The sequence below is a fragment of the Bos grunniens genome, chromosome 13 (genome assembly GCF_055505025.1).
Source record: "Bos grunniens cultivar Pamir isolate PY7600 chromosome 13, Bosgru_T2T1.0, whole genome shotgun sequence".
Lineage (NCBI taxonomy): Eukaryota > Metazoa > Chordata > Mammalia > Artiodactyla > Bovidae > Bos > Bos grunniens.
The window spans coordinates 80763566-81340281 of record NC_141177.1 but is presented as its reverse complement, the minus strand read 5'-3'; the positions used below and the strand labels follow the sequence as shown (position 1 = coordinate 81340281).

The 576716-nt window shown below is 40.8% G+C and overlaps 2 protein-coding genes, 2 long non-coding RNA genes and 1 pseudogene across 24 annotated transcripts; 3 read left to right on the top strand and 2 right to left on the bottom strand.

The window, feature by feature from the left end:
• The first annotated feature begins 133719 nt into the window (after positions 1 to 133719).
• Positions 133720 to 134124, top strand: LOC147361301 (non-histone chromosomal protein HMG-14 pseudogene; annotated as a pseudogene).
• Positions 134125 to 137878: 3754 nt separating this feature from the next.
• ANKEF1 (ankyrin repeat and EF-hand domain containing 1) lies at positions 137879 to 228573 on the top strand. 16 transcript variants are annotated; one of them, XM_086335093.1, is made up of 11 exons: positions 201067 to 201321; positions 203969 to 204504; positions 205974 to 206364; positions 210486 to 210685; positions 211435 to 211584; positions 213122 to 213245; positions 219478 to 220300; positions 223246 to 223472; positions 224639 to 224802; positions 227084 to 227221; positions 228257 to 228573. In XM_086335093.1, exons 2-11 carry the CDS (start codon positions 204454 to 204456, stop codon positions 228413 to 228415), a joined length of 2427 nt encoding a protein of 808 aa, XP_086191219.1. In that variant the 5' UTR covers positions 201067 to 201321; positions 203969 to 204453; the 3' UTR covers positions 228416 to 228573. The 16 variants fall into 16 exon arrangements, 12 of the variants coding, with proteins under 12 accessions (XP_086191225.1, XP_086191231.1, XP_086191219.1 ...); XM_086335101.1 differs by having other exon boundaries at positions 211435 to 211658; XM_086335094.1 differs by lacking the exon at positions 203969 to 204504.
• Positions 150783 to 161421, bottom strand: LOC147361300 (uncharacterized). The gene is made up of 2 exons (XR_015140027.1): positions 161273 to 161421; positions 150783 to 152104 (listed from the first exon to the last, which is right to left on the bottom strand). It is a non-coding gene; the product is annotated as an uncharacterized LOC147361300 (long non-coding RNA).
• A 39698-nt stretch (positions 228574 to 268271) lies between the features above and the next one.
• Positions 268272 to 429189, bottom strand: LOC147361298 (uncharacterized). The gene is made up of 2 exons (XR_015140021.1): positions 428891 to 429189; positions 268272 to 270046 (listed from the first exon to the last, which is right to left on the bottom strand). It is a non-coding gene; the product is annotated as an uncharacterized LOC147361298 (long non-coding RNA).
• On the top strand, positions 428462 to 512070 carry SNAP25 (synaptosome associated protein 25). Of its 6 annotated transcripts, none has more exons than XM_086335088.1 (8): positions 428462 to 428618; positions 479461 to 479595; positions 481545 to 481586; positions 488435 to 488483; positions 498849 to 498966; positions 502842 to 502967; positions 505340 to 505484; positions 510781 to 512070. In XM_086335088.1, exons 2-8 carry the CDS (start codon positions 479524 to 479526, stop codon positions 510847 to 510849), a joined length of 621 nt encoding a protein of 206 aa, XP_086191214.1. In that variant the 5' UTR covers positions 428462 to 428618; positions 479461 to 479523; the 3' UTR covers positions 510850 to 512070. The 6 variants fall into 6 exon arrangements, with proteins under 6 accessions (XP_086191214.1, XP_086191213.1, XP_086191218.1 ...); XM_086335087.1 differs by lacking the exon at positions 498849 to 498966 and adding an exon at positions 499128 to 499245 and having other exon boundaries at positions 428471 to 428618; XM_086335089.1 differs by lacking the exons at positions 428462 to 428618; positions 498849 to 498966 and adding exons at positions 437804 to 437862; positions 499128 to 499245.
• The last annotated feature ends 64646 nt before the right edge of the window (positions 512071 to 576716 follow it).

Below are 576716 nucleotides of genomic sequence, written 5' to 3'. Positions count from 1 at the left end.
CCAATACCATCCAAATCCTAAAAGGACTTATGACCTTCTTGCTTTTGAGTAAGGCTCTTTTCTTCCCCTCTTTTTGATGCTGCTGCTGCTGCTAAGTCGCGTCAGTCGTGTCCAACTCTGTGCGACCCCATAGACAGCAGCCCATCAGGCTCCCCCGTCCCTGGGATTCTCCAGGCAAGAACACTGGAGTGGGTTTCCATTTCCTTCTCCAATGCATGAAAGTAAAAAGTGAAAGTGAAGGCGTTCAGTTGTGTCTGACTCCTAGCGACCCCACGGACTGCAGCCCACCAGGCTCCTCCATCCATGGGATTTTCCAGGCAAGAGTACTGGAGTGGGGTGCCACTGCCTTCTCCGTCCCCTCTTCTTAGCTTGTGTCAATCCACGGCTCTGACACATAGCACATCCTGTCTGTAATTTATCCTACAAGCCGAGCTTTTTTCTCTTGCTAGATTTGAAGCTCCTGGAAAAGAGGAATCTCATCTTGTCCACCTTTTGTGCTCCTCAGTGTGTAGCCCAAGACTTTTCACGTGGTGAATACTTGTGAAATTGGTTATAAATAGAAGGCAGAATTGAAATATTTCAGCACAGACTTGTCACTAGTACTTGAGCATGTGGCATATTGATAATACATTATTGTTTTGTTTCATGTTACAGGGTTACTGAAGAATACAGTTTGTAGAAAATCACAATTGCTAACATTTAATTTAGCAATTAATAATCTGTAAGACACTATTCAAGACCTTTAAAATTTCCATGAAAATGTCAACATACATAGACTAAAGCCTACTAATGGTAGAAAGAGAATTTTTTCCTTTGCTCGAGCTGACTAAAAGGTAATAATTGTAGCACAATTCCTGATAGTTTTACATTTTTTTTTTCATAATACAAGTGTCAGACTTAAGCTTTGATTGCTGAGGCATCTAATTCAGAGAGGCACTCAGGTCAAAGATGGCTATTTTGAATACACACATTGCCAGCAACATGACTAGATGAAGAGCCAGACCATCTCCCCACACTGTCTCTCTTTTTTTCAGTGATTTTAGTAACTGACCATTTGGGCTCTTTTTTTTTCCCCTAACATTTTATTTTTATTAGGATATAGCTGGATAGTCTAGTCAAGGCTATGGTTTTTCCAGTGGTCATGTATGGATATGAGAGTTGGACTGTGAAGAAAGCTGAGCACCAAAGAATTGATGCTTTTGAACTGTGGTGTTGGAGAAGACTTAGAGTCTCTTGAACTGCAAGAAGATCCAACCAGTCCATTCTAAAGGAGATCAGTCCTGGGATTTCTTTGGAAGGAATGATGCTACAGCTGAAACTCCTGTACTTTGGCCACCTCATGCGAAGAGTTGACTCATTGGAAAAGACTCTGATGCTGGGAGGGATTGGGGGCAGGAGGAGAAGGGGACGACAGAGGATGAGATGGCTGGATGGCATCACTGACTCGATGGACATGAGTCTGGGTGAACTCCGGGAGTTGGTGCTGGACAGGGCGGCCTGCTGCTGCTGCTAAGTCGCTTCAGTCGTGTCCGACTCTGTGCGACCCCATAGACGGCAGCCCACCAGGCTCCCCGGTCCCTGGGTTTCTCCAGGCAAGAACACTGGAGTGGATTGCCATTTCCTTCTCCAATGCATGAAAGGGAAAAGTGAAAGAGAAGTCGCTCAGTCGTGTCCGACTCTTAGCGACCCCCTGAACTAGAGCCTACCAGGCTCCTCCATCCATGGGATTTTCAGGCAAGAGTACTGGAGTGGGGTGCCATTGCCTTCTCTGACAGGGAGGCCTGGAGTGCTGCAATTCATGGGGTCGCAAAGAGTCAGACACGACTGAGCGACTGAACTGAACCGAACTGAATAGTTTCAGGTGAACAGCAAAGGACTTCAGTCATACATATACATGTATCCATTCTCTCCCCAGCTTCCCTGCCATCCAGGCTGCCACAAAACATTGAGCAGAGTTCCCTGTGCTACACAGTATGTCCTAGTTGGATATCCATTTTAAATACAGTGGTGTACACATGCCCATTTTTTCTCTTTTCATGCTGTAAATTCCTGCTCTTATGTTTTAAATTACCAAAAATTGTGAGCCCACAAAACCCTAGGTCACCCCCAATCCCAATTCCAATAAAAGCAGAACCCCAGGTGAGCTCTCTTCTATCTGTAACCTCACTGTGGGGCCCCAGGTATGTGGTGTAATTTCCAGATCTTGTAATAAACCTTTTTTTTCTTTTCCAGAGTTTCCTGATGATTATTGCTGAAAGATGTCTTGCAATCATAATAAGAACCCCAAAGGCTAGTCCAGCTACAACATTGGTTATTGATAGACTGAGACTGGCACAAAACAGTAATAATGGCCAATAATAGCAATTTATTATGCATATAGCATTTACCAGTTCTCTTCTAAATGCTTTTCCTTTGAAAACTCATTGATTCTCCTGACACCACTATGAGATTGGAGGTATTACTTTTTTTTCCAGTTTTATTTAAATGTATTTATTTTAATTGGAGGCTAATTATTTTACAATATTGTAGTGGTTTTTGCCATACATTGACATGAATCAGCCATAGGTTTACATGTGTTCCCCATCCTGAGCCCCCCTCCCATCAAATAAAAATTCAGAGGAGTGAAGTGATTTTCCTGAGGTGAGTTTAGCTAATAATTGGGTAGGCTAGAATTAGATGCCAGATATGCCCAAATTTGTCTCATATAGAGACTGTCCTAGTGTGTTTATAGGGGAAAATTCTTACTTGATTTAGCTGAAAGACAATACATTTAGTACTGACTTAGATGGGATTTTTCTTTCTTTTTTCTTCTTTATTTTTTCCATTTAGGGCAAATCATAGGAAAACTTTTAATATTTCTGAGTGGCATTTGTAGTTGTCCCAATTTGAATAGGATAGGAGTTAACATGATATAACAGTGACAAGTTAAAAGTCACAAGGCAAAAGGCTAGGAAGTCTTAGGCATCTTTCGGAGAATAGGGTTGAAGGTTGATTGATGCTCACAAAATTAGCTGCCTAATGGCCTTCAAAAGGTGATGTGACTTATGGCTGGAAATAGCCTTTGGAGTTAGAGTCAGGATTTGGGTTCAAAGACTCTCAGATATAGAGAACAAAGTAGTGGTTACCAGTGAGGACAGGGAAGGGAAGAAGGAAGAGGGGAGGGGTAGTATAGGGGAGTATGGAGTCTTTTTTTAGTTCATTTTTAATTGGGAGATAATTGTTTTACCAGGTACGTTGTTTCCTGCCGTACACCAACACAAACTTATTTCCAAGGTGGTTCAGGGATAAAGAATTCACCTGCCAATGCAGGAGCCACAGGTTCAATCCCTGCGTCAGGAATGTCCCCTGGAGGAGGAAATGGCAACCCACTCCAGTGTTCCTGCTGGGATAATCCTATGGACAAAGAAGCCTAGTGGGCTACAGTCCATGGATTCCCAAAGAGCCAGACATGCATGCACAAATGAACACATTAATTTCTGCCATACATCAACATGAATTAGTCATAGCTATACATATGTTCTCTCCCTCTTGAGCCTCTCTATCGCATCCCATCTCTCTAGATTGTCACAGAACACTGAGTTGAGCCCCCTGAAACATACGGCAAATTCTCATTGGCTATCTGTTTCACATATGGTAATGCATATGTTTCAGTGCTACTCTCTCAATTCATCCCACCTTTTCCTTCAGTCCCATTTGTTTATTTTTGTTTTATTTCCATTACTCTAGGAAGTGGGTCATAAAGGATCTTGCTGTAACTTATGTCAAAGAGTGTTCTGCCTATACTTTCCTCTAAGTTTTCTAGTTTCTGGTCTTACATTTAGGTCTTTTATCCATTTTGAATTTATCTTTGTGTATATAGTGTTAGGAAGTGTTATAATTTCATTCTTTTGTATGTAGCTGTCCAATTTTCCCAACACCACTTACTGAAGAGACTATCTTTTCTCCATTGTATATTCTTGCCTCCTTTGTCAAAGATAAGGTACCCATAGGTGTGTGGATTATTTCTGGGCTTTCTCAAAACCTATGGGATGCAGCAAAAGCAGTTCAAAGAGAGAAATTTATAGCAATACAATCCTACCTCAAGAGACAAGAAAAACGTCAAATAGAAAATGTAACCTTATACATAAAGCAACTGTAAAAAGGAAACAAACAAACAAAAAAGTTAGTAGAAGGAAAGAAATAAAGATGACAACAGAAATAAATGAAAAAGAAATGAAGGGGGAAATAGCAAAGATCAATGAAACAAAAGCTGGTTCTTTGAGAAAATAAACAAAATCGACAAACCATTAGCCAGACTTATCAAGAGAAAAAGAGAGAAGACTCAAGTCAACAAAATTAGAAATGAAAAAGACGTTACACCAGACAACCCAGAAATACAAAAGATCATAAGAGACTATAAGCAACTATATGCCAATAAAAGGTACAACCTAGAATAAGTGAATAGATTCTTCAAAAGTTCAATCTTCCAAGACTGAACCAGAGAGAAACAGAAATTATAACCAAGCCAGTCACAAGCACTGAAATCGAAGCTGGATCAAAAATCTCCCCCAAAACAAAAGCCCAGGGCCAGATGACTTCACAGGTGAATCCTATCAAACGTTTAGAGAAGAGTTAACCTTATCCTTCTCAAACTCTTCCCAAAAGTTCCAGAGGAAGGAACACTTCCAAGCTCATTCTATGAGGTCATCATTACCCTGATACCAAAACCAAACAAAGACATCACAAAAAAGAAATTTATAGGCCAATATCACTGATGAAATAGATGCAAAAATCCTCAACAAAATCCTAGCAAACAGAATTTAACAACATATTAACAGGATCATACCCCATGATCAAGTTGGGTTTATCCACAAGATGCAAGGATTCTTAAATATACACAAGTCAATCAATGTGATACATCATATTAACAAAGTAAAAATCATATGATAGTCTCAGTAGATGCAGAAAATTATTTTGACAAAATACAGTACCCATTTATGATTAAAAAAACTCTTCAGAAAATTGACATAGTAGGCTCCTACCTCAACGTACTAAAGTCCATATACGACAAACCAACAACAAACATTATTCTTTCAATGGTGAAGAACTGAAAACATTTCCACTAAGATGAGGAACAAGTCAAGGTTGCCCAATCTTGCCACTATTATTCAGCATAGTTTTGGAAGTCCTAGCCACAGAAATCAAAGAAGAAAAAGAAATAAAAGGAGTCAAAATTGGAAAAAAAGAAGTAAAACTCTCACTGTTTGCAGATAACATGATACTATACATAGAAAACCCTAAAGATGCTATCAGAAAATTGCCAAAGCTAATCAGTGAATTTAGTAAAGTCATAAAAATCAATACACATAGGATGCAAAATCAACAGACAGAAATCTCTTGTATTCCTATGTATTAACAATGAAAAGTCAGAAAAATAGAAATTAAGAAATCAATCCCATTTCCCATTGCAGCAAAAAGAGTAAAAATACCTAGGAATAAATCTATCCACAGAGACAGAAGCATGGAATCGAAACCACTGGACCAAAAAGGAAGTCCCTATATTTTATGTTTTATACACAATAGTTGCTACTTCTTGATCTCCTACACCTATATTGCCCTCCCCACCTTCCCTTTCCCTATTGGTAACCGCTAGTTTAAATTTTGACTTAAAAAATAATAAATAAAATAAAATAAAATCTACTAAGAAAAAAATTTTTTGACTCTGCCACTTGCTATTTAGATGCTTTTGGACATTTTACTTAGCTTTTAATATGTTTTTACTTTTGTTTCTACAAAGGGAATAATATTCAGTATGATTGTGAGGATTATAAATGCCAAATGTAAAGTGCTCAGATCACAATTCATAGAATATACTTTTCACGGAGACCATATGCAAAGCTAATTGGCTTTCTACCAGGGGTGTACTATGCTGTCATTTCCCTTGGTTTTATTGGTTGTCTTCCTCCTTAACACAAACTCCCAATCGGCACTTGCTGCTCTACAGTAACAGTGATGGAGAGATGAGCTTTTCATGTCCTGCTCCCCTGCTCTCCTCCACCCCCAGGATTCAAACTTTCTTCCTGGAGTGGTGTGTGATGCTCTCAGTAGAGCCTGAGCTGGGCTCAGTGCTCATGCCTCATCCTGCTGAAAGGTTGTTGCTGAATGAAAAGACGCTAGAATTCTTGGCCTCCGGAGGAGAAGAATTCAATCCAGGGCCAGAAACGAGGCTTGATCACTCAGAGCTTTTGTGTAATAAAGTTTTATTAAACTATAAAGGAGAAAGAGAAAGCTTCTGATGTAGGCATCAGAAGGGGGCAGAAAGAGTACCCCCCCTGCTAGTCTTCAGCTGGATGTTATATAGTCACTAGCAGTCTGTTAGTGAAAGAAAGGTATGTCTTAAAACTCAGAATGGCACCAGGCCCCTCATACGTAAGATGCATTTTGGGATAATCTTGGCACCAGATGATTCTTCCTGGGCCATGAAACGATTGACTTGAATCTTGTAGAAGGGCAGATTAACATACAAACAGTTTTGTTCACATAGATTAGGGGAACAAAATCTGAGTATAACATACTGGTTTGTCAAGTAGGTTCCGAGCCTTTAGGCGGAACCCACTTGAAGACAGAGGTCTGGGGTAAATGCATAGCACATTAACATAGCTTAAGACAGACATTTCCATAAGAAAAATGCATTGGTTAACTCAAGGTTTGAGAATAGTTAACTTCAGGTGAAAACCAGGTGTCATTATGGCAACACAGTATTTTAAGAAAAACCTCCTTTTAAATTTGTAGAGAAGGAAAAAAATATTGCTAGTTTGTTTCCTCCTGCCACTTAAGAGAGATAAAAATGTCTGACACTTGCAGCCTATTTCCTCCATTTGGAGACCCCTGGCCTTCCTGCCTGTTACCCTCTCACTGCCTAAAACATACAGAGTCTAAGTGGTGAGCATACCACAAGCTTTACATTAGAGCTGCTCATGATTTTTGTGTAACTTGAAAAAAAACCTAAATATTAAAATGAAGCACTCATTTACTGAAATAAAATTTTCTAAATGAAATTTTCTATGGGACCAACTTGGACAAGAAACAATTTAAACTATCAAGTCTGGGATGTGAGAAGTAAAAATGTCATATGGGACAGAGATGGCAGCTAAAAGCATTGGAATTCATTATTATATTTTTTAAGGACTGGAAATTCGCTATTTTTAAGAACTGCTGAAACATAATTGATCTATAAGACCTTCCAGAACTAACAAGACCTTCTAGAACTAACATTTAAAAAGATGTTCTTTTCATCATAGGGGACTGGAATGCAAAAGCAGGAAGTCAAGATATCCCTGGAATAACAGGTAAGTTTGGCCTTGGAGTACAAATGAAGCAGGGCAAAGGTCAACAGAATTTTGTAAAGAGAACACACTAGTCATAGCAAACACACTCTGCCACCAACACAAGAGACAATTCTACACATGGACATTACCAGATGGTCAACACCGAAATCAGACTGATTATATTCTTTGCAGCCAAAGATGGAGAAGCTCTGAACAGTCAGCAAAAACAAGACAAGGAGCTGACTGTGGCTAAGATCATGAACTTCTTATTGCAAAAGTCAGATGTAAAGTGACGAAAGTAGGGAAAACCACTAGACCATTCATTTCAGTTCATTTCAGTCTCTCAGTTGTGTTCGACTCTTTATGACCCCATGAATTGCAGCACTAGAGGCCTCCCTGTCCCTCACCAACTCCCGGAGTTCACTCACTCACGTCCACCGAGTCAGTGATGCCATCCAGCCATCTCATCCGCTGTCGTCCCTTCTTCTACTGCCCCCAATCCCTCCCACCAACAGAGTCTTTTCCTATGAGTCAACTCTTTGCATGAGGTGGCCGAAGTACTGGAGTTTCAGCTTTAGCATCATTCCTTCCAAAGAAATCCCAGGGCTGATCTCCTTCAGAATGGACTGGTTGGATCTCCTTGCAGTCCGAGGGACTCTCAAGAGTCTTCTCCAACACCACAGTTCAAAAACATCAATTCTTCAGCACTCAGCTTTCTTCACAGTCCAACTTTCACATCCATACATGACTACTGGAAAAACCATAGCCTTGACTAGACGGACCTTTGTTGGCAAAGTAATGTCTCTGCTTTTCAATATGCTATCTAGGCTGGTCTTAACTTCCCTTCCAAGGAGTAAGCATCTTTTAATTTCATGGCTGCAATCACCATCTGCAGTGATTTTGGAGCCCCAAAAAATAAAGCCTGACACTGTTTCCACTGTTTCCCCATCTATTTCCCATGAAATGATGGGACCAGATGTACGACCTAAATCAAATCCCTTATGATTATACAGTGAAAGTGACAAATAGATTCAAGAGATTAGATCTGATAGACAGAGGGCTTGAAGAAACGTGTAAGGAGGTTGGTAATGATTTACACAGACTTGGATTACTGTGATATTGAATGGTTTGCCTTGGAAACGAACAGAGATCATTCTGTCATTTTTGAAATTGCACCCAAGTACTGCATTTCAGACTCTTTTGTTGACCATGGTGACTACTCCACTTCTTCTGAGGGATTCCTGCCCGCAGTAGTGGATATAATGGTCATCTGAGTTAAATTCACCCGTTCCAGTCCATTTCAGTTCGCTGATTCCTAGAATGTTGATGTTCACTCTTGCCATCTCTTGTCTGACCGCTTCCAATTTGCCTTGATTCATGGACCTGACATTCCAGGTTCCTATGCAATATTGCTCTCTACAGCATCGGACCTTGCTTCTATCACCAGTCACATCCACAACTGGGTATTGTTTTTGTTTTGGCTCCATCCCTTCATTCTTTCTGGAGTTATTTCTCCACTGATCTCCAGTAGCATATTGGGCACCTACTGACCTGGGGAGTTTCTCTTTCAGTATCCTATTATTTTGCCTTTTCATACTGTTCATGGGGTTCTCAAGGCAAGAATACAGAAGAGGTTTGCCATTCCCTTCTCCAGTGGACCACAAAGCTAGTGGAGGTGATGGAATTCCAGTTGAACTTATTCAAATCCTGAAAGATGATGCTGTGAAAGCACTGCACTCAATACGGCAACAAATTCAGAAAACTCAGCCGTAGCCACAGGACTGGAAAAGGTCAGTTTTTGTTCCAATCCCAAAGAAAGGCAATGCCAAAGAATGCTCAAACTATCGCACAATTGTACTCATCTCACACGCTAGTAAAGTAATGCTCAAAATTCTCCAAGCCAGGCTTCAGCAGTACATGAACTGTGAACTTCCAGTTGTTCAAGCTGGTTTTAGAAAAGGCAGAGGAACTAGAGACCAAATTGTCAATATCCACTGGATCATCAAAAAAGCAAGAGAGTTCCAGAAAAAACACCTATTTCTGCTTTATTGACTATGCCAAAGCCTGTGACTGTGTGGATCACAATAAACTGTGGAAAATTCTGTAAGAGATGGGAATACCAGACCACCTGACCTGCCTCTTGAGAAACTTGTATGCAGGTCAGAAAGCAACAGTTAGAACTGGACATGGAACAACAGACTGGTTCCAAATAGGTAAAGGAGTACATCAAGGCTGTATATTGTCACCCTGCTCATTTAACTTCTATGCAGAGTGCATCATGAGAAACGCTGGGCTTGAAGAAGCACAAGCTGGAATCAAGATTGCTGGGAGAAATATCAAGAACCTCAGATATGCAGATGACACCACACTTATGGCAGAAAATGAAGAGGAACTAAAAAGCCTTTTGATGAAAGTGAAAGTGGAGAGTGAAAAGGCTGGCTTAAAGCTCAACATTCTGAAAACTAAGATCATGGCATCTGGTCCTATCACTTCATGGGAAATAGATGGGGAAACAGTGGAAACAGATGGGGAAACTGTGAACTTTGTTCACAGTTGGACTGTGAACAAAGCTGAGCGCCGAAAAATTGATGTTTTTGAACTGTGGTGTTGGAGAAGACTCTTGAGAGTCCCTTGGACTGCAAGGAGATCCTACCAGTCCATTCTGAAGGAGATCAGTCCTGGGTGTTCTTTGGAAGGAATGATGCTAAAGCTGAAACTCCAATACTTTGGCCACCTCATGCGAAGAGTTGACTCATTGGAAAAGACTCTGACGCTGGGAGGGATTGTGGGCAGGAGGAGAAGGGGACGGCAGAGGATGAAATGGCTGGATGGCATCACTGACTTGATGGACGTGAGTCTGAGTGAGCTCCGGGAGTTGGTGATGGACAGGGAGGCCTCCCGTGCTGCAATTCATGGGGTCACAAAGAGTCGGACACGACTGAGCAACTGAACTGAACTGAACTGAATGTTTTACAGGAGACAGTGATCAAAACTGCCCCCAGGAAGAAGAAATGCCAAAACAGCAGAATGGCTGTCTGAGGAGGTCTTACAAATAGCTGAGAAAACAAAAGAAGTGAAAAACAAAGAAAAGGAAAGATATACTCATCTGAATGCAGAGTTCCAAAGAATAGCAAGGAGATATAAGAAAGCCTTCCTCAGTGATCAATACAAAGAAATAGAGGAAAACAATAGAATGGGAAAGACTAGAAATCTCTTCAAGAAAATTAGAGCTACCAAGGGAACATTTCATGCAAAAAATGGGCACAATAAAGGACAGAAACATTATGGACCTCACAGAAGCAGACGAGATTAAGAAGAGGTGGCAAGAATACACAGAATTATACAAAAAACATCTTCAGGACACTGAAAAAACCACGATGGTGTGATCATTCATCCCAGTTCAGTCGCTCAGTCGTATCCGACTCTTTGCAACCCCCATGAATTGCAGCACACCAGGCCTCCCTGTCCATCACCAACTCCTGGAGTTCCCTCAAACTCATGTCCATCGAGTTGGTGATGCCATCCAGCCATCTCATCCTCTGTCGTCCCCTTCTCCTCCTGCCCCCAATCCCTCGCAGCATCAGAATCTTTTCAATGAGTCAACTCTTCGCATGAGGTGGCCAAAGTACTGGAGTTTCAGCTTTAGCATCATTCCTTCCAAAGAACACCCAGGACTGATCTCCTTCAGAATGGACTGGTAGGATCTCCTTGCAGTCCAAGGGACTCTCAAGAGTCTTCTCCAACACCACAGTTCAAAGGGATCAATTCTTTGGTGCTCAGCCTTCTTCACAGTTCAACTTTCACATCCATGCATGACCACTGGAAAAACTATAGCCTTGACTATATGGACCTTTGTTGGAAAAGTAGCGTCTCTGCTTTTCAATATGCTATCTAGGTTGGTCATAACTTTCCTTCCAAGGAGTAAGCGTCTTTTAATTTCATGGCTGCAGTTACCATCTGCAGTCATTTTGGAGCCCCCAGAAATAAAATCTGACACTGTTTCCACTGTTTCCCCATCTATTTCCCATGAAGTGATAGGACCAGATGCCATGATCTTAGTTTTCAGAATGTTGAGCTTTAAGCCAGCCTTTTCACTCTCCACTTTCACTTTCATCAAAAGGCTTTTTAGTTCCTCTTCATTTTCTGCCATAAGTGTGGTGTCATCTGCATATCTGAGGTTCTTGATATTTCTCCCAGCAATCTTGATTCCAGCTTGTGCTTCTTCAAGCCCAGCGTTTCTCATGATGCACTCTGCATAGAAGTTAAATGAGCAGGGTGACAATATACAGCCTTGATGTACTCCTTTTCCTATTTGGAACCAGTCTGTTGTTCCATGTCCAGTTCTAACTGTTGCTTTCAGACCTGCATACAGGTTTCTCAAGAGGCAGGTATTCCCATCTCTTTCAGAATTTTCCATAGCTTATTGTGATCCACACAGTCAAAGGCTTTGGCATAGTCAATAAAGCAGAAATAGATGTTTTCTGGAACTCTCTTCCTTTTTCCATGATCCAGCAGATGTTGGCAGTTTGATCTCTGGTTCCTCTGCCTTTTCTAAAACCAGCTTGAAGATCTGGAAGTTCACGGTTTACATATTGCTGAAGCCTGGCTTGGAGAATTTTGAGCATTATTTTACTACCTTGTGAGATGAGTGCAATTGTGCGATAGTTTGAGCATTCTTTGCCATTGCCTTTCTTTGGGACTGGAATGAAGACTGACGCTTTCCAGTCCTGTGGCCACTGCTGAGTTTTCCAAATTTGCTGGCATATTGAGTGCAGCACTTTCACAGTGTCATCTTCCAGCATTTGAAATAGCTCAACTGGAATTCCATCACCTCCACTAGCTTTGTACATAGTGATGCTTTCTAAGGCCCACTTGACTTCACATTCCAGGATATCTGGCTCTAGGTGAGTGATCACACCATCATGATTATCTTGGTCGTGAAGATCTTTTTTGTACAGTTCTTCTGTGTATTCTTGCCACCTCTTCTTAATATCTTCTGCTTCTGTTAGGTCCATACCATTTCTGTCCTTTATAGAGCCAGTTAAGCCATTTATTCTGGAGTGGGCCAGAGTGGGCCTTAGGAAGCATCACTAGGAATAAAGCTAGTGGAGGTGATGAAATTCTAGTTGAGCTATTTCAAGTCCTAAAAGATGATGCTGTAAAAGTGTTGCACTCAGTATACCAGCAAATTTGGAAAACTCGGCAGTGGCCACAGGACTGGAAAAGTTAGTTTTCATTCAAATTCCAAAGAAAAGCAATGTCAAAGAATGTTCAAACTACCATGCAACTGCACTCATCTCACATGCTACCAAAAGTAATACTCAAACTTCTCCAAGCTAGACTTCAATAGTACATGAACCAAGAGCTTCCAGATACTCAAACTGGATTTAGAAAAGGGAGAGGAACCAAATATCTAATTTCCAACATCCACTGGATCATAGAAAAAGAAAGAGAACTCCAGAAAAACATCTACTTCTGTTTCATTGACTTTGTGTGGATCACAACATACTGGAAAATTCTTAAAGAGATGGGAATACAAGACCACCTTATCTGTGTCCTGAGAAATCTGTGTGCAGGTCAAGAAACAACAGTTAGAACTGGATATGGAACAATGGACTGGTTCCATATTGGGAAAGGAGTATGTCAAGTCTGTATATTGTCCCCTTGCTTGTTTAACTTATATACAGAGTACATCATGAGAAATGCTGGACTGGATGAAGCACAAGCTGGAAGCAAGATTGCCAGGAGAAATATCAAGAACCTCAGATATGCAGATGACACCATCCTTATGGCAGTAAGCGAAGAACTAAAGAGCCTCTTGATGAAAGTAAAAGAGGAGAGTGAAAAGGCTGGCTTAAAACTCATCAATCAAAAAACAAAGACCAGGGCATCCAGTCCCATCACTTCATGGCAAATAGATGAGGAAACAATGGCAACAATGATAGACTTTATTTTCTTGGGCTTCAAAATCACTTGGACTGCAATCACTGCAGATGGTGATTGCAGTCATGAATTTAAAAGACGCTTGCTTCTTGGAAGAAAAACTATGACAAACCTAGACAGTGTATTAAACTGCAGAGACATTACTGACAAAGGTCCGTCTAGTTAAAGCTATGGTTTTCCAGTAGTCATGTATGGATGTGAGAGTTGTACTATAAAGAAAGCTGAGCAATGAAGAATTGATGCTTTTGAACTGTGGTGTTGGAGAAGACTCTTGAGAGTCCCTTGGACTGCAAGGAGATCCAACCAGTCCATCCTAAAGAAAATCAGTCCTGAATATTCATTGGAAGGACTGATGCTGAAGCTGAAGCTCCAATACTTTGGCCACCTGATGCAAAGAACTGGCTCATTGGAAAAGATCCTGATGCTAGGAGAGATTGAAGGTAGGAGGAGTAGGGGATAATAGAAGATGAGATGGTTGGATGGCATCGAGTCATGTCCATGACTCGATGGACATGAATCTGAGCAAGCTCCGGTAGTTGGTGATGGACAGGAAGTTCATGGGGTTGCAAAGAGTCAGAGACGACTGAGTGACTGAACTGATCTGATAATTGTGTTAGTTTCAGGTATACAGAATAGTGATTCATATAGATATATTCTTTTTCAAATTCTTTTCCATTAGAGGTTATTATAAGATATTGAATATAGTTCCCTATTCATCATAATAGGTCTTTGTTGGTTATCTGTTTTGTATATGCTAGTGTGTATCTGTTAATCCCAACCTCCTAATTTATCCCTCCCCACTGCTTTCCTCTTTCATAACCATGAGTTTGTTTTCTACGTCTGTGAGGCTGTTCCTGTTTGGTAAATAGGTTCGTTTGCATCATTTTTTTTTACACATGTAAGTGATATCATGTGATATTTATCTTTCCCTTTCTGACTTACTTCTCTTAGTATGATAATCTCTAGGTCCATCCGTGTTGCTGCAAATAGCAAGGTTTTATTTTCTATGGCTGAACAACATGGCATTGTATGGAATTGAGGTTTTTGGAGGCCCAGTAACTATTTCAAAGGTTACACCAAGAAGTGCTTGAGTCTCTGACTCAAACAACAATGGGCCAACAATCAGTTGAAAGTAGCAGATGATTTAGATTGGCAATACCATAATAATGACTTGTACCTTAGGCTGTGTGATTAGTCTTACTTTCCTTAAACATTAATTTGGAATGATCTCTCTACAAGTCCCGAGGGTTCTTACATTTTGAGAGCAAGTTTCTAGCACTCCATGTACTCAAGAAATAAATTTTATCTTTGGACCTTTAGAACCATAGTCATAGATGTCTTCTGCCTGACTCAGGAGAGGAAATTAAAGTGTGTCACACTTGGCTGCAGTGATGAAGGTGAGAAAATTGATAGACCTCATCAGAGAAGAAATCCAGAGAGGGTGGGATGGAGGGAGTTCCGAAGGGGGTGAAACATCTAAATCACAGCCCTTGAGTAACCCCACCTCCAAGTTCACCAGCACTCATCCTGTGGTGTCCCAGCCACAGGACTAGTTGGGCCGAATAGTCAGGGCACACTGCTCATGGTTTTCAGCAAAGAGCAGCTTATAATGTCTTTATCTTATTTCTCCAGACCCCACCTAGTTTATTTGTGTTCTGCACCAGCCCCCTCCTTCAGTCCCAAACTGAAGTCCCTTGGCAGCGTCCTGGCTCTTGAATTAGCATCTGGCAATGAAAGGCCTTATCCTAGAGCCAAAGGCTCTCACTGCTCTGCAGACCATGCACGATGCTCTTTGCTGAATGACTCACAATGCAATGTCTCACCTGACTGCTTGAAGTCCCCCAGGTGGAAACAGTGGCTTGAAATACGCTTGGATCTGGTGATGCCTGAATTCCCACTTCTTTTTTCCCTCTCTTGTCATTGTGCTGCCAAAATGTCATGGTTCCTCAACAAGTGCTGCAACTATGAATTTTAATTTCATAATTAATGAAAATGTGTACAAATGGGTGTACAATATAAATCTGACTTGTGATACACAGACATGTACAATTATACCTTATGTGGAACTTTATTAGCCCCTGGAGAAGCATGATCACACTTCTTCTTGTCTCTCCTTGGACCAATAAGCCCCATTTGTCTCAAAGTCTCTTCTTTCATTGTTCAGTCACTCAGTCGTGTCCAACTCTGCAACCCCATGAAGAGCAGCATGCCGGGCTTCTCTGTCCTTCACGAACTCCTAGAGTTTGCTCAAACTCATTTCCACTGAGTCAATGATGCCATTCTACCATCTCATCTTCTGTTGCCCCCTTCTCCCCCTGCCCTTAATCTTTCCCAGCATCAGGGTCTTTTCCAATGTCTCTTCTAATATTGGTGGTTTTTTTTTAAGTCTACAAGTTCTGATTTTAACATGATCACATGCATTTCTCTCCATTTCCTGAAGCTTCACTAGGATAAAGTATATGCGTTTTTCAAAAGCCCTAAACCCACCAGATGGAGAGATCAAGAAAAGGCATGTTCTCAGGTGAGCAATCTCAGCTGCTGCTTGGAAGCCAGAGAGTCAATGGAACAGTGGCCACTGACTCAGCTCTGCAGGAGAACAGAGCAAGGGAAGGAGGCTGATTCACTCTGAAACCCTGAAAAGTTTAGGATTTGGAGGCAGCAGCTATGTCAGAAGAAGAGGTGAAGAGCTGGGCTTGAAAAACCGAGCAACTTATTTAGACTTGCATATGGGGCATTTCCTAAACTTCACTCACACACTACTTCTTTAACACCTCTCTCTTCAATAAAAATAAAAGACATTCAGAGAAGCACTATAATAGGAATGAAAGAGAATTAAAAAAAAAACAAACAGTTGAACAGACAGATGGAAAAGGAGCACTAGAGGAGAGAGACAGTGAGCAAATAGAAAAAAAAAAAAAAACTTTAAAAATGACAATATCCTCAGATAAAGAATGAAACTGGCAGGTGTGAAGAGAGGAAGCAGACAGAAGAGGGAGAACCCTGTTTTGCATACTCACCTATACATTTTAGGGGCAGGAGAGTCTTCAGAACTTTCTTGTTGCTTCATTTAATAGTGATATTTAAATGCAATCAACTCTTCATGAACAAGAATGCAGAAATTATTCTAGAAATTCAGCAGTCATGCATTGTGTCTAAATAACCTGTTCTGCTTCCTTTGAGCATAGGCAATTGATTATCCTTCATCACATGGAGAACCAACCAGACCCAGTCAATAATGGCACATGCTTTTTTTTTTTTTAATTTTATTTTTAAACTTTACATAATTGTATTAGTTTTGCCAAATATCAAAATGAATCCGCCACAGGTATACATGTGTTCCCCATCCTGAAACCTTCCTCCTCCCTCCCCATACCATCCCTCTGGGTCGTCCCAGTGCACTAGCCCCAAGCATCCAGTATCGTGCATCGAACCTGGACTGGCACATGCTTTTTTGTAAGCTGATGAAATAGCTATGCCTTGTTTAATAAATCAAAAGTCTAACTCAGCTTTAAATGAATTAACTTGCTGCTTTTTCTTGGTGATTGTGAGCAAGTGGTGCATGTGTGCTAAGTCACTTCAGTCATTGTTAACTCTTTGCAACTCCATGGACTATAACCCGCCAGGCTCTTTTCTCCATGGGTTTCTCCAGGCAAGAATACTGGAGTGGCTTGCCATGCCCTCCTCCACAGGATCTTCCGGGCTCAGGGAGAGAACCTGAGTTTCTTATGTCTTCTGTCTTGACAGATAGATTCTTTAGCCCTAGCACCACCTGGGAACATCTAGCTCCACAATAGTATAGACTGTGTCAGCTAGCTTAGTTTCACTGCCAAATCTCTCTCCCTCCTCCCTGAATCCTTCTAGAATTAGTCCCGAGGCTAAGACCAACAGAGGTAAGTGAGGCCCCAAAGGCGTACAATTTAGATGTTCACTGTTGTTCACTGTTATGGTCTGAGGCTTTTATTTTTACGACTGAAATTCCTGAGCCATGATATCTTTGTCAGGTTTCAAAGAAAAAAGGTCTGAAAATGCATGTGGTTTCTGACAGCTCTTCATTTCTCTAACCATTTTCAAATCTCCAGAGTTCTCAAACAAGTAGTTTACCTGACAGACCCTATTTTTCAACCCACGCATTCATGCATCCCAAGTCACTTTAGTCGTGTCCGACTCTTTGGGACCCCATGGACTGTAGCTCTCCAGGCTTGCCTGTCCCTGGGATTCTTCAGGCAAGAATCCTGGAGTGGCTTGCCATTGCCTACTTCAGGGTTTCAACACATAGTACACACTATTTCCTGCATCTGAAGTTTCCTAGTGGCTTAATTTACTCAAAATGATTACCGCCTTGCAGAGATGAAATGCATGGAAATGTTGAAGGCCACACAGTGGCTTTCCCTCTGTTTTTAGACAACTGTAACATTTTAGAGCCCTCTTAACTCAATGCTTAGGGTTAGTCTATCAGGAATGATTAACAAAGAGTGAGAAGAGAGGCATGTGCTAATAAATTTCAGTAAGCAAGTGTAGTGAGTGTTTTTAATGAAAATCATAGGGATATTTTCCCTCTCTGTGTATTCTGGCTCTTTATTTTAATTTGACTTCAATTGCTGAGGATGAGATTTAGCATAATCCCTGGCTCTTGACATGCTATTACCCATCTGGACCTTCTTTCATTCAGTCACCTCACCTATTCATTATTCACTTACCTTCAGATGATGTAATGAACAATCGTGGATACTTCTCTAAACTAGAAATCAACAAGTATATGTATCTACCTATGTGCTTCTTCCCTCTCCCATTTTCCCATCTCCCTGAAAGGGGACCCCACCCTCAAGTCTGTATTGATAATTTATTTACATTTTAAATATCTAAATAGATTTCTAAAAATGGATATACATTTACACATTTAGTTTAATTGTTCTTAGACTTCATCAGACGGCTACCATATTCTGAGTGGTTTTCTGAGATTTTTTTCATTCAGTATTGGATCACTAAGAGTCATCCAATAAATTGCTATATAACATTTTTGGGTAATATTTTGGGTGTATAATATTTTTGGGTGAATTTATCTCTATGCCTTCTTTGTCTTTGGGTATTGGGAGTTTCTCCTGCATATTTTTGTGTTATCACCAATCTTACTATGAACCTTTGTGTACAAGATGTGTCTGTTCAAATTGTTCTCTACTCTAAAGTTACTGTTTTCCCTTCTTTAATTAATAACTATTGCAGATGAGATTCCTTGAGAGCATGCAAAAATCCTATTTCTCCTCAAACATTTACCCATTAATTTTAGCATTTTCCTGTAGATTGTGTCTGCAACAATTATTACTATGTTGTTTGCCTAATGATGAGTTTGCATTCCCTTCACTACTTCTACATTTGTTAATTATGTTATTGCAGATGGTGACTGCAGCCATGAAATTAAAAGATGCTTACTCCTTGGAAGGAAAGTTATGACCAACCTAGATAGCATATTCAAAAACACTTTGCCAACAAAGGTTTGTCTAGTCAAGGCTATGGTTTTTCCTGTGGTCATGTATGGATGTGAGAGTTGGACTGTGAAGAAGGCTGAGCACCGAAGAATTGATGCTTTTGAACTGTGGTGTTGGAGAAGACTCTTGAGAGTCCCTTGGACTGCAAGGAGATCCAACCAGTCCATTGTGAAGGAGATGAGCCCTGGGATTTCTTTGGAAGGAATGATGCTTAAAGCTGAAACTCCAGTACTTTGGCCATCTCATGTGAAGAGTTGACTCATTGGAAAAGACTCTGATGCCGGGAGGGATTGGGAGCAAGAGGAGAAGGGGACGACATTGGATGAGATGGCTGGATGGCATCACTGACTCAATGGACGTGAGTCTGAGTGAACTCCGGGAGTTGGTGATGGACAGGGAGGCCTGGCGTGCTGCGATTCATGGGGTTGCAAAGAGTCGGACACGACTGAACGACTGATCTGATCTGATCTGATTATAATAATACATTTAATAATATATAGTGTTATATATTAATATTATATTAATAAATCAATGATGAATAATAACACATTTTAATCATTATTATATTGTAAGGAAGAGCTATTTCTGCTCCTCCATTATAGTATATTTAATTATTTGTCTTATCACAGGTTCATGGATATCTATTTTATTTTTTTATTATCTTGTGATATTATCATTCAGCTAGTTCTGATTTTGGCAAGTGATTGCTCATTCAGGAGTCTTCTGCACCCTTTTAAGTTGACCCATCCTTTTTTAAGCACTTTCTTATTTTCTTGTGCTACAAGATATTCCAAGGACTGGGACTTGTTCCTTAGGAATCTTGTATTTTCCCTGACTTGGCCCTGGATAAATGACTTTTATAAGGAATAACTGATTACTTTTGTTGAAGAGTGGTGTTTAGAAACCAAGATCTGGGCACTATGTATGCTCATTGTGACTATCTTGTCACTGCCCCTACGTCTTTTCAGTGGACAGAATGATGAGATGTGTGTACATATGCACAGATTCATATACATACATATGTTCCCTCAGCTTTGAGTAAATGAAGTGTTTGCTTCATGTCCAAATCTAACCCGTTAAGTCACAATTTAATTTTCCCTTTGTCCCATAGAATCAACCTTGATACCCCAAGCTAGAAGGAATAGTTCACTTTTCTGAAACTGCATAGACCTTCATGTATATCCTATATTCTTTTCTTCCCATGTGTGTGTTAGTTGTGTTTGACTCTTTGCAAGCCCATGGACTGTAGCCCTCCAGGACCCTCTGTCCATGGAATTCTCCAGGCAAGAATACTGGAGTGGGTGGTCATTCCCTTCTCCAGAGGTCTCCCCTTCCCAGGAATTAAAGCCAGGTCTCCTGTATCACAGGCAGATTCTTTACCATCTGAGCTATCAGAGAAGCTCCCCCCTCCACCTTTTGTTAATCTCTTCATTACACTTGATATTAGATTATAAGTGCTCTAGAAGAAAGATCCTATTTTAATGCTGTTTACATAGGACTTTTTATAGTTCTTTACATACAAAATTTACATTAGAGCCAACTCTTATGGGAAGTTACACATTTTAAAGCAGGCAATTATTTTCTTTGTGAAAATGAATTAATTTCAAAAAGAATTTTAGATCTCATTACAATAAGGCAGTTTAAGAGGAAACAAAATTAATAAAACATGTAGAAGAATGTAACATTTTAGGTATAAAATATGTGTGAATTCCTTCCCTGTCCCTTAACAAAATTCCTTTCTCACAGAAGATCTTATAATGTAAGTTAATTAATCCATTCTAAAGAAGCAGCTAGCTTCTTATTCCCTTATTATGTCCCAGAAAGTTTAAAAGTCTTTAGAAAAGTATTTAAAAAATTAACTCAGGACTGAATGGGTTAAACATTATAAACTATTCATTTTATAAATAAGGCTGAATATTTGTTTTGTTCATTTAATTATGAGAAATAATCAGCATTGGCATTTTCTTCTTTCCTATTGAGACTTCATTTTTATATTTTTAGAATAATGGTTAAGTCAGATTCTTTAAAGGATGTTTAATAAGCTCTTTTTCTTTTTTCTTTTTGCACAAGCTAGGCAGGAAGCCCAGCTGGCCATATTAACATATTGTCATCTCATCAAAATACTTTTGAGATGTATGAGTTTGTCAATGTGTGTGGTTGTGAAGTTAAAAATCTTTTGTTGTGGGCTCTATTTTTCTTTATTCTCTATCACTGAATTGGCAAACTATGTCATATAGACCATACTTCATCCCTAGGCCTACCAGAGATTCATTCAGTGAAACATCTTTATTACTTTGTGATTCTGATCTTATTTCCTGGTATTAGACCATGTTGTTGTTGATGACAAGGTTAAGAAATATACTGGCTTTAACAATTGCCAGAAAATAATTAGTTTGTCTTTTCTATTTGCCTCCTCTTCTCAGAGATGGGGTCATTTGACTCCACCATCAGCCCTTTGGAATCAATTTTGACCTCAAAAGAGAGAGATTTAAAGTGTTCACCACTTTATGGTGAGTGTGTGCATGCTCAGTCCCTCATTCATGTCTGCCTTTTTGTGATCCCATGGACTGTAGCCCACTAGGCTCCTCTATATAAGGGATTTCCCAGGAAAGGGTACTGGAATGGATTGCCATTTCCTTCTTCACCACTCTCTGGTGGTTAGACTCAAATTCTGTCTTCTTGAGCTTTGAATGGTGTTGGGCCTCTGAATTTTTTTCCTGGGGCCAGATTCCCAATTTCCACTCCAGTCCTTGCTACTGAACCTCATCTTTTTCCCTGTCCCAGCAAACAGACTGATCTCCAACTCTCTCTGTGACGTGGGAATCTGCCCCTCTTAACAGATAACCTCCCAGGGACAGGGGCTTGCTCTTCAAGAATCTCCTCAGCCATTCCTCAGACACATGGTTGAATTTCTCAGAACTGCTAGAAACACTTTATACTACACAAACTGTGTTCAGACTCTAGGAGATGTAATTTTAATCCTGCTCAATTCAATTCAACTTAACAAAGATTTATTAACCAACTTCAGGGCCAGGTCTTATGCTAGAGTCTGGGAATATAAAGATAAATGACATATAAGAATGCTTTTAAGGAGTTCCTTGTCTTCTTGAGGACATTGAGGTATAAATATTCTACAACCGTGTATGTTAAGAACTAGATATATATACCTAATCAGAGAGAGGAACAGCTCTGTAGTCAACCATCTGGGAGGAAAACATGAAGATAATCAGCTTTCATGTGTACTGACTGCATAAGCATCATGTCTGAATTTTGTCCTTAGACTATTAGAAAATATGGTAGATTGCATTATTGGCTCCATTTTATATCTATATCTATATAGATATAGATACACTTTTTGACTATACCGCAAGGGGGCAGTCACCTGCCACATCCCATAACTTTGGGAAATTAGTGGACATAATACAAGCAGGTGCGTGGGATGGATTTGCACATTGGAGTTTGTGTTTTGTGCTGCTACCATTGCTAATAAGAGGTGTTCAGGGAAGTCTGCCAGTCCCCAGAGGGGACTGAAAGACACATGAAATAAAGTTGCTCCACGTAAGCTACCTTGGTCAAGCTACCCAAGAGCAGCAACCCCAAATGACACACATATGCATGAGAAAGCCCAGCTGAGATCAGCTCAGCCCTGGCCTCATGATCTATAAAAATTACACATCATAATTATAAAAATTAAATATAATTGTGTTCAGTCCTTAGTTCTGGTGAAGTATTATGCAGGAAGAGTTAGCCACACAGGAATCACTGAAACTGTTGACCGATTTATTAGAGTTATATTTTAGAAAGATCATCATTTGACAATAATATTGACAGAAGAGATTAGAAGTGGACATACAAGACTAGACCACACTATTTGGATAAGAGGTTGTAACAATGAAAAGCAGAATGAATTCAAGGGTGATATAAGATGTAGGTCACAGCAATTTATTGATTACAGTTGGAGGAGAGGATGGAATTGAGAATGGCTTGTAGATTTCTAGGTTAGGTTACTGACAAAGTGGATGATGATAAACAGGAGTTCAGAAAGGTTTGTTAATGGACATGAAACAAGTCAGTAACCCATTCCCTTCTCTTTTTTTAATTTTTAATATAATTTATTTTAATTGGAGGCTAATTACTTTACAACATTGTATTGGTTTTACCATACCCATTCCCATCTAAGCAGAGATAACCAGAAGTAGTGAATTCAGTCAAGTCTCAATGTAAATGTGTTAATGACCTAAGAACAAGACTTCCTGGCAGACATACTAACAGTGATTTTTGGTGGAAGATATCAAGGAATCTAACCTATTTTTCACGGTTTCTCTTGATTATTAACTATACACAAAACCTGAGTTTAGAAATTTATAGGTCATGGATGGCTGAAGTGGACAGGCAAGACTAGATGACATTGTACAGGAGTGAGGGATCAAGACCATCCCCAGGAAAAAGAAATGCAAAAAGGGAAAATGGTTGCTTGGGGAGGCCTTACAAATAGCTTTGAAAAGAAGAGAAGCAAAGGAGAAAAGGAAAGATATACCCATTTGAAGGCAGATTTCTAAAGAATAGCAAGGAGAGATAAGAAAGCCTTCCTCAGTGATCAGTGCAAGGAAATAGAGGAAAACAATGGAATGGGAAAGACTAGAGATTTCTTTAAGAAAATTAGAGCTACCAAGGGAAAATTTCATGCAAATATGGGCTCAATAAAGGACAGAAACAGTATGGACCTAACAGAAGCAGAAGATATTAAGAAGAGGTGGCAAGAATACACAGAAGAACTATAGAAAAAAAAAATTTTCATGACCCAGATAATCACGATGGTATGATCACTGACCTAGAGCCAGACATCCTGGAATGCAAAGTCAAGTGAGCCTTAGGAAGCATCACTACAAACAAAGCTAGTGGAGGTGATGGAATTCCAGTTGAGCTATTTCAAATCCTAAAAGATGATGCTGTGAAAGTACTACACTCAATATGCCAGCAAATTTGGAAAACTCAGCATTGGCCACAGGACTGGAAAAAGTCAGTTTTCATTCCAATCCCAAAGAAAGGCAATGCCAAAGAATGCTCAAACTACTGAACAATTGCACTCATCTCACACACTAGCAAAGTAATGCTCAAAATTCTCCAAGCCAGGCTTCAACGGTATATGAACCATGAACTTCCAGATATTCAAGTTGGATTTAGAAAAGGCAGAGGAACCAGAGGTAAAATTGCCAACATCCATTGGATCATCAAAAAAGCGAGAGAGGTCCAGAAAAACATCTACTTCTGCTTTATTGACTATGCCAAAGCCTTTGACTGTGTGGATCACAACAAAATGTGGAAAATTCTTCAAGAGATGGGAAAACCAGACTACCTGATCTGCCTCTTGAGAAATCTGTATGCAGGTCAGGAATTAACAGTTAGAACTGGACATGGAACAACAGACTGGTTCCAAATTGGGAAAGAAATACATCAAGGCTGTATATTGTCACCCTGCTTATTTAACTTATATGCAGAGTACATCATGAGAAACACTGGACTGGATGAAACACAAGCTGGATTCAAGATTGCCAGGAGAAATATCAATAACCTTAGATGACACCACCCTTACGGCAGAAAGTAAAGAAGAACTAAAGAGCCTCTTGATAAAAGTGAAAGAGGAGAGTAAAAAAGTTGACTTAAAGCTCAACATTCAGAAAACTAAGATCACGGCATCTGGTCCCATCACTTCATGGCAAATAGACGGGGAAACAGTGGAAACAGTGAGAGACTTTATTTTGGGGGCTCCAAAATCACTGCAGATGGTGACTGCAGCCATGATATTAAAAGATGCTTGCTCCTTAGAAGAAAGTTATGACCAACCTAGACAGCATATTAAAAAGCAGAGACATTACTTTGCCAACAAAGGTCCATATAGTCAGAGCTACGGTTTTTCCAGTAGTCATATATGAATGTGAGAGTTAGACTATAAAGAAAGCTGAGCACTGAATAATTGATGCTTTTGAATTGCGGTGTTGGAGAAGACTCTTGAGAGTCCCTTGGACTGTAAGGAGATCCAACCAGTCCATCCTAAAGGAGATCAGTCCTGGGTGTTCTTTGGAAGGAATGATGCTGAAGCTGAAACTCCAGTACTTTGGCTACCTCATGTGAAGAACTGACTCATTTGAAGACTCTGATGCTGGGAAACATTGAAGGTGGGAGGAGAAGGGGACAACAGAGGATGAGATGGTTGGATGGCATCACCGACTCAATGGACATGGGTTTGAGTAAACTCTGGGAGTTGGTGATAGACAGGTTGGCCTGGCATGCTGCAATTCATGAGGTCTCAAAGAGTCAGACACAACTGAGTGACTGAACTAAACTGAACTATGAAATAGGGGACATGAAAAAGGAAGACAAATTAGATGCCCTGAAATTTATTCAAAAGTACTTTTCCAAAAAAGCCTTTTTATGCATGCAATTTAGTTTGCTGAGGACAATTAATTAACATATTACCATCGGAGGAAGTTGTGTTTCCATTTCAAACCAACTAGCAGCCACTTCGTGGTGAGTAGGGAGGAAGGCATGGTTTTGTTTTATGAGTTTCTCTCTGATTTATTCTGCTCTCTAGAAGGAAGAAAGAAAAGACTGTGAAAGCTTTTCTCAAATGGGAAATTTCTTTATGGAAGGCAGTCATGGGAATAATTCCTATAATTAAGGACCCATAATAAACAGCTGTGAGATGTTCGTACTCTGATAAATTGTATTTCTAGAGCTAGACTGGTGTTACCCAATGTGGTCCATAGATCAGCAGCATCACAACATCTGAGACGTTGTTTGGAAATTCAAATTCTCAGGTTCCAACCCAGACATGGTGGGTGAGAATCTGCATTTTATTAGGGATTTGTGTGAGTTCATTTTGAGAATCACTGGTGTATAACACACTCCTGTTCTTAAGAAGTTAATGTCTTGGGGAGAAATCAAACATAAGCCCACTATAAACAGCAAAGCAGCAAACACACACAACATTTCAAGTGATTCTAGAACAAGAAAAGACTTGTTCAAATCTATCTGAACATTAAAACTTTGTGCCAATCAGAGAATTTCATTAAGACCAGCTATTATTTGTTTGCCTAATATCTCTTACTTCTTCTGAGAACTGCACCATCTCTTTCTGGCAATTTCCAGTGCTCACTCCATCCACAGTGTTCTCATATTGTAATCAAAGAAAGCCTTTATCTTAACAAGTCAATCCCCAGCCTTGTTCATTAACATAGTCAGGTAGCTATCACCCACTGGGAGGAGCCTGTCTTTGAGAGAATATTCACTAATTATGAATAGGTGAAGTACCATGTCCTGGTTGGTGGCTTCTGTTTGCTTTATTAGCATCATCTTCAGTCAAGTTTTTGCATCTCTCCCTGTCTACACTCCAGCACTGATATCCATGTTTTGAGAACACAAGGTGGTGAATTGCCCGAGAAGACTCACAGAATTATAGATTCTACCCCCAACCAAAACTTAATAATACAAAGGAAGTAGGAAGTCACCAGTCACAGATGAAATGTTCATGGAAGAACATGTACCCAGAAGACCACTTTTCTCCACCATTTACCTGAATTTTGGTTTCACATTTTATAGAGAAGATTTTTTTCTGAACAATATACGCATGTATCCTAAATTGCTTGAGTTGTGTCCAACTCTTTGTGACCATATGGACTGTATATAGCCCACCAGGCTCCTTGGTCCATGGGATTATCCAAACTAGAATACTGGAGTGGGTTGCCATGCCCTCCTCCTGGGGATCTTCCTGATCCAACCCTTGTCTCTTATGACTCTTGTATTGGCAGGCGGGTTCTTTACCACTAGTGCTATCTGAACAATGTATATGGAGACACTACTCACAGAGACACATTTCCATTTTAGAAATACCCACTTCATACTTTGTTAATAATAGTCTATGACATGACTTTCCAGTCTTCAGACATCCTAGGTGAGGCACAGCTTCAGAGATATCATTGAGATTCAGTTCTATATGCATATTGTCATAAAGGAAATCAACCCTGAATATTCACTGGAAGGACTGATGCTGAAGCTGAAGCTCCAGTACTTTGGCCACCTGATATGAAGGGCCAACTCATTGAAAAAGGCTCTGATGCTGGGGATGATTGAAGGCAGGAGAATGGGGCAACAGAGGATGAGATAGTTGGATGGCATCATTGACTCAGTGGACATGAGTTTGAGCAAACTCTGGGAGATAGTGAAGGACAGGAAAGTCTGGTGTGCAGTTCATGAGGTTGCAGAGTCAGACATGACCTAGTGGCTGAACAGCAACAATAATTTTTGTTGCAAACAACCTGGCCTGGACAACCTGGTAGAGAGGGGCCTGGGTTGCATTTGCCTCTGGAGATACAGACTGCTTTTTGGGTGGTCGTAGCCCCTCTCTCTAGCTGTGGTTCAAAGCAGCTGTTTTCAGTGAACCTGAGTGTGCTCTGAATCCTTGCTATTGGGGTTTCGAGTCCATGGGGTTACAAAGAGTCGGACATGACTGAGCGACTAAACAACAGAATTTCCTTGCAGATCCAGCAGGTCAAAGCCAGGAATACAATGATGTGCCCCTCAAATAATTAGAAAATGTAGTAAAGATACTTCTTGAAGACTGGAAATGCTTTTCAAGATTCATATTTCATTTATTGGTGTTCCTGCACTCTACATTTTTGTCATTTGCAATCCAGACATCTGAAGTTGTCATTGTCATTTATACATTGATTTGCCAAATATTTATAAAACATCTGCTGTACACCAGGAGCCATTTGGTTGCTGGGGACAGAAGAGTACACAAAATAGACAATATTCCTCATGTTCCTGATAAAATAGACAATATTCTTGTTTGTGTGGGAGGGTATGGGGCGAGGACAAATAATAAACAGTACATCATTTAGTATATTTTTATGGAGAAAATAAAGTGAAGTAAGGTGGATAGTGTTGCCAGGATGGTGAAAATTGCTTGAAATAGATAGGAGAGCAAATTAAGGAATATTTGCTTTCTCCTTTTTTAAGCGCCTAATAATTAATTAATTTTTGGCTTTCTCCAGTTGTGGTGAGTGAGGGCTATCCTCTAGCTGCAGTGCACGTGAAACAGAGCGAGACCCTATGGACCTTGCCACCCGACCATGTCCTCTGCCTGCCTTTTGACTGTGGAAAACTTTAGTCAAAGAATAAGTTTAATCAGAGAAATGAGAAATGAAGAAACAAAAAGGACAGTCAAAGGAGACCAAATAATAATAATATAGTCATTAAGCATAGTCAAAGACCTTTAGTTCCTTCTCAAGGACTCTAGATAATATTATGAGCCAATTCCTGTGAGCTGGCTTATAGATACTGAAACCACAAGCAGAAGAAGTTAACTGCATGATGACCAGACTGTCCCCATGACATCAGCTGCCACAATTCTGAGAACTGGCCTCAAAGAAATGGAAACAGTCAGGCCCTGGAAACGAAGATTAACTATACCTAAAACAATCAAGATGACATCGGTCAGACCACCATTGACCAATTCCAAGATGACTGACACGATGGTGCTGTTTCTGCATGTGGCCCCCCCAGCCCCACCCCCAGTTGCCAGCATCTGAAATAAGGCAAACTTTCCTTTCCACTAACCTGGCCTGTTTATTGGCTTTTAAGTGGTGAGCAGCTGGACCCCTTAGCCTTTAGGCAACATGTGGGCTTCTTGTGGTGGTGGGTTCTCTTGTTAGGGCTCTAGGCGCATGGACTTCGGTGGTTGCGGCACACAGGCTCAGCTGCTCTGCGGCATGTGAAATCTTCCTGTACCAGGAATTGAACCTATGTCCCCTGCACTGGCAGGCAGATTCTTTATCACTGGACCACCAGGAAAATCTTATTTTCCATATATAGCTGCCAACAAATGTTTTTAGTTTGAGAATTAACATGTATCCTATTGACAGAGATTGATACATTTCTGAAAAGTTTCTGCTTTATTCTTGACAGCTTAAAAAACTTTCTTGAGACTTGCTTGAACATCTGTTGTCCACCAGTCCCAATTGGACAGTAACTGATTTGCTTTTTCTTTTCTTTCTGCTGTGAATGTGAATGTCAGTCCATCAGGAGCTCAAGCCCCTCATTCCTCAAGTGAAACTGTACCCTATTAAGCCAATTTGGAGGAAGGAATGAGAATCAGTGAATAATTAGGTGTTCACAGGTGGGTGTCTGCCTGCCCCAGGTATGTACATATGTCTGAAATGAGAACTGCAGGACAATCCTGATATTTATTTGGTCAAAAGATTTATATTCCTCAATGTTCAACCCTAATTCCTCTCTGTCTTCTTAAAGTATAAACTCAGGCCCAATAGTCTGTGGTCTGTGACATTAACAGAGGTGGAAAGAGAATCAGGATGGAATCTGAAAGTAATGGAAGGAAAGGTAGTGAGGAGACTGCTAAATGTTAGATGTAAAGATAGATGGCGCAGCCCTTTCCATTTTGATTTCATTTTCTTCATCTAATGATCAAGTGAGATTCCAGATGATCTATAGGTCAAGTATTTCCTAGAAATAAGAAATCCAGGGCTAATAGTCCTTGTCTTTGCCCTAGGACTGAAACCCATCTGCCTAGCACAAACCAACAGAAACCAACTTTCCTGTCATTATCATAAGCCTCTTAGAAGCTTATGGTGACTGGTAATATTTATCATTGGAATTAAAGCTAATAAGGTCTCATCACGAATCTGGAAATATAGGTACTTCTAGGACAGTATACTGAAGAGGACTGCAGAAGGAATTTTGAGTCTGTGGTAGATAAATCACTATATATACCATTGCTATATCATTATGCCCTGATCTGGTTTCTCAAAGTCTAATTGTAACCTAAGATCTGATAGTTTGCTATTCCTGTTAATGAGACAACTAGTAATAAATATTTTTATTAGTCTTTGTGTTTTATGTTGGGCAGAATTCCCTAGAAGCAGAGCCCAAAATAGTGATTCAGGAGTAGATGATTAATCGAAGAAGAGGTCTCAGGAGAAAAGGAATGAGGAAACCGAATTAGAATAGGGCAAATAAAGTAAGCAAGGACATGGTCTCAGCTGAAATCTGGTCTTCTTTGATCACACAGGGAACTCTGGAGCATGAGGTGTAACATTGTCCCCCAGTCTTTTGTATCCCACCCTTGTGCCCATCAGTTGCTCACTGTGGGGTGTCCTTCTTCTGTGGGTTTATAACCTCCCACAGAAGATGGCTTCCATTGACTGAGGACAACTCTATCTGCTGGGAGCCACTGACAACCAGGATTTTAAAAAGTTGGTACATGGGAGCACCAGCCCATAGGAGCACCAGCCTGATGGTAGGATCAGAAAGCATCCACCACACTCCCTTTTCTCTTTTCCATCTGAGAAACTTTCCTACTTGCCTTCTTCTATAGTATTCTTTCATATTCCCTTTCATTTTTCCTTAGTACTCATGCTCTTCTTTGTTCTACTCCTAAAAGTTAGGAATGACTGCATTTTTCCTTGAATAACTAACCCAACCTGTGAAGGAGTAATGGTATCAGGAGAGAATCGAATTCTGAGTTTTTTTATCAAAGCACAGTAAAATTTACAGTGTCCTGGGACCCTTTTGGTGTTGTGCAACTAACAACAGTATTCTTCTAAGTCTACCTTTTTCGGCTTCTATTGGCTGTGCTATAAATAGTTGGGAATAAGAACTGCCATGTTTGTCTTTCTTACTTCCAGCTTCTAGCGTGGTTCCTAGCACAGAGCAGACAGCCAGTGAAAGCTAATGAGTAACTGAACAAATGGTGGAAGGGAATTTTGAGATATGAACCTTCACTGTGTGCATCCTAAGATTCAAAAAGGCTTAAAAGTTTTTGAAGGTCAGGCAAGTAATGTAAATGAGTGAAAGAGTGGCTGGAGAGCCCACACAGCATCCCACATGGCAACAACTAATCAGATAGTGGGAGCTGGTTGGGAATGCTGGCCTAGATGTTTTGGTATTTAGAGGGATGGTATGGGGAGGGAGGTGGGAGGGGGGTTCAGGATTGGGAACACGTGTACACCTGTGGCGGATTCATGTTGATGTATGGCAAAACCAATACAATATTGTAAAGTAATTAGCCTCTAATTAAAATAAATAAATTTTTAAAAATCTAGAAATGTCTTTGTTTTTAAATGTTATCAACTAACTTAAAAGCAAATAACTCCATACTGGTGAGAATGGCCATCATCAAAAAGTCTACAAATAATAAATGCTGGAGAGGATGTGGAGAAAAGGGGATCCTTTTCTTGTTGGTGGGAATGTAAATTGGTACAGCCACTGTGGAGAACAGCAACTGTGAAAGTTCTTCAAAAAAACAAAAAGCAAAACTAAAACTAGAGCTCCCCTTTATCCAACAGTCTTAGTCCTGGGCATATATCCAGAGAAAACTGTACTTCAAAAAGATACATTCACACTAATATTCATAGCAGCACTATTTAAAATAGTCAAGACACAATTTTGGAAACAACCTAAATATCCATCAACAGAGGAATGGATAAAGAAGATGTAGTACATACATACAGTGGAATATTACTCAGCCATAAACAGAATGTTGTTGTTCAGTCACTAAGTCATGTCTGACTCTTTTGTGACCCTATGGACTGTAACCTGACAGGCCTCTCTGTCCATGGGATTTCCCAGGCAAGCAAATTGAAGTGGGTTGCCATTTCCTTCTCCAGGGATCTTCCCAAACCATGGATCAAACCTGCATCTCCTGTATCACAAGTAGACTGTTTACCACTGAGCCACCCAGGAAACCACTATAAAAAATGAAATATTGCCATTTGCAGCAATGTACCCAGAGAGTACCATACTAAGTGAAGTAACTCAGAGGAGGAGAAATATCATATGATATCACTAATGCATGGAATTTCTAAAAAATGATACAAATGAAGTTATTTACAAAACAGAAACAGATCCATAGACATAGAAAACAGTGGGTACAGTTACCAAAACGGGAAAGCAGGGTGGATAAATTAAGAGTTTGGGACTAACACTTACACACTACTATATAAAAAGGTAACCAACAAGGATCTACTGTATAGCACAAGGAGCTATCCTCAATATCTGTGATAACCAAATGAGAAAAGAATCTAAAGAAGAATGAGTATATGTGCAACTGAATCATTTTGCTATACACCTGAAACTAACATGTTGTAACACTGTAAAACTACACTTCAGTAAGAAAAAGAAAAAGAAAATCAAACAACTAACATTGTTAGGACCGAGCAATGCATTTATTAACTGAACTTCACATGAAACCTTTCAGCTTTGTCCTCTGCCATGGAGTACGTCCTTATTGATGATTACCATTTTGTTTTTCCTGTTGGATTAACCACATAAAATGAAGAAATAGACAGCAATATTCTCTATCATCTTCTACTAATCAAAAGTAGCTCAAACAACAGCATCTTTTTTCCTTTTTTCCTCAAAAGGAAACTCACTTTTGAGGCCTTTTCTGTACCAGTGACACCTTCTTATCTTCCTTTCTTTACTCCTGTCTATACTTACATGTTATTGTTCTTACGGCTTCAATTCCTCTGCCATTTTGTGACCTCTTCTAGAAACCTTGAGATGGTCTATGATCATACTTCAAAAGGGATCTGAGAATGCCTATAAATTCCTTTGCAAAATTGTGTGTATGTATTTATGTTCATCTTTATGAGGAAGAATTTGTAATTTCTATTAGATTCTAAAAGTAGTAGCCCTTGTCCTGGGTTATTTTATTCACTGTTGAAACCTCATCTGCATTTGGCTCTATCTTACAGTTACATCATAATATGTTCCCTTCCCTTCATCTAAAAATATTTTAGTGGATCCTCACTGCCTTCAAAATAAAATACAGATTTGTTGGTTAGCTAACAAGATCGATTATCATCGTTCTGAGCACTTGCACCCTCTGTTTCACCAACTGTAATTATTTACAGTCTCAAGTTCACTCCTGCTTCCATGTATGCACGTATCTCACTGACCTTCTTACCACTTCTCACGCGTATGCACAACAGTTCAGTTCAGCGCTCAGTCGTGTTTGACTGTTTGAGACCCCATGGACTGCAGCACACCAGGCTTCCCTGTCCATCACCAACTCCTGGAGCTTACTCAAACTCATGTCCATAGAGTCGGTAATGGCATCCAACCATCTCATCCTGTCATCCCCTTCTCCTCCTGCCCTCAATCTTTCCCAGCATCAGGGTCCTTTCAAATAGGTCAGTTCTTTGTATCAAATGACCAAAGTATTGGAGCTTCAGCTTCAGCATCAGTCCTTCCAAAGAATATTCAGGACTGATTTTCTTTAGGATGGACTGGTTGGATCTCCATGCAGTCCAAGGGACTCTCAAGAGTCTTCTCCAACACCACAGTTCAAAAGCATCAATTCTTTGGCACTCAGCTTTCTTTATAGTCTAACTCTCACATCCATACATGACTACTGGAAAAACCATAGCCTTGACTAGATGGACCTTTGTTGGCAAAGTAATGTCTCTGGTTTTTAATATGCCATCTAGGTTGGTCATAACCTTTCTTCCAAGGAGCAAGTGTTTTAATTTCATGGCTGCAGTCACTATCTGCAGTGATTTTGAAGCCCAAGAAAATAAAGCCTGTCACTGTTGCTACTGTTTCCCCATCTATTTGCTATGAAGTGGTGGGACCAAATACCATGATCTTACTTTTTGAAGGTTGAGTTTTAAGCCAACTTTTCACTCTCCTTTTTCACTTTCATCAAGTTTCTTTAGTTCTTCACTTTCTGCCGTAAGGGTGCTGTCATCTGTGCAACTGAGGTTATTGATACTTCTCCCAGCAATCTTGATTCCAGCTTGTGCTTCAGCCAGCGCAGTATTTTGCATGATGCATTCTGCATATAAGTTAAACAAGCAAGGTAACAATATACAGGCTTGAGGTACTCCTTTCCCAATTTGGAGCCAGTCTGTTGTTCCATGTCCCATTCTAACTGTTGCTTCTTGACCTGCAAACAGATTTCTCAGGAGGCAGGTCAGGTGGTCTGGTATTCCCATTTCTTTAAGACTCTTCCACAAATTGTTGTGATCCACACAGTCAAGGGCTTTGGCATAGTCAATAAAGAAGAAGTAGATGTTTTTCTAGAACTCTCTTGTTTCTTCAATGATCCAACAGATGTTGGCAATTTGATCTCTGGTTCCTCTGCCTTTTCTAAAAGCTTGACTATCTGGAAGCTCATGGTTCACGTACTATTGAAGCCTGGCTTGGAGAATTTTGAGCATTACTTTACTAGCATGTGAGACGAGTGCAATTGTGCAGTAGTTTGAGCATTCTTTGGCATTGCCTTTCTTTGGGATTGGAATGAAAACTGACCTTTTCCAGTCCTGTGGCCACTGCTGAGTTCTCTAAATTTGCTGGCATATTGAGTACAGCACTTTCACAGCATCATCTTTCAGGATTTGGAATAGCTCAACTGGAATTCCATCACCTCCGCTAGCTCCGTTCTTAGTGATGCTTTCTAAGGCCCACTTGACTTCACATTCTGGAATGTTTGGCTCTAGGTGAGTGATCACATCTTCGTGGTTTTCTGGATCATGAAGATCTTTTTTGTATAGTTCTCCTGTTTATTCTTACAACCTCTTCTTAATATCTTCTGCTTCTGTTAGGTCCATATCATTTCTGTCCTTTATTGTGCCCATGTTTGCATGAAATGTTTCCTTGGTATGTTCCCTTGGTATCTCTAATTTTCTTGAAGAGATCTCTAGTCTTTCCCATTCTATTGTTCTTCCTCTATTTCTTTACACTGAACGCTGAGGAAGACTTTCTTATCTCTCCTTGCTATTCTTTGGAACTCTGCATTCAAATGGGTATATCTTTCCTTTTCTCCTTTGCCTTCAGCTGCTCTTCTTTTCCCAGCTATTTGAAAGGCCTCCTCAGACAACCATTTTGCCTTTTTGCATTTCTTTTTCTTTGGAATGGTCTTGATCCCTGTCTCCTGTACAATGTCATGAACCTCCATCCATAGTTCTTCAGGCACTCTGTCTATCAGATCTAATCCTTTGTATCCATTTGTCACTTCCACTGTATACAGTCATAAGGGATTTGATTTAGGTCATACCTGAATGGTCTAGTGATGTTCCCTACTTTCTTCAATTTAAGTCTGAATTTGGCAATAAGGAGTTCATGATCTGAGCCACAGTCAGCTCCTGGTCTTGTTTTTGCTGACTGTATAGAGCTCCATCTTTGGCTGCAAATAATTTAATCAATCTGACTTCAGTATTGACCATCTAGTGATGTCCATGTGTAGAGTCATCTCTTGTGTTGTTGGAAGAGGATGTTTTTCTATGACCAGTGCATTCTCTCGGCAAAACTCTGTTAGCCTTTGCCCTACTTCATTTTGTATTCTAAGGCCAAATTTGACTCTTACTCCAGTCTTTTGGAGTAACTTTTGATTTCCTTCTTTTGCATTCCAGTCCCCTATGATGAGGAGGCCATCATTTTTTGGTGTTAGTTCTATAAGGTCTTAAAGATCTTCATAGCACCAGAAAGAAGATCTTCAGCTTCTTTGGCATTAGTGATTGGGACATAGACTTGGATTACTGTGATATTGAATGGTTTGCCTTGGAAACGAACAGAGATCATTCTGTCATTTTTGAGATTGCACCCAAGTACTGCATTTCAGACTCTTTTGTTGACTATGAGGGTTACTTCATTTCTTCTAAGGAATTCTTGCCCACAGTAGTAGATATAATGGTCATCTGAATTAAATTCTCCCTTTCTGGTCCATTTTAGTTCACTGATTCTGAAAATGTTGATGTCACTGACCCATATGCACATAGACGGCTCATATTTATCCTTGGGAAGAGTTTGATCTAGAAGCAGATTCTAAGACAAGAACTCGACTGTTAGAGTTTTATTTGGGAGTTAATGCCAGAAAGCACAAGTAAAAAGCCAGGATGGAAGAAATCTTGTGAAAGGTGTATTACCAATCCAGTTGCCACTGTGGGCAATTAGCAAAATTCTATCCCACTGATGACCTCTAGGAGACAACACAGAACAACTCCAGAGTTAGCTATGAAGCAAAAAAGGTAAGGTATTTATGCAACAGCTCCTGGAAGTCACTGATCTTGGGAGGACTTCCTGCAGCAACTGCGTGTGTCCCATGGCTGAGGAAAAAAAGCCGTCAAGTGTTGTGTCTTAGGTTTTCCCTCTAAATAGCTTGTAGCATAGAAATGAATGCTGAGGGTACATGGGCAGGGTAATGTCAGTTTCACTATAAAATCTGAAATGTACAGACTCCCCTGTAAACATACCCAATCAAAGTAAACTAAGCCAAGAGATGTTCTCAAAAGATCATTCTCCCTCATTTGAGTTATGTAACTCTTTATTTGCCCTCTTAGTGACCTCTGACAACTTCTATAAATATATTAGCTACATAATTGAGAAAATATTTATTAAACTGATGCCCCAGACTGGGTATTGTGCTAGGCAATGAGGACATAGGAGTGAAAATGTCAGGCATCCAACCATCAACTACAGGAGTGATGACTATCACACAACTGCAACTAGTTGACCATTTGTCTGCATCCAAGACTAAACAGTATCTTTTGTGCATTAATTCTCAGGCCTTATTCATTATCTGGCACAGAGCATACAGTCAATAAATGCTGACCAGTGATGAGTGAATAAATGAATTACATTCTTCAGGCTTATCTGGAGCCTTTTATTTGGAAATTGTGAGCATGTGGAACAATTCCAAGTTGAGCTAGGCATTGAAATTCTACCCATAAGCACAGATCTGGGAAATCACTGCCTTATTTTGGACATGCCACCTTGACTGAAGGCTTTAGTAATCAATACCTAGCTGTAACCCAGAAGGAACATTTCATACAATTGCAAATAGCATGTTCGTTTGTTTTTTTCAGTAAAGTCAAAGCAAGCCAACTTTGTAGCCAGAATCACTGCAATTGATCAGCTGTAATTAAATTCAGGCTTAACAGACAGGCTTTTATTCTTTAAAGTAATTCCCAATGTGAAAGGTATCCACCCTGGTAACCCAACTCCAGTATCTTCCTGGAGAATCCCATGAACAGAGAAGCTTAGCAAGCGACAGGCCATGGGGTCACAAAGAGTCAAACACAACTGCAGCGACTCAGCACACATGCATGCAATCCAGAGTAGAATCACTTCCTGATCTTCTAGTGAAGGGAAGTGCAATATAATATATGGAGAACTTTCTTGATTATTTTATCTTTTATAACTGAATTTTTCTTAAGAAGAAATGCAGTCTAACATAAAAAGTCTAAAGAAATATTTTCAGGCAAGAATGGAAGTTCCATCATGTTTGTCTAGAAGGCTTGTTAGGAGTCACACAATCAAAGACAATACTGAAGAAAAGGCATTAGAATTATTCTACAAATATAACTGCACTTTTTATTTCCACTTACTACTATTTTTCTGGAGATGTCTTGATACGCAAATAAACTCATTTTACTAAATAGTGTTGTGATCGAGTGAGCCACCTGTTGGTCATTGCTGACAACTGAACCATAATTGAGTTACGATTTTGTTTTCCACATGACTTGCTGCTGGAATACACTGCAGAGCACTGGTTATTGAAATTTGATGTGTCTCAGGATCACTTGAAGAACTAATAAAGAATACACATGACTGTGTTTCTTGTAGCAGGACAGGGACTGGCCCTTTGTATTTTTACAAAGTTCTCACATCCACTAAAGATTAAGAATCACTGCTATTCGTTGTTTATTCCCTAAATCATGTCAGATTTTTGTGACCCCATGGAAATAAAAGGATCCTCTGTCTATGGGATTTCCTAGACAAGAATACTGGAGTGGGTTGCCATTTCCTTCTCCAGGGGCTCTTCCCAGCCCAAGGCTCGAGCCCATGTCTCTTGCACTGGCAGGAGGATTCTTCACCACTGAGCCACGTGGAAAGCCCTAATCACTGCTACGGATTTTCTCAGATATTTTGAGCAATTATTTTATGCAGAGCACCTATGAAAAAGTTTTAAAAATTGGATCTTCCCAGATGGTGCAGTGGTAAAGAGTTTGCCTGCAGGAGACACAAGAGGTGTAGGTTCAATCCCTGAGTCAGTATATCACTCAAAAAAAAAAAAAAAAAAAAAAGATTATCAAAGAAAATCAAAAGTGTATTTGCAAAAACAAATGGCCACAATTCAAGTATCAGTCTAATGAAAAAGTAGCATTTGTTTTTGTATTAAGGCAGAAGAAACTATATTTGAATTGTGTACTAAATGCTCATGGGAAACCTGCAAATTATTCTCAGAATAGTGGCTTATTAAATACTGATCTAGGCTACAACCTTCCTTTATTTTTAGCCTTCCTCTGCTTTCTTGCTTAAATTCTAACTTTAAATCAGTGCCATGCACATTCAATATTCAACTTCTTTTCCAACCCATAGTTCTTTTTCTGATAATTTAAATTATTTTTTATCTAAAAGCCATTTATTTAATTATTTTTATTTCATTAAAAATAAAATAGGTCATATTACAGATGGAGACTTCAGCTCAAAAAATGATTCTGTCTGTAGAAAACTTTAAAAAAGTACAAACCTCAGCATTAAATAACTTGGTTCAAATATGGAAAATTTTAGTTCAGCGTACATTGAAAAAATTCTACAAAAATAGTAAATGTTACCACTTCAAACTCACTAGAATGGTTAAAAACAAAAAAGATTGATCACACCAAATATTGGTGAGGATGTAGAGCTACTGGTACTGTCTGGAATGTAAAATGGTATGATCAACTTGGGAAAAAGTCATTTATAAAGTTAAAACATTGATGGTTATGATACAGTAAGTGCCTTCGTGGGAGAAAGTACATGAAAGAGAAATGAAACACATGTCCAGAAAAAGACTTGTGAAGCATCTTCATAAACCTTTATTTTTTTTTTATTTTTTAAGTTTTTTATTCCTTTATTTCTCATGTGTTCCCCATCCTGAACCCTCCTCCCTCCTCCCTCCCCAGTGCTGGTGCACTGGGACGACCCAGAGGGATGGTATGGGGAGGGAGGAGGGAGGAGGGTTCATAAACCTTTATTAATAACAGCTCAAACCTGAAAATAACTCAAATACCCATCAACTTGAAACAGTAAAGTAACTATGCTGTTCTCAAATAGTGGAATACTATTCAGCAACACATAAGGATCAATTTCTAAGACACAACGGTATAGATGAATCTCACAGTCATTATGCTGAGCAAAAAAAGATATAACTGAGGAGATGATGTGTAATTTCATTTATGCTGCTGCTGCTGCTAAGTCACTTCAGTCGTGTCGGACTCTGTGCGACCCCATAGACGGCCTCCTACCAGGCTCCTCTGCCCCTGGGATTCTCCAGGCAAGAACACTGGAGTGGGTTGCCATTTCCTTCTCCAATAAATGAAAGTGAAAAGTGAAAGTGAAGTCGCTCAGTCGTGTCCGACTCTTAGCGATTCCATGGACCGCAGCCTACCAGGCTCCTCCATCCATGGGATTTTCCAGGCAAGAGTACTGGAGTGGGGTGCCATTGCCTTCTCTGAACTTCATTTATAGGAAGTTTTAAAAGAGGCAAAACTAATATACAGTGATAGAGATCAGCTCAGAGGTTGCTCATTGGATTGATTAATTGGAGGCACGTGATATTGTGATAATAGATGGGTAAACAGTGGAAACAGTGTCAGACTATTTTTCTGGGCTCCAAAATCACTGCAGATGGTGATTGTAGCCCTGAAATTAAAAGACGCTTACTCCTTGGAAGGAAAGTTATGACCAACCTAGACAGCATATTCAAAAGCAGAGACATTACTTTGCCAACAAAGGTCCGTCTAGTCAAGGCTATGGTTTTTCCAGTAGTCATGTATGGATGTGACAGTTGGATTGTGAAGAAGGCTGAGCGCCGAAGAATTGATGCTTTTGAACTGTGGTGTTGGAGAAGACTCTTGAGAGTCCTTTGGACTGCAAGGAGATCCAACCAGTCCATTCTGAAGGAGATCAGCCCTGGGATTTCTTTGGAAGGAATGATGCTAAAGCTGAAACTCCAGTACTTTGGCCACCTCATGCAAAGAGTTGACTCCTTGAAAAAGACTCATGCTGGGAGGGATTGGGGGCAGGAGGAGAAGGGGATGATAGAGGATGAGATGGCTGGATGACATCGCCAACTCAATGGGCGTGAGTTTGAGTGAACTCCGGGAGTTGGTGATGGACAGGTAGGCCTGGTGTGCTGCAACTCATTGGGGTCGCAAAGAGTCGGACACGACTGAGCGACTGAACTGAACTGAACTGATATTGTGATTTATAATAAGAAATGTGTATGCTTGGTCTTTTTCCCTTTGGAATTTCCTAAGTGAATGTTAATGAGGTAACTTTGGGACTTCACCTAAGAATGGGGGGCTGGTTGTCAACTGATGTTCCAAGAATTACTTGGTGATAGATGGAAACTTCGCTCTGTCCCCCAACCCACGTACATTGGAATTAGGTCCAGGAACTCAAATTAAGGCATTAAGGAACTTTCTAATATGATGTAAATGTTCTCTTTGGAAGATACTATATTTTCAAATTGCATTGAATTTTATACTTAAGATCTGTGCATTATACTGTACATAAGTTTTTAATCTCAATTAAAGTGAAAAATGTAGAATTTTGAATCTAGTGAAATATTTAAACAGTTAACCATCTTAGACTAAAAGCCTGAGAGAAGCCTATGAATTGTCCTTTGCATGGCTGTGACCAATGGACATGTGTGTGTTCTCACATGCATGTATAGTGGGGATACTAATAAACCTTACAAAAGATATTTCAAAAGCTAGAGGTGAAGAGGCACTTGGGTTTGGTTTGGGGAATAAAGGTAGAGATATTGACCTGAGATCAGATAAAATGCTCTTTCTTCAACCAAGAGAGTTTGAATATTTAAAAAGTTGGATGTCCATGTCTATCCTCACCGGATCATAAGGGACGTTACTGATTCCAAGTGAAAGCGAAGGTAGTTTACTTAGATTTGGAAAGAAATACACAGCAAAAACCAGAGGTGAAGGGAAGAGTGAAAGCAGATGAGCTTCCCAGGCTTTAGGTAAAGGTCCAAATGGACCTGAAAGAGGTGGGCATCCTCCTGTTGGTGAGATCTTGCTGGGAATGCCTGGAAGACATTTAGAAAGGGAGGCGGCATGAGAATTAAGCCCATCCCCTATCATCAGAGTTGCTCCTTGGGTTTTTCAATGAAGCTTCATCAAACCCAAGCAGAGGCAGGACTCCCTAACACTAAGTACCTATCCATTGGATTTGTATAGTTATGGACAAATTTCTTCTGTTAAGAGAAAAGAATATGTCCCATCACAAACATATACATTACCATATTTAAAATAGATAGCTGGTGGGAATTTGCTGTATGACACAGGGAGCTCAACTCCAGTGCTCTGTGACAACCTTAAAATGGGATGGGGTGGGAGGTGGGAGAAAGGTTCAAGGCGGGTGGGGAAGAGAACATACATATACCTATGGCTGATTCATGTTAATGTACAGCAGAGACCAACACAATATTGCAAAGCAATTATCCTCCAGTTAAAAGCAAATAAATTTTTTTAAAAAATGAATATATCATAGGTAGGAATGAGAGGCAATATGTTGCCAATTTCAGTGAAATGGTTGGAAGAACCAGTTTGGGTAGCTTCATTGGTTCTCAACCCTGGTTAAGTCATAATTATCTGAGCTGCTTCAAAAAATACCAGTGCCTGAGGTCCCCCCCCCCCACACACACAGATACTGATTGAATAGGTCTATAAGGGGCTTAAGCAGTCCTAAAAATCAACTGGGGTTGGTTTAGAGCAGTGGTTCTCACAGTGTGATCTTCAGACCAGCAGCAGCATCATAACCAGAGAACTTGTTAAAATAAAGGTTTTCAGGCCTCACCTAACTCTACTGAATCAGATCCAGGGATGGTGCCGAGCCATCTTCATTTCAACAAGCCCCCTAGGTGATTCTAATGTACCACCTAGTTTGCCCACTGATTAGAAAATTTCTGTGGAACTGTTTCAGAATCGTCTTCCTGGATTTGGTTTTAGAGTCTCTGGCCTTTTGAAGCATTCCTCATTTTATATCATGGTATTAACTTCAAACTTAAGCCATTTTTGTATGAACTGCATATGGATATTTCTATTTTCTACAATTCCCCCTCCATTTCTTAAGTTCTTTCTCCATAAATTTTCATTTCCCCTGCAGCTGATTGCTTTTGCCCTTTCTTTTCCTATTTCTTCTCCTGAATGAGCTTCTTTTTACAAAGTCGCATCTTTATCTGCTTTCGGGATATCCACCTTGCACTGCAAGGGTTTGCATTCATTTTCCAGTCGAGCTTTGCTAAATGCAGAGAATGAATCTCATGTTCTTTATTTTCTCTTCCAGCTCATGCCTGGCTGACACCTCATCACTCAGTTTAGATGGGAAATGGCCTCAGTCTTTTCCAGCTATTGTTAACAAAGATTATATCCAGGAGATATATATCATCTGTCATCTCTGATTAATTTTGTCTCCTCACTCTGGTGATTTACCAGTTATTTCAGCTGCCCAGCACAATTATTCAAAACTTCAAATTCGTTTTCTTTGTAAACAAGAGTTTCCTCGAGGTTTTTCTGAATTTTATAGTCAACTGTAATTTTATTGGTTTTCTCAGCTAAGTGTTCCTTTCATTCTGGTTGGCTGCTTCCGATAGGAATTGCTCCATGCTCTCCTTAGGTCTTGATTTTTTCTATCAAATCTGCCAGATGTCAAACTTCATCTTCTCTTTGCCAAGTTTTGCTGCATTAGAACATTTTTTCCACTTCCAACATTTTATAGGATTCCTTGAAAATATTTGTAATATTTCCATAGACTTCTTGCCTTCCAATACCTTATTCTGTTTGTTTGATTTTATCTCATCTATTTTGTGTTTTATACTTTTTTGTGTGGTTTATACTTCTTTTGTTGTTACTTAGTTGCTCAGTCATGTCCAACCCTTTCATGACCCCATGGACTGTAGCCCCCCAGGCTTCTCTGGCCATGGAATTTCCCAGGCAAGAATACTGGAGTGGGTTGTCATTTCCCTCTCCAGGGGATCTTCCTAACTCAGGAATGGAACCCACATCTCCTGCTTGGCAGGCAGATTCTTTACCAGTGAGTCACCTGGGAAACCATTTATACTTCCTAAGTTTCCCCAAATAAGTATGCTTTCTACCAGCATTTCTTTTACCATTTGATTCATTTTTTAAAGATGCTTGTTAGTGTCTTTGTGGAGTCTCTTCCTCAGAGAAATGTTTATATTTTACCTTGATTTTCACCCCCTGCCCCCAAGTCTTTGCTGCATTAATTTTCTGTTCCTATTTGACAATCTTTGTTTATTTCAAGATAAATTTTTGTAAATCAGTTGTGTTGTCATTTATCTCCATTGTGGAAAGGAATAATCTCTGAAAGATGGTTACCTCAAGGACCTCATCTTTGGGAACTTAGCAAGTTTGTTGAGTTTCAACTGTGGGCTTTTCTTAAAGGGTTTTCATTGAGAAATGGTTCGTTTTCTCTCTTTCTCATGTGAATCTTATTTTCTCCCCCAAAGTATCCAACTCCATTGCCTCTGTGAAAACAAACACAGTCTGTACCCGTTGACCATGCTGGCGGTAAATCTCTCTTCCTCTCCCTCTCCCTCTCTCTCCCGTGTGCTCTCTCTCTCATACTTCATATTTAGTTGGATTAAATTATTCAGGAATTACCTACCATCAAACAACCCAAAGCTCCCACTAACTTGTAACACACATACATGCAGTTCCTTCATTTTGTTGTGTTTATTCTAGTATTGCAACTAGAAATATTTTTTATTTCTTGAGTTTTATATTCTTCCAAGTTTATTGATATGTCATTGACATACAGCACTGAATAAGTTTCAGATGTGCAGTATAATGATTCCACTTACATATATCGTGAAACAATTATCACAATAAGCTTGGTGAACACAAATAATCACATATTGATATAAAAATAAATGGAAACAAATTTTCCTTGTGATAAGATTCTAAATATTTACTCTCTTAACAAGTTTCATATATAGCATACAAAAATATTCATGATATTTATCATGTTGTACATTACACTCAGTTATTTTATCTTGGTACTGCTGATCCTGTTCGTGATGCCAACTGTCTCTCTGTATCTCACTGTGAGCACTCTTCTTAACCCGTGGTAGGCAAGGTGTGAGCTAAGAGGCTGAAAGAAAATATCAGGAGTCATAAGAACTGTTCATTTCAGTTCAGTTCAGTCGCTCAGTAGTGTCCGACTCTTTGAGACCCCATGAATTGCAGCACGCCAGGCCTCCCTGTCCATCACCAACTCCCGGAGTTCACTCAGACTCACGTCCATTGAGTCAGTGATGCCATCCAGCCATCTCATCCTCTGTTGTCCCCTTCTCCTCTTGCCCCCAATCCCTCCCAGCATCAGAGTCTTTTCCAATGAGTCAACTCTGCATTTGTTCTCTCCTGGCTGGTGCAGCAGCCATAGTAGCAGACACAACATAACATAATTGCCCACAACCCTCCAGGGCTTTTCCAGGTGAACTTATATACGTACAGAAGAAAAGTAGCCTGAGTCCAAGTGAGTACATTCTGACGTGCTGCACAGTGCTATGACTGATCTTAGCTGTTATGTAATTACTTACAAACCGTGGGGCAAGAGTGAGAGGCCCTGGGGTGCGCGAGAGCCTGACTATGCCGTCTTCACTAATATGCTCTTTCCCTACAATCTTATAACTGGATGTTTGTACCTTTTGACTGCCTTCATTAAGTTCTCCCTTGCCTCCTCTAGTAACCGTGACTCTGATCTCTTTTTCTATGAGTGTGTTTGTTTTTGAAATATAATTGACTTACAACACTGTGTTAGCTCCTGCTATACAACACAGTGACTTGGTATTTCTATACATTTCAAAATGATCATGAAAAATCTAATTATGATGTGTCACTATGCAAAGGCAGGACATAATAATTGATGACATTCCCCACACCATACATTTTGTAACCATGACTCATTTATCTTGTAACTGGAAGCCTGTACCTCTTAATCTTCCTTACCTATTTCTCTCCTCCCCACACTCTCTCCCCTCTGGCAACCACCTGTTTGTTGTTTCTGTGTATTATGTTTGTTCATTTGTTTTGCTTTTTAAATTACACATATGAGTGAAATAACTTAGCATAATACCCTCTGCTAAGTCACTTCAGTCGTGTCCGACTCTGTGTGACCCCAGAGACGGCAGCCCACCAGGCTCCCCCATCCCTGGGATTCTCCAGGCAAGAACACAGGAGTGGGTTGCCATTTCCTTCTCCAATGAATGAAAATGGAAAGTGAAAGTGAAGTCGCTCAGTCATGTCTGACCCTCAGCGACCCCATGGACTGCAGCCCACCAGGCTTCTCCATCCATGGGATTTTCCAGGCAAGAGTACTGGAGTGGGTTGCCATTGCCTTCTCCATAATACCCTCTAGGTCCATCCATGTTGTCACAAATGGCAAGATTGCATTCTTTTTTATGGCTGAGTAATAAATAGTCCATCAAACAAATATATCGCATCTTCTTTGTCTATTCATCTATTGACAGGCACTTAGGTTGCTTCCATACCCTGGCTATTGTAAATAATGTTGCAGTGAACATTGGAATGCATATCTTTTCTAGTTAGTGTTTTCATTTCCTTTGTATAAATATCCAGGAGTGGAATGAAATTGATGGGTTATATGGTAGCTCTAGTTTTAATTTTTTTGAGGAAGCTCCATACTGTTTTTCATAGTAGCTGCACCAGATTACATTCCCACCAACAGTACATGAGTTTTTCCTTTTCTCCACATCCTTGCCAACATTTATTGTTCGTTGTCTTTTTGGTAATAGCCATTCTGACAGGTATAAGGTGGTGTTGTAACATTTTTTTGGCTGCAGGAAGCAGCATGCAGGATCTTAGTTCCTTGACCATGGATTGATCCATGCCCCCTGCAGTGGGAGTACAGACTCTTAACGCACTGAACTGCCAGGGAAATCCTTCATTGTGGGCTTGATTTGCATTTCCCTCATGATTAGTGATGTTGAGCATCTTTTCATGTGCCTGTTACCATTTATATGTCTTCTTTGAAAAAATGTCTATTCAACCCCTTTGTCCATTTTTAAACCAAGTCATTTGGCAAATTGTTGAGTTGTATGAGTTCTTTGTATATTTTGGATATTAATTCTTTGTCAGATATATTGTTGGCAAATATCTTCTCCTGTTTAATAGGTTGTCTTTTCATTTTGCTGATAATTTCCTTTGCCATACAAAACTTTTTAGTTTGATATAGTCTTATTTGTTCATTTATTGTTTTTGTTTTCCTTGAAAACAGTAATATTGTATTTCCTAATATTTCCTTAGTAAATATTACTAAGACTAATGTCAAAGAGGGTACTGTCTGTTTTCTTCTAGAAGTTAAATGGTTTCAGATCTTATGCTTAAGTCTTTAACCCATGTGAATTTATTTTTATATGTGGTGTGATAAAGTAAATTAGTTTGAATCTTTTGCATGTAGCTGTTCAATTTCCCCAACACCATTTATTAGATTGTCTTTTCCTCCATTGTATATTCTTGCTTTATTTGTCACAGATAGTTGCCCTTACAAACATGATTATTTCTAGACTCTGTCTTCTGTTCCATTGATCTACAGGGATATTTTTGTGCCAGTACCATACTGTTTTTATTACTCTAGCTTTGTAGTACAGTTTGGAATTAGGGAGTCTGATATTAATGTCTCCAAGTTTATTCTTCTTTCTCAAGATAATTTTGGCTATTTGGGGTTTTTTTGTGTGTATTTCCAAAGCAATTTTAGAATAATTTGTCCTACTTCTGTGAAAAATGCCATTGGTATTTTGTTAGAGATTACATTGAATCTGTAGATTGCCTCAGGTAATGTAGTTATTTTAGCAATATTAATTCTTCCAATCCATGAGCCCAGTCTATCTTTCCATTTATTTCTATCATCTTCAATTTCTTTCATCAGAGTTCTATAGTTTTCCAAGAACAAGTCTTTTACCTCTTTTGTTAAGCTTATTGCTGCTATTTTATTCTTTTTGATGCAGTGACATGTGGGATATTTTGTTTTTCTCTTTTTGTTATTATTTGAATGGGATTGTTTTCTTAACTTCTCTTTTTGATTGTTCAGTATTAGTTATAGAACCACAATAAATTTCTATATATTAATTTTGCATCCCACAACTTTACCAAACTCATTGATGAATTCAGGTATGCTGTAGGTGGCACCTGAAGGATTTTCTATATAGAGAGTCATGACATCTATAAATAGTGACAGTTTTACATCTTCCTTTCCAGTTTGAATTTCTCTTATTTAATTTTTTTCTTGTCTGATTTCTGTGGTTTGGAGTTCCAATACTGTGTTTCAAAATCCATCCTGACTCTGAAATCCATTTTATTTCTCTCTACCAAATACAAACAGGAACTGGGTTCCAAACCAAGCTAAATAATTAGAGGCTGCTTATAAATCAAATCCAGGAGCATAATCTGAGGACTAGGTGGGCTCAGTAAATAGTAAATGAAGTCAGATGGGAAACAACTTCTGAGTGTAATTTTAAAAACTTCAAAAGCACTGCTTTTTCTCAAATATGTAGGGAATTTGTGTCCATTAATAGCAGAAACTCATTAATGGTTTAATCAGTAAAACGGTAAAGTTGGGTCAAAGGAGAGAAGCATATATTATCTATGAAAGGAAAAAAATGTTAAAATAAGATTGTTAATTAAATGCAAAACTGTTAATGTACTACAAAAAAAATTAAGTTGTTTTATTGCCCTGTAGTAGAGAACAGAAATTATTTTCAAATTATCAGACTTCTATTAATAGAAGTTAACATTTAACTTTGCAGAGTCTGGGCTATAATCAAAGAAACGTTGTGCTGCGGACCTCCCTGGTGATCCAGGGGTTAACAACTTGCTTTCTCATGCAGGGGACGTGGGTTTGGTTTCTGGGAAGGGAAACAAGATCCCTACATGTTGTTGGAAAACTAAGCCCACTCGCCATAACTACTAAGCTCATGCAGTCTAGAACCTGTGCTCTGCAACGAGACGCCTGCACACTCCAACTAGAGAAGCCCCACGTGCCACAACTAGAGCTTACGTGCTGCCCAGTCTCAGGAATCAAACCCATGCCCCCTGCAGGGGAGGTGCAGAGTCTTAGCCATTGGATCACAAGGGAAGTCCCTAAAGTAATTTGCTTTATATTCAAAAGCTTTTATTGATCATTCTACATTCTTAATAGCACCAAAACTATGTTTAATAAACTGAAAAATGATTTTATTGCTGATGACCATAAAGGCAGTCATGTTTTAAAATGTATTGTAAAATTACTACAAGTATTGGTAATTCACAACTGGTAAAAACATTATAAATCTACTGCAAATTTTTATGAATAAGTATTCACAAAAAGCAAAAATACTTTGCACATGCTTCTCTTAATGAAATAAGTGAGACTTTTCCTCAATTTATAAACTGTGGCTAGTTATAAAGGAGATAAATATATCCTTATTGCTAATGGGACATGGGTCTGATCATGGATTCTATTTCTGTTCTTCTTTTTGTATATATAAACGTTATGAAAGTTTGTTCTCATAAACAGAACACAGGATTAGAAGGAATTTTGCAATAACAATGGCATTTTATTAATTGAATTTTCAAAATACATGCCAAAATTACATTGTGATTGATCTATCAGAATAATCTTTTAATGATTCTATCAACTACAAGCTTGACAAACTCCTCCTTCAGTTTTGCTGAAAGCTCATGATTGGAAAACCTCAGACTTGCAAAACGTTTTCTATCCCAATCATTAGATCTGTTTAGTATCTCAGTTTCTAGGAAAAATAGCAAAAAGACTTTATCAAGAATAATCAAATGCTATTAAATAGACTTATTAGTCTTCCAACTAGATATATATTCTGAAAAGTTTTGGAAAATCAAAATGTTACTAATTTTTATACACTTTTGAAAATAAAATATTTTTATAAAATGTCTTGAAGTGTTAGATGCCTTAAATGTCCATGCTTTCATCTTTTTAGTGATAATTTACAGATTGATCTACAGATTAATTCATGGAAAATTTCCCTGAATAACCTGACAAACTTGGCCTCATTATTAAACCTCATCAGCCAAATTCATCTTATCTTTCAGGAAAAAAGTGGGATATCACTGTTCTATACAAATAGATATGCTATGTTGCATATTGAAACATCCATCTTACAGAATGTATCTTGTAATGCATGTTACTGAAAACATGATAAAATGTATCAACTTTATGTTATTTAAAATAATATCTTGCTTCTCATTATTTAATTTGTAATTTTTCAACATATCTAAAATAGAAATTATTTGTAAAGCAAGGAGTATGATAATATTTCTTTGAAATATTAGCATATATTTGTATGCGTGTATATGTGTGTATGTGTGTGTGTGAGCCTTGTGTTCTGCTTTTGAGAATAATGATATAATACTCAGCTCAGTTCAGTTCAGTTCAGTTGATCAGTCGCATCTGACTCTGCAACCCCATGGACTGCAGCAGGCCAGGCCTCCCTGTCCATCACCAACTCCCGGAGCTTGCTCAAACTCATGTCCATCGAGTCAGTGATGCCATCCAACCATCTAATCCTCTGTTGTCCTCTTCTCCTCCTGCCTTCAATCTTTCCCAGGGTCAGGGTCTTTTCAGATGAGTCAGTTTTTCACATCAGGTGGCCAAAGTACTGATATTATATAATATGATATAATATTAGCATTATATACTCATATATAATGAATTAGTAAGACTAAGAATTAGTAAGACTTTCTTCAGTTTCATTAGATATCATGATCAAACATTATGTATTTAATTAAAAGAATATCATAAATTGCTAAAAACAAATTAATCTGACAATCAGTACATAATTTAATTTTTTAACTGCAGGAAAAACAATGTGACATTTATAAAATAAACTCAATAAGGTTATGTAATCAAGATAAATAGCTAATAATATTGTTAGATAAAATAGGTTTTAATTATTTTATTTAATAATAACAAATATGAAGGAAGTCTTATAAAATTTTATCTCTGATTAGTATCCAGAACAAGGTGATACTCCCATAAAACAGCTTAAATGAATTAGAGTCACTAACTTGTCATTTTTCATTCATTCAGAGGTTCTTTTCCTCCCTTATCTGGGGATGAGGATTAAAAATAATAGACATTGCTTAAGGGGATGACAGAGGATGAGATGACTGGATGGCATCACCGACTCGATGGACATGAGTTTGAGTGAACTCCAAGAGTTGGTGATGTACAGCGAGGCCTGGTGTGCTGTGATTCATAGGGTCGCAAAGAGTCGGACACAACTGAGCGACTGAACTGAACTGAACTGATGTTTAAACACATGAAAGAAATTGGTATTTTAGCTTTCACTGTTTCTTATTGTCTCTTTGCTTTGTTCTCGTGGAATCTACCCCAAGAGAGATCTCTCCTTTGATAGTATTCAGTAATTTAAGAGGTTAGATAGTACACACTCATCTCTTTATATCTGAATTAAGAAACATTAGAAATGGTCATGAAACATCTGTGACATAAAAAGAATTATATTTAGTATTTGCCCCCATTTCCTGGCACACAGCTCCTAAAACCCTTGGAATTGCTGAGTATGCTACTAAGATGACTAGTGGCTATGACTCTTAATCTCAGAATGGGGACTGGTTGCTAAAGGAACCAGTCATGTGATTAGAGGGTTGTAATTTTCAGCCCCACTTGGGACTGTAGGTCGAGTTAATTACCTATGGCTGATGATTTAATCAGTCATGCCTGTGTCATGGGGGCTTCCCAGGTGGCATTAATGGTAAAGAACCTGCTTACCAATGTCAATGCAAGAGACATAAGAGAAGCCTGAATGTGTGTGTGTGTGTGTGTGTGTGAGAGAGAGAGAGACAGAGAGAGTTATGGGTGAGCTCAGTTGCTCAGCTGTGCCTGACTCTGCTGCGCCATGGACTGCAGCCCACCAGGATCCTTTGTCCAAGGAATTTCCCAGACAAGAATACTGGAGTGGGTTGCCATTTCCTTCTCAGGGAATTTTTCTGACCCAGGGATCACACCTGCATCTCTTGTATCTCCTGCATTTCAGATGGGTTCTTTATCACTAGCACAACCCAGGACGCCTGAATATGTATGTGTGTTAGTCACTCAGTCATGTCTGACTCTTTGCAACCCCATGGACTGTATGTAGCTCACCAGGCTCCTCTGTCCATGGGATTCTCCAGGCAAGAACACTGGAGTGGATGGCCAGTATTCTGGAATGGGTAGCCAGATCTCCAAGGGATCTTCCCAACCTAAGGATAGAACCTGAGTCTCCTCCATTGCAGGCAGATTCTTTACCATCTGAGCCACCAGGGAAGCCTGAATAAAAAACCTAAATGAAGGAGCTGGGAGAGCAACTGGGTTGATGAGCACTTCGAGGTGCTGGGAGAGAGGCATGCACAGAGAGAGTGGAAACTCTGCATCCCTTACTTCATACCTTGGCTTTTGCATCTCCTCCATCTGGTTGTTCCTGAGTTGTATTCTTTTGTAAGAAAGGAGTAATAGTAAGTAAGGTGCTTTTCTGAGCACCTCAAAATTTTGAGCCATTCAAGCACATTATTAAACATGGAAAGGGAGTTGTGGAAACCTCAGATTTACAGCCAATTGGTCGAAAGTACCAGAAGCTTGGACTTGTTATTGGAGTCTGAAGTGGGGGCAGTCTTGTAGAACTGGGCCCTTAAACTATATGACCTTTGGCTAATCTTAGATAATGTTCGAATTGAATTGAGTTGAAGGTCCCCAGCTTGGTGTCAGAGACAATTAGTTGATATTGGAAGAAACTTACACTTTCATCGTGAGAAGTGTGTGAAATAGAGAAATGGAGGTTTTTTTCTTTTTATAAAACATGTCAAATTCTAAAATAAGTACTTAAATTAATTAGCTTTCATAAATACAAGAAGAAACCAAAAAGGGTAGAAAAATGAGCTAAGTATGCAAATAAATATTATGAAAAAGAAAACAGAAGAATAAATCCAGCAAACCAAAGATAAAAGAAATATTAGAATAATGGTAGAAATCTGTGAAAGCTTGAACAATAGAAATAGCAGCAAATAATTTTAGTAAAGTAAAACAAAACACTTGTTATTTGAAAGCTTAACAAGAAAGATTTCTGGCAAGACTGAATGAGGAGGGGGAATGGAATTTGCAAATAGATAAATGCATAAAGCAACTAGAAAGGCTATATGTATGCCCCAAAATGTAAAATAAAAGCAGAATCTTATGACCAACCTAGACAGCATATTAAAAAGCAGAGACATTACTTTGCCAACAAAGGTCCATCTAGTCAAAGCTATGGTTTTTCCAGTAGTCATGTATGGATGTGACAGTTGGACTATAAAGAAAGCTGAGCACCAAAAAATTGATGCTTTTGAACTATCAAAAGTGGTGTTGGAGAAGACTCTTGAGAGTCCCTTGGACTGCAAGTAGATCAAACCAGCCCATCCTAAAGGAAATCAGTCCAGAATATTCATTGGAAGGACTGATGCTGAAGCTGAAACTCCAATACTTTGACCACCTGATGCGAAGAGCTGACTCATTTGAAAAGACTCCTGATTTGGGGAAAGATTGAAGGCAACAGGAGAAGGGGACGACAGAGGGTGAGATGGTTGGATGGCCAACTCAATGGACATGAGTTTGAGTACACTCTGGGAGTTGGTGATGGACAGGGAGGCCTGACATGCTGCAGTCCATGGGGAACTCAAAGAGTCAGACAAGACTGAGCGACTGAACTGAATTGAACTGAATGAACTACTCTATTCTGTTAATTTGAATACCTAGATAGAATGAATAAATTCTTAGAAAAATAACTGCAAACATAATCAAAGTGGAGAAAATTGAAATGAACCAGTAAAAATTAAAGAAATTTATTTGTCAAAGACCTCCTTTTCTCAATTACCCGATGTCTGATTTTGTATTACCTCCCAAATATTTAATGGTTAAGTCCTACTTTTTACTCCAGAAACTAGCAAAAGATAAAAGTCTGCCTCTCTGTAGTTGATAAAGTAAGACAGAATTTTAAATGACCAGTACAATCAAGCATCATTAAAGATTTTAAAAGGGGGGGGGGGGATGTGATCATATCTACAATCAAAGATCCCTCTTCAAGGGAATCCCTTCAAGAAGATCCCTCTGTTGCATAAGACATGGGCTGAGATGAAGTTTAGATTGAGGGAGGAGAGGTCAAGTTAGAACAATTCTGTAAAAGTCAAGATGAGAAGGTAAGAACATGAACTAAGAAAACAACAATCATGATGGAAGAAATGGATTATAGAGCTTTGAAGAAATAGAATTGACCTTAATAACTTATTAGCCCTAAGAAGTAACAATGAGAAGGTCTCTGAGGTGATAGCCAAACTTCTGATTCAGAAGAACAAGGGAGTCAGTCCCATTAACCAGGCTGAGGGTGAAGGTGGTTGCCTAAAGGAAAAGGTATATAGTTAACAAGAGGAGGAGGAATATTTTGATGATTTTTAGATGCCATAAGCTCTAGTAAGCAGATGGATATAAGGATTTAAATCACAGGAGGAAACTCCGAGTCAAAGATTTGGAAGATTTCAGTATACAGAAGATAATAAAAGACTGGTCGGTGAGCTGCATCAGCTGAAACAATGTGTACAGTGAGAAGGACAGAGAAAGGAAGAAGACATAAACAAATATCTGCAGTGTCTCTCAAATCTCCTCTGCTAGCTCTGCACCCTCTAGCTAAGGGCATTCTGTCCGTGGAACATGGCTTCCCAGGCAGTGAGTGGCTGGTGACACGATGGTGTTAACCCTTAGGAAGAGCCTTCAGTCAGGAGGATGTGGAGTTGTTGGTAGAGACGCCCCAGTCTCCTCCCAAATGGTTGGGGCAGAGCTCTGAACTGTGTCCTACACTGTCGCTCAGAGGGCCTAGTGAGACTGATCACCTGCCCATAACGGTGGTGCATTTCTACTGATAAGGTAACTTTTGTCAGCTCCTGTCTGCCCTGTCTCACTTCCCTACTTCGTACCATGGTTTCCTACAACCTACACACAGATTCTTGGCTCAGGAAAACCAAACTATTGCAAGAAAGGGAAGTGCCAGAGAAGGAAGGTGAACTTTGGAGACAGAGTGTAGAGGAAACCGAGGGAAACCAGTCTGATATTGTAAAAGGCAAAGGAGAAAGTGATTTTAAAAGGAGAGTATACAAATATGTAAGACTCCACTAACAAGGGGCATCTAGAGTAGTCAAATTAATAGAAATAGAAAGTAGGATGGTGGTTGCCAAGGGCTGGTGGGAGGGGAGATGGACTGTTGTTGAATGGATACCAAGTTTCAGTTTTGCAGGATGAAAAATTTTGGAGATTGGTTGCATAACAATGTGAATATATTTAATCTTACTGAATGGTACACTTAAAAATGATTAAGATGGTAAATTTTATGTTGTGTTTATTTTGCCACAATTAAATTTTTAAGTGAAAAAAAGAGAGATAATAAATGGTATCAAATCCTGAGAAAGGTGTTAAAAGATAAGAAATGACAAAGATGCACAAGCTGGAATCAAGATTACTGGGAGAAATATCAATAACCTCAGATATGCAGATGACATCCCCCTTATGGCAGAAAGTGAAGAGGAACTAAAAAGCCTCTTGATGAAGGTGAAGGAGGAGAGTGAAAAAGTTGGCTTAAAACTCAACATTCAGAAAACTAAGATCATGGCATCTGGTCCCATCACTTCATGGGAAATAAATGGGGAAACAGTGGAAACAGTGTCAGACTTTATTTTTCTGGGCTCCAAAATCACTGCAGATGGTGACTGCACCCATGAAATTAAAAGACTCTTACTCCTTGGAAGGAAAGTTATGACCAATCTAGATAGCATATTGAAAAACAGAGACATTACTTTTCCTTTTTTTTTTTTTTTTTTATTTTCAATTTTTATTTTTTATTGAAGTATAGTTGATTTATTCCTTTTTTTTAAATTTTATTTTATTTTTAAACTTTACAAATTGTATTAGTTTTGCCAAATATCAAAATGAATCCACCACAGGTATATATGTGTTCCCCATCCTGAACCCTCCTCCCTCTCCCCTCCCCATACCATCCCTCTGGGTCATCCCAGTGCACTAGCCCCAAGCATCCAGTATCATGCATCGAACCTGGACTGGCAACTCATTTCATACATGATATTATACATGTTTCAATGCCATTCTCCCAAATCTTTTCCAGCAAAGGTCTGTCTAGTCAAGGCTATGGTTTTTCCAGTGGCCATTTATGGATGTGAGAGTTGGACTGTGAAGAAAGCTGAGCAATGAAGAATTGATGCTTTTGAACTATGGTGTTGGAGAAGGCTCTTGAGAGTCCCTTGGACTGCAAGGAGATCCAACCAGTCCATTCTGAAGGAGATCAGTCCTGGGTGTTCTTTGGAAGGAATGATGCTAAAGCTGAAACTCCAGTACTTCGGCCACCTCATGCTAAGAATTGACTCATTGGAAAAGACTCTGATGCTGGGAGGGATTGGGGGCAGGAGGAGAAGGGGACGACAGAGGATGGGATGGCTGGATGGCATCACCGACTCAATGGACGTGAGTTTGAGTGAACTCTGGGAGTTGGTGATGGACAGGGAGGCCTGTTGTTCTGCAATTCATGGGGTCGCAGGGAGTCAGACATGATTGAGTGACTGAACTGAACTGAACTGGGTGAGATTAGCAAACACTGAATATTTATACCAAATGCTAGAAACCAGTGGAGCAAGTGAAAGTCAGAGTAATCTGCTTCTTGCATAGTCTTGTAGTTCCATGAAAAAGCATAAAATGAGCTATTTCTCCACTTATAAACCATTTATGGTTGAGAACCAGAAGCTGTATTGATCTCTGTGGCATTCTGTCATTTATTCACCTATTGTATAATATAGTTGGAGAGAGAGTACAAAAGAGAAATAACAGTGAACAAAATTAGGCATAGTTCCTGCATCTGTGATCTTATGGTGGAGTGATCCAGTGAGGGGAATGGAGAGCAATCAAATACTCCTACAAATTAATAGTACAGACACTCCTACAAACAGTACCTATCATTAATGCTTTAGAAACAGAGCAGCATGGTGCTGTGATCACATTAGAGTTGCTAGTGGATCCAACCAGGAAGGCAAAGTCAGTCATGATGGTGCAGGATGAGGTGTTGAGTTACTGGAAGTAGGGGAGTAGAGGAAGAGGAGGAGAGACAGAGAGAATAGTATGTGCAAAGGGCCAGGAAGGAGAGGAAGAAATGGCAAGATATGAGCTTAAAGAAGGCTCCAGGGGCTGGAACAAAAAGAGCCCAGTTCAAGAGCTAGAGAGAAAGGGAGAGGGTCAAAGGAGTCAGGCTTTGCTGCCCATCTTAGAGAGAGATGACTTCTTCTGTAGAGCAAGAAGAAGAATGAGAAATGCTTTAAATGGAGTGGGAATGGATGGCAGTGTGACACGATCTCTCTGGTGCCAAAGTGGTAAATGAATGGAAGAGGGCAATAGTGAACAGGGTGAGCTCCATCAGGAGGGCAATAGCAGTCCTAGCAAGAGAAAAGAGCATCTGAGGCTGGCTGGTCGCCATGGTGATGGAAAGCCTGGAAAAATTCAAGACATAGCTAGGAAAAAAGAGATCATTGGGTCTTGAGTTTCCCATGGAGATGTGAATGTAAAGAGACCTCATAGAACAAGAAGGAAATTAGGCAGAACCCAGAAGTTTCCCAGGCTACAGCGGCCAAGGGAGCAGGATATACATCATAACACATCATGGTGTTAGGGTGGGGTGAGAGAGTAGTTGCAGGTAGTTGAGTCATACCAGTTATGGTGTCCAGATCTGTAAGGTCAAATTCTGGGCCAAAGAGGTCACTATAATTGTAGACGTGGAGGACTGCATTGGGGCAAGTCAAGGCCAATTTTAGTGTAGTAGTAGGAGTAAAATAGGTGTGGATTCTCAACATTACAAGATTATTAGAACTCTCAGAAAGTCAGGGAGTGGAAAGCCTGCAATTTAGACCCATTTTCTATCTACTGACCATGTGGCATTTATTCATTATTTGTCCATTAATGTATGAATTCATTCACTTATTCAACAAACATTTATTGAGTGCTAAGATGCAAAGGCTGTATGCTAGAAGCTCAGGACATAAGGAAAAAGACAGATAAGCTACTGCTTTCAAAGAAAGCATGACCAGTTCATGGTGGTAAGTGTTTAGCATCTCCTTCTTCATGTACTCTTCTCCCCAGTTCAGACATGCTTTGTACTTCATTCCACTTTCTAGGAGTAAATATTCCTGATATCATTGAATTGAAATGATATCATTGAAAGAGTCGGACACAGCTGAGCAACTGAACTGAACTGATCACTGAATTCAAATTACCAACGTGATATCAACTGACTCACAAAATTCCTGGAAAGGTAGTAGTTGGCTCTTATGAGATGATATGAGCCAGCCCAGCATCACTGGAATGGACATTTTAGTGGGGAAGCCAGGAAAAGTCAACAGTTAAGGAGAAAAAGAAATAATCTTTACATTGGTGCAAAAGTAATTGCAAAAAAAGAGAAAAAAAGTAATTGCGGTTTTGCATTGTTGAACTTTGGCATTTGATATTGGAATACATTCTTAAGTAAATGTGTTTATGTTATATATCATTTTAATGCACATTTCTCACTTTATGTTTTTTGCTAATGACATTACTTGCTGCTTGTTTTATATTTATTTTAGACTCTAGAAATTATTTTAGACAAAAAGCAAGTTTGAGTGATTTTTTTTTTTTTAATTTGAGTTCAAAATGGGTTATAAAGCAGCAGAGATAACTCTCAACATCAGCAATGCGTTTGGCCCAGGAACTGCTAATAAACATATGGTACAATGATGGTTCAAGTTTTGCAGAGGAAACGAGAGCCTTGAAGATGAGGAGTGTGGTGGCCAACCATCCATCAGAAGTTGACAACAACCAATTGAGAACCATCATTGAAACTGATCCTCTTACAACTACATGAGATGTTGCCAAAGAATTAAACATCAACCATTGTATGGTCTTTGGCATTTGAAGTAAATTGGAGAGGTGAAAAAGCTTAATAAGTGGGTAACTCATGAGCTGACTGAATATCAAAAAAATTGTTTTGAAGTGTCATCTTCTCTTACTGTACACAAAAACAACAAACCATTTCTCAATCAGATTGTGACATGCGATGAAAAGTGGATTTTATATGACAACCAGTGATGAACAGCTCAGTAGCTGGACTGAGAAGAAGCTCCAAATCACTTCCCAAAGCCAAGCTTGCACCAAAAAAAGGTCATGGTCACTGTTTGGTGGTCTACTGCCCATCTGGTCCACTACAGATTTCTGAATTCCAATGAAACAATTACAGTTTAGAAGTGTGCTGTTAAATTGATGTGAAGCACTGAAAACTGCAATGCCTGCAACCAGTATTGGTCAACAGAATGATCACAATTCTCCATCACAACATGTTCAATGCTTCACCCAAGCAATGCTTCAAAAATTGAATGAATTGGGCTATGAAGTTTTGCCTCAGGCACTATATCCACCTGACTTCTGACCAACAACCACTTCTTCAAGCATCTCAACACCTTTTTGCAGGGAAAACACTTCCACAACCAGCAGAAGGCAGAGAATGCTTCCAAGTGTTCGTCAAATACTGAAATATGGACTTTTACTCTATAGAAACAACTTATTTGTAATCTCGTTGGTCAAAAAAGTGTTGACTGTAATAGTTTCCATTTTGATTAGTAAAGGTGTTTGAGCCTAGTTACAATGATTTAAAATTCACCATATGAAACTGCAATTACTTTTGTATCAACCTAATATTATATATTGGAGAAGGCAATGGCAGCCCACTTCAGTACTCTTGCCTGGAAAATCCCATGGGCAGAGGAGCCTGGTGGACTACAGTCCATGGGATCACAAAGAGTTAGACACAACTGAGCGACTTCACTTTCACTTTTCATTCTCATGCATTGGAGAAGGAAATGGCAACCCACTCCAGTGTTCTTACCTGGAGAATCCCAGGGACAGAAGAGCCTGGTGGGCTGCCGTCTGTGGGGTCGCACAGAGTCAGACACGACTGTAGTGACTTACCAGCAGCAGCAGCAATATTATATATTATTATTTTGTTATTGATAGTTACTGCTAAGTAAAAAGTCATAAGGGGGAAGGAGTCTCTTAAGTTAGTTAGGGTAGTGAGCCAAGACCTCTTCAAGGAAGGTCATTTAAATTGAGACTGCTTGGGGCTGGTGCACTGGGATGACCCAGATGGAGGGTATGGGGAGGGAGGAGGGAGGAGGGTTCAGGATGGGGAACACAGGTATACTTGTGGCAGATTCATTTCGATATTTGGCAAAACTAATACAATATTGTAAAGTTTAAAAATAAAATAAAATTAAAAAAAAACAAATACATAAATAATAAAAAGTCAAAGACTAAAATAAATAAATAAATAAATAAATTGAGACTGAATGAATGAAAAAGATCAAACAAGAGAATTCTAGACTAAAGGAAATACTAAGCAAAGCTTTTAGAGTTTGGGATGTTTATTTCTCTATCTCACTCTCCAGGAATTGTTCAAGGCTCCCTGAATGCCTCTACTGCAGTTCTCAGGTCCCTTTCTTACTCTCTCCTGCACCCCTCCACCTTGGTAATGCCTTCCCATGCTGACACTAGGTTTGGTCATGTGACTCACTTTGGTCATTGGGACATTAACAAATATAGAGCAAGTGGAGGCTGGAAAAGGATTTGTGCATTTCCACTTTCACTCTGGGTCCTCTGCACTCACTGACAACATACCCATGCCAGTATGCTAGAGGATGAGAGATACAGGGAGCAGAGTTGGGTTGTATATAACCGAGGTGATAACCAAGTATAACAGGTGACAAGGTCCAACCAAGATCATCAGAAACATCCAGACGACCAACTCTAGATCACAGACACACAGGTCAGTTCTGCTAAGCCTAGTTCTTACCAGTAGAACCACCCAGCTACATGTAAACTCCTGACAAATAAGAAATAATTGTTATTTCAAGCAACTAGGTTCTAAGATGTTTAGGTAGCAATAGCTAATGCAATTAACTTTGTCTGTATCTATTGATGGATGGATAGACAGATAGACTATGAGAGATAGACTGTGACATTGAGAATTTGTTTGTGGGAAGGAGAGTATTTTTCTGCTAAGAGAAGTCCTCAGATGTTTAGAAATCTAGTGCTGAGGTTTGACAGAAAAGAGCAAAATTCTGTAAAGCAATTATCCTTCAATAAAAAATAAATTAATTAAAAAATAATAAAATGAAATAGTGTCTTTTTCAATTTATAGTTAATAATTCAATGAATTAAATATATGTTCTCAGGGCAAGACGAAAATGGAACTTGGACTATACAAACAAAGATGTGTCTTTCAGCCCTAGTTAGTTTTACAAAATGTGTCTTATGGTCTTATTTCTGGGTATTGAAATTAGTCATATGTACCTTTACTGGTTTCTCCATTTTGTATGAGGGAGAGAAAGTTTTAGAAAATAATTTATTCTAATTTCATCCAACTTGCAAAATGTATGCTATCTCTAGCAGTATTTGGTTTCTCTTCTCCAGGAATCTTCATGCTCTGTTATGCTCAAAGAAGGACAGGGCTTCCTTTTTATACATACACAAACTGTGTTGAACTTACCCAGATTCCTTGGAAAACTAAACAAGCAGGGATTTTTAAAGCTGGGAGCATATACTAAATTTCTCTTGGACTTCTGCTTTCTGTTTAATTACTCTGATAAGGTCTGAGTAGTTGAGCAGAAGAAAAAAATAGAACTAAAAAAAAAAAAGAATGTAATAAATATGTGGGTTTCCCAAGTGGTGCTAGAGGTAAAGAACCTTCCTCCCAATACAGGAGATATGAGATGTGGGTTTGATCTCTAGTTTGGGAAAATCCCCTGGAGTAGGGTACAGAAACCCATTCCAGTATTCTTGCTGAGAGAATCCCAGGGGCAGAGGAGCCTGGTGGGCTACAGTCCATGGGGTCACAAAGAATTGGACACAACTGAAGCAACTTAGCATGTAGGCATGCATGAATGTGGGATCTTAGTTCCCTAACCAGGGATCAAAATCATGTCCCTGCACTGGAAGGTGAATTCTTAATCACTGGAACACCAAGGAAGTTTCAGTTATCAAATGTTAAATGTAAACGTACTTGGCTTCACCTATTTGCAATTATCTCCCTCTCCAAATCTTCATTGTCATAGGCCCCAGATCTATATGTATAACAGTTTTCATAGCTTAGTTAACATTTCAGGCTTCTTTGGTAGCGCTAGTGGTAAGGAACCCACCTGCCAATGCAGTAGACATAAGAGACGTGGGTTTGATCCCTGGGTTGGGAAGATTCCCTGGAGGAGGGCATGGCAACACAGTTCAGAATTCTGGCCTGGAGAATCCCATGCACAGGGGTGCCTGGCAGTCTACAGTCCATAGGCACAAAGTTGGACACGACTGAAGCGACTTAGCAGCATGCTTGCAATAAAATTTATAGATCTATGTCATTGACTATGACTCATTGATCTTTAAGGACTTGTAGAGCTTTGGGCCTGGAAGATAGCAGGTAATCAAAAAATATTTGTTGGACAACTAACAAGTACCAACTGCTGCTGATGCTAAGTCACTTCAGTCGTGTCAGACTCTGTGCGACCCCGTAGACGGCAGCCCACCAGGCTCCCCCGTCCCTGGGATTCTCCAGGCAAGAACACTGGAGTGGGTTGCCATTTCCTTCTCCAATGCATGAAAGTGAAAAGTGAAAGTGAAGTTGCTAAGTACCAGAGGCCAATTTAAATATGTAGGCACTGCCAACATTAGTGTTTGGATTACATATTTATCCCCCAAGTAACACTTAGATATTATTACACACCTATGTGGTTTTATCACATTTTATCACTAAGAAATTTATAGCAGTTCCAAGTGATATGTTAAAGTAATTTTCACCCCCAAAGTTCAAGGAGGTAGAATTTTTCTCATCATGTACATCCTTTGATGAAGCCCACATCATTCTTGTCATGCAAAAGAGAAATGCTTTTGAAGACTGACTACTGCGAATTTGGCTCTTTTCTTTGATGTGGGTTAGTTTCACACAGCCTAATTGCCTTAAGAGCTGATGATCACGTTAGCAGTGGTAAATTGCTAAGCATGGGTACTATATCTCTATTTTTTAAAATCATGGTTTTGAAATGCTTCTGGATAACAAAGACAACTTAGCAAGCAAAGACCCTCTCTCAATGCTAGATTAAATTCAAATGAGTGTGTATCATATGAAGACCATATCTGAATGAAAATTATTCAAAAAATCCACTTTGGTAAAGGTTTTACATTTTTGAAGTGCATCCTATATACACACAAATCACAGTATGAAGAGAATCTTTCAAGAATGTATGGAGCCTTTCAATACTACTCAGTAATAAAAAGGACATGTCACAACTAAAGACTGAAGATCTTACATGCAGCAACTAAGATCTCATGCAGCCAAATAAGTGAATATTTTTAAAAAAGAACCAATTACCAATTACAAAGCAACATGGATAAATTTTAGGGCGCCGCGATCGCAGCCATTTCGCAGGCGCTTTCTTGCAAGTTGCGGTTCACTCCACCGGTGTCCGTCGCTAAAGGTCGGTACTACGGACGGTCCTAAGAGGGCTGTGCTCTCGGGCACCAGGAAAGCAGACGAGGGTCTGAAGAAGACAGTTGAATCATGGGTGATGTTAAAAATTTTCTGTATGCCTGGTGTGGCAAAAGGAAGATGACCCCATCATATGAAATCAGAGCAGTGGGGAACAAAAACAGACAGAAATTCATGTGCGAGGTTCGAGTCGAAGGATATAATTACACTGGCATGGGTCAGAGGAAGGTAAACTTCCAAACTCATTCTATGAGGCCACCATCACCCTAATACCAAAACCTGACAAAGATGCCACACAAAAAAAGAAAACTACAGGCCAATATCACTGATGAACATAGATGCAAAAATCCTTAACAAAATTCTAGCAATCAGAATCCAACAACACATTAAAAAGATCATACACCATGATCAAGTGGGCTTTATCCCAGGGATGCAAGGATTCTTCAATATCCGCAAATCAATCAATGTAATACACCACATTAACAAATTGAAAAATAAAAACCATGTGATTATCTAAATAGATGCAGAGAAAGCCTTTGACAAAATTCAACATCCATTTATGATAAAAACTCTCCAGAAAGCAGGAATAGAAGGAACATACCTCAACATAATAAAAGCTATATATGACAAACCCATAGCAAACATTATCCTCAATGGTGAAAAATTGAAAGCATTTCCTCTAAAGTCAGGAACAAGACAAGGGTGCCCACTTTCACCATTACTATTCAACATAGTTTTGGAAGTTTTGGCCACAGCAATCAGAGCAGAAAAAGAAATAAAAGGAATCCAAATTGGAAAAGAAGAAGTAAAACTCTCACTGTTTGCAGATGACATGATCCTCTACATAGAAAACCCTAAAGATTCCACCAGAAAATTACTAGAAATAATCAATGATTATAGTAAAGTTGCAGGATATAAAATCAACACACAGAAATCCCTTGCATTCCTATACACTAATAATGAGAAAACTGAAAGAGAAATTAAGGAAACAATTCCATTCACCATTGCAACAGAAAGAATAAAATACTTAGAAATATATCTACCTAAAGAAACTAAAGACCTATATATAGAAAACTATAAAACACTGGTGAAAGAAATCAAAGAGGACACTAATAGATTGAGAAATATACCATCTTCATGGATTGGAAGAATAAATATAGTGAAAATGAGTATACTACCCAAAGCAATATATAGATTCAACGCAATCCCTATCAAGCTACCAACAGTATTCTTCACAGAGCTAGAACAAATAATTTCACAATTTGTATGGAAATACAAAAAACCTCGAATAGCCAAAGCGATCTTGAGAAAGAAGAATGGAACTGGAGGAATCAACCTACCTGACTTCAGGCTCTACTACAAAGCCACAGTTATCAAGACAGTATGGTACTGGCACAAAGACAGAAATATAGATCAATGGAATAAAATAGAAAGCCCAGAGATAAATCCACGCACATATGGACACCTTATCTTTGACAAAGGAGGCAAGAATATACAATGGATTAAAGACAATCTCTTTAACAAGTGGTGCTGGGAAATCTGGTCAACCACTTGTAAAAGAATGAAACTAGACCACTTTCTAACACCATACACAAAAATAAACTCAAAATGGATTAAAGATCTAAACGTAAGACCAGAAACTATAAAACTCCTAGAGGAGAACATAGGCAAAACACTCTCTGACATACATCACAGCAGGATCCTCTATGACCCACCTCCCAGAATATTGGAAATAAAAGCAAAAATAAACAAATGCGACCTAATTAAACTTAAAAGCTTCTGCACATCAAAGGAAACTATTAGCAAGGTGAAAAGACAGCCTTCAGAATGGGAGAAAATAATAGCAAATGAAGCAACTGACAAACAACTAATCTCAAAAATATACAAGCAACTCCTACAGCTCAACTCCAGAAAAATAAACGACCCAATCAAAAAATGGGCCAAAGAACTAAATAGACATTTCTCCAAAGAAGACATACAGATGGCTAACAAACACATGAAAAGATGCTCAACATCACTCATTATCAGAGAAATGCAAATCAAAAGCACTATGAGGTACCATTTCACACCAGTCAGAATGGCTGCGATCCAAAAGTCTACAAGCAATAAATGCTGGAGAGGGTGTGGAGAAAAGGGAACCCTCTTACACTGTTGGTGGGAATGCAAACTAGTACAGCCACTACGGAGAACAGTGTGGAGATTCCTTAAAAAACTGGAAATAGAACTGCCTTATGATCCAGCAATCCCACTGCTGGGCATACACACTGAGGAAACCAGAAGGGAAAGAGACACGTGTACCCCAATGTTCATCGCAGCACTGTTTATAATAGCCAGGACATGGAAGCAACCTAGATGTCCATCAGCAGATGAATGGATAAGAAAGCCAAGGTACAGATACACAATGGAGTATTACTCAGCCATTAAAAAGAATACATTTGAATCAGTTCTAATGAGGTGGATGAAACTGGAGCCTATTATACAGAGTGAAGTAAGCCAGAAGGAAAAACACCAATACAGTATACTAACGCATATATATGGAATTTAGAAAGATGGTAACAATAACCCGGTGTACGAGACAGCAAAAGAGACACTGATGTATAGAACAGTCTTATGGACTCTGTGGGAGAGGGAGAGGGTGGGAAGATTTGGGAGAATGACATTGAAACATGTAAAATTTCATGTAAGAAACGAGTTGCCAGTCCAGGTTTGATGCACGATACTGGATGCTTGGGGCTAGTGCACTGGGACGACCCAGAGGGATGGTATGGGGAGGGAGGAGGGAGGAGGGTTCAGGATGGGGAACACATGTATACCTGTGGCGGATTCATTTTGATATTTGGCAAAACTAATACAATTATGTAAAGTTTAAAAATAAAATAAAATTAAAAAATAAAAAAAATGGATAAATTTTATAGACATTGTAACAAGGGAAAAAATGGACTCCAAAGTACATATACTGTATGAATCCATTTACATAAAATGTAGAAAAATCAGAACTAGTTTTCAGTAGCCAAATTCAGAAAGGGATTGCTTCTGAGGAAGAATTTAACTAGAAAGAAGCACAGGAGAGCTTTCTGGGGTGATGACAATGTTCTATGTCTTGTTTTGGGTGGCACTTAGATGGCTACACAGTCCTAGTCAACTGTCAAAACTCATCAGGCTGAACATTTTAGACTATATTTCATTCTATGTAAATTATACCCTAATAAAAAAATCAGGCACTCAAGATTAGTTTCTGTGTTTTAATTATAAAGACCAAAGTTTGATGTTATAGCCAAAAAGAATGGTGTCAACTAGGGATCAGATATTATCCAAATACTCACAGCACTAAGTAGGCAGTGTATTCCACTGGGAATATTGCTCAATTTTGTACTGTGTAGTGAAATAGGAAAATTCGCAGAAAAGTAATTGTGAAACTTAATAGAAAATTGAATAAGCATGTAGAAACTGTGGGTATGAAATTCTAGCAGAACAGACTGGCTCATTCTGTATGTAAAACCCTAAAATGATTGTAGCCATTGTATGGATGCATACATGATCATATCAGTTCAGTTCAGTTCCATCATTCAGTCATGTCTAACTCTTTGAGACCCCAAGGACTGCAGCACGCCAGGCCTCCCTGTCCATCACCAACACCCAGAGTTTACTCAAACTCATGTCCATTGAGTTCAGTCAGTGATTCCATCCAACCATCTCATCCTCTGTTGTCCCCTTCTCCTCTCACCTTTAATCTTTCCCAGCATTGGGTTTTTTCAAATGAGTCATTTCTTCACATCAGGTGGCCAAAGTATTGGAGTTGCAGCTTCAGTATCAGTCCTTCCAGTGAATATTCAGGACTGATTTCCTTTAGGATGGACTGGTTGGATCTCCTTGCAGTCCAAGGGACTCTCAAGAGTCTTCTCCAACACCACAGTTCAAAAGCATCCATTTTTCTGTGCTCAGCTTTCTTTACAGTCCAACTCTCACATCCATACATGACTACTGGAAAAACCATAGCCTTCACTAGATTGACCTTTGTTGGCTAAGTAACGTTTCTGACTTTTAATATGCTATCTAGGTTGGTCATAACTTTTTTTCCAAGGAGCAAGTGTCTTTAAAGGCTGCAGTCACCATCTGCAGTGATTTTGGAGCCTAAAAAATAAAGTCTGTCACTGTTTCCCCATCTATCTGCCATGAAGTAATGGGACCAGGTGCTGTGATCTTAGTTTCCTGAATGTTGAATTTTAAGCCAACTTTTTCACTCTCCTCTTTCACTTCCATCAAGAGGTTCTTTAATTCTTCTTTGCTTTCTGCCATAAGGGTGGTGTCATCTGCATATCTGACATTATTGATGTAACTCTCCTGGCAATATTGATTCCAGCTTGTGGTTCATCCAGCCCAGTGTTTCTCATGATGTATTCTGCATATAAGTTAAATAAGCAGGGTGACAATATACAGCCTTGATGTACTCCTTTCCCAATTTGTAACCAATCTGTTGTTCCATGTCTGGTTCTAACTGTTGCTTCTTGACCTGCATACAGATTTCTCAGGAGGCAGGTCAGGTGATCTGGTATTTCCATCTCTTGAAGAATTTTCCAGTTTGTTGTGATCCACACAGTCAAAGGCTTTGGCATAGTCAATAAAGCACAAATAGATGTTTTTCTGAAACTCTCTTGCTTTTTTGATGATCCAACAGATGTTGGCAATTTGATATCTGGTTCCTCTGCATTTTCTAAATCCATCTTGAACATCTGGAATTTCATGGTTCACATTCTATTGAAGCCTTGGGGAATTTTGAGCATTACTTTACTAGTGTGTGAGATGAGTGCAATTGTGCAGTAGTTTGAGCATTTTTTGGCATTGCCTTTCTTTGGGATTGGAATGAAAACTTAGCTCTTCCAGTCCTGGGGCCACTGCTGAGTTTTCCAAATCTGCTGGCATACTGAATGCAACACTTTAACAGCATCATCTTTCAGGATTTGAAATAGCTCAACTGGAATTCCATCACCTCCACTAGCTTTGTTCATAGTGATGCTTCCTAAGGCCCACTTGATTTCACATTCCAGGATGTCTGGCTCTAGGTGAGTGATCATACTATCATGATTATCTGAGTCATGAAGATCTTTTTTGTATAGTTCTTCTGTGTATTCTTTTCACCTCTGCTTCTGTTAGGTCCATACCATTTCTGTCCTTTATTGAGCCTATGTTTGCCTGGAATGTCTCTAATTTTCTGTAAGAGATCTCTAGTTTTTCCCATTCTATTGCTTTCCTCTATTTCTTTGCACTGATCACTGAGGAAGGCTTTCTTATCTCTCCTTACTATTCTTTGGAACCCTGCATTCAAATGGGTGTATCTTTCCTTTTTTCCTTTGCTTTTCACTTCTCTTCTTTTCATAACTATTTGTAAGCCCTCCTCAGATAGCCATTTTGCTTTTTTGCATTTCTTTTTCTTGGGGATGGTCTTGATCCCTGTCTCCTGTACAATGTCATGAACCTCCTTCCACAGTCCTTCAGGCACTCTATCAGGTCTAATCCCTTGAATCTATTTGTCACTTCCACTGTATAATCATAAGGGATTTGATGCATGTCATACCTGATTGGTCTAGTGATGCTCCCTACTTTCTTCAATTTAAGTCTGAACTTGCCACTAAGGAGTTCGTGATCTGAGCCACAGTCAGCTCCCAGTCTTGTTTTTGCTGACTGTATAGAGCTTCTACATCTTTGGCTGCAAAGAATATAATCAATCTGATTTTGGTATTGACCATCTGGTGATGTCCATTTGTAGAGTCTTCTCTTGTGCTGTTGGAAGGAGGTGTTTGGTATGACCAGTGTGTTCTCTTGGCAAAACTCTATTAGCCTTGTCCTGCTTCATTCTATACTCCAAGGCCAAATTTGCCTGTAACACAACTGAGTGAATGCTTGCCCCAAATGTCAGCAGTGCCACCCTGGTGTAGATCAAAATTTAAAGAGATGCAAACACTTCACTGTAATTTGTACAGTCTTTATGGCTGACAATAAAAATCCACTTACATATTTTGCTATATTATAAAGTGAAAAATACAGAGCTTAACTTCGTTACTTACATTTCTGAGCGATTGTTTTATAGCATTGCTCTTCTATCTTTAAGTGCTTACCTAGAACTAATCAGGAAGAACACTTTAAGGGGTCTCCTTTGTGCTTTCAAGTTAGTCTTGACTTAACTGGTCTTTTTCTCCACCAGTCAAAGGCCAGAATCACCAACCTCATCTTATGTTATGTTAGTCTGTCAGTCATGTCTGACTCTTTTTGGCCCCATGGATTCTAGCCTGCCAGGCTCCGCTATCCATGGGATTTTCCAGGCAAGAATACTGGAGTGGGTTGCCATTTCCTTCTCCAGGCAATCTTCCTGACTCAGGGATCGAATCCAGGTCTCCCGCATTGCAGGCAGACTCCTTACCATCTGAGCTACCAGGGAAGCCCTCTTTTTTTTATGTTAGTCTCTCAGTCATGCCTTGACATAACTGGTCTTTATTTTTCTCAGCCAGCCAAAGGTCAGAATCACCAACCTCATTACATAGTTCTAAAGCAAAAGAAAACCTTCAACCACATTCTGAAAATATTTAAGCAATTATGATTCAAATTCCTAATTTCACTGTCATTAGACCTGTAAATGAAACTAAATCATAATTCTTCATTTGAGTATTTTTCTGGGAGATATAGAGTAACACCACTCTGCTGTAAGACCAGTAACATATGTCCATTGTTTGGGATGATAGATCTAAATTAGCATTTCCATCAGGTTTCATTGTTCTGAAAACAAAACAAAACAACAAAAACCAATTCACCCACTGCACAGAAAATTAAGCAATGATTAATAAAAAAATAAAGGAATGTGTTACTAACACTTGAGAACAAAACGAATTTAAGGCTGCTTGCCAGTATCATTTATAACTTTTAAAAGAAAAATTTTTGAAAAACTCATTTTATTGGAACTTCACTAATTAGAAAACTAATTTGCATGTGTTCCCCATCCTGAACCCTCCTCCCTCCTCCCTCCCCATACCATCCCTCTGGGTCGTCCCAGTGCACTAGCCCCAAGCATCCAGTATCGTGCATCGAACCTGGACTGGCGACTCATTTCATACATGATATTATACATGTTTCAATGACATTCTCCCAAATCTTCCCACCCTCTCCTTCTGCAACAGAGTCCATAAGACTGTTCTATACATCAGTGTCTCTTTTGCTGTCTCGTACACAGGGTTATTGTTACCATCTTTCTAAAGTCCATATATATGTGTTAGTATACTGTATTGGTGTTTTTCTTTCTGGCTTACTTCATTCTGTATAATAGGCTCCAGTTTCATCCACCTCATTAGAACTGATTCAAATGTATTCTTTTTAATGGCTGAGTAATACTCCATTGTGTATATGTACCACAGCTTTCTTATCCATTCATCTGCTGATGGACATCTAGGTTGCTTCCATGTCCTGGCTATTATAAACAGTGCTGCGATGAACATTGGGGTACATGTATCTCTTTCCCTTCTGGTTTCCTCAGTGTGTATGCCCAGCAGTGGGATGGCTGGATCATAAGGCAGTTCTTTTCTTTTTTTAATTTAATTTTATTTTTAAACTTTGCAATATTGTATTAGTTTTGCCAAACATCAAAATGAATCCGCCACAGGTATACCCATGCTCCCCATCCTGAACCCTCCTCCCTCCTCACTCCCCATACCCTCTCTCTGGGTCGTCCCAGTGCACCAGCACCAAGCATCCAGTATCGTGCATCGAACCTGGACTGGCATCTCGTTTCATACATGATATTCTACATGTTTCAATGCCATTCTCCCAAATCTCCCCACCCTCTCCCTCTCCCACAGAGTCCATAAGACTGTTCTATACATCAGTGTCTCTTTTGCTGTCTCGTACACAGGGTTATTGTTACCATCTTTCTAAATTCCATATATATGTGTTAGTATACTGTATTGGTGTTTTTCTTTCTGGCTTACTTCACTCTGAATAATAGGTTCCAGTTTCATCCACCTCATTAGAACTGATTCAAATGTATTCTTTTTAATGGCTGAGTAATACTCCATTGTGTATATGTACCACAGCTTTCTTATCCATTCATCTGCTGATGGACATCTAGGTTGTTTCCATGTCCTGGCTATTATAAACAGTGCTGCGATGAACATTGGGGTACACATGTCTCTTTCCCTTCTGGTTTCCTCAGTGTGTATGCCCAGCAGTGGGATTGCTGGATCATAAGGCAGTTCTATTTCCAGTTTTTTAAGGAATCTCCACACTGTTCTCCATAGTGGCTGTACTAGTTTGCATTCCCACCAACAGTGTAAGAGGGTTCCCTTTTCTCCACACCCTCTCCAGCATTTATTATTTGTAGACTTTTGGATTGCAGCCATTCTGACTGGTGTGAAATGGTACCTCATAGTGCTTTTGATTTGCATTTCTCTGATATTGAGTGATGTTGAGCATCTTTTCATGTGTTTGTTAGCCATCTGTATGTCTTCTTTGGAGAAATGTCTATTTAGTTCTTTGGCCCATTTTCTGATTGGGTCATTTATTTTTCTGGAGTTGAGCTGTAGGAGTTGCTTGTATATTTTTGAGATTAGTTGTCAGTTGCTTCATTTGCTATTATTTTCTCCCATTCTGAAGGCTGCCTTTTCACCTTGCTAATAGTTTCCTTTGATGTGCAGAAGCTTTTAAGTTTAATTAGGTCCCATTTGTTTATTTTTGCTTTTATTTCCAATATTCTGGGAGGTGGGTCATAGAGGATCCTGCTGTGATGTATGTCGGAGAGTGTTTTGCCTATGTTCTCCTCTAGAAGTTTTATAGTTTCTGGTCTTACATTGAGATCTTTAATCCATTTTGAGTTTATTTTTGTGTATGGTGTTAGAAAGTGTTCTAGTTTCATTCTTTTACAAGTGGTTGACCAGTTTTCCCAGCACCACTTGTTAAAGAGATTGTCTTTAATCCATTGTATATTCTTGCCTCCTTTGTCAAAGATAAGGTGTCCATATGTGGTGGATTTATCTCTGGGCTTTCTATTTTGTTCCATTGATCAATATTTCTGTCTTCGTGCCAGTACCATACTGTCTTGATAACTGTGGCTTTGTAATACAGCCTGAAGTCAGGTAGGTTGATTCCTCCAGTTCCCTTCTTTTTTCTCAAAATAGCTTTGGCTATTCGAGGTTTTTTGTATTTCCATACAAATTGTGAAGTTATTCTTTCTAGCTCTGTGAAGAATACTGTTGGTAGCTTGATGGGGATTGCATTGAATCTATAAATTGCTTTGGGTAGTATACTCATTTTCACTATATCGATTCTTCCAATCCATGAAGATGGTATATTTCTCCATCTATTAGTGTCCTCTTTGATTTCTTTCACCAGTGTTTTATAGTTTTCTATATATAGGTCTTTAGTTTCTTTAGGTAGATATATTCCTAAGTATTTTATTCTTTCCGTTGCAGTGGTGAATGGAATTGTTTCCTTAATTTCTCTTTCAGTTTTCTCATTATTAGTGTATAGGAATGCAAGGGATTTCTGTGTGTTGATTTTATATCCTGCAACTTTACTATAATCATTGATTATTTCTAGTAATTTTCTGGTGGAGTCTTTAGGGTTTTTTATGTAGAGGGTCATGTCATCTGCAAATAGTGAGAGTTTTACTTCTTCTTTTCCAATTTGGATTCCTTTTATTTCTTTTTCTGCTCTGATTGCTGTGGCCAAAACTTCCAAAACTGTGTTGAATAGTAATGGTGAAAGTGGGCACCCTTGTCTTGTTCCTGACTTTAGAGGAAATGCTTTCAATTTTTCACCATTGAGGATAATGTTTGCTATGGGTTTGTCATATATAGCTTTTATTATGTTGAGGTATGTTCCTTCTATTCCTGCTTTCTGGAGAGTTTTTATCATAAATGGATGTTGAATTTTGTCAAAGGCTTTCTCTGCATCTACTGAGATAATCATATGGTTTTTATTTTTCAATTTGTTAATGTGGTGTATTACATTGATTGATTTGCGGATATTGAAGAATCCTTGCATCCCTGGGATAAAGCCCACTTGATCATGGTGTATGATCTTTTTAATGTGTTGTTGGATTCTGATTGCTAGAATTTTGTTAAGGATTTTTGCATCTATGTTCATCAGTGATATTGGCCTGTAGTTTTCTTTTTTTGTGGGATCTTTGTCAGGTTTTGGTATTAGGGTGATTGTGGCCTCATAGAATGAGTTTGGAAGTTTACCTTCCTCTGCAATTTTCTGGAAGAGTTTGAGCAGGATAGGTGTTAGCTCTTCTCTAAATTTTTGGTAGAATTCAGCTCTGAAGCCGTCTGGACCTGGGCTTTTGTTTGCTGGAAGATTTTTGATTACAGTTTCAATTTCTGTGCTTGTGATGGGTGTGTTAAGATTTTCTATTTCTTCCTGGTCAAGTTTTGGAAAGTTGTACTTTTCTAAGAATGTGTCCATTTCTTCCACGTTGTCCATTTTATTGGCATATAATTGTTGATAGTAGTCTCTTATGATCCTTTGTATTTCTGTGTTGTCTGTTGTGATCTCTCCATTTTCATTTCTAATTTTATTGATTTGATTTTTCTCCCTTTGTTTCTTGATGAGTCTGACTAATGGTTTGTCAATTTTATTTATCCTTTCAAAGAACCAGCTTTTGCCTTTGTTGATTTTTGCTATGGTCTCTTTTGTTTCTTTTGCATTTATTTCTGCTCTAATTTTTAAGATTTCTTTCCTTCTTCTAACCCTGGGGTTCTTCATTTCTTCCTTTTCTAGTTCCTTTAGGTGTAGGGTTCGGTTATTTATTTGACTTTTTTCTTGTTTCTTGAGGTATGCCTGTATTGCTATGAACTTTCCCCTTAGGACTGCTTTTAAAGTGTCCCATAGGTTTTGGGTTGTTGTGTTTTCATTTTCATTAGTTTCTATGCAAATTTTTATTTCTTTTTTGATGTCTTCTGTGATTTGTTGGTTATTTAGCAGGGTGTTGTTCAGCCTCCGTATGTTGGAATTTTTAATAGTTTTTCTCCTTTAATTGAGGTCTAATCTTACCGCATTGTGGTCAGAAAAGATGCTTGGAATGATTTCTATTTTTCTGAATTTACCAAGGCTAGATTTATGACCTAGGATGTGATCTATCCTGGAGAAGGTTCCATGTGCGCTTGAGAAAAAGGTGAAATTCATTGTTTTGGGATGAAATGTCCTATAGATATCAATTAGGTCTAACTGGTCTATTGTATCGTTTAAAGTTTGTGTTTCCTTGTTAATTTTCTGTTTAATTGATCTATCCATAGGTGTGAGTGGGGTATTAAAGTCTCCCACTATTATTGTGTTATTGTTAATTTCTCCTTTCATACTTGTTAGCATTTGTCTTACATATTGCGGTGTTCCCGTGTTGGGTGCATATATATTTATAATTGTTATATCTTCTTCTTGGATTGATCCTTTGATCATTATGTAGTGACCATCTTTGTCTCTTTTCACAGCCTTTGTTTTAAAGTCTATTTTATCTGATATGAGTATTGCTACTTCTGCTTTCTTTTGGTCCCTATTTGCATGGAAAATCTTTTTCCAGCCCTTCACTTTTAGTCTGTATGTGTCCCCTGTTTTGAGGTGGGTCTCTTGTAGACAACATATGTAGGGGTCTTGTTTTTTTTATCCATTCAGCCAGTCTTTGTCTTTTGGTTGGGGCATTCAGCCCATTTACGTTTAAGGTAATTACTGATAAGTATGATCCCGTTGCCATTTACTTTATTGTTTTGGGTTCGATTTTATACACCGTTTTTGTGTTTCCTGTCTAGAGAATATCCTTTAGTATTTGTTGGAGAGCTGGTTTGATGGTGCTGAATTCTCTCAGCTTTTGCTTGTCTGAAAAGCTTTTGATTTCTCCTTCATACTTGAATGAGATCCTTGCTGGGTACAATAATCTGGGCTGTAGGTTATTTTCTTTCATCACTTTAAGTATGTCTTGCCATTCCCTCCTGGCTTGAAGAGTTTCTATTGAAAGATCAACTGCTATCCTTATGGGAATTCCCTTGTGTGTTATTTGTTGTTTTTCCCTTGCTGCTTTTAATATTTGTTCTTTGTGTTTGATCTTTGTTAATTTGATTAATATGTGTCTTGGGGTGTTTCGCCTTGGGTTTATCCTGTTGGGGACTCTCTGGGTTTCTTGGACTTGGGTGATTATTTCCTTCCCCATTTTAGGGAAGTTTTCAACAATGATCTCTTCAAGTGTTTTCTCATGGTCTTTCTTTTTGTCTTCTTCTTCTGGGACCCCTATGATTCGAATGTTGTAGTGTTTAATATTGTCCTGGAGGTCTCTGAGATTGTCCTCATTTCTTTTAATTCGTTTTTCTTTTATCCTCTCTGATTCATTTATTTCTACCATTCTATCTTCTAACTCACTAATCCTATCTTCTGCCTCTGTTATTCTACTATTTGTTGCCTCCAGAGTGTTTTTAATTTCATTTATTGCATTATTCATTATATATTGACTCTCTTTTATTTCTTCTAGGTCCTTGTTAAACCTTTCTTGCATCTTCTCAATCTTTGTCTCCAGGCTATTTATCTGTGATTCTATTTTGATTTCAAGATTTTGGATCAATTTCACTATCATTATTTGGAATTCTTTATCAGGTAGATTCCCTATCTCTTCCTCTTTTGTTTGGTTTGGTGGGCATTTATCCTGTTCCTTTATCTGCTGGGTATTCCTCTGTCTCTTCATCTTGTTTAAATTGCTGAGTTTGGGGTGTCCTTTCTGTATTCTGGCAGTTTGTGGAGTTCTCTTTATTGTGGCGTTTCCTCACTGTGTGTGGGTTTGTACAGGTGGCTTGTCAAGGTTTCTTGGTTAGGGAAGCTTGTGTCGGTGTTCTGGTGGGTGGAGCTGAATTTCTTCTCTCTGGAATGCAATGAAGTGTCCAGTAATGAGTTATGGGATGTCTATGGTTTTGGGGTGACTTTGGGCTGGCTGTATCTTGGAGCTCAGGTCTGTGTTCCTTGTTGCTGGAGAATTTGCTTGGTATGTCTTGCCCTGAAACTTGTTGGCCCTTGTGTGATGCTTGGTTTCAGTGCAGGTATGGAGGCATTTGATGAGCCCCTGTCAATTAATGATCCTTGGAGTCAGGAGCTCCCTGGAGTTAGGGTTTGGACTTAAGCCTCCTGCTTCCAGTTATCGGTCTTATTTTTACAGTAGTTTCATAGCTTCTCCTTCTATACAGCACCATTGATAAAACATCTACGTTAAAGATGAAAAGTTTCTCTACTGTGAGGGTCACCCAGAGAGGTTCACAGCGTTATATGGAGAAGAGAAGAGGGAGGAGGGAGTTAGAGGTGACCCGAATGAGATGAGGTGGAATCAATGAGAGAGTGGGCTATCCAGTGATCTCTTCCTTATGTGCACTCCACAAGTGGACCGCTTGGAGTTGTTCACGGAGTTATACAGAGAAGAGAAGAAGGAGGCAGGTGACAGAGGTGGCCAGGAGGATAAAAGGGGGGAATGAAAAGGAGGGAGACAGATCCAGCCAGTAATCAGTTCCCTAAGTGTTCTCCACCGTCTGGAACATACAGAAATTCACAGATTTGGGTAGAGTAGAGAGGGGTTAGGGAGGAGACACAGGCGACCTGGTGGAGAAAAAGGAAAGTCCAAAGGGAGAGAGAGCAGTTAAGCCAGTAATCTCGCTCCCTAGTGATAAAATGGGTACTGAAGATTGGGTTCTTAAAGGTACAAAATTGGTAACAAATACATAAAAGCAAAAATTAAAAATCTAGAGTAGAGTTTGGAATTTCAAAAATACGATGTTGAAGAAAAGAAGAAGGAAAAGAAAGAAAAAATGAACAAACAAGGTCGTGAAAATTATAAAGAAAATATAGGTACAAAATTGATAACTAATACCAAAAAGCAAAAGTTAAAAATCTAGAGTAGAGTTTGGAATTTCAAAAATACAATGTTAAAAAAAGAAGAAGAAAAAGAAAGAGAGAGAGAGAAAAAAAAAACAAGAACAAACAAAGTCACATAAATTATAAAGAAAATACAGGTACAAAATTGATAACAAATACCAAAAAGCTAAAATTAAAAATCTAGAGTAGAGTTTGGAATTTCAAAAATACAATGTTAAAGAAAAGAAGGGAAAAAAAAAATAAGGTCAAAAAAATTATAAAAAATATATATATGAAGTTTGCTTTAAAAAAATGGGGTCTTTTTTTTTTTCGAAGTAATTGGTTATAAAAGTGAAAATTAAAGGAATAATAGAGGACTTAAAAATTTTTTTAATTAAAAAAAATAAAAGAAATAAAAAATGATCATAAAAATAGTAAATATATATCTAGGACTTCCTCTGGTTTTGTTGTGAGTATTGCGGGTTCAATTCATTTTTGGCTAGTTCCTTGGTCCGACTTATATTTCTCAAGATCTATAGGCCCCTTCCTATGTAGTTGGTACTAACCACAGGGTTTTAATCTATTGCCTGTAGCTTCCAAGGCGGTTCCCTCTGTTATAGCTTCTTCTGTTTGCTGGTCTCTTCAGTGTCTGGTTTCCGCCCTGACACAAAGGGGACGGTGGAGGACACTTTTTTTTTTTTTTTTTTTTTAGACTCACTTGTTCAGTCGCGCTGAGGGGAGGTAGGGAGGGATGCTGCAAACAAATAACACTGGCGTGTGCTCGCAGTGCCTCAGCCACACTGGGTCTGCCCCCCGTTCACGGCGCGTGTAGCCTCCCTGCCCACACTGCTCAGCCTCTAGGTTGCTCCGCCGGGAACCATCTGTGGCCAGCCTTGGGCTGCCTGCACTTCTAGGTCCAAGCCGCTCAGGTTCAGGCACTCGGGTAGTCCTCAGAGGCGCAGACTCTCGGTTGGGCCTGCGTTTTGTGCCCTTCCCAGATCTGGGTAGCTCAGGTGATGAGGTGTTTGGCACACGCGATTGCTGCGACTTTTCGCCTCCCTGCCGCTCGGTTATCTAGGTGTGCACCAGCGCACCTTCTCAGGCAGATATTGACCGTCCAGACCCCCAAGAAGTTTTAGTTAGCAAAGAAGCCTGCTTACAGTTTTATAGATAATGTCTCTCTGGGGCTGCGATTGCCCCCTTCCGGCTCTGGCTGCCTGTCACCGGAGGGGGATGGTCTGCCGCCGGCAGTCCTCTGTTCAGTCCTTTGTTCCGTGCGCGGGCCTGGCGGTGTATTAGGTTAGGGCTGGCTTTTCGCGTGGTAGATATGCCACAGTCTGGTTTGCTAGCCCAAATTATTTCGCTCAGATAGCGTTCGGGGTATTCAGGCCAGATCCTTGCGATGCAGCCCGCGCCGCGCCTCCCTGCCCAGCCCCCGCTTGCTAATAGCGGATGCAGGCGTCTGTGCTGCTTCTCCGCTGGGGGAGTTACCATAGGGCTCTCAATGTGTGGGTTTTAATTGTTTGTTTATTTTTCCTCCCTGCTATGTTGCCCTCTGTGCTTCCAAGGCTTGGCACAGATTCGGCAGTGAGAAAGTTTCCTGGTGTTTGGAAACGTCTCTCTTTTTCTTTTTCTTTTTTTTTTTCCTTTTTTTTATTTTTTATTTTTAAACTTTACAAAATTGTATTAGTTTTGCCAAATATCAAAATGAATCCGCCACAGGTTCCCAGGACGGAACTCCATCCCTCCCTCTTTTGTCTCTTTTTTTGTCTTTTATATTTTTTCCTACCTCCTTTTGAAGACTTGGGTTGCTTTTCTGGGTGCCTGGTGTCCTCTGCCGGCATTCAGAAGTTGTTTTGTGGAATTTACTCCGCATTTAAATGTTCTTTTGATGAATTTGTTGGGGAGAAAGTGTTCTCCCCGTCCTACTCCTCCGCCATCTTAGCTCCTCCTCCCATAAGGCAGTTCTATTTCCAGTTTTTTAAGGAATCTCCACACTGTTCTCCATAGTGGCTGTACTAGTTTGCATTCCCACCAACAGTGTAAGAGGGTTCCCTTTTCTCCACACCCTCTCCAGCATTTATTGCTTGTAGACTTTTGGATCGCAGCCATTCTGACTGGTGTGAAATGGTACCTCATAGTGCTTTTGATTTGCATTTCTCTGATATTGAGTGATGTTGAGCATCTTTTCATGTGTTTGTTAGCCATCTGTATGTCTTCTTTGGAGAAATGTCTATTTAGTTCTTTGGCCCATTTTCTGATTGGGCCATTTATTTTTCTGGAGTTGAGCTGTAGGAGTTGCTTGTATATTTTTGAGATTAGTTGTTTGTCAGTTGCTTCATTTGCTATTATTTTCTCCCATTCTGAAGGCTGCCTTTTCACCTTGCTAATAGTTTCCTTTGATGTGCAGAAGCTTTTAAGTTTAATTAGGTCCCATTTGTTTATTTTTGCTTTTATTTCCAATATTCTGGGAGGTGGGTCTTAGAGGATCCTGCTGTGATGCATGTCAGAGAGTGTTCTCCTCTAGGAGTTTTATAGTTTCTGGTCTTACATTGAGATCTTTAATCCATTTTGAGTTTATTTTTGTGTATGGTGTTAGAAAGTGTTCTAGTTTCATTCTTTTACAAGTGGTTGACCAGTTTTCCCAGCACCACTTGTTAAAGAGATTGTCTTTAATCCATTGTATATTCTTGCCTCCTTTGTCAAAGATAAGGTGTCCATATGTGGTGGATTTATCTCTGGGCTTTCTATTTTGTTCCATTGATCTATATTTCTGTCTTTGTGCCAGTACCACATGTATACCTGTGGTGGATTCATTTTGATATTTGGCAAAACTAATACAATTTGTAAAGTTTAAAAATAAAATAAAATTTAAAAAAAAGAAAGAATTATATAAAAAAAAAACTAATTTGCAAAAACACTTATCAGTTCAAAGATACAATGCATTGGCAAGGCTGCACATTTAGAGTGCCCTGGATTTTTAAAAATATGAATCTTTTCAAGTTTTCTATAAATGTGATCTACTCATTCACTTGTAAGCTCACTCTTATCAGTTACTGCTACATAACATAGTTATTTATTGCCCCATAAAAGCTACTCTAAAGCTTAGCAGATTAAAACAACAGTTATGTACTTAGCCCTTGATTCAATAGGTCAGCAGTTGAGGCTAGGCTGACTTGGAATGCTAGTCTAGTCCTGACAGGACGCCCTTGTATATGTGAGTCAGCAGGAGATCAAGGGAGTGATGCTGCTCCTTGTGCTTGTTTAGCTGTCAGCTGGTGCGGAATCAGGGCAGTTGGGCCCTCAGACACGAGGCTAGCCCTGGTCTGCTCACATACAGAGGCAGGGGTCTAGAGAGAGAGAGAGACAGCAGGCAAGACCTCTTGTAGTCCAAACTGATACAAAATTGCTTTTGTCACATTCTGTAGGCTAACGCAGTTACAAGCTGAGCCCAGGTTGAAGGCATGGAGAAACAGGTTCTAGCACCTTACTTTTGTCTCAGGCTTTACTTTCTATGAAACTCAGACTATGAGGTTGTCTATCACTTTACAGCTTTTTGTTGTTTTTTCTTTAGCCAATGTCCTTGAAAATGCTTAAAAAATTTTTTTTGGTATAAGTACTATTAAGATAGGATTAATAAAAAATAAAATAACACCACCTTTTAAATCAACTATACTCCAATAAAAAGTATAAAAATATTACATATAGTACCATCACCTCCACAATAAAGCAATCCATTATTTTCTGATTTTCTTTTCTAATGTTTTCTTATATATGTACATTTTGCAGTAATTTCTCCTTTGACTACTTACCATAATATATTCTATTTTTTTTTTCTTTTTTAACCTAACCCCAATATTACAGTCATTACCACTACTGAATTATCTTCAAAAGTTTTGGTAATGGCCCAATATTTCAAAATTTGAGGATTCTAACAGATTATTATTTTAATTTTCCTTGATAGATGCTTAGTCTCTTCTATTATTGAGTCTTTGTGGTTTTATGACTAAAGACATTCCTAAAAATTTATATATAAAGATTTTCTAAACTCTGCTTTTCTTTTTTTTACATTCTCATTTTCTTTAATATTTTTATTTCTAGGACTGATTCAGATTCTGAAAAACAGAAGCCATGTTTCTATCAGAGAGAAATAAAAGTGGGGCTGTGTTCACTCTGCTTTTCTAACATGTAGTATGATTGAACAAAAGATCATAAGAACTTGGTATGATTTGAACAATCACTTGGTATAAAATATGCTTCAAAATGGAGTCCCTAACAATAATCAGATGGTTAGTTTTAAAAATTTTGTGCAGTTTATATAAAAGAGATGAATTGTTTGATTTGTTCACACAAAAAATATTTGTCATATGCCAGGCATCATTGTAGTCTTCTTAAATACAAATATGAATAAAATACGGAATTGATCTCAAAGAGTTTTCAGACACTGCAGTTCTGCTTCTTGTTAGTCTAGTTACTTGACTATTTACATAAGTTTATGATTATTATTTATGATTATTATTAAATTGAAATTATATTTTTAAAGTTATAAAATGCTGTGATGTTTGAGCAGATATAGAAAGAAAAATAACTAATGGAACAGAATTCAGAAACAGATTCATGATTTCCAAGTCTCCAGTAAATGTGTTATTCAGTTCAGCTCAGTCGTGTCCGACTCTTTGCAGCCCCAAGGACTGCAGCATGCCAGGCTTCCCTGTCTGTCTCAACTCCTGGAGCCTACTCAAAACTCATGTCCATTGCATCAGCGATGCCATCTAACCATCTTATCCTCCGTCATCCCCTTCTCCTCCTGCCTTCAATCTTTCCCAGCATCAGGGGCTTTTCAAATGAGTAATTTCTTTGCATCAGGTGACCAAAGTATTGGAGTTTCAGCTTCACCATCAGTCCTTCCAGTGAATATTCAGGACTGATGTCCTTTAAGGTGGACTGGTTGGATCTCCTTGCAGTCCAAGGGCCTCTCAAGAGTCTTCTCCAACACCACAGTTCAAAAACAGCAATTCTTCCATGCTTAGCTTTCTTTATAGTTCAACTCTCACATCCATATATGACTACTGGAAAAACCATAGCTTTGACTAGACAGACCTTTGTTGGTAAAGTAATGTCTCTGCTTTTTAATATGCTGTCTAGGTTGGTCATAACTTTTCTTCCAAGGAGCAAGTGTTTTAATTTCATGGCTGAAGTCACTATCTGTAGTGATTTTGAAGCCCCCAAAAATAAAGTCTGCCACTGTTTCCACTATTTCCCCATCTATTCGCCATGAAGTGATGGGACTGAATGCCATGATCTTAGTTTTCTGAATGTTGAGTTTTAAGCCAACTTTTTCACTCTCCTCTTTCACTTTCATCAAGAGGCTCTTTAGTTCTTTGCTTTCTGCCATAAGGGTGGTGTCATCTGTGTATCTGAGGTTATAGATATGTGTTATTGCTTTCATAATTTAAAAAATTAAAAAAAAGAGAAACAGATTCACAGTAAATAAGAAAGTATTATACTTTAGAAGTGACATTTCAATTCAGTGGGGGGAAATTAGACTATTAAATAAATTATTGTTGAACCAATATTCCATCCATTTTGGAAAATAAAGTAAAATTAGTTTCCTACATATACCATAGCATATAAAATCTAGGTGGAATGAATTTCTAGAAGTATAAGGAAATAAAGCAGAATATGCTTGAGGTTAAGAAGTTCTCCCTGTGCAAGACTCCAAACTCAAAATTCACAAAGGTAAAGATAGCCAGATTTGCTTTTATGAAAACATTTTTAATCTTCCATAAATATAAACTTATAAGATGTTGCCAGATTGGAACAAAATATATAACATACAAAAAAAATAAAAGCAGATCCTATTTCTGAATATTCAGGTTTCAGTTGCAGACAATAAATCCACACAGGCTAGTTTAGGCTGAAAAAAAAAATCTAATATGTGGAACAGGATATAAACAAACTCAATTAGGGACTAGAAGAGTAGATGTTATTTCCAGGGGACATCAGCATCATGGTGGAGTGAGATGTGCCCTTTGTCCCTCTCCCTCAATCTACAACCAGTAAAATATCCATAGTGATAAACATGCCTCTGCTCTACATACCAAGATGCTGGAGAGTTCCTCAAATCTGTGTTTCTGAAGCCTGGTGGGCTATAACAGACAGGAGGCTGAATCCAGGGCACAGTGAAGGCCGTGCCTTTAATTCTGGATTCCCCAGTTGCAGCCACTGAGCTTGTGGCCCCAGAGGACTTGGAAGCAGAGGGGAAGTGGTGCACGTGACTCTAGTCTTCTCGCTGCAACAAGCGACCATGGCCACAGGTAACTAGGCAGCACTGGCCATGGACCTGCTACACTCTCCCTCCAGTCACATGGGCACCCATTAGTCAGACCCCTTGACCTCTGCCTACAGCAGCAGAGTCCATGAACCTGAAAACACCAGACATGGCAGAGGTGCCCACGTGTCCCTGGTTGCCCCTTCATCCCGCATTGCCCCCTGCAGAGGTGGAGGCTGTGACTCAGAAGACCCGGAGCTGGCAGGAAAGTCCACTATTCTGGTGCCCCAGGCACCACTGACGCTGGACAGTCAGCAGCAAGGTTTCAATAACTCTGGAGGCACAAGTAGTGATAACGAGGGTAAAGTTGGTAGACAGAGGTGGTAGAGGGTGGAAAATGTGAACTCTCAAACGTAACCAGAGGTCCCTTGGGTAAGAGAAACCAATAACTTGTGCTATAGCGCCACCTACTGTAAAACAAAAGAAAGGTCTCTAATTTCTAACCTGTTAAACTATCTGAGCCATCAGGGAAGACTGTTAAATCTTTAGAAACACGTTTTTAAAAAATTAAAAAGTTTTGCCTAAAGAAGAAAGAAATTTGCTACTTGAAATGCACCAGTAAAAGAAAAACTCAACAAACAACATTAAGAATCACAGGAATTCTGTAACACAAAACGAAAATGGTGATTCTCCAGAAACCAAACGTAAAGGGATGGAATATTGCAATCTGATAGAGGATTCACAATAGGTGTCATGGAGAAACTCAATGAGAGAAACTTGTAGTTATACAGGCCTACCTCAGGAAAAGAAAATTCTCGAATAAACAGTCAGCCTTTCATCTAAAATAACTAGCAAAAGAACAAAGCCTGAAGAGAGTAGAAGGAAGAAAATAATAAAAATCGTAGTGAAAGTAAATGAAATAGAAAAGATCCATCAAAGTACGAGCTGGCTCTTTGAAAGGATAAATTGACAAACCTTTAGCTAGACTAACAGAAAAAAGAGAAGGCTCTCTTACTTAGAGTAATCGAAAATTTCCCCCCAAAAGAAAACAAAACATACAAAGGAGACTTAATGTTATCCTTCTCAAATTCTTCCAAAATTTGAAGAGGAAGGAATGCTTCCAAATTCATTTTATGAGGCCAACATTACCTTCACATCAAAACCAGACAAAGATAATGCAGTAAAGGAAAATTATAAGCCAGTATCTCTGATGAATATAAATGCAGCCCTCCTCCCCCACCCCCTGGAGAAGGAAATAGCAACCTATTCCAGTATTCTTGCCTAGAGAATCCCATGGACAGAGGAAGCTGGCAGGCTACAGTTCATGGGGTCATAAGAGTCAGACATGACTTAGTGACTAAACCACCACCATCACCACCCCCACCAAAAAACATTAGCAAACAGAATACAACAACACATTAAAAGAATCATACACCATGATCAAGTGAGATTTCTTGCAGGAATGCAAAGATGGCTCAACATCCACAAATCTACATGATACACTACATTAACAAAATGAAGAATAAAAATAATATGATCATCTCAGAAATAGCATTTGACAAAATTCAACACAGTTTTAAAAAAACTCTTGATAAAATGGATATAAAAATAATGTACTTCAACATAATACAGTATTCTCACAATAAAAAGCCGAAACCTATCCCTCCAAAATCAGGAACAAGACAAGGATGCCCACTCTTATCACTCTTATCCAATATAGTATTGGAAGTTTTAGCCAGAGCAATTAGGCAAGAAAGAGAAATAAAAGGCATCCAAATTGCAAAGAAAAAAGCAAAACTTTCACTATTCATGGATACCATGGTGTGGAAAACTTTAAAGACTCCACAAAAAACTACTAGAAATAATAAACAAATATGGTAAAAATACATTACAAAATATATATACAAACATTTGTTGCATTTATATATGCTGACAATGAGCTAGCAGAAAGAGATATTAAGAAAACAATCCCATTTATAATTGTCATTTAAAGAAAAAAATACCTCAGAATAAATTTATCCAAGGGGATGAATGACCTATACACTGAAACTGTAACATATTGTTGAAAGAAATTGAAGATGACACAAATAATGGAAAAATATTCTATGATCATAGATTGGAAGGCATAATAATGTTAAAATGTCCATATTACCTAAACCACTCTATATATCAATACAATCCCTATTAAAATCTCAAGGACATTTTTTCACAGAAGTAGAACAAAAAATTCTAAAATTTATATATAACCACAGGAAATCTAGCCAAAGCAATCCTGAGGAAAAAATTCCATGGACAGAGGAGCTTGGTGGGCTATAATCCATAGGGTCAGAAAGAGTTGGACACAATTGAGCACACACTCACTAGAGTAATCAAAAGAATTTTAAGTTGGGAGAAAAACAGATTCACAAATCAACAGAACAGAGTTAAGAGCCCAGAGATAAACCCACACATATATGGACAATAAATTTACAATAAAGGAGCAAAGAACATAACAGTGAAGAAAGAATAGTCTTTTCAAATAAATGGTGTTGGGAAAGCTGGACAACCACATGCAAAAAAAGTGAAACAAGATCCCCGTCTCACACTACACAGAAAAATCAACTAAAAATGGATTAAAGAGTTGAAACATAAAACCTTAGAAGAAAATATAAGGAGTGAGTTCTTTGACATGAGTCTTAACAACATCCTTCTAGATGTGTCTCATCAGGCAAGGGAAACAAGAGCAGAAATAAAGTACTGCATCAAACTCAAATGCTTCTGCACTGCAAACGAAAGCATCAACAAAATGAATTTCTTGAGTAATTTGGAAAAGAACTACCATATGCTCTGACAATCCCACGTCTGGGTATTTATAAAAAAAAAAATGAAAATACTAATTTGAAAAGATATATGCATCCCTATGTTCACTGCAGCATTATTTACAACTGTCAAGACATGGAACAGGACTTCCCTGGTGGCACAGTGGATAAGAAGCCACCTGCCAATGCAGGGGACACAGGTTCCATCCCTGGTGCAAGAAGACTCCATGTGCTGCACGGTGACTAGACTTATGCACCACAACTGCTGAGGCCACACTCTAGAGCCCACGTGCTGCAACTACTGAGGTCCGTTTGCCTGGAGCCTGTGCTCCACAAGAGAAGTCTCCGCAGTGAGAAGCCCACGCACCACGACAAGGAGCAGCCCCTGCTTGCCGCAGCTAGAGGAAGCCCGCACAAAGTAATGAAGACCCAGCACAGACAAAACTGAATAAAATAAATCAATACGTAATTATTTTAAAGATATGGAAACAAACCAATGCCTGTCAATAGATGAATGGATGAAGAAGATGTAGCACATATACACAATGGAATGCCACTCAGCCATAAAAATGATGAAATCTTATAATTTGAGACAACATGGATGGACTTTGAGGGCATTATAATAAGTAAAATAAGTCAGATGGAGAAAATCAAATGCCATATGATTTCACGTGCATGTGGAATCTAAAAAGCAAACGAACAAACAATAACAACAACCAAACATGTAGATACAGAGGACAGAGTGGTGATTACCATAGGAGAAAGATCACTGGGAAGGGGGAAATGAGTAGAAGGGGATCAACTGTATGGTAATGGATGGAAACTGTCTATATAGAAATATAATACAATGTACACATTAAAGGTACAATGTTACAATGCAAAGTTACCTCAATAAAAAACAAACTAAAAATAATATGCCCAGGTTCAATACTACTCTCCCCTAGGTATAATCTGGAAAGCTGCCTCTGTGCAGGAAGCTAACAAACTGAATATATTGCTACTGAAGACAAAAATCCATGCTAAATGAAAATTATTGTCTTCATTAATAAAAGAAGCAGATGAATCAAAAGAATGCATACAGATTAGGCAGTTGAACCACAGCCACTGATTCCAAAACCATTCCATCTCCACAAATGACATCCGTGAAATGTGTTCTGGGCCCTGCCTCCTCTTCTCTTATGGACAATGTACCCTGTAAGTACATCTGATCGGTGGCTCCTAAATGATGTTCAGTACTCAAGTTTCAGAAAAATCTGGGAAATCTAGTGTTTATCTTCCCCCTTTTGCATGCAGAAAGTGGGTTGTGATGAAAGTTGAGTCAACTGACCACAATCTCTAATATGCAAAGAGTTCCTATGAATCAATAAGGCAAGAGTGATGAACTGATTACCAAAAATAACTCATAGAAAACAAAATTTTAAAAATTTATATGCTATAATAGAATGTTCCTCTTCATTAGCAATCAGGGGAGAACATTATATAGTTAAATTTTGTATAGTTAGAGTTGAAGTTCAAATTGGCTGAAATAATAAATTATCTCTAATATATGCAGCAAGAAGAAGCTCTCATTGACCTATTGGCCTGTATTGGGAAAATAAGGTTATTCAGATTTCCCTGCCCTTTTTAAATTATTTTCAATTAATACTTACAATCCTTTGACCAAACAGCACATAATATAGTAATCTGCCCTTCAGGAATACCTAAACTTTCACAAAGAGACATGTGTAAAGAGCTTATTGCATTATGGTTTGATATCAAACAATTAGAAATAACTTAAGCATTCATTGAAAAGGCAGTATTTAAATTGTATAATCATGTTATGGAATTTTATACAGATTTTTTGACAACTATATTATAAAGACTGACATGATAAAGGTCCACAAACATTAGTAAATGTAAAAGCAAGTTGCAGAACTATAGTGAGATATTGTTTTTGAAAAAGAAAACATGCATGTAGCCTATCTATCCCCATATCTCTACAAAAAAATCTCAATAATGTCTACACTGGTGATTTGGTGTGTATGTGTGCATGTGTGTGAAAGGTTCTGGAAGAAAGCACCTTACCCTGTTACCAATGGTTACTTCAGAATAGTGGGGTTGGAGAGGAGACTTCAATTTTTACTCTGCATATTTTTATATTGTTGGAATATTTTACAAGTTTCAGTGCTCTTGTAAGTGAAAAAATGCATGATGTACCAAGGAAAATTCTGCTAGATTGTTCCCTAAAACCCTCATTCCAAATGCTGTCAACAATAATTTTCAAGATAATCATCATAGAATATCCTTGAGGCCTAAAAACTTGCCTATGAAATCTTCTGAGATTTGTCTGTCTGATAATCATTAAAACTTTCAAGTTAGTTAACCTCAATACCATTCCTAGGGCCTGCCCACTCCAAACACAGTCTTTGCCTATTATAACACTCTTGTCTCCAGTTGGCAATAGATGTTACTGAATGATGCTACTGCTAAATTTCAGCCTAACAAAATATGGCTCAGAACCTTACCAAACAGAACTAAAATACAAATCCCAGGATAACATGCATTTATTTTGGCCACTCCTTGACTCAAAAGAAACTGCTAAACTTTTAAAATTAGTAGTAAAAATGGCTAATGAGGCTGTACTTATTTTTGCTTTATATAAATTGTCTGATTTCCCTGCAGCTCTCTTTGTGTGGTTTTTGGCCCTCAGAATTTAATGAGAATAAAAATCATATGATGCAATGTTGGGCCCATTTTCTCCTTCAAGTTACCAAATCCAGAAGCATTACAGGAAAGCATCTCACCAAAGCTCATTGGGGGCACACCCAAACTGAGAACATACTTTCTTTTTTTTTTTTTTTAATTTTATTTTATTTTTAAACTTTACAATATTGTATTAGTTTTGCCAAATATCGAAATGAATCCACCACAGGTATACCTGTGTTCCCCATCCTGAACCCTCCTCCCTCCTCCCTCCCCATACCCTCCTTCTGGGTCGTCCCAGTGCACCAGTCCCAAGCATCCATTATCATGCATCGAACCTGGACTGGCGACTTGTTTCATACATGATATTATACATGTTTCAATGCCATTCTCCCAAATCTCCCCACCCTCTCCCTCTCCCACAGAGTCCATAAGACTGATCTATACATCAGTGTCTCTTTTGCTGTCTCGTACACAGGGTTATTGTTACCATCTTTCTAAATTCCATATATATGCGTTAGTATACTGAATCGGTGTTTTTCTTTCTGGCTTACTTCACGAATCAGTTCTAATGAGAACATACTTTCAAAGAGCAATAGCCACCTTTGCTTTGCACAGATCTTTACTCTGAAGCTGATTAGAAGAGCTATTCAAACCATTTAGAGTTTGCCATATACTGGGTAATTCCTAGCTCATATTAGAAGCCCAGGATAAGAACAGTCTTAATAAATTAATCTCTAAACTAGGGGGAATACAAAATTATGCTGATTAGAGACAGATAATTATCATAACAAATAAAGAGTTAAAAAATGAAAACATCCTGTCTTTCCAAATAGGATTTCATTCTGTCACCTGGAATTCTTCAATATAAATAAATATATTCTCTAGAAATAAATGTTAGCTGAAATATGTATATTTCCCCTTTGCAACTGATGGTTGTCTCAGGCTAAGAAAACTCAAATCATTTTAACTTCTTAATTCTCTTCCTCTCACTTTTATTCTTTTATCATTTGGAGGGAAATCTCAATGTAAAACAAGTCTTCATTCCCAAAGTCTCAAATTTTGTCTCTTTGAAATCTGATTTTGAAGCAAGTTTCCCATGTCATCTTTGCAAACTGAGGTCTCCAAATCAAGTCAATTTTGAATTATTTAATGTGGAAAGAAGCAGTTAGCTGGGGGTCCTCAGTGTCACAGAGACCGTTCTGGAGAATGGCTTCAGACAAAGGGGCTGGGCAAGGGAGAAGGCCAAGTGTCCTGCAGCACTGGCTTCTGTTAACATTAATAACCATCACAATCATGTCTGTCTTGTTAAAGCCCCACTGGCTACCTTCCTATCACCAGAATAAAATACTGACTTTCTACTCACTTTTCTCCTTTTTCCCATATACTAATTTCCACCCTTCATTTAGAACCAGTTTAAATTCAACCAATAGATTTACAATTCCTTAGTCTTTCCTGGTCTGGAAATCTCTTTTTGCTTTATCAACTCATATCTATAACCTTCAAGAAATTTTCAATGCATGTTTGCTTATGTCATTGATAATTTTCTAAAATTGCATCTGCTTTCCAAAAGTATATCAATAACTCTTTCAAGCTAAGGTCCCAGTTCTAATACATTTTTTCCATTAAAATTTAAAGCATAATTCTCCCTCCTTTGTGTTCAAGTTTTCACAGGTATATATAGTCATGTAGCCACCATCAGGGTCAAGATGTAGGGTCCTTCAAAAAATTCCTCTATCCCCCTTTCTAGTCAACCTCTACACACATCCCCAGCTCCTAGCAGACATGGATCTATTTTCTGTCCATAGTTTTATTTTTGCAAAAGTGTTATATAAATGGAATCCTATCTTCTGATCTGGCCTCTCTAACTTAATATGTTAAAGATGCATGTATGTTGTTGCATGTTTCAACCCTTCATCCCTTTGTATTGATGGATAGTATTCCATTTTATGGATATACTGCAGTTTGTTTATCAACACTCTGGGTGATGGATACTTGAGTTCTTTTCAGTCTGGGATGACTATGAGTTTAATATCTTTTGAACATCCAAGTACAGGTTTTTTTGTGAATATAGGTTTTCATTTCATTTGGGTAAATACCTATGAGTAGGATGTTAGGTATGTTTAACTTCTAAATATTTTCTGTTGTACCCCACCTCCTTGTATGTTGCTTTATATAACAGATGTTGGTTGGGCTCCCTTCACTTAATGGTCTGGGTAGAATTTGTTCACAGTCACAAATTATTTGTTCATTATTCTCTCCTAATGTCAGTATGTTTGGGGGGAATTTCACTTGGATGGGTACCACTACATCTGATTTCTGGGTCCTTTAGTGATGCTTTTCCCACCACTAATAACCTCGATTCAAAATTTGCAACACCTTCAAATTAATTATATAGTGTCCTGTTACATAAATGCATGAGTAAGTATTATAGATTTTACTGAAAGTTCATAGGAACCATAAGTTGTGCGGGTGAAAGTGTTACATTTTACAACCCACAGAAGATGACTAAAAATTACATCTTAAACAACCCTGTCCTTTTTTGGAATCCCAACTTGGACACTCATCATTTTGACTTCTTTCTATTCTTGCCCTTATAGAAGCTAGTCTTTTTTTTTTTTTTTTCATGGTAGCAGGTGAATAGGATATATTAAAGAGAAGGAAAATACAAAGCTCTCTGTGTAGACACTGAGAGAGGTAAAGAGTCCCCAGAAGCTAGTTTTCTTAACTTCTCTCTAAGCCTAAAACAAATTTCTCCTTTCCATATACAGGGCAACTCATCTCTTCCTGGCTGCTATTTCCAATGGTGCATACGTAAACTTAGAAGAGCAAAACAAATGCTTTCCTGTTGAGATTATTTTCCCTACCTAGAATATGACAGTTTCTTCTTAAAAATGCCATTTTTAGTAAAGTTCTAATTTTTTGAAAGCCGATAATTCTTATATGGTTGTTGTTATTCAGTTGCTGAGTCATGTCTGACTCTTTGTAACTCCGTGGACTATAGCATGCCAGGCTCCTCTTTCCTCTACTGTGTCCCAGTGTCTGCTCAAATTCATGTCCATTGAGTCAGTGGTACTATTTCACCATGTCATCCTCTGTCACCCCCTTCTCCTATTGCCTTCAGTCTTTCCTAGCATCAGGGTTTTTTCCAATGAGTTAACTCATTTCATCAGGGGGCCCAAGTATTGGAGCTTCAGCTTATGTCCTTCCAATGAATATTCAGGGTTGATTTCCTTTAGGATTGTCTGGATTGATCTCTTTGCTGTCCAAGGAACTCTCAAGAGTCTTCTCCACCATCACAATTTGAAACCATCAATTTTTTAGCACGGTCCAGCTGTCATATGAAGTTGGTCCAACTTTATGATCCATAAAGCCCAACTTTCATATCTATACATGACTACTGGAAAAACCATAGCTTTGACTATATGGACCTTGTCAGCAAAGTGATGTCTCTGTTTTTCAGTATGTTGTCTAGGTTTGTCATAACTTTCCTTCAAGGAGCAAGTGTCTTTTAATTTCATGGCTGCAATCACTGTCAGCAGTGATTCTGGAACCTGAGAAAATAAAATCTGTCACTGCTTCCACTTTTTCCCCTTCTATTTGAAAGGTGAAGAATTAGGGATATTTGTGCAATCAATCCACCATGCTTACAAAATCAGAACATTCTATTAATTAGAAGATCTAATTTTTCTATAATTCAAAATCAGCAAAATTTTACCTTTATTCAACTCATGAACACCAAGCTAATTAAAGTAAACTTCACACTTCATTAAAAAAGATATCATTTTTCCCTAATAAAAAGCTAAAGCCACATTGTTGGATTCCTTTCAATTTAATAAATTACACATAACCTAAAGCTAGAATAGTACCACTATGGTCTTCTGCCAGTTATTTTAGTCAATACCATTGAATCTGTTTAAATAAAACACTAAAATGGTTGTATAAAAAGCTTTAAATAAAAAGAAAATACGAAATAAAAGAGAAGATAAATTATAACTTGCTGTTGTTTAGTCACTAAATCATGTCTAACTCTTGTGACCCTGTGGACAGCCCGCTAGGCTCCTCTGTCCATGGCAATTCCCAGGTAAGAATACTGGAGTGGGTTGCCATTTCCTTCTCCAGGGGATCTTCCCAACCCAGGGATTGAATCCATGTCTCCTGCATTGGCAGATGGGTTTTCACCACTGAGCCAACAGGGAAGCCTCCAAGTGATAACTTAGAAATTCCCTAGTATGCTCTATTTTGGAGCGAGGGTGATTTTATGAAGTTATACATATACATAGTTTAAAGAGTAAAATGTGAAACAGTTTTCCAAGTTTGAAACAGCAATTTCCTAAATCCCTGCAGTCACCATCTTCTTTCAACAGGCAACTCTCTGCAACCTTTTACATCTATTCTTTTTGTTTAGATAGCCACAAGCTTAAAATTCCATTCTTATGTTGCCTCCTCTTAATTTTTGGTCTTGGGTGTTTTCTGTTGCTTTCCTATTATGGAAAGTGATGAATCATGTATGATCTCTCCTGCATCTTCCTGCTCCCTTCCTCCCCATCCTGTAATGCACTTTCTCCCCTCTTCCCATCCTCTTATTCCAATCTGGGTTAGAGCAATATGCAAATATTATTACAGGAATGCTTTCTGCAGGTCTTCTGTGTAATATACATAATTATTTTCCATGCTGGTGTTTTGTTTATAATGTTTCCTTACTCTCTCTGTATTTTTTTAGCTATGCAACCCCAAATTCTCTGCCAATTATTTATCTCTCCTCTTTAATCATTGAGATATATCATTATGCAATAATTTTGTCTCCCACATAAGTTTCTCCCAAAGCCCTGCAGCTTGCTTTCATTGTCTTGTGCCTAGAAAATCAATAGCCTTCTGATGATTTTCTTTATCTCTTCCATAAGTTGGAGTCTGTATTTTCTTAACCCTTCATTTCCTCTCCCCTTGATTTCTTTATTTCTTTGGTTGTGCACATCCTCCAAAAACTTTCTCAAGAAAAATGTTGGAGATCTTGCATGTCTAAAAATATGCTATCCTCAGATTAAGGGACAAGTTGCTAAAGTATAGAATTCTATTTGAAAATAAATTTTCTTTGGAATTTTGAAGGAATTTCTCTGTTACTTACAGCATCCAGTGTCATCTATAGCTATCTAGTGTTGGCCATGAGAAGTTTAAGGCTATTCTCAATTTTTACTCTTCCATCTATGACTATTTTTTTTTCTTGTAATATCTTCTGTGTCCCATGAGTCTGACATCTCTTCAGTGATTTGACATAGGAACATTTCCGTCCATTGTGTCTGGCACATGCTGAGTTCCTTTAAACTGGAAATGTATATCCCTTTATTCTGGGGAATTTCTTGAGTTGGGTTTCCTCCTCTCTGTTTCCCTGATATCTTTGCCTGAAATTCCAACTTTTTTTTTTTTTAACTTTTACAACTTCTGGATTGGTACTGTAGGTTTCTTTTCTACTCTTACTTTCCATCTCTGTCTTTATGCTTTTCCTCTTTTGTGGAGATATTCTCAACTTTATTTTCCAAGACTTCCATGGAGTTTTTATGTCTGTTCTCATGTTTCAATTTCCAAGAGCTCTTTTTACTGTCTGAACATTCCTTTTTTATAATATCTTGTTCTTTTATTCATGAATACAATATCTTCCTTTAGGATTCTGAAGATATTAATGTAGATGCTTTTTAAATTTCTTCTCCTTGCAGTATGTTTCTTTCTAAGTAGTTCCCTGCCCGCCACCCCCCTCCACCGTCATTTCTTTTGGCTTTAATCTTCCATGCTATGTATTTCCCCACTGTCTGGTGTCCTTGACTGTCTGCTTATATTTAAACCTAAGGACCCCAGAATGCTGAGCCAGTGGGTGGGCTTTGTCGACTCTGGGCTTTACTGTAGAGGCATCTAAGGAAGCTCTCTAGGGGGACAGTGAATGAAAGAGTCTTTACCTCTTTCTTTTTGGACATGTCAGTATCCCCAGAGGAAGACTTCTGATTTCCTGGCTAGAAGGTGGTCTTGCTGCCAGCATTCTGGTAACTAAATAGGAAAAAATGGCTGAGGGTTAAGTATGGAGATTTTCACCCTTAAGCCTAGAAGAGTAACCATCAATCACAGTTTACTCTGGACTGAGGTGTTTCCCGGAATGCAAGATTTTTTAGTGTTAAAATCAGTACAGAACAGTGATTACTTTAGCCTTGTGAAGTGCTATAAAGGGTGCTGTTCTGGCCCTTTTTTGGAGTGCTCTTCCCCAAGGTCAAGCGGACCTGTCCATCACATCTAGACTATGCTTTAGAATTCCTGTGCAAATGATCTCAAGCCTGCTCTGGGGACAGTGTGGGTCGCTTATCTCATTCCATCCATTTTAGGGTGAATAATTCCACCCCCTGAAACCAAGGGATGGCCAAGGAGTTTAACAGAGCTTGAACAGGAGGACCTAGTCTCTGCACGTGCTCATTTGAGGCCCCTGACAAGGAACAGCATGGGGAGAGAGGGCGGGTAGGCCAGGAGCAGGACCCCTGGAACTCTTGCTGTGGGTTCTGAAAGTGGGCTTGATTTTCCATTATGATATCTACTTCACTCCCAACTATGCCTCTACCCTCTTAGTCCAGAGACCTCGCAGTTAACCTTTCCCATTACTGCATTTCTTGTATCTTACCAGGATGCAAGAGGGCAATTGCCCAGCTACATGGAGGGGACTGAGATCTTGTAATCAAACCTCCTTAAGAGACTGCCACCAAAACTGTCTTGGCACCATCTTCACTCTCACTTCAGGAATACCCAGTGCTGCCAGTTCCTGGACTATTGGAGGCCAGCGGGCTGTTAAGTGGATCGCTTCTCATCTTTCCCCACTTCAGGCTTGTTATTTAGCTTTCTTTCATTTGTGAAGTCAGATTCCTCCCATCTAGTCACATCCCCTCTTCCAACATCTTGTGGTGTAGTTGCTGCTCCAGTCTTTCTCTTAGTAGGTCTTAATTTTTTAATTGCTATGTTAAATTACAGCTATGTTAATAGAATTTACTAGGTTCAATCCCTGGGTTGGGAAAGATCCCCTGGAGAAGGGAAAGGCTATGCACTCTAGTATTCTGGCCTGGAGAATTCCAGGGACTATACAGTCCATGGGGTCGCAAAGAGTCAGACATGACTGAGCAACTTTCACTTAATAGAGTTTATAGAAGGAAAGAAAGAAAGTATGTCTACTCAATCATCCAGCTCTACTAGAAAGTTAAAATGCCACAATATTTCCAGGAACATAGTAAACAGGAAGAACAAGAATAAATTTGGGGTAAGGATGTGGGTGAGAAATCGAGAAACAGGCAATGCCCATTTGATCTCATGTAATTTCAGGATGAAATAACATCCTAAAATTACTTGAGATAACATCTACCAGTTTGTTTGCCACCAAATGTATTATATCAGGCAAACATACAGCTACCCTAGAATGGGCTGAGAGAGCAAAGGGAATCACATTTCTTTCCAAGATATTTCTGACCTCTGCTGGTGATAAACTATAGTGATTATCCTACTTTATATACAGGTGGAGAACAAAAGCAAATAAAAGCTCTCAAGTGGTAAGATAAGTACATGTAAAAGAACTTTAAAAGAAAAAAAAGATTAAATGTTTTGGGAGGGTCATAAAAACAGCTCTGTAGCCTCACCTCGGGGCCTCCCTGGTGGCTCAGCGGTAAAGAATCCACCTGCAGTGCAACAGCCACAAAAGATGTGAGTTTGATCTCTGGGTTGGGAAGACATCCTGGAGGAGAGCATAGCAACCCATTCCAGTATTCTGGACAGAGGATCGTGGCAGGCTACAATCCACAGAAGCGTCGAGTCGGATACAACTGAGGCGACTTAGCAGGCACACATGCACGCAGCCTGACTTCAGCCTTGGTTCCTAGTGATGCCGCATTTCTGGGAGAGTGAAGGCTGTCGGCAGCACCTGCAAAGCTAGAACTCGCATGACTGTGGAAGGACAGGGTTCTCTACTGGGGAACACAGCCCCCCATGGACTCAGTACAGCCCCACCATACACTGGGTACAACCCCTGTGCACTCAGTAGAGCCCTTTCCTTTTGGTGTGAAGGTAGGTTTTGGACAGACAGAGCAGTAGGTGTTGCTGTCAAGGCCAGACCAAAACCCAGGTTAGCTCAGAGAAAAGGCACTGCCCTTGACTATGTGTCTAACACAAACTCATGCAATGCCTGATTTCAATGAAAAGTTCAGTAATCCCCCTTTACATGTAAGAAAATAGAAAGCCAAAGAGGTTTACATAATTTACCCACAGGCCTCAGTGGCAATTTGATAGTGAAACTGGGAATCCTATCCAATTTTGTCTAGTTCTCTACACCGTGTGTTAGTATCATGAATCTGGGTGGAGGCAAGGATTTCCATTGTACAAATGGTTGCTACTATGGTTTTCCAATCAGAAAGATGAGGAGCCTGGGGTTCAGGTGCCTTGGGAAGCATGGTCTGAGCAGCAGAGGGTGTCTGGAAAGTGAGCCTTCTTTACTGTGAGGTGCAATCAGCTTTCCTTCCATGTAGGATGCCACTCACTTTCAGATGTCAAATCTTCTGTCCTTGGATCACACTCCCATTTTAAGGAGAGTGAATTCACACCATTTAGTGTCCTTATATCTCCTGGTTCATGGCATTCTACAATGTTTTGGTTACTTTTCTAATTATAAAATGGATGTGTTTGTTTCATATTAAGGACCTCAGCCAACTGACATCATATAGGGTCATATGGCAAAAGAGAGGGGAATCTTCTTTCTGGGGTTTAGGATTTATTTTTAGTCATTTTCAACTATTTTAAATCCAATATCCCTCCCCATTTCCCCCAAAAGCCTCACTGGGTTAGGTTTCCTCAGAAAAAGCTGATAGAAATTATCTCAAACTCTGGAAGACTTATAACATGTTGAGATGAAAATGCCCATGATCATACCAACTGACATGTCAGCCATTCACACTGGCCATGAGAATCATATAAGAGCACAGCTCAGAGGCTGCAGGGTGAGACAGTTGTCCAGGGGAGAGGACTACTGCGAGCTGTTTGCAGGTGACACTTGCAACAGAAGATGGTGAGTTTGGCAAAGGGGACCGGGGCACAGACCCCCACAGCATCCTGATTCCCCTTCACAGCACAAACACCAGCTTGATTCAGTGGCTCTCTCAGTCTCTGCTTCTCTCTGATGGTCTTTCTCATCTGCTCCCACTTCCAAATATTTGAGTTCATTTTTGTTATTTGACCTTTTAATTTTAGAAATGAAAGGATATCCAATATGACTTAAAACTAGGAAAGCACCTATATGATCATCATTCAAAATTAGTGACAGTTAATATTTCCTTGTATTTGCCTTCAGAACCAAATAAAACATTACATCAGTTCAGTTCAGTTGCTCAGTCATGTCCTACTCTTTGCGACCCCATGAATTGCAGCACGCCAGGCCTCCCTGCTACATAGTCCCTTTCAATTAAAAACCCCCTGGGTCCCATTCCCTAAGCTCCTCTCTAAAGGTAAAAACACTCTATGGTGAGTTTCTTTTCATTCCATGTTTTACACCCTGAACAATAATCCAAATAGAATATATGTGTGTTTTATTTACATAAATGGTGCCTATTTCCTTTTTTAACTTTTAAATTATGTTTTGAAGATATAGCCATTTGATTTTTATATCATGCCTTACAGTTTTCTACAAATCAGCCTCAAACTTTACAGAATTCTTAATTTGGTTCTTATTAAGTTATTAGGCTCAATTGTATTTCTAAAGAGAGTCAGGTGACCCTTGGGTAGGCTTGATGAATAATGGGCTAGCCTGATATTAATGGCTCACTGAATCACACAATCCTTTTTGTTGTTGTTGTTTTGGCCTTAATCCCCAGGTCTGGGAAAACTTAATGAATGGAATCAAATGTTTTTGTTGTTAGTCAGTTGTTCAGTTGTGTCCGAATCTTTGCGACCCCATAAACTGCAGCACACCAGGCCTCCCTGTCCTTCACCATCTCCTAGAGCTTGCTCAAACTCATTTCCATAGAGTCAGTGATGCCATCCAACCATCTTATCCTCTGTTGTCCCCTTCTCCTCCCACCTTCAATCTTTCCCAGCATCAGGGTCTTTTCATATGAGTCAGTTCTTCGCATCAGGTGGCCAAAGTACTGGAGTTTCAGCTTCAGTATCAGTCTTCCAGTATATTCAGGACTGATTTCTGTTAGGTGGACTGGTTGGATTTCCTTGCAGCCCAAGGGACTCTCAAGAGCCTTCTCTAACACCACAGTTCAAAAGCATCAATTCTTTGGTGCTCAGCCTTCTTTATGGGCCAACTCTCACATCCATACATGCCTACTGGAAAAACCAAAGCTTTGACTAGATGGACTTTTGTTGGCAAAGTGATGTCTCTGCTTTTTAATATGCTGTCTAGGTTTGTTATAGCTTTTCTTCCAAGAGGCAAGCTCTTTTGATTTCATGGCTGCAGTCACCATCTGCAGTGATTTTGGAGCCAAAATAATAAAGTCTCTCACTGTTTCCATTGTTTCCCCATCTAATTGCCATGAAGTGGTGGGATAAGATGCCATGATCTTGGTTTTCTGAAGGTTGAGTTTTAAGCCAGCTTTTTCACTCTCCTCTTTCACTTTCATCAAGAGCTCTTTATTTCCTCTTTGCTTTCTGCCATAAGGTGGTGTCATCTGTATATCTGAGATTATTGAAATTTCTCCTGGTAATCTTGATTCCAGCTTGTGCTTCATCCAACCTGGCATTTCACATGACTTACTGGGCATATAAGTTATGCAGATCTTATGTCAAATGAGATAGTGCTCATTTGATAGGGATCAAATGAGATAGTGCTTTAATCACAGTTAATACTCATAGATATTCCCTTATCTCCTACATGTCTGTGTACTTGTCCAAATGTTAGTTTTTAGTGTCTAATCTGTTATCAGCTTCACTGTGTTTGTTTGCTTTTTGTAACAGTTTTGAAAGATTTGAAAATTTTCAGCAAATATTTTGGCACTAAAAAAAAAAATCTTGGGTCATCATGATCCATCTTCACATCTGACCATCTTCACATCTGACTTCCTACTTAGATTCAACACGGTGATATCTTTGATATTCTTAAGAACTTAAGAACCTTTCATGACTTTATAGCATTTAGTAATGAAAATCCTAGTTTTTTGTCTTGCTTTCAAGGTCACCACCACCCACAGTTTGGCTTTATCCATCATCCCTAGATACTTTTCCTACAATTTCTCAAAATGAATCATAGATGGTGGTCAGCCTGAAACAAAACCTTATACATTCTCCATCTCTATGCCTGTACTTTTGTCCATGTCCTTTTGTTAAAATCCTTTCTCACTTTGAAACATTATTTATGAAACATTAAGTAACAATGAAATGTTACTTAGTCTGGTTGACCCATTCTCCTCAATGTCACCATATGGGAGCCTTGCCTCCTCCTGCTGTACAGTTTGACCAGTCACTAGAAAATCAAAATCATGAAGGCTGGGGGAAGGGCAATCACATGCATTATCTCATTTCAGTTTAGTTCAGTCGCTCAGTCATGTACAACTCTTTGGGACCCCATGAATTGCAACACGCCAGGCCTCCCTGTCCATCACCAACTCCCCAAGTTCACCCAAATTCATGTCCATCAAGTCAGTGATGCCATCCAGCCATCTCATCCTCTGTCGTCCCCTTTTCTTCCTGCCCCCAACCCCTCCCAGTATCAGAGTCTTTTCCAATGAGTCAACTCTTCGCATGAGGTGGCCAAAGTATTGGAGTTTCAGCTTTAGCATCATTCCTTCCAAAGAACACACAGGACTGATCTCCTTTAGAATGGACTGGATGGATCTCCTTGCAGCCCAAGGGACTCTCAACAGTCTTCTCCAACACCACAGTTCAAAAGCATCAATTCTTTGGCTCTCAGCTTTCTTCACAGTCCAACTCTCACATCCATACATGACCACTGGAAAAACCATAGCCTTGACTAGACGGACCTTTGTTGGCAAAGTAGTGTCTCTGCTTTTCAATATGCTATCTATCTCATTTACTTGAAGCTAAAAATCCAGTGGAATTAGCACTATCCTGGTAAGGAAACTGAGGCTTAGAAGGGCATGGTGTTTAATATATGTGGATTAGATGTCTTCTCACACTGGGGTGCTATAATATTCTTGCCAGTTAATTCTCAATGAGTATTTACCATTTAATCCCTTGTCATGGATTATAGAAGTTAAAAAAGTGGTTCATATGGTTTCTCCTCCTGACATCTACCTTAAAGCACAGTGGCTTACTCATACATGTTTTGTGAGAAAACAAATATCTAGATTTTCTTGCCCCTTCATCTAATCTAATTCTCTCTCTCTCTCTCTCTCACACACACACACACACACACACACACACACACACGGGTTGGTGCTGATTTGCACTTTCAGTCCCAGAAAACTTTACATTTTAATACCTGAGTCTTGCCTCTCTCACATGCACCTCTTTAGTGGCCAAGTAAATATTCTGAGATCCACATTTACTTTCTAAATGGACATCTAGGTTACATAATACCTAACCCTACTGCCATTTCCTTTTACTTACAGATCATCTATTGCAGATTCCTAATCGAATGTAACATCTCCTACTCTTTTTTAGTCAAAGGCCTAGCAGGAATGAACACTTTGTTCAGATGATTCAATGAGCAGACTATTTACAGAAGTGTGGGCAGCATTAAGAGAACCAGTGAGGAAGAGTGAGGCATGCAGAGACTAGTAATGGTAGGAAGTTCTATCACCCACAGGCTTGAAAGGATGTGGGGCAGTGCTGATGTTGCTGATGAAGCCATGAAAGAGGGGCTGCCAGGTGGATGTGATAATTATTGATGGACTCAGCCATTACCAGGACTGAAAAACCGAAACCATCAGTAGGAAAGATGTACTGTGAGCTGTTTTCTCACCGTGATCTGTGGCAGAGCTTTCCATTAGCCAAATCCAAAAGGGCAACAAATGACAGAGAAGCAGCTAATGCAACCAGAACGATCAGCCTCATGGGCACAAAGCAGAAGAAAGAAGGCTGAGAAAGGATGGCAGAAAAAAATAGCCAACATGCCCACCTTTTCTGATTCCTCGGATCTCTATCACAAACAGTGGCCCCACTCTAGCACAATCCTCCCTTCCAATGTCTTCACTGATTGATTCATTCAACACAGATTCATGAACTGCATCACTGAATTAGGGGAAGCATAAAGAAATTTGAATATAATAACAAATTTTACTCATAAAGAATACATAATCTATACATAGGAAAAATGCCTGGTCAAGCATTCTTTGGAAGTATATCCTTATTTTTCCTGTATTCTGTTGTGAGCCCTATAACATAAAGTTCATTATTATAAAAATATGTCAGTATTATCTCCTAGTAATTTGTATCTGAACTTCATTGTGGAGCACATTTAGTCAGTGATGAAAACATTTATTTCTGGCACATTTTATTTATTTATTTTTTTAATTTTATTTTATTTTTAAACTTTACATAATTGTATTAGTTTTGCCAAATATCAAAATGAATCCACCACAGGTATACATGTGTTCCCCATCCTGAACCCTCCTCCCTCCTCCCTTCCCATACCATCCCTCTGGGTCATCCCAGTGCACTAGCCCCAAGCATCCAGTATCGTGCATCAAACCTTGACTGGCATCTCGTTTCATACATGATATTCTACATGTTTCAATGCCATTCTCCCAAATCTTCCCACCCTCTCCCTCTCCCACAGAGTCCATAAGACTGTTCTATACATCAGTGTCTCTTTTGCTGTCTCGTACACAGGGTTATTGTTACCATCTTTGTAAATTCCATATATATGCGTTAGTATACTGTATTGGTGGTTTTCCTTCTGGCTTACTTCACTCTGTATAATAGGATCCAGTTTCATTCACATCATTAGGACTGATTCAAATGTATTCTTTTTAATGGCTGAGTAATACTCCATTGTATATATGTACCACAGCTTTCTTATCCATTCATCTGCTGATGGACATCTAGGTTGCTTCCATGTCCTGGCTATTATAAACAGTGCTGGGATGAACATTGGGGTACATGTGTCTCTTTCCCTTCTGGTTTCCTCAGTGTGTATGCCCAGCAGTGGGATTGCTGGATCATAAGGCAGTTCTATTTCCAGTTTTTTAAGGAATCTCCACACTGTTCTCCATAGTGGCTGAACTAGTTTGCATTCCCACCAACAGTGTAAGAGGGTTCCCTTTTCTCCACACCCTCTCCAGCATTTATTACTTGTAGACTTTTGGATCGCAGCCATTCTTACTGGTGTAAAATGGTACCTCGTAGTGGTTTTGATTTGCATTTCTCTGATAATGAGTGATGTTGAGCATCTTTTCATGTGTTTGTTAGCCATCTGTATGTCTTCTTTGGAGAAATGTCTATTTAGTTCTTTGGCCCATTTTTTGATTGGGTCATGTATTTTTCTGGAGTTGAGCTGTAGGAGTTGCTTGTATATTTTTGAGATTAGTTGTTTGTCAGTTGCTTCATTTGCTATTATTTTCTCCCATTCTGAAGGCTGCCTTTTCACCTTGCTAATAGTTTCCTTTGATGTGCAGAAGCTTTTAAGGTTAATTAGGTCGCATTTGTTTATTTTTGCTTTTATTTCCAATATTCTGGGAGGTGGGTCATAGAGGATCCTGCTGTGATGTATGTCAGAGAGTGTTTTGCCTATGTTCTCCTCTAGGAGTTTTATAGTTTCTGGTCTTACGTTTAGATCTTTAATCCATTTTGAGTTTATTTTTGTGTATGGTGTTAGAAAGTGTTCTAGTTTCATTCTTTTACAAGTGGTTGACCAGATTTCCCAGCACCACTTGTTAAAGAGATTGTCTTTAATCCATTGTATATTCTTGCCTCCTTTGTCAAAGATAAGGTGTCCATATGTGGTGGATTTATCTCTGGGCTTTCTATTTTGTTCCATTGATCTATATTTCTGTCTTTGTGCCAGTACCATACTGTCTTGATAACTGTGGCTTTGTAGTAGAGCCTGAAGTCAGGTAGGTTGATTCCTCCAGTTCCATTCTTCTTTCTCAGGATCACTTTGGCTATTCGAGGTTTTTTGTATTTCCATACAAATTGTGAAGTTATTTGTTCTAGCTCTGTGAAGAATACTGTTGGTAGCTTGATGGGGATTGCATTGAATCTATAAATTGCTTTGGGTAGTATACTCATTTTCACTATATTGATTCTTCCAATCCATGAACATGGTATATTTCTCCATCTATTAGTGTCCTCTTTGATTTCTTTCACCAGTGTTTTATAGTTTTCTATATATAGCTCTTTAATTTCTTTAGATAGATATATTTCTAAGTATTTTATTCTTTCTGTTGCAATGGTGAATGGAATTGTTTCCTTAATTTCTCTTTCTGTTTTCTCATTATTAGTGTATAGAAATGCAAGGGATTTCTGTGTGTTGATTTTATATCCTGCAACTTTACTATAGTCATTGATTAGTTCTAGTAATTTTCTGGTGGAATCTTTAGGGTTTTCTATGTAGAGGATCATGTCATCTGCAAATAGTGAGAGTTTTACTTCTCCTTTTCCAATTTGGATTCCTTTTATTTCTTTTTCTGCTCTGATTGCTGTGGCCAAAACTTCCAAAACTATGTTGAATAGTAATGGTGAAAGTGGGCACCCTTGTCTTGTTCCTGACTTTAGAGGAAATGCTTTCAATTTTTCACCATTGAGGATAATGTTTGCTGTGGGTTTGTCATATATAGCCTTTATTATGTTGACGTATGTTCCTTCTATTCCTGCTTTCTGGAGAGTTTTTATCATAAATGGATGTTGAATTTTGTCAAAGGCTTTCTCTGCATCTATTGAGATAATCATATGGTTTTTATTTTTCACTTTGTTAATGTGGTGTATTACATTGATTGATTTGCAGATATTGAAGAATCCTTGCATCCCTGGGATAAAGCCCACTTGGTCATGGTGTATGATCTTTTTAATGTGTTGTTGGATTCTGATTGCTAGAATTTTGTTAAGGATTTTTGCACCTATGTTCATCAGTGATATTGGCCTATAGTTTTCTTTTTTTGTGGGATCTTTGTCAGGTTTTGGTATTAGGGTGATGGTGGCCTCATAGAATGAGTTTGGAAGTTTACCTTCCTCTGCAATTTTCTGGAAGAGTTTGAGCAGGATAGGTGTTAGCTCTTCTCTAAATTTTTGGTATAATTCAGCTGTGAAGCCGTCTGGACCGGGGCTTTTGTTTGCTGGAAGATTTTTGATTACAGTTTCAATTTCCGTGCTTGTGATGGGTCTGTTAAGGTTTTCTATTTCTTCCTGGCCGAGTTTTGGAAAGTTGTACTTTTCTAAGAATTTGTCCATTTCTTCCATGTTGTCCATTTTATTGGCATGTAATTGTTGATAGCCTCTTACGATCCTTTGTATTTCTGTGTTGTCTGTTGTGATCTCTCCATTTGCATTTCTAATTTTATTGATTTGATTTTTCTCCCTTTATTTCTTTTTTTTTTTTATTGTCATTTTATTTTTTTTCTCTAATTTTATTTTATTTTTAAACTTTACATAATTGTATTAGTTTTGCCAAATATCAAAATGAATCCGCCACAGGTATACATGTGTTGGTTTGTCAATTTTATTTATCCTTTCAAAGAACCAGCTTTTGGCTTTGTTGATTTTTGCTATGGTCTCTTTTGTTTCTTTTGCATTTATTTCTGCTCTAATTTTTAAGATTTCTTTCCTTCTTCTAACCCTGGGGTTCTTCATTTCTTCCTTTTCTAGTTGCTTTAGGTGTAGGGTTAGGTTATTTATTTGACTTTTTTCTTGTTTCTTGAGGTGTGTCTGTATTGCAATGAACTTTCCCCTTAGGACTGCTTTCACAGTGTCCCACAGGATTTGGGTTGTTGTGTTTTCATTTTCATTCATTTCTATGCAAATTTTGATTTCTTTTTTGATTTCTTCTGTGATTTGTTGGTTATTCAGCAGCGTGTTGTTCAGCCTCCATATGTTGGAATTTTTAATAGTTTTTCTCCTGTAATTGAGATCTAATCTTACTGCATTGTGGTCAGAAAAGATGCTTGGAATGATTTCTATTTTTTTGAATTTACCAAGGCTAGCTTTATGGCCCAGGATGTGATCTATCCTGGAGAAGGTTCCATGTGCGCTTGAGAAAAAGGTGAAATTCATTGTTTTGGGATGAAATGTCCTATAGATATCAACTAGGTCTAACTGGTCTATTGTATCATTTAAAGTTTGTGTTTCCTTGTTAATTTTCTGTTTAGTTGATCTATCCATAGGTGTGAGTGGGGTATTAAAGTCTCCCACTATTATTGTGTTATTGTTAATTTCTCCTTTCATACTTGTTAGCATTTGTCTTACGTACTGTAGTGCTCCCGTGTTGGGTGCATATATATTTATAATTGTTATATCTTCTTCTTGGATTGATCCTTTGATCATTATGTAGTGACCTTCTTTGTCTCTTTTCACAGCCTTTGTTTTAAAGTCTATTTTATCTGATATGAGTATTGCTACTCCTGCTTTCTTTTGGTCCTTATTTGCATGGAAAATCTTTTTCCAGCCCTTCACTTTCAGTCTGTATGTGTCCCCTGTTTTGAGGTGGGTCTTTTGTAGACAACATATGTAGGGGTCTTGTTTTTGTATCCATTCAGCCAGTCTTTGTCTTTTGGTTGGGGCATTCAGCCCATTTACGTTTAAGGTAATTACTGATAAGTATGATCCCGTTGCCATTTACTTTATTGTTTTGGGTTCGAATTTATATACCATTTTTGTGTTTCCTGTCTAGAGAATATCCTTTAGTATTTGTTGGAGAGCTGGTTTGGTGGTGCTGAATTCTCTCAGCTTTTGCTTGTCTGAAAAGCTTTTGATTTCTCCTTCATACTTGAATGAAATCCTTGCTGGGTACAATAATATGGGCTGTAGGTTATTTTCTTTCATCACTTTAAGTATGTCTTGCCATTCCCTCCTGGCTTGAAGAGTTTCTATTGAAAGATCAGCTGTTATCCTTATGGGAATTCCCTTGTGTGTTATTTGTTGTTTTTCCCTTGCTGCTTTTAATATTTGTTCTTTGTGTTTGATCTTTGTTAATTTGATTAATATGTGTCTTGGGGTGTTTCGCCTTGGGTTTATCCTGTTGGGGACTCTCTGGGTTTCTTGGACTTGGGTGATTATTTCCTTCCCCATTTTAGGGAAGTTTTCCACTATTATCTCCTCAAGTATTTTCTCATGGTCTTTCTTTTTGTCTTCTTCTTCTGGAACCCCTATGATTCGAATGTTGTAGCATTTAATATTGTCCTGGAGGTCTCTGAGATTGTCCTCATTTCTTTTAATTCGTTTTTCTTTTATCCTCTCTGATTCATTTATTTCTACCATTCTATCTTCTAATTCACTAATCCTATCTTCTGCCTCTGTTATTCTACTATTTGTTGCCTCCAGAGTGTTTTTAATTTCATTTATTGCATTATTCATTATATATTGACTCTTTTTTTTTTCTTTTAGGTCCTTGTTAAACCTTTCTTGCATCTTCTCAATCCTTGTCTCCAGTCTATTTATCTGTGATTCCATTTTAATTTCAAGATTTTGGGTCAATTTCACTATCATTATTCGGAATTCTTTATCAGGTAGATTCCCTATCTCTTCCTCTTTTGTTTGGATTGGTGGGCATTTATCCTGTTCCTTTATCTGCTGGGTATTCCTCTGTTTCTTCATCTTGTTTAAATTGCTGAGTTTGGAGTGTCCTTTCTGTATTCTGGCAGTTTGTGGAGTTCTCTTTATTGTGGTGTTTCCTCGCTGTGTGTGGGTTTGTACAGGTGGCTTATCAAGGTTTCCTGGTTAGGGAAGCTTGTGTCGGTGTTCTGGTGGGTAGAGCTGTATTTCTTCTCTCTCCTTTCGAAGAGTTGGGTTGCTTTTCTGGGTGCCTGATGTCCTCTGCCAGCATTCAGAAGTTGTTTTGTGGAATTTACTCGATGTTTAAATGTTCTTTTGATGAATTTGTGGGGGAGAAAGTGTTCTCCTCGTCCTACTCCTCCACCATCTTGGCTCCTCCTCTATTTCTGGCACATTTTAGGTAGTTCAGTGTTGAAGCTGTTGATCTTGGAAACTTCAAATAGCAAATAAGTTTGTAGACACTTAAGGGCAAAATTTCCAGGAATTTGACAATTCCTTGTTAGCCTTCATTCACAAAACTTTTTGTTGTGTTGACCTGTCTACTCCAGACACAAGCCCTCCTAGATCGCATTAGCTTGGTGCTGTATAGAAAAGCCTTGATTAAGCTCTATTTTGATCAGTGCAGTTCAGTTCAATTCAGTTCAGTTGCTCAGTTGTGTCCGACCCCTTGCGACCTCATGGACTGTAGCATACCAGGCTTCCCTGTCCATCACCAACTCCAAGAGCTTATTCAAACTCATGTCCATCGAGTTGGTGATGTCATCTAACCATCTCATCCTCTGTCATCCCCTTCTCCTCCTGCCTTCAATCTTTCTCAGCATCAGGGCCTTTTCCAATGATTCAGTTTTTCATATCAGGTGGCCAAAGTATTGGCATTTCAGCTTTAGCATCAGTCCTTCCAATGAATATTCAGTACTGATTTCCTTTAGGATGGACTGATTGGATCTCCTTGCAGTCCAAGGGACTCTCAAGAGTCTTCTCCAACACCACGTTCAAAAGCATCAATTCTTCAGCACTCAGCTTTCTTTATAGTTCAACTCTCACATCCATACATGACTACTGGAAAAACCAAAGCTTTGACTAGACAGACCTTTGTGGGTAAAGTATGTCTGCTGTTTAATATGCTGTCTAGATTTGTTATAGCTTTTCTTCCAAGGAGCAATCATCTTTTAATTTCATGGCTGAAGTCACCATCTGCAGTGATTTTGGAGCCCCCAAAATATAAAGTCTGTCACTGTTTCCATTGTTTCCCCATCTACTTGCAATGAAGTGATGGGATAGGATGCCAACCTCGTATTTTGAATGTTGAGTTTTAAGTCAAATTTTCACTCTCCTCTTTGACTTTCATCAAGAGGCTCTTGAGTTCTTTACTTTCTGCCATAAGGGTGGTGTCATCTACGTATCTGAGGTTATTGATATTTCTCCTGGAAATCTTGATTCCAGCTTGTGCTTCATCTAGACTGGCATTTCTCATGATGTACTCTGCATAGAAGTACTCTCCATTAGCCAGGTGACAATATACAGCCTTGACATATTTCTTTCCAGATTTGGAAGCAGTCTGTTGTTCCATGTCCAGTTCTAACTGTTGCACCTTGACCTGCATACAGATTTCTAAGGAGGCAGGTCAGGTGGTCTGGTATTCCCATCTCTTTCAGAATTTTCCACAGTTTGTTGTGATCCACACAGTCAAAGGCTTTGGCATAGTCAATAAAGCAGAAGTAGATATTTTTTCTGAAATTTTCTTGCATTTTCTATGATCCAGTGGATGTTGGCAATTAGATCTCTGGTTCCTCTGCCTTTTCTAAAGATAGCTTGAATATCTGGAAGTTCCAGTTCACTTATTGTTGAAGCCTGGCTTGAAGGATTTTGAGCATTACTTTTGCTAGCATGTGAGATGAGTGCAATTGTGTGGTAGTCTGAAGATTCTTTGGCATTACTTTTCTTTGGGATTGGAATGAAAACTGACCTTTTCCAGTCCTGTGGCCACTGCTGAGTTTTCCAAATTTGCTGGAATGTTGAGTGTTGCACTTTCACAGCATCATCTTACAAGATTTAAAATAGCTCAACTGGAATCCCATCACCTCCACTAGCTCTGTTTGTAGTGATGCTTCCTAAGGCCCACTTGACTTTGCATTCCAGGATTTTGGGCTCTAGGTGAGTGATCACACCTTCATGTTATCTGGGTCATGAAGATCTGTGTTATTCTGTGTTATTCAGTTATTCTGTGTATTCTTGCTGCCTCTTCTTAATATCTTCTGCTTCTGTTAGGTCCAAACTTCTGTCTTTTATTTTGTCCATCTTTACATGAACTGTTTCTTTGGTATCTCTAATTTTCTTGCCAAGATCTCTAGTCTTTCCCATTCTATTGCTTTCCTCTATTTCTTTATTGATCACTGAGGAAGGCTTTCTTATCTCTCCTTCCTGTTCTTTGGAACTCTGCATTCAAATGGGTATATCTTTTCTTTTCTCCTTTTCCTTTAGCTTCTCTTCTTTTCTCAGCTATTTGTAAGGCCTTCTCAGACGACCATTTTGCCTTTTTTCATTTCTTTTTCTTGAGGATGGTCTTGATCACTGCCTCCTGTACAATGTCACAAACCTCCATCCATATTTCTTCAGGAACTTTGTCTATCAGATCTAATCCCTTGGATCTATTTGTTACTTCCACCATATAATTGTAAGGGATTTTATTTAGGTCATACCTGAATGGTCAAGTGGTTTTCCCTACTTTCTTCCATTTATGTCTGAGTTTTGCAATAAGGAGTTCATGATCTGAGCCACAGTCAGCTCCTGGTCTTGTTTTTGCTGACTGTATAGAGCTTCTCCATCTTTGGCTGCAAAGAATAGAATCACTTTAACACTTTGGGTTTAATTGAAGGTCAGTATGAGAAATGGCCATGTGAAACACGTGGGTGTATGTGTGCTTAGTCACTCAGTTGTGTCCAAATCTTTGTGTACTTATGGACTGTAGCTTGCCAGCCTCCTCTGTCCATGAGATGCTCCAGGCAAGAATACTGGAGTGGGTTATCATCTCCTCCCCCAAAGGATCTTCCTGAACCCAGGTCATCTGGATTGCATGTGGATTCTTTATCATCTGAGCCATCAGGGAAGCCATGTGAACCATGTTGCTTCTTATTCTACAAAGCTATGCTTGTAGATGACACCGAGTGTATTCCGTGGTGTTTCTTATATTAAAAACCATACAAACTCCTTCTAAAAGAAGTTCTCTGACAATGAGATCTCCAGTTTTGCTTCCCTCTTTACCATAATTACTAAAATAACTGTAAAACATCTGGTTTCTAGAACATTGTTATTATAAAATGGTTATTCTTTTTAGAAAAAGAGAAATGTAAATTAAGAATTAGAGTTAAGGAAAGAGCATTATTCATTATTTAGGTAGCTAATGACAAACAGCAATGGAATGCTTAAATATATATATATATATATATATATACACACATATTTACACAACCAAATGATATGTGAAAATTAGAGATACCAAGGGAACATTCATGCTAAGATGGGCACAATAAAGGACAGAAGTAGTATGGACCTAACAGAAGCAGAAGATAACAGGAAGAGGTGGCAAGAATATACAGGAGAACTGTACAAAAAAGATCTTCATGACCCAGATAATGATGGTGCGATCACTCACCTAGAGCCAGATATCTTGGAATGCAAAGTCAAGTGGGCCTTAGGAAGCATCACTACAAAGCTAGTGCAGGTGATGGAATTCCAGTTGAGCTATTTCAAATCCTAAAAGATGATGCTGTGAAAGTGTTGCTGTCAATATACCAGCAAATTTGGAAAACTCAGCAGTGGCCACAGGACTGGAAAAAGTCGGTTTTCATTCCAATCCCAAAGAAAGGCAATGCCAAATAGTGCTCAAACTACCACACAGTTGCACTCATCTCACACGCTAGCAAAGTAATGCTCAAAATTCTTCAAGCCAGGTTTCAATAGTACATGAACTGTGAACTTCCAGATATTCAAGCTGGCTTTAGAAAAGGCAGAGGAACCAGAGATCAAATTGCCAATGTCCATTGGATCATCAAAAAAGCAAGAGAGCTCCAGAAAAACATCTACTTCTGCTTTATTGACTATGCCAAAGCCTTTGACTGTGTGGATCACAACAAACTGTGGAAAATTCTGAAAGAGATGGGAATACCAGACCACCTGACCTGCCTCCTGAGAAATCTGTATGCAGGTCAAGGAGCAACAGTTAGAACTGGACATGGAACAACAGACTAGTTCCAAATCTGGAAAGGAGTACGTCAAGGCTGTATATTGTCACCTGGCTTATTTAACTTCCATGCAGAGTACATTATGATAAATGCCAGGCTGGATGAAGCACAAGCTGGAATCAAGATTGCCAAGAGCAATATCAATAATCTCAGATACGTAGATGACACCACCCTTATGGCAGAAAGTGAAGAAGAATTAAAGAGCCTCTTGATGAAAGTGAAAAAGAGTGAAAAAGTGGTTTAAAACTCAACATTCAGAAAACTAACATCATGGCATTTGGTGCCATCACTTCATGGCAAATAGACAGGGAAACAGTGGAAATAGTGACAGACTTTATTTGGGGGGGGGGGGCTCCAAAATCACTGCAGATGGTGACTGCAGCCATGAAATTAAAAGACACTTGCTCCTTTGAAGAAAAGCTATGACCAACCTAGACAGTGTATTAAAAAGCAGATACATTACTTTGCCCACAAAGGTCCATCTTGTCAAAGCTTTGGTTTTTCCAGTAGTCATATATGGATGTGAGAGTTGGACTATAAAGAAAGCTGAGTGCCAAAGAATTGATGCTTTTGAACTGTGGTGTTGGAAAAGACTCTTGAGAGTCTCTTGGACTGCAAGGAGATCCAACCAGTCTATCCTAAAGGAAATCAGTCCTGAATATGCTGGAAGACTGATGCTGAAGCTGAAACTCCAGTACTTTGGCCACCTGATGCAAAGAACTGACTCATATGAAAAGACCCTGATGTATGAAAAGACCCTGATGCTGGGAAAGATTGAAGGTGGGAGGAGAAGGGGATAGCAGAGGATAAGATGGCTGGGCAGCATCACCAACTCAATGGACATGAGTTTGAGTACACTTCAGGAGTTGGTGACGGACAGGAAAGCCTGGTGTGCTGCAGTCCATAGGGCTGGAAGGAGTTGGATAGAAGTGAGCAACTGAACTGAACTGAAACATATATATGTGCTTGTGTATGTTTATATTTATACACATATTGCACAATATATTGCAAATGGAGAAGAATGAAGTGAGTGATAAAGATAATTCATAAAACAAATAATAGAAAAAGTCCTCAATGTGCTAAAGAAGGCAGCTAGGGCTTCCTTTGTTCATTCCACACATTTATTAGGCTGCTTCTGTGTGCTGGAGGTTGGGCTGTGTGACACAAAGTTGCATTAAGCAATAGCTCTGTTCTCTAGGAACTTTCAGTCCAGTGGGGCAGGAGGTTATGGTGAACAGATGAATAAATTTATTATAGAATGTGTTAAAAGTGGAACACTCTGGATTCTGAGAGTCCAAAGTTGCTGCTCAAAGCATGGGAGGAATTTTAAGGGCAGCAAGTCCATACTGTATAACCATCACCATCAAAACAATGATGAAGACCAGGAGAATGTGGGGTAGATTTGAAAACAGCATGCAGGCTAGTATATCTAGAATCAAGTGTTCATAGAAATCCCTGAACAGGATTTAATCTGGCAAGAACTCTATACCCAGTACTGCTGCTGCTGCTGCTGCTAAGTTGCTTCAGTCATGTCTGACTCTGTGCGACCCCATAGATGGCAACCCACCAGGCTCCCCTGTCCCTGGGATTCTCCAGGCAAGAACACTGGAGTGGGTTGCCATTTCCTTCTCCAATGTATGAAAGGGAAAAGTGAAAGTGAAGTCGCTCAGTCATGTCCGACTCTTAGCGACCCCATGGACTGCATCCTACCAGGCTCCTCCAACCATGGAATTTTCCAGGCCAGAGTACTGGAGTGGGTTGCCATTGTCTTCTCTGATACCCAGTACTAGATACTCTATTTTCCTTGACAGCCTTCGTTTGATTATTGCAAGATATTTCTTAGTACAAGCACTATGGTAGATTGGTTGCAAAATGACCCCAATTTTTCACCCCTGGTGGATCCACACAATTGCAATGTGAGCCTCAGGTCTTCCCATTGGGGGTGGAGTCTATTGCACTTGTTTGGACCAATATAGTATGGAGGAAGTGAGGGCATTACAGATCTGAGTCTCAAGAAAACGTGTGTAGTTTTTCTCCCTTTTGGAACCCTGTCTTTGTCATGAGAACAAATCCAAGCTAGCTGGCTGGAGGATGAGAGGCTATGAGAAGCAGGGATGAGTCACCCTAGCCAACATCCCAGGTGTGCCAGAGCACAGCAACCATCAATACCCCACCAAGAAGACCGACAGTGAACCCATATGAATTAGGGCCCTGCTCAGATCAGCAAAACTCCCCAGTGGGCCTGAAGACTCATGAGAATGAGAAATGGTTGATATTTTGTATCACTAGGTATGGAGTTATTTTGTTATGAAATGAGAGCTAACTGAAGGACTTCAGGGGGAAATGAATGAAAAATAAATAAGGACCTACTGTATAGCATGGGCTTCTCTGGTGGTTCAGATGGTAAAGAATCTGCCTGCAATGTGGGAGACCTGGGTTCAATCTCTGGGTTGGGAAGATCCTCTGGAGCAAGGCATGGCAACCCACTCCAGTGTTCTGGCCTGGAGAATCCTCACTGACAGAGGAGCCTGGTGGGCTACAGTCAGTGGGGTCACAGAGAGTCAGACATGAGTGAGTGACTAAGAACAGCACAGCACAACTGCATATAGCACAGGAAACTACTCAATGCTCTGTTGTTTTTCAGTCACTCAGTCATGTCCGACTCTTTGCAACCCCAAGGACCACAGCACACCAGGCTTCCCTGTCCTTCACTATTTCTGGGAGTTTGCACAAACTCATGTCTGTTGAGTCAGTGATGCCATCCAACCATCTCGCCCTCTGTCGCTCCATTCTCCTCCTGCCCTCAATCTTTCCCAGCACCAGGGTTTTTTCCAGTGAGTCATCTCTTCTCATCAGGTGGTCAAATTTTGGAGGTGGCTGATACTCTTTAATGGCCTATATATGGGAAAAAAATCTAAAAAGAGTGGGTATATGTATGTATATGTATAACTGAACTGCTTTGCTGTACACCTGAAACTAACACATTTTAAGTCAACTATACCCCAATATAAAATAAAAATCAATTTTAAAAATGAATCAAGATATTAGAGAAACAGGGAAAATGGGAATAAAGTCCTCTGTTAGAGGCAAAGAGACTTATATTCTCAGCTCTATTGTTAACCATCTGCTGCCCCAGAGTGATTTATGTAAACTCTTCAGACTTTGGTTTTCATTTCGGTGGTTTAGATAAGAATATTTTTGATTAATAAAGGAAAAGTAAAATAACTTTTATTTTTCCTTCTCTCTTGAAACACATCAGAAAAAGAAGAATGATAAACAGAGGGGAAAATATTTTGTCTATAAAGAGAAAAGAGTACCCCAAAGGACCGAAAACATGTGCACTCAAGCTTGCACATGGAAGTCCTTAGAATCATTATTCAAAAAATAGAAACAATTCAAATGTCCATTAGAAGATGAATGGATGAATAAAACAAGATACATTCACACACTGAAGTATTATCTGGCAATAAAAGTAAAGTACTGATACATGCAACAACATGGATGATCCTTGAAAACATTATGCTAAGTGAAATAAGTCAGACATAAAAGACAGCATATTGTATGACTCCATTTTTATGAAATTCCCAGAATAATACAAAGACAGTATATTATTGTTTTTCAGGGACTATTGGAGGAAGAAATGGGGAATGACTGGTAATAGGTATAAAGTTTTTTTTTTTTTTTTTTGAAATGGTAAATGTTCTGGAATTAGATGGTTACATAACATCATGTATATACAAAAAAATACTGAACTGTAAACTTTAAAAGAGTGAATTTTATGAAGTGAATTGTATCTCTATTTTTAAAAAGGTTAATTCAAAGAAGAGCTACAGTCTCAAACCTTAAACTGTGATTATATATTTGCCCTAAACTATGAAATCTGCACAAAGAAAAACATGTGACAAGGAGGAAATAGATTTGATTAGAACCACAGTTTGCCCCAGAACATTCCTTCCTTGTTCTACAATATCTGCCACATAGTTGTCTCTATTCGAAATACTATTAGTTAGGCACCAGCTTGAGACAATGGCACCCCACTCCAGTACTCCTGCCTGGAAAATCCCATGGACGGAGGAGCCTGGTAGGCTGCAATCCATGGGGTCGCTGAGGGTCGTACACGACTGAGCGACTTCACGTTCACTTTTTACTTTCATGCATTGGAGAAGGAAATGGCAACCCACTCCAGTGTTCTTGCCTGGAGAATCCCAGGGACGGGGGAGCCTGGTGGGCTGCCGTCTATGGGGTCACACAGAGTTGGACACGACTGAAGTGACTTAGCAGCAGCAGCAGCAGCAGCTTGAGACTTGTTATCAGAAAGGAAGTCATTTTGGTAGGACTCTATCCTGTGTTCTGTGGACCACTCACTTCTTTCATCATTTTAACTGCAAAAAACTTTACTCTTTTTCATGTTTCCCCTACCCACAAACTTTGGAGGCATCCTCTTTGTTAATGAAACCTCCTGAAACTATTCTTTTTCAAGTATTCTATTTGGTTGCTGTTGACACATTGATTAATAGAGAGCCGGTTTGGATAAATTTTCTTATATCTATTTTAAAACTGGGATGAGTTATGTGATTCTAGGCTTAAGGGCCATTTTTCTATATTAACTTGCCTCCTAGCCTAGGATTTTAAATTTGGTTCAAGGCTTACAGTTTTGAGTCCCCTGTTTATGACTTTTGATAGAAAATAAAAACCCTCTAATTAATCACTTAGGGTTAAGGGATTTTTTTTTTCAAAGGTTAATTTAGGAAACAGCTTGCAATGGATTAAAAGACTGGCTCAATATTATTCTTTAAATTTAACTTACTGATAATAGAGTATATCTAGATATTCAAGAAAGGGTATGAACAAGAAACAGTTGAGTGAAGGGGAAGAAGAAAGAAGGGGAAGGTCTAGGATTTAAGAGCAGATTTAGGCGATCCTGCAGTGGAAGGCAGAAGGCTCCTGCCCAGGACCATATGAAGGCAAAGGAGGCAGGGGAAGACTGACAGGAGAAGCAAGGATGGGATGAAAACAAGTAAGGATGATGAGCATCTAAGACCAACAGCATGTTGCTCAATATCTTCCAAGAGCGCAGCTTATTATGAGGACAGAGTGATGAGAATGGCGCACTGTGAAAGCACACTTCAGAGCCCACCCAGAAGCCCCACGTGAGCTGGGTTGCCCATCTCAGTTGCTGCAAATAACAAGTTAATGGCTACCAGTTGCTCCTCTAGAGAGTTACCCAGCATTATAAGGGCTTCCTTGCCAGGAAAATTTATATCTACCTCCTAAGCAACCAGGGACACACTTAGAGCTAAGGATTATCTGATACAGGAATTCAAATCTTTGATGTGGCTTATACTCCAGAGCTCACCTGTGGGTTTGGGCAGAGGCTAGCACCTTCCTAACACTACATCCTTGCTACTCTGCTTTGTCTCCTTCATTACAAGCTTTTTTCTTCCTGAAGAGTGTGCTCTTAGTACTAAGAAATGGAGTATTTCCTGCCATATTAGTAAATAAAAGATGTCACTGCTGCTGCTGCTGCTGCTAAGTCACTTTAGTCGTGTCTCACTCTGTGCAACCCCATAGATGGAAGCCCACCAGGCTCCCCAGTCCCTGGGATTCTCCAGGCAAGAACACTGGATGTGTTGCCATTTCCTTCTCCAATGCATGAAAGTGAAAAGTGAAAGTGAAGTCACTCAGTCGTGTCCAACTCTTAGCGACCCCATGGACTGCAGCCTACCAGGCTCCTCCATCTGTGGGATTTTCCAGGCCAGGGTACTGGAGTGGGGTGCCATTGCCTTCTCCAAAAAGATGTCACAGTCATGAGCAATTGCAGCTACCACCAATGCTGAGCTGGTGAGAAGAAAAGAATACCTGCCATCTAATAGCCATCAGACTGTAGCCACTCCTTATGGTGAGCCCGGAGGAAACCCAGAATGTGAAACCACAGGACACTGGCCCCAGTAGGTGAGGCGCACATCAAAGGAATGATTTCAGTGAGCCCAGACTCTTGAATTTGCCCATACATTGTTGTTGTTTAGTTGCTAAGTCACGTCCGACTCTTTTGCGACCCCATGGACTGTAGCCTGCCAGGCTCCTCTGTCCTAGGATTTCCCAGGCAAGAATACTGGAGTAGGTTACCATTTCCTTCTCCAGGATATCTTCCCAACTCAGGGATCAAACCCGTGTCTCCTGCATTGGCAGATGAATTGTTTACCACTGAACCACCAGGGAAGACCTCTTCACATTCATAGAAAAGCACTAAATTCCTTAACTTGATGTCTGGTTTTCCTTTAATTAACAACAACCTTTTGACGTTCAGACTACCTGCCCTATGTTGTGAAACTTTCATTTAACCTGGCTTCCCCCCTTGCCTCTTCTAAGTAGTTCTCTTAGAATTACTTGACATGCTGCCTCCCAGGCTTGAAGTCCTAAAAATTCTTGCCGATTAAACATAACTCTCAACTTTCAGCTTGTGAATATTTTTTAAGTCTGCAGTACTTCACATACACATGGATCTCTGTTTCTGGCTCTGCTTTGAGCTTGATCTATACGCACTATGGTTACAAAGTTCTTGCCTGCTTCCTTCTTCCCCTGTTTTTCAAATATTCATCAATCCCTTATGGCATGTGAGTCACTATTTTTAAGTAGCCAAACATCAGGAAGTTGTGGTGAGATTGTTACCATTCACTTTAATGACTTCTTTAGAAGTCTGTCTTGATCCAGAGATCTTTACACTGAACTTCAAAAGAATCTTTGACTTATATTTCATCTGGGCAATCAGTTTCACAAGTTAGCAAAAATAGTAGGAAAACAGTTTCCATGCTTTCTTCCAGTAGGGTCTTTAAATGAGTAACATATTTGCAAAGCTCCTCCAAGATTCTATTGCATACATACACCAAGTGCACTCTCTAGCGCCATTTAAACAAGAAGTTAATATGAACTCATAAATTTCAGTTTACTATGTTATTCCTGCAAGCAGGAACACTTGAGGATAAGGGAATAAAACTGAATTAGGTTAGTTAATTAGCTAGTGTTATTAAAAAGTCAACCTTATATCCCACTAAGGTGGCTTATTTATTCACAGTACACTGTAATGTAAAAGCTAATAGGAAGTTGTTATTTATGGTACTAACACAATTTCCTGTTTTAAAGAAAAGAGAGTTTAGGTGTTTATCGTAACATTTCTTTTTAATATCGGTGAGTTACTGAATTAACTGTAAAACTGCAATGAAGTTGCTTAGAAAAAAAGAGTAGGGTGTTCAAAGTGAAACCATGAGCTTTGTTCTTCCACGCCTGTCAGGTAATGAGTAGTTGCCAAAAATCTTCACTACATAAAATCAACAATCAAAATAGGCCAATAGGCAGATTTCTGAGGCACTCAAACTGTAAAGAGTCAGCCTGCAATATGGGAGACCTCGGTTCGATCCCTGGGTCGGGAGGACCCCTAGAGAAGGGCATAGCAACCCACTACAGTATTCTTGCCTGGAGAATTCCAAGGACAGAAGAGTCTGGAGGGCTACAGTCCATGAGGTCCCAAAGAGTCAGACGCTTCTGAGCAACTTTCACTTTACTTTCAAAATAAGCCAAAAGATGGCGCTATTGCTGTGTGTAATGCTCTGGAAAAACCAAAGAAGACAAAAAACAGAAGACAAAAAACGCTCCTGAATTCTCAATGAGAAGGCAATGTTATTCTTTTTTCTCTTTTGTTCGAACTTCAGCCATCACTCGCATTATCTCATTGAGTTGAAGTGCTCAACTTTTGTGCCCTAAAGAGCAACATTCCCCAAGAAAAATAAATGCAAAAAGGTAAAAAGTTGTCTGAGAAGGCCTTACAAATAGCTGAGAAAAGAAGAGAAGATAAAGGAAAAGGAGAAAAGGAAATATATACCCATTTGAATGCAGAGTTCCAAAGAATAGTAAGGAGAAATAGGAAAGCCTTCCTCAGTGATCAATGCAAAAAAATACAGGAAAACAATAGAATGGGAAAGACTAGAGATCTCCTCCAGAAAATTAGAAATACCAAGGGAACATTTCATGCAAAGATGGACACAATAAAGGACAGAAATGGCATGGACCTAACAGAAGCAGAAGATATTAAGAAGAGGTGGCAAGAATATGCAGAAGAACTATACAAAAAAGATCTTCATGACCCAGATAACCACGATTGTGTGATCACTCACCTAGAGCCAGACATCCTGGAGTCTGAAGTCAAAGTGGACCTTAGAAAGCATCACTATTAACAAAGCTAGTGGAGATGATGGGATTCCAGTTGAGCTATTTCAAATCCTAAAAGATGATGCTGTGAAAGTGTTGTACTCAATATGCCGGCAAATTTGGAAAACTCTGCAGTGACCACAGGACTAGGAAAGCTCCATTTTCATTCCAATCCCAAAGAAAGGCAATGCCAAAGAATATTCTAACTACCACTCAGTGGCACTCATCTCAAACACTAGCTAAGTATTGCTCAAAATTCTCCAAGCCAGGCTTCAACAGTACGTGAATTGAGAACTTCCAGATGTTCAAGTTGGATTTTGAAAAGGCAGAGGAATGAGAGAACAAATTGCCAATATCCATTGGATTACAGAAAAAGCAAGAGAATTCCAGAGAAATATCTCCTTCTGCTTCATTGACTATGCCAAAGCTTATGACTGTGTGGATCACAACAAACTGAAAAGTTTTTCAAGAGATGGGAATACCAGACCACCTGACCTTCCTCCTGAGAAATCTGTATGCAGGTCAAGGAGCAACAGTTAGAACTGGACATGGAACAAAGGACTGGGCTCTAAATTGGGAAAGGAATACATCAAGTCTGTATATTGTCACTCTGCTTATTTAACTTATATGCTGAGTACATCATGAGAAATGCCAGGCTGGGTGAAGCACAAGCCAGAATCAAGATTGCCAGGAGAAATATCAATGACCTCAGATACGCAGATGACACCACCCTTATGGCAGAAAATGAAGAACTAAAGATCCTCTTGATGAAAGTGAAAGAGAAGAGTGAAAACTCTGGCTTAAAACTCAACATTCAAAAAAAAAAATAAGACCATGGCATCTGGTCCCATCACTTCATGACAAATAGATGGGGAAACAATGGAAATAGTGAGAGACTTTATTTTCTTGAGTTTCAAAATCACTGCAGATGGTGACTGCAGCCATGAAATTAAAAGACCCTTGCTCCTTAGAGAACATATTAAAAAAGCAAAGACATTACTTTGCTGACAAAAAGTCCTTCTAGTCAAAACCATGGCTTTTCCAGTAGTCATGTATGGATGTGAGTGTTGGATTATAAATAAAACTGAGTGCTGACGAATTGATGCTTTTGAACTGTAGTGTTGGAGAAGACTCTTGAGAGTCTCTTGGTCTGCAAGGAGATCCGACCAGTTCATCCTAAAGGAGATCAGTCCTAATTATTCATTGGAAGGACTGATGCTGAAGCTGAAACTCCAATGCTTTGGCCACCCAATGCGAAGAAGTGACTCATTGGGAAAGACTGTAATGCTGGAAAAAATTGAAGGCAGGAGGAGAAGGGGATGACAGAGGATGAGATGGTTAGATGGCATCACGGACTTGATGGACATGAGTTTGAGCAAGCTCCAGGAGTTGGTGATGGTCAGGGAAGCCTGGCCATGAGGTCTCAAAGAGTCGGACATGACTGAGTGACTGAAACAGCAATAAGTCATTTTCATATGAATGTTGCAAGGAACGATATCTATATGATAGATATCTTATATATCTTAACCAGTTTGTCCATGATTGCTTGAAAAGACTTCCTAACTCACAAGCAGAAGGGTAAATACTCTCCAGGATAAAGGTCTTTAAAATCAGGACTATGGAAATCTCCTCAGAGTGCATCTGATTTCTACCACTTTTGATAGAATCATTCTACAGTTATTTTTTGCAAAATAAATTAGAATGAAACATTTATTTAATTTCCCAAAGTAAAATGAAGACAATTTTCAATAAAATGAAATTTGGAATAATTTTTAAAAGGTGCATTGGCCATGCTAAAGGAAAGGGGAGCAATATGTATAAAGAGCAAAGAATCTTGAAAGTATTGTTTTGTACACAGAGTATGGATTTTTTTTTCTTTATCATTTTAGAGTGCACTTTGTGAAATCAGTCTTCATGGTTTGAAGAGATTCAGGTGTGGAAAGAAAGTCACCTTGGGATGAAATTTTGACAAAAATAATCAACCAAATTGTGGAAATTTTACAACATTTGACATACATTTTAAGGCTGATTTGTGGAGACAAATTGTTTCTGACTCCAAAAGTCTCATACAAAAATTTGTTCTTATTGAATGAATCCATGAAGCAGCCTAAATTACTGCTACCCCTCAAAGACTCACAATCAAAGAAAAGTAAGTTGTGTTGTACAACCAAGTGAGAAATAAGAGACAAGAAAAGTAATACTTCATCAAGTTTGCAAAGTTCTTTCTAGGCATCTGATAATCTTGGAAATCTTCTGAGATAGGCAAGATAGCCAATTACGATTATGTTAATTGAGTACCTAAGGTGCTTTCCCGTCTTTTTACCTCTGTTGCTTCATTTGCAATACTTATATGAAGTTAGTACTATTATTGCCCTCCTGTCCCAACAGAAAGCATTGAAGTACAGAAAAGTTAATTAACTTCCCAAGGACCTACAGCCAGGAAGTGGCTTACTTGCAATGAAAACCCAGGCAGGTTAAAAGACTCATGCAGTCATTTTTAGAGGTAAAAAAAAGGGCATTAAAGTTTATATCATAAGCTATTAAAGGTAGAGTTAAATTCAGACCAAAGGTCTTAAAGATTTGTGACTTGATAGTTTTTCCTGAATGATATTCTGTTTTGATTTGTATCATCCCAGACTTGGTAGAATGACAGTCCCCTTGACTCTAAACGCCATGTAGACTTCATCAGTCTAGTTGGCCTCCTACAGATAATTCTCTTTACTAGGCTCATATGCTGTTTGGAATTTTTTACCCATGCTCATCTCTCCAGGCTCCACCATAAACTGAGGCAGTCTACTCTTCAGACTTACCCTCTTCCCTGAGAAGTCTTTTGTGGATTTCTTAGTGCTGTTATCAGTGATGAAACAGAAAGAGAGAGACCTCCAGACTTTAGGACTCCAGACCTGCCCACAACCTGGTAAGAAAGAGGGAGATTACCAGATCCCTTCAAGTATCAGCATTTTGCATTTCTGAACACAGTGTGCCCGGTGTTTTCCAAAGGATACATAAGGGGGCTAGGCTTCCCAGGTGGCTCAATGGTAAAGTATCCGCCTGTAAATACAGAAGCTGAAGGAGATGCAAGTTCAATACTTGAGTCAGGAAGATCCCCTGGAGGAGGAAATGGCAACCCATTCCAGTATCCTTGTCTGGGAAATCCTATGGACAGAAGAACCTGGTGGGCTACAGTCCATGGGGTCACACAGACTCTGACACAGTTGAGCATGCACACACACAAGGAGGAGTGCAGAGATTTTGAGAAATGAGATTATCACTCTCATCAGCCAAAGAAAGTGACTTTGCTGATTTTTTTTAGTTTATTCATGCTCAGACGGTACTTTCAGTTTCTATAAAGGATGCTGATTGTGTCAGCAAGCATAGGCTAAGTTATGCTACAGTAACAAAAGACACACTTTACCCCTAAATCTTAGTAGCTTACAACAAGAGAATTTTTTTTCTTGCTTATTTTACCCACCAATCATGGGTTGGCTTTGACTGTTCCATCCAGAACCCACTCAGGCTGAAGGAGCAGCTTTCATCTGGGACCTAACATGGGGAAAGGATGAGGGTGAAACCACACAATCATTCTTGAAGCTTCTGCTCAGAGATGGCATCTGGCATTTCTGAACACATTTCATTGGCCAAAGTGAGTCACATGGTCAAGCCTGATGGCAGTGGGACTGGATGATTTCCTCCCCTTAGAGAGTGGTGCTTTGAGGAAAAGGTGGTGAGGGAGACTACTGCCATAGCCACCAGCTTGCACATGAGCTTGCTCTGCTGTGCTGTGCTTAGTTGCTCAGTCATGTCCAACTCTTTGTAACCCCACGATCTGCCAGGCTCCTCTGTTCATGTGGAATCTCCAGGAAAGAATACAGGAGTGGGTTGCCATGCCCTCTTCCAGGGGATCTTCCCAACCCAGGAATCAAACCCAGGATGGGTCACCTAATATTGGGAACAATAAAACAATCCTTAGACTTATTGCATTATATTATATTGGGCTTAGAGAGGCTCCTATCTGGATAAATTAATAGGGTAAAAGTGGGAGCATGCTCCATCAGCCTCAATTTAACATCATAAAAGAAATAGTAAAGAAGTCCAAGCATCTAAGTTCCTCTCAACCTTTCCCAGAAGGGGCACATTGGAAAAAATTCATTTCAGGTTGTGGTAGTTAATGTGAGAGGGTCAGAGGGGAGCTGCTGAACCCAGAGAAGAATTCCTCCTCCATGAGCAGCTACACCACATGGGCCAGGTCATGAGGCTTCTTATCTTGTAACATTCGCAAAAGCCCAGGCCTCAATTTTAACTCACTGCATTGCAGTTCTTTTCAAGTACGTAACCAGGGCTTTATGAAGATTGATAGAGTGCCAGGAAGCCATTGGGTTGAAAGTCCAGATGTACATAAATCAAGTCATAGCATCATTTAATTCAGAATGCTTCAGCCCAAGTCATTACAGAGTAGCAGTGCAGAGATTTATAGGAAGTCTTATAAGATTTGATGATCTGAAAGGTAGAGATATTAAGTGTCCAATTTAGCTCTAGGAGATGCTGCAGCAGTTTTAAATCAACTGAAGCTTTTATTGCAGCTGGTTTAAAATGTGTCTTAAATAACTGGAAATGTATCTTAAGGACATCTTGGAATGAAGCGTTGAATGTGATTTTTGACCATCAAAACTAAGATCTAATTTGCACAAGGAAAGAACCTATCTATCAATAAAAATGCATGTCAGCAAGCCTCTTTATATATTAAAACACTGTTCTCTGCTCTAACTCATTCTATATCTAATGATTTTTACATAACTCTTCTCTAGGATAAGACACCAAGATCTTTGTGTCTGATGACAAGAATTCTTCTGATCCTTTTAATCTTGAGCCAGAAGTCATCTACATTTAAAATCATCTCAGTTTTTACACTGAGGGACTTGAAAGGCCACAATCCCAGTTGACCTCACACTCACCAGGCATGCTGAGTTTTAAGCCTGCAGACCTGGTGAGGTTTGCTATAATCTTCTCTGAACCCAGCCCTTTCCATATTCCCTCTTTTATTTGAATCTCTTGATGCTCTCTAATGCCTTAATCTCACATTTTCCTTTTCCTACCAAAACATATTACTTAAAATAAATTATTTTTGTAAAAGTTTACCAACAGATCTCAATACCTCAAAGACTGAGGAAATTTAATCTGTTAGCAGATGCCAGGGTATACAAATACAATAGCCAAAGAAATGATGCTCTAATGAAAAATTAAAGACAACTAAAAATGAAAGTGGAATATATTTCTCTCTTTTGTAAAATCACTATGGAGAAAATTTAAAGACCGTGATTCAAAATGACAATTTTGAATCAATCTACATTTCTGCCCACCCTTTGGAAAAATTTATAAACATTTTTGATGGAACAAATTCTTAATGAAATGGAGGCGTTTCCTCCTCAAGGTGACCTCTCAAAACATATTCTCCATCATAAAAAAAGACTGAACTGATAATATTATTTTCAATTAATACTGAAATTGATTTTACATAATTATGTATACAAGAAATTTTGAATATACATTTTATTAAATACTGTTTATAAATTTAATATTACTACATTTTATTTAATTGCAATTGTTAGGTAGTTAGAATAGGAAAAAGAAGTCCAGAATGGGGGTGGCTAAAGACAAGGAAGGGAAAAGCCTGCAAAAATAGAACAAAGGAAGGTCTGGGGACCGGAGTGAGGACCTCAAACGGTGAGGTAAAACAAACAGCACTTCTCATTAGCCCAATTTACATAGGGCAGGCCCAGGGGGAGGAGAAAAAAACATAAAAAGAGGAGCCAAAACCTCTCTTCTCTTCTAGTCTTTTGGGTTGGCATTCCCTCACACCTGGAAGATGTATTTTCCTTTACTTTCTAAATAAAACTGAGCTGTAACACGGAGCTGTAACACTGGTCCATCCGAGGGCTGTAAAGCTGGTCTGTCGCTTCAAATTTTTGTTGCAATGAGACAAAACTGAGGAAATTACAAATTCCCCGATCATCTATGGTGCCGTTTCTCGGATTTAACCTGGCTGAAACAACCTCAGCTCGGGCCCCCGCAAGGAGGAGGCCAAGTACAGCAGGAGCCCAACTTGGCGAAACCTTCCAAGGAAGAAGCTAAACCCAAGAAAACCCAGCGCAGGCGAAGTGACAAGAAGCCCAGCAGACTGGAAACTGGGACAGCATAAAACAAACAGCAGAAAGCTCACATGGCTCAGTCTCAGATTCCAGAAGACCTCCGGTTAAAGTAGGAGGTCCTCGCTCCTATGGCTAGAAGGACACATGCCTAACAAAATCTTGATTCCTTTACAATCTCTTGTTTCTTGTTTCCTTGAACCCCCCATGAACAGGTGAGCAGCAGTGGGTGCAAATGAGGGACTCTGGCAGGGGCTACTCCTCAGTGTGTCCCAAAGGCTCCACTGTCTGCTGGGCCCCAGTAGCTTTGCCCAGGCGGGTGGGGGTTCTTCTGTCCTGAATCTTCTCTGTGCCAAGGACCAGGCCAATAAAAACTGTGAACACAGGTCAGGTATTTAGCAGGTTTTCCAGCAGGTTATGAAGGGGATTCCTCAGCACGTTTTCCCCACTGCTTTTTCCTCCTGTCCTTCAGCTTCTCACTCCTGGGACTTGAGCCTGGCCAAAACCCATGGTGCCTGGCTTCAGGACCTAATGAAGCTCAGGCTCTGATGTCTCATTGCAAAAATTCAGTTAGAGACACAGCTATAGTTAAGAGGTGGATTTTTTCAGACTCGGAGAGAAGCACACTCCACAGGGTGTGGGCCATCACAGAGGAGAGTGCAGTGGCCACGGAATGTGGTGTGGTTAGTTTTTTCGAGCTGGGTGATTTCATATGCTAATGAGTGAAAGGATCATTCCAACAATTGGGGAACCACCCACTCCCCCTCTGTCTTTTGACAGTGCCTTGGAACAGTCCTGCTGGCACCTCTGGGTGTCCCATTTAGCTTGCAGATTGGGGATCAAGGTTTAGTTGAATTTGACTTGTCATTTTGGACCCACTTGATTTTAATCAGTTTATGTTATACCCTTGGAGAAGGAAATGGCAACCCACTCCAGTACTCTTGCCTAGAAAATCCCATGGATGGAGGAGCAATGTAGGCTATAGTCCATGGGGTTGCAAAGAGTTGGACACGACTGAGCAACTTCACTTTCACTTGCTCTATGTCATTCTTTGAAAAGTTGTGCCCTGCTCCCTTCCCTCCTATGTTATGCTCTTTTCCTGAGCCCCATCCAGGCCCACAATGTCACCTCTACAATCTTCTGGAGGGACAACCAGAAAACAGCTGGGCCTTGGGAGAGAAATACTGTACAATACCCAATCCCCCTTGATATTCAGGCCTTCATCTTCCATGTTTCCTGCAACATGGGCAACAACAGCATCTCTCAGTGAACCCACTAGAGCAGGGGATAGGCACACAATGCCTGCTAAAAGTCCATCTGCTGGCATCCCTTCAAGGGCAATTGGGCTTCCAGGGATAATGTTTGCCACTTTGGGAGTTAGTGCTGCAGGCCATTTGGGCCCAAAGCCTTACCACCCTTCTCCTAAAGTTATAAACATACCCCTGGATCAAATCTCCACTCCACTTTATGGAACATCTGGTCTGTTGTCTCTTATCAATTTGTTCTTAAGCCACTTATTAGCTCCTACAACAAGGACCCTGCCCCTTTGTAGGCAACATTGCTCCACTCCCCTGTTTATTAAAACACTCTTAAGCCCCTAACAGAACCAGATAACCCACTCCTTTGTCATAACTTCTGCTATTACCTAAAGTGGGTCTCTGACAATGAAATGCTTACCATTGGAGACACCCTAACCTGCTCTTATGGAGGACTAGGGGAGGAAATCAGTGACTTATATTCCCTTAGAGCAGTAAAAGGATAAAGCTTATGACTGCTTCACCAGGTTCCCAGTCTCAAGGCACAGGCTTGGATTGCTTTACATCATGATATCTATTCCCAACTGTGGTGAACAAACTGGCAATGAGTTAAAATTACAACCCCTTAATCCTACCCAGCACTGGTTATGCTGGAGACCTTGGGGATGCCCAACTCCAGTCCACAGTCCTAGGAGGTTGACCTACCTCGACCTGCCTAGGGATCTGGTCCTCAAAAGGTTGTCATGCCTCAACCTGCTCAGAGATCTGCCAGTCCAGGGGTTCCAGGAGGTGGGGATTTGATCTCTAGGAGGCTGTCATTCCTCAGCCTGCCTGGGGATCTGCACCCTGACCCGGGGATGCCTGGCTCTCAGGTTGCAACAGTACTGGGTAGGATAAGCTTCAAAAAGACTCACTCCTAAGGAAGTCCACCCATGGAAATTGAAGGAGGCCTATTAGATTTTTTTCTTTTCCTCCGTGTCATCATCGTCTTTCAGATGGGAAATAACCAATCCACTTCCTGACAAGTGCCCTTGAGATTCATCCTTGATAACTGGAAGCTGTTCGATCCTCTAACTCTAAGGAGAAGTTGCTTAAAATTCTTTTTGCCACTGCGTGGCTATGGTATCCTCTGGGACACAAGGAACACTGGCCTGAGGATAGGAGTTTAAATTACAATACCATCCTGTAGCTAGACTTATTCTGCAAAAGACAAGGGAAATGGACAGAGATTACTTATGTCCAAATTTTCTTCTGACTAAGAGATATGAAGGAACTCTGTCCTAAGTATAGGATTGTTGTATGCCCTAAAAGTGAGCCTACTAAGCACAGACAACCAAGAGAAAGAACCCCCCTCCCCCCATGAAGGCTCACCTCCCAAGGCTCTCTAGTTGCCTGGTGCTTCTTTCTTGTATCCAAAAGTGTCCCCATATCCAGGAGCACCCTCTCCACAAAAGCCAACTTGAGTATGTCCCTTAGTCAAAACTGGAGGAGAATTTGGACCACCTGGGTCCATAAGCCCTTCTCCCTCTTAGAACTAAGGTCAAACAAGACCTGGGAAGCTATACAGATGATCCAGGCAAATATATAGATACATTTCAACATATTGCCTTGGCTCTTGACTTGACATGGAAGACATCATGGTCATATTTAGTCAAATTTTATCTGACCATGAGCATGCTAGGGTCTTAAAGGAAGCCCAAAGGTATGCTATGGGGCTTCACATGTCAAGTGATAAACACCCAGTAGGAGAAACTGCAGTCCCCTCCTTATATCCTGATTGGAATTATAATGACCCTGAGCACATCATGGAAAGGGGTCATTTTCTGATCTGTGTGAAGGCAAGACTAAAAGCAGCCCAGCAAAAGGTATACCTGGATCTCAGCAATAACTCAGGAGCCCAACGAGAACCCCATTGTCTTTCTGGAAAGGCCAAAAGAAGCCCTCCAAAAATTTAACAATCTGGACATAGACTCTTATGAGGGACAAGTGATTTTAAAGGACAAATTCCTGTCCCAATGTGCATCAGACACCAGGATAAAGTTACAACAGCTACAGAAGCAGGGCCCTGCTGCCTCTTTAGATGAGATGGTCCAGACAGCCACCAATACCTTTTATAACAGAGAACAGGAGAGGGAGGCCAAGGCCCAGGAAAGGGAGAAAAGGAAAGAGACAAGCCATGCCCAGATGCTGGCTGCCATCCAGAGAAGCCCTATGGCAAACCCTGAGTCCTTGAAGAACAAGGCACGAAGTAAATGCCTAATCTGTAGACAGGTGGGCCATTGGACCAAAGACTGTCCAAACCATGACAAGTCTCCTAAAACAGCTTGCTACAAATGACATCAGTTGGGACATTTGGTGGCACTCTGCCCTTGGGACCCAAGAGTCTCAAGGTCAAGAACCAAGCCTTCCCTCACAATGGGTCAGCAGGACTGAAGCAGCCCACTCCAGCCAGCCCGCCTGTCAGAGATAACCATCACGGGACTGAAGCCAAGGGTACAACTGGATATGGCAGGTAGGTCTGAGAATTTCTTGGCTGACACAGGGGTTACCTGCTCTGTCCTGATCTCCTACTCCAGAGCTTTCTTCTCCCAAACCTGTACCATTTTGGGTGCTACAGGAAAAACAATTACTAAAAGATTCACCCAAGCACTTCTTTGTTGCTTGGATGGACAAATAATTTCCCACCAGTTTCTGGTGGTCCCTGAGTGTCCTACTCCCTCATTGGGAAGGGATATACTCACTAAACTGGAGACCACCCTTGTGATGGGAAGCTTTTCATCCACTAGAGCCCTACAGCTTCTGGTTACTGCTGAAGAACTCATTACACCCTCTTCAATAGAAAGGGACCAAAAACTATGGAAGGACAAAGTTAACCCCCAGGTGTGGGACCAGGGGACTCCTGGACAAGCCCACCAAGCTGAACTGGTCATCATTGTCCTCCAAGATCCCACTTGGTTTCCTAACCAGAAGCAATATCCCCTCAGAAGAGGAGCCCTGAAAGGACTACAGCCTCTAATAAATAAATTCCTTGCCTCTGGGATATTAGTCCCCACCAATTCACCATGTAACATCCCAATCCTCCCTGTAAAGAAAAAGGGCGGAACCTGGCGAATGGTTCAAGATCTCCAGAGGGTCCCCAATCAAATATGGTGATCAAATCCTTAGGCTCTTGGAGGCAGTTCCATCTGGCCACTGAGGTTTCAGTCTCCACTGTAAAGACACCAACAAGGGAGCACAGAAGTGGCAAGACGGAACCAAGCAGCCGATCAGGCAGCTAAGAGAGCAGCATTACAGAACAATGACCTAATAGGGGTTGCCGCCTTAGTCCCACAGACTAATTTGCCAGAAACTCCCTCATATACTGAAGGTGAGACTCTTAAAGCTAAGACTGAGGGCTTTCAAGATCATACGGGATGGTTCCACAAAGAGAGACTCCTTTTCCTCCCTGGGAACCTCCAATGGAAGTTGGTTAACTCCTTACATGCCACCACTCATTTAGGGGACCCTCGGATGGTCAAGTGACCCCTTTCTTTCCAAATAGCAGCATATGCATGTAGCACCAGAATGGCATACTTGGAGTCAGTGTAAATGGCTACTCTTTTTCCTTTTCCCAGCTCTAAAGCTCGAGTCAGGGCTATGAGCTCAGCTAATTGGCCTGAAGTACCTGGTGGCAAAGGCTTTCCCTCTACGGTCTCAAAATTGGAGACTACTAAATATCCTCATTTAGGGGAAAAGATCCTCCAAAGATCTAGAAAGGTCCTTCAGAGGAACAGGCCTCTAAACAACTATAAGGCAAGTGGTCTCCTCTTGTCCCACTTGCCAATAAAACAATACCCAAGGAGCTTGAAGACCCCAGCTGGCCCAGCCCGTCCAACAATGTGGGACCTACCCAGGAAAGGACTGGCAGATGGACTTCACCCAGATGCCAGTTTCTCAAGGGTATAAATACCTATTGGTCATGATAGATACATTCACAGGATGGATTGAAGGCTTTCCCACCTCGACTGAGAAGGCTGAAGAGGTGGTTAAAAAAAAACTGCTCTCTGAAATCATTCTGAGATTTGGTCTGCTCTGGTCATTACAAAGTGACAATGGGACATCATTTAATTCTAAGGTCACCTGACAGATCTCTAAAGCATTGGGCATTCAGTTCAGTTCAGTTCAGTTCAGTTCAGTCGCTCAGTCAGGTCCGGCTCTTTGCGACCCCATGAACCACAGCATACCAGGCCTCCCTGTCCATCACCAACTCCCGGAGTTCATTCAAACTCATGCCCATTGAATCGGTGATGCCATCCAGCCATCTCATCCTCTGTCGTCCCCTTCTCCTCCTGCCCCCAATCCGTCCCAGCATCAGAGTCTTTTCCAGTGAGTCAACTCTTCGCATGAGTTGACCAAAGTATTGGAGTTTCAGCTTTAGCATCAGTCCTTCCAAAGAAGACTCAGGACTGATCTCCTTTAGAATGTACTGGTTGGATCTCCTTGCAGTCCGAGGGACTCTCAAGAGTCTTCTCCGATACCACAATTCAAAAGCATCGATTCTTCAGCACTCAGCTTTCTTCACAGTCCAACTCTCACATCCATACATGACCACTGGAAAAACCATAGCCTTGACTAGACAGACCTTTGTTGGCAAAGTAATGTCTCTGCTTTTCAATATGCTATCTAGGTTGGTCATAACTTTCTTTCCAAAGAGTAAGCATTTTTTAATTTCATGGCTGCAGTCATCATCTGCAGTGATTTTGGAGCCCCCGAAAATAAAGTCTGACACTGTTTCCACTGTTTCCCCACCTATTTCCCATGAAGTGATGGGACCAGATGCCATGATCTTAGTTTTCTGAATGTTGAGCTTTAAGCCAACTTTTTCACTTTCCACTTTCACTTTCATGAAGAGGCTTTTTAGTTTCTCTTCACTTTCTGCCATAAGGGTTGTGTCATCTGTATATCTAAGGTTATTGATATTTCTCCCGGCAATCTTGATTCCAGCTTGTGCTTACTAATCTCCATTGTACCTGGAGGCATCAGTCTTCAGGAAAAGTAGAAAGAGCCAACCAATTCTTAAAATCAGCGATAAATAAGATAACCCAGGAGACCTCCCTGGGATGGAAGGAGGCTTTACCAATAGCTCTCCTCCTCACCTGTATTGCCCCTAAGAAACAGGTTGGTCTTAGTCCTCATGAGATGCTATAAGGGAGGCCTTTTGTTTATGTCAATGACCTCTTCGTAGATCCAGAGGCTCAGACCCTCTGGTCTTATACCATGGCCATTGGGCAATTCCAACAGGATATACAGTTGTGAGGTGCCAACCAAGGCCCAAAAGATTCTAAAGAGTCACCACTATATGCTCCAGGGACTCAAGTCCTAATTAAAGTCTGGAAAGATGGATCTCCAAAGGCTCAACTCCAGCCCAAATGGAAGGGGCCCTACCCTGTAATACTTTCTAGTCCCACAGCAGTCAAGTTACCAAGACATGACTCCTGGATTCACTGCTCACATGTCAAGCCATGGAAGAAAACAGAAGAGGACACTCAATATATCTGTGAGCCCTTGGGAGATCTCAGATACATATTCAGAATGACAAATTAATGCCATTCTAATGAACACCCCCAAAATTAAGTTTATGGGGATAAGATTTCTCAGAACAGCTCTAAAGAGCAACACAGCTTGGCAGGGGTTGTACTCCAAAACAGACAGGGGATGGATCTCCTGATCCCTGAACAAGCAGGGAGTTGAGCCATCTTGAATGAGACATGTTGTTTCTGGGTAAATACCTCCAGATAAGTTAAAGAAAGTCTCACAGTCCTCAAGAAAAACATTCAGACCCTACATTATCTCAAAGAATGAGCTGGAGAGTTCTCTGGGTGTCTACAATCTCTCTTTGGGTAATATTCCTGGTGATGGGAATTTGGAGTTGCCTAATGCCCCTGCTAGTCCCTGTCATCACCATATTGATGCTGCTTGTGATTGCTCCATGTATTATCAATTGTCTAACCCGTTTTGTCTCTGCCCAAGTCAACAAGCTACAACATGCAGTGCCAGTGCAACAGTGATATATAGAACTACAGCCGACCACAGAAAATATCACTCACCCTTGGATGGACACCACTATAAGGACTCTGAGGCCTGAGACTGGCAAGAGGGGGAGGCCCAATGCCCCTCCCCATCCCAGCTCAGCAGGAAGTAAGCCAGAAAGGCTTCTATGCCCCTGTTCCCAAAGAACTGGGCCTCCCATCTCTTGAGGGGGGGAACATTAGGTAGTTAGAATAGGAAAAAGGAGTCCAGAATGGCGGTGGCCAAAAGACAAAGAAGGGAAAAACCTGTGAAAATAGAACAAAAGAAGGTCCGAGGACTGGAGTGAGGACCTCAAACAGTGAGGTAAAACAAACATCACTCCTCATTAGCCCAATTTACATAGGGCAGGCCCAGGGGAGGAGAAAAAACATATAAAAAGAGGAGTTAAACCTTTCTTCTCTTCTAGTCTTTTGGGTTGGCATTCCCTCACACCTTGAGGATGTATTTTCCTTTACTTTCTAAATAAAACTGAGCTGTAACACGGAGCTGTAACGCTGGTCCACTGCTTCAAATTTTTGTTGTGACAAGACAGAACTGAGGAAATTATAAACTCCCCCCAACAAAATTATAATAGAAAATCCACATTCTTCCCCTGATGTTACTTTTCTAGAAGCTCTGCAAAATTGAAGTGTTGAATTTTCAAGATAATATTTAAAGATATTCAGTTCTGAACTTGCTTGTTGGTTCTTTAAGTTAAGGACAAGCTTCTTTAGTAAAGTGACCCATTACAAGCAAGTCTATCTTTGTTAAACTGGAGCATGTGTGTATTACTTAAGCATAAAGCTAACTACATTTGAATTAGCCATCACAATGCCACCATCTACTAATTATCTTACATTATTACTTAATATAATATATAGGAAACTATCCAGTGATCCCTAAAATTGAGTTTTAAACTGGACTGTGCCCTATTGATCAATATGATACATTTTACAAGCTTAACCTCCCTTCCCAAGTACAATTACCTACTGCTCCTTTCCTTCTTTTCTTATCTATTGAAAGCTGTATCTTTTCCACGTTTTAATCTGCTTCACTCACCTCACTTTGTCCTTTTGATTTCTGTCTCTCAAACACCCACCTAATCCTTTCTTTAAAAATGTACCATAGTCTGGGCAGAGGAGTGGCCACAGCCAGGCTACTCAGCTCTGCAGAGGCTCTTGATGGCGCCGCCCACAGGCACCCGGCTCTGCCTGTCTGCTGCCATGGTGCCCAGGAGGTCAGCTCCACTGAGGGGGTGGCGAAGGAGGAGCCCAAGGGGAGGTTGGGGAGGCTGTCAGAAAACCCGCTCCTGAAAGAGTGGAAATAAGCCAAAAAAGGCAGTGGGAAAGGGTGAATCTTCAGACAAAAAAGCATAAACAAATGGAAAAAGAGGAGCAAAGGGACAACAGGCAGAAGTGGATAACCAAGAGACTAAAGGGACTTACCTGTAGAAAATGCAGAGACTAAAAACGAGGAGAGCCCAGCCTCTGATGAAGACGAGAAAGAAGCCAAGTCTGATTAATACCACACACCCAGTCCTGCCAGCGGTCCCTGTTTCCCTTCTTGTACAATCCAGAGGAATATTTATCAACTATTTTGTAAATGCAAGTTTTTTGGTAGCCTAAAAACGTTTTTTAAAAGGAGAGAATCCCACCTCATCCCATTTTTTAAGTGTAAATGCTTTTTATTAAGAGGTGAAATCATTTTCTGGTTGTTTATTTTTTGGTACAACGAGAAAATAGTGGGATATTAGATACAGGAGGTTTTGATTGTGTTGGGTGTCAGCTTAATGTTCCATAGATGGGGGGTAGCTTTTATATTCCATAATATAAAAGCATCCTATAATATAAAAGCTTTTATATCCTATAATATAAAAGCATATCCTATAATATAAATGGCAATTTGGAGTCAGTTGTGCATTTAATGTCTTGAACACTTTAAATTACATCTCTTCACATATTGCTTTGGTAGAATTATTTTCTACAGGAAACCACTTTTTGATCTTGGCTCTCCTGATCAGAATTTCATGTGCTCTATAACATCCTTGGTCGTGGTAGTCCAGTTTTCCTAGTAACTTGGTTAATGTGCTGTGAACGATTGACAGTTTGAGTATGTAGTGAATATGATATTAAATTGTGAATCAGTGGGACTTATGATGTAACAGCATATCAATATTTGAAGATATTGGTACTTGCTACCCTGTTAAGAAAAGTTTGCTCCAAATTTTAAGCTAGAAAGTCACTGGAATAACTGTTAAGAATCACAACTATATGATTTTTTAGATTTCTGGTATGTATGTGAGGAATTGTGTACAAATTGAAATGTTTGTGTAGTGATCCTCAAAACAACCAATAAAATCTCAATTATAAAAGAAAAAAACTGTATCATAATCTATTTATTACACCTTATCTTTTATTTGTATTTAATTAAATGTTCATTTAAAGAATAGTAGATGAACTTCATATTAAAAATTCAGACTATACAAAAGGCAGAAATAAAAACATGAAGCCTTTCCCTCCACACTTGTCCTACTCTCCAGAGGGAACTATTCTTAACATTTTTTGGTTTTGGTTCTCCTGGTTTTTAGCTCTAAAATTCTAGATGAGTGTTGTCCAATTGAAATGTAATGTAATGTAACAATAAATCTAGCAGCCATATTTTTAAAGTAAAAAGAAATAGATGAAATAATTTTAATGACATATTTTACTTAATCCCATAACTCAAAATATTAACATATAGTCAATATAAAAAATATGAATGAGATATTTAATTTTTTTTCATGTTAAGTCTATTTCCTACTTAGAGAATTTATCAATTCAGACTGGCAACACTTTAGATGTTCAATAGCTGCATATGACAAGTGGCCACTGTATTGGCCAGCATAGGTCTAAGTAATATAATTTAGCTTGTTGCTACTGCTGCTAAGATGCTTCAGTCGTGTCCGACTCTGTCCGACCCCATAGACGGCAGCCCACCAGGCTCCCCCGTCGCTGGGATTCTCCAGGCAAGAAATCTGGAGTGGGTTGCCATTTCCTTCTCCAATAGGTGAAAGTGAAGTCGCTCAGTCCTGTCCAATTCTTTGCGACCCCATGGACTGCAGCCTGCCAGGCTCCTCCATCCATGGGATTCTCCAGGCAAGAGCACTGGAGTGGGGTGTCATAGCTTGTTATTTATAAGCAATTTAAAACAGCATCTTTTGTCAGGGAATGTTTAACAGGAGGATTCCTACATGCTGTTTCTCACAGGTCCTTTGTTTGTTTTTAAGGGGAACAGCACACTGCTCCCAGGAACTGGGGTCATTGTGTGAGACAGGCTTGAATCTCCCTTAGTAAACGTTCTCTTTACGACAAAACTGCTTAGTCTCGATCCCCTTTCTTGAGGTATGGATTGTCTTCTGACCTTGTGACCATCATCATCCCTTTTCCCTTGGTAACGGTTACTGTACATTTGGTTTTCTGATCTTTATCATTGACAAAAGAAACTTCTTGTACTACAGCCTATATATACTCACAGAAAAATCATTAAAGCACCTTTTCTCCATCAGAGCTTGGGTCCATGTGTCTTTCTTTCTTTCCTTCCTTCTCTCTCTCTCTCTCTCTCTTCGGCTGATTCCTTGGAGTGCAGAGACCCATCTTGTTCACTCTCCTGCCTGGGCCTCTAAGACTCTCTCGAGAAGGCGCCCTGTGCCTTCAAGCCCCTCGAGAGGGCATCTAGTGCCTTCGTGAGAGACGCAAGTCCTGGGTTGAGGACTTTATTGGCTTCCTGCGTAAACCAAGGAGTATCTGCCTCTTTCTCTCTTTCACTTTTTTATCGTCACCTCCGGACTGCCAGGTCCTGGTCCATTAAAGGACCCCAACAATCTTTAACTTACTACCATGAAAATCGAGAATTGAACAGCTTTTACTATCCATTCTATCTTATTATTACAAGTCCTATTACATTTGTATTTTTAGCTTTCCGATTGACCATCTTTATTATTTTGAAAACTATAGCTAATACTTATTTCTTACACAACTATTGGACAGTATCCTTTGAGTTCCATAGGCAAGATGTGAAAATCAATACCTCTGCCCTTTGTATAGTCTGAGTTTTTTGACAATTTAAAAGCTGAAAAAAGTTAGGAAGCATACTGAGAGAGATGGAAAGAAGTGAAGTATTGAGTTTGAAAATATCCATTATAAAATCAAGGACTGTGGTTGAACCTTTTGGAAATGAAATTCTACACTCTGAATCAATGCTACTTAAAGCAGGACTTTCCAAATATTAAAGACAAATAGGGATTCCCAGATAGCTCAAATGATAAAGAATCTGCCTGTGCTGCAGGAGACCTGGGTTCAATCCCTGTGTTGGGAGGATCCCCTGGAGAAGGGAAAGGCTACCCACTCCAGTATTCTTGCCTGGAGAATTCCATGGACAGAAGGGCCTGGTAGACTACAGTCCACGGGGTCTGGTTTTTTATATCCCATGACTTATTTGGAATCATGCTTCAGTTTAATTTGCTTCATTTGAGTACCATGGCTATACTATTCAACTTTATGTACTTCTTGGATTATCTTATTACCTTTCATTTACTTTGTTAACTGAGAAATATTCTGGTCATTTTGTCATCTCATTTTTAATTATACTATTTAATATAAGAAAGTGACTGTTTCCTTAAAGGCTATCTCTGGCTGCTCACTAACTTCCCTTTACAATTTGAACTTATTACCTTGTGTGTTTGCTGATGAGCTGGGATTCTGGGATTTAATTTCATTGCTCCGTTGGTTAAATTCACAATTTTTTACATACTAAGTTTTCCTCTTTCAGTAATGGAGATCTTTTATTGAACTATATCCTCTAGTAATTTTTTTCCCCAAACACATTCAAGAGAGGTAGACGTTCTGAATTTTTGCATATTTGAAAATGGCTTTATTTTCATTTTACACTAGACTTGTACAGTTCAATTTCCCAAGAAAAATAACAAATTTCTATAGCAGCCTTGCATGTTATAAATGCATATTAGAGTGTTCCTATCTTTGGAAATTACAATCCAAGCGAATCAGCTACACAGGGGATGAAATAGATTCTTGTGTCTCTCTCCATTAGCATATCTGTAGTGAAGCAGTATCTCGTCCTTTACCTTTAGCCACTGTTGTGTATCAGTTGGGAAATCAGAAGTTTCATTATACAGCCCTCTTGGTAGATCCTTGGGGAATTACAACACACTTTGGCATGCTTAGAAATGTCTTTTTTCCTGCTTACATCTTATAAAGACCTAAGTGTGTGCCTTTAGAACTGTTTAAATATCTTCTGTGAACAAGGAGAAAGGCAGACATGTTGGCAGAGCTGATCATTTTCATTGTGGATCTTACACTTGCTTTGGCCTTTTTTATTATCATTTATGCTGTTTATTTAATAGCAGCTACAAGTATTTTCATCTCTGTCCTTTTCTATATTTTCAAAGGGGAAATTAAAAAAAATGATGACTTCAACATGAGCAGAGCCTGAGTACTGGATTCTAGCAATGCTGCTGGGAAGCCATTCCTAGGCAGTGTAGAGACAGTCAGCTCCAGGATGCTTCCTGCCCATTTTCCAGCCCCAAAAGAAGGGGACTTCTCACTCTAGGAGAGTGGAGTGAAGAGCCCTCAGCAGTGGAGGAGACACCCGGGAAGACTCACCACATGCCACCCCCACCAACTGAGAAGTATTTTTTAAGGTAAGAAATGGAATGTTCAGCTTAATTCTCCCTTTTTCAAATGAAATGACACATGCATGTTTGAGGTGAGAAGAGAAAAACAAGCAGATGCCTTTTATCACTGCCTTCCAAGTTTCAAAAATGGAGTTGGTAGCATCTGTAGAGACTACAATTTTTGTTTTCTGCTAAGAGTCTCATTTACTCAGTAAATTGGGGAGCCCTATCTGTGATATTTTCTCTCCCAAGCATGGGTTAGGCACAGGTCAAAAACAGTTAAAACTCCCATTTCAATCTTTTTAAGCAATTTGGCTAAAAGGCTTGGTAGAAGCGAAATTTGAATAAATGATATACTTTCAATCTATGAGTTGTTTATTGCCTTTATTTTTAAATTACTTTTTATTGGAGTATAGTTGCTCCCCTGGTGACTTGGTTCAGTTCAGTCACACAGTTGTGTCCGACTCTTTGCAACCCCAGGGACTGCAGCATGCCAGACTTCCCTGTCCATCACCAACTCCTGGAGCTTGCTCAAACTCATGTCCATTTAGTGGGTGATGCCATCCAGCCATCTCATCCTCTGTCATCCACTTCTCCTCCAGAATCAGGGTCTTTTCCAGTGAGTCGACTCTTCACATGAGGGGGCCAAAGTATTGGAGCTTCAGCTTCAGCATCAGTCCTTCCAATGAATATTCAGGACTGATTTACTTTAGGATGGACTGGTTGGATCTCCTTGCAGTCCCCAGCTGGCTCAGTGGTAAAGATTTTGCCTGCAGTGCAGGAGACACAGGTTCTATCCCTGTGCCAGGAAGACTCCTGGAGAAGGAAATGGCAACCCACTGTCATACTCCTGCCTGGAAAATCCCATGGACAGAGGAGTCTAATGGGCTACAGTCCACAGGGTCTCAAAAGAGTTGAACACAACTTAGTGACTAAAAACAATAAATAATTGCTTTACAATGTTGTGTTAACTTCTACTGAGCAGCAAGATGAATCAACCTTACATATATATATATGCTGGGGTCCAGCCCAGGCTGGATCCAGGGATTCCCTCAGGAGGACAGCGTTGGTGAAAAGGATAGAATTAGAGAAAGAGATAAGGAAAGAATTTTGCCTTTAGTTAAGAAAATAGAGGAGAGAAAAGAGGCTGATATTCCTTGGTTTATGCAGAAAACCAATAAAGCCCCAGCACGGGACTTGCTCTGTTCACGTAGGCCGCAGGCGCCCTCTCGAATTGTGGAATGTGCCCCACCTTAGGCACCTTCTCAAGTGGGTCTTAGAAGCCCAGGCAGGAAAGTGAACACAGAGGGCCCCTGCGCTCCAGGGGATCAGCCTGAAAAGGAAAAGGAAAGAGAAAGAACAACATGGGAAGACCAAGCTTCGGTGAGCAAGGCCCACACTTTATTTTCCAAAGTAGTTTTTATACCTTAATTTGTGCATAGAGGATAATGGAGGGGTGAGGGGGAGCGGGTAGAGTCATTCAAGGTCAGCAGTCCTTGATCCTTATCGAAGACAGGCTTTCTTTCTGCAAACTTATCATATGCAAAAGCTTTAGGTTATTTACATCGTCTTCTGGCTAGGAGGCCTGTTAACATTTTATGACCCTTTCTTCAGAAAACTTATTTTTCTCTAAAGGTGATTATTCTAAAGTCAGGTGCCACCCTCTGAAAGCATTAGATAAAGTTGCATTTCTATAGGGCAAAAGTGTGGTGGGCTATAACAAGAAAAGAATTAACTCAAGGGTCTAAGGTTACAAACATTAAAGCTACTACTTACATTTCTATACACCAACTATATTAATCAATACACTCCCAGGGACACAATAGGTAAGGGATATGGAAACTTGGCAGCAAGCATTAGCTCAACAAAGAAATCCTCTACTAGTTCTATTTTAACAATTTTAACTCTCTGAGAAGTTCTGCATTGTTAGAATATCTTAAGCTTCCTGTGCCTCTTGTGGTTGGGAGGCTGTGAATCTTAACAAACCTGTCAGGCAAGCTAGAAAGTCATCAGAGGGGTTTGAATTGAAATACTCCTATTATGCCCAGGACAATTATTAACTAGAGCTCTAAGTTAATTTTCTTCAGAGAAAGGTGGTCGGGGATAGCCCCCCTGTTAATGTCAGAAGAGTTAGTGAAAGTCGTGAAATAGTAAAATAGACAAATTCTGGTTTTGGGGTAGATGCTCAGGCAGACCAGGGAGGGGCGCCCTTGAGTCCCTGACTCGCCTTGCCCATCAGGGCTCTCCTGCATGACCTTGTCATGGGTAGGAACTCCCGTGCTGGCTCCTGGCACATATATCCCCTCCCTTTTGAATTCCCTTCCCAATCAAGTGACCACAGTGCATTAGGTAGAGTTCCCTGTGCTATACAGTATGTTCTCATTCGTTATGTATTTTATACATAGTAGCAATAAAGGGCAGAGCACATCCTTTAACTTCAAGTGGCAAAAATTATCAGCAGTTGTTCTTGAGAGGACAGTATATTTTCAGAACAGTCCTTGAATGGACCTAGAGATGATCATACTAAGTCAGAGAGAGAGAAGAATTCCCTGGCAGTCCAGTTGTTAGGACTCCATGCTTTCACTGCCTAGGTCCCAGATTTGATTCCTGGTCAGAGAACTAAGATCCCCCAAGCTGCACAGCCCAGGAAAAAAAGAGAAATAGAAATACATATGCTATTACATATTTGTGGAAAATAAAATGCATTACAAATGAACTTTTCTATGAACAGAAACAGAATCACAGACATAGAGAACAAACTGGTGATTGCCAAGGGAGGAGGGGTAGAGGCAAGGACTGAGCAGGAGTCTGGGACTAGATGCAAGCTTATATACAGGATGGATAGACACCCAGGTCTTACGTACAGTACAGGGACCTACATTCAGTATCCTATGATAAACCACAATGGAAAAGAATATGAAAAAAAGAAGGTATATATTATAACTGAATCACTTTGCTGTACAGCAATAATTAATACAATGCAAATCAATTATACTTCAATAAAAAAGATAAAATTTTTATTGAATTAATTATTTTAATTGGAGGATAATTACTTTACAATATTGTGATGGTTTTTGACATGTATCAACATGAATCAGCCATAGGTATATAAAAGATAATAAAATTTTTAAAAGTAATTTAAAACTACAACTAAAATGGTCCTTGGATCAAAATCAATGTGTTAGCATATGAAATGGAAGAATGTAGATTTACTCTCATTTTGGTTTAGTGTCCTCTGAACACTAGAGATTGCAAGGTGAAACACTTCAGGATAATCTCTTAATAACACTTTAAACTTTAAAACTGGACTTACTTGGAATTTCCTGGTTCCTTGTTTATTCCACTGCTTTTGTCCAGTGGAAGCAGATGAATAAGTTTTGTCCTGGCTTTTTGTCAGATAAATGGTTAGATAAATGGTTCCTTGTGTTTGGATTTCATAGTAGACAGATACATTTTTCTCTAGAATACCCGATTAGTTTGCAGAAGACCCTGGTAAATTAATTTAATTTTAGCAGTTGTGATTACACCTTCTTAAAACCAAACCCTTGTCCTCATACCTCCTCTTCATTGAGACTTCTGATATTTTAACTTTTAAAAAGTGTTTCTCCCTCAAAAACTAAAAGGTTATTTTAGTCTATATGTAAATTAACATTTAAATGCTCTTATCACCAAAAAAGTAACAAAATTATATTCAATAAGGACAAATAATAAGATTAGCCCCATGGACAATAAATATTTAAATTTCTAGTAGATCTTAAGTGTTGTCAGCACAACAAAGAAAAAACGGTAACTGAGTGAAGTGATGAATATATTAACTGGCTTGACTATGGTGATTACATCACTATATATCTTGTATACATTTAACATATAAATATATATTCACTATATATATGGTGAGTGGGTGTACATTCTAAGTCACTTCAATGGTGTCCAATTCTTTGAGACACTGACCTGTAGCCCGCCAGGCTTGGAATTCTCCAGGCAAGAATACTGGAGTGTGTTGCCGTGCCCTCCTCCAGGGGATCTTCCCAACCCAGGAATTGAACCTGCATCTCTTATGTCTCCTGTATTGACAGGCAGCTTTTTTACCATTATGCCACCTGGGATCCCCATGTATATGATAAATATGTTTAAAGTAAACAACTTGTTATATATATATATATATGGCAATATGTATTTAGTATTTAATATATTTATTAAATATAAATATTTAAACTTTTAGAAAACAAGTTAGCTTTAGTATAATTTTATCCATTTGAGCCATGGTATTTGTTCAAGGGCACAATAACTGCTCCCCAGAAGAAACTGATATGTTTTGTTGAGCAGGTTGTATTATGAAATTCTTAAATAATTCTCCATTACAGAGTTCCAACTTTACACACAGATGTGAAGGGGGCGACTTATCTGGTGGGATGTGGGCTGCACAGCCAGACCACCTCTTTAACTGTCAAACTCTCACCCCTAACAACTTGCAAGGGACTGACAATGATAGAAGCATTGTTTTGTGATAATTATTTTTTTAATTCTAAGAAAATTCAATTGTCATGCAAACATCATGGAAGAGGTACACAGTATGTTTCTTTTTGTTTTTAAATCTTAATTCACTCAGCTACATGTATAAAAGGTCCATGCACAATCTTTCAATACCTGGGGAGCTTCTACACTCTGTTGTGCTAACATTCATGGGGAATGGGCTTCAGCTGTACCACACAAAATTGCTTATGTAGTCTTTGCCATTTGCCCTAGAGTTCCCTTATCTCTCAAGTGTTCCATATCTAAAGGATTAGGGACAATGGTAATGACTTGATAAGAAAGGAAACCAGAAGTGCTTTACATTTTAAGTACATACCTTTTGAGGTCTGCCTTCACCGCATGCCTCTTACAGCTGCCATCAGAAAACTTGCTAGCCCTGCAGGGCACTGGATTTGCAAACCCTGCCAGGTTCCTGCAGCTCCCTCTTGGCATCCAGAAGGAATGTCATAGCTCCCTTTGTGGCATCCCTTAGCCTCTATGTGAGTTTCAGTAAATTAAATTTAGTTCTGCTAAATGCTAAATGCTGTTAATGAGAATTCATTTCTAAGGCCTGTTATTTACCAGCAATTCAACTACATCTCCTTTTGACTTTATTTTATAGAATGTTGCAGCAGTCTTAAAATTCAAAAGGAACTTGAAAGTCACTGAGTGCACTTTTTGTCCAATTAAGAAATACCTTCTACAATACCCTTGAAAGATGGTTTTGTAACTTCTGCTTGTTCAGTTTTCCTGAGAGGTACAAGGCAGCCTCTTATAATAATATCCAATAGAAATCTGAGTCCTCCCATCTCCCATCTCTTTGTCTTATTTTTGCTCTAATAAGCAATCTTGAAAATAGTCAAGGAAGTACAATGATGTCAATAGAATACAATGACGTCACAAATTCTAAGGAGAAAGAGGAGCTTCTCTCCTTATGAATTTTCTACTTGCTCCTCACACCATTGAACAATGTTGTTCTTTTCAGGGCAAACAGACACCATTTAAGATCATAACTCATAAGATAAATCTAGGGTTCATTGTGTACTTTAATAGAAGATTCTTAATAAGTTTTTCTGACTTCTTATATGTATCTGCTACATAGGATTTTGAAATTCTTTCCTTTGAAGTTTCCCAAAGTCTGGGAGAGTTGCCAATTTGCACTGAAGAATAACATTATATTAGCACACCCATAACTATTAAAATATAATTCTAATGAACTGACCTGAATTCACAGTACATCAAAAGTTTAATTCAACCCAATTGATTCTCACAGAAGTTCGCTAATTTTCCCATGGATGTTTCCAGTCCACTACTTGGAAAGTCAGATGAATTTGAGCATTTTGCAGTGTTAGCAACCTTGTCAATCTTGACTCCAGAGACAGTAACACTTGGAGAAGCGAGTTATGCCAATCTTTACAGAATGAAGCCACTTTTACCAAAATAAAAAGGTCGAGTGGAAAAGCTTGGGAAAGGGGTCCAGCTCTCCCACTTCTGGTGCCAGTGGGCCCAGCCCATTGAGGGCTGAGGATGAGATTGCTGGCATCCCACGGCTTTGTGAGCATGTCTGGGGAGGTCTGAGTGTTAGAAGCCAAATGTGTTTCTGGCTTTGTGGATGGCTGAGGGAAAGAAGCTCCCAGAAGGCACAAGACAAGGAAGAAACTCAAGTCCTGGAATGTGAAACTGTTGTCTCTTTTCTGCTTCTGCTGACGTTTCTAGCAAATGTAAACGTTCAGATCTGAGACTCTAATCTTAACCACACCCCTGCTGGCAGTTTATTGTGTCAAGTCACTGCTTTCCTAGGCCTCTGTTCTTCCATCTGAAAAAAAAGAGGATGTGATCCCAATGACAGAAGCCTCTTTCAGTCGAAAATAACTGCAAACTTTACAGAATAAAATGAGTTAGAAATATAAAATGTGGTCAGCCAAGATGGCAGTTGACACAGACGATCTCTAAGCATTTCTCAAAATGCATTGCAAATACTTAGGGGATGCATGCAAAGTGGGAGCCCCCAAGAGACAAGGTGGCAATTTTCAGAACACTTACAGAATTGAGGGAAAAACTCTTAGAATAAATGTTCTTAGAGACCCATTTCTTATCTCCACTACCTGCCTACAATTAAAGGATGACATCATATGCATACCTGTGTCCCACTGACATCAATTGCTCCTAATTATTAATTAATTCAGACAGACCATCCAGACTTCTAAACCTGTGCATTTTTATTGTATCTGCTGGCAAGTTACTTCTTTTGAACACAGATTACTTTTTCTGCAGGATCTCAATTTGTTCATTCATAAAATGAAAACATGTTATAAATAATATCAATAGCCTTACATAGGCTATTTTGCTATTGTAAGGGTTTATTGAATAGATGGTGCTTACCAGTCACTGTAGGAGGTGCTTGTCAAAACAAAGAAACTTAATACATAGACTTAGATTTCAAAGGGTTTCCATTAGGTCTCAGTTTGAAAAGATCTATGAACTAGACATGAATTCAAAGCTTTAGTAAAAGTAATCAACTAGTTAAACAAATAGAAGTTACTACTTTTCAGAAGTTAAAATTTCAATAAAAACTGTTTGCCATTTTTAATTTTACTCATTTTTAATAGCCTGTGTTTTTAATGAGTAAACTAATCCAGTTTATCTAATTGATTTGCATTGTAAGTAATCTTTGTGCCTTAGGAGACAGACTTGGCTAAAAGTAAATGGACTATTTGGCAATAATTCTTGAATATAGCACCAAAAGCACAGAAAAAATTTTAAAGAGAAACCAAACTATGTCAAAATTAAAAATTTCCATGCATCAAGGAACACAATGAATAGGTTGAAAAAAACAGCTCATGAGATGCAAGGATATATTTATAAATCATGTTATAATTATAAAGGGTTAATGTCCAAAATATTTAAAGAACTATAACTCAACAATAAAACAACCTAATGATAAAAATAGCCAAAAGACTTGAATCGACATTTCTCCAAAGAAGATATACAAATGGTCAATAAGCATATGAAAAGAGTCTCAACATCACTAATTATTAAGGAGATGAAAATCAAAACCACAGTGAGATACATCTCACTCTCATTGGGATGGCCACTATTAAAACTCATAGAATAAGTGTTAGTGAGGATGTGGAGAAATTGGACCAGTTGTGCACTGCTGGTGGAAATGTAAAATGATACAGGCTCTATAGAAAACAGTATGGTAATTCCTTATAGAATTAAAAATGGAATTATTAGATGACCAAACAATTCCAGTTTTGGGTATATATATAAGATATATCTATATATATATGTATATGAATTGAAAGCAGAGTCTCAAAGAGACTGAGCGACTTCACTTTCACTTTTCACTTTCATACATTGGAGAAGGCAATGGCAACCCACTCCAGTGTTCTTGCCTGGAGAATCCCAGGGACGGGAGAGCCTGGTGTGCTCTGAAGTGACTTAGCAGTAGCAGCAGCAGCAGCATTACTTATAGTAGCTAAAGGATACGGGCAATCCAAGTGTCCTTTGACAGATGAATGAATAAACAAAATATGGTATATCTATACCATAGAATATTATTCAGTATTTTAAAAAGCATAGAAATTCTGATACATGCTACAATATAGATGAACCTTAAGGATATCATTTTATGTGAAATAAACCAGTCACAAAGGACAAGTAATGTATAATTCTACTTACATGAGGTACATGGAACTATCAAGTTCATAGAGACAAAGAGAATGGTGGTTTCCAGGGACACAGGAGAGGAAGTAGTGGAGTCATTACTTAATGGGTACAGCATTTCACTTTTTCATAATGAAAAGAGTTCTGTGGATTTGATATTTATATTTAGCTTCTAAATCAATTTATATAGAATATATAGAATAGTGTATAAATTAAAGCAGAGTTTTTTGCTGTTGTTTTTTTGTTTTTTGGCCTGGCTATAAAAACTAGTCTGCAGGGAATAATGCTCTTCATGGAGGATTTTGTATAAGTAAAAGATCCAGATTGTTTGGATTTTTTGAAATAATAATTTTTGAAAATTTTTTTGAAATAATTTTTGAAAAATCACTTAAAGCATGTGTGTTCTCAATCACAGCATCTTCCACTGTGTTAATTTAGCCAATTTAATTTGTCTTTACTTAGTAGCCAGGTGTCATTAAGAACAAAAGTTTTCATTTCTTGCTAAATAGGCATAGCATTCTTGTATTAATTGTTCTTAGACATCACTGACAGAAATGCATTATGATAAAAAATATCAGTTAGCTAGTTATTTAAGTTTGGGGTTTTTTGGCTGAGCCATGGTACTTGGGGGATCTTGAACCTGGGCCTCAGTAGTGAAAGCACTGAGTTTTAACCACTGGACTGACAAGGAACTCTCCTAAATTTTGTTTTAATAATACAGTACACAACACTTGTTTCAAAATTCCCATTTTACAAAATCATTTTGAGAAAAAAAAAGATATACTAAAGTAATTTTTCTCATTTTTATTATTTGTGATAATTATCCCAGTATATGTGTGCATGTGTGCTAAGTCGCTTCAGTCGTGTCCAACTCTTTGCAACCCTATGGACTGTAGCCCTCCAGGATCCTCGGTCCATGGGGATTCTCCAGGCAAGAATACTGAAGTGGGTTTCCCTGCCCTCCTCCAGGGGATCTTCCTGACCCGGGGATCGAACCTGCATCTCTTATGTCTCCTGCATTGGCAGGTGGGTTCTTTACCACTAGAGCCACCTGGGAAGCCCCATCCTAGTATATAACTCAGGGCTGAAAATTCCAGCAAGTAGTACTCTTAAGCGCCCTTTGATAACTCAGCTGGTAGAGCAGAGAACTGTAGATCTGATGCATGTGGGCATCCTTAGGCCACTGGACCTACTCCCGCTTGAAGGGGGTGCCTCAGTTGTATGGGGCCTCCCGGGTGGCACTCGTGGTACAGTGCCAACGCAGGAGACTCGGGTTCAGTCCCTGAGTCAGGAAGATCCCTTGGAGGAGGGGATGCTCTGTATTCTCCAGTATTCTTGCCTGGAGATTCCTGGCAGGCTCCAGTCATAGGGTCACACACAGTCAGACACAACTGAAGCCATCTAGCATGCATGCACCTGCAATCCTTACTTGGGCTTCCCTGATGGTTCAGACGGTAAAGAATCTGCCTGCAATGTGGGACACCCAGGTTCGACCCCTGCGTTGGGAAGATCCAGAGAAGGAAATAGTAACCCACTCCAGTATTCTTGCCTAGGAAATCCTATGAACAGAGGAGCTTGGTGGGCCCCAGTTCACGGAGTCGCAAAGAATCAGACACAACTGAGCAAATAACACACACGGCATTCTTAATGTATTTAAAGATTGTCAGAATTCCCCATTTCACTGTGTATGTGAAGGGCTTGCTGAATAAGAAAAAATGATGTAAACATTCTGGATTATTTTTTCAATCTCAAGTTTTGATCTCTAGCAGTTTTACTAATTAACATCATTATGAAACACTATAATTTCATGTCATTGTTAGCCTTGAGAAATTTAAAAAATGCAAATCACAGATATCTTTTAAAATAAGATTCATGTTCTGAAAAGGCCTGACAAATTTAGAAAAATATATTTGGAAAGACTTTTTATCCCTAAAGGATATACTCTTTATTTAACTGCAGAGGGCTTATCCTATGATTGAAACAAATAATATAGACATAACTTCCATGGAATCCTGAGACTGTTTATATGCTCACAAAGTCTAAGATATGTAAATGAATCATTCAAAGAACAATTCTGAGAAATAGGCATATTTATAGTAAGAAAATCTATCAGTAGCTACGTAAAATTCATTGTTAAGTTGTACTGTGTGTGTCAGTCACTCAGTCATGTCCAACTCTTTGCAGCCCCATGGACTATAGCTCACCAGGCTCCTCTGGCCATTGAATTTTCCAGGCAAGAATACTGGAGTGGATTGCCATTTCCTTCTTCAAGGGGCCTTCTCAACCCAGGGATCAAACTCAGATCTGCCACATTGCAGGTAGATTCTTTACTGTCTGAGCCACCAGGGATTATAAACACCAATATATGAGCAAATATTAATTTTCTCCAATTTTTTTTAAATCTGAAAAGTATAGGTTCTTGCAAAGTTCATAAGTTTCTATGTAAGCATACTCAGTATTCCCAGAGTTAAGACAAACTCAGTGGAAATGCTGACATCAGGGCATAGACAATACATTATAAAATGCCCCAAATGAATTTCTGCATGATAGATTTTGTCCATTTTTTTTTTTTGGCCACTTATTTATTTTTTTAAATTTAAGGATATTTGCTTTACAGAATTTTGTGGTTTTCTGTCAAACATCAACAAGAATCAGCCATCAATACACCCATGTCCCCTCCCTCCCAAACCTCCTCCCATCTCCCTCCCCACCCTGCCCTTCTAGATTGTCACAGAACCCCTGTTTGAGTTACCTAAGTCATACAGCAAATCCCCATTTTATGTTAACAGTTTTCCTTTCATTGAAGAATGCTCAAGTCTCTGAGAAGACCTGAATGCAAATGAGTTAAATTCCTAGTAACATATCAATTCCTAAAGCATTTCATTCCTTACATCCTTCAAGCTCTTTGCACTCAACTTTACAGCTCCTCCCATCAGAAAGTGGCTGCGTCTTTTTTCCTGCCTCTTGAATCTGGGCTGGCCTTACTCTTGGTTAGACCAAGAGAACTTGTCAGAAGTGAGACTGAGTTAGTTAACCAGCCACATGTGAAGGGAGTTTGCACTTTGCTCTCTTGGAGTCCTATCAGAACCTTGGGAATAAGCTCCAGCCAGACTGTTGGAAGATGAGAGCCTATGTACAACTGAGGCCACACTGCTGCTGCTAAGTCACATCAGTTGTGTCCGACTCTGTGCGACCCCATAGAGGGCAGCCCACCAGGCTCCCATTCCTGGGATTCTCCAGGCAAGAGTATGGAGTGGGTTGCCATTTCCTTCTCCAGTGCATGAAAGTGAAAAGTGAAAGTGAAGTTGCTCAGTCGTGTCTGGACTGCAGCCTACCAGGCTCCTCCGTCCATGGGATTTCCCAGGCAAGACTGGACCAGGCTAAAGCCAGCCAGCCCCCAAACACGAAATGGTGCCCAGGGTCCCCCCAAGGTCAGCAGTGCTGCCTACTAGACCCACACCAGCTTGCTGAGACCATGAGACCCACCTAGTTTTAAACTTTCAGGTAGTAACATTATTCTTAGTCACTACTTTTGGGCAGCTCTAACTCATGTTGAGATAGCAGGGTTTTTTGAAGCTCTTAGACTTTTTTTGGTTTTGTTTTATTGTTTTTCTGCAGGCATTTTTTCATGCTAGATTTTGCTCAAACTCACGTGGGTCTTTAGTTTCAGGAGAACTCATTGGCTTGAGTGTTTTCACAGGTACTCCTGTGTAGTGTGTTTTCGTCCTATACCTTAGGCTGCTGGAAGACTGATTGTGTACTACAGGCAAAGAAGTAGCTAAATAATTTTGAAAAGTAGAGTCTAAATCTTAAAAAATCTGCAAAATGAATATTAGTTTGCAGATTTAAAGGTTGATTCAATTGGATTCACAGTATTTAAAACAGAAAAGATGTCAAGATGATAGAGTTAAATCTAAACATAATTTTCTTTTAAAATGTCAATACATACATTAAAGTTAGAATAAAAAATGACAGGTTGGGTAAACAGCAACAAACATGCTTGAATAAAATACAAATAATGTAAAGAAGGACTGGAAGGGTAAATTTTTAAAGGATGAACAAGTCCCATATCAAAAAATTAACAGAAAGTTGAAGATGTGATACTAATAATGGAGAAGTTCAGATTTACAGAAGAGAAGCTTAAAAAGGACAAAACACATAAGTCTAATTTATAGCAAAAATTTAAATAATAAGATAGTAAAAATGTTAAATAGTAACTATCATAACAAAAAATAAATCATGAACTGTAAGAAATGCTAGGAAACAAAATGGATGTAGATACCTAAGAACTTGAAGTTCTGAAGAAAATAATCAAAGCAAAAGTATAAAAATATAGTAAATGCTATAGTTTATTTTAATCACTCACAGTTCCAAAATTTTTTCCATGTATTAAAAGAAAAAGTAGAAATAGAACAGACAACATTCTAAACATGCACACACACATGAAGTCAAAGTAAAAAATAATAACTGAAATCCAGGTGAAAAACTGCAACAATCTAGGAGATTTTAATTTTCTATGCATTTTACATCTGGAATCAAAGAAGTGATCAAAATTGTAAATGCAGAGTATTTCAGTTCAGTTTAGTTGCTCAGTTGTGTCTGACTCTTTCCAACCCCATGAATCACAGCACGCCAGGCCTCCCTGTCCATCACCAACTCCCGGAGTTCACTCAGACTCACGTCCATCCAGTCAGTGATGCCATCCAGCCATCTCATCCTCTGTCGTCCCCTTCTCCTCCTGCCCCCAATCCCTCCCAGCATCAGAATCTTTTCCAATGGGTCAACTCTTCACATGAGGTGGCCAAAGTACTGGAGTTTCAGCTCTAGCATCATTCCTTCCAAAGAAATCCCAGGGCTGATCTCCTTCAGAATGGACTGGTTGGATCTCCTTGCAGTCCCAGGGACTCTCAGGAGTCTTCTCCAACACCACAGTTCAAAAGCATCAATTCTTCGGCGCTCAGCCTTCTTCACAGTCCAACTCTCACATGCATACATGACCACAGGAAAAACCATAGCTTTGACTAGACGGACCTTTGTTGGCAAAGTAATGTCTCTGCTTTTCAATATGCTATCTAGGTTGGTCATAACTTTTCTTCCAAGGAGTAAACGTCTTTTAATTTCATGGCTGCAATCACCATCTGCAGTGATTTTGGAGCCCCAAAAAATAAAGTCTGACACTGTTTCCACTGTTTTCCCATCTATTTCCCATGAAGTGATGGGACCAGATGCCATGATCTTCTTTTTCTGAATGTTGAGTTTTAAGCCAACTTTTTCACTCTCCTCTTCACCTTCATCAAGAGGCTTTTTAGTTCCTCTTCACTTTCTGCCATAAAGGTGGTATCATCTGCATATCTGAGGTTATTGATCGGAAGTTTTTAATAATGAAAACAATAAACATTAAAACTTAAAAGCAGAGAAAAATACACAGCCTTACATACTACGTGTGTGTGCTAAGTTGCTTCAGTTGTGTCTGACTCTTTGAGACCCTGTGGACTGCAGCCCAGCAGGCTCCTCTGTCTATGGGATTCTCTAAGCAAGAATAGTGGAGTGGGTTTCCATGCCCTCCTCCAGGGTATCTTCTCAACTCAGGAATCGAGCCCATGTCGCTGATGTCTCCGGCATTGGCAGGTGGGTACTTTACCATTAGCACCACCTGGGAAGTCCATAGGAAATAACAAAATAGAAGGATTAACTCCTTAAGACCAAAAGGTAGAAAATAACAACAAAATACATTTAAGAAAAGGCAGAAAACAAGATCAAAGGAAAATTCTTATCTAGAAAACAGGAAAAAATAAGTGGATGAATCAGTTGAAAAGCAAGTAAGTAGGGACAAAATAGGAATGAACACAGCAGGTAACTTCTTGATGAACCTAATTAGCAAAGGAAGAAACACAATATTACAATATGAGAATAGAGAATCAAAAACAGAGAGGAACTTAAAACTATCCAAAGAAAGTACTTTGCAAACTGAAAATAAACTTGAAAATTTTAGTGGTCCTGATTGTTTCCTTGAAAAATAAAATCAATCACAAGACTAACTCCAGTCAGAGAATATAGCACATTTATCCATTAGTTTACCTGGAAGGAATCATAAGAAGTTAATAGCCACATTTACCCTTTGGGGAAAGAGATTTGTAGGGGATGGAGAGAAATTCATTTTTCATTTCATCTCTTTGTGAACTGTCTGAATTTTCTAGTCATACCTGTATTTCATTTTCCTTAACTTGATGGGTTCACTGGGAAATGAAATTATGTAATTCTTTGTATTTGCAAATGGCAAAAATAAAATAAAATAAAGAATAAAAGAGACAGCTGCAGGTATGGAGCACAGTTTTGAAATGGAGGAATCAAGAGAGTGTGGTGGTTGGTGGAGACACCTGATTCTGGGCAAGTTTCATCTGGAAGCAAGGAATGGGCCAAGAAGTCCTGCCTAATGGAAGAAGCTACCAGGGGTTCTGCAGTCAAGCGAAGGCGGAGAAGAAGGGGAGAGCCCGTAACAGGGCACCTGCATGAAAACAGGCCCATGGTTGGGCATAAAGCCCCTCCGAGCATTTGTACCAGGGTTATCTTTGTTGCTTCATCTCTCAGTATCATTCCCCAGGGATCCTATTGGTCACCACTCAGAATCTCTTGTAGTTATAAAATGCATTGTGCTTGGTTATTTGTTTTTAAATATTTGCTTACCTATTTTAGAAAAAATATCCAATCGGGAGCTGTTTAACATATCTGACTATAAACATGTTTTGCCCTGGTGCTCCCTATGTACAGACACATGTAACACACCAGCAGAATTGTTCCCGAGGCATACTCCTTTGTTCCTTCTACAACAGATCAGAAGGGCCAGATTCCTCATCCAGAAGAGTTAGTTGAAATACAATTTGTCTTATTACTTCTATTTGAAAATACATTTTAAACAAGCCAAATAGATATCATGTGGCCTGTCAGTAACTTGACATTGAAGAACAACATATGATTTGTATCTTGTTTCTAGTTTTCACACAATGATATTAATTCCTCCCTGACTTTACCTTTGCTGTTTGTCATGGGTGGGACATGTATTTATTCATTTTCTCTCTTCTTTTCCACTTGGTACACTCCAAACTAGGTTCAAACTAAAACAAACAACCAATTAAATTTAAACTAAAATACCTCCATTTAAGTGAAGGTTTTCCCAGTAACCCCAGGAAAATAACTCTCCATCACTATGAGTTCATATTGTTTTGTTTGTACCCCTAAACATAGCACTGATTTTATACTGTGGCTATTCCCCTGTCTCCTCCCATTAAACCACAGGCTCTTCAAGAGTCAGGTCCTGGAATCTGCAGCCTCTACAACTTCTATGGCATTTATCTTAAAAATAAATGCCTTAGAAGTTAAATACTTAAGTAGTTTTAAGTCAAACTGGAATTTATTCACGTTGTAAACTTTCGTCCGTATGTTCAATTTTGGACTGCAGTAATGGAAATGGTACCTGGCTTTGCTAGGGTTACCCTGTTATAGTCAATTAGAATACTTTACTACAGTAGATAATTACATCAAAGTAATTATCTTTCTAAAGGGGATAAATATTCTCTATTAGAACTGAGGCTTCCCTGGTGGCTGAGACAGTAAGAATCTGCCCTACAATGTGGGAGACCTGGGTTTGATCTGTGGATTGGGAAGATCCCCTGGAGAAAGGAATGGCAGCCCACTCCAGTATTCTTGTCTGGAGATTTCCATGGGTAGAGGAGCCTGGCAGGCTACAGTCCATGGGATGGCAAAGAGTTGGACACGACTGAGAAAGTAACTTTTTTCATTATCTATTAGAAGTGTTAATTAGATTTTCCCACTTTGTTTTATTGAAGAGAACCACAGTTTTAAACATGCCAGGGCATGCTTCACTTTATTTAGTGTGTGGATATATATGACTGTATTTGGGTTCCAAACAAGTACTAAAAACAAAACAAACAAGCAACCAAAAAAAAAAAAAAAAATTTAATGTTGGAAAAGAATAAATGACATCACCCCAAAGTGATCTCTTTGTCACAATAACTAAAGCAGCTTTCCTTGATGTCCAATAAGAATAAGAAATACCCTACAAGTGCACTAGATTTAAAACAATGGGGTCAAGAACAAGGTGGTGGAGTAGGTGGACGTGGATGTGGAATACAGCTCTCTCCACGGATACACCAGGAACACACCTTCAGACACAGAAGTGCTTGCAGAACACCAGCTGAGAGCAGGCAGGAGGACCTGACCAGCAGAAAAGAATATATAGAACCACGTAAAACTTAGTGGGATGAAGGAACTAGGGGAAAAAAACAGGAGTGTTACTAGGACTGGACCTGCTCTCGGCAGGTGGGGGAACTGAAGCAAGGGTCTGATCCCCACATCAGGGCAATTGTCTGAGTCAGAGGAGAAACATTTAAGGCTGAGAATGAAACAGCTGATCAGTGACAGCCTAAATGAAATGAGATTGAGACAGTCCTTGCAGCAGCCATACATACCCAGAACAGGGACACAGGTCTCCAAGTAGGTGAAGTGGCTGGGAGCTGGAGTTTGGGGATTGTGGAGCAATCCCAGGGCAAGAGCTGCTGTTGAGTGCAGAGAGAGGGAATGAGGGAACGTGAGGGAGGAGACTGAGGCGGGGAATGCCCGTGGAGGACAGCCAGGCATCCATGGAAGCAAGGTGATACTGCTGAGTCATGCGTAGGGGATGGAGCCATCTCCCCATGAGCCAGTATCAGCGGCTGAACAATAGAGACACTGGCCCATCAAGCGCCTGATACACTGACCTACAGAGTAGGACCCTACCCAGGATACCCCTTTAAGTGCCTGATGTGCCAATTTACAGAATAGGATCCCCAGCAGGACCCCAGGCAAAGGAGCCCTCTAAATGTCTGAATGGGCAGAGCTACAGAGAAAGACTAGGCAAAGAGGCTTTCTGATCATCAGCTTCCAGAGGCTTGAAAAAAGACTTTGACAGGGTCATAACTCCAGTGGCTGAGCCAGTCCGTGTCCCTGCACACTTGGCACAACCAGGATCCCCATGACCCAAGCAGCTGCACCACCTTCACACTCAACCCTCACTGAGGAAGAGCTGCCACAGGCAAAAAAAAAAAAAAAAAAAATCTTGTGTCTATGCATGCATGGTCGCTTAAGTCATTTCCAATTCTTTGCGACCCTGTGGACTGTAGCCTACAGTCTTCTCTGTCGGCGGGGGTTCTCCAGGCAAGAATACCAGAGTTTGTTGGCCAATACTGGTTGCCATAACCTTCTAGAACACTGTATTTCCTGTTGCCCTAGCCACCAACTCTCCTGAGTGCCTGGTGCTGCCAGAAACTCTGCGACGCAAGCAGCTGCACCACGTCCACACCTGGCCCTCACAGGGGCAAACCCAAGTCCTCCAGGGCAGCCTCAGGAGCAAACCCCAGTGGACGACCCACACGAAGAGATGGAAATAAAACCACAATTGAAACCCAGGGGCAGTGTGGCTAAGGAAGAAGACCTAAAACCTTCCCACCAGCTGTACAAGCTGCAGATTAAATCCACACGATCAACTAGACAGACTCTGTGTTGCACAGAATATATAAAAGGTCATTGAGAGCTCCCACAAAGGAAAATGCACTGGTTCTGATAGCTATGGACATTGGAGGCAAGAACACACAGGAGTATGACCAGATTAGAATCTGAGCTGCCCTCACAGCAGGTCCAGAGACCAGCACAGTGTTGGAGGGCATCCTAGGGAGGTGAGGTGGACTGTGACTCCAGGCAAGGGAAAGGATTCCTGACAGCAACGACTTAAGAAAAACACTTATTATTCTTATGATTTGACTTGTTCTATAGATTCTTTTGGATTTTTTTTTCCTTTTTTTTTCTTCCGTGCCCCCTTGCTGTATGTTGATTTTATTGGCACTATGAAATCTAATTAAGTTTTGAGGTTTTTTTTAATCATATTTTTTCCTGTTGTTATAAACCTCTGCCTCTTGCAGTTCTGTGGAATTTTCCCTTTTTTTTTTTTCCTCATTTAAAAAATTTTTTTTAAAACCTATTATTAATTTTTCTACAATTATTCCTTTGTTTTTCCTACTGTTCTTTTCCCCTTGAACTTAATCTTTAATGTATATAAATCTTCTTTATCTACCTCTATTTAGCTTTGCATATCTATTCTTTCCTTCTTTTCTTTCTTTCCTTTCCTCTCAACATATTTGTTAGTTGTGTTTTCATTGTTTTATTCCCCAGTTGCCATCTTGCTTTAGTTTTGTTTTCCAGTTTGTGCTTTAGTTAGTTTTGTTCTAAACCGGTAAATATAATTTTTTATTTCCTTTGTTCACTGGGTCAATCTATTGTACTTTATTTTTGTTGGACTGTTTTGATTTTGCTTATTGATGTATATGTATATATTCCATTATTTTAATTATTATTTGCCTGATTTTGTAACTGCTATTTGTTTGGGATTCATCTTTGGTTTCTCATTTTGGGCATGTATTTTAATCTCAATTAAAGCCATAGAAAACCATTTGTGGAATCTTCCTTCTTGACCAGAGATCAAACCCTGAGCCTATGGAGTGGAAACACTGACTCCAAGTCCTTAGAATACCAGAGAACTTACCCTAGGGAGTATCGAAAAGTGAGAATTCACACAAAGGAAGCCACTTGAATATAAGACCTGGCATCACTCAGTCACCAGGTAGCACCCTGTGTAGGTCGCCTCATCCAAACAACAAACAAAACAAAAATACAAACCCAATAATCAGCAGACAGGATTACCACCTCACTCAGCCTTGCCCATCAGAGTGGCGGGAAAAAAACTCAGCATAAATCACAGCCTATACGAAGCTTAAACAAACTACTGCACCAACCATAGGGGGACAGAAACCAAAAGGAAGAAAGAATTCAACCTTAAAGCCTGTGAAAAGGAGACCTCAAACACAATGAGTTTTAAAAAAATAATAATAATGAAAAGGCACAGAAATACTGCACAAATGAAAGAATTAGCTAGAAACCCAGAAGTCCAAGTAAATGAAGAGGAAATAGGCAAACTACCTGAAAAAATAATTCAGAATAATGACAGTAAAGATGATCAAAAACCTTGGAAACAAAACGGAGAAAATGCAAGAATCAATTAACAAAGACATAGAAGAATTAAAGAATAAATGTACAGAGACAAACAGAAGAATTGCTGAAATTAAAAATACTCCAGAAGGAATAAATAGCAGAATATCTAAAGCAGAAGAGCAAATCAGTGAACTGGAAGATAAAATTGTGGAAATAACTTCCAGAGAGCAGAACAAAGTAAAAAGAATGAAAAGAACTGAGGATAGTCTCAGAAACCTCTGGGCCAATATCAAACACACCAACATTTGAATTATAGGGGTCCCAGAAGAAGAAGATAGCAAGAAAAGGTATGAGAAATTTTTTGATGAGATTATAGTTTAAAATTTCCCTAACATGGAAAAGAAAATAGTTGATCAAGTCCAAGAGGCACAGAGTCCCATACAGGATAAACCCAAGGAGAAACATGCCAAAGACACATACTAATAAAACTAACTAAGGTTAAAAACAAAGAAAGAATATTAAAAGCAGCAAGGGAAAAGCAACAAGTAACATACAAGGCAATCCCCATATGTTTAACAGCTGATCTTTCAGCAGAAACTGCAGGCCAGAAGGGAATGGCAGGATGTATTTAAAGTGCTAAAAGGGAAAAATCTACAACCAAGGTTACTCTACCTGGCAAGGATCTCATTCAAAATTGATGGAGAAATCAAAAGCTTTTCAGACGAGTGAAAGTTAAGAGAATTCAGTACCACCAAACCAGCTTTGCAACAAATGTTAAAGGGACTTATATAGTCAAGAAATATAAGAGAAGAAAAATGATCTACAAAATCAAACCTCAAACAATTAAGAAAATACCAATAGGAACATATAAATCTATAATTACTTTAAATGTAAATGGATTAAATGCTCCAACCAAAAGAAACACATTGGCTGAATGGATAGAAAAACAAGACCCATATATATGCTGTCTACAAGAAACCCACTTCAGACCTGTAGACACATATAGACCGAAAGTGAGAGGATGGAAAAAATATATTGCATGCAAATGGCAAGCAAAAGAAAGCTGGAATAGCAATACTCATATCAGACAGAATAGACCTTAAAATAAAAAATATTACAAGAGATAAGGAAGGACACTGCATAATGATCAAGGGATCAATCCAAGAGGAAGACATAACAATTGCCAATATCTATGCATCCAACATAGGAGATCTCAATACATAAGACAAACACTAACAGACATAAAAGGAGAAACTGACAGTAACACAATAATAGTAGGAGACTAACACCCCACTCACACCAATGGACAGATCATCAAAACAGAAAATTAATAAGGAAACCTAAGTCTTAAATGATACATTAGATGAGATGGATTTCATTGATATCTTCAGGACATTCCATTCAAATGCAGAAGAATACACCTTCTTCTCAAGTGTTCATGGAACATTCTCCAGGATAGACCACATCTTGGGCCACAAATCAAACCTCAGTAAATTTAAGGAAATTGAAATCATATCAAGCATCGTTTCTGACCACAATGCTATGAGACTAGATACTAATTACAGGAAAAGAATTGTAAAAAAACACAAACAATGGAGATTAACCAATACCTTTCTAAATAACCAACAGGCTACTGAAGAAATCAAAAGGGAAATCAAAGAATTTCTAGAAATAAATGCAAATGAAAATATAACAACTATGGGATGCAACAGAAGCAGTTCTAAGAAGAAAGTTTATAGCAATACAATCCTACCTCAAGAAACAAGGAAAACATTGAATAGACAACCTAACTTTACACCTAAAACAACTGGAAAAAAGAAGAACAAAAACTCCCCAAAATTAGCAGAAGGAAATAAATCATAAATATCAGATCAGAAATAAATGAAAAAGAAATGAAAGAAACAGTAGTAAAGATTAATAAAACTAAAGGCTGGTTCTTTGAGAAGATAAACAAAGCTGACAAACCTTTAGCCAGACTCATCAAGAAAAAAAGAGAGAAGAATCAAATCAACAAAATTAGAAATGAAAAAGGAGAGGTTACAACAGACAGTGCAGAAATACAAAGGATTATGAGACTATTATGAACAACTATATGGCAATGAAATGGATAACCTGGAAGAAATGGACAGACTCTTAGAAAAGTTCAACCTTCCAATACTGAACCAGGAAGAAATAGAAATTATGAACAACCCAATTACAAGCACTGAAACTGAAGCACTGAAATCTCCCAAAAAACAAAAGCCCAGGACCAAATGGCTTCACAGGAGAATTCTATCAAGCATTTAGAGAAGAGCTAATGCCTATCTTTCTAAAACTCTTCCAAAAAATTGAAGATGATGAAACACTTCCAAACTCATTTTACGAGGCCACCTTCACCCTGATACCAAAACCAAGGACAACACAAAAAAGAAAACTACTGGCCAATATCACTGATGAACATAGATTCAAAAATCTTCAGCAAAATTTTAGCAAACAGAATTCAACAGCACATTAAAACTCTCATACACCATCATCAAATTGGGTTTATTCCAGAGATGCAAGGATTCTTCAATATATGCAAATCAATCCATGTGATACACCACATTAACAAATTGAAAGATAAAAACCATATGATAACCTCAACAGATGCAGAAAAAGCCTTTGACAAAATACAGCACCCATTTATGATTAAAACTCTTCAAAAAATGGGCATAGAAGGAACCTACCTCAACATGGTAAAGGCCATATATGTTAAGCCTACAGCAAACATTATTCTCAATGGTGAAACAGTGAAAGCATTCCCCCTAAGATCAGGAACTAGACAAGGGTGTCCACTTTCGCCACTATTATTCAACATGGTTTTGGAAGTCCTAGCTACAGCAATCAGAGAAGAAAAAGAAATAAAAGGAATCCAGATCAGAAAAGAAGTAAAGTTCTCACTGTTTGCAGATGACATGATACTGTACATGGAAAATCCTAGATACTATCAGAAAATTGCTATAGCCGATCAGTGAATTTAGCAATGTTGCAGGACACAAAACCAATTCACAGAAATCACTTGCATTTCCATACACTAACAATGAAAAATCAGAAAGAGAAATTAAGGAATCAGTCCCATTCACCATTGCAACAAAAAGAATTAAATATCTAGGAATAAACTTACCTAAGGAGACAAAAGAACTGTACACAAAAAATTATAAGACACTGATGAAAGACATCAAAGATGTTCCTGGGTAGAAAGAATCAATATTGTGAAATGACTATACTACAAACACAATCTGCAGATTCAATGTGATCCCTATGAAATTACCAGTGGCGTTTTTCATAGAACTAGAACAAAAAAATTCACAATTCATATGGAAACACAAAAGACCCCGAATAGCCAAAGTAGTCTTGAGAAAGAAGAATGGAGCTGGAGGAGTCAACCTTCCTAATTTCAGATTGTACTATAAAGCTACAGTCATCAAGACAGTAGGATACTGGCACAAAAACAGAAATATAGACCAATGGAACAAGATAGAAAGCCCAGAGAACAACCCACGCACCTATGGGCACCTTATTTTTGACAAAGGAGGCAAGAATATACAATGGGGCAAAAACAGCCTCTTCAATAAATGGTGCTGGGAAAACTGGACAGCTATGTGTAAAAGAATGAAATTAGAACACTTCCTAACACCATACATAAAGATAGACTCAAAATGGATTAAAGATCTAAATGTAAGACCAGAAAGTATAAAACTCTTAGAGGAAAACAGAGGCAGAACACTCAATGACATAAATCAAAGCAAGATCCTCTATGACCCACCTCCTGCTGCTGCTGCTGCTAAGTCTCATCAGTTGTGTCTGACTCTGTGCGACCCCACAGACGGCAGCCCACCAGGCTTCTCCATGCCTGGGATTCTCCAGGCAAGAACACTGGAGTGAGTTGCCATTGCCTTCTCCATGACCCACCTCCTAGAGTAATGGAAATAAAAACAAAAGTAAACAAGTGGGGCCTGATTAAAATTAAAAGCTTTTGCACAGCAAAGGAAGCTATAAGCAAGGCGAAAAGACAACCCTCAGAATTGGAGAAAATAATAGCAAATGAAGCAACCGACAAAGGATTAGCTTCCAAAATATACAAGCAGCTCATACAACTCAATACCAGAAAAACAAACCCAATCATAAAATTTGAAAAGGACCCAAACAGACATTTCTCCAAAAAGACATACAGATGGCTAACAAACACATGAAAAATGTTCAACATCACTCATTATTAGGGAAATGCAAATAAAAACTACAATGAGATATCACCTCACACTGGTCAGAATGGCCATCATGAGAAACTCTACAAACAATAAATGCTGGAGAGGGTGTGGAGAAAAGGGAGTACTCTTGCACTGTTGGTGGGAATGTAAATTAATACAGCCACTATCGGAGAAGGCAATGGCACCCCACTCCAGTACTCTTGCCTGCAAAATCCCATGGACCGAGGAGCCTGGTAGGCTGCAGTCCATGGGGTCACTAAGAGTCGGACACAACTGAGCGACTTCACTTTCACTTTTCATTTTCATGCATTGGAGAAGGAAATGGCAACCCACTCCAGTGTTCTTGCCTGGAGAATCCCAAGGATGGCAGAGCCTGGTGGGCTGCCGTCTATGGGGTCGCACAGAGTTGGACACGACTGAAGTGACTTAGCAGCATGGAAGATGATATGGAGATTCCTTAAAAAGTTAGGAATAAAAGCACCATGTGACCCAGCAATCCCAGTCCTAGGCATATACGCTGAGGAAATGAAAATTGAAAAGAGACATATATCCCATTTTTTATTGCAGCACTATTTACAACAGCTAGAACATGGAAGCGGAGAAGGCAATGGCACCCCACTCCAGTACTCTTGCCTGGAAAATCCCATGGATGGAGGAGCCTGGTAGGCTGCAGTCCATGAGGTCGCTAGGAGTCGGACACGACTGAGCGACTTCACTTTCACTTTTCACTTTCATGCATTGGAAAAGGAAATGGCAATGCACTCCAGTGTTCTTGCCTGGAGAATCCCAGGGATGGGGGAGCCTGGTGGGCTGCCATCTATGGGGTCGCACAGAGTCGGACACAACTGAAGCAACTTAGCAGCAGCAGCAGCAGCAGAACATGGAAGTAACCTAGATCTTGTCCATTGACAAGATGAATGGATAAAGAAGCTGTGGTACATATATTCAATGGAATATAAGCCATAAAAAGGACTGCATTTGAGTCAGTTCTAATGAGGTGAATGAACTTAGCGCCTATTATACAGAATGAAGTGAGTCAGAAAGAAAAAGATAAATATATTCTAACGCATATATATAGAATCTAGAAAAATGGTACTGAAGAATTTATCTACAGGGCAGCAATGGAGAAACAGACATAGAGAATAGGCTTATGGACAAGGGGAGAGGGGAGGAGAGGGTGAGATGTATGGAGAGAGTAACACAGAAACTTACATTACCATATGTAAAATAGATAGCTAACAGGAATTTGTTGTATAGCTCAGGAAACTCAAACAGGGGTCCTGTATCAACCTGGGGGTGGGAGGGGTGGTACGGGGAGGTAGATGGGAGGGAGGTTCAAAAGGGAGGGGATATATGTATATCTATGGCTGATTCATGTTGAGGTTTGACAGAAAATAACAAAATTCTGTAAAGCAATTATCCTTCAATTAAAAAATAAATTAAAAAAAATAACGTTTTACCTAAATGTCCATTGACAAAGGAATGGATGAGGAATGTGGTACATATATATAATGGAATACTACTCAGCCATTAAAAAGAATGAAACAATGCCATTTGCAGCAACATGGATGGATCTAGAGATTGTCATACTAAGTCATACAGTGAAAGATAAATGTCACATGACAGTACCTACATGTGGGACCTAAAAAGACGATACAAATGAACAGACATTACAAGACAGAAACACACTCACAGACTTCAAATACAAACTTACGGTTACCAAAGGAGAAAGGGGGGAGAGGAGGGATAAATTAAGAGCTTGCGGTTAACATATGCCTTGATTCCCTGGTGGCTCAGATGGTAAAGAAACTGCCTGCAATGTAGTAGCCCCAGATTTGATTCTGGGGTCAGGGAGATCCCCTGGAGAAGTGAATGGCTACTCATTCCAGTATTCTTGCCTGGAGAATTCCATGACCAGAGGAGCCCTAATGGGCTATAATCCCTGGGGTTGCATAGAGTTACACATGATGGAGTAACTGACACTTTCACTTTTTCACACTTATATACTCTACTACATATAAAATAAAAAATCAACAAGGATCTACTGTATAGCACAGAGAACTCACTCAGTATTCTGTAATAACCTATATGGGAAGAGAATCTGAAAAAGAATGGATACACACACACACACACACATATATATGTATAACTGAATCACTTTAGTGTACACCTGAAACTAACAGAACATTGTATATCAACCACACACCAATATAAAATAAAAATAAATTAAAAATTTTAAAAATAAAATAGAAGTTTTAACAGCCTACTCCAACATGGATTTTTATTCCCTTGGATAGCTAATCAAGTGTTTCCCCCATCACCAATTGCATCATATATGTGTTCAAATGTCTGTTCTTGAATTCCCTGCCCTTGAGGTAACTAACCATTGCTAAGAGCTTGATGTTGTTCTTTCCAACTTTTTTTTATGCTTATTCTGAAATGTGTATATATTGTATATAAAATTTAAATTATAAAATTGTGTCTGGCTACACATATTGGACTGAAACTTGATTGCTCCATTTCAAAAATATACATCTTCTCAGGTCATTATTTGTGTACCTACTTATGATTGCTGAATGTTAGCAACCTTTTTAACACTGGCAAACTTTTTTCCAACATGGTAAGTAGAAAATGCTATCTCATTTCACTTTGCATTTTGCAAATTATCTGTGTGTTTAAATGTTGTTCATAGAACAAAATGCTTTAACCTGGTAATCGAAAATGTATTCAGAATTCAGATGTTTCTCAGAAACCCTATATCTGAGAATTTCTAAGAAAGCTTTCCTGAGAGACTTTTCTTAAATTTTTCTCTATTTTTAATTTCTATGGATTGCTCATATATTCTGAGATTTATAAGCCAATCCTCTCAGCCTAGGAGGAAGACACTCTATTGAAAAAAAATAATTGTTTTAAAATATACTAGAAATTAATATTTCAAAACATATATATTGTAAAACCCAAGTACCACTGGTCACCAGATGATCTGAGGACATCTCATGCGTCAGACATCATTGCATTTAAGGCCAAAGTTAGCTCTGAAAACTTGCAAAATTATTGTTGTTGTCATTGTTCAGTTGCTAAGCCATGTCCGACTCTTGTGACTTTATGGACTGTAGCACACCAGGCTCCTCTGTCCTCCACTATCTCCCAGAGTTTGCTCAAATTCATCCGTTAAGTTGGTGATGCTATCTGACCATCTCATCCTCTGCCACTCCTTTTTCCTCCTACCCTCAGTCTTTCCAATGAGTCAGCTCTTCACATTAGGTGGTCAAAGTATTGGAACTTCTGCTTTAGCAACACTCCTTCCAATGAATATTCAGGGTTGATTTCCTTTAGGATTGACTGGTTTGATTTCCTTGAAGAATTATAGCTCTATAGAAAAGTAGGTCAAGGCTTCCCAAACCTTAATGTATTTGTGAATCACTGAACATCTTAATAAAATCCAGATTTTCAGTCAGTAGTTCCAGGGTGGGGCCCAGGATTCTGTATTTCCAAAAGCTAATAGGTGATGCTGATGCTGCTGGACTAAAGACCACACTCTGAGTTGAGAAGGCATTAAAGACCTCAACTAGTTTAGCTCCTCATTTTACTTACACAAGAGAATGAATAATATACCTTGATATCTGTTTTTTAATTTAAAGAAATACATAGAATTTGCTTATATATTTCAAGCTAACAAACATCTTTTTGTGTGACATAAATAATATTTGAACAGACTGTAATAAGTAGTCTAACATCTGTAGCTCTCAGAAAATAAAACATGGTAATTAGGGATGGCACAAATTGTGTAATCATTGCCTTTAATGTCTTGTTCTTTCTAGGTCATTCAAATTGCCATCTACACATGCATAACAATGAAATTTTCATAAACAAGCCAAAATATCCAAAAGGCATGGAGAGTTATAGTGCTTTAATAAATCATGTATTATGACATTATAACCTCAGAAAAGATAGACTTCTTAACTCTAACGCTCAACCTTGAGGAGGATAAACATGCTGTTCAACGATATAGTGCCAATACTTTTTTTTTTTTTTTCCTCTAATTTTATTTTATTTTTAAACTTTACATAATTGTATTAGTTTTGCCAAATATCAAAATGAATCCGTCACAGGTATACATGTGTTCCCCATCCCGAACCCTCCTCCCTCCTCCCTCCCCATACCATCCCTCTGGGCCGTCCCAGTGCACCAGCCCCAAGCATCCAGCATCATGCATCGAACCTGGACTGGCAACTCGTTTCCTACATGATATTTTACATGTTTCATTGCCATTCTCCCAAATCTTCCCACCCTCTCCCTCTGCAACAGAGTCCATAAGACTGTTCTATACATCAGTGTCTCTTTTGCTGTCTCGTACACCGGGTTATTGTTACCATCTTTCTAAATTCCATATATATGCGTTAGTATACTGTATTTATGTTTTTCCTTCTGGCTTACTTCACTCTGTATAATAGGCTCCAGTTTCATCCACCTCATTAGAACTGATTCAAATGTATTCTTTTTAATGGCTGAGTAATACTCCATTGTGTATATGTACCACAGCTTTCTTATCCATTCATCTGCTGATGGACATCTAGGTTGCTTCCATGTCTTGGCTATTATAAACAGTGCTGCGATGAACATTGGGGTACACGTGTCTCTTTCCCTTCTGGTTTCCTCAGTGTGTATGCCCAGCAGTGGGGTTGCTGGATCATAAGGCAGTTCTATTTCCAGTTTTTTAAGGAATCTCCACACTGTTCTCCATAGTGGCTGTACTAGTTTGCATTCCCACCAACAGTGTAAAAGGGTTCCCTTTTCTCCACACCCTCTCCAGCATTTATTATTTGTAGACTTTTGGATCGCAGCCATTCTGACTGGTGTGAAATGGTACCTCATAGTGGTTTTGATTTGCATTTCTCTGATAATGAGTGATGTTGAGCATCTTTTCATGTGTTTGTTAGCCATCTGTATGTCTTTTTTGGAGAAATGTCTATTTAGTTCTTTGGCCCATTTTTTGATTGGGTCGTTTATTTTTCTGGAGTTGAGCTGTAGGAGTTGCTAACTCCAGAAAAATAAACGACCCAATCAAAAAATGGGCCAAAGAACTAAATAGTGCCAATACTTTTTGAAATGCTTTTGGAGCTTGAAATTTAGAGCTGCCAAAAATGTCTAATTATTAAACAGAAAAATATTCACCTTCATGATGCCTTTGCCAACCAACCACAAGCATTTTTGCCATTGTTGCAAAATTGACCGTTGCTTTGCTGGTCTCTTGGCAGTCCACCATGGAGCATCTTTTATTTCCTGAGTGAAGAACTTCGTGAAGTCAGCTTTCTTCTAGCTTTGACCAGATGGTTTCTCTCTCCACCATGACACCCTGTCAATACTTGACTTGCAACACTTACAGAATTCTTCATATGACTTGCTCTGACTATGTGCAAAGTTTATCCTATTTCATCCTTTGATTAATCTCAGCAATTGCATCTCAGCTGCTCTGTATTCTCATCATTGCCCATCCAAGAGCTGTGAACAGCAATATGCGTTTGTCTGAATCCACAAATCCCACAGAATCTATAGCCACTGACATAAATACTGAACACCCCAAGGAAATGTGAAAATTTATGGAGAAGAACCATCAAGTGAGAAATGAGGAAAGTTCTCAAAATCTAACAAGAAGATCCAGAAGTTAAAAGTCCTAAACGTTCTCTCATTTCTTCGCAAAGGTTAATTACTTACCAGTAGTGAATCAGGAGTAACAGTCTAGTTTTCAGATGTTTACACCTTTGTTCACTGGAAGCCAAGATGAGATCATGATGGTGTCAGAGAGCAATTGAGCTGGGAAGGTGTATGAGGAGACATTGGAAAAGGAGAAACGGGAAAGCCATTCTAGAATGTGGACCTAAGAAGTAATAGGCTTCCCAGAAAGCTGAGCTGGACAGGATGTGTATGCAGGAGGTTTACTTTGTGCAGTTCCATCCTAAGGAATTGGAGTGGGAGATGGGAAAGGGTAAAACGAAGTATTACAAAGCCGAGCACCACCTTGGACAATTGTGGCTCAGTCCTCCAGGGGGCGCTCTAATAAGTTATTCAAAACGGAATACACCTCAAGCTTGTCCAGCAGAAGCACAAGCAAGAAATAACCCATCAGCTTTCTTCTCCCATTGGTAGAGAATTGCCCTAGAATGTAGTGCATGACTTTGCACTTTCAGTATTGTACACACTTCAGAACAGCTGAGTGGTTTCCTGAAAGCATCTTAATAGATGGCAAAAGAGAAGCTGCATGGCAGAAAGGCTGAATAGTTGCTGTGGTTAATGCAAGTGGCTGTCAGGTGACACCTTCACCAAGCTGGTTGCTGTAAAAAATGCAGGTCATGAGGATGTGATCTGGAGCACAAGAAGCTGCTGACACCAATGCTTAGAAGTACATGAGGCTAATGCAAATCTGTCTGCTCTGGAAATAATGAACACAGGAAAATACCCATCCCTCTGACAACAGTCAGAGAAAGGGACACACATACCAAAGGGAAGTCAGAAAGGGAAACCAGCTGGGATGCAGAAGAAGCCAGGGCATTGGGGTGTTGCCCTTGCCTAGGACCAAATTCCACTTTCTCTGTGCTTCAAATACACTGACATCTGGATGGGAGTTTTTCTGTCTATTCATGTTTTTGGTATTTGGTTGCTATTTATTTTAACTTCCCATCTCTGGCAGAGTGATGCCATCTGCCACTCATCTTTTTATCTTCACATAAATTACTTTAGGTGCTTTGAGTTCTGTGTGATTTAGGGAAAGCCCTCAGCTTTTCCTGCTTTTGACCTATTTTAGTTTGAGTTGCTCTAAAAGCTGACCCCAAGGCAAGGATGTGGCTACAAGTAGTTTATTTGGGAGGTGACGGAGGAAGTGCAGCAAGGGAGGGGGTACTGAAATGGGGTGGGAAAGGCAGTAAGTATGTGCGCGTGAGCCTATTATTGGTGTCTCAGTCTTGCAGGAAGTGTGCCCCACTGAACGACAGGGAAGCTGGGGTGTCTCTGCACCAGCTCCAGTTCATTGGGTGAAGGTTGCTACTGGGAACGTTAAATCCACAGTGCTGGCTGGCATGCAGGCAGAGCAAGCTCCCTTGGTGCCTAATAAGCCTCCACGCAGAGACGCCAGTGGAGAGGTATGGATGATTGAGGGGATGGGGGGTGGACGGTGTGAACTACAGCTGCAGTGAATCTGGGAGTTTGCTGAGAGGACGTGGATTGGGGCACCAGTAGCCTTTACTGTATGCGCTGAGGAAATGTCCAAACACAGAGAAAAATGACGTTAACCAGTCTCCTTCTGGTAACAAGGTGGAAAGAATAGTAAAGTGTTAGAGGCAGTTTAACTCAGCTTTGAAACTGAAATTACTTATTAAACTTTACAAAAACTTCAAGATGGCATTAGATCCGCTTAATGAAAATTTCCTTTACCATGACTAAAGAACTAATTGGGAAAGCAGCCAACATTAAGTTTATGGCTCTTGGTTTATAAATGAAAAGCCTCACCAAACTATATTAAATAATCCTCCCTCAGCTCTGTTCCTATATGAACACAGGAAACCCTGCAGGGTGTGTGATGCTACTGTACTGGTCATTGCTCTGAACCACTACCAAGGTGGAGCCACTCTGAGATGAAAATGGTTTTGCTACTCTTTGCTCCGTCCAATGCTTTCTGTTGGAAAAGCCAGATGACAACATAGGAAAACTCGACTTGACTTGAATAGAGTAAGGACAGAAGCCTGGACAGAGCCCAGAGGATTGGCTAGGAAGGAATTACTCTCAGTGGTTTTACAGATTAAAAATTTAATCCAATTCTTTATTTCCTTTTACTGAAATACACACACACACACATACCTGGGCCCTGGCCTTAGAGTGGTCTTTGCTTTTGGTGCATTGTAGCTTATTCTAATCCAAATCCTTACAGATGCAATGCTGGAAAACACATCCACCTCTGCCTGTGCTCTGCCCTAACACATTTCTGGCTTGTAGCTGGACAAGCTCTTGTGGGTTTAGATGTTTGAGCCTTGGAGCATCAGTACCAGGCCAGGGGCTCTGTGTCCTTGGGCAGCAGATGGATGTGAAGTGCAGCACTCCCTCCTCTCTAACGGCCTCCATTCAGGCTCTTGGCAGCGGAGACAAAGCAGCTCTGCAGGCCTTTGAACGCCTATGCATAGAGGTACTTCCTCCAGGGGCTTCCGGGGGTCCTGTATGCCTGCACACACCTGCCCTTAGCCATGACCTTGGCTCTAACCTTGGCCCCACAGGCCACCAGACGTCCAGAGAAGACGAAGGTCCATTTCGCATACACTCCATACCACTCGGTTCCCTGACATGAGTAAACAAACCAGTGTTATCAAAAAATGTGAAGATAGTCAAAGATCTAACCCATTACACCCCCCATGACTCTAATTTGACAGCAATCTTTGCTTGTTTTATGGGGTGTTTTTATCCAAATTTTAATTAGTAAGTAATGTCTTTGGCATTTATAGTCTATTTAATCACATTAAAAAGAAAACATGAAAATAAAACCCACTGGCATTATGCCTAACAAGCAGCAATAATAAAGTAGATATTAAGCTTAATGCAAATATAATGAATAAAACATTTTCAAATTCACTATAGCAACAACTTGCAATATTAACAATGCAAAGTGATGGAGGAAGGTTTATTTTAGGAATGCAGGAGTAGCGTAAGAATAGGACGTGAACAGAGGACTGTTCGAAACACCCCCAGGGCTCCCATCTTACCTCCTCCCTTCCTCTCTCCCATCTGCTCAGGCTGCTGCAGCCATTCTGGTTTCCCATTGCTCTTCCTTAGACACCCCAGGTGGGTTTCTGCCTCAGAACCCACAGTTCTGCCTAGAAAGCTTGCTTCCCAAGTATCTGCCTCAACTTTGTCAACTCTTAAATGCCCCCATCTCACCAAAGCCTACTCTGATCACCTCCTTCAAATTGCAGTCCTTTCCCAGTTCCATTAGGATGGCTATTATCAAAAATAAAAATTTAAAAACCAACAACAACAAGACAATAAGAAGTGTATTTATGCTAAATCACTAGATTAAAGAATAAATGAGCAAAACATCTTAATCATTGTTGGAAAGTATCCAATAGAATGTATTAGTCACTCCCAATTTTAAAAATTCAAAATTAGGATGCTGATAAAGGAGACTAACTAAATTTGACATAGTGTTGGCAGGGAAACTATGGCAAATATTAATGCTAAAATGTTAGGAGTGTCCCATAAAATAAGGCAATAATTCCACAAATTCCCATTATTCAAAATAATCTAAAGAATCCTAGAAAAAAAATATTAGCAAAAACTGGAAAAAATTCTAAGATTTTACATTAAAATTCAAAATAATGAAATAAAAATATGTAACAGGTATATGAGAAACTTGAAAGGTGTCTAAAAGTAAAATAAACACACACAAAGCACAGATATGTCAATGTGCTAACAATAACCTATATAAAGATCTCACTCAAAACAGCAACAAAAGTATATTTGTCCACCCCCAAAAACTTAAAATGTATTAAAAAGTAATATTTAAGGGAAGAAAAATAGGTGTAAATGTATAAAGGTAAATAATATGGAAATAATGTCAATCAATAGAATGTAATAGTCACAAAATCAAATGAATACTGACACAGAGAGATGTCAGTTAGAGGTTGATAAATTTTCTAAAAATCAAGCAGGAGAAAATTTCATATAATATGATTCTCTCATATTTTATGTGAGAGAAGTTTGTACATATGTGTGTGTATCTAAATAGAATTAAAAGTTCTAAGTAAATACCAAAGTACTCATTATACTACTCACATTTTATTTTTATTTATACATAAAAAATGCTTATTATACCAAAGGATTTATTATCCACAGAGGAAAGAGATTGAGGGAAGAAAAGAGTGGAGAATGAATATGGACATTTTTTACTTTTCAGTTCAGTTGCTCAGTCATGTCTGACTCTTCGTGACCCCATGAACCACAGCATGCCAGGCCTCCCTGTCCATCACCAACTCCCAGAGTCTACCCAAACCTATATCCATTGAGTCTGTGATGCCATCCAGCCATCTCATCCTCTGTCGTTCTCTTCTCCTGCCCTCAATCTTTCCCAGCATCAGAGTCTTTTCAAATGAATCAGCTCTTTGCATCAGGTGGCCAAAGTATTGGAGTTTCAGCTTCAACATCAGCCCTTCCAATGAACACTCGGGACTGGTCTCCTTTAAGATGGACTGGTTGGATCTCCTTGCAGTCCAAGGGACTCGCAAGAGGCTTCTCCAACACCACAGTTCAAAAGCCTCAGTTCTTTGGCTCTCAGCTTTCTTTATAGTCCAACTCTCACATCCATACATGACCACTGGAAAAACCATAGCCTTGACTAGACGAACCTTTGTTGGCAAAGTAATGTCTCTGCTTTTGAATATGCTATCTAGGTTGGACATAACTTTCCTTCCAAGGAGTAAGCGTTTTTTAATTTCATGGCTGCAATCACCATCTGCAGTGATTTTGGAGCCCCCCAAAATAAAGTCAGCCACTGTTTCCATTGTTTCTCATCTATTTGCCATGAAGTGATGGGACTAGATGCCATGATCTTTGTTTTCTGAATGTTGAGCTTTAAGCCAACTTTTTCACTCTCATCTTTCACTTTCATCAAGAGGCTTTTTAGTTCCTCTTCACTTTCTGACATAAGGGAGGAGTCATGTTCATAACTGAGGTTATTGATATTTCTCCCAGCAATCTTGACTCCAGCTTGTGCTTCTTCCAGCCCAGCATTTCTCATGATGTACTCTCCATATAAGTTAAATAAGCAGGGTGACAATATACAGCCTCAACGTACGCCCTTTCCTATTTGGAACCAGTCTGTTGTTCCATCAGACCAGGAAAGCAGTCTGTTGGACTGCAAGAAGATCCAACCAGCCCATCCTAAAGGAGATCAGTCCTGGGTATTCATTGGTAGGACTGATTTTGAAGCTGAAACTCCAATACTTTGGCCACCTGCTGCGAAGAGCTGACTGACTTGAAAAGACCCTGATGCTGGGAAAGATTGAGGGCAGGAGGAGAAGGGGACGATAGAGGATGAGATGGTTGGATGGCATCACCGACTTAATGGACACGGGTTTGGGTGGACTCCGGGAGTTGGTGATGGACAGGGAGGCCTGGTCTGCTGTGATTCATGGGGTCACAGGGTCGGACACAACTGAGCGACTGAACTGAACTATTGTTCCATGTCCGGTTCTAACTGTTGCTTCCTGACCTGCATACAGGTTTCTTAAGAGGCAGGTCAGGTGGTCTGGTATTCCCATCTCTTTCAGAATTTTCCACAGTTTATTGTGATCCACACAGTCAAAGGCTTTGGCATAGTCAATAAAGCAGAAGTAGATGCTTTTCTGGAACTCTCCTGATTTTTTGATGATCCAGTGGATGTTGGCCATTTGATCTCTGGTTCCTCTGCCTTTTTTAAAACCAGCTTGAACATCTGGAAGTTCATGGTTCAAGTATTGCTGAAGCCTGGTTTGGAGAATTTTGAGCATTACTAGCATGTGAGTGCAATTTTGCAGTAGTTTGAGCATTCTTTGGCATTGCCTTTCTTTGGGATTGGAGTGAAAACTAACTTTTTCCAGGCCTGTGTCCACTGCTGAGTTTTCCAAATTTGCTGACACATTGAGTGCAGCACTTTCACAGCATCGTCTTTTAGGATTTGAAATAGATCAACTGGAATTCCATCACCTCCACTAGCGTTGTTCATAGTGATGCTTCCTAAGGCCCACTTGACTTCAGATTCCAGGATATCTAACTCTAGGTGAATGATCACACCATCGTGATTATCTGGGTCGTGAAGATCTTTCCTGTACAGTCTTCTGTATATTCTTGCCACCTCTTCTTAATCTCTTCTGCTTCCATACCATTTCTATCCTTTATTGTGCCCATCTTTTTATGAAATGTTCCCTTGGTATCTCTAATTTTCTTGAAGAGATCTCTAGTCTTTCCTATTCTATTGTTTTCCTCTATTTCTTTACATTGATTGCTGAGGATGGCTTTCTTATCTCTCCTTGCTATTCTTTGGAACTCTGCATTCAAATGGATATATCTTTCCTTTTCTCCTTTGCTTTTTGCTTCTCTTCTTTTCACAGCTATTTGTAAGGCCTCCTCAGACAGCCATTTTTTTTTTATTCTATCCATTTTTACAATTAGTGATTTACAATTTACATTTTTATTCTATCCATTTTTACAATTAGTGATTTTTTTTTCTATTTCTTTTTTATTTTTTAAACTATGAAAGTATAAGACATTTACAGGAGACTTGGAAAATACAGAACAAAGTTACATATAGTTCCACTATATATTACAATTAATTTTTTAAGTGGATGAATTAATTTTTTAGTTGGAGTTTCAATATCAAACTCTAAAAACTTGATAGAAATAATATACAGAAAAGTAGAAGAATATAGTAAACCTGATAGGCACTATGAATCTATTCAACATAATTAACTGAATATTTTATAATACACATTACTTGAGTAATCTATAAGAAGAAAATAAATATGACAAAAATTGTTTCCAAAATGAAGAAAAATGCACAAAGCAAAAGTATTGTATTTGGTCAGCATTTAAGCACCAAATTATCATTTCTATTTTCTGGTATCTACCATAATGAATTAAATTCTTGCTGCTCAAAGTAGCTAGAAGTTCTTGCAAATAGCAATGGCATTACCTGGGAGCTGGCTAGAAATGCAGAATCTTAGACCTTCCCTCAGACCAGTAGAATCTGTATTAAATTCCCAGGCAATTTTTGAGTGCAGGGACGTTTCAGTAATATTGTTCCAAAACATTAAGCATTTTGATTTCTGCTTTAATCATTGAAAAAGAAACTGTTTAAAGGTACAACATTTTAATTTTTTCCTAGTATGTGAAAAATGAAAGTACCTTCAATTATCAGAGACAATTTGTAATGGTAATTCTTTCACAATATTAAAAATATTTTAAATGTTAAATACAAAACTAGAATTTTTCAGTATCTAGAGAAGCAAGATAACTGAGTAAAAACAACAGAAACCAATATTAGCACATTTCAAGGAGTATAAGTTGAACTTTGTAAATTGTAATTTTTCCTGCATCAAAAATCATTGTTTCCAGAATTGAAAAAGACACATGTACCCTGATATTCATTGTAGCACTATTTACAACAGCTAGGACATGAAAACAACATAGATGTCCATTTACAGGTAAATGAATAAAGAAGCTGTGGTACATATATACAATGGAATATTACTCAGCCATAAATGTTAGTTGCTAAATTGTGTTCAAGTCTTTGTGATCCCATGGGCTGTAGCCTGCCAGTGGAATTCTCTAGGTAAGAATGCTGGAGTGGGTAGCCATTGCCTTCTGCAGGAGATCTCCCTGATCCAGAGATTGAACCCAGGTCTCCTGCAATGCAGGCAAATATTTTACTATTTGAACCATTAGGGAAGACTCAAAATGAGTTAGTCACTCTGTCATGGTATTAGCCATAGAAAGCAGTGAATTTGAGTCAGTTCAAATGAGGTGGATGAACCTAGAGCCTATTATACAGAGTGAAGTAAATCGGAAAGAGAAAAACAAATATTGTATACTAATGTATATATATGGAGCCTAGAAAGTTGGTACTGATAAATCTATTTGCATAGCAGCAGTGGGGACACAGACACAGAGAACAGCTTTATGGACACAGCGGAAGTGGGAGAGGAAGGAAAAGGTGGGATGTATGCAGAGAGTAACATGGGAACTAACATTACCATATGCAAAGTACATAGCCAATGGGGATTTGCTGTGTGACTCAGGGAACTCAGACTGGGACTCTGTATCAATCTAGAGGGGTGGGATGGGGATGGGGGAGGGAGGGAGGTTCAAGAGGGAGAGGACATAGGTATATCTATGGCTGATTCATGTTGAGGTTTGGCAGAAACCAACAGAACACTGTAAAGCAATTATCCATATATATATATATATATATATATATTTTTTTTTTTTTTTTTAATTCAGTATTTCCCCTTCCTGAGAGGAGAGGCAGCCAAGTCTCAGCTGACTTGTTTCTCCATTCCCAGGGGAACTGTAAGGTATGTCAAGAGACAACACGGAGACATCACCACCGAGAGACATAACCACCGACTTAGCTCCATAGACACCAAAGAAGCTTCAATTTCCTGCTTTCACACATAAATCCATCCCCTTCACAACCTCTCACTTTAATCCCAGCCCAGTTCTTACCTAGCTTTCCCCACAGGAAGCCCCCTGCACCAGGTGTGACTCCACTCTGATTATTTAGCACTGTGTTTGCCTGGGTTTTCCCTTACTGTGTGCTTTCCTCTCATTAACAGGAGGACCAGGTTCCTGTTGCCTGGGCAACAAAAACAGCACTGTGCACTGTGTGTGGTGACTGGGCCCTGCTTATGTTTTTCCTTTTACATTCTTGAATACTCTCACTTTTATGGTTGAAAGAATGCAATCCTTTCTGCAGTTCTGCCTCATTTCTTGCTTTGTGGCTCTCTGCAGTGAACAGCTGATTTTTCTCATTTGTCTTGGATTTACTACCTTAACTTCTCTCATTTCCCTTAGCTAATGTTGATACTTTCTTTCCCCTTAATCAGATTCTCCCTTTGAATTACCTACTTTGGTCAAGATAGGCAGCTCAATATTTTCTTCTCCTTTTAGATGTCTGTCTAAAATAGTATATTCACCATTAAAATAACCCCATTTATAAAATTTCCTTATCTGCCCTATTTCCTTCCTTTCTTCTCTTGCTATAATTATTTGCTACTGTAATAATATAAGGCTAATAGAAAAATGATGCCCTCTGTTATCATAATTTCTAATAGAAAGCTACATAACATTGTCTGCCCAATCCTTTTTCCTAAAGTTGTGGTTCTTAAGCTTGTCTGTGTGTTGGAATCTCCTGAGTAGTTTAAAAAAACACTAATGTTTGTATCTCATTCTCAGAGATTCTGATGTAATCAGTCTGAGATGCAGCCTGGCAGAGGATTTTAGAAATCATCTCAGTGATTCTAATGTGCAGGCAGTTAGGATGCATGAAAGGTAATACCTTTTCAGGCAGGACTTCCTCACTCTGTTATTTTTGTTATTCCTTGGCATTCATGACGATAAATTACAAATTTACACTTCCCTTAAGGTCTCGTGCCAGTCTTGAGTCTATTTTCCCTCCCTTCATTTTCTCTCCTTCCCTTGTTCTAGGCGGCACATTTCTGAGGGTTGACACTCATAGGGTGTTTCCTGGGCTCCCGTGACAGCTAAAGCTTTTGCTAAAAGTTTTATAGTTTTACCTCTTATATTTAGGTCTTTGATCCATTTTGAATTAACTTTATGTATAAGATGTGAGGCAGAATGCATTCTTTTGTATATAGATATCAAGCTGTACCAGTATCATTTACTAAAAGACTATTCTGTCTCCCTTGATGTGTTTTGGTAACCTTGTTAAAAAAAATCATTTGGCCATAGATGTATTGGTTTATTTCTGGACTTTCATTTTTTATTCCATTGATCTATTTGTCTATCTTTATAAGGAGCCTGGTGGGCTACAGTCCAAAGGGTCACAGAGAGTCAAACATGACTGAGTGACTGAGCACACTCACACACACCATACCCTTTTGTTTGTAGCTTTGTAGTAAGTTTTAAAATTGTTCTCCAACTCTGTTCTTGTTCAAGATTATTTTGGCTATTCTGTGTCCCTTGCATTTCTAAATGAATTTTTGGATGAGTTTGTCAATTTCTGAGAAAAAGAGAGTTGCGATTTTGATAAGGATCATGTTGAATCTGTAAATCAGTTTGGGCAGCACTGCCATATTAACAGTATTAAATATTTCAACCACGAACATGGGCTTTCTTAGCATTTATTTAGGTTTTTAATTTCTGCCAACAATATTTTGTACTTTTCAGTTGCAAGTTTTGTGCTTTCTTTGTTAAAATTTTCCCAAATGTATTAATTTTTGATTCTATTGTAAACTGAATTGTTAATTTCATTTCCTGGCCTTGCACTTTAAAAATCTGCATTTTTAGCAAGCCCTCCAGATGATTCTTATGTATTTGACAGTTTGTGAACTGCTACTCTGTTTAACAAACTCAACCCAAATAATGTGCCACCCTACACTGCCATTCTGTCTCCTAAAGCTGCTAGCTCTCCTATAAGAAGTGACATAAAGCAGCATTGTTTAGGGGAAACAGAGGCAGGTCCAAAGATACTACTTAACTAAGTGAATTAAATGTTTTAAATAAGAGGAAGTAACTAGATAATACAGAGTTTTCTGCTTTAATTTCTATGCTATGAAAAACAGTATTAAATATCCATTTAATTTAGAAGGAAACTACAATGTTGACTTGCTTGAGTTATGTGGATAAGTGAACCACTTGAAATAATTATATTGATAATTATCAATCCTCCATTTCATTTAATGTATTTTCCATTCTTTTTTCAATAATAGCAACAATTACAGCAGTTATACCTTATAATGAGTATGTTTGCTACACGCTGTTCTGTGTTCTGGTTATAGCATGCTTGCGTGCTAAGTCACTCAGTTGTACCTGACTCTGCGACCCTATGGAAAGCAGCCCACCAGGCTTCTCTGTCCATGGGATTCTCCAGGCAAGAAAACTGGAGTGGATTACCACGCCCTCCTCCAGGGGATCTTCCCAACCCAGGGACTGAACCCACAGCTCTTAAGCCGCCTGCATTGTCGGGTGGGTTCTTCACCACTAGTGCCACCAGGGAAGCCCTCTGGTCCTGGATATGACACTAATCACCGCTATGACTTTCAGGAAATCACTTAGCTTTTCAAACCTGCAATTTCCTCCTGGATATGACACTAATCACCGCTATGACTTTCAGGAAATCACTTAGCTTTTCAAACTTGCAATTTCCTCAAGTGAAAAGTGAAGAAACTGTAGTAGATTCCTCTAGTATCTCACTCTTTGAGCAGCTACACTAGATAACTCTGAATTTCTCTCATGTCTGAACATACCATTTAATTTTATGAACAGTGTATTACAGTCAGTAATTTATGAATAATATAAAGTATGATTCAGAATGAAGGGTCTGTGGTCTGACATTTTTATAGATAGATGCAGCTGTAGATAAAATTCAACACAACATTTATAATCATAATATATTCTCTCCACTTGCAATGTGCTTTTAGCAAACAGTAGTTAATGAAACAAATCAAACAAAATGTCGTTCAAAGAAGTTACACTGAGAGTCATTTGATGTTATTTTAAAATACTGATTTACACATGCCTTCCCCAAATTAACCCTTTCCTGTATGTTTAATGTTTGTTTTTATTTCCTCCAATTCACTCTAATAATTTAATAAGAATCAATGTGTAAATTACTGTATTAACATGAAGAATTAACAGTATGCTTTCCAAAGATAAAGTGAATATTTTGATAAGAAGCCTTCAAACAGGAAGCGTTTAATAATACTTGTCTTTCCTGCCTATTAATTCAAGTTAGCTTTCTTACCCAGGCCAACTTACTAACAGTTTACTATATAGTAAGCATCTCAAGATTTTTGCTAACAATTCTGCCTTTGACAAAATCTATTTTCAGAAAACTATAAAAATTATTTCTTCCTTTGATATCATCAATCACTGAAGAGATTGTACTGCTGGCTTTTCTCAGTGTACCTATGGGATAGATAATACACTCATGATACACATTAGTTACCTGATAAATGAAGTCAGTCATCTGAATATATAAATAATAATAATAATACATATCTGTCTATGGTATCACTGGCCGAAGAGTACTCAGCAAGTACTTAGTATTCAGCACTTTGATGCCTTATGTCTTATTTCAGGTTTCCTAGAAACAGAGTGTGAGCCAGGAATTCTTATTCAGGTAATTTATTGAGGGAGTGCTCTCAGAGGTGACCCGTAAGAGACCAAGGAAAGGGGCAGAGTGCCCAAGAAGGAAGCTAAGCATCTGGAAATGTAGCTAAAATCTAGCTTCAGCCTGAGCACAGGGACAGCTCTGGAGTGTGAAGAGTGCCACAGAGTTGTGCATGCATGCACCCATTTGATGGGTGAGTGGGTGGGCTGTAACCTCCTAGGTATCTTCTGGTACATGGACTCCATAGCTCAGGGAAGTCTCAGGAGAAAGGGCACCTGTGAACCACTAGCAGAAACAATTATAGCATCTAGAACTGTGCCTGGCATATAATAGATATGTGCTTAATAATGATTTTTAATGGAATAAAAATTTTAAATCCTTTTGAATAGAAAATTGTTTAAAATAGTTCAAGTATTCAAGAGCCCTTAGAAAAAAATGAATGAAGAATGAATTTCTGTAATACCAATGAAAGTTAAATGAATTTGGATTCAATTTCCACCTACTTTATCCATATTCATTCCTAAAAGGCACTTTAAAATTACTAACATGTTGAGAATAGCAAGACAAAAAAAAAGTAAGTTTCTTTTCCAAACCATCTTATTAAATGTCTTCCTTGTACTGAACATGAGTTATTTTAAGAACTTAGCACAGGAAAACAACATTCCCAATGCATTAGTCATTTTACTGCTTGGTTATAAGAAAGAAAAAAAAAAAATTATGGATCTTACTGGCAAAGCTGGACAGCTAGAAAATATGAAAGTGTGCAAAACCAATCAGACTGTGTCTACAGAATTTCTCATCTCAAGTGTAGTTACCAAATTCTCAGGCTGTAATCCGTACACAGGCTGTAATCCATGTATATGAGCCTGTGAATAGTGCAAAATAAATTCTAAATTAGATTTTCTTATAGTACCAGACATGGTAGTCTTTAAAACTAAGATACAGAAAGTGTTATGAATCATGAAAATATAATACTTGAATTCTATTTATTCAAAAGTCTTCACTGAACTGAGCATGTTCTTTTAACTAATTCAATTACCTATTTGAATATATATTATATTTTAATTATTGCAGCAGTGAAAAGAAACATTGCCTCAGGATGCAATTCATAAAAATAATTAATTGGCTTGAGGTTAATCATTTAAGTTTGTTTTTAATGAGGACCTAATTTGTAGAAAAGTCGTGCCTGTATTTTTTGGAGGCTCATCTCTGTACTCTGATCTATCTATTGCACAAATCAACTTAGAATTGTACTAGTTTATTTCAACTGCTTACCTAGGGACATATTAAACAGGAGAGAAAGGTTTGGATTTTCCCATAATGAAATAAAGGTACAGTGAACTGATGTTTTGCTGAAAGTTTTAATTTTTGTTTCAGTTTTGAAGGATTTGTTAACAAAAGAAACCACTCGTGATACATAAACAATTTCGATATTTAATAGAGAATTATCTAACTTACTTTCCATATACAATCATTAAAAGAAAAGAGAAACAGTAGAGGAAATTAACAGCACATACATCACAGAACTGGGCCAACTAACAACGAGATTCAGACGGCGCTGGGAAGTCCCATGTAACAGCGATCTGAAGTCTCAGCTGTGACAGGGTCTCAGGCAGTGCATCCACCCCACACTGAGGTTTCAAATTGCAATTTGGGGGCTCCCACTTATAATCCCAGGCTGGTTTCATGTTAATCTTTTCACAATGCTGTTTGTTTTATCTCCTGAGTGGTTAGATTTTCCAGACCACAGGGATTGGACAAATCTCCAGGGGCTCAAGAAAATTTCAAGACTCACTTCCTACAGTGCCGTTCAGCTTACTGGTAATAATTGGTGCACTCATGAGCAGGCATGTAGTCAGGGCTCCAAGCAGGTCAAAACCAAGGCCAGAGGCCTGCTCTGCTTTCTGGTCTCTGAAGCCTGAAAAAGACTTCCTTCATTTTAATTTTCCTAACAGTTGATTTCTGCTATGTTTTGTCTAATCAACAAAACAATGTAAATTTACTTTGCGTGTATATATGGAACAGTAAAAGAGAGTTAAGAATAACTACAAATATAAGCCACATAACAATTATATATTGCAAACCAGCTGTAATTTCTGGCTGGATATTCAGACCATATTTACATTACACAGCAAGATAGACATCAAGATTTATTTGATAAAAACTACAAATGTTGCTGTCAGGATGCAGCATCAGGTTATTTTTGTCACCTTCAGTTCAGTTCAGTTCAGTCGCTCAGTCGTCTCCAACTCTTTTCGACCCCATGAATCGCAGGACGCCAGGCCTCCCTGTCCATCACCAACTCCTGGAGTTCACTCAGACTCACGTCCCTAGAGTCGGTGATGCCATCCAGCCATCTCATCCTCTGTCGTCCCCTTTTCCTCCTGCCCCCAATCCCTCCCAGCGTCAGAGTCTTTTCTAGTGAGTCAACTCTTTGCATGAGGTGGCCAAAGTACTGGAGTTTCAACTTTAGCATCATTCCTTCCAAAGAACACCCAGGGCTGATCTCCTTTAGAATGGACTGGTTGGATCTCCTTGCAGTCCAAGGGACTGTCAAGAGTCTTCTCCAACACCACAGTTCAAAAGCATCAATTCTTCCGCGCTCAGCTTTTTACAGTCCAACTCTCGCATCCATATATGACCACTGGAAAAACCGTAGCCTTGACTAGATGAACCTTTGTTGGCAAAGTAATGTCCCTGCCTTTCAATATGCTATCTAGGTTGGTCATAACTTTTCTTCCAAGGAGCAAGTGTCTTTTAATTTCATGGCTGCAATCACCATCTGCATTGATTTTGGAGCCCAAAAAAATAAAGTCTGACACTGTTTCCACTGGGTTCATCACTTCATGGGAAATAGATGGGGAAACAGTGGAAGCAGTGTCAGACTTTATTTTTGGGGGCTCCAAAATCACTGCAGATGGTGATTGCAGCCATGAAATTAAAAGACGCTTACTCCTTGGAAGGAAAGTTATGACAAACCTAGATAGCATATTCAAAGGCAGAGACATTACTTTGCCAACAAAGGTTCATCTAGTCAAGGCTACGGTTTTTCCTGTGGTGATGTATGGATGTGAGAGTTGGACTGTGAAGAAAGCTGAGTGCCGAAGAATTGATGCTTTCGAACTGTGGTGTTGGAGAAGACTCTTGAGAGTCCCTTGGACTGCAAGGAGATCCAACCAGTTCATTCTAACGGAGATCAGTCCTGGGTGTTCTTTGAAAGGAATGATGCTAAAGCTGAAACTCCAGTACTTTGGCCACCTCATGCAAAGAGTTGACTCACTGGAAAAGACTCTGATGCTGGGAGGGATTGGGGGCAGGAGGAAAAGGAGATGACAGAAGATGAGATGGCTGGATGGCATCATAGACTTGATGAATGTGAGTCTGAGTGAACTCCAGGAGTTGGTGATGGACAGGGAGGCCTGGCTTACTGTAATTCATGGGGTCTCAAAGAGTCGGACACGACTGAGCGACTGACCTGAACTGAAGGATCCCTAGAGGTAGACTCTAAGCCCTGAAGGAATCACAAACAAAAACTCCAAAATGTTGTTCCACTAGAGTCCTTTGAACTGTGCATGGGTCACAGTGCTCACACGTGGCTTAAAAATATAGGAAACTACTATCTCAGTCTGAAGTCAGAAGTAGGGCAAGTTCAAGTTAATTCAGGTGCATTAAAGCTTCAGGTTCTTATAATTCTTTCTGCTAATCTTAGCTGGCTGGCTTTTGTGCAGAAGGTTGCTCCCTCATGACCAGAAGATGCTGCAGCATCTCCTAACAGTGAAACCTAACACAAGGCATAAACCTGATTGTCCAGTCAAACCCCTGGCGTGTGTTCACCCTTTCCATAAACAGTCAAATTCTTTGCAAATCCCGCATTCTTGCTTGGTGATAGAAAAATTGAATGTTTTTCTATTCTATAATCTAATCTGGGATTTTCTAATTCTGTTGTGATAGCAGTCACGAGTAGGTAATGAAATCCAAGTAATCGGTATTAGCACGTTGTCCATTACTAGTGTGTGCTGGTGGGAAGGAAGGGAAGGCAGGAAAGAGAAGCTTCTTGGATAAGTGATGGTGACTGATGGTCTTTTGGTGGACAAACCTGGATCATGCTTGTCTTCTGCTGGGATCACCAGCTGCTTGGCATGTAGTAAGAATCTGGTTTTTTAGTAATTACTGATGTGATGGTTTCAACATAGCTGGTGGACATGTTTTTCTAGTCACTCCCCCTGCCCTTTTAGCCAAATCTCAGCTGTGTTTCCCTTTGGAGCCCATAAATCATGCACACTCCCTTTAAGTGGTGTGTCCCGCTGCTCCAGGCTGGCTCATAACTTCTGCCCATTGGCTACACTGAGACATCTCTCTCCTTTGGAAGTGGAGAAACTTGTGGGGTCTTATTCGCTGTCCTTTGAGAGCTTGGGGAATGAAGAGAGGGTGGGTGATTCTGCTTACCCTGTGGTCCTGCCATGTCCCATTGGCTCGGGATACGGCAAGGGGTCTCTTGTCTTTAGAAATGTCCTGATTATGAGAAGCAGATATCATTCATATGGTCCAGCACACACGCAAATTTCAGAAGTCTTATGTTCAGGCCTCTATCCATCTTGACCGATCCCTTGGATGTAGGAAGTGTTCAGGCACCAAATTCTGATTTCCCCAAATTCTGCCTCTGTTAGTGTATTTCTCTCTCCACAATCTCCTATTTACACCTCTTGTGGCATGATTGGGGGTGGGATAGGAACAGATCAAGCATTTTATGGCAAGGTCTCCATTAAAACTGGCCATGAGGCATATGGCTGGGGGATGATCTTAACAGAGGAAAAAGCCTGGAAGCTGCAGGCAGGGCTTCAGGCATCTGAGTTTTAATTGGAGCTGAAGGATCCACTTCCTAGATCATTTACTCACAGGGCTGCTGGCTGGAGGCCCCAGGTCTTTGCCACACAGGCCCCACCCTGGGCTTCCCAAGTGTCCTTGTAACAGAGCAGCTGACTTTGTCTACAGTAATTGGAATGTTCTGAAGAGGAGAGTATCAGAAACCACAATGTCTTTTATGACCTTATCTTAGATGTCACACACTGTCAGTCACTATATTCTAGTCATTATAAGAAAGATCAAATCCTGGATCTGTGAAAGGGGAGGGAAATTCAGCTCCACTTCTTTTGAAGTGAGGATCAAAGAACAAGTAGACACTTCAAACCACCACATTTTTATTCTTTTCACTGAGGCACAGAAAAGAAATTTAAGTTGACTAACCTTACATGGTAAAGGTCCGACTCCAATGTGTGTGTGTGTGCATGTGTGTGTGTGTGTGTTGGGGTGGGATGGGTTACTTTGCTACCACCAAGCAGTTCTCGGTCAGTCACTCAGTCATGTGTGACTCTTTGTGACTCCATGGACTGCAGCACACCACACTTCCCTGTCCATCACCAACTCCCAGAGCTTGCTCAAACTAATGCCCATTGAGTCAGTGATGCCATTCAACCATCTCATCCTCTGTTGTCCCCTTCTTCTCCTGCCCTCAATCTTTCCCAGCATCAGGGTCTTTTCCAATGAGTCAGTTGTTCACATCAGGTGGCCAAAGTATTGGAGCTTCAACTTCAGCATCAGTCCTTCCAATGAATATACAGGACTGATTTCCTTTAGGATTGACTAGTTTGATCTCCTTGCAGTACAAGGGACTCCCAAGAGTCTTCTCCAACACCACAGTTCAAAAGCATCAATTCTACAGTGCTCAGCTTTCTTTACAGTCCAACTCTCACATCCATACATGACTACTGGAAAAACCATAGCTTTGACTAGATGGACCTTTATCGGTAAAGTAATGTCTCTGCTTTTTAATATGCTGTCTAGATTTGTCATAACTTTTTTTCCAAGGAGCAAGCATCTTTTAATTTTATGGCTGCAGTCAACATCTGCAGTGATTTTGGAGCCCAAAATATTAAAGTTTCTCTCTGTTTCCATTGTTTCCCCATCTATTTGTCATGAAATGATGGGATCAGATGCCATGATCTTAGTTTTCTGAATGTTGAGTTTTAAGCCAACTTTTTCACTCTGCTCTTTCACTTTCATCTTGGTTCTTTAGTTCTTCTTTGCTTTCTGCCATAAAGGTGGTATCTTCTGCATATCTGAGGTTATTGATATTTCTCCTGGCAATCTTGATTCCAGTTTGTGCTTCATCCAGCCCAGCATTTCTCATGATGTACTCCACATATAAGTTAAATAAGCAGCGTGACAATTTTCAGCCTTGATGTACTCCTTTCCAAACCTAACAGAAGCAGAAGATATTAAGAAGAGGTGGCAAGAATACACAGAAGAACTATACAAAAAAGATCTTCATGACCCAGATAACCACGATGGTGTGATCACTCATCTAGAGTCAGACATCCTGGAGTGTGAAGTCAAGTGGGCCTTAGGAAGCATCACTATGAATAAAGCTGGGGGAGGTGATGGAAGAATTCTAGCTGAGCTATTTCTAATCCTAAAAGGTGATGCTATGAAAGTGCTGCACTCAATATGCCAGCAAATTTGGAAAACTCAACAGTGGCCACAGGACTGAAAAAGCTCCGTTTTCATTCCAATCCCAAAGAAAGGCAATGCCAAAGAATCTTCAAACTACCACACAGTTGCACTCATCTCACAAGCTAGCTAAGTAATACTCAAAATCCTCCAAGTGAGGCTTCAACAGTATGTGAACTGAGAACTTCCAGATGTTCAAGCTGGATTTAGAAAAGGCAGAGGAACCAGATCAAATTGCCAACATCACTGGATCATAGAAAAAGCAAGAGAATCCAGTGGGTGTTCTACAATTCAACTCAATTCTGATACTATCTACCCATGTTAGCATCAGGGTAGAGGGCTCATTCCCACAAGACTGCCCTTCACTTCAGATGCCAATAGGAAGTCAAGGTTGTCACCAAGATTTCTGACAAAACTGCTGTACATTGGAGGTTCCCATGATCCCTTCTTTGGATTTGGTTAATTTGCTTGAATGGCTCAAAAGACTCAGGAAGCCTGTCTGCTCACTACATTGTTGGCTTATTACAAACAGTATTAAATGATATTAATCAACAGCCAGATAAAGAGATCCATAGGGCAAAGTCCTGAGTCCTGACAAATGAGTTATTGTTTTTGTGGAGTCTGAAAATCTGCACAGTGGCGCATGGAAACTTTCTGGTTCTACCTGGAAACTCTCTAAATCTCATCCTTTTGGGGGGTTTACGGAGGCTTTATTACATAGTTGTGACTGATTAACTAATTGGCCATTAGTGATTGATTCATCCTCCAACATTTCTTCCCTCTCTGGAGGTGGGGAGTTGGGACTAGAAGATCCAACCTGCTAATCACAAGGTTGGTTCTCCTGAAAACCAGTCCCCATCCTTAGGTGGGGCTCAAAAGTCACCTCATTAATATAACAAAAATACATCTTTGTTTCTCTCATCATTTAGGAATTCCAATGGTTTCAGGAGCTCTGTGCCAGAAATGGGGATGAAGACCAAAGATATTATTATAAATCACAATATCACACATGGTTAGCAGGCAAGGAGGCTGAGACACAAGCCCAGATAATCACTCTGGTGCCCAAGCTCATAAGCACAACATGAAATTGGCCTTTCAGTGAGAAAAGATTGATTTCTTGGGACTATGTCATACGTGTTGACATAGAAGATTCATACTGTCAATAATACAACTGTCTGGGATTTAAAAGTCTAAATTATCTTGGCCAACTCAAGAGTTGCAATTGGGCTTGAAGGAATCTCTCTAAGAAGACTGGAGGGATATAATAAGATCATTCCCAAGCTCTCATCTAGGGTGGAAAAGTGAAATGGGGAAGTGAAATTGTTTTTAGATTAAGGGAAGCATAAGCGAACAGAACATATGGAGACAGATGGGGGAAAGTTATACTATTTTTATAAAATAAAAAAAAAGACTATTAGTGACTGAAAATGGAAGGTGGTTATTAATTGCATAGAAAAGCCTATAAGATTTCATAAGTTAGCATGGAGGAATTTAAATAAACCCAAAAAATTAAAAAAAAGATATCATAGCAGAATAAACCAAATACATTGATAATAAAAGTTTAAAAATAAGAGATTGAGGTATAGCAAACAAAAAAGAATTGAATATTGAGCTAGGAAGAAGGAAAAGTTATGAACACCATCCAAGAAAAGAAGAGACATTATTTAACAATAAAAAGCAGAAGTTAGGCATCAGATATGTCATAAATTTATATGAACAAGCAGTATGGCAGCTAAATACATTAAGCAAAAATTAATAGGAATATGACAAATGATAAAAATATACTTATGCAAGAAATTTAATATATTCTAAACGATCAATACAGTGAATTTAAAAATAACCAAATACATGGTGTAGAGGTTCAGAATGAACTTCCCCTAAAATATGTGCTTTTGGATGAGGATTATTTTGAGCCAAAAGGAATCAAGATCCTGAGGGTTTAAGAGAAACTGCTGCTCTTCCTTTAACTACCTAGATGAATTTAAGCCGAGACTCCTTCCCAGGAAAGAGTTATTACTACAGACATATTCTATCTAAGTGGCCTCATCTATATAGCAGGGCAATTTGATTACCAAACATCTGTTCTTTTTCTTATCATCCTGTGAAAGACCCTTCTGTCCTCAGAAGCCCCAAGCCCCTATCCCATTCCTTAGCTCAGGATGGCATATAGAACTCATTTTACACTTCTATTTTTGATCCTCTGATATATGTGAGGTTCTCTGACCCTCTCATGTAAGTGTAGTTCCCATATGTATTAAATTAAATTTATATTCTACTGTTAATCTATATCATATCAATTTAATTCTTAGATCATCCAGAAGAACTTAGAGGGGTGAGGAAAATTTTCTTTCCTTCCAACAGTAGGATCTAAGTAATACCAGCTGTTTTTCAGTCGCTAAGTCATGTCCAACTCTTTGCCATACCATGAACTGCAGGATGCCAGGCTTCTCTGTCCTTCACTATCTCCCAAAGTTTGCTCAAACTTGTGTCCATCGAGTCTTTGATGCCATCCAGCCACCTCATCCTCTGTCACCCCCTTCTCCTCCTGTCCTCAATCTTTCCCAGCAGCAGGGTCTTTTCCAATGAGTCGACTTTTCACATCAGGTGGCCAAAGTATTGGAGCTTCAGCATCAGTCCTTCCAATGAACATTCAGGGTTGATTTCCTTTAAGATTGACTGGTTTGATCTCCTTGCTGTCCAAGGGACTCTCAAGTGTTTCTCCAACACGACAGTTTGAAAGTATCAATTCTTCACTGCTCAGTCTTCTTTATGGTCCAACTCTCACATCAATACATGACTAGTGGAAAAACCATAGCTTTGACTATGTGGACATTTGTCAACAAAGTGATGTCTTTGCTTTTTTTTTTTCTCTCTCTCTTTTTTTTAATGTCTGTTAAAATTTTTTATTATTTATATCAACACGTCTATTATTGTTACAAGGATACAATATGAGCTGTATTTTCTTCCAAGTAAAATTTTAGAACAAAGGCACTAACAGATTCTGAAATACAATTTTGTTTTCATAGGTATATATACATGTATATGGACACACATGCACATATATGTACATAAAGTATATGTGAAAAGCTTAATATATATGTCATTTAGATTATATGTTAAGTAATCATTAATAAACACAAATAAGGAGTTAAATAACTTAATATTCCCACCCTAGTACCATAAGATAATCCTTTTGTTTTACTATGACTTTTCTCAAAAATTAATATGGAAAGATTTTTTCTACATACGTTACTTCATTTCTACCTTAATTATACCATTGCCTTTATTTTTGATGTCTTTGCTTTTTAACATGTTGTCTAGGTTGTCATAGCTTTTCTTCCAAGGAGCAAGCATCTTAATTTTGTGGCTGCAGTCACCATATGCACTGAGTTTGGAGCCCAAGAAATTAAAACCTGTAACTGTTTCCATTATTTCCCCCATTTATTTGCCATGAAGTGATGGGACCAGATGTCATTATCTTCGTTTTTGAATGCTGAGTTTTAAGCCAGCTTTTTCACTCTCCTCTCCTCCATCAGGAGACTTTTCAGTTCCTCTTTTTTTTCTGCTCTTAAAGTGGTTTCATCTGCATATGTGAGGTTGCTATTTCTCCTGGCATTGATTCCAGCATGTGATTCATTTAGCCTGGCATTTGCATGATGTACTCTGCATATAAGTTAAATAAGCAGGGTGACAATATGCAGCCTTGATGTACTCCTTTCCCGAGTTAGAATCTGTCTGTTGTTCCATGTCCAGTTCTAACTGTTGCTTCTTGACCTGCATATAAGCATCTCAGAAGACAGGTAAGGTGGTCAGATATTCCTAACTCTTTAAGAATTTAGCATACTAGTAGCCTATGAATAATGAAAATATGCTGATGTCAAATTAAAACGCACAACATAAAAGTTGTGAGTTTAAGTTTTATTAAGGATCCTACTGAGGACTATAACCTAGGAGACAATGACTCAGTCCCAAAGAAACTGCTCCAAAGAGACAGGGAGAAAGCAAGTTTATATATGATTTGTGGCTAGGGAGCCCATGCAGTCAAGCATACATCTTGGTGAAAGATTATTGCTAATCACAAAGAACAGATATGTGGAGTTAATGATTTTAGTGTTTGCCTATGTATGGGAAGATGCAAGAATCTAGGTTCATTACGATTCTTCCTCAAATATACATCAAACTATCTAAGAGGACTGCTTATCCAAAGCACAGAGTGTCTTGTCATATTTCATCCTGAATTCCTCTCAGAGTGCACTGTTGGTGGGCAACTGCAGTGGATTATATCTTACCCCTAATACAATCAAGGGGTAGGGAACATCCTTTTGCTCTTCTTTCTACACTGTGGATCAAGAGAATTTTTGAGGTGTTTACTTCAGATTCACGATCATTTCCGCATATGATCTTAGGCTTTATGTCAGAGAAAAGTGCAGATTCTGATATAAATACATTTATCCACAAACTGCTCATATTCTAAAGGATAGTTGCTCAATATTTCAACTCAGGGATTGTTTGATAATTGCTATAATGTACATGGATCAAGCTAAATCCTTAAAGGAAGCATTGACAGACCAAACTTGGGTCAGGTCCACTTGCCACCACAAAGCAAGGCCAATCTACTGACACCAGGTTGTAGTGAAGAAAAATATAGTGTTTATTTGCAGGGTACCAAGCAAGGAAAGAGAGTCCCTTGGACTGCAAGGAGATCCAACCAGTCCATCCTAAAGGAAATCAGTCCTGAATATTCATTGGAAGGATTGATGCTGAAGCTGAAACTCCAGTACTCTGGCCACCTGATGTGAAGAACTGACTTATTTGAAATGACCCTGATGCTGGAAAGATTGAAGGCGGGAGGAGAATGGGATGACAGAGGATGAGATGGTTGGATGACATCACCGATTCGATGGACATGAGTTTGAGCAAACTCTGGGAGTTGGTGATGGACAGGGAAGCCTGGCATGCTGCAGTCCATGGGGTTGCAAAGATTTGGACACAAGTGAGCAACTGAACTGAACTGAACTGAAGCAAGGGAAAAGGCTTCCTAGGTGGCACAGTGGTAAAGAATTCTGCAATGCAAGAGACGAGACGCAGGTTCAGTCCCTGGGTTGAGAAGATCCCCTGGAGAAGGAAATGGCAACCCACTCCAGTAAATGCCTGGAAAGTTCCACTGACAGAGGAGCCTGGTGGGCTACAGTCCATAGGGTTGCAAAGAGTCAGACATGACTGAGCACACAGGCAGGGCAGTTCATGGAGCACACACACATGTACCACATGGCCGTTCATGGACTTTCTTCTGACTGGTTGGTGGTGAGGTAACAAGGTGATGTTCAGGAATCTTAATCAGCTTTCTGATGCCAAACTGCCTGGGGTCTATGTGCTGTGGTCAGCAGGAAGCCACCATCCTCCACGTTGGTGGGAAGGGAGGGGTCTTAGTTTCTGCAGAACAATTCAAAGATAAGGCATGGTATTATGTCTATCTCCCCAAGAGGAACTAGAACTCTGTTTTGTGGTCAAATTGTCGTTTAAGCTATTGCTTAAGCTCTCACTACTTTTCTTGCTTAACTGCTTTTCTTTTGTTTGTGTGTTCCTTCACTGCTTGAGACTGTTGTTTGGAACTCAAAGCTTAGAGGAATTTGTTGTTATTGCTTTCAACAAACAAGAAATGGGGACTTTTGTAGGGGGGCCCTGCAGGGTCCTGCTCAGTTTCAACCCCCTCTTTTCTTTGATTCTCCTCAATCCCAAGGGGAACAGGGGCACAGCAGGAAAGTAAATACAGTTTTGGACAGAGGTTAATCATAAACTCAGCAGAGGAGCTCAGGTTTAGGGGGACTTGTTTTCAGAAGCATTAAACACAATTCTACATTGTCAACTAATTTATTTTCCATTTCAAAGCTATTTGACATGTTTTCATTTCCCTTTTGGAAAGAAACAACTAAATACCTGTTATCAATCCATCATTTACTTGTATAACACAAAAATTTTAAATCTGCAGTGTAAAATAGTAAATAACCTTCCCCACAACACAGAGGTACCCTGAGAGGTTTAGTATTTTTAGAGGAGAAAAATATTAACACATGGATGTGATAAAAGATGAAAGTTGTAAATATTTGTGAAAATATAAGAATAACAACAAACTCTACTTTGTTTTCATCTTATGAAAAGATCCACAATGATTCAATAAATTTTATTTCCAATTAAATGTTCTATCACCCTCTGACATGCCATACAGATTACTAATTCATATTTCAATATTTTTCACATTTAATTTAATTGATATAATTGCATCTATGGAACAACTACTCTATGGTCTGCTTTAATAAAGATGTGTGAGATACATCCATCGAGTCAGTGATGCCATCCAGCCATCTCATCCTCTGTCGTCCCCTTCTCCTCCTGCCCCCAATCCCTCCCAGCATCAGAGTCTTTTCCAATCAGTCAACTCTTCGCATGAGGTGGCCGAAGTACTGGAGTTTCAGCTCTAGCATCATTCCTTCCAAAGAAATCCCAGGGCTGATCTCCTTCAGAATGGAGTGGTTGGATCTCCTTGCAGTCCAAGGGACTCTCAAGCATCTTCTCCAACACCACAGCTCAAAAGCATCAATTCTTCGGTGCTCAGCCTTCTTCACAGTCCAACTCTCACATCCATACATGACCACAGGAAAAACCATAGCCTTGACTAGACGAACCTTTGTGTACGAGACAGCAAAAGAGACACTGATGTATAGAACAGTCTTTTGGACTCTGTGGGAGAGAGAGAGGGTGGGATGATTTGGGAGAATGGCATTGAAATACGTATAATATCATATATGGAACAAGTCGCCAGTCCAGGTTCGATGCACGATACTGGATGCTTGGGGCTGGTGCACTGGGACGACCCAGAGGAATGGTATGGGGAGGGAGGAGGAAGGAGGGTTCAGGATGGGGAACACATGTATACCTGTGGTGGATTCATTTCGATATTTGGCAAAACCAATACAATATTGTAAAGTTTAAAAAAAAATAAAATTAAAAAAAAAAAAAAGATGTGTGAGATAATTCAGTAGAATCACTTTTATTTATCAAGCATTTTGCAGAAAGCCTGGGACTATGTAAGAAGTACTAAATTACATAGTTGTAATTTAATGACAAAGTTTTATTTAATATCAGATAAAGAGTGAAGCACGAGTTAGATTATGGACAGAGAATTTAGCCAATGTACCCATCTGTCTCCCAGTTTGTGTTGGGAATGGAGGTGTGTTACCAAACCAGATCTATGTGCTTGATTCTCAGCAAGCCAAAGGCTGAGACACAGAGGTTTGTAACTGAAGCTTATTCATGAGGCAGCCATGTGAAGAGAGAGGAGAACTAGTCTCAGATCCATCCCCTTGAAGGCAAGGGGTTGGGGATATTTATGGAAGAAGTAGGGCACAGGGTATGATTTTTGGAAGAAAGGGGAAAGGTGAGGTAATTGATGTTCTGAGCCTGTGTATTTGGGTTACATGTTTCTGTGTACTTAAAATGTAGCCACTAGGCATGTGAGGGTGATTTCCCATCATCTGAGGTCAATGGGCCACCATCAGACACCTGCCCAGGGACTGTTTTAGGATTGATGACCCCAACTAGCTGCCTAGCACTGGGCCAGATCCAAGTTTCTATAAGCAAGTGGGCTGTGTGAACCTGGAAAGGAATGCAATCAAAGAGAAAAAAAGAAGGAAAATAACTAAAGCGAGCTTAATTAATGAAGGCAGTTTACAAGCAAGGGGGTTTTAACAAGCTGTTCCTTAGATTATCTCTTGTTCTGTAAGACAAGCTCAAGAATTTCTGTTAGTTTATAACCTTCTGTTAACTCTATGCAGCATGACTTCAGGCATAGGGTAGCAAAATTTGCCACCCCAAGTATCTTTCTGTAAGGTAGATTATTTTGAGATAAAAGCAATCAAGGCCTCTTTTGACTTCCCCATTCTGGCTCAAACGCTAAAGAATGTGCCTGCAATGCAGGAGACTCGGGTTGGGAAGATTCCCTAGAGAAGGGAATGGCAACCCACTCCAGTACTCTTGCCTGGAGAATTCCATGGACAGAGGAGCATGGCGTACAGTCCATGGGGTCGAAAGGAGTCGGACAGGACTGAGCAACTAATACTTTCACTCTTTTCACAGACTGAATAATTTGAAGAAGGGCCTGTTCTTTATCTTGTTTCTTCAAACAAACATTTTGTTTACCAAATATTTGCTCTTTCATCTCCACTTGAATTGTTTCTCTCCCTTTTGAAGCCCAAACCCCTATCCCCAACAATCTCTTTTCTCTTTGGCTGAAGACGGCATTTAAGGTGAGGGCTCCTGCCAAGTTGGCAAGTTACCTTGGTTTTCCTGGGTCTCTCTCCTGTATCAGATCAGATCAGATCAGTTGCTCAGTCGTGTCCGACTCTTTGCGAGCCCATGAATCACAGCACGCCAGGCCTCCCTGTCCATCACCAACTCCCGGAGTTCACTCAGACTTACGTCCATCGAGTCAGTGATGCCATCCAGCCATCTCATCCTCTGTCGTCCCCTTCTCCTCTTGCCCCCAATCTCTCCCAGCATCAGAGTCTTTTCCAATGAGTCAACTCTTCACATGAGGTGGCCAAAATACTGGAGTTTCAGCTTCAGCATCATTCCTTCCAAAGAAAGTCCCGGGGCTGATCTCCTTCAGAATGGACTGGTTGGATCTCCTTGCAGTCCAAGGGACTCGCAAGAGTCTTCTCCAACACCACAGTTCAAAAGCATCAATTCTTCGGCTCTCAGCCTTCTTCACAGTCCAAATCTCACATCCATACATGACCACAGGAAAAACCATAGCCTTGACTAGACGAACCTTTGTTGGCAAAGTAATATCTCTGCTTTTGAATATGCTATCTAGGTTGGTCATAACTTTCCTTCCAAGGAGTAAGCGTCTTTTAATTTCATGGCTGCAATCACCATCTGCAGTGATTTTGGAGCCCAGAAAAATAAATCTGACACTGTTTCCCCATCTATTTCCCATGAAGTGATGGGACTGGATGCCATAATCTTCGTTTTCTGAATGTTGAGCTTTAAGCCAACTTTTTCACTCTCCACTTTCACTTTCATCAAGAGGCTGTTTAGTTCCTCTTCACTTTCTGCCATAAGGGTGGTGTCATTTGCATATCTGAGGTTATTGATATTTCTCCCGGCAATCTTGATTCCAGCTTGTGCTTCTTCCAGTCCAGCGTTTTTCATGATGTACTCTGCATATAAGTTAAATAAGCAGGGTGACAATATATAGCCTTGACGTACTCCTTTTCCCATTTGGAACCAGTCTGTTGTTCCATGTCCAGTTCTAACTGTTGCTTCCTGACCTGCATACAGATTTCTCAAGAGGCAGATCAGGTGTTCTGGTATTCCCATCTCTTTCAGAATTTTCCACAGTTTATTGTGATCCACACAGTCAAAGGCTTTGGCATAGTCAATAAAGCAGAAATAGATGTTTTTCTGGAACTCTCTTGCTTTTTCGATGATCCAGCAGATGTTGGCAATTTGATCTCTGGTTCTTCTGCCTTTTCTAAAACCAGCTTGAACATCAGGAAGTTCACAGTTCACATATTGCTGAAGCCTGGCTTGGAGAATTTTGAGCATTACTTTACTAGCGTGTGAGATGAGTGCAATTGTGTGGTAGTTTGAGCATTCTTTGACATTGCCTTTCTTTGGAATTAGAATGAAAACTGACCTTTTCCAGTCCTGTGGCCACTGCTGACTTTTCCAAATTTGCCAGCATATTGAGTGCAGCACTTTCAGAGCATCCTCTTTCAGGATTTGGAATAGCTCAACTGGAATTCTATCACTTCCACTAGCTTTGTTCATAATGATGCTTTCTAAGGCCCACTTGACTTCACATTCCAGGATATCTGGCTCTAGGTGAGTGATCACACCATTGTGATTATCTGGGTCATGAAGATCTTTTTTGTACAGTTCTTCTGTGTATTCTTGCCATCTCTTCTTAATATCTTCTGCTTCTGTTAGGTCCATACCATTTCTGTCCTTTATCGAGCCCATCTTTGCATGAAATATTCCTTTGGTATCTCTAATTTTCTTGAAGAGATCTCTAGTCTTTCCCATTCTGTTGTTTTCCTCTATTTCTTTGCATTGATCTCTGAGGAAGGCTTTCTTATCTCTTCTTGCTATTCTTTAGAACCCTGCATTCAGATGTTTGTATCTTTCCTTTTCTCCTTTGCTTTTCGCTTCTCTTCTTTTCACAGCTATTTGTAAGGCCTCCCCAGACAGCCATTTTGCTTTTTTGCATTTCTTTTCCATGGGGATGGTCTTGATCCCTGTCTCCTGTACAATGTCACAAACCTCTGTCCATAGTTCATCAGGCACTCTATCAGATCTAGGCCCTTAAATCTATTTCTCACTTCCACTGTATAATCATAAGGGATTTGATTTAGGTCATAGCTGAATGGTCTAGGGGTTTTCCCTACTTTCTTCAATTTAAGTCTGAATTTGGCAATAAGGAGTTCATGGTCTGAGCCACAGTAAGCTCCTGGTCTTGTTTTTGCTAACTGTGCAGAGCTTCTCCATCTTTGGCTGCAAAGAATATAATCAATCCGATTTCGGTGTTGACCATCTGGTGATGTCCATGTATAGAGTCTTCTCTTGTATTGTTGGAAGAGGGTATTTGTTATGACCAGTGCATTTTCTTGGCAAAACTCTATTAGTCTTTGCCCTGCTTCATTCTGTATTCCAAGGCCAAATTTGCCTGTTACTCCATGTGTTTCTTGACTTCCTACTTTTGCATTCCAGTCCCCTATAATGAAAAGGACATCTTTTTTGGGTGTTAGTTCTAGAAGGTCTTGTAGGTCTTCATAGAACCATTCAACTTCAGCTTCTTCAGCGTTACTGGTTGGGGCATAGACTTGGATTACTGTGATATTGAATGGTTTGCCTTGGAAACGAACAGAGATCATTCTGTCGTTTATGAGATTGCATCCAAGTACTGCATTTCGGACTCTTTTGTTGACCATGATGGCTACTCCATTTCTTCTGAGGGATTCCTGCCCGCAGTAGTAGATATAATGGTCATCTGAGTTAAATTCACCCATTCCAGTCCATTTCAGTTCGCTGATTCCTAGAATGTCGACATTCACTCTTGCCATCTCTTGTTTGACCAATTCCAATTTGCCTTGGTTCATGGACCTGACATTCCAGGTTCCTATGCAATATTGCTCTTTACAGCATCGGACTTTGCTTCTATCACCAGTTACATCCACAGCTGGGTATTCTTTTTGCTTTGGTTCCATCCCTTCATTCTTTCTGGAGTTATTTCTCCACTGATCTCCAGTAGCATATTGGGCACCTACTGACCTGGGGAGTTTCTCTTTCAGTATCCTATAATTTTGCCTTTTCATACTGTTCATGGGGTTCTCAAGGCAAGAATACTGAAGTGGTTTGCCATTCCCTTCTCCAGTGGACCACATTCTGTCAGATCTCTCCACCATGACCTGCCCGTCTTGGGTGGCCCCACATGGCATGGCTTAGTTTCATTGAGTTAGACAAGGCTGTGGTCCTAGTGTGATTAGATTGACTAGTTTTCTGTGAGTATGGTTTCAGTGTGTTTGCCCTCTGATGCCCTATTGCAACACCTACTGTCTCTCCTGTATACATGTTACTAAACTTTTGTTTTTCTCCTGTTAATCTGTCTCATGTCAGTTTAATTCTCAGACTACTCAGAAGGACCTAGAAGTGTAGCTGCTGCTGCTAAGTCGCTTCAGTCATGTCCGACTCTGTGGGACCCCAGAGACGGCAGCCCACCAGGCTCCCCTGTCCCTGGGATTCTCCAGGCAAGAACACTGGAGTGGGTTGCCATTTCCTTTTCCAATGCATGAAAGTGAAAAGTCAAAGTGAAGTCGTTCAGTCATGTCTGACTCTTAGCGACCCCATGGACTGCAGCCTACCAGGCTCCTCCATCCATGGGATTTTCCAGGCAAGAGTACTGGAGTGGGTTGCCATTGCCTTCTCCATAGAAGGGTAGAGGAAAGGCTTTTCCTACCCAACAGTAAGAATGCCATAAACTTTTCTGTCAAGTTTTCATTAGTTTATATTCTATTAAGGCCCTTTCCTCTCGTTTTTTTCTTTGTGTTACCCAAGTTCTGACAACTCTGCTGCCAAATGGCTAAGTACAAAAAAATAAAGTTCAAGTTAAGAACTTTTCTGTGTTTTTAAGATCTCTGGTGAAAGAGGGGGAAATGTTGCCTATTTGCTAACATGTGAGATTTCTAAAATTTTACCCTTGTATGCCTGATGCCTCATTAGAGGAAGTTGGTATTTACCAATATACTGCTCAGCCAAACTAACCTCCCTAAGCTACAAAAAGGTTACAATCAAACATGATTATCCATTGCCAAGCTACTTTTCAGCTACCTGCTCATAAAATCAAAGAGAATTTTTATTGAACCCAGGGATTACCCTTTCAGGGGAAAATGTTCCCTGAAACCATCTTATAAGAGTGAATCAGACTGCTTTGTTTATCTCCAAGGTCTTGATCGACTAACAAACATTTGCCCAACTTCTACTCAGAATATTTGCTAAGAGTTCTGATAAATCCAAGCATAGTTTACAAATGATTAGTCTGTTCCCTTGGACTTCAAGGTGTGTCTCTTCCCAAACCTACCAAATCCTCAAATAACTTTAGGAACCTTCTCCAGAGCTGAACATCAACATCAACTTTGTCTCCAGAATGAGGAATACTACTGTGATAAAAATCCCCTGATGACCTGTAATAGAGAGTTTGAATTGTTCATCTACTGAAGTATTCCCCAAGAATCAGTCACATTTGTCCACCAGAGCCAAGATGAGCTCATTAATTGTTTTTTTGTTTTGTTTGTTTGCTTTTTATATTTGGCCACATCTTGTGGTTCGTGCCCTGCCAGGATCAAACCTTCACCCTTGGCAATGAAAACACGAGTCTTAACCACTGGACTGCCAGGGAATTCCCGAGATCATTCATGTTAAGCCTATTTCCTTTATGGCTTGTAAGGCTAGCTCATAATATTCTGGTTTTACAAACTGAGACAAGTGACTGACTTCCTCTTCACTGCCAAACCCCACTAGATTAACAAGCCAAACCCAAATGTGAGGCTTTCCCTATACTGAGAAACAGTAATAAAAGAAATGGTGCCCTGATTCTATTAAAATAATCTGAGTTGTGTGGTGCCTGCTTGAGGGTGAATAGTGTAGCTTTCCAATAAATAGATACACACAATCAAGCTTTTAGACTAACAATTAGTAATCAGAGCATACAAAATAAAATCATGAAATAGACTGGCAAAAAGTTAAAAGTGTAATAAAAGCAAAGTCTGGCTAAGACACATACTTGTAACTGGAATCTAAATTGTTATACACACATGGAAAACAAGTTGACATTATCTTGACTTTATAAATGACCTATGACCCAGGAATTTCACTCTTAGGTATATACCTTAAAGACACTCTTGAACTTGAGAATCTAAAGACATGTACAAACATGATTATAACATCATTGCTTTTAATAATAAATACTGGAGACAGCCTAAATACATAACAGTAGTAGAACAGATTTACAAGGGGAATGGAATGGTGATACAACGGAAGAGTTTACAGCTGTTAAGATAAAGGAGCTACAATTAAACCTATCAAAAAATATACATTTCAAAAATAAGATGTTGAAAAAAATCATCAAAACAATAATACACTATTCTATACCATTTTTATACATTCCTAAAACATGCAATATTAAATACATACTATTTAGGGAAGTCTTCATATAAAGCAACACATTTTTAAAAAGCCAGGGGGTGATCAATACAAAATTCACAATAGTGGTTACCTCTGAGGTCAGAAAAGGGCAGATGCAGTATAGCAGGAAAAAACCCAGGCTATCAAGGCAGACTGCTTTCTCCTTAGCCATGGTATGGTTTCTTTCTTCATACTTTTCATGTGTTATATATTAATTGCTTGCTGTTTTGTGTTCATGGAATAGTCCTCAATCATATTTTTAAATAAAGTGTAAACTAGAAGATAGATGGGGTAAGGAAATATTGCTTTTCATCAGAAGCTATTACATACTATTTTAAAAAGCATACATATTTTATACTCACACAAACAAATAAAACTTTCAGACTTTGCCTCCAAAATAGTGTGAATGTGTCAGAAGGTTGGGGGTGGGTAGGGATATTAGGGCAACTTTGTAGGCCCTGAAATAAAATTATCTCCATGATATATTTTGTCCCATTTGTATATAAATCTTTTAAAGTGTGTGTGTGTGTGTGTGTGTGTATTTCTTAGAGTATGAAAAGAACATTTCTAGGATCCATGAGAAAGAAAATTTGTAAAATCTACAGCAGTTGTCTCCTCTGACAGGCAGATTTCCTTTTCATTTTATTGTATAATTCCTTGTATTTTCATTTAACTTTACTGTTTAATTAACTAATTTAATTAATCAATGCTATATGAGCTTTGGGGCTTCCCTGTAGCTCAGACAGTAAAGAATCTGCTTGCAGTGGAGACCTGGGTTCCAAACCTGACTTCCATTCCTGAGAAGGGAATGGCAGTCCACTTCAGTATTCTTGCCTGGAGATTTCCATGGACAGAGGAGCCTAGCGGGCCACAGTCCATGGGATCGCAAAGTGTCGGACACGACTGAGCGGCTAACATGCTATATGAGCTTTACCTTTCTGATTAAATTACTTTTTGAATGAGAGCAGGAGGTGGGAGAAGAGGCTGAGGAAGGGAGGCCTCCTGGAGACGGCAGCAAGGGCCCCAGGGCCCCCGCCATCCGCTCTGTGAGAGCTGACACCTCGCATCCTTGTCGGGGCCCCCCTTCAGGACCAGGCCACCCCGTGGGCGGGGCGGCGGGCAGTGGGCGGAGACGAGCCCCGGCCGCCCCGCCCCGCGCACCTGGCCGGTTGCCGTGGCAGCAGGCCTCTCTCGCTCGGCCGGACCTCACAATCGGCCGGGGCCGCTGGCCCCTCCCCCGCCCCCTGCGGAGACCGGGCCGCGCGCTCGCCCTCGGCGGGTCCGGAGCCCAAGGACACACACACTCGCTTCCCCGCTGGCCCGCGAGCCTGCTAGCCTGCTCTACCCAAAGGGACACCATTCACGACTGGCCGCCCAAGCCGGGCTGGGGGAGCCCAGGTCGCGTCTGGGACCCGCGCCAAAACCCGCCCCCTCGAGAGGAGGCGCGTCGGGGCGATGACATCTTTGGCTCCTGATCCTCGAGGCGACTAAGAGGTGAGCTCGGCACCTTCGTTCCTGTCACCTGGACTTTCTTTTGAAATTACATCATACCCTCCCTCCCTTCTAGATTGTTCTGAGACTTAAAATTGTAGGGAACAGTAAAGAACACCCGAAATGTAAACCTTGGCTTATGGATGAGCTGAAACACAGATGTTTGATTTATTCATGGCCAGCCTGTGTGGAGAGACTTGGCTAAATTCTTTACAAAGCTGACCTCATTTCTGCTTCACACAGTCCGTGAAGTGTGCAGTATTCTTATCCCCATTTCACAGATGAAGAGACCAAGGCACAAACTAGGTAGGTGACTTGTCAAGGTTTATTCAACTCCTTTGTGTAGATAATGTTGCAGAGGAGGAGGAAACACAAGGTGGGGGCGGGGGAGCAACAGATCTGGTTTCCCATCGTACACCCTTTTCACTGTACCTCTCCTCTTTGTAACCAATCACTCTTGCCTCATAGGCTCCTTTGAGAAGTTCGTGAGCTCTGTGGATCTCTCCCTACAAGGGAAAAATTTACCTGGACACACACACCCTGTAGATTTCCATATGATTTCAGAATATCCAGACTCCAAACATGAACTTCAATTTGAGGAATTCCATTATTCCCACTTCCTTTTGAGATTGTCCACAGGGATGTTTAGATAGGGGTTTGCCAAGATGCTCCAGGGCCACACAGACGTACTGAGATGTGTGTGTATGTTGTGACCCTCCTGAGGATCAGAGATGCTATACAATCTACGAGCAACCCAGGACTAAGAGGGCAGGATTTCTGTTTCCCCCAAGGGGGTCAGTCTTATCAGTTGGTAGCAAAGAGCACTACACAAGGCCTTTGCTCTCTCCTCAGCATCTCCAAGGTTTCGCCAAGAGATGCAAGCCATAAAACTGACCTATGGGCTGCTTAAGTCATCCTTGTATCTTAATTGGACAAGGCCATATGCTGCTAGTTATTTGTAGGGGCATTGCACTCAGAGACAACCCTGAAGCATGTCTCTATCCTCACAAATGAGGTTGCATCAACTCAGTGTAAGCAATAAGCTTTAGAGGAGCATCTTATCCTATTCTGTATGTGATGTATGTATGAGGTAAGACAACCGTGCACCTAACCAGAAAAGGCTAATAATAATGCAACAAGCCATAAATGCCAGTGAAAATAAATGTCACCAAGCCAAGCAACAAAGGCCAAGAGGATGAGTTCTCAAGCAGCTTGGGACTTAATGGGAGCCTATTTATATACATGGTGCTAACAAACTGCCTCATCAATTCCTAGTCCATCACACATTGTAAACAGATTAGAAGGGAACAGAGGGGCTACAGCAAGCAGAACATTAAAGCCACACGCCATGTGATAGCTGATGTTTTCCACAGCAAAAGAGGAAGCACAAAGTATAAACAGCAGGCAGAAGAGGAGGAAGAAAGGAAGGGCCCCAGCACAAATCTGACTGTGGTGGTCACTTATTGGAACACCTTCCTCCTTGCCCTCACCCAGTCGTGGACTGACTGCAACTGCCAAAAACCTCATCATTTCCATGCACCAGACTCAGATCTCTGCCTGAATAAGGTTTCCCATCCCCTTGTGAAGTCTAATTCAGCATGTTCAAAGGCTAGCCGTCTATACTCCGTAACCAATCTGGATCCCATCCTGAGTACTCCATCTCAGAGGCAGGTTGCTCAAACCAGAAACTTAGGCGTTTTCTTTGTTTCTTCCACTCAAGTTTTTAACCTTCAGTCATCATTTATTGAGCAAATATTTATTGGCTGCCTCATAGAAGTCAGGTTCTGGGTGATGGAGAGACAATGATAATCAAAATATAAAGCTTCTATGCCATGAATACTGGCTACTAGTGGGAGAGACAAACAGTACGTAAATGGAATATATCTATATTTTCAGGTCTCTAGATGTTATATATAGAAATGTTTTACTTAATATTGTGAAGAAAATAAACCAAAAGGATGATGTAACATTGTGGCTGCAATTTGAGTGGTGAGAATGCCAGCCAACAGAAATTCTGAGCAAAGAACACTGTAGGCAGAGGGAACAAGAGGTTCCAGGGGCAGGACGTGAAGTGAAGTAGAAGTCCCTCAGTCATGTCTGACTCTTTGCAACCCCACAGACTGCAGCTCACCAGGCTTCCCTGTCCTTCACTACCTCCCAGAGTTTGTTTAAACTCATGTCCATTGAGTTGGTGATGCCATCTAATCATCTCATCCTCTGTCATCCCCTACTCCACCTGCCTTTTGTCTTTCCCAGCATTAGGGTCTTGTCCACTGAGTTGGCTCTTCACATCAGGTGGCCAGAGTATTGGAGCTTCAGCTTCAGCATCAGTTCTCTCAATGAATATTCAGAGTTGATTTTCTTTAGGATTGACTGGTTTGATCTCCTTGCTGTCCAAGGGATTCTCAAGAGTCTTCTTCAATACTCTAGTTTGAAAGCATCAGTTCTTCAGTGCTCAGCCTTATTTATGGTCCAACTCTCATATCCATACATGACTACTGGAAAAACCATAGCTTTGACTGTATAGACCTTTGGTGGCAAAGTAATAATGTCTCTTCTTTATAATATGCTGTCTAGGTTGGTCATAGCTTTTCTTCCAAGGAGCAAGAGTTTTTTAATTTCATACCTAACAATTGCACTCATTTCACAGGCTTGGTAAAGTCATGTTCAGAGTCCTCTAAACTAGGCTTCAACCACACGTGAACCAAGAAATTTCAGATGTACAAGCTGGATTTAGAAAAGGCAGAGGAACCAGAGATCAAATTGCCAACATCCAATGGATCGTAGATAAAGCAAGAGAATTGAAGAAAAACATCTACTTCTGCTTCGTTGACTACATTAAAGCCTTTGACTGTGTGGATCACAACTGGAAAATTCTGAAAGAGATGGAAATACCAGACCACCTTACCTCCTTCCTGCAAAACCTGTTTGCATGTCAAGAAGCAACAGTTAGAATGGGACATGGAATGACAGACTGGTTCAAAATGGGGAAAGGAGTACATATTGTCGCCCTGCTTATTTAACTTATATGCAAAGTATATCATATGAAATACTGGGCTGGATGAAGCACAAGCTGGAATCAAGATTGCAGGGAAAAATATCAATAAATTCAGATATGCAGATGACATCACCATTATGGCAGAAAGTGAAGAGGAACTAAAGAATCTCTTGATGAAGGTGAAAGAGGTGAGTGAAGAACCTGGCTTAAAACGCAACATTAAAAAAACTAAGATCATGGTATCTGGTCCCATCACTTCATGGCAAATAGATGGGGAAACAATGGAAACAGTGACGGATTTTATTTTCTTGAGTTCCAAAATCACTGCAGATGGTGACCGCAGCCGTGAAATTATGATGCTTGCTCCTCGGAAGAAAAGCTATGACACACCTACATGGTGTATTAAAAAGCAGAGACATTACTTTGCCAACAAGGTCCGTCTAGTCAAAGCTATGGATTTTCCAGTAGTCATGTATGGATGTGAGAGTTGGACCGTGAAGAAAGCTGAGCACCAAAGAATTGATGCTTTTGAACTGTGGTGTTGGAGAAGACTCTTGCAAGTCCCTTGGACTGCAAGGAGATCCAACAAGTCCATCCTAATTGTTCTTGCCTGGAGAATCCCATGGACGGAGGAGCCTGGTGGGCTGCCGTCTATGGGGTCTCACAGAGTCAGACACGATTGAAGTGACTCAGCAGCAGCAAAGGAGATCAGTCCTGAATATTCACTGGAAGGACTGATGCTGAAACTGAAGCTCCAGTACTTTAGCACCTGATGTGAAGAATCAACTCATTGGAAAAGATCCTGATGCTGGGAAAGATAGAAGACAGGTGGAGAAGGCGATGACAGAGGACGAGTTGGTTGGATGGCATCACCGACTCAATGGATATGAGTTTGACCAAGCTCTAGGAGATGGTGAAGGATTGGGAAGTCTGGCGTGCTACAGTCTGTGGGGTCACAAAGATTCGGACACAAGCAACAGAACAACAACAACGTGGTCTACTACTTGACCCAAAATAACGTATTTTGGAATTGAATAAGCAATAAGAGATAAAATTATGCATTAGAAGGCTCATTGCAACTTAGTGGGATTATTTATGAAAATTTACAGTTGCGTCTCAATCATTTACCTGCCTCATTCCCACATAAGATAAAATAGGAATCATCCATCACATCTTTGGTATTTCCCAGAGCTCAAGAGATTCCTGTTTATAATGAGCAGCTCACATTTCTACACAATCTTTACAGCATTTTTAAAGTGCTGAAATCTGTGTGTTCTCTACACTGTAAGAGATGTGCTGATACAGAGCATTTTAGTGGGAAGCTTGGCAGTTTAGTTGACCTCACCTTCTTCATGGGTAAACGGTAAGGCTGTATCAAAGAGGGATGATTAAATGAGATAATAAGAAAACTGCATACCCAGTTTACTTTATGATGGAAGATTTGTTTTGAAATATTTTAACATTATGCTAGCTGAGTATTTTTGTGCTTATGTGTAATTTCTGCTTTCATGAAATTAGTTACAATAAATTATGGTAATAATGTTTCATAGGAAATAGCATCTCTTCTTAGGGAAGCCTTAGAATACTGTGTAGTCAAAATCAAGATGAAAAAAGTAACTCTGAGTTCTATGTTTTGCTTTGATTTTTGCTGCTATAGTTTTTGGTTTGGCCCACAAAGGCATTTGCAAGAAGCTGGTCAGATATGGCTTTAGCAGATAAGAGACTTGAGAACCTGCAGATCTACAAAGTTCTTCAGTGTGTTCGGAACAAAGACAAGAAGCAGATAGAGAAGTTGACCAGGCTCGGATATCCTGAACTCATCAATTTCACAGACCCAGTCAATGGAAACAGTGCTCTGCACTTAGCCTCAGTTTCCAATGACATCGACATGGTCAGCTTTCTCCTGAGCCTTGGTGCTCACCCTGATGTGCAAGACAAAATGGGCTGTACTCCGACTATGAGGGCTGCAGAACTGGGCCACGAATTGTCCATGGAAATATTAGCCAAAGCAAAAGCCGATATGACTGTTGTTGATAATGAAGGAAAAGGTAAAAACTCTTAGCATTCTATCTAGTAAATGCAATTCGATTTGCATTTTTTCTTAACTTTAGAAGTCAATATAATGCATTGTTTGCTTTCAGACTTTAGAAGGGAGTTACTCATGGCATGTAGTATTGAGAGGCTAGATTTTCACTCTCATATCTTCCCATAATTTGAAAACAGTGTAGATGTTTCTTAGGAAAACCAGTTCTGAGAACTTTCTCATTGAGAAAAAATATTAGAATTAATCTTTTTGTTTTTAATGTGGAGAACTTTCAACATGACACACTGATATTTCCATAGTCATAATCACTTATTGTAAAATATAAAATCCATTTAGAATTTGACATGTTAGAACCTCAAGTAATACTTGAGCTAGGGTTTTGCTCTCAAGAGCAGTCTATGTAGAAAGTAGTTGCATTTGAGAACTTGAGGAACTAAGGTGGATTCTGACATAAGCTCCAAACTTTCTATCAGTTGTTTTAAAACTATATTTGGAAATATGACTTAATCATAGAAATATGACATGTCTGTGATTATTCAGGCGAGCCAGCACTGTCTCACTCTTTCCCTCCCAAACCCCGTCTTAAGACCACGATCTGGAAGCTTCTTATCCAAACAATTCAAGGTTGTGCATCATCTTTCATGATGCAGCCTCATGAAAATTACTAAGAAAATTACCACCAGGCTTAACATAAACTGGTAGATTTAATCAGTTGTTCCAAAGAATTTCTTCAAGTACAAAGCCATTAACATCAGTTCCACATTAGAAAATGAATCCTATTTTATACCATTAATTAATGTTTTCTGACAGGAACAGAATCTGCTTTCATAACTCTCTGTGGACATGGTATTTGATAAGTGACTTGCTTATAACAAGAGAAGAGGACAAAGAAAAGGAACAACTATTCAATTATTCAATGCACTCATGAGTCAAATGTATTTTTTAATGTTTTCATTCTAAAAAAACCCAGAAGCCTTTCAAAGCCCTATACAACAGTGGTCCCCAATATTTTTGGCACGAGGGACTGGTTTTGTGGAAGACCATTTTTCTGTGGACTGGGGAGGTGGGGGAACGGAGCAAGTGATGCTGTCATAGTATAAAACAAATGGCAGTTCTATGGAGCATCTAGATAAATGTAAACTGGATAAACTCTACCATTAAAATAAAAATACATGAAATGAAGATTGAAAAATGAGAGTTACTCAAACAATTAAAAATAGAAAGATGGTCAGGGACATGTTGAAAATGCAAAATCAAAGACAGAGAAGTCATAACAGGCAAAAGTGAACCAAAACAACAATGACAACAACAAAACCTGGACTTGCTGCATTGTTGTTGTGTCAGTTCACTCTTGCCTGCTATGGCTTCTCTGTCTTTGATTTTCAACATATCCTTGACCATCTTTCTGTTTTTAACTGTTTGAGTAACTATTTCAGATGCGTGTTTATATGAAATATATTTCAGTTTTGATTTTCACATAAATTGTATTTTTATTTTAATGGTAGTTCAGTTCAGTTCAGTCGCTCAGTCATGTACGACTCTTTGCAAGCCCATGAATCGCAGCACGTCAGGCCTCCCTGTCCATCACCAACTCCCGGAGTTCACCCAAACTCACGTCCATCGAGTCGGTGATGCCATCCAGCCATCTCATCCTCTGTCGTCCCCTTCTCCTCCTGCCCCCAATCCCTCCCAGCATCAGAGTCTTTTCCAATGAGTCAACTCTTCGCATGAGGTGGCCAAAGTACTGGAGTTTCAGCTTTAGCATCATTCCTTCCAAATGCTCTATAGAACTGTCATTTATTTTATTCTATAAAAGCATAATATATTTAATTTATATAAATACAGATAAATACATGCAAAAATAATTTTCTCTATGGTCCATATGATCTTTGTTTTGTTATATGTGTGTATATCTTCCTTCTCATATTTTCTAAAATTAATGGTCTGTTTCTAGTTCTTTTAATGGCTAACTTGACAGCTTTACATGTACATAAACCTCTGTTTATCAAATCAGCATGCTAAACAGTGTTCATTGATATTTTCCTATGAAAGATGAGATTGGTACAAGAATTCTTCCCGTCACCTCCTTTCCAGTATCTAATTTTAGTAAATTATAATCATTTTAGTTCTTTCAATGATTCTTTTCATACCTTTTGTCTGTTTTTAATAATATCTCAAAACTCCTGCAGTAAAAGATAAAGAAAATTGAATGCTTAAACTCTCTTCTTTCCTCTCTTCCCTACAAGTTTTGTTAAATTTCCCTATTATTTCTTTTTTTTAAATTTTATTATTATTATTATTTTTACTTTACAATATTGTATTGGTTTTGCCATACATCAACATGCATCCGCCACAGCTGTACACGTGTTCCCATCCTGAACCCCCCTCCCACCTCCCTCATTGTGAACTACAATTTTATTTTCTGTATCTAGAATTCCCAAAGTGATTGAGCTTTGATTCAATGATTGAAGGGATTCAGCATCTATCATGGGTCTTTTAGTCACATATTCCTTGTTGATCTCCTGTTAGACTCATTTTTGTCATTGAGTAGTTTAGCTCACTCCTTTGGGCTTATATACTTTGATTTCTTGAATCTTTAAGTTTATATGTTCATCTCTTTTCTATATAAACAATTGCTTAACTGAGTGTTAAAAATTCCCTGTTTTCTTTCCCGAGTGACATTGTAAAACTCCTTTGCTTATTTTCTAGCACTGAATGTTGCTGTGCCAAAGTCTTGCAGCCAAACTTGACATTTTCTCTCTAGAGAGGGCTTGAATTTTTAACTGGCTGCTTACAGGACACTTTGTTTATCTAGTTTTGTCTAGGCACGTATTATGTATTGTTCCTAATCAGTTTTTCCTGAGATCCAGTATATTGCTGCTAGATCTAGGTTTTTGCTTCAAGAGGGTTTTCTTTTATTATATCTTTCCATTTTTCTGTCCCATTTAGTCTTTTATTGAACACCAATTACATACATGTTAAGTATTATTTGCCTTTCTAGACCATTTAAACTCTTGGATCTTTTTCAAGTTCTTTCAACGTTTTCCTCCGTGTCCCTGACTATGGTTTTGGCAGTGTCTGCTCTCCTTTCTCCTGCTTCCATGTGACTTTCATTTCTTTAGTGGTTTTATTTTTCTCTACCATTTCTTTTATAATATATACTTGCTCAAATTCACCTTTTCCTTCTATTTATCTTTTTGGTTTGGTCTACCTTTACATTTTTGTTTCAGAAAAAGTTATATTTAAATTTTTGTTATCAGTAATGGATCAGTCAATGATTTTCATGTGGTATAGTTGTTTGATAATATAATTTTTGCCTAGTGTTTGTCAGCTTCCTTTCCTTTTCTTTCAATAACTTTTTTCATAGGTCGTATGCTGGTTTTTTGTTGGTTACTGTTCCTATTGGAATGAAGTCTGTTTTTAGAGTTGAAGTCATTACAAAGTCAGTTTGGAGTTTGTCTGCTGTTTACTTGGGTTTCTTAAGAAAACTCTGACCGGGGTTTATAAACAGTACTCCTGGTCTGTAGTACATTTTTGACATGGATTATGTTGAGGGTCTGTATGTCACGGATACCAGATACGAGGAGTTAGCATTTTTCTCTTTGCAGTGAACAAATTGCCATCTACATTTTCTTCTCACTGCAACTGCACAGGCAGCCTGCTCCCTGTAAACGTGGCTAGTGTACACAATTCATCATTCAGTACTACCTCCCTTACCACTCTGCAGTTTCAAAGGGGGTCCAGGGATCCACCAGTAACCCTCGGGCACACACACTCCTGCATATTCTAAGGAGGATGCTGGTGTATAGATTGTAGGATGCCAAATATCCAAGGTCAACAGGGGCTCACATTCCAGCACTCAGATTCTTCTCAAACAAGATCCTGTCACATTTTGGTTATGACTGTTTTCTAGCTCTTATCAGAGGTTGGGGTTCCTTTTTGGTTTCTCTGTCTTGGTGTTTCCATTGATTTCAGACAGAAAACCAAGGCATAAATGCCTTTGCTCTATCTCACCTTCAACTAGCTAATTATGAATTTTAAAATTATTATTTGTTCCTTCCTATCTGCTTCAAATGTAGAGAGACTACTAGTTAACTGTTCTTTGGGGATTCTATTTTTCTGCAGGTATTTTGTTTTACTGCATTTTACCTACTAAGCGGCATTATCGGTGTGCACTGATTGCCTTGGAACATGGTGCGGATGTCAACAATTGTACCTGTGAAGGAAAGCCAATATTCCTTAGAGCTTGTGAAGAAGCACATGATGTTAAGGATGTGTGCCTGACGTTTTTGGAAAAAGGAGCCAATCCAAATGCTATCAACACAGTAAGACTATTTCTCTGATTATAAATATTCCTTTTTTTCAATTACAGAATCCTGTTATTGTATTTTTTCACTTGAATGTGGTAAAATTATCGTGTTAGCTTACAGACTTTCCATTTCTGTTCAAAATGCTTTAAAATCATAGACTTTCTTTATCTTTATATGGCATGGCCATGATTCTATGGCCTGTTTTCCTAATTATGTTTGAAAAATTGGTATTTATTATGTACAATATTAAAAGATCATTACAAGAAATAGAAAAGATATTCCTGATGCCTAATAAAAATTTATCATCTGAAGAAAATAGGTAGCTCTGCTGTTTCCCTTAATTATTTTGCTCCCTCTCCTCACTTGGCTAATTTTATTGAGTTTTCTTTTAATTGTCATTTCCCAACAATAAAAATAGATTGTCTTCTCATTAGAAAACACCTGTAGCCTAATTTTAGCATATGTTTTACCCTCTTTTCTCCCTTTTTGCTCTACTTTCTTGGCAAGAAACTGCACTTTTTAGCATGATGTTCTCATAGGAAAATCTAGTGTGACCTTGACTCTGATTATAGAATTCCACATTTTATACATTGACCCATTTTACTGACTTCATGTTTCCTGTTTGTTACATGAAACCAATAAAACTGTACAAAACTGAAAATGTCAGTGTGACTCTAAGGCCAAATGGATTTAGACCATGTCTATACTGAATGTGTCATGTAGTATAACAGGGATAAACAGCATCTGGTCTGTTTCGTGTCCAGTCCACAGGTCGCACGGCTTTAATGGAAGCATCAAGAGAGGGAGTGACAGAACTAGTTCGAGGGATATTGGAAAGAGGAGGGGACGTGAATGCATTTGACAATGACAGACATCATGCTGCACACTTTGCCGCCAAAGGAGGCTTTTTTGATGTAATAATCTACTATATTCTTTAAAATTTGTTGCTAAAAATATTCTCCTTTTCCTCAGCATCTTAAAATATAGTGTAAGTTACACTGATAAGATTTTTTTCTGCATTTTGATTTTCCAAAATAATTCCAGAATTGTATTTCATACCAGATATTATCCTTCAAGGCTTATTTTAGCTCTTTATTCAGTTTGATCTGTTTGCTAATTTACTCTTAATATTACTAATAATGTTTTTCTATATTCTTAACTGGGCTTCCCTAGTGGCTCAGACCCTAAAGAATCTGCCTGCAATGTGGGAGACCTGGGTTTGAGCCCTGGGTCAGGAAGATCCCCTGTAGAAGGAAATGGCAACCTATTCTAATATTCTTGCCTAGAGAATTCCGTGGACAGAGGAGCCTGGCAGGCTACAGCCCATGGGGTTGCAAAGAGTCAGACACAACTGAGGGACTAACACTTTCACTTTTTTCTTTCAGTTATAACAACTGAAAAGTTTTGCCACATACTACTACTCTGTTTTATGACTCCATTACATATGAGAATTTTTACAATACAGTATGATCTAATTTGGGGGAGAACAAGGCCTAATCTCATCTCTTTGATGTTCAAGTACATCTAATGACTCACCTAAGTTTTTAACTGTTAAGTATTCTGATTATCTGGATATATCAACAAAAGATATCTCATACATATAGTGATAATGCAGAAACAAACTAGAAGTCAATGCTATCCTATTTTTAAAAATTCTGAATTATATCTAAAATTTCTTTTCTGAGTTCTAACATTATCTTTACTTTTGTCACTGGGTCTCTTACCTGCAATAAAAGTATAAATGACAGTAGAAATCACATCTGTCTGGTAAAGAATTTGCTCCCCTGATTTGCCACAGTCTGCGTGTTCTTGCCTGGAGAATCTCAGGGACGGGGGAGCCTGGTGGGCTGCCGTCTATGGGGTCGCACAGAGTCGGACACGACTGAAGAGACTTAGCAGCAGCAGCAGCAGCAGCAGATGCATTCTAAAGTTGCCTAAATTTACCAAAATGGTAGTGCCCAGCTGAGTATAGAGTTTTCTATACTCCAGATAGATGGTCCCCAACCTTTTGGGCACCAGGGACCGCTTTCATGGAAGACAGATTTTCCTCGGACTTGTGGGAGGAGCAGGGGGTGGCTGTGGTTTCAAGGTAATTCAAGCATTTTACATTTATTGTGCACTTTATTTCTATTATTGTTACATCAACTCCACCTCAGATCATCAGGCATTAGATCCTGCAGGCTGAGGATCCCTGCTCCAGAACTTCTGACAGTGATGGAAATGTTCTGCATCTGGCTGTACGATATGGTACAATTACAGTACCATATGCGGTTTTTGAGTCCTTAAACTATGGCTAGTGAAGTAAGGAACTGAATTTTTAAAATTTGTTTTCTATTTAATTCCTTTCAATTTAATTCAAACTGACACTCTGGATAGCAGGTCTAGGCCTGAATTTTCAGCCGGTAAACGTACATTCTTATTCCTCTACAGTATCCACTATTTATTTTGCAGATATTGAAGCTTCTTTTTGCATACAACGGAGACATGGGGTTGATTGCAATGAATGGCAACACACCACTTCATTATGCTGCCATGGGTGGTTTCGCAGATTGCTGTAAATATATAGCTCAGAGAGGTAAATGGTCTACCAATTTCATGTCTAAAGAACTTATGATTTTCCCACATTGTAGACAAGCAGAGAATTTCAGCATGTCAACATCAGTTGCTTATCTCACATATATATGTAGAAAGAAAATTAAATTTTTTTCTTGTTTACCCTCTGTTAAAACATAAATCTGACCTAGAAAGTAATACAAATCCATTTCTCAAGTATTTTTAGATTATTATTAAAAATCTAAAGAGAATTATTTATGAGTCAACCAATTACTAAGATGCTTATTTTTTAAAATGTAAATATCAATCTAAAATGGAGAAGCAAATGGCAGCCCACTCCAGTATTCTTGCCTGGAGAATCCCGTGGACAGAGTTGCCTGGTGGGCTACTGTCATGGGGTCGCACAGAGTTGGACATGACTAAAGCGACTTAGCATGCATGCATGCATTGGAGAAGGAAATGGCAACCCACCCCAGTATTCTTGCCTGGAGAATCCCAGGGACAGAGGAGCCTGGTGGGCTGCTGTCTGTGGGGTCAGACAGAGTCGGACACAACTGAAGCAACTTAGCAGCAGCAGCAGCAGCATCAATCTAAAAAAGGACAAACACTAGAAACCATGTCTTTAGTCCGAATTCTTAATTATTTTATTTTTGAAAATATACTATCACGTCAAGTGCAAAGATAACATTTTGGGTAATTTTAAATTATGGGGGAAATATTTGTGGGAGAAGCATTAAGTAAAATTAAAAAAGCATTAAATAAAATTAAAACTTTAATGGAACATTTGAAATATAATATTTCAAACTAATATTTTGAATAAATATTTGAATAAATAAAGTAATATTTATTACTTTAGATTTTTCTGTATATTTTAAATAACTGTTAATTTGAGAATATAAACTATGTTATGTATGTTGTGTGTGCTCAGTCGCTCAGTCATGTCTGACTCTGAGACGCTATGGACTGTAGCCTGCCAGGCTCCTCTGTCCATGTGATACTGGAATAGATTGCCATTTCCTCTTTCAGGGGATCTCCCCAACTCAGGGATTGAACTCGGGTCTCCTGTGCCTCCTGCATTGCAGTCAGATTCTTTACCACTGAGCCACTGGGGCTTCCTTTATATTGCTGCTGCTAAGTCACTTCAGTCGTGTCCGACTCTGTGTGACGGCAGCCACCAGGCTCCACTGTCCCTGGGATTCTCCAGGCAAGAACATTGGAGTGGGTTGCCATTTCCTTCTCCAATGCATGAAAGTGAAAAGTGAAAGTGAAGTCGCTCAGTCGTGTCCGACTCTTAGTGACCCCATGGACTGCAACCTACCAGGCTCCTCCATCCATGGGATTTTCCAGGCAAGAGTACTGGAGTGGGGTGCCATTGCCTTCTCCGTTCCTTTATATTATGCATAGCTTAATGTATTCCTTAAAAAGGGCTTCTCATGTGGCTCAGTGGTAAAGAACCCACCTGTCAAGCAGGAGACACAGGTTCAATACCTACACTGGGCAGATCCCCTGGAGAAAGAAATGGCAATCCACTCCAGCATTCTTGCTGGGAAAATACCTTGATGGCGGGCCACAGTCCATGGGGTAACAAAAGAGTCAGACATGACGCAACTAAACAGCAACAATTCCTTAAAACAGTAATATTTTTTAAAATTTTAAATAGCAATATTAGCCAATTAAGTTTAAATATTTTTACTAATTTTGTGTTAATTACATGCCTTAAGGAAATCAGTCTTGAATATTCATTGGAAGGACTGATGTTGAAGCTGAAACTCCAATACTTTGGCCACCTGATTAGAAGAACTGACTCATTTGAAAAGACCCTGCTGCTGGAAAAGATTGAAGGCGGGAGGAGAAGGGTGTTGACAGAGAATGAGATGGTTGGAAGGCATCACTGACTCAATGGACATGAGTTTGAGTAACCTCCGGGAGTTGTTGATGGACAGGGAGGCCTGGCACGCTGCAGTCCATGGGGTCACAAAGAGTTGGACACCACTGAGCTGGACTGAACTGAACTGAATTGAATTAAACGGACATTCAAAGTTATTAACTCTTTGTTAGAGAGGGAACTGCATGCTGCTGAATGTTATGGTAGTGAGTTATTTTTTTCCAGTTTATGAGAAATAGAAACTTAAAGTTCAGCAGCTCTATAATAGAGCAGAAAAAGTACTTTCATTTTCCTGTCTTCTAAGCAGGCATAGAAATTTTGAAGTCACTAACATTATAAATAAGACTAACATGCCTGCATAACTAATGGTGTAGTAACTGATTCACTTTGATATTTTTTTTTTACCTTATAACAAAGCTCACATTCTTTCCCCATCCCCCTAAAATAAAGAGATAATGGAAAATGTACCACATGCAATTTTTGCCCTCATCAACTGTCTCTGAAGAGACAGTTTTCAAATCTTGTTTCCAAATCTCTCACCACCAGCAGATTATTCTGACACTTCATTTTTCACATTGTGTATTTCTGAAAACTAGAGATCTACCCAGATTGAGACAAGCTTCTTCAACTTTAACATGCTGACTCTTTTCTTATTGGGACAAACATCCCTCAATATATGCTGCTGCTGCTAAGTCACTTCAGTCGTGTCTGACTCTGTACGACCCCATAGACGGCAGCCCACCAGGCTCTCCCGTCCCTGGAATTCTCCAGGCAAGAACACTGGAGTGGGTTGCCATTTCCTTCTCCAATGCGTGAAAGTGAAAAGTGAAAGTGAAGTCGCTCAGTCGTATCCGACTCTTAGCGACCCATGGACTGCAGCCTACCAGGCTCCTCTGTCCATGGGATTCTCCAGGCAAGAGTACTGGAGTGGGGTGCCATTGCCTTCTCCATCCCTCAATATATACTCTACCATTTATGTCCTTCTGGGATAAAGTCAGAGAAAGCAAATTGAGATGTACAGGGCCAAAGCTTGCCAAAGGCCTTGCCTGGTGATGCAGAAAAGATTGATCCTCCTGGCAGACTCATAAGACTAGACTGTTTCTGAAACGAATGTCTGAAAATGTTTTGAGTTCCCTAGCATCTTTGGAAGTACAACTGCTTCACCAGGGCTATATGGGTGGCCTAGTTCCACAGGGGAGTGCTATCAGTTATACTTCCACCTTAAGAATCTTGATCTAAGGCAGTCAGAGCACCTGGAAACCGTTAGCCACGAAATGCTCATTTCTGAGTAAACTCCCTGGGTGTAGCCTCTTCTATCCTTAAATATGAAGGCTGGATTCTTCTCCCACTACTTCCTACTACTACTTCCTCAATACTCTCCACTTTTGTTCCTGATCTTGTCCCTGGAGTAATTTACACCTCCCTGTAGGCAGTGTGAGGCCATGTCCAGGGGAGTGGTGGGGAGTTTAGATTATCTCTCTTGAAGCCCCCATGGAGGGATCTCCTCATGGGGCTTTTGACAGCAGTCAGCCGAAAGTCACGTATCTCAGCAACAGAGGAGTGTAAATCACAGAGGGCATGAATGGATCTGTATTTACTAACGATAAAAGAGAAGACAAAATCAAAAGGACGGGAAAATGCCTTCATATCTTTAAGCTGGGATGTGGGAGTCTTTATTCCACACAAAATTGCTGACTGGGAGGAAACTAGGAGCAGAAGGTGGCAAGATAAAGCAGCTTTAAAACCCTTTGATCCTTGGTGCTGGGGTGAGTACACGAGTGAACTGGGAGATGGCAGATAAACCCCCAGACATCCTGAGCAAGTGAAAAAGCTAAGTAAAAGTAGCATACTCAAGATGACTATGGAATTACACTATTGAGTTGTTATACTGTGGAGACAAGGCTCAGGTCCTTTTCCCAATAAGTCACACTATTCTTCAAACTGTCCAATATAAAAATTATATAATTTTTTTTGTCCCAAGTACTCTTTTTGAGTTTTCCTATCACTAGTAAATATACCAGCCTTCATGTGAAATTTTAATTTTTGACAATGCCAGAAGTATTAATGCTGAAATCATTTTTCTTTTTGATAAGGAATAAAATTATAAAGTGTTAGAGAGGGATGTTATATTTTCACATGCAGCTGCCTTTACATTTTGGATGCTAAAGATACTGATTGCTAGAGAATCTTTTTTGATTATGTGATATTGGCAAGGCAACAAAAGAGCCTCATAGATTCAAAACACTAGAACGAATATCTTCATAGTCTGACTTATAATGGGTTTTTAGTGTCTCAAGACACTTATTACAGACAACACAGCCTTCTTGATACCACTAAGTAGACTTCCTGATGCATTCAGAAAAGCTTATTTATTTGGAGAATGCTTACATATAATGTTGGTCTCATCATTTGAAGTCAGAAACTAAAAAAGGAAAATGAATTTTAATGCCTAATTGCACAACTCTTACACTGAAATTCTTTCAGATTTGATGAGCAGATTACTTTTACAGGCTGTTCATATGACCTTACTGCAAAACAGCAGGTCAATATAAATTACATGAATTTCATGGAAAATACAGATAAAACATAGTTTAAGATTTTACACAGATTGACAGTCATAATCATTCAAAAGAAACAAGAGTCAGTCAGCATCTTAGATGCCTGAAGTCCTGCTTAAGCTGTTTGAATCCAGGTTCTTTCCAAATTTAAATACCATCTGTACTCTTTTCCACTTGGCATGAAGCCTCTTTAGCAAGTATTCTAATATGATATTTGTTTCAAATATCTACAGGGATTGATTTCTTAATCCATTGGGGATGGATACTATTCACTGGAAAAATATCTTCCTCAAAATTCACCAAACTGAAGCTCACAGAAAGAAAAAAATTATAGCTTAAGTTTTTGTGTTCACAATGTTGTTCAGTCAGTCACTCAGTCGTGTCTGACTCTATATGACCCACAGAGTGCAGCACGCCAGGCTTCCCTGTCCTTCACTATCTCCCAGAGCTTGCTCAAACTCATGTTCCTTGATTTGGTGATGCCATCCAACCATCTCATCCTCTGTCATCCCCTTCTCCTCCTGCCTTCAATCTTCCCCAGCATCAGGGTCTTTTCCAATGAGTCGGCTCTTTGCATCAGGTGGTCAAAGTATTGGGGCTTCGGCTTCATCAGTCCTTCTAATGAATATTCAAGGTTGGTTTTCTTTAGGATTGACTGGTTTGATCTCCTTGTGGTCCAAGGGACTCTCAAGAGTCTTCTCCAACACCACAGTTCAAAAGCAGCAATTCTTCAGTGCTCAGCATTCTTTATGGTCCAACTCTCACATCCATACATGACTACTGGAAAAACCATAGCTTTGACTAGACAGACTTTTCCAGCAAAGTAATGTTTCTGCTTTTTAATATGCTGTCTAGATTTGTCATAGCTTTTCTTCCAAGGAGCAAGCATCTTTTAATTTCATGGCTGCAATCACCTTCTGCAGTGATTTTGGAGCCCAAGAAAATAAAGTCTGTCACTGTTTCCATTGTTTCCCAATCTATTTGCCATGAAGTTATGGGACTGGATGCCATGATCTTAGTTTTTTGAATATTGAGTTTTAAGCCAGCTTTTTCACTCTCCTCTTTCACCTTCATCAAGAGGCTCTTTAGATCCTCTTTGCTTTCTGCCATAAGGGTGGTATCATCTGCATATCTGAGGTTATTGATATTTCTCCCTGTAATCTTAATTCCAGCTTGTGCTTCATCTAACCTGACATTTTGCATGATGTACTCTGCATATAAGTTAATAATTTTTATTTATTAAATTTTTTAAAAGTTTTAAATTTATATATGAGTTGAGTGTGTGTATGCTCAGTCCTGTCCAACTCTTGTGACCCCACAGACTACAGCCCACCAGGCTCCTCTGTCCATGGAATTTTCCCGGCAAGGATACTGGAATGGGTTGCCATTTCCTTCTCCAGGAGATCTTCCCGACCCAAGGATCCAGCCCAAGTCCCTTGCATCTCCTGCACTGGCAGGCAGATTCTTTACCACTGAGCCACAGGGAATCACTTTTATATTAGAGTACAGCCTATTAACAATGTTATCATAGTTTCAGATGTACTGCAAAGGGACTCAGCCATACATATAAATGTATTATCTATTTTCCCCCAAACTCCCCTCCAGCCAGGTTGCCGCATAACCTTGAGCAGAGTAATCATATATTAATTCTGTAATTATAATAACTGCTCACCTCTATATACAAATAATTTGGGGACCGACTTTTGACTGTTTGCTGGAAATTTAAACAACAACAACAACAGATGCATGTCATTTGTGAACTCAGGCAGATGCCGCAGCACCATTCATAATCATGATGTTTCCTGTTTTAGGATGTGACCTAAAATGGAAGAATCTGGAGCATAAAACGCCCAGGAACTTGGCTAAGGAAGGCGGCTTCAAAGCAGCCAGCAAAGAAATACGGCGGGCGGAGCAAATCGCTAATAAACTGGCCAGGCCAGGGGTCAAAAATCCGAATCCGCACTTGTTCCTGAGACTTCACGATTGGTCAATAGAACATGAGACTTTCCTTCGGGAAGCCTTCTCGTTTGTGGACAGGGGCGATGGGACAGTCACCAAGGAGGACTTTGTGCTGACCCTGGAGGAGAGGCAAGATTTTGTGAACTCAGAGCAGCTGGCTGCTATAGCGCAACTTCACGAAAAAGTCCGGGGTGGAGGGGTCAATATTAACGAGTTCTTTAAAGGGACCAGATATTTAAGTAAGTCTTATGTCTTGGGATCCTATGGGCCTAAGAAAAAGAAAAAAGGGATGGCCAAAAGAGCCAGAGTGGGCAAGTTTGTTTTACCCCTCCCCATCTGTATCATCCCCGACCACGTGTTTCCACGCCGCAGTGATGGTGGGCCGCCCTATTACATGATCGAAACCTACAAGAATGTAACTGATTGCAACCGCTTTAACAGAGATCACCCCCCAGAACATCCCATTCAGGATGACTCTGCTTGGTATATTGATGATCCAGGGAAGGTCTTTTCAAACATTAATTTTATCACCAAGGCGGGAGACCTGGCTTCTCTGAAAAAGGCTTTTGAATCAGGAATACCTGTGGATATGAAGGATAATTACTACAAGACACCGCTAATGACTGCATGTGCCACTGGAAACATTGATGCAGTCAAGTTTCTTCTTGAAAAAGGGTATGTCTTTTGCTTGAGTGCGATTTAGATTTTTGGGAGCCTTCACATTTCAAGAAAGTGAAAGGAAGACTAAGAAACATTTAACTCTAGAATTTAAATAGTGGCAAGAAAGGGCTTCATTCCTGAAATCTAGACCACAAATAGACTTTATACTGCGAACCAGGCTAATGGGAACATTAAGAGCATGTACCACAATGCCAAAGTGAAAGCTGAGAAGTTTTCACTCTAGGGGTGGAAAAAGCCTTATGATCGGGTATCCCCGGCCTCCCAAATCAATTTTGGTCTCAGAGCTTTACCTAGATGATGTGGAGTGCCTTTTATTTTAAATTAAAAATATTTACTGTGGTCAAAAATAGCATGTGATCTACCCTCTTAACAAATTTTTAGTGTACGGTGCAATATTGTCAACTATGATCACAGTATTGTAGAGCAGATCTTTAGAATGTATTCATTTTACATGGAGTCATTTTTAAATCTGCTTTTTTGTTTTGTTTTGTTTTTGAGGGCATCCCAACAAATCAAATAATTTGATGGTGGCCATAAGACTAAGTGGGCTTCCCAGGTGGCGCTAGTGGAAAAGACCCGCCTGTCAGTACAGGAGACATAAGAGACTCAGTTGAATCCCTGGGTTGGGAAGATCCCCTGGAGGAGGGCATGGCAACTCACTCCAGTACTCTTGCCTGGAGAATCCCATGGACAGAGGAGCCTGGCAGGCAATGTCCATAGGGTTGCAAAGAGTCAGACATGACTGCAGCGACTTAGCATGTACATAACGACTAGGCATGTTTCATTCCCTTTTCCTTGGTTCATTTGTAAATATCTTTAAGATAACAAAGCATGACATTTTATTTAACTTTTTAATCAGAAGCAATTTCTCTGGTTTAAGTCCTTTTTTACCATTCCTGAATAACCTGGTGTAACTTTCTAAACCTTTTTGTGCCTCAGTTTTCTCACTTTAATAATGGGGCTATAATGGAACTCAGCTCACACAATTTCTTGAAGATTAAATGAGTTAAATATGTAAAGCACTTAGTAGCCCAGTAGTTGCAGACTTGACAAAAAGATATTGTTATTATTACTATAATGTTTAATGTCAAAGAAAGATTTAAATGTGTTTATTATCAAGTGGTAACATAAAGCAACTAATGATAATTTGAAGTTTTGGGCAGTGAATTTTAAATGGGACTAAAATTTTATTTTCTTTTTATAGTTTCTGAATGATAAATTGCTTTTAATGAAATTGAAAGAATTAATTTTCTTTTTTTTGCTTTTTATTTTTTCATTTAATCTTTATTTTGTATTGGAACATAGTTGATTTACAGTGTTGTGCTAGTTTCAGATGTACAGAAAAGAAATTCAGTTATATACACACATGTATCATTCTTTTTCATATTCTTTTTCCATATAGATTATTACAGAATATTGAGTGGTGTTCCCTATGCTAAACAGTAGGTCCTTACTGATTATCTATTTTATATATAGTAATATATATATATTAATCCCAAACTTCCAATTTATCCATTCTCCTTTGGTAACCAAAGTTTGTTTTTGAAGTCTATGAGGAGTACATCAAGGCTGTATATTGTCACCCTACTTATTTAACTTATATGCAGAGTACATCATGAGAAATGCTGGACTGGGAGAAGCACAAGCTGGAATCAAGATTGCCGGGAGAAATATCAATCACCTCAGATATGCAGATGACACCACCCTTATGGCAGAAAGTGAAGAAGAACTAAAGCGCCTCTTGATGAAAGTGAAAGAGGAGAATGAAAAAGTTGGCTTAAAGCTCAACATTCAGAAAACAAAGATCATGGCATCTGGTCCCATCACTTCATGGGAAATAGATAGGGTAACAGTGGAAACAGTGGCTGACTTTATTTTTCTAGGCTTCAAAATCACTGCAGATGGTGATTGCAGCCATGAAATTAAAAGATGCTTACTACTTGGAAGGAAAGTTATGACCAACCCAGACAGCATATTAAAAAGCAGAGACATTACTTTGCCAATAAAAGTCTGTCTAGTCAAGGCTATGGTTTTTCCAGCAGTCATGTATGGATATGAGAGTTGGACTATAAAGAAAGCTGAGCACCGAAGAATTGATGCTTTTGAACTATGGTATTGGAGAAGACTCTTGAGAGTTCATTGGACTGCAAGAAGACCCAACCAGTCCATCCTAAAGGAGATCACTCCTGGGTGTTCTTTGGAAGGACTGATGTTGAAGCTGAAACTCCAATACTTTGGCCACATGATGCGAAGAGCTGACTCATTGGAAAAGACCCTGATGCTGGGAAAGACTGAGGGCAGGAGGAGAAGGGGATGACAGAGGATGAGATGGTTGGATGGCATCACCGACTCGATAGACATGGATTTGGGTGGACTCTGGGAGTTGGTGATTGACAGGGAGGCCTGGAGTGCTGCAGTTCATGGGGTCACAAAGAGTTAGACACAACTGAGCGACTGAAATGAACTGATGAGTCTGTTTATGTTTTGTAAATAAGTTCATTTGTACCATTTTTGATACAAAATTTTTGATAGATTTTATTGCTTAGAATTTTAACAATGATGGTGTATTTATAAATTCATAACATACAGAGGAAGTAGATACAAAATGAAATAATGTAGCTTTTCTATTTCCTGTCAACTTTGATCTTCACTGGATCCAGTTTTATAATTTTCCCCAATATTAACATCTAACAAAAATTGTAGCCCCTAGGATCCAAGCAGCTTCTAAACTAAACAAAATGTATATATACACAAAGAAAGTTGACTATCAGATGCAGAACACAGTTCAAGAAAAATTATGGCACAGAGTTTAGCTTGACCCAAATCTTTCTTGGTTTACAGTTGAACAACTTAATAAAGCTATGAAATCTTAGAATTTTTAGCCTCCAGTGCTTGAATCAACCCGTATTTTTAGCTTCTGTATCTATATCATTTTACAGGGCTAACGTTAATGCAACAGATAATTTTCTGTGGACTCCACTTCATTTTGCATGCCATGCTGGCCAACAGGATATTGTTGAGCTTCTTGTTAAATCTGGAGCCGTGGTAGATGCCCTCTCAATCAACAACTCAACTCCCTTAAGTAGAGCCATTGAGAGCTGCAGACTGGATACTGTAAAATACCTACTTGACATCGGTGCTAAATTCCAGTTGGAGAATAGGAAAGGTATGAGTTTCATTATAGGTGATTAGGGCTAGAAAAGGAGGATTTATGTTAGATTCCCAAGCCTTCTAAATCTTTTCTTGCAGGACCATGTTTTCCCTTAAGTTACTGTTGCAAAAACTAACCTGAGTTAAATGTTATGGAACTTTATCTTATACTTAGTGCTTCTCAAATCACTAGTGTTAAAGAATCAGTTCTCTATGTTGGTAATTCATTGTAGACTGAGACTTTTGTAAAACACAGTGAAAAATGATTTACTAGAAAAATGAAGAGGAAAAAGAACCCTATGAAATACAAACCCAAACTTTTTAAAATCTTTGGATTCAAATGACAAAAATTCTATAAAATTGCTATAAAAATTTCTAAACATTTACTCTTTAATTCCTATACTTACTTCACTATGAGCCCATACCATTAATATGTAGACTGACACCAGTATGCAAATCACATTTTGAGTCATCACAGTGTTTTAGCTGTCAATTTCTAATAATTGGCATAGTTTGAAGCCCCTGTAGACTTTAGATTCCTTCTACAGCTAAACAGTAATTCCTGAAATAAGACTCCTTCTAGGAAGTAAATGGGAAGCCTACTTTATGTCATAAATTTTCTTCATGAAAAAGTGGAGGTGTTTTGAGAGTGGGACTCATTGATTCTTTTTGATCTGAAGGAGCTTTAATAACTTTGGCTGCTTCAGGCTGCCTCTGAGTCACAGGTAGTATTGTTAGGCCTGCCTGCGGATGTAACAGGGGTCATAATATCCAGCCATCTGCATAGAGTACTTGTGACTTCCAGCTTCCCCAGACTTTTTGAATATACCTCCTTCCGCAACAGGAAGGAGGAAAGCATAAAATTGTCACACATGAAGGAATGTGCACACTGTAGGAAGAGAACTAGCACTCAGATATTCAAAATGTAATCTACCATTCTTTCCTATCAAACATGCTCAAAATAATTAACAAGAAGAAATGGTCTTGCTGGTAAATGACACTTTAAATGATAAAATTTTTGAGCTGGGACCACTTTAGAGAATATCTGAACCGATCTGTGACTTTTATACGTATCACTGGCTTCAGTAATCACCCTTAGTACCACATACTTCGAGCTGATATTTTGCTACATTGTTTATTATTAATCTGTTTAATGAAACTCTAAATTTATGTTTTAAACAGGGCATAGTGCCATGGATGTTGCAAAAGCTTATGCTGACAGTAGAATAATTGGTTTGATTAAAGAAAAGCTGGATAACTTGCCCAAACCAGCAGAAAATCAAAAACCAAAAGGCAAGCCACAACCCAAAGCAAAGACTGAAGGCCCCGAGATTAAGAAGGAAGAGGTATGAAAAGCAACTGACCCCTCATGAGTACCTGGTGCGGCTGCAGCATCATTTACTTATTGTTACAGTTCATGGGCAAATAATATGTAGTACATGTTTTCAGTACCAATAGTTCTAAAGAAATACCTAGCAAGAAATTTACTATTACTGAAAAGTCTAAAAAGTTGTCATGGCAAACAGAATCCACACAAAAAACAAGTTGGTTGAACCAAATACTGTTAGAATGTTGAAAAAAGAACTTATATTAGAAGTGTATACACTTAGACCTGAATTATACAGATTTGATGAGATGTCCCAAAAGGGAAGTGTAGGGTAACATTTATGAGAAAAGAAGTAAAGCATGATTTTCATTCATTTTGATTTTATAATCTTTCACTACCTACCTTACCACCCAACTCCCAAGGAATTTTTTTTTAAATTATGAACCCTAGGATATGTAACTTGGATAATCCTGAAAAATGACTCTAGAAGGCTTTAAAGATGCCAAATTGTTCCAGGTAATCTGGAGTGGTTTGGGTCCCTCTAAATTATCAGCAGAAGATTGTTGTTTATGGGGGTTTCCCAGACATCAAGAATTTGTCCTTAGCAGGAAGCTCTAAATACATTTCTAGGCTGGAAGCTTCTTTTAGGGAAACAGATGGATCCCTCAAGATCTTTGGCTGACACAGGATAGGGTATGAAGTTCAGGAAGGAAAAGTTTTAACATTATCAAAAGGCAGAGGAACCAGAGATCAAATTCTCCACATCCGCTGGATCATGGAAAAAGCAAGAGAGTTCCAGAAAAACATCTATTTCTGCTTTATTGACTATGCCAAAGCCTTTGACTGTGTGGATCACAATCAACTGTGGAAAATTCTGAAAGAGATGGGAATACCAGACCTGATCTGCCTCTTGAGAAATCTGTATGCAGGTCAGGAAGCAACAGTTAGAACTGGACATGGAACAACAGACTGGTTCCAAATAGGAAAAGGAGTACGTCAAGGCTGTATATTGTCACTCTGCTTATTTAACTTCTATGCAGAGTATATCATGAGAAATGCTGGACTGGAAGAAGCACAAGCTGGAATCAAGATTGCCGGGAGAAATATCAATAACCTCAGATGTGCAGATGACACCACCCTTATGGCAGAAAGTGAAGAGGAACTCAAAAGCCTCTTGATGAAAGTGAAAGAGGAGAGTGAAAAAGTTGGCTTAAAGCTCAACATTCAGAAAACGAAGATCATGGCATCCAGTCCCATCACTTCATGGGAAATAGATGGGGACACAGTGGAAACAGTGTCAGACTTTATTTTTTTGGGCTCCAAAATCACTGCAGGTGGTGACTGCAACCATGAAATTAAAAGATGCTTACTCCTTGGAAGGAAAGTTATGACCAAGCTAGATAACATATTCAAAAGCAGAGACATTACTTTGCCAACAAAGGTTTATCTAGTCAAGGCTATGGTTTTTCCAGTGGTCATGTATGGATGTGAGAGTTGGACTGTGAAGAAAGCTGAGCGCCTTTGAATGCTTTTGAACAGTGGTGTTGGAGAAGCCTCTTGTGAGTCCCTTCGACTGCAAGGAGATCCAACCAGTCCATTCTGAAGGAGATCAGCCCTGGGTGTTCTTTGGAAGGAATGATGCTAAAGCTGAAACTCCAGTACTTTGGCCCCTTCATGAGAAGAGTTGATTCATTGGAAAAGACTCTGATGCTAGGAGGGATTGGGGGCAGGAGGAGAAGGGGACGACAGAGGATGAGATGGCTGAATGGCATCACTGACTTGATGGACGTGAGTCTGAGTGAACTCCAAGAGTTGGTGATGGACAGGGAGGCCTGGTGTGCTGCGATTCATGGGGTCGCAAAGAGTCGGACACGACTGAGCGACTGAACTGAACTGAACTGAGAGGTGATAGGAAGCAGACAGTTGAAGGGATGATCGGCAGACAGTAGAGAGTACCAAGCATGGAGGAAGAGAGGAAGGATAGCTAGAGGTGAAGGAAGATTGATCAGTTACAGCTCCTAACACATGCACCATTATCATTTTAGTAGGAATACATCCTTCTGATTAATAACGGCCACAGATCAAGGATGGATCTTGAAGACTTTTGTGATCTGTCACTAATACTAATTAAGTTAAACAAGGCAAAAGAGTTATCTCTCCCCACCCAAAGTTATAATAACATTCTATTTCATTTCAAATCATAATTTATATAGTAGCATTTTTTAAACTTCAGAGTATTAGAAAGTATACACAGGTTTTTGAAATTGATAGTTATTTTTTGAGTTTTTGCTCATTTCCAGGAAACACTTTCAGCAATATACACTGTGCCAGCCATAGTGGAGGACAAGAAGATGCGTAAAGATAATGTAGTTTATCTCAATTCATTGATTACCAGTGGTTATACCAAGAAAGTGGATATCACATTTATCCCACAGAGGGTAAGTACTTTAGAAAGATTATAACATGGTATAAACTCCTAATGCCTTTTTTCAAATACTTTTTATGCAGAGCACCCAAACAATTGTCCAAAGCTTATCTTTTGATAAGCTGTGTTTTTGATAAGTTGTTATTTGACGTTCTCCTTTTTCTAGATCCTGCTTACAACTAAGTAAGTCCAATTTGTATAGCTTCTGATATCTTGTCTTTTTATTTTCTGTATTGACTTCTTAATTTTCCTTGAATAGTTGAAGTTGTCTTTGGTCAGTGCCATTCCTTGTAGCCATGTAGTCACTGAATTTTATAGATATTTTCTCTGGGTACTTCTTAAAGTCCAACCCTTCCTCTTTGTACACACTATCGCCATCTCACTTGGGAGTTTTATACTGATCAAGACTGGATCTATTAAATAGCTTCCTTAAACATCTACAAGTAAAGAGGTGAAGACATATTTGGAGAACAAGAGTGGTCTTGCTAATGCTCATCAAACCATGCTGAATAATAGACCACCAGCTCCTTTTGCCCCCTACTGTGAAAATAATTTTGACTTCCCCGCACGATGTAAAGGCTGTCTATTAATTCCATTGCTTCCTGGTTTTGACCTCCTGAGAATGAACAGCAGCTGGCCTCAGGGCCATCAGAGAGGTAACTGAAGGGTATTTCAGTTGTTCAAATAGTCACCATCAGAAACAGTGATGGCCATGTAACCACTAATGTCATGTAAGAGATAAAAGTTAAAATAGACTTAGAAGTAAATTTGTTGTTGTTGTTGTTCAGTCACTCAGTTGTGTCTCTTTGTGACCCCATGGACTGCAGCACGCCAGCCTTCCCTGTTTTTCACCATCTCCCAGAGCTTGCTCAAACTCATGTCCATTGAGTCAGTGATGCCATCCAACCATCTCATCCTCTGTCATCCCTTCTCCTCTTGCCAGAAGTAAATTGGATAGTTTTAAATTGACCAGATTGAAGGTTGTCTGGATATTGGCATGTTTACTGGCTGCCATGCTAACATTCACTCTGGATGTGGTTTGTTTAAGATCTGGAGTCCTGAAGCCACGACAGCAGAGCTGATCAGAATGAGGGAACTGCGCCGGGAGAGGTTGACATATGAGGTAGATTTTGATGACTTCATGATGCCCTTTCAGAAGCACATCACAGAGAGAGCACAAGCAGTGGAAGCTAGCTTCAAGATGTAAATCACAGCGGTTGCATCTCAGAATAAACAACATTTTGAGGCCCAGGGACCAAATGTTGGAGAAAGTAGATTCCCATCAAAGTCAAAGCAACTCACAAGTTAAGCATTGTAACAAAATATTTGTCTTTGCTTTAACAACTATAAATATTCTGAGCTGTCTAGAGAAGTCATGTGTTATTTTGCAATGGAATTGCATGCCATTCTGGATAAATTCCTCAATCTTCCTCAAGAATATTTTACAACAATGGCATTTTTGGTTATAAACATAGTGTCATCATCAAAGAATTTAAAGATGCACATCATTATGTTAAAGATATCCTTTTACTGGAACTGAATGAAAGCTATTTAATATTAGGGAAGAGAAGCCCTTTTTAATACACTAAGGGGGCAGTTTTCTTCTCACACATCATCATAAATGATATGCATTAGATACTTGGGGTCAAATAAACACTGATGCCTCCAGTAGACACTGTTGACACTTCACCCATTTCTCCTGTACACTTTGCTGTACAGCAGAAACTAATGCAACATTGTAAAGCAACTATACCCTAAAAAAACAAAATAAAATTTTTTTAAAAAGAAACACTGAGCCAAGAATTCAGATACAAGTGGTTTGTTAAGAAAATTCAGATATAGGTGGTTTGGTTCCTGGGGGGCCAGATGAGGGAAGCAGGCCAGGAAGGGAAAATAAGCCAAGCACAGGGGAGCTTTCTGATGAAACCCCAGCTTCCATGGAGCCCTTGGGGAGCTGTGGAGTGCCAGGGAAAGGTGCCGGGCTTCTGGATTCCCAGGCCAATCAGTTACAGACTAGAGGGAGTGCTTGTGAGGCGATTCCAGTGCTCAAGGGCAGCCCCACGAATTGAATTGGTGGGTCACGGTGTGAACGACTGGCTGGAAAGTGGGAAGTAGCTGGGTTGGGTGTACAACATAGGAAAAGAAACCCAGGATTCCAGATGGTCACCAACAGAATGTGCTACAGGAATGTATACACAGGAGCTGAAATTGAGGGGGAAATACTGTTCTCTATCCCTCTTCTATGTGCTCAGTCACTCGGTCATGTCCAAGTCTTTGCCAGCCCGTGGACTGTAGCCTGTCAGGCTCCTCTGTCTGTGAGATCTTCCAGGCAAGAATACTAGAATGGGTTGCCACTTTCTACTCCAGGGGATATTCCCAACCCAAGGTTTGAACCTGTGTCTCCTGTGTCTCCTGCATTGGCAGGTGGATTCTTTACAACTAACTCCACCTGGGAAGCCCACCCTCCTCTCTACTGACCTTGAAATGTACACTTGGCTGAACTGGTTAAGAGTGTGGTTTTGTAGTTAGTATGTTTGAATCCTCACTCTGCCATTTACTAGTTTCATGTGTTTGGATCAAGTTACAAATTGTCTCTGAGCCTCAATTTCATCATCTACAAAGAAAGGATAATAATATGCCCTTTAATAAACTGTTGTGAGAATCAAATGGAATAACATCTATAAGGTTTCCAGTTTTGTGCCTCTGCGTGGTTCATGCTCCATAAATGATTTGTTTTTAAACTTCTTTCAGTCTTGGCTGCAAAGTAAACAAAAGGAGGCACAGGGATGTGGATTCCAACCTAGGCAATCAGAAGAGTAAAAGATTCACTTTCAGACTGTTGACTAAAGTGACTTAAACCTGTACATTTTGTCTATTTTTTGATAATCAGACAAAGATGAACAGTGCACATTTGCTATAGAAATAGTTACTAATTCTTAGTCATAGTCATTCTAGTGGATAGTGAACCAGTGTTCATTTTTTCGGTCTAGAGAGCCTAATCGAATTTTTATATAGCTGAACAATTAGTTAATGAAAGTAGTGTCTTAGGCTGAGCTCCCTAGAAACAGGGAGCTGAAGACTCTTGCATGTGTCTTATTGAGGGAGTGTTCCCGAGAAACTTGTAAGAGATGATGGGAGCAGGATAAAACAGAAGGAGGACCTAAAAAACAGAAAGCTAGCCCTAGCCTGATTCCATGGAGAGCTCTGGAGGATGAATTGTAGCACAGAGTTTGCCCTGCCCAGAAGGAAGGAGGCTAGCAATTAGAAACCTCAGATTTTTCACCTTGCTCACTGACAAGTTGCCTCCAATCAACCAAGGGCAATCCTCCCGAGGAAAGGGTCAGATCAGATCAGTTGCTCAGTCATGGCTGACTCTTTGCGACCCCATGAATCGCAGCATGCCAGGCCTCCCTGTCTATCACCAACTCCCGGAGTTCACTGAGACGTCCATCGAGTCAGTGATGCCATCCAGCCATCTCATCCTCTGTCGTCCCCTTCTGCCCCCAATCCCTCCCAGCATCAGAATCTTTTCCAATGAGTCAACTCTTCGCATGAGGTGGCCAAAGTACTGGAGTTTCAGCTTTAGCATCATTCCTTCCAAAGAAATCCCAGGGCTCATCTCCTTCACAATGGACTGGTTGGATCTCCTTGCAGTCCAAGGGACTCGCAAGAGTCTTCTCCAACACCACAGTTCAAAAGCATTAATTCTTCGGCTCTCAGCCTTCTTCACAGTCCAACTCTCACATCCATACATGACCACAGGAAAAACCATAGCCTTGACTAGACGAACCTTTGTTGGCAAAGTAATGTCTCTGCTTTTCAATATGCTATCTAGCTTGGTCATAACTTTCCTTCCAAGGAGTAAGCGTCTTTTAATTTCATGGCTGCAGTCACCATCTGCAGTGATTTTGGAGCCCCCCAAAATAAAGTCTGACACTGTTTCCACTGTTTCCCCATCTATTTCCCATGAAGTGATGGGACCAGATGCCATGATCTTTGTTTTCTGAATGTTGAGCTTCAAGCCAACTTTTCACTCTCCACTTTCACTTTCATCAACAGGCTTTTGAGTTCCTCTTCACTTTCTGCCATAAGGGTGGTGTCATCTGCATATCTGAGGTGATTGATATTTCTCCCGACAATCTTGATTCCAGCTTGTGTTTCTTCGAGTTCAGCATTTCTCATGATGTACTCTGCATAGAAATTAAATAAGCAGGGTGACAATATACAGCCTTGACGTACTCCTTTTCCTATTTGGAACCAGTCTGTTGTTCCATGTCCAGTTCTAACTGTTGCTTCCTGACCTGCATACAGATTTCTCAAGAGGCAGATCAGGTCTGGTATTCCCATCTCTTTCAGAATTTTCCACAGTTGATTGTGATCCATACAGTCAAAGGCTTTGGCATAGTCAATAAAGCAGAAATAGATGTTTTTCTGGAACTCTCTTGCTTTTTCCATGATCCAGCGGATGTGGGCAATTTGATCTCTGGTTCCTCTGCCTTTTCTAAAACCAGCTTGAACATCAGGAAGTTCACCGTTCACATATTGCTAAAGCCTGGCTTGGAGAATTTTGAGCATTACTTTACTAGTGTATGAGATGAGTGCAATTGTGCGGTAGTTTGAGCATTCTTTGGCATTGCCTTTCTTTCGGATTGGAATGAAAACTGACCTTTTGCGGTCCTGTGGCCACTGCTGACTTTTCCAAATTTGCCGGCATATTGAGTGCAGCACTTTCACAGCATCATCTTTCAGAATTTGGAATAGCTTAACTGGAATTCTGTTACATCCACTAGCTTTGTTTGTAGTGATGCTTTCTAAGGCCCACTTGACTTCACATTCCAGGATGTCTGGCTCTAGGTCAGTGATCACACCATTGTGATTTTCTGGGTCATGAAGATCTTTTTTGTACAGTTCTTCTGTGTATTCTTGCCATCTCTTCTTAATATCTTCTGCTTCTGTTAGGTTCATACCATTTCTGTTCTTTACCGAGGAGAGGGTTACTCTGAGCTAAAAGCAACCACCAACCGTAGTAGCTGAGCAATGGTTACTCCAGGAGTTAGAGGAAATCTGGGTAGCTCTGTAGCATCTGCTGTAAATGGCATGCTTTTGTCCGCAAAGTTTTAGATGGTGATGCCTTGAGGTTCATTTTGTACTACGTGCTTTCTCCTTAAAAATAAAGGAGAAAACTTGTCTAAATCATTCTTAATTACGAAGAACAAGAAAGAATAGCAGTGAGAGCCAATTCAGCAGCAACTTAAAAAGAGAAAGCTCACATATCCCACTGGCAGTGTCTCATTCTTCACACTTGAGTTGGTATTATCAGTCACTGAAAATTATAAACAGGAAAGACAGAAATATGTATTCAACCTCATGCTCAGGATATGGTCATGTCTAATTGGTACAAATGAACCCACCCCAGTGCTGTCAGCTTAGCAATTTTTATTGAATTGACAACTAGGCAGATTCACTATGAGCATGAAGGTCCCCAAGAGAACCACTGAGCCAATACTGTGTTTTTAAGTAAGCAGTATGAAAAGAGAATTCAGGCTTCTACAAAAAGGCATAAATTTGAAGTAAAGAGTCATCTGTACTGCATTATTATTTTCCATATATTTGCCTAAGGTATATATTTTTTCTGAAATTGTGTTTATGTAACAATGGATCCTGGAGGAAATTTACAAATGAAAGTAGATGGGGCATTTGTGAAAATCAAATAAGCTCATGCTAATATACTTAGATCATTAAGTAATTGTTACCATATCATGAATTTTATCTGGGCAATAAGGAAGAACGTAATATTCTGTTAACATTCTAGAAGTCACTGAAGATTTTTTTAATCCTAGATAAATAGTTGAGTATTATGTGGTGTATGTGTTTTATTTAGAATTTAGAATAATTGTCTTTCCTCTGTATCTTCAGCAAAAAAGACTTTGAAGAGGAGCTAATACACTAAAGACAATTTAATTTCCATAGATTTAGTTTTTTACAAGATGAGGTGAAATATCCATGTGTTCTTTACATTTGGGAGATTATTATATTCTTTGTTATTGGGACACACAGGCTCCAGTGTATTTCCCTCCTAAGAGAGTTGGAAGTAAGATAAGTATTTCCTCACCTCATAAAAAGTAAATTCTGAAGTCAACACAGAACAAATGAAATGGCCAATAGACAGAAGATCACTGATAAAGATTTACCAGTAATTCATCCCTAGCTAAAGCAGTGTGTTGCAAAGCTAAGGAAAGGCTTAGCCAGGAGGAGGATTGATCAGCAACAGAATCATCCCTAAATGACAGCAGCCAGGCCACCTGACTGTGTCTCTCCAGGTTCTCCTCTGGGCAGGGACCTCTGGTCTGTGTAACACACGTGTTTTGTTATAGATCTAGGCCTTTCCAGGCTGGCATCACCAGTTTTGAATCAACCAGTGATACTTGTTCTATACACAGTTTGCTTTAATTCATTCAGTGTATCTGCTGAGCACTGATAATGACACTCCTGGGGTTGTTCCTTGCTCCTCTTCTGTGGTGTCTCCCTGGACTGTGACCCATTCAGATTGTCCATGTTTTCAGCATAATCTGGCTTCCAGGTAGATTAGGACAATGGCAGATGCTGGTAAGAGATAGGAATGGAAAGGAAGGAGAGGAGTTGTTCAGCTGAAACAAGAGTCGTAACTGACTCTTTGTGACCCCATGGACTGAAGCACACCAGGATTCCTTGCCCTTCACTATCTCTCAGAGCTTGCTCAAACTCATGTCCGTTGAGTCGGTGATGCCATCCAACCATCTCATCCTTTGTCGTCCCCTTCTTTCCTGCCCTCAATCTCTCCCAGCATTGGTCTTTTCCAATGAGTCAGTTCTTCACATCAGGTGGCCAAAGTATTGGGGCTTCAGCTTCATCAGTCCTTTCAATGAATATTCAAGGTTGATTTCCTTTAAGATTGACTGGCTTGATCTCCTTGCAGTCCAAGGGACTCTCAAGAATATACTCCAGCACCACAGTTTGAAAGCATAAGATCTTCAGCACTTAGCCTTCTTTATGGTCCAATTCTCACATCCATACATGACTACTGGAAAAACCATAGCTTTGACTAGGTAGACTTTTGTCAGCAAAATAATGTGTCTGCTTTTTAATATGCTGTCTAGGTTTGTCATAGCTTTTCTTCCAAGGAGCAAGCATCTTTTAATTTCATGTGTGCAGTCACCATCTGCAGTGATTTTGGAGTGCAAGAAGATAAAGTCTCTCACTGTTTCCATTTTTCCCCATCTATTTGCCATGAAGTGATGGGACCAGATGCCATGATCTTATTTTTGTGTGTGTTGAGTTTTAAGCCAGGTTTTTTTTACTCTCTTCTTTCACTTTCATCAACAGGTTCTTTAGTTCCTCTTCACTTTCTGCCATAGGATGTTGTAATCTGCATATCTGAGGTTGTTGAAATTCCTCCCGGCAATCTTGATTCCAGTTTGAACTTCATCCAGCCCAGCATTTCGCATGATGTACTCTACATAAAAGTTAAATAAGCAGGGTGACAATATACAGCCTTGACATACTCCTTTCCCAATTTTGAACCAGTCCGTTATTCCATGTCCAGTTCTAATTGTTGCTTCTTGACCTGCATACAGGTTTCTCAGGAGGCAAGTAAGGTAGTCTGGTATTCCCACATCTTTAATAATTTTCCACAGTTTGTTGTGATCCACACAGTCAAAGGCTTTAGTGTAGTCAGTGGAGCAGAAGTAGATGTTTCCTTGGAATTCCCATTTTTTCTGTGATCCAATAAATGTTGGCAATTTGATCTCAGGATCCTCTGCCTTTTCTAAATCCAATTTGAACATCAGTTCCTGGTTCACATACTGTTGAAGCCTAACTTGAAGGATTTTGAGCATTACCTTGCTAGCATGCGAAATGAGTACTATTGTGTGGTAGTTTGAACATCCTTTGGCACTACCTTTCTTTGGGACTGGAATGAAAACTGACTTTTTCCAGTCTTGTGGCCACTGCTGAGTTTTCCATATTTGCTTGCATGTTGAGTGCAGCACTTTAACAGCATCATCCTTTAGGATTTTAAATAGCTCACCTGGAATTCCATCACCTCCACCAGCTTTGGTTGTAGTAAGAAGAGGAGAAGCCAGGCTAGTTCTCCTTTTCACTCTTTGCCTTGACAGCATCCCAGGTGATTGCTGTGTCTGTCTCCCCCGTGGATCCAGTTGCCAACTGACTATCCTGCCCTGGTTCCAGCTCCCACTGTCTGACCCTGGCCCCTCTGCTCTGGTGGCAACACCTCCTCCCTCTGTCACTTTAGCCTGATACCAACTTCCTTTGTTTTTGTTAATGTCTGGGCTACCTCACCGTGCCCTGGTTGACTCCTCAAACTTTTTTATCATCTGTACACCAAATCCTTGCATTAACTTCCTTTCTGAAGAATTCAGAGTGGTTTTTGCTTCCCTGGTTGGACCCTGATTTTTTTGTTGTTCAGTTGCCAAGCCATGTCCAACTCTTCATGACCCCATAGACTGCAGCATGCCAGGCTTCCCTGTCCCTCACCATCTCCCACAATTTGCCCAAGTTCATGTCCATTGCATTGGTGATGCCATCCAATCATCTCATCCTTTATAAATAATGATTAATAGAATAATCACAAAATACATATGTGACTATCACACATTTAGATAATTGAAGATTATCACAAGATTCAAAAGATTCCACAGGATATACTTAAGGAAGTCTCTAATACAAGTAAATGATATAGTAGAACAGAGGGTATATTTGGGTCTAAGACTTATAGGTATAACTCCCTGATGTCATTTCTTAGTTTCTCAGAACAGGGCACACTTCATCTTCAGATTATACACCAGCAAGATAACTCTGAGCCCAGGTGCACATTTGTTGAGGGCTATTTTATAGCACTGGCTCCGTAAAAACCCAGGCTGGATCACCTGCCAAACCAGATACAAACTGCCAATCTGTGCATCCCTAAAACATGCAGACAAACCAATACAGGTTGCCTCTAGGGGAATTTCAGACTTTAAACACACACTATAAAGTTGTAGCTAGTATATTTCATTCTTCCCTTGACCAGACTTATCCCAGGAGATAAGTACAGAGTTACCCTGTATAGCTGCAAGATTAACCCTTTCCTTACATAACGTGTAAACTTACAGTGTGTGCTCCAGAATCAGGGAAATGCAATAGCATTTTAGCAGAAATCTGAAGGATGAGGAAAAAATTAAATTGGCCCTGATGGAAGGGAAGAGTCTAGTGGAAAGAACAGCATTTTGCAGGAAAGACCCAATCCAACAAATGGAAAAAAGGCAGTGTGATTAAAACATTAAATAGAAGTTTTGGCAGGGGAAGAGGTCAAAGCTAGGTCCACTGAGACTTCTAGTAGAGTTCTTACTGGACCAGTTGGAGAAGAGATTCACTCTTTGTTTGGGATTTCAGTAGGATGTAAGACTGGAGCTGCTGGTGGACAGTTTTGCTACCTTTGGGGACACTCCAGCTGAGGTTGGAGCTCACACAAATGACAGCAGAGCTGATAGAGCAAGGAGCTGGAGGAGAATGCCACAAGCGCAGCAGAGAGGACACTTCTGTCTCAGTCCAAACTTGCTCAGTCCGCCTCCTGAAATTCTAAGCTTTAGGAGTCATCACATTCTCTTTTTATTAAATTGGTTTTTGTTACTGTGAATGAATGCAGATTTCTGTGCCTGATGCACAGCAAGGCCAAACAATACAAGAATATTGGAGTTTGGAGCAGAGGAAGCTTTATTGTAGGGCCATGCAAGGAGAGCAGGTGGCTCATGCCCTCCAAAAGCCCCAATTTCCCAAAGGGTTTCAGCAAGCCCTTTTTAAAGTCAACGTGAGTGGTGGTTGATTATTGCAAACTTCTTGGTGTAGGAATCCTTTGTTCTTGTAGCTATTCACCTAGGTCAGGTTACAGTGTTCCTGTAAACCTCCAGCAAGACAAATGTTATTCTCTTCTGCAACTTTAAATCTCTATTTGGAAGGGAAAATGCTATACCCTTAAAGGTCAGAGCCTCAAGAATGTTCAATACTGTTTATTTCAGGCTATAGGAAATATTCTTGTAGCAAAAGCAGCAGAATACAAACATTAAAGCAACAGAGGGCTTCCCTGGTGGCTCAGATGGTAAAGAATCTACTTGCAATGAGGGAGACCTGGGTTCGATCCCGGGTCAGGGAAATCCCCTGGAGAAGGGAATGGCAAACAAATCTAGTCCATTCAGTTCAGCTGCTCAGTCATGTCTCTTTGCGACCCCATGGACTGCAGCACGCCAGACCTCCCTGTCCATCACCAACTCCGGGAGTTTACACAAACTCATGTGCATTGAGTCGGTGATGCCATCCAACCATCTCATCCACTGATATCCCCTTCTGTTCCTGCTTTCAATCTTTCCCAGCATTAGAGTCTTTTCAAATCAGTCAGATTTTCCCATCAGGTGGCCAAAGGTTGGAGTTTCAGCTTTAACATCAATTCATCCAATGAACATTCAGGCCTGATTTGCTTTAGAATGGACTGGTTGGATCTCCTTGCAGTCCAAGGGACTCTCAAGAGTCTTCTCCACAGTTCAAAAGCATCAATTCTTCTACGCTCGGCTTTCCTTATAGTCCAACTCTCACATCCATACATGACTACTGGAAAAACCAAACCCTTGACTAGATGAACCTTTGTTGGCAAAGTAATGTCTCTGCTTTTTAATACGCTATCTAGGTTGGTCATAACTTTTCTTCCAAGGAGTAAGCGTCTTTTAATTTCATGCCTACAATTACCACCTGCAGTGATTTTGGAGTCCAAAAAAATAAAGTCTACCACTGTTTCCACTGTTTCCCCATCTATTTCCCATGAAGTGATGGGACTGGATGCCATGATCTTCGTTTTCTGAATGTTGAGCTTTAAGCCAACTTTTTCACTCTCCTCTTTCACTTTCATCAAGAGGCTTTTCAGTTCCTCTTCACTTTCTGCCATAAGGGTGGTATCATCTGCATATCTGAGGTTATTAATATTTCTCTCTGCAATCTTGATTTCAGCTTGCGCTTCATCCAGCGCAGCATTTCTCATGATGTACTCTGCATAGAAGTTAAATAAGCAGGGTGACAATATTCAGCCTCTATGTACTCCTTTCCTGATTTGGAATCAATCTGTTTTTCCACGTCCAGTTCTAACTGTTGCTTCCTGACCTGCATACAGATTTCTCAAGAGGCAGGTCAGGTGGTCTGGTATTCCCATCTCTTTCAGAATTTTCCACAGTTTATTGTGATCCACACAATCAAAGGCTTTGGCATAGTCAATAAGGCAGAAATAGATGTTTTTCTGGAACTCTCTTGCTTTTTCCATGATCCAGCAGATGTGGGCAATTTGATCTCTGGTTCCTCTGCCTTTTCTAAAACCAGCTTGAACATCTGAAAGTTCACGATTCACGTATTGCTGAAGCCTGGCTTGGAGAATTTTGAGCATTACTTCACTAGCGTGTGAGATGAGTGCATTGTGCGGTAGTTTGAGCATTCTTTATCATTGCCTTTCTTTGGGATTGGAATGAAAACTGACCTTTTCCAGTCCTTTGGCCACTGCTGAGTTTTCCAAATTTGCTGGCATCTTGAGTGCAGCATTTTCACAGCATCATCTTTCAGGATCTGAAATAGCTCAACTGGAATTCCATCACCTCCACTAGCTTTGTTCATACTGATGCTTCCTAAGGTCCACTTGCCTTCAGATTCCAGGATGTCTGGCTCTAGGTGAGTGATCACACCATCGTGATTATCTTGGTCATGAAATTTGTACAGTTCTTCTGTGTAGTCTTGCCACCTCTTCTTAATATCTTCTGCTTCTATTAGGTCCATACCATTTCTGTCCTTTATTGAGCGCGTCTTTGCATGAAATGTTCCCTTGGTGTCTCTAATTTTCTTGAAGAGATCTCTAGTCTTTCCCATTCTATTGTTTTCCTCTATTTCCTTACACTGATTACTGAGGAAGGCTTTCTGATCTCTCTTTGCTATTCTTTGGAAATCTGCATTCAAATAGGTATATCTTTCCTTTTCACCTTTGCTTTTTGCTTCCCTTCTTTTCACAGCTATTTGTAAGGCCTCCTCAGACAGCCATTTTGCTTTTTTGCATTTGTTTTTCTTGGGGACGGTCTTGATTCCTGTCTCCTGTACAATGTCACGATCCTCCATCCATAGTTCATCAGGCACTCTATCAGATCTAGTCTCTTGAATCTATTTGTCACTTCCACTGTATAATCTTAAGGGATTTGATTTAGGTCATACCTGAATGGTCTGTGCCTGATTTAGGTCATACCTGATGCAAAGAGCTGATTCATTTGAAAAGACGCTGATGCTGGGAAAGGTTGATGGCAGGAGGAAAAGGGGATGACAGGGGATGAGATGGTTGGATGGCATCACTGACTCAATGGACATGAGTTTGAGTAAACTCCAGAAGTTGGTGATGGACAGTGAGGCCTGGTGTGCTGCAGTCCATGAGGTCGCAAAGATTCAGACATGACTGAGTGACTGAACTGAACTGGTCTAGTGACTTTCCCTACTTTCTACAATTAAAGTTTGAATTTGGCAATAAGAAGTTCATGATCTGAGCCATAGTCAGCTCTCAGTCTTATTTATGCTGACTGTATAGAGCTTCTCCATCTTTGGCTGCAAAGAATATAATCAATCTGATTTCAGTATTGACCATCTGGTGATGTCCATATGTAGAGTCTTGTGTTGTTAGAAGAGGGTATTTGCCAAGACCAGTGTGTTCTCTTGGCAAAACTTACTTTGGCTCAGTCTCTTCATTCTTTCTGGAGTTATTTCTCCACTGACCTCCAGTAGCATATTGGGCACCTACCGACCTGGGGAGTTCATCTTTCAGTGTCCTATCTTTTTGCCTATTCATACTGTTCATGGGGTTCTCAAGGCAAGAATACTGAAGTGATTTGCCATTCCCTTGTCCAAAACAGATCTAATCTGGAGTCAAATCTATTCTTCTTATTACATTAAAAGTCCTAATAAAAAAAGAAATACAAAGGATATTGAGAATTACCAGGAACTGTAGCATTACTAAAGTCAAGGAGATTCCTAGCATGGTGGAGGAAATCAGCAGAATCAAGTAGAAAACCATCAGTTCCCCAAATCCATATGATTATCTTAACAACCCCTTCAGGGATTTTCCTGCTGTGTTGAAATATAACATCATCTAAACTTAAATTATTTTAAAATTAGTCATTGTACAGACTAAAAAGTGTGCATGTGCTATCTTAGTGCCTAGTCACATGTAGAGAGAAGTTTGTTCTTGTGCTAATTCGTCCCTGACAGTTATACTTCTGAGTTGTTGCATCTGTTCTTTAGAATGTTTCTTCCTACTAGGCTATATTAGCTTTCTATTTTGCCACTCAAAACATAGCTATTCGTGTGAAGCTTCTAGTCAGTTCTCACTGGTAGCAGGGCTCCCTTACCCCGTTGCTTCCTAGTTGAGTCTCAACTTCATTTCAGGGCCCAAGATTCATAAAAATTGCAATCCCATTACTTCTTCAGAATTATTGTCAAATAAGCAAGAAGCAAATGGTCTCAAAAACTCTTCGCAAATGACCCTGCAAGAGTTTTTCTTTTTAGAAGGTAAGATGGGATGTAGAGCAGACAGGATGAAAATACTGTACGCATAGACCACACAACAGCGAATAAATGTGTTCTGGAGCATTAAAATTACCCTTGCTGTGCTAATCTCTAAATGTACCATGTGTTTTGTGATGCAAATGAGAGCACATTGCCTTACATCTTACTCTGGCTCATGGACCCACAGGATTGCAGCAACACAAACTGGTTGACAACAAAATTCTTTGTTTCGTGAGGCCTTTGGATTTTCATTTGATGTGTGTGAGTAGAAATGCACACACACAAAAAACAAGAGCAGGTGATATTATCTAAGCTATTCAGTCAAATAAATCAGTAAGAAATGTCTGACAAAAAATATAAAATATTTTTATTGATTCAAAGCAATCATTAATTTGGTGGTTTTCTATATCATCTTTTCTGCTTATAGGAGTAGAGCACAATGTTCTTAAAATTGAATTTAGAAAGATGGTAACAATAACCCTGTGTACGAGACAGCAAAAGAGACACTGATGTATAGAACAGTCTTGTGGACTCTGTGGGAGAGGGAGAGGGTGGGAAGATTTGGGAGAATGGCATTGAAACATGTAAAATATCATGTATGAAACGAGATGCCAGTCCAGGTTCGATGCACGATACTGGATGCTTGGGGCTGGTGCACTGGGACGACCCAGAGGGATGGTAGGGGAGGGAGGAGGGAAGAGGGTTCAGGGTGGGGAGCACATGTATACCTGTGGCAGATTCATTTTGATATTTGGCAAAACTAATACAATTATGTAAAATTTAAAAATAAAATAAAATTTTTAAAAAATGAAAAAAAAAATAAAAAAATAAAATAAAATACTCCAGCCAAACAACAATACCAATAACGACAACAACAACAACAACAACAACTTTAAATCTCATTCTAAAAATCAATAGTCCAAAAAGTTTAACCCTTTTCAAATTTTTTTGGGAAAAAATGATCAGAATAGAGAGGAGAAATAGTTCCACTTTTCAAAAACTTTTATTTTGTATTGTGGTATAACCAATTAACAATGTTGCAATAGTTTGAGGTGAACAGTGAAGAGACTCAGCCATACATACACATGTATCAATTCTCCTGCAAACTCACCTCCCATCCACGTTGTCACATAGCATTGAGCAGAGCTCCCTGTGCTATAGACCTGGTCCTTGTTGGTTAGCCATTTTAAATATGGCAGTGTGTACATGTGGATCCCAGACCCCCTAACTATCCTTTCCACCAGTCTTTTGCTCCCACCCCCAGGAAACTGTAAGTTCCCTCTCTGTCTGTCTGTCTTTTGTAAGTAAATTCATTTGTGTCATTTCTTTTTAGATTCCACATATAAGGGATGTCATACAATGAGAAATAGTTCTATTTTAAACTAAACTTTTCTGGTTGTTTCTGGCTTTCTCATCTCTAGCATTGAGAGTGTTGGCAAAGCTTAAGAGAAACATACATTAAAATTTGGGGAGCTCAAGTGAAATCCTCTTAAAGATTGCTAGTCATCCACCCATCTACCCAACCATTCATTCATTTTATTCAATAAATATTGAGGATCTTCTATCTTCCCATCAGCATCCTAGGTGCTTGGTGGAGAATGCTAAACAAAGCAGAGCTGCTGTTTCCTGGGATCTTTCCACCATAGTGGTGTGTTTGTGTGTACATGCGCACATGTGTGTGTGTATGTTAGTTGCTTAGTCACGTCCAACTCTTTGCAACCCCATAGACCATAGCCCACCAGGACCCTCTGTCTATGGGATTCTCCAGGCAAGAACATTGGAGTGGGTTGCCATGTCCTTTTCCAAAAGGAATTATAGAAAGAAAGAAAGTAAAGTAGCTCAGTCGTGTCGGACTCTTTCTGACCCCATTGACTGTAGCCTACCAGTCTCCTCCATCCATGGAATTTTCCAGGCAAGAGTACTGGAGTGGGTTGCCATTTCCTTCTCCACCATAGTGGTGAGACAGTAATAAATGCAAAATTTCACTATAAATTGTGATGAATTATCATGGAAAAATACAGGGTGAAGTTTTAGTTTGGGAGGCTGGGAGGGCCTCTCTGAGTGAGTAGCTAGTCAGAGACCTAAAGAATGAGCAGAAACTTCCAGACTGAAGGATGGAGTGGAGGGACGCAATTTACACACAGAGAAGTAGGACCTGCAAAAACCCTTTAGTGGGAAAGAACCTGGCTTGGTGAGACTGAAGTGGCTTGAACAAAGAACGCAGCCAGGAGGAGAGAGCTGAATGGGAGGCTAGGACTAGCTTTTGAAGACCTTGCCTGGAATTTCTATCCAAGTCCAATATCATGACATTAAAGATTGAAGCTGAAAAATGACATGATACAATTCTCTTTATTAAAAGATCATTCTGTCAGCTTTGTGGAAAATGCTGAGATAAGAACAGAGTTAGACGTGAAGTTATTAACCAGCATGTTGGAATATTCTAGGTGAGAAATCATTGTGGCATATTTAGTGTTGGTTGTTGTGTCCACCAGTCTCCATATTTGCCCCACTGAGCCTCTCCACCTGGTTTTCACATCCTGGTGTAGTTCCCTCCAACATTAAATAGGGCTGATCTGTGTAATCGATAAGGTCATGCAAAAATGATGCTGTGTGTCTTCCAAAGGTAAGCCAAAGGGACAGTGCAGCCTCCTATTTTCTCTCTCATGGACTACTCTCATGGGGTAGCAGCTGCCATGGTGTGAGGATGCTCAAGCAGCCCTCTGGAGAATTCCTTGCAGGGAGGAACTTAAGTGTCCTGCCAACAACCAGGGCAAACTCTCCAAACGCGTGAGTGAGCCACATGGGAAGCAGATCTTGTAGCCCTGGTTAAGCTTTCAGATTGCTATAGCCCTGGCCCATAGTTCATGAACACTCAAGAGAGACCCCTACTCAGAATCGTGTAGCTACACCACTCCCATAATCTAGATTCATAAAATTTATATGAGCTATAAAATCTTCATCATTGTTTTAAGGTGTTAAGTTTTAGGGCCATGCATCATGCAACAAGAAGTGACTAATTTATTCATTGTTGTGGATACATAAGGAAGAGGGTGGATTTGAAGTGTATTTGGAGGCAGACTAAAAGAGATGTGAGTAAGGCTTGGACTTGTGGATGGGGTTTGAGCATGGAGAACACTTCCCAGATTTCTGGCTTGTACAAATTGGAGAGACTGCATTGTATAGTCAGAGTGAGGAAGGCATCTAAGAAGGATGCACATCTGAGATCAAGAGTCCCATTTTGAAAGTGTGTAAAGAAGACTGTAGGGGCCTCCTGTGTATGTAGCTCAGCTGGTAAAGAATCTACCTGCAATGCAGGAGACCCCAGTTCGATTCCTGGGTCTAGAAGATCTGCTGGAGAAGGGATAGGCTACCCACTCCAGTATTCGTGGGCTTCCCTGGTGGCTCAGATTGTAAAGAATCCACCTGCAGTGTGGGAGACCTGGGTTTGATCCCTGGGTTGGGAAGATCCCCTGAAGGAGGGTGTGGCAACCCACTTCAGTATTCTTGCCTGGAGAATCCCCAAGGACAGAGGTTAGCTACAGTCCATGGGGTCGGACATGACTGAATGACTAAGCACAGCACAGAAAAGATGCCTGTAAAGCATCCAAGAGGATAAACAAGCTGAGAAAAAAATCTAGGCTAGAGATATAAATTTGGGGATTTGGGGCTAAATGCTGGTATTTAGAATCATCAGAGTAGAATTATAGCCACTAAACCAGGATGATGATTCTGCCTCAAGAGCTGAAGTCTGAAGAGCTGCAGAATATAGAAATCTAGAAGAGAAGGTGATACACATGAATGAGGGGGCAAAATGGTCAGAGAAGTTGGAATAAAAGAGGAAAATGGGAAAGCATGGAGTCAGAGAAACCAAGATAATAGTTTCCCAAGAAGGAGGAAGAAGCTGATGTCAAAAGTTACTGAGAAGTTCAGTACAATATTGACTGAAAAGAAACAGGTAGAGTCATTATTAACTTTGGCTGCATTTTGGAATTAACTGGAGAAAGTTTTCTAAAACATGAATTCTTTTTTGGTTTTTGAATTTTTTGGTATCCACCCAAAAGTTTTGTGTCTTAACCGGGCTTGCATATGGACTCTCTGGATTTTAGAAGTTTTCCAAGGCATTCTTATGTCCAAGATGGAGAACCAGTGATCAGATGGATTTGGTGATATGGCATACTTGTAGATCTTGGCAGAACTTTGGGCTAGAAGACAAATTTCATAGGTTGAGGAGTCGTATCAGCTATTACAATTTATCTTTTTTGGTTCTTTTTATAGAGCAGTGTTATAGTTTTCCCATGTTTCTAATCTAATCAATTGAACTTTTTGCTAATAACCTTGTATTCAGTTTGGTTCAGTTCAGTTCAGTTACTCAGTTGTGTCTGACTCTTTGCAATCCCATGAATCACAGCACGCCAGGCCTCCCTGTCCATCACCAACTCCTGGAGTTCACTCAAACTCATGTCCATTGAGTCAGTGATGCCATCCAGCCATCTCATCCTCTGTCATCCCCTTCTCCTCCTGCCCCTAATCCCTCCCAGCATCAGGGTCTTTTCCAATAAGTCAACTCTTTGCATGAGGTGGCAAAGTATTGGAGTTTCAGCTTTAGCATCATTCCTTTCAGTGAACACCCAGGACTGATCTCCTTTAGAATGGACTGGCTGGATCTCCTTGCAGTCCAAGCAACTCTCAAGAGTCTTCTCCAACACCACAGTTCAAAAGCATCAATTCTTCAGTGCTCAGCTTTCTTCACAGTCCAACTTTCACATCCATACATAGCCACTGCAAAAACCATAGCCTTGACTAGACAGGCCTTGTCTTAGGACACATTTTAACTATTTCCGAGGTCTGTGGTTTTCAACCTGTTACGTTATGTTCGTTGCTCAGTCATGTCTGATTCTTTACAACCCCATGGACTGTAACCCACCAGGCTTCTCTGTCCATGGAATTCTCCGAGCAAGAATACTGGAATGGTTAGCCATTCCCTTCTCCAGGTGATCTTCCCAACCCGGGGATTGAACCCAGGTCTCCGGCATTGCAGGCAGATTCCTTACCATTTGAGCCACCAGGGAAGCCTAGGTTCTTGGCCTAGGCTACTGTTAGAACCATCTGAGGAGCTTTACAAAATATTCTCAGACTGTCCCTATCCCAGGTTAATTAAATCAGATCCTAAGGAGAGAAATGGACAAGTGGACTGTTTGAAAGCACCCCAGAGTAATAAAGTACAGCAAGGTGAGGACCATTTCTGGGTGTTGCGTAGACGCAATGTAAATTTGCTATTCACTTGGTGTTAGAATGTATAGGGAAGTAGAGATTCTTCAGTACCCATGAGTAAGGGCTGTAGACCACAAGATATCAAATGCTAAAAGGGGAATGACAGGAAGAGCTTCCAGTGTCTGAACCCTCAACGGAAGTACAAATTTTGTAAATTCCTCAAGGCTTGAATGATAATTTCTCTTCCAAACCCTACTCATAAGAAGTGAAATACTATTGAGGACAGGAGCTAAAATGGAGGCAAAGTATGATACTCGTCTCCTAGAAGGAAAGATTTTCTTTGACAGATGCATTTACAGATCCAGGAGGCACCGTCAATGTAGGATACTATGTTAGGAGAGCCCCCTGCAGTTGTGCATGCATCAGCCATGTCTATAATTCATCTTCATGAAAAATGCACACCATTGAGGCAAGTTGGATTGAAAGTACTTCCTCTTCTTGAAGGTTATTTGGCTTCACATTGTTAACATTTTCCAAATGACTGAAAGTCACATTTTTTTATCTTCAATAAATTATCCTGAGAACTCCAAGGGCTATAACAATTTCATAAGGAACTCAGCTCTGGTACCAAAAAGGCAATATTTTTAATCTCTGGCTTTTGAGGTAGGCAGCTAGAAATACAGGCAAAGGATTTCAGGTTCACAAAAGTGAAACCAAGGAGCATCTGCTAATCCCTGTTCACTCTCTAATATCTAGGTGACATAGAATTGACAGACTTAGAATTTGCCATAAAAATATTGTTCACATCATGCTTGATTCTTTAATAATAGCATCTTAGCTCTTTCACTTACTAGCTATGTGACTTGGCAAGCTGCTTGACTTCCTTCTGCTTCCTTGTGTAAAATAGGGGCATGCACTTACTATCCTAGTGATTATTGTTATCTTCTTTGTGCTTGTTCTCTGACCTGTCCTACTCTTTGCAGCCCTTTGAACTGTAGAGCGCCTGGCTCCTCTGCCTATCAGATGCTTTCAGGCAAGAATACTGCAATGGGTTGCCATTTCCTTCTCCAGGGCATCTTCCCCACCCAGGGACTGGACCCTGTCATCTCCTGTGTCTTCTGCATTGCAGGCAGATTCTTTACCACTGAGCCATCAGGACGGCCCGATTATTGTTATTCTATCCACCAAACACTCTGGCTTCCCTCATCATAGCTCAGTTGATAAAGAATCGGCCAATAATGCAACAGACCCCAGTTTGATCCCTGGGTTGGGAAGATCCACTGCAGAAGGTAGTGGCTACCCAATCCAGTATTCTGGCCTGGAGAATTTCATGGACTGTATAGTCCATGGGGTCACAAAGGGTCGGACACGACTGAGTGACCTTCACTTTCATTTTCAAATACTTCCTATTTCCAGCTATTCCCGGTACTTCTGGATACACCATGGGATTGAACTCCCTGCCCTGCCCCCTTGAGGTTGGGTGGTGCCAGTTTATTAGTTCTAAGCAATGAGTTGGGAGCAGAAGTGAAATTTGCTGGCTGCAGGTTTGAGACTCTCAAGGTTTCCTCTTTGCTGCTGACTACTCTGTCATCAGCTGATGGAATAGGGCCCACAGCCAGCTGTCAGTGGACATGGTGGGTTATAAACGATTGAGATTACAGGTTGTTGACTACCCTGACTAATGGACTTATTGGTAGGTCTGTGGTGAGGACTCAATGGGATAATATATTCAAGCAATTGCTCTACTTACTCTCTGTCACAGTATAAAGTGCTAAATACATGTATGTTTGAATGGTGGTGTTGGAGAAGAGTCCTGATAGTCCCTTGGACTACAAGGAGATCCAACCAGTCCATCCTAAAGGAAATCAGTCCTGAATATTCATTGGAAGGACTGATGCTAAAGCTGAAACTTTGGCCACCTGATGGGAAGAACTGACTCATTGAAAAGACCCTGATGCTGGGAAAGATTGAAGGCAAGAGGAGAAGGGGACGACAGAAGATTAGATGGTTGGATGGCATCACTGACTCAATGGACATGAGTTTGAGTAAGCTCCAGGAGTTGGGGATGGACAGGGAGGCCTGGCGTGCTGCAGTCCATGGGGTTGCAGAGTCGGACACAACTGAGCAACTGAACTGAACTGAACATATATGTTTTCATCTTTCAGGAAGGCATTATTGGACTTTTCTGTCCAAATATTTGCACTTGTGTAGCCTTCAGTATTTAATTTTCAGGCCTGACATTGAATGATACAATCTACCTTTAGAAGTATCAACTCTTGATATTTTACTTAAACATGAAAATTATTAATCAACAAGTTATAAATCATATTTTCACTTCATGATAATTGATAATATACCAAAATCTCTAAGAACTTAACACTACTTTGCTCATAAAAGTAAAATAGTAATGGCTAAAAATGTGCCTAATCTTTTCAGTAAATAACCACATGTAACTGACTTATTCAGCTCTTACCAAATCAAGTGAGGGAAATCTAAACTGGTTTATACATATTGAGCAAGTGTTTAGTTTTGGCACATAATAAATGCAAAGCCTGGATTTAAAGGAGAAAGAAGAAATAGTATTCTAAAATAATATTAGTTATTCCTTTCTCTCATTGTCATTTTTTCAAACATTTATGTTCTACCTATAAATATGCAGCTGTATAAATTATGATTAATTCTATTTTTACTGCTTCATGGTAAATATTTTGCTGAATGTGTGGGATTTTAATCTCTGGTGCATTGTGTACTAAAGGATAATAGATTTGGCAACAGAAATGGATAGTTATATTCCATTAAAAGCCACCTCTATAATTCATAACTGGACTTAGGTTCTGTTCCCAAACCAATGATACACTTAACTTCCAAACAGTCTAAAACAAATTTTCCAGTTATTATTTACAGAGCCATGTCTTCCTCCATTTTAAAAGACTGAAATATCTGTATTATTTGCCATGGGTTCTCTAAATAATAACTAAATGTCTTGACAATAATTATGATTTGTTAAATTCAGTGATCTTCAATAAGAGGTGGTTTGATTATTTGACTACTCAAATTATCAATCATTATGCCATTTATTTAATTATATATATATTTTAATATATTTTTCTTATAAAAAATACATAATCATACAGAAAAAAATACAACAAATTAAGAGGAAAGAAAGAAGTCACCCATTATTTCAGCCCTAGAGAAAACCAGTTACCCTCTTGAAGGACTTTTTATTCCAGTTCTTTTCTTCTACATGTATTTGCCATAAAGGTACAGTGCAAATATAAAGTAATATATACTGGTTCTTTTTGGTAAACCACAAGGTCCTGCTGTATAGCATAGGAAACTATATTCAATATCCCATGATAAACCCTAATGGAAAAGAATATGAAAAAGAAAATATGTATGTGTGTGTGTGTGTGTGTGTGTGTGTATATATATATATGATTCACTTTGCTGTACAGCAGAAATCAACACAATTTGTCAACTATTCTTCAATAAAAGTAAATAATAATAATAATAATATACTGTGTTTTAGTCTTTGTTCTTGATTATAAATGTAACCTATGGCTCCCTATGGGGCTTTCCAGGTGGCGCTAGTGGTAACGAACCCACCTGCCAATGCAAGTGATTGGGAGACATGGGTTCGATTCTTGGGTTGGAAAGATCCCCTGGAGGAGGGCATGGCAATCCTCTCCAGTATTCTGACCTGGAGAATCCCATGGACAGAAGAGCCTGGATGGTTTTAGTCCACAGGGTTCCCAAGAGTTGGACACAACTGGAGTGACTTAGCATGCACGCAGACTAGAAAACAGTAACAATACGGAGTGACTGGCACTAGTGTTGGAGATAAGCTCAGTCTGCAATAGAATTGGTTGAATAGAATGCAGACCTATCCTGCTGGGGGAGAAAGAGCCAGGAAAACAAGCTTCCTAGAAGCTATGCAGAAGGGCTTCACTGTAATGGAGAGATGAAGCCAAAGACAGGGATGAGGAGAGTCAACACGGAGCATCCCCTGTCCAGGACCAAAGATAATTCCATGTGGCTGGAAGATGGAAAGATTTAAACAAGAGATGAGGTGGGAGAAGTTGGTACAGGCTTTGTGTTCCATAATGAGGAGTCTGATTTTTATGGAGAAGGTAATGAAGCTATTGGAGAAGGCAATGGCAACCCACTCCAGTACTCTTGCCTGGAAAATCCCATGGGCAGAGGAGCCTGGTAGGCTGCAGTCCATGGGGTCTCGAAGAGTTGGACGTGACTGAGCGACTTCACTTTCACTTTTCATTTTCATGCATTGGAGAAGGCAATGGCAACCCACTCCACTGTTCTTGCCTGGAGAATCCCAAGGACAGGGGAGCCTGGTGGGCTGCCGTCTATGGGGTCACACCGAGTCGGACACGACTGAAGCGACTTAGCAGCAGCAGCAGCAACGAAACTATTAAGCAGAAGAGTGACCTGATCAGTGTGCATTTAAGCAGGAGCACCCTGGCTGCAGATGGGAAAGGATGGGAGATATGGCAAGGCTGAGGCTAAGAGCACTATCAGCTCTGGCAGTCATTCAGATTAGATACAGAGAGGACTGTAGTGCAGGCAGCAGTAGTGATCAATGTCAGGGATGTCAAGAGGCTTAGAATATTCCTTACCCCTCCACGTGCCACTTGGGGATTAACCTCAGGTGTTGATCATGTTAGCCTAATTGCTGACAAGACAGTATCTCAAGACTTCCCTCAGTTATCTTCTTTGAAATGAGGTTAAATGAGACAAATAAAAATATATTTTGGATCCTGCTCCAAAGGGATCATGGTATAAGACCTGGGTAAGATTCTGACCCTATAACTGAAGTCAGGCAATAGGGATCTATGCTACATAATTTATGAAGAGTGAATAACTCCAAGACCCTTTTAGAGCAACGTAACTACTGCAGAAGAACTAGAAAAATATTTTGGGCCATGGTGATTTTGGGGAGCTGCAAGTTGAAAGTAGAATAAGTCTATTCTGAATAATATATTTACTAAATTGTAGTCATTCATAGTATGTTAATAAACAGTTACCCAAATGCATACATGTTTACTGGATAAACAAATATTGGACAGGGGATGAGGACTTACAAATGCCAGGGGACACTGAGGTTCAATATCAACAGTCTTCTTTGTCTACTTGGGTTGCTACTGTGGTTTATTTGCACAGCTCTCTTAAGATGACTGATGCTGAAATCCATCCAAATTTTTTAGCAACAGCACTTATTCCCTGTGTATAATTTGGCTGTTGAAGACTTATTTTGTCTTTAACAATTAGAACTTTCTGAAGCTGATTTGAGTTGCTTTGTGAGAGGATAATGATTTTGCTGTCACTGAAAGTATTTTTAAAAGAAGGCTGAAAAAAAAAAAAAACCTGGAGGACAAGTTTTAGGCAGGATTCATATACAGGTTAAAATATTGGTTTATATCTTTCGAGAGTTATATTCTTCTGTTGTAGTTATGGTATGATATCCTTATGTATTACTTTTCCTTCCTTACAATTTAGTGTTACTTAAAGTCAAATAAGTTGTCAAAGATTTCAGATGCAAGGTCACATACCTAGAATTCCTTTAACACATATATTTTAAATTTTGCATATGGATGATTAAGTTGGATCTTCCAATGCAACGATTTAAAACCTTAGTTCATTCAGCCTAAATTGAGAGCTAACTCTGTTATCTGACATAAATATAGATAGTTCACATATAAAGGATTATTGAAAATTGTATCAAATTGCAAACTGAGTACAGGTGTCTACCCCGACTGTAAAGCCTTTGCAATAAAAGAAAGTTGATGAAAATAATGCATCATAGTACAGAAAAATACAAGAATTTCCATTAGAGGAACAAAAATTGTGGGGAAAAAAAATCTCTCAAAGATAGAATACAATTGTTACCCACCAGGGTTCTTGGTCTCCTTAATCAACATAAATTGATCAGAGGCCAGACAAGAAATTCAGGCAAGACTTTATTGGGGCCCCTGCTGAAGCAGTCCAGAGGAGAACAGATTCCCTTGCTTGCTTCCTCCCCACAGGGCACAGCAGTGTTTCCTTACAGGGAGCAAGGGCAGGAGTGTGTCTAGGGGCTGGTTAGGAGGGGTGGCGTAGGTGGCTTGCCCATCGCTGTGGTGGTGTCGAGTGCAGGGGGTATGTGCAGTACCCTGCCTTTGCTCCCAACACCCTGCTTGTGCTCCCAGCTCTCCAGAAGAGGCAGTTGGTCTTTTTGTATTTTATTGTCCATAGTTTGCCCCAAGCACACTAGCTGCAGTTATTTTTAGTCCCTTGTAGTTTCTTTGTATTTTGTTGCTTGAGGAGTTGTATATCCTCCTCCAGGTACAAGCTCTGCAGCCAAGGGACCCAGGTTCCACGTCCCAGCATGTCTTCTAATTAAGTGCAAAGGAGATGACAACTCCAAACACACATGGGAGACAATGATTCTTTCAAAAGTCAGAAATATTGGAGACACCCCCAAAAGATGATGCCATTGATGGGGGAAATGTGATGGAAGGGAACCCTGTCATTGTATGATGACAAATGATGCTATTTCCATTCATAAGGTTTCAAGAAATCTTTTAAGAAGTGAGGTCTGCGATGGCTTTATATTCTTTTAAAGTCTTTAGACTTCTCTCTAGCACTACCTACTGCATGTACTCAAGATGAAACCCCATGTCCCTTGGGAGTGTAATACGTTGGAAAGAAAATATGTAACTCAGGCAATTTTCACAGTGACTCTACAGAAAGAAAAAAATCACAGACTCCTTTAAGTCCTTCTCATCATCACAAATTATTTACAGAACATTGATATCCTAAGTCAAACCTGAAGACTAGGGTCCAAGAGGTATGGAACTACCTGTTAGCTGAGAGGCGGGACAAAGTGGGGAAGTTTGTAACTCAAAAAATTTGAGAAATCCAGTTCCAGATATTTGAATTGTCATCCTCATCATCTTTAGAGAGGACTAGAGCTTTTGTGTCTCCAGCGAGATGTCTTCTTTCCTAAGGAACTAGAGTCGAAAAAAATCTAGGATGGAAGATGGGAACTCTCAAAGCAGCAGCTGGTGAAATGCGGTTAGGACATTTTTCCCCAGTCAAGAGATTTTATCACTTTACAATATCACAAGTCCAAAGAATCACTGACATCTTGCTGCTTCTGTACCTGGGCAATGTAGATCTTATTAATCAGCCTACTGAACTGTTCTTTTTTCAAAAACATAGATAGCATCGAAAATTTTATTGTGATCCACACAGTCAAAGGCTTTGGCATAGTCAATAAAGCAGAAATAGATGTTTTTCTGGAACTCTCTTCTTTTTCAGTGATACAGCAGATGTGGGCAATTTGATCTCTGGTTCCTCTGCCTTTTCAAAAACCAGCTTGAGCATCTGGAGTTTCACAGTTCATGTATTGCTGAAGCCTGGCTTGGAGAATTTTGAGCATTACTTTACTAGTGTGTGAGATGAGTGCAATTGTGCCGTAGTTTGAGCATTCTTTGGCATTGCCTTTCTTTGGGATTGGAATGAAAACTGACCTTTTCCAGTCCTTTGGCCACTGCTGAGTTTTCCAAATTTGCTGGCATATTGAGTGCAGCACTTTCACAGCATCATCTTCCAGCATTTGAAATAGCTCAACTGGAATTCCATCACCTCCACTAGCTTTGTTCATAGTGATGCTTCCTAAGGCCCACTTGACTTCACATTCCAGGATATCTGGCTCTAGGTCAGTAATCACACCATCGTGATTATCTGGGTCATGAAGATCTTTTTTGTACAGCTCTTCTGTGTATTCTTGCCACCTTTTCTGAAAATCTTCTGCTTCTGTTAGGTCCATACCATTTCTGTACTTTATTGAGCCCATCTTTGCATGAAATGTTCCCTTGGTATCTCTAATTTTCTTGAAGAGATCTCTAGTCATTCCCATTCTATTGTTTTCCTTTATTTCTTTGCATTGATCACTGAAGAAGGCTTTCTTTTCTCTCCTTGCTTTTCTTTGGAACTCTGCATTCAAATGAGTATATCTTTCCTGTTCTCTTTTGCTTTTTGCTTCCGTTCTTTTCACAGCTATTTGTAAGGCCTCCTCAGACAGCCATTTTGCTTTTTTGCATTTCTTTTTTTGGGGATGGTCTTGATTCCTGTCTCCTGTACAATGTCATGAACCTCCATCCATAGTTCATCAGGCACTCTGTCTATCAGATCTAGTCCCTTAAATCTATTTCTCACTTCCACTGTATAGTCATAAGGGATTTGATTTAGGTCATACCTGAATGGTCTAGTGGTTTTCCCTACTTTCTTCAATTTAAGTCTGAATTTGGCAACAAGGAGTTCATGATCTAAGCCACATTCAGCTCCCAGCCATGTTTTTGCTGACTGTATAGAGCTTCTCCATCTTTGGCTGCAAAGAATATAATCAATCTGATTTTGGTGTAGACCTTCTGGTGATGTCCATGTGTAGAGTCTTCTCATGTTTTTGGAAGAGGGTGTTTGTTATGACAAGTGCATTCTCTTGGCAGAACTCTATTAGCCTTCACCCTGTTTCTTTCGGTACTCCAAGGCCAAATTTGCCTGTTAGACTTGTATTACCGTGGTATTGAATGGTTTGCCTTGGAAACAAACAGAGATCATCCTGTTGTTTTTGAGATTGCATCCAAGTACTGCATTTCGGACTCTTTTGTTGACCATGATGGCTACTCCATTTCTTCTAAGGGATTCCTGCCCACAGTAATAGATATAATGGTCATCTGAGTTAAATTCACCCATTCCAGTCCATCTTAGTTTGCTGATTCCTAGAATGTTGACACTCACTCTTGCCATCTCCTGTTTGACCACTTCCAATTTGCCTTGATTCATGGACCTAACATTCCAGGTTCCTGTGCAATATTACTCTTTACAGCATTGGACCTTGCTTCTATCACCAGTCACATCCACACCTGGGTGTTGTTTTGCTTTGGCTCCATCCCTTCATTCTTTCTGGAGTTATTTCTCCACTGATCTCCGGTAGCATCTTGGGCACCTACCGACCTGGGGAGTTCATCTTTCAGTGTCCTCTCTTTTTGCCTTTTCATACTGTTCATGGGGTTCTCAAGGCAAGAATACTGAAGTGGTTTGCCATTCCTTTCTCCAGTGGATGACGTTTTGTCAGAACTCTCCACCACGACCCGTCCATCTTGGGTGGCCCTAAATGGCATGGCTCATAGTTTCATTGAGTTAGACAAGGCTGTGGTCAAGTGATCAGTTTGATTAGTTTTCTCCAGTGGACCACATTCTGTCAGACCTGTCCAATATGACAAGTCCATCTTGGGTGGCCCTAAATGGCATGGCTCTTAGTTTCATTGAGTTAGACAAGGCTGTGGTCAAGTGATCAGTTTGATTCGTTTTCTCCAGTGGACCACATTCTGTCAGACTTCTCCAATATGACAAGTCCATCCTGGGTGACCCCACACAGCATGGCTTAGTTTCATTGAGTTAGACAAGGCTGTGGTCTATGTGATCAGATTGGCCTGTTGTCTGTGACTGTGGTTTCAGTCTGTCTGCCCTCTGATACCCTCTCTCAGTGCCTACCGTCTTACTTGGGTTTCTCTTACCTTGAACGTGAGGTCTCTCTTCATGGCTGCTCCAGCAAAGCGCAGCCTCTGCTCCTTACCTTGGACATAGGGTAGCTCCTCTTAGCCACTGCCCCTGACCTTGGCTCCTGCACCGTCACAAGCCACCATGACATGTTTCCATTATGGCCTGCAATTGTAATTATCTTTTATTTTATGTCTGACTATTGACTGTGCAAACTGATAAACATCTTTCACTATTGTGATTATGTAATTTTACCAACTTAATACCATTGTATCATGATTGGTCAACAGAAAAATAATAGAACTCTTTATCACCAAAACTATCATAGAAAAATGTAATCACTTTTTAAAATCCAAATGCATATTAGAATTATCTTGAGATTTTTTTTTTGAAAAATACAAATGCCCAGGTATTGCTTTTTTTTCCTCCAGAGCTCCAGATATGTTTCTAATGAGCAGTCATGTGTAAAAACAATTGGACTATATGTTGATCTTTTACTTTTATTAAGTTTGTTTCACTTTTTCTATTTCACATTCAGTGCTCCCATTTCATTTAGTTTATATTTTTCCACTGCTGTATCTCTTATTCTTTTTTTCTTTGATGTTCTTTCTCAAGTCTTTACCAAGCACAATAGAAACTTGTGTATACCTATATATAAATAATGTGCATAATATATATTTTAGAAAATATATGATTTTTTTCCTAACTAAAAAATTCATGACATTTTGATTCCACTTATTTGACTTAGTATGAACAGAATGCTAGATTTCTAATTTTAAAAAATAGATACACAACAAGCACCAATGGTTGACTGTATAGTACAGGGAACTATAGTCAATTCTTACAGTAACCTATAATGGAAAATAATTTCAAAAATAATATATGTGTATATGTATAACTGAATCGTCTTGCTGTGCACCTGAAATATTGTAAATCAATTACACTTCAATAAAATATATTTTTAAGAGAAATAATAAAATAAAACCCATAAAAATAATTAACTAAAAATATAAAATGTATGATACTAAATTTTAGTGACAGTGAATTCCTCACATAGTCATGTCCTAGGATGTAGAGTGTGTAGTAGTGTGTAGCGCTAGTTGTATATGTACAGTGTGAAATGATAGCATATGGTACAAGCTCTGTGTTTTTTCAGTTTGGTCCTTTAAGACTCATGGAAGCCTTTTGGATACTGCTCTGCACTTTCACAATCTCTGCACTAGAGCTCATAGGGGGAAAATGGCCTATTATCACAAGCAAATGCCCACTGCTTTCTTGGTGCCCTGGCCAGGGGACAGAACATACTTTGAGTTGCTAGTCCTTGAAAGAGCAAACATACCTCCAGGAGGAAAAAAAAAGAGCACACAATAGTCTCACCAACATTCCGTTTAATATTTACTCTTCTCTTTCTTGGGTCAAGGCTGTGGAATATAAACTGGGTTCCTGCCAGGTTCTTACCACTTCCAACAGTCATTTTTCAGAAAGTTCTGTTTTTGGGGAAGAAATTTTAAGAAGTAGTACCTGGAAGGAAATCAGCCATGTTTATGTTGTTGAGTGATTCTGCTATGTATGAGGGGGGAACTGCACTGCCCGTAGATGTTAAATCATTCACTGTTTGGAGATAATTTCCTTTGGGTGCAGATTTTCTTATTCTCCACCAGCAGCAGCTATTTTTCCAGCTGCCTATATGTGTTTGTGGGTTTCCCTGGTGGCTCGGATGGTAAAGAATCTGCCTGTAATGTAGGAGACCTGGGTTCAGTCTCTGGGCAGGGAAGATCCCCTGGAGAAGGGAAAGGCTACCCACTCCAGTATCCTGGCCTGGAGAATTGCATGGACAGAGGAGACTGGCAAGCTACAGTCCATGGTGTCATGGAGAGTAAACACGACTGAGCAACTAACACACACACACACACACACACACACACACACACTCCATATGTGCTTGCAAGTTTTTCTCCCCCATCTAGACTGTTAATAAGTGGAGATTGAGACCACACCTAATCTATCACCCCTGCCTAGAACAGCCCAGGTCAGTAAGGCAAGAGAGGAAGCCCCGCCCCCTTGCCAAGGCGGGACTTCCACTGCAGCGCCCCCCTACAGTCTTCACCTACGGGTCGGAATTCACCACCACTGGTTTGGCTTTCTTCTCTTCCTGAACAGGTTTCCCCCATTCTTTAGGGTCTCCCAGAAGCTCTTCCTAAATAAATCATTTAAGCATGATTCTCATCTCAAGGTCTTCTTCTAGGGATCTCCAAATGACTATAACCCAGAGGACTGAGAATCAGAGCCCTAGAAATATGCAAATTAGCATATTGTCTTAGTTAGAGGTCCTTGATTTCCAAAGAGGAGAAACCCACTCAAATTAACTTGGATGGAGAGTTTATAGAAGACTTGAATCCCAGAGGTACACCATTGCAGGAATTAGAAAGTCATTTTAAACCTGTTGGGGCCACATGGTCTCTCTTCTCCGAGTCTCTCAGCACTTGTACTCAAGCTTTATTGCTGCAATTAATATTCTACAGGATGCTACAGTCTAATGTGTTATGTCTGTGCATGTTTGCAACTTCCGAAGACAACAGAACTCTCGCTCTGGCTTTACAGAGAACAAACTTATACAGTCTCTTAGTACCCTAGGTCCAACTGCCAGGGGAGAAAATTCAAAATTCTGTAGGCCACCTAGGGTAGGTGTCTGCTCCATGACAGTCAGATATGGCCTCAGAAACAGGGTCACCTGCTCCAACATAGCCACTTCTTCAACAGTACTGGGGACATGGGTGGGCTTTTTCAAAACAGATTGTATGTTCAAGGCACAGGCAATCTTTAGGACAATAACAAGCCAAGAATTTTTTGCCTGCAAACATCTCAGTGTTGCCCCTGCCCTACCCAATCAAGCATGGAGAAACCGCCCCCCCCCCCCCCACCACCACCACACACACACACACACATTCCACTTGAACATATTCCATCAACTCCTTCATGGGCTTGTTCACCACATGACAACTTGCTAAGCTAACTTTGCCTCCACGCTGTCTGTCTCATTGGTCCTCAGATAATACAGGCTTTGGCTTTGTTTCTACAAATGCTATTCTTTATTTCCTACCTTCTCCATGAAACCTTTCCCAAGAATTCCAATCCTCCCCTAGTACCAGTACACCATTGCATTTTGCCCATTTGCCTGTGTTGCATGACAGAATCAAGGTCATCCTCCCTACTTAGTAAGTCCCTCAGATCAGGGGACGTCATGCTTCCTACTTCCCCTGATTTCCTTACAGCACTTGGCATCATTCTGAACGCACAGCCAGCAAAACATAGCTGCTCCTGCTTCACGTACCTATTGAAGTGCCTAAGCTTTTCTACAGCACTTACTTCAGTGCCTTCCTCATGGCTGGAACAAAAAGCCTTTGGATTACCACCCCTTGAGGTGGAGTTGTCTCTACTTCCAACCGCCAGTATCTGTGTCTCTCCCCAGAGGTCATTCTTCCAAACAGCAGAAAGCAACCCTGGCCTCAGGCACAGTAGGCTAGACAATCTGGGTAGTTAGCCGCTGAAAACCCTCAACCAATCATGCTTAGAGGTAGGTGGATATATAATCCAGCTCCCACTCCCTGCATAAGTCGACACTGAGTTGTCTACAGTAGCTCCCAGAGTTCCCCACTGGGCTTGAGCTCTGATCGTCCACGATGGTAACTTACTCCATGAGGTTGCCTGCCCTTCCTGTGTCACCTCCACACCTCCCTACTAGTGTTACCTGGGACTGCCTCCCACATAAACGACTCACACTTGAATTATCTCGGAGCCTGCTACAAGAGATGGGATCTGAACTAAAATGACATTCAGTAAGTACCCGTGGAATTAACGAAAAGGAGATTTCACTTCCCCGTCACAGATGAGAGGCTAGGTGAAAGGCAAGATGGGATTTCTCAAGCCTGGGAGGATAGAACTTTCAAATTCCACGTTCGTCTCAAAACTGGAAATTACAAAAAGGAGAAGCTCCCTGGGAATCAGTTTAGAACAGCAGTCCCCAACCCTTTTGGCACCAGGGACCAGTTTTTTTGGAAGACAATTTTTCCATGGACAAGGCTGGGGTGGTAGTTATGGGATGATTCTAGTGCATTACCTTTATCGTGTACTTTATTTCTGTTATTATTACATCAACTCCACCTCAGATCATTAGGCATTAGGTCCCGGAGGTTGGGACCCCTGATTTAAAACAAACAGCACTACATCCTTGGGGGCAGCTGTGAAATTCAAAGTATGCAGCTAGGTCTAGAGGAGGCAAGTGCTGTGATAATGAACAGTAGGAAGACAGCACAGCTGCTTACAATTTACTGGCCCAATTTGGGTTGGGCGATGCATATCTTGGCAGACCAGAAGCCAGACCCCTAGTTTTCTTGGTTTCCACTAACATATGATGGACGAATCTAGGAAAAATAATAACTACTCAGACTTTTTGCTAACCTTGATGAGCTACACATTTGACTTGAGCTATAAAATCAGAAAAATGTCCCCTTTCTTCCATCTTAAAGTTTGCAACAATTTCTACCTGTTAAAATAGCTTACCAGAAATGAAGCAGACAAAAGCCACATAAAAGCTTCAAGGATGATGGGAAAAAGCAGTTAACCCAGATCAGCTAGAAGGGCAGCTTGAATATTTCTGATGCCTGATTGCATTACCATCAAGTTCTTGAATGTTTAATGGGTTAGTCCTTTGTTTGCTGGAGGAATGCAATTGCTCAATTAAATGTGAAAAGACAAGGACCATTTTCATGATTATCTACCAAGTTCTTGCTTTAACTTGTTTGCTTAATCAAATGTCTACTTATGATCTCTTTGGGAGGTTCTGAATTTCATTAGCTCTTTCCTTAAAGTTAATCTACTCAGGAAGCAACGATTATTCACCATAGATCAGAGCACATTAGCACTTTCTAATAATTAGTTGCAAGCCTCAGTTTCTAGACAACTAACCAGTCCCTATATCATTCCTTGACCCACTCTACCAATCCTAATCTTTTTAACATATATATTTCTTATAGTTTTTAATTTTTAAAATCCTTATTGAATTTGCTACAGTATTGTTTCTGTGTTATGTTTTGGGTTTTGGCGGCAAGACGTGGGATTTTAGCTCCCTGACTAGGGATTGAATCCTCATCCCCTGCACTGGAAGGTTAAGTCTTAACCACTGGGCCATCAGGGAAGTTCCTTAACATGTATTATTATAATTCATTTTTTAAAAATATATATAGTTCTATGAAAAATATAATTGATAGTTTGATAGGGATTGCATTGTATCTGTAGATTGGAGGGATGGGATTGGGGAGAGGAGGGAGGCTAGAGAGGAAGCGGATTTATGTATAATTGTGATTGATTTGTGTTGTTGTATGGTGGAAACCAACACAGCAGTCTAGAAATTTAAAAAATACAAAACAAACAAACAAACATATATGTATATACTTAGCTGAATCACTTATATGTACACCAGAAACTCACATAGCATTGCAAATCAACTATACTTCAGTAAAACAAATTTTTAAAAATATTATATATAAAGAAAAGGGAACCCTCTTACACTGTTGGTGGGAATGCAAACTAGTACAGCCACTATGGAGAACAGTGGGGAGATTCCTTAAAAAACTGGAAATACAACTGCCATAGGATCCAGCAATCCCACTGCTGGGCATACACACTGAAGAAACCAGAATTGAAAGAGACACGTGTACCCCAGTGTTCATTGCAGCTCTGTTTACAATAGCTAGGACATGGAAGAAACCTAGATGTCCATCGGTAGACGAATGGATAAGAAAGCTGTAGTAAATCAATGCATATACATGGAATTTAGAAAGATGGTAACAATGACCTTGTATGTGAGATAGCAAAAGAGAAACAGATGTAAAGAACAGACTTTTAGACTCTGTAGAGAAGGCAAGGGTGGGACGATTTGAGAAAATAGCATTGAAATATGTATATTACCATATGTGAAATAGATCGCCAGCCAGGTTCAATGTATGAGACAGGGCACTCAGGGCCAGTGCACTGGGACAACCCCGAGGGTTGGGATGGGGAGGGAGGTGTGAGGGGGTTTCAGGATGGGGGACACATGTACACCTATTGTTGAGTCATGTGAATGTATGGCAAAAACCACTACAATATTGTAAAGTAATTCACTTCAGTTGAGTTCAGTCACTCAGTCGTGTTCGACTCTTTGCGACCCCATGAATCACAGCACGCCACGCCTCCCTGTCCATCACCAACTCCCGGAGTTCACTCAAACTCATGTCCAACGAGTCCGTGATGCCATCCAGCCATCTCATCCTCTGTCGTCTTCTTCTCCTCCTGCCCCCAATTCCTCCCAGCATCAGGGCCTTTTCCAGTGCCCATGAGGTGGCCAAAGTATTGGAGTTTCAGCTTTAACATTAGTCCTTCCAATGAACACCCAAGACTAATCTCCTTTAGGATGGGCTGGTTGGATCTCCTTGCAGTCCAAGGGACTCTCAAGAGTCTTCTTCAACACCACAGTTCAAAAGCATCAATTCTTCAGCACTCAGCTTTCTTCACAGTCCAACTCTCACATCCATACATGACCACTGGAAAAACCATAGCCTTGACTAGATGGACCTTGTTGGCAAAGTAATATCTTTGCTTTGCAATATGCTATCTAGGTTGGCCATAACTTTCCTTCCAAGGAATAAGCGTCTTTTAATTGCATGGCTGCAGTCACCCTCTGCAGTGATTTTGGAGCCCCCCAAAATAAAGTCTGACACTGTTTCCACTGTTTGCCCATCTATTTTCCATGAAGTGATGGGACCAGATGCCATGATCTTAGTTTTCTGAATGTTGAGCTTTAAGCCAACTTTTTCACTCTCCACTTTCACTTTCATCAAGAGGCTTTTTAGTTCCTCTTTGCTTTCTGCCATAAGGGTGGTGTCATCTGCATATCTGAGGTTGTTGATATTTCTCCTGGCAATCTTGATTCCAGCTTGTGCTTCTTCCAGTCCAGCATTTCTCATGATGTACTCTGCATATAAGTTAAATAAGCAGGTGACAATATACAGCCTTGACGTACTCCTTTTCCTATTTGGAACCAGTCTGTTGTTCCATGTCCAGTTCTAACTGTTGCTTCCTGGCCTGCATACAGATTTCTCAAGAGGCAGATCAGGTCTGGTATTCCCATCTCTTCCAGAATTTTCCACAGTTTATCATGATCCACACAGTCAAAGGCTTTGGCATAGTCAATAAAGAAGAAATAGATGTTTTTCTGGAACATTCTTGCTTTTTCAATGATCCAGCAGATGTGGGCAATTTGATCTCTGGTTCCTCTGCCTTTTCTAAAACCACCTTGAACATCAGGAAGTTCACTGTACACGTATTGCTGAAGCCTGGCTTGGAGAATTTTGAGCATTACTTTACTAGTGTGTGAAATGAGTGCAATTGTGAGGTAGTTTGAGCATTCTTTATCATTGCCTTTCTTTGGGATTGGAATGAAAACTGACCTTTTCCAGTCCTGTGGCCACTGCTGAGTTTTCCAAATTTGCTGGCATATTGAGTGTAGCACTTTCACAGCATCATCTTCCAGCATTTGAAATAGCTCAACTGGAATTCCAAAACCTCCACTGGCTTTGTTCGTAGTGATGCTTTCTAGGGCCCACTTGACTTCATGTTCCACAATGTCTGCCTCTAGGTCAGTGATCATACCATCGTGATTATCTGGGTCATGAAGATGTTTTTTGTACAGTTCTTCTGTGTATTCTTTCCACTTCTTCTTAATATCTTCTGCTTCTGTTAGGTCCACACCATTTCTGTCCTTTATCGAGCCTATCTTTGCATGAAACGTTCCTTTGGTATCTCTAATTTTCTTGAAGAGATCTCTAGTCTTTCCCATTCTGTTGTTTTCCTCTATTTCTTTGCATTGACCACTGAGGAAGGCTTTCTTATCTCTTCTTGCTATTCTTTGGAACTCTGCATTCAGATGCTTATATCTTTCCTTTCTCCTTTGCTTTTTGCTTCACTTCTTTTCACAGCTATTTGTAAGGCCTCCCCAGACAGCCATTTTGCTTTTTTGCATTTCTTTTCCATGGGGATCGTCTTGATCCCTGCCTCCTGTACAGTGTCATGAACCTCCATTCATAGTTCATCAGGCACTCCATCTATCAGATCTCGGCCCTTAAATCTATTTCTCACTTCCACTGTATAATCATAAGGGATTTGATTTAGGTCATACCTGAATGGCCTAGTGGTTTTCCCTACTTTCTTCAATTTAAGCCTGAATTTGGTAATAAGGAGTTCATGATCTGAGCCACAGTCAGCTCCTGGTCTTGTTTTTGCTAACTGTATAGAGCTTCTCCATCTTTGGCTGCAAAGAATATAATCAATCTGATTTCGGTGTTGACCATCTGGTGATGTCCATGTGTAGAATCTTCTCTTGTGTTGTTGGAAGAGGGTGTTTGTTATGACCAGTGCATTTTCTTGGCAAAACTCTATTAGTCTTTGCCATGCTTCATTCCGTACTCCAAGGCCAAATTTTTCTGTTATTCCAGGTGTTTCTTGACTTCCTACTTTTCCAGTCCAGTCCCCTATAATGAAAAGGACATCTTTTGGGGGCGTTAGTTCTAAAAGGTCTTGTAGGTCTTCACAGAACTGTTCAACTTCAGCTTCTTCAGCATTACTGGCTGGGCATAGGCTTGGATTACCATGATATTGAATGGTTTGCCTTGGAAACGAACAGAGATCATTCTGTCATTTTTGAGATTGCATCCAAGTACTGCATTTCAGACTCTTTTGTTGACTATGATGGCTACTCCATTTCTTCTGAGGGATTCCTGTCCACAGTAGTATATATAATGGTCATCTGAGTTAAATTCACCCATTCCAGTCCATTTTAGTTCACTGATTCCTAGAATTTCGACATTCATTCTTGCCATCTCTTGTTTGACCACTTCCAATTTGCCTTGATTCATGGACCTAACTTTCCAGGTTCCTATGCTATATTGCTCTTTACAGCATCGGACCTTGCTTCTATCACCAGTCACATCCACAACTAGGTATTCTTTTTGCTTTGGCTCCATCCCTTCATTCTTCCTGGAGTTATTTCTCCACTGATCTCCAGTAGTATACTGGGCACCTACTGACCTGGGGAGTTCCCCTTTCAGTATCCTATCATTTTGTCTTTTCATGCTGTTCATGGGGTTCTCCAGGCAAGAATACTGAAGTGGTTTGCCATTCCCTTCTCCAGTGAACCACATTCTGTCAGACCTCTCCACCATGACCCTCCCATCTTGGGTGGCCCCACATGGCATGGCTTACTTTCACTGAGTTAGACAAGGCTGTGGTCCGTGTGATCTGATTGGCTAGTTTTCTGTGATTATGGTTTCAGTGTCTGCCCTCTGATGCCCTCTCGCAACACCTACCATCTTACTTGGGTTTCCCTTACTTACGTGGGGTATCTCTTCACAGCTGCTCCAGCAAAGCACAGCACCTGCTCCTTACCTTGGACGAGGGGTAAACTAAGCCATGCCCGTGAGGCAACGCAAGATGGGCGGGTCATGGTGGAGAGATCTGACAGAATGTGGTCCACTGGAGAAGGGAATGGCAAACTAGTTCAGTATTCTTGCCTTGAGAACCCCATGAACAGTATGAAAAGGCAAAATGATAGGATACTTAAAGAGGAACTCGCCTGGTCAGTAGGTGCCGAATATGCTACTGGATATCAGTGGAGAAATAACTCCAGGAAGAATGAAGGGATGGAGCCAAAGCAAAAAGAATACCCAGTTGTGGATGGGACTGGTGATAGAAGCAAGGTCCAGTGCTGTAAAGAGCAATATTGCATAGGAACCTGGAAAGTTAGGTCCATGAATCAAGGCAAATTGGAAGTGGTCAGACAGGAGATGGCAAGAGTGAATGTCAAAATTCTAGGAATCAGTGAACTAAAATGGACTGGAATGGGTGAATTTAACTCAGATGACCATTATATATACTACTGTGGACAGGAATCCCTCAGAAGAAATGGAGTAGCCATCATAGTCAACAAAAGAGTCTGAAATGCAGTACTTGGATGCAATCTCAAAAATGACAGAATGATCTCTGTTCGTTTCCAAGGCAAACCATTCAATATCACAGTAATCCAAGTCTATGCCCCAACCAGTAACGCTGAAGAAGCTGAAGTTAAATGGTTCTATGAAGACCTACAAGACCTTTTAGAACTAACGCCCCCAAAAGATGTCCTTTTCATTATAGGGGACTGGACTGGAAAAGTAGGAAGTCAAGAAACACCTGGAATAACAGAAAAATTTGGCCTTGGAGTACGGAATGAAGCATGGCAAAGACTAATAGAGTTTTGCCAAGAAAATGCACTGGTCATAACAAACACCCTCTTCCAACAACACAAGAGAAGATTCTACACATGGACATCACCAGATGGTCAACACCGAAATCAGATTGATTATATTCTTTGCAGCCAAAGATGGAGAAGCTTTATACAGTTAGCAAAAACAAGACCAGGAGCTGACTGTGGCTCAGATCATGAACTCCTTATTACCAAATTCAGGCTTAAATTGAAGAAAGTAGGGAAAACCACTAGGCCATTCAGGTATGACCTAAATCAAATCCCTTATGATTATACAGTGGAAGTGAGAAATAGATTTAAGGGCCGAGATCTGATAGATGGAGTGCCTGATGAACTATGGAACGAGGTTCATGACACTGTACAGGAGACAGGGATCAAGACCATCCCCATGGAAAAGAAATGCAAAAACAAAATGGCTGTCTGGGGAGGCCTTACAAATAGCTGTGAAAAGAAGAGAAGTGAAAAGCAAAGGAGAAAAGGAAAGATATAAGCATCTGAATGCAGAGTTCCAAAGAATAGCAAGAAGAGATAAGAAAGCCTTCCTCAATGGTCAATGCAAAGAAATAGAGGAAAACAACAGAATGGGAAAGACTAGAGATCTCTTCAAGAAAATTAGAGATACAAAGGAAATGTTTCATGCAAAGATGGGCTCGATAAAGGACAGAAATGGTGTGGACCTAACAGAAGCAGAAGATATTAAGAAGAAATGGAAAGAATACACAGAAGAATTGTACAAAAAACATCTTCACGACCCAGATAATCACAATGGTGTGATCACTGACCTAGAGGCAGACATTGTGGAACATGAAGTCAAGTGGGCCCTAGAAAGCATCACTACGAACAAAGCCAGTGGAGGTTTTGGAATTCCAGTTGAGCTATTTCAAATGCTGGAAGATGATGCTGTGAAAGTGCTACACTCAATATGCCAGCAAATTTGGAAAACTCAGCAGTGGCCACAGGACTGGAAAAGGTCAGTTTTCATTCCAATCCCAAAGAAAGGCAATGATAAAGAATGCTCAAACTACCGCACAATTGCACTCATCTCACACGCTAGTAAAGTAATGCTCAAAATTCTCCAAGCCAGGCTTCAGCAATATGTGAACAGTGAACTTCCTGATGCTCAAGGTGGTTTTAGAAAAGGCAGAGGAGCCAGAGATCAAATTGCCAACATCTGCTGGATCATGAAAAAAGCAAGAAAATTCCAGAAAAACATCTATTTCTTCTTTATTGACTATGCCAAAGCCTTTGACTGTGTGGATCACAATAAACTGTGGAAAATTCTGAAAGAGATGGGAATACCAGACCACCTGATCTGCCTCTTGAGAAATTTGTATGCAAGTCAGGAATCAACAGTTATAACTGGACACGGAACATCAGACTGGTTCCAAATAGGAAAAGGAGCATGTCAAGGCTATATATTGTCACCCTGCTTATTTAACTTATATGCAGAGTGCATCATGAGAAACGCTGGTCTGGAAGAAGTACAAGCTGGAATCAAGATTGCCAGGAGAAATATCAATAACCTCACATATGCAGATGACACCACCCTTATGGCAGAAAGTGAAGAGGAACTAAAAAGCCTCTTGATGAAAGTGAAAGAGGAGCGTGAAAAAGTTGGCTTAAAGCTCAACATTCAGAAAACGAAGATCATGGCATCCGGTCCCAGCGCTTCATGGGAGATAGATGGGGAAACAGTGGAAACAGTGTCAGACTTTATTTTTTGGGGGCTCCAAAATCACTGCAGATGGTGACAGCAGCCATGAAATTAAAAGACGCTTACTCGTTGCAAGGAAAGTTATGACCAAGCTAGATAGCATATTGAAAAGCAGAGACATTACTTTGCCAAAAAGGTCCATCTAGTCAAGGCTATGGTTTTTCCTGTGGTCATGTTTGGATGTGAGAGTTGGACTGTGAAGAAGGCTGAGCGCCGAAGAATTGATGCTTTTGAACTGTGGTGTTGAAGAAGACTCTTGAGAGTCCCTTGGACTGCAAGGAGATCCAACCAGTTCATTCTGAAGGAGATCAGCCCTGGGTGTTCTTTGGAAGGAATGATGCTAAAGCTGAAACTCATTACTTTGGCCACCTCATGCAAAGAGTTGACTCATTGGAAAAGACTCTGATGCTGAGAGGGATTGGGGGCAGGAGGAGAAGGGGACGACAGAGGATGAGATGGCTGGATGGCATCACTGACTCGATGGACGTGAGTCTGAGTGATCTCCGGGAGTTGGTGATGGATAGGAGGCCTGGCGTGCTGCGATTCATGGGGTCGCAAAGAGTCGGATACGACTGAGCGACTGAACTGAAAGTAATTAGCCTCCAATGAAAATAAATTAATAAATTTGCAAAAATATATATATATAAACATTTTTTATTATTATTTTGTGCACAGTTTTAAATTATTTCATACAGTGTCATGAATAAAAGGTTATTTTGACAAAAGCTGGAAAATAAAAAAGTTACTGCCAAAGATGATGCATCTTAAGAAAGAGAGAGAGGATAATAACCCCTTGTTTCTCCCCGTCTACCCTCTGCTGTCCTGTCTCCTGGGCACACTTCCCATGGGCAGAATCCAGCCAGAAGTCAATTGGCTGAGAAATGAGAAATGTAGCTTTCAGGATGAGACCCTTTCAATGCAAAAGAGACAGGGAAGAGTGGAGAATGGAGCTGAAAGCAAGCGGATAAATGCTTTGCAGGGTACATTCTGGATTTACAATGAAGCCCTATAAAAACCCTGCAATGTTCACTTTCCAGAATGAAGGTCATATACTTCTGTTTCATCATCTGATTGTGCAAAAGGACCTTTGAAAGCTTACAAGGAAATTCTAAAGAAGTCCCTGACCTGGGAAGGGGACCCAATGGGACCAGGGCCCCTCAGTTGGCACATCCCTTGGGGATCAAGCCCTCACTTACCTTCTGCTCTAACTGTATCTTCCAGCTTCTGAGTGGGAAGGACTCTAGAATCATGATCTCTGGAAAGTGGGAGTTGCTGTTGTTCAGTCTCTATGTTGTGTCTGATGTTTTGTGACCCCATGGTCTGCCGTGCACAAGACTTCCCTGTCCTTCACTATCTCCCAGAGTTTCCTCACTCATATCCACTGAGTTGGTGATGCCATCCAACCATCTCATCCTCTGTCACTCCCTTCTCATCCTACCCTCAATTTTTCCCAGCAGCAGGCTCTTTTCCAATGAGCTCTTTACATCAGGTGCCCAAAGTATTGGAGCTTCATCTTCAGCAAATGGGAAAGTGGGATAAATAAGGCAAAATGGAGGCTTCACAAGATTGCCAGTATTTCAATAAAAATATCAGACATAACAGAAGATTGACAAGACAGCAACAAAAATCAGTTCAGTTCAGTTGCTCAGTTGTGTCCAACTCTTTGCAACCCCATGGACTGTAGCATGACAAGCCTCCCTGTCCATAACCAACTCCTGGAGCTTACTCAAACTCATGGCCATCAAGTTGGTGATGCCATCCAACTACCTCATCCTCTGGCATCCCCCCTTCCTCCTACCTTCAATCTTTCCCAGCATCAGGGTCTTGACAGATGAGTCAGCTCTTTGCATCAGGTAGCCAAAGTATTGGAGTTTCAGCTTCAGCATCAGTCCTTTCAATGAATATTCAGGGCTGATTTCCTTTAGGATGGACTGGTTGGATCTCCTTGTAGTCCAAGGGACTCTCAAGAGTCTTCTCCAACACCACAGTTCAAAAGCATCAATTCTTCAGCACTCAGCTTTCTTTATGGTCCAACTTTCACATCCATACATGACTACTGGAAAAATCATAGCTTTGACTAGACGGACCTTTGTTGGCAAAGTAATGTATCTGCTTTTTAATATGATGTGTAGGTGGGTCATAGCTTTTCTTCCAAGGAACAAGTGTCTTTTAATTTCATGGCTGCAGACACTATCTGCAGTGATTTTGGAGCCCCCCCCCAAATAAAGTCTCTCACTGTTTCCATTGTTTCCCCATCTATTTGCCATCAAGTGATGGGACTGGATGCCACGATCTCAGTTTTCTGAACGTTAAGTTTTAAGCCAACTTTTCCACTCTTCTCTTTCACTTTCATCAAGAGGCTCTTCAGTTCTTCTTTGCTTTCTGCCATAAGGGTGGTGTCATCTGCACATCTGCGACAAAGATGTGCAATATGAACAGATTTCTGGAAACAGTCTACAATAACTCCTATTTTGCATTAAATAGAATATTTCCCTTTCATTCTATTTATTTACTTTTGGTTGTGTCCCTGGTCTGTGGGATCTTAGTTCCCCAACCAGGACTGAAACCATGCCAACAGTGGAATCTCAGAGCTTTAACCACTTTACCTCCAGGGAAGTTCCTTTTATTTTTTAGAATAACATTTTCAGAAATTCATGCTTTTTACCCTGCAATCAGAAGAGTATCACTTAGACCAAGAGAACAAACAGAAGGACTATTGACTGACCTAATAGCATGAAAAATAATCAAAACTGCTTAATTAGATTGTTGCAGACTTTTATAAGGAAGACTAACATAGGGTTGTTGATATGTTTCTTCAATGTTTTTCCAGAATAAAATCTCAAATTGTGAACACTCTCAGGTTCACAGGTTTGATAAACTCCATTCTACAGAATACAAGTAGGGTCTTCAATGACAACTTAGACAGGAACTATACACCAGCACCATCCAATAGAAATATAACATGAGCCATAATAAAAAAAAAATAAGTGGTGGGTGAAATGAGTGAAAAGGGCCACTCATTTTTTAGGCACAAATTTGTACTTTTTAGGTATGAAGTTCTAGTTATAAAATAACTCATGGGGATAAAATGTACAGCATGGTGACTATAGTCAATAATGCTCTATTGCATATTTGAAAGTAGCTAGAAGAGTGGATCTTGAAAAAAAAACAAAAACATGGAACTGGTGAAAGTCATTTTAAGAGTGTTTTAAATTCAGTACATCAAAAATATAATGTCAATATGCAGTCAATATAAAATTTAATTAATAAACTAATTTTGCTTTCCTTCTAATCTAATCTTTGAAATCTTACATGTATTTTGTTTTCAGCATGTCTTAATTCAGATACTAAATTTTTATTGGAAATATATGATTTGTATTTAGATTTTATAAAACATACAGTTGCCAAGAAAAATTCATGTGTTCACGTTCTGAACACTTATTTTTAAAAAATGTTTTTCAGTAACTGAATCAAGTATCAGGTTTTAAGTTTTAATTAAAATTAAATACAATTAAAGTTCAGTTTTTCACTCATGGCCATGGTTGCTGTGCTTGACAGATGCATGATGCTCGTGGCTACCACATTAAACAGTGAAAAATTCCATGTGACCAGGACTGTAAAAACCTGAGTTTTTATTTTTTTACCTTTTTAACTTCATCATGCTACTTTTTGATGGGACCTATTTTTTTCTTCATAATGATTCATTTGAAGCCTCTAAATGAAAAGAAGCTGTGTTCTTATTCCTAGTGTCAGTAAGGAAGCAAATGTAGGAGAAGGAGGGAAGCTTCACATGAGAGGATGTTTGTAGATGCATCAAAGAAAGAAAATCAACCTAAATCTTCAAGGTCTGCTGGATAGAATGGAGGTCCCCGGAGCAGAACAACAGGCTTGGGAAATGAACTTGTTCACTTTCAGACAGGGCTCTTTGTCACTAATGACAGAAACTTGATTCAAACTGGCTTTGACAATGAAGGTTTTTGATGGACTTGAGGAACTAAAATGTCTGCAGGCTCTGTAATGAGAAATGTGGGCATGGCTGAACCCAGGGGTTCAAATAATATCATCAGGAATTGATTTATCTCAATCTCTTGATATCAGTACCTTGCTTTCAATCTCAGAGTTTCCCCAACAGTGGCAAGACGGTTGCCAGTCCATGTCCTGTCTTCACGTCCCTATCAGAGAGGGTGTGCTTCTTCCCTAAAAGACCCAGCAGGATTCTAGGGTTTCTGGTCATTGTCCTCTCCTTGGGTCACTTGGTCACTTGATTTACCATCTGAGCCACCAGGGAAGCCCCGAGGAGGCTACTTGGTTCCCCCAAAATGATTGGTGGCTCAGACAGTAAAGAATCTGCCTGCAATACAGAAGACTGGGGTTCGATCCCTGGGTCGGGAAGATCCCGTGGAGAAGGGAATGGCTACCCACTCCAATATTCTTTCTTGGAGAATTCCATAGATAGAGGAGCCTGGCAGGCTACAGTTCATGGGGTCACAAAGAGTGAGACATGACTGAGCGACTAACACACATTCAGAGTTTATGCAGCTTCATGAGAAATACTATATCATCTGCCAAGTGTTTCATCTCCTTTTTGCATTTGTCTTGTGGGAATCCACACTTTTTCCAAGCTACTTAATCTTGAGGAAGTTGTTTAACCTCATTGTGCTTCAAAGTATTGTGGGAACAATAATAGGACCTTCCTTGTACATTCATAATAAAAATTAAATAAGCTAATATATGTGAAATATAAGACAATTCATGAATAGAGTCTGGCAGATAAGTTCTAAAAAATAGTCCACTAAATAAATCTGCAACAATGTGATATTATCTATTTGTATTAGAAAAGAAGATTCATTGACTTCTCAAGTGAGTTCATATATGCCTCTTTCTGTCAAAGTGGGCTCCAGGGAGAGGAAAAACCACTGAAAATGTTTAATGAGTTAATGAATGAATCTCACTGTCAAAGTCAAGGATGTGTATACTTTTTTCAAAGGCATTCCTATGTCCTTAAATACAGTTCACCTATATTGTTACTTCTATCTTAGGAGGACGTGTCAGAATTTAATTAAATTAAAACCAGGGCAGCCCTCCTGTCAAAGACACTCTGGTTAAGTGAAATGGCACCACGGAACCACGTGGGTATCATGACCATCATGAGGAATTGTCTTCTCTCCTCTTTTCTTATTGTCCCAATATTTGGTTTAATCAAGTTATAGGAGTTATAGTAAATGAGGTGTATCTGGGAAAAGATTCCTTGAGAAATTAAGGTAACATCTACAGTTGCTTGTGCTGGGGAAAGCAGGACTCAGTCCTACTCAGAGGATGAAAACGCCCAGACATGGAAGGAGAATGAGGCTGCCAGTTGCCTGGTCCTGTTAACGCCAAGTTAATATCTGATGAGAAGCTGAACCTCAGAATCCTATTTGGTTAGACATGTTCAATGAAAAAGAGCCATCCACGAAAGGTGATTCAAGGTACAACATCCTCTGCCTTCTCAACAGGGCTAGCCCTCTATATCCATCCCGCCCCCACACCTGCTCTAAAATTACCACCTTGGGGCCACGTCACTGACCAGGCACTGCATTCAGTAGCCCCTGGCCTGTTACAGGTATATTTACCACTTGCAGGGACACACACCCATATCCTGCCCCCCTCCCCCACTGTCACACAGATAACGTATTAGATCAACAGGCTGGGGTCTGTGAATTTTCCCAGTTCCCCTCACCTCTCCATACCTACATTTTCCCAAGTAAATTTGCAGTTCCTTCCACCACGAAGCCTTTCTGTGGCCCCACATGGCTTGCTCTGGCCAGTGAAATGTGGACCGAAATGGCAGTGCACAAGTTTTGAGCCTACACCAAAGGGCAGCACATTTTCTGCTCGCTTCTTTTGCTCAGAACTCTGCCACGCCATTCCTCTGGTTCCAGAAGAATGAAACACACGTGGAACAGAGCCACCCTGGCCAGCCAGCAAACCTGGGAGAATGGCAATGCATGTTTATTATTAGCCATGGGGGTTTGGGCTGCTCTGTTACATGGTATGGCTAGGTAATATTTGACTAGTAGACAGCTATCAGCTAAGAGGGAGCAAGGCTGAGTCTTGGCCACAGCAGGTGAAATGTCTGGCAGGAGAGGCAGAATTGATAGGATCATCATTATAGCCATTCCTTATCCCTCCTTCCTTACTATCTGTAATTATAGAATCTAAAATGTGCAATGCCCAAGTTCCCAGAATGTTTTACAGCTGGGCCTCTGATCCAGTTCTAGTCAAAGATATAGAAGTAGAGATTTGCAGGGGACTCCTGAAAAAACTTTTGCTGTTTGAACAAAAGATGGGAGGCTTCTGGTGCTGTCCTCCCTGCTTCTTCCTGCCTCAGAGGTGGTCTTGAAGCCTGGATCCATAGCAACCTACTGGCAAGTAGGAAATGAGCAGCATGAGGTTGAAAAACCAACAGCTTGAGGAAGAGAGAGGAGGAAGAAGGAAGAGCCTGGGTTCTTGATGAGACTGCTGAGTAGCTAAACCAGCAGCAACCAATGCCTGTCTCTGGTCTTCTTCCAACGAGAGATGCAATCAGTGCCTGTTTTGTTTACACTTCTGTCGCATGTGAAATGCATTTCCAGATGATATGCCTGTGTTATGGTTGGACTTGGATCTGACCCATTCTTTTACATCAGAAAGATGATGCAGTTTCCTCACTGGTATCGGAGAAGCTGAAGTAGAAGGAAACTCTAAAGGTTTTGTCACTACTGTGGAGAGGGAGAGAGAAACATCAGTCTTAGCATTTAACATCAAATAGGAGCCCCCTAGAAACAGATGGGGAAGCTTTGAGTACTTCTCTTTCTGTCCTGACCCATGTGATCCATTAAAATCCAACCCATCCATCATTCTTAGCCTGTTCCCTGAAGCTTTCTCAAACTCCAGCCAGAATGACTCACCACTTTCTCAGAATTCCTCTAGTTGTTTCCTGCTTATTTCAGCCTGGGTGTGCCCCTCAGTTGGCAGGTCACCCTTGGCCCTGCATGAATCTGGCTGTGTATGTGTCTTATCTTCCCTACAAGGATAGTGTCTCAACAGCTCCTGCAGAATGTCCTGCAGAACTTTGTAGAGAGTGGTCAGCATGCATCAGGCTTTCAGAACTAGTGTTAGCTTTGAATAAAATGAAGTGCATATGAACTTGCTTTACAGCAAGCCTAGCATCACACCCGGGCATGTGGGTGTATCTGGAAACCTAATTAGGGATTGGCAGCAAAAACAGTTCAGTTTAGGATGGTTTCTATTGCAGAGGAAGCAGATTCAAAAAGAAATGAGAGGAGAAATAAAGAACAATCCAAAGTCACCTCCAAAGAGCCCATAGTCTGTATCATTTATTCCCTCTTGGGAGCCTTCCTATCAGAAGTTCTGATGATAGAGAGTCAGCAGTCTGGCACACTTCTGCATTTTTACCCTGTTCCTTAAAATATATGTTGGATTGTTTAGAATTTTTAGCTACCACTTTAGTTAAAAAGAAGAGAGAAACTCTAACCTGGCCAGTGCCTGAATGCATAGCCAAGAAATGGGGTAGTGGGATCACTCCTTGGACTGGATACCCCAGAGAAGGCCCTGAAACAAGGATTTGAGGCAAATGGCTTCTTTGGGAGAAGATTCCAGGAAACACAGGAAGAATGTGGAAATGAGGCAGCAAAGGGAAGGAAGCAAGCATAGATGGGTTAATGAGTTAGACGTACTTTGGCCACCTGATGCAAAGAACTGACTCAACTGGAAAAGACCCTGATGCTGGGAAAGATTGAGGGCAGGAGGAGAAGGGGACGACTGAGGATGAGATGGTTGGACGGTATCATCAACTCAATGGCCATGAATTTGAGTAAGCTCTGGGAGCTGGTGATGGACAGGGAGGCCTGGCGTGCTGCACTCCACGGGGTCACAAAGAGTCAGACATGACTGAGCTACTGAACTGAACTGAACCTGTGGGTACCTGGATCTGGTGTCCTGGTGGGGAGTTCCGTGGAGACCCTACCTCCAAAACATTTCACTATGTACAATAAAGTTACTACACCAAGGTTGGAAGAAAATATTATTTTTATAAAAGGCTTTGAGTGGTAGGCTTGGAGTTACCATTTCTGCTTCCTTATAATTTTTTAAACTTTATTTTCCACAATGAATGCATATCTTTGATAACCTCCTCACAAAACCTTTGAGAAAATATCATGTCACTCATTGCCAATAATGACAGTAAAATGATTTTGTTGACTTGACCCATCTGAGCCTCTGCTGTCAGCTTCTGTTTAGCTCAAGGGTACCAGCTCACAGGAGCTTAGCAGCCTTTGCTCTGCTGCTCTCATTCCCCAAGAAGTTCATGTCTCAAACCAGTGCAGCCCTCCCAATAGTATCTATTCATTCTTTCAAGAAAATATGTATAGAGTACCAACCGTGTGCCAGGAACTTCCCTAGGCAGTAGACAAAACCAGACCTCATCCTAACCCTCATGCAAGGAACTGAGCAGAAAAAAAAAAAACCCACAAATTTTAAAGAAGTCTGTCTTTGAGAAGAACTCCTGTCTACAGGAGTTCTATGAGGTCCCAGTTCTCTGGGAAACTAGAGTAGGGGATTTTGATCTAATGGGGGAAGCTGCCCTTAAGAAGCGAGATTCAACCTAAGTTCTGAAGGATGCAGAGAAGTTAACCAGGCATAAGTTCACTGCATTTCTTATGTGTCCATGTTGGGGTCTTGACATGCTACTTTCCAACCTCTGTCCTCAAAGACATAGCCATCTAATTGTCAGGCCACAACCAAGTTTCCTAACATAACAGAGAGAAAAAAGAGCAGTATTGGAGTAATTCCCTAGTGTCTGTAGAAAGATGGGAAAGTTCAAAGCAAGCGGCAGTCAATAAGCACTGAGCGATCAGGAAAACCTCTGTGGAGGAAGTGTAGCTTGGGTTCAGCTTTTATGCCAACAAGGAGAAAAGGTTCCCAAGGAAGAGCAACCACACGCCCAAATACTCAGAGGGGTTGACATCAGGGGCCCTTCTGTTGGACAGTGAGATGACCAGCAGGATGAGAGCAGAAGCTGAGTGGCAGGTGGAAGAGATGACCTGTCCTTGGAGGCCTGGGAAAGATGCTTGGACGTGATGTGATGGGAGTCCATGGTGTTATCTATAGGAGGACTGATGGAGAGGAGTCAAAGGGGCTGATCCAAAAGGAGAGGAGCCAGAGGGGCTGGCCACAGTGATCCAGACAGCAAGAAAGAGAGCCTTTCACAGGGAGGACTGTCTTCCTTGTATCCATGGTAAACCAGGCTTGAAGAGGTTCACTGAATTTTTAGCTTCCGGAAAGGAAATTTCTATTATTAATAGAAAGGGAAACATCATTATATTACTTGATAGAATAGATTTTGTCTCATTTATTTTATCAATCTATCTCTTACAACCAAGGAAATATACTGAAACCCAATTGATTCCTGTCCTTTCCCAGAATGTCTCTGCAGAGAGACCATATTTGCAAGTCATCCAGGACTCAGCTCTCCTGGAGCAAACTGTGGACTGGGAGACCCTTCTCCTGCTCTAAGGAACCCCTCTTCCTGATCTTCAACACTCCTCCCACAAAAGTCGCTGCCAGCTGTGCTGGGGAGGGAGCGAGCGTGGGAGGGGTAGGGAATACTGTCAGACAGCCAAACTACTGCAGAGGCTGCAGCAGGGCGGGGCTGAGGAATCGCTTCCACCCAGAGGCTGGTGGACCGAGAGGCGCCCGCTCCGCCCCACTGCTTCCCGGGACCAGGAACTCCTTGGCGGGACCATACTTTGTAGGCCATTTTCTAGCATGTCCCCCTACTGGAATCCCCCCTCCTGTTATAGATCTCCCCAGGAAAGGTGAATTGCTAAATTCTATGGTGTTCTGTCTTACTGTAGACTTTAAGGGCCTTTTGAGCAACAATAGAGAGTCAGCTTTACTCCCGCTTCAGCACACACTGCAAAGCTCCAATCAAGACATTCTTCTTGTTGTTCAGTTGTTAAGTTGTGTCCGACAATTTGCGACCCCATGGACTGCAGCACACCAGGCTTCCCTGTCCCTCACTATCCCCTGGAGTTTGCTCAGGCTCATGTCCGTCGAGTCAGTGATGCCATCCAACCATCTCATCCTCTGTCATCCCCTTCTCCTCCTGCCCTCAATCTTTCCCCGCATCAGAGTCTTTTCCAATGAGTCAGCTCTTCACATTAGGTGACTGAGGTATTGGAGCTTCAGTTTCAGCCTCAGTCCTTCCAATGAATATTAAGGGTTGACTTCCTTTAGGATTGACTGGTTTGATCTCCTTGCAGTCCAAGGGACTCTCAAGAGTCTTCTCCAGCACCACAGTTCTGTGGGTGACAATCTGGAACTTTGCTCAAAACTCTACAGTAAGTCCCCTATTTTTGTTCTGAGAGCATGTTCCTAAGTCCAATTTGTTCTTAAGTCCAACAGAGTTAGCCTAAGGAACCCAGCTAACACAATTGACTATATAGTACTGTACTGTACTGTGATAGGTTTATAATTTTTTTCACACAAATAATATGTAGAAAATAAACAGATACAAAAAATAAAGAAAACATTTTTAATCTCATAGTACAGTACCTTGAAAAGTACAGCAGTACAGTACAACAGCTGGCATACAGAGGCTGGCATGCATGTTCACATCTTTGAAAGTTTGCAAAACTTGAAGACCTTACTGTATTTGCCTACCAAACATGCTGTTTTTATTTTGATTTTAAGTTTATTGGGGCAGCACATAGAAATAATGGGGTATGACGGCCCACAACTTCCAAGCTTGTCCTTGATACCACCCCCCGAGCCCTTTTCAGTTACAGACTCATTAGAAGTCCTACACCCTTATCTGTACTTTCACACCAAGGACAAGTGGCTTGCATTCAGAAAAAATACAGTAAATACATTGTTTAATTATCTAGCGTCCCTACGGACCTGGATACTTCCTTTCGGTGAGCACCTGCCTAAAAGGTTTTAAGGAACCCACTTTCCCCCAGACACCCGACTCAGATCAGACCTTTTCATCTTCTGGGGCCTCTTTTGGAAATAGGAGCTTTCCTGAATCTCTGACGCCCTCTAGTGGCTATCTCAGGCTGAATTCTTGCCTAAACTCAGCAGTCCTTCCATCCCCTACTAAAATTAAAACAAGCCCTGAAATTAAAAACAAAAAAAGAAAAAGCACTTATCCTTTTCCTCTGATTCTCTGAAAGTGCAAAAAAGCAAATTTAAGGATGTCTATTTTCTGAAACCATGAAGGTTCATCTGGCCTCTTACCAGCCCTGGTCGGTTTGGGTTTTAAAGCTTTGATGGCATTTTGCAGTCTGCTCTGTACCCCAAATGACTTTCCATTTGCCCCAAAGACATACTTTAATTTGGTCTTTAATTTGTTTCGGAGAACCCCTGAGTGTCTTCTTCTCAAAATCAACACCAGCAACACATGGGAGGGGCCCAACTGTGTGCTTTAAGTGGAGGAGGGCAGACTTCCCTGCCAAGGTGCCCCCACAAAGCCTCTGTGTGACTCCAGGCACCAGGGGCAACACAGAGAGCCTTGTCAGGACCAGAGATGCTGCTGTCTCTTTTGACTTTGGTAGATAGGTGAAACCTGGGTGTGGTTTGAAATTGGCTACACTGGTCATTTTTATGAATCGATTTTTACAAACCCATGAGAAGTGTTCCTAATATAAATAGCCTGCATTATTCTTGTATCACCTTCATCTGACCCCTGGGAGTGCTAAAGAAAAGCCCATCACGCTTACCTGGCCTTCAGCCTGAAGCAGGCAATTAGGCCCCTGCCTGGGAGGAGACTGGAGGAGGAGAAGGAGACAGTGCATCTGATGACACTGCTATTCCCTTGGCTGAGAGCAAACGAATATTTGCTGCACTTGTTCTGTGTGCTGACCATTGAATATCTCATCTAGTGGGGCAGGTATGACCATCTCCATTTTACAGATAAGGACACTGAAACACAGACTTAAATAATTTTCCCAAGATCATACTACGTTAGAGGCAAGGTTACGATTCAAATCCACTTCTAACTGTAAACCCCACTCTTTATTCTACCCTGCCTCTTATCTTACTTAGCTGAGGGTTTCAGGTCCTTGACTCAGTCTGTGTGAATGGCGTCTCTGGAGTTGAGCGATGTGCACCCTGCATGTCTGTCCAGAATAGCTCAAACTTTGATTGCCTTGAAACCCTCCCATGACCCAGATTCTAAGCCTGGCCTGAGGACTAGAATCTTGATACTCAAAGTGTGGCCCCCGAAACCACAGCATCAGCAATGCTGCTGCTGCTGCTAAGTCGCTTCAGTCGTGTCCGACTCTGTGCGACCCCATAGACGGCAGCCCACCAGGCTCCACCATCCCTGGGACTCTCCAGGCAAGAACACTGGAGCGGGTTGCCATTTCCTTCTCCAATGCATGAAAGTGAAAAAATAAAGTGAAGTCGCTCAGTCGTGTCCGACTCCCAGCGACCCCATGGACTGCAGCCCTCCAGGCCCGTCAGTCCATGGGATTTTCCAGGCAAGAGTACTGGAGTGGGGTGCCATTACCTTCTCCGAGCATCAGCAATACTTGGGAGCTTTTTAGAAATATAAGTTGGCAGGCCCCACCCCAGACCCAGTGAATCACAAACTTCAAGGTTTGAGACTAGAAATGTATACCCAGAGCTTCTCAACTTTGAGGTGTACTCAGATCATCTGGGGGTCTTGTTAAGTGCAGTTTCTGCCTCTCTAAGCAGCTCCCAACAGATGCCAATGCCGTGAGCCACCTTTGTAATAACATGCCCCTAAATCAGTAATTCTCAAACTTAAGCCTGCATTCAAATCATCTGGAGGGCTTAATAAAACAGACTGATGGTGCCCCATCCCCCAAAATTCTGATTCAGAGGGTCTGGAATGGGGCCCAAGAATTTTCTAACAAGTTCCCAGGTGATGCTGGTAAAAGGATCCTACTTTGAGAACCACTGCCCTAGCCTACAAGAACTTCCTTCAGTTAGACAATTAACCTCATGCTTTTTGGCTCTGTATTTGCGTGAGGCCATGCTTAGTCCTTGAATCCTGGCTTCTTAGGGTTGAGAATAACTTCAGAGACCAGAGGCAAGGTCAGGATGCCACAGCTAGACTTACTCTCTTCAGTGCTGTTTATTCTGCATCCTGCTGGCTCTGCAGCTCCATAAATTTTCCAGCATCCAGCAATTGCAGTGGTTTTCGTGAGCTCTGCATCTCAGGCTGGTTTTGTAAGCACTTGAATCCCTAGTAGACACATATGTCATTGGCACAATCTGTGAAAACGCAGGCGCCTCCTACCTCACAGCTCTTTGAAAAGAGGGCTTTGGAAAAAACCAGCAGCCGCACTGGCAGCCGTGGTGGGGAGAAAATGCAGCAGCCAGCAGGCAAACCCAGACAAGGTAACTCAGCACAGAGGCCCTGGAGCAAAGTAATAAACCAGGACTCTGACAGCTACTGCATTCACATTCTGCTGGGCAACCCTGAAAAGGTTGTTTAACCTCTCTGTTCCAGAGAAGATGGTTTTCCTTAAGGTAAATAATACTCTTATTCAAGGAAATGCATACAAGGGAGGGTCTCAGATATGGACTTAAATCAGTTTCTGTTAGTGACAAACCACTCATGATATTTGAGGTAAAAAGTGGTCCTGTATATTCCTTTTTCTTAATCAATTTTTATTGGAGTGTAGTTACTTTACGATGTTGTGTTAACTTCTACTGCACAGCAAAATGCATATACATATGTCCCCTCCCTTTTGGATCTCTCCCCCATCTGGCACCCCACAGTGCATTAGGTAGAGTTCCCTGTGCTATGGAGTATGTTCCCTTCAGTCGTCCTATATATTTTCTTGAAGCCGAGGCTTGGAACTGGCATGCCATCACTTCCATCATATTCTAGTGGCCAAAGTCAGACCCAAGACCAGCCCACTGCTTCATGGAAGGAGCTGCAACATTACATGGTAAAGACAGAGAGGAGGGAGTAGTTTGGAGCCACTTTGCAATCAACCACAGAGGAGTTTTCTCAATTTGGGAGACACTGAGACACAGATGCCTAGGGAAATGGTTTACTTGGTTACTTGAGAAGTGAAGGAAATGCTAGTGGGAGCATAGGGGATTGAGACCCAGAGAAAAGCAGCTGGTAAAGCATGCACACTCTGGCCAGCCAGCACTCTGGCAGATAGAGCTGCATTTCACTGGAAAACTCTGGGAGTGCTGGACACATGCCTTTCTGTTATCCTACCTGAGAGACGGAGCTAAGGCATTTATGTATCAATTCTTAGCAGTTATTGTTGAGGGCTTTTTCCAGGGGGCACTGATTTCCCATCACTTCAGCCTCCCCTGCTGGGCAGGTGCTGGTAGCTGGTGGCCTGGCCCCTCTGCACCAAAGGGGTGAGGGTCAGGATATGCAAGTGGGGCACCCGTGCTTCCTCCTGCCATGGTGATAAAAAAAGAAAAAGAAAACTCAAGCTTTGCTTTTAAGGTAGTTTAGTAATAATATCTGCCCCCCACCCCTAGTTTGAGGTCTTTTTGTTTTATTTGAGGTGATGCTTCATTTCTTTTGCTAGCAAAGTTTGGAACACTAGATGGCGTCATACCAAGATATCATGCAGCTCTGGAAACAAAATGCGATGTTCCTGGTTGTCCTTGGAATTGAACAATTAGCAGCATGAGTTGAGAACAAAGAGCTTTGTCTGCTGTAGCTGTGGTGGGCCACTTCAGCTCTACCAAGAACATCACTCCGGCTGAACTTGCCCCTTGGCACCAATGTCACACACCATGGTGGGCAGGGGGTGGGGGTGGGCAAAGCGCAGAGGGCAGGCAGAGGTCACTGACCTTCTCTAAGGCTTGGGGTTCCCAAAGTCACTAGAAGGAAGCAGAAAAAAAGAATGAAACTTTCTAATCCCAGAAAGGTCTTTGAGCTGTATGGAAATGGGCCAGAAGGAAAACATGAAACTTATAGTAGAGATTCATTCTTGGGGCTGGGAGTGGAGAAGGGGATAGTAAATGAGGTTGAAAGTGAGGATCCAAGATATTAACATTTTATTTTAAATATTTCATGCAAATGAGACAGAATTTAAGCAATGATCAACTCTTTATAAAAGATACTAGGTAGTTGCCATATTATCTTCTCTACTTTTTCTTAAATTTCAGAAAAAGTGTGTAGGGAATAAGGTTGTGGGGTGGGGGGGGGCAGGGGGTGGGTGGGGAATGATGTTCTCCTGTAATTAGCAAGGTATGATGCTGTGAAAGTGCTGCACTCAATATGCCAGCACATTTGGAAAACTCAGCCGTGGCCACAGGACTGGAAAAGGTCAGTTTTCATTCTGATCCCAAAGAAAGGCAATGCCAAAGAATGTTCAAACTACCACAAAATTGCACTCATCTCACACACTAGTAAAGTAATGCTCAAAATTCTCCAAGCCAGGCTTCAGCAATATGTGAACCGTGAACTTCCAGATGTTCAAGTGGTTTTAGAAAAGGCAGAGGAACCAGAGATCAAATTGCCAACATCTGCTGGATCATGGAAAAAGCAAGAGAGTTCCAGAAAAGCATCTATTTCTGCTTTATTGACTATGCCAAAGCCTTTGACTGTGTAGATCACAATCAACTGTGGAAAATTCTTCAAGAGATGGGAATACCAGACCACCTGATCTGCCTCTTGAGAAACCTGTATGCAGGTCAGGAAGCAGCAGTTAGAACTGGAAATGGACCAACAGACTGGTTCCAAATAGGAAAAGGAGTACATCAAGGCTGTATATTGTCACCCTGCTTATTTAACTTCTATGCAGAGTACATCATGAGAAACCCTGGACTGGAAGAAGCACAAGCTGAAATCAAGATTGCCGGGAGAAATATCAATCACCTCAGATATGCAGATGACACCACCCTTATGGCAGAAAGTGAAGAGGAACTAAAAAGCCTCTTGATGAAAGTGAAAGTGGAGAATGAAAAAGTTGCCTTAAAGCTCAACATTCAGAAAAAGAAGGTCATGACATCCGGTCCCATCACTTCATGGGAAATAGATGGGGAAACAGTGGAAACAGTGTCAGACTTTATTTTTCTTGTCTCCAAAATCACTGCAGATGGTGACTGCAGCCATGAAATTAAAAGACGCTTACTCCTTGGAAGGAAAGTTATGACCAACCTAGATAGCATATTCAAAGCAGAGACATTACTTTGCCAACAAAGGTTCGTCTAGTCAAGGCTATGGTTTTTCCAGTGGTCATGTATGGATGTGAGAGTTGGACTGTGAAGAAGGCTGAGCACCGAAGAATGTAGTGTTGGAGAAGACTCTTGAGAGTCCCTTGGACTGCAAGGAAATCCAACCAGTCCATTCTGAAGGAGATCAGCCCTGGGATTTCTTTGGAAGGAATGATGCTGAAGCTGAAACTCCAGTACTTTGGCCACCTCATGGGAAGAGTTGACTCATTGGAAAAGACTCTGATGCTGGGAGGGATTGGGAGCAGGAGGAGAAGGGGACGACAGAGGATGAGATGGCTGGGTGGCATCACTGACTCGATGGACGTGAGCCTGGGTGAACTCCGGGAGTTGGTGATGGACAGGGAGGCCTGGTGTGCTGCGATTCATGGGGTTGCAAAGAATCGGACACGACTGAGCGACTGAACTGAACTGAACTGAGCAGGCCTGTAGAAGTTACATTCTTTTGTTGATTAACATTTGCTAAGTGCTTCCCCTTACTGAACCTTCATTTCCTTGTTTATAAAATGAAGATAACAGTAGTATCAATATCAGGGGTTGTAGTAAGTCTTAGATGAGGTGATATACTCATACCACCCAGCATGGCATCCCAGGAGAGATGCTTCCTCAGAAAATGCTCCCTTCTTCTGTCCCCCAACTCTCACCATGGGGGTAAGCATTAGGATCCCCTCCCGTGGAGTCAAATGAATGACTGGTTACTTATCTGCTGGACTTCCCTGGTGACTCAGATAGTAAAGAATCCACCTGCAATGCAGAAAACCAAGATTCAACCCCTGAGTCAGGAAGATTCCCTGGGGAAGGGAACAGCTACCCACTCCAGTATTCTTGCCTGGAGAATTAATTCCATGGACAAAGGAACCTAGCGAGTTACAGTCCATAGTGTCACAAAGAGTTGGACATGACTAAATGACTAACATTTTCACTAAATATGGCTAGAAACAGAAAAAAAATCTTAAACAAAGCCTTATCCTGACTTCTCTGAGTTCAGGGACACCATTGGTTTAAGAAAAAACAAAAAAACAAAAGAAATTGTTTATGGAAATAAGGCTAGAGAGACCCTCTTTATGGAAAGAGTTCAGTTCACTTCAGTCGCTCAGTCGTGTCCGACTCTTTCTGACCCCATGGACTGCAGCACTCCAGGCCTCCCTGTCCATCACCAACTCCCAGAGCTTGCTGAAACTCATGTTCATTGAGTCAGTGACGCCATCCATCTCACCCTCTGTCGTCCCCTTCTCCTCCTGCCCTCAGTCTTTCCCAGGATCAGGATCTTTTCCAATGAGTCAGCTATTTGCATGAGGTGGCCAAAGTATTGGAGTTTCAGCTTCAGCATCAGTCCTTCCAATGAATATTCAGAACTAAATTCCTTTAGGATGGACTGGTTGGATCTCCTTGCAGTCCAAGGGACTCTCAAGAGTCTTCTCCAACACCACAGTCCAAAAGCATCAGTTCTTTGGCACTCAGCTTTCTTTATAGTCCAACTCTCACATCCATACATGACTACTGGAAAAACCATAGCTTTAACTAGACAGACCTCTGTCAGCAAAGTAATGTCTCTGCTTCTTAATATGCTATCTAGGTTGGTCATAGCTTTTCTTCCAAGGAGCAAGCATCTTTTAATTTCATGGCTGCAGTCACCATCTGCAGTGATTTTGGAGCCCCCAAAAATAAAGTCTCTCACTGTTTCCAATCCAGCCATGAAGTGATGAGACCAGATACCATGATCTTCATTTTTTGAATGTTGAATTTTAAGCCAGCTTTTTCACTCTCCTCTTTTACTTTCATCAAGAGGCCCTTTAGTTCTTCTTCACTTTCTGCCATAAGGGTGGTGTCATCTGCATATCTGAGGTTATTGATATTTCTCCCGGCAATCTTGATTCCAGCTTGTGCTTCATCCAGCCCAGCATTTTGCATGATCTACTCTGCATTTAAGTTAAATAAGCAGGGTGACAATATACAGTCTTGATGTACTCCTTTCTCATTTGGAACCAGTCCATTATTCCATGTCTGGTTCTAACTGTTGCTTCTTGACCTGCATACAGGTTTCTCAGGAAGCAAGTTAAGAGGTCTGGTATTCCCATCTCTTGAAGAATTTTCCACAGTTTGTTGTGATCTACACAGTCAAAAGCTTTAGCATAATCAATAAAGGAGAAGTAGATGTTTTTCTGGAATTCTCTTGCTTTTTCGATGATCCAATGGATGTTGGCAATTTGATCTCTGGTTCCTCTCCCTTTTCTAAATCCAGCTTGAATATCTGGAAGTTCTCAGTTCACGTACTGTTGAAGCCTGGCTTGGAGAATTTTGAGCATTACTTTACTAGCATGTGAGATGAGTGTCATTGTGTTTGAACATTCTTTGGCATTACCTTTGTTTGGGATTGGAATGAAAACTGACCTTTTCCAGTTCTGCAGCCACTGCTGAATTCTCCAAATTTGCTGGCATATTGTGGAAAGAGGGACTCTGGAATTTAGCAATAAGCATTTTAGAAACTTTACAGTCTTCTACTCTGAAGGGGCATGAACCTAGTTCTAGAACAAACATGGATTCTTTGGTGTGGCTTATAAAAAGATACACCCTTTCTCCTTTGAATGTAATGAGAACTCTTGATTTTTATGCGAATTAGAGAAAGCCCATAACCAGCCTCCATAGCACAAAATACCATGAGGGCAAGACAGCAGATAGTAATAATGGGCTGGTAAGAGGGGAAAATATGGGATGAGATCTATTACATGGAGGTGACAGAGCCTGCCCTCTAGGAGAGAGGGCTTCTCTGGCCTTTCTACATCTTGCCTGGGAAGCTAGGGCAGACTTAGAAGGGAACACAGTATTCCTTAGAGTCTTGTTTTATCTGGGGATCTCTGAATCTAGAAAAGATGGTCCTCAAAAACTGAGAAGGCAGAGCCTAAACCCATTGGGCTGGGCTTGTTCCCTTCAAGGGTTACAAACAATCTCAGTCTTTTCCACACATCAGAGCCTGCTGGAGGTGTGTGTGTGTGTGTGTGTGTGTGGTGTACAGGGCCTCCCATCCATTTGATATCAGTTACCTATTACTACAGCAATGCTGGTAATAAACAACTCCAAAATTAATGACTTGAAATGATAGCTGTTTCTTTAGCTCCTGAATCTAAGGCTTGCAATTGGGACTGAGCTGAGCTTGGAGGTTCTGGTCTCAGTTGGGCAGCTATTCTTTAAAAAGAAATAGCATGGTAAAAGAAGAAACCCTAGACCATCAGAAAGGAAGAAATACAGTAACCAAAACTATGCATAATGACAACAGAATTACCTTTTCTTCTTGAGACTTCTAAATTATATTTGACATTTGAAGCAAAAATTATAACATTGCCTGATATGCTTATTAAAATATGTAGAGGAAATATTTAAGAAAATTATGTTATGAACAGAGGAGGATAAATGGACATAAAGAGATAAGATTGTCTACACTTCATTCAAATGAGTAAAATGATGACAACAGTAGACTGTGATGAGTTTTATGTATACATACATATAAGAGCAACCATTGGGAAAAAACTACACAAAGAGATACACTATTGATGAACATTACAGATAATTCAAGTGCAATTCTAAAAAATTTTTCAAATAATTCCTATGAAAGCAAAAAAAAATCATAAATGAAAAACAGAAACAAAAGAAAAATGAAATGGCAGACTTAGGCCCTAATATATCAATGCATGTGTCATGTATATGTTCTAAGTCATGTCCGACTCTTTTGCAACCCCACGGACTATAGCTTGCCAGGCTCCTCTGTCTGTGGGATTTTCCAGGCAAGAATACTGGAGCAGAATTCCATTTCCTTCTCCAAGTGATCTTCCCAACCCAGGGATTGAACCCATATCTCTTATGTCTCTTGTATTGGCAGGTGGATTCTTTACCACCGAGTCACCTGGAAAATAATATATCAGTGTGTGCAAAGTCACTTCAGTTGTGTCTGACTCTGTATGACACTATGGACAGTAGCCTGTCAGGCTCTTCTGTCGAAGAGATTCTCCAGGCAAGAATACAGGAGTAGGTTTCCTTTTCTTCTCCAGGGACCTTCCTGACCCAGAGAGCCAACTCATGTCTGTTGCATCTGCTGCATTGGCAGGTGGGTTCTTCACCACTAGGGCCACCTGAAGTACATTGAATTTAAATGGTCTAAATATATCAGTTAAAAGACCTTGGCAGAATGGATTAAAAAATGTAATCCAACTATATATTGTCTACAAGAAACTCACTTCAAATATCACAACATACACAGGTTGAAAGTAAAATGATGGAAACAGTAATCAAAGGAAAGTAGGCGTGGCTAGTTAATAACAGATAATGTAGACTAGACTTGAGATAGTGGGCTGGTAAGGGGGAAGATATGGAATGAGATCTATTGAATGGAGATGATAGTTAATAACAGATAAAGTAGACTAGACTTGAGAGCTAAAAAAAAATTACAGACTTAGTGAGAGAGATTATATACTGATGAGAGGGTCAATCCACAAAGAAGACATAGTAACACCCACTGTGTATCCCCCAGGCAACAGAGATGCAAACCATATGAGACAAACCTGATAAAACTGAAAGAAGTATACAAATCTATAAGTTCAATTTCAGACTTCTACCCCTCTCTTTTAATATTTGACAGAACAACTTGTTAGAAAATTGGAAAAGATATACAAGAACTCAACAACACCATCAACCAACAGGATCTAGTCCACATTTATAGAGTATCCCCCAGCAACGGAGGAACACACATTCTTTTCAACTGCCAACAGAACATAGATCAAGATAGACCATTTCCTGGGTCGTAAAATAGATCCCGATAGATCTAAAAGAACTGAAATCATACAGTGTGTGGTCTATCAATAGAATCAGCCTAGAAATCATCACCCTCCCTGTTCAAATTTATTTGCATAATGAAATTGACAAAACCTGCTATAGTTACCCCCCAGAGTTGATAATATACACAAGTAGCATTAATGGAAGAAGAAATTTTACAAATATAAGAACCAAATCTATATATAAAGATTAGACACTTGAAAGTTTTCTTTATGTAATTAGAGGCCTCAAAGTCCATCTCTCCTGATAGTTCAGGAACATAATTACCTGGCTAAGACTAACAACTCATTTCATTTTCACCATCAGTCATTAATCCCTGAATATAATCATAGAACAATCTTGGACAAGAGAAGAAATAAGCCTGATCTCTTTTCTAGACCTCTGTTCACTCAAGAGGCCAACAACATGCCAACTGATGCTCTTCTTACTGCAAAGGATATTGTCAAATAGCCTCTCCTAGGCTGTATCATAGAGCACAGACCACTTTAAGGTATTTCAACACCTTTTTTCTGTTTCAAGACTAGTCTGAAGAGATTTCATGGAGTTTATTCCATGCCTCTTCATGTGAGAAGAAAACCATTTGGACATTTATAGCCTAAGGAGATAGAGATAGAAAGAGGAAAGTACGCATTGGCTATCATTTCTCTGGGGACAGAGAAAAGAGATTATTTGCTCTATTGGAAGGATTTGGAACCACTGGGATAGATCATGCAGCCATTAACTTTCAGTTATTCAAACAACTGGATGACTTTCAATTATTTCTAAATGAGCTTTTTTAATGAAGGGATATATAAGTTCATTTAATAGGAAATGTAATAAGAGTTGGTTGATCCAGGATCTCAATATTGTTATCTGGAGTTTAGGTTCTATATAATCCCTGGCTTTGCTGTTCCTGTGGTTGGTTTCATGTTTTAAAGTTGTCCAGGGGACAATGGTAGATTCATCTGACTTCAGTTATGGAAAGAGAGAATAGTTTACTCTTAAGACCAAGCCAGAACTTCCCTGGATGAAACCAGGAATCCTCTCATCACATGTCATCGACCAGAACTGGGTCACATGACTTTTCCCAAACCAATCACAGACAAGGGGGATAACTCTTAATCCCATCAGACTCACTCCTCAAGCTGAAGGGGTTCCTCTGGGTCATAGGGGCTACATGAGGATGGGGCATCTGTAAAAGAGAGGTTCTGTGAGGAAGTAAAAGGTAGTTAATGGGTTCTGTGTAGGCAGCTGGAGCTCAGTAACACTGAGTATGTTTCTAAGAGCAGAAATCTCAGACTCAAGCAATGAAGTGACCTAGTTGTCTTAAAGAACTGAAGGAGTTCACAGACAAATCAGGCAAGGCTGCATCCAGCAAACCAGTGATGTCATTAGCATCTGGCTTCCCCATCTCTCTGCCCTCTGACTCCACACAGTGGTCTCCTGCCAGCAAAAGGCTACAGCAGATTGAAAGTTTGAATTGCTTAGCATGTTGAGTTGGGAGAGAAGTGGAAAAGGGGAATCAATTCTAATAGTTTCAGTGAAAGACTCTTCCTTTTTCCAGAACCCTCAGAAAACAGCTCCTCATATCTCATTGGTGCATGTGGGCATGCACCCAACCTAAACCAATTATTGTGGCCCAGCAGTGGCATTGACTAGTTTAATCCCAATCATAATCTCTATGTGCAAGGGTAAATTCACAGCAGTAAAAACAAAATGAAACCAAAACCCCACAAAATCCATTGGTTTAACCCAATACGATTTATTCTTTTCATTCATTCAATATGGATGGACAGTGACTCAACTCCACACAGTTGTTCAGGAACCCACACTCTTTTTCTGTGCAGCTTTGCCCTGGGCATCAGTGTGGATGTGGAAAGCAGATGGAGAGGGAGAGAAATGCTCTGGCCCCAGCTGGCATCCACAGCCACGGTGAAATGTGACTGCATTCACGCCTGCCCTGGAGCTACTTTGTCCTAACTCAGCCAAGAGGACTAGTGGGACATATTTCTGAGGACTCTGTTGCTAAATGGTACAACCATAGGGTAGGTTTGACTTTTCTAATTTTTAATCTTTCTTCGAACTAACTGTGAAACTCTTTATGTAAGTTAAATTACTGGGCCATTTTTCCTTATTTCTGAAAGAAAATAGAGTTGTGTTAACCGTGGGCAAGCCACTTACCTTCTCTCTGTGTCAGCTCCTGCATCTGTAGACCCTTCATCTGAGCTCAATACTGCTTTAAGGTTGTGTACTCATTTGCTAGAACTGCCATTAAAAAATACCACAGACTGTAATATAAATGTACTTTTCACACTTATGGAGGCTAGACATCTGAGATCAGGTGTCTAGAGGGTTGTGCCTCTTTGGCTTGGACCATCTTCTGTCTATGTCTTTACTTGGTCTTTACTCTGTGCATGTCTGTGGCCTGATCTCCTCTTCTTAGAAGAATACCAGTCAATTGGATTAAGGCCCACCCTCATGACCTAATTTTACCTCTTTAAGGACCCTGTCTCCAAATACAGACATTCTGAAATACTGGGATATAGTATTTCAACATGTAAATTTGGGGAAGACAGATACAATTCAACCCATCCCAGGTTAAGATGAAGTTTAGATAAATTAGTACATGTTAGGACTTAAATCTATAGGTAGAGTGCAGTAGGTATATAAAAAGTATCTTATTTTTTTAGTAGTACCAGTAGATGTAGTAGCAATGGTATTTGAAGTAGTATTAGTTCAGTTCAGTTCAGTTGCTCAGTCGTGTCCGACTCTTTGCAACCCCATGAATTGCAGCACGTCAGGCCTCCCTGTCCATCACCAACTCCGGAGTTCACCCAGACTCACATCCATTGACTCAGTGATGCCATCCAGCCATCTCATCCTCTGTCATCCCCTTCTCCTCCTGCCCCCAATCCCTCCCAGCATCAGAGTCTTTTCCAATGAGTCAACTCTTCACATGAGGTGGCCAAAGTACTGGAGTTTCAGCTTTAGCATCATTCCTTCCAAAGAAATCCCAGGGCTGATCTCCTTCAGAATGGACTGGTTGGATCTCCTTGAAGTCCAAGGGACTCTCAAGAGTCTTCTCCAACATCACAGTTCAAAAGCATCAATTCTTCGGCGCTCAGCTTTCTTCACAGTCCAACTCTCACATCCATACATGACCACTGGAAAAACCATAGCCTTGACTAGAGGGACCTTTGTTGGCAAAGTAATGTCTCTGCTTTTGAATATGCTATCTAGGTTGGTCATAACTTTTCTTCCAAGAAGTAAGCCTCTTTTAATTTCATGGCTACAGTCACCATCTGCAGTGATTTTGGAGCCCAAAAAAATAAAGTCTGACACTGTTTCCACTGTTTCCCCATCTATTTCCCATGAAGTGATGGGACCGGATGCCATGACCTTCGTTTTCTGAATGTTGAGCTTTAAGCCAACTTTTTCACTCTCCTCTTTCACTTTCATCAAGAGGCTTTTTAGTTCCTCTTCACTTTCTGCCATAAGGGTGGTGTCATCTGCATATCTGAGGTTATTGATATTTCTCCTGGAAATCTTTTTTTTTTTTTTGACAATACTTATAAGACTTATTTTTTTTTCTTTTTTAACTTTACAATGTTGTATTGGTTTTGCCATATATCAACATGAATCTGCCACAGGTATACACGTGTTCCCCATCCTGAACCCTCCTCCCTCCTCCCTCCCCGTACCATCCCTCTGGGCTGTCCCAGTGCACCAGCCCCAAGCATCCAGTATCGTGCATCGAACCTGGACTGGAGACTCATGTCATATATGGTATTATACATGTTTCAATGCCATTCTCCCAAATCATCCCACCCTCTCCCTCTCCCACAGAGTCCAAAAGACTGTTCTATACATCAGTGTCTCTGCTGTCTCGTATACAGGGTTATTGTTACCATCTTTCTAAATTCCATATATATACGTTAGTATACTGTATTGGTGTTTTTCTTTCTGGCTTACTTCACTCTGTATAATAGGCTCCAGTTTCATCCACCTCATTAGAACTGATTCTAATGTATTCTTTTTAATGGTTGAGTAATACTCCATTGTGTATATGTACCACAGCTTTCTTATCCACTCATCTGCTGATGGACATCTAGGTTGCTTCCATGTCCTGGCTACTGTAAACAGTGCTGCGATGAACATTGGGGTACACGTGTCTCTTTCAGTTCTGGTTTCCTCAGTGTCTATGCCCAGCAGTGGGATTGCTGGATCATAAGGAATCTCCACACTGTTCTCCATAGTGGCTGTACTAGTTTGCATTCCCACCAACAGTGTAAGAGGGTTCCCTTTTCTCCACACCCTCTCCAGCATTTATTGCTTGTAGACTTTTGGATCGCACCCATTCTGACTGGCATGAAATGGTACCTCATTGTGGTTTTGATTTGCATTTCTTTGATAATGAGTGATGTTGAGCATCTTTTCATGTGTTTGTTAGCCACCTGTATGTCTTCTTTGGAAAAATGTCTATTTAGTTCTTTGGCCCATTTTTTGATTGGGTCATTTATTTTTCTGGAATTGAGCTATGGGAGTTGCTTGTATATATTTGAGATTAGTTGTTTATCAGTTGCTTCACTTGCTATTATTTTCTCCCATTCTGAAGGCTGTCTTTTCACCTTGCTTATAGTTTCCTTTGTTGTGCAGAAGCTTTTAAGTTTAATTAGGTCCCATTTGTTCATTTTTGCTTTTATTTCCAATATTCTGGGAGGTGGGTCATAGAGGATCCTGCTGTGATGTATGTCGGAGAGTGTTTTGCCTATGTTCTCCTCTAGGAGTTTTATAGTTTCTGGTCTTACGTTTAGATCTTTAATCCATTTTGAGTTTATTTTTGTGTATGGTTTTAGAAAGTGTTCTAGTGAGGTGAAGTCGTTCAGTCGTGTCTGACTATTTGCGACCCCATGGACTGTAGCCTATCAGGCTCCTTCATCCGTGGGATTTTCCAGACAAGAGTGCTGGAGTGGATTGCCATTTCCTTCTCCAGGAAAGTGTTCTAGTTTCATTCTTTTACAAGTGGTTGACCAGTTTTCCCAGCACCACTTGTTAAAGAGATTGTCTTTAATCCATTGTATATTCCTGCCTCCTTTGTCAAAGATAAGGATTCCAGCTTGTGTTGAGCGGCTGTGATGGCATGCAGAGCGCGGCCAAGAGGAGCTACCCTGCATCCGAGGTCAGGGGCGGTAGCCGAGAGGAAGTAGTATTAGGTCCCTAGTAAAAATAAAGAAAATGGACAAGGGCCCATTATAAAGGAAAGGGGAAGATAGACTTTAAAGAGAATTGAGATGCAAGGGAATAGTATTTGTATCACAGAATTCCAGTTTCGGTGGCTGTATAACATGTCAGAATGTAGTGGCTTCAACCAACAATATTTATTTTCTTTAAGAATTTGCAGTTTCAACAGGACCCAACAGAGAGCTGTCAGTTGCACTTGTCATCAGCTGGAGCAGCTCAAAATCACTCTGATGTCAATGCCAACTGTCGGCCCTGTTGAACACCTATGTAGGGCTCCTTCATGCAACCTGAACTTCCTCTCTACATGGTGGCTGTGTTCCAAGCATCCTGAAAGGAAGTGGAAACACAGTGCCTTTTAGGCTCTCACCACAGAAGTCACACAAAGTGGTTTTGGTTGCATTCTACTCATCAAGACAAGTCCAGGTTCAAGAGAAGGAAACATGAACTGAAGGAGGAAGGCAAGGTTCTGGAAGAGTATGCAATCCTGGAAATATTGTGTGGTCATTTGTGAAGAATATGATCCCCTGCCTTCCACACAGAGAACTTGCTTCTGGGTTGGATCATTATACTGTGTTACTCAGTTCCCTGGAAATTGAAGCTCAAGTGATATACTTGGTAGAAAATTTTGATAAGAGTTTTACAAAAGAGAACTATGCAAGTAATGCTTTGGTGGGTTCCATAATCCCCTTTCAATTAGGCACTCATAGAAAGCAGATTGATTTTCTGATTTCTCAAATGATCTTTAAAAAGAAAAAAGAAAAAAAAAGACTCTAGACACAATCATGTCCCAGCCCTGAACAGGTAATTCAGAGACTTTCCTTTGTAAAATAAGGGCTAGAGATTAAGAAGATCCACAGTGCCCTTATCAGCTCTAATAGTCCGTGAAAAACAGGAGAAAAAAATAGAATGAATTAAGAAAATGTAAAAGCATTGTGCTGAGTCCATCAAAGGGAGAAGCCAAGCTGTTGCTTACTTTATATTTGAATGCTGAGCATGGCTTTCATGATGGCAATAATAATTTATTGACAAAATGCTTTTATTAAATTGCCTTTACTGAAGAGGCCCTGCATGCTTTTTCACCACTTGCAACAATTAAAAGCAGCAGTAAACAGAGCCTTTCTATTTAGATTGAAAAGCAACAATTAAGCTTGCTCAGCTATAAATAGGAGGCCGCTTCACATCTATGGCCCCAACTGCACACATTAAAGACTCCAGCCCCTGATGCCCCCAATTTATTTCCACAGGACAACCAATAAATTGTCAAACTCTGACCTGAAAACTGACAGTTTCTTAGAAAATGTAAGTAGGTAAATTATGCATAATTCTAGATAATTACTGGGATGTCCATGAGGCTAGGAAATCAGTATCTATGCTAGAGATCTAAATTTACAGGCAGCTAGCTCTTTCATTTTATCACTGTCAAACCATGTTTTGCCTTGGGTGGCTGTCAGGGCTGGCTCTCCTTTGCCTGGGAGGCAGAGAAGAAAATAATGGTTTTAAGAATTAGGGAAAGGAAAAGTGAAAATACAAAGCTCTTTCACTAGATTCCCATTAGTTTGAGTAATTCAGTAAAGAGACCAGAGCATGGACAGTCAGAGTGAAATATTTTTCAATAAAAAGAAAACAGAATTGCAAGTGTCATTCATCCCGTTTATAAACCATAGCTACTGAGTTTTCAAAGAAGTGAAAGCATTTGATTCAACCTCCTCATTTTCTGCAGGAGGAAACCTGAGGCTCAACAAGCCACATGTATTGTCCAAGGTCACAGAATTTGACGGTGGCAGAGCTGGAACTCAATAGCTTACTCGACTGCCACTTCAATGTTCATTGAGTGGAAAAATTTGCCCTCCTTTCATTCTTCTCAGTACAAAGACCAGATTAACGAGACCGAAGTAATAAAAGGTCCAAAGGGTGCCATAGTTCTTTGAGTGCAAGATGGTTTTCAAAGGCAACAGGATTTTGCCACTTGGAGTTCCTGGGACTCCTGCCTTTGTATCCCCCATCTAGGCCAAGAGTTGCCAATTTCCTAAAACCCCAAAGGAGTGATTTTCCAAAAATCTGACTTGGGGGATCACACCTCTCTGAGACTCAAGAGTCTTGGTTTTCTGTTTGCATGTGCCCTGTGTCTCCCAGTGCTTTATCAACTATCTATGACGTCCCTTGGATCAGACTAGATATTCTGTGTTGCCCCCTCACCTTCTCTACCCAGCTCTGTGCCTCAGGGGACTGACATTTATGGACTTCTAAATGGTACCCTAGTTCTTCGGCTACAGATGAACTTGACTAATTGGCAGAGAATGAGGTGGGAGGAGGGAACACAAACAGGAGATGAGATAGCGAGAGGATAAAGAAGCCAAAATTTTTATTCCCCCATCTCACTTCCTGCAGAGTGAAGCAGAGTTGCCCAGCAGAACCCACCCCAGATTAGCCAAACCCCAGGTAAAGCCCAGATACGTGAATGTGAGTTCATGACTTGTAGTAAATCACTCATTTTTCAGGGGTACTGTATTATGCAGCAATAACTGACTGATACAGAATATGACATCAAAAAGAATTTAAACAATATGACCATTCCAAAAACTGAGATAAACATTTCTGAAAGCCAGAAACGGAAGTGAACACAGAATACAGAAGAGTAACTGGGATTGTATTTGCAGACTCACTGAACTCCAGATCCAGAAGCCAATGGAGAAATCTGAGTTTCTATGGGGTAACGAGAAAAAAAAAGTGTCCCAAAAGAAGTAAGAGGCTCATCTTCAAACTCACTGAAGTCAGAAGCAAGCTTGAAGTTTCCTCATACATTAAAGGATGCTAAAATAAGATCTTAAAACCACTGTCTGAGCTACCATTTATATAAAGCAATGTAGCAGGGAAGCTGTAACATAGGAAGTCTTTCATCGTGGACTTGGGCTTAACAATCTGTTGACTTGGTTGATGAATATGTAATGACTCCAATGTCAATGTAGTTTGCATGCCCTGAACTGCCAATACAAGACCCAGCTTTGTAGCTTTTTTCCTAACAATTTATTTATTTTCTTTTTGTCTGTGCTGGGTCTTCATTGATGCATGTGGGTTTTCTCTAGTTGCACTGAGCAAGGCCTACTCTGTATCTTGGGCTTTCTCATTGTGGTGGCTTCTCTTGTTGCAAAGCGCAGGCTCGAAGGCACCAGCTCAGTAGTTGTGGTGCATGGGGGGCCTAGTTGCCCCAAGGCATGTGGGATCTTCCTGGACCAGAGATCGAACCCATGTCTGCTGCATTGGCAGGTGGGTTCTTATCCCCTGGACCACCAGGAAAAGTCCAAGACCTGGCTTTAGACTGACTGTTCTTGGGAAGTAGTTCAGTTCACTTCAGTCGCTCAGTCGTGTCCGACTCTTTGCGACCCCATGAACCGCAGCACGCCAGGCCTCTCTGTCCATCACCAACTCCCAGAGTTCACTCAGACTCACGTCCATCGAGTCAATGATGCCATCCAGCCATCTCATCCTCTGTCGTCCCCTTCTCCTGCTGCCCCCAATCCCTCCCAGCATCAGAGTCTTTTTCAATGAGTCAACTCTTCGCATGAGGTGACCAAAGTACTGGAGTTTCAGCTTTAGCATCATTCCTACCAAAGAAATCCCAGGGCTGATCTCTTTCAGAATGGACTGGTTGGATCTCCTTGCAGTACAAGGGACTCTCAAGAGTCTTCTCCAACACCACAGTTCAAAAGCATCAATTCTTTGGTGCTCAGCTTTCTTCACGGTTCAACTCTCACATCCATACATGACCACTGGAAAAACCATAGCCTTGACTAGAGGGACATTTGTTGGCAAAGTAATGTCTCTGCTTTTGAATATGCTATCTAGGTTGGTCATAACTTTCCTTCCAAGGAGTAAGCGTCTTTTAATTTCATGGCTGCAGTCACCATCTGCAGTGATTTTGGAGCCCAAAAAAATAAAGTCTGACACTGTTTCCACTGTTTCCCCATCTATTTCCCATGAAGTGATGGGACCAGATGCCATGATCTTCGTTTTCTGAATGTTACTTTTTCACTCTCCTCTTTCACTTTCATCAAGAGGCTTTTTAGTTCCTCTTCACTTTCTGCCATAAGGGTGATGTCATCTGCATATCTGAGGTTACTGATATTTCTCCCGGCAATCTTGATTCCAGCTTGTGCTTCTTCCAGTCCAGCGTTTCTCATGATATACTCTGCATAGAAGTTAAATAAGCAGGGTGACAATATACATCCTTGACGTACTCCTTTTCCTATTTGGAACCAGTCTGTTGTTCCATGTCCAGTTCTAACTGTTGCTTCCTGACCTGCATACAAATTTCTGAAGAGGCAGGTCAGGTGGTCTGGTATTCCCATCTCTTTCAGAATTTTCCACAGTTTATTGTGATCCACACAGTCAAAGGCTTTGGCATAGTCAATAAAGCAGAAATAGATGTTTTTCTGGAACTCTCTTGCTTTTTCTATGATCCAGCGGATGTTGGCAATTTGATCTCTGGTTCCTCTGCCTTTTCTAAAACCAGCTTGAACATCTGGAAGTTCACGGTTCACATATTGCTGAAGCCTGGCTTGGAGAATTTTGAGCATTACTTTACTAGTGTGTGAGATGAGTGCAATTGTGTGGTAGTTTGAGCATTCTTTGGCATTGCCTTTCTCTGGGATCGGAATGAAAACTGACCTTTTCCAGTCCTGTGGCCACTGCTGAGTTTTCCAAATTTGCTGGCATATTGAGTGCAGAATCATCTTTCACAGAATCATCTTTCAGGATTTGAAAGAGCTCAACTGGAATTCCATCACCTCCACTAGCTTTGTTCATAGTAATGCTTCCTAAGGCCCACTTGACTTCACATTCCAGGATGTCTGGCTCTAGGTGAGTGATCACACCATCATGATTATCTTGGTCATGAAGATCTTTTTTGTACAGTTCTTCTGTGTATTCCTGCCACCTCTTCTTAATATCTTCTGCTTCTGTTAGGTCCATACCATTTCTGTCCTTTATCGAGCCCATCTTTGCATGAAATGTTCCCTTGGTATCTCTGATTTTCTTGAAGAGATCTCTAGTCTTTCCCATTCTGTTGTTTTCCTCTATTTCTTTGCACTGATTACTGGGGAAGGCTTTCTTATCTCTTCTTGCTATTCTTTGGAACTCTGCTTTCAGATGCTTATATCTTTCCTTTTCTCCTTTGCTTTTTGCTTCTCTTCTTTTCACAGCTATTTGTAAGGCTTCCCCAGAGCATGAACTAAAACTCAAACTTTCTAAGGCTAACTCCTATGCCCTCCAAATTTTATAACACTAAAAACAATAAAATAAACTGTATGTTTGCAGAAACTGGCATTTTCCAGTCCCTTAAAATCATCATAAATGTGTAGCATCTCCAATGGTGCTCCACTCAGATTCCCTTGGGTGACTTTGACCTTTTTAATGTGCCTTTCCTTGCCTTCTAAGTGTTTTGATTCCAGTTGTTCATCTCTATGATGCTCTGTGGAGAAGCCCCCTGGGGCTATCAGCTTGAGAGATAGAAGTTCCTTGGCTTATACATTCTCAAAAGTAGTCCCTAGCCAATGATTGACTGGGTTGGGAAGAGGAAATCCCAGCTCTTTTGTCTTGAAGTTAGGCCAAAATTTGAGGTGTAATTGACATTACCAACCACTCCTGAGGGTTAAGACTAAGGCTTCAACTTGACTTGGCTTCTTTCCTCCTCTGTCCTGCTTTCCACACCCAGTTTTTTCCAAGAGAACTTCCTCAATAAATCAAGTCACATGTGAATTCTCATTTCAAGATCTGCTTCTTGGAACCCTCTGCTAAAATGAGGACCATGCAACCCCATACAGAAGTATAGGGAAAGAACATCTGAGTGGCTCAGAGTTCCTGACACTCCTGTCTTTGGGAATTTCCAGTTGGTTATTTATGCACTGGGAATCTGGCATTGTGAATGTAGTTTTTGTCAAGCCAGAGAAAAATTCTCTTGAAGTTTCAGACATGAGGTCAATAACTATTGATTGGCCAACTTTCTGTTCCCAACAGCTCCTCCTGGGTCCAATTCTAGATGCTGCTGCTGCTAAGTCACTTCAGTCATGTTGGACTCTCTGCAACCCCATAGATGGCAGCCCACCAGGCTCCCCCGTCCCTGGGATTCTCCAGGCAAGTGTTCTTGCCATTTCCTTCTCCAATGCATGAAAGTGAAAAGTGAAAGTGAAGTCGCTCATTCGTGTCCGACTCTTAGCAACCCCATGGACTGCAGCCTACCAGGCTCCTCCATCCATGGGATTTTCCAGGCAAGAGTGCTGGAGTGGGGTGCCATTGCCTTCTCCAAATTCTAGATGAGTGATAGTCAAATCTGGAGGATTCTTGGCTTACAGCTATCTTTCCCTCCCCCTCCCACTTTTAAGATTGGCTCTGAAGATACAAAAATGGTACCTTAGGGCTCTGGGTCTTAAGATAAGGACCACAGGTAGCCATACAAATATCCTCATGGCCTTTTGGGTTGGTGTGGCCATTTCTTCAATCCCCATTTTTTATCCCGTAGCTTTGTTTTTCTTTGCTTTCCAAGTCTGGATCTACAGGTAGGTCCTACATAGAAATCCAGGTCTATCCCATAGCAGACAGAAAGTCCATTACTCACTGAGGCTCAGAGTAATATTTATATAATAAAATAGTTACCATTTTAATGCATGCTGTATGCCATTTTACAAATGAAGAAATTGAGGTTTAGTAAAGAAAATGAACTTGCCCAGATTCACAAGACTACTACATAGCTGGGTCTTACTACCAACAAATGAAGGATCTGGTGAGCCAGCTATGAGCCCTGAACCTCCAGGGATCTGACACATCATAGGATTTCCTACCCTGGCTTTTCTGACCCAGGCTAGAGTACTGGGATTGTCTGTGGTTTTCCTGATGAGTGTGCCAGTTGCTTCTCCTGGTTATGGTCCTGACATCCATCCTCTGCTGACTCGTTTCTCCCAGGAGCTGACACTTGCTTCTCAAGTGTGTCTTCACTTTCTGCCTGCCACCCACTATGTATATACAGAGCAGGAGGCTGTTCCCTAGTACACCTCTCTGGGGACTGCCACTGCAAAGCCCTGCCCACTTCCTGCCAGGCTTGGCTCTGGCAACTAGGGACCTAAAACCCTCAGTGTGTCTTAGGTCAGGTCCCTGGAAACAGAGCCCAGGATGGGGAAAATCAGGGACCCACGGAGTATTGAGGAAGGAGTTTAGGAGAAGACTTTAAGGGAGGAAAGCAGACAGGACAGAGGAAGAAGGCAAGCAAAGATAGGTGCTCAGGCAAAATTGAAACTTGGCCTGATCCATGAAAGGCTCTGGAGGCACAATCACCTCCTCCTTAAGGCAAAGGGGCTGGACTTCTGTACTCCTGCATCGATCAGTCATTTCTGTGGTCTTCACCTGGGGAGGGGTATAGAGGTACAATCTCTTAGGCATCATTTGGTGACAATTCTTAGGGAAGGGGGCCTCTGTGATCCTTTAGCAGCCAATGCTCCCAGCAGCTGGGAGCTGGGGGCTCTGCCATGCATCAGCATCTACTCCAAGTGCCCGAGCTGGGCTCTGAACCGAGGGGCCTCCACAGTTAGATCCTTTCTCTCACTCCAGCTCATGGCTCCTGGGCTCCTGCTCCCCACCAGCCTGTGTGTCTGGGATTCCCATGCCAGCTGCTCATCTACAGCTTACTTGATTTTAGTACAGAGTCAACTGCATTGGCGCCCGACACTTTATTAGTGTTCTAAATCTTTGTTTACAGTTACCAAGACTCCCCAGGTGGCAGCAAAAAAGTCAACAAGGAAATAAAGCTCCACCAGCTGGCATATTAGTTGGGGATCAAACCACCACACAGGTAACAGCTGGTGTGTGCCTACAAGCCTCAGGGCACTGCTGGCTCTGAGGCTCATCTGGAGTAACGTGTTTTGACCCCCGTTCTGGGCCTGCCCATTTATCCTCCCATCTTACAGTTCTTTTACACCATGTGGAAGCTGGGCTGGTGATGAGTTTTGAAGCTGTTCCCTGCCTTTGACAGCCCAGAGCCATTCATCTGATCCAGCTGCTTGCTGCTATGTACATCCATCTCTTGGCAAAATCTGTGCCATCACATCCCGTTGTTTTCTTAGTCTAAAACTCACATCTTCTGATGCTAAATCCTATGTGTTTCCTGGTGTATGAAATCAGCACTTTAATGTAACCCTGCAAAAATCCTCCATCTCTTCTTATCTGGGACTAAAGAAATTAGGGTGGGTCCAAAGAAGTTATTCAGCGGGGCCAAGAGAAATATGCTGAACACTGCCGCTATTGCTTCATGCCTCCTGGTTTCATGCCCTGGACCACAGGTAGGTGACTCTCAGGCTATGACACCAAGAGGGTGGCAACAGGCTTGGGCTTTAGAGTCTGTGCCTGAATTCTGGTTCCAAAAAGAGTCAGAGCTGAGGACTTCCCTGGTGGCTCAGTGGTTAAGAATTCACTTGCCAATGCAGGGGAAATGGGTTCCATCCCTGGTCCAGGAACTAGAATCTCACATGCCTCAGGGCAACTAGACTCCTGTACCACAACTTCTGAGCCTTAGCACTCTAGAGCCGCATGCTGCAAACACTGATGCCCATGCGCCCTAGAGCCCCTGCACCGCAACACAAGAAGCCCCTGCAAGGAAAAGCCCAGGCACCGCAACTAGAGAGTAGCCCCGGCTCACGGCGACTAGAGAAAGCTGACACTCAACACCAAAGGGCCCTGTGCTGCAGCCATAAGTAAATGTATACATATGTATATAAGAACTGGGTGATTTGGGGCAATAAATAAATAAATATTAAAAAAGAAAGTCAGCTGGGTGACTTGGGATAAGTGACTTGAAATCTTCATGCATCACATTTCTTCTCTGTAAAATCATAGCACCTATTACATAATGGCTATGAGGATGACATTTGAAAATACATGTTAAACACTCAGCCTTGAGGTTGTATCTAGATATAGCGGGGTCTGGAAGTTGGTATAAATGCACCCTTCCACAAATTTAAAAAAAAAAAAGCATTTTACACTTGCAATTTTTATGAAAGCATTTGCCCTTATGAACAGATGCGAAGGCCATTTTCAAGGCCTTGGGCAGGGTCCATGCATGTGAGAGGCCCCAAGCTTAAAATTTATTAGCTTCACATTAAATCTGTTTTTCTTAACAGTCACTGTTCACTAAATGTTAGGTCTCAGGGATTTGGTGTGGGAAAGAGGGGCCTTTGCTTATTATTCATGTGTTCCTAATTAAACCCCTTGCCTCTTGGGAGTGAGTCAAACTCAATAAACTGGTGATGTGGGGGTTGTTTAGGAGAATTTGTGTGGGGGGACAGTACCTTGGGAAAGGGATATGACCAACATATTACTTAGGGTTAGTAATGTTAGCTGCTACAACAAGCAACCCCTACAATTTCAGTAGCCCCAAAATACAAAAAAATACATTCCTAATTCATAAAGTCCACTGAATTCTGCTGGTTGGTGACACCCAGACTCCTTCATCTGATGATTCCCCATCTTAGTTCTTAGAATCCTCTCCATTTAGCTGATAGATAGAAGGGAAAAAATGGGAGATAGCTCATGGGAAATCTTCATGGGCAACATTCTACTGGAAGGACCTCAGACACATGGCCACAAGTAACTGCAGAGGAATCTGGGAAATGTGGTCTCGCTGAGCACCCAGGAAGAGAGGGAAGCAGATTTGGTGAGCGAGTTCAGTCTCCACCAAACCTCTAAGTGGGACTAAGCACAACAAGGCAAGGCTGAAATAAATTTTACTAGAGTCCAATAACAGGCAGAGCATTATCTCCAGACTGAAAATACAAGAGCATGAGAAACACAGGAGATAAAGGAATCAAGAGAGGCAGGCGTATGGCTTCAAAGGTTAGCATGTCATTTGTTGATCTTCTACTAATATTTTTAGAAGACGTAGTATATGGGAAGTTCAAGGCACCGTCTCTACTTCCAAGATGTCCAAGAATGACAGAAGTCTGCTAAAACACTGGATGAAGACCCCGGGCCGGACCATGTACCAGCCAGAGATAGGAGCAAAGAGTTGGGAGTAGAAAGAAGTCCATGCTCAAAGAAAAGTCCAGTTTGGGTGAATAGACCTGAATATCAGAGAAGAAGCAGAAGACATTATATTTTTATAAGAGAAGATGGCAGGAACCACATTGGAAACAGAGAATCAACTCTGTCATTTGGCCATAGCATCCAAAAGAGAAGAGAGATCTAAAAGCATTCCATACACACGGAGAGCACCAAGCAAGGTTTACTATGGATTCATGGTCTACATCATCTGAGTCTATTCAGCAATTTCCTCCAACAGAATGACAAAGCCCTGCAGTGACCTCAGGAGCCTCACAGTGCAAGTAAGGATATTAGTTAAATAATGTTGGAATTTTTGCTTATCATGGGAACTGGAGGTACCATTGACACATCGGGTTTTTCTCATTTACCTACTGCAGAATAGGAAGCATTGGATTGATTTCCTCCTTCTTCTTCTTTTTAAAAATATAGCTCTGTTCTGACATGCTGTGGTTAAAGCTTATAGAGAGTCCAGTCTTCCAGTGTATTTCCAGGCAGCTTAAGCCAAGAAGGAAGCAATTGCTTTCTATCTTTACCCTATTCTATGGGGTAGGGTAAAGAATAGGGTCACCCTACCTTCAGTTCTGAAAGCCAGTGGACTCCAAAGTCGAACTTATCAGAGCCTTCCTGTCTCAGGGCCTCCAAATTTCTTCTCAGCAGCTACTGGACCTCATTAGTCAGCTTGATTTTACCATATCTCAAGGCTCAGCCTTTACCTATGTAGGAAGAATTTACCCAGCTTTCACGGTATCCATTTTTCCTCAATGCCCTGGCTCTGAGCTGTACATAATCCTGTTTAAATAGCTAGATCATTTCTTTCCAAATAGAAATTCTTTCCACATTTCATTCTGTTGTCAGATGACTCAACACCAACTGGGGATGTGCTCAGCTGTACCACCTGCTCCTCGTGTCCTTCTGTTTTAGCCTGATCCACTGATCTTTGCTTAGTCGCATGCTGTCTTCTCTCCCTGGGACCATTTTCCCATAGATCCTTGCTTGCCTCATTCCTGTTTATTGGTCAGGTCCAGCTTAAATTCAACTCCTTAAAAGCCCTCCTGTGGTTATCTAAAACATGACCTATCTCTGTAATTCTCTTCCATCTTATTCTGCAATTGTATTACTTATTTTTTTGTATTCATTACTATCTGTATCCACAACCAGAACACAAAATTCACAAGGGGAGTCACTCTGTCTTATTTGCCATGATAACCTCAAGACCTCTGGGAACTTAATAAATACTTGTTGATTAAATGGGCCCATTGATTATTTTCCAGCAACAGCATCATGTTTTATTTTTCCCTTCAGCATTAGCCCCAAGTTAATAAATCCAGATCTGGTCCCTGGAACAAAATTTTACATTGATTGGGAACATTTGGAACAAATACTTGTGATTTTCTCTCTTGGAGAAATTTAACCAATAGTTCAGCTTCCCAGAAAATGTTTGCTATTATACCAGTTACATCTGGGGTTCTCCATACTTTTCCTAGAAAATATGTATAGGACTTGTAGAAAATGAGGAATATCATTCAGCTACAAAACTCAGAAAACTCTCTTTTGGCTTCCCTCTTGACTTTACAGTAGATACGAATAATTTATAGAACTCTCCCCTCCCATGGCTGCTCTTCCAGAAAGACGTGGTACTAAACTGTAAGTTCCATATATCAAAATTACTACTGGCTTGTTTATTTCTGTAAAACAAGTACCTAAAACAGCCCTTAGCATGTGGCTTTTGGTTAGTAAATGCAAACTGAATGATTTTTGAACGAACCAGAGACCAGAATTATAAACGTTTGCCAGTTAACTGGACAGAGTCTTGGCCCTTGAGAAGAAAGGAGTTAGCCACAGGATTCTGGGGTTGTTAGCAGTTCTGCCAGAGTCAGTAGGAAGAGAATGGATTTTGCAGACCTGAATGTTAGCACATTAAGGAATACAAGGCTGGAGATCATTTTTGCTTTGGTTTAATAACTTTATCTAGAGATCCTTTCTCAACAGAACTTAGCGCCCAGTAACAGTTCAATATTATGATGAGAAGTCTTGTTCTTCCACTATTTTGGAGACGTTTGAAGAGGAACTCAAAGCCTCTTGATGAAAGTGAAAGAGGAGAGCGAAAGAGTTGGCTTAAAGCTCAACATTCAGAAAACGAAGATCACAGCATCTGGTCCCATCACCTCATGGGAAATAGATGGGGAAACAGGGGAAACAGTGGCAGACTTTTATTCTGGGGGGCTCCAAAAGTACTGCAGATGGTGATTGCAGTCATGAAATTAAAAGACACTTACTCCTTGGAAGGAAAGTCATGACCAACCTAGGCAGCATATTCAAAAGCAGAGACATTACTTTGCCAACAAAGGTCCATCTAGTCAAGGCTATGGTTTTTCCAGTGGTCATGTATGGGTGTGAGAGTTGGACTGTGAAGAAAGCTGAGTGCCAAAGAATTGATGCTTTTGAACTGTGGTGTTGGAGGAGACTCTTGAGAGTCCCTTGGACTGCAAGGAGATCCAACCAGTCCATCCTAAAGGAAATCAGTCCTGGGATTTCTTTGGTAGGAATGATGCTAAAGCTGAAACTCCAATACTTTGGCCACCTCATGCAAAAAGTTGACTCATTGGAAAAGACTCTGATGCTGGGAGGGATTGGGGGCAGGAGGAGAAGGGGACAACAGAGGATGAGATGGCTTGATAGCATCACTGACTCGATGGATGTTGAGTCTGAGTGAACTCCAGGAGTTGTTGATGGACAGGGAGGCCTGGCGTGCTGCGATTCATGGGGTCACAAAGAATGGGACATGACTGAGCGACTGAACTGAACTGAACTGAACTGAAGGTCCAAAAGAGGTTAGGACTGACTTGGCACAAGAAATTTAAAGGAGACATCATTTGCATGTTTTGACAATATCTTCACACTTTCACCTGTGCAGTCTGGTCTTAAGCACTCTTGCAAATATCTGAAAATCAGTGTTCCATAATCCAATCTGAAATGGTTTCCTCTGGAGAGTCATGTAAATGCATTCTGATCTCCCTTTTCCCCTGCATTCTGATTTTGCTTACATGCTTGGTAATCACCCCCAAGGATAGGGAGGACGCAGAAAGAGTGTTAAGCATTGATTCAGTCAGATGGCTGTGTTCAGTTCAGTTCAGTTGCTCAGTTATGTCTGACTCTTTGTGACCCCTGGCTTCCCTGTCCATCATCAACTCCTCCTAGAGCTTACTCAAACTCATGCCCATACAAATAATGGAATTGAAATGCAGAGAAGATAAGTAACATTCCTCAGATCACACAACAGTAGCAGTAAGCCTTGGATTGAATACAGATTGTTCTCTTAGCTGTGCATTGGCACTGCCTCTGACAAGGTAAAGTGACTTTTGAACAATCCCTGGGTTCCAGCCCTTTGTCTTTTCATAGTGCCTTCATTCTTAAAGCATGCATCCCGGAAGGTCCCTGTTAAAATATTTGGGAAAAATTCCAACACTAGATTTGCCTCCATCATCTGCTCACATTCCGGCAACAAAGTACCTACCTTACCCATGTCAACTTGGTTCTGACATTTTTCCCAAGATGTGAGAAAATGCAGAGATCAAAGAGAAAGTTTTAACTTAAGTTGTCAGCTTGATTCTGCTGCCAAAAATCCTCATGCTTAAAAATATGGCACAATACTTTTTGCTTCAATTTTAAAAAATTAAATGGTAGCTGATGCTCAGTTCTGTTTTCACTTGGGTCAAAGTAGATTCAACTTCAGCCTGTGTGAACAGTCTTCCCAGCCACCTTCCAGCTCCCAGAAAGGTCAAGGAAGTTGTGTGCAGCACAGAATTTGAGGGGCTCCCTCTCTGGTGCTTGGACCTCGTAGGCTTCTTGTTCAGATGCAAATAGACTGTGCCAGAAAACTGGCTCTCACAGTTGTCTGTTATTCTTGGGTGTGGGGCCCACGGTGAGATGTGGTTCCCCAGAGCATGGTGCCCAAGTACCCTCACGGAGCTCACATCCATTTAATTCTACAGAGATGCCAGAGTGCCAGACTGGAAGCCACCATCGCTTTCTTTGTCTCCAGGAGTCGTCGCCTCTCTTTACGCTGTTTCACTTTTCCTTTAGTGAAGAACACAGCACCCGACTGCCCCAACTCTGTTCTTTGCAGCACTTTTCACATTGCATAGGTTTCAACCTAAATTAAAATGGGCCTTTAAAATAACTGTAGGGCTTTTAACCATTCAGGGATCATTTATTTTACTATTCCCTTAAATACCTTTTGAAAAATTTCTTAAGTCCAGTCAATTTGGGGGTTAGTTAGTGGGTATTTTAATTGACCATTCAATTTCAAATAAGGTTGGAGTAAATTATAACCCTCTTCAACAGCTCAACAACAATTTAAGGAAAATGAGACCCTGATTGAAACCATTAGGAATTTAGAAAGCAAACACGAATGTGGTCAGATGTGATCAAAGAAAACAGCCCAGGAATTTTAAAATTCTATCTTATTTTGCTTTTAAGAAAAATGTTAAAACCACAAAATTAGAAGAGATATTGCCCCGGCAAATTGAAGCCATTTAATAAACATGCCATTATTAGAGCTAGCATTGAGAAATATTGATAACTAAAATTTTATCTTTTGAAAAATAAAAATGATAGTTCTCACCTAGCCTGTAGGCTTGAAGCTGGGAAAGAAAACATTTAAATATCCTGTCATCTATTATATATGTGGATCAACCCATGTAATCAGATTCCAGATCAGATGGACCATCTGCAGACTCTCTAAGGAGAGTTTTCTAGCAGCCCCATTTTGTTTATTCTCTTTTTGGATTTGTGGACTTTACTGAATTTTATAGCGTGTGAATAATATCCTAATAAAGCTGTTCCAAAAACTATATATATTTATTTATATTTATATATACTTATATATGTATAAATATATACCAGGCCACTTCGTCCATGGAATTTTTTTTTAATTTTATTTTTAAACTTTACATAATTGTATTAGTTTTGCCAAATATCAAAATGAATCTGACGTCCATGGAATTTTGGAGGCAGGAATACTGGATGGGTTGCCATTTCCTTCTCCAAGAGATCTTCCCGACCCAGGGATTGAACCCAGGTCTCCCGCATTGTAGTCATACGCTTTACCATCTGAGCCATCAGGGAAGTCCCAGTTAAATATCATATATAACACATTATAATCAATATAGTGTGCATTATATATCTCATACATATTCAGTTCAGTTCAGTTGCTCAGTCGAGTCTGACTCTGTGACCCCATGGACTACAGCACATCAGGCTTCCCTTCCCTATTCCATGTCTGGTTCTAACTGTTGCTTCTTGACCTGCACACAGATTTCTCAGGAGGTAGGTGAGGTGTTCCGGAATTCCCATCTCTTGAAGAATTTTCCACAGTTTGTTGTGATTCACACAGTCAAAGGCATTGGTGTAATCAATAAAGCAGAAGTAGATGTTTTATAGGTTATGTATTATTAATTTTATATGTTCTATATATGCATCTATATTTATATCATATAAGATTATAATAAATAATTGGGCATGTTATACAGCTGACCCTTGAACAATCCAGGATTAAGGGCAATGACCTTCTGTGCAGTTGAAAATCCAAGTATAACTTCTAGTCAGCCCTTCATATATGTAGTTCCTCGGTATCCATGAATTCAACCCACCTCGGATCCTGTAATACTGAAGCACTAGTCAGTGAAAAAAATCCCAGTTGAAGTGGACTCATGCAGTTAAAACCCATGTTGCTCAAGGGTCACTTGTAATTGTTAATGAGCCCTTTACCTTTCCTGGTCTGGTTTCAAAGCCAAAGACATCTAAATTCTTTTGCCCTCCACAAAACTTCCTCCTTTCATAAATACACCACCCCAACTTTCTCCACAGGCCTGACAATAAAAAAAAAAAAAAATCAAAACAAAAATCCTTTCTCTGAGTCCATCCCTGTTTCAGGGGCTTTTCATTTGCTTCATTTCCTTCGGTACATCATGAGGTCAAGAGTCCTGAAGTCAACCTGCTGGGCCCTCATCCTGGCTGTACCACTTTAACAGCTGTGATTTAGTTCAAGTCAGCTCCTTCTTTTTGCCCAGATCACCCATCTGGAAAATGGAGGAGCAATTGAATTCATCACCTAAGATCATCAGGAGGACTGAATGACTTCTAAAAATTCAGGGTATAGTCATTAAAATAGTGACTTAGGGGAAAAAAAAACAAAACCCAGTGATTTAAGTTCAATAAATGATAGTAGTAGTAATATTATAGTTATCTTGTTGTGTGGATTCTCAAAAACATCTTACATTTTAAACTAATAAGGCCTTATAATTGGTGCAGAGTCAGCCTCATTCCTATTTGGAGAAACAAGAGAATATGACATACAAAAGCTCCATGGTCACTACCTGGGGACAGGGCCTGATAATCCATATTTGGAGTATCCCTTTTTGCTGTAAATGACCTTTATTTGGGCTTCCCTGGTAGCTCAGCTGGTAAAGAATCTGCCTGCAATGCAGGAGACCCTGGTTCAATTCCTGGGTTGGGAAGATCCCCTGGAGAAGGGATAGGCTACCCACTCTAGTGTCCACAGGCTTCCCTGGTGGCTCAGATGGTAAAGAATCCACCTGCAATGCAGAGCCCAGGTTTGATCCCTGGGTTGGAAAGATCCCCTGGAGAAGGAAATGGTAACCCACTCCAGTATCCTTGCCTAGGAAATCCTATGGGCAGAGGAGCCTGGCGGGCCCCAATCCATGGAGTCGCAAAGAGCTGGACATGACTGAGAAAATAACAGAGACCTTTATTTGCTTTTCCTAGCTAATCTCTAGATTAATTGCAAGTTTAGGGGGAGGGCCTTGATGTTTGCCCATAAATTTTCTGTGTTTAAAGGGAAGATTTTTATCACTGAATAATCCGCCATGAGCATTAGTCAAGAGGAGTGACTCAGGGCATCTTCTCAGAGGTGGCCAGCTGTAAGTCAGCTTATACAGAAAATTAATCTCTTCTGTCTCCTTCAGGAAGTTAGCAATTATTAGTAGTCAGCAAGACAGAGAGTCTTCAAAAGAGGCATGTATGACAATGTCACCTTGAGTTTCTCCCAGACTCACTGATATTGGGGGAAAGTTGTTCCCTCAAGAAAGCTTTTGGGGAGGGAGTGCTCTCAGCAAGCAGATGCAACTAACGGAAGTCCATCGTGCCTGAAACTCACTGCAAATGAGAGTTGACTCCCACGAAATATCCTGGTGCCTTCCGGGGAGGATAAGATTTCAGCTATTTTTGACTCAACATGGGATTGTTTCTACCCACTGCTGAGCACCTAGGATATCTTGAAAATGTTTACCCAACCATTCTGAGAGTTTGACTATCTGGCACCCCACAGCTGAGTACAAATAACATCCAGGTCTTTAGACCAGTGTGAATGGCCACAGAACTAGGGAATCAAAAAACACGCATGAAGGGTCACCCACACCAAGCCTTCACTTGAGGCAGGGTTACACCGAAACCAAAACAGACAGATTTCTCTACTTCTTTCTGTTCATCTCTATCAGTGGGCTCTTAAAGTGCAGTTCTCAGACCAGCAGCATCAACCTCACCTGGTACCTGTTAAAAAGGAAATTTTTAGGCCTTTCCCCAGACTTACTAAATCAGAATCTCTGGGGTTGGGACTCAGAACTCTGTATCTCAACATGCCTTCCAGATAACTCTGAAGTCTGGGAATTACTGCTAAAGTCTGAGAATTACTGCTCTAACTAAAAATTACTGATATGTGTCTCCCACTCCTAGAAATTCTGATTTCATTTGGTCTGGAGAGCAGCTGGACAATAGGGTTTTTAAAAGGTCTCCAAGTGACTTTCATTGTACAGTCAGACTAGAGGCATAAGAAAATTCCATTGTTCTCTGTACCAAGCAGAGCACCCACATTTGTGAGGGCACAGCTCCAAAAAGACTCAAAGGCAGTGTAAGGTCATGTCATTTTGAGTGACTTTTCTTCTCAGGGTCTATCTACGCCTTTCTTGAAGCATTCACCTTTTTCTTCACCTTTTTGTTGTTGTTGTTCAGCTGCTAAGTCGTGTTGGATTTTTTGCAACCCTGTGAACTGTAGCACGCCAGGCTCCTCTGTCCCCCATTATCTCCTGGAGTTTGCTCAAATTCATGTCCATTGAGTTGGTGATGCTATCTAACCATCTCATCCTCTGCCACCCCCTTCTCCTTTACCTTCAATCTTTCCTAGCATTAGGATCTTTCCCAGTGAGTCAGCTCTTCACATCAGGTGGCTAAAGTATTGGAGCTTCAGCTTCAGTGTCAGTCCTTCCATGAATATTCAGGGTGGATTTCCTTTAGGATTGACTGGTTTTGTCTCCATGCGGTCCAAGGGACTCTGAGGAGTCTTCTCCAGCACCAGTTTGAAAGCATCAATTCTTTGGTGCTCAGACTCTTTTATGGTCTCTCACATCTGTATACAACTACTAGAAAAACCATAGCTTTGACTATACAGACACTATATGTTCACCAGGGCTCACTCTATAAACTTCTCAGCTGGCATGTGGCCCAGCCAGCCAAAGTTGGGGGTGATAAACCAGGGACTGAGGCCAAAGCTCCATATTAAGAAAAGCAGTATCTCTGGCCAGAACATTAAGGACTTAAGGATGTGGGATTTTCGCCATGATTCCTTACTATCTTTCTTTGAGAACCTAACTGATATCCTATACTATTATCCTACCAAATGTTGTCAAGTCTCTTTTTCAGAAATTCACCACCCCCAAGACATTCCTTTTCATTTTCAGAACACTCAAATTATGCGGTATTCTCCCCTTATGTTAAGCCCAAATCTGCTTCTGTTGATATGAATTCTAGATTTGCCTGCAGAACAGGTTCCTCTATGCGTCATACAACTCACCAAAACTGGGACACAGTTATCAGGTCTCCTCTAAATTTTCTCTAGATCTTCTTTGAGTTCAGAATTCACTTTCTAAATAGTGCCTCTTTGTTAGTAAATGCTATTGTGGTTCAGCCCAGACCCCATTTCCTCTGCCACATTTCCATTTCCCAGCTACTCTGAGTGTTGCCATTAAAAGTGTACAGCTACAGCTTTAGAAAATTGCCCAAGGCTGATGGAAGCCACAGCAATGGAGATGTGGTCACTCCTTATCCAGGGTCAGCCTTGGCCAGTAACTGACAGATACCCAGGGTAGGAGGCAAGAGGGCCCTGTCCCCTGTCTCACAGTGGGAAACCACACCCACACCTTAGTCTCCTCCTCATTCTTGAGATTCTTCCCACAACAAATCACTTGACAAAAATCCCCATTCCAGGCTCTTCTAGGAAATTTGACCTAAAACATTTTTATGTACTTACTTTTTATGTGCTTACTCAGGTTGCCACACATCTGTTTGACCAGCAGGATTAAAGCAGTCTGCTGAGCCCCAAAAGAACAATGCATAAAAGAGGGGTGGAGAACAGGTTTGACTAGTTTTGTGGGGTCAGAGTCAAGGCTGTAGGAGGCCTAGACGGCAGTTTCTACCCCACAGATGCTTTGCAGAAGGCAAAAGAACCAATTCTCAAGAACTCTGTTTTAATACCTCAGTCACATGTAGTAGATTAATTACAGAAAAAATGGCCCTGATTTTCCACCCCTCTTTGTATGCACACTTATTGCAATGTGATTTTGCAGTTTCTCTAGATGAGACACAGACTGTGTTCCCACCTCTTGAACCTGGGCTGGTCTGTGACTTGTTTTGAAGGATAGAATAGGAAAGAAGAAATGGTTTTCCAGCTCCAAGCCTCACCTCCGGTACCTTTGAGCACCTTTCTTCCTTGGACCCGTAGCAACCACCACATGACCATATCCAGACTAGACATGTGACCTAGCCATGCCATCATCCAGCCAGCAGCCAACTGACCACTAAGCACGTGGGTAAGGCTAGTCTCGAGCAGACATCCTCCAGTGATCATGGACTCACAAGCAGAGGTCAGCAGAGCCCTGAGCAGAAGGACCACCCAGCTGAACCATAACCTTGAGAACTAGGAATGATTGTTTTTGAAGATGCTGAGTTTGGATATGCCTTGCTAGGCAGCATTACTGTAGCAACAAATACTTTCACAACAGATGTCTCACATCTTCCAGACTCTTCTTGAAGAAACCCAAATGTGGGACAGAAGCCTTAAACTTCAAACTACAAGCAGCTCTGCATGTCTGATTTTGGACTTGAGGAGGTGGGATTACAGCTTAGAGCTCTAGAGAGAGCAAGAGTCCTGGTAACCAGAGGATACAGTGCCTGAGGCAGGGACAGTCTTCGAGCTCAGAGAACTTAAAGCCTTCTGTTCAGTCACAGGGGAAGTGAAGAGATGGCAGGTTCTATTTCTGGTCCATCGTCCAGCAAAGGTACCCAGGAAGCCAGCCCAAAGGATATCAGGGAAGTTGGCGAATACCAGAAGGTTCCTTTATGTCAGTTCCCCATCAGCACTGCCCCTTTATACAGAAGTAACCGTGTTACTTAGTTTTGCCTGCTTTTGAATTTCATATAAGTGGAATCATACAGCATGTCTGATGTCTGCTCATCATTTTGAAACCAAGCAGGACCCTGCAGAGGCCACCCCAGTTGACCAGAGATTCATGGCGCAACTGTAAGCCATTCATGGTTCCTTCTGTAAGCAAGACCTGATGGGTGCTTGGAATCACACGATTGAGACAATTATTTCTGAAAATAGAAGACTGCCCCTTCCCCTGCATATAGCCCCTTTCCCTATAAAATCCGAGCAAACACAGGGAGTGGAAATTTCGTTCTTTGGGACCTGAGTCCACCTTCTTCCCAAGACAGCCAGCTTCCTCAATAAAGCTGCCTTTCCTTGTGTCTAACTCTTGTCTCTCAGTATTGGATTCTTGAGCGGCTAAATCTTAGTTTGGTAACAAATTTTGTCTATAGGGTTTATATATGAGGGTACATGTTATGGTATTTTGCTCAGTTTTTATTGTTCTGTAGTATTCCACTGGACTTCCCTTGTGGCTCAATGGTAAAGCATCTGCCTGCAATACAGGAGACACAGGAGATTTGGGTCTGATCCCTGGGTTGGGAAGTTCCCCTGGAAGAGGGCATGGTGAGCCACTCCAGTGTTCTTGCCTGGAGAATCCCATGGACAGAGGAGCCTGGTGGGCTATAGTCTATGGGGTCACAAAGAGTCAGACAGGACTGAAGCAACTTAGCATGCATGCACACACAGTATTCCATGGTATGAATACAGCCCAATTTTTTATTCAATTCTATTACTACTAGACATTTAGAATGGGTTCTTTTCAGCTTTAACTTTATAAATAGTCTTGCTATAAACATTCTTACACAATCTCCCTTAGCATCTGCAGGGAACTGATTCCAGCACCTGCTCTGGATACCAAAATCCACAGATGCTCAAGCCCCTTATGTAAAATGGCACATTGTGTCTGCATATAAGCTATACACATCTGCTTTCATATACTTCAAATCATCATTAGATTATCTGTAATACCTAATACAATGTAAATACTATGTAAATAGCATTTCCCATGCATGGCAAATTCTAGTTTTTCTTTTTGGAACCTTCTATATTTTATTTTCTGAGTATTTTCAATCTGCGGTGGGTAGAGCATATGGAACCCTTAGATATACAGGGCCAATTCTACATGCTTTTTGATGCACATACATACTCTATTTTGAGAAAACAATAGATTTCAAGCAACCCCTCTTTTGTCCATCATCAGGCCTGGGAAATGACCCAACACCCTTGTTCACCTGCTGACAACAAGCTGCTTAGATAAGAAATTGCATTTAAATCCACTGTCAACCCCTGCTCTGAGAGGAGGGAAAGGCAAGGAAAAGGGAGAAAAAAGGAAGAGGCAACTTCAGTGACAACAGAAATGATAATCATCTTAGCTTCACATTTTCTCTCTAGTAGCTATCTAAGATGCCGAAAATAATGACATTCATCTATCTGTATTAAAGATATGAAGACTTTTAAGGATGCAAATGTGCTTTTTAGAAAGGCAAACACATAAGATAATTAAAATGCTACAGTTCCTGTGTGCTTCATGATGTTCAAATCGTCTTCTTATTTACTAGCCCCTCACTACTCAGAGTGGTCTCCAGACCAGCAGCATCCATTAGCTTAGGAATCTGTCAGAAATGCAGAAACTCAGAGCTCACTCCAGATTTATGGAATCAAAATCTGCATTTTAACATGCTCCTCAGGTAATGTTCTGTACACTAATTTGTGATTGTTATTTGCTGTTTAGTGGCCAAGTGATGTCCAACACTCTTGTGACCCCATGGACACAAGGCACACCTGCCAGACTCCCCTGTCCACTGGCTTTCTCAGCCAAGAGTACTGAGATGGGCTGCCATTTCCCTCTCCAGGGGACCTTCCGGATTCATGGACTGCGGATTCTTTACCACTGAGTTACCTGGAAAGTTCATGAAGCCCTCCAATATTCCTTATGATACTCATAAGCCCCTGAGAAACAGAGAAGAGAGGAGTCCTTGTTTGCATTTTACAGGTGGGGAAATCAAGACACAGAAAGGTGACCTTGAGGCACATGAGCACCCAGCCAGTTCCATGTAGGAAAGGTCTGTAGTGGGGAAATGCAGATTTTCATTACTTCACTCTGTTAACCAGTGACACGCCTAACACGTTATAAGGTCAAGCCTGTTCCTCTCTAGACAGTGCTGTCCTGATGGGATGTGCTGTGGTCTGAGTCATTCTGCTTGGAGGGTGACATGACAAGCCATCAGAAGGACAAGAGTGGTAGCATGATATCGGGGGGCGGATGGAGTAAAGGAAAAGCAGTGAGGAGACTCATGGAGCAGCAGAGGGACATGGAATGGAGGCTGCGGGGGGGTGGGGGGGGGTGGTGAAGCGGTGCCAGAGAGATTCCAAGCCCATGGCTTTGCTTGCTCCTTCTTCCCTTGCCTGCAAGCCAGAGAGCTGTGCTGTGACGCAGTCTGTGAGAGGCTATTGGCAGCCAGCCTGGAGCTGGCCCAAGCGCTCGCTGCGGTGCTCTCAGCCACTCAGGGAGACTGGAAGCTGCCTAGTGCACCTGTCCTGGGTCCCGCGGAGCATCCACACCACCTGCGACAGAGGGGACCCAGCCCTGCAGCAAACAAAGCCAGCCAGACTACAGAATGGGCTGGAAAGCTGGGTGCAGTAATGGGAAACAGGTGCAGCTCTGGGCATGCTGGGTTACACCTGCAGGGGGTGAGGATTCTAGGGCTCCACTGTCTCTTTCTGCTCCTCCAGAAAGCATTTCCAGGCTGCAGAGTTGTCGGTCAGGCTTGGAGACATCTGAATACTTCCCCTCAACTCTGTGACAATCCAACAGCCAGGATGACTAGCTCAGCAAGGCTCAGGGTTCATATCAGTGGATATGCCCTGCAAATCCAGCTGGAGGGGCTGGAAAATGCCCAGGGCTCTGCCTGCCTGGGTGCTGACATAGGAAGACTCCAAGGAGGCCTACAGCTCCCCGTTGGTACCCCTCAAGGATGTCAGATATCAAAAGGACAGTTAACAGTGGCCTTCCAAAGCCTTGGTCTGATTTTTTTCCAAACCCCAAATGCTGGCTCTAATGGCAGAAGTTCTAAAACAGGCTGGTGAGACAGCTACTTAAGGCAAGTAACGAAGCTCATGGGCTATAAAAGCACAGCGTATACTTAGCCATCTCCCTAAATCTGAAGACGAAACTCCCGTGCCACCTTGACCTGTGTCCTTACTGTTTCTCCCAGCTGCCATCAATTGTCCTCCTTCCCTGACGTTGGGAGATGGCTAGCCCCCTCTGTGAACAGCTGTGACCTCTATATGCAGTCAGGGTCCAGCTGTTCGGCAAGGGCACTGACACAACCTCCCAGCAGCTAAAACCAGGCCAAGGTCCAAAGCTGGTCTGTACGTGGGAGTGAGTGTTGGTGGGTAATCAGAAGAAAGGAAAGCAGGAGGCAAAATCACTGAAAAGAATCAGCTCAAAAACTAGCATTTCTCAGGCAGACTAAGACTTGCTTCCCGTGGAGTCCTGCCAGAGCAAACGGTGCCCTTTCCCACTCTCTGCTGTGTGCCTCTCCACAGCACTCCAAACAGGGCAGATCGGCAAATTCACTCAGAAGCCTACTGTGACAGTGGAAATGCTTTTAAAAATCTTCACAACAGAAATGGTCTAACACTGTATGTGTTAGATGCTACGTGGCCAGGGTATTAATTCCAGACGCCATGTTTCCTGAATTTGTTTCCAAGCTTTCCCCACCTGCTTGATTCAAACAAGCGCAGCTTAAAAATTTTCTTAATCTCTTTTTTGTTATTTTCTCACCAGCCTCCTAGATACTGGCAGGTCACTCATTCATTCAATGAATAATTATTGAGCACATTTCCTGCATGAGTCATTGTGCTGATTAGGCATAGATATGGTTTCTCCCATATAAGAGCTTTCTTTATTCAACAAATATTTGTTAGCACTACCTGTTCGTACAGCACTCAATGAAGTGCTAAGGAAGATAAAAAGGCAGAGAGCATACAAGCCCTGCTGACGCTTTGGTTATATCAGGAGACAAGTTTAAGGTCACAGACTGCCCAATTCTATTGTCAAGGAAATGGATCCTTGCTACAGAAGTGTGGCCCCTTTGAAAACTTGTGAGAAATGCAAGTCCCCACTTGCTGAATATTCACTAACTAAATAAGAACCTGCAATTTAACTTAATGCTCAGGAAATTCCAAGCACAGTGACCTTTGAGGTTTGACAGCTGAAGCTCTAGGAGTTTGGGGGAGACAGATTATTATGCACCTCATGATAACAGTCAAGAAAACATCCATACAGGAGTTTGTCTCTAAAGAATCATTGGGCTTTGACTGGATATAGAGGGAGCAAAGGATAGTAACTTCCCACTTTCGCAGAGTTAAAAAAAACAACAACCATGTCTGTGAACTGCAGAAGGTAGTAAAATTCTGCAATCACATTTTCCACAACAGCAAAAGCTTTGAGTCAGGTAGGATGAGTCTGCAAATTCATGTGGCTGACAGTGTCAGGATCCCCAAGTGGCAGCTTGCCCAGTTTGGATAGCTTCAAGGTCAGATCGCCTGTTGTCCTGGAATGGACTGGCCCCTCAGCAATTCCTGGCTCTGCCCAACTTGCCTGTCAATCAAACAGATCGACCAGTGGAAATCAGCTCATTATTTTCCTGCAGTTACTCAGCCAATTGGCAGCTTCCAGCAAATTGAGTCCTGGAAAGGCATCATCTGAACATCAGTGCGGTGGCTGCTTTATCAAGCCGGCCCAGGAGAGCAGATAAATCACTGTGAAGTTGTGATTAGAGGCTGTTGCACTGTGACTATGGCTTAATATATTGGATCAGCCTGAGTGGGTTGCCTCAATTTTACTTGCACTCTCCCTTCCTGCATTCAATTTAAGAATTAAGCTTTTTGTTCTAAATATAAAAACTGAAACAAATAAAACAGATGAACAAATGACTGTGTTTATTCCTGTTTTCTACATACCAGCCCAAATGTCTGTGTTTCTCCAATAATTTAACCAGAAGAAGGTGATACAGAACTTCCCAACACTGTTGAATGCTTTGCTTAAAATTCAGGGCTGTGATCCACAGTGATAAAATCTGCCCATCCATTCAGAAGTCACATCAAGGAGAATCTGCTCCAAAACAGGTAAGCTCTGAGGACAACATAGCCCCAGTCGTCTACATCAGGCAGATTTCTCTTCGGAATTATTTTCTAGTAGCTGGGATGGGCTTGTACCGAGACACATATGCCCTCTAACCCTTGCAGCTATGGCTTGTTTTAGGAGGCAGTTGGTGAAGGGGGGAGCTGAGCTAAAGCTGGGGAGCAGGACCCAGCTGACTGGTTCACAGGAAATGGAATTTAGGATTCTTGACTCATCAGCTCTATTCTAATCCCGTTAAGCTGATGCTTAACTAATAACATGGCAATAGCATCTGTCCTGACCCCACCACCACTCACCATGTCCCCACTACCCCCAGCTCTCTATTCTCTCTTCTCCAGGGAACTGGAAGCACTGGTCAGTCAACTGATCCTTTTAACAATCACCCTAGGTGTGATTTTAGATCAGTGCGGGCTCTGGTTATGCCTGAGCAGGACCAAAGGCTGAAGCAGGTACCCACAGAGAAGAGGAGACATCTCTTTATCTCGAGATTCTGCTTTTAGGAAGGAGTTTTGTATGGGAAGCTTCCAGCCTCCAGCACTGATCTCACCATTTTGCTCCCCCCTACACACACCCCACTCCACCATCTATCAGAGACTGAGTGCGTTGTGCAGTGTGTTTGAAATGATCAAATGGAACAGTGAGGAATCCGGAAGCCACACAGATAAGGAATGGTTGAAGGAACCGATGGAGCTGAGATGAAAGCATTACAAATGTTGGAGGCGGCAGTGTGTGAAAGAGGCAGCGGGTAGGTTCCTGAGCAACAGATGTAAGATACAAGCTCGGAGGATGATCTGCCTCCTCACAAAGAAAAGCCCCCCACCTCGGAGGCCAGGCCCTGCCTGCTGGAGTAGAAGCTCCCGGTCTTGACAGGCACTTAAGCCAAAGCTTGGAGACTACTGTACGAGACACGTGAGTTACTAGGGAAAGGGTGGAACAGAACTGTATCATTCTTTCATCTCTGAGATCCTGGGCTACAGGCAGGGCTCACCTTTGCAGGGGAGATTCTGTGGTCTCATTTTACACATATCCTCCTTTGTCACTTCCGCAGCACTCCAGTTAGGCGGGTACAGTTGTTATATTTTATTTAATATTTTCACCCCATCTGCTTAGGACACTCTCGCCTTAGGTACTGTGTTATTCTCTCCCTTCACAATACTCTGGTCTTCTCCATGTTTTATGTCCTCCAAGAGCCCTTTCTCTTTTGCCCTTTGGATTGTGGCCATTTCCCCCCAACTCTCCATCCCTTACCCTGCTTTATTTGTCTTTATGGTATTTAGCACACTCTAAAGCTGTGTTACAAACAGACCTGTTTATCATCAGTCTCCTTTAGGAGAATAGAAGGATGTTGGTTGGTTTTGCTCACTGCTCCATCCCCAGCACATGTAATCAAGGTTGTGGTCCATGGCAGAACATATGCATGCAATGGACAACTGAGTCTGTTTTACAGATGAGGAGACCGGGGCACTGGAAAGGGGAAGTAATATCCCCAAGGTTACACAGCAAGTAAATATAAGAGCTAGGATTTGAACACCTTGATTCTGGGGTCACACACAACTGCCCCACATCATTTACCCTTTGAAGAAACCATGTTTTCCATTTTTTGAGGAGGGGGGTGTGAAATTTAAGATTTTATTTTCAATATTAGGTTAATTAACATTATCAGACATCCAAAAATACACAAACAACAAGTGCTGGACAGGGTGTGGAGAAAAGGGAACCCTCCTACACTCTTGGTAGGAATGTATATTGGTAAAGCCACTATGGAGAACAGTGTGCAGATTCCTTAAAAAACTAAAAATAGAGCTACCGTATGACCCTGCAATCCCACTCCTGGGCATATATCTGGGGGGAATCATCATCATGCACCCCACTGTTCATTGCAGCACTGTTTACAATAGCTAAAACAAGGAAGCAACCTAAATATCCATTGACAGAGGAATAAATAAAGATGTGGTACATATACTCAATGGACTATCACTCAGCCATTAAAAAGAAGGAAGTGATGCCATTTGCAGCAACATGGATGAACCTAGAGAGTGTCATACTGAGTGAAGTCAGTCAGACAGAGAAGGAGAAATATCATATGTGCGGTGCCTAGTTGCTCAGTCTTGTCCAACTCTTTGCGACCCCACAGACTGCAGCCCGCCAAGCTCCTCTGTCCATGGAGATTCTCCAGGCAAGAACACTGGAGTGGATTGCCATGCCCTTCTCCAGAGGATCTTCCCAACACAGGGATCGAATCCAGGTCTCTTGCATTGCAGATGGATTCTTTACCGATTGAGGCACCAGGGAAGCCCAAATATCATATGACATCCTTTATATGTAGAATCAAAAAAAAAAAAAAAAGAAATGATATAAATGAACTTACTTACTAAACAGAAAGAGACTCACAGACTTAGAAAATGAACTTATGGTTGCTGAGGTGAAGGGATAGTATTCGGACTTTGGGAAGGTTATGTACACACTGCTGTATTTATACGGGATAACCAACAAGGGCCTATTGTATAGCACATGGAGCTCTGCTCAATGTCATGTGGTCACCTGGATAGAAGGGGAATTCAGGGCAGAATGGATACATATTTCTATACGGCTGAGTCCCTTTGCTGTTCACCTGAAACTACCACAACATTGTTAATCAGCTATACCCCAATACAAAATAAAAAGTTTAAAGTTTGGAAAAAGCATTATCAGAAATAAATTAAAATGTGTATTCTTATTAAGCTTTTTATTTTTTTAATTTAATTTTATATCGGAGCATAGTTGAAACTAACAATGCTGTGTTAGTTTCAAGCGTACAGCAAAGCGATTCAGTTATGCAACCATATTTTCTTAAAGAAAAGCTGAAACTCTAGGAAATTCAATGACTGGCTCTGGCCAGATTACCTCTTGTTTTATTACTTCATATGACATGTCACTGTAAGCTGGGGGCCACTGGTTGCCACCATCATGGTTGCAAAAAGCCCTGAGAGAGAGTCAGAGGGCAAAAGTTAGAGGACACGAGGCTACCTTTCGCCCGAGCGATCTCCAGGCTGCACTGTGACCTGGAGCAAGCATCTCAGAAGGGCGTGGGCACCCGGGCCTAACCTGACCCTGGGCAGATACGTCGAGTCTGACAGAGCTCCCGTGCCTGGGGTCCTCAGAGGCAAGTTGGCAAACTCAGGGAAGATTCTCTGGCCCTTTGGATGATTTGAAACCATGCACAATGTCACTCTCCCATCAAAGGGGCTGAATGTATGTTCCCTGCTTCCTCTAGCCAGTTTTTTTCCCATGATAAAAATCAATTTTACTTAAACATTAACAGGTCATAAAAGGGAGCTGACATTGGCTTTTGTAGTTAATGAAAAATAATACAGACTTGAAAGTCAGATGAACTTGAATAAGAATTTGAGTTAGTTTCCCTCTGGGAACCTCATTTTTTTTTTAACTGAAAAATAGGAACTAAGTCTGCTCACATGGTTTTTGTAAGGATTAGATGAGAAAACATAAAAGTGGACATTTGGCATTGATTTTCTCTTTGAGTGTCAGATCATTTTGCTGCTAGCTGCTTTCTACTCTTTCCGTGGGTACAGAAAAATGCATTATCTGAAGGAGATATTGGGGTTGAATCCAAAATATCAAAATCAAATTAACCAAAAGGTACAGACATCCCAGTTTGTGGTGGCCAGGGATGTGTTCCCTCTGTGCACTGTCCGCATCTGAAGCCCTGGAGCATCCTCGCTCTCCTGTCCTGGGCTCCCCACACCCTGGCTCACTGGACACCACCTTCCATTGACTCTGAAAGGACAAAGCAAAGAGAAAGGGAGGAGCCTTCCTGCTGAGAGCCTGCCCCAGGTCAAGCCATCTCCTGGAGCCCACAGTGGGAGCTCAGACACTTGTGAAGACCCACATAGGCCTGTGGATATCCCAGAAAATTCCATCTCTTTCAGTTGGACAAAATCAAGTTGCTCAGGATTTCCCAGGTGATGCAGTGGTTAAGAATCTGCCCACCAATGCAGAAGACACAAGTTCAGTTCCTGGTCTGGGAGAATCCCACATACTGCGAAGCAACTACGCCCATGTGCCTACACCCCACGCTCTTCAACGAGAAGCCACCATGACCAGAGGCCCAAGCACTGCAACTAGAGAATAGCTCCTGCTCATGGCAACTAGAGAAAGCCCATGAGCAGCAATAAAGACCCAGCACTGTCAAAAATAAAACGTAATAAACAAATAATTCAAGTGACCCAACAGGTTCAAGTTCAACCCAGTAAGTTCTCTCTTGGGGTCACTATTGTTCTTCAGCTTTAACGTCACCTCGTGGAATCAGATGCTGCTGGTATGCTTCTCACTAACAAAGCACACGGAATGTTTGCTTATAGAATACGATATTAACAGGAAATACGCTGCAAAACATGCTTGTAAAGTGAACCTGTGCTTATAGTGCTACCACAAAAACTTTTGCACCTATCTCTAGCTGTCACCAGTATCTTCTAGATTCTAATACAAAGTCGTCCAAAAGTTTACATCTGATTGTCTCTAAGGGAGGGTGAGAAGATGTATCTCCTATCTCTAGTGAGAGGCAGGCTCTTTCCCTTTCAAAGCCTATAACGCAGGAAGGGGTGTTCAGAGGTTCAGGTGAACAGCAAGGTTCTGGTCACTGTTGGGGCACCTGGAAATGAAGGTGAGTTTCATGCGTTCCCATACACTCAGTTCGAATCCAAACAAAACAAACACAAAATTAAACCTGATATTTTGGCCATGAGAAATCCTAAAAGTGCCTGGTACATGGCAGGTGCTCCATAAATTATTTGAATGAATGAGAGTAAATAAAGGACAAATTCACAAGGCCTCTGATATGAGTGATAAAGAGTTTTCCTGAAGCGCTGGTGGAAAGGGGAAGCTTGACTGAGACACTTAAGCCCAGTGAAAGAGTTTTAAATCTCAAAAATGAAGCAGATAATTACTTTTGCTTTATAGTTTCCAGTGGGTTAATAAACAATAGAAGGATTCTGGTACTTTCTCAGGAGGCTATCTGGAATGATACAGTATACTTGGTCAACTTTTCCTATTTGTTCCTAATGAATGATAATCAGTCTTAATGCTGTGCTACCCAAAGATAAAATTTGACACATTCTGAGGGAAAGAAGTATTACTATGTACTTAGGCCAGGGTTTCTCCACCTTGACACCGTTGACATTTGGGCCTGGATAATTGTCTGTTGTGAGGAGGCACAGACTTTAGGGTGCTTACCAGCATCCCTGGTTTGTAGCAGCCCCATTCTGAGTCATGGTAATCAAAGAGTGTCCAGACACTGTCAAATATCCTAAGAGATAACGTTGCCTTCAGTGGATATTTAGAATTAAAATCTGAAATTAGAATTTTACAACGAAAATTAGATTTATATTAAAAATGGTCAAATGTTAAGTAAAACTGACTTCTGATCTAGACAAAATTGAAAACTAAACTTTAAGTGCATCTCTGCCTTGATTCCTGACTCAAATCAATTAGACCTTGGATAGAGATCCGAGATCTCAAAGAGCATTGGATCCATGAGAAAAGATGCCATGCTAAATGATACTGATGCCAAAGCCTTTGACTGTGTGGATCACAATAAACTGTGGAAAATTATGAAAGAGATGGGAATACCAGACCTCCTGACCTGCCTCTTGAGAAACCTATATGCAGGTCAGGAAACAACAGTTAGAACTGGACATGGAACAACAGACTGGTTCTAAATAGGAAAAGGAGTACGTCAAGGCTGTATATTGTCACCCTGCTTATTTAACTTCTATGCAGAGTACATCATGAGAAACGCTGGGCTGAAAGAAGCACAAGCTGGAATCAAGATTGCCAGGAGAAATATCAATAACCTCAGATATGCAGATGACACCACCCTTATGGCAGAAAGTGAAGAGGAACTCAAAAGCCTCTTGATGAAAGTGAAAGTGGAGAGTGAAAAAGTTGGCTTAAAGCTCAACATTCAGAAGATGAAGATCATGACATCTGGTCCCATCACTTCATGGGAAATAGATGGGGAAACAGTGTCAGACTTTATTTTTTGGGGCTCCAAAATCACTGCAGATGGTGACTGCAGCCATGAAATTAAAAGATGCTTACTCCTTGGAAGGAAAGTCATGACCAACCTAGATAGCATATTCAAAAGCAGAAACATTACTTTGCCAACAAATGTCCATCTAGTCAAGGCTATGGTTTTTCCAGTGGTCATGTACGGATATGAGAGTTGGACTGTGAAGAAAGCTGAGCACCGAAGAATTGATGCTTTAGAACTGTAGTGTTGGAGAAGACTCTTGAGAGTCCCTTGGACTGCAAGGAGATCCAGCCAGTCCATCCTAAAGGAGATCAGTCCTGGGTGTTCATTGGAAGGAATGATGCTGAAACTGAAACTCCAATACTTTGGCCACCTCATGTGAAGAGTTGACTCATTGGGAAAGACTCTGATGCTGGGAGGGATTGGGGGCAGGAGGAGAAGGTGACGAAAGAGGATGAGATGGTTGGATGGCATCACTGACTCGATGGACATGAGTTTGAGTGAACTCCGGGAGTTGGTGATGGACAGGGAGGCCTGGCATGCTGCGATTCATGGGGTCACAAAGAGTTGGACATGACTGAGTGACTGAACTGAACTGAACTGAAGTCAACCATTGAAACAGCCATATTTCATAACACACTCATGTAGAATTCAGTGATTTCAAACAATGATCATTTGTTCTTATGTTTCAGGGTCCACAAGTCGGCTGGGGTCACTCAGAGTCTGTAGGTCCACTAGGGCAATTGTGTTGCATGAATCTCTTTTTGAGATTCAGGTTGAAAATGGAGAGTTACTAGGGAGAAATCCTTCTCATGGTGGAGAAGAAAGTTTCCTGAAGCACTAGCAGAAATATACACTGTCCCCATTTGTCTAAGATGCTATTTCAAAGAAGGAGAAGCCAACACTATTTGATGTCAGAACATCAAGCAGCAGTGACCTTGTCACTTCCACCCACATTTTTGTTGTTCAGTCACTAAGTTGTGAATGACTCTGTGACTCCATGAAGCATGGCAGGCTTCCCTGTCCTTCACTATCTCCTGGAGTTTTCTCAAATTCATGTCCATTGAGTCAATGATGCTATCTAATAATCTCATCCTCTACCACCCACTTCTCCTTTTACCTTTAATTTTTCCCAGCATCAGGGTTCTTTCTGATGAGCCGGCTCTTTGCATCTGGTGGCTAAAGTATTGGAGCTTCAGCTTCAGCTGATTTCCTTTAGGATTGACTGGTCTGATTGTGCAGTCCAAGAGACTCTCAAGAGTCTTCTCCAGCACCACAATTCGAAAGCATCAATTCCTGGGTGCTCAGCATTCTTTATGGTCCAATTCTCACATCCATACATGACTACTGGAAAAACCATAGCTTTATCAATACGGACCTTTGCTGGCAAGATGATGTCTCTGCTTTTAAATACACTGTCTAGGTTTGCCATAACTTTCCTTCCAAGGAGTAAGTGTCTTTTAATTTCATGCTGCAGTCACTGTCCACAGTGATTTTGGAGCCCAGGAAAATAAAATCTATCACTGTTTCCACTTTTACCCCTTCTATTTGCCATGAAGTTATGGGACTGGATGTCATGATTTTAGTTTTTTGAATGTTTAGTTTTAAGCCAGTCTTTTCACTCTCTTCTTTCACTTTCATCAAGAGGCTCTTTATTTCCTCTTCACTATCTGCCCTTAGGGTGGTGTCATCTGTGTAACTGAGATTATTGATGATTCCAGCTTGTGATTCATCCAACTGATTCCAGCTTGTGATTCATCCAACTGATTCCAGCTTGTGATTCATCCAACTGATTCCAGCTTGTGATTCATCCAACATGGCATTTCACATGATGTACTCTGCACAGGAGTTAAATAAGCAGGGTGACAATGTATAGCCTTGTTGTATTCCTTTCCCAATTTTGAACCCATCCATTGTTTCCTGTCTGATTCTAAGTGTTGTTTCTTGACACACAAACAGGTTTCTCAGGAGACAGGTAAGGTGGTTTGGTATTCTTATCTATCTAAGAATTTTCCACAGTTTGTTGTGATTCACACAGTCAAATGCTTTCACGTAGTCAATGAAGCAGAAAAAAGTGAAAGTGTCAGTTGCTCAGTCGTGTCCAACTCTTCATGACCCCATGAAGCAGAAGTAGATATTTTTCTGGGATTCCCTTGCTTTTTCTATGATCCGATGGATACTGACAATTTGAACAATAGTTCCTCTGCATTTTCTAAATCCAGCTTGTACATCCGGAAGTTCTAGGTTTACAAACTGCTGAAACCTAGCTTGAAGGATTTTGAGCATAAGCTTACTAGCATGTGAAATGAATGCAATTGTATAATAGTCTGAACATTCTTTGGCATTTCCCTTCTTTGGGATTGGAATGGAAACTGACCTTTTCCAGCCCTGTGGCCACTGCTGAGTTTTCCAAATTTGCTGGCATATCGAGTGCAGCACTTTCACAGCATCATCTTTTAGGATTTAAAATAGTTCAGCTGAATACCATCACCTCCACCACCTTTGTTTGTGGTAATGCTTCCTAAGGCCCACTTGACTGCTCCAGGATGTCTGGGTCTAGGTGAGTGACCACACCATCGTGGTTTTCTGGGTCATTAAGACCTTTCTTATACACTTCTATTTATTCTTGCCACCTCTTCCTAATCTCTTCTACTTGTTTTAGGTCCTTACTATTTCCGTCCTGTATTTGTGCCCATCCTTGCATGATGAAATGTTCCCTCAGTTTCTCCAATTTTCTTGAAAAGGTCTCTAGGCTTTCCCAACAGTCTAAGATCAAGGACACATGATCAAGGCCTTGTATGTGTTAGGCAGAAAAGTACACAATTTCCTTGGAAGTTGAGAGGAAGGAGTGGAGATAAGCTGAATAATAATCTAATACAATTAACATATGAATTCAAAAACCACATTTTCAGCATCACCATGATTCTTCAGTCCTCACTCTCTCCATTTCTTTAAGAGACAGAGAGGGAGAGGTTCACTGGTATTTTTATCATGTTGGTGAAACTTTGAGAAAACACAGCTTAAATAGCAAAAATTTTTCTTAGTTACATTTAAGAAATCTATTAAATAAATAGACTAGTCGTTTTGTCATTGTGTTTTGTTTTCAGGACCCTTGGCAAATATTGTCTTAATTTGTGTTAATTATATTTAAAAGGAACCTTAAGAATAATATAAGTGGTTTAGCCCTGCTTCTTTGTAACCAGAATACTAAATAAACCATTTTCAGCTTGACAACAGCCAGCAGCCTATGACAGAGGTATAGAGTCTATATTTTGTTCCATCTTCTTTATATACTCTGCTGCTTGAGTCATGAGCATATTAGAAAGCTCTGTGTACAATTTAGGCTTCTATATGCATAATATAGAGAGGAACTGAAATGATTCCAACAACAAAATTATCATTGGAATGGAATAGAAATTGGATACTTGTAGAATCTTTAATAAATATCTACCATAGATTTCATTAATTCATAAATATTAAAGTTAAAAGGTCACTACCCCTGATGCATATCCCCTGGGGCCTGATTGAGGCCAACCCCATAATTTTACCAGTGAAGAAAACTGAACTGAAAGAAAATTCCATGTGTTGTTCAAGGTCCGTCTTTAGCCAATGTGGTGGTTTAGTTGCTAAGTTGTGTCCATCTCTTGTGACTCCCTTGGACTGTAGCCCACCAGGCTTCTCTGTCCATGGGATTTCTGAGGCAAGAATACCCTTTAGCCGTGCTGCTGCTAAGTCGCTTCAGTCGTGTCCGACTCTGTGTGACCCCATAGACGGCAGCCCACCAGACTCCCTCGTCCCTGGAATTCTCCAGGCAAGAACACTGGAGTGGGTTGCCATTTCCTTCTCCAATGCATGAAAGTGAAAAGTGAAAGTGAAGTCGCTCAGTCGTGTCCGACTCTTAGCAACCCCATGAACTGCAGCCTACCAGGCTCCTCCATCCATGGGATTTTTCCAGGCAAGAGTACTGGAGTAGGGTGCCATTGCCTTTAGCCATAACAGATGTTAAATTAGATCTGGCTCCTAATTGTCAAACTCTCCAGTACACCACGTTTTCTAATAAAGTAAAGGAATTATGGATAATTGGCCTGAAGGAGATTGTAGTAGTCTTGGATTTTAAGTAAACAGAAGTCTTTTCCATCATCCATGGTACAGAACTCTAGGATCTCAAACAGAATAAGCAAAGGCTTATCTTTTAACAAAATGGGATGCTCCTCAGTCTATGGAGAGGCAGAATGAAATTGATGATCTTCAGTCTTTCTGTGAGAATGTCCATTTTGTCACCTGATTCTCCATGTGCCATGTTGGGTGGAAACTCTTCATTCTTTGTGCTGTTTGATATCTTTATGACATCTGAAGTCTTTGGCTTTTCCCTCTTTGAAAAATTTCCCTTTGTTTTCTCCCACTCTTATGATTGCTCTCAGTTCTCTTTGCAGCCCTTCTTTTTCTCCATTTATCCCAAATGATAGTGTTCCCCTTAGCTCTTTCCCATCCTCACTCTGCATGCTGTTCTTAGAGCTTAGGACTGTGACTCTCAAGTCTTTGCCCCAGCCTAAATTTCTCTTCCTAACCCAGGGCCATGGTCCATCTCCTGGTGAACATCTGTCCACCCAGAGGCACCTGACAACAAATCTCTCCCTGTGTTTATCCTTCAAACAATCACTTCCTTCTCCAACAACCCCATCTCAGCACAACTTATCATTCACCCAGTTAGCCAAACCAGAAATGAGAGATTCAATGTCAATTTCACTTTTCCCACCACATCTCACATCTAAGCACCCACCACCTGCAATTCTCTATTCTCAGTACTTTCTAATTGTTCCTTCCCTTCACTCAAAACACTGTCTGAGCTCAGGCATTTTTTCATCTCTTGCCTGGATTATGTACTGGCCTCCTAAACTGTTCCTTCAGCCCAACTCCAGCCCTTCTGTACAAGCAATCTGTACAGAACACACATTCTTCAGCAAGTTTTCTCTAATAAGGGAAACATTTGAGTTTTATATAATAACCTGGTTTATTCCATCACTTGCACTCCAAACATGGGACACTTGTTTATTCAGTAAATATTATTTATTAAATGCCCACAAAGGGGCAGGCCCAGAAAAACAATAGCAAAAAACAAAACAAAACACCAAAAACCCAAATTATCTCTCTCTTGAAGCTTAAAACCTAGAAGCCTAGTAATTGGAGATATGTAATAAAAAATTTAATAGATAATTATAACAAATAGTGTAAAATTTAAAATATATAAACACTTGAGAAAAACAGAGCAGAGAAGGAAGTGTAGGAATGTTGAAGAAGGAGAGCTGACATACTGCACCTAGGTTGAGAAGATGCCATTTAAAGGCCTTGTCCATCGTAGGCATTCATAAAACTACTCCTTAAACAATGAATACATGGATACATGGATCATTTCATATGATCTATGTTACAACTAGTGAATCACACACCAAAAATTCCTCCCCATTTTCCAGGTGAGGAAACTGGGGCTCAGAGATTGAAAGAAGATAGTTCTTTGTCTTCTTCTAAGATGAAAGAAGAGATTTCCAGCATTACCTCAGCACTGAGTTTACAACATGAAGGCTTGCGTGTACTTCAGGTGGTCTGGAGTTGGAAGTTCATTCTGTTGTAAAGAGTTTTGATCCATCCGGCATTGTACAAAACACAGAGGGTACAAAGCGAGGCTGAGTAGGGTCAGAGCTTCTTTCTGGGTTGGCCTGGCTTGAGCCCAGCAGACTAACTGTTCACTGACCCATGTGTTACTCATTCAACCAATGTGAAATGAGTGTTTGTAACAAACAGCAACCTAGATGCTGCGGATTCTGGTGTGAAAAAATACAGTCATGGAGCTCTTTGAAAGGCAGAAAATAGAATGAAGCTGGTAGTGGTGACTATACTGAAGACAAATGAGGCAGAATTGGGGATGGTAGGTAAGATCACAGTTAAATGTGGGAAGGAAAGGAGAAAACAATGGTCCTCATGGCAGAGACAGGTTTGGGGAGCTGCTAACAGGGAAAATAGATCCAAAGCTCCAGGAAAGAAGTTGGGTTAAATGAGCTCTTGTCCAGAGCTCAACCTGCAGGAGTCACCTCAGGTTTCCCTGTCCCCACCCCCCAGACAAAGGCAGCTTCTTTAAATTGACTACTGGTCTTTGCTTCACTCCAGAAATTCCCTTAAGTTCTCTTTCCTGATTTTCTTCCTTCTTCAATTTGTAATTCCAGGTTAGATTTTTCTTTTTAGACTTTTCTTTATGTTGACCGGTTTAAAAATCTTTACTGAATTTGTTGCAATATTGTTTCTGTTTTATGCTTTCCTTTGTTTTTCAACCATGAGGCATGTGGGATCTTAGCTTCCCAACCAGGGATTGAACCTCCATCCCCTGCATCGGAAGGCAAAGTCTTAACCACTGGACCACCAAAGAAGTCCTGAATTTTTTAAAATGTGGATTCATCCTAGAACTTAAGACAAAAGAGATCAAAGTACCTTCAAGGTGCTTAAAACCCAATAAAGCATTTCCCAAAGTGCATCATCACGTGCTGCTGAGGCTAAGAGGTTCTGTGCAGTCCTCTCCAAACCCCCACAGGATGAAAAAGCTTAAATATGGCTCATACAGACATCTGCTTTAATTGAGACATGAGCTGTAATTTAATTTCAAATATTCTCTTTTGGCACACATGAAATGGGTAGATGGCATAGCGTGGGGGAATAGTGTGGTTTGGAGAAAGCCTCCGAGAAGAGCATTTTATAATTATTCTGTTTTCTCAGGGAGGAAAGATATTTTTTGGAAACTTAAGGCAAAAAAATTCCTTGCATTTACTTTGACAAATAACTTCTTTTAATGGCAAATGATCCTGGATTTTCATTTACAGTATAAATATAAGGTCTCTTTTTAGAATCATTTTAATTTCTAAAGTGAGTACAAATGGCATATTCTTGGATTAGCTCTCTTAACCTCCTCTTTTCCTTCCAAGAGGTTGGAAGTCTTAAAATTACACTTTGCAGACACCCTTGCTATCAGGGTTCTGGATATGAATCACATTGTGCCAATTAGATGCAGTTGTCTGAGTTTTGTAATGTAGAAATAGAGTGGAGGCAGTAAGTTTTTGGCAGCTGAGAGGTTTGAGAGCAGCAGTCATACTCTGGGTTCCACTCTCTAGTCAACAGTCTCCTGGGAGTGAGGTGGTTATGGAGGCATCAAGAGTGAAAAACATGATAAGTAGTTTTTGACTTGGACACTGAAACCAAAATTCTGCTGGTGCCTCTGACTTCCATTCCTTTCACCATTTTGTAAGCACCCTAAATTAAACCCCCTTCTGCTTGAAATACCTAGAGTGGTTTTTCTTGCCTTCATTGAGCCCTGATGATGTAGTACATATGACAAAAATTGTGAAGATGATTAATACTGGTCTTGTGGAGCCATGGCTAGAAAAACACATTCTCAGAATTTATACGCAAAGGAGAAATACACAGATTTCAGAAATGTTACAATCCAGAAGGCAAAATAAAGCTGCATGTGTTGAGGCAAACACTCATTAAGGGATGCTCTGTGACCTCAAACAACCTACTCAATTTCTTTCATAAAATGTTTTTTAAATTTAATTTAATTGTTTTAGAGCTCCTAATTGACTCATATTTCAACTGGATGGTCGGATTTGGGGGGACATTTTTAGTGGAATATAAGGAAGCAGAGTTTGTTTCTTCGGTTACCTTCACGACAGAGTAAAAACGACACACTTGTCTGAAGTCACCAACCCATTTGGTTTGCTATTCCATTGCCCTAGCTCTTGAATTTCTGAGGAAAGCAGACACCGGGGTCATTGTCCCTTTTATAAACATGAAGAATAGGTTTGAGAAGCTGTAGATAAACTATGGGCATTTGGGACTTAATACCAATGACTGGGCATCCGTGAGGAAGACAGAAGCATGACCGTGGCTGCCGGTCCTGTAAACACTTGCACACCCAAGAAGAAGCTTGTTCAACTTCTCAGCAGGGCCTTGGAAAAATCTAGCTGCCTCAGGAAACCAAGAGATAAATAGAGCTTCTGAAAGCATCTACTAATATCTGCACTGTTAGTACTGTAAGCAGAGGAGCCTTTTGGATACTAAGCTGGCCAGTCTTGCTCTAGAGTTAAGGTAATCTCAGATTTCAGAGAGATCGCATAAGCAGACTCTGCCTCTTTGGCTACAGATTCTCCTTTGCATCTTCCCCTTTGACAGCAGGTCTTTGTCGTTTTACCTGTCACTATCAATTATACCAACTTCTGTTAGTCGTTCTTCACTCTTCCTTTGGGCCGATTGGCATGGCCCCTGAAGACTTTTGATAGAAACATTTTGGAAAAGAAAAATCTTTCTGTTGGTGTTAATAAACTGGAAGACATAAGTTTAAAACTGTGGAAGGATCTCCATGTGAAGAAAGTCAGCCTGAAAATGAAGCCAGCATGAAGGAAAGATGAACAAATAAATGGACAGAGAGAAAAACAAGACAGAATTCTTTAAAGGCCTTGTGAGCCCTAGATCCAGACATACCTGAAACCAGTATACTTCCCTAGACTTAATTACATGGGCCAATGAATGATTTTTAATGCTTAAATCAGTTTGATGGGCTTCCTTCATAGCTTAGTCAGTAAAGAATCTGCCTGCAATGCAGGAGACCCGGGTTTGATTCCTGGGTCGGGAAGATCCCCTGAAGAAGGAAATGGCAACCCACTCCAGTATTCTTACCTGGAGAATCCCAGACAGAGGAGCCTGGCAGGCTACAGTTCAAGGGTCACAAGACTTGGACATGATTTAGCCACTAAGTTCAGTTCAGCTCAGTTCAGTCCCTCAGTCATGTCTGACTCTTTGAGACCCCATGAATCACAGCACGCCAGGCCTCCCTGTCCATCACCAACTCCCGGAGTTCACTCAGACTCATATCCATTGAGTCAGTGATGCCATCCAGACATCTCATCCTCCATGGTCCTCTTCTCCTCCTGCCCCCAATCCCTCCCAGCATCAGAGTCTTTTCCAATGAGTCAACTCTTCACATGAGGTGGCCAAAGTACTGGAGTTTCAGCTTTAGCATCATTCTTTCCAAAGAACACCCAGGGCTGATGTCCTTCAGAATGAACTGGTTGGATCTCCTTGCAGTCCAAGGGACTCTCAAGAGTCTTCTCCAACACCACAGTTCAAAGGCATCAATTCTTTGGCGCTCAGCTTTCTTCACAGTCCAACTCTCACATCCATACATGACCACTGGAAAAACCATAGGCTTGACTAGATGGACCTTTGTTGGCAAAGTAATGTCTCTGCTTTTGAATATGCTATCTAGGTTGGTCATAACTTTTCTTCCAAGGAGTAAGTGTCTTTTAATTTCATGGCTGCAGTCACCATCTGCAGTGATTTTGGAACCCCCAAAAATAAAGTCTGACACTGTTTCCACTGTTTCCCCATCTATTTCCCATGAAGTGATGGGACTGGATGCCATGATCTTCGTTTTCTGAATGTTGAGCTTCAAGCCAACTTTTTCACTCTCCACTTTCACTTTCATCAACAGTCTTTTGAGTTCCTCTTCACTTTCTGCCATAAGGCTTGTGTCATCTGTATATCTGAGGTTATTGATATTTCTCCCGGCAATCTTGATTCCAGCTCTGCTTCTTTGAGTTCAGCGTTTCTCATGATGTACTCTGCATATAAGTTAAATAAGCAGGGTGACAATATACATCCTTTTCCTATTTAGAACCAGTCTGTTGTTCCATGTCCAGTTCTAACTATTGCTTCCTGACCTCCATATAAACCACCACCAAATCAGTTTGAGCTGAGTTTCTGCTACTTATAATCCAAAATATCCATACTTTAATTGTTCTTTCTCAGTGTTAGCACAATGCTAAGTATGGAGCTGGTGGGCTTTTTCTCTCTCTTTTTTTAAACCACATTTCAGAACTCTTCTGATTCCCAGTTCCACCAGCAGTTATTTATTAAGCACCTGTCATATGCCCAGCACTGTGTCAGCTTTGAGAAAACTGAGGTCTTGGACATTGCCGTCAAAAAGTTCGAAGTCAATTTTGCTTTCATAAAGTCATCTCAAGATAGTAAGCTGGCTATTTTGTGTTACCAAAAGAGATTGTCAGGGCAGGGGGGAAAGGGGTGAAATGAGCACTTAATTTCAACATACTTGTGACTTTTACCAATAATTTCACTTTATTGCATAAACGGTTTTACTTAGTGACAGAAGTTACCTTTCTCCAAATGTCCTCGTGTTTTCAACATGGCAATCACATCTTCTCCTTTAGAAAGTTACTTAGGCTCACCAAGCCTTAATTTTTCTCATCTATAACATAAAGGGGTAAAAGGGGTTCATCTGATACCTTCTCAAACTGAAACTCTGGCATTTAGCTCTTTTTTCCTTGGGAATAATTTCCTGGTCTGTTCTGTGGTAGCTTTTACCACATGTATCTCTCCCATCTCCCAAACCCAGGGAACCAAATGAGCTCTCAGAGGAGTCTGCCTTGCTTCCATTTCTAATACCTATAATCCATTCCCTATGCAGTAGCCATACTTTGCTAACAGTATCTCAGATAAAACCACACATTACCCTCGGGATAAAATTCAAATTCCTTCCATGGCCCCTGCCTTCCTTTGCCTCTCTCCTTTGACCTTCTCTTCTCTCCTTTGCTCATTGTCCTTCAGGTGTAATGTCATTTTAACTCATCCTTGAATCTGCCAATCTCAATTCCATCTCAGGGGTTGGTCTTATAAGTCTCTATTCCTAGAATACTTTTCCTCCAGATCTGGGCAGTTCTTGTTCCCTCGCTCCATTTGGGCCTCTGCATGAGTCACTCATTCAAAGTGATTTCCTGACTTCCCTTTCCCTCCCCTATCTGAAATAGCATCTACTCCCACTCTTCTACTTATGTTGATTTATTTTCTCTCCAGTTCTTGTCAATTTTTGGAATTATAGTAGATCATGTTATGAAGGCACTATGTTATATAATTAACATTTAATTTAATATAATTTAATGTAAATTATATTAGCATAGAGAGTAGCAAATAATAGAAGCTCGAATGGTTTCTGTGGAATGAATGAGTAATTCTACTCTAATTCCCATATTAGCCATCTGTTTAGCTTCGAGGCATATATGACAATAACTCACACTGGCTATAGTATTTTGTTCTAAATATCTTTTGTTCTAATGTATGGACAGCTTTTCTGTCCAATTTTTAAGCAGTTTGGAGATTCTGTGAACAGATATCCTTTCTTTTTGAACTCTCACAGAATCTCATTAGCTAACAGAATTGTAATAATATTTTCATAAGGGATCATATTTTATTTTTAAAAAATAGTCTTTTCTCACTTTTTTAAAAGATTCAATTGGGATGTGGCAGAATTAACTTCTAAGATAATCTATAATGGGTAATAGATATAATTTAGATTGCCAAATGGAAACATAAAACAATGTTCAGAAGTCAGGGTTACAGACCCTGGATTTCTGAGCACCAAAGAATTGATGCTTTTGAACTGTGGTGTTGGAGAAGACTCTTGAGAGTCTCTTGGACTGCAAGAAGATCCAACCAGTTCATCCTAAAGGAAATCAGTCCTGAATATTCATTAGAAGGACTGATGCTGAAGCTGAAACTCTAATACTTTGGCCACCTGATGTGAAGAACTGACTCAATGGAAAAGACACTGATGCTGGGAAAGATCAAAGGAAGGAGGAGAAGGCAATGACAAAGGATGAGATGGTTGGATGGCATCACCAACTCAATGGACACGAGTTTGAGCAAACTCTGGGAGATAGTGAAGGACAGGGAAGCCTGGCGTGCTGCAGTGCATGGGGTCACAAAGAATCAGACACGACTGAGCAACTGAACTGACTGACTGAGGTACTTTACCAATGAGGTCTTTCCACCATGCTATCAAATTCATCCAGCTCGACAACTAGATTATAGTGATATGGTTCACCTAAAAGACCAGTCAGTTGGACGATGTGCTCCCAACTTACACAGAAAGCAGTTCATGGAAATCATTTCAGAATCTTCATCTATATTTGGTCCAAATTAGGAGATCAAGAACAAGAATCTGGGTCATCATGATAAACCTTAGGAGATGAAACACTGAGAATCTTCTTGATATCTATGTGTACTAAAAGATAAGAAGAATGCACAAGAGGGACTTCCCTGGTGGTCCAGTGGTTAAGAATCTGCCTTCCAATGTAGGAGACACAAGTTCAATCCCTGGTCGGGGAAGAGCCCACATTCCATGGGGCAACTAAGCCTGAGCACTGCAACTATGAAGCCCATGTGCCACAACTGAAGAGAAGCCTGCACATCGCAATGAAGGGCCTGTGCACTGCGATAAAAGGTGTCAGTGCCACCACTGAGACCCGACGCAGCCAATTAAATAAATCACTGTTAAAAATGCACAAGTATTTTTGTCACACCACTGTTTGTAAAATGGTCCATTACTGTCCATTAACAGTAGCCTGGGTAAATAAATCACAGTGTATTCATGCAATAGATGACTACAACAAAAAAGAAGAATAATTTAACAATCACATGCAATAATATTAATACATCCTACACACGTAATATTGATAGAATAAAAACACCAAACACATACTCACAAGAGTATGTCCTAAATGATTCTACATATAAAATTCAAAAATAAGCAGAACTAATCCATAATGTGAGGTCAGGAGAGTGGTTACACTTGAGGAATTAGAGATTAGCAGGGGACATGAAATAGCCATCTGGGGTGCTGCCAATGACCTAGTTCTGGTTTTAAAGTCCTGGTTACACGGATGTGTTCACTTTACCAAAATCCATTCAGCCATATAGTCTGTGTATGTTCCTGTATTTATTTTATATTTCAATAAAATTTTACTTAAAAAATAACCCTTCTTCATGTGTTTAAGGAATTTTAAGCCAAGAAAATTATGAAAGCTTCTTTTGCAAGTACCCACAAATTGATATGCCAACTTTTAAACCCATCCGAAGGATGTGTTGAAAAAATTTTGAATCTTTAGTTAAACCTCACAAAAAAGAACATATTTGACTCTGAAGATATCACATATCCTGAATTTTTCAAGAGAAAATGATTTGTTTTCAGGATTTCAAGTCATGTATTTTCTAAAAGTTCACTTATTCCCTCCTGGCCATTCACCAAAATACAGTCATCAATCAATCAGTCAAAAACTGAAAGAGAAGGCTGAGGGTGTGTAGACACACTTTTTGTCTTCTAGCTCAGGGTATGAAATGCTGAGAGAGTTCTGCGTCGTGAGGACAGCTCAGTAGGGAGTTGGGAGGAGGAGGGCAGGAAACAGGTGTCAGAGTGAAAGGAAGTAATCCCCAGAGGAAGTAACAGGACAACATCTGAAAAAGGTGGCGGTTCAGATATTGCTCTCTAGTCGGTGTGTAACCAGCCCCTGAAGTTTATACACAGGGGACTAGTTTATAAATCACACTATTTCAAGACTCCGCCTCTAGTAATAGATCACTACATAATTTGAATTAGTCTTATCACTGAGGACAACTAGAAAAAACTGGAAACATATATTTTAAAAATTAATAATAAAAGTCAGCTTGAAGGCATGAAAGAGTAAATAAGGTAGTAAAGAATTAACAAGTCAACATCCAAGGAAAGCTAGAGAGGTCAACCATTATTTGGTGTCACTTCTTGCTGATGTGGAAGATGCATCTGAGAAACTGTATAAAGGGATTTTTGCCAGTCTCACTGTATTAGGAAGATAAAACCTGAAACTAAAGTCCCAAGCTCTCATATATAATTCAGCTCTGAGTCATCTGGGGTGCCCAAATGATCTAAATTCCTAAATTGGATTAAGGTGGCCTCAAACTGCTAGTGCTCCAGGTACATGAACAAAAGAAATGAAATTCCTCTCACAGCATCACAGGTTGAAAAAATCCCCACAGATATTTTTCCAAAGATAATGTCTTATATAAAATAAAATCAGATAAAAATAAAAGTCATTAAATAGAAACATCAAAAATATCAGATAACATAAAGAAAACCATAGGGTCTCCTTACATGTAAATATAAAAAACAGAGTTTACAACTGTTTGCTACACTGAAACAGATAAAAATTAAGATTGAAAAATTTGACATAGAATTTTTAATGATTCTTTAATGAACAAAATCAAAGTCTAGAACCTAAAGATACAATAGCCAAAGAAAAAAATTAATGGATGATTATAACAGCAGAATAGAGCAGAAGGAAGAATTTATGAACTGGAAGATAGCTTGAGGGGGAAAACAAATGAAGCATGGAAAGATAAAATAGTAAATCACACTATTTCACCAAGAGAAAAGCTGCTTTGAAACAAAGTCGTTCACATTGCCCCATTCTGTACACCAGCTCCTTTTCCACCATCATTATAACTAGAACCCTAAACTGATATGCTGCCTCTGTGTAACTTTTTCCCTCACCAACACTATACTTTATGGAAATTTTAATTTGATTTGACTACGGTGAAAATATTCAAAGATGACAGACTTGGAAGGAAGTGGTTATACGCTTCTTTCCTCCTACAGATGATTTTTTTTGTCTTCGCAAAAAATTCACAGGGTATTTTTTAAATGTTTAAGTGTAAACGTCTTTAGACTCATTAAAAAAAAAAAAACACACAAAACACTAGTTTCTGCTAGTTTTCACTTCTGCTACCAAATGTGTGTCTGAGTGTGTGTGTGTGTGTGTGTGTTTTTCACACCAAGTAGTTCCCCAATTCTTAGTGGACACTGACTAAGTATCCTATAATTTAGCTCAGTTATGACACTAACTATCTGGAATTAGCATAGACCGCACAGGTTAAGGGCTCAGTCCTACAAGACTGCTGTACACTTCAGAGGCCAACTGAAGGTCTGAGGTTGTCACTGTATTTCTGACCAACTAACTATAAATCAGAGATTCCCATTGACCCCTCCTCAAACTTAACAGTTTGTAAGAAATGCTCAGAGATTTCAGGAAAGTGCTTTACTTACTACTATCCTTTTTTTTTTTTTTTTTGTACACATTTAGTTTTACTGTAACAAAGCAACTTGTACACTTTTAACGTTTAAAACTGAGCATCATCTTTCCTTTCCAGTGAAACAAAAAGAAAAATTTAAAAATAAACAGGAACAAAATTACAATAGAGAATGTCAATTGCAAATAAGATCCTACAGGTTCTAAATAGCAAAATAGAAAAGATGAAACAACACCCTGTTCCTCCAACTAAAACTGTCTTTGGAATAAAAAGCCACTGAGGCACAACTCCAAACCACTTCTGATTCCACTACTCACTAAAAATCTTACAATAGTTAGAAAATATTGACTGCAAACATGAACCAAATTAGTGATGAAAAAGAATAAAAGAGATGTAAAGAACTCCATGCTAAAAATCCAGTCACATATAGTTAACAAGCACCTTGAAAAGAGACCATAAGTGTTACCCTCATAGAAAGCTTCCAGAAGGGGAAATAATTGTCCCTCCCTCAGATCATCTCCTTGCCCTCCCAACTCTAATTGAAATGTTCATCCAAACCCCAGACAACCTGGTCTGAGAAACTGAGCCCCCGATCTCAGTGGCACCTGCTGGTTTACTGTTGATGGTTCTCAATTAGCATCATCACTAACTGCTACAATTCCTGTCTAAAACCACTTGACAATTCTAAGCCTTAGACTTTACATCTACAGAAGGGGTGCAAACCAGGTGATTTCAATTCTAAAGGCGGCTTGGGTCCTAAAATCTCACTTTCTAAGATGCAGCATTCCATTTCATAACCCAGGTAGTGGTTACACAAATATTTACTTTATAATTATTATTGAAACTGAACATATATGTTTTATACTACCTTCTAAATAAGCAATGTTTGAAAATGTGTTGAAAGGGAAAAAATCCTATCAGAGGAAGCCAGTCTAGTACCATTCTTGAATTCATAAAAGTTGGTGTGAAAATTGAATGCTAGAGGCAAAAAGCCAACAGCAGATAGAAGCTTGTAAAATTCCTGAGGCTTCAAACCATTTCAGCGATAAGATAGAATCTAAGAAAGTGGAATGAGTGGGAACTTGCAGGGCAAGCTGGACTTCTACGAGCTCATAAAAGTTCCCACAGTGGTCCTTGGAGAAAATTGAAATCCAAGGGTTGTTACTTAACAGCTGAATTTTCTCTTAGCCAAATGTGACCATGGATATACATAACATAGCCTCGGAAACAACTTTCTCCTAGTAGTTTACAATAAGGAGCATCTTAACATTCTCAAAATGACTTTGTTATAAAACTTATTTTTTGCAGCATTTATTTCTTTTGCCAAGCACTGTGCTGGAGTCACATATGTCTGCTCTCAAGGAGCTTGCAGACTCAGAAGGCTCTGTGTCACTTAGAATAAATTCCAAATTCCTTACTCCTTTCAACTAAGAACACCTCCACCACTAGATTTCTGTCTTTGTTTTAGCAAGCTCCCACCTCAGGGCCTTTGCACTTGCTGTATCTTCTACCAGATTCTCTTTCCCACATCTTTGCCTGGACCAGGTCCTTCTTAACATTTAGGTTTCAACTCAAATGTCAAAGATGTTTCTCTCAACCTCCCAATTAAAAAAATTAATGTTCTAGTCATTCTCTAAATAAATTCTCAAAGTAATGAACTCCCAATTCTCAATGTTCTTAAGTATTTGTTTTTTAAAACTAATTTATAGTCTTCCTTCTCTCAGTATAAAGTTCCATGCTATGCCCCAATGGCTGGATCAGTACCCAACAGGTAAAAATTGCACATTAACTATTTTAAATTGCTATTATTATTGGTAAATATTTTGATACAAACTAAAATAAAGCTTAACAAAATGGTTTTTAAGGTTCTGTTTAATTTTAAGATTTACATGCTTCTAAATACTATCAAGGGCATCTGGTCCCATCACTTCATGGGAAATAGATGGGGAAACAGTGTCGGACTTTATTTTGGGGGCTCCAAAATCACTGCAGATGGTGACTGCAGCCATGAAATTAAAAGACACTTACTCCTTGGAAAGAAAGTTATGACCAACCTAGATAGCATATTCAAAAGCAGAGACGTTACTCTGCTAGCAAAGGTCTGTCTAGTCAAAGCTATGGTTTTTCCAGTGGTCATGTATGGATGTGAGAGTTGGACTGTGAAGAAAGCTGAGCGCTGAAGAATTGATGCTTTTGAACTGTGGTGTTGGAGAAGACTCTTGAGAGTCCCATGGACTGCAAAGAGATCCAACCAGTCCATTCTGAAGGAGATCAGTCCTGGGTGTTCTTTGGAAGGACTGATGCTAAAGCTGAAACTCCAGTATTTTGGCCATCTCATGCGAACAGTTCATTCATTGAAAAAGACTCTGATGCTGGGAGGGATTGGGGGCAGGAGGAAAAGGGGATGACAGAGGATGAGATGGCTGGATGGCATCACCAACTCTATGGACATGAGTTTGAGTGAATTCCAGGAGTTGGTGATGGACAGGAAGGCCTGGCGTACTGCGATTCATGGGGTTGCAAAGAGTCGGACACAACTGAGCGACTGAACTGAACTGAACTGAAATACTATCAAAGAGATCAAATCTTCATGGAATCGTAAGGTAGAGAAAGGGAGGATGAAGCCTGGTTGTGTCTGTCATCTATGTCAGTTACGTGATAGAAGGGTTCACAGAAGTTGCTGTTAGTGTGACTGGGGAAGATGCATCTGATTCTTCAAGGTAGACAAGGAGAGAAGATTATTCCAGGTCAAGTACACAGCCTGAAAAGCACAAAGAGATAAGAATGCACATGTTGCTGGGACAGAGGATAAATGGACAGGAAGAGTCATTTGAGCATAGTCATGGAAGACTTTGGGCTTCATTCTGTTGTATGGAGGTGACAAGGATCAGGAAAATAAAATGACCTCATTGATCTTATGGAACTCTTTGTCTGAAAGTAGTAGGAGGAATAGACTTCTGTGGGTATGAGCAGCAGTGAATACTTTGGGATACAGACCAAAATGTGTGTGTGTGTGAGAGAGAGAGATTTGGACATTTTACTGGAGAGAGAAAACTTATAGTTTTCATCAAGGCTCCCAACATAAGATAAATAATAATAATAAATTAAAATATATACACTGATATAACGGGAAAGTAAGAAGTTTTCATTGAAGATAAAGAAAAAAATCCAACAGAAGAAATATTTGCTTTTTTAAAGGTGGTTTTCATGAGTAGTATAAGCCCCCCATTAATTGAGTCTTCACTCTTTTGGGAAATGCTCATATCATAAACATTCAGGTAGATTGCATGTTTCCAGAAGACAGAAGAAGGGCAATTTTTACTGACAATGTAGGAAAAGCTTAAACCACACCATATAAGACAGTAATTGCTTGAAGTTAGAAATAGGGGAAAATTTAGGTCTAACAAGCTAAGATAGAAAAAAATTAAAAGAAAAGGAGAAAGGTACAAACTTTATTTGGGTATGTTCTACATGGTTCTTATGTCTGCCTCAATTATTTTGTTGTGGTAGGTGGGCTTCTCCTCCATGCTGAGCAGTTCGTCCCATGCCCGTATACACCAATGGTCAGTTCTTTGGTCATCCTTGAACCAGCTCTCTGCTGATGTAATTAACAAAACCATTCTAAGTTTAAAACAGAGTTAACCTATCTACCTGTTATAATAATGCTATTATAGCCTGGTAGAAACAGCCACAAAGTAGAGAACGGGATCTTAATGATGAAGTTGAGGAAAGAAGAATTAAAATGAGGTGGGGGCCAACAGGAAAACCATGCAAGTCAAACCAACAGTCATCTCTCCATGGGGATCAACTGGGGGAAAACCAAGGTCAGATGAGGACGCTGGCAAGAGGAGCCAATAGGCAGAGGAGTCAGATGGCCCCGTCCTTGTAGAAGCTATGCACAACCCTCTGAAGAGGGGGAAGCTAGATTATAGGAATTGGCTCCAAGTCAGTAGGAAGAACTTGCAGGAGCCAGGAGGCTGAAAATGTCTGCCATCTGGAGAAACTAGAGGAAGGAGAATTGGAAGTCATGCCGATCAGGGGTGGGGACTCAAGCAGAAAGCAAGGCTATTTGGCAGGGATGCCTTGGGTGGGGTCTGATGTCCCCACAGTGCTCTAAGTCCAGGATGCAACCTGCAGTTTGAGAGCTAGGAGAGTCAGCAATACAAGAAAGTTATTTCCTTTTCATATCCTGATACATCTATATTTTGAACTTGACATTTAGGAAAACTGTCTTTAAATATGTAAATGCAGTACTTCACATGTGATCTTACAAAAAAAAAAAAACGCATCAACTCTCCAAAATCATTAACCACAAATTTACAAAGTACAATTAATTTGAATTTTTTAAGGGTAAAAGGAAAAGATATGAGATCTCTCCAAATAGAGAATTTCTTCTTGGAGAAGCAAAACAAAACAAAACACAATAGAAGTCACTGAAATACTGGCAGGGCCTGAGAAGCAAAAGGTTAGTCATGGTTATAGGTACAGGGTTTTGAATGAGACCAGGTGAGATCAGATCCTGGCCCCACCATTTACAATTATGAGTTCTTATGCATCATTAACTCTGTAAACCTCAATTTCCTTCACCATAGGATGGGGGAATAGCACATAAAAATTTTATTATGAGAATTAAAATTCAAAATAATAATGTACATAAATTATTTAGCATAATTCCTGGTATATTTTGAGAGCTGAATAATTATTATCTCTCATTCCCATCTGGAAATGGTCAGTTTTCATTCCAATCCCAAAGAAGGGCAATGCCAAAGAGTGTTCAAATTATCATACAATTGTGCTCATTTCACAGGCTAGCATTTAGAAAAATGGATTCAGAAAAGGCAGAGGAACCAGAGATCAAATTGCCAACATCCACTGGATCACAGAAAAAGCAAGGGAATTCCAGAAAAACACCTACTTCTGCTTCATTGACTATGCTAAAGCCTGTGACTCTGCAGATCACAACAAACTGTGGAAAATTCTTAAAGAGATGGGAATACCAGACCACCTTACCTGCCTCCTGAGAAATCTATATTCGGGTGAAGAAGCAACAGTTAGGACTGGACATGGAACAAAAAAATTGGGAAAGGAGTACATCAAGGCTGTATTTGTCACCCTGCTTATTTAATTTCTATGCAGAGCACATCATGCAAAATGCCAGATGGATGAACCACATGCTGGAATCAAGATTGCCAGGAGAAATACCAACAATCTCAGATACACAGATGATACCACTCTAATGGCAGAGGAACTAAAGAGCCTCTTAATGAGGGTGAAAGAGAGAGTTAAAAAGCCAGCTTAAAACTCAATATCCAAAAAACTAAAATCATGGTATCTGGTCCTAACACTTCATGGCAAATAGATGGGGAAAAGTTGGAAACAGTGGCAAATTTTATTTTCTTGGGTTCCAAAATCACTATGGATGGTGACTGCAGTCACAAAATTAAAAGACATTTGCACCTTGGAAGAAAAGCTATGACAAACCTAGACAGCATATTGAAAAGTAGAGACATCACTTTGCCGACCAAGTTCTATAGAGCCAAAGCTATGTTTTTTCCAGTTGTCATCTATGGATATGAGAGTTGGACCAGAAAGAAGGCTGAGCGCCAAAGAACTGATGTTTTCAAATTATGGTGCTGCAGAAGACTCTTGAGAGTCCCTTAGACTGCAAGGAGATCCAACCCAGTCCATCCTACAGGAAATCAATCCTGAATATTCATTGGAAGGACCGATGCTGAAGCTGAAGCTCCAACACTTTGGCCACCTGACACAAAGAACCATCACTGGAAAAGACCCTGATGCTAGAAAGATTAAGGGCAAAAGGAGAAAGGGGCACCAGAGGATGGCATCCTTGAATCAATGGACACGAGTCTGAGCAAACACCAGGAGATAGTGAAGGACAGGGAAGCATAGTGGGCTGCAGTCCATGGGGTCACAAAGAGTTGGATACAGCTTAGTGACTAAACAACATCATCCCCATCATCACTGTTGTTAGTTAATTAGAGAGAGCTTCCAAACTTATTCATGAACAGTACTGATTAGTATTGAAATCATCCACACAGACAAAGAGAACAAACTTGTTGTTGCCAAGGGGGAGAGAGGCTGGGGGAGGAATAGCTTGGGAGTTTGGGATTATCAGATGCAAACTGTTATATACAGAATAGATAAACAACAAGATTCTACTGTATAGCACAGGGAACTATATTCAATATCCTATGATAAGCCATAACAGAAAATATTTAAAAGAATATATATGTATAGAACAGAATCACTTTGCTGCACAGCAGAAATTAACACAACATTGTAAATCAACTCTACTTCAATAAAATAAATTTTTTAAAAAAAATGATTGAAGCTGGGGGTGGGAAGGAGGCTCAGGAGGTAGGGGATATATATATATATATATATATATATATATATATACACATATATATATCCACATACATATATATTTGAATCAGCTATGTATATACATGTATATATAGCTGATTTATATTGTACAGCAGAAACTAACACAGCATTGTAAAGCAATTATCCTACAATTAAAAATAAATTAAAAAAAATTTTTTTAAGTATTGAAGTCATTCATCTTCTACTGACTTGCTGTATGAATTTCACTGAATGATTCAGCTGTGAAAAGGGAAGAAGATCCATGTACAGGTTGAACGCTAAGAATTTAGATCATAGACATTGTTATTACCAACACTGCAGTGGCAGACATGGGGACTGAGTTCTCGTGTCAACTCAGCTGTGAAGTCACAAGCCACACATCTGTGCTAGGCTTCTATTTTTTCATTAGTAAACACACACAGTCGAACTGCACAGAGTACAAGCTTCACTTGAATTCTAAAATTCTTTGATTCTGCAGCTACTGTTTCAACTGTAGCACTTGTGAATTAAAAACAATATATCTCCACTTTGCCTATATCAGTCTATGGCTAAGGGTACTGAAAATGCAAAGTGTGTGAGTATGGAACCTTCACAAGTAAGGGATGGGTCGCCCTTCTCAGCCTAGCCTGCCTTTTCACAGCAGCCATTTTGTTCTGCACTTGGCTGGCTGCCTCTCCAGTAATTTTCTGCAGCAAGCTCCCTCCTTAGCCCAGCCAGCAAGAAGAAAATAAATTTGCCCAGCAGTCCCAGGCATCTCTTCGGATGTTGCAGGAGAGAGCACGCCAGGCGTTTCACTGTTAATTATCAGCAGCCTGGCTGCTGTGGCCCCTTACTGTGCCAATTTGAGAGATGAGACGCTTTACACTGCTTATTAGGCTCAGCTAAATAAATATTACCCAGCATTAGTGTTGTCAGAGATACAGTCTGAATTCAGCTCCCTGGAGTGGCGATTGGTACCCAGGCTTTGCACCATCACTTTTCCTTCCTAGCCTCCCTCCTTCACTACACCTCTGTTGATCTCTTTCTGTCCTCCTTGGATATTCAGCTGGATTCTGACATCAAGGGGCTGAAAGATAATATCACTGAATTTAACTCTTTTGTTTATCAAACACCTATACTATTAGATTTAAAGACCTCAGTAATAATCACCTCCTATTCTTGTCTCAACAGACTAAACTTCCCAGTCATGTGTTCTGAGTTAGAGCCACCATTCCACCTCCTTCCAAAAACTCAGAGAGGAATTTTGATAGACTTAAGTCCCCTGGCTGCAATGGTTGTTTTAAAGGTGGGACTATGACCCCAATCAGAGCAATCATAGCCCAAAAGACTTAATTTTAGGACTTATTCAAGCTTTTTAAAAAACAGACTTTCTCTGTTTTTTAAAGACAGAAAATATAGCTACTGTTAACTATTTTGCAACCATGAGGGTAGCAACTACTGAGAATTTAGCCAATACAGAGAAAGTGCCACAAACAAATAGAGGAGAAAATACCCCCATGCCTGGCAAATCATTGAGGAGCCTGGTTTAAGCTTCATTCCAATTTTTGGGCATTTCAGTTCTGAATCATTTGCCTCCTTTATCATTTAAGTTTGAGTGAGGAAGTTGGATACTTTCATCCACATTTATCTGTTTGTTGTATGTAGTCTCCTTGATGTGCCTATTTGCAGCAAGTACAGGTACAGCCCTGCCCTTATTCCTTTAGCTCATAACATAATAAAGCTCTCCTACCTGAATTTCTGGGCTCCCCAGGTGGCTCCGTGATAAAGAATCCACCCAGTCAGACATGACTGATGCACATGAATTTCTCCTCCTGAGGGTGTATTCTAGTGCTTCTAGTGCTTCCGCCTTAGAACTACTCAGGCCAATGGTGGTTTAGTCGCTAGGTCGTGTCCAACTCTTGCTACCCCATGCACTGTAGCAGGCCAGGCTCCTCTGTCCATGGGGTTTTTCAAGCAAGAAGAGTGGAGTGGGTTGCCATTTCCTTCTCCAGGGGATCTTCCTGACCCAGGGATCCAATCTGGGTCTCCTGCATTGGCAGGCAGATTCTTATCACTGAACCACTAGAGAAGGCCCTGTTGAGTAGTTTACATACATTTGGAGCAGCCCTCAGATAATAACTGACAGGGATTCATGGATAAATACCCCAGCCTCCTGGCTCCCTTTGGATAACTAACTCTGAGATGAATTCTCGGCATGGGCCCTCAGAGTCCCTCAGTGGGATGAACCTAATCTGATCCTGCCTCTCTGTCCCTGTCCCGCCTCCTCTTTATGGGCTTGCTGGCATCACCCTCCAACTCAACTACTCGCACTTGGGTCCCTGTGAGCAGCACTTAACAGAGCAGCAAACTAAAGCTACACAGGCCCACAAGAATTTATAAAAGCAACATCTACTTAGAGCTTTTAAAATGTACCCCACAAATTATTTAGCTTATCACAATTTTCCTCTTTCCATCCCCAAAGAGACTGATGTATACACAGACCATTTGACACTGACGCAGTCTAGAAAGCAGCTATGAATTCAAACCCCAGTAAGCCAATGCATTGTTTCTTGTCATTGCTGGCCAAACAGAGGGTGATGTACTAGATGGAAGATTTTAGGAAAGAGAGAGAGCTAAAAGCAAAAACAAGCCAAGTTGTGGACGATGCTCATTAATCCCCAGGCACCTGCAGTGGCAATGAGGTGTCTGGATGCATCCACAGGGAGAATCAAGCCACTGAGGTTATTAATTTTGTGGTCCTGAAAAATGAGCAACACAGACATGTTTACTCTCTGGACACACTCCCTTTTCTGCATAGTCTCTCTCCCAGTTTCTAAACGCCCCATGCTAAGGAAAACATCACCAAGCATGGGGGCTTTGCCAGAAATGTGCATTTACACTCCAAACGGTACCTGTTGGGTGAAAAATGCACTTTGAAATAATGCCCTCTAACTACTGTCACTAATGGGTTGATGTCTATTATTTACATGAAAAATGTTAAAATGCAGACTCCTTTGTCTTACTTTTAATTTGGGGCATTTCAACCAAAACACTCACTCTCATGCCAATGGGAAAAGTCCACTTCTCCTTCTGTGTTCCTTTCCATCTTCTAATCCTAGACTCTTGCCAAAGAGCACATATGGCCACCAGGGCTTGCGCTGAGCCCTGTGCAATCCCGTTTCCCTCCTACTAGGAAGTACAATCATGAGATAGAGGAGGTAAAATAGTTCCCCTTCCTCATTTTATCAGTGAGGACAGAGAAAGCGTGAAAGTCTCAGATGACAAAGCTGGGTGGGACGTGAAGGACATCTGATCCAACTCACCCCTGCCACAGAGGAGGAAACTGAGGCACAGGTCCGTGAAAGGCTTAATTCAAGACTTCATAGCTGGTCAGGGACAAAGCTGAGGCTGGGACTAAGGGATCTTGACTCCATCCACTGCCCCTCCTCCCCATACCAAGTTCATTAAGTTTCATGCACACATTTGTTTTATCTTAAGCTCACATTTCAACCTACCTTATCTTGGATGCGGTGTGGGTGGGGTGTTTCTTCTTAGAAAATCAGAGATTACACCATTCCATTTAGGGGTCTTCCTAAATAACTGCACTAAGGAGAAACCCTCTAAGTAATGAATTTTGTCACAGGAGATCACTAGAAATACCCCATGGCCTTCCCTTCTCTCTCCAGATACAGCATGAAAAGTCAGATTGCATTGAAGATCCAACCTAGGTGTGTTTGGTATGATGCTCATCCCTAGTCTCAAACCTCTTCCTGGGCCTGAGCCCAGGTATTGGTGTGACCAGGAAAATGCCAGAGGCCATATGGACACCCCAGGCCACCTCCTGGATGAGGCTGGATGGCACACCTAGGAACCAGCTCGCTCCAAGACATAGAACAGATGGCACCCCAGATACAAATATGCAGAATGTAGATAGCGAAGGTTGTTAAACAAGTGTGTATTTTTAGGTGGACTCATGAAAATCAAGGATTTTATAACTGAAGTGAAAGCCAAGCAAAGGAAACCACAAGATACTGTTCAAAGCTGTGCATTACTCTGTATTAGTTGGCACTGCCTCCCACAGCATGCTCCAACCTCCATTAAAAACCACTGAAAAATAACCAGGAAGAAATTAAGTAACAATCACAAGAAAGGATGTTGGTTTCAGCATTCCATACATACTGTGAGACCCTAAGAGGACACTGATGGCCACGCTGTTGTTCAGAAACACAAGAAGTGGGCTGAATTTTTCCTTAGCTTCACCACTTCGTTTCATGCTCCTTTCCTGACAGTCCCACCCTGACTACCCCGCCTCATCTCAGACTACTTATGCTACATTTTGGCTGCACCAGGAACAAGGCCTAAGGAGCACAATAATAGTGCAAGTCACTGAATCAGTGGAATTGAATAAGAGGATGGACTTCTAAAAATCGCCAGTACAAACAGGCCCCATCAGAAAGCTTTGGGCACTTTGCTCCTTAATAATGTTTCCTTGCTGTGCAGTTATTTCCAGCTTACAGAACACTTTCATACTAATGATCTCACTTAATTTTGACATTTATAACAACCCTATGAAATAAGTAGAGAATGATTACTCTCATGTTATAGATGAGGAAATGGCACCTGGAGCGTGCCATTCAGAGATGTACAGAAAAGTGGTACCACTGGAACTTGAACTAAAGACTCTTTGATTCCATGTCTAGGATTGCAGTTGCCAATGAATCAACAGCCAAAAGGACTTTCACTGGAGGAGAATTCCAACTGCTGCTAGAACAGCCTAATCCATGTATTAACTGATTTTAATGAGTTAGCATATCAGGGGGTGGAATACAATGGTATTCCCATATCCTGGAAACATTCCATATACAGAAACTAGATTCTAATTTATGCATTGTTGATCCTTCCTGCTTTACATCTCACTGTATGCAGGACCTTTTGCACTTCCTCCCACTACAGACAGAATTCCTTCCCCTTTATTGACGAGGGGTTCAGCAATGTGAGTTGCTTCACCCAATGAAACATGAGCAAACGTGATGCGATGAAGACTCAAAATGAGCTTGCTTAGTTGAGTCTGACCTCTGGTGCTCTTACTATTTACCCAAAGTAGCTCACTGAACCAAGACCATCTGAACACACCCTAGATTATCCAACCTCCATCCAACCAGTGATGCATAGTATGGAAAAAAAAAAGATTTGAAATGATTGGGTTTGGGGCTTATTTGTCATATAGCAATAGCTGACTGAAACACTACCTTCCTTTCATCTTCCTACCTTCAATTCAATGCAAATGCATTTACCATTTGTTATCATTACTCTTGTTCCTTTCCAGTCAGTGAATCACCATCTCTTAAGTCCTAGATTAGCAGAAGCTTCAATATCAGGATCTGTATCATCATAGGATTATTTATGAGAAGCAATTATTGAGTTGGCCAAAAAGTTCATTTGGGTTTTCCTATAACATCTTACAGAAAAACCCAAATGAGCATTTTGGTCAACCCAATAATTTGGTTAGGGACCCAAATAAAAATAAAGTAAGCGAAGTTATGTCCACAAAGGAGAACCCCATAGGTACCAGATAAATAATCAATGAGTGATGAAAAACTTTGGTCATTTGAAGGCTATTTTATAGTTAGTATGATAGAGAAAACACATTGTCATTAGACAATATTTTCCATGTGCTTTTTACTTGGTGCTTGGTGTGCTAGGAAGTCAGATTGCCTATCCACTAGTGGCTTATTAACTAAAACAGATAATACAGAGGAGGGTGTGTTAGTCATTCAGTCGTGTCTAACTCTTTGCCACCCTGTGGACTGTAGCTTGTCAGGCTCCTGTCCATGGAACTCTCCAGGTAAGAATACTGGTGTGGGTTGCCATTCCCTTCTCCAGGGGATCTTCCCAACCCAGGGATCGAACCTGGGTCTTCGGCATTTTGGGCAGATTCTTTACCATCTGAGCCACCAGGAAAGCCCAATGCAGAGGAGGCAACACATTAGTGTTTCATAAATTGATAACAAAAGAGTAAATTTAAATATTTCACTTGGTTTGAATCAGTTATTTTGGCTTTGTTGGATGCATCATCAAAGCCTCAGAAAACCCAATTCTTCTGACTCCCTAGAAACCTGCATCAGGCTTCCAACTATAGAAAACTGCATGCTTTTCTTGGTATTCAGGAGTTTAAAATCCCCTACTTCTCCAATCAACTGCTCCAAGCTAAGATGGGGTAAGGAGCAGAGAAAGGGTAGGGTATACCAATAGCAGCACAGAAGGATGTAATTATTCATCAGGTATCTGGGGACAGTTTCCTGGAAATGATGGAAAGACCATGTCTAACACCTGGTCAGCACTTAAGAACATTTGCTAAATTAAAGATGTGAGGAAGACAGGAACTAGACCCTGCCCCACCCATCCTTCCATCTTTCCATTCTCAGGTTCATGTCAGTTTGAACATGAACAGTTGGAGTCTGGTCCCTCCAACTCTCATTGGTCCAGCCCCATGATTCATCTGTTACACACCTTCACACTTCTACAATTCTACAATGATCACATCCCCACCCCCATCCAGGCACAGTGACCTTGACACTTGAAGATTTTTCATTTTTGCTCTCAACTCCTTTCTTAATGTGCTCTAGTGCTCTGTATTTTGTACATAGCCGTCACCCTGACTGCAGCTGCAGAAAGATGGACTTTTATCCTCAATTTTATTTTTAATGTTCTTTCTAACAGCATCATGCTGGGCACTGAAGTACCCAGTGTTATACCACCTATAAAGCACTTTATTCTACAGTAACTCATCTGACCTTCACTGCAGAGCTCTCTGGTAGATAGTACAACCCTACCTGTTCAAATGAGGACTTGAAGATACAAAGAGGGTCACAGAGCTGAGATACAGAGCAACCAAGATGCAAGCCCAGTTTTCCTGTCTCCAACTCTGGGACTTCTTTGCATCATGCCATTTTAAGAAGTACTAGCACTGCTAATATTCTTGGATATCCTTGATAATGTTCCAATTTAAAAGAAAAAAATAAAACAATTGCTAAGAAAAGAACCATACCATCTAGTATGACACACACCAAAAAAATGGCCACAAGAAGACTGAACCACTTAGAATGCCCATCTTTGCCCAAATGACCATTAGCGGTATTCTAATGATTTGATACAGATCTTACGATTCTAGTTTCAGTCTGCAGGACTCTCTCTCTCAAAAATAACTCCAGACTAAATGGGTAGGATGAGATTCAGTAAAAGCCCTATACTCTTTAAAGCTCAGCTTCCAGCCAAGCCTTCAAAGCTGGCTAAATAAGAAATGTCAGGAAAGACCAAAAATTGGCACAGCATCACGAATCACTCAACATCTACTGGAACCTCCTACATAAATTAATAGTTACATTCCAGAGTAACAGGGCACTTGGGTTTTTTTAAGGATCCTAAAAATTCCATCTTGAGAAGATGTCCAGCTTATTCAGTAGCCATTGTCCAGTCTGATTTCATTTGAGATCAATTCCAAATAACCAGCCTGAGTCTGAGATACCAGAAAAGTTCTAGGTCAGGAAAATGACCAGGGCTTATCTTCTAGCTGTTTCACTAATCGTGAAGTTGAGCAAATTCCTCGGTGGATCCTGACCTCATTCCTTCCACAAATATTTATTTGAGCCCCTACAGTATGCCAAGCACTGGAAGTAGAACAGCCCAACAGACACAGATCCTGTCCCCAGGGGACTCAATTTTTAGGGGAGATGCTTGATAAGCAGATAAGTAAACATACAATGTGCTCAGTCATTCAGTTGACAGCATGCGGGAGAACCTGCAGGGAGTGTGCCTGCTGTGTTCAAGGACCAGGGAGGAGCCCGATGTGGCCTGAACAGAAGGAGAAAGGATAAAGAGGGGAAGGGAAGGAGGCGAATGTAACAGGGGCCTGATCTCTGAGGGCCTTTAGGCTTGGTAATGACTTGGGATGGGAAGTCACAGGAGGGGTCTGTGACAGTACAATCTGACTTGGGTTGCAGGAGCATGACTTCAGCCACTGTATGGAGGAAAAATAGCTTTCTGCTCCCTGGAAGCAAACTGGTAAGATAAGAGGCACGAGAGGGCTTCCACTGGCCCTCTGTGAGCTGAGATCCCAAGTCATAGGCTTTACTGGACAAGTCACTGCCCATCTTGGTGGAAGCACCTCTAAGTTGGGGCAGCTCTTTCATCCCAGAGGCCCGGGACAGTGCCAGTCCTCTGCCTTTAACCTATGGAGGAAGGACAGATTCCAGCTAGCAGGAGCTCCTGGGGGACTGGTGACCTCCCTGCCACCCCTGGAGCTCAAGGTGGCTTTTTGGAGTTGCCTTTTGGGTAGTTACAAACAGAAATGACCGCATTTCCAACCTGCCTCCAGGCTTGCTTTCCAAAAGTCATCTGGAAAGGCCAGTGGGGTTAAGGCATTTGCCTTTGGCCCAGCAGAGGGATTATTCTGTGGAGACGCAAGGCTTCAGGATCTTATTTCTCTTTCTAGGTCACCTGCTTGCTGCGAATTCACTCAAATACGAAGTTAGATATTTTTAGGGATATACATTTTCAGTGCATTTCTACTCTCCTACAAAAATTCCAGCTCGGCTTGGAGCAGGGTCCCTCTCCTTGAGGCTTAGAGAACCACCAGGCCTCTGGCATCCCATCGTTGCTTCTGGAACCAGCCCTCTGCACCACCGCGTTGCAGCCACTCCAAGAACCCTGAGTCATTTCACGGGTTCTGTTTCCCCGCTTTCCCCGGCAACGTTCCCGATGCCAAGGAGCACTGCCACACCGCGATCGCCCCGCTCCAGCCGTGCGAGCACCGGTCCCCTCTGCCTCTCTCCTGCCGCCGCGACCCTGGGCTGGCAGCAGCGGGCGGGTGCGGGGAGCCAGGCGCGGGGGGAGGGCGGAGGCGCGGCGCGCGCGGCGCCGAGTTGAGCGCAGGGATTCGCCCGCGCGCGGGCGGGGAGGCGGGCTCCTGACTCACTGCGGTCCCAGCGGGGCTGCAGCCCGGCCTCCTCCGCCGGCTGCCATCTGCGGCGGCGGGAGGCGCGGGCCCGGCCTTCCCGGGGTCGGGCGTCCTCCCGGGGGCTTCGCGAGCAGCCCGCGCTCACTTCCGCGGGCGCCCTCGGGGCGCGGCACCATCACTGTTTGTTTATTTCCACGTCTGCCCCGGAGACTCCGCCGGGGCAGAGCTTTCGCCCACCCCCTGATGAATTCGGGGCCCTAGAGCTTGGCACCGAGCCTGGCACGTCATCACGACTTGGGGGATCAGTAAACAGCAGTGGAAGGAAGGGGAAAGGAGGGGGAGGAGAGAGACAGGGCGGGAGAGAGGAGCGCAAAAGGAAGGGCTTTGAGTTTCCCTGCCTGCAGAAGCCCAGACGTCTCCCTCTGCGACGCTGGGGTTAAAGCCAGAGACGGGATAGGGGGTACGGGGGCTGGGCTTGGCCGCCCCTCACACACCCGGGGCTTCGTCCTCGAAGTTTATGTTCCTAGAGTGACAGAGAGGTGATCAGGAGGGAAGAAAAGGACAAGGAGAAAAGGGGGCATCTCCTGCTCTTAAAAATGAGGGTGCCATAAACACTCCGTTGCCCCCAAAGCAAAGCAGGCTGGTGGCCCCTCCCTTACTATCATAATCACAAAGTTTGCAAAGCTGGAGGAGTCTCAGACACATCTAGGACCCCATATTACAGATGAGGAGAGTGAGATTCAGGGAAGCACTCATGTACTCAAGTCGAGGAAGACACGACAGGAACCACAGTGCTGGGGCTCGGATGTCCAGTCCCTTACCCTATCTACTGAGCCCACCGCCTCTGTCTGAGCTGTCTTCTCTCTTGTTTTCCCCAAAATGAAAGTTCTGGAAGAAGCCTCGCAGTTTGTTCTGCTCAGGGCCTGGACTCTGAAGATGTGGAGTTTTGGATGCAGAGACCCAGGCAACCAGCAGTCTCTGACCACCTCTGCCCCCAGCTCAGCAGGCAGAGCAGCTGCCAGAGGTTGCCTGACAACAAGCTTTCTGGGGCAGCTCTGTGCTCCGGGAGGTGTGTCTTTTGCAGTTCCAAAAACAGATTCTGCCATCTCATCCCCACATTTGCAGTCTCCAGTTGGCTTCTTGTGATTGGCCAGAACTTTTCCTCACTAGAAAGATGAGGAGAATTTGCCTCCTCCAACCAGCTGGGAGAAACATTCTGCAGCATGAAAGATGGGAATGACGTCCCACCCCCTCTGATGGGGACCAGGGAGACAGGTGCCTGCTCCACGGGCTGAATTATGCCAGGGACTCTCGAGGGTCTCTGCACCTGACCCCGGAGGTAGGAGGCCTCTGACAGGGTAGCTGACCTAGTACCTTTCATTCTGCAACGGGGGAGTGTCAGAGTGGATTCTTTGGCCTTCTGGACCAAAACGTTTCTCAAAATTTAATGTTAAAAGTTGTCATCAGGGCTGGCATCTTGTGTACACAGCAGGTGGTTGCCAGTATACTTCAGATTGGGGGCAATTAGCCTTTCCTACCTGCCTACCCCAGTCCACTTCCATGTCCCCTGTACCACCTGGATTCCTAGCTCTCCAGGGTCGGGAACTCTGCCCTGAGAGATGACCTCTTTCAGCCTAACCTGCAGGCTTTGAGGCATTCCCCAAGGTCAGGCTTATTTAGCTATTAATATTACTATTCCTAATGTGGCAGTTCTGGTCTTGGCTATGCATTAGAATCACCTGGAAAATTTAAACTAATACTGAGGCCCAGGCCACACCTCTGACCAAATAAAGCAATATTTCTGGAGGTATTTTCTAAAAGTCCTCCCACCACCCCCCACCAGGTGACTATAATGTACAGTGAGATTGAAAACCGCTGTTTGGATGGTTGCTGCTGGTTCTGTCTGCTCACATCTGTCCCCCTTCTAGTAACAGCACCTGACATGCCACAGAAAATCCCACTCTGTCTTGATCCATCGATTGAGTGATGCTCACCCCACCCTCACTTCTAACTTTCTCTGAGGGGCTAGCCGATGACCAGTTTGGCCAGTTAGCATTTGCCCTCCCCTGGAGAAAGTAATCAGTTCAGACACACTATGTAAGCTGATGAGTCCAGTGAAAATCAGCTTCTAGACTTTTGCTGAAACTTCTGGGAAGGGAAAGGTCTTTTTATGCTGCAGTTATTCAGCAGAAAACACGGGAGTCCCCGGCTTCCGGCAGCCATTTTTATCATCACGTGGAATAAGCCTGCCTGTAAATTAAGGCAACACAGAGGAAAAGCCAGATTAAGGATGGAGTGAAAAGATGGAAATCTAATTAAAACCATGCCTGAAGCCAGATACCCTTCGGTAACAGAAACAGATTTCCCCTCAGCCAATTTGAGCTGAAATATATGTGACGTGACAGCATCAGAATTAATCTGTTACATAACTAGGTATCGCCTTGAAATGCAAAGGACAGAGTTCTGAGCTAAAGGATCACCACACAAGTGAGGTTATATATTCTTGGGCAACAGTCCCAAGCATCTAAAGACAACCAGAGGATGCTGCCCACCTTCAAGGATGGTGACTGTCAGAGGACAGGGTGTAGAAACTAAAGACAGACATGCCTACTGAATTGTTTTCTTCAATGAACATCGAGAGCCTCGGGTAGTTTGGCCTTAGGTACATAAGAAAAAGCTGGAGGCAGGGACTTCCCTGGTGGCCCAGTGGTTAAGAATCCACCTTGCAATGCAAGGGACAAGGGTTCAATCTAAGGGGAACTAAGATCCCACATGCTACAGGCAACTAACAACTAGCGAGCTACCATGTTGCAACTAAGACCTCATGCAGCCAAATAAGTAAATTTTAAAAAGCTTGAGGCAGAAATAAAGAGGTTCTAGGTATAATGTGTAGTCTTTAAATAGCCAATAGGACAATGATACAGGAAGTTACACAGATCAAGACAATGCACTGGATGCTTTCTTGGTCAGGGGAAGTTTCCTAGAAAACATGCCCTCTGTCTGAAGGTATAAGGAAGGGAAGGGTAATTGACTCATTAAATTTTCAATTTGAAAATTATATTGCTTAGCTATTGCTGCATAACAAACCACCCCTAAACTTGATGACTAAAAAAAAATTATTTATTTGGCTCCACAATTTAAGGTTGACTGGATCCATCTCCTAGCCTGGGCTTCTGTACATGGTGGAAACAGGCTTCCAAGAGCAAGAAGAAAATCTCACACAAGGAATCTTAAAATTGAGGCTTATAGCTTGCACATTTTCATTCGATCACTATTTGTCAAAGCAAGTCACAGCTCCACTTTTTAAGGGTAAGACTTGCAAAGTCACATACAATGAACCAGTAAGAACTTAACTCAGAGTTGATTTGACCCAACCTTTCTTATCTGACAAGTGAGAAACTTAAACCGATGAGCTTCTCCAAGTCCTCTTCTTCTTACCCAGGAGTATTCTGGTCTCCACACTTGATGCTTTGTCTACTACACTTCTCTTTTCTTAGTTGTTTCTCTTACAATATAGGTCACTTGGCTCCTGGTAAATTTTCCATAAAGTGACTAAGGATGACATTGTTTAAATTTGCTGCTTTAAATGAAAGAAACTGACACTCTTATTCTCAAGGTCAGCCACCAAATATATTGTGATTCTTTCTCTGGAGTTGGCTCTGAGACACAACAGAAAAAATAGATTCTATTTGCACAAAGCATAGTGTTCACCATCTAAATGGAGTGTGTGAACCTGAACCAAGACCATTCAATTCTTCCTCCAGAAATACTTTTCCTCCCCAGTTGCAGTTTTGAGTCTCCTAATGTAAAGCAGATTATATCACAAGAAATGCCAGGATAGATGAATCACGAGCTGGAATCAAGATTTCTAGGAATAATATTGTCAACCTCAAATACGCAGATGATATCACTCTGATGGCAGAAAGTGAAGAGGAACTAAAGAGCCTCTTGATGAAGGTGAAAGAGGAGAGTGAATGTCAGTTCAGTTGCTCAGTTGTGTCCAACTCTTTGCGACCTCATGGACAGCACCACGCCAAGCTTCCCTGTCCATCGCCAACTCCCGGAGCTTGCTTAAACTCATGTTCATCAAGTCAGTGATTCCATCCAACCATCTCATCCTCTGTTGTCTGCTTCTCCTCCTGCCTTCAATCTTTCCCAGAATCAGGGTCTTTTCAAATGAGTCAGCTCTTTGCATGAGGTGGCCAAAGTATTGGAGTTTCAGCCTCAGCATCAGTCCTTCCAATGAATATTCAGGACTGATTTCCTTTAGGATGGACTGGTTGGATCTCCTTGTAGACCAAGGGACTCTCAGGAGTCTTCTCCAACACCGCAGTTCAAAAGCATCAATTTTTCAGTGCTCAGCTTTCTTTATAGTCTATCTCTCATATCCATACATGACTACTGGAAAAACCATAGCTTTGACTAGACAGACTTTTGTCAGCAAAGTAATGTCTCTGCTTTTGAATATGCTGTCTAGGTTGGTCGTAGCTTTTCTTCCAAGGAGCAAGCATCTTTTAATTTCATGGCTGAAGTCACCATCTGCAGTCATTTTGGAGCCCCCAAAAATAAAGTCTCTCACTGTTTCCATTGTTTCCCCATCTGTTTGCCATTAAGTGATGGGATTGGATGCCATGATCTTAGTTTTCTGAATGTTGAGCTTTAAGCCAGCTTTTCCACCTTCCTCTTTCACTTTCTTCAAGAGGTTTTTTAGTTCTTCTTCACTTTCTGCCATACGGGTGGTGTCATCTGGGTATCTGAGGTTATTGATATTTATCCCAGTAATCTTGATTCCAGCTTGTGCTTCATCCAGCCCAGCATTTTGTACGATGTACACTACGTATAAGTTAAATAAGCAGGGTGACAGTATACAGCCTTGACATAATCTTTTCCCTATTTGGAACCCATCTGTTGTTCCGTGTCCAGTTCTAACTGTTGCTTCTTGACCTGCATATAGGTTTCTCAAGAGGCAGGTCAGGTGGTCTGGTATTCCCATCTCTTGATGAATTTCCCACAGTTTGTTGTGATCCACACAGTCAAAGGCTTTGGCATGTTCAATAAAGCAGAAGTAGATATTTTTCTGGAATTCTCTTGCTTTTTCAATGATCCAGCAGATGTTGGCAATCTGATCTCTGGTTCCTCTGCCTTTTCTAAAACCAGCTTGAACATCTGGAAGTTCACGTACTGTTGAAGCCTGACTTGGAGAATTTTGAGCATTACTTTGCTAGCATGTGATGGCTCTTCCCTGGTGGCTCAGATGGTAAAGAGTCTCCCTGCAGTGCAGGAGACCCAGGTTCAATCCTTGGGTTGGGAAGATCCACTGGAGAAGGAAATGGCAACCCACTCCAGTATTCTTGCCTGGAGAATCCCATGGATGGAGGAGCCTGGTAGGTTACATCCATAGGGTCGCAAAGAGTGACTTCACTTCTTGCTAGTGTGTGAGGTAAGTGCAATTGTGGTGTAGTTTGAACATTCTTCGGCATTGCCTTTCTTTGGGATTGGAATGAAAACTCACCTTTTCCAGTCCTGTGGCCACTGCTGAGTTTTCCAAATTTGCTGGCATATTGACTGCAGCACTTTCACAGCATCATCCTTTAGGATTTGACAGAGCTCAACTGGAATTCCATCACTTCCACTAGCTTTGTTCATAGTTATGCTTCCTAAGGCCTACTTGGCTTTGCATTCCAGGATGTCTGGCTATAGGTGAGTGATTACACCCTTGTGGTTATCTGGGTCATTAAGATCTTTTTTGTACAGTTCTTCTCTGTATTCTTGCCACCTCTTCTTAATATCTTCTGCTTCTGTTAGGTTGATACCATTTCTGTCCTTTATTTTGCCCATCTTTGCATGAAATGTTCCCTTGGTATCTCTAACTTTCAAGAGATCTCTAGTCTTTCCCATTCTATTGCTTTCCTCTATTTCTTTGCACTGATCACTGAGGAAGGCTTTCTTATCTCTCCTTGCTATTCTTTGGAACTCTGCATTCAGATGCTCATAGCTTTCCTTTTCTCCTTTGCCTTTAGCTTCTTTTCTTTTCTCAGCTATTTGTAAGGCCTCCTCAGACAACATTTTGCCTTTTTGCATGTGAAAACGAGAGTGAAAATGCTGGCTTAAAACTCAACATTCAAAAAACTAAGATCATGGCATCTGGTCCCATCACTTCATGGCAACTAGATGGGGAAAAAGTGCAAACAATGACAAATTTTCTTTTCTTGGGCTCCAAAATCACTGTGGACAGTGACTGCAGCCATGAAATTAAAAGATGCTTGCTCCTTGAAAGGAAACCTATGACAAACCTTGACAGTGTATTTAAAAAATGGAGATATCACTTTGCCAACAAAGGTTGGTATAATCAAAGCTATGGCTTTTCCAGTAGTCATGTGAGAGTTGGATCATAAAGAAGGCTGAGCACTGAAGAACTGATGCTTTTAAACTGTGGTGCTGGAGAAGACTCTTGAGAGTCCCTTGGACAGCAAGGAGATCAAACCAGTCAATTCTAAAGGAAATCAACCTTGAATATTCACTGGAAGGACTGATGCTGAAACTAAAGTTCCAATACTTTGGCCACCTGATGCAAAGTGCTGACTCATTGGAAAAAACCCTGATCCTGGGAAATATTGAGGGTAGGATGAGAAGGGGGCCAACTGAGGATAAGATGGTTGGATTGCAGCACCAACTCAATGGAAATGAGTTTAAGCAAACTCAGGGAGATAGTGAAAGACAGGGAAGACTGGCAAGCTGTGGTCCATAGAGTTGGAAAGAGCCAGACACAAGTTAGCAACTGAACAACGACAGCAACAACAATGCTGGTCTGTATTTCAACATCAGTTGTTTGCATTTGTGATGCGACTGATTAATTACAGTTGACCCTTGAACAATGCCAGAGTGAAGGATGCCCCCCAGTGCAATAGAAAATCCAATTATCATTTTACAGTTGGCCTTCCATATCCTTGATTCTGCATCTGCAAATTCAACCAACAGTAGACCTTAGTTGCTGCTGCTGCTGCTAAGTTGCTTCAGTCGTGTCTGACTCTGTGCGACCCCATAGACGGCAGCCCACCAGGCTCCCCCGTCCCTGGGATTCTCCAGGCAAGAACACTGGAGTGGGTTGCCATTTCCTTCTCCAATGCATGAAAGTGAAAAGTGAAAGTGAAGTCGCTTGGTTGTCTGACTCTTAGTGACCCCATGGACTGCAGCCCACCAGGGTCCTGCGTCCATGGGATTTTCCAGGCAAGAGTACTGGAGTGGGGTGCCATTGCCTTCTCCGAGACCTTAGAAGTGTTGTGGTATTTACCGGAAAGAAATCTTGTGTATAAGTGGACCAGAGAAGTTCAAATCCCTGTTGTTCAAGGTTCAACTATGTATCTCCTTCAGCATGCTTAAAATAATGACTATTATAAGTCAGCTGAAGTCTTGTTTATTCTATTTCTCTAGCCTATCTTTTTCCCTCTCAAAGTGACTGATTCATAAATTTAGTGTGTATCACCTAGTCCAGATTTTCCTATTTTTGCCACATACATATGGGAGATATACGGAGTTGCTTTTTTATATGGATAAATGTTGTCAGGCTGAATATAACATTTTTCCATTTCTTTTTCCATTCAACATGCTTTGAAATCTGATTCATATGGCTCTAGTCTGATTTATATGGCTCTCATTCATTCATAGTAATTGTTACCTAGTATTCCATCACATGACTATATAATCCTCCATTTTTATAGCTCTATATATTATCTTTAAATTTTCTCTAGTACATACAGCTCTTTGGTCTATACAGGGCTTTGTATCTTTCTTTTAGTATTTGCATGATACATCAAATACCTTTTCCATCTCTTGTTTCCTACCCTTCTGAGTTTTGTTACCTAAATGCTTCTCTGGAAAGTAGCAAATAGATATTTTTTAAACCAGTTTAATTGTCTCTACTTTTTATATAATCTATTTGTATTATTATAATGAATTATCTCTGCCATCCTACTTTGTGCATTCCATTTGGGAGATTGTTCTTTGCTTCTTTTTCTTCCTGTCCCTGAATTTTGTTGGATCCATTTCCTTTGGCTTCCTTTATTGGTCCCATATTATTTCTACTATTTTAGTGGTTATTCTTAAGTGTTTAGCATTTATTCTTAAGAAATCACAAGTTAATCTTCATCTTTCTCCTTCTTAAAAAATCACAAGATAATCTTCACTTTTTTTCCTTCTTCCAAACAGTACAATAGTTTAGAATGCACTAACTCTGACCTTCTCTCACTCATGTTATTATTTTATAATATGCTTGTTCTGTATTTGAGATGGGAAGAGAGCTCTCCTGGGTCAGGTCAACCTTCCATTGAAAGTCCCATTAATAGAATTTCTAAGGATTGAATATTTGAAAATTCTGGGTATGCATCAAAATGTTGATAGCAATCATATTAGAATGATGTGATGACAAATGACTTTTTAATTATATATTTCAGTTTATTTTTCTGTATTTTTGTTTTTCTACATTTTCTCTTTTTTCCATAATGAAAAAAGGAGAAACAAAGAAGAGAAAAGAAAGAACAACAAAAGTAAAGTAACATTTTTTATTATTTTATTCTCATTTTGCACTGTAGATTTTACTTTAACTAATGGCAAGATACAATTTCAAACTTGCCAATTAAGAACAGTTCAATCTCTATCACATGTCAGTTATCGACTGGCACAACAATGCCACATAAAAAATGATCTCAAAACCTCAGTGGCACATAACACTGAGCATTTATTTCTCATACACCTATATCTGCTGGTCCTAGTCTGGGCTTGCTCATGTATATGATATGGTAGACAGAATAATGGTACTCAAAGATGTCCATATCCTAATCCCTAGAACCTGTGAATATATTACTTTGCAGCTGTGATTAAGGATCTTGAGATGAAAAGATTATTCTTGATTATCTGGGTGGGCTTGATATACTCACTAGGGTTCATAAAAGAGATTGGTAGCGATGTCTGGTCATCACAGAAGAGATGCTATGCTGCTGACTTTGAAGACGGTTCAAGGGTCTGTGAGTCAAAGAATATCTGCAGCTTCTAAAAGCTGAGAAAGACAAGGAATCAGATTTCCCCCCATAGCTTCTGGAAAGAATGCAGTTCTGTGGGCTCCTTTGAGACTTCTGACCTCCAGATCTATAACAATAAATCTGTGTCCTTTTGAAAGTGAAAGTGAAGTCACTCAGTCGTGTCTGACTCTTTGCGACCCCAAGGACTGTAGCCTACCAGGCTCCTCCGTCCATGGGATTTTCCAGGCAAGAATACTGAACTGGGTTGACATTTTCTTTTCCAGGGGATCTTCCTTACCCAGGGATTCAACCCGTGTCTCCCACATTGTAAGCAGATGCTTCACCATCTGAGCCACCAGGGAAGACCCCTTCGTAAGCCTCTAAAATTGTGATAGTTTTTTACAGTGTTAAAAGAAAACTTTTACATCTGGGGATGTCTGGATGTTAGCTGATCTAAAAATGTCTTTAGCTGGTATAACTAGAGTGACTCAGTCCTCCTCCACGTAACTCTTCAGCCTGGGTATGTTTTCATGATGGTGGCAGACATAAAAGTGCAAGAAAATGGAAACAGATAGGCCTTTTGAGACTTAGGCTTCAAAGTGGAACAAATCTCTTCAGCTTCATTCTATTCACTAAAACAGGTGATGTAGCCACACATCTAGGAGTGTGGAAATAGACTCCACCCTAGACTTTACCTCATTCGAAAGAGGAGTTATGAGGTCCATGATCAAGGGCATGGATACAGGATGGGCGAAGAATTACAGCAAATAATGCAAACTACCAGAGTGAGGTTAACACAGTCTCTTTCAGATTAACCCAGTCTCATTTAGATATGTGATTAATCACTTTTAATCCCAGGTGCTCTATCAAGAGTCCATCTCTTTTTTCTCAGCTGGCTTCACAATTTGATCTTCCCCTCTAATATGGAGTTTGGGTATAGGTAGATGTTTACATTCTTACCTACCTGTGGTTCTCTGCTGATTCCCAACGACCTCATGTTCAGATACGTCTCCCCTTATCTGGTAAAAGTGTACTCTTGCTGCAGCCAGTGCTCATGGCTCTTGTGTAACTCATGCTCTGCCTTTGCTGACTCATCCTTGCTGCAGTGATTTCCATTCAAACTTAGCCTGAGTGACACACCTTACTGCCCTCTCTACAAAATCACCACACCTTTTACTGGGAAAGGAGTCACAAGGCGGCACCCTCAGCTATCTTACATGCCCCGTTGTCCCCTTGAGCATGCAAGAAATTCTGAAATTTTTATAAAGCACTCTCAGGTTAATGCAGGTGGCATACGCTTTTTTGCTAATTAATCAGATCATGCCATGTGTGCATTTCTCTTTTGCCTTAGCCTCCTCCTGTTGACATAGGACTCCTCTAATAATCTTTAAAATTTCCTAGGATCTACTCATAAAAGTGAGAAATTATTCTCCCTATCTTGGCATTTCTCCAGAACAGTCTGGCTATTTCTCCCATTTGGCTCTAAGTAACAGAAAGCCTGACTCAAATTGACTAAAGAGGGAGTAAAATTATAATATTACAAAATGGGAGGTCTAGTATTGGAATTGGTTGGTTCAAGACCTTAACAAAGTCAGCTGGGATGTGGGTTCTTTTAGCTTCTTCACTCTGAGAGCCACAATGTTGGCCTCATTCCAAAGCCAGATTCTAATTTGGTCAGAAGTTGAGTGTAAATCGTATTGGCAACCTGCTTCCTCCATCAGCAATGGGAGAGGGTAGGAGAAAACTTCTCTGTAACCTTGTAGTAAAAGGCTTTTCCTTCAGCCTGATTGGACCAACTCAAAACAAGGACAGACAAAAGAAGGCCATGTGCTGATTGGCTAAGACCTGTATTTCTGAGCCAGTTGCAATTAAGGGGGTTGAGATTACCATCATTTACTTCAATTAAGCCCCACCTCTGTCATTAGAGGTGAGTGTAGTTTCCTAGTAATAAGGACTATGTGAGATAAAGATGGACACTTAATAAAATCTTCATCCTGTCAATAAGGATATAGGCATTTATGGACTTATGTTTGCTGTTCAACAACAATGTTCCCTAAAACCATGTTTTGAAAGATGTTTTTATATCTACTACAAAGATATAAAAACACTTCCCAGGTGGCACTAGTCATAAAGAACCTGCCTCCCAATACAGGATACATGAGACGTGGGTTTGATCCCTGGGTTGGGAAGATCCCCTGGAGGAGGGCACGGTAACCCACTCCAGTATTCTTACCTGGAGAATCCCATGGACAGAGGAGCCTAGTGGGCTACAGTCCATGGAGTTGCAAAGAGTTGGACATGACTGAAGCAACTTAGCATGCACAAAGACCCAGTTCACTCATATCTGACCTCTTTTTTTTTTTATCTGACCTCTTATCCTTCAGTTTCCCTCTCTGTTTTAGTGGTAGGAAAATTTCTACCCCCTTTTTGTCTCATTGAAACTCCCTTCAAATACAGACTAAATTCTTTCTACCTCTGCGTCATTTTGAAACCTTGTGTTCAGACTCTAATTGCTCTTAATGTATAAAGGAAAATTTTTAAATTTAAAACTTCCTCTGTTCTTTTGTCAACAAATGCTAGCTTCCTAAACTTTTGTTCACTAAACTTGAGAAAGCCCCTTCTGTAATTCAGTGACACTTGGCATTTGTCTAGGGGGCATCTGCTTTCCCTGAAGATAAGATGCTTCTTTGGTGATCCAATGAATAGAGAGTAGCAAGGCAGCAAGACAAATAGATCTACAGGAAATTCAGGTTGTATTATAGAAAAAGAGCAAAAAGATCATTTTTTCTTATCATACTTTTGCCTGCCTATTTTTTCCTCCAAGCATAGAGTTAGAACCTTCAAATCTTAGACAATCTCAGCTCTGTCCATATTGCTTAACATCTAGCCCAAATGGCTTCCTAATTATTCCTGCTGCTGCTGCTGCTAAGTCAATTCAGTCGTGTCCGACTCTGTGCGACCCCAGAGACAGCAGCCCACCAGGCTTCCCCATCCCTGGGATTCTCCAGGCAAGAACACTGGAGTGGGTTGCCATTTCCTTCTCCAATGCATGAAAGTGAAAAGTGAAAGTGAAATCGCTCAGTAGTGTCTGACTCTTAGCGACCTCATGGACTGCAGTCTACCAGGCTCCTCCGCCCATGGGATTTTCCAGGCAAGAGTACTGGAGTGGGGTGCCATTGCCTTCTCCAAATTATTCCTGCTGCTGCTGCTGTTGCTAAGTCGCTTCAGTTGTGTCTGACTCTGTGTGACCCCATAGACGGCAGCCCACCAGGCCCTGCCGTCCCTGGGATTCTCCAGGCAAGAACACTGGAGTGGATTGCCATTTCCTCCTCCAATGCATGAAAGTGAAAAGTGAAAGTGAAGTCGCTCAGTCGTGTCCAACTCTTAGCGACCCCATGGACTGCAGCCTACCAGGCTCCTCCGTCCATGGGATTTTCCAGGCAAGAGTACTGGAGGGGGGTGCCATTGCCTTTACTAATAGCTTCCTTCCTAGAAACTATTATAATTTTTAAGTATCTACTTATTTGCAATTGTGCCTATTTTTTGGTAGTTTATTGTCTGTTTCCTGCATTTGAATATATGATATATGAATATAAGATATATGAGGGTAAAGACCTCAACTATATTGTTCACTACTATATTTCCAGCATTTAGCAGATCTACACATATATAGGTTTTCAACTGTTGGTAGCTGAGTGAATGAATAAATATTGTCTCTTTCTGAATTGAATAACTCTTACACAGTCTAGCACACTTAGATTCATTATCCTAGCTGATTCTCAGAATGAAGTTATTCTGTCCACCAATAATAATAATGATAGTAATATTAGGGTACAGAGATGTTAAATGAATTGCTCAAAGGCACACAGTAAGTGTTAAAGATGAATCTTGAATTCAGGCCTTTTGTCTCAAGTTCTATGCTCTCTCCATTCTGACCCATGACTTAAAATTCTCAAAATTTGGCAACCAAATTGGAAGGGAAGAAGTAAAACTGGCATTATTTGTAGATGACATGATACTATATAAAGAAAACCTTAAAGATTTCACAAAAAAACTATTAGAACAAATAAATGAATTCAGTGAAATTTCAGAATACAAAATTAATATACAGAAATCTGTTGCATTTTTATACACTAACAATAACTACCAGAAGAAATGATGAAAGCAATCTCATTTTCAAATGCATCAAAAAGAATAAGATATCTAGGAATAATTTTAACCAAGAAGGTAAAAGACCTGTACTCTGAAAGCTATGAAACACTGATGAAAGAAATTGAAAACTACACAAATAAGTGGAAAGATATATCATCCTTATGGATTGCTAAAATATCTGTACTGCCCAAAGCATTATAGAGATTCAATACAACCCTATCAAAATAATAATGGCATTTTTCACAGACCTAGATCAAATTATACTAAAAGTTGTATGGAACTACAAAAGACCCAGAAGAATAACGCAGTCTTGAAAGAAAAATAAAGCAGGAAATAAGAGTCTTCCTGATTGCAAACTATAGTACAAAGCTGTAGTAATCAAAACAATATGGTACTGACACAAAAAGATACATTGATCAACAGAACAGAATAGATCCCAGAAATAAAGCCATGCTTGTATGGTCAATTAATCTATGACAAAGGAGGCAAGAATATGCAATGGCACAAAGACCACCTCTGCAGTAAATGGTGTTGGGAAAACTGCATAACCTCATGTGAAAGTATCAAACTGAGCTACTTATTCACCCCACTTACAAAAATGAACTCAAAGTGAATTAAATAGTTACATAAAGGATCTGAAGGGATAGAACTCCTAATGGAAAACATACGCAGTATATGATTTGATATCAGTCTTAGTCATATTTCTTTGGCTATGTCCCTCAAAAAAGAGAAACAAAAGCAAAAATAAATAAATAGAACCCTATCAAACTAAAAATCTTTTATATAGTATAGGAAACTATCAACAAAATGAAAAGAAAACCTACTAAATTGGATAAAATATTTGCAAACATATACCTAATAAAGGATTAATATCCAAAATATATAAAGAGCTCATAAAACTAAAGAACAAACAACCAAACACCTTATTGAAAAATGGGCAAAGGGCCTGAATAGGCATTTTTCCAAAGAAGAGGTACAGATTCCTAACAGGCACATGAAAAGATGTTCTACATCACTAATCATCAGGGAAAAGAAATCAAAACCACAGCGAGAAATCACCTCACATTTGTCAGAATGGCTAGTATCAAAAAGACAGGAAATAACAAGAATTAGTAAGGATGTGGAGAAAAGGAAACACTTGTGTACTGTTGATGGGATTGTAAATTGGCTTAGCCACCATAGAAAACAATATGAAGTTTCCTTTAAAAATTAAAAATAGAATTACCATACAATCCATCAATTCCACTTCTAGGTATTTTTCCAATTAAAATAAAAACATTAATTTGAAAAGATATGTGTACCTTATATTCATCACATCATTATTTACCATAGCCAAGTAATGGAAGCAAACTAAGTGTCCAAGGAAATTGTGGTGTGTATATATATATATCCATATATATATGGATATATATATAATGATTTAGTGACTAAACAACAAAAACTAAAAATATATACATATATATGTGTATATATATATACATACATATATATGTGTGTGTATATATATATATATCAGTTCAGTTCAGTCACTCAGTCATGTCTGACTCTTTTAGACCCCGTGAATTCCAGCACGCCAGGCCACCCTGTCCATCACCAACTCCCGGAGTTCACTCAGACTCATGTCCATCGAGTCAGTGATGCCATCTAGCCACCTCATCCTCTGTTGTCCCCTTCTCCTCCTGCCCCCAATCCCTCCCAGCATCAGAGTCTTTTCCAATGAGTCAACTCTTCGCATGAGGTGGCCAAAATACTGGAGTTTCAGCTTTAGCATCATTCCTTCCAAAGTAATCCCAGGACTGATCTCCTTCAGAATGGACTGGTTGGATCTCCTTGCAGTCCAAGGGACTCTCAAGTGTCTTCTCCAACACCACAGTTCAAAAGCATCAATTCTTCGGCGCTCAGCTTTCTTCACAGTCCAACTCTCACATCCATACATGACCACAAGAAAAACCATAGCCTTTAGACGGACCTTTGTTGGCAAAGTAATGTCTCTGCTTTTGAATATGCTATCTAGGTTGGTCATAACTTTCCTTCCAAGGAGTAAGCGTCTTTTAATTTCATGGCTGCAGTCACCATCTGCAGTGATTTTGGAGCCCCCAAAAATAAAGTCTGACACTGTTTCCACTGTTTCCCCATCTATTTCCCATGAAGTGAGTGTTTTTCATAAAAGTTTTTGCAAATGGCAGTATTTCATTCTATATTATGGTTGAGTAAAATTCCATTTTGTATGTATGCTGCTGCTGCTGCTAAGTTGCTTCAGTCATGTCCGACTCTGTGCGACCCCATAGACAGCAGCTCACCAGGCTCCCCGTCCCTGGGATTCTCCAGGCAAGAACATGGAGTGGGTTGCCATTTCCTTCTCCAATGCATGAAAATGAAAACTGAAAGTGAAGTTGCTCAGTCGTGTCCGACTCTTAATGACCTCATGGACTGCAGCCTACCAGGCTCCTCCGTCCTTGGGATTTTCCAGGCAAGAGTACTGGAGTGGGGTGCCACTGCCTTCTCCAATTTTATATATAAATATATACATAAATATATATATATAAAATGGAATTTTACTCAACCATAATATAGAATGAAATCTTGCCATTTGCAAAAAACCTTTATGAACCTAGACGATATTATGCTAAGTGAAATAAGTAAGACAGAAAAAGATAAGCACTGTATGATTTCACTTATATGTGGAATCTAAAAAACAACAAATAAAACAGAAACAGACTCATAGATAGAGAGAACAAACTGGTGGTTGCCAGAGGAGAGGAGAGGGGGAGATGAGCAAAATAGGTGAAGGAGATCAAGAGGTAGAAACTTAGTCACGGAGATGGAGAAGGCAATGGCAACCCACTCCAGTACTCTTGCCTGGGAAATCCCATTGACGGAGGAGCCTGGTAGGCTACAGTCCATGGGGTCGTGAAGAGTCAGTCTCGACTGAGATACTTCACCTTCACTTTTCACTTTCATGCATTGGAGAAGAAAATGGCAACCCACTCCAGTACTGTTGCCTGGAAAATCCCAGGGATGGGAGCCTGGTGGGCTGTTGTCTATGGGGTCGCACAGAGTTGGACACTACTGATGTGACTTAGCAGTAGCAGCAGTCATGGAGATACAATGTACAGGATAGGAAATATAACCAGTTGCTGGGAGCCAGCATGGGAGTCCCCACCCATGACAAGACCATGTGGGAGAGTTCTGGTGGGCAAGGAGAGCCAGAACTCGAGGGGTGCCTCTCTGGGCCTGCCTGAGAGTCTACCCCAAAATCTGTCTGTTTTACTATTTCACGACTTTCACCAACTCCTCTGACATTAACAGGGGGCTATCCCCGACCACATTTCTCTGTAAGAAAATCAACTTAAAACTCTAGTTAATAAGTCTCCTGGACATAATAGGAGTGTTTCAATTTAAACCCCTCTGATGACTTTCTAGCTTGCCTGACAGGTTTGTTCAGATTCACAGCCTCCCCACGAGAGGCATGGGAAGCTTAAGATATTCTAACAATGCAGAGCTTCTCAGAGAGTTAAAATTGTTAAATAGAACTAGTAGAGGATTTCTTTGTTGAGCTAATGCTTGCTGCCAAGTTTCCCCACTCCAGTACTCTTGCCTGGAAAATCTTATGGACAGAGGAGCCTGGTAGGCTGCAGTCCATGGGGTCGCTAAGAGTCGGACACAACTGAGGGACTTCACTTTCACACTTTCACTTTACCTACTGTGTCCCTGGGAGTGTATTGATTAATATAGTTGGTGTATAGAAATGTAAGTAGTAGCTTTAATGTTTGTAAACTTAGACCCTTGAGTTAATTTTTATCTTGTTATAGGCCACCACTTTTTGCCCTATTGGTATGCAACTTTATCTAATGCTTTTGGAGGGTGACGGCTGACTTTTGAATAATCACCTTAAGAGAAAAATAAGTTTTCTGAGGAAAAGGGTCATAAAATGTTAACAGGCTTCCTGGCCAGAAGATGATGTAAATCACCTAAAATTTTTGCATATGATAAGTTTGCAGGAAGAAAGCCTGGTTTTGATAAGGATCAAGGACTGCTGACCTTGCATGACTCTACCCCTTCTCCCATTATCCTCTATGCACAACTTAAGGTATAAAAATTGCTTTGGAAAATAAAGTGCGGGCCTTGCTCACCAAAGTTCAGTCTCCCTGTGTCGTTCTTTCTCTTTCCTTTTCCTATTCAGGCTGACTCCATGGAGCGCAGGGGCTCTCTGCGTTCACTTTCCTGCCTGGGCTTCTAAGACCCACTCAAGAAGGTGCCCAAGGTGGGGCACCTTCCACAATTCGAGAAGGCGCCTGTGGCCTACGTGAACAGAGTAAGTCCCATGCTGGGGCTTTATTGGCTTTCTGTGTAAACCAAGGAATATCAGCCTCTTTTCTCTCCTCTATTTTCTTAACAGCAAAATTCTTTCCCTATCTCTATCTCTTTATCTATTCTTTCACTGACACCGTCCTCCCGAGGGAATCCCTGGATCCTACTGGGGCTGGATCCTGGTAACCAGTAATTTGGTAATAATTTTTTATGGTGAAAGGCGGCAAGAAGATTTGTGATCATTTTGTAATGTATAAAAATATCAAATAATTATGCTGTGCTTCTGAAACTAATATAATTAGTCAATTATAATTTAATAAAAAGACAATATAATGCAAATGTGGGGAAAATAGTTCGCCGGATTCAAGTCGTAGAAAAATAAAGTTCTTAGAGTTTAAGAAGCACTGTCTTGCCAAGGAGAACAGAATGAACAATGTTAGAGGTTGGGGAGCAGCAAGGGGCATTCAGGGAGGAATCTGGTGGTGCATTCTGGGAGCACTCTCATGTGGCAAACTTCCTAAAATGTCTAAGGAGATGCGAGATTTCCCACAGGAGAAACATGACTTTCCCCACCTATTTGACTACAAAAACTACCACTACTGCCTCTAGAATGCCCAGAATCAAGTTCGTTGCATAATACAAGAGTCTGAATGGAGGATATGGTATAGAAATCACAAGGTTAAAGGGAATTAAATTTAGCCTCTGTCTTCCTGGAATGTTAGCTGGAAATAGAGTTACATGGGAGCAAGGCCAGCAATCAGAACTCAGAGCTGCTTCTTCAGAAAATGGAAACATCCCGGCCCTGCACACATGCCTCCCAAGGACTGGTATGGGCAGATGTGCGGAGCTGACCAAAGCCAGCAGGGAGGCTGACAGGAAGACAAGTAGTGTTTCCTTTGAAAAACCAAGGATTCTAAAACCAGAGATCTGAGGCAGCTCTGATGTTGTACAGCTGTGCACCCTCACACTTATTGAAGAGATTCTTCCCAGTATGAAATGGGATTGGCATTACCTCAGAAGCTCTACTTGTAGGGCCAGCGTCCATCCATCAGCAGTCACTTCTCTCACTGATACTTAGATAAAAGTTCTGCCAGTGGAGTTCATTCAGTTCAGTTGCTCAGTCATGTCTGACTCTTTGCAACCCCATGGACTTTAGCATGCCAGGCTTCCCTGTCCATCACCAACCCCCAGAGTTCACCCAAACCCATGTCCATTGAGTCAGTGATGCCATCCAACCATCTCATCCTCTGTTGTCCCCCTCTCCTCCTGCCCTCAATCTTTCCCATCCTCAGGATCTTTTTAAATGAGTCAGTTCTTCGCATCTGGTAGCCAAAGTATTGGAGTTTCAGCTTCAGCATCAGTCCTTCCAATGAATACTCAGGGCTGATTTCCTTTAGGATGGACTGGTTGGATCTCCTTGCAGTCCAAAGGACTCTCAAGAGTCTTCTCCAACACCACAGTTCAAAAGCATCAATTCTTTGGTGCTCAGCTTTCTTTATAGTCCAACTCTCATATCGATACATGACCACTGGAAAAATCGTGGCTTTGACTAGATGAACCTTTGCTGGTAAAGTAATGTCTCTGCTTTTTAATATGCTGTCTAGGTTGGTCACGGAGAAGACAATGGCACCCCACTCCAGTACTTTTGCCTAGAAAATCCCATGGACCAAGGAGCCTGGTAGGCTGCAGTCCATGGGGTTGCTAGAGTCGGACATGACTGAGCGACTTCACTTTCATTTTTCACTCTCTCATGCATTGGAGAAGGAAATGGCAACCCACTCCAGTGTTCTTGCCTGGAGAATCCCAGGGACGGGAAGCCTGGTGGGCTGCCGTCTATGGGGTCGCACAGAGTCGGACATGACTGAAGTGACTTAGCAGCAGACTTAGCAGCAGCTAGGTTGGTCATAGCTTTTCTTCCAAGGAGCAAGCGTCTTTTAATTTCATGGCTGCAGTCACCATCTGCAGTGATTTTGGAGCCCTGAAAAATAAAGTCTGTCACTGTTTCCAGTTTCCCGATCTATTTCCCATGAAGTGATGGGACTGGATGCCATGACCTTAGTTTTCTGAATGTTGAGCTGTAAGCCAGAGGAGCTGGGCTGTATTAGTTTCCTAGGGCTGCTGTAACAAGCACTACAAACTGAGTGGCTTAAAAGCAACAGAAACGTGTTGTCTCGATGTTCTAGAGGCCAGAAGTCCAAGATCAGGGTGTTGGCAGGACCATGTTCCTCTGAGGCTGTAAATAAAATTCTTCCTTACCCCTTCTTAGTTCCTAGTGGTGGCTGTCAACCCTGGTATTTGTGGGCTTGCAGCTCTATTATGCCTATATCTGCCCCAATCCCATGTGTCTGGATCTTAATGATGTTTTCCTCTTCTCACAAAGAAAATAGTCATACAGGATTAAACCCCACTCTAATGATTACCCCACTCATTTTAACTAAATTATATCTGCAAAGATCCTATTTCCAAATAAGATCCATTCAGAGGAACTGAGGATTAGGACTTCATTTGGTTGTTGTGGTTTAGTTCCTACGTCGTGTCCAACTCATGTGACCCAATGAACTGTATTCTGCCAGGCTCCTCTGTCCATGTGATTTTCCAGGCAAGAATACTGGTGATTTCCTGACATTTTTCTCCAGAGGATCTTCCCAACCCAGGGATCAAACACAGGTCTCTTGCATTGCAGACGGATTCCTTACCATCTAAGCCACTAGGGAAGCCCCAGGACTTCTACATATTTACATATAATTCAAATATAACACCTTCGTGTTATTATCTCCATTTTTGAAAGAGGAAACCAAGGCTCAGAGAAACCAAAGTATTTGTGTGATATCACTACAGTGGATCAATTGCACTGCTACTGCTACTGCTAAGTCACTTCAGTCGTGTCCGACTCTGTGCGAACCCATAGACGGCAGCCCACCAGGCTCCCCCGTCCCTGGGATTCTCCAGGCAAGAACACTGGAGTGGGTTGCCATTTCCTTCTCCAATGCATGAAAGTGAAAAGTGAAAGTGAAGTCGCTCAGTCATGTCCAACTCTAGCAACCCCATGGACTGCAGCCTACCAGGCTCCTCCGTCCATGGGATTTTCCAGGCAAGAGTACTTGAGTGGGGTGCCATCGCCTTCTCCAATCAATTGCACTAGTGACCCTAATTTTCTGATGTCACTCTACAATGTTTTTCCACATTCATTCTGGGTTTGAGTCAATGGAATAGAGCAAAAATGATGTAAGCAGGGGCTTAAAACAGCTTTCACGTTAGAATTCATCACTCTTGAGTACTTCCGGAGCTTTGTGATCATTATGTGAATAAGCTCAGGCCATGATGATGACCACGTGGAGAGAGAATCATCCCAGTGTTGCTATAATAAATCAGCCTAACCTCCAGTTGACCACAGATGCATGAGCAAGTCCCACCAAGATCAGGCAAGCAAAACTCACAGCAGATCCAATAGATGACCCATAGATTCATGAATAATCATGGATAAATGATTGCTGCTTTAAGCCAAAAGTCTCAGGTTAAACTGAGAATATCAACTTATGTAATCATATAGATAGTAAATCATACAGATTGTAAGCAGAGATGCTTGTGGTAAGACAGTGGGAGGGGCAGTTGTGGAAGGAAGTGTGGCTATGGCTATGCAATAAGCCACCCCAAAACTTAGTGTCATAAAACAACGATCATTTGTAAATTCTCATCAGCTTATGATTCCACTAGGAAGTTCTGCCACCCTGGACCAGTATTGACTGATTTTGGCAGGGCTTGCTCAGACATCCACTATCAGCTGGCAGGCTGGTTGTCAGCTGGCTGGTCTAGAGTGGCCTCAGCTGAGATGCTTTGGCTCTGTTCCATGTATCTCTCACATCCCTCCAGCAGGCTAACTCAGGCATGTTCTCTTGGTGTGCAGAGATCCAAGAGAGAAAGGAAAAATGTGCATGCACTTTTCAAAAAGATAGCTGCTATCTCATTAATCAAATATCTCAGGGCCAGGTCCCAGAATCAGTGTGAAAGTTCACTAAAGAAAACTATGGATAAAGGGAGGCCTGGTAATCTGTGACATTAATGCAATCAATCTCCAATAGCAAGTCAATAGCCAGAAAGCTAGACAGAAAAACAAGTTCTTAGAAGAGAGAAAAGAAGGATGAAATGCCTGGAGGAAGAGGAACTAGGAAACTCAGAAAACAGTGTGATAGATAGCAAAATGAAAGTGAGTTCATGCACAAGTACCTAGAATAAATATTTAGGCAGAAGGGCTTGGGAAATACTGCCTACAGGTGGTCCCAGCTTGGCCCAGAATCCCTCCTACTAATGATCTCTGTTCATTTCCAAGGCAAACCATTCAACATCACAGTAACCCAAGTCTATGCCTCAACCAATAATGCTGAAGAAGCTGAAGTTGAACGGTTCTATGAAGACCTACAAGACCTTATAAAACTAACACCCCAAAAAGATGTCCTTTTCATTATAGGGGACTGGAATGCAAAACTAGGAAGTCAAGAAACACCTGGAGTAACAGGCAAATTTGGCCTTGGAATATGGAATGAAGCAGGGCAAAGACTAATAGAGTTTTGCCAAGAAAATGCACTGGTCATAACAAACACCCTCTTCCAACAACACAAGAGAAGACTCTACACATGGACATCACCAGATGGTCAACACCGAAATCAGATTGATTATGTTCTTTGCAGCCAAAGATGGAGAAGCTCTATACACTCAACAAAAACAAGACCAGGAGCTGACGTGGCTCAGATCATGAACTCCTTAGTACCAAATTCAGACTTAAATTGAAGAAAGTAGGGAAAACCACTAGACTATTCAGGTATGACCTAAATCAAATCCCTTATGATTATACAGTGGAAATGAGAAATAGATTTAAGGGCCTAGATCTGATAGATAGAGTGCCTGATGAACTATGGAATGAGGTCTGTGACATTGTACAGGAGACAGGGATCAAGACCATCCCCATGGAAAAGAAATGCAAAAAAGCAAAGTAGCTGTCTGGGGAGGCCTTACAAATAGCTGTGAAAAGAAGAGAAGTGAAAAGCAAAGGAGAAAAGGAAAGATATAAGCATCTGAATGCAGAGTTCCAAAGAATAGCAAGGAGAGATAAGAAAGCCTTCCTCAGCGATCAATGCAAAGAAATAGAGGCAAACAACAGAATGGGAAAGACTAGAGATCTCTTCAAGAAAATTAGAGATACCAAGGGAAGATTTCATGCAAAGATGGGCTCAATAAAGGACAGAAATGGGATGGACCTAACAGAAGCAGAAGATATTAAGAAGAGGGGGCAAGAATACACAGAAGAACTGTACAAAAAAGATCTTCATGACCCAGATAATCATGATGATGTGATCACTGACCTAGAGCCAGACATCCTGGAATGTGAAGTCAAGTGGGCCTTAGAAAGCATCACTATGAACAAAGCTAGTGGGGGTGATGGAATTCCAGTTGAGCTATTTCAAATCCTGAAAGATGATGCTGTGTAAGTGCTGCACTCAATATGCCAGCACATTTGGAAACTCAGCAGTGGCCACAAGCCTGGAAAAGGTCAGTTTTCATTCCAATCCCAAAGAAAGGCAATGCCAAAGAATGCTCAAACTACTGCAGAATTGAACTCATCTCACACCCTAGTAAAATAATGCTCAAATTTCTCCAAGCCAGCCTTCAGCAATACGTGAACCATGAACTTCCAGATTTTCAAGCTGGTTTTAGAAAAGGCAGAGGAACCAGAGATCAAATTGCCAACATCTGCTGGATCATGGAAAAAGCAAGAGAGTTCCAGAAAAACATCTATTTCTGCTTTATTGACTATGCCAAAGCCTTTGACTGTGTGGATCACAATAAACTGTGGAAAATTCTTCAAGAGATGGGAATACCAGACCACCTGACCTGCCTCTTGAGAAATCTGTTTGCAGGTCAGGAAGCAACAGTTAGAACTGGACATGGAACAATAGACTGGTTCCAAATAGGAAAAGGAGTACGTCAAGCCTGTATATTGTCACTCTGCTTATTTAACCTATATGCAGCGTACATCATGAGAAACGCTGGACTGGAAGAAGCACAAGCCGGAATCAAGGTTGCCGGGAGACATATCAATAACCTCAGATATGCAGATGACACCACCCTTATGGCAAAAAGTGAAGAGGAACTAAAAAGCCTCTTGAGGAAAGTGAAAGTGGAGAGTGAAAAAGTTGGCTTAAAGCTCAACATTCAGAAAACGAAGATCATGGCATCTGGTCCCATCACTTCATGGGAAATAGATGGGGAAACAGTGGAAACAGTGTCAGACTTTATTTTGGGGGGCTCCAAAATCACTGCAGATGGTGACTGCAGCTATGAAATTAAAAGACGCTTACTCCTTGAAAGGAAAGTTATGACCAACCTAGATAGCATATTCAAAAGCAGAGACATTACCTTGCCAACAAAGGTTGGTCTAGTCAAGGCTATGGTTTTTCCTGTGGTCATGTATGGATGTGAGAGTTGGACTGTGAAGAAGGCTGAGTGCTGAAGAATTGATGCTTTTGAACTGTGGTGTTGGAGAAGACTCTTGAGAGTCCCTTGGACTGCAAGGAGATCCAATCAGTCCATTCTGAAGGAGATCAGTCCTGGGTGTTCTTTGGAAAGAATGATGCTGAAGCTGAAACTCCAGTACTTTGGCCACCTCATGCGAAGAGTTGACTCATTGGAAAAGACTCTGATGCTGGGAAGGATTGGGGGCAGGAGGAGAAGGGGACGACAGAGGATGAGATGGCTGGATGGCATCACTGACTCGATGGACGTGAGTCTGAGTGAACTCCGGGAGTTGGTGATGGACAGGGAGGCCTGGCATGCTGTGATTCATGGGGTTGCAAAGAGTCAGACACGAGTGAGCGACTGAACTGAACTGATATTGACTAAACAAAAAAGAAGTTCTCAGAAAGCACAATGGCACCCACCTCATGCCACATGGCCTCCACCTCATGATCCAACATGGATACTGAAATTCCAGCCATCAACTCTGCATTCAGCTGAGGCCACTCTATGTGCAATAGAGGAAGGAAGTGAAGGAAGGTAGAAATTCTTTCTTTAAGGAAACTTTCCATTAGTCTCACACACTTCCTCCTACATTGCATTGGACAAAAGGTAGTCACATGACCACAGGTAGCTAAGGAAGTAGAGAAATATAGTTTTTGTTCTCAGGGAGGAGCACGTGTCCAGCTAAAAATAACGTGTTCTCTCACTAAGGAAGAAAAGAAAAGGGATATTGAGGGGCGGTTTGAAAACATTTATTTTGGGGTGGCCCCCCTCCCTTTTGACCCCACAAGGAGCTTTTCTGCACATATGCAGTTGGGGAGGTCTCACTGACCTCAGGAGTGCTCATCTTACCTCTTTACTCCAGCAGAGCTCACCTCCTGCCATTAACTTTGTCCTTGGAGTGTCTAGGAAAAACAGCTTCAATTTGCTCTGCTTGACAAACTCCAGCTGCTCTGCCCAGGGGCCCATCTACCTCCTATGTCAGGACCGAACTTCACCAGGATCTGTGAGGAACTGGAAGCAGAGAGGCTGCACTATGTGACTCACACCTGCAGAGCTGGGCATGCTCCCGTGTGGTCAGGGTCGTACCCAGAGATGAAGAGGACACAAAGCCGAGGATGAGCGTCCATTTGTTCACTCTTACCATCCAGAAACCACTGGAGAGAGAAAAAGATGCCATGTGCTTGCAGCAGGTTCTCTCTCGCTCAGTTTTCGGTTTCCCAAGGGATAAAATGTGGACAGTGGAATCAGCCTCATAGGCTTGTTTGCAAGTTTATTTGGAAAATACCTGCCAAAGTTCCTGGCAAACACTTCCTCTTAATGTTGCAAGTTTCTTTCTCTTTTCTCTCTTGGAATAGCATAATCTGATTGTGAAGACACTTTTCCACAAGACAACATGATGAGAAAAGTTTGACAAGATGTCTATGCTGCAATGTAGTAACCACTAGCACCGTTAAGTACTTGAAATGTGTCAACTACAATTACAAACTGAATTTTTATTTTTCTTTCATTTAAATTTACTTAAATTCACATTTAAAATCTGATACTTGATTCATTTTCAGAAAATGCTTAAATCTGTTTGGAACTGCTTGGGGATATGAGTCTTCTTTTTCAACTATAAATTTTATAAAATCAAAATACAAATCAAGGAGCTCCTATAAAAATCTAACATTCAAATTAAGATGTACTGTATCAAATACTTACCAGATTTCAGATGACATCACCCTTATGGTAGAAAGTGAAGAGGAACTAAAAAGCCTCTTGAGGAAAGTGAAAGAGGAGAGTGAAAAAGTTGGCTTAAAGCTCAACATTCAGAAAACTAAGATCATGACATCTGGTCCCATCACTTCATGGGAAATAGATGGGGAAACAGTGGAAACAGTGTCAGACTTTATTTTGGGGGGCTCCAAAATCACTGCAAATGGTGGTTGCAGCCATGAAATTAAAAGACGCTTACTCCTTGGAGGGAAAATTATGACCAACCTAGATAGCATATTGAAAAGCAGAGACATTACTTTGCCAACAAAGGTCCGTCTAGTCAAGGCTATGGTTTTTCCAGTAGTCATGTATGGATGTGAGAGTTGGACTGTGAAGAAAGCTGAGCACCGAAGAATTGATGCTTTTGAACTGTGGTGTTGGAGAAGACTCTTGAGAGTCCCTTGGACTGCAAGGAGATCCAACCAGTCCATCCTAAAGGAGATCAGCCCTGGGATTTCTTTGGAAGGAATGATGCTAAAGCTGAAACTCCAATACTTTGGCCACCTCATGCGAAGAGCTGACTCATTTGAAAAGACCCTGATGCTGGGAGGGATTGGGGGCAGGAGAAGGGGACAACAGAGGATGAGATGGCTGGATGGCATCACTGACTCGATGGACATGAGTTTGAGTGAACTCCAGGAGTTGGTGATGGACAGGGAGGCCTGGCGTGCTGCGGTTCATGGGGTCGCAAAGAGTCAGACAGGACTGAGCAACTGAACTGACTGACTGAACTGACTGGATTTCAGAGACTTACTACAAAAAAGAGAATGTAAACTATTTTACTAACCATTTTTACATTGATCATATTTATACTGATTTCATGTTAAATGATTTATTATGTAAAATAGAATATATTATAAAGTTAATTTCATATCTCTACTTTTTTAGTGACTAGACTATTTAAAATTACATAAATGACTTGCATTATATTTCTACTGGATAGTGCTTGGCAGAGGATACCAGATAATCAATTGGATGGAGTTCTCTCAGTAGACTAGCTGGTGATTTGGGCCTTGTTCAGACATTTCATTAATTAATTGAGCACCTATTCTGAATGAGGGATAAAGTAGCACTTGAATACCAAATAAGCATATAAACAAACACTGAAACAAGGAAATTACAAATAATTATCATGAATACAAGGAAGGGAATAGATACAGTAATGAATAATGGAGTAATTGACCAGAGAAGAGGGTGGTTTCCTTAAATGAATGAGCAGGCAGAAAAGGCCTCTGAGAAAAGGGGCATTTGAGTTAAGGCTTGAAAGGTAAAGATGAGCTAGAAGTGCAAAAATCTAAATGATCATGATCTTAACCTTTTGTGAGAAATGCTGCTTTCCCCTCTGATAATGATACTACCCTTATCTTCTAAGGAGACAAAATTGTTGCCACTAAGTGCTCTCCCTCTGCCCTTGATAGGGCACTTATAGAACTTATCTCATTATGTTATCTATGGGAGCATTTCCCAGTTTGATTCCTGAGCCCAGAAATCCTGAACAATAGCCAATACATACAGGTATATGGCCAATTTTACTCTTGTTACTATTTTGATTACAAAGATTACAAAGAAATTATTTCTGAGGAAAGAAGTTAAACAGGTGTTCTTTCCAAACTGTGACTTAATGGGATCAAGCTAGCACGTTTGAGGGAATAGAAATGCCCTACGTGGGCAATAATGGTAATTCTGAGAGGAGGACAGTGTGGACTTGGGAGTACAGTACCAACTAGCATTATAGTCCCATGGGTAGTTATTAGATCTGGAGAAGGGCATTCTCTTGAGGCTTTTATAAACTGAAAAATAGACGTAATCTGTCATGTTGAGTTCCGGAATTTTACAGGCAAATCTGATGAGGGGCACCATCTGTTTCTTAGACTTTGAGCCTGCAATATTTCCCTTAAACCCCTAGGGGCTGCTGTGAAATTGCAAATGTGCAGTGGAGCCATTTAAGCTCTAAGCCTTGTGTTTTTGTTTGTTTTCTGATGTTCTGGCTAAAAACTCAGAAATCTGGTTAGCTTTTGTTTTACTTCACAAAAGAAGAGAGCTAAAGAAAACCTTCATATATGAAAACAGAGATGGAGGAAGATGACCGCGGTGTTGTGTTACCTGGAACTGAAGTGATTGGGAAGCCCAAGAGAATATTGAAATTCATAGGTTTGGAGAAAAGCCAAAAGAATAATTCAAGTTTAAAAAAAATTAACTTTTATATAATAAGAGAAATTCTATACCTACCTCAGATTTCTCCCCTGGGCTCCAAACTTATGGATCTAATTGCCCATTTGAAACCCAACCACCAAAAGAAAGCAGGATGTCTCATGGTCATCCTAAATGGCTAAAATAGAATGTTGGGGCTCTAAGCCTAGATTTTTTTCCAGTTAGGGAAATCAGAACCTTCTTACTGCTCAAGCCATACCCTGCCATAATCCATTCTATCATCAGATCCAGTTAATTCCTCCTCTTAAATTCCACCTCTTAGAGCTTCTTCTTTCCATCGCCAGAATCATCCCCCTACTCCAAGCTGCCATCATTCTGAATGGAAGCAACAACCTCTGAACAGATGTCCTGGCTTCTATACTTACTTTCCAACCTCAATTTGTTCTGCAGATGGTAGTCACAGCCCAACCCAGGTCCAGGGGAGGTGACATGGACCCTCAAACTCTCAGTGAAAGAAATAGCAAAGAATTTGTGGCCATTTTTTAAAACTGCCCCAGTCTCTCTTAGAGAAATACTGGTACCCATTGTAAATCACTTGCTTTGGCACTCCCTTTGCTTCTGGTGGCTCAGACAGTAAAGCATCTGCCTACAGTGTGGGAGACCTGGGTAATCCCTGGGCCAGGAAGATCCTCTGGAGAAGGAAATGGCAACCCACTCCAGTACTCTTGCCTGGAAAATCCCGGATGGAGAAGCCTGGTAGGCTACAGTCCATGGGGCTGCAAAGAGTCAGACATGACTAAGTGACTTCACTTTCCTTCTGGTAACAGGCTTTGCCCAATATGAAAACAAAATCCACAACAACTACATCTTCTACCAAGTTCATTTTTGCATGGTTTACCTACAAAAATAGAGCAAGCCTCTCTGTTTAGATTTTGAGGTGATTAACTCAGACCCATTGGAAAAGACCCTAATGCTGGGAAAGAGTGAGGGCAAGAGGAGAAGGGGGCAACAGAGGATGAGACGGTTGTATGGCATCACTGACTCAATGGACATGGGTTTGAGCAAACTCAGGAAGATACTGAAGGACAGGGAAGCATGGCATGCTGCAGTTCATGGAGTCGCAAAGAGTCACATATGACTTAGTGACCAAACAATAGCAACAACAGCTCAGACTAGTCCTATACCTCTTTATTCTTGGCTCTTCAGATGGCCTTCACCAAATTACTTAATCTCTTTGGGTCTTGGCTTCCTCGTCAGATTTGAGGGTCCTTGTATCTCATCACTCAAACAGCTATCTGAGTTCAGTCACTACCAATGCTCACATGTCATGAATATATAGTTAATAATCAGTTTTGGTTGCTTTGATTATAAAAACAACTTCTAGCTCAACTTTGCATAAAACATGATGCAAATCTCCTGAAACATGAGCTGTCTTGTCACCCCTCCTCACCCGCATTCTTAAATCATCCAAACCAACTTTAAATTCTATGATTATTTCTATAGCCATTTTTCTAAAAGCCGTTTTCCTTTTTTGACCCAGCCAATTTGTCCCTATTCCAGTTTTCCAAGTAAGCTCCTATCTGATTTGGTCTCTATTTTATTTCTACAAGGTCTTCTTTTCTTTCTAACTGTTTCAATTTCTTTTCCTTCAATTGTCTTTTTCAAAAGGACTTCTTACCTTCTGTTAGCAAAAACTTGTAACAAAAAGCAATTTCTCCTCTGTTTGAATTTTATTTTGCTCATATGTTAAAAGTATAGTGCATACTGAAGCAGAGAACTAGATTGCTTTTCATAATGGGAGTTCATTTAAGCTGAGGTAGAAGACAAAGATAATATATTTTTTCAAAACTATTGAAAAAAGGTTTAAAAATTAATCATGATTAAATTGCTTATAAGGAAAAAGTATTTTTTTATTGTCAAGCCTCTTTTTCTAAATTTTAGTCCTGAACTATGTAAGAATATATCAGATGTATGAAAGCTAGTATAATAAAAGGAAATTCTTGTGAAAAGACAGTATTTTAAATCAAACTAAATCATTATCAGTATCAATAGCTCAGAGGGATAAACTATTTTTTTCTTAATCTTTTTATGCAATATAATGCACACATGGAAGATTATACAAGTAATAGAGTATGGTTCAATGAATTTTTCACAAAGCAAAAGCATCCATGTAACCAGCCAAAGGGTTGACTTTTGTCTTGCTGAAGATTTCTCAGTGACAGGCCCTTGAGAAACACTTGTATACTATCTTACATTGTTATTAACTTTATGGGAGCATGAAATTGTCCTCCGACTAAATTATATACTCTACATGGTTTTTACTAGATTCTCATAGTCTATAGATCATTTTTTTTTCCTACCATAGAGCTAACTAAGTCTTCTTTGAACTGAGGACACCTCAATGAATGAATATAAACTATATTGAGACTCAGTTTGTTAAACATTAGTACATGTTCTATGTATTTCTATTTCCTGTTTTGCCTTCTAGTCTATTTGCTGGCCTCAACCTCATTAGCCAAATGCTGGAACGTCTTAAGACTCTTCTCTCCTTGACTTATACTTTCTCTCTAGTTGAGCTCAGCTTTTCCTATGGTTTAAATAATACCTAAATGCTGAAGACTCCTGAATTATAACATATAGTATAGCCAATTAGTTTTTAGGAATTTTAGGAATCAGCGAACTAAAATGGACTGGAATGGGTGAATTTAACTCAGATGAGCATTAAATCTACTACTGTGGGCAAGAGTCCCTTAGAAAAAATGGAGTAGCCCTCATAGTCAACAGAAGAGTCTGAAATTCAATTTTGGATACAGTATCAAAAATGACAGAATGATCTCTGTTCGTTTCCAAGGCAAACCATTCAATATATTGGTAATCCAAGTCTATGCCCCGACCAGTAATGCTGAAGAAGTTGAAGTTGAACGGTTCTATGAAGACCTACAAAACCTTCTAGAACTAACACCCAAAAAAGATGTCCTTTTCATTACAGGAGACTCAGGAGACTGGAAGGCAAAAGTAAGAAGTCAAGAAACACCTGGAGTAACAGGCAAATTTGGCCTTGGAATAAGGAATGAAGCAGAGCAAAGGCTAACAGAGTTTTGCCAAGAGAACTCACTGGTCATAGCAAACACCCTCTGCCAACAACACAAGAGAAGACTCTACACATGGACATCACCAGATGGTCAATACCCAAATCAGATTGATTATATTCTTTGCAGCCAAAGATGGAGAAGCTCTACAAAGTCCGCAAAAACAACACTGGGAGCTGACTGTGGCTCAGATCATGAATTCCTTAGTGCCAATTCAGACTTAAATTAAAGAAACTAGGGAAAACCACTAGACCATTCAAGTATGACCTAAATCAAATCCTTTACAATTATACAGTGGAGGTGACAAATAGATTCAAGGGATTAGATCTGATAGATAGAGTGCCTGATGAACTATGGATGGTGGTTTGTGACAGTGTACAGGAGGCAGGGATCAAGACCATCCCCAAGAAAAGGAAATGCAAAGAAGCAAAATGGCTGTCTGAGGAGGCCTTACAAATAGCTATGAAAAGAAGAGAAGCAAAAAGTAAAGGAGAAAAGGAAAGATATACCCATTTGAATGCAAAGTTACAAAGAATAGCAAGGAGAGATAAGAAAGCCTTCTTCAGTCAGCAATGCAAAGAAATAGAGGAACACAATGGAATGGGGAAGACTAGAGATTTCTTCAAGAAAATTAGAGATACCAAGGGAATATTTCATGCAAAGATGGTGCTCAATAAAGGAAAGAAATGGTATGGGCCTAACAGAAGCAGAAGATATTAAGAAGAGGTGGCAAGAATACACAGAAGAACTGTACAAAAAAGATCTTCATGACCCAGATAATCATGATGGTATGATCACTCACCTAGAGCTAGACATCCTGGAATGTGAAGTCAAGGGAAGCATCACTATGAACAAAGCTAGTGGAGGTGATGGAATTCCAGTTGAGCTATTTCAAATCCTAAAAGATGATGCTGTGAAAGTGTTGCACTCAATATGCCAGCAAATTTGGAAAATGCAGCAGGGGCCACAGGACTGTAAAAGGTCAATTTTCATTCCAATCCCATAGAAAGGCAATGCCAAAGAATGCTTAAACAACCTCACAATTGCACTCATCTCACACGCAAAGTAATGCTCAAAATTCAAACTTCCCCAAGCAAGGCTTCAACAGTATGTGAACCATGAACTTCCACATGTTCAAGCTGGATTTAGAAAAGGCAGAGGAACCAGAGATCAAATTGCCAACAACCACTGGACTATCAAAAAAGCAAGAGAGTTCCAGCAAAACATCTATTTCTACTTTATTGACTATGCCAAAGCCTTTGATTGTGTAGATCACCACAAACTGTGGAAAATTCTGAAAGAGATGGGAATACCAGACCACCTGATATGCCTCTTGAGAAATCTGTAGGCAGGTCAGGAAGCCACAGTTAGAACTGGATATGGAACAACAGACTGGTTTCAAATAGAAAAAGGAGTACGTCAAGGATGTATATTGTCACCCTGCTTTTTTAACTTAGCATGAGAAACACTGGGCTGGAGGAAGCACAGGCTGGAATCAAGATCGCTGGGAGAAATATCAATAACCTCAAATATGCAGACAACACCACCCTTATGGCAGAAAGTGAAGAAGAACTAAAGAGGCTCTTGATAAAAGTGAAAGAGGAGAGTGAAAAAGTTGGCTTAAAGTTCAACATTCAGAAACCTAAGATCATGGCATCTGGTCCCATCACTTCATGGGAAATAGATGGGGAAACAGTGGAAACAATGACAGACTTTATTTGGGGGGCTCCAAAATTACTGCAGATGGTGACTGCAGCCATGAAATTAAAAGACGCTTACTCCTTGGAAGAAAAGTTATGACCACCCTAGACAGCATATTAAAAAGTAGAGACATTACTTTGCCAACAAAGGTCCATCTAGTCAAGGCTATGATTTTTCCAGTAGTCATGTATGGACGTGAGAGTTGGACTATAAAGAAAGCTGAGTGCCAAAGAATTGATGCTTTTGAACTGTGGTGTTGGAGAAGACTCTTGAGAGTCCCTTGGACTGCAAGGAGATCCAACCAGTCCTTTCTAAAGGAAATCAGTCCTGAATGTTCATTGGAAGGACTGATGCTGAAGCTGAAACTCCAATACTTAGGCCACCTTATGCAAAGAACTGACTCATTTGAAAAGACCTAGATTCTGGGAAAGATTGAAGGCGGGAGAAGACGGGGATGACAGAGGATGAGATGGTTGGATGGCATCACTGACTCAATCAACATGAGTTTGAGTAAACTCCGGGAGTTGGTGATGGACAGGGAGGCCTGGCATGCTGCAGTCCATGGAGTCACAAAGAGTCAGACATGACTGAGCGACTGAACTGAACTGAACTGATAGTCAATTAATAACATTGATGTCCCCAGTTAATGACCTTTCTGTGTCTATATCCTTTTGCCATGTGACTTTGCAACAGCTCACATCATCAGGTAGACTCTATTTCTTTATTCACTGCATCTGGACTGGCCTTAAAATTTTCTTTGGTCAGTGGAATTCTGGAAAGGTGATGCTGACCAGTTATGAGCTTAAGACTCTACTAACTCTTAGAAACCCTCTTTCTATTTTATGAACAAGACCAAAGCAGCCCACTAAAGAATGAAAAGCGATATAGATCGCTATACCATCTGACAATCAACCAACTGCCAGAAACAAAGCCACTTAGCCAACACTCAGCTGACTACTGATGCACTAGAGAACCCAGGTGACAGCAAGGAAGAGCCTCACTTAACCTAGGGTAACTCACCAACCTGAAAAGACACAAGCTAACAAAATAGTTGTTCTTTAAGTTTCTGGTTTTTGGTATGGTTTGTTACATAGCAATAGCTAACTGTTGTATCAGTTTAGACTTACCTATAAATACACATTCAGCTACCAATATGACATCACTAAATGAATTACTTTTAGCCATCTTTTTAAAAAAAAATCCACATCAGACTGTTGATTTTCACCCCAAGTCCAAAATCTCCCTTCTCTAATCTTCCTCTAAGAGGAAACTCTTAGAAAGTAGCCCTACCATCCATCTAGTTCTTTGAATCAAAAATATGGAAGATACCACTAAGTTCTTCCTTTCCCTTACCTCCCACACTCAATCCATCAGAAAATTCTGTTGATTCAGCGCTTTAAATTTGTCTTAAATCTATTCACTTCTATTCCAGTCCCTCGTCCATCTCTTCTCTCAGGTTAAGCCATTGCTTACCTGTAGCACTACACAGCCTTTCATATGGTCTCCTTGCTTTGAACATCTCTACATTTTTTCTACACAAAAGGTAGAGTTTTAATTTTTAAATCCTATAAAATCATGCCTCCCCTGCTGAAAACCCTTCAAAGACTTCTCATTGCAATTAGAATCCAATAAAAATTCCCTTTTATGAACTATAAAGCTCTACATGTCCTAGTCCCTGCCATTTTTCTCTATAATTAACTGCATTCCAGCCACATTTACATTTTTACTTCTTTTGGCATAACCAAGCTCCTCCTATCTCAAGACTGTTATTCTTATTATTCATTTGCTACAAAATCTTTTCCCTTGCTCCCCATTCTTTATCTGGTGGGCTCCATTCCATACTTCTCAGGTTCAATCTCATCACCTCTTAGAGGTCTTCTCTGGACTATCTAAAGTAGTATTCCTGCCCCACTCATTTTCCTCCATATTCTATCCTGTTTAGCTCACTGAAATTCTTTCTGATTCTTGGTATGTTTATTTAACAATTTACTTTTTCTGCCTGTCTTTTCTACCTGATCAGAATTTCCATGAGGGCTAAAAATCATGTCTATTTTGTTCATTAGTATCATCAGTGCTAACCACAATTTCTAGCTCACTATAGGCACTTAGTGGGGACTTCTCTTGTGGCTCAGACAGTAAAAGTGTCTGCCTACAACTCAGGAGACTCGGGTTTGATCCCTGGGTTCGGAAGATCCCCTGGAGAAGGAAATGGCAACCCACTCCAGTACTCTTGCCTTGAAAATCCCATGGACGGAGGAGCCTGGTAGGCTACAGTCCATGGGGTTGCAAAGAGTCAGACACACCTGAGTGACTTCACTTTCACTTTTTCACTTTCATGGGCATTTAGTAAATATGAGTTGAATAAATGAATTCAGTACAATCCTTTTAATAACAATAACAGGTAGATTTTTATCACTGCAATTTTATAAATTAGAAACTTGAGGACAAATATTATCTGTATCACCCTTATCCTGGCAAGATAGAAGGGATGGAAACGTGGTGACCAAGCTAATTTGTCAGAGAATGGATGGGGGGCTGGAACCCAATAAATCTTTTGGGCAGTTTTAAAGAGTCTAACCTTTAATCCCTCAGTTGCAATGAACTGAGAAACAAGCAACCATGTGCTTACAAGGAGGGGTGAAGGTATAAAGGGATACAAAAAAGAGATGACCAACTCACATTAGTGTTTCCCACCTTGGAGTATCGCTCCCACTTCGAGAGTCTCATCCTCCCACAACTAAATCCCGATGGAGGAAGGCAGTGGCAGAGTAATGGCCTTTCCTCAGCATCTCCCTCTTCAGGCATGCAAGCAGGATTAGTTGTGTCTGACTTGGAAAGGAAAATGTTTCCCAGAAACCTCCAGCAGATTTTTAGGTACATTTCACTGGCCAAAATTTGTCCCCATTCCCATTTCTGGAAAAATTATTTACAAAGGAGACAAGATTTGCACATCTGGTTTACATTCATCACCATTCATCACCTGGGCTAGGCTGGTTGCCGCACAATGAATCAAGATTTGGTATCTTTAACAGATCATGCAAGTATAGTATCTGCTACAGCAATTAAATTAACCTGTGTGTGGTTTTCTTTGCCCCACTTTATCCTAGGTAGCATGACACTGAAGATCAGAGAGGTTAGTCTTCTTTTCTCAGAAATTGATGAACCCATATATTGTACCCAAAGAATTCAACCTCTCTCTTCCCAGAGGTGGATAAACTTAAACACCAGGCACAGTGTAACAAAAACAAACAATATAATAAAGCATTGTCCTGGTGATAAACCTGAATTTGTCCTGATAAACAAATTAAAGTACACTTTAAGTTCAGTATGTTATAAACAGCCTAGATATTCTAATATCAAAAAAGATTAGGCTAAATCTCAATATTCTCTTCCTCAAAAAGATAAATTTTTATTTTTCACAAAATTCCACTTGCATGTCTTGTTTCACCGGCAGTTGTACAAAAGAACTGAAAAGTGTGCATAGACTAACAGAGGCAAGTGTGGTTTGGTGGAGCCTGCCTTTGACTGAGACTTGGGGACTGGATTTTAGTCCTGGGATTTCCAAAAACTGGCAGGGTGAACTTAGGCAAGTCACTTCATTGCTTTTTCTATGAGATAAAGAAATGAAATAGACTGAGAATTTTCTAAGTTCTAATAGTCTGTAATTATATCTGATACCCACGTTGAAGCCAGTTGAACCATATAAAGGTAATTGATGCTAATAGTTACAACAAACAGCCCTCAAATTATAGTGGCTTTACACAATACAAGTCTATTTCTCATGTAACAGTCCGGCTGGATTTGTGAGGCCTTCCTGGTGTCTCCTCCAAGCAATGTTGTCAAGGACCCAGCTCCATTCAGCTAATGGTACTACCACCCTCTGCATTTGGCTTTCATGGTTCCTACAACAGAAAGAACATGAAGACTAAAACAAGGGGTTTTATAGGAGGCACTTCAGTGTGGCCAGATACACTAGGCAGAACTTTGTCACACAGTCTTGGACTAAATAAAAGTGAGGCTGGGTAGTATTGCCTGAGAGACCAGAAAGAAGTAACAAGTTTGGTGAGTTCTGAGCTAGTCTCTGCTGCAAACATTTGTAGAAAGACTTCTTTCTCTGAATTCCAAGTAACTGGAGGGAATGTTAATCTCACTTTGCATATTCCCACTGTATTACTCCTTATTCTATGTCCCCAAGCACTTCCTATGTCTGTCTCTCACTGCTGACTCTGGGCTCCCTGAAGGAAGGACCCTGCGTAGTTTGTCTCTGTGTTGCTAGGTCTTAGCATAGTGGAAGTCTTGGGATAAAGCAGAAAAGAGGAGATATTCCAACTGCTTTGTCTTAATGATGGTGGTGGTTAGTGCTCACTCCCAAATATCTATATTGTGGAGGGGTGATCTAAAGGTGAGCATTTGACTTGTGTCTGAGTTTGAGAGAGGGTAAGATTATGCTGGTTTAATACTTAAAGTTTGAGAAACAGCAACTGTCATTTCACAGGATGATAGGGAGGGTTTACTGAACTGGAGGTAGAACTGTCAACTTCGATCCCCATCAGTGATGAGGAATAGAGGGAGTGAGGAATAGAGGGAATAAGGAATAGGGTCATTGTATGTTTTCAAGTCTCTTTCAGCAGGAGCTGGCAGGGCCTTCTTTTTGATCATCTCAGGACACCTCCTTGAGCTCAGGTCTTGCCAGGGAGGATATTAAGGTTACCACGATGACTGACATAATACTTCTGCTCCATGACAATTCTTGGCTTTCCTTCTACCGTATCCCACCATTCAGCACTGCTGCCCAGCATGGCCTAACCCAGAGTCCACTCCCAAAGCAGTGATTCTGCAGATTCCTAGAATTCCAAGATACCCATACCCCAGAATGAGAAAACCTTTCCACAGGAATCTCGGATTTTCAGTAGGCAGACCAGGGATATACTTATCAGCTTCCTCTTTTTCAACTTAAGGATGTATTTTAGGTTTCTTTTTTTAATTCAACAATAATAAGCATAGGTTGAATGCCCAAATTCTAAAACTCTACTATTCAATACAGTAGTCATTAACAGGATGTGGCTATTTAGATTTAAATTTAAACTAATTAAAATTAAGTAAAAATTTTAAATGCAGTTCCTCAGTCACACTAACCATATAGCAAGTGCTAAATGTTGTTAGTGGATCCTTTTTGGATATTGCAGCTCTAGAACATTTTATGGTATCATAGAAAGTTCTATGGACAGGACTGCTCTAAAAACTGCTTTTGTACTAGTGTGTTTAGCTTTCCAGATCAAGTTATCTCACCCTTATTTGATAGAAAATATGATAAACTCTTTTAAAGAAATTAAGAGGACCTATGTTTTGCAAAAATTTAGACATATGCATGCAGTGTCAAAATAAGTTTTACATATTTGAAGGATGAGTCCACCCTCGAAAGCCAAATTTCATATCTCTGACATGAACAAAGTTTGAATTGCCTGGAGCTCAGTGATCATTATACATTAATGGCTTAAAAAAAAAAGATACAATATCTCCTGACATCTGAGAGAAAATACAAGCCAAACAATGTGAACCGCCTTCTTGTAACAGTAAAAGCAAAAAAGAACTGAAAAAGAAACTTGCCTATTTTTAAGAGTATTATCATATTAAAGAATACAATTCTATATTACCTTATTTGAAATCACTTATATGTGTATATTCCTTACACATGCTAACTTCTAAGCTGTATAATAAGATATGGCATTATTGTTTTTTAAGGTTAAAAGTTAGTCCACCCAAGAAGAAAGTGAATTAGCCAGAATTCTACTTCATCCCAGGTTGCTCAGTGGTATAGAACCTGCCTGCCAATGCAGGAGTCATAGGGGACACAGGTTCGATCTCTGGGTTGAGAAGATCCCCTAGAGGAGAAAATGGCAACCAAGTATCCTTGTCTGGGAAATCCCATGCACAGAGGAGCCTGGTGGGCTATAGTCTGCGGGGTCACAAAAAGTCAGACACTACTGACTGACTGAACACTCAGTATTTCATCACTGGCCCAAGAGAAGCAGGGACCCTACCTGACCACCAGTGAGGCCATCTGGCCTGTTATTAGAGCTGCTTATAAAACCTCTGTCTTTATTTCTAGGAATATAGAGGGGGTGCACTTCCCCCACCTTCTTAAGTAAAAGAGGCCACGTGATTTGGTTTACACAATTAAATATGAACAGGAGTGTCTTCCAGTGGAAGTATATAAGTCCCTCTGCTTGGCTAATTCCCCCTTTCTCTGTATGTTGACAATCACAAAAGCCCATATTGGAGTCTCCAACAGTGGACATACATTAATGAGGACGATGAAGAAATGCCCTGCTAGTCTGCACTGTACAAGTAGAGGTTAGAAAAATAAACTGTCGATGGTGAGGCCATTATGAACATGAGGGGAAATATAATCTAGCCTGTTCTGACCAATACATCATGCAAATCCAGGTCATATAGCTTAAAATGGAAAAAGTGTGTTATGATTCTTTTGTTTCAGAATAAAAATAGAAAAGAACAAAAATAGAAGAGCTATATGCCTGCAGATTAAGAACTAGATAGAAGCAATGGATCAAATTTGATAAAGTCAATCCTAGGCATGATTTCTCATAAGCATTAAATACAGAAAGAAAAAATAGCTTGTGCATTTGAGCATAATAAATGGTATGTACATATCTATTCCAGAGAAGGCAATGGCACCCCACTCCAGTACTCTTGCCTGGAAAATCCCATGGACAGAGGAGACTGGTAGGCTGCAGTCCATGGGGTTGCTAAGTGTCGGACACAACTGAGCAACTTCACTTTCACTTTTCACTTTTATGCATTGGAGAAGGAAATGGCAACCCACTCCAGTATTCTTGCCTGGAGAATCCCAGGGACAGGGGAGCCTGGTGGGCTGCCATCTATGGGGTCGCACAGAGTCGGACACGACTGAAGCAACTTAGCAGCAGCAGCAGCAGCAGATATCTATTCATTGGAAGGACTGATGCTCCAATACTTTGGTCACTTGAGGCGAAGAGCCAGCTCATTAGAAAAGACCCTGCTGCTGGGAAAGATTGAAGGCAGGAGGAGAAGGAGACGACAGAGGATGAGATGGTTGGATGGCATCATTGACTCATGGACATAGGTTTGAGCAAGCTCTGGGAGATGGTGAAGGACAGGAAAGTCTGGCATGCTGCAGTCCATGGGGTCTCAAAGAGTCAGACAAGACTGAGCGACTGAAGAACAAGATATCTATTTAAACTCTGCTGTGAGCTTGGACCTCTTTTCCTGCCATGTTGAGGAAAAAAATTACTATATAGGTTATGTATATCTAAGATGCTTTTCCTACAAGAGCCTTAAAAATTTCATTCCCTTACTTCTAGATATACTGTTAAGAGAATTTTTTCCTTTAAGAATAAATAAACCACTGAGATTAACATCCAGCTTGCTGAGTCACTTATCTTCTGCTAGAATTTTAACTACAGGGATCTGAAGGCAGAAGAGAGAGAGAAACACACACACACAGGTTTAGAGAGAGAAGAGAAAGAGACTAATTCTAGACAGAAAGAAGAAGAATTTATTAAATCAAATGGAAATAGCAAAAATATCTATTATCTTACTCTGTAGTGGGAGCCCAGAATACAATATTTTACTAAAAATTGCGGTGTAAATAAGGTTTGAGTTGGATTTAACAGTGAAAAAAGCAAGGTCATTAAAGTAAAAAGACCTAGTTTAAAAAGATTTGTTTTTATTCCAGGGCCTGCACTACAAGCTACTTGACATTGACAAAGTCAGCTCACTTTTCTGAGTCATAGTTTCCTCATCCATGAACAGGGAATAATAAAACTTACCGATAGGTTTGTAGGGAAGACAAAAAATATTATAAAATATGTTAAAGGTCTAGGAAATTATCTGACACCAAGCAAAGATCACAAATGTTTCCTTCTGTCTGTTGCACACCATCTCTTCTTAATTCTACCAGAAGATTTTTTTCTTGATTAAGCTTCTTGAAGACTAGCTATCGGAGGGGAAACTGTAGTTGCAATTCTGCCATTTCATGCAATATTGTGTTCTTTTTTACCTCCCTTATTATTTACTATTCAAAATAATTCTGAATAAGTTGATCCTATTTTACAAAGGAAATAGAATTAAAAATTTGTCCCAGTTTACAGAGATGGTCTTTTAGTAATCTGCTTCTACAATAATGCAGCATGGCACATGTCCCCAAAACTCAGTGGCTCCTAATAACAGCATTTGGTGTGGCTGGTCAACCTGTGGGTCCACCGAGCAGCACTGCTGACTTGGGGTGGCCACGCAACCTGCAGTCATCTGGGGTTTGGTACAGCTCTCTAGTCTATATTCATAGAACTCTAAACAAGCAGCAGGAAGTACAATGATCTCTGGCTCCTTTATTGAATAAAATGGTAACCATGGACCCACCAACTAACTTTCCCTGAACCCTAAGCCAGAGATCTGCTTTGGTCCAGTGCCTTAAACCCAAGCAAGCGTGGAGTAGGAAAATGAGGAAGCATATAATCCTGACAGAAAGGCTGTCTGCATCCTCATGTTAACCTAAGAGAGGTGACTGATAGCAGGACAGAACCTACTTAGGGACATACAGATAGTGTATACAGATGCTTCCAATGCCTACCATTTTAAGGGAAGGCCAGTAAAGCTGGGAAATTCACCACAGATGGAGATTATTGACACTGATGCTTCAGGACAGCACCACTCCAAAATGAGGTCCACAAGCCAGCAGAACCAGCATCACCTGGGAGTCTGTTAGAAACGTGGACTCCACCCCAGACTCCTGAATCTGAACCTGACAAGCACTGAGACACAGAGCAGTTTAAGACAGGGAATCCTGGCATGCTGCAGTCCATGGGGTTGCAAAGGGTCAGACATGACTGCGTGACTGAATGGAATTGAACTGAACTTGGGCAAGATGTTTAACTGCTCTGTATCTCAGTTTACTCATCTGTTCAATGGGCATTGTGATCGTACAAACTTCATTAAGTTGGAGGAAGTTAAACCTGTAGTGTTTAGAATGGTGTCAGCAACATATAACATTTTATATTTGTTTGTTCGTGAAGTCATGAAGTCGCTCAGTTGTGTCTGACTCTTTGTGACCCCATGGACTGTAGCCCACCAGGCTGCTCCATCCATGGAATTTTCTAGGCAAGAGTACTGGAGTGGGTTGCCATTTCGTAAATAAAAATAAATCCTGACTCCCTGTCTTGAGTGATTTCTGTGGTATATCCCAGCACTTCTGAGCAAAACATGTCCCTCTTTTCCTTCAAGATTTCTTTGACCACCATGAAGTGGATCTGAAATCTACCTTACTTGATTCTTTCAAAAATTATTTTGATTTTTTAGCATGGTGAATATGAATTATTTAATATGAATTTGTACCTGATAATCTGTTCTGGTAGAAGTTACCTGAGGCAGCAGGTCAGCTCCATCAGGGCTCCTTAAAAGAAGGGAATTGCATAAAAAAGGACTGAGTGGACAGAAGGGACCAAATGTAAATAAAGAAGTCATTCACAGCAGTAGTTTGAAATACTGGATACACTTGGGAAACTTAAAAAACATTGTCAATGTTCCGGGCCCACTTCAACAGAATTCAATCAGGATTTTGGGGAAAGGTACTAAAAGCGCCAAGATTTTTAAAAAGCTCCCTGAAGTAGGCTGAATAATGTCACCCAAAGATATCAGGTTCTCACCCCTGGAATCTGTAAACATTATTTGGAGAAAGGTCTTGCAGGTGTGATTAAGTTAAGGACCTTGAAATGAGATGATTATCCTAGATTATAATAATATAATAAATAATGTAATAAACTATGGAAAATTCTTAAAGAGATGGGAATACCAGACCACCTGGCCTGCCTCTTGAGAAACCTGTATGCAGATCAGGAAGCAACAGTTAGAACTGGACAGGGACCAACAGACTGGTTCCAAATAGGAAAAGGAGTTCGTCAAGGCTGTATATTGTCACGCTGCTTATTTAACTTATATGCAGAGTACATCATGAGAGACTCTGGCCTGGGGGAAGCACAAGCTGGAATCAAGATTACTGGGAAAAATATCAATAACCTCAGATACCCAGATGACACCACCCTTATGGCAGAAAGTGAAGAAGAACTAAAGGGCCTCTTGATAAAAGTGAAAGAGGAGAGTGAAAAAGTTGGCTTAAAGTTCAACATTCAGAAAACTAAGATCATGGCATCTGGTCCAATCACTTCATGGGAAATAGATGGGGAAACAGTGGAAACAGTGTCAGACTTTATTTTTCTGGGCTCCAAAATCACTGCAGATGGTGATTGCAGCCATAAAATTAAAAGATGCTTACTCCTTGGAAGGAAAATAATGACCAACCTAGATAGCATATTGAAAAGCAGAGACATTACTTTGCCAACAAAGGTCCGTCTAGTCAAGGCTATGGTTTTTCCAGTGATCATGTATGGATGTAAGAGTTGGACTATAAAGAAAGCTGAGCACCGAAGAATTGATGTTTTTGAACTGTGGTGTTGGAGAAGACTCTTGAGAGTCCCTTGGACTGCAAGGAGATCCAACCAGTCCATCCTAAAGGAGACCAGTCCTGGGTGTTCATTGGAAGGACTGATGTTGAAGCTGAAACTCCAAATCTTTGGCCACCTCATGTGAAGAGCTGACTCATTTGAAAAGACCCTGATGCTGGGAAAGATTGAGGGCAGGAGGAAAAGGGGACAACAAAGGATGAGATGGCTGGATGGCATCACCGACTCGATGGACATGGCTTTGGGTGAACTCTAGGAGTTGGTGATGGACAGGGAGGCCTGGTGTGCTGTGGTTCATGGGGTCGCAAAGAGTCGGACACGACTGAGCAACTGAACTGAACTGAACTGAATCCTAGATTATCCTGGGATGAAGCCTAAATGAAATCGGACTGCATACATCCTTATAAAGAGGGTCAGGGAGAAATTTGGACAAAGGTGCACAGAGAAGGTGTTGGGTACCCAAGAGTAATGTGTCTTCTGTGGTCATTGGGTGGAAAGTTCTACAGAAGTCTGTTAGGACTAAAGTGTTTTAGTGTTGTTCAAGTCTTTGATCCTTATCAATTTCCTATGTGGGGCTTTTTGCATTTTGAAAGTGGGGTGTTGAAATCTCCAACTATTATTGTTGAATTGTCTATTTCTCCTTTCAATCTGTCGTGCTTTGCTGTTATACTTTTAAGATTATAAATGTCCTTGTCTCTAGTAATAATTTTTATTTGAAACATCATGTCTGTTGTTACTATGGTCACTGCAGATTTCTTCTTGTTGTTTGCATAGTTTTTTCTTTTTCCATCTTTTAAAATTTCAACATTTGTCTTTGATAAACTAGGTCTCCTATAGGTAGCATATAGTTCAATTGCTTTATTAAGAAAATCCATTTGACCAGCTTCTGCCTTCTGATTAGTGTCTTGAATATTTACACTTAATACAACTGATAAGGTAGGATTTATGTTTGGCTTTTTGTTATTTGTTTTGTATATATCCTACGTATTTCCCCTCAATTTCTCCATCACTGCCTTCTTTTGTGTTAAATTGATATTTTCTGGTATCAATTTTAATTGATTTTAATTTTAATTTTCTTTTTAAATTTTAATTTTCTTGTCATTTTTTTCTTTAACTGTACTTTTCTGGTTATTTTCTTAGTAATGCCCTGTGATTTACAATTACCATATTTATTTTAAGAATCTAGTTGAGATTAATATTAATTAATGATACCAATTAATATTAATATTGCTATTGAAACTATCTCAATAGTACACAAAAACTTTTCTGACATACCTCCAATCCCCTCTCTCCACCTTTATGAATGGTAATACAAATTTCATCTTTATGTTAATGTATTATAAACCCATCAACACAGTTTCATACATATGGATTAATGCAGATGTCTTCTCATAATAGAAGAGAAGAGTTACAAACCAAAAACTACTGACTTTTATGTTTAACCATGTATTTGCCCTTACTGATAATCTTCACTTTTTTTCATATGGATTTAAGTCACGATCTAATGTCTCTCCATTTCAGCCCTGTAGTGTTTCTTGTAAGGTGATTCTGCTGGCAGCAGATCCTTTCAGTTATTGTTTTGTTTTAATCGAAGAATGTTTCAAGCTATCCCTTTTTTTAAAGACAGCTTTGCTGAATATAGAATTCTTGGATAAAAGTCCTTTCTCTTCATCACTCTGAATATACCAGCTCACTGCATTCCTGGTTTCTGATTAGAAATCAGCAGTTAGTCTTATTGAGGATCCCTTGTACTTCTCTCTTATGACTTTCAAGATGCTCTCTTGGTCTGTGGCATTTAATAGTTTTATTATGATGTACTTCTATTTGGAGTTTACTAAGTTTCTTGGATGTTTAATGTTATTCCTCAAACTGGGAAGTTTGGGCCATTATTTCTTCAAATATTCTTTCTGCCCTTTCTTTTCTCCCATTCTTCTACTTCTTTTATAGATATTTGGTATGCTTGATAGTATGATCACTATCATGATACTGTGATCACTCACCTAGAGCCAGACATCTTGGAGTGCAAAGTCAAGTGGGCCTTAGGAAGCATCACTATGAACAAAGCTATTGGAGGTGATGGAATTCCAGCTGAACTACTTCAAATCCTAAAATATGATGCTGTGAAAGTGCTCCAATCATTACGGCAACAAATTTGAAAAGCACAGCAGTGGCCACAGGACTGGGAACGGTCAGTTTTCAATCTAATCCCAAAGAAAGGCAATGCCAAAGAATGTTCAAACTACCATACAATTGCACTTACCTCACAAGCTAGCAAAGTAATGCTCAAAATTCTCAAAGCTAGGCTTCAACAGTACGTGAACCAAGGACTTCCAGATGTTCAAGCTGGATTTAGAAAAGCCAGAGAAACCAGACATCAAATTGCTAACATCTGTTGAATCATAGAAAAAGCAAGAGAATTCCAGAAAAACATTTCCTTCTGCTTCATTGACTACACTATAGCCTTTGACTGTGTGGATCACAACAAACTGGAAAATTCTTAGAGATGGAAATAGGAGTCCATCTGACCTGCCTCCTGAGAAATCTGTGTGCAGGTCAAGAAGAAACAGTTAGAACCAGATATGGAAAAACGGACTGGTTCCAAATTGGCAAAGGAGTACGTAAAGGCTATATATTGTCACCCTGCTTATTTAACTTATATACAGAATACATCATGGGAATACCAGCCTGGATAAAGCACAAGCTGAAATCAAAATTGCCAGGAGAAATATCAGTAACCTCAGATATGCAGATGACACCACCCTTATGGCAGAAAGCAAAGAGGAACTAAAGAGCCTCTTGATGAAAGTTAAAGAGGAGAATGAAAAAGCTGGTTTAAAACTCCGCATTCAAACATGAAAATCATGGCATCTGGTCCTATCACTTGATGGGTAATAGATGGGGGAAAAGTGGAAACAGTGACAGACTTTAACTTCTTGGGCTCAAAAATCACTGCAGATGGTGACTGCAGCCAAGAAATTAAAAGATGCTTGCTCCTTGGAAGAAAAGCTATGACCCACCTAGACAGCATCTTAAAACAGCAGAGACATTACTTTGCCAACATAGTCCATCTAGTCAAGGCTATGGTTTTTCCAGTAGTCATGTATGGGTGTGAGAGTTGGACCATAAAGAAAGCTGATCACCAAAGAATTGATGCTTTTGAACTGTGGTGTTGGTATGTTAAATATTTGTTGCTGACTGTTTTTGACAAATGACCTGGGGAAGACACTATTCACATTGATTGCATTCTGCTGCTGCTGCTGCTAAGTCACTTCAGTCGTGTCCGACTCTGTGCGACCCCATAGATGGCAGCCCATCAGGCTCCCCCGTCCCTGGGATTCTCCAGGCAAGAACACTGGAGTGGGTTGCCATTTCCTTCTCCAATGCGTGAAAGTGAAAGTGAAGTCGCTCAGTCGTGTCCGACTGGTAGCAACCCCATGGACTGTAACCTACCAGGCTCCTCTGTGCCTGGGATACAGACAAGCCCTAAGAGCAGGTGTTTCCAGGGAACTTTTGTTCAGTTCAGTCACTCAGTCATGTCCAACTCTTTGCAACCCCATGGACTGCACCATGTCAGGCCTCCCTGTCCACCACCAACTCCCAGAGTTTACTCAAACTCATGTCCATTGAGTCTGTGATGCCATCCAACCAACTCATTCTCTGTTGTCCCCTTCTCCTGCCTTCAATCTTTCCCAGTATCAAGGTCTTTTCAAATAAGTCAGTTCTTCACATCAGGTGGCCAAAGTATTGGAGTTTCAGCTTCAGCATCAGTTCTTCCAATGAATATTCAGGACTGATTTCCTTTAAGAAGGACTGGTTGGGTCTTCTTGAAGTCCAGGGAACTCTGAAGAGTCTTCTCTAACACCACAGTTCAAAAGCATCAATTCTTTGGAGTTCAGCTTTCTTTATGGTCCAACTCTCACACCCATACATGACTACTGGAAAAACCATAGTGTTGACTAGATGGAGTTTGCCAGCAAAGTAATGCCTCTGCTTTTAATATGCTGCCTACGTTGGTCATAGCTTTTCTTCCAAGGAGCAAGCATCTTTTAATTTCATGGCTACAGTCACCATCTGCAGTGATTTTGGAGCCCAGAAAAATAAAGTCTGACACTGTTTCCCCATCTATTTCACATGAAGTGATGGGACCAGATGCCATGATCTTCCTTTTCTGAATGTTGAGTTTTAGGTCAACTTTTTCACTCTCCTCTTTCACTTTCATCAAGAGGCTCTTTAGTTCTTCTTCACTTTCTGCCATAAGGGTGGTGTCATCTGAATATCTGAGGTTATTGATATTTCTCCCAGCAATCTTGATTCCAGCTTGTGCTTCCCCCAGCCCAGCATTTCTCATGATGTACTCTGCATATAAGTTAAATAAGCAGGGTGACAGTATACAGCCTTGACATACTCCTTTCCTGATTTGGAACCAGTCTGTTGTTCCATGTCCAGTTCTTACTGTTCAAATAGTGACAATTCTCTCTCTTTAAAAAAAAAAAAACAAAACTATTTAATTGGAGGATAATTATTTTACAATATTTTGTGGGGCTTCCCAGGTGGCATGAATGATAAAGAACCTTCCTACCAATGTAGGAGATGCAAGAGACATGGGTTCCATCCTTGGTTCAGGGAGATACATCCCCTGGAGGAAGATATGACAACTCTTTCTTGAAGGGTCTTCTGGGGAGTTCCAAAGCAATTATGCTTCCCCGCCCCAGCCTCTAGGCTCATGGGTTTGCAAGGGTTCTACAGAGCTATGGAAAATGGAATGGAAGCAAGAAAAGTTAAATGCCACAAAACTTGCTGTTCTTACCTAGATTCAGCCATTTTTATTGAATAAATTGTTTGAATCAGATTGTTGCCAACCTTTGGCTAATTTCCAGAAGCCAAAAAAAAAAAAGTTTTAGAAAAATTTTGTGAATGTTCTTATTGCGTTTTTCAAGGAGCAGATTTTGGAAATCACTACCACATCATTGCTAAAGTAACTCCTTTATGATTACTATTTTATTATTAAAATGTGAACTCCAATAGGACTCCTGCCCAGATGTCAGCTCCCCCATCTCACATTTAATCCACACTCTCTCTTTAGCATTACCCAGAAGAACAAAGAGATTAAAAATGCACTTCAACAATTTTTTTTTCTTCTCCACTCTAAAAATGGGTGCTGTTTGGACAGACTGAACAAGCAAGGTTTTAGAATTGCCAAGGTATTATGAGATAGACATTTCAGATCGAACACTGCAGCCCACCCAAGTCAGAAGTGCCTGCTTAAAAGCATTTTGAAATAATTTTGATATCTCCATCCTTTTTAAGAAGAGTAATGCAGTCACATTAAAAAAAAAAAAAAACCCTCAGGAGTGGAATTGCTGAATCACATGGTAGTTCTATTCTTAATTTTTTGAGAAACCTCCATAATATTTTTACTTTCCTGGTGAGTCAGATGGTAAAGAATCTGCCTGCAGTGCAGGAGACCAGGGTTCTACCCCTGGGTTGGGAAGATCCTCTGGACACGGTAATGGTTCCTTATTTCTGTATTCTTCCCTGGAGAATTCCATGGACAGAGGAGCCTGGCAGGCTACAGTCTGTGGGTCACAAAGAGTCCAACATCACTAAGCGACTATCACTTCTCTTGTCAATAGTGCATAAGTATTCCCTTTTCTCTAAATCCTTGCTAACATTTGCTATTTCTTGACTTTTTTACAATAGCCACACTGACAGGTGTGAGGTGATATTTCATTGTGATTTTGCTTTGCATTGGCCTCAGACTGGAAAAGGTCAGTTTTCATTCCAATCCCAAAGAAAGGCAATGCCAAAGAATGCTCAAACTACTGCACAATTGCACTCATCTCACATGCTAGTAAAGTAATACTTAAAATTCTCCAAGCCAGGCTTCAGCAATATGTGAATCGTGAACTTCCTGATGTTCAAGCTGGTTTTAGAAAAGGCAGAGGAACCAGAGATCAAATTGCCAACATCTGCTGGATCATGGAAAAAGCAAGAGAGTTCCAGAAAAACATCTATTTCTGCTTTATTGACTATGCCAAAGCCTTTGACTGTGTGGAGTACAATCAACTGTGGAAAATGCTGAAAGAGATGGGAATACCAGACCACCTGATCTGCCTCTTGAGAAATTTGTATGCAGGTCAGGAAGCAACAGTTAGAACTGGACATGGAACAACAGACTGGTTCCAAATAGGAAAAGGAGTACGTCAAGGCTGTATATTGTCACCCTGTTTATTTAACTTATATGCAGCGTACATCATGAGAAACGCTGGTCTGGAAGAAACACAAGCTGGAATCAAGATTGCCAGGAGAAATATCAATAACCTCAGATATGCAGATGACACCACCCTTATGGCAGAAAGTGAAGAGGAACTAAAAAGCCTCTTGATGAAGGTGAAATTGGAGAGTGAAAAAGTTGGCTTAAAGCTCAACATTCAGAAAACGAAGATCGTGACATCTGGTCCCATCACTTCATGGGAAATAGATGGGGAAACAGTGGAAACAGTGTCAGACTTTATTTTGGGGGGCTCCAAAATCACTGCAGATGGTGATTGCTGCTATGAAATTAAAAGACGCTTACTCCTTGGAAGGAAAGTTATGACCAACCTAGACAGCATATTCAAAAGCAGAGACATTACTTTGCCAACAAAGGTCCGTCTAGTCAAGGCTATGGTTTTTCCAGTGGTCATGTATGGATGTGAGAGTTGGACTGTGAAGAAGGCTGAGCGCCGAAGAATTGATACTTTTGAACTGTGGTGTTGGAGAAGACTCTTAGAGTCCCTTGGATTGCAAGGAGATCCAACCAGTCCATTCTAAAGGAGATCAACTCTGGGTGTTCTTTGGAAGGAATGATGCTAAAGCTGAAACTCCAGTACTTTGGCCACCTCATGCGAAGAGTTGACTCATCAGAAAAGACTCTGATGCTGGGAGGGATTGGGGCAGGAGGAGAAGGGGACAACAGAGGATGAGATGGATGGATGGCATCACTGACTCGATGGACATGAGTCTGAGTGAACTCCAGGAGTTGGAGATAGACAGGGAGGCCTGGCGTGCTGCGATTCATGGGGTCGCAAAGAGTCAGACACGACTGAGCAACTGATCTGATCTGATGATTATCTTTTAATGTGCATGTTGGACTTCTGTATGTCTTTGGAAAATTGTCTATTTAGGTTCCTTGTACAATTTTTAATCAAATTGTTTTATATTGAGTTGTATGAGTCCTTTGTATATTTTTGGATATTAACTCCTCATATCATTGACAAAAATGAACCTCCACACGGACTGAAGTCTCCTTAAGGCCAAAGTGCTGAGAAGAGGGATCCTCTCGTGGGGGCTAGCAGGGAGCGCCACCACCCGCCTTCCTGCTGCAGATGCCCCACCTCAAACAGCACAATCCCATCTCTTCACACGGGACCTTTTCCTCTTTCTCACGTCTCGGCTGTCTCCTCTTCTTCCTCCATGAACTGTTCTCAATAAAACCAAAAATCTCCCTCTCTCCCTTCAAAAAAAAAAAAATTCTCCCATTCAGTAGGTTGTCTTTTCATTTTGTTATTGGTTTCCTTTGCTATCCAAATGCTTTTTAATTTGATGTAGGCTCATTTGTTTACATATGCTTTTGTTGTCCTCGCCTGAGGAGACAGACCCAGCAATTCCAGTTCTGGGTATTTTTCCAAAGAAAACAAAAACACTACTTCATAATATATATGTGCACTCCAATGTTCATTGCAGCATTTATACCAGACAAGATATGGAAGCAACCTAAGTGTCCACTGATAGATGAATGAATAAACTCAGCCATAAAAAAAGAATGAAATCTTGTTATTTGTGGCAACATTTATGGATATAGAGGGTATTACATGAAGTGAAATGTCATACAGACAAAGACAAATACTGTATGTGGAAGCTAAAAAGCAAGTAAACAAATATAACAAAACGCAAACAGACTCAGAAATACAGAGAACAAACTGGTGGCTTTCAGAAGGAAGAGGAGTGGGAAGATAGACAAAATAGGGGAAGGAGGATTAAGAGGTGCAAACAGTCATAAAATAAGTAAGTCATGGGGATGTAATACACAACATAGGAACATAGTCAAAAGTATTACAATAACCAAGTTTGGTGACATATGGTAACTAGACTTATTGTGATGATCATTTATTAGTATATATAAATATTGAATCCCTATGCTATACCCTGAAACTAATATTAAGTCAATTACGCTTCAATAAAATTTTTTAAATAAAATAAAATCTGGCATTTTAGTGTTTATCCTTCTCCAAAGTAACCATCCTTAAATATTTCAGTTATAAGTTCTTCTTACTGTTTATAACCTTAATTTTAAGTAATATAATTCTATTTCTTAATTTATCAACTTTAAATAATATTTATTAATTCTTTCTTATTAAAGGTTAGAACATGATCTAATTGGCCCTTTCTCTCTTATTCCAACACCTAAACTTTGTTACTTCTGTTAATTTTTGGATTTCTGCTGATTAATTTATATATAACTCAATATGTCACCATATAATATGATTACCTTTTCTTTCTTTTTGAGAAATTTTAATTGGAGGGTAATTCCTTTACAACATTGTGTTGGCTTCTGCTGTATAACAGTGTGGGTCATGTACATGTGTGTACCCTCCCTCCTGAATCTCCCCCAGTGCCTACCCCACCCCACCCCTCTAAGTTGTCAGAGCACTAGGCTGAGCTCCCTGAACCTGACAGCAGCTGCCCATTGACCATTCTAGACAGGATGGTGCATATATGTCAGGCTCCTCTCTCAGTTTGTTCCGGCCTCTCCTTCACCCTGTGTCCGGAGTCCGTTCTGTGTCTGTCTCTATTCCTGACCTGCAATTAGGTTCATCAGTACCATTTTTCTAGATTCCGTAGTTATGTCCTAATATATGAAATCTGGTTTTCCCTTTCTGCCTTACTTCACTCTGTATAACAGGGTCCAGGTTCATCCACTTCACTAGAGCTGACTCAAATGAATTCCTTTTTATGGTTAGTAACATTCCATTGTAACCATATGGACCACAACTTCTTTATCCATTCATCTGCTGATGGACATCTAGGTTGCTTCTATGTCCTAGTTATTATAAATAGTGCTGCTATGAACACTGGGGCACATGTGTCTTTTTTAATTATGGTTTTCTCAGAGTATATGCCCAGTAGTGGAATTGCTGGGTCATGTGGCAGTTTTATTTCTACTTTTTAAGGAATCTCCATAGTGGCTGTGTCAATTTTTATGCTCCCCTTCCTTCAGCAGCCCCTCAGTCACCAATCTCCCAACCTAGACCTTCTCCTACTCCCCCCTACCTGGTAACTGGTCACTCCTGGGCTCCTCCCATCAGCCTGTCCACTGCAGGTCTTACCAGCACCTCCTGAGCATCCTCAGTGTGGGGAGACATGAACCCCCTGCCTTCCCTCACTGTCATCTCGCCTTTGCCCCTAAACTTTATTTTTTTCTTCTATCAGCTTTACTCTCTTAACCCTTTACCAAATAAAATTGGATAAATTGGATCTTGTACATTAAATAAAATCTCTCCACCTTGTCTCTTCCTGTTAAAGCACCTCCTTTAACAGTCACATTCTGAAAGTTCTACCATCACTTTTTTATAATATTTAGATTCTGTTAGGTAAACAATTATATCTTTTGTGCTTGATATAAAACTTGATTATAAACTTTGAAAATTAATAAATAGCACTTAAGCATTATGATTATATAATTATTATCCATTACAGCACCAGGTAAAATAGTATGTTTTTAAACATTCCTATGGCACTAAATCTTCACCATAATAACAAGAAAATAAAGGGAAAGAATAAATGGAAAATATTTCCTTAAGCTCCATCAAAAATTTCTCAAAATTGTTTCATATTTGAACCAAAAAATCTAAGTTGTAGTTTTGCTTTTCCTCATATTTTTAAATAGGGTATTTTTATTTTTTACTGTTCTTAGAAGAAAGCTGTGGAAAATTCTTAAAGAGATGGAAATACTAGACCAACTTATCTGTCTCCTGAGAAACTTGTATGCAGGTCAAGGAGCAAGAGTTAGAACCAGACATGGAACAACTAACTGACTGGTTCCAAATTGGGGAAAGGAGCCCAGCAAGGCTGTATATTGTCTTCCTGCTTATTTAATGCATATGTGGAGTACATCATGTGAAATGCTGGGCTGGAAAACTCACAAGCTGGAATCAAGATTGCCAGGAGAAATATCAACAACCTCAGATATGCAGATGCTGCTGCTGCTGCTGCTGCTAAGTCATTTCAGTCATGTCCGACTCTATGTGACCCCATAGACGGGGGCCCACCAGGCTCCCCCGTCCCTGGGATTCTCCAGGCAAGAATTCTGGAGTGGGTTGCCATTTCCTCCTCCAATGCATGAAAGTGAAAAGTGAAAGTGAGATCGCTCAGTCATGTCCGACTCTTAGCGACCCCATGGACTGCAGCCCACCAGGCTCCTCCATCCATGGGATTTTCCAGCAAGAGTACTGGAGTGGGGTGCCATCGCCTGATATCACATTAATAGCAAAAAGTGAAGAGGAACTGAAGAGCCTCTTGATGAGGGTGAAAAGGAGAGTGAAAAAGCTTGCTCAAAACTCAACATTCAAAAAACTAAAATCATGACATCCAGTCCTATCACTTCATGGCAAATAGATGTGGAAAAAATAGAAACAGTGGCAGATTTTATTTTCTTGGGCTGCAAAATTACTATGGACAATGACTGTCACCATGAAATTGAAAGACACTTGCTCCATGGAAGAACAGCTATGACTGTGTATTCAAAAACAGAGACATTATTTTTTCAACAAAGGTCCATCTAGTCAAAGCTATGGTTTTTCCAGTAATCATGTATGGATGTGAGATTTGGACCATAAAGAAGGCTGACCATCAAAGAACTGATGCTTTTGAACTGTAATGCCAAAGAAGACTCTTGAGAGTCCTTGGACAGTAAGTAGGTCAAACTAGCCAATCCTAAAGGAAATAAACCCTGAATATTCATTGGAAGGACTAGATGCTGAAGCTGAAGCTCCAATACTTTCTTTGGCTGCCTGGTGCAGAGTTGACTCACTGGAAAAGACCCTGATGCTGGGAAAGATAGAAGGCATGAGGAGAAGAGGGCAGCGGAGAATGAGATGGTTGGATGGCATCACGGAATCAATGGACATGAGTTTGAGCAAACTCTTAAAGAGAGTGAAGAACAGGGGAGCCTGGTGTGCTGCAGTCCATGGGGTCACAAAGAGTTGGACACGACTTAATGACTGAACAACAACAACAATGCCATTGTCAGACTAAAACCATAATCAACCATCTTTTAAATTATGCTATTTGTTAGGTGATATAATTTGCACTGATTTATTTCTATACTTGCTTCCTTGCTTTGATACTAAGAAAGAAATTCAACAATAGTTCTAATATTTCTTAAATCTTTAGTCTACCTGCATTTTGTGGATTTCTTTGCAAATATATTTTATTAGGGTACAATGCTGTGAAATTGTTTTTCACAGACAGAACACAAGTAAACTTCCTGATTTTGTGTATATCTGGAAAGGTCTTTGTTTTGCCCTTTATTGTTTACGAACACTTTGGCTTGGTATAGACTTACAGACTAAATTTTATCTTTCTTCCAACATTTGAAGACTTATCCCATTGACCCTACCTTCTGGATTCACTGATGAGAAGAAGCCTGATGTTGATGTGATTCATATTTCTTTGTAAGCAACCATCCTTTTCTCCTCTACAGAAGCTCTTAAAATCTTCCCCAAGGAAAATGGAAAATTATTAAAAAGAAACAGCATATTCATTGTGTGGTGCTAACTTGTCAGTGAACAATACTTACCTAGTCATATTAATGCCTAAGTGATTATATTTTAAAAACTCATGATATTGAAAGAATAGGGAGAGGAAAATCTAAGAGAGCTTGACTATCATTGATCATAACAGGAAGTCAAATGATATTCTATTTTGTAAATCAAGAATTAACAGTGTTAGAGCCTTCCCTTAGCAGTTAAGAATCCACCTTCCAGCTCAAGGGATGTGTATTTGAACATTGGTTGGGGAACTAAGATCCCACATTGGGGGTGGAGTTGCAAGTAAGCCCACGTAATGCAACTAGATAAAGCCTGTGTGTCCAATGAATACCCAGTGCAGCCAAAAAAAAAAAAGAGTTAACGATGTCTGCATATTATTTAGAAACAAAAAAATTTACCCAAAGGAAAAGCTAATGTCATTGACAATTGTTGCCTCTTCAAAATAAGATGTAGATAAATAAACCAATAGATAAAGTCAAGAGCAGAAAAGTGTTATAAAGAAAAATAATTCAGAGTGAAAAAATAAAGAATGATAGTGAATTGGAGATTAGCCAAGCTTAGCTAGTTTGGATTGTCAGAGAAGGTTCCCTTGAAAAAGTAGCAGTTGAGAAAATGAGACATGAGTGGGAACAAGTATTTTGGGTAGTGTTTTGGGTAAAGTTAATAGTAAAGGCAAAGGTCCTGAGATGGGAGTGAGTTTGATTGTACAGTGAACAACAATAAGGCCAATATGACTGCAGTGAAGATAAGTGGAGAGAGAACGCTGGGAAAGAAATTTAGAGAGCTGGCCAGGAACCTGATCTTGTGATAGGAACCATCAAACATTTTTGAGAAAGACTTGTCTTGAAAAGTGTCATTGTGGCAGCTATGTGGAGAAATAGGGCCTAGGAGACAAGTTAGGAATTTACTTTTAATAATTCACTGAGAAATAATGGTGGCTTAAACTAAGATAGGATCTATGGAAAGTTGAGAAGTCATTGAATTTTAAAAATGTATCGACAATAGAACATTTGCTTATGGGTTAGATGTACATGTGAAAGAGATGAGTGAAATAAGATTTTTCATCTTCTTTCTGAGAAAGTAGGAGAACGTAGTCGCCATTTATAACACAGGGAACAAAGTGAGAGGAATCATTTTGGAGTTAAAAATCACAAATTCTTCATGCTAGGTTATAAATCCATATTTATTTTTTTATTTAAGTGCATGTATGGAATACAACTGGGGTTCAAGAGATAAATAGGACTAAACATTTGTAAATATGAGAGCATTAATAGATAAATGCTACTTGAGGTTCTGTGTGCTGTGTGCTATGTGCTAAGCCGCTTCAGGCGTGTCTGATTCTGTGCGATCCTATGGACTGTAGACCGCCAGTCTCCTCTGTCCATGGGATTCTTCAGACAAGAATACTGGAGTGGGTTGCCATTTCCTTCTGCAAGGGATCTTCCTGACTTGGGGGTCAAACCTGTGTCTCTTAAGAGTCCTGCATTGGCAGGGAGGTGCTTTACCACTAGCGCCACTTGTGAAGAATTGGATAAAATCACCAAGAAATGAGTGTATAGAGAGGAGGAAAGGCCTTGACCTGAGCCCGGAGAGTTGAGAAGATGAAGAAAAGCCAGAGAAGGAGAATACCAAGATGCATCTGAGTATTACTTTAGTAAACAAGACATCTTGTGATATTGTTAATTAAGCACGTAAGTACGCTCTTTTGTCTCAGCAATATTTTTGGAGGTATGTCTCCTTATGCAAGGGCAACAAAAGCAAAAATAAACAAATGGAACTACATTAAACTAAACTATTTTTGCATAGCAAAGGAAACCATCAACAAAACAAAACGGGAGTCTACTGAAAGGGAGAAGATATTTGTATAATATGACATATCTGATAAGGGGTAAATATCCAAAATATATTTTTAAAAAGTAATACAACTCAACATCAAAAAACAAACAATGCAACTAAAAATGGGCAGAGGACTTGAATAAACATGTTTCTAAAGAAGACATAGAGGTGGCCAACAGGCACATGAAAAAATGTTCAACATCACTAACTATCAGGGAAAAGCAGATCAAAACCACAGAGATATCCTCTCACACCTCTCAAACATAGAATAGTTATTATCAAAAAGACAATAAATAGCAATATTGGCAAAGATGTGGGAAAAAAGGGAACCCTACTTTTCTGTTGATGAAAATGCAAATTGGTAAAGCAACTATGGAAAACAGTATGGCGTTTCCTCAAAAAAATAAAAATAAAACTACCATACAACCCATCAATTCCACTCTTGGATATTTTCCTGAATAAAATAAAAGCAATAATTTGAAAAGATATATGCATCCCTATGTTCATAGTAGCATTATTTACAAAAACCAAGATATGGAAGCAACCAAAGTATGTCCATTGATGGACAAATGAATGAAGAAGGTATAATATACACATATATTAATATTTTGTACATATAAACAATAGACTATTACTCAGCCATTTAAAAATAAAATCTTATCATTTGCACCAACATGGCTAGACCTGGAGGGCATTTTGCCATGTGAAATAAATTATAGAAAGACAAATACTGTATGATTTCACTTATATGAGGAATCTAAAAACAAAAGAAATGAACAAACATAATAAAACAGAAACAAATTTATAGATACAGACAACAAACAGGTGGTTGTCAGAAGGAAGTGGGTGAAGGAGATTAAGAGGTACAAAGTTCCAGTTTCAAAATAAATGAGTCATGGGGATTATAATACAAAATAAATGTATAACATGAGGAATACAGTCAATAATATTGTAGTAACTTTGGTGATAGATGGTTATTAGACTTGTCATGATGATCATTGCTTAATGTATAGAAATACTGAATCACTATATTATGTGGTTAGAACTAACATAGTAGTGTGGGTCAATTATACTTTAATTTTTAAAAGGGGGAAGCTGAGAAAAAACAGCTGAATAACTTGTCTGAAGTCACACAGTTGAGAGTAGAGCCAGGGTATAAGCACAGGCCGTTTGGTTTGTGAGTCTCTACTGTGTTGCCTCAAGAAAGCCAGATTTTGGCCACTCTGAGGAAGAAAATGCAAAAGGGGAAGTCTCACAGTGATTAGAGCCATCTGTGTATGAAAAGGCTTGCCTTTCTGCAATGGTAGTGAGTCCTGTACAACCACAGGTGTTCAAGTACAAGTTGGACTACCACTTGACCAAACTAATCAGAGTCTTACTATTCGAAGTGTCATCCATGGATCAGCAGCAATGACACTACTTGGGGGCGTGATAGAATTTCAAGCTCCTCCCCAAGGCCACTGACTATCAAAGCTTAAGAAGCACTCTAGCACAAGATCTTTATGAAGCAGAGTTATAATGCAGGGGTGAGAAGCATGGCTGTATTGTCAACAGGGCAAATCTCAGCTAAGCCAGTTTCTAGCCATGTCACTTTTTTGCCTCAGTTCAGTTTCTACATCTGAAATGGGCCAATAACTGTATTCCCATGGGGTTGCTGTGAGGATTTAATGCACTTATACATGAGAGAGTCAATTCCTAGGCAGGTTGATAAGAAGTCTGGGGTCCCTGAGGAGGAGAAAGGGTCTGGGACTCTCAAAGCAGAGATAGGGGTCTGGAATTCTCAAGAAGGAGGAAAGAACAAACTTTTTTTTTTTTTTCCGTCTTTGTCTCTCTACATTCCTTAGTCTTAGTCACATAAAACGTTTTTTTCTTTAAGACCTAAACTGATGATTACACAACAAACAACTCAGTTTAAACACTTTACTAAGGATTGGATTGTATCACAACAGTGTATCCTGCTTGAGGACACTTTCTCCTTTCTGAAAACATTCTGGCTAATCCTGTTAGCCTAAAATGTAAATTATGACAGTGGGTCTTCTAAGATCTTTACAACCTTGAGACATTCTTTCGATTTATTGCAATAACTAATTAAAAATGTATAGAACTCCCTTGCTTAGACTGGTGAGGGGGGCATTCTCCATCTCCCTTCTGATGTCTATGTCAGAAGTTTTCTCTGTCACTTTAATAAAACTGTGCTATACAAAAGCTCTTGCGTGATCAAGTCTGGTCCCTGTTCCCAAAGCTAAATCATCTTCTTCGGAGATCATGAATCCGACACCGTTCACCATAAGCTACCATCTTGGGAGCTGTCCAGCATCTTCAGGAGAAGATAAGAACATTAAGGGCTCTACCTTCTCTGCTTTCCCAGTATACACGTTTTCTGCTTCTTGTGTGAATGAATGACACGCCCTGTGTGAAGCAAGTGATGAGCCCTGCTCTGCAGTTTCGCAGTGCTTCGTAATGACTGAAGGTAGCCCCAGAAAGGGGAACCTTGTTGGAGGTTTATGTCGACCTGCCAATGCCAAGAGACAACCAACATCCCTGCGAGGGGAGCAGCCAGAGATAGGCAAAGCATGTAGAATGAACTTTCCTTTCTCAGTCACCTTTTCCTGGTCTCTTTGACCACTTTGTAGTTGTGTGGGGAATTAGAACTACTAACATAATCTGTCGAATCATAGACTTGTGATCCATTCTGTTATTGTGTACTTCTACTTAGACCCCATGGATGGAAGTGCTTAGCCTTGCTAGATAGGCAAACTTTGCTAGAAAGTCACTAGGAGTACATTTGGGGCGTGGTGGAGCTCTAACTCCAGCAGCATGTGCGGGAACTAGACAGAGCTCTAGCTCCAGGAATGTCTTACAGGCTAGAGGTCACTCTCACGGGTGCCTGCCTCAGGGGCCAACAACCTGAAAGTGAGTCTTTGTCATGGCTGTGCCTCCTATCTATGTGGAGGACACAGATCCAGAAGTGCAGGACTTGGTCAGATTGGAAGTGAAATGTGTTTCTTCCTTTGGTAGTGCTAGCTCTTAGCAGACCAGAGGAGGCTCTCTGATGACTTCTATCTCAACCCCCTAAATATTCTTTCTGTGGAATCCGTGGAAATGAACTGAAATGATTGGTCTTAGTAGCTTGAGGACAAAAATCTCTTTTTCCTCGCTGGCCGGCCCTTTCACTGTCACATATACTAATGTGGCACTGACTCACTGCTTCTACTGCAGTCAGGACTGTACTCAGGAATATGCATAGGCACGTGGAACATGGATGCTTCCCCTAAGAGTCCTAGCTTGGGAAGCATTCCACAAAGCTACTCTGCTCCATCCTGGGTGGCATCAGAGGAAAGGGGGCGAAAATCAGACAAAGTTCTTAATGGTGAGGAAATGGACATCAATCTGGGACGCCATCAGGTATAACCCTGGTGCATCTCCACCCGGCCTCAGTGGCAGAACCAACAGGGATGAGTAAGGCACCTGCATCAGTAAGGGACAGACCAAGTCCAACCAGGGAAGGAAACCTTCAGTGGAGAGTCTTTCTATACCCCCATCTAGAGCATGGAGGGATGCCTCTGGTGGAAAGAAGCCACAGCTGTGGGTGCTGCTTTTTTCTCTCTTATAGATGGGAGCTAACAGTTCTATAACCACTCTTTTAAAATGCATTTTAAAAACTGGGATAAGTTTAACCCCCAGAGTTTAAAAAAGACACTCCTGATCTTCTTCTGTGATGCTGAATTGCCAAGTATCTTTTGGAAGATGGGGAACACTAACCTGCTGCTGAAGGGTCTCAATAATACTACTGTTTCACAATTAGATCAATTCGTAGAAAACAAGGGGAATGGGTAAAAGTGCCATATGTGTTGCTCTATCTCTCTGTGAGACATGCCAGACTTGTGTCCTAAGGGTGCAGATTTGGGTGTGAAACTTTCAGCTCCCTCCTGCCCTCTTACTTTGCCCCTGTAACTGGGATTCCCAACTGAACAGGATGAGAATCAGGGCACCCTTCCAGGAGGGGTTGCCTCAGTCTAGGTAGAAATTCAAAGTCCCAATTGTGGTTGAGACTATTTAGAGGATCCAAAAGGTACATGGAAGGTTTTATAGGACTAACTTTACTTTATGACACTACTTGGAGAGATGTAACACATGTCTTGGGACAGACACTGATTCCTTACTCAAAAACTTGAGTTTTGGGGGAAGCTACTACTTTTGGAGATGAATGGTTTGAATGTGAAACAAGGGGAAATAGACCTCCTTCCTACTGGGAGCCAAGTGGTTCCAATAACAGAACGGCTTTGCTGGATGTATTCTTAAAGGACTTAAGCAAACACACACTAAGACTTTAAACTATCCTAACTTGGCTGACATAGAACAGGGAGAGAAGGAAACTGCTGGTAAATTCTTAGATAGACTATGCGAGACTCTCCACAAGTTTACTGACATTGATTTCAAATTTCTCACTCAGTCAGCGCCAGATATCTGCCGTAAGTTACCAAAACAGGTGTTCGGACCAAATCAGTCTTTAGAAAAACTGTTACAGCAGGCTCGGACAATATATTACAGTAGAGAATATGAGGAGGACAAACCAAAGAAAAGGCCCAGGCTCTAGTGATGATTGAGAAAATTGCTAAGAATCAGCCTGAAGAGAAAAATACCCAGAGGGACCCAGGTGAAAAGGGACAGGCCTGTTATTTCGTGGAAAGGAGGGGCACCTCAAGTGAGATTGCCCTCAGGCATCGAAGCCACTCCCAGCCCCATGTCCAGTCTGTAAAGGACCACACTGGAGAAGAGACAGCCATCTGAGGCCTAGGTCCCAGGGCTTGGACTCTCAGGACAATCAGGACTGAAGGTGCTCAGGGGTCCCCACACAAGCCCCTGTTCTAATAAAATCTGAGGAACCCCAGGTGTTAATGACGGTGGGGGGCCAATCCAGTCAATTTCCTTTTGGACACTGGGGCAACTTTCTCTGTGCTCACTGAAGCCCCTGGCCTGCTTTCCTCCTGATCCACTACTGTAATGGGATTCTCTGTATGAGCCAAGGGTTATTATTTCAGTCATCCTTTAAGCTGCAACTGGGACTCTGTGCTATTTTCTCATGAGTTTCTATTTGTGCTGGAGTTTCCCTCACCCCTTCTGGGGAGAGATATACTGAACAAGGTCTAGGCCTCTGTTTTCATGAATATGGAGCCTGCTCTTTCTCTCCCATTAATTGAACAAAATGTAAATCCTAGAGTGTGGGCTGATGGAAAAACTATGGGTTGAGCATAAAATGCTGTTCCTGTCATCATTAAGCTCAATAACCCTCACCTATTTTCACATCAAAAGCAGTATCCACTAAAGCCTGAGGTTAATGAATGGGCAAAATATTACTGTACTGACTTCTCATGATGTAAGTGGGATCTTAAACTCTAAAGTTCAGAACAACAATACTCCATCTTTAAAGCTGCTGTAACTCAAGGAGTGTCAAAAGCTCGAGGAATAGAATATCACAGTGTTCCTGGGGACCCCAATCTTCAGAAAAAGTTGAAAAGGCTGATGACATTATTAAAAGGCATCTGTATAAGCTAACTCAGGAAACACAAGACAGTTGGTTTAAAGTTTGACCCATAGCTTTAATGAGGGCTCGAACTCACCCTAAGAAGAAGGGACTGTCTCAATGGCAGACTGTTTTTGTGCACAGATATTGTCATAGATCCTGAAGTCTTAGAATTAATTATGTGACTGAGCTTTCAGCTTATCAACCTCCTCATCAACTGAAGGCTTCCCATGGTGGGTTTCTCCGTTTCAAGAAAAGGACTTTCTTCAACTCTGAGAATACCTTCACCAACAACAATCATATGTGACGCCTCTTCTTGATCTGATGACATCTAACAATCCTAAGATGGAGTGATGTAACTATGGAAATAATGTGATTTTTAATTTTGATTATATTTTAACTTGGCTTAATGACTGTTTTGCCTTACATCTGTAACTGTATATGGGGTTTGTTTCTAACTGTCTGAAGGCTTTTAAGTTACAAATGGTTGTCCAGGATCCTAGAAGTGCCACAATCTCCTCCAACTATTACTTGGGGCTCCTGGATCAGAGGCCCTCAATATGAGGGTTAGGAGAATATTCTGCCTCAACAAATTTAGGGACAATGCCTCTCAACACCAGGAAGTACTTATGGAATGAAAATGATGCCCCTTTCCCTTGGCAACATAATACTCCTAAAAGAAAAAAGGAGAACGAGAGAGTCAATTCTTAGGGAGACTGATAAGAAGTCCAGGGTCCCCAAGGAGGAGAAAGGGGTCCAGAGCCCTCAAGAAGGAGAAAAGGCTCTGGAATTCTCAAGGAGGAGGAAAGGACAAACATCTTTTTTTTTTTTTTTTTTCTCTCTCTCTCTCTCTACATTCCTTAGTCTTACTAACATAAAACATTTCTTTCTTTAAGCCTGGAACTGATGATTACACAACAAACAACTCAGTTTAAACTCTGTACTAAGGATTATATAACAACATCCTGCTTGAGGACAGTTTCTCCTTTCTGAAAACATTCTGGCTAATCCTGTTATCTTAAAATGTAAATTATGACAGTGGGTCTCCTCAGATCTTGACAACCTTGAGACATTCTTTTGATTTATTTAATAACTAATTTAAAAAGTATAGAACTCCCTTGTTTAGACTAGTGAGGGGGGCACTCTCCATCCCCCTTCTGATGTCTGTGTAAGAAGCATTCTCTGTCCCCTTTCACACCTTAATAAAGCTCTGCTACACAAAAGCTCTTCAGTGATCAAGGCTGGTCCCTGTTCCCGAAGCTAAATCTTCTTCAGAGATCACAAATCCAACACTGTTCACCTTAAGCTATCATACATGTAAAGCACACATCATAATGCCTAATAGCTAAGTACTCAATAATTGTAAATCACTAATAGAGTTTTGCCAAGAGAACACACTGGTCATAGCAAACACCCTCTTCCAACAACACAAGAGAAGACTCTATACATGGACATCACCAGATGGTCAACACCGAAATCAGATTGATTATATTCTTTGCAGCCAAAGGTGGAGAAGCTCTATACAGCCAGCAAAAACAAGACCGGGAACTGACTGTGGCTCAGATCATGAACTCTTTATTGCCAAATTCAGACTTAAATTGAAGAAAGTAGGGAAAACCACTAGACCATTCAATATGACCTAAATCAAATCCCTTATGATTATACAGTGGAAGTGAGAAATAGATTTAAGGGACTAGATCTGATAGATAGAGTGCCTGATGAACTATGGATGGAGGTTCGTGACATTGTACAGGAGACAAGGATCAAGACCATTCCCATAGGAAAGAAATGCAAAAAAGCAAAATGGCTGTCTGTGGAGGCCTTACAAATAGCTGTGAAAAGAAGAGAAGTGAAAAGCAAAGGAGAAAAGGAAAGATATAAGCATTGAATGCAGAGTTCCAAAGAATAGCAAGAAGAGATAAGAAAGCCTTCTTCAGCAATCAATGCAAAGAAATAGAGGAAAACAACAGAATGGGAAAGACTAGAGATCTCTTCAAGAAAATTAGAGATACCAAGGGAATATTTCAGGCAAAGATGGGCTCGATAAAGGACAGAAATGGTATGGACCTAACAGAAGCAGAAGATATTAAGAAGAGGGGGCAAGAATACACAGAAGAACTGTACAAAAAAGATCTTCACAACCCAGATAATCACGATGGTGTGATCGCTCACCTAGAGCCAGACATCCTGGAATGTGAAGTCAAGTGGGCATCAGAAAGCATCACTATGAACAAAGCTAGTGGAGGTGATGGAATTCCAGTTGAGCTATTTCAAATCCTGAAAGATGATGCTGTAAAAGTGCTGCACTCAATATGCCAGCAAATGTGGAAAACTCAGCAGTGGCCACAGGACTGGAAAAGGTCAGTTTTCATTCCAATCCCAAAGAAAGGCAATGCCAAAGAATGCTCAAACTACCACACAATTGCACTCATCTCACACACTAGTAAAGTAATGCTCAAAATTCTCCAAGCCAGGCTTCAGTAATACATGAACCATGAACTTCCAGATGTTCAAGCTGGTTTTAGAAAAGGCAGAGGAACCAGAGATCAAATTGCCAACATCCGCTGGATCATAGAAAAAGCAAGAGAGTTCCAGAAAAACATCTATTTCTGCTTTATTGACTATGCCAAAGCCTTTGACTGTGTGGATCACAATCAACTGTGGAAAATTCTGAAAGAGATGGGAATACCAGACCACCTGATCTGCCTCTTGAGAAACCTATATGCAGGTCAGGAAGCAACAGTTAGAACTGGACATGGAACAACAGACTGGTTCCAAATAGGAAAAGGAGTACATCAAGGATGTATATTGTCACCCTGCTTATTTAACTTATATGCAGAGTACATCATGAGAAATGCTGAGCTGGAAGAAGCACAAGCTGGAATCAAGAATGCCGGAAGAAATATCAATAACCTCAGATATGCAGATGACACCACCCTTATGGCAAAAAGTGAAGAGGAATTAAAAAGCCTCTTGATGAAAGTGAAAGAGGAGAGTGAAAAAGTTGGCTTAAAGCTCAACATTCAGAAAACGAAGATCATGGCATCTGGTCCCATCACTTCATGGCAAATAGACGGGGAAACAGTGGAAACAGTGTCAGACTTTATTTTTGGGGGGCTCCAAAATCACTGCAGATGGTGAGTGCAGCCATGAAATTAAAAGATGCTTGCTCCTTGGAAGGAAAGTTATGACCACCCTAGATAGCATATTGAAAAGCAGAGACATTACTTTGCCAACAAAGCTCCGTCTAATCAAGGCTATGGTTTTTCCAGTGGTCATGTATGGATGTGAAAGTTGGACTGTGAAGAAAGCTGAGCACCAAAGAATGATGCTTTTGAACTGTGGTGTTGGAGAAGACTCTTGAGAGTCCCTTGGACTGCAAGGAGATCCACCCAGTCCATTCTAAAGGAGATCAGTCCTGGGTGTTCTTTGGAAGGAATGATGCTAAAGCTGAAACTCCAGTACTTTGGCCACCTCATGCAAAGAGTTGACTCATTGGAAAAGACTCTGATGCTGGGAGGGATTGGGGGCAGGAGAAGAGGGGGACAACAGAGGATGAGAATGCTGGATGGCATCACCGATTCATTGGACGTGAGTTTGAGTGAACTCCGGGAGTTGGTGATGGACAGCGAGGCCTTCGTGCTACATGGGGTCACAGAATCAGACACTACTGAGCGACTGAACTGAACTGAATAGGAATATGCATCAGATGTAATGCTAGACCAGATAAACACCTCCTTTATCCTCTTTAAAGAAAAGAGTTTTATAAAAAGGATTTAAGAGGAAGAGGGTGGGAGAAATCAATTGATGCATAAATATCTTCAGTTTGAAATGCCTTTGATTCTTCAGATGAAAGAGTATTCAGTAAGAAGCTAGGAATATGTTTCTGAAGATCATGAGAGAAGGTGGGACTTGGAATATAAAGTGAAAGTGTTAGTTGTGTCTGACTCTTTGTGACCCCATGAACTGTAGCTCACCAGGTTCCTCTGGCCATGGAATTCTCCAGGCAAGAATACTGGAATTGGTTGCCATCTCCTCTTCCAAGGGATCTTCCCAACCCAGGAATCGAAACAGAGTGTCCTGCATTGCAGGTGGATCCTTTATCATCTGAGCAATCAGGGAAGCCCATACTTCAGAGAATTGTGGGAATAAAAAGAGATCACATGTGTGACAGTGCTTTACAATTTGTACAAATGTGAACAGTTCAATATTCTTCTCTTTGGCTTAGAGTATTAAAGTTTTCATGATGGAGAGTCAGGACATGTTCCCTGGGGATATGGAGCTCCTAGAGGGCTTGTCCAGGGCTCAGGGAAATGTCCAGCTTAACGTGCAGGGCACCACAATTTTACTGCTTCAAACCAAACGCTGTGGAGAATGAGCAGTCAACAGAGAAGGTAGAGACAGGAGAGAGTGCATGGTAGAGCACTTTAAGAAATGGAATGAGTTGCACAAACCGTCAAGTGAAGTCAGAGGTTAAAAAGAAGGGCAGTCCACTGGATATGAGCAAGAGGTCACTGATGCTATCTGCTGAGATATTAGAGTGCCTTGCCCAGCCTGGTACCTGTTAGCTAGCAGAACTGCACTGCTGTTCATGGCCAACACTAACAGAATGACCCCAGATAGCCTTGCTCCATCCCAGCCATATCCTGAATTATTCAAACCAATCCATCCCCACCTGATTTTCACTGCCAGAGTCCCTGGCTCTTGGAATCAATTCTTATTGAAGATCTCACATCATCCCCTCAAAAACAGTAGCTGACATTGATATTGATATTCTGTTCTGACTTCTGGCTGACTCTCTCAAATATATTTTGAGTGTTTCTTCTGACCTAATTTTTATTTATGCTCCTTATTAGGTATTGATCTCTGAATTCCCTCCTTGATTGAACTTGGCATTCTTTTATTTGGACTGTATTTCTTCTGCTTATCAAAAGTAATCATCTTGCCAGCCTAGATATTGTCTTGAAATTCAGCCCAACCAAACTTATGGTCAGTGATCCATAGACTCATCCCATTAGCAGCATGCTTGCATGCTAAGTCGCTTCAGTCATGTCCAACTCTTTGTGACACTATGGACTGTAGTCCTCTAGGCTCCTATGTCCGTGGGATTCTCCAGACAAGAATACTAGAGTGGGTTGCCATGCCCTCCTCCAGGGAATCTTCCAAAACCTATGGATAGAACTGGTGTCTCTTAGGTTTCCTGCATTGGCACATGGGTTCTTTACCACTAATGCCACCTGGAAAGCCCATTAGCAGATGGAACCATAAAGCTGCTAAAGAAATTAGTAATACACAAGTCATAATATGTTGATGTTACCTGAAAAGGGGGGGTATGGGGGCTAATTTTGTCTGTCAACTTGACTGAGCCACAGGGTACCCAGATATCTGGTCAAACATTTCTCTGAGAGTGTCTTTGGATGAAATTAACATTTAAATCAATAGACTGATGAAGCAGATTGCCCTCCCTAACGTGGTGGGCCTCATCCAATCAGCTAAAGCCCTAAGTAGAACAAAAAGGCTGATTCTCCCCCAAGTAACAGAACTCCTCTTGCCTGGCTTCTTTTAAACTGGGACACTGGCTTTTCCTTGTCTTCAGATTCAAACTGAAACAATGGTTTTCCATGAATCTTGAGCCTGCTGGCTTTTGGTCTAGACCTACACCATCATTGGCTTGGTGTCTTTGATCTCCAGCTTCTTGACTCACCCTGCAGGTCTTGAGACTCATCAACCTCTATCATCATGTGAGCCAAATCCTTACGGTAAATGTCTTTGCCTATATATATATATGTATATATACACACATACATACATATACACATACATATACACACACATACTAGAGAACAAGAAGGGGGAGGGTAGTATGGGGGAGAGAGAATGTATGTCTCTCTATATGTATATTCATTATCTATTGGTTCTGTTTCTCTGAAGAGATACAGATGGAGTAAGTTCAATGGGGCTGGCAGAGTCTGTACTAAAGCACAGTGATTCCAGTCTATACTAAAGCACAAATTCCCACTGTCTCATTTATTAGCTATGGTTAGGTTACTTAATCTCTCTAATCCTCAGTTCCCCACTCTGTTTTACTAAAATCCCAATATATTCCAGTGTCAAGCATATAGCAGATAAATGTTGAGTAAATGAATGAACCAATACAGGTGAAGAAACCAGAGTTGTTAATTGATACATATTTCATTAGCAGCTAATGAAAAAAATCAACCTTTCATATTAAAGCAGAGTTATGTCACTACTTAAAGGAAAAGTTTAAAGTCTCATCAAATTGAGAGATTTACTTTATCATTACTTCACAATTTCCTTTTGAGTTGGTTATAATTTTTGTCCCCATTTTACCTATGAGAGGACCAAGGTACAGAGAGGTTACAGACCTAATAAAACTCTTGAAAGACTTACTAAAGGAATATTGTGATCGCTTTCAAATAACCCTTTGAAAGTTTGCTAATTTCAGCTACTATCTTCTCCTTCCTTTTGTCCCTGTCACAGGGTTCTTCCTCCCTGCTTGACCACCTTCATATCTCAGTATGGGAGAGGGTCCTAGGATGCATTCATGTACAAAAGAGACCTTATAATTTTGATGCATTAAGGACTAGGAGTTTGGAAGCACTCAGCATTTGTCTGGTAAGTACTTCTCTTTCCATCCTACAATGTTGTTCTTAGTAAGGAATGAGGTGTTATTTGAAAATTTGAGGTGCAGTCTTTTTTTTTTTCCAACACAGCAACCCAGAAACAGAAACCAGTATCTTTTAGTCCTCCATCTACCTCTCTGCCTCAGAGGTTTCAGGGAACAATGAGTTTAGATTTAGAACATTACGTTTTCCCCAGCTACTATTAAGTCACTGCCTATAAATGGGGCGGGGGTTGGGGTCAGAGCTGGAAAAATGTATGAAGAAAGCGGCAAGTAAGCCACATGGAAAGGAAACCAAGGAATTAAAATGGTTGATCTATCAAATTGTATATTCTTGTGCACTCACGATATTTTGAAATATTGTTCATGGGTATGATCTTGGAGAAGAGGGTTCTGAGCTGGGCTAGTTCTAAACTACTTGCAAACTGACTTATAACATGTTATAAAAACTTTTTTATAATTATTCTTTGTGAGAGACAGTGAGAATGAAGTCGCTCAGTCGTGTCTGACTCTTTTCGACTCCATGGACTGTAGCCCACCAGGCTCCTCTGTCCATGGAATTTTCCAAGCAAGAGTACTGGAGTGGGTTGCCATTTCCTTCTCCAGGGGATCTTCCCGACCCAGCAATCAAACCAGGTCTCCCACATTGCAGGCAGACATTTAACCATCTGAGCCACCAGGGAAGTTTGTATCTTGTACCTTACCTGGGAGATATAAACTAAATACCTTACATCTGGAGTTACTGCAAACCAGAACACTTTGGCGCATGGTGTACCAGAAAAAGCTTTCAGAGACTAAATTAGCATAGTGTAAATATCCATCCAGCAGAGCAGGTAATTTTCTCATTACTCATCAAATGAGTTCCTAAGCATTCGTTACTCTACATGTTGGATCTTTGTAGAAATAACTCACAGGCAGCTGAATCATTTCAGAGCAAATTTCCTATCACTTTCCTTCTCTGTATGGCTTAGGCCTTTATGGATCCTGAATAACATAAATATGCTGGTTCCCTACTGGCAAGGATGACTGTGGATTTTTTTTTTAAATCAAGCAAGGAGAAAACCCTAGGTGGGGAAATCTCATTATCATATTAAAATGCATTTAGAGATGTCTGGTTTTCCTGAATAGACTTATATTTATCCAATGTCTATGTTTTCCAAATTTATTCTTTTCTCAGAACAAAATGAAGAACATCTCAAACAGCATCATTTTTAACAGAAGCACAAGAGAATGAGAAATGCTGCCTTCACTCAGCATAATCCTGTAGAGCTTGAGGTATTTTCCGTGATGCTTTGAATCAGTCTGACTCTCTTCTATACTGTGTAATTTTTAAAGATATCAATGTGGGGCATCAGCAGTTGAAAATTCAGAATACCAAGCCAGTCCTCCCCTGTGACTGCCACAGAGCTGTCGCCCACAGGATGCACCTTCATCACTGACGTAGGTACTTTTTCAGTTTTACTATTTTTTAACCTGGAAAATCCCCTACCTCCTCCATTCCTGCACAAAACTTTCTGCCTGAATGACTTTCAGACTGAGGGCCATACACATATTCCGTTTCTTCCCACTGCAGGCTCCCCAACCCCTCAACTTTTATGGGCTAAAAAAAAGTCACATTTAGAGGAAAAAAATTCTGATCATAAAGTGTTTTGCTGTGACATCAGTGCATTTGCCTTCACTTCTCCCAGCCCATTCCAGCTTGCTCTAGAATGAAGGTGACAGCTGTAACTAGGAGTTTCATTGTCAAGTATCTGAGGACCAGGCAGATTCTCTTCTTCTTAACTGTATAAGAATCTTAAATGTTTAATGAAGTAAACACATTTCAGCAACACGTCCTGTTTTCAGAATCCAGCTTTAATAAAAACCCAAACACTATTTGTTAATTATTACTGAAAACATTAATATTTCAAAATACCCTTTGGTCAAGAAGTCTTTAAAGAGACAATAACATCCACTTATTTCAATTAAAGGTATTGCTTATTGAATTCTTACAGTTCTATTCGGTATAAATGTTCCCTTTACAACTCTGCTTCTCTTCTTTGTTTCTGGGATTCATTCTCTCTCTCGCTCTCCTTGTGCATTAAAAACCTAAGCTGGCTCTCATGCCTCAGAGCGGGGTTGTGTGTTGCGGGGGCTGGGGGTGTAAGTTATACGTTGTCCCCCATCCAACCCCCAGACAAGGATTTTCCATCACCTAAAAGGGGCCATCAAATTTTAACACTGCGAGGCACGACTTCTAATCTCATTCTTCCCGGAAAAGTACAAACAGTTCCTCAACCGAGGTCCCCCCCTCCCACGCGCTCCCCAGCTTGCCCTCCCCGCGGAGAGTCCCGCAACAGCCTCCCCAACACCTATGAATCATCCGAGAGGCTGCCACCGCGGGACTATTTGCATATGCGCCCTCCACCGCCCCTCCCCTTCTTGGCGCCTAAAGCACACAACAAAGGACAAGATTATTGCTTTATGATTATTCTTTTTAATCTCTCCTATAACCAGCACTACTAGCTTCTCTCGCCCACCTCTTGTTTTGAGCATCGGAAGGCCAGCCTCCTCTGGTACCCAGGGTTTGCGCACTGAATGAACCAGCAGAATTTTGTAGCGTCCCAGCATCCTTGAACCTGTAGCTGTTCACATACTACCGGCTCCCCAGAAGCCTAGTCAATCCTATAAGGAATGTACAGCGCCTCTGTGGACTCTTCCTAAGAAGTTCAACATAAAACCCTAGGCTCCGATTGCAAATTCAACCCCAAACAGCGTCATCTATTTTGCCCTCCTCAAACAACTCTCAACTCCAAGCCTTGAACTCAGCATACCCACGCTGGTTGGGTTAACTACCTACTATTCCCTACCCTTTCCCCTAACTCCTTTGAAATCTCTGTGATGATTGCTCTGACGTACTTTAAAATAACGTCTCTCTCCACAACTGACCACATTAATGCGAACTCCAAGCCCTCGATGCTACTTTGATAAAATGAAGAAATCACTCATAAAAATAGCAACCCACCAGACCATATATGGAGCTGGTGGGGGTTGACAGGGATGCCCCTTCGGACCAGCTTTTTTAGAAAAAGCAAATTGCAGCTGAAATCCCCCACCCTCTTACTCCTCCTCTGCCTTCCCCTTCCGTTTCATGACTCAACCAAAGACTCAACTCAGCAGGGGAAATTTTTTGTATATATATAATCGCATATAGTCCATGTATATAACACATATACATACAGACACACACCTATACAAACAAAACAATATCAGAAGACCAGTCGCAAGATAAATGAATTTGCCTGTGCCTGGGTGTTAAAGTGGAATCATAAGAATAGTCCCGTTCGGGTGTTTATAAAAAACTAAAATACAAAGCTTTGCAGTAAAGCGAGCTGGGAGCTGAGTCAAGCGCTCAGTACCTCTCGGCTCCTCCCCTCCCACCCCCGCCCGCGTCCTCCCCCCGCCCTCCCCTCAACACACTTCCTCCCCGCCCCTCCAGGAGATGGCTATTAAAAGCTGCTGACGTCAAAAGGGACGGCCATCTTTGATGAGGGCAGAGCTCACGTTGCATTGAAGACAAAACCTCGGGGAGGTCAGGTGCTGTCTTTCCTTCCCTCCCTGCTCCGCGGCTCCTCCACACTTGGAACCTGCAGGGGCCGGGCGAACACCACCCTCTGGAGAAGCCAAGGTAAGGAGACCCCCTCCCCAGGTCGTGGTTCTGGCACTGGCTGGCTGCATACCCAGAAGGGACCACAGCTGGGCAGACCAAGTGAGCTTGGGTAAATATACAAGAATTTGTGCACCCAGGGTGCGGTATTCCGTGTGTGCGCGTCCGGCTAGACTCCCGCCTAGGGCTTTATAAAGTATTTTCGAGGTGAGCTGCTTGGGGAAGGGGTGAAAGGGGATAGTGCAGATGGAGCGATGGGGTGGAAGCGCAAGAATACGTACGGAATAACTTACTCTTTTGAAACAGTAGTGGGACCCTCTGTCTCTTCCATTTTGCGATGCAGTTTTCAGAGATGTTTAGGCTGCTGTTTTTTTTTTTTTTTTTTCCCTTCTGTAGATCAAAACAAACCAACCCTGTCGTTCTGACCTTATTATCATGACTGCTGTCGTTAGGGAGGTATTATCCAGGGAAGAATTAGGTAGAAGGCAGGGTGTGGGCGCTGGGAGGCGAAAGAAAGGGGAGTTCCCGCCCCGGGCAAGCTGAGCTGCAGCCGCCACAGCAGCCTCCATGCCCCACAGACTTGATTTATGCCGCCTGCTCCACGTCAACAGCAGGCTGGCGGAAGGCGGGCGGGTAGTGCTGGGTGGGAGGGCTCTGCGGAAGACTGGCGGGGGCGGGGGCGGGGGCTCGGGCTCGCCTCCGGGACTGCGGCGGCCCGCTCTCAGCACCCTGGACAGCAACACCAGGGGACTGCGTTGGTGCCCGCGACCTTTCAGCACCGCGGATAGCGGTCCTGCCATAGCGCCGCATTTACCTGCGGCAGAGACGCCTGGCCAGGGCTAGAGGTTTCAGGCCAAACTGCTTCTCTGAGACTCCGATCTCTCGGATATCCCTAATAGAGCAGGCATAGTAGGTTAAAAGGAAAAAATAAATCCTTCCTACCGGACCCCTCTGCAGGCAATTACCAGTTCCCATCCTTAGCTCCTGCATAGCTTCAGAAAAAAGTCTACTTATGGAAATTTTCTGTGTTACCCTCTCCCTCTCCTTACCCCTGCCTTTTTAAGGTAGAAAACAAACACATTTTTTAAGATCTGTACTTATCTTCCAGTAGGCAATCAGGGGTTTTATTTATTTATTTATTGACACAAAATAGATCTGTCTACAGATCCTAGGTGGTCATGGATAGGGTATATACAAAGATGGCAACACGATCTGTTTATAGGAGTGTTATATCTTTTGACATGTATCTATTTGATAAAAAATATGGGGGTAGTTGAACTAAGCAAAATCAACTTCAATAGTGAATCCCTCTTCCTCTCCTTTATCTTTGTGATTAGGCATGAACAGAAGCACATACCCATAAAAATACATCTCTAAGACATATTATGGGTCTTGCAGGGTATAGATTTAACCTCTTTGGCCGTGGTTTCAGAATGAGAGGAAGTGTTTCCTATGGACATTGGTTATCTCAGGATAATTTTCTGATTTTGACAATATTAAGACTGGTTTTCCTCAGGAGAATCCAACTGTGTCCTTCAATGTGATGCAGATGGAAGGACCATGGTGTTAGACTGAAACTGGACTCTGACCTAAAGATCTGTGATTTCCTTTCCAGCACTGCGGGATTTTGCTGAGGCAGTGATAAGTACTTTGACTATTTTCTATTCTGACATTTTGAGCCTCTGAGTGAACAAAAATTGTTACAGGGATATTTCCAGCCATTGGTATGGACAAAAATCAATATAAAATGACCAGGAACAAAACTATGCTCACTGAGTAGTTGTTAAATAAGAGTAACAGCATCATGTGTAAGAATGTAGATACCACACATTAAATAAACATTAGCATGATCCCTTGAAAAGTCTTAAAATAAGATCTTATATTGGGGCTAGTTAGTCATTAAGTCCAGTCATTTATATGCTGGAGGTGCTCAAATGCCCTATCCACATAGAGAAAGTACTTTTCATTCCTGGCTATTTATTTACTACTGTTTTACAGTTTTTTATGGATAACTATGTGGTTCCATGTAAGTATATATTCAACTGTTGTTGGATACAAATGTAAAATTATTATTTAAGTGTATGTAACTACATAGATGAATTTTATAACTCTGCAGTCTACAGATGAAATAAACAACTGTGTTTTAGTGATGGGAGGAGGGGAGACAAGATGGCTAGGAGTCTTTAAAAATGCTTTGACTCCATGCTGCATGTCCAGACAGCTCTCTGCGTAGTTGCGACAAATGAAAAAGCTCAACGCTTCCGGAATTACGCGCTTGGTCATTAGTAATTACTGCTGGGTTTGTTTGCTAGTGGAAGACTGGGACGGTGGGGCAGAGGTAGAGGACTGCAGTGAAGCTGGCAAAGGGCACAGATCTGGGAGGAAGTGTTGATGTGCGCAATTATGGAGCTAATGGCTTACTGAGAAGTTAAACAGAAATGTAATTGCAACATGAATTTTAACATTTACATTATGGATAAGCTTCAGGGAAAAAAAATCAAGATATTTCCTATCTTAAGTTTTAAATTTAAAAAATCCAGGGCAATACAGTGAGAAGAGGCAGAAGCAGATGGATGTAAAGACTTGCCAGGAAACATCAACACAGACCTTCTGACGGTACCTGCCTGTTTGCTCGCTGGAATTTTCTGCTTTACCACCTTGGCATTCAGAACGTGAAACAGTTTGTAATCTTATTAACCTCTCCATGGTAAAATCTGCCAAGAATTCACTGTCTTATTTTCACTTTGTTAAACATGCATGACCACACATGCACAAACACAGTACCAACTGCCCCTGAATTAGATTATATAAAGACACTTCTAAAGTCTTAAGTCTTGACCATCAACCAGAAGACTGAGGTGTCTGCCAGTAGCACCTCTTCTTGTAGCAGGCAGCCTTCAGCAGATCATGTAGGTGTCAGTGATTAGGAGAAATGAGAGATAATTTGAGAGAGAAGTTGGGAAAGAAGATATGAAGGATTAAAAATAGATGAATCTGCTTTTTATATGATGCACTATGAATAAACTTTTTCTCACATCATGGAACTGATTTACAGCTCTATAAAGGGAAGAAAATTGGTTTTTTTAGCCTCAGTGCTAGATACATTTCTGCAATGTCATCCTTTGTCAGCAGAGACAAACCTGATTGAAAGATATTGATCAATCAGTGAGCACCAGATACATAAATGAACCCCACTGAAGATATAAAATCTCATGCTTATATGGTTTTTGACCTCAATAAGTTTAACATCTAGTATTCTTAATGAAAACAATAAACAACAAACATTTGTAAATAATACCAGAAAGAAAATACAATAAAACAGTAGAAGGAAAATCATGAGGGAGTATATAATTATTTGCTAAGTCAATGTGACCAAAAGTAAGGAATGAAAATTCTTAGGGCAATATTTCAGTGGACTAGAATGGTCTGAGAGAAGAAACAGAACCTCAGCTGGCTTTTGGAGGTTGGAGAGAGGAGGGGGGAAGTCTGCCAAGTAAAAGTTACAGCACAGGTAGAACTACAAGTTAAACAAACTCAAGTTATGCTCAGCAGACCCTAAAGATGCCCATCTATTTGGGTGGAGTGGGAGGCTTGTAAAGGGGAATATGCTAGAACAGTGAGTTAGAGCCATCTATGAAAGGCCTTGAATGCTACACTGAGGAATTAGTGCTTTATCCTTTGAAGATGATTTCTGAGCAGAAGCTGGTGTACAAAGTAGCCATGTCTTTTTTTAGCATTTTGGAATTGCTGTTGACCGAATGGAATTAAATTTGCATTCTCTCATAAATAGACAGTGGCAAAGTGTTATCATAAAGGATGATAAATTAAAAAAATAATAACCAGTCCTCATTTAGTCATCTGTTAAGATCACCCTGCATGGAGGGAACGGAGACTCAGATATAGAGAATGGACTTGTAGGAGAAGCAGAGAGTGGGACAAATGGAGAGAGGAGCATTGGCATATATACACTACCATGTGTAAAATGGATAGCCCGGAAGTGGCTGTGTTACGCAGGGAGCCTGCCTGGTGCTCTGGGATGGCCTAGAGTGGTGGGATGGGAGGAGGGGAGGGGAAATATGTGTAATGATGGCCGATTTGCACTGTTGTACAGCAGAAGCCAACATAATACTGTAAAGCAGTTTTCCTCCAATAAAAAAAATAAAGGAAGCCAGATATCTCAAAAAATAATAAATTTTAAGAAAGATCATCCTGCAGTATACACATGGGCTTCTAAGTCCTACCCAGAAGTTAATTGTAAGTTTCAAATTTTAATTATTGACTGGAACAAATTATTCAAGATGAGTGTCTACCAAGAAGGTCGAGAATCGGGTCAGAAATCTGGGGATGAGAGGTATCCAGAAGGTACACTTGAATAATAATCATGTGGAACACTCTTGTGGACTCTCTGAGTATTCTGCATTGTCAAATACACTAACTGGATAGATGGGGAAAGAGGCCAGGCTTTCTATTCATGTTTCAGGCAGCATGACACATACAACCAGTTCCCAGTGGCCAAAACTGGAGAAAAAAGAAAGGAAGGAATAAAAGATGCTATGATAAAAGTTTGAAAAACTGAGGTAAAGTGGGCAGTATATCATATTTCTTTCCCTACCATCCTAGCTGAATTTTGCTGATTACTGTCACTCCAGGGCTTGCTTGAGGTCTGAGCTATACCCATTTTGTTTTTAATCTTGTGGTTGCTACTCTCACAGCAGAGCTTCACAATTCCAAATTCTAATGTAACTGCTGAACCTGAAATAGTCCCTGGCTTCATGTGGAAAAATAAATGGCAGTTGCAGATATAGATCTTGTTGCTATTTCAATTCTTGCTCAGAAGTGTCAAGGGACTATTCTCATCTGTTCTTTACCAAAACACTGGCAGGAGAGACATCCTTAGGATAACATGTTGATTTCCAAGTTGACTCCCTGGGGCGAAATTGCAGATAGTGACGTTTGATGCTTTAGAAGGTCAGGCTGATGGTTATTAAACTGAGTGCAGAGGGCCTTCCAAGTTATTAAGTAGAAGGGAGGAGATAGAACAGAGCACTGAGGAAACAGAACATGGTGAGTGGAGAAAGTTTTTTAAAAGTAATCTTACAAAAGGAAAGAGGCTTCAGAGAAATTTCCAGAGAATGCTGTCTGCACTTTGAACTCTTCAGAATTACTTTCATTGCTGTAATGATAATAGCTACTTGTTTCTACATAATTTTCTTCACAAGGATCTCAAAGCACTTCACCCAATATAAAATCCAAGCAGTTTCTAATGTCTAAATAAATGATGCAAACCATAGTCAGTTCATATATGATATTAGTAACATTTAGTAAGCCATAAATCTGAGAACAGAAATACCCAAAGCAGTGACTAATCAGAATAGGTCTGTGGGGGAGAAGAGTGAACCTCTAATTCTAAAAGCTTTTACCTGTGCTAGCTCACTGAATCCTCGTAACAGTCCTGTAATCAGGGTACCATTATTGTTTCCATTTTACAGAAGAGGAAACTGAGGCAAAGAAAGGCTAAATAACTTGCCTAACATTACAGAGCAGAGCCAGGGTTTAAATGCAGTCTGTGTGATTTCAGAGTCTAAGCTATACACTCTGCGACCTCTTGCATCATCTACATTTTTCATGTTGGCCAAATAGAGCACAGAATATACATGATTTTTTGTTTGTTTGTTTGCAGTATCTTTCCCCTTTCAGTTTGATGGCAGAGCATGATGGCAAGGATGCTTGCTGATCAGGAGCCAGGAGATCTGGATTTAGATCCGAAGCAACTGTTTTTTCTTTTCTTTTCTTTTTTTTTTTTTTGATAGATTTTTTTTTAATTTATTTTTTATTATTTTTATTTTACTTTATAATATTGTATTGGTTTTGCCATACATCAACATGAATTTCTTTAAATGAATCATTCAACCACTATTGAATGGTGGAACTGAGTTCCACTTGGAACTCAATTTCTTCATCTACTGAATGACAGAATTGAATGAATGTTTTCCAATATCCTTACCATATTAATGAAGTTAATGAAATCAGTGGTGAAAAGTCTAGGTGGGTGAGTCTGAGCCAGTTTACCTGGTGGTCTCAGAGGTTACTGCCTAATACTGCTTCAGTAACTGACCTGACTGCCTCTCTCAATGTGAGATTAATTATATCCACCGCTCCTCTGCTCCTCAGTGTTTCTCTCTCTTTTTTCCCCCTCAATAATTTCTTTGACATCATCTTTCTGAGGCCTTTCTGGTCAGACTTAAGAAACCTTGACTTTTTTCTCAAAGGCCTAATCTGAGTCATCACTGCTTTGGGGGATCTCCCCTCCTCAATCAGATTTATTGCTGTCTGGCACAGACTGTTTTTTTCAACCTGCCTAAACTTTTTATAATTCTTCTTTCAACCCAACTAACTTTTTAAAATTTTATTTCTAAACCCCCTTTTGATCATGTCTTCTGTCTGATTTAAAGCAATTTATTAGCTGCTATATCCTCATTCTTCTTTCTTCTCCTACCTCTTAGAAAAGGGGAGAGAGAAGCTTTTTATAGAGTCTGTGAGATCATAAGTACTTAAAAAGCAACATTTTCATATGAACTGAATTACATGATTTAAGTAGCCAGCTCAAAAACTAATAAAATTTGGAGGATGGGGAGAAGGTGGTGAAATAACATTACAAAAAAGTTTCAAGGATGAGGGACTAGGAGAGAAGGAAGCTTTAAAGGCTATGAGATTTAAAGTTCAGAGGTTACAGCTGGCGGAACAATATATGTTAATTAAATTCATAGTCACGTGGGGATTAAATTCACAAGTTCCAGAAAAGCCTTGTTCCCCTTGTTGCTATAACCTCATTCTTACTGCAGACTTCAGCATCTTTCCATCAAAGTAAAGCATGAGGAGATGCTAACTGATTTTCTTACTGCTGACTCACAGAGGTTAGTTTCAGTAGTGATTAACTAATAAGAAGAACAAATCTGTATCCCCAAAAAGAGATGGGGGAAAATCCTATTGAAGTGTTAGTGCTTCCTTTTAAATGCTTAACAACCATTCTGGAGGAACTCAAAGTGAATTAACAATGCTCAGACTGGATTGGTGCTGAATGACAGCTGCGCTAGGTTTGTGAATTGCTTTCTGTGGTTTTGAAAAATAAATTTGATCCTCTTAGTTAGTAAAACAAGCTGAAGTATAATCCCTGTGAAGGGAAAATTAAAACAACTTACTTATCTTTTATTCTATTGTTGGGTTTTTGTTACTGATTTTATTTGGTTCCTATTACCGAAAGGGGCTTCCCTGGTGGCTAGACTGTAAAAATCTGCCTGCAGTGTGGGAGACCCAGGTTTGATCCCTAGGTTGAGAAGATCCCCTGGAGAAGGGAATGGCCACCCACTCCAGTATTGTTGCCTGGAATTGTTACCTCCTCCAGGACAGAGGAGTCTGGTGAGCTACAGTCCATGGGTTAGCAAGAGTCAGACACAACTGAGCAACTATTGTGTTATATTACCCAGAAATGGCTAATTCTCATATCTTAAATTGAGACTGCACTTTCTGTCCGCTCACCTCATTTTCCAAAATTGTCCATTTCATACTTGAAGAAAAGGTTGTTTTTCTTCTAGAATGGTTCTAGGTTCAACAAAATGCCTATCTTGTCCCAGTTTCTCCATCATTTTCTATATCCAAATGACCCTACTTATAGATTTTGAACTTGAGAGATGATTTTTTATGCCTACAGGCTTGAGTGAGTGGTTTCTGTTCTTTACTGATGACATGTAAGAAAACAAAAGCCTCTCAGCTGCCCCCAGAGGCCAGAGTTTCCCTGGGCTCCTGCCTCATCCCTATTCTAGAGAAATCTTTCAGTGAAGCTTAGAGAGTCCTGCAAGTTGAACAGAATTCCCTTTCCACAGAGAATCTCAAGCCAAATTGCTGATCTCTTTTATTCATGTTCTGTACAGTTTCAAAGAATAGTGACTGACAAATTGTGAAGCAGTATATTTCTTAAATTTCACTGAGGTTGGTCTGACAGCCAGTTAGAGGCAAATCACACTGCAGCATAAACAGAAAGTAGAGGGAAATAAATGCCAGTAAGTCTGCTAGGAAGAACACTGGCAAAAGATTTCAGTATGCAATAGTTCTATCGAGTGAATTTTTTCATTTTCATAGGACAGTCCATTATAACTTCATTATGATACTAGAAAGCAAGATAGTATTCCTGATTTATGCTTGAGAAATTGCTGAATATATGAACTTTTTCCAGTTTCAAAGTGACTATCCCTCTATTCCCTCCTCAAACATAAATAAGCTGTCATTATAGCACTCTTCACTAATTAATTCAACAGATATTTATTGAACGTCTGTCTTGTCCCAGGAAAGCAGTACTGGTTAGTGAAGATAGAGCAGTGAATAAAACATACATGATTCTGCTTTCAGTGTATTTTTGCTGGGCATCCGTTCTTGATGTATTTTTCTTTTAGAAGACACATTTCACATAGACTCCCTTTTAGACTCAAGGACATGAACCCAACTTAGAAAAATATTTGGCTCTCTGTCCAAAATATGCAACTGATTGAAGGTTTCTACTCAGTGATCAGTGTCCATGGAAAGGTTGCCATCATAAGCAAAATGTAAATTAAGAATCATCCTTAGCCATCTAGGAACTTAGGAAATATCTAAGATATTCCTGTGTGCAAATTTGTCTCTATTTGTGTGGCAACAAATTAGGATATCACTCAATTTCCTTTATATTCCTGTTATATTACAGTACCCCAATCTCTCCCTATATAGACCATTCCCCACCACTCATGGACAGAATAGGTCAGGCTTCAAGAAACATAGTATTTTCTAGGTCAGAAAACCTAGTCCCAACTATAAAATTCATGGCACAAAGCAAGAATAGAGTGACTGAGAAAAACAGCAACATCTTTTAGGTGACAGTACCTCGCAAGCCAATCCACTCCCCTCCTCTGAAAACTCCCTTAAATAAGTTTCAAAGATTCAGGAACAAACAGAAGAATGTAATGATCTCCCAGCTCTTGCTTTTCAGAATCTACCTCTCCTTACCAATAAGCAATGCTCCCATCTTCCTTATAAGATTTATCACATTGCTTTGTAATTATGTACTTGTGAATTTCTCTACCCTAACGGACTATAAAGGTCTTTGAGACCAAGAGCAGTGTCTTAACCATCTTTGAATCCTCAGCACTTGTAACAATTCCTGTCACACACCAGGTATACAGAAAAAGAATGAGTGAATGGGAATGCCAACTACCCCTTTGCAGCAAATTCTACCACTGTAAGTAATTTCTTCTTTTATTGATCAGATATTATGATCAGAACAACTCAGAAATACAGATTCACCCTAAATGTTGGAATAAAATTATGTCCTAAAGAATTACGTTTGTTCATCCCAACTAGCTGCCAAAGTTTGGCAAATAATTAATTTTTCTGACCTGCTGTTTTATCACCTATGAGTGAAGAGTTAAAATGCTAATGAAGAATCAGAAGAATCTCAAGAAAAACCTTACTAAAAGTAGGTTTATATTCAGATATGAAAAACCACTGAAGAATGAAGAATATTGCCTATGAGTGATTTAGGCCAGTTTCACATATAAAGCCAAGCTGTTTAAGATATATAAGCTGTTAAAATTCTTTACTTTTCATTAGGATAGAAAGGATATTTTTGATATTTTTGCTGCCTCTCTTCGCATGTTTCCTGAGACATATAGTCAATGGAGACAGACTGGTGGCTTCAGCTCACTCTTGTTGTTGAGGCCATGTATTTTGCTCGCTTCTGTGATGGAATGGTGGCCTGGTATATACGAACTCTCCATGTTGAGTTAACTTCTGAGAAAATGTCCTCCAAACACAATAATTTCTAATTTGTCCTTTCAAACATCCAGTGTCCTCTTGCCTAGGAGAGAAAACTAAACTGAGACATGATGTGGTAAATTAGTCCCATTTATCATCCACCTGCCAATGCAAGACTCAGGTTTGATCTCTAGGTCGGGAAGACCCCCTGGAGAAGGAAATGGCAACCCACTCCAGTATTCGTGCCTGGAAAATCCCGTGGACTGAGAAACCCAGCAGGCTATAGTCCATGGGGTTGCAAGACAGTTGGACATGACTTAGCAACTAAACAACAACAATCGCTAAGAAAAAGCCATTACCAACGGAGCATTGAATTTTGCATCCCCCTCCCCCGCCCCTGCCAGTCCTTCTCTTGAAACAAGTCTAAAACCACTGAGCGGTTACTCTGTGCCCTACTTTCCCCAGCTGAGTGAAGGCACCACTTGTTGGCCACCAGACTTGTTGCATGCCCACAGTACGCTGTGCTAGACCTTGGCATACGTTATCTCATTTAATTTCCATGGCAACCTTAAAAGCCTTTGGAATTTTTGTCTCTCTGACTGCAAAGCCCATGCTTTTCCCTACCACCTCATAAATTTTCTCATGAGTCGCACACAATACATTGAGATCTTCTTTTAGAAAATGTGCTCTGATGTACAGAACATGAGTCAGCAAAGTCTGAAGAATTCTGTCCTCTGGATGAAAAAGTTCAGGTGAGATATGGTGATGTGTGCTACCTGGAGAAACTCATTGAGCGCTGAATCAAGCGTCAGAGGGCTGCATACCCAGCCCATCCCTGCCGCTTCAGTTATATCACCCTGACCAACTTGCCCAGCTTGGACTGAGCCTCAGTTTTCACATCTGTGTGAAGAAAGCAGTGGCAGCCTTGCATGCGTCTTGTGATGCTATGTGATGCTGAGCTTGTGGAATATTGTTACCTGCCCCAGGGAAAGAAGGAACTGGTGTCATCATGTTCCACTGTCCACCGTTTGCGGCGCCAGATGTCCAGTGTGCTTTATCGCAGGTCACATAAAGGCCATGTGCTTCTCTTCCTCTTTGTAGTGTGGATGTTGCTTATGGAAACAACAGGTCACACCACCACATTATTCTTTTATCTTCAGCAGCATGCATGATAAAATGGAAAAACGTGTCAACAGTCTTTGGTTTTTCTATTTGTGCAAGGATTTTTCAAATGCTTTTGAATAGCACCTCTGCTCTGGGAATGGCTTTGCGAGTCTCAGGATAGCTTTTGGAAATGAAGAAACTTGGGCTATGCTTTATCAAAGCACTGGTCCCCTCTTGCTTAAGGCCTTAAGTGTTAAGGCCCTTGAGGAGTTAGAGATGATATGCAAAATTCCCTGCTCTGCTTTAGCTTAAGAAAAAAATTTGCTGTAAGTTAGTGAACTGTTGCTGAAGCTACATCTGTTGGCTTCATTTTGTATTGAGTGTTAATGTTTTTGTTGGGGACCATTGGGCTCCTTATTAAATATTGTACGTGGGCATGTGTGTTTTTGTATATGCACATAATATATAGGCAGAGAGGTACAAACACAGACTCTCTTGCAGCCAGCTCCAGGTACAAGATTCCTACATGTGTCACCTCATCAAAACCTTTACCTTTATTCATGAAAACCAATAAATATAAAATCAAATATATAATAGAACAAGTCATGTGAACTGCAAAATGTATGCTCCAGCCTGCATTCACAGAATGATTTCCCTCCAAAGTTGGAAAATGCTCCCAAAGCAATTCTCTACGCAGCAGCGACCTTACATTTTAGGGGAATTCTTGCAAATTGAGACCCACAAAAGGAGGAAGGGCTTCAGAGATAAGTGTACTCAGGCACAGCAAGAATATCTTGGGTCCTGGCTTCCCCCTTATCCCTCCCAAGATGCAGAACATGCCCTCAGAAGATTTGCAGCTTGGAGGAGCAGAAAATGTAACCTCTCTGTGGATAAGAAAAAGAAAAAGCCAAATGGAGGACTGGGCTCTACTTGCTCACTGCCTGTTTCCCATCTTACAAAGCACTTAAGTTGGGTGTTGGAAGGGCAAATAAAGAAAGGAGTGGAAGGAATGGTGGAAACTATCTTCCCAAAGAGTGAAGGTTCCCATTTTAAGGGACGAGGGAGGAATTAACAAGTCTGAGAGGCAGAGAATGGATGCTCCTTCCACACAGCTAATAAGAGAGGAAACTTGAGTTTTCAGATCCCAAGCACAATACTGCTGACCCTCCACAGTCATTGCTCTTTACTCTGGAACATTGGCTCTCAAACTGTCATCTCTGTACCAGCTACATCAGTGTCCCCCGAGTTTGTTAGAAATGCAGCTCTCAGGCCCCATCCTGTCCCACTAAGTCTGAAACTTTAGGGATAGGGCAAGAGCCTTCCTGTTTCATCACTTCCAAGTGATTCTGGTACATGCTGCAGTTTGAGAACCAATAGCCTTTAGTAGGTCCTTCAAGTTTTCACCCTGATCTTGAATGGGGTCTGATGAGGATGAGGCATTTCCCCTGTTCTCTGCCACACAAAAGCTGTGCCTAGGTATTTGGAGAGAGAAGTCCTGTCCTGGGCCTCTGGTTAGAAGTGTCCACTCACTCTTCTGACGTAGTTAATAATATATGGATGCTGTTGCCCATCAGAATGAGTTTGAAGGATGAGGAAGACAAATGTCCACAGAATGAAGACAGGGGTCATGGGTGGAGAACGTAGGGCTCCTTTGTTATCTTTTCCCCCCTGCGACAATCTCTGGCTCTTAGATTCTTCCTCCCCAAACTTAGAAAAATTTAACATCTCACCAAATGACAGAGTAGCCCCTTCTTTCTGCAGTTCCAGCTTGCAGCCTCTGAAGGATACCAGAGAGGAAACAGTACCCACTGTGCAAAGAATAAAGCACTTCTCCATGCCTTTGCTTTGGGCGCTTCAGTAAACTGCAGCTGGTGCAAGAAGGGAGTCTGACCTTTTCCACTCATCCTGCATGTTTTGTTTTCTGCTCTGGATCAGAGCACCAACTGTCCTTAGAAAAAGGATCCTGACAGCTCACATCAGGATCTGTGTGATTTCTGTCCTCAGCTCACACAGAACCGTAGGTTTGAGCTATGGCAGAATGTACAAATGGCATTTAAAAAATAATAATAATAACAAATGACCAGGCTCAGAGCTAAATTATTTACCAGGCCACAGGGTGAGCATTAAGCAGGACTCCTAACTCACAGTTCAGTGCTCCTCTCCGGTCCTGTTCTTCCTTGCCAGTCCTGCCTCAGCTCTTCCAAATTTCCTCTCCACTCAGGAGATGTCTCAATCTGCTGTTCCCCTCAGAGATCTCAGGCTTCAAATGGTGACCCAACATTTATAAAAGCATTTGAGGAACATTTTGATTCTGAGCTGCCAGGTAGAGCATCCTAAAATGATTGGCTATATTGCTTGTGTCTATTCGGGTTTTGCACATAACAGAAAAACCCAAATATAAATTATTTAGGCAAAAATGGAGATGCATGGTTGCTCAAAGAATCTGAGTAAATGTTGAACAGCCAAACCATGAGAAGGACAGAGAGGTTGCTGGAATTCAGGAACAACCCAAACCTAGTGTTTAAGCACCTCCAAGGCTCTCCTGCTGCCTCGTGTCAGTGCTTCCTTCTGTACACTGACTGCACTTTCTCTCCTTAAAAAGTCAGTTCCTCCCTCCATATACCAGAAACATGGATGCCTAGTTTGTGCTCCCTGCACATCCACTATTGAAAACGGACGGCCCTCTATTGTCTACTGCCCATGTTAAAAGCCCTCAGAACAGCTCTGGCTGGTGCAGCTTGGGCCAGGTGCCCAGCTTATATCAGTTGATTGTGGGTGTGAACATCATGCAAGATTATGTTTTATGTGCTGGAACCACACAATGCAGTTGAGGGGAGAACCAGGTTCAGGGTTCGTATGATAAGCCGCAGTGTCTCCTACATGCACAGACTTAATTTTTATCAGGTCACTTACCAAATCTGGAGAACCCCATAGACAGAGAAGCCTAGCAAGCTACGGTCCATGGGGTCGCAAGAGGCAGACATGACTTAGTGGCTAAACTAAACCAAACCAAAACCAATATTTAAAGACTTTTTTTTTTTTTTACAAATTGCTTCCCGTGATATGACCTAGTTTTTTAACTTCATGACAGCTCGCGAAAGGAAAGTTATTTTAAAAGTAACCATTTTGTGGCTATGCAAACTGAGGCATCAGAAATTTGACTGCCCTGGGAAACATCAGCTACCTACGTAAGTTGACGACAGTGCCAGCTCAAGGAAAAGGACTGATCAGATGGCTGGTTTTGCTTTTAATCCATGGTTAACAAGCTAATGACCCCAGGCTTAATACTGTCCACAGGCTTGCTTTATTGGGCCAGTGCTGAGTTTGCAAACACTTTAAATCTGAGTGCCTTAACACAGTATTTCTGTTTCAATTTGCCACAGAGCCTAGCACTAAATGTCTTTATATACCTGCTTCAATTCACACATCTATTATTTTGCCAGCCTGTAAGGGCATTTGAGTTTGTTTCCACTACCTAAAAGTAGTGATTTTCTTGGTGATTCTATGATCCTGTCAGAATCAGATCCATCTAGAAGTTTCCTGGGTTATCTTTTCCTAGACTTCATAAGTGATGTCAGTATTTGGAGACTAGATTGGTTGTATTAAATAGGCCAACCAAGTTTGTTTTTGACTTTTAATCTGAATAGAGTTAGCTTTTTTTTTCTCCCCACTGATCCTCCTGGCAATCAATCTAAGGAAGTCTTTGGATCCCTTTGCAGGGTGATATGTTTTAATGTATAAGATGAAATACTTAGGATTTCATAGGAAATCAACTAAAGTATAGCTATCAAAATATTTAAATTGTGGGATAGCAATATATAATCTTTTAAGTATTTAAGTATTAAGTAACAATGTTTGGTCCAATAACTACCATAATTTCGAAGTGGTGCTGAGAATATAATATTCTGAGATATTTTCAACCACTGTAAAGTAATATGAAAACATCCTAAGATTTCTACTGGCAGCTCATTAGGGTTTGAGCCCTCCCGGTGGTGGGGTGGGAGGAGGCTGATGGAGGGAGCAAGGGGAGTCTACATGCCATCTAGGTACCAGTGACAGCCGGGAGACCCTGAAGCCATTAGTCTTTGTTATGAAACAGTTGACCTTAAAACTTAGTAGTTTGAAACAGCAACCATTTCTGATCACTTATGGGTCTGTGGGTAACCTGGGTGGTTTCTTATTCAGCTAGTAGATTGGCTGGAGTCCTGTTGGTCCATGATGTCTTCACTTCTGTGAATGGTGGTGGGTCCTGGCTCTTGGCTGGGGCAATAGGAGTGACTGGACCACATATCATCCAAAAACAGCATGAGCGGGCAGGCCGCCATGTTTCTCATTTCCAAGTCCATTGAGGCCACGTTCATTATCGTCCCATTGGCCAAAGTAAGTCATGTGGCCAAACATACAGTGAGTGGGGGAGGGGCCACCCAAGATTGTAAATACCCAGAGGGGAATTATTTCAGCCATTTTTATAAAATTATCAACCACAGCCCCCACCAATCTTGGGAGCATAAGTCACAGAAACCCCTCCACCACCACAGGCTGGGCTCGAGGCTCTGCCTGTCCATCTAGGGGCTTCCACTAATTTCCACAAAGCAGGGAACTTGGGCATGCATGATTATGACCCTGTCACCCTATAGGCCTCAGTCCCTTCCTCAGCTAGAGTTGGAGCCCTTGGCCTAAGCTTGGATATCCTTGAGTCAGGAAGGCACCTGTAATCTTTTACTGAATCTCTCCAAGGTGGCCAAGAAATCATAGATCCAGATGTCTAGTCAATTCAGGAGGCAAAGGGAAAATTTTCTGCTCTAAACATTGAGGATGAGTAAGCATTTCTGTGCTCCAACTGGAGAAAAACATCAGTTTCTTACTGTTTTGTGATGATGTTCCTTTACCTGAAATTTCACTCGGGGTTGTCTCAGTGAGTTTGTATTTGAAGTTTTTTCTTTGTCCTTCCAGAAGTCTCCTCTGTATAAGAAAACCCTGCTTTGTCCTCTAATTGCAAAAGCTCCCCATAACGGTAGAAGCCGCCCTCAGCCAACCCACTATCCAATGAGGGCTTTGGAAATGAGAACCCGAGGGAGGAGGCAGTGGGAAAACCCTGAAAGCTTTTCAGCGGTGCTGCTGCTTCACGGAAAACAAGCCAGATACCTGCATCAGGACCTCGCAGCAGCCCCACCAGAAACTTCATCTTAGCTCTTCTGCAGATAAGCAGGGGACATCTGGCTCACCCCACTTTCTAGTCACGCACTTCCAAAGAGTATCCTGAAACCTGGCTGTTCATTTTTTCAAACCACTTCAGATGGCAGATGACAGGCTCCTGAGGATAAGACCCCAGGCAGAAGAGCTGTCCACTTGTTCAGTCTTGCAGGAGCTTTAGTTTACTGAATCCCCAAAGTGGAAAAAAAAAAAAAAAAGAAAGAAAGAAAAAGGAAAATGCAAAGGCTTCTAAATGTTTTCATCGGAATGCTCTCTTAGGTAGTGTCCTCCTAGAAGCAGAGCCCGGGAGAAGGATGCAGCACTCTATTTGGGAGGTGATCCTAGGAAGCAGGGTGGTATGCAGGGAGGCTAGCTCAAATGGGAAGGAAGCCAACACAAGGGGCATCAGAGAGCAGAGTGCCGCCTGCAGGGGTTCAGTCCCGGCAGGACCTCTCTCAGAGGGAGCGTACAATATGCCTGAATTGCCCCACCTGAAGGGCATGGAATCTGGGGGTACTTATATACCAACTCCCATCCTTAAGTGGCTAGGTGCCACTTGCACCCAGCCCTGCGAGATGCCAAGCTTACTCCCAAGAAGGCAGAAATCCCCAAAGGCACATAGGTGCTTGTCATACATGCTCTTAGAATATAAGGGAGAGGAGAGTACCGAGGTGATATAGGCAGAGAATCAAGAATGACTGCTACAGTTTTGCAAACTGTCATCTCCAGACACCCCAAGCGTCACAGCTGTCTCCAGCTTTGGCACATAGATATTACAACCCTTCATTTATTCAACATGTATTCACTGCACTCCAACTGGGTACCATTTATTCAGCATCTCTGTGCTAGTCACTAAGCTAAGGTTTTTGCATACATCATCTCATTTGATTCCCATGATAACCTACAAGGTATTATTAGTCTCATTTAACAGTTGATAAAACTGAGGTTTAGTAAGTAATTTAAGGTAAGTAAGTTACCTTAGTCTCTTGGCTTGAAAATGGCAGAACTAACATTCTCAACCAGGTCTATCTTCAAGTCTAAGCTCTATTCACGGTAACCCCTCTCTGAGGGCAGTGGGCTGTCCCTCTCATCTCCCAGGCCCCCCTACCCTGGGTACTGTGACCACTCTGTCTAAGCTCACTACATCTTTGAATCTCTGGATCCTTAAACATTCTCCAGCCCACACCCACCCGTCATCTGTGCTCCCCCATCCAGCATCTGTCAGGCGCTTTGTCTGGTCCTGCTGCTCCTGGTTTCCTACTGAAGGAGTCAGAGAACCATATCTCTGTGGCATCTTGTGATCTTAAGGCTGATTGCACCCATGGGCCCCTAGCAGACAGAATCAAACGGTTTGTTTTTAAGCACCAAACCAAAATGTAAGTCCCACTTTATCATTGTTAACATTTAAAAAATAAAATGGCATGGGGTGAGGACCGAGAGAGGGAATAATTCTCTCCAGCTTGCCAGCCGGGGAGTGGGAGGGAGGTGGCAGCTCTCGCAGTCCCAGGAAGGATGCTGCAGCAGTCGGCACAGAACGTCAGCCTCCAGGTGGCAAAAAAAAAAAAAAAAAATAGGAAGGGGAGCATGTGGGGTGCATAATGATGGTGCACAACTCCATTTTAGAACCCGTATATCTGACTTCATGGGGGCCTTCCTGTCATTTTGGAAAACATTATTGATAGAACATCAGTGCTGCTCTGAAGCCAGTATTGGTGAGTGGCTGAAACTCTCCACCCCTCACCGGACAAAAACAAGATAAAGTTGGCCTTGAAAGAACCCAAACTGGGGGGAGGGAGGGTCTCTGATGGAAAAACGCCCTGGTATAGATCAATGAATGTAAATTTCATGCCATGGGTTCACGGAACCCATTTAAATGACATACTCTAAAGTGCTTTAATGGAGATATGGAGATGAAAGCTAGGGCACCTTGGGTCATTCAGGCCTAGTTTGAATCCCATCTAAGACACCAGCTCTAGTTGCTTCTGAACCACTCAATGTGGTGCCCCAGGGATGGGGTTCCATCGTAGAATCATGGAACGTTGAACTGGAGAAAATGTTGAGAAGCCTTCGATTCAACCCCCTCACTCACAAGTAAGGACACTTTGGGACTTTTGTTATGAGTACAGCTTCCATGCTACGCTGCAGTACCTGTGAGCCTTTCCTAAGTAGAGGTGTGGAGGGAGACAAGAGGGGGCAGAAACCCTCTGGTCTGGGGGAGGTAGCCTGCAAACCCATAGCGGCCTCTCTAAAACCCAGGTGTAGTTCTTGTCTATTGCTGCATAACATTATTACCGCAACCTTGTGGCATAGAGCACCTCACGGCCCCATGGGTCCTGAGTCTGGGCCCTGAGTGGCATAGAATGTCTCACGGTCTCCTGGCTCCTGGGTCTGGGTGCTGGGTGGCATAGAGCATCTCATGGTTCTGTGGGTCATGGGTCTGGGCGCTGGGTAGCATAGAACATCTCACTGTCCCATGGGTCCTGGGTCTGGGCGCGAGGTAGCATAGAATACCTCATGGTTCCATGGGTCCTGGGTCTGGGTGCTGGGTAGCATAGAACACCTCACGGTCCCGTGGATCCTGGGTCTGGGCGCTGGGTGGCATAGAGCATCTCATGGTCCCATGGGCCCTGGGTCTGGGCGCTGGGTGGCGTAGAGCATCCCACAGTCCTGTGGGTCCTGGGTCTGGGCGCTGGGTGGCATAGAGCATCTCACGGATCCCATGGGTCCTGGGTCTGGGCGCTGAGTAGCATAGAACATCTCATGGTCCCATGGGTCCTGGGTCTGGGCACCGGGTGTCATAGAACATCTCACGGTCCGTGGGTCCTGGGTCTGGGCACTGGGTGGCATAGAGCATCTCACGGTCCCGTGGGTTCTGAGTCTGGGCACTGGGTAGCTGGGATCTCTGCCTGGGGCCTCACTGGCTGCTGTCCAGGGTCAGCTGGCTACACCTCCTGAGGGCCTCTCCCAGGCATATTTGGGTGGTTGGCAGGATTCATAGGACTGAGGCTTCGTTCCCTGGCTGGCCAGCCACCAGGAGCCATTCTCAGTTCCTTGCAAGCCCCCTCGCAGGCCCTTTCAGAAAGCTGCAGTCTACTTCTTCAAGGCCAGTGGGAGAATTTCTTCAGGAAGGGCCAACCAGCTCCCTGTTCTAAGGACTTTCCCCTGATTAGGTCAGGCCCACCCCCTAGATGATCTCAAAATCAACTAATTAAGAACCTTAACTACCTCTGCAGAGTCCCTTTACCTCTTCCATTTGACATAACCTAGCCACCGGGTTATGTGTTATCCTGTCACAGTCACAGATGCCCACACCCAGTGCCCAACGGGGGGATTACACACAGAGCTTATGGCGGAATCTTCAGCACTGTCTTTTTTTTTCCCCTGATGTGGACCATTTTTAAAGTTTTTAATGAATTTGTTACAATATCACTTGTGTTTTATGTTTTGGCTTTTTGGCAATAAGGCATGTAGAATCTTAGCTCCCCAACAAGCAATCAAATCCATACCCCCTGCATTGGAAGGCGAAGTCTTAACCGCTGTGCAACCAGGGAAGTCCCTTGAGTGTTGTCTTAGAATCCTCCCCCCACACTGGGGAAAGGCCAGTTCCGTTTCCTATAGCCCTTCAACTGTCCACAGGCTCCTCTCCTGAGGACACCCAGACCCAAATCCATCAGTGGCCTCCCAAACGACCCTATCTCAGCAGCTCGGTCTCGCTCTGAACTGGGTAATTTGGTTATTTGCAGCCTGCCTTCCAGCCCGAGTTGGGGCCCCCATGCACTTTTCTGACCTTGATTGCCTCAGTCCACAGTCATTGTTCCAGAAGAGGCAAGGCCTGTGGAGCCCTGGAAGAGAAGGCAGGGGACTCTGGAGGAATGCCTTTCGGTGTTCGCCGTTAGCAGCCCTGGGGACTGGAGGCTTCAGTCTCGGTGTGGGGCCAGCAGTCACGGCAGGAGCCGGGGTCCCTGGTGCGAGCTGTGGAGACGCCTCTGTGAAGCAGCTGTTGGGGGTGGGGAGGACGCCCCTTGGCCTCACTGAGCTTCCGTGGAGCTGAGCAAAAGATCTGGGGCCGCTCACCCTGCTCGAGAGGGGCTGTGAGGGCTGTGGGCCCTCGGTACATGAGTCCCACCAAAGCTGGGGCGCCCCGAGCCAGGAAGAGCAGTGAGGACATGGCCAGAGAGATGGGGACTGGAACAGACCTCGAGGGGCCAGTCTGACAGAGGAGTGCCATCGCCGCGCAAGGGTGGCCTCTTTTTCTGTGATTTATAGGCTGTCTGGTGACGCCTCCTGGGCCCCAGAGGTCGTCGGTGGGCTTAGATCCCCTCGACGCGGCGTTGGAGCACCAAGCACCGGCGCCTCAGCTCCCCTCCTTCCGTGCACTTCCTGAGCATCCGTTACGTGCCCAGTGCTCCTCTAGGCGAACAGGGCCAACAGTCGGGCAAGATCGGCAGGGAGATACGTTTTAGCAGGAAGAGGCAGGCATCCAACAAGCTGGCAGACCAAAAACGGTCTCGGATGACACAGGGGCTAAGCAGATTCAGAGAGGGTGAAGTGGAAATGAGACGGGTCAGGGTGGGCCTCTCTGAGGGCGGATGGGAGTCCATCCCCAGAGGCGGAGGCGCCAGCCCTGGTGGGGGCGTGTTTCAGGATAGTGGTTCAGAGCCCTGAGGCAGGAGCCAGGCTGGTGTTTTCAGCAGCAAGGGATCAAAGCTGGTGGAGAAGGAAGTGATGTGGGATGAGGCGGGGTTGGGAAGTGCCAGGTCCGCGAGGACCACTGGGCCTTGAGGAGGGTCCAGCTTTTGGTGGAAGAGCACTGGAAACCTCTGGAGGGTTCCTCGGAGGGGCTTTATCTTTTTCCAGCCTCATTCTGGATTGAGGTGAAACAAGAGCAGAAATAGGGAGCCCAGTAGGAGGCAACTGCGTCTCCTGACTGTGGCTGTGGATGGAGAAATTGAGACCGCATGAGAGCCATACTAGGGGTGCCCAGGGAGACACAGATGGTGGCCAGTGAGGATCATTGGGGTGGGAGGACCCTAACTACCCCAGTCACCACTTGGAGCGGGATGCAGGCAGATATAAGTCTGGTTCCCTGGTTGTAACAGAACTCAAGTGCAAGTGATTTGATGAGGAAGGATTCTCAGGTCAGCCTGTAAGAGTGTGAAGAGAGCAAGACAGGGAAGGGGAAAGAGCCCAGCAAGGATGCCATCTCAGCCGGGGACTAGCCTCAGCCTGGTCCTGAGCTCCGGAGGGCATGTGGCATCACAGTTCATCCTGCCTTGAGGCAAGGAGGTAGCTCCGTTCAGCCAGTCACTGGGCAGCCTGGACTCCCAGGCATCTCAGGGTGGGGTGGCCCATGAGCCAGGGGCAGGGCTCAGGGCAAGTCTCAGGTGTAACCTGTAAGCACAGCAAGCTTGACCTCTGGGGAACTGGTACACCTTCCAGTACAGAGTAATTGGGATCTAGGCAGGGCACCTCCAGCATCCCTTAGGGTAGCCACAACTCACCTGAGTGAGGGAGTGAGGTGACTAGGTCATAAAGTGCCCTGAAAACATTGGAACCAAATATAAATAAATTAAGTGAGCTAATATGGGAGGTCTGTTACAGGAGGAACTTCTCATTGTCCACAGGTTCTCTTCAAAAAAGCCTGTAAATAGTCAACTCTCACTAGGCACTTAATTGATTCCCAGATGTTCCATTCACTCAACTCCTCAGGAATAAATTTCTGGCATGCTGGATGATGTCATAAAACAAGCTCTACCCTCAGAATAAAACAAAGCAGAAGGATGAGTTTATTGCAAGGCTTTTGACCTGTGAACTGGAAAGCGCAAGACTCCAGGAGCAAAGAATTCTAAGTTGCTCACAGGCTGAGGGATTTATGGGATCGATACAGAAGCTATTTGGCTTTTTCAGCTGATTGATTGCCCAGTGATCGTTCTTATTTGGGTCAGGGCAGCTGAGTCAGGATCACAAGGAAATCTAGAGCTAATGGGAACAGAACTAGAGTTTGGGGATTGGCTGGTGTCCTCTGCTGATTTCTGAGAAGAGCCGTAAAGTCCTGTAAGGCTCACTTATGTTTCCTTTGCATGCCTATATTGACCATCTTGATTTCGTCCCTGACAATAGCAACTCCATTTTAGTTTGGTTCTACAAAGGGAGGTCTGAATACCCATTTAGCCAGCATAATTATGATTAGGCCCACCTAATCAGTACACCTGACCTGCCTCTTGAGAAATCTGTAGGAAACAACAGTTAGAACTGGACATGGAACAACAGACTGGTTCCAAATCGGGAAAGGAGTACGTCAAAGCTGTATATTGTCACCCTGCTTATTTAACTTATACGTAGTATACATCATGGGAAATGCTGGGCTGGATGGAGGACAAGCTGGAATCAAGATTGCTGGGAGAAATGTCAATAACCTCAGATATGCAGATGATACCACCCTTATGGCAGAAAGCGAAGAAGAACTAAAGAGCCTCTTGATGAAAGTGAAAGAGGAGAGTGAAAAAGTTGGCTTAAAGCTCAACATTCCGAAAACTAGGATCATGGCATCCATTAGTTCATGGCAAATAGATGGGGAAACAATGGAAACAGTGACAGACTTTATTTTGGGGGGCTCCAAAATCAGATGGTGATTGCAGCCATGGAATTAAAAGACACTTGCTCCTTGAAAGAAAAGTTATGACCAACCTAGACAGCATATTAAAAAACAGAGACATTACTTTGGTTTTTCCAGTAGTCCTGTATGGATGAGAAAGTTGGACTATAAAGAAAGCTGAGCGCCAAAGAATTGATGCTTTTGAACTGTGGTGTTGGAGAAGACTCTTGAGAGTCCCTTGGACTGCAAGGAGATCCAACCAGTCCCTGCTAAAGGAAATAAGTCCTGAATATTCATTGGAAGGACTGATGCTGAAGCTGAAACTCCAATGCTTTGGCCACCTGATGTGAAGAACTGACTCATTGGAAAAGACCCTGATGCTGGAAAAGATTAAAGGCGGGAGGAGAAAGGGACAACAGAGGATGAGACGGTTGGATGGTATCACTGACTTAATGGACATGAGTTTGAGTAAACTCCAGGAGTTGGTGATGGACAGGGAAGCCTGGCGTGCTGCAGTCCATGGGGTCGGACATGACCAGACGACTGAACTGAGATCACAGAGAAGGAAGCAGTAGCTCAGGTGTAGAGTCACCTTAAGGCAGCTGCCCCTTTGACTTTACCTAAAAGGAAGTAGCTTTACTGCTCAACTCCTAAAAGTGTGGATCAGTGGTATCCAAAACTTGTCTGCAGATCAGAATTCCAATGGCTCTTATAAAAATTCCAAAGCTCAGGCCATATCTTAGAGCGATCAAGTCACAATTTCTGGAAGCATTTTAAAGTAAACTTTTTACTTAGGAATAATTTTAGGTCTACAGACAAATCACAAGGATATTACACTGCCCATCCAATTTCTCCCACTGTTAACACCTTACATTTTCACATTTTACATTTGACACATGGTACATTTGTCACAACTAAGAAACTGACATTACTATTTATGGAATTCCGGATTTTATTTGGATCCTACCAGCTTTTTCATTAATGCTCTTTTCCTGGTTCAGGATCTAATCCTGGTACCACATTGCACTTAGTTGTATGTCTCCCCCATGTCCTCCGATCTGTGGCGGTCTCTCCATCTTTCTTTGATTTTTATAAACCTTGGTAGTCTTGAGGAGCATTGCCCTGTACCTGGTAGAATGTCCCCCAACCTGGGTTTGTGTGCTGTTGCTCTTAGCATTAGACTTGAGTTATGGGTTTTTGGAAAGAATATGGCAGAAGTGAAGTGTCCTACTCACCACCTCCTGTCAGGAGGGACAGTAAATCCATGTAGTATCACTGGAGAGGTCTACTCCGGGACTTGCCAAAGGCGCATGCACGCGTGCTTGGTCATTTCAGTCGTCTCTGACTCTTTGCGACGCCATGGACTACAGCCCACCAGGCTCCTCAGTCTATGGGACTTTCCAGGCAAGAGTACTGGAGTGGGTTGCCGTGCCCTCCTCCAAGGGATTTTTCCGACACAGGAAAGTTGAACCCTCATCTCCTGTATCTCCCACTTTGCAGGTGGATTCTTTACTGCTAAGCCCCTGGGGAAGCCCACTTGCCCAAGGCAGAGCTTGTCAAGTCTCTCCCTGCAGAGTTACTATTTTTCCTTTCCGTACGCTCATGTTAGAAACTCAGCACTGAATCTAGCCCATCCTTAAGGTGTGTGTGTATGTGTGTGTAGTACCCAGACCCCACTCAACCAGCAAGAACCTGAGGGGCACACTTCCATAGCCACCATACTGACCTCATCTCTTTGCCTTAGTTCCTAGTCACTATTATGCAAACTTCTCAAATGATCCAGGACTTGGCATACTCCTCAGACCCCCTGGGACTGAATCAGCACTTCTTGGCTATGTTACCTTGGGCAAACTGTTTAGTAACCTCTGAGCCTCAGTTTTCTCATCTTAAAAAAGAGTATTAATATCTATTCCTAAGATTTATTGTGAAGATTACATCAGATAATGCCTATAAAATTTTGACTACAGTGCCAGATACAGAGCAAATATTCCATAAATGTTAGGTACCAACCATAATAGTAATAATAGAAGTAGTAATGCCTTCCTTACTCCACCCATGTGCATTGGACATCTAGTACCACAATAATTTGTCTCAGTGATGAAAAACAATAAGTTGGAACTTATATTTGAAAGGAATGTATTAAACAATTCATTCCATTTTGTTTATGTATTAAATGAACACTTATTTAGCATTTACCTAGTGCCAGGCACTGTTCTAATGATTTTCATAAATATTACCTCATTTGGTCTTCAAAAAAAGCCTATGAGGTAGGAACTACTCTTAACCCCATTTTACAGATAAGAAAAACTGAGGCACAGTGAAGTTAAACAGCTTGCCTAAAAGGACATGGCCAGAAAGTGGCAGAACCAGGATTTGAACTGAGGAGGTCTGATTTTGGAGTCCATGCTTATAACCACTACAGTATTTTAAATGGTACTGTCAAAGGTATGGAGTGTTATGAGACTGTTTAAAATGGGGCATGGCCTGGTCGGGGAAGGGGACTCCACCAGGAAGTGTACCTGTGAAATCTTGGGTAAACTTATACCAGGAAAGTAAGTTGGGAGTGAGATAGGGGAAGGAGAGCAGAGATGTATGATAAGATTTGGTTCTCTCCAAGGCCATGTGATGTTAAGTATCCTTTACACAGGAAGTCTCTTTCTTACTGCTTTCTCAATTCTTGAAGATGCACTTGGGAAAATTCAGCAGGTCTTTGATGTTAGGGAGATGTTAGGAGAGGGGAGGACACTGCTTTCAATAACTCAAACTGGTGGTCAGTATAAAAGACTCTGGACCATTCAACACACACTTGTGCTCTGTCTTGCACACTTAAGAAAGTCAATCTGTCTTTCATATTTATGTCAAGAGTTTGGTTAACACAAAGGAAGCTTCTGATTGTGAAAACCTAGGTTAGCTGTGTTTCAGGAGAATGAATTTTCTCTTAAATTTGTGAGTCTAAAGAAAGTATTATTTCCTGGATAGGGTGGGTTTCTGAGTACTGCCAGGGCCTCACCCTGAGTATGTCTCCAGATCCATGTTCTTGCACCTGGACTCGGCTACAAACTTCTTGGTGCCAGAAATACTATCCTGTTTATCATTCACACACATGGCACTAATTCCCACTCAGTTGGTGCTTGGTACATATTTTTAAATGAATTTATAATTAAATAGACTCATGAATAAGTCTATTTGCTTACTTACCACTGCAGCCTATTTGAAGCCTCAGAAGCACATGTAAATCATAAGCTGTCTTTTCTCTTATCCTTTTTTGTCCCCATGTAAAATCATCTTTCTGCTTCCAAATTTGGCAAGGAATAGAAGTATATTAATTCACATCATGACTGAAATTTTAAACATGTCTTTACCTACATCTGAGACTTCAAAGCTTCATGCCCTTCAGCCCAGGTAATGAGTATCCTCGAGGTTTGGCATTATTTAGTGGAGCTCATTAGAATTCATCTTATACTTGACTGTGTTGATTCCACTTCTTTCTGAAGCCTGCTGGGAAAACACAGAATTCTAGGGCTTTCACTAGGGTCATGTTGATTCTGAACTAATTCTGAGCAGTTATATTTCACAAATAGAGTCTTACTTGAATTTTCCTGATTGAGAGCAAAAAACAAACGAACAGAAAAACATGGGTGGTGGGCATGTGACGTGTGTTCTGTGCACATCTGTCCATGTTTGTGGGGTGGGCACAGGAGGTGGAAGAAAAGAGATGAAAATGACTGACCGATTTATTGAGAGGCAAATCAGTTCATACTTGCAAGGTTTTTAGTGAAGATTGCATGATCAACTGGACCCAAGAAATTTAATGTTTGGCTGAACCATAGAGAAGAGAGAAAAGAGGTAAACTACCTTGACAATGGCAGGTGTGTCTAGGGGGATGCTTTTCCCACCCACCATGCCCAGAATCTCCACCAGTTCCCCAGCTGGCATCCACAGCACTCACTGAACCCGAGTGAAAAGTACGTGTGCTAGGAAAACTCACTTTCCAGACAAGTCTCCTGAACTTCCTACCAAATCACCACTTTTTAAGCCATAAAGAATTTCATGGGCTCTTTGAAATCCATAAAGAATGGATATGCTAAAAGTGTCCCTATAAAGAGAAAGGTGGGGATAAAAGAGGCAAATCGATCAATACCCATCACAAATATTCATTCTCCAGAAGCTGCTCACCAGGCCCAAGTGCAACATCCTATCAGGGCTCACATGATCAGCCCCACACAGCATTTACTGACCATCTGCCACATCCTAGGCACTGTCCTGGCATGTGGCTGCCGTCTAACGTAAGGGTTAAATGGCAGGTGTTCCAGCCTCAGATCTGGCGGAAGTTATGTAATCTTCCTGTTCCTCGTTTTCTTCACTTATCAGATAGGGAAATAAATGGTAACGGAGTTGCTGCAGAGAGTATCACATTTTATTTTCCCAACTTCATTCTTCCTGTCCGGGCCCACAACTTCAGTATTATCTTTCAGACAAAGCTAGATGTTTAACTGGAAATAAATTTCAGCTTCAATAGAGGAAAAGGTTAAGAATAGAATGGCTGGTTGTTCCTGAAATGCCATATGAAAAATTTATATTAAGTCAGGCTTCTTTTTTTCCTCTTGGCCTATTTTCTTTTATTAAGGATGTGAAGACAGCACCTTCCATTACTGCCGTGCCTTCTGAGCATACTTTATTTCCGCTCTACTTGCTGCCTGCTGCTTACTCATCCTGATAGTACCACTATCTTTAAAACTCCTAACATAGAAGGGTATAAACAAAAATGATTTCTGGGTATGGAGAGAAGAATAGGATGATGGCACTTAGTAAACTCGATGTATACCCGGTATATCAGTTAGCATTTGCTGGGTAACAAATAGCCCCCTCAAATGTAGTGGCTTCAACACCATTTATTTAGCTCATGATTCAAAGTCAGTAGTTTGAGTTGAGTTCAGTTGGGCAGTTTTTCTGCTCATGGTTGGGCTCACTCTATGGTCAGTTGCTAGGTCAGGTGGATGCTAGTTGGTCTAGAGTAGTCTTAGCCGAGATGACTTATCTCTGTTTCACATGGTCTGTCTTATAATCCACTAGGCCAGCCTGGGTTTGTTCACCTAGAGGCTGCATGGATACAAGGAGGTATAGAAGTCACCCCAGTCTAATCCATCATCTGAAGCCCATGCCCATGGGTAATGAGGCCTAAGATGTTTTTCTTCATGATAGACCACATAGGAATGAGCAAACTCGCACACATGTACACATGTACAAAAGCGAATAAATATATGCTTGGCTCTAAGGATAAAGAGACCCATGAGGACCCATATAATACTCCACAGCCAACCGAACACCTCATCCAATTCAGTTAACACTTTCTCTCCTTTAATGCATATCATTTTTTATAGTGTTTCTTCTGGTTATAAAAACAATTAATTTTAATTGCAGAAAAAGTATGTAAAGAAAAGTATAAAAAAGAAAGTCAACAATGATCTCACAGTCCAGAAGCAATAATTATAAATAATTATTTATTATATATATGCAAGTTCTCGGATAACCAGGCATTACTGTGAGATTGGAGGTTGTTATTCATTATTAGTTATATAGTGTTACATAGTGTGTGTGTGTATATGTGTGTGATTTCTGTAGTTATTCATTCATTCATTCATTTATTTATTCCTTTCCCTGGAGAGGGGCTCAGCTGGGAAGCCCTGGGATGCACAGTGTTATGAGCCCTACTCCCAGCAGCCTCTGGTTACTGATATTTAAGGGACTGTCCTCATCAAAAGAGGTGAAAGAAAAAAATTGCACAAAAGTTTTGCCTTTTGAAGCTACAGAAAGGAACTTGCTCCAGCACCTTCTGTGCTGTTTTTTGTTTCACTGGATTTCTTACGGGGGAAGAAACGAAACCCTCCCTGTGGTTGCCAGGGCGTCATTACGTGCTGACTGCGTGGAGTGTGGCTTCTGTAGCCATGTATGATCAGCTCATGGCTTTCTGGACGTCTGCCCTTGCTACTCAAAGTGTGGTCCAGGGATCAGCAGAACCACTGGGCAGCCTGAGAGCCAGCAAACTCATAAGCAGCACCCCAAACTCACTGGACTAGAATCTCTGTGGTTGGAGCCCAGGAATTTGTGTTTAACAAGCTCTCCTGGTGATTTTGACAGCTACGTTTTTAGAAGCTCTGGTGTTCTGAGAACTCTGTAGAACGGATTGATTTGCTCCCAAAGGAAGACAACTGATCTGTGGAGAGTTTTGAGTTTGCTCACCTAGTGACCCTCAGGATCACCTCGAGAGCTTATGAAAACATAATTTTGGGGGCTGCATGCTCAGAGACTCCAGTTCAGCTGCCCTGGGGTGGGGCTCGTGAATTTGTATTCCCAGCGAGCCCCCTAGGCTGCAATGCTGCCAGCCCTAGATCACACTCCAACTAGCACCACTTTAGCCAACACCCTTCTGCAAAAAAGAAACTGACCTCAACTTTCAAGAACTTTTTGAGATCTCTGATTTTATAGTTACATTTTAAAAGGATATTTTCTTAATTTGGGAACTCACTTTCTTCAGAAAACCACTTATTTTTAAAACATTTTTTAACCAAAGTCTGTGGCCTCATCGACTCAAAAGGATATGAGTTTGAGCAAACGCTGGGAGATAGTGAAGGACAGGGAAGCCTGGTGTGCTACAGTCCATGGCATTGCAAAGAATCAGATACAACAGACCAACTGAACAATGATGACAAAAACTGTTTTGAAATAGAGCTAGTTCTGGTGCATTTCTGAAAGAGCTGGCTGAATCCAAGTGAATAGAAGGGTGCAAGGTACAGTCATAATTTCATGTTCTGGGAACTTTGGTGGCCTTCCAACTGGTTTCATTAGAACCAGAATCCCTGGCAAATATGGCTGGGGCTACATTTTCTGGGCACATTAGTCAGGCCCTACAGAAGTGACACCTGATGGCCAGCAGTGGCCTCTGTGTCTCTCATATTCCCTCCACCTTCTATGACAGAGGTCAGATAATGTGTGTGTGTATGTGTGTGTGTGTGTGATTTCTTAAACTGCTCATTGGATTCTCCAATAAATATTAACATACATTAATTAAGGACATATTGCCTTCAATGGTCAAAGGAAGACTGGTGCCAAAAAACTGCAGGAAATGAGCAACATGTGTGTGAGCGCCTGCTCAAGTGTGAGAGCCCAGAGCCGGGTCAAACCAAAGCTGTTACAAGGTGTGTGAGTGCCTGCTCAAGTGTGAGAGCCCAGAGTCAGGTCAAACCAAAGCTGTTACAAGGAAGGGTGCGCTCTTACCCTTGTCCTCAAAATGAGTCATTTGATGTTTTCTGTGTGCTAGCCTCCCTCAAAGGGTGGCTGTTGAGGACCCATGAGGGGGTAGTGGAGAGGTCGGTAACATAAAGAGGCCAGTGTAACACGAAGTGAGAAATACGAGGACAGGACACCCAGGGGCACACAGGAGTCGAGGGGGCCTTGGCCCAGGCTACCAGCCTCCTCCTGGAGATACCACCTGCACTGAATTCTGAAGGCTGGGCAGAAGCTGGCCCAATAAAGAAGGCAGGGCCGAGTCTAGGGTTGATATTGCGGCAAGCAAAATCACAGGGATTTGGAGGATTACAGTAAAAGTAGGTAAGCATTTTCATCAAGCTGGCTCCCGAGGGAGCAATGATTAATAAGCACGAGACAGATTCTTTGGAAAATGTTAAACAAACCTGCTGCCACCTCCAAAAAGGAACACATAAATCGATTTGAAAGGATCTATGTTTGCACTTGTGATTAAAGCAGGCCAACCTTTTCCTGGGTGGCTTTTCTGTTTCCATTTTGTTATTCATGAAATCTTTCATTTCCCATCACATCCCTTTGAGGTTCTAGTGAATTGAACAGTAGGCCCAGAAAAGCCCATTTGCCTGTAATCCCTGCCTCCTAGAAAATGAATTTATGGAATTTTTAGGTATTTGTGCAGCTACCAGAAAAAGAAATCTCAAACCTGGAGAAACGGAAAGAAGAGGAACCTGGAGACTCAAGGCATGCATTCGCAATACTCTTGTGTCTGCCAGGTTATTACACCAGCACACGCCAAATACAAATGTAAGCCTTGTTTCTGCCATGGTTTCCATGACCTTCTAGAACCATCTGGAGTTCTACCATACTTAAGTGGATAAGAAAATGGGTGCCTTAACTTACTGTCTGGAGACATAGGGATACATCGACACATTCTCAAATCACACGTGCAAACTCAGTAGTGTCCAAAGAGTTAAAGCATGACTGTCCTCTCAGCCCATAGTAAGTATATTCTAAAGGTTCCTTTATGTCATTAGTGAGAACCAGTAGGCTAGGAAAACACACTCACAGAGCATTTGAGGAATAAAGATTTATATAAACAGGAAAGGATGTTAGAATAAATGCTTTCAGTTAAGTATGAAACTGATTAATGTCTTATAGGGCAATAAAACTGTCATACTTGGGATTATCTTTTCTATTAAAGAGAAACCATTTGTATCTCTATGGACAAAAAACTCATTTGCTCAGTTGTCTATAAAGTACCATTTAACTTGATATTCTGTTCTCTAATTAAGAGGAAATAGTGAAAATTTGGGGGGTGATGGATATAGTTATTACCTTGATCACGGTGCTGGTTTCATGGGCAATGTACCTGTGACAATACAGTTTAAATATGTGCGTATATTTTATATCAATTATGCTTCAATAAAGCTGTTAAAGAGAAAGAGAAAAAATAATAAGCCAAACAAAGAAACATTCCTCTATAATGTTAGACAGTTCTCCAGTCTGATAGAAAAGGATGTGATCATTCTCCTTTATTTCCAAATTTTGGATAATTTTTATTAACACCAATTAAAACAACTGATTCTAGAATAAAAGAGATTTAGGTTTTGGTCACTTGCCAGTTGTGTGACCCTGGCAAAAATATTTAAACCTTCCTAAAGCTCAGGCTTTCTATATGGAAAAAAAAAATGAAGATTAAAAATAGCCTCCTATATAACTAGGATTGAAGGAAATAATACATGTGGAATGCTTAGCAAAATACCTAGTACATATTATATTGAGGACTAGTCAGTGTTCACTGTTTTTAGTTACTGTTTCTAAGGAAGAAAGGGCTTCCCTGGTGGCTCAGTAAAGAATCTGCCTGCAATGCAGGAGACCAGGGTTTGATCCCTGGATCGGGAAGATCCCCTGGAGAAGGAAATGGCAACCCACTCCAGTATAGCTGAGGAGCCTGAATGAGATAATAAGGTGGATAGAATACAGGCCGAGAATGAGGCACCAAGAGTACTAAGAACTCCATCATCTTGACCACGGCACCTCCCTTTACCTTACGTCTCACTTCTCACCTGTGGACTAGGAGAAGAATAGATGAGCACCCAAGTTGGATCTAACCCTTAAGTAGAACTCACCAGGCCTTGGGCCAAATCCTGATGGAAGTCTGGCTTCTTCTCATCCTGGAGCTACTCACAGCTCTTGGAACTATTGGTCCCCAAGGCTGTGTAACCCAGTGGTCAAGGGGAAAGACTCTGGATTCAGGCTCTCTGGCTTCAGATCTCAACTCTGCTACTTTCCAGCTATGGAACCCTGGGCCTTTCACTCAATCCCTCTGTTCCTTGGCTCCAAGCACCCTCCTCACAGAGTTGGTTATTACCCTGCATCTCAACACGGCTGGGCAGATGCTCGGCGCTCAGTGGCCCTTGCCTTATTATTAGAGCCTTTGCATGAGTGGCTGGGCAGCCAAGGGTCCTGGGTGTGTCAGCAGAACTGATGGGCATTGTTGACCTTCTCAGAGGGATGAGGCTTGAAGACATTTTTGTATGCAGAACAATTTCCCTTTGGGCTGTCATTCAGTAACAGCTACAAAGGTATATATTTGTGTTACTAACACACATTGACGGCTGCATATACAGTCTAATGACACGGAAGTTCTGGTGATCGTGCACAGCCTGGCACTGGAGGGAAGGTGTTGACACTGCACAGGGCCCAGGCAGGCAGGCTTCAGGGTGAGCTGGCCAGGCTTTGCCCCCGCTGACTGGCAGGGATCCCTAAGCAGGATGTGCCTCGTGCTCCCACAGAGCCCACAGATGGCTTCCCACCTGCTTTAGGCCAGATGACTTCTCCTTGGTTTTGGAGTACTGCTCTGCCCAGGGCTGCTAGAAGATGCATCTCCAGAGGCTCCTCCCCCAGGCACTGTGGGCCTGCCATGAGATCCTGGGTCCCTTTCACCAGCTTTTTACACAGTGTCCGCAGCTTCTGCTGCTCAGACAGCCCCCACCTCCTGCCATACAAAGAGCTGCCCCTGTATAGCCCCGCAAAGCTCGCCTCAGTTAGACAGAGTCTCAGAAATGCCTGCCGAGTCTTCGTGCCCTTCATCCAGGCAGAGGCTTTTGCCCATGACTAACTGGGGTGGGAGTCCGAAAGCCCAGCTCCCTGGCCTCAAGGCAGCACATAATCTCAGGCTGGTTTTACACTTTGTGGCTCCCTGCAGAATGAGCCTGTCTTGTGTGATGTCTTCCCCTTCTTCAGCCTACTTCCTCTATTCTCTCCCAGGTATCTGCTGAGACTCTTCCCCAGGAGAGTCTTGTACACAGATTCTTGGCTCAGGGTTGGCCCCTGGGAGGAATCAGTCCAGGACCACCTCCTTTCTCCCTGCTGTCACCAGTATAGAAGTGTCTTTCTGCCCAGAACTTGTGGGACCCCTATGGAGAAGGGTCCAACTTTTTTTATTTTTCTGTTTTATACTGGAATATAGCCAATGAACAGTGTTCTGATGGTTTCAGGTCAACAGCAAAGGGACTCAGCCATGCATATACATGTATCCATTCTCCCCCAAACTCCCCTCCCACCCAGGCTGCCACATAACATTGTGCAGAGTTCCCTGTGCTATGCAGTAGGTCCCTGTTGGTTATACATTTTAAATGTAGCAGTGTATACATGTGGAGTCCAACTTTGAAGTTCCTACAAAATCAGGGCTTGTTTTGAGCAAGGGACCACCCTGAGCGACTGGTTTTGTAAGCACCGTGAGAGGCTTCCCTGGAGGCTCAGATAGTAAAGAATCCACCTGCAATGCAGGAGACACAGGTTCAATCCCTGGGTTGGGAAGATCCCCTGGAGGAGGGCATGACAACCCACTCCAGTATTCTTGCCTGGAGAATCCCATGGACAGAGGAGCCTGGTGGGCTGCAGTCCATAGGACTGCAGAGAGTCGGGCATGACTGCATGACTAACCCTTGGGTGCAGGAGGAGAAGCAGGCTGGGAGGCTTGGAGTCACAGTGGGTGAAGAGCGAAGCATTCAGAACCCTCCAGGGGTCAGACGATGTGTCCTTAAGGCAAGATGCCTTCTGCTCAGACCTGTATCACTGGGAGTTTTTTCTCATGCACGGGGAGGCCCAGAGCCTCAGGAGCTTCTCCCCAAACAGGTGCAGCCTGCTCTGAGCCTCACTGATGTCTGCACAGTTTGTTCAGCTTCCTCCTTGAATTCAGCCACAGCAGGGGGTCTGGGCGTCCTACTGTTTCTTCATTTGAAGTGAGGGGATGGCTGAGACGTGGTGGGACTCCTCAGCCCAGCCATCTGCCAACTAAGGGTCCCTGAAGTGACCTCAGGGAAGGCCACGCCCTACAGCAAGGGAAAGACCTGGAAGTTTGCTGGGTTGAGTTTGCCAGATCACACATCCCCAGGGGCCCTCAGGTTAATGCAATGACCGTGAGCACCACCCTGCCAGGTTTCCAAACACTGGATGGTCTCACAAGGACTTTTTGGTGCTGGGAAGCACTTCTAAGTGATACTTGCTCCCCTGGCCACAGATGACACCTTTCATCTCGGCGACCGTCTTTCTTGTATATTTAGAGGAGCAAGTAACTCCTTGATCAAGATAGAGGCTGGGTGGGGGAGGGTTGATGAGTTAGGGTAAGCTAGTCTCAGTTTCTGAAACAGTAACATGATTAACACACACACACACACACCTTTCCTCTGCCTTCTCAAGGAATGGAAGTACACTGAGGTCAGCTGTTCCTCTTTGTAACACAGTCACTAGGGGTCTGTACAATGTCTGGAAATAGGAGATGAATAGTGACGGTTTCTCAGACTCAACAAAGCTAGCAGAGTGATAATGCTAATGAAGTACAGCTCATTAAAAAACTGAGTAGGAAATGTCATGTGGCAGCCTGGAAGGGAGGGGAGTTTGGGGGGAAATGGATACCTGTATAGGTTTGGCTGAATCCTTTCACTATTCACCTGAAACTGTTATAACATTGTTATCCAGCTATACCCCAATACAAAATAAAAAGTAAAAAAAAAGAAAAAGACTGAGTAGGCAAGTCTACCTTTCTTATGATTTAATAGAGGGATTTTAAGGAATAGAAAGGAGAAATTCAGGTCCTGCAGTCATCAAAAATGTTTCTGTGTTCTTGAGCATAATTAAAAATTCTGGGCTGCTTTTCTTTTTTGTGATATGGCTTTGATAGATTTCGTCTTCATTTAATTATTTTAAATAAGGATATTATGCACAGAACAACAAGACTATAATTATTATAGAAATAATATTAAAAATAAATATATGTAAACAAAAATATATGAAAAGGGATCCCACTAAATTCAGAATTGATAATAACTCGATCGGAGACATTACATAGAAAAACCTTTCTTCATAGGTAATGTAAGAGTAAAACCAACATTACAAAGGGAGAATATATAAAGTAGAACAGATGGATTTAGGCAGGCCTGTTATTGGCAAAGCTACAAGCTGCTTGCAGACAGATTAAAGCCATCTTAGGGAGGATGAGATTTGAGTTGCTTTTCAACACCCAAGATTTCTCTGAGGGAGCATTAAAACCAGAACTGGGTATCTCTAAGAAATAGTGATGGTCAGAATTGAGACAAGAATACAGTCAAAATAGTTTGTTAGTAGTTTAAACCTTCATGAATATCTGTGAGTCTATCACCCGTTACGAAGCACAGTTAACTAACCTACATGTTTTATTTTATATAAATTAATAGAGAAAGAATGAATTATTCCACAAAGAATGTTCAAAAAAGGGATTGTTTGGAAAACATATGAAATTAGAGTTTTAACTGTTTCTATATACACTCTAACATAAATTTAAGCTAGATTAAAAAGTTAAAAATAACCACTAAGAAAGACTGAAAGAAAATGAATATTTGACTGTTATTAGAATATTTAAATAGCTTGTAAATAAAAAAATTGAAGAGATCATCAGTTTAAAAGTATACATTGATAAGACTTTATAGGAAGCAGTTTTGGTAATATGTCTCAAGTGTCTGTGAAACATTTATTTGTTTATTTTGACCTGTAAATCCACTCCCAGAAATCCATTATCAGGAAATAATCCAAGAAGTAGATAAAGTTTCTATGTAAATATGTTCATGACAGTCTAACTTATAACAGGAAGAAAAGAAAACAAAAGTAAAGAGTATTAAATATCTAGGGATAAGCCCAGTGAATCATAGCACATTTATATGATGAAGCACAGTATATAGTCTTTTAAAATATCTGAGAAACATTTAATGATTACTGAAAGTTTTCAAAATATAATTAATAAAAGAAAAAACAGGATGATATATATAATTATATTCTAACTGAAAGGTAAACTTATTTATATACATACACACATATATGTCGATTCTAAATAGTTCAATGGTTCTCAAATTTCCTGCAGTTAGAATCACCCAAACAGATTTAATATATCCTCCTGTCTAGATCCATTCTCAGAGATTCTCATTGAATTGCTCTGCAGTGTTCCCCAGACATCTAGATTTTTTTAAGTTCTATAGGAGACTAATGTGCCTCCCACCCACCTCATATTTGAGAAACTAAAAAAAAAAAAAAAAAACCACTCCTTTTCACTAAGCATACCAGAAGAGAGCACTCCACTTTCCAAAGCAAAAGAAATTCATCAGGTGGCAGCTACAAATTTCATGGTATAGTGCCCATGGCACAACTCACCTATTCTATATTAAGAAAACTATCCAAAACTTGGAAATAAGACAAGAAATTGGATACAAGTCTAAGCAACTCACCTAAGGATTACTTACTTCTCTTTGTATGACTTTCTATTAACTTCTGATCAGGCTCCAGACCCTGTGAAGATCAGCTTGGAGATTTTTGTGTGCTAAAGATTTAAATGATTTCTGTCTAGTATAAAAGCTACAGTTTTACTGCCCTATAAGATATAAACCAGTTTGTATCTAATTTAGCAATCTCAATCCAGCATTATTATATATGAATTATCTGTGAACAAGCTTTTTTAACTAGTTGCTTCCCTCATTAATGAATTAAATAAATCTGTTTTTTAAACCTGAAAGCAAATGGATTTTTAGAAAATTGTTTATTAAGCTCTGATATTTATTTATTTATGTCCATACCATACCACATGTGGGGTCTCAGTTCCCCGAGTAGGAATCAAACCTGCACCTCCTGCCTTGGCAGTGCAAATCGTAACCACTGGACCTCCAGGAAAGTCCCTAAATAAATATTTGGCATATTTTTACTCTATACTTTCATGAGAGTTGTGTTTTTAACTTTTTGGAATTTTGCGTTGGATTTATCTGTGATCAAACACAGATTCAATGATAGAAGCGAACACTGGAAATACATTGAGTGGGGATTTAATCCGGCATTAATATCTTAGCACTTGGGCACAGGAAGCTTCTTTCTCTCTGATGTTCTCAGTATGTGCCAAAAAAACCCCTAGGCCCTCTGCCCACAAGATTTAATCCAAAGTGCTTTTTTTTTTTTTTTTTGCATTGATTGATTTTATTTTTAAACTTTACATAATTGTATTAGTTTTGCCAAATATCAAAATGAATCTGCCACAGGTATACATGTGTTCCCCATCCTGAACCCTCCTCCCTCCTCCCTCCCCATACCATCCCTCTGGGTCGTCCCACTGCACTAGCCCCAAGCATCCAGTATCGTGCATCGAACCTGGACTGGCAACTCGTTTCTTACATGATATTTTACATGTTTCAATGTCATTTTAAACCCACTCCATATTCATGTTGTTGTTGTGTTGTGTTGCGTTTTTTAGTCACTAAGTCATGACTGACCCTTTTGCAATCCCATGGACTGTAGTCCGCCAGGCTCCTCTGTCCATGGGATTTCCCAGGCAAGAATACTGGATTGGGTTGCCATGCCGTCCTCCAGGGGATCTTCCCGACCCACGGATTGAACCTGCATCTCCTGCATTGCAGGTGGATTCTTTACCACTGGGTCAGCTGGGAAGTCCATATTAATGTTAGGGAATGCCAAATCAAGTCATCTAAGAAACCAGATTTATACTCTGGTGACTTGTTCTAAGCACCTGGAGATTTGAGTAAATCTCATACTACAAATCAGTCTTTGGTTCCCAAAGACTTATACAATCACATCAGAGACCCTTCACTATCTCTTGGAGTCCTTCTGCATTTAGCTGAGATTTCTGATGCTCTGGCCAGAATTTTTTATTTTTTGTTCACACTCTGTCTGTCAAGTACTTAATGATCTGGAAAATGCTAGACTGTAAGCCAGGAGCTTTGCTATTTAAAGAAACCCTAAAGTAAATTCATTTCTAGAACAAGTAATTTTCCATGAGTTTCTTAGTTTAATTGCCTAGTAGGTTGTTCCATGATGGGTGTGCTTGGAGTGGGCTTGAGTTTGAAGGTGCTGGCTGCTTCAAGAGACAGAGCTCTTATATAAGGCCAACAAAAAAATATATTATCTCTATTAGAGGTGAAAATTATATAGTCCAGGGGCAAATGCCTGTATTGTTTGATGGGAAATTATCAACAAAACTAAGAAATAACCATTAGGTTGGCATTTTTGGTTCTCTTACCTCCATAAAGTAGACTTTGCTAATGAAACAACTCCTTCCTGGGAGCTTGTCCACTTAGGAAATATTTTCCTGGTTTCTACCCACCTCCTATCCTTTAACACAGAGAAGCAGATGGTGTTGCTGATCAATGACTCCCAGTTGCCATGGCACAAAGACCCCACTCTTGAGAAGGGCCTGGCCTTGCGGCATCACCATCGTAAATTCACCTTGATTTCCCTTATACAGCCGAAGAACACAGGTTTGAAAAGAAATTTTACACATCGCCTAATCCAGTGTCCTCTCTCTTAATTGAATCCATCCACCATGGGCTACCACCCTTTCCCTGAGTATTTCCAAGAAAAGGAATTCGATCCGTCCAAGATGTCACACTCAGACCTTAGACTCCAAGGTTCTTTACTGAGCCAAACTCTCTTTTCCTATAACTTCCCCCCAGCGCTGGTGGTTTTGTTCCTTGGAGTCCATTGCACATTGTCTTCTGACGATTATTTGTAGACAGTCACAGCCTCCAGTAGTTAGAACTTGTGGGTCTCTTCTGACACGACTTTGAAACTAGATATTGTGTTAGAAAGAAAAAAAGATTCAGGATGAAGTGTTCTCTTCATACAAATATTATCAGAAAAAAAGACACAACCCTCACAACCCTAGATGGACAACCTGTTCTACCAGTGCATATCCCAACTTTCTGTTCTTCGGGACACTCCAATAAGTACCTTGCATGAAAAGCTTAATCCAGGAGATTGCCAAAACATTCTAGTGGGAGGATTCACATGACCTTGTAATCAGAGCATACCAGTGATTCTCAAAGTGTGTTCCCTGAACCATCAGTAGCAGTATCACCTAGGAGTCTCTTACAAATTATCAGGTCCTATTCCAGAGTTACTTACTACCTCAGCAAGCTGTTTTTGCAGGCTCTTCAGGTGAGAATCTGTGGGCAAGGGAATTACCTAACCATAACAGAATTAAGAACCAAATTCCAACCTTAGGCCAATGGCACATTCTGGACTGAGAAGGTATATATGTGTGCAAGTGTGCATACACATACACGCACACTTTATGTTATGTGGGATATTAGTGCCTGTATTTCTAGCCAGTTCCTATATCTTGAACACTATCCACCAATGAAAAAGCATCCCTAACATCCATTATGTTAATTAGCAGGGCTCCCAGTAGATCCCAGGTGAAGGATACTGAAGCACTTGGAAGAGCTGTTTCAGGAAGGTGGGCCTCCAGGGTTCACCAAGACCATCATCACGTTTCTTCCTTGTAACCATCACGTTTTGTTCTGCTTTCTTCTCTCCCAGCTAAACACCCTCATGCCTTCCTTCATCCTTAGTATAATATGATTTCAAAGCTCTTGACCCCCTTGTACTCCTCCCAACTTCAAGCTAACCACAAATGATGAGTATGAATTCTGATAGATATCACTTGGTTTTTGGACTCCTTGATTCCAGGGAAAGGAGGCCTGGCAGTGGAGCAATGGCAGGTAAGGTCTCCAGGCATGACCCTGAGCGAGCTTTCGGAGCGTCCACTGAGTTCAGGATGTCTCTTGCTTTAGGACAAAAAAAAAAGCTGGGCCTCTGTACTCCTGTGCCAGCAGGTTGCCAGCTGTGGGTCTGCCCAGAAGGACCTGGGGACTTGCAGGTGATCAAGCAGATCAGGTGAAGCCACATTAGGGTGGCTTTACAGAGAAGGTCACGGGCATGAGTCAGGAGTGAAACAGAAATAGGGGGTGACCACATGGAAACAATGGCGGGAAGTCACAGGGAGGCAAGCAGAGCCCCAATAGCATCTGCAACTGAAGGCAAGGTGTCAGGAGACAGAACATACCGTGGCTTCCTTCCAACTGCTGATTAGTCATGTGGGCACAGGAAGAATTTGTTCCAATGAGAATGAGGGTCTTTCTGCCTGGTCCTGGCTTCTATCTGTTCATGTGCTCCTGAGTGAAATCATTTTATTTAGGGCATTTTGTTTTTCATGTGGCCAAGTATTAGTCTTACATGGATATTGTCCTTCCCTTGGAAACCAAGCCAGATACCTTGTAATACATTTTAATCAGTTCCTTCTGAAGGCAAGATGGAGGAGGAGACCTGAAAGCAAAGAATTCCAGCTCAAGCTCCTACAGCCACCCTTTAGAGGAAGCCGTTCCTCTCCAGCTGCAGGCTGGGTGTGGCTGCACTAACCTGTGTACTCGGCAAATACTGGTTAGATGCACGAACCAGTTACTGTGGTTTGCTTTGACTATGATCAGGGTGAATGAGATGAGATTCAGTTCTGCCTTTCCCTCTCTCCTGGTCAGTGATTCCTCCCAGCGTGGCTCCCACGTAAACAGTCAGAAACTGTTGCATAATACAAACCTCATTGCTAAATACCCATCTGACCACATTTGCAAAACAGAGAAAGGAAACATTGGCATTTTTGAAAGGGGAAATTTAGGCATAATCAGTGTTGGTTGTGGCTGGCTGCCTTGTTGCAATTAAGAGATGCCAAAGCTGGCTGCATTGAAATGCCAGGCCACCCCTGACCCAAGTCCCTAAAAAACAAAAACCAAGCCAAATCTGCCTGTCAGCCATGATGTCATTAATCCCAGAATAGACCAGGAAGGGGCTCATTTGGGAAGTTAGACTTCCCTTATCAAAGGAAACCAGATCAGGACTGTATCCATATAACCAGATGTACAAATATAGAGTCACATTTAGGAACAGTGTGGGATGCAATGGTTTGGAAGATAAATAAACCGAGCTTAAAAAGAACTGGGCTCTAATGGTAGTCAGTGCTGTCCTTCAGAAACACTCAGGGGCACAATGACACTTCTGCAAGCTGGTTGAGATATTTGTCACTTGAGATGGTTCTTAAGTCAAATTCTCCTATAAGGAGTGTATCCATGGTATTTAACCCAGCACATATTATGCTATCAATTGAGAACATGGTGGGGAGAAGCAAAGACTGCTGTTTCAGATCAAGATGACCTCCTAAATGCTGGACAGCCATGCACTTGGATTTCTAGATGGTTTTATCATAGAACTATCAGACCACTGAGTACTTGCAGGACCCTTCAGCCTTACATGATACTGCACATGGATCCTCCAATTTTGGACACATAAGAAGGACCTGTGGTTTTGTCAAAAATACAGATTCTGAGACCTGGCCGTCTGGTGGTTAATATTTTGCTTTCCAGTGGGAGTGCAGGTTCAATCCCAGGTCAGGGAGCTAACCCCACATGCCCCAGGGGCAAAAATAACAAAACATAAAATAGAAGCAATATTATAACAAGTGCAGCAAAGACTTTAAAATTGGTACACCTTAAAAAAAATTTTTTTTAATGCATATGCCAGCCCCACCTTCATAGATCCTGTTCCATAGCTGGTGTGACTGGAAATTTGTATTTCAATAAGCGAGTAAAATGTTTTAGATGCAAGGAGAACTCAGACCATGCTACCGAGAAGACCTAAGTCACTTGTGACTTATCTGTGAACCACATAATGGACATAAAATGGACATATGATAGTAAGTCAGTTCATTCATGAGCCACTTCTTCTTTATGTTTGAAAGATACTCTTTTCATTCAACTAAGACATTTATTAAAACCAGTAGTGAAAAGAGGTTAAATTTCATGCACAAGAATGTTCAAAACAGAGTAACAGGGAGCCAAATGTAGTCCACACTTTGAAGAACTTAAACAGCCATGGATCCAGCAGACTTAACAAATGGCCATTTTTAACAGTAGAACTGCAAACAGAATCTTGTTGCCTGTCATCTGCTGAAATTATTCTTTGCTCTGATCCTGAGTTTAGCATTAAGACCTGTATTTGCATTATCATCATTTTCTGAAGAAGAAGAATTTATCAGGACCGTCCATAGAGTCTCCAGTATGCAAAATCCCCAACTTTCTTTTTTGAGTTCTAATGATCTTAAATGATAAGTCTTAACCTTATAGACTCTATTGTTTGGGAAGATGAAAAGTCTCCAGTGCGCTTTTTCTTATAAGCATCTTCTCTGTGCATTCTGAATGACATAATCTCATTGAAATCAGCCAGTTTGTCCACTTCCAAGGACAAGACTCTGTTGTGAAATGTTTAGAACCATGGCCCCATGGAGCTTTAAGCTTTTGGGGAAGCAAATGCTGCTTGAAGTCTGCAGGTTGTGTAGACAGAGTAGAGTGAAGTAATGCATCCAGTCTGAGTGGAGGGACAGGCAGGGTCAGGCTCCAGAGGTGGGGCTCTCGGTCTCTTCCACTGCAGCTCTGTGATCTTGGTTGGTTATCAACTGGCACATCATTCATGCTTAGTGTGAAGATGATGTTTAGGGCAGCACGTCTCAAACTTTTCATGCTTGGTGATCTTCTATGGCAGATGATCTAATTCTCTAGGTCTGGGTGGAGCCTAAGATTCTGCATCTTCAAGCTCCCAGGAGAAGCTGATGCTGCTGGTCTGGGGACCACACTTGGAGTAGCAAAGGTTTGGGGGACCCTATTATAAACCCCATATAAAGTTTAATGTAAAGTTCCTGGCCTGATTTCTATCACTTATTAAATTCTCAATAAATGACTATTATTACATCTAATATTTTGACAAAAGAGTTATGTGACATATAATGTTGGATAATTGCAGCTGATTTATCTTAATCAAGAAAGGCTGCTTCAAACCTAGGCTTAATTCAGATAATTCAGAATAAATAATGCTCCCACTGTGCTTTAGGAATCTTAGAGACTTGTCTCAGCAGCAATAACTGTGCTCCCCATTCTCTTAGAGTGAGCATTTTATATCTTGTAGCTGCATTAACCTCAAGGAGAAATTTCAACTGGGAAAATAATAGCACTGGGCCTATCCTTGATAACATTCTTGTACCATCACAGTTGGGAAAAGAGACCTGCCTCCAACCGTACCAAGTACTGGTCTCTTCTGGAGGGGGGGAGGAAAGCCCAGAGTAACAGAAGGCTGCCCCACTGTTAGCCTCTGAGTCATGAGCCAAGTGAGAGGGCCCACAACTTGGATGTGTGATACTGGTTTGTTCCTGTTGTTGTAGCTCTTTGGGTTTATTTACTGTTTGCTGAAGATGAAATGGATAGGGTAAGATATATATTCCCTCCTTTGAGTTTGACCTAATTTGTGCAACATAAATAACATAATGGAATGGGGTACACAGGTACAATACTATTCTTTAACACTGATACGAGCTGCAATCCACCATGAAAATGTAGCCATTGGGCAGGGTCTATATGTATGATAACACAGCTGCAAAATAGAAAAAGCAAATATGGACTGAAATATAAGAAGGAAAGAATAAAACAATCGCTCCTATGCAGAATGTGAATACACAGGAATCAATAGATCAAGTTGACTAAGGATTTCAGAGAGTTTGAATAACACACCTTCCTTTTCAGTTCCATCTGATGGGGGTAGGTAGCTAGATAGTGTCAAATACAGAATAGACCTTCTTTTCAAACACAAATTAAACATTCTCAGAAGTTGACCATATGTTAGGGTACAAAGAAAATCTCAGCAAATTTCAAAAAGCAAGAATTGTATGGATTGTCTTCATTGATCATAATGAACGTAAAATTAGAAATTACCCAAAAATATTTAATTTAAATTTTAAAATCAAATTTTCAAATAACTCTTGAGTTATAAAAGAAATTAAAACTGAGATCTGAAAGTATTTAGAAATAAATAACAAAGACCATTCTATATGTCAAAACATGTAGAAAAGGGCCACAATAACACACAGGACAATTTATAGCAATAAGAAGTGTACTGTACCAAAAATAAGAAAAAATGTAAAATGAATCTTTTGTCAAGTCAAGAAGATATAAAAGGAACAGTGTAGTAACACATCTTAGGAAGAAAAGAAGTAAAATAAGAATAAAGGTAAGGGGAAAAAGAATTGGAGATTAAAAACATAAGTAGAGATGATAAATAATATCAAAGTTGGAATATATGTGAGATATATCTGTCAGTTGGAGAAGGCAATGGCACCCCACTCCAGTACTCTTGCCTGGAAAATCCCATGGACGAAGGAGCCTGGTAGGCTGCTGTCTATGGGGTCGCACAGAGTCGGACACGCCTGAAGCGACTTAGCAGCAGCAGCAGCATACCTGTCAGTGAGTGTGAGTGAGTGAAAGTTAGTCGTGTCCGACTCTTTGCGACCCCATGGACTATACAGTCCATGGAATTCTCCAGGCCAGAATACTGGAATGGGTAGCCTTTCCCTTCTCCAGGGGATCTTCCCAACCCAGGGATTGAACCCAGGTCTTCCACTTTGCAGGCAAATTCTTTACCAGCTTAGCCACAAGGGAAGCCCAGCTTCCTTAAAAATCTAAAACTAGAGTTACCATATGATTGAGCAATCCCTCCACTGGGCATATACTCAGAAAAGAAAAAAATTCTTATTTGAAAAATTAACTGCATTCCAATATTCATATATATATATATATATGTGTATATATATATATATATATATATATGAAGTATTACTCAAGCCATAAAAAACAGTGAAATAATGTCATCTGCAGCAACATGGATGGACTTAGAGATGATCACATTAGGTGAAGTAAGTCAGACAAAGACAAATATCCTATGATATCACTTCTATGTGGAACCTAAAAAAATAATGATACAAAGAAACTTCTTTTAAAAAAACAGAAACAGACTCGCAGACATAGAAAACAAGCTAATAGTTACCAAAGGGGTAAGGGGAGAGGAATAAATTACGAATTTGAGATTAACAGATACACAATGCTGTATATTAAATAGATAAACAAGCACCCTGTGGCTCAGCTGGTAAAGCATCCGCCTGCAATGCGGGAGACCGGGGTTCGATCCCTGGGTTGGGAAGATTCCCTGGAGAAGGGAACGGCTGCCCACTCCAGTATTCTGGCCTGGCAGGAGCTGCAGGAGAAGAGAGACATGTCCTATAGAAGCTTCATTCAAACGATTAGCAGTGTGTGGAGACACAAAGATGTCGGATTCAGCTTTCTGTAATAATTCAGCCAATGGATACTGGTGTATATAGGTCTTTTTTTTTTTTTTTTATGAAAGTGTGAAACATGAAGAGAAATAGATGTTAGCTCAAGGTACACTCTCTTACACTTTCTCCATGACATTCCTGCCCTGTGGCACTTGGACTGATAGCTGGTGTCCCCAGGATAATGGCCATCCATGTCTCTGTCAACCTTGTACATCAAAGCCACACATCTATATATCCATACTCACCCACGCTTCTTGAGTCCTAACCCCGTATTTGAGTCCAGACCCTAAACTGAGAAAGCAGTCTTAACCTAACTCATGTAAGTAAGTAAGCCCGTTCATGACAGAGAAAGGGTTTTCTCTAGAGCCTACCTGTCCTGTGTCCAGTGTGGGTCTCAAATAGACTTGCATGCAGAAGGAGAATGAGAACTTCTCAAACTACATTTGATGGCAGTGGGTAACTGCAGCCAGCCCACTCTCTACTGAGTACCTCAACGGCGGCAAATCCTCAAGACATCTCTGTCTCCAACACAAACCAGTGCTGCAGCTGAGGCTAGGAACCTTGTTCCACAGCTGGTCGTGAAAGCTAGGAGTCTTTATGAGGGCTGTGTGCCCATCCCAGATTAATCACACAAATTAATCGGACTTGCAGTCCCAAAACTCTGTCAGTCAAAGGCAAATTCACTTTCATATTAATATTTCACTCCATGCGTCATTTCTTGTTTCAAAATGTGGTCCAGGAGGCATGAACCCCATCACAGGAAGCTCCATCGCAAAGCTCCAGAGTTACAGACAAACAGAAAAACACACACACCCTGTATCTGTATATGGCAAATATATGGTGCCCATGGGCAAGAACTGCTTTAAGGATTTCTGTTTAACTTTATTTAGCCTAGGGATTAGCAACTGTTTTCCGTAGAAGAGCAGAGAGTAAATATTTTCACTTTTGAGAGCCCTGTTGCCTCTGGCAACCACTCAGCTCTGTCAAAGTGACCTAAAAGGACCATGAAGGTTGGGGAACAAATGAGTGTGGAAGCGCTCCAGCAAAGCTTAGTTTATGGACCCTGACACTTGACATATACAAGATATTTTTCTTCTTTGAGTCTTTTTAACCATCTTAAAATGTAAAAAGCATCCTTCACTTACAGCCAGAATAAAAGCTGTCAGCAATCTGGATTTGGCCATGCTTTCCGGAAGCCCCTGGTTGAGTCCACTGTTTCTCCAGCTCTAAACAACCACAAGGCCTTGCCCACCCACCTGGGGACACTTATTAACATTCCGGGGGAGTGTTCTGAGGAGCAGAGCTACTCGAAGTGCCTTCCGTGTACCAACACCACCAGCATCTCCAGGTTGCTCGTTAGAAATGCAGAATCTGGGACCCTACCTCTGTCTAACTGACTCAGAGTCTCTGAGAGTGAGAACCAGCAATTTGTTTCAACAAGGTTTATGGTGAGTCTAATGCCCATTGAGGTTTTAGAGGTACCACCCTGGATCACATCTGGAAAATTGTTATCTTGGAAGCATCAAATGCCACCTAAGGGTGTCAGAATGGTCCATTTGTTCGTTCAAGTCATTTAACGTGAATTGAACACCTACTAGGGACCAGACCCTTTGATAAACACTAGTGATTTGAGCTAATTAATAGGATACTGTTGGGCCTTTAATGGACTGGGAGAGAGAATTTACATCAGAGCCCCAGGGAACAGATTTGAGAGGCTCTGCTTCTAATTTCCTCACTTACTAAACAGGCTTTGCTGGCTGAGGCCACACTAGCAGCTTGGGCAACACCCAAGATGGAAAGTGAAGTAAAGTGAAGTCGCTCAGTCGTGTCCAACTCTTTGCGACCCGTGGACTGTAGCCCACCAAGCTCCTCCATCCATGGGATTCTCCAGGCAAGAATACTGGAGTGGGTTGCCATTTCCTTCTCCAGGGGATCTTCCCAAACCAGGGGTCGAACCCAGGTCTCCCACATTGCAGGCAGACGCTTTAACCTCTGCGCCACCAGGGAAGTCCTTAAATATAAGAATACAGTCTCTCAGAAAACCTCCTATAGAGACACAGAATTTCAGATCCAAGTACTAACATCAAAGATTTCAAAGGGAGGAAAGGAAGCCAGGTTGAAAGAAGAAGGGGGAGGAGGCCGGAAAGGTGAAAAGGGTGGCCTTACAGACATCTGCCACCTACAGATACCCAGGCGTTATGGGACTTTACCCTGGGCCTCCAGAGAAGGGAGGACTGGAACTCGGCCCTACCAGAAATCAGAACCAGAATTTGTGTTCTCTGCCAAGAGGAGGTGATCAGTCTCCAATCCTCAGCTCACGCTGAGGGCCCTTCGACCAGATTCCTGCATCCAGGACCGGGGGACTAGAAAAACGGGGAAGGATAGGAAGGGTTAAGGAGAGGAAAGAGAGAGGGAAGGGGAGAGAGGTCAATAAAGTCTCTTGTTCCTTGCTGGTCGGAGCACTCTGGCCAGTTGTCCACATCAGGAGGAGACCAGGGACAAAAGGGTCCCAGTTGCAGCTGCTGGGTCTGGTCCATTGGCAGGCAAGCTGGCCCCTGAGTACCCCAAGATGGAGGTTATGTGCTAATCTGAGTGAAGTGTTGCGTGTCAGTTCAGTTCAGTTCAGTCGCTCAGTCATGTCCGACTCTTTGCGACCCCATGAATCACAGCATGCCAGGCCTCCCTGTCCATCACCATCTCCCGGAGTTCACTCAAACTCACGTCCATCGAGTCAGTGATGCCATCTAGCCATCTCATCCTCTGTCGTCCCCTTCTCCTCCTGCCCCCAATCCCTCCCAGCATCAGAGTCTTTTCCAATGAGTCAACTCTTCGCATAAGGTGCCCAAAGTACTGGAGTTTCAGCTTTAGCATCATTCCTTCCAAAGAACACCCAGAGTTGATCTCCTTTAGAATGGACTGGTTGGATCTCCTTGCAGTCCAAGGGACTCTAAGAGTCTTCTCCAACACCACAGTTCAAACGCATCAATTCTTTGGTGCTCAGCTTTCTTCACAGTCCAACTCTCCCATCCATACATGACCACTGGAAAAACCATAGCCTTGACTAGACGGACCTTTGTTGGCAACGTAATGTCTCTGCTTTTCAATATGCTATCTAGGTTGGTCATAACTTTTCTTCCGAGGAGTAAGTGTCTTTTAATTTCATGGCTGCAATAAATGCCACTTCACTATTAACATTCTTTCAGCTACTGAAATTACTGCTAATTGATATCATTATGCTTCTTCTGGTGCTGCCTCTTAGAATCTAATATGCGTGGGTTTGGGGGGTGTGGGGGTGATTTATCAAATACCAACAATAAATGTCCCAACAGAAGATCTGGAGGTTCATTCCATGCTTTCGTTCCCCCTATTCTTACCAGGAGAGTGGACACTGCTGTCTCAGCTTTGAAATACTATGCACCTGAGATCTGTCAGATGCATCACCAACCCCCCAATCACAGACATACCCCCACTCTTTAGAGCAAGACAAGAGCTGGGAGCACCAGGAAATGGGGATCGTGAAAGTGATTAAAAAAAAAAAAAGGTGTCTATCACACGGTTTTGCGGCCACTGTGCCAAGTGCCCGTTCGCCAGGTCCCTATAGGTGACCATGAGCTTGAGCTTAGTGGTCCCTGCAGCTGTTCTTCAAGTGCTGAGAATAGCAACTTTAAGAGGAGATTGCAAAGGAAACACATGAGACGCACCCGCGTGTGTGTGATGCTACAGATCTGAAAGCACACGGACCTCTGCCTTCTAACAAACTGGTCTATTTAAAGGAAAGTTAGGTTTCTTTCTACCTCCACCAATGCAGCAGAAATACAAAGATGAGAACAGGGGAGAAGGTGCTCTTGTTTGTCTCCACGTGGAAATCCTTTGAGAGGTGCTGCTTGGAGACTGGAGACTCAGGCCCTGTGCTGGTTCCCCGGGTTTCAGGCTTCCGTGGGTGCTCAGCACTGCGTGCAACGTGCCTCCTGCCCAGCCATCAGCAAAGGAAAGCTAATTAAGAAACACTAGACTGGTTCTACTTTTGGCAAAGGCTACAGGTTTATCGTGAAGGTGCAAGCCTTTCTGATGACTAAGCTCCCACATCCTTACAAATGAGGTTGATCAGAACTTCCTATAATATATGCCCCTCCCCAGTAGCCAAAGAGACTGGTATTATTTGCCCGGTTGAGAAAGCTGGGGCTCAGAGACATTGATAAACTTGCCCAGAGTTACCCAGCAGCTGAGTGCCAGAATCAACAGTCCACCTCGGCCTTTCTGATATCACAGCTACAACCTACGATGTACTCAGTGTTTCCACTAGGTCACCACTTTATCCTGGAGAGCAGACCCCAGCCACAGAGGATCACAGGAATTTTGTTTCTGCTCATCTCAAGGTTCAGGAGTGGTTTGGTATAAAAATTGCTTCCAATTTCTGTTTCCTAGATCCCTAATTTCTAAAATGGAGACTTACGCTAAAACGCAAAGCATTTACAACTCTACATCATAAGAACTTACTCTGGTGACTAATATGGAGGAGGAAGCGGGGAGGGGAAGCAAGGGGCCGATTGGCTTTGGAGGGAGCACTTTGGTTATCTGTAATTTGCACAACACAGGATTTCAAGAGCATAACCAGAAAAATGCACAGGTCACGTCTCACCACCAATGACCCATTCTTCTTTGGAAAAATTCCTATGCACCCCCCACATCAGCCCTCTAGACAATCTGTGATAATAACTGAAAGACACTATAGATTTTCTGTCTTTTGCTTCTGAATACAATAGAATATCTCAAAAGTCCATGCTGTATTATTCCATTTGTATAAAATTCTAGGAAATGCAAACTAATTTATAGTGACAGAAGGCAGATAAACCATTGTCTTGTCACCGTGAGGAAGGTGGGGGACGCAGGGTACAGTGTAATGGAGTGAGTGGGTGGGTAGGATTACAAAAGGCCTGAGAGGAAACTTCTGGGGGTGATGGATATGTTTATTTTCTTAATTGGATCATGGTTTCCTTGGGAGTATGTTTCAAGATGTCTCAAATTGTGTACTTCAAAGATGTGGGATTTATTGTATGCCAATTATGCCTCACTAAAGCTGATAAGAATAAAATAAAAATAAACAAGTGCAAGGTTAAATGAATTCTAACCCGGAGCCACATTCTTCCATTCCAAACGTGGGTGGTGTGTATCTTTAAGAATGCTTCATGAGTAGACGGGTATCTAGCTCCACTGTAAAGTAGGCAGAGAGGCACTCACGTGGCTTTTGGAGAAGCAGCTTAATCTGGTGCCCTCCTCTCTGAGCACCGCTTCCAACTCAGAAGATTGCTGAGGCATGGAGACAGAGAGCGTGGACCATTTAGAGCTTCCGCTAGTTGGGCACAACAGCGTGTATACATAGAAACACTCATATGGTCAAACCTTTTTCTTTCCAGGCTCCGTGGCCAACCGGTCCCTGACGCCCCGACCCAGGCGCCACGCCCGCCCACACCGCTACCATGGCTGAGGACGCGGACATGCGCAATGAGCTGGAGGAGATGCAGCGGAGAGCTGACCAGCTGGCGGATGAGGTGATAGAACCCAGCCCCGGGAAGCAAGCAAGAGATGGGCAGCCACGTAGTCTATTTTAGTCAGGCTGAGGTGGGGAAAGAGCTTCTTCTCGTGTTTCAGAAGAAGCAGCATTGATTTCCTATATACCTAAGGCCTCTGCAGACAGGAATGGGTTGGTTATAAAACTTACATGCAGATCAGTGACTGAGCCCAAACTCCCAACTTGTGAAAATCTAGAGAAGTCACGATGCTTTGAGAAAAGCAACGTCTCTGGATGTCTTACAGCCAGTGGTGTGCAGGAAATGGCTCACTTCTGAAAGCTGGTTGTTACATTGTCCAGAACTTTGCAAGCTGGTATTAAAATTGAATTATATAAACTGAAATGAAATAGATTCTATTAAAATCAAAGGTAATAAATGCTTAAATCTCATCACATCCTAATGATTTTACTACAATCTATGCTTTCAAAGTTCTTGGCATGTGCAGTATCTGTAGTGTGAGGATATAATCTACCAGCATGTGACCGATGAACCTTCCCAAGTTCACCTTTAGTGACACCACGGTGCACTTAGAAATCAGAGAGGGAAAAAATATTTAGACCATGGAATCTGCAAACACTACAAATCAGGACTTGACCTATTGTTTTGTTGATCCTCTAGACTTAAGAAAGTGGAAAAATATTAATAACAGATTAAATTTTGAAGGATGAACATCCACAGCCATTACACTATAAAACACACACACACACACACACACACACACACACACAAACAATTGAGCAAACCTTCCAGTATTTGAAAACTATGATTGTCTTCAACAGAGAAGCCACTTGCATCATTGACAAATGAATAGAATTGTAACATACGTCTTTCTTCACTTTGCTTTTATTCATTAATGTAAATGAAAATATCAACCAAAAAAAAAAAAAAAGAAAATATCAACCAGTGTTCATACCAGAGCTGCACTTGTTGTCTTCATGCTTAGCTGTGGACACAATAGTTCAGCAAAATAAACAAAGTTTTCTGTGAAAATCCATTGGCTATATGGAATTTGCAATAAAGAGTATTATGTATTTTATTAGTAGTAGTAAGTTTTATGCTATTATATAAATAGCATCCTTTATATCATTTATATCCATCCTTTATGTCATTAAAATAACACTTTTTTTTTTTTCTGGTGAGCCTATTGTTAGGCATTTACCAGCACACCACTGCTTACAGCTCTTCTATTTCAAAAAGCAGCCTGCTGACCGTTCTTCCCAGAAAGTGAACATGCTTCATGTTCCTAAAAACTCTTGTCCCAAATAAGTTTGTCACTTAAAAGCACAGCTTTTGAGAAATCACACTCATTGCTGAATTCTAATAATTTCAAAAGAACTGAGAAAAAAGTGACCACACTATGCCCAAGGGACCAGTGCTGAATTCATTTTTTCTTATCTTAGAACCGAGATAATTATAGCTGTCTCCTGTAGGCTAGTCATTTCAAACACGCTTGATTTTTTTTTCCACCCTAGGGCAACAACTTAATTTGTACTGATAAGAACTTCCAATTGTGTTTCTAGGAGCTTTATAAGAAACTTGATGTTAGATTCATCTCAATTCATGAAAAACAATGTCTTTAAAATTCAATATTCTTCATCCAGAGGGACAAAATTAGTCCTCTGCGTATTTGAGATAATTTTTCATGACTCCTCCACATGCAGAATTATCTTTTCCGGATTACTTTGTCTTTGATATCAAGATCAGCTTCATATGGTTCTGATTTTATGACAATCAGCTTTAATGTAATTGCTTTAAGGAATCTTATTATGTAGAAAGCCTGATAGGAAAGAGATTGAAATTGTGTTTCTGTTACAAACTTCAAAGAACATGTGATAATGGCCCTATGTGTTTCCCAAGTGGAGAAAGTTTTCTGATTTTCCTCGACCTCTGGATCCTGCACTCATAATATTTATGTTTTTTTGTCTCAGTCTCTGGAAAGCACCCGTCGTATGCTTCAACTGGTTGAAGAGGTAAGGAGTGACCATATTTTAAGATGAACATTCCCTTTGGCTGACGTATTCTTTGCCTAGGCCCTTTGTCTTTCCCTTGGCCACCGTCCCTTTGATTTCAGTGTGAACGTAGGTACCAGAAAGCCACATAAGGAAGGAGATGCTGTATTTAAGCTGCCAAGTAGACATCAAAGTATTCACTCTCCCTCCAGCCCAAGCTAAGTCTGGAAAGCAGAGGAAAATGGTATTTCCAAGTAAATAAATGCTCCCAAGAAATCTTAAAAATGTATCAGAGTGATGTTTTTTTAATATACAAAAGAATTGTCCACATAAAAATCCTCATTTGTACTGATTTGGATGCCTCTAAATTGCATCTAATCTTGGCTTTCTGTTCTGATTTTAGCCACATGTATGACTTTTAAAAATATGTCTCCATAGAGGCATCATATTTTTAAAAATTGTTAGATTTAGAGTCAGGAACTAAAATTTGTGAAATAATAGGAAAATTCCTTAATAAAAGGAAGCATTAAGTCTAGTCATGTGAATATAGCTCTTTTTTCATTCCTGACTCTGGACTGAACGTTCATTTGCAAGGCATGGTTAATGAATCCTTGACTATTTTTAAATGGGTAAAATAGGGCAGATAGCAATAATGGAATCAAAAGGGCATTTGCAATAAACTCCACTTATTCCAATTTGGGAGAGCAGCAGTCAACCAGGAAGAATAAATAGATTAATTGAACTTGTCCACTGGGAGAGATGAAGTGGAAAAAGAATGGGATGAGCTATATTTATCTTAACTGAATAAAACAAGTCTAATCGTTTTTATTCAGTGAGATGCTGTTTGAGCTATGCTTTGAAAATGCTTATCAACGTATGAATTCATGTGTGGTTATCATCTTCAGAGATCTTGGGGGTTTTCTAGCAGAATGATTAAATGAGCCTACTGGCCTCATGCTTCTGTTAATTGCTTCTGCAATGACATGAAAGGAGGAAAAGATAAATTTTATAAGGTGAAAGGAAAGGGCAGCCATCTCTCACACTATAGAAGCCATCATTTTCCCTTATTTCTGCAGCTTCAGCTTCTCAGCTAAGAATGAAACAAAGCTAAACGTGACTTGTCACAGGAAGGGGAGGAGAAGGTGACAACCAAGAACTTGGAGGACCCCCAGGAGGGTGGGGGTGGGCTGCTAAACGAAATCTGTTGTCATGAAAAAATGATAGTGTGAGCCTGCAGTGTAACAGAAATTGGTCTCACAGGAAGGCAGGCCAGCCAGGGGCCCTGAGCAGGCACACGAGGAGGCAACCTTCGCTCTCTTAATGAAGAGAAATGTTTTCTTTGCTCCATCCTGGGGACACCATTCATGCGGAAATACTTGAGGACCAAGAAGGAAGCACAGATATACTAAATCTAAGAGTGCTGGCAGGGCTTTCCGAATAAACGTGTTGCCCCTCAACCTGTCATGAGAACAAGTGAGAGGAATAAATCTGAGTAACATCCCCACGTGAGCTATCACGGTGACTGGAAGGCAGGGAGCTTGGAAGTCAGCTGATGTCATTATCTTGATATATAATGATACGTCTGTATGACCTTCAACTGTGGCCTCCAAGCTCATATTTAACTTGTGTGTATGCACGTGTGAAGCAAATTTCTAATCTACAGGAACTATCACCATTTGCCCTCCTGTGCAATGTTGAAACACTGCCTAGAACATGACAAGTGATAGAGAAACGTATCCAACGCACCTTTCCCCCCGCCCCTCCCCACCTGAGCCTTTGGGCTGTGCACACTTCTCTTTTGTGTGTCTTCTTAAATTGCAGGCAGTGTTGGCCAGTCTTGGAAAAGAAGCATCTGCTCTAATTCTCTAATTTATTCTGGAGGAAAACATCTTAAAAGCTCTATTGATTGAAGTAGGATTCTCAAATCATACATTTTTGTTTCTCCTAAGTGTTTCTGCCAAGCATAAAGTTGCATCTTAGATCAGGGGATGAAGCATATGGATGCTGTTTCCTACCTCTAATGAGAGAGAGGAGGCTATTAGACTTTCGATCCTTAGGAAGTTATGAGCAAGGCATAATGAGACTAGATTGATTGCTCTTATATCCTCCTGGGTTATTTTATATTGATGGTCGGATGCCTCTTATGTCTAGGGCATTGACTAGTCAGATGATATTCTGCTTTTGAATCAAGAAGGAAATTCTCTTTAAAGAGAATTGGCATTAAATATTCATCAAGGGCAGAAATCATTAGGAAAATTCGAGCATTGAAGTACTAGGATCTTGCCCATGATCCCAAAGTACATCAGTGCCGTATAATTTGAATTGAGCTGAATGCTTACTGAAATTCAGTCTTAAAGACAGGAAAGGTTACTCAGCTTGTGAAGTCTCCCTAAGGTAAACAGTTCCACTTTCAGTGCAATATAGGACTTTGTGCCATCCCTCGTGGACTGCAGGGTATAACAGAGTGGAAGCATGGAGGCTTAGTTTTTAGTAGAAGCTACCGTAAGCCTATCAAGGACAATGTAAAGTCACACGGTCAGTGGAGAAAGTTCAGAAAAGCTGAATACCATATACACTTAAAAAGATTGGAAATCACATAGCACTTGGTTTTTAGGGAGAGTTGGGAACTGGCTGTTTTGATGGATGCATTTCAACAAGTATTTACGGAATGCCTGATTCTGGGGGTGGAAGATAAAAATGGATATCATGCAGGAAAACTTACGAAAATAGTTCTCCAAAGTCAAGACTCCCCCTCTTAGGAGCACAAAGGAGAGGACAGTGATTTCTAAAGGAAGAGTCATAATACTAACTGCAGGAAACGGTGTCTACACGTTAATGCCTTGGGCCATGAAGCTAAACCAGGAAAAGCCAAGCTGCTGTAGGGCAGGCTGATCCTAAAGCCCCATAAAGAGCTTCATGCCATGGTGGTTACTGAGGGCTCCCCAATGTTGATGGGTGTTTTAGCATCTTTTCATTCCAACTTATCTTTTGAAACATATTGGCCACAAGAAGAAAGTAAGTATTCTAAAGCTATGTCTTTATTATGCCATATTTTCTACCAAAGGGGAGATCAGGCTGCACAATTGTTTTCAGGTAGACAGACGGGAGGGTGTTTTGGAACTCTAGCAGTTGAGAGAGTACCCGGACTGGCCTAGTTTTAGCTCAGGTGTATTGGACTTTGGAGAAAGCATTTCAGGATGACAAATAAAGACTTTAAAATGTTCTATAAACATTGTCTTAGTTCATCAGCAAGAAAAAAAATAAGACAGAGAAATAAAAGGTAAATAAAAAGAAATGAAAAAAAAAGTCCCTGACATCTCCAATTCCCCCTGTTATTAGGTAGACAGGTTTCCCAGGAATCTCAAACAGGAACCAAGAATCGAACTAAGACAAATATAGAACCACCTCCTCTCCCTCCTTGCTATTAAAACATAACACTCGTCTTCTCAGCCATGTATTTGTCTGGCCCTTACCTTAGTTCCAGGGGAAGAGTAGAAGCTTAATAACCATTTAGTGAATAAACCAACCTAGGGACTTCCCAGTTTTATTTAGCATCTCTGTCTTTGTCTGAAACATGGGGAAGCATCTAGACCAGTGCAAGTTCGATGCATGAAGCAGGGCACTCAAAGCCCGTGCTCTGGGACAACCCAGAGGGATGGGATGGGGAGAGAGGTGGGAGGGAACTTCAGGATGCAGAGACACATGTGCACCGGTGGCTGACTCATGTCGATGCATGGCAAAAACCACCACAATAAAGTAATTACCCTCCAATTAAAATAAGTTAATTTTTTTTTAAAGAAAAACATGGGGAAGCATCTAGAAAGGTCAAGTGACTATTCCTCAATCTCAGTTGCTGGCTGAGCTAACACGATCCAGTATTCCTGACTTTCTGATCTGTGCTCACTGCTTCTGTTCTCCCAAATTGAGGCATATCTGGATTGTTCAGTGAATCATTCCAACAGTGAAATATTGAGCGCCAAATTGAACAAAGAGGAAATTATACTTGCAGGGCTTCATATAAAATAAATGAGTAGAGCAAAAAGGGTCAACAGCTGAGAGCTGGGTTGACTAAACTGAAATCATTCATCTGTTGCCCATCCTCTGTCCCCAATAGAATGGAACAGAGATCTCATACATGACCTTGAGTTGAGTCCTCACAAAAGAAGATACTCCCTAAGATGACTCTGTCCTCACCAGAACTTGCATTATCACATCTGTATGTCTGAATGAGCCATCTGCTTCTTAAAATTTCTTCTCATACGCAATGGCTAAAATTTTCAGAAAAGGGGCATAGAAATTAAAGTAGTCCATGAGGCTCCTCTGTCCATGGGATTCTCCAGCCAAGAGAACTGGAATGGGTTGCCATTTCCTTCTCCAAGGGATCTTCCCAACCCAGGAACTGAACCCAGGTCTCCTGCACTGCAGGCAGATTCTTTACCATCTGAGTTACAAGGAAAACCCCTGTTAAAGTTCAGGCTAGTGTAGATGAATTTCCATTTATAGCACACTGAAGAACAACGTTTTGAAGTAGCTTCTGGGGTCTAGAATCTTGCTGCTAGTATACATCCTTGCACCAGCCAGCACTGATGATCTTGTTCAAGATGCAAAATCTTTGGCTCTATCGCAGTCGTACTGAATCAGGATCTATATTTTAACAAGATGTTTCCTATGCAGGGGATTCACATGGACATCAAAGTTTGAGAAGCAGTGATCTAGAAGCTTCTTACGGTAGTTGGTAATGATATTTTAGTTTGCCCAGATATCCTGCTATAGATGCAGTTTGTGAAGGTGTTTATTTTAGTAACCCAATTGTAATGCTAACTGTAGGCCAGGCACTGTTCTAGCACTGTGCTAGAACAGTGAATTCAAGTAACAACTTGAACTCAAGTAACAACTCAGTGAGATATGAACTATTATGATCACGGTATTACAAATGAGGGAACTGAGGCCCAGAACACTTAAGACCCTTGGCCAAGGACCCATAGCCAGGAAAGAAAATCACCAGGATTCCAGGGCAGAGCCTGGCTTCAGAATCTGTGCTGTCAATGACTCTTGAAGTCACGCTGAGCCATCACTTTCAAAACTATATCCTGAATTGGCAGCTAAAGTTTATCAAAATGTGTTCAAACACTAGTTCAGAAAGATACATGCACCCCAGTGTTCATAGCAGCATTATTTACAGTTGCCAAGGTATGGAAATGACGTAAGTGTCCCTCAACAGATAAATGGATAAAGAAGCTATGGTGTATGTATACACAATGGAATACTATTCGTCATAAAAAAGAATGACATTTTGCCATTTGCATCAACATGGATGGACTTGGAGGGTATTATGCTAAGTGAAATAAGACAGAGAAAGACAAATACTGTATATCACTTTTATGTGGGATCTAAAAAACACAAAAGACTAGTGACTAGAACAAAAAAGAAGCAGAATCACAGATATAGAGAACAAACTAGTGGTTGCCAGTGAGAAAAAGGAAGGGGCCATATAGGGATGGGGAAAAGGGGCTATTATGAGATATATGAAATCAGGCATGTGAACCTTGTGAAAATTATACAGCACTTTAAAGAATCTTTCATTCAATTTTTTTTTTTTTTTAAAGCAAAATACTTTTCTGTCTGGGAAAGTTAACTGCACACATTTTCTGAAACAGTGAGTTTATAAAAGCTCACAGAAATAATTTTCATTGTTTAAATTTTTTGAAGCCCTATTGGAATTGAATCATTGAAGAACTGTTCAAACAACAACAACCCAAACCTTCTGTTGACCTCCAGTAACATCTCTCTCTCTCTCCTAGTTTACTGTAAGCCAGTAGAAAATAAAAGGAGCCATGAGAGATGTGTTGTTTTAGAATTTATTCTCAGGGCTGCCATGAGTGTTCCTTGGAAAACCAATTAATCCAAACTTTAAGCAGTACCATTTAATACCTATCAACAGTCACCCTATGAAATAGAAGGTCTTTACTTAACTAGTTAGGATTCCTGGGAATGATGATTCCTAAGTATGAGCAATACAAATATCTCTGCTCCTTTTCCCACCCATCACCAACTCCCACTTCCCTCCACCAAATAGTTCAGGGCTGTTGGACATACTGAGATCATAATGAGTGAGGTGTGGGTGCCTTTTATAGACTTCTCCTGACCTGAAAATCTGCAGAAAAACTTGTGGATGAATTATTTTCTCACACTATATTGTTGTGCAGAATTTTAGATTTCATTAGCAAAAGCCCTTATCTTCATCTTTCAATCCCTTTTCTAAATCTTGCAGAAAACCTCTCCATAGAGAAAAATAAATGGAAGATTGAATTTCCTTTTGAGCGGTATTTCTCAACCTTTGTGATGCAGTCATCTCTTTTGATAACCCTAAAAATCTCACCCCACCTCCCACACAAGATTCCACACACATCTTCCCAGTGGACCACCCTTCCCCAATTCACTGATGGAAACTTTCTGATATATCAAGCCAGAGAAGTTTTAGTCTCAAAGATTTTGAAAGATTTTCTTTCTGTGGTTGGTGTTACCAAAATGATAGGCATTTTTATTTTCCAGATATAGAATTACAGTATGATATTATATGTGTATATTCCAAGTCCATGTCAAGCCCCAACCCCAGTTCTACCCCTTGGAGACTGAGCTGTATCGCCCTGTTCTATCTGAGAATCACTGAATGATCAGGTCCATAAATGACCCGCTCCTCTGAGTCCCTCCCCAGCCCCTAATATTCTTCACCATATTTCCTTCCTCTTTTTCCTTTGATCCTTCTGCATTTTCCATTTCTAGGGCTAATTGTCCCCTTACTGATTTCTCTTTCTCTCTTTTCTCTCTCTCTAACTCTTTTTCCACTTTGCTACATTATTGGAATGTAGAGTAAAGATGCTGGTATCAGGACTTTGGTTATGTTGGATGAACAAGGAGGTAAGTTCAGATTTCTTCAGTAAGAACAATTCCTCCTCTGAATAAAATGCATTTAAAAATGATTTGTGCACCCACAGGTGGTCATTGCATGTGTTACGCACATATAGAAGTGTAAGAGTTCTAGTTTTCATCTTACTTTTTTGTTCCTTTTTCTTTTAAAGAAATTGGTGTATGTATAGAAATGTCTTCATGGTTGAATAAATGGTACTCCACTCTCTGTTGTATGTGTTGGGGTAAAAGAATTTTGAAGGCAAAAGTCATTTGTTTGGATTTTTTAAATGATAATATTTTGGACAGTTTGGGGATTCTCCCCCTTAGCCCCAATCTTTCCCATAAATTTGGTGTTCTTCTAATAATTCCTAGATAGAATGAGACTGGCCGTTTTGATTTATAAGTCATTATGAGAGTTCCTTAAATAACTAGAAGCTTTTTTAACAGGCCATAAACTGAGGGAAATCATTGGAAAATGGAAAATTGAACCACTTAAAATATTTTAACTTTTTCATTTAATTATAAAAATAGAGGCAGTGAAAATCAGAGTACCAGCTATTTAGTATAGCATCTTTATAGTTTACGGTGGAATCTAGAAGGGAGTACTAACATATTTCCCTTTGACTTATTTGTCTAGTCATTCAGTGATGCTTTAATTCTAGCTAGAAGTTAGTTGCCTGATTCCATTCTAAATTCTTATCATAACAAACAGATTTGGCAGAAATATTTTCTCTTTATTTGTATTTAATGTCAGCATTAGAAAATTCTCAGCAATCATGAGAAATTTTTAAATGTCAAAGATAAAAAGGTAACATTTATTTAAAACATGGAACATCATAAACAAACTCCAGGAATAAATCTCAAATTGAGAGGAAAATTGCCTTAATATGTAAATCATCAGCTTACATGTAGACTAATGAAACTATGCTTTACCCAACGACAGTAATAAGATGCCACTCTTTAGCCGACAGCACGACTTTTTTTAACTGATAATAATCAATACTGTGAATATGCCAGGAAAACAGAAACCCTCAATCTACATGTGGGCATTGTTGATTGATACAAACATTTAAGAGTAATTTGATAATATACACACATTTTGATGTGCGCCCATCTTTCAACCAAGGTATTTCACTCCTAGAATTAGATGCTGCAGATATTCATTGACAAATCTGTGAAGAAAAATATACATGCCTTACCTATAATACTGCAAAACTGGATACAACCTAAGTGTCCGGCAATGAAGAGGCCAACCACATTAATTATGGTATGGCCGTAAAAGAAATTCTGCATAAAGTGTCTGCAACCATTGCAATATATAATATAAATCTTTATTTACTGACCTCTGAGGAGTTGGGGCAGGGACTGTGAGGGACTGAACTACTCTTAGGGGTCCTCTGAGAAACAACTGCTAGGAATCAATTAGAAATACATTGGTGAAGAGGAGACAAGCAGGAGTAGGCAGGGAGAGCCTTTTGTGATGTGGGCCTGACACTTTTGAGAGGGGAGAGGGTGGATGGAGGCCTGGGTAGGAATCTCATACTGCAATGCTGCTCTGAGAAAGTCTCAGCCAGACTGATGTGCAGCCCAGGAGCAAAGACTACCCAGCGGGGCAACACCATGCTGGGCAGGATTGCCTCCAGGCTAGTAAGTCATGCTCAGTCATTGGCTAGGAGCATCCCAGAGTGGGCGTGGCCTCCATGTAAATATGGGAGATCATAGACGTGTGACAGCTGGAGGTGTCAACTAACTAAAGAGGCCCTCTTGGAAGGAGATCTGAGTATACCCTCATGGCTGTCAGTAAAGACATTTGTTTCTATATTATTTATTTGTATTAAAATTTTTCAATAAACATACACTAACTAACCAGTTTTTTAAAATCGAGAGAAAAGTTCTTTTAAAAAAAACAATGAACATCAATCCCAACACTTGCCCTCTCATTTAAAAAAATATAAATTGCAAAATTAATACAAAAATAATTAAGTCTAGTAGAGTTGTATTTTGAAGGGATTACAATAACTATAGCAGTCTTCAGAATTCCTCAAATGAATTTGCTATAAATTTTAAGACTTGCTGACTTGATCTGTATAACAACGTCCCAGACTTTGAAATTCAGGATGCACTGTCATTGCGTTTTTTGAAAATTGTATTTAATTAGGCAACATGTGCCCATATAGAAGAGTGGTACTTCATTTCCAGTGTTAAATTGATACATGTACACTCAAAAAGAAATATAGAGTTCTACCTTATTAACTCTCTTTAGTTAATGATTTGCATATGAAAGGGCTAGAAAAGAAGCATTGCAATAGAAAAAAAGGATAATGCCATTTTACCCCTAACTATAAAGCTTTGACATAAAGACATGAAAAATAATACATAAAATCTGAAGTTAAAAAAAAGTATGATATTGAGTTGCAAATTACATTGTACTTTGATGAAGAAAATCGAGACAAAATTTGCCAAAATCTCCAAACAAATGCAAAAATAAATTATTCTTAAACATAAGTGAGTCCCAAGAATATCTTTATATTATTCTCAGAGAAACAAACCAAGAGTGCAGATATTCCCTGCAAGACAGTTCATGTTCTCAGCTAAGACATTTCAGTTATGGCCACACAGCTAAATTCTCGGCTGAACATATTTCCTAGGATAACGTGGGTTTTACCAGATGCATGATGGATAATTGATATTGAAGAGAAACACACAACTGTAAACCTTCAAAAGTAGGTGGCTTCTGCCTGATCTTAAGTGGTATATGTTCCATTTATACTGTAAGAAGAGATTAGGATCTTTTTAAATGAGTCAACAACTATCTTCTCTGCCATTGTAAATGCATTTGAATGCTGTATATGCTGTGTTTAGTTGTTTAGATCAGTAACTGCTTTAAAATTTCTCTCCAATTTATGCTCTACTAATTTTATCTTTGCCTGAACACCGAAAGTGTTGACTGCTTCTACCCTTCAGCTGCATAGAAGTCTCAAGAAACAGTCATCCTCCTAAAGAGCCATTCCAGGTTGCCCTGCTAAATGCTTGAACTCAGAAATTCCTTATGGGATTCTTGTTTTATACTCAGGTATCAGGAGGCCATGGAACACTAAGCATGACAGCTGGCCCTGGAAATGTACTGCATCCTGGGATTTTTCTGTTCTACGAAAGAAATCCCCCGATATACCCTTACCTCTAATGTGGGATGATTTAAACTTTCACTTCCATATCTCTTGTCCCCTTTGTTGGTTTTTACTGGGTTATATGTTTGTTTAGATGCTGAAAATGTGGCTCTTGGGAAAATCCAATGGGAAAAACTCCAAACTAGACAGTGAAATCTTTGGCCACTGCCTGGCAGAGTAAAGGCACAGTAAACCATCATCCAGAGGGTCTGCCAACATTTCTAAATGGTTCATGGCCCTACAAGAGAGCATTTGTGAAAACATCCCTCTTGTTAAAATCCCCTCACCAATCTCTCTTATGAATGACTAAAGCTGCTATTGTCCTATATGGTAGCCACTAGTCAAGTGACTATTTAAATTTATTTAAATTAATTACCATATGTTCATCAGTGCACAGGAAAATTAAAATCATATACTCAGCATGTGTAACTGGATACACTCATGAAGGCTTATACATTGGGTCTTGCTATTCTTCTATTTTTTTTTCTTATTAGATTGAGGATTCTAATGGCCCCATGCTGCTTTACTTAAGTAATATTAATAGAAAGTAAAAGTCACTCAGTCATGTCTGATTCTTTGTGACCCCATGGACTATACAGTCCATGGAGTTCTCCAGGCCAGAATACTGGAGTGGATAGCCTTTCCCTCTCCAGGGGATCTTCCCAACCCAGGGATGGAACCTAGGTCTACCTCATTATAGGCGGATCCTTCACCAGGTGAGCCACAAGGGAAGCCCAAGAATACTGCAATGGGTAGTCTGTCCCTTCTCCAGCAGGTCTTCCCGACCCAGGAATCAAACCAGGGTCTCCTGCATTGCAGGTGGATTCATTACCAACTGAGCTATTAGTAAAAATGATATCTAAACTTAGATCCCTAAGCATCCTGCCATTGGTGGATCCATCACAAATAACCTGTCATCCAAATATCATGGCAGAAATAAGAAAGAACAATTTCTTGCCCTGACATATAGTGTGATGTACTGGAACACCTCCCCAGTCCAAAACGTTATTTCCCTCCCAGTCTCCAAGAGTAAACAGAGAACAGTCAGAAAGTAAGTTTAGGGAAGTAAGGAGCAGTCAAGCCTGAATACTGCATTGCATCAGTCTCTCAGATGTTGTTGTCCATGTCAGAATGGAATGAGGATATTGATTGCTTTCAAGCATTTCCTGAGAAATATCTTCACAGAAATCATTGAAGTGCTGTGAAGTCCCTATAGTCCAAACATATTCGCAAACATAACTCGATTACACTCTAAAGATTGATATTATTTGGGGTACCTACTATGTGCCATGGCACTGAAGAAAACAGACAAAAGTCCCTGACTTCATAACATTCACATTCTAAGAGGGGACAAGAAAAAGGAAAGAATGTTATCATTAGAATATCTGTGACAAAATTGTTCCATGATGTTTTTTCAGGATTTGACTTACATTGTGTATAATGATACATTCAGCCAATATTGGAAAATATAAAATAGTTTTCAGAATCAACTGTTCTGAAAGAGTTGCAGAATTCTACTTTGCTATGGTCTTTGCTGTACAAGCTGCAACCCATGGCAGAAGCCTACTCTCAGAAATAGGGATTTGACTCTGCCTGTTTGTATGTTTTCATTTGGATTCTCTGGTTCAGAAATCTAACACTTGTGTACCAATTTGCTTTTATTTATGTTATTTTCTAATCCCTGCAGACACAGTGAGTGGGGCTCCTATATTTTGCTGAAAATACTAACTTGAGAAATTCCTCAGGAAGGGCAAACACCTGAATGTATGTCCGCATGCCATAACCTGTGCATGTGTCAACTTATTGGTCGAGCCCAGCATATTTGCCCTCTCTACCCAGATAGGGGAATATGGGCCTACCTGCCCACAGTCCTCTTGGTTTCAAGCACTCTGCTGGGCCATTTCGGCTCCTCTCTGATAAGGGCAGACTTTCAGGAACCTTGTCCTGTCCAGTGGGGAGAATATGGAGCTCCAGAGCAAGCCAGAAGGCTGGTGGAGGTGGAGCGCCCCCAGAGGAGGGATGCTCTGCTAGTCTCTCACAAGTTCAACGAGAGCAACTAAGATTCAGGCAAGATCACTCAAATGAACTTGAGAGGCTTCAGATTTTTGAAGCAATGTAGAAACAAGTATTTCAAATCATTCTTTACAATCAATGCCACCCACAGTGAACACATCAAAAGACACCTTTACTTTCATAATTCTAGGAGGCAAAATCTTACTGCAGGAACCACTTTCATCTTCCCCCAGACACCTGCAGGTGGTAATGAGCCATGCCGAGTGGGGCCACCCAAGACAGATGGAGAATGGTGGAGAGGTCTGATGAAACGTGGTCCACGGGGGGAGGGAGTGGCACACCACCCCAGTAGTCCTGCCTTGAGAGCCCTGTGAACAGTATGAAAAGGCAGAAAGATAGGACACTGAAAGATGAACTCCCCAGGTCGGTAGGTGCCTAATACGCTACAGTGGAGAAATAACTCCAGGAAGAATGAAGAGATGGAGTCAAAGCAAAAACAATACCAATTGTGGATGGGACTGTTGATGGAAGTAAATTCCAATGCTGTAAAGAGCAATATTGCATAGGAACCTGGAATGTTAGGTCTATGAATCAAGGGAAATTAGAAGTGGTCAAACAGGAGATGGCAAGAGTGAATGTCTACATTCTAGGAATCAGCCAACTAAAATGGACTGGAATGAGTGAATTTAACTCAGATGACCGTTATATCTACTACTACAGGCAGGAATACCTTAGAAGAAATGGAGTAGCCATCATGGTCAACAAAAGAGTCTGAAATACTGTACTTGAATGCAATCTCAAAAATGACAAAATGATCTCTGTTCATTTCCAAGGAAACCATTCAATATCACGGTAATCCAAGTCTGTGCCTCTACCAGTAATGCTGAAGAAACTGAAGTTGAATGGTTCTATGAAGACCTACAAGACCTTCTAGAGCTAACACCCAAAAAAGATATCCTTTTCATTGTATGTGCCTAGAGTGCAAAAGTAGAAAGTCAAGAGATAGCTGGAGTAACAGGCAAATTTGACCTTGGAGTACAAAACAAAGCAGGGCAAAGGCTAACAGAGTTTTCCCAAGAGAACACACTGGTCATAGCGAACACCTTCTTCCAACAACACAAGAGAAGACTCTACACATGGACATCACCAGATGGTCAACACCGAAATCAGATTGATTATATTCTTTGCAGCCAAAGATGGAGAAACTCTATACAGTCAGCAAAAACAAGACTGGAAGCTGACTGTGGCTCAGATTATGAACTCCTTATTGCCAAATTCAGACTTAAATTGAAGAAAGTAGGGAAAACAATGGTTTTCCCTACCATTCAGGTATGACCTAAATCAAATCGTTTACAATTATACAGTGGAAGTGACAAATAGATTCAAGGGATTAGATCTGATAGACAAAGTGCCTGAAGAACATGGACGGAGGTTCATGATATTGTACAAGAGGCAGTGATCAAGACCATCCCCAAGAAAAAGAAATTCAAAAAGGCAAAATGTCTGTGAGGAGACCTTACAAATAGTTGAGAAAAGGACAGAAGCAAAAAGCAAATGAGAAAAGGAAAGATATACCCATTTGAATGCAGAGTTTCAAAGAATAGCAAGGAGAGATAAGAAGACCTTCCTCAGTGATCAATGCAAAGAAATAGAGGAAAACAATAGAATGGGAAAGACTAAAGCTCTCTTCAAGAAAATTAGAGAGACAAAGGGAACATTTCATGCAAAGATGGGCTCAATAAAGGACAGAAATGGTAGGGACCTAACAGAAGCAGAAGAAATTAAGAAGAGGTGGCAAGAATACACACAAGAACTGTACAAAAAAGATCTTCATGACCCAGATGACCACGAAGGTGTGATCACTCACCTTGAGCCAGACATCCTGGAGTGCGAAGTCAAGTGGGCCTTAGGAACCATCACTATAACAAAGCTAGTGGAGGTAATGGAATTCCAGCTGAGCTATTTCAGATCCTAAAGATGATGCTGTGAAAGTGCTGCACTCAGTATGCCAGCAAATCTGGAAAACTCAGCAGTGGCCACAGGACTGGACAAGGTCAGCTTTCATTCCAAAATCCCAAAGAAAGTCAGTGCCAAAGAATGCTCAAACTACTGCACAATTGCACTCATCTCACACGCTAGCAAAGTAATGCTCAAAATTCTCCAAGCCAGGCTTCAGCAGTATGTGAACCATGAACTTCCAGATGTGCAAGCTGGATTTAGAAAAAGCAGAGGAACTAGAGATCAGATGGCCAACATCCGCTGAACCATCAAAAAAGCAAAAGACTTCCAGAAAAACATCTACTTCTGCTTTATTAACTATGCCAAAGCCTTTGACTGTGTGGATCACAACAAACTGTGGAAAATTCTGAAAGAGATGGGAATACTGAACCACCTGACCTTCCCTCTGAGAAATCTGTATGCAGGTCAAGAAGCAACAGTTAAACTGGACAGGAACAACAGACTGGTTCCAAATCAGGAAAGGAGTATGTCAAGGCTGTATATTGTCACCCTGCTTATTCAACTTATATGCAGAGTACATCATGCAAAATGCCTGGCTGGATCAAGCACAACCTGGAATCAAAATTGCCTGGAGAAATATCAATAACCTCAGATATACAGATGACACCACCCTTATGGCAGAAAGCAAAGAAGAGCTAAAGAGCCTCTTGATGAAAGTCAAAGAGGAGAGTGCAAAAGTTGGCTTAAAATTCAACATTCAAAATGAAGATCATGGCATCCAATCCCATCACTTCATGGCAAATAGATGGGGAAAGAATGGAAACAGTGACAGACTTTATTTTGGGAGGCTGCAAAATCACTGCAGATGGTGACTGCAGCCATGAAATTAAAAGACGCTTTCTCTTGGAAGAAAAGCTATGACCAACCTACACAGCAGATTAAAAAGTGGAGACATTACTTTGCTGACAAAGGTCCATCTAGTCAAAGCTATGGTTTTTCCAGTAGTCATGTATGGATGTGAAAGTTGGACTATAACGAAAGTTGAGTGCTGAAGAATTGATGCTTTTGAACTGTGGTGTTGGAGAAGACTCTTAAGGGTCCCTTGGACTGCAAGGAGATCCAACCAGTCCCTCCTAAAGGAAATCAGTCCTGAATATTCATTGGAAGGACTGATGCTGAAGCTGAAACTCCAGTACTTTGGCCACCTGATGCAAAGAACTGACTCATTTGAAAAGACCCCGATGCTGGGAAAGATTGAAGGCAGGAGGAAAAGGGGACAACAGAGGATGAGATGGTTGAATGGCATCACCGAATGTAAGGACATAAGTTTGAGTAAGCTCCGGAACCTGGTGATGAACAGGGAAGACTGGCATACTGCAGTCCATGGGGTCACAAAGAGTCAGACACCACTGAGTGGCTGAACTGAACTGAACCCAGATATGTGCTTCAATCCCACCTCAGATCAGCTCTCCAGGAAGCCCTTAGCAGTTCCTCAAATGGGGGTTGTCATCCCTATTCTGTCTGTTCTTAATGTGCTTCTTGTTTTGAAGATACTGGGCTCCACTTCCCCAAACCAATCTCTCATTTGATAGTTATTTTGATCTATAGACTAATTTATTGCATTCCTTAAGGAAACTGGAACGAAGTGTTTGGAAAAGTACTGAATTCTCTGGAATGTAAAGAGTTGTCAGCCATCCATTTTTTTAGCCCCTTCAAGAATTTTCTTAAAGATATGACTATACCTATATTTATTCAGCAAAGTTTTGCCAGCACTACACTGTTATTTCCTGTGGCTATCACATACTGGATAAACATTCTGTTTTCCCCTGTCTCTTGAAAAGCAGAGCAGAGACAGCAGATTTCTAATAAGCTGAATTCTGTTCCTTAGCCCCACAAAAGACAACACAATAGCTTCTTATTTTCCAAATGGACAAGCAGTCTCTCCAGTTTGGAATGACAATTTAATGTGAAATTGTTTTTAAGTAATTATTTATGCCCTTTTATACAGGAAAGTTTTTTTATACCAGTTTTATTCTAATCATGTCTTTCTTCCCAGAGGTATAGGCATGCATGCATGAAAATATAGTTGAAAAGAGGAATTGAAGTGTGAAGGTTTTGTAAATAGCCGGCCAGGACATCCCACTGCTGCCTTAATGGTCTTATGTGCTCAGTCGCTATGCCGTGTGTGACTCTTTGTGACCCCATGTACTATAGCCCACCAGGCTCCTCTGTCCATGGGATTTTTCAGGCAAGAATACTGGAGTGGGTTGCCATTTCCTTCTCCAGGGATCTTCCCGACCGAGAGATAGAACCCTCATCTCCTGCAACGGCAGGCAGATTCTTTGCCACTGAGCTACCTGAAAAGCTGAAAAGTCATAAAAGCTGTTTTAAAAATCACTTCATGGAACTTATAGTTTACTCAGTTTAATGACACCACTTTTGAAAAATTAATCAAGTTGATGAGTGTAACCCTGGCAACCTAGAAGTATGATTTGTTTTTATGGCCATCAGTCTATGTCTTAAGATACTGTCTAAGGTCAGCTTTCCTGGCAGTGATGACTTAGTACTGTTTCATGTTCCAATCCATTGCCTTTCTCCAGGAATTTAATGGTCCAGTACCTGTAATGTTGCTGTGCTGATATTGCTTTTCTTACAGCTTCTATGAATTGAATATTAAAAACCAAAAACTGCCTATGGCCTGCCTTTGGCTAGACAGCCATTCCTAGGGGGAAAAAAAGATATGGTACCTACTGCTAATTATCACTATAGTTGTTATTTTTCCCAAAGGAGAAAGTGGATTGTTTTCTATCCTTAGCTGGTTGGGGATGCTAAAAACCAAAAGAAAGAGGTGTTTTAAAGTTGAAGCAGACACTTTCTCTAGTACCATTGCATTTGAATGCCTAAAACATAAACTAACACCCTATTTTCTTTCTCTTGGGTTTCACTGGTGTCTGAGTAAGTGAATACACTGTGCTGTTTTCCTGGACATTCAGAATCAAGCAGGCTTACCTATCCCACCCCATCATGTCTGAACTGTAAACTATATGAGCATCACTTTTCATTTTCTTCCATCCCTGGCTGCATAGGGCATAGACAGCCGATTCTAGCAATGCATCTCCTCAGACAATGCATTGTAATAGCTCTCCCTCTTTTTCAAATTCCGTTTCATTTCTCATGTTCTGTTGAAAACCCCCCAAAAATTCATTCCACACTGTCATCCCTTTGTCCTAACCAGAACAACTCGATCGTGTTGAAGAAGGCATGAACCATATCAACCAAGACATGAAGGAAGCTGAGAAAAATTTAAAAGATTTAGGGAAATGCTGTGGCCTTTTCATATGTCCTTGTAACAAGTAGGTACTGGGTACCAGCTCTAATCTGTGGCGTCCAGTTTTCTTTCTTTCTTTTTTTTTTTTTTTAATGTCAAAGTGAATGTCTGAAGTTTTGTCTTTTTTTTCTTTGTCCTTTTCCATCCGCTTCATTCTGTGGGGATAAAATACTTGTGTTTAATCAGAACAACTGGAACGCATTGAGGAAGGGATGGACCAAATCAATAAGGACATGAAAGAAGCAGAAAAGAATTTGACGGATCTAGGAAAATTCTGCGGGCTTTGTGTGTGTCCCTGTAACAAGTAGGTGCTGCCTGCCTGCCTGAAGCTTTGATTTCCCAAGGCCCATCTCCAAGCCTTGACAAGCTCATTCCTGCTGAGTGCAAAGGCAGGATGAGTATGTGGCATGCAGAACAGATCAATACCGTCTCTAATGCATTCATCTCATAGCATAGATGATATTAGTGGGAGTAAACTGTTGATGCATTAAAAATCAGGCATACTACAGTGAAAGCTTCACTGTCAGCAACTTTTATTGATGAACGTTTCAACATTTTCCAGAAAGTGTACCTCAAGACAGAGACTAACCTCAAGAAAGAGGCACCACCCAGGGAATTTTATGTTCTCTAAATCCCAAAAACCAAAATTGCAGATTTAGAAAAGACTGGGGGTAAGTTTGGAAGTTGAGATACACATATGTATCAAGGTTTGATTTTTCAGAAGCAAAAGTAACAGGTAATTTGGCCCAAACAAGCATTCCATAAGTTAGAGAGTAAGACAGAGATTCACCCTTTCAACTGCCCACCAGTTACCAAATCTGGTCAGCGGTTAGAACATAGATGCCGCAGCTGCACCCAACGCAGAGGCAAAGAGTCCTTCAGCAAGAAGTGCTCACGCCTTAGCAAATTGGACCCATCCCTCTCCAATTCTTCCTTTTGGAAGATCTCCCGTACACTGGCCGAAATGTTGAAATGTGTAGATTTTGCATGCACAACATCACAAAACATTCAACTGTTAAGGTTCTGCAACGCTTTTTTGGAATGTAGCAGAAATGTGACATGTGGTTATAAAGGTTTGCAACAGAAGGAACCTGAAAATTAGTGTTCTGGAAGGTAGTCTTATTTGACTAGCAGTGGAAAAAAAAAAAAAAAAATGCATGAGCGGATTGTCCAACATGCATTTGGAAAATTAAACCCATTACCCGATTCCCCTCACCCCTCCTACTTCCCTTTGAACAGAAGCCTTTTTCTAAAAGCTCTCCTGATCCTAGCTTTTAGAATAGAAATCGATGTCATTTCTAGCTGATTATATGACCATTCACATCCTTTAAACTTTGAGGCTGATTTAAAATATCCCACTTCCTGTTTAGGAGGGGAGGGGCTCAATTTACAAATAAATTTAAGTGTTTTTTGTTTTTTGTTTTTTTTTTAAGAATGATCTACAGTAAAACCTGATTAACTGGAATCTAGCTAACTTGAACCTTCAAGTATATTTATATTTGTGTTCGTTTTGACTTTTAGCAAAAAGAGGCAAATAAACAAAGGGGAAAATCCCATCAGGGATTTAACAGCATTTCTCTTAAAGGTCAGTCTAGGCAGTTTGCATTCTCTCGCTCAGTCTTCATTCTGTAAGTTCCACATCCAAGCGGACCAAGCAATGAAAGCTGAGCTGCAGAGGAAAGGCAAACAGACATATCAAGAGAAACCAAAACCAAGGAATGCTTTGATCATGTTCCCTGCCCTAAGACTCTAAGGCAGGAAAGTGGCTCAAGAGTCTAACAGAGAGTCAGCCATCACTCTTGATACTAAATTTACCTCCATGGCCCACTGTGTTAGGAAAGTCCTATAATTCACCAAAATAGCATTCCAGTTAGTCAAGATTTAACTGTTCATCATTTTCAGTGGCCACTTGCCCCCAGGTGAGATGTCTACCTATTTTGTGATGAATTTCATAGATACATTTTCCCCATCCACCAACTGTGTGGACAAAGGGTGGAGGCAGGCCCCCCTCCCTCCCTGTGACAGATTCTAATGCTCAGATGAAATCACGACCCCTGGGAATTCCACGTACTAGTTGGCACTAATTCCTTATTACACAAGAGACCCTAACTGAGCTTCAAAGCTTGACTGAAGTGTTCCCTATTGTGTGTAAATAATGCTTTAAAAACCATGTGTCACAGCACAGTGGCTGGTGGCGCCCTGCACTCTCTGGGGGCTTCGCCCTGTCTCGGCATGTTTCGAGGGACTATGGTAGATGTCCCGCAGTTATGTGAGTCTATGTGCAGCATTGTGGGTGCAGTGATTTGCCTTCGTTCAGAAACGCAAACTTTCCCACTCCCTTGACTGCCAAAGATGGTACACGAGACATTTTACATAGCAGAAAGCATCACAAGGTCCATATAACTTCTGTTAATATAAGGAGGGAGGGGATGGGGATTTGGAAAATAACAAAAACAAAGCCATACTCTAAACTCTATTAAATTCATTTTTGGATCCTGTCCCACTAAGTGGCCCTGGCTCTTTAGAGCAGTGAATTCTGACTGCTTGAAGGCTATGGCATTATACATTAGATGTGGGAGTTGCTGAATTTCCATCTGTACAATTTTCCAATTTGTCTCTGGGGTTTCTTGGTCCCTAATCTTCAAATATTAGTCTTAGTGCCAGTTTTAATAGATGGCTATGGTCCTCCAGGAAAAAAAAAAGGTTAAATTCTGGTGTCGTATAATAGAGAATAGAAAATGTGAAAACAGGACCAAAAGAAGTTCTGTTCTTGGACTAAAAAGCGTGTGGCTTCTACTATGCAAAGAACATAAAAACATCTTTGATTGCTCAGTTACAACACACCCACCAAAATATGCTGCACACGTGTCTATTGGGCACAATAGGTATGCCTGGATTTTAAGTCTCTCTCCAAGGCAGCTCAGGAAAATACGGCCCACAGAGACCACACCAGTTCCATACCACTTTCCCCTACCACATCCCAGGATAGTTTGAAGTAGGCAGCTATAACCACTCCCGTCCTGTCCCTCAGTCCAACAAAGAAGCTATTGAACCTGCGTTTCAAATCCTCATGAAGGCTATTACTGTCCTGCTACTGCCTTTTTTGAGAATGGTCAACTTCTGGAGTAGTTTGGCTTAAATGAGAATGCTTCACTTTCTACTCATGCCTGTAGCTGGTGCATGAAGAAGATGTAGAGGGATTTCCCTTTTTGGTGCTAGATGGCTTGTTCTCTCTTCTATTTTCCTGCATTCATTTCACTATGCCTCTTTTACTTTTTGTCTCTGTGGACAAAGGTTTGTACATCGACTCTGGATGTATGGTGACTGTTTGGAAGTACCGATATATTATCTAATTCAAATCACTCTAGAGGCAACTCAAAGACCATCACCCTTGGCCAACCACCAATCCTGTATGTTCTCCATGCAGAGTGAGAATGCTTGGTTCTGCACATGCATTGGGGGAAAACAATTAAAACGGGAATCTTTGCATGATGGTGTGTAAAAACTTGGTCCAGGATGTTTTTCTTGATGACAGTGTGTTGCTGCGGTGTGATAGACACACTCTACTTGGCAGTCTTGTTTTGTGTCTGTCTGCCAGTATGTTTTTTTCTGTGTTTTGTGTCTCCAAATATAACCATGTCATTGAAATAGAACTGAATGTCCTCCAACTACGTTAATCCTTGTCTTAAATCCAACTAAACTAACTAAAATGAAATCCTTAGTAGCTGAGGCTTGGTGGTGGCCAACTGTTTGGGTCTGGATTATGATATATCGGTATTCTCTAATGCCTCGAATTAAAACTCATTCGCTTGGTTCGGTTCTGAGCTTGAAGAGGTAATGATTGTTGTGAGCTTGATGCGCCGCCCCTTTTGCTCGTCACTCACCCTCTTTTTTGCATAGGCTTAAATCAAGTGATGCTTACAAAAAAGCCTGGGGCAATAATCAGGATGGAGTTGTGGCCAGCCAGCCTGCTCGCGTGGTTGACGAACGGGAGCAGATGGCCATCAGTGGTGGCTTCATCCGCAGGTGAGCCTTGTGCAGCTGGCACTATAGCAGTTGCCTACTTTTGAGTGACAAACCACTCCAACTTGAGTGGTTTTAAAACAACACTGGGAAGTTCCCTGGCAGTCCAATGGTTAGGACTCGGTGCTTTCACCATCATGCTCTGGGTTCAATCCCTGCTCAGAGAACTAAGAGCCCACAAGTCGAGTGGTGCCACCAAAAAAAAAAGAAAAAAAAACACCATTTTTTTTTTTTAACTTCTGAATCTCTGTGTTGACTGAGCAGGTCTTCTGAGAGCATCTCCTGGGCTTGCTCATTACATGCAAGTGGGTGCAAGATGATCTAAGACAGCAGTGCTTCCTTGTCTGGTGACTGGCTGGGGCCGTGGGTATGAGGCGTCCCTTCTCTTCTATGCGACCTCTCCCCAGGCAAGCCCATGGTTCTTGTGTGGTGGTGACAGCACCAAAGGGTAGGCTCCCACGTGCAAGCACTTGTCAAGCCTTTGCCCACATTTCACTGGACAAAGCCAGCCACATGACCACATCCAGCATCAGTGTGCAGTAAACAATGTTTCACTCCATGACTTTGATTGGACAGAATTTATGAGATTATGTACAGAGATGTGGGCAGGGTCGATAATAAGGAATGGTGAAACATCTATGAACTAGCAATGGCAGGAAGGATACTAAAGGGACAGGAGAGAACTGTCACCGGAGCCCAACAGTAATTATGGCTGTGGGCAGAGGTTGAGATGCCTGGGCTTACTCCATACTGACTGTATCAGAATCAGAATCTCTAGAAGTGAAATCCAGGTGTCAGTAGTTTTTAGAGCCCCTCAGATTTTAATATGAATAGAAGGCTGAGAACTACGGAACCAGAAGTAAGTCGTAGCTGCTGACGATCATTTATGTAAACTTCTTTTCTACATACGAAACCTGGGAAGTTCCCCTTTAACTTTATCTGGCCTAGATTGCTTTAAAAACCCTAGAGGAGCAGTCTACATTGGGATTTACCATGAGGGATGGGTTTTAACCCCTGTGAGCAAATTTTAGCCCATCGCCATCTGTAGGAGGAAAAACCCAGATATTCTGAAATAAGTATCTACCATTTACAATAAAGTTAGTGTGGTATGTGCCCATGTCCATTAGCTGAGTCAAAAGCAGGTGCCAAGAATGAGAGAGAGTGCAAAAGGTTTATTAGAGAGCAACACTGGGGAGGGAAAGGGGGGAAGTAAGACTGGGAAAGAGCTGTCAGACCATCAGGCAGAGCTGGCAAGCAATCTACCAACTCATTGGGAACTCCACAGCAAAGTTGCTCATTGGAGGAATTCCACGGTAGGTAGAAATGACTAAGTCTTTGTAAAAAGTCTTGCTTCGTCATTGCCTGGGGCCACCTTGAGAACAAGACCTCAGCTCAAAGCAGACCTAAAGGAATGAACAATGAGAAGCTGTCAGCTAATCACACTCCTTACAACTGGGCGATAAGTTCTTTCTTTTTTAAAACAATGAGTTCTTTCTTAAAGACAGTTTGAGCAGTGCATGGATCCATACAGTGCAGGGGGTGAACTGTGGCTATATAGTAGCTATTAATAAAAATGATATGTAAATAAATTGCAATTAGAAGTTTTTTTAAGGAAAAAAAAAAAGTGCCTTCTTAACTTTCAAGCTGAGTTATGGAAAAAATGGGAACTCCCTTTGGGGAAGGCCTTTTGAGAGCCAATTCCTTCCTCCCTACGTAGGCTGAAACAATATTTTATCACAGTTTTCTTCCTTGAAATCACCTACTCACAATGTCACACAAAACCACATAGCATTGAAACCTGAGCAAGTAAAAATCGTCTTGAAAAAGTAGTTCCCTTTGGAGTTCTTGGGAGCAAATAGGATTAAGGGGCAGACTGTTATTCTCATTACTCTTCCCATTAATGTTTGTCCCAAATGGAGAAGTAGATGAGTGGAGAAACTCTCTCACTTAGTACAATAGCTTTTCTTATAAATTTGAGTCTTGGAGATTTTGATTGACATTTCACAAAGAAAAATACAGTTTCTAACTGGTTCCACCTTCATTCTCTAACCTGGAATCCTCCCAACTAAAATGATTTTAGCCTCAAAACATGAAAATTGGGATAGTCATAAAGGGAGGAAATGAGGTGTTGGTAGAATTGAGAGAAGTGATATATTAATCTGCTTAATATGCCGTCTTTAAAAGTAGAAATTTAAGTGTTCAATAATGCATTTACAAATTATTTTCCTATCTACACAAGCTAAAATGTTCTCATATTGAACAGAGATTTAAAAAGGATCAGATTGATACCTGGAGATCAATAGATTTTCCCTAAGCTTTGGGTCCTGGGCATTTGAGTTTTTCTTACCTTCTAAAACCTCTTCTTTGATGCCCAGGGTAACAAATGATGCCCGAGAAAATGAAATGGATGAAAACCTGGAGCAGGTGAGCGGCATCATTGGAAACCTCCGTCATATGGCCCTGGATATGGGCAATGAGATTGATACACAGAACCGCCAGATCGACAGGATCATGGAGAAGGTGAGCACGGGGCAGTCAGCAGGTTTCTGTTGCTTATCACCTTCTCTGAAATAACCACCAAGGAAGCGTGAATGGCTTAACAAGACCCTCAAACCGTGACTTTGGATTCAGGCCCTGGTAGATAGACATCTTCCCCTTAATTTTCCGAGACAGAAATACAGCAACAGATAAATAAATAATAAGGTAGAATTTAATCTAGCAGATATTCCTCAGGGCCACCTTTACTATAGGCATTGTGCTAGGCATCAAAGGACATATTAAGATGAGAAAGACACCATCTCCACTGCCAAGAAACTCATAGCCTATGGGAGGCAGTGAGCATCCAGAGGAAAATAATTTGTCAAGAAAGTTGCACATCAGATGCTAAGTCAGGTTAGATGGGGAAAGATTTCAAGGGTCAGGGGATGGGAAAATCTCACCCAAAAAGATGAATTTAAATTGAGTCTTGAAGGTTGGTTAAGAGCTTGTCAGAGATGATGTAGGAATAGAATCAGGAAATGGAGGGAAGAACAGTTATTTTAGGTTTGCCAGAAGATGAATACGAGCTTTGATTCTCTAAGTGCGGAAGCTCAAATGATAGTTCAAAAAGGCCCAGATTCCATTTCCAGTTCAAAAGTGCACATGTCCAGATCTCGAAGTAGGCAACATAATCTAATGAAATTGAGTTCATATAAGGACACCAGATGTCACACTAAGACTGAGCCGCCTAGTGTCAGAAAGAGTAGAGACAGTCAAGTGGAAAAAGATAGGGTTGGGGGCTTCAGATTAGGAAGGAACAGAAAGAAGCACTGGAAAGCTTTTATAAAAAGATTTGGGGCACCCACACCTGATATTCTACACTATGCAAATCTGATACAGTCTCTGTCTTTGTGTTCCATCCCCTCCCTAATCAGTAGACTCCTAAATATTATTTATATTCTCAAGATATCCAAGTGCCAACAGGGAGAAATAGGCAAATTATGAGTTTAATGGTAACTGTGCATCTATAATCAATTCTACTTAGCTAATCTTGTATGATGTGAGTTTATTCCTTGGAAGATATTGAAGTTTTGAGCCTGAAACCCTGAGTTTCTTTTCAACAACTCATTCCACTTTGGTTGGGGGTCGAAGGGCAGTTTTTGTGCTCTCTTGAATCGTAAGACTAAATACTCTGTTTCTTGGGATCTGAGCATCCTCCACTGACTTAAGAAAGGAATGAGTAGACTTAAAGGGAGCGTTTTGCCCTATTGTGTTCTATGCACTTTATAAAGATATTTGACTGCATAATATTTTGCCTAATCAATATTGAGCTACACAAATGTCAGTGTAGTTGACAAAATACCTGTGCTTTGCTTACTTCACAAGTCATGCTTATTGTTGGTAAGAGCCTTTGATGTGCTAAAGCTTTTAAGCTGTGTAAATCAATAGATTTTTAGAACAATATTGAGAGTTTCAAAAAGCCCTGGAGCCAACAGAAATGGATCTAACCCATTATGGCCCAGAAAAATGAACTAAGAAATAATTGCTGAACCACCTTCCAATAGGAAAATGATTCGGGGGGAAAAAAAAAAAGGAAAAGTAGCCATTTTTCTATCCAAGGACCCAATTGACTCACAGATGTAGGGAGATAAAATATCTCTAACTCAATTAGAGTCCTAGAGAGAGAACTTCTACTAAGAAAGAGGGGTCAAGTCTTTATTGACAGAGCTGGGCTTTAAGCAAGCAGTTTTCCTGGAAAGGCAGGTGGCATCTTAATCTACCACTTCACATCTCTAGGTCTATTCTTTAGGGGAAAGTTTTCATTCTGGGCCCAGTTTACTGCAAGAACTAAGACTTGTGCAGCTATAGGGTTTCATCAAAAGTCAGGCAAGTGGATAGGAAATAGCCATTATAGTTTATCTCATCCTTGGATAACGAATTGCTTAAGAAGTGGGGCAGGGGTCTAGTTCCCTTCTAATAACTAGCCTTTTTTTCCTCAAAATAAAAATGTGGATATGATTGAGATAAAACCCATTTCAATTCAGCATTGCCCCAAATGATACATGTTACATGATTATTAGTAGACTTCCACCTTCTTTTGCAAATTCTTACTTCTGATCATAGAAAATGGTGTGCAAAGATCTGCATATCCAGGATTAAAATCATACTGTAGGACTAAAGAGAATCTTCTATTTCTCCCATATTCTCTCATGACCCAAACAACAACCCTCACCCAACCCCACCAATCATGATCCTTTCTCATCACTTCAATTAGTAGTGAAGTTTTGGGAATCCAAAATAATGCAGTCTTCAGTACATTCCTATGGACTGTCAAGAAATTACTTTGTCCATTTGAAAACCTTGTTTTCTGATTTAGGGTATTTATAAATAGGCAGTCTTCTAAGGCTGGAATTGTATGATTCTTTTAGAAATCTATTAAAATGGGGCAAGTTTCTGTCAGGTCTTTATGGGAACTGTTGCTAAGGAAACAATAATGTTCAAACTTGGATTTAAAATTGTCAGTGCAAGATGCAATGCACACATCGCATCTTTACTGTTAAATACAGTAAAGTTGAAGATTGAGCATTGCTCACAGTCTCCCATCAGTATGGAAGCATGGCGTTTGAAAACTAAGATCTTGAGTTCCAGCAAGGCTTTCCTGCTCACCAGCTTCACGACCTGGTTCCTCATCTGATACTGGAGTGGGTTGCTATTTCCTTCTCCAGGGGAAAGATAATAAGAGAACAGTTCAAATCTGGGATCAGAACAGCCTGTCATGTAAGATACAGATATCCTCTTCCAGAAGTCAGAGCTGTGCCCGAAAAGCTACTTGCCATGGTCTGGAGTTAAGATTTCCAGAGTGTTCAGAAGCGTGGGCTAAACAGCCCCTTCTACCTCTTCCGCTGGTTTTTTGGATCAGGTTTTCTCACAAAGGCAAATCATGTCATGTATCTTGAGTGTATTAGCAAGTTTAGGATTCTCTAAATAGAAATGTGAAAACAGAGATGGGATATATTGTATAAATATGTCCTACAAGATATAAATAGAGTAAACACAGATGCATTCTCCAAATACCAGGAAGACAAGTGAAAGAAGATTATCTCAGGATTTTTTTCCTAAAAGCACATATGTTATATAATATAATAAAGATTTGGCTCCTGTGGTGTCAGATATTGTATAGGCTGGAATTTTGATATGCTTCGGAAAGAACTGAGGTGGACATCACAGATGCTCATTGACGATACGTCTGTTCTAGCTCCTCCCAGATTCTTTGAGTGTATCCAAAGAGTAGCCTTATGCTCTACTTCAAAACATTCTCTTGTACCATCACATGAAGCCTCACCAGTGCCTTCATAATGCAAGAAATCCTAGAATGTTTGCCTTCAGAAATGCTATCTGTTTTTAAATGTATGTTTTTTCCTTATTTGGTGCCCAGTCGTGTCCGACTCTTTGCGACCCTGTGGACTGTAGCCCACCAGGCTCCTCTGTCCATGGGATTCTCCAGGCAAGAATACTGGAGTGGGTTGCCATTTCCTTCTCCAGGGGATCTTCCCAACCCAGGGATCGAACCCAGGTCTCCCGCATTGCAGGCAGACGCTTTAACCTGTGAGCCACCAGGGAAGCCTTTTCCTTATTTGAGCAGTTCTCAAAGTTAAGTCTGGAAAAATAATCAGCATAATCCAATCTTAAGGAACATTTCACATTGATCTGAGCTTCTGATTTTCCTTTGGATCAAAGTGTTACTATTTCTGATAGGACTTGTAGCTAACGAGGGAATACTAAAGCGTTCGGGAATACTAAAGCATTCAGGAAAACTGGAGAGAAATACCCATTTTCCAAATTACAAGCCTAAAGGTCAAAACTATGAGTCTAAAGATACAAACAATCAAGGAAAATTAGTGTTCTGCCTTAACTGTTTTGAAGTCAACTCTTAACTATCCAAACAGATGGTAAGGAACCATTGCCAGATAATTCAAAGCTATGAACAGCTGAGAAATATTTTTCTTTCACTTGGCAAATTTCTATTTGAATAGTGGTAACTCTAGCGTCCTGGGAATTCACAACTAAAGTGGATAAAGAAGACACAACTTGGTGGAGATTACAAAGCACCAGGCACAGTTGTTGATGTGAAAGCAGTAATCAGCGAATAAGTACTGTTGCTATAAACCAGTCCAGTTTCCCTGCCCTGCCTCTCAGTTTCCTGGCCCCTTCCCAGGCTGGAGAGAGACAGACCACATTACCAACCACAATAGAGCAGAAACAACAGCCACAAAGGAACGTTTGTCTTCCCTTCTGCTTGCTGACTCGTATGTTCTTCGGTAATGTTAGGAATAGTTCATTTTCCGGAGTTTAACAGTATATCCAGGTAGTAGTCCTAGGTTTCATGATGCATGTAGAGCAAAAGAGAACTCAAGCAGTGAGGCAGTCAGTCAAAATACAAAATGATAGTAAGTGTGTCTCTGTTAAAACAAGCCAGTTATCAAGCTGACAGGAGTAAGTCTTCAGAAATGGAACTAAAAAATATTAAATATTGCAAAAGCAAACCACGTTTTCACCCAACAGCAGTAGTTGTAAGATAAGATATATTGAGCGCTTCATTTCTGCAAAACATTATTCTAAGACCATTATGTGTAGCAACTCATTTCATCCTCATAGCAAACCTAAGTAGTAAGATGACTAACAGTGATTATAGTGTGGACTCTGACTCCGGACCTTCTGACTCTGGTTTCCCCATTTATTAGCGCTGTGACGTTAGACAAATTGCCTAAATCCTCTCTGCTTAGTTTCCTCAGTTGGAAATAGGAGCTAACAACAGTATATCCCTCAGTGTTGATATCAATCTTGATGTTGTCCCAGTTGAGTGAGCAGGACCAAGTAGTGGTACTGTGCTCGCCAGCAGTGTTCTTTACTGCCCCCAGCTTACCGTGCAGAAAGCTGAGGCCCCAAAATGTTAAGTAATCTGCCCAAAGTGACACTGCTAGTAACTGTACAAATAGCAGGAATTCAACTCAATTTAACAGATGTGAATGTCTGCCATAGAAGTCGTTGGGTGTCGTTCCAGAAGAGAAAGATAAATGATATGTCTCTGTCCTCCAAAGAACACTCTGTGGTAGGGAAAACAGTCTTGAGAACTAAGTCATGAGATCAAACTTCTGTGATCATGCTCAAGTCCAGCCAGTGGTTCTGGGAACACAAAAGAAGGGATGGTTCATTCTGATGAAAAGGAAAGTTTCAAAATGCCTTCACCCAATAGGAGGCATTTGAACTGGACTCTGAAGGGGTCCAATAGAATTTTAATGGATAAACTGAATTTTGTTTTTCTTTCCCCTTTTTCTAGGCTGATTCCAACAAAACCAGAATTGATGAGGCCAACCAACGTGCAACAAAGATGCTGGGGAGTGGTTAAATGGCCCGTCTGTGTCTTCTTCCAAATGCTGTTGGGCAAGATAGCACCTTCATGCTTTCTCATGGTATTACCTAGTAGGTCTGCACACATGCACACATCAACCTGCCCCCATTGTGAATGTTGTTTTGTGTCATCCATCAGCCCAACGATACTACGTGTCTTCTGTTTTTTCTGGGTCTCTTTCTTTCCAAAGGCTATATATAGTGGTCATTTGGTGGCTCTAACTTTTTATGTAAGATGTCTTGGGTTTCATTTTACCTTTTCTCTTTTCAATGGTGTTTGCTGAATGATAACAAATTAGGAATGCTCAATGTGCTGTTGATTCTTTCAGTACACAGTATTGTTCTTGTAAAACTGTGACATTCCACAGAGCTACTGCCACGGTCCTTTCTTTGGGTGTCAGGCTCTGAAACTCAAAATTTGCTGTCTTTGGTTCCTCATGGCTGTCATCTGTCTTTATGATTTCATGATTAGACAACGTGGAATTACATAACAGGCATTGCACTCAAAGTGATGTGATTTATGCATTTATGCATGAGAACTAAATAGATTTTTAGATTCCTACTTAAACAAAATCTTTCCATGACAGTAGCATACTGATGAGAAAACACACATACAACAACAGCAGCAACAGCAAAACAACAACAAAGCATGCTCAGTATTGAGACACTGTCAAGATTAAGTTATACCAGCAAAACTGCAGTAGTGTCACTTCTTTCTGTCAATATTTAAACTTATCAATCATAATCATCCTTTTTTAAAAAAAATAATTTTGAAAAAAGATGGGTTTGACATACTCACCATTCAATCATTTCCAGCAAAATATACGTTTGACTGAAATTATGTCCAATGGATGTAATATAGAGTTTGTTTGCTGCTTTTGAAGACTGTGTTTTGGAGAAAGCGACCTTGCTGTGAAACAGTGTGGAGATGTAAATTTTATAAGGCTGACTCTTACTAATCACTATTTCCCCTGTGGTTTGTTATCAGTACAATTCTCTGTTGCTTAATCTAGAGCTATGCACACCAAATTGCTGAGATATTTAGTAGCTGATAAAGAAACCTTTAAAAAAAATAATGTAAATGAATGAAATATAGATAAACTATGAGATAAATATCATTACGGCATGTAATATTAAATTCCTCCTGTCTCCTCTGTCAGTTTGTGATGTGATTGACATTTTGTAGCTAGTTTAAAATTATTAAAAATTATAGACCCCAGATGTCTGCTTTAATTTCTTCATGGACCCTGTCTGAGTTTGTACTCACATGAGAAGAAGAAATCTGGCTACAGTCCCATCACTCCTAAGAAGTCTGTTCTGTGTGCTAAGGACACCGTATGGGAAAAGCAAAGGTGTCCCTTCTACACATGATCCATTGGCATTGAAACGTGGCATGATTTTTATAATCTGTTTCACAAATTCTTATGTAGAGATCAGTGTTGGCCATGGGGGGAATGTAATTCAACCAGAAGGCACAGAAGAAAAAAAAAAAATCCATAGGAAAAATCGGTAGTACTCAGACTTGGCTGTACATGGATTAAGGTATATTAGGTGTCAATCAACTCTCATCTTCCTTCTCTCCAGTATCACCCCACCAAACTGAGCCCACCACGACCACCACCACTGCTGCCTCCACTTTATTTAACAGCTTTATTGACATATCATAACATTCACCCATTTAAAACGTATAATCCAGTGTGAAAGTGAAAGTGCTAGTTGCTCAGTCGTGTCCAACTCTTTGCCACCCCATGGACTGCAGCCTGCCAGGCTCCTCCATCCATGGGATTCTCCAGACAAGAATACTGGGGTAGTTTGCCATTTCCTTCTCCAGGGGATCTCCCCAATCTAGGGATCAAACTTGGATTTCCCACATTGCAGACAGATTCTTTACCATCTGATCCATCAGGGAAACCAATATATTCAATATTTGTGTTATCCAATAGTTTCTAGTATATTCACAGTTGTGCAATCTAATTTTAGAATATTTTTATCATCCCCCAAAGAAACTCCATACCTATCAGTAGTCATTCCCATTCCACTTCCCTCAGCCATAGGCAACCACTGATTTAAGTTTTGTCTATAGATTTGCCTATTCTGAACATTTCCTATAAATGGAATGGTACAATATGTGGTCCTTTGTGACTAGCTTCTTTTATTCAGCATCATGTTTTCAAGATTTCATCCATAATGTAGCATGTATCAGAGTTTTTCTTTTTATGGCCAAATAACATCTATTGTATGGAAAACATTTTGTTTATCCTTTCATCCATTGCTGGACGTTTGCAGTATTTTTACCTTTGGACTCTTATCAGTTATGAGGCTCTGAACATTCACACACAGGTTTTTGTGCAGACGTGTGTTTTCAATTCTTTTGATGTCACCACTTTCACCCCCATTACTGTCTCTGCCACCGTAACCTCCATCATAACCTGTACTCTTCCAGCTCCTCCACCACCACTGCTTTGACTACCACCACCTTGACCTTGCCACTACCTCTACCGCCTCTGAATCATCCTAACTAGCACCTCCTTTATCACTGCTCCATCCCCAGTCATCACCACCACCCCATCACCACTGCTGCTGCTGCCCTTGCCTCCCCCTCCACCGCGTCACCAGTGCCATCATTATCTCCTCACTCCTGCCACCTCTGCTGCTTCCCTCTCCTACCCCGCAGAGGCAATGCAGGTGAATTCGTCCTGATCACCTTGGCTCACTGCCAGGTCATTTTACCAGTAGTTCCAGAGGTTTGGTGAGAGCTGTTAAGAAATGAAACCAGTGATGACAAACTCATCATCTTCAGCAAATGTTTGCAGTTCTTTAGCTTCTCCCCAAGTTTTAGAACAAGTTCTAGAGATACCCAGATGCTCAGGGAAGTTATTCTAAGGACCAACTTTAGCAACACATTTATGCCTTAAAATTAGGTAGTAGAGAGGATGCTCAAAGATGGGGAAAATAAACATACTATGTATGTCAAAGCAACTAAGGGGTTGATCTATGGGCTGTGTTAGAAAATTCTTTTCCCAGCTCCATCTGTTCTTAGTGAAGTGAGTGTGTTTCCACATTGTTTGAATAATTAAAACCCCATACTGGATATATGAAAAGTAGGACATGGGCATCCTGCTTTAAGGTCCAACACATAATTCATTCTGAAGCATATTTCCTTGGATAATTGAGCTTGTCTAGCCTCAGCTCTAATGCAGTCCGTTCCTTTTGGCTAAAGGAAGACATATTCTCCAGGGATGAATCAGATCTGGGTAATGCACCAACTCAGGAAGTACACTAGAAATACAATTATTGGGGCAAGGCAGAATACTGCAAGGCCTAAATCTTCTACAAAAACACTAGAAGGTGGTCCTGGGTCCTAGTGACAGAGCCTTTTCCTCTTGTCTGCCTCTCGTTTCTCCTGGTTCTCCTCCTTCCACACCCTCTCCTGGCCTCTGTTCTGACCACCTCGCCCCAAGCTTTGTGGCACTCATTTGTCAGCCCATTGACAACTGCACTAAAAACTGAGAAAAAGGGAAGAAAATTCATACTTTTGATCATCTAATACAAGCCAGGTGCTGTGCAAAGTGTCTCATTTATGATGACTCATTAAATTCTTAAAAATTCTCTAACCTTGACACTATTAGCCCCATTTTGCAGAATAAATTAATAGATTACCTGAACCAGATTTATCTTATTAAAGCTAGTAAGTGATACTGGCATGATTTGAGCCGGATGTATGCCTCCAAAGCTGTAGACAGACCTAGAAGATAACCCTTCCCAAGTGGCTCAGTGGTAAAGAATCCATCTACCAATGCAAGAGTCATTGGACGCTTGGGTTCTATTGGTGGCTCGTGAAGATCCCCTGCAGGAGGGCATGGCAACACACTCCAGTATTCTTGCCTGGAGAATCCCGTGGACAGAGGAGCCTGGCAGGCTACAGTCCATAGGGTCCCACAGAGTTGGACACAACTGAAGCGATTGAGTACACATGCACACACATTCAAGCTGGAGGGTTTATCTGCTCAGATAAGTCAACCACTAAATATGAAGTATATCTGACGGTAAGTGTGCCAGAGAAATGTAAAACACTGAAGGAGATAAAGAGTGTAGGAGGTGGGAGAGAAGATGCTATTTTTAAAAAGAATGATGACTATACTCAACTGCAGGTAGGCTGGGTGAACTGGCAGCTGTCTGCTGAGGCTCCTCCCCTTTTCTCTCTGTGGTTTCTCATTCTCCAAATCAATCAGGATTTGCTTTCCTGGCAAAATCAGATAAGTCCAAGAAACAGAGTTCAGTTCAGTCACTCAGTCCTGTCCAATCCTTTGCGGCCCCATGGATTGCACCATGCCTGGCCTCCCTATCCATCACCAACTCCCAGAGTTTACTCAGATTCATGTCCATTGAGTCAGTGATGCCATCCAACCATCTCATCCTCTGTTGTCCCCTTATCCTGCCTTCAGGGTCTTTTTCCAATGAGTCAGTTCTTCACACAGGTGGCCAAAGTATTGGAGCTTCAGCATCAGTCCTTCCAATGAATATTCAGGACTGATTTCCTTTCAGTTCAGTTCAGTCACTCAGTCGTATCTGACTCTTTGTGACCCCATGAATCCCAGCATGCCAGGCTTCCCTGTCCATCACCAACTCCCAGAGTTCACTCAGACTCACGTCCATCGAGTCAGTGATGCCATCAAGCCATCTCATCCTGTCGTTCCCTTCTCCTCCTGCCCCCAATCCCTCCCAGCATCAGAGTCTTTTCCAATGAGTCAACTGTTCACATGAGGTGGCCAAAGTACTGGAGTTTCAGCTTCAGCATCATTCCCTCCAAAGAAATCCCAGGGCTGATCTCCTTCAGAATGGACTGGTTGGATCTCCTTGCAGTCCAAGGGACTCTTAAGAGTCTTCTCCAACACCACAGTTCAAAAGCATCAATTCTTCAGCATTCAGCTTTCTTCACAGTCCAACTCTCACACCCATACATGACCACTGGAAAAACCATAGCCTCGACTAGACGAACCTTTGTTGGCAAAGTAATGTCTCTGCTTTTCAATATGCTATCTAGGTTGGTCATAACTTTTCTTCCAAGGAGTAAGCGTCTTTTGATTTCATGGCTGTAGTCACCATCTGCAGTGATTTTGGAGCCCCAAAAAATAAAGTCTGACACTGTTTCCACTGCTTCCCCATCTATTCGCCATGAAGTGGTGGGACCAGATGCCATGATCATCATTTTCTGAATGTTGAGCTTTAAGCCAACTTTTTCACTCTCCACTGAAAGTGGAGCCTCTTTCATCAAGAGGCTTTTTAGTTTCTCTTCACTTTCTGCCATAAGGGTGGTGTCATCTGCATATCTGAGGTTATTGATATTTCTCCCAGCAATCTTGATTCCAGCTTGGGCTTCTTCCAGCCCAGTGTTTCTCATGATGTACTCTGCATATAAGTTAAATAAGCAGGGTGACAATATATAGCCTTAACGTACTCCTTTCCCAAATTGGAACCAGTCTGTTACTCCATGTCCAGTTCTAACTGTTGCTTCTTGACATGCATAGAGATTTCTCAGAAGACAGATCAGGTGATCTGGTGTTCCCATCTCTTGAAGAATTTTCCACAGTTTGTTGTGATCCACACAGTCAAAGGCTTTGGCATAGTCAATTAAGCAGAAGTAGATGTTTTTCTGGAACTGTCCTGCTTTTTGATGACCCAACGGATGTTGGCAATTTGATCTCTGGTTCCTCTGCCTTTTCTAAAACCAGCTTGAACATCTGGAAGTTCACGGTTCACATACTGTTGAAGCCTGGCTTGGAGAATTTTGAGCATTACTTTGCTGGTGTGTGAGATGAGAGCAATTGTGTGATAGTTTGAACACTCTTTGGCATTGCCTTTCTTTGGGATTGGAATGAAAACTGACCTTTTCCAGTCTTGTGGCCACTGCTGAGTTTTCCAAATTTGCTGGCATATTGAGTGCAGCACTTTCACAGCATCATCTTTCAGGATCTGAAATAGCTCAACTGGAATTTCATCACCTCCACTAGCTTTGTTCCTCATGATGCTTCCTAAGGCCCACTTGACTTTGCATTCTAGAATGTCTGGCTCCAGGTGAGTGATCACACCATCATGATTATCTGGGTTGTGAAGATCTTTTTTGTATAGTTCTGTGTATTCTTGCCCCCTCTTCTTAATGGCTTCTGCTTCTGTTAGGTCCATACCATTTCTGTCCTTTATTGTGCCCATCTTTACATGAAGAGTTCCCTAGGTTTCCCTAATTTTCTTGAAGAGATCTCTAGGCTTTCCCATTCTATTGTTTTCCTCTAAGAAAAAAGGCAGAAGCAGGCAAAATCTCTTGAGATCTAGGCTCATCGCTTCTACTACTTTCTATTAGCCGAAACAAGTGACAAGGCCAATTCAGATTCAAGAGACAGGGAAATACATTTCTTATTAGGAAAAGGTTAAAGTCACACTGCAAAGGGTGTGGATACAGAGAGGAGTGAACACAGCCGTCTTGGCCATCTAGCTATGATGTGTATGGAATTTTCCTTTCCTCCTCTGCATCCTTATTCTCACAGAGAAACAAAAGTTCAGGGCAGACCCTCTGTGTAACTTAGAGTAGGTACATGCAGGTATTCCTCCCCTTTAGTGGTGGTAGTAGTGGTGTTAGTTGCTCAGTCATATCCGACTCTTTGTGACCCCATGGACTGTGGCCTGTCAGCGTTCTCTGTCCATGGGATTCTCCAGGCAAGAGTACTGAAGTGGGTTGCCATTCCCTTCTTCAAAGTATCTTCCTAACCCAGGGATCGAACCTGGGTCTCCTGCTTGCAGGTAGATTCTTTACTGTCTGAGCTACAGGGAAGTCCCATTCTTCCCCTTTAGTCATATTAAAAAATAATAATAATAATAACGGAGGACGCAGCATGCAGCTGCCCAAGGGAGGAATTGAGAACCCAGAGCAGAGTCCAGCACTGCTGACAGGATGTGGCAGCCAGTCGATAAGACTGACCTTAATCCCAAAATAATGAAACTAATCCCTCCTATTCAAAGCAATAGGGTTTCAGCACCGTCATTAACCCCTACACACCAGAACTGGAAAGAAAACACTTTAAAATGTTCAAAATAGAACTGGATCCTTGACCAGCACTTGGCAAATACCCTTATTCTAGAAACTTCTGTGGTTTTTCCCTGTCATCTTTTATTTGTTGCTATTTTGTGAGAATTTACACTGAAATTTCTCAAGAGAATGGTGCTTTCTTTAATTTTTCTTTCCTTCCAGTCTTTTCTGTACAAAAATATACTCTTCTCTTTACTAAGAGGATAAAAAAGACTGATTACTCAGGGATGAAAAAGAAATTATGTGTGTCAGAGACAGCTTAAGTACACACAAGATGTATCCTGGGTGTCTAGGGGAGTGGGGGTGTGGGAGGTGACTGCTGTCTTCCAAGGCACTGTCTTACTTCTTTAAGGGAACTGTGACAACCACCAGTTTAGGAAAGATGAGGCAAGTGCTAAGGGTGTGTGTTTTTAAACTTTCAGAGGCCGGGGGAAAAAAAAGCCCAAGAGCCCTAAACCCATATCTTCATTTGCTATTAAAGGCAAAACCCCCACCTAAACCAATGAGATTCTCCAGGAGGCTAAAGCTTTTATGTCTCCACTGATAATCCACTTCATTTTCCATACCTATCAATTTGACCACGGCAATGGCCCACTGGAATTCCCAGCCTCCAGAATTTCATTTCTGCACCTTAAATATGGAGAACTTGCTCAGCTCTGAGAACAATAAACAGTCAAGATATCCCTACCAACTATCTCAATATAATTATTATTCCAGAGCAGTTATTCAAACCAAGAAGAAACACGAAGTACCTTGGAAATGGTTTCCTCCAAACTCTAGGGGCTGAATCAGGGGCATTCCAGGCTGATTCCTCAGAAAACAAAGCTGAGATTGATGCATAAGTCTAAGTAGTTTATCTGGGAGTGTGATTTTAGAGAGCAGGAAAAAAGGATAGGACAGTGAATAGCAAAGGAAGGGAAGCAAATGCCAGAATGCATACCAATTAGCCAAGTACAGGCACCTGGATGTTTGATTTCCATGGGGAAGCTGAGCCCTATGAAATGCACACCAGGGCCATCTTCTTAGGGCAAGCAGGAGAGATTCACCCATCAGCTTTTATCTCCTTTTGGTCAAGGGTAGCCACAGGGCAGAGCATCAATTCCCTTGTACTTCTTAGTGATGCTCTTGAATGTCAAGAGGTTCTTTTTAAGGATGTCCCACACTAGAGGATCAAAGAATTCCAGGCAGAAGTGAGAGGTGGGGCTGAGGTGGGTACTGTCTGCCCTCGTGTGAAACTGGTTGAAACCTGCATGACATTGGTCACCACTTCTGTGGCTGTGGTGAGAGAATTGGAAGGTATGTTTAAGAAGCATCTGATGTGCTTTGCATACAGTTTTGTGGGTTGCATACTGCTCAGTCTTAGGAGTCATCACTCACATCATAGCAGCAGCTCCCTATTTCCCTGCTTTATAATTAGGGTCTCAAGTGAGATTTTGTTTGAAAAAGCTTCCACTGCTTAAAAAAAAAATGTAAAAACAACATAAGATGAAGTATTTAAAGCTTCTGTTTTACTATAATTTGGAGGACCAACAGATATAGTTTGGAAGACCAAACTGAAGAATAGATTGAGGGGTTGGGAATCAAGTTCTAAATACTGGTGGTGGATCAAAGATTTTGGATAGCAGCAGAAAAGTGATAAAGAAGGCTTGGTTTTGAGTCCTGAAGACTCAGAGACAAAGGGTCAGGAAGCTTAGCATGAGGTGGGCGATAAGGAAAAGTGACATCACGGAAGATAGCATTGAGTGATTCTGGCAAAATGACAGCAGAGAAGAAATTGAGGGGGTGGGGGCAGAGAATGGTGTAACTAGTCAAAAGGGAATAAGAAAGAGATATGAAAGAGAACTTTTAGGCGATACTATTACCTGAAGGATTGGAGAACAGGGGCTGATTATAGACTCGGGTCCCTGTTGCCACTTCTCTTTCATCTTCTGAAAATAACCTGACCCGCAGTCCCTGGTCTTTCTCTACCTTTATGCTCACAGCCATTAAGGTGACCTTGAATATAAGCTTCTACACTGCAAAGCTGCTTTCATCCTCAGTCTCACCTATACTGCCGCAAAGTTCAGAGAAAAATTCATCTCTGACCCAAAACTTTACACTTCATTGTCTTGTGTTCTTACATATTTGCTCATGCCCTTCAAACTCATCTAAACTTTTGGCTGCTCCTCCTTTGTTCTTTCTCAGTCAGTCCAACTTCCTAATGTCACCAAGATGCTTGGTACACAATGCTCTCCACTCTTGTGTTAATATCTATAATTTCCTGCCCTTCAACCCTGAATAATAAACCCCAGACTCTGAATAATACAGTCCTCTGCCTGGCCTCTCTTGTATGAACTCCTTGGGAACACAGGGTAAAATCATACAAGTTCCTGGACGGGTGCCAGTGAAAACAAATGGTTCCGCTAGAACTCTCATGCGTATAGGTGGCAGTGTCAATTGGTACAACCACTCTAGAGAGCAGTTTGGTGGTATATTTGGTCCTCCATACCCAGGATTCTGCATTTGCAGATTCAACCAAACACAAATCTCTTGGTAAGGAGCTTGAGCACCCATAGATTTTGGTATCCAATGGGCCTGAAACAAATCTCCTGGGAATAAAGAGGAACCATATTTACAAAAACTAAACATAAGCAAACACTACAATTTAGCCATTCCATCTACAAAAGCTAAACACAAGCAAACCCAGGCAAACACTATGATTTAGTCATTCCATTCCTGGATATCTACCCATCAGATATGTACTGTACCTTCATTGATCAAAAACATGTACCAAGATATTCATAACCAAAGTATTCATTATAGACCCAAAGTGGGCTTTACCCAAATGCCCATCAACTGTAGAATGAAGAAATCTTTTATGGTTGTTTGCACATGGAATTCTTATAGCAATAGGAATGTACAAACTATTGATGTACAAACTATATATTGCTAAAGCAATATACATGGACCTTACTAATTCAATGCAGGATGAAAGAAGCCAAATATAAAGAACATTTTTACTTAAAAAATGTTGTTGAAGTATATTAGATTTACAAAGTTGTGTTAGTTTCAGGTGTTATTTTCAAATGTACTGCAAAGTGATTCATTTATAAGAATCACTATATATATTTATATATATTCATTTATATACATATGTGTATTTTCTCAGATTCTTCTTATTACAGGTTATCATAAGATAATCTATCTTGAATATAGCTCCTGTGCCATACTGTAGGTCTCTGCTGTTTCTTTTATATATAGCAGAATATATGTGTTAATCCCATATTCCTAATTTATCCCTCCTCTCACTTTCCCTTTGGTAACCATATGTTTGTTTTCTATCTGAAGAACACTTTATTTGAGTTTATGTACATAAATTTTAAAAACAACATCAACAAAAAATCAATCCACAGAGTTAGAATTTGGAATAGCAATTACCCTTGGGGTGAAGGGTTAAGAACTTAATCAGGACACAGGGAAGTTTCTGGGGCATTGATAATGTCCTGTTTCTTGATATCAATGCTGGTTACATGCGTGATTCAGTTTGCACAAATTCACTGAACTCTATATGATATGTGTGCAATTTTGGGGATGTATTTTATATACCTCAGCAAGAAGTCTCAAAACAACAAAATACAGTCTCCAAATACATCTGGCTCTTCCTTCAGCTGTAAGGGTCTTTTAAATATAAACAAACAAGTTCTGGCCTACCCTTTTCCTTTCCTTTCTACAAGCATGATTTTACCTTTTATTATAAGACAAAAACTGAAGTTTCAGAAGGAGCATAGTTATGAGCTCTGTGGAAGTTCCCCTTCTGTCTGTCTTTATATTCTTGTGTTAGCTAACTGCTTTTGCTCTCTCATAATGTTGCTGCAAGAAAAGGAAAGATACACCCAGCTAAAGGCAGAGTTCCAAAGAATAGCAATGAGAGATAAGAAAGCCTTCCTAAGTGAACAATGCAAAGAAATAGAGGGAAACAATAGAATGGGAAAGACTAGAGATTTCTTTAAGAAAATTAAAGATACCAAGGGATTATATGCAGAGTACATCATGAGAAATGCTGGGCTGGAAGAAGCCCAAGCTGGAATCAAGATTGCCGAGAGAAATATCAATGACCTCAGATATGCAGATGACACCACCCTTATGGCAGAAAGTGAAGAGGAACTAAAAAGCCTCTTGATGAAAGTGAAAGTGGAGAGTGAAAAAGTTGGCTTAAAGCTCAACATTCAGAAAACGAAGATCGTGACATCTGGTCCCATCACTTCATGGGAAATAGATGGGGAAACAGTGGAAACAGTGGCAGACTTTATTTTGGGGGGCTCCAAAATCACTGCAGATGGTGAGTGCAGCCATGAAATTAAAAGACGCTTACTCCTTGGAAGGAAAGTTATGACCAACCTAGATAGCATATTGAAAAGCAAAGACATTACTTTGCCAACAAAGGTCTGTGTAGTCAAGGCTATGGTTTTTCCTGTGGTCATGTATGGATGCAAGAGTTGGACTGTGAAGAAAGCTGAGTGCCGAAGAATTGATGCTTTTGAACTGTGGTGTTGGAGAAGACTCTTGAGAGTCCCTTGGACTGCAAAGAGATCCAACCAGTCCATTCTGAAGGAGATCAGCTTTGGGATTTCTTTGGAAGGAATGATGCTAAAGCTGAAACTCCAGTACTTTGGCCACCTTATGCATAGAGTTGACTCACTGGAAAAGACTCTGATGCCAGGAGGGATTGGGGTCAGGAGGAGAAGGGGACGACAAAGGATGAGATGGCTGGATGGCATCACCTACTCGATGGATGTGAGTCTGAGTGAACTCTGGGAGTTGGTGATGGACAGGGAGGCCTGACGTGCCTCATGGGGTCCAAAGAGTCAGACATGACTGAGTGACTGAACTGAACTGAAGGGACTATTTCATGCAAAGATGGGCACAATAAAGGACAGAAAAGGTAAGGACCTAATAGAAGCAGAAGATATTAAGAAGAAGTGGCAAGAATACACAGAAGAACTATACAAAAATGATCTTACTGACCTGGATAACCATGATGATGTGTGATCACTCAACTAGGGTCAGACATCCTGGAATGAGAAGTCAAGTGGGCTTTAGGAAGCATCACTATGAACAAAGCTAGTGGAGGTGATGAAATTCCAGTTGAGCTATTTCAAATCCTAAAAGATGATGCTGTGCTCAATATGCCATCAAATTTGGAAAACTCAGTAGTGGCCACAGGACTAGAAAAGATCAGTTTTCATTCCAAAGAAGGGCAGTGCCAAAGAATCTTCACATTACTGTACAATTGCACTCATTTCACATGCCAGCAAGGTAATGCTCAAAATCCTCCAAGCCAGGCTTCAACAGTACAAGAACTGAAAACTTACATGTTCAAGCTGGATTTAGAAAAGGCAGGGGAACCAGAGATCAAATTGCCAACATCCATTGGATCATAGAAAAGGCAAGAAAATCCCAGAAAAACACCTAATTCTGCTTCACTGACTATGCTAAAGCCTTAGACTGTGTGGATCACAGCAAACCGTGGAAAATTCTTCAAGAGATGGGAATACCAGACCACCTGATCTGCCTCCTGAGAAATCTGTGTGCAGGTCAAGAAACAATAGTTAGAAACAGACATAGAACAATGGACTGGTTCAAAATTGGAAAAGGAGTACATCAAGGCTGTATATTGTCACCATACTTATTTAACTCATGTGCAGAGTACATCATGTGAAATGTTGGGCTGGATGAAGCACAAGCTGGAATAAAGATTGCCGGGAGAAATATCAATAACCTCAGATATGCAGATGACACCACCCTTATGGCAGAAAGTGAAGAGGAATTAAAGAGGCTCTCAATGAAGGTGAGTTGGACACAACTGAAGTGACTTAGCAGCAGCAGCAATGAAGGTGAAAGGGGAGAGTGAAAAAGCTGGCATCAAACTCAACATTCAAACAACTAAGATCTTATCATCCAGTCCCATCACTTCATGGCAAATAGATGGGAAAACAATGAGAACTGTGACAGACTTTATTTTGGGGGGCTCCAAAATCACTGCTGACAGTGACCAGCTATGAAATTAAAAGACGCTTTCTCCTTGGAAGAAAAGTTATGATGAACATAGACAGCGTATTAAAAAGAAGAGACATTACTTTGCTGAAAAAGATCCATATAGTCACAGCTATAGTCATGTATAGTTGTGAGAGTTGGACCATAAAGAAGACTGAGTGCCAAAGAATTGATGCTTTTGAACTGTGGTGTTGGAGAAGGCTCTTGACAGTCCCTTGGACTACAAGGAGATCAAACCAGTCAATTCTAAAGGAAATCAACCCTGAATATTCATTGGAAGGACTGATGCTGAGGCTGAAGTTCTGATATTTTGGCTGCCTGATGAGAAGAGTTGACTCATTGGAAAAGACCCTGATACAGGGAAAGATTAAAGGCAGGAGGAGAAGGGACAACAGAGAACAAGATGGTTGGATGGCATCACCAGCTCAATGGACATGAGTTTGAGCAAGCTCCAGGAGGCAGTGAACAATAGGGAAGCCTGATTGCTGCAGTCCATGGGGTCTCAAAAAGTCAGACATGACTGAGCGACTGAACTGAATGTTGCTGCAGGGGACTGACCATGCATCTCAACCCTTCAGCTCCTGCTCTCATCACTTAGTTCTGCATTCTCTAAATCTTATGTAGTAAGATTCCCAGAACAGGAACTCTATTTACCTTCTCCCTTATTTTTACAACAAGAAGCATCATAGGTTGCTGACTCATCTACATTTGAATTGGTTGTGCTTAGTCACGTGCTCACTCTTACTCCAATTAGTCATTACTGGAGAGTTAGATCATGTGATGCAAACATAGCCACCTAGTCAGCAGGAGCTTTAAGGAAAGAGAGTGCAGTGCAGTGAGTACCAATTTATATCTATAAATTCACCTTAAATGTTTAGTCTAAAAGATTTATTTTTTAATTTAGATTCTCCCAAAGCAGAGCCTGAGTCAAGGACTTGGGAGGTCATCCCAGGGAGCAGGAATGAGGGCTCTGGTAAGGAAGAAAAGCCAATACAAGCATGCGTTGTCAACATCACTGCTCTGAGCAATGGAGCTCAGTTCCATGGGCACCTCTGAAAAATTTACAGAATGCCTCTCAGAATCCTCCATTCTAAAGAGGAGAGACAGTAGCGCACTTTTTTCTTTTCTTTTCTTCTTACTTTACTAAGATATAATTAGCATACAACGTTTTGTAAGTTTAAAGTGTACAAGGTGATATTTGATATGTGTTCATATTGCAAACTGATTATCACAATAAAGTTAACTAACACATCCGTCATCTCACATAATTACAATTTTGTGTGTGTGCAAGAACATTTAAAATTTACTTTCTTAGCAACTTTCAAATATATAATGCAGTATTAACTATAGTCTCCATGCTGAATATTATATCCCCAGAATATATTCATGTTATAACTGGCAAGTTTGACCCTTTGACCAAACCTCCTGATCACCCTCATCTGGAGCTCCTGACAGCCACTATTCTAGTCTCTGTTTCTGTGAATTCAGCTTTTTTCGGGTCCCACATGTAAATGAGATCACATAGTATTTGTCTTCTTTTATCTGGCTTACTTCATTTAACATAATGCCCTCAAAGTTTAGTCATGTTGTCACAACTAGCAGGATTTTCTTCCTTTTCTAGCTGAATAATATTCTATTATGCATAAATACATTTTTAAATGTAGTCATCTGCTGATGGATACTTAGGATTGTTTCCATGTCTTGAATTATGAATAATGCAAGCAGAAGCCTTTAATTCATTAATTCACATTCACATGGGTGTGATTGATTCCCCCACAGAGGGATTAATTCCCCAATCCCTCTAAGATTGCTTGTACTGAGCAAGCTGTCACTGGTGCGCATGGCATTGGAGAAGTTCCGGACAAAAGGGAATACTCTAAGTACAAACCAGAGGCAAGATGATGCCTGCTCGAAAAGGCCGTACAGGACTATTTACCCAGCCATGGCTGCAGTCAAAGCTGAGGCCAAGAGACCATGGATGGATCTCCCACTGAGAAATAGTTAACAACCCTTGTTGTCTCCATTTTCTTGTCTACTCTCTGCAATAAATCTCTGACCCTTCCTGAACTTTAATTCAACTCTTGGGCAGGAACACCATGAAATTCAGCATAGTTTCTGGATACAAAACCAAGAAAAAACTTTTCAGCCTCTCTGGAATATCTGATACTTTTGACCTCTGACTTCAAAACTCAATCTTCATGTTTTAAGAAACCACTTTCTTCTGAAACTTCTCAGTCTCCTTTCTTTTTTCTCAGTCTCTGAATGTTCTCTTCCTCTGCCCATCTTTTAGGAGTTGATGTTTCCCTACGGTACTAAATTTGGTTCACTTCTCACTCTACATAAAGCCAACATTCCCTGTAAAAGCTTCAGCTACAGCCTCCAGGCAGATGTTTAAAACTAGATGTTTAAAACTGGGGCTTCTCTTCTGAAGCCCCAAATCACATATCTGCCTGCCTACTAAACACCTCCTCCCAGCTCACCCACAGACATTTCAAATTCATCATGACCCACAATGAAATGCTTACCACTCCCCCTTACAAAGTTCTCTCCTTGGGACTGAAGCCAGGTACCACTCACTCCCTCACAAAATCTGTTGCCAAGCCTTGTTTACAGCACTTCCTAATATCTCCCTTCTCTTGCCCTCTTCTTATCTGTGGCTATATCTGGAAGATCATTGATTCAAGACTAGCCTCCCCCAGGGGATAGATGCTTGGGTTCATACCACTCCCAGTGGAGAAGGCAATAGCACCCCACTCCAGTACTCTTGCCTGGAAAATCCCATGGACGGAGGAGCCTGGTAGGCTGTAGTCCATGGGGTTGCCAAGAGTCGGACATGACTGAGCGACTTCACTTTCACTTTTCACTTTCATGCATTGAAGAACGAAATGGCAACCCACTCCAGTGTTCTTGCCTGGAGAATCCCAGGGACAGGGGAGCCTGGTGGGCTGCCATCTATGGGGTCACACAGAGTCGGACACGACTGAAGCGACTTAGCAAAAAAAAATTCCACTTCCAGAATGAACTTAAAAAATCACCAATCTGTTCATGTTATGTACCTTCAATCTTTCAATGGCTACCTTTAAGATAAAGAACAAGGTTTTCAACAGGACATATAAAGTTATTCATGATCCAGTGGCTGCCAAGAAATAGGACTCATTTATTATTATTGCTCCCTAGCTTACTAAGATGCTTAAGTTTTCTGGAAAAATGGGCTTCCCCTGCACCTACCTCAATCTCCGAACCCACTCTAGAAAACACCTGCTCATGCTTAGGACTTCATTCAGGCATGAGCTGAAGTCTTCCACCGCCCTGACTGCTCTGAAGGAGATTTAGGCACTGCCTACCCACTCTTCCAGAGCACCCTATTAGATCCTCACGTATGACATGCATCATGTTGCACCACAAAATTTGCCTTTATATTTGTCTCTTTCTTGACACTATAAACTTGTATCAGTTACTATTTTTGTGTAACAAGCAATCACACCAGCTCTGTGGTGTGCAACAATAAATATTAATGTCTCACATTCAGTTCAGCAGATCTGAGCTGGCTGGTTCTGCTGGTTTCTGCTGGGCTCCTTCATGCCTCTGTGGGTCGTTGGATTTCCCTCTGGTCTTACTTTGGCTGGGACAGTTTAGCTTGGATAGCACTGTTCCATCTGTATCTTATCCTCAAAGGTAGAGATTTGACTTCATTCATCACGGCACTTGATAAGGATGTAGCAAGATAGCTAGTTCATATTTAGTATGTTAAACAGAAAGCACTAAATTGAAGCCAGCAGCACCCCCTACTCTTATTCTCATAAGTATGACTCTTTTTCACTATTTCCATGATTATGATGTAAGACTTTATACCCCTTGCAACCTCTCAGCAGACCATTCACATACTGGTATTTTATTCACATACTGGTATTTTATCCACAGGGTAACTTGTTTGCCTTCTCTGGAGCTATTGGAAGGAAAGCTCCTCTGGTGGTTTAAATTCTTTGATGTTCCCTCCAGTAGATGAAACCTAATTCTCTTCCCTTTTAGTGGACATTTAGTGACTCACTGCCAAGGAACAGAATAAAGCAGAAGCGCTAGTGTGTAACTTCTAAGACGAGGTTGTCAAAGCCCTGTGACTTCTTCCCTGTTTCCTCTGGGACCACCAGCTCTAGGAGCAGAAGGCAGTTGCCAGGTCATGAGGGCACTCAAGCATCCCTATAGAGAGGGCTTCATGACAAGGAACTGAGGCCTCCAGCCCAGGGGCACAGGAATCAGCCTCCTGAAAGCAGATCCCGCGGCTCCGTCTGAAGGCTGTAGTAGTCCTGTTATCAACCACAAGTTCATGTGCCTGGTGCACAGTGAGGCTGAACAGTAAAACACTGGAGTTTGGAGCAGAGAAAGATTCATAGACGGGCCATACTTTGCAAGGTTAAGTGGGTGGTCATGTCCCTCAAAATTCTGAATTCTTGGAAAGGGTTCAGGAAAGCATTTTTAAAGGCCAGGTGAGGGAGGGCCATCGCCAGATGTGTGATCAGCTTGTGCACAATTGTCTGATTGGTTGATGATGAGGTAACTGGGCAATTAACATTGTTAATCCTTAGGCGCCCAAAGATCTGGGGGCTAAGTGCTCATGATCTTCAAGTAGTTTATTTCTTCCACTTGGTGTTGGTTTTAGCATCCGAAAAACTCAGGGAATATGCATGAGATACGACTATCTGGGTGGGCTTCCCAGGCAGTGCTAGTGATAAATAACCGGCCTGCCAGTGCAGGTAGACGTAAAGAGACTGGATTTGGTCCCTGAGTTGGAATGTTCCCCTGGAGGAGAGCGCAGCAATTCACATCAGTAATCTTGCCAGGAGAGTGCCACGGACAAAGGAGCCTCATAGGCTGCAGTCCATGGGGTCAGTCAGACCTGACTGAAGCAACTTAGCACACATGCACGCACTATTATCTGGGTACTTCAGAGAGGAGCTACAGCAAAAGATATGGGGGTGGGATCTGTCCCAGGAAGGCCCATAGGGTCCTACTCAGTTACAGCCCCAAACAATATTTTGACAGGAACTTCACGAGAGACCCTGAATCCGAATAACCCCTGATTCTCAGAAGCTTTGTGAGACAGTCTATGCTTGTTGTTTTAAGCTGCTAGGATTGGGGAGAGTTTGTAACATAGCAAAAACCCTCTTTAATGGACTCTACACATGGACATCATCAGATGGTCAATACCGAAACAGATTGATTATATTCTTTGCAGCCAAAAATGGAAAAGTTCTATACAATAAGCAAAAACAAGACCAGGAGCTGACTGTGGCACAGACCATGAACTCCTTGTTGCCAAATTCAGACTTAAGTTGAAGAAAGTAGGGAAAACCACTAGACCATTCAGATAGGACTAAATCAAATCCTTTATGAGTATATAGTGGAAGTGACAAATAAATTCAAGGGATTAGATCTGTTAAACAGAGTGCCTGAAGAACTAGGGACAGAAGTTCCTGACATTGAACAGGAGACAGGGATCAAGACCATCCCCAAGAAAAAGAAATGCAAAAAAAGAATGGTTGTCTTAGGAGGCCTTACAAATAGCTGAGTAAAGAAGCTAAAGGCAAAGGAGAAAATGAAAGATATACCTATTTGAATGCAGAGTTCCAAAGAATAGCAAGGAGAGATAAGAAAGTCTTTGTCAGTGATCATTGCAAAGAAACAGAGGAAAACAATAGAATGGGAAAAATTAGAGATCTCTTCAAGAAAATTAGAGATACCAAGGGAACATTTCATGCAAAGATGTGCCCAATAAAGGACAGAAATGGTATGGACCTGACAGAAGCAGAAGCTATTAAGAAGAAGGGGCAAGAATACACAGAAGAAATGTACAAAAAAGATCTTAATGACCCACATAACCATGATTGTGTGATCATACACCTAGAGCCAGAGCCAGACATCCTGGAGTGTGAAGTCCAGTGACCTTAGGAAGCATCACTACAAACAAAGCTAGTGGAGGTGATGGAATTCCAGTTGAGCTATTTCAAATCCTAAAAGATGATGCTGTGAAAGTGCTGCACTCAATATGCCAGCAAATTTGGAAAACTAGGCAGTGGCCACAGGACTGGAAAAGGTCAGTTTTCATTCCAATCCCAAAGAAAGGCAATGCCAAAGAATGCTCAAACTACCACACAATTGCACTCATCTCACATGCTAGCAAAGTAATGCTCAAAATTCTCAAAGCCAGGCTTCAACAGTACATGAACTGTGAAATTCCAGATGTTCAAGCTGGATTTAGAAACACCAGAAGAACCAGAGATCAAATTTCCAACATCCGCTGGGTCATCCAAAAAACAAGAGAGTTTCAGAAAAATATCTACTTCTACTTTATTGACTATGCCAAAGCCTTTGACTGTGTGGACCAAAATGGGAAATTCTGAAAGAGATGGGAATACCAGACCACCTGACCTGCCTCTTGGGAAACCTATATGCAGGTCAGGAAGCAACAGTTAGAACTGGACATAGAACAACAGACTGGTTCCAAATAGGAAAAGGAGTACGTCAAGGCTGTATATTGTCACCCTGATTATTTAACTTATATGCAGAATACATCATGAGAAATGTTGGGCTGAATGAAGCCCAAGCTGGAATCAAGATTGCCGGGAGAAATATTAATAATCTCAGATATGTGGATGACACCACCCTTATGGCAGAAAGCAAAGAAGAACTAAAGAGGCTCTTGATGAAGGTGAAAGAGGAGAGTGAAAAAGTTGGCTTAAAACTCAACATTCAGAAAACTAAGATCATGGCATCTGGTCCCATCACTTCATTGCAAATAGATGGGGAAACAGTGGAAACAGTGTCAGACTTTATTTGGGGGGCTCTAAAATGATTGCAGATGGTGACTGCAGCCATGAAATTAAAAGACGCTTGCTCCTTGGAAGAAAAGTTATGACCAACCTAGGCAGCATATTAAAAAGTAGAGATATTACTTTGCCAACAAAGGTCCATCTAATCAAAGCTATGGTTTTTCCAATAGTCATTTATGGATGTGAGTGTTGGACTGTAAAGCAAGCTGAGCGCAGAAGAGTTGATGCTTTTGAACTGTGTTGGAGAAGATTCTTGAGAGTCCCTTCAACTGTAAAGAGATCCAATCAGTCCGTCCTAAAGGAAATCAGTCCTGAATATTCATTGGAAGGACTGATGTTGAAGCTGAAACTCCAATACTCTGGCCACCTGATGTGAAGAACTGACTCATTAGAAAAGACCCTGATTCTGGGAAAGATTGAAGGCAGGAAGAGAAGGGGATGATAGAGGAAGAGATGGTTGGATGGCATCACCAACTCAATGGACATGAGTTTGAGTAAACTCCAGGTGTTGGCAATGGACAGGGAGGCCTGGCGTGCTGCAGTCCATGGGGTCGCAAACAGTCGGACATGACTGTGCAACTGAACTGAACTGAACTGTAACACAGCAACAGATAACAAATATTTGTTATTTGAATAACAAATTCAAATAATTGTGAATAAATTATTGCACCTTCCCCTAACGATCAGGTTCCATAATTGCAACCTTACAGTGGCTTCTAAATAGCGTAAAGGGGAGAAAAGACAGCAGCAAAACCCTTACCTTGGAAGCCCTCTTTTGTTGTTGTTGTTTAGTCACTGAGCCATGTCCAACTCTTTTGTGACCTTGTGGACTGTAGCCCAAAAGATTCCTCTGTCCATGGGATTTCCCATGCAAGAATATTGGAGTGGGTTGCCATTTCCTTTTACAGGGGATATTCCTGACCCAGGGATCAAACTTGAGTATCCTGCATTGCAGGTGGATCCTATACTGCTAAGTCACCTAGGAAGTCCCTGGAAGACTTCTGCTGCTGCTGAGTCACGTCAGTCGTGAATGACTCTGTGGGACCCCAGAGACGGCAGCCCACCAGGCTCCCCTGTCCCTGGGACTCTCCAGGCAAGAACACTGGAGTGGGTTGCCATTTCCTTCTCCAATGCATGGAAGTGAAAAGTGAAAGTGAAGTCGCTCAGTCGTGTCTGACCCAGTGGTGCGCCATTGCCTTCTCCGGGAAGACTTCTACCTAATACTTAAAAAAAAAAGAGAGAAAGAGAGAGACAAAAAATATCTCTCTACCTTCCTTGGAGGCTAATGGAAAACAATCAAGTTTTAGGAGGGACTGTTAAATCTGACTACAAACACTGTCCCGGAAATCTGAGTTGGGAATTTGTAGAAGAACTAAAAAACTCTAACATCATCCCTTTGACTGAAACCCAGTTCCTAATTTTCAGATTCCATATTTATCCACTACCCCGTCAGAACAACTAGACTGCCAGAACTCTAAAATGACACCCAGTTTCTTGAAGTGTCGCATGCTTTGTGTTCCGTAGGTTGGCTCTGAGACATGAAACACTGCTGGAGAACTCCTGTTTTAAACCCAAAGGTGATAATGAGGGAAATTGTGAAACTCCTAAAAATCATGGGAAAAGGGATCCGCGTTTGTGGTTGTAAGTTATGGTTGTTTAGGAGGCAGGAGAAGGAAAACGGACAGAGGAGGAGACTAGAAAAAGAGCATGGCAGAAAATAAACACAGGCTCTGCAGGTGCAAAGTGGAGGGGAGCCCCAGGTCAGAGGCCTCAGGAAGCTTCCGAGCAGGCTGAGCTGGAGGTCTTGATGGGCAGGTTCACAGGGGAGCGGCCACCCACCCACACACAGCCAGCTCTGGCCAATTATGTGAGGCCTTGGGGATCCTCACATCTCCCCATTAGCCACTGAACAGCAGCATCTACCTCCTCTTCATGCCAAGAAACAAACACTTGCTAAGATGCCACTTTGCACTCAGCATGGTACCAAACCCAGAAAATACAAAAATTAATAAGGCCCTTGGGGATTCAGAACTTACCAGGGAAATTGACTTAGGGACAGTCATACAAGAGAATAGGGGAAAAAATAATAGAGCAAAAGCAACGAGAGAGGATTGTTCAAGGAACTGTGGGAGGGACTTCCCTGGTGGTCAGTGGCTGAGACTCTGTGTTCCCAAGGCAGGCAGCCTGTTCCCTCCCTGGTCAGGGAGCTAAATCTCAGAAGCTGCAGCTAAGAGTTCACATGCCACAACTTAAAACAACAACAACAAAAATCCCACATGCCATAACAAAGATGGATGTTTCTGCGTGCTACAACTAAGACCCAGTGCAACCAAGTAAATATTCTTTTTTTTTAAAAGAAAGAAACTGTGGGAGACGGAGGAGGTGTGTTGACTCAGACTGGGGCCTGGAGGTGGTGGGAGGAGGGGTCTAGAAGTCTCCCTGGAGAGGCAGCACCTGAGCTGCAGACAGGCATCATTCTGTTGGAGTGTGTGTTGCAGGGACAGGTAATACCAGAAAAAGGTAATATTCCAGTTGTAATACTTTCTGATGGTTTCTATAATAAATTACCATAGTTGGGTGGCTTAAAATCATAGAGTTTTATTGTCTCACTGGTCTGGAGGTTACAAGTCTGAAGTCAGGGTGTTGATAGAGCCATACTCCTTATAGAGGCGCTAGGGCAGAATCTGTTCCTGCCTTTTCCAGCTTCTGGTGGTTGCAGGTACTCCTTGGCTTAAGGCCACATCGATCTCTGCCTCCATCTTTACAGGGTCAAATTTCCCTCTGCCTGTCTTATAATGACACATGATTGCATTTAAGGCTCCCCTGAAGAATCTAGATAATCATCCATGTCAAGATCCTGAATAATTATAAAGATGTAAAGATCTGTAAAGATCCTTTCCCTTGCCAGACTAACAGTTTCCAGGGATTAGTACTTAACATCTTTGAGTGACTTTTATTCCATGTGCCACAACAACCTAAGACCTACATGTGCAAAGACCACGGTAAGTGGGTATTTTAGCCACCCTCCAGCTGAAGGAAGAGTGAGCAATGAGGAAGGTAGACATCTAAGCATGAAGCACGTATTTACAAAGATTGAGGACATTGGGGAAAGTCAGGAGGTCAGTGAACATCAATGGAGGGGTCCCAGGGCCTGCAAATTCTTACTGAAAGCACTGATGGGAGGTGCCCCACGCAGACGATGCCACATGAACCAGGGGAACCCACCACCAAGGCTTGAGTGACATTGGGGTACTAAAGGGTGGTCCCCTGAGCCAAAGAGGCACGTCTCTTAGTGCCCTTCACGCCCCAGAGCTCCGCAGGGGCTCAGGTTGAGGCTACAGATGAGACCACACCTCCGTCCCACTCCTGCCTGGCTTTGCCCTGCTCTCCTCACTCCATCAGTTTCCTCCTTAGTGCCTGCCCTAAGTAAGAATCCTCATCTCAAGCTCAACCTAAGATAGCTTCTTCCCCTTATGACGATGTGGATCTCAGGATGGTGTTAGCTAAGAGGTCAGCAAGCAGAAGTTCAAAACAGTTGTCAATGAGTTCTGGGAGAATGCTAATTCTATACGCACTAAAATGAGGGAAGAAAGTTTTAGCAACAAAATTGATATTCAGTAAGTGTTAATAGATACCAAAAATTTGATGGTCTGCACAAAGTAGAGTGTTTTTCCCTTTTCCCCGTAACTGGTTTCTAATTAAAGTCTATTCCTTTGGCACTTATCTCATTCCTCCTTGCACTGAAAATTTGTTTTTGCAACACATGTTTCGTTTTCACTAACTAAAGTCTTAAGTCTTTGTGGATGAGGGCCATGCAGTAGGGCCTTCCCCCCATAATGCCTGTCACCATAGCTGCCATTCAATCAGGTGCTTCACTAACACTCAAAGTTCACATTCACCTGGTTTACATGGGCTTTAGCATTTACAGAGCACTTCACGTACCCAAAGTGTGGCCGTGGGCTGGTAGCACCAGATTCACCTGAGAGCTTGTTAGAAACGTAGAATTTCAGCCCGCAGCCCAGATCTGCAAGTGAGAGCCAGCAGGAAACCACTGGCAATGGATAGATTGGAGAGACGATTGTGGACAGAAAGCCACAAAGAAGTGCGAGAGCAGCAGGAGCTGATCCTGCCCCAAACCTGCCTCCACTGTGTCCTGCCTTAGGAGTGCTGGGCCAGGCCAGTGCAGCCCCATTCCGCCACTGAGCTTCAGACCCCATGTTCAACACAGGCTGCTTCAGCAAAGGACTTCCCTCAGCCTCTGTTTTCTCATCACTGAAACAGGAATAATCTCAGTACTAGCTTACACTGCATAAATAAATTGTGGTTCATCCATGGTACAAAGGAATACTGTGCAACCTGAAGAATGAGGTGGGCTTATATCTGTTGCTATTAAAAAATGGTCAACTTATATTTCTATGTAACACAAGATTCTGAACAGTAAATTGTGCACGTGTCTGTGTGTGTGGTTAAATATAAAAGATGTTGCGTGTATATGTGCATTATACACATATGTATACATTGCCTATGTGTGTTCCACATATGCATTACATATTGTGTGAAGTTAAAGGATTCATTAACATAGACACACAAATAATTATTACTTATATATTGTGTATGTGTGTGTGTGTGTAAGAGCTCTCCAGTTTTAACCTGTCATACACACATACTGATTATAGGTGAGATTCAGGAATATCAGTGAAAATAAGAACATCAAATTCTTGTATATGAGAAATGTACTTTCTAAGAAGGCAGCCAACAAAGAATTAAATACATGAATAGGATAATTATAGATTGTGACTAATGTTATGAACGAAGCTATCTGAATGGTCTGATTGCAGCTTGGGAGAGGCTTGTTGATAAAGGACAGTGAGGATCTCCAGGAGGAGGTGATGCTTAAGCACAAACTGATGGAGAGTGTGGTGACTCACATTGCTAAGGAAAGGGCATTCCAGAGGGAGCAGTGTGGGCAAAGGCTCAGAGACGGAAGGGGCTGGGCTTATTTGAGGACAAAAATAGAGCAGGTCAGCAGAATAGGATTATAATAAAAGGATGGAACAGTGTTTTATAATAACCTCAGATGAGCAAGCATGGTATGCAAATCTTGAGAACTGTGCTAACATATTGGATTTTATCCTAAGAACATCATGGACATCACCAGATGATCAATACCAAAATCAGACTGATTATATTCTTTGCAGCTGAAGATGCAGAAGCCCTATACAGCCAGCAAAAACATCACCACAAGTTGACTGTGGCTAGATTGTGAACACCTTATTGCAAAATTCAGAAGTAAATTGAAGAAAGTAGGGAAAACCAGTAGGCCATTCAGGTGCAACCTAAATCAAATCCCTTTTGATTATACAGTGGAAGTGACAAATAGATTCAAGAGATTAGATCTGATAGACAGAGTGCCTGAAGAACTATGGACAGAGTTTGGTGACATTGTACAGGAGGTGGTGATCAAGACCATCCCCAAGTAAAAGCAATGCAACAAGGCAAAATAGTTGTCTGAGGAAGCTTTACAAGTAGCTGAGAAAAGAAGAGAAGCTAAAGGCAAGGAGAAAAGGAAAGATATACCCATCTGAATGCAGAGTTCCAAAGAATAGCAAGGAGAGATAAGAAAGCCTTCCTCAGTGATCAATGCAAAGAAATAGAGGAAAACAACAGAATGGGAAAGACTAGAGATCTCTTCAAGAAAATTAGAGATACCAAGGGAACATTTTATGCAAAGATGGGCTCGATAAAGGACAGAAATGATATGGACCTAACAGAAGCAGAAGATATTAAGAAGAGGTGGCGAGAATACACAGAAGAACTATATTAAAAAGATCTTAATGACCTGGATAACCACGAAGGTGTGATCACTCACCTAGAGTCAGATATCTTGGAGTGAGAAGTCAAGTGGGCCTTAGGAAGCACCATTACAAACAAAGCTAGTCGTGATGATGGAATTCCAGCTGAGCTATTTCAAATCTTAAGATGATGCTGTTAAAGTGCTGCACTCAACAGCCCAGCAAATTTGGAAAACTCAGCAGTGGCCACAAAACTGGAAAAGGTGAGTTTTCATTCCAATCCCAAAGAAAGGCAATGTTCAAACTATAACAAAATTGCACTCATCTCACATGCTAGCAAAGTATCAGGTTTCAACAGTACATAAACTGAGAACTTCCAGATGTACAAGCTGGATTTAGAAAAGGCAGAGGAACCAGAGATCAAATTGGCAACATCCATTGGATCATAGAAAAAGCAAGAGAATTCCAGAAAAACACCTACTTCTGCTTCATTGACTACACTAAAGCTTTTGACTGTGTGAATCATATGAAACTGTGGAAAATTCTTCAAGAGATGGGAATACCAGACCACCTTACCTGCCCCCTGAGAAACCTGTATGCAGGTCAAGAAGCAACAGTTATAACTGGACATGGAACAATGGACTGGTTCCAAACTGGAACAGGATTACATTAAGACTGTATATTGTTGCCCTGATTATTTAGCTTATATGCAGAGTACATCATGCAAAATACCAGGCTGGATCAATAACAAGCTAGAATCAAGATTGCGGGGAGAAATATCAATAACCTCAGATGTGCAGATGACACCACCCTTATGGCAGAAAGTGAAGAGGAACTAAAAAGCCTCTTGATGAAAGTGAAAGAGGAGAGTGAAAAAGCTGGTTTAAAACAACGTTCAAAAAACAAAGATCATGGCATCTGGTCCCATCACTTCATGACATATAGATGGGGAAACAGTGGAAACAGTGACAGACTATTTTCTTGGGTTCCAAAATCATTGCAGATGGTGACTGCAGCCATGAAATTAAAAGATGCTTGCTCCTTGGAAGAAAAGCTATGACCAAGATAGACAGCATATTAAAAAGCAGAGACATTACTTTGCCAAAAAAGATACGTATAGTCAAAGCTATGGTTTTTCCAGTAGTCATGTATGGATGTGAGAGCTGGACCATAAAGAAGGCTGAGCACCAAAGAATTGATGCTTTTGAATTGTGGTGTTGGAGAAGATTCTTGAGAGTCCCCTGGACTGCAAGAAGATCAAACCAGTCAATCATAAAGGAAATCAGTCCTGAATATTCACTGGAAGGACTGACGCTGAGGCTGAAGCTCCAATACTTTGGCCATCTGATGTGAAGGACTGACTCATTGGAAAAGACCCTGGAAAGATTGAAGACCGGAGGAGAATGAGATGACAGAGGATGAGATGGTTGCATGGCATCATGGACTCAATGCACAAGAGTTTGAGCAAGCTCCAGGAGATGATGAATGATGGGGAAGCCTGGTGTGCTGCAGTCCATGGGGTGACAAAGAGTCAGACCTGACTGAAAGACTGAATAACAACAACAATCAAAAGTTTTATCTAGGGGAATAACACCCTCTGAAATGTGTTTTTAAAAGATCCCTTGCCTGCTGAGTGGGAACAGCCTTGTGGGGAAAAGTGAGGGAAAGTGGGGCTGCTTCTAAGAGGCCCTAGCACAGATGCTTTAAACTAGGGCAGTGACTGTGTAGGTGGAAAGAAGTGAGCAAACTCGAGAATGACATTGAAGATAAAACCAGAACTAGACCATGGATTAAAAGATAAAGGATTGGTATGGGAGTCAGTCGGCCCTTGATTGATCTAGATTGTCTCTACCTGAGACAAACGTAACAACTCAGTTCTGCTCCATATATCTTTCATTCTCCAGCAAGAAAGGCTGGGCACATGTTCCTGGAGACAGCAGAGACACAAACCACAGTGGAAAGGAAGAAGCTCCTTTTCAAGCCTCTGCCTGAGTCACATATCCCATTGGCTCATATCCCATTGGCTCATATCCCATTGGCTAAGGCCAGGTAATATGGATAAAATCAGAGTCAAAGGGCAGGGGAGCAAGCTCAGCCTCTGGAAGGAAGACGCTGGAAAGCCACAGGGCCAAAGGCGTGGATACCAGAAGGGCTGAAGAATAGGAAGACAGAGCTTTTCAAAGGACTGGCAATGCTACATTAACAGCTGGGGACCGGAGACAACAGAGGTTAACATGGTCCTGAAATGTTGAAAGTGATAAGTGCCTGTCACTTAGGAAGCCAAGGATTAAAGTGATGAAATCAATGCTAGTCTGTGAAGTGCCTTAGGGTCCAAGGCTATGCCAAATATTCAGGATTCTCTGCTCTCTGACCAGTTTTATTTTATCTCAGTGAAGCAGAAATTGTGGGACAACACGAGACAGGCTGGTAAACAATTTCATTTTCCCTTTAGTTAAACTATAAGTCCTTCTCAGTTATTATTTAACTGGTGCCTTCCCTGAGTGCCTCCCTGATAGCTCAGTTGGTAAAGAATCCACCTGCAATGCAGAAGATCCCAGTATGATTCCTGGGTCAGGAAGATTCCATGGAGAAGGGATAGGCTACCGACTCCAGTATTCTGGCCTGGAGAATTCTGTGGACTGTATAGTCCATGGGATCCCAAAGAGTCAGACACACCTGAGCGACTTTCACTTTTTCCCCCTGAGTGAGATTTGCCTGGGTCCCACACCCCCAGCCTCACAAAGCCCATAGCAATTTCTCTAGAGGAAGCAGAATTTCTACTACTATCCTCAGGCAACCCATTCCAACAGTCAGGTGAGGGTGGTGGTGGTGGTGATGTATGGTCACTCTTTTTTTTTTCCACTTAGGACATAAATTATAGGTATCCTTAACGACATCAATTGTAATGTAACCTCATTGGGACAAGAAAGGATAAGCAAGTATCTCCCTAAAATTTCTAGAAACATAAATAGCAAAGAAATAGGACATTTAAACCAACAAGAGCTTTTAGCATTAGGTCTGCAGATGTTGCTTGCTTCTCTCCAGCACTGTAGATCTGTGGCCTGTCTCTGGGAAGGAGCGGGAAGCCTTTGGGCACCTTGCTCAAGAACAGGAGATAAAAGTCATGCTCTGGCTATCCCATCTGCTTCCTTGAAGAGGGAAATATTATAAAACAGTAATGCCAGGGCTCCAGGCAAAGCAGTTTCTCAAGGGATCTCTGAGTTAATTCAACCAACATGTCTTCTTCCATGTAAACTTAGAATCATGATAAGGGTGGGGCAGACGGCTGCTGAATGCACTGGCTGTTGGCGGACAGTGCAAATGAAAAGGTACCATCTGTTCAGTTGTTGAAAAATGATGATGCATAAATGCGACTTTTTTTTAATGTTCCATCTGGGTATAACTGAATTGCCTTTTTAAAATAAAAAATATCCTTCTTTGATATAAATCCTTTCTTGTAATGTTCTCCGTCCATTCTTTGTTTTTTTCTGTAGGGTTTATTTCATGAGAAGTATGATGTGAAATATTAAAAGCTAAGAACAAAGGCCTCTAGGGGATGACTGTGGTGTTTTTGTTTCTTTGCCTGACTTGTTCTTTATTTTCTTGTCATTTCAAAAATACTTTCCATATGCAAAATTTCCTCTCACCCCCACCCCCCAAAAAAATACCCTTACTGAATAACTGGAAAGACATGCGGAAGGAAATTATCAGTCTGTTTTCTACATAGAGGAAGAAAACAGCAGATGAATTTGCCAAAATACCCAGTCGCCCACATTTCTAAACCAAGAAAAGGTGTAATTAATCTCCTTTTAGAAAAATTGTGTTGGTTCTCAATAACATTCTGAGAATAATAGTAAGGGCAATTAGAAGCACAATTTGAATTCAGAGTGACTACCTTTTGAAGCATTGAAAGCATAAGCAGGAACAAAAGTATATGGAGGAGTCTTTAACATGCCTCTCTCCAGGTACAATTATAGATTTGAAATCTGCTGTTACTTTACCATGGCAACCTTCATACTTAATTTCCCAACCGTTGAACTCCTGTCATCCTATTCCTTTGAGAGAGCCCTTCAACTACTGCTTTCCCTGAACCCATGTCATGTCATTGCCTTAAAAACCTAATATTCCTCCAAGTACATGCTATGAGCACACTTGCCCAGACCAAGAACAACAGCAAAGACTAGGAAGAATTTAGCTATGTTCTCAGCAAAAGCACTTAGATGTGTTCTATCTGAATGATGGATACCAACAATTGAATGTAACTCTGAACAGTGCCGACTTTGAAAATAGAAACTTGGTTTCTTGTTCTATGCAATTCCCTTTAAATAAAGTTATTAACTATCTACAGTTGCTGGGAGCCTCAGGAAATACATGATTAGAATAAACCATATTGTCTGATCTCAAGAAGTTTACAAATATGGAGGGAGAACTAGAAAGCTGCATCACCTGGGACTTTGTTAGAAATGCAAATTATCAGACCCCACCCCGCCCCCACCCCCCGCCCCCGCCCAGACCTTCTGAGTCCAGATCTCGGGGAGGCAGGCATAGAAATCGATTTTCACAATTCTTCCATGTGATTATGATGCTCTCTAAACTTTGAGAATCACGGCTATAAAGCAATAGAGCCATCGCACTGTAAGAGAGATACAAAGTGCTTTGAGTAAAGGGAAAATCACATCTGCTTTGGAAGGAGGACTTCCAGGATTGACTGTTTCTATAAAGCTTTAAAAGCTTGCTAAGATATTGAAATGTAGGGAGTGCAGTGGAAGAGGACATTCTGGATGAGTGAAGTGAAGTGAAGAAACAGAATTAAGAAAGCAGAAGGCAAATCAGAGAGTCTAGATTGATGAGCATGGAGGGAGATGGAGAATGGGATCAGAAGACAGGTTGGGGTCTCAAGTGCCTGCTGAGGAATGAGCTGTCTAACTTGGTGGGCGATGACAAGCCACTCCGGTTTTTAATCAGAAGAGTAACAGGATTAGAGGGGTGTTTTTGGAAGATTCATCTAGGGTTTCCACAAGATAACGGTGTAGGAAGACATGCAAAAAGTGGGAAACAATTGAATCGACAATTGCAATGGTTTGGGTAGGTGATAATAAAAAGTTTCAACTAGGGAGTTTTCAGCAGAGATAGAAAAATGAGGAAATTAATTGGAGAAGATTTGAAGGACTAGACCAATAAGATTTAGCAATTAATTCTACATTAGGAGGGAAAGAATAAGGAGAATCAAAACCTTGGTTTACAGCAAGAGATTAGTAATGTCATAAACCAAAGAATAAAGTAATTAGGAAGAGGAGTTGGATTTGGTAGGGATTTGTTTTGAACGTGCTTAAGGCTCTGTGGTAGGGTCATTATGAAATTGGGAATGCAGGCACAGAGTTTATAATATTTACAATGTTTCAGCTGTGTAGGGCCCTGCCTGGCTAAGCACATGACCTATAATATAGGCACATGACCTATATTCTGCGAGTCAACCTCACACTGACTTTGTGAGAAGCATTATTATACCCATTTTTTATTACCTAAATTAGATTCTGTGGCATATACAGAAAATCTGAGCTAACAATGGCTTAAACACATAGAGTTTATTTTAGCATGTAGAAGAAATCATAAAGTGCAAGGCTGAACAAATATGTCACAGCCAACAGAGTCATCAGGGAGTCAAGTTTCTTCTAAAGTGCTCTTCAGCATCCTACAGTGGGGGACTCCATCCTCAAGGGATCTCAACATTCAAGATTGCTACTGAAGCTCCAGCCATCAGGGAGGTGATGGCTAAAAAATATGAGAATGGATACTTACTGAATATAAAGAACAGGAGGCTGGAAGAAAGAGCTTTTGAAGAATGACCTGAAGGGATACCTGCAAGGATGCCCAGAAGAAAGAAGCATCGTCCCCACCACAGGCAAGGAAACAGGCTTCAGTACGAAAGGCGGAGCAGGCAAGCGGTGTCCAGTGGTGCGGCCCTCAGGGCTGAAAAATGCTTACTGGATCGGAGAGGGTGAGGTCCTTGATGACATTCCAAAGAACAACATAATTCAAGTGTTCTGTGGCAGTAGATCTTAGAATCAAGGAAATATTAGGTGGTGAAGCAATAACGTCTCTACCATAAAGTTTGGTGCTTTGGGGAAAGAGAAAATCATGATAGTGGCTGAGTTGAACAGTGTTGAGGTAATGTTTCCTTAGATTAGAAGACCTGAACATAATTTCCTTTTATGATGTCAGGTCTCTGGGAGACTAGATTTAAATTGCTTGAATGTGCATTGAGACAACAAAGTATGACTTCTTCTATGATCAGCAGCTCCAATCTGATTCCTCCCAGGGAAAGTGAAGCAAATATTCGCTGATATTATATCATAATAAACGGCTGATATTACATTTTGTAAAGGCTGTCTGATAATCTTAATTAATTCATTTTTGTTTTTCACTTCAAAAGCTGGCTGGAAAATCATCTAGCCCTGCCTTGTGTTCTTGAAGAAAAATTAAATTGCAAAAGCGAGGATGTTTCATTAGCCTCTGCCCTTTCTCAAGGTCAGCGAAGGCTCTCTGGATGCTTTTGCAAGGCTGCAGAATCTGAAATAGCAGGGCTATGGCTCCATTTCAGCAAAAATAAATATCATATTACAATACATTGTTTTTGCAGCTGACTGAGGCTTTGGTGTAGGGGAGATTTCATTCTACAATTGCAAATAAAGAGAGAAGTTGCTGGCAGGGCAATGTACAGTGTTTGCATCATTCTTTATGAAGCCATTTTCTCCCCTCAAGGAGTGCATTCCCAGAAGACTTTTTCCCCCAACAAGCATCTGGTGTTTCTGCAGTGCTCAGCATGCATGACTTGCTTTGAAGGCTGTTAAAAATCAAGACAGATAGTTGGACCAGCTTCCTTGGTACATTTCATTCCTCTCTCCCTAACTTTATCCCTCCCCCTATATCCTGCCTCCTCCAAACCCTTACTACAAAACTATAAAAGACGGGCAGAGACTAAAACTACAACATACTTTGAAAGTCTAATTTTTTAACCTGAAGCTAGTGAGCCATAAAACCCTAGGAGCTAAAAGCTGCCTCAGACAAATCCAAATCTTCTAGCTTTAAAATAGCTACATATATTTTACCATTTTAGCTATTTTGAGGTAGATTTTCTCACACATGTGTGCTTATTGAAATTAAATGTGTTTCATCTTAATCCTCTTTTTTCTGCTGGAGAGAGAACAGAGGGCACTTGTTTTCTAATTCGTAAAGAATAAATTTGAGCACCTGGGGTAGGCATTAAGTCATCTGACTATGTGATATCTATCTAAACTGATTATGTCTGATGCTGCTTTGGAAACTATGTACATGTAGGCAAGGGAGTTGACTTACTTGAACCTGCCTTTTAGTGTACAGGTGTTACCACAGGGCTGTCATGGTTTGTATCCCTCAGAAACAAATCCTAAGAAGAGATTTTGAGGAAAAGTATCTTATTTTGGAGGTGATCACAGGAAACTCTAGTAGGGGAGTGGGAGAATGAGCAGGGAAGAAAAGATATTTAATAAGATCAGATCAGATCAGTCGCTCAGTCGTGTCCGACTCTTTGTAACCCCATGAATCGCAGCACGCCAGGCCTCCCTGTCCATCACCAACTCCCGGAGTTCACTCAGACTCATGTCCATCGAGTCAGTGATGCCATTAAGCCATCTCATCCTCTGTCGTCCCCTTCTCCTCTTGCCCCCAATCCCTCCCAGCATCAGAGTCTTTTCCAATGAGTCAACTCTTCGCATGAGGTGGCCAAAGTACTGGAGTTTCAGCTTCAGCATCATTCCTTCCAAAGAAATCCCAGGGCTGATCTCCTTCAGAATGGACTGGTTGGATCTTCTTGCAGTCCAAGGGACTCTCAAGAGTCTTCTCCAACACCACAGTTCAAAAGCATCAATTCTTCGGCGCTCAGCCTTCTTCACAGTCCAACTCTCACATCCATACATGACCACAGGAAAAACCATAGCCTTGACTAGACGAACCTTTGTTGGCAAAGTAATGTCTGTGCTTTAGAATATGCTATCTAGGTTGGTCATAACTTTCTTTCCAAGGAGTAAGCGTCTTTTAATTTCATGACTGCAGTCACCATCTGTAGTGATTTTGGAGCCCAGAAAAATAAAGTCTGACACTGTTTCCACTGCTTCCCCATCTATTTCCCATGAAGTGGTGGGATCGGATGCCATGATCTTCGTTTTCTGAATGTTGAGCTTTAAGCCAACTTTTTCACTCTCCACTTTCACTTTCATCAAGAGGCTTTTGAGTTCCTCTTCACTTTCTGCCATGAGGGTGATGTCATCTGCATATCTGAGGTTATTGATATTTCTCCCGGCAATCTTGATTCCAGTTTGTGTTTCTTCCAGTCCAGCATTTCTCATGATGTACTCTGCATGTAAGTTAAATAAACAGGGTGACAATATACAGCCTTGACGAACTCCTTTTCCTATTTGGAACCAGTCTGTTGTTCCATGTCCAGTTCTAACTGTTGCTTCCTGACCTGCATACAGATTTCTCAAGAGGCAGATCAGGTCTGGTATTCCCATCTCTTTCAGAATTTTCCACAGTTTATTATGATCCACACAGTCAAAGGCTTTGGCATAGTCAATAAAGCAGAAATAGATGTTTTTCTGGAACTCTCTTGCTTTTTCTATGATCCAGCAGATGTTGACAATTTGATCTCTGGTTCCTCTGCCTTTTCTAAAACCAGCTTGAACATCAGGAAGTTCCCAGTTCACATATTGCTGAAGCCTGGCTTGGAGAATTTTGAGCATTACTTTACTAGCGTGTGAGATGAGTGCAATTGTGCGGTAGTTTGAGCATTCTTTGGCATTGCCTTTCTTTGGGATTGGAATGCAAACTGACCTCTTCCAGTCCTGTGGCCACTGCTGAGTTTTCCAAATTTGCTGGCATATTGAGTGCAGCACTTTCACAGCATTATCTTTCAGGATTTGGAATAGCTCAACTGGAATTCCATCACCTCCATTAGCTTTGTTCATAGTGATGCTTTCTAAGGCCCACTTGACTTCACATTCCAGGATGTCTGGCTCTAGGTCAGTGATCACACCATTGTGATTATCTGGGTCGTGAAGGTCTTTTTTGTACAGTTCTTCTGTGTATTCTTGCTACCTCTTCTTAATATCTTCTGCTTCTGTTAGGTCCATACCATTTCTGCCCTTTATCGAGCTCATCTTTGCATGAAATGTTCCTTTGGTATCTCTGATTTTCTTGAAGAGATCCCTAGTCTTTCCCATTTTGTTGTTTTCCTCTATTTCTTTGCATTGATTGCTGAAGAAGGCTTTCTTATCTCTTCTTGCTATTCTTTGGAACTCTGCATTCAGATGCTTATATCTTTCCTTTTCTCCTTTGCTTTTCACTTCTCTTCTTTTCACAGCTATTTGTAAGGCCTCCCCAGACAGCCATTTTGCTTTTTTGCATTTCTTTTCTATGGGGATGGTCTTGATCCCTGTCTCCTGTACAATGTCACGAACCTCCATCCATAGTTCATCAGGCACTCTATCTATCAGATCTAGGCCCTTAAATCTATTTCTCACTTCCACTGTATAATCCTAAGGGATTTGATTTAGGTCATACCTGAATGGTCTAGTGGTTTTCCCTACTTTCTTCAATTTATCTGAATTTGGCAATAAAGAGTTCATGGTCCTAGCCACAGAAAGCTCCTGGTCTTGTTTTTGCTGAAAGGATGTTTTAATGAGAAGCTGGGAGCTTCCCTGGTGGTGCAGATGGTAAAGAATCTGCTTGCAATGCAGGAGCTGCTGAGTCGCTTCAGTCGTGTCCGACTCTGTGCCACCCCATAGATGGCAGCCCATCAGGCTCCGCCGTCCCTGGGATTCTCCAGGCAAGAACACTGGAGTGGGTTTCCATTTCCTTCTCCAATGCATGAAAATGAAAAGTGAAAGTGAAGTCGCTCAATCGTGTCCGACTCTTAGCAACCCCATGGACTGCAGCCTACCAGGCTCCTCCATCCATGGGATTTTCCAGGCAAAAGTACTGGAGTGGGGTGCCATTTGAGATCTGGGTTCAATGCCTGAGTCGGGAAGATCCCTGGAGAAGTGAATAGCTACTCACTTTGGTATTCACTGTGGGAAACCAGTGCTTGAACCTGTGGAGACCTCTAGGAAGCTCTGCGGAAAATGCACAGAGATGTCACACTTGAGTAGTGGGAAAACTTGGGCATTCATCAACCAACTCCCATGAGTCATTAGTGACAGTCCTGGCCAGAGATGTCGATTCTTCCCAAGTTTATCTGTAGATGTAATGTAAAACAAATCAAAATCCTAGCAACTGTTTTGTAAATATCAAAGGATTCTAACATGTATATCAAAAAGGAAAAGACCTGGAATAACCAACACCATATTAAAAAAGAACAGAGACTTAAACTGCCCAATTTCAAGACTTACTAGATAGCTACCATAATCAAGACAGCATGGTACTAGGGGAAAAAATAGATACATAGATCAAAGAAGCAAAATAAAGAGCCCAGAAATAGACCCACAGAGTATAGCCAAATGCCTATCACACAAAGTCTAACTGATCTGTGACAAGGGCTCAGAGGCCATTCAATGGAGAAAGAACAGTATTTTCAATAAGTGACACTAGACACTAGATACAGGCCTAACACTTTGACAAAATTTAACTCAAAGTGGATGCTGATAGACTTAAATGTAAAGTGAACAACTGTGAAACTTCTAGAAGAAAATGGCGAAAATCTTTATGACCTTGCGTTGAGAGACAGTTTTTAGCTGCAAGACCAAAACTGATACGTTGGATTTTATTAAAATGTAAAACTCCTGTTCTAAAAAGACACTTAAGAAATAAAAGACAAAATAGAAGAAAACAATTGCAAAACACAGATCTGATAAAGGACTAGTATCCAACATATACAAGGAATTGTTAAAGCTCAATAATAAAAAAATCCAATTAAAAACTATAAAGATTGTCATACTGGATAAAAACAGCAGGTAGAATATGATCCTGATTTTGTAAATAATAATCATAACAAATAATTTTTTTTCAATAGCCAAATCCTTTATTCTCTCTTTTTTCTAAAGGGAGTTGTAAACTGTAAATATTTCCTTTCTTAGATCCTGTTTTTTCTAAACTTGCATAAATGGGATTATACAGTGGAAGAAGGAATTGCAGGACAAAGAGTGACAGGCAGATAAGGTAAAATCCTTAAAGGGGAGTAGGTACACAGAGAGCGTGGAGGCCTCGGGCCCCATGCTTCATAGACTGTGTGTTGTTACTGTTGTTTAGTCACCAAGTTGTGTTCTCCTCTGTGTGACCCCATGGACTGCCAGGCCTCTCTGACCATGGGATTTCCCAGGTAAGAATATTGGAATGGGTTGCCATTTTCTTCTCCAGGGGATTTTTCCAACAGAGGGACTGAACCCTTGTCTCATGCATTGGTAGACCGATTTTTTACCACTGAGCCACCTACCCTTTGGTGGTGACAAGACCTCAGAAGGAAGCTTCCATGGGTAATGAGCCTCCCATTGGAGCAGAGCTCTCTGTGCTCTTGCAGGCTCTGAAATAGTACAGCTCCTGTCCTCCTGAACTGCTGGACAACAGACAACGATGAAGGATACCATGGTGGGTAGAAGGGCAAAGGCCTTCCCCAACTCTGCAAGTAGTGATTAAGCCTCTCTGTTTTCTCTTTGACTTCAAGGAAAGTCAGGAGCCTCAATACTTACAAGGATCTTTGGACAACCTTGTAGGTTGAAAATCAGAGATACACTTAATTTTATTTGAAGAAAATAAAGACACAATGAGTTTGCTTATACGATGTCATATGTGCTGGAAACACGTGAATGGAAAAACAACTGTAAGAATGCATATAAAAATGATTATAGATGGGGAACACTGGGTAAAGATTACTGATGATTCTTTTTTATTTAGCTGTGTTCTTTGATTTCCATACAATGAAAAAATATTACCTATCGTAAAATGGGGAAGGGTAAGCTGAGTGGTATGGTATAGAGGGCCTAGGTTTTAGACCCACATAAACCTGGGTTTGAATGACTAATTCTTTTACTTATTAGCTGGGAGAATCTGAGAAAATTATTTCCATTTCTAAACTTCATGTCTTCATCTAAAAATGCCAGTGATGTCAATCTTGCAGAGATATCATAGAGATTATAATCAGCATAGAGTGCAGAATCCTTTTCTACATAATTGTACTCATGATAATTGTACACTTTAGACTGGTGAACTTTGTAGTATGTAAATTATATCTCAGTACAATTGTCAAAACACACACACAAAATACCTATAATACTGTTGTATGAATATTTAGACCAGCTGTGGAAATAGCTAACTTAGATACCTTGAAGCATATTTATAAGTTTAGCATATATCCATCATTTATATCTTTAAATTAAAGACAAAGAAAAGAGCATTGCTTTCTTTTTCTCTAATGCCAACTCTGAAATTTTAAGGTCTTCTCCTAAGAATGACCTTAAAATGAGTCCTAAGAATTAGAGGTCTATCTGTGTTCCTTACATTGCTCAGAGGTCACTTAGTCCCTGAATACCTGGCATTTGTCTTCTACTGAAATAGAAAGAACAGTCCTTGTTAAGGGATGAATTATGGCCCTCCAAAATTCATATATTGAAATCTTAGCTTTCTTACCTCAAAATGTGACTGTGTTTGAAGATGGGGGTCTTTAAAGAAAGAGTTAAGTTAAAACAAGATCATTAGGGTAGGCCCTAATCCAATGTGACTTGTGTCCTTAAATGCAGAGGAGATTGGGACACACAGAGGGAAGGCCATGTGAAGACACTGGGAGATGTAGATAGACATCTACAACTCAAGGAGAGGGGCCTCAGAAGAAACCAACCCGGAAACACCTTGATCCTGGACTTCTAGCCTCCAGAATTAGGAAAGAATAAATTTTTGTTGTTTAAGCCATCCAATCTGGGGTACTCTGCAACAGTAGCCCTAGAAAACAAATACAGTCCATCTGCTTGCTGAATTTTGAGACTGTCGAGAGAAATCCAGTTAACATTTAGAAAAAGCTCAAGAATCCTTTCTCAGAAAAGTTACCATTTTTATAAAAATTGTTATCTAGTATGGTGCACATACTTAAAAGTATGATATGTGGCAGCTATTTATATTCCAAGACATATAGCAAAGAGACTTAATCTTTAGATGGAAATAAAGTGTGACAAGAAGGAACATATCAAATTACAAGTTTTTGTGGTATCCCTCTTCATTCACTTCCGAGGATATAGGATTTGCTTGGTTTTGTTTGGCAGGACATTGTGCTGAGAGACACAGTAGAAACAGAAAAATTGAAGATGAGAAGATGAAGTTATTATCTCTATTTAAAAAAAGAAATAATAAGGAGAAGAGTTTGCACAACTGAACACAAGTGAGAGAGAAGAGATTCAGGAACAGCCATTAGAGGTGGGATTTGGGGGTTAGAGGAAGAGGTGTAAGAAAGTAGTCAAGAAGGCTTGCTGGACAGAATGAAGTGTGGTGTCTTGGTGTCTTTTAATTTCTCATGAAAATTGTCATAAGACTTTCACATTATTCTCCAAAGCATTTGATTCAAGGTTCAAGGATTCACAGTGCTTTTCCTGACGTTCCAAAATGTTGAAACTTGTGAAATCAAAAGCGTGTAGCTTGAAGGACATCTCATTCATGTAGTGTTTCTCGTAAAATTTTCCACACCGTGAAACACAAAGCAATATGCTCTAAAGACAATGATTAAGCAAAGGGTATTTTAAAGTTTACTCTCCTTCCCTTTGATTTCTCCAGCTCCCAAGTACCTGCTATTCAGTCCGTCTGTTGTCCTGTTTTGATTGTTTCTGGCAAACAGACGCAGGAGGAGAGCACGGTTGCCTTTTCTGTTTTATAGAACCTTAGAGAGACAGACATGATGTTAGTCAAGTTTTCTTTTGTAGGAAGAAGTTATGAAGGACTGAAATACAGCCAAAACATTCTCGGATGTTTTCAGTGGAAAACTAGCAATGTTTGTCTCCAAGTTATCTGACTCTGCAGGGCCTTTACATCTGTCATTGTATTAATGTTCTCCACAGATCTTTAAGTTATAGACAACTGAAAGAGATAAAAACGATTCTTGTCCACAGATATGCAAATGCATTTGGAGGAGGTTCTATTAATTTTCCTCCCTCTCTGTGGAAGAAGCGATTTTGGCACCAATGAAGCAAATCCAAATTCACTGCAACATTCCTGATAGCCTACACACGTGTATTTTTTGGGAGTCTCCTTTGAACTGGTGGTAACATCCTAGCAGTTCTCTCACTAATTAACGAATTAAATAAAATCTTTGACGTGTGCACATTTTTTATATTTATGAGGATTTTTTAAAAAATTATCTTTTAATACTTTCATAAATTGACTGTCTCTAAGCTTCTAGGAGCCCAGCTGAACCTTTTACCTGAGATTGAGCTAGACATAATAAAGTGAACTGCTCTTTTGGAGTGAGGAATAGCAGGGGATGGCTGGGGAACAGCATAACTGAACTGACCTCTCTGTACCTTGTCAAGAGTCTCAGCTGTGTCCATCTCCAATGAACCCAGGATAACTGAGTTATGATCTGCATGACATTTTTATCTCTGACATTCAGTTTGACTTTCAAGTCAAATCAAAGAGTAGGAAAAAAGAAAAACATGATCCAAAATGAAACAGCATATTTTACAGCTTGTCACTACACCATCTAGTCTAATGTGAAAGAAAATCCATTTCATTTTGCCACTGCCTGCTGATTGGCGTGAACTCGGCTCTCCTTCAAAGGTTCAGCCTCTCCTGAAAGTCGGTACAGTCGGTACAGTCGGTATAGTCATTGCTGTGAGCCGAACTGGAGTTGGAATTTTCAAATTCCCCTATGGCTTGCTTTTTGGGGAAAAAATACATTTAATGAATGGTTTTAGCATACACTATTACTTTGCCAACAAAGGTCCGTCTAGTCAAGGCTATGGTTTTTCCTGTGGTCATGTATGGATGTGAGAGCTGGACTGTGAAGAAGGCTGAGTACCGAAGAATTGATGCTTTTGACCTGTGGTGTTGGAGAAGACTTTTGAGAGTTCCTTGGACTGCAAGGATATCCAACCAGTCCATTCTAAAGGAGATCAACTCTGGGTGTTCTTTGGAAGGAATGATGCTGAAGCTGAAACTCCAGTACTTTGGCCACCTCATGCGAAGAGTTGACTCATTGGAAAAGACTCTGATGCTGGGAGGGATTGGGGGCAGGAGGAGAAGGGGACAACAGAGGATGAGATGGCTGGATGGCATCACTGACTCGATGGACGTGAGTCTGAGTGAACTCCGGGAGTTGGTGATGGACAGGGAGGCCTGGCGTGCTGCGATTCATGGGGTCGCAAAGAGTTGGACACGACTGAGCTACTGAACTGAACTGAACTGAACAGCTACTTTAATTCTATCTCACTTTCATGTATGGAAATAAAGGTAACATCAGAGAAGCAGAGAAGCGGGGCAGGCCAGAGGCCGGTACACCGGCTGCAGGGACTTGGGAACCTGGCAGAGGAAGGCCACGCAGGCACGTGAACCAGAAAAGGCCGCCTCCGGGGTGCAACGCTGCGGGGTCTTTCGGCTCCGGGGTCTTTCGGCGGCGTGCCATGAAGCGCTATCTTCACGGATGCTCAAGTGTCGAGCGCAGTGTTCCAGCTGAAGCGCATCACCGAAGGCATCCTGGAGCGGCCGCCGGACCAGAGTGGCTGTGTACAAGGAGCCCTAGCTTCTGGACGAAGGCAGGGCATTGGGCGAGTGTGGCTTCACCAGCCAGACAGCGTAGCCCCCGGCCCTAGCCACAGTGGGGCTAGCCTTCTGGGCAGGTTTTTTGAGGCCCTGCGCACCCACCGAGGCCTTCTCCAGCCCACCTGAGCTACCAGGTGTGATGGAGCCACAGGACCCAGGAGGCAGTACCAATGAACAGGCTGTGCGATGAGAGCGACCCCTCTCCCCATCCACCCAATAAAAGAGATTTGAGTATTTAAAAAAAAGAAAGAAAAGAAAAACCAGCCCAGATGTTGGTATTCCGCTCATCCATATTCTGGTATTTTCCTTCAGGCATCTGGAGATAGCACTTAAAAGGAAAAGTAGCAGGTAATCTTGCCTTGGTAACCATGTATACAAAAGGAGATAAATAAACATACAGAACCGGTTGTATTTTTGGAAATGGTGTTGGAACAAAGGTTTTCAGACAGCCATCCAGATTAATCCAGTCCATGTTGTTTCTTTAGAGGCCTACTGTCGCTAGACCACAACCAGTGTGAATTACAGACGCTGGTGAGATTCTGTAGACTCCCTGGTCCCATCTGCAAACAGGAGTAGGCAAAACGCCATCTTAACCTCAATTCTAAGAAATAAATATTGACAACATTTTCACCTAGGTTATCCGCAGGGCTGAGTTTCAGCCAGCACGAGCAGTTTGTGAACTGGTAGTGCTGACTGGTAGTTAACCATGACTGTGAGCCCCTTGGGTTATCCTCAAGTTATCTCAGTCATCCCATCCTCTCTCCCATAGATCCCCAGAATCAGCCAGCTCTGAGACTTAACTCGGGCTCAGAGTAGAGAAACAACCTTCATTGATGAGTCCATGGCAATTGCCAAGTGTCCTCAATATTTGTGTGCTAAATATTCTTCACTTTATACCCCATATTACATTCCTCACATTACCAAATTGTTCACAGTCTATTTTTAATTCAGTTCCTCTAGGCATCCACCAGCACAAATCAATGCAAATCTCTTTAAAAACAGCAAGTACAAGTAAATAAATAAATAATAGTGTTCTCAGGACCGAAAAAAAAAAAAAAAAACAGGGACAAATAACAAAGAAAAATTCAGGAGAACCAAACCAATCTTGACCAACCTAGACAGCATACTAAAAAGCAGAGACATTACTTTGCCGAAAAAGGTACGTATAGTCAAAACTATGGTTTTTCCAGTAGTCATGTATGGATGTTAGATTTAGACTATAAAGAAAGCTGAGCACTGAAGAATTGATGCTTTTGAACTGTGGTGTTGGAAAAGACATTTAAGAGTCCCTTGGACTAAAAGGAGATCCAACCAGTCAATCCTGAAGGAAATCAGTCCTGAATATTCATTGGAAGGACTGATGCTGATGCTGAAACTCCAATACTTTGACCATCTGATGCGAAGAACTGACTCATTGGGAAAGACTCCGATGCTGGGAAAGATTGAAGGCAGGAGAAGATGGGGACGACAAGGGATGAGATGGTTGGATGGCATCACTGACTCAATGGACATGAGTTTGAGCAAGCTCTGGGAATTGGTGATGGACAGGGAAGCCTGGCATGCTGCAGTCCATGGGGTCGCAAAGAGTCGGACACGACTGAGTGACTGAACTGAACTGAAGCCAATCTTAATACTACATCCTGGGGTCTCAGATTCAAAAAGGATTGTGAAAACTATTCTAACAAAGGACTCTAGCACAGTCAAGTGAAGACTGAGTATTGAAGAACTACACAGCCTGGTCTAGTGGAAATGACTGGGATGTTTATCCACCCACTGGCAGAGGGGCCCCCAATTGGGAAAGTCTGTAGGGCAAGGACAAAAAAAATAGAAAAGAGAGGAAGCTTTGCAGATTACTACCTCATGTAATAAAATACACTGTTCTGTGGAGGTCTAAAAAAAAAAAGGAAAAAAATCTCTGATTTTATACATGTGCTCAATCCAACTTGTGTGCTCAGAAAAACTTATCCATTTTGATTTCGTTTTGTTGTTGTTTAGTCGCTAAGTCTTATCTGACTCTTGTGACCCCACGGACTATAGCCCACCAGACTTCTCTGTCTGTGGGATTTCCCAGACAAGAATACCGGAGTGGGTTGCCATTTCCTTCTCCATTTTGATTTCTAGTTTCCCTCAGTTACTGATACTGTGCTTCTACACACCAAAGATCGGATGCTGCTGCTGTCTCGCCCACATCCCCCTACTCCTCTGAGTGGCTTGGTGCACACTGGCCCAGCTTTCAACAGCCAGTCTCTGCATTTCTTTCCCCAGGGTTTTCACTGTCCTCTGGAGCCCCCTCTGCCAGTCAGTGTATAAATGTCCCAGTTCCTTTGACCCTAACCCTGACATATTCTTCACTAGCTTACAGAATTTCCCCAGCAAAATAAGCTCCAGTTCTCCATAATGGTAACTGACTCAGTGAGACACATCACTGACTCTTTCTTCCCCGTCTTAGAAGATTGCCAGTGTGTATTTCCTTCACCTCCTAAATAATCCTGAAACCTTGCCAATTTACACTCAAATTAACTCCCAAACTACTCTCAAATCCTTGTCTCAGGACCTGATTTTTAGGAGAACCCAAAATAAAACTCAAGAGACATTCATTCACTCACTGAACTCTTTTGAGTATTTCTTATTTAAAAATCAAATATTTTACAGTTTAATAATCATTTCAGGTACAGTAAACAGTATTAGGAAAGCATAGTTGATGATTATTTTCATATTATATGCTTTTATTATTAAATTCATTTCTGTTCAGTTAAGTCTTAAAACCACAGATATCCAGTATCATTCCTTATGATATGAATATAATATTAAACACTTCATTTCTTTGGTGTTGTAAAAATGTTTTGTTGAAAAGGAAGAAAGGAAAAGAAAACTATTCTACATACACTACAATGGTGCCCAACTTTATAATCCAGTTCTTTTCTTGAAGTATATAGAAGCCATTTATATACAGGAATTACAGCTATATAAATGGCACTAGGTAATTTTGATTTTATACCTTTTAAAAATCTGTCTTCTCCAAGTTATCCCCAATAAGCATATGTAAATCATAATAGCAATCATTAGAAATGAAATTCTTAAGAATAGGCCCTCTCTTTTCTTCAGTTTCAGTGGTACAGGAGATTCTGAGGTTGTTTAAGCAAGACAACCACAAAGAAGAAAGCAAGCGTGGGAGCAAACTTTTCATGATTATCCACATAAATTAACTATGCCAGTAACTAATGACAATATGTGTTTTCTAGAACCCAAAACCTTCTCAAATTATGATACAATTATGTGTTTATTTTGTTTAGCTGTGTATCTGACTTTAATAGTAGATACTGTTTAAAAGAAAATACTTAGAGGGTCTTCCCTGGTGGTTAAGACTATACACTTGCACTGTGGTGGGCATGGGTTCAATCCCTGCTCAGGAACTAAGATCCTGCCAGCAGCGTGACATACCCACCCCCCACAAAAAAAAATTGCATTTGGATGCAAGCTAACACTGTACTTATGATTTGGTCAGGTTGTATGTTCCTCTACCACTGTGTATTCTATATTTTACAGTTTAAATGAGAATGATTAATAATATAAAACTTTGGGATTTTGAAGAAACCGGTTATTAAAGTCTTTTCAAGTATTTCTACTTTTTGGAATTTATTGAATTTTTTGTGTCCTGATTTTTTTTTTAATGTGGTCATTTTTATGAGTATTTCATGGGATGTTGAGGAAAAAATACATGTGCTCTATTTTCAGGGTATAACTTGATACATATCAATCAGTTCTACTTTAAAACTATGCTATTTAGACCTTCATTTATCCTTTCATATTTTTTATCCACTCAAGCTATTATAAACTCCAGAGTAATTTGAAGTCCTTTACTACAACATGCTTCTATTTCTCTTTTTATCATCTATATTTTTGCTCTATGATTGTAGTTGCTATGTTATTTGATACATAGATATTTATAACTGGTATGTTTTTTGGATTCTTCAAAACTACAAAGTGCTGAATTTGGAGCTGAGTCATACTTTTCTGATACCATGATCCTAATCCCTCCATTTTTTAAAATGTGTCCTTTTTTACTAGATTTTGCCCACTCTTCTATTCTAAGCATCCTGAATCACTTTGTTTGGCGTGTCTCTTATGTGACATAGAATTCACATATTTTTAATTCAATCTAATCTGAAATTCTTATTTTAATATGTCGGTTAAACCCGTTTATAAATACTGAGATGGCATATGTTTGTTCTTGGTTCTATCATTCTGTCTTCTTATTTTCTGCTTTTATATATTGTAAAGACTTTCTCCGTATAGTCTGTTGGTTTGTTTTCTGTCTGTAGCTCTGAGTTTTAGGAAGATCTGTAGTTCTGTTCTGGTGATTACTCTTACTAATGCATTTAGCTAGTACATAATAGTCCTCTGCTAAGTGACTTAGCAGCAGCAGCAGCAGCAGCATGAGAAATAATAAAAATAGCATTTTCTCTTTCTTCCACAACCCTTTCTCTCCTCTACCACTCATATCAATAATATTACCTTTCTTACTGTTATCTTTGCATTGTTAAAAATGTGTGCATCTATTCTTTGATTGAAAGTGAAGGTGAAGTCGCTCATTCATGTCCGAATCTTTGCAACCCCATGGCCTGTAGCCTACCAGGCTTCTCAGTCCATGGGATTTTCCAGGCAAGAATACTAGAGTGGGTTGCCATTTCCTTCTCCAGGAGATCTTCCTGACCCAGGGATTGAACCCGGGTCTCCTGCATTGTAGGCAGACGCTTTACCATCTGAGCCACCAGGGAAGCTAAACACCATAGTGGCAGTCGTCCAGCTTTTAATGATGTTATTTAAGTCAGAGTCACTATGGATGAGAAAATCATCACATTTAACTACCATCTGAGCTCCAACTTCTGTAGGTTGTAAAATTTCTGTATTGTCCATAGTCCTTTCACATGAGTGCATCACCTTCTAAAAGTGTATTCTTACAGTGCTTTCTGAGATCTGTTTTTCTCCGGGTCCTTTTACTAATTTCTTGCTTTCTTCCTTCTCTTCCTTCTTGCAGCTGTTGCTCATCTCTGTTGCTTTATTTATTTCATAGTCTGTGGATCATATTGTCTCCTACTTTCACAGAAGATGACATCTATGAGGGAGTAGAAGTTTTTTATTCTTCTAGAAAATATTATACAATTTTCAGGAATTAAAGAAGAAAGAGGCTTGCTTATACAGACTTGCTCATACCTGAAGTCCCTAGATTGGTGTTTTCTGTTGTTTTGCTTTCTGAACATGTGACCCTTACCCATTCAAGTTCAGAATTAAGCCCCTTGAAGAAACACAAAAGAATGACTCCAATCATAGGAATTGTAGGTGTTTTAACAAGACAATGAAGGAGTCATTGGTAGGATAATATTTTCTAGCACCTCTCAAGGTGCAGAAGTAGATGGCTCACTATTCTGGCTAAATAATTATCTGCGCCAATTTAACCATTCCTCATTTGGTAATAACCATTTTCCTTTCAGTTCAGTTTTTACATGTCTAATTTCATAGAATTACAGATTATTAGCAATAAGACTGATGCTAAAGTTTATGTTCCCAAAAAAGTTTCAGCTGTCGATGTTTTTTTCTTGGAAGAGAAACATCTTTTGCTTATTCTTAATTACTCAAAGGCTTTTAGAAATTCAAACATGACAAAAACTCTCCAGGCAAAGATTTAAGTCAGTGAACATTTCTATCTAGATTACTTCAGCAAGATTAATAAAATTGAAAAGAACTGTTTGTCTATAAAGTTAAGGAACTGAGAACACAACCTATTGGTTAGGTCATGGTTCCCCATTGCTTAATTCTCCCACCTTCATGAAATATTGGCCCAACTCCTATAAAACTGTAACAAGGGTTTGATGGAAATTCACTAGTAAGAAGATTCAAGCCACTGTCTATTACAGGCTAGGGAGTCTGACTTTCAATGTAGTCTTACTGATTACTTTTGCAAATGCTGTGAATACTCCAAAAGGAAAGGCTTTGCATGTCTTGATATTCCACTGGGAATCACTAGAACTTGAGGGATAAGGATGAGAGCAGTCTGGTGCAGTAGAACAAAAATGAGCTTTTGGACCCAGCAGTCCATATACTCAGCCCCACCACTTACTGGGCCTCAGTTGCCCATCTATAAGATAAAGAAAATTACACCTTTCTAATACAATGGTATGAAGACTGCCTAAGGTCATGTACATAAAGCACACAGGACGTAGCAGATAATTGATAAAAGTCACTGGCCCTTCTTTGTGCTTCCCAGCTCCTCCTCTATTTCTTCCTTTATTTTTTTTAAATTTTATTTATTAATTTATTTTTGGCTGTGCTGGGTCTTCATTGCTGCATGAGTTTCCTCTAGTTGAGGCGAGTGGGGGCTACTCTTTGTTACAGAGCACAGGCTCTAGGAGTGAAGGCTTCAGTTGTTGCAGCGCGTGAGCGCAGTAGTTTGGTGCATGGGCTTAGTTGCTCCATGGCATGTGGAGGTCCCCTGCGTTGGCAGGCGAATTCTTATCCACTGCACCACTAGGGAAGTCGTAATTCTTCCTGTATTGCCTTGGACTTAAAGTAGTGCATTTCTTTGTTGGGAGAAGGTAATTGTTTACCTAGTGGAGCGTATATAGTCTTCTAGTGATCTGGAGATCACGGAGAAGGCAATGGCACCCCACTCCAGTACTCTTGCCTGGAAAATCCCATGGACCGAGGAGCCTGATGGGCTGCAGTCCATGGGGTCGCTAAGACTGAGTGACTTCACTTTCACTTTTCACTTTCATGCATTGGAGAAGGAAATGGCAACCCACTCCAGTGTTCTTGCCTGGAGAATGCCAGGGACGGGGGAGCCTGGTGGGCTGCCGTCTATGGGGTCGCACAGAGTCGGACACGACTGAAGTGACTTAGCAGCAGCAGTGATCTGGAATGAAATGGAATTTTTGCTCCCAAGTCTTATTTGGCTTACTAGTGACCTGCCTGATTATGGCATCTCTCACTGTTTTGTAGTTGCTTTTTGCATATATATCAAGGGAAGCCTCTTGATTTCAAAATATTCAAAGGCTATATTTTCTTCAAATCCAAATATTTACCCTGTTAGTTATCTATTGCTGTACAAAAAAATTACCCCCAAATTTAACAGCTTAAAACAACAAATGCTTATTTCCTGGTGTTTCTCCAGAAGTAACTTAACTGGGTGATTCTGGCTTGGGTTCTCATAAGATTGCAGTCAAGGGACTTCCCAATGCAGGGGGCCAGAGTTTGATCTCGGGTCAGGGAACTAGATCCCACATGATGCAACTAAAAATTCACATACTGCAAATGAGAAAAAAAAAAAAAGTTTGTAGTATGGCTACAGTCAGCATTTTTCATATTTTTGGTTTTGTTTAATATCATGTCAAACAGATTCTCTTTCTGCCTTTTTCTTTTTGAGGTTCGATTCTTTATGAGACAGAAATTCCAGCATCAATTTACTTTTAAAAAAAACACTCAAATTACCCCTAAAGACAGTCTATATCCTCTTCAAAGAATTTAATACAGTTAAAGGCATGGATTAAGGCCGGTGACGATAGTTGGCTTGGCAATAGGTGACATGTTGTATGAAAAATTATGCACCTTTAAACACAAGAATTGTATTCAGCTCACACACACGGAGTTCAGGGACTCAGGAAGCTGAGGGAACAAAGACTCCCATCTCACACTGACTGTGGGTTTACCCCAAGTCAATGAAATGGCAAGTGCTAATTGAAAGGTGTGTGTTTTTGCCAAGTTGAATTCATATAAGTTAAATACATTTATGTTCAATACAGATGTGTTGAAATGTAAAGACATTTTCTAATTTATGTGTAAGCACTGAATTATTAGTTTTATAGGATTTGATATCTCACCTTATGCATTTTCTTTCCAGTATTTTAGAGCTTTGCTCTGCTTGTTCATTAATGTTCTAGTATTTAAGTACTTGGAAACCAAATACCTTTTCCCAGAATTTGATGAACTTTTGGTATGTCTTATTCCAATCATATAGATAATAATTTAGCTAAAATTATATGCTTGATTTTTTACATTTATCTTGAAGGAAATCCTTAATTTAATTAAATTTATGCAGTATGAAAGGCAGTAGTATATCTCAATCACAAGTATAAAATCCAACTAGACACGCACAGGCTTTTGAATTAAACCTATCCCTCAGTATTGGTTTGTCGTGCTCATTCCTCTAGCTATTGACTGGATCTCTTGGCTGATAATCAATGGCTTGAAAGTTTAAGAAATATTATATTTTCAAAAGCATTGTTGAAAAACAAATTTGAGAAAAATTTTATTGATCGTTTTCCCTAAACTGGAATACTGTTTATCTTTATAGCTGAATCCCTTGTCCTTGTTCACAGGAGGTCAACATTCTACTGCAGCTGAGTGGACAAACCAAGTCTAAACTTTCAGTTGGACAGAAATCTAGAGGTCATTAAATGTTGAATGTCTTCCTTCTGTTATCATTGTTAAAAAGTAATATCTTCTATCTGAAAATCTAGTGCTTGCATTCTCCATGAAGAACAATTTCTTCCCAAGCTGTTATGTAATCTCTATTCACTGAGTGATGTCTTTACCACTGCTGTGTTTAATAATTTGCTCTGATGTGTAGGTACAGACGCAAAAACATTTTGGTTAAAGGTAAAGGAGTTTTAAATAAATTGGCTCCTCTGATCAGAAAGAATACTACTGAAACATATATGCCATGACTACAGTGGTTTCCATCAAGTTTGCCCACTGAGTTTTTCTAGAAAAATGCCTGGCACATAGTACATGCTCAATGAATATTTGTGGAATGGTTTTATGGTTGGAGCCATCTTTTAGGTGCCATTAACTTTTGTCACGTATTTTATTTTATTTTAATACCTCTGTATGAGTTTCCTAGGGCTGCCATACCAAGTTACCACAGACTTAGTGGCCTCATTACCAAATTACCACAAACTTAGAGGCTAAAGAGCCTCTTGTTGAGGGTGAAAGAAGAGAGTAAAAGCTGGCTTAAAACTCAACATTCAAAAAACTAAGACCACGGCATCATTTCATATTAAATAGCATCATTTCATAATAAATAGAAGGGAAAAAAATGGAAACAGTGGGAGATTTTAATTTCTTCGACTCCAAAATCACTGAAGAAGGTGACTGCGGCCATGAAATTAAAAGATGCTTGCTCCTTGGAAGAAAAGCTATGAGAAACCTAGATAGTGTATTAAAAAGAAGAGACATCACTTTGCCGACAAAGGTCTGAATCGTCAAAGCTGTGGTTTTTCCAGTAGTCATGTATAGATGTGAAAGTTGGACCATAAAAAAGGCTGAGAAATGAAAAACTGATGCTTTCAAATAGTGGTGCTGGAGAAGACTCTTGAGAGTCCCGTGGACAGTAAGGAGATCAAACTAATCCATCCTAAAGGAAATCAACCCTGAATACTCATTAGAACAACTAATGCTGAAGCTGAAGCTCCAATACTTCAGCTATCTGATGTGAAGAGACGACTCATTGGAAAAAATCCTGATGCTGGCAGAGACTGAAGGTAAACGGAGAAGGGGGCAGCAGAGGAAAAGATGGCATCACCAACTCGGTGGACATGAATTTGCACAAACTCTGGAAGTTAGTGAAGGACAGGGAAGCCTGGAGTGCTGCAGTCCATGGGGTGCCAAAAAGTCAGACATGACTTAGCCACTGAGCAGCAACAACAGTGGCTTGAAACCAAAGAAATTTTCTCTCACAAGTCTGGAGACCAGAAGTCTATAACCAATCTGTTGGCAGGTCATACTTCCTCCAGAGGCTCTAGAGATAAATCCTTTTCTTGCCTCTCTGTTGCTTTGTGGCTCCATAACTCCAGTCTCTGCCTCCAACTTCACATGGTCTTCCCTTCTGTCGGTTTCTTCTTCTTTTCCTGTAGGGATATTTGCCCTTGGATCTAGGATACACTTTATTAACCCAGGTGGATCTCATTTTGAGATCCTTCCCTTAATTATTACAGACATATTTTTCAAAATAAGTTCACATTTACAGGTACCCTGGGGTTAGAATGTGAACATACATTTTTGGTACCCCAATTTAATCCACTGTAACCTCTGATTATCAGTTTTAAAATTCTGTCCATTCAACACACATTTTGTTAAATGTCTATTTTGTGTCAGACCCCAAATGAAGTGAGGATGCAAACATCACTGTGATACAGCCACTGACCTTCTTCAGCCAGATAACACTATTTTAAAGATTTTTACTCTAGATCTCTCAGACTTGGAATAATATAAAATTGAAATTTTATTTAAAATAGAACAGAATTTAAACTCACATAAAATAATGTCCTGTCTACTCTGAAATCTCTTCATGTTAGTTTTTCCATGAGTTCTAATGAACACAGTTCATTGCTGTTAATTTTTCAGTTGTGATACCATTCATCATTTCAGATATTATTTCACAGTAATCCCTTTCAAAAAATTCCATGATGTGAGACACTTTTAATTAGTTTCACCATATTTTATTTCACTACAAATCAGAGTTTGTGCAGGAGCATTAAACTCAGTGAGAGCCTATTTACCTCTGCGCCTTTGTGTCATTAAGGTGTCATCAGTATTTCTCTGACTGAATTTAGCAGTATTTTGTCTTCAGCTGGTTTCTCTGGCAAGCACAGCCTGCAAAAATGTAGATAGTATATTTGCAAAATAATCTCAGGGAATAGGAATATGGTATAGAAAGAGGACCCCAGGGCAGGAAAGAGAAACAAAACAGGAATATCAAGTAAGACACCACTATGTGGCAACTTGTGCTTGACCACATAAGACTTTTTTGAAGAATCTTATAAAATATATCACAGGGACAAAATAGGGACCATTTACCCACCCATTGGCTTCCATTACTCATTGGTTAAGAGTCCACATCCCCTCTCATCTGGTTGCACACGTGTAGATGCTGAGCTGTTCCCTAAGGTACTTGCATAAAAAGGGAGTGGCTGGTCTTAATGAAATACATTCCCCAAAGATGATCAAGGAATGTCCTGAACTGGTCACTGTAGCAAAAGGTGGAATAAAAGGGCCAAGTTCAGTTCAGTCACTCAGTCGTGTCCGACTCTTTGTGACCCCATGAATTGCAGCACGCCAGGCCTCCCTGTCCATCACCAACTCCCAGAGTTCACTCAGACCCATGTCCATTGAGTCAGTGATGCCATCCAGCCATCTCATCCTCTGTCGTCCCCTTCTTCTCCTGTCCCCAATCCTTCCCAGCATCAGAGTCTTTTCCAATGAGTCAACTCTTCACATGAGGTGGCCAAAGGACTGGAGTTTCAGCTTTAGCATCATTCCTTCCAAAGAAATCCCAGGGCTGATCTCCTTCAGAATGGACTGGCTGGATCTCCTTGCAGTCCAAGGGACTCTCAAGAGTCTTCTCCAACACACTGTAGCAATAGGTGGAATAAAAGATAGGGCCAAAACGTTATGCAAATGAGCATGAGGGGTCCAGCATACTTTTACTTCCATACTGCCAAATGGGTTATCCTCAGCTTATGAGACTGTAGTTTTAGGAGCAATATGAATCACATCACTGGAATTTCACATCAAGAAACAAGGCCTCCAGATGGCTTCAGAGGTGAATTCTATCAAACATTTAGAGAAGAGCTAATGCCTATCCTCCTAAAACTCTTTCAAAAAATTGTAGAGGAAAGACCATTTCCAAACTCATTCTACAAGGCCACCATCACCCTGATACCAAAACCAGCAAAGGCAACACCAAAAAAGAAAACTACAGGCCAATATCACTGATGAACACAGATATAAAAGTCTTCAACAAAATTCTAGCAAACAGAATTCAGCAACACATTGAAAAGCTCACACACCATGATCAAGTTGGGTTTATTCCCAGGATACAAGGGTTTTCAATATATGTAAATCAATCAATGTGATACACCATATCAACAAATCGAAAGATAAAAACCGTATTATAATATCTATAGATGCAGAAAAAGCCTTTGACAAAATTCAGCACCCATTTATGTTAAAAACTCTTTAAAAAATGGTCATAGCAGGAACCTACCCCAACATAGTAAAGGCCATATATGATAAGCCCACAGCAAACATTATTCTCAATGGTGAAAAATTGATAGCATTCCCTCTAAGATCAGGAACAAGACAGGGGTGTTCACTCTCTACACTAATACTCAATATAGTTTTGGAAGTACTACTTTGGCAATCAGAGAAGAAAACAAAAAAAAGGAATCCAGATCAGAAAAAAAGAAGCAAAATTCTCAGTTTGCAGATGACATTATAATGTATAGAAAACCCTAAAGATACTATCAGAAAATTACTAGAGCTAATTAGTGAATTTAGCAAATTGTGGGATACAAAATCAATACACAGAAATCACTTGCATGCCTATATACTAACAATGAAAAATCAGAAAGAGAAATTAAGGAATCAATCGCATTCACCATTGCAACAAAAAGAATAAAATATCTAGGAATAAACCTACCTAAGAAGACAAAAGAACTGTATAAAGAAAATTATCAGACATTGATGAAAGAAATCAAAGATGACATAAACAGATGGAGAGAGATTCCATGTTCCTGGGTAGGAAGAATCAATATTGTGAAAATGACTATACTACCAAACGCAATCTACAGATTCAATGTGATCCCTATCAAATTACCAATGGCATTTTTCACAGAACTAGAAAAAAATTTTTCACAATTCATATGGAAATACAAAAGACCCTGAATAGCCAAAGCAGTCTTGAGAAAGAAGAATGGAGCTGGAGGAATCAACTTTCCTGACTTCAGACTATACCACAAAGCTATAGTCATCAAGACAGTATGGTACTGGCATAAAAACAGAAATATAGACAAATGGAAGAAGGCAGAGAGCCCAGAGAAAAACCCACACACCTATGGGTATCTTATTTTTGACAAAGGAGGGAAGAATATACAATGGGGCAAAGACAGCCTCTTCAATAAGTGATGCTGGGAAAACTGGACAGCTATATGTAAAAGAATGAAATGACAACACTTCTTAACACCATACACTTTAAAGATAAACTCAAAATGGATTAAAGGCCTAAATGTAAGACCAGAAACTGTAAAACTCTTAGAGGAAAACTTAGGCAGAACACTCAATGACATAAATCCAAGCCAGATCCTCTATGACCCACCTCCTACAGTAATGGAAATAAAAAACAAAAGTAAACAAGTGAGACCTAATTAAACTTAAAACCTTTTGCACAGGAAAGGAAACTCTATACAAGGTGAAAAGACAACCCTCAGAATGGGAGAAAATAATAGCAAATGAAACAACTGACAAGGAATTAATTTCCAAAATATACAAGCAGCTCAGACAACTCAATAGCAGAAAAACAAACAACCCAATCAAAAAGTGGGAAAAAGACCTAAGCAGACATTTCTCCAAGAAGAATATAGATGGTTAACAAGCACATGAAAAAATGCTCAGTATCACTCATTAGTAGAGAAATGCAAATCAAAACTACAATGAGATATCACCTCACACTGGTCAGAATGGCCATCATTAAAAAGTCTACAAACAGTAAATGCTGGGGAGGGTGTGGAGAAAAGGGAACCTTCTTTGGGTTCCAATTTTGTGGGAATGTAAATTGATACAGCCACTATGGAAGATGGTATGGAGATTCCTTAAAAAGCTAGAAATAAAACCATCATATGACCCACCAATCCCACTGCTAGGGATATATCCTGAGGAAACCAAAATTTAAAAAGACACACGTACCTCAGTGTTCATTGCAGCACTATTTACAACGGCTAGAACATGGAAGCAACCTAGATGTCCAACGACAGATGAATGGATAAAGAAGTAATGGTACATATACACAATGGAATATTACTCAGTCATGCAAAGGAATGCATTTGAGTCAGTTCTAATGAGGAGGATGAACCTAGAGCCTATTATGCAAAGTGGAGTAAGTCAGAAAGAGAAAGATAAATATCACATACTAACACATATATATGGAATCTAAAAAAGATGGTACCCATGAATTTATTTGCAGGGCCACAGTGGAGAAACAGACATAGAAAACAGACTTATGAACCCAGGAAAAGGGCAGGAGAGGGTGAGATATATGGAGAGAGTAACATAGAAACTTACATTACCATATGTAAAATAGATAGCCAATGGGAATTTGCTGGATGACTCAGGGAACCCACACAGGGACTCTGTAACAACCTAGAGGGGTGGGGTGAGGAGGGAGATGGGAGGGAGGTTCAAGAGGAGGGGACATATACCTGTGGCTGATTCATGTTGATATTTGGCAGAAAACAACAAAGTTCTGTAAAGCAATTATCCTTCAGTTAAGTAAAATCAGATTAAATCCCCCAGAAAAGAAATCTTAATAACTAAATGTGCCATTTAGATTTGAAACTATTTTTTGAAGTATTACTTAAAGATTTTTAATATAGTAAATCTAATGTATGTTAAACCTTAAAAAAAAAAAGAAAAGAAACCAGGCCTCTGATCTTGGAGAAGTGTGCCTTAATTTCCTCATTTGCATAAGAGGATAACAAAAGCCACACTTACCTCATGGATTTACTGTAGTGAAGCCAAGATGAGAAAATATACAGAAAGTGCTTAGCCCAGTGCTAAGGATTTTCTGACACTAACTTTCTGATACCAGCTGGGTGTCCAATAATCCAGTTGCATTCTGATGTGCATTACCAGGAGCTAGCACATACCGGATGCGACTGGTGCACTTAGCACGGGCGGCTGCGACCGGCGCACTTAGCACAGCCAAGAGGAGCTACCCCACGTCCGAGGTCAGGGGCAGAAGCCGGGAGGACCCCATGCCCGAGGATCCGCTGGATCATCGAAAAAGCAAGAGAGTTCCAGAAAAACATCTATTTCTGCTTTACTGACTATGCCAAAGCCTTTGTGTGGATCACAATAAACTGTGGAAAATTCTGAAAGAGATGGGAATACCAGACCACCTGATCTGCCTCTTGAGAAACCTGTATGCAGGTCAGGAAGCAACAGTTAGCACTGGATATGGAACAACAGATTGGTTCCAAATAGGAAAAGGAGTACGTCAAGGCTGTATATTGTCACCCTGCTTATTTAACTTATATGCAGGCTGGAAAATCCCATGGACGGAGGGCCCTGGTGGGCTGCAGTCCATGGGGTCTCTAGGAGTCGGACACAACTGAGCGACTTCACTTTCACTTTTCACTTTCATGCATTGGAGAAGGAAATGGCAACCCACTCCAGTGTTCTTGCCTGGAGAATCCCAGGGACGGGGGAGCCTGGTGGGCTGCCGTCTATGGGGTCACATGGAGTCAGACATGACTGAGGCATCTTAGCAGCAGCAGCAGCAGCAGAGTGTATCATGAGAAATGCTGGGCTGGAAGAAGCACAAGCTGGAATCAAGATTGCCAGGAGAAATATCAATAACCTCAGATATGCAGATGACACCACCCTTATGGCAGAAGGTGAAGAGGAACTAAAAAGCCTCTTGATGAAGGTGAAAGAGGAGAGTGAAAAGGTTGGCTTAAAGCTCAACATTCAGAAAATGAAGATCATGGCATCTGGTCCCATCACTTCATGGCAAAAACATGGGGAAACAGTGGAAACAGTGTCAGACTTTATTTTTGGGGGCTCCAAAATCACTGCAGATGGTGACTGCAGCCATTAAATTAAAAGACGCTTACTCTTTGGAAGAAAAGTTATGACCAACCTAGATGGCATATTGAAAAGCAGAGACATTAGTTTGCCAACTAAGATCCGTCTAGTCAAGGCTATGGTTTTTCCAGTGGTCATGTGTGGATGTGTGAGTTGGACTGTGAAGAAGGCTGAGCGCTGAAGAATTGATGCTTTTGAACTGTGGTGTTGGAGAAGACTCTTGAGAGTCCCTTGGACTGCAAGGAGATCCAACCAGTCCATTCTAAAGGAGATCAGCCCTGGGATTTCTTTGGAAGGAATGATGCTAAAGCTGAAACTCCAGTACTTTGGCCACCTCATGCAAAGAGTTGACTCATTGGAAAAGACTCTGATGCTGGGAGGGATTGGGGGCAGGAGGAGAAGGGTACAACAGAGGATGAGATGGCTGGATGGCATCAGTGACTCAATGGACATGGGTCTGAGTGAACTCTGGGAGTTGGTGATGGACAGGGAGGCCTGGTGTGCTACGATTCATGGGGTCGCAAAGAGTTGGACACGACTGAGTGACTGAACTGAACTGAACTGAGCACATACCTCCCAGGTTGATGGCTCAGTCCCATGAGACTGCCCCCTCCCCACCCTCAGATGCCAGCTGCATGGCCACAGGGTCCCATGCCACCTACACTTATGGTTGAAAGCTACAAATTCACAGCTTCCTATGCCCGCTCAAGTTTGATAATTAACTGAAACAACTTGTAGAATTCATCAAAACAATATACTTACAATGATCATTTTATTAGGAAGTATACAAATGAATAGTCAGATGAAGAGACACATGGGATGCAAGGTCTGGCAGGTCCTGAGTGTAGGACCTAACGCCTGTGCAGTTAGGGTCCACTACGCTACCAGCACATTACATGTATAAACCCAAGCCTCACTGCTGAGCTTTTTAATTGAGGTTTTATTGAGTAGACCCGCTTGATTAAATCATTAGCCACATGATTAAACTCCATCTCCAGCTACTCTCCCCTCCTTAGTAGTTGGGAGATGGGGCTGAAAGTCTCAACCTTCCAATCAGGTGTTTGATTTTTCTGGTCACAAGCCCCCATCCTGAAGCTCTATAAAGCCCCCATCTTAAGTCATTTCATTAGCATAAACTCAGTGGAAAGCGGTGGAAAGTGGCTCATTATGAATAGCAAAAGATACTCCTATCATTGAGGAAATTCCAGTGGTTTTTGAAGCTCTGTACCAGGAACTAGAGACAAAAATCAAATGTATTTTTAAAAATTATACTGCAGCATGATACATAAGAAGCTTTTGTTGAACATGGATGATAATTATTCCTAATTTCTGGAAGTTCTACCAGGTACCACCATCATCTATCATCACCACCCACACAACAACTTTGCTTCATTAACTTTTCAATTAAAAAGTAAATCTTTATATGTTGTTGCTGTTCAGTCACCCAGTCATGTCCAACTCTTTGTGACCCCATGGACTGCAGCACGCCAGGCCTCCCTGTCTGTACCCATCTCCTGAAGTTTGCCTAAGTTTATGTCCATTGCATCGGTGATACCATCCAGCCATCTCATCCTCTGATGCCCTCTTCTTCTGTCCTCAATATTTCCTAGCATCGGGGACTTTTCCAGTGAGTTGGCTGTTCGCATCAGGTGACCAAAATACTGGAGCTTCAGCTTCAGCATCAGTCTTTTCAATGAGTATTCAGGGTTGATTTCCTTTAAGATTCACTGGTTTGATCTCCTTGCTGTCCAAGGGACTCTCAGAAGTCTTCTCCAGCATCACAGTTCAAAGGAATCAATTCTTTGGTGCTCTACCTTCTTTACAGTCCAACTCTCACAATCCTCCATGACCACCGGGAAGACCATAGCCTTGACTATACAGATCTTTGTTGGCAGAGTAATGTCTCTGCTTTTCAACACCCTGTCTGGGTTTGTCATAGCTTTCCTGCCAAGAAGCAATCATCTTCTGATTTCATGGCTGCAGTCACCATCTGCAGTGATTTTAGAGCTCAAGAAGAGGAAATCTGTCAGTACTTTCACATTTTCCCCTTCTATTTGGCAAGAAGTAACAGGGCTGGTTGTCATAATCTTAGTTTTTTTTTAATATTTAGTTTTAAGCCAGCTGTTTCACTCTCCTCCACCCTAATCAAGAGGTTCTTTAGTTCCTTTTCTCTTTCTGCCATTAGAGTGGTATCATCTGCATATCTGACATTGTTGATGTTTCTCCCACCCATCTTGATTTCAGCTTGTAATTCATCCAGCCCAGCATTTCTCATGATGTGCTCAGCATATAGGTTAAAAAAACAGGGTGACAACAGACACCTTCACAGATCACTACCTGGTCATGTATCACTAATATATCCTGCATAACTCAATGAAACTATGAGCCATGCCATGTCAAGCGACCCAAGATGGATGGGTCAGAGTGGCAAGTTCTGACAAAACATGATCCACTGGAGGAGGGAATGGTAAACCACCCCAGTATACTTGCCATGAGAACCTCATGAACTGTATAAAAAGACAAAAAACTTTATGCATACATACATACACAGAGTAAAAGAGTTGGAAGTGGTTAAAGTACCAGCTCAATTTAATTTCCTTTGGCAAAATGTAGGAAATATATGTTTAAAACAAAAATACAAGCAATAATTCCTGAAAGACCTCCTAAATGAAGGCATTAGATGGAGTAGGGTGCTATTACCTAGAAGCATAATCAACAGTTCTTGTTCTCAAGGTTAAAATTCTAGGCAGGGAGAAGTGCCATTAGCTTGAAACTGAACATTATGAAAGATAAATATGTGGTACAGAGAGCAAGCAAAGTAATATTGCAAAGCCATTCTTGAGCAAATTAATAAATGTATTCTACAAAAAATACATGCCAGAGACAATCTATACAAATAAAGGAAGTGTTTATAGGCAATTTTTAATATCGGGATTGGTAGAATTTAAACCTTTGGAGGAACAGGAGAGGACCTTGAAAGATGTAGAAAGTGAAAGTTGCTCAGTCGTGTCCGACTCTTTGCAACCCCAGGGACTATACAGTCCATGGAATTCTCCAGGCCAGAATACTGGAGTGGGTAACTTTTCCCTTCTCCAGGGGATCTTCCCAACACAAGGATTGAACCCAGGTCTCCCACAGGTGGAGTCGTTACCAGCTGAGCCACAAGGGAACCCTGAAGGATGTAGAAGGGCAGGAGCAAAATCCAGGAGAAAAGAAAGACAAAATGCAGCCCAAACTTTTGTCTGAATAACTAGCTCACCCTTGCTAATGTTTTAGGTTTGAAATTAGCAACACAAATCTAACATTAGCAATGTGTCTAATGTTAGACACATTAGCAAAGGGTCTCATGTTTATTCATGGTCTTTTCACTATAAGGAGCCTGTGAGGATCTGTTGGGGAGTTTATTGTAGCAAAGGAGGGAAAGATATTGAGGTCAGTTGTAAAAATGGAATCTATGAAACCAGTGAATTCAGGACAATGTATTCAGGTCACCAAAACTTTGTGAAGAAACAAATATTATGAAGAGGGGAAAAGTGGGAATTTTTTATATTCTTGAAATCATGTAAGTGATCTGAGCCAGAAACATAGGCGGAATGTGACCCAGTAGGGCAGGGAGTTCCACCGAGCGTGAACACATACCCACTGGGGGCTGCCTCCGTGAGGACCTGGCTTCTCCCATCTGTTAATGAGAAAAAACATACCCAAGTGAAGTAAATAGTAATTAGAGGTGGACCTAGCAGTGGCCTCTAGGGCCACCTTGGCATTTAGATCACAAAGGATAAAGTCAAAATGAAAACACTCTTAAGTTATTTATAAAGGGATTAAACTGAACCTATTTGTGCAGGAGTTTCTAGGCCCAAAAGATATTTCTCTCCCTGGCCTTGGTCAGGGTCAGTCTATAACAAATCTAATGATGCTATATCCACATGGTCTGACTATTTTCCTATTGGCATTGCTACATGGAAGGAATCTTAAGCTGAAAATGACAGCTGAGAATGCTGACTTAGGATCTATAATATTGTGATTTATATTAATAATAAGAAATATACATTTGGTGTTCTTTTCACTTTCCTGGTACAGAGCTCCTAAAAGACTTGTAGTTTAAGTGTGGAGAACCATAATGGTATCTTTTATTATGTTAATGAGGTGACTTTCAGAAAGCCCTAGGTTCCCTAAGAATGTGAGAGAGAGATGTGAGAATTGGACCGTAAAGAAGGCTGAGTGCCAAAGAATTGATGCTTCCTATTGTGTTGTTAGAGAAGACTCTTGAGAGTCTCTTGGACAGCAAGGATATCAAACCAGTAAATTCTAAATGAAATTAACCCTGAATATTCACTGGAAGGTCTGAGGATGAAGCTGAAACTTCAATACTTTGGCCATCTGATGCAAAGAGCTGACTCATTGGAAAAGGCCCTGATGCTGGGAAAGACTGAGGGCAGGAGAAGGGGACAGAGGATGAGGCAGTTGGATGGCATCATCAACTCAGTTGGCATGAGTTTCAGCAAATTCTGGTAGATAGTGAAGGACAGGGAAGACTGGCATGCTGCAGTTCATGGAGTCCGAAAGAGTTGGACACGACTTAGTGACTAAACAAAAACAACAGCCTAAGAATGCAGGCTTCTAGCTTGTTAGAGGGTCAGGACTTTCAGTCCCCTGCGCCCTCCACCCACCGCTGGCAACCATGGGGGAGGGGAAAGGAGATGGAAATTGAGTTTAATCATCCATGGCCTATGATTTAATTAACCATGCTTATGTAAAGAAGCCTCCATTAAGAAAGACAGAAAAAGAGAGGAAAGAAAGAAAAAAAAAGAAGGAAAGAGAGCTTCTAGGGCAGTGAACAAGTAAAAATTTGGGGACAGTGGCATGGTCAGAGAGCACAGACTCCTCATACATCTCCCATACGTTGACCCTATGAATCTCTTCATCTTGCTGTTGATTTGTGTCATTTAAAATCCTTTGTAATAAATCAGTAATCCAGTGAGTAAACTGGTTTCCTGAATTCTGTGAACCACTCTAGCAAATTAATCAAACACAAGGATTGGGTTGTGTTTGAGTGTGGTTGGCTATATAATTTACAGCCAGTTGTTCAGAAACAAAGGCAACAAAATGGACTGTGATTGGTATCTGAAGTGGAAGTCTGTCTTGGGGACTGAGCCTTTAACTTGTGGAGTCTGATGCTCTCTCCAGGTAAATAGTGTCAGAATTCAGTGGGATTATAGGATACCCAGATTGGTGGTGTGGGGAAAAGACTCACATGTTGAAACAGTGCAGAATTGTAGGAGTACAGTGGTGGAGCCTGCCCACAAAGCATACTGGGAGGAGCACAAAAGTCAATAGTAATGGCTATTATTTCATTTGACCTTTACAACCCCAAGAGAAGAATACGCTTTATTGTTTCTATGTTCTGCAGATGAGAAAACAGAGCTCCAGGAAGATTAAACAATTTTAATAGTGATAGCTCATCTAGAAACTAAAGCACACAGGTGCTCTGACTACAAAAATAAATGCTGTGAGCTTTCTATGCATTAATATTTTTCTATCTAGTCCATGAATATTTTCCATGATACAGTTGCAGACTCTGTTTTCTGTATTTAGTATGTTTAGAACCTGAACAATAAGGCACAAATCACCTCTCAGGAAGCTCAATATGCTTTTCATTCTTTCTAACTCAGTGTTTCATTTTGCTTTGTTTCTTAAATAATTCATTACTCATTTATAACTTAATAAAATAAAATTCTTCTTCCTAAACAATTGGAAATCTGAAGCAATAATAATTTTTATGGACAGAGATTCTGCAAAGGCATATGAAATTGCTATGTGGGGAAATTTATAACATTCTGGGAATCTGAAAAAATAAAAACAAAAGCCAATACAAACTGTATTGCCATAAATCATCAGTCAGTTCAGTCACTCAGTCATGTCCGACTCTTTGTGACCCCATGGACAGCAGCACGCCAGGCTTCCCTGTCCATCACCAACTCCTGGAGCTTACTCAAACGCATGTCCATAGTATTGGTGATGCCATCCAACCATCTCAATGTTGTCGTCCCCTTCTCCTCCCGCCTTCAATCTTTCCCAGCATCATGGTCTTTTCAGATGAGTCAGTTCTTTGCATCAGGTGGCCAAAGTATTGGAGTTTCAGCTTCAACATCAGTCCTTCCAATGAACACCCAGGACTGGTCTCCTTTAGGATGGACTGGTTGGATCTCCTTGCAGTCCAAGGGACTCGCAAGAGTCTTCTCCAACACAACAGTTCAAAAGCATCAATTCCTCGGTGCTCAGCTTTCTTTATAGTTCACATCCATACAGCCACTTTTCCTTTTTGCGTTTCTTTTTCTTGGGGATGGTCTTGATCACTGCCTCCTGTACAATATTAGGAACCTCTGTCCATAGTTCTTCAGGCACTATAACAGATCTAATCCCTTGAATCTATTTCTCACTTCCACTGTATAATTGAAAGGGATTTGATTAGGTCATACATGAATGGTCTAGTGGTTTTCCCTACTTTCTTCAATTTAAGTCTGAATTTGGCATTAAGGAGTTCATGATCTGAGCCACAGTCAGCTCCCGATCTTGTTTTTGCTGACTGTATAGAGCTTCTCCATCTTTGGCTGCAAAGAATATAATCAATCTGATTTCGGTATTGACCATCTGTTGATGTCCATGTGTAGTCTTCTCTTGTGTTGTTGGAAGAGGGTGTTTGCTATGGCCAGTGCGTTCTCTTGGCAAAATTCTGTTAGCCTTTGCCCTGCTTTGTTTTGTACTCTAAGTCCAAATTTTCCTGTTACTCCAGGTATCTCTCGATTTCCTACTTTTGCATTTCAGTCCCCTATAATGAAAAGGACATCTTTTTGGGTGTTAGTTCTAGAGGTCTTGTAGAACCATCCAACTTCATCTTTTCTGGCATTGCTGGTTGGGGCATAGACTTGGATTACTGTGATATTGAATGGTTTGCCTTGGAAATGAACAGAGATCATTCTGCCATTTTTGAGACTGCATGCAAGTACTGCATTTTGGACTCTTGTTGACTATGAGAGCTACTCCAGTTTTTCTAAGGGATTCTTGCCCACAGTTGTAGATATAATGGTCATCTGAGTCTTCTTTGTTAGAGCCACATCTGGTAAAAAAAAAAAAAAAAAAGATACTAATAAATTAAATGGAAAATTTGCATTCGAGTATTATCTCTATAGCTTCTAATCATAAACTGTTAGGTGGGACAATGGACCTTAGTTTTAGATTCAATAAAATGAGGATAATAATATTTACCCTTTGAAATATTGCTAAAGTTATGTCAAATGTGACATCATGATCTCCATTGGGTTACCATTATCAAAACCAGAGACCCAGAGAAGAAAGGGAGAAAGGTGCAGAGTACTTACTTAAAGAGATAATGACTGAAAATTTTCCAAGTCTGGGGAGAAATTTGGAAATCCAAGTTCATGAAGCACAAAGTTTCCCTCTAAAATTTCAACCTGAAAGATATTATCCAAGACATAGCATAATAAAACTGTTCAAAGAAAGAGAGAATTTCAAAAACAGCAAGAGAAAAAAAATGTCATATACAGAGAACCACTATGTCAGCAGATTTCTCAGCAGGCAAATTATAGTCCAGGAAACATGGTAATATATTCAAAATGTAGAAAGAAAAAAACTGCTATCCAGAATACTTTACTTGGCAAAGCTGTCCTTCAGAAATGGAGTGGCAATAAAGACTTTCCCAAACAAGCAAAAGCTGAGGAAGTTCATCATGACTAGACTTGCCTTTAAGAATGCTGAAAGGAGCTTTTCAAGATGAAAAAAAGGATTCTAATTAGTAACACTAAAACATATGAAAATATAAAACACCTGTAAGGATAAGTATTAATATATGGTCAAATATAGAAAACTATAATACTGTATTATGTTGGTGTGCTAAGAACTTAACTCTAATATAAAGCCTACTGCTGCCGTTGCTAAGTCACTTCAGTCATGTCCGACTCTGTGTGACCCCATAGATGGCAGCCCACCAGGCTCCTCTGTCTCTGGGATTCTCCAGGCAAGAACACTGGAGTGGGTTGCCATTTCCTTCTCCAATGCATGAAAGTGAAACGTGAAAGTGAAGTCGCTCAGTCGTGTCTGACTCTTTGTGACCCCACGGACTGCAGCCTACCAGGCTCCTCCATCCATGGGATTTTCCAGGCAAGAGTACTGGAGTGGGTTGCCATTGCCTTCTCCAAATATAAAATCTAATGGAAAAAATTATAAAAATAACTTGTAGCTACAATGTGTCAATGAATATACAATATAGAAAGAGGTAAATTGTGACATTCAAAACAAAATGTGTGTGTGGTTAAGTAAAAGGGTAGAATTTTTGTATGCAATTGAAGTTCAGTTGTTATTAGAGTAGAATAGACTATTATGACTATGTGCTCAGTCACTCAGTCTTTGTGACCGCATGGACTGTATGACACCAGGTTCTCTGTCCATGGAGCTTTCCAGGTAAGAACGCTGGAGTAGGTTGCCATTCCTACTCCAAGGGATCTTTATGACTGAGGGATTGAACCTGTGTCTCCTGCTTCTCTTGCATTGGCAGATGGATTCTTTACCAGTGCCACCTGGGAGTGTTTTATATAAATCTTATGGTGAAAATGAAGCGAAAATCTACAGTAGGTACACAAAAGATAAAAGGAAGGGAATAAAAAACTACCAGTATGGAAAATCATCAGTTACCAAAGGAAGACATCAAGGGAAT

What these genes read in the sequence shown, in the direction of transcription:
- ANKEF1 (XM_086335093.1), top strand. Translation starts at nt 204,454, where the DNA reads ATGGCAGAAAGTGAAGAGGAACTAAAGAATCTCTTGATGAAGGTGAAA. An exon ending in ATCCAAATGCTATCAACACA is followed by an intron (nt 210,686 to 211,434) that starts GTAAGACTATTT and finishes TTTCGTGTCCAG; the next exon opens with TCCACAGGTCGCACGGCTTT. An exon ending in CCAAAGGAGGCTTTTTTGAT is followed by an intron (nt 211,585 to 213,121) that starts GTAATAATCTAC and finishes TTTATTTTGCAG; the next exon opens with ATATTGAAGCTTCTTTTTGC.
- SNAP25 (XM_086335088.1), top strand. Translation starts at nt 479,524, where the DNA reads ATGGCTGAGGACGCGGACATGCGCAATGAGCTGGAGGAGATGCAGCGG. An exon ending in TGCTTCAACTGGTTGAAGAG is followed by an intron (nt 481,587 to 488,434) that starts GTAAGGAGTGAC and finishes ATTGGAATGTAG; the next exon opens with AGTAAAGATGCTGGTATCAG. An exon ending in TATGTTGGATGAACAAGGAG is followed by an intron (nt 488,484 to 498,848) that starts GTAAGTTCAGAT and finishes TGTCCTAACCAG; the next exon opens with AACAACTCGATCGTGTTGAA.